Below are 518,863 nucleotides of genomic sequence, written 5' to 3' on the forward strand. Positions count from 1 at the left end.
CTCAGTCATTGTGTCAAACACCAGGTACTAGACATCCACAACACAGAATACGTATTCGTCACACACTCCTTTCACCCAGGTCCCACCCACAGGGTGTACCCACAACATACAATCACTGGGAAGTCCAGTCTGGCCTGGACTTCACAACAACACCATATATGGAACTTCCACCCAACATCCAGTCAGGGCGAAGGGACAGAGTCAGGGCTTCCCAGGACTTTGGTAAAACAAGGTAACAGGCAATAGAAAGTAAGAGGCCATAGGGGCCATCTTGTTTCCTATCAGGAATCAACTGATTCCAATGCCAGAGCCTGGGTATCCCAAAATGGAGGATACTCAGAGCACCTGTCAAATTCAGCATGGCGCTGCCACCAGCCCATGCCCTGCTCTGTGGGTCACACACAGGTGCCCAAAAACATACATTAGGGGCACAGGGTTGTACCCCCACCCATGGGTGCCATAAGGGTATCCCATGAGTCAGCACACCAAACCAAAAGAGAGAACTGCACCGCCAGGAGTCCCACATGAACTCCTGCGCGTAAAACACGACAGAACACATGATAAAAAGCAGTAAAGGACAAGGATACGGAGGCTCTGTCCCTCCGATGCATTTCCAGCATCACACTCACCTCCGCCCAAGGGTTTTCACCAATCCCATGGTGGTGGTGGCAGCACATCTCAGCAGACGGGGGATTCACGTCTACCCCTACCTGGAGGATTGGCTGATCAGGGCACGTTCTCCCGAACAAGCCTTGGATCATCTCAGCGTCACCTGTCACTCCCTTCACAAGCTGGGCTTCTCCCTCAACTTCAAGAAGTCGCATATGACACCATCCCAATGCTTCCAGTACATAGGGGCAGTTTTGGACAGGTCCTTGGGGTTGTTCTCGCCACCCAAGGTGAGAGCTCATCACATTCTTGCCCAGAGTCTTCTGGCTTTCGAATTCTTAAGGTTGCTAGGCCTCATGGCATCCTGAATTTCTCTTTGCCGGACCCCGCTTGCGAATGAGATCCCTTCAGTGGGCTCTATGGACTCAATGGTCCCAGTTCTCGGGCAGGATGTCGGATCTTCTTAATGTTCCGCTCGCGGTCTTGCAGGACCTTCTGTGGTGGGCCGACTAGGAGAATCTCATGAGAAGGGAGCCTTTTTGGCAACCGTGGCTAGATGTCACAGTGGTGACGGACGCTTCCCTGACAGGGTGACGTTGCTGACGGCACATGCTGACGATCTGTCCATCAGCGGTTGTTGGTCTCCATCGGAGTCCAGACTTCACATCAATCTTTTGGAGCGGAGAGCCATCAGACTGGCGCTAAAGGCTTTCCTGCCATCTGTACGGGGAAGGAATGTCCTGATAATGATGGACAACATGGTGGCAATGCATTACCTCAACAAGAGAGGAGGTGTAGGGTCACTGCCTCTGTGCAGGGAGGCAATGCAGCTCTGCTTCTGGGCGATAAGCGAGGGTATGTCCCTATCAGCGGTTCATCTAGCAGGCAAGGAGAATATGGTGTCAGACGCTCTGAGCAGGCAGAGCGCAGTCTCCTACGAGAGGGAGCTAGCTCAGGAACCCCACAGGTGGACCTGTTCGCAACTGGTGCCAACCAGAAGTTCGAAAGGGACTGCTCGAGGGAATTTCACAGAGAGGAGCTCTAGGAGACGCGTTCATCATGGAATGGCTCTTCCCACTACTATACACATTTCCTCTGATCTCCATCATCTCTCAAATTCTCAGGAGTTTGAGAAGGTTCGGGACCCGCATGAACCTCATTTCCTCGGATTGGGCCAGGAGAGCGTGGTACCCGGGCCTTCTAGACATGTCAATCTGTCCTCCAATTCGTCTGCCCCTCAGGAAGGATCTTCTCTCGCGAGAGGAAGGTTGGGTTCTCCACCCGGTGTCAAGACTCTCAACGCTCACGCATGGTTTCTGAGAGGTTGAGATATAGACATTGGGACCTTCCGGATGAGGTAATGGAGGTGTTGCTTTCGGCTAGACGGCCGGCAACGAAGTCCCTGTACCGTTGTCGGCGTACGTTTTGCGACTGGTGCAGAGAAAGGAATGTGGATCCTTTTCAGTGCTCGATTACGGAGGTTCTCTCTTTCTTGCTTTCCTTGGCCCACAGGGGTCTTCAGGTGGGCACCATTAAAGGTTACTTTGCAGCGTTGTCTATATTTAAGTGCTTGTCAGAGGAATGCACTTATTTTAAAATTCCACTGATCACTCTGTTTTTGAAAGGGCTCACAAATGTGTTCCCGCCGTCGCCGTTTCAGGTGCCAGTTTGGGACCTTAATTTGGTTTTGAAATTTCTGATGGGTGCTCCGTGTGAACCTTTGCACCCTTTCCCTTTGAGGCTATTGACATTTAAAACTGTTTTCTTGGTTGCAGTTACGTCTGCTAGAAGAGTGAGCGAGATGCAGGCACTTTCTTCTAAGCCACCCTTTACTTTGTTCCACAGGAACAGGATCGTACTGAGAGTTTCTCCGTCCTTTTTGCCTAAGGTTGTGTCAGAATTTCATTTGAGTCAGAAGGTGGTACTCCCTGCTTTCTATCCTCCTCCACAACCTACTAAGGATGAGGAACCGCTCCATAGGCTGGATCCTAAGAGAGCCTTGAGCTTTTATCTCTCCAGAATGGCCAAGCTCAGAGTGAAGGACCAGCTCTTTGTGGGATATACTGGACACTGTTTGGGACAGGCTGTTTCTAAGCAGACCTCGTCTAGGTGGATTACCCTCACTATTTTGGAATGCTACCAGTTGGGTGGTAAGGACCCTCCTGAGGGTTTGCGGGCCCACTCCATTAGGGGCATCACTACTTCGACAGCACTCCAGATGGGTGTACCGGTTAAAAATATTTGTGACGGTGCAACATGGAAGAACCACCTAAGGGCACCATGCCACACTACATGTATACATGGTACAATATTAAAACATGTAAATATCTACACAGATGGAATGCATTAACGTTGGAGAATCAGCATAACCAATTCCTGCTTTAAGGTACCTTTGCCACAGAATCCTTACCACATCTCAAGAGACAGTCTCAAATTTAAAAAGGATCAAATGTGTCCAAACACGTGGCAAGCTTATTCTTATTGGTGTGATGAAGTAATGAGTAGACATAATGCATCTAAATTAAGGGGATTAAAAAACACTAATGAAATAATGAAAAGACAGATTAAAAATGTGAGATCAATGTGCAAATTAAGATATATAATCATGGCGGCTCCCACTCTGCTGTATTCTTAACTAGTTAAAACTACTTTCATGATCACAGGCCCAAATTACCCTATGGCGCAACAAAGAGCGAGTGGCTTGACCACCCTGGTGCAGAAAAGACATTTTCACATATATTTTCCTACAAACAAAACCCTTTAAAGATGGCCACGCCTGTGTAAGCACAACAGTTCACCCAATGATTGCCACTGTGTAGGACTTAACGTGATAACTTATGTGACATTGTATCTTATTAGGTATGGGCCGGGGCTACTTAAACCCCACCCTGTGCCCACACTGCGCTGCTTTGCGTTATAAGACTGGTACAGGAAACAGCGCTCGCCTGATCCTTTCTCTGGGATAAGTATTCCAAACTAAACTACAGTCACCTGATTGGCAACTCTCATTGAGAATTGACAGTTTCATTCAACAAGAGCCTGCACTGCTTCCATAAGCAAAGAAAAGCTGCACGCGCAACTCCATTTGTTTGCGCTCATTCAACCGTGTGCCTCTCGTTCAGAAATCAGCTTTTGTTCCGGGTCACATTCACCAGAGCGGCTAACCGTTGATCTCCGCCTGTGCCCCGGAACGTTGTGCTCCTGGAGCAGAAAAACAAAGAAAGAAAATTGAAAAGAGTAAGAAACGGGTGCGCACCCTTGCAGCTCCAGTACTTACCTAGAGAGAACGGCGCTCTGGTCCCTGATTGATTTCACAATACCTGTAAGAAAAAGAAGCATGCAAAGGCATTACTGTAAAAACAGTGTTGAGACAACACTGAAAACAGTGCAAAGAAGCCTGCAAAGACATTACAAGCATGCAAAACAATACCAGAAAGCAGGAATAAAGAAGCATGCTAGGAAGCATATCATAGTAGCCAGAACATTTGCAACACCAGGGAAGTAACTGGAACAGAAAAATATATGTTCAAAGACATTACTACTAGTGCAACGACATATACCAGAAAGCAGAAATAAAGAAGCATGCCGGGAAGCAGATCATAGAAGCAATAACAAGTGCAACACCAGTGAAGTAACTGAGCACACCTGTGAGAAACCTGAAGGTGTCTTCCCTAGCTAGTCCCCGGGGATCTGTCATCCAGGTGACCAGGACACGGCCATCGCTATTGGATCCAGTTCCTGGGGATGAGGCAGGATCACCTGGCTGCGGGGGTCCTCAGGGAGTGGGAGTCGGATACCGACGGGTGAGACGCGACATCTGCAATCCTTTGACACCTTTTCCCCCTCCTCTCCCGTAGGACATTCTAAACCACTGCCCCCCCCCCTTTTCCAACAAGAACACTTTCGCACAACACAAAGGACAACAGACTAACACCAGAGCCGTTTACCTGGCATGTCCCAATTCGAGGGTCAGGCAAAGTCAGGCAATTGATCAGAATTACACACACCTGACGGCCCTTTCCCTTCCCCACAAGGTAAAAAGGTGGAGCCAGAGAGCACAGTACAAGCACGGCAGACAGCACGACGAGACGGCTAATCAGGCGCGGCAGTTCAAGCGAATGAGAAAGGTGGCAGGAATCGAGAGGGTGTCTAGGAGAGAAGTGACTTTGCCCTTTTTGTCCCAGACCCGTTGAACCTTTGTGGAAGAGAGCCTAAGACTGCGAACAATAGCACAAGTGTCTTGCAGCAGATGTCACAGTACACGGGGCAAGCATACGCCGATAAACAGGAGCGAGGGAAGCTCCTGAGACCGTGGTACCGACCTTGACACCAATGGGGTAGAAAAGGCAAGCGATTCATAAGAACCAGGCTGTGTTAATAATAATAATTTAGCATTTATATAGCGCTACGAACCCTCAGGTATCTGAGCGCTGCTTATTAATACCCACGGTGTGTGGTGCTCATTTATCGACCTTGGAAGGATGACAGGCTGAGTTTGGCCCTACCGGGATTCGAACCTGCATCAGCAGGCTCTGCACAGATGTTAAAGCGAGCGCTCTACTCGCTCTGCTATCGGACCAGCTAGTGAGAAGAAGTGAGTGAGAATCGGCAAATTTGAACCAAGTCCAATGAACTGTTTAAAGAACTGTAACAAGTATTGAAGGGGAGACCAGCTGCAGAGGGAAACCGGCACCATGTGGGTGCTAACTCGAGAGACTCGGGTCGAGCCCCATATGAGAGAAACTACAGATACCAGAGAGCCATAGGAGAGCCAATGAAATAGGTCAAAGTGATCATACTGAGGGTCAAGCAAAATTCCCATACAATCGAAAGACTTTGATCTACAAACTAAGTGAAAGAAAGGGACGTGAAACCCGCAGTGAGAAAAAACAAGGGAAGTGAATCCCAGGAGGGGGCAAAGTCTAAAGTCCCAAGAAACAATGTGTTTGGAACTGTTTAAAAAGACATTAAGATTTGTGGAATACGATACAAGAAGGGTCAGCACCCAGAAGAAGGGGACCCAGGGGTTCACCCATCACCCAGCAAATATTGGAAATTAACCTTTCATTTGTTAAAGGAACTTTGGTTCTGTTATTTGAACCCGTCAGGTCCTCGAAGGCAAGGGACTTTCAAGTGAACCGAGACTTGGCCTTCGATGGCCCTGATAGCTGAAAGCTCGAGAGTGTGTCCTGAGAGCTGCCATTAGAACTGTCATCTCGTGCTGGAGAAGCCAGAGACTGTACTCTGGTCCAAGCTCCCATCTTTCCCTGTGTCCAAAATGTGGGGAAGGGAGATCCAAGCTACCTCAACCTGACATGTTATGAGAACACTTCTTTCTTTTCTTGAGAACTATCCCACACCGCTTTTTTATATTAGTTGTGAGGTTTGGCAATATGTTTCTTAGCATAGGCCTTTTTGTTTTGACAAAATGCCATTTGAATTGCCTTTTCATTTCATGGTCAACACTTGCTGCCATCCTAGATTTAGGTTTCGATTAGGTGTTTTTCCAACCTGCATACAGCATTCATCGTTCAATAAACTTCCTTGAACTGTGATCACATGTGTATTTCTTACTTGTTGCCACCATGAGTTCCTCACACACCCTACACAACCTTATTGCACCAAGAAGGTGAGTCCAGCCCTACTATAGCTGGTCCGGTAGCACAGCGAGTAGAGTACTCGCTTTGACATCTGTGCAGAGCCTGCTGCGGCAGGTTCGAATCCCGGCAAGGCCAAACTTAGCTTTTCATCCTTCCGAGGTCGATAAATGAGCACCACACACTGTGGGTAATAATAAGCAGCACTCAGATACCTGAGGGTTCGTAGCGCTATATAAATGCTAAATTGTTTATAGGTAGAGTGGGACGGGGGATCCTAAACTGAAATAATGCCACACATACTCTTGTTTCAGGGGAGGCTTAGAATTTCAACAGACAGCATATGTATGCACGGACGGCCTTGCCCCGGCTGCAGCTTCCACCACTCACAAAACCATCCAACCACTTGCACTAGGAACACGGCAGTGCACCTTGTGAGTGCTGCACCTGATCCTGGTGCAGACGGTTTGGAGCATTCTACCGGTCTACCAGACGGTTGCGCAAGAAATCGGGTAAGCCTTACAGAACGCAAAGCCCACGTAGACTATCTTGCCTGGATGTCATGGAGACTTCCAAAGTGGACCAGTTAGCTAAGATTCTGCAGGAACCCAGAGCCGAAGTACATGAGGCCCATACCAAAAGAAAACGCCCTTCAGAGGCTGCTGGTGGTTAATAGCGATAGCTACATGTCTGGCAGACGTCCGTGCAAGACATCAGGTAAGCGTTCCAACTACACAGAAGGAGGAAATGTCATAGGATGTAATACATTTCTTTAATAATATCCGATCTGCCCCATGGCAGCCCGCTCTGTCTGCCAACAACCTGTTAAGTGCAGTCTGGCCTGCAACTACCACCAGCCCGTCACCCCATATTCATGTAGTACTGTGTACCCGTCTCTGGGACAACCACATTTTCTGGCTGAACTGTCAGCAGCGAGCCCTACAGCTTATACCTCAAACATAGGAAAGATCCCCCCATGCTTGTCACGTCCCTTCTTCCCATGAAACTTCCTGTCATAGGATGGGGGGCGATGGGGCAGGTACAACTTACAGGAGGGAGCATATGTTAATACTAGCTCCTCTGGGACATTGTCCACGAACACCAGGTGACTCTCTGAAACCTAACAAAAGCATTTCACCCATCAGAGAACAACCATAAAGGGTGTTCAAGAAGATGGACACAGTAATTCAGTGTTATAATCTCCCGTTGGCCGGAATGAACCAACATATAAGAGTGATACTACTGACTGAAGTCAGACATATACTCATACAGCAAACCTGTTGTTCAGCAACGGGTCCTGGGCTATATACAGAACTGTCTCATACACATGAAGCTCCTTAGTACCAACTATTCTAGACCAAAAAATGGTCTGGGGAAAACATCAATAATTGCAAACAGAGCAAAGGGAAGTCCTCTGCAGACTATCTGGACTGGGTTAAGCTGATATTTATGCAAAATTAAAGGTATGACACAATCAGAAAACACCACTGAATAAGCTGTATCAAATTCTTTTGTTTAAGAGTTATTACCAAAACCCCGGCCAAGATATGGAAATGATATGTGTCGAATGGCAAAGAAAGCCTTTATCAGAACTGTTTAACAGTTGCAAATCATGATCTGGCTTGTCAGGAGCAAAAGTTAGAACATACTTACACAAACTCATGACTTTGCAGCTGCAAAGTCTCCAAGGGCAGGATTCCTCAACACATAACTTCCAGGGAACAGCTTTGGTTCGCCCTCTGCTTGTAAATATTGAAAGCAAGAGAGTGATAGAAAAAATCAAGGCCCCACCACCAGGCCTCAATGAAACTTTCCAACACTGTCTCCTATATCCACCTACAGCTCCAAACCCAGGTACACTGGCTTTCATGCCAGACAACACAGCACCAAGTGTCCCAAATGAAGACCATTATTATGGCATTCTGAGTGATTCTAACCATGCCATGAATCACCAAATACCTGTGATTAAGAAGGTCTCTGTGTCCAATGTGTTGTAGAAGGGCAGCCAGTTCCATGTCACATAGATATTGGATATAGTAAGTGAGCCATACTATCTGAAATCTTCTTAACTGTTCCTATTACTTCAACCAGTATTGATGATATAATGCACAAAAAACGCAGATACTAGTGTTGTCTGTGGGAAAAAAACAGAAAGGGCAACTGGTGGTTAGAAGTGGTCAAAGTGGAACAGGTGGACAACATAAAGTACCTTGGTTTTAGACTCTTCCTAACCCAGGAAAAAGAGTGATCTTAGAAAGTTTCTATGATAAAGCACTACTAGCAGTGGCTCAATTTTTTTTTTTTCAGTATGGAAAGTTTTCTATCCTTCCACTTATAAAATGTTATAAAGCGAAAGTCATCCCTACTTTAATTTATGCAGCAGATATTCATAATGGTTTATTGGATGAGGATTTCAAACAATTTATGGAAAAGAGTTTTAAGGCTTCCAAGGTCAATACCAGTAATCGTTATTAGATTTGAATGGGTGTTATTGTAACTGGAAGCACATATTTTATGGAAGCAAGTTTTATTGTGTAATACATTTAAAAATCCCCCTGAAAATTCTTGGTTTGCAAGTTTGACCAAAAAATTGAGAAACTGGAAGCTTCGTGCTTGAGTGGAGAACTTGTGACTCCTTGGGGGCATATAAACATTATGGTATTTTAATGCTCGGCCATAAACGATTAGGGAAGTTTGCACAATACCTTTCCCACTTCCCTTCATGCAAGGTTGGAAATAACTTTTTAAGATTTAGGCTAGACATTCTTTCCACAAGGGGGAACTGTATCAAATGGAAAACATTGAACTGTGAGTCCGACAATTGTAGATTATGCCTAAATTAAAGTGAGACGTTGCACCATCTATTTCTTAAATTTGAGACCCTGATAGACAAGCGATTAATATGCTTTGGAAAATATATGTGTAGCTTGTCTGAATATGGGACCTTAATTATGGAATCTGCGCTGGTCAACTTTGCCGTATCAACTGGGTAAGGCTTTGTATCAATTTCTAGAGTTGCGAAATCTGGTGCAATAGAAGAAAGGAGTTTTGATTAGTAATTTTTGAGAGTAAAAAATTAATATCTAACAACCTAGAAATTAGTATTTAGTATTTATGATTACATTTGATTTGAGTGGTTCAGGTTTTAGCTAGGAAATGCAATCTTCAAAGAATTATTATGAATTTTGAACGATGAATTAATGTTTTTATGATTGCAGTGTTCAATTGAACTGACATAATAATTTCGATTTTCTTTTACTGGTTTGTTTAAGGTTTTATTCTATATAAAACTGAATTCACAATAACAAATATTTTTTTAAGTATTGATGCTGTTGGTATTTTCAATACACCCATACCATCCTGCCGCTAAGCCTGTGACTGTCTCCCTAGGTCCTATTACAGATAAGCACACATTTTGTTGAGTCCTTCATCCCCAGTTAATTTGATATAAACGGGTTTGTTGTGTAAACTGAATTGTACAATATATTGTGCACCTGATGGGGTATATCGAGAAGTTCCCAATAACAGTACCAAGGCTGAATTGGCAATACTGCAGGAGGGTCTAGCCCAATCCCAAGTCCCAAAGATGCCTACTCGTTCTCAGAAATGGCTGAACTGTTTTCCCAAGTACCGACTGCGTATGGTCCTTGCATGGCTACGAAGCAGCGTACATTCTCAATGCACAACCTGTCCAAATGCGATTCAACCCCTCCAAGCTATTACCAAGAATTCCCCAATATCAGTTATGCCCAGAAGAAGAAATGATTGCCTCAGTAATTCAGTCATTATTGCAGCAATAAGTAATAGCCCCAATGAGTAGCACTTGTGTTACCTCCATCTCCCTTTGAGGAAGCCTGGGACAAGACTTCCGTGCAGTTAACTAGTATTACCATCTTTTCCAGTATTACCAAAACCTGCTACAATATTGCCATGCATTCAACCCTCGGCTATCTGTTTTACTGTCATAGGCCTCTGTTCCACTTTTCTTCTATCCCATTGCACCCACATAGGCGATGCTTATTTGCTTTTTCATGTTGTTTATGTTAAAATACACATCAACAAGACTTCCTCTGGGGTACAGAGTCACCAACCCCATTTTCTTAGCTATTGAAAAAGAATTTAGATGACTTAACGTTCATAGGAAAATCTGTGTTGGTACTCTATGTAGACTATCTCCTTTGGCTTTATCATCGTACAGTTCTTCCAAACAAGACACATTGGTATTATTAACTCTCTCAGTCCAGAAAGGTAAAAAAGCATAGAAAGAAACATTTCAGGTATAACAGGGAAGAGTTTATTACCTAGGACGCTTTTTGGGGATTTGGTCTGTTAACCAACACTCACAATCATTATCATAACTTCCCCGACACCCCACCATTAAACAGATGTGAACAGTTTTGGGTTTGCCAGGATACTGTCACCAATAGAAATCGAGTGATGCAGCAGTGGTCAAACCCTTTCAGTAACTAACGAAATGAAACACTCATCAGCCTCTGCCATGGTCAACAGAAGCACAATAGGCATTCATTGCAGTGTAAATTGGGTTTTCAAACGTGCTTGCTGTCAGAATCTGAGGATTGAGATTCTCGTCTCACCTGTTTGATCTTTACTGTTTTTTTCTTTGTAGGTGATTTCTAATCCGCTGAGCTGAGGAGAGCAACAGCCATGCAGCCAGGAGGGTGACGAAGCGGAAGAACACAGTCCAAGAAAATGGAATGCTGCAAGAAGTCAGCTGAGCCAGGAAGCACAGGACAGTAAGCAGCAACATCCAGGAAACACAGGTAAGGCTAGCGGCAACAGAACCTAAGGGAAGCAAAGCCAGGAGACATAAGCAGAGGCGGCCGCACGACCCAGGGACGGTGCTACCAGGAAGGAACGGAGAGGATACAGCAAAAGGTAGAGCTGAGCACGGCTGACCAGAACTGATCATTGAGACGCACTGGCACATTGACTGATCGGCGCTTATCTGATGATGCCGTAAACAATCCCAGGTGGCTAGACCGCAACCTTCCAGTAGGCGGCGGCCATGTTGGAAGGAAAGATGGGCGTTGCAAAGTGGCGTCGGACCTTCCAAGCAGTCCAAAAGGGGCAGAGACGTTGAATCATGACACCTGCTTTAGAGTTGCCAGATTACACTCAGAATTTAAATTTGTATTGTCATGAGTGAAGTGGGTTTGCTTAAATAGTTCTCATACAAAAACACATGTGCATAACAAACACTGTCCACTTGCATATTAGAGCACTGCATTGGAATGATTAGTGCTAGGTTTTCTGTCTTGTCTCAGGTCTGTTGCAAGCGCAGCAGTACATCAATATCAATATATTATATTAGGTTCTCTGCTTCAGGTTGTAGTACCACATGCTATAAATGCACTATTGCTGGAAACAAAAAACAAATACCTTTCACTTTCTGGCCTTAGTAAGTATGAAATATTGTTGAATTCATCTCACATCACTCGGACATGGTGCACATTTCGAAATCCTGCATCATGATTACTGAAACCAATAAATGGGGAGTTCTACGATTGTGTTGCCATTACAGATGAGCTTGCATACAGCAGAACATTATTTTCTTGATATACTTTGACAGAAAAAAGATAGGATTTTTTCTGTTGATGGTCCTGTTTCTGTGTCGGTATCCCTCCCTGACTGGTAGAAAATGGGCCACTAGCCATTGTGTTCTTTGCCGAGGTTGCTGAATTAGTAGCTCTGACTAGAGCATTCATAGTAGCTAATCAATAAATGTTTACCATGTACACAGATTCACAGTATGTGTTTGGGGGTTCACATGATATCGGTCAGTATTGAAAGCTAAAATTTCTCACATCTTCATGTTTCTTGATGAAAAACGATATCTATGCTTTACTGGATGCAGTCATGTTACCAAACTAATAGTAACTGTTACGTGTGCATCCCATCAAACCCTTTGTGACAAGGTATCCAGCTCTCAGGCTGAATTTTTGTTAATGCAAACAAGTCAGGTGCAGCAGACCTTACTATACAAATTGCCTAACATACAGGATGCTGCTCTTAAGTCAGAAAATAATTCCTGATCTACCGTGGGATGTCGTCTGCACCCTAATAATCTTTCACATGATCAGAATGATTGCCTATTGTGCTGAAGGTACTGCTATCCTACTTGGCTTTCATTCAACATAGACTTGTCTTTGTAGGAAAGGGGGGAATTATTGCTTCCCACATTAAGGACTGGTTTGTGCCAGACCTTTCTTCAAGAGCCCAAATGTATTGCAGACAGTGCCTTGTATGTCAACAGCAGTTCATACGAGGCACTGTCGACAAGAAGGTAAAAGTGACCCCAGGAGCACATCTACACCCAAGGGGGCCATTTGTTAATGTTCAAATGGACAACTCAAGAAGTGCTGTGGGTGTAAATATGTTCTCGTGGCCACTTTTTAGGATTGGTTGAAGTTTACCCCTGCTGCAATGACGATACCAGAACAGTTATTAAGTGAAGAATAGGCATTTCTGTGCCCCATTTTGGTGGAACTGTGAATAAAAACGACAAGGGGATGCATTTTTACCAATTAGGTAATACATTTTGACATCTTTTCAAATACAACCCACCGTAAGTGGTGGTAAACACAGACGACAATGCCCCCAAACTGCTGCAGTGATGACACAGATGCACCCACAATACTTGACATTCCCAATGTATTTACAACTGAAATGTCTGATGTTTACTAATCGTAACATGATGCAGGTAATTCTCAGAAAGGGTCGTCTTCTAGCCAGACCCCCTTTCAACAAACTCCATGCTAAAGGTGTAGGGTACACCTGTGCCCTGCTCAGTTCTCCAGAAAGGATTTTGGAGTGAGAGTATTGCACTCCCACTTTTTAGACTTAGAGAGTGCATCCAATTTCAAGAGAGTAAAAATTGTTTTCCTCCTTCACAAGAGAGTAAAATGTATCTGACAACTTTCCAACTTCTGCGTAAAACGAAAACTTTGTTCATAAACATAAGTGACAAAACAGCTGTATTTCAAAAGGGATTCTAAATAATTTATTGCACCTGTGGAAAATAATTTCCGCACACAAGAACCTCGTAGATGCATACTACCCAACTTCATCTTCATGATACTTGGGCACAAACTCTGTTAAGAGTTACAACAGATGCCAGCTAGTTACATCAGGTGATTCATAAATCAAGTCCCTCACTCTACCAGCATCACTTCTCTGCCTCTCGGCCCTACTGTTGCTGCCTGGCACTGCCTGCTTGACAGCCCATGTTATTTCTCCAATTCTCCTTCCCTTTGCTACTTTGTTTCCTGTCCCTCACTTTGACGCCCTGCCTCACCCTTAAGTGTTGCAATTGCACATTTTGAGGTCTGTTTCTCTGTCACTCTGCCTCTTCCATCTCTGCATTCTATTGCTACTTGTTTTCCCATATATCTCGCTGTTTCGGTTGATAGAACTCCCCTTACTCTCTCATGTCATTACACTGGCTATATCTGTTTTTAAATTGAAAAAAGATGCTTTACCAACACTGTATGCCATTACAAGTACAAGAGCCCATATAAGATGTGTGTTCTGAGCCATTACAGGTATAGCAGCACCGATGAGGTGTGTATTGTGAGCCATAACAGGTATAGCAACCCTGATGAGATGTGTGTCCCCCTGGGACCATTACTGCCAATCCTATCCATTCATTGGATCACTTCCTCTTCTCTCTCCATTGTCGCCATAATCTTCCATCTTTTAATCGTCTGTCTTTTCTCTCCTCCCTTCATTCCTCCCTTCCCTCTAGCTCCTCCTTTTCTCTCCTCTAACCCGACAACGCTGTAAACTTCACACCTCTCTTCTGTCTACTCTCGACTCTACTTGCCCTTCCCACATGTTCATCCCTTCTCATATACCCCCTCTGCCTTGGCTCAGCCCTTCTCTCTCCTCTCTCCGCTAGAATCTTCGCAAAGTCAAATCGCAATGGAAGAAGTTCGGTTACCCCTCTGATCTCTGTGACCTATCTTCCTTATGCTCGTCTTACGATCAATCTCTGTTCTCTGCCAAAAAAACAATATTGTTATTAAGTAACTCCATCTCTCATCGAACACTCGCTGCCTGTTTCAGACAATCTGAAAGTTGTGATCACAGTGCTGTGAGAACTGTCGTATCATTATTCATGCCCAACAATTGTCTGCATTTTATAATATTTACTCACTGGAGCTTTCTATACACTTTGCAGGGTCGCCCTTACGGAGCCCTGATGAAGGCAGACGCAATTCACTGCAAATCCGCCGAACGTGAAACGTGAAACAAACCGGGAACACATGATTATAACGGTTCCCTGTTTTACTAGACTCTGTGGGCCTCATTACGACCCAGGCGGTAAGGGGTTAACGGCAGCGTTAACAGCGCCGACCCTTACCGCCTGAGTACGAGGTCCCTTAGCGCCATGGCGCTTTTAACACCTGCTTTTAGCAGGTGTTAAAATCCATGGCGCTAAGGGACCATGGAGTTAATTACGCCACCGTAATTTACGGTGGCGTAATTAACGCCTTCCCCACTCCCATTATGCCCTATGGGGCAAAAATGGGAATGGGGAAGGGTAAATGGGGATTGGGGACTTACCGCCCCGCCAAGGTCGGAATGGGGCGGTAAGTCCGCCAACCACCATGGCGTAAACGTAGTTTACGCCATGGTGGTAAAGTCACGGCCCAGGCGGTAACTTACCGCCTGGGTCGTAATGAGGCCCTGTTCATTCAGTCTCTGCCATGTTGGCAAAAAGATACCTTGTTTTCCCTATGACCCTGTAACATTTATTGTTATATTTAGTAGGAATACTCAATACATACAGGAAATTATTCCCTAGTTAGGACACCTTTGAAGCTCGGGCGACTTTATAGCCCTTTTGTTTCTTCTTTCTTTTGGATTCATCACAAAGCACTTAGGTGTTCACACAAGTATGTATATTTACTGTGCCAATGAAATAAGAATTGAGATTTATCTGTATATTAACCATACAGTATTTTTATGTTTACTTTGTTGTATACACTATACTTTTTATCTGTCATTTGATGCCACTGTCAACTGTTACTTTTCACATGTCAATTTATGTACTATATGGTTTTTTTATGATTAGCAAATACATTATTGTTTTCTAATTTCTGTATTTTCTAACACAGTGAGTGATTAGTACTTATTGACTTTATCTTTGGATCTGCTACTTAGGAGACCAAACTTTGGAAAAACTTGTGGACAGGCCGAAAACTTTGTATCTGTTCAACCAAGCAATTGCTTAGAGCATTCATCACCAGTAAGGGTACATACATTTGTTTACACGTTCTGCATCTGAACAGAAAATCATTTGTAGGAAGGGATATACATTACTAGAAAAGTTTAATGAACCTACTGATGTCTGGTCATGGATACCTGGATTTTTGCAATCTAGTACACAAAATAAACCTTGACATGTCACGATTAAACGGAACTCCAGAGAGCATGGACATTTCATAAACAGCAATTTCGGACTAGAATATTTAATTCAATGTAATATATTCATGGTTCAAGAAAGTTGGCTCATGGAAAATCTTAGTATTGATGAATTTGCTTCACTGTTATAAACATTATTTCTTAACTGAAGAAAAACACAAACTGCTAATTAGGGGACACATTATTGGTGTACACAGTTATATGACCATGAGAAAGGTTAAAGTGAATTAAAGCAGTGCTAATTTGCTCACTGTGGAATCTGAAATACCACAGTACATTGCCAGTACCATATTGATGTTGTTAAATGTCTAAGATTCCCCGGGGTGGAGCAATGACGGGTGCTCTTATGACCCACATACATGAGGTGCTAGATAATAGACAAATCGAGAATAATAATACAGTGGTTAACATCGGTGGTGATTTCAATGATCATTGCATTGATAAATATCATAAGTGGGCTAGGTGTAACAGAATAGAAACGTTACCCACTGTGATAATGAAACAGGTAAAAGGAAATAAACAGCTTAAAAAGAGCATGAAATGTATGTTAAATTGGGAATTTGTCTTGACGAATGGCCGCATTGAGGAATATATTCTTAGGAATGTTATATGTAAGGTCAGAAGTAAATATGCTACAATCGATTAGCATTTTGTAAAAAATACAGAATTTGATAAAAATGAATTCTTTGGAAACAGAATTTAATTGATGCATTGACCATGGGCCTCATTACGGGTCTGACTGTAACTGTGCCGGTCCTACTTCTCGGTTGCCGCAGTACCCGTAAAAAATTACCTGCGTCTGACTTCCCAGTGCCACCGGCCTATTCCAAGTCTGGTGCCCGGGAAGTCAGGCACTGGCAATTTCGTTACTCCCCATTCCAATAGAGTTCCATAAGACTATGGGAGTGGGTACACGGAAGCACCGCACCGTTCATAACGGTGCCGGTGCTTCCGTGCCGGCTTTGCCTCCCGTAGTCGATATGCCCGACAGGTACCAGCACCATTGTTTCCGGACCAGTAAACTTATAATGAGGCCCCATGCCTTCTTTAAATGGACAATGTTAAGGCACTACCCACACTGCCTCCTGTCTTCAAGGACATCCATCCCATGAAAAGAGTGACAGTGGCTGCCTTTGCATCCTCCTACTCTCCGTCCCCCACTGTTACGGCTGGCTGCCACCCTGACACAACTCTCTCTAACTTTCATCTCTCCATTTCCAACACTCTTGACATCCTTGCCCCTGTCATTAGGATGCACATGATGCCCCACAAAAATTGCAATTCCTGGTACGACTCCAACCTGGCTGTCCTCAAGCGCAAGTGCAGAGCAGCAGCACGGAAATGGGTGGTCTCAGGTGCACCCTCTAACAAACTGGCCTGTCCCCTTCTCCAAAGGCAATATAGAGTCTGCATCAGGTCCAAGAAAAGAATACAGATTCAAGCCGGCACCTCTGCGGCATCTAACCACACTTTCGAATTTTTCAAAGTCTGCAAGGAATTGGCAATCCCTTCTGCAGCCTCATCTTCCACAGCGCCCACCCAGGCCCTCTGCTCAGCATTGGCAGCACATTTCACCAACAAAACCTTGGACATCCTTTCCTCTCTCACTCCTTAAACCACAGATGCACCAACATCCCCCGAGCCCTCTTCACCCTCTCACACTCTTCCCCCGTCGCACCAGAGGAGGTCACATTGCCAGTCCGGTCTATGAAAGCCTCCTCCAAGCAGGTGGATCCATACCCCTCCCAGTTTTTTCAGGACAACATTGACACTCTCCTTGACGACCTCTGCAATCTCTCTTTCACCTCTGGAGTTTCCCCTCCTCTTTCAAGCCCACTCTGGTGCGCCCACTACTCAAAAAACCTTCTGCCGACCCTTCTGTCCCGGCACACTATTGCCCCATTTCCATCACTTCTTTCCAGGACAAACAACTGGAGAAACTGGCTATCTCACAGCTTACTCCTCACTCTCAATCTGTTGGTTGTCTCAACGATCATCAGTCTGGCGTTAGAACATCCAGAGGCATGGAAACTGCTCTCCTGAGCACCCATGAAGACCTAATCTCAAATCTTGACTGTAATTCTCCTTCTGTCCTCATCCTCCCTGACTTCTCAGCTGCATTCGACACAGTGAACCATACACCATGGTCTATCATCTCTGTGATACCCTGGGCAACACTGATCTGGCCCTGGCATGGCATGGCTTATCTTTCTCTCTGACCGTCCATCCCACGTGGAACTAAAGCCCTTTCTCTCTGCTATCATGCTCTCAAATTGCAAGGTCCCTGAGAAATCTAACCTATCCCTCTGGTTCTTCAATATCTACATTGCCGCCTTGGCCCACTTGATCTCTTCCTTCACTTCCAACTTTCAGTGTTATGCGGATGACACTCAGCTCTCCTTCAAGCTTCTTCTTCTTCATCGCTCATTCATGACTGTCTGTCCGCAATCCAGTCATGGTGTTCAGCTAACAACCTTTGCCTTAATGCCAGTAAAACAGAGATTGTTCTCATTGGGACCCCTGCTCCTGTTTCCCCACTCTCACTCTGGCTGGCCTCCCTTGGCCCTGCACCCTCACCCACCAGTGATGCAAAAAACCTGGGGTCATCTTCGCCTCCACTCTGACCTTCTCCTCACACATCTCAGATATATCCCAAAAATCTCACTACCAGATGCACCTCCTGCGAGGTATTCTACCTTTTCTCACTTTCCCCCAGAGACTCTTTGGGGCTCATTACGAGTCCGGGGGTAACCGTGCCGGTACTACTGACAGGTTGCTTCTGGACATGTAATGATTTACCGGTGCCTGACTTGCTGGTAACACCGGGGGATTACAACCCCGGCGGTCCAGAAAGTCAGGCGCCGGTAAATTGTAAATCCCCATTCCCATAGAGTCCAAAAGGACTCTATGGGAATGGGGAACACGGAAGCACCGGCACTGTTGATAACGGTGCCGGTGATTCCGTGATGGTCTGCTTACTGTGGCCGCTGTGTCTGGCAGGGTTTGACTTGTCGGGCACAGCCGCTCCAGTATCCAGACCTGTAATATGCTGGTCTGGACACAACGGTGCCGGTAATGGGGCACATCCGGACTGGCAGGCTCTGAATGTGTCCATTGTCTCCTGAGTTCTGGTTCCCTTTAAACTTGACTACTGTAACAGTCTTTTTCTCAATCTCCCTACTTCTACACTCAGACAGTTACAACTCATCCAGAACAGAAACGCAAGACTTATCCTTGGCCTCAAGCCCAGGGACCACATCTCCCCAGCACTGAAATCCCTCCACTTGCTCCCCGTGGCTGCAAGTACAAGACCCTCTGCATAGTTCACAAGGCTGTGGAGGTCTAGTGCTGAAAACTTTAATAGCTAACTCCATGAAAAAGGGGATGAGACCCCTGTTTGTGGCGTCGATGGACCTTAGTTCAGCCTTTGATCTCGTTGATAGGCAACTCCTTTGGCTCAAGCTACAAGAACTTGAAATACCTGTCCATTTACTGCAGATTATCATCGCTTTATATACCGACACTAGTTTGAAGGTTCGCTTGACATCTGAGGGCTTACTCTCTAAGGTCATCAGTATTCCAAACGGCTTAAGGCAGGGTTGTATGCTGGCCCCTACGGTCTTTAATCTGTTTGTAAGCGGTGCCCAAAAAGTTCTGGGTAGTAAAGGTCTGGTAAGTCCTAAATTGAATAACATGTGTATTGACTGGATGGCTTATGCTGATGATTTTCTTCTTCTGGACAAAACCAAAATTGGTCTGCAAAGGCTACTACAAGCATTTGAAATATTTATAGATGATCTCAAGCTGAAAATAAACCCTGCAAAAACAGTTATTGTTCGGTTTGGTAAAAATAACAAAAGGGAGAATGCTTACACATGGTCTTGTGAAGGTAAGAGGATTAAGGCACAACCCTCATTTAAGTACTTGGGTTTTTACTTTTCTGGTCAGGACTCCTCCAGCCTAATAAAAAGTCAGCTAAGTCTGAAAGCAGACATAGCCATAAGACAGCTGAGGGCTATTGACAACAAATTTGGAAAATTTACGATGGTCCCGCTGAGGGAATTTTATACCAAAAAGGTCATACCACGCTTAACCTATGGGATTGAACTATTTACTAATGAACTGCATGCATATCTGACTGCTATTGAAGGAAAAATCTGGAGAGCTGTGTTATGGAAGAGACTTTGCCTTTGGAAAAAATGTAAAACTAGCAATGATGAAACATTGTACAAACATGTTTATTGTGAATCTTTGAATCCTTTTATGAATGCACTAAAAGTTGAAAGTGAGACCTGTTTGAAAGAGCTGGGTCTATCCATGATCTCACTGTGCAACAAACCGGGCAAAGTAAAGTTCAGCTTAATGGGCTTTGATTGGCAAACAACGAAAGCTACAATTCTAGACTCAAAATTGTACAAATCTGCCTGTTCTACTTGGAAATGGCAAGCTGATATGGAAGGTTATCTGATTAAATACCCGAGCAAGAGGCTGCGCAGTGACTTCATGCTCTTTCGCTTTAACGTCTTATCTACTAAACAAATACAATGTATTAGAAATCGTACAATTGAAGGAGATCCATGGTGCAGGTACTGCAAGACTGTTGATGTTGTTGAAACTCTCCAGCATATTTTATTGGTTTGCCCTTGTTTAAAGACTCAGAGGATAAAGTACTTCTCAAAATTTGTAGCCTCTATATATGAAGTGCATAGAGACTTCATATGGTATAGAATGCTGCATGATAATTGCAAAAGTTTAAAAATATCTGTGACAACCTTTTTGAGAAATGTTTGTGACTTGAGTTAACCTGGGTAAAGACTTTACTTGTTTTGATCTATGCAGATATGAGTTAACCTGGGTAAAGATTTTACTTGTTTTTGACTTACGTGAATCAGGATCTGAGGATAATTCTCTCATTTGTGTTTTTTTTCTTACTTTGTGAATGTAATGTAAGTTTAACTTGATATAGAAATTTTGATGCAAAAGGATTAACCTGTACTCTATGTTTGGTACTTTTATGCATTTCTTTTAAACTTTTTGTATAATCATTGTTTGATAAATTTCGTGATACTGTTCACTGTATTTTGTGATATTGCAAAGGTTTGTAAATAAACCAAAGCAATAAAATAAAAAAAAAAAAATAAAAAAAAAAAAACCCAAGGCTTTTTGGGGCCGGAGCCAACACACGCTTCCAAATACTCTGCCTCTAGAGCACTCCGCTCATCCTTCTCCAACTCTCTGAGAATGAGCCATTTTTCCAAACATACACTTGGGGGTAGATCCTTATCCTTTGCAGGGGTCACCCTCTAGAACAGTCTCCCTGCTTCTGTCCATCTCGAGCTGGAATTCCTTAAATGCCGGAAACTCCTCAAGACCTTCCTCTTCTCCTCTGCCTTCTCTCTACCTCTCCCATGCTAACCTCGACTTTCTACCTGCTACCACGTCCATCTGCTCAGCTTGCTGATTTGTCGCCTGGCTCACCTCAGAACCTTACAGGTCCCAGGCACCAACACCAGTCCCTGCACTTGCCTCCAGGCCCCAAACACTACTTGTAGCACTGTGCACTTCCCTAAGAGACAACCCTCTGCACTAACCAGGCCCTCTGGGACCTGGCACAGTTCTGCCTACCCTAATTGCTGCTCACGCACCTGTATTATTGTCAGTTTGTTATTCTTGTACTCCCTCTAGTCCCCCACCCCTGCCCCCCAACTACCCGGCAAAGCACTTGAATTAGCAGAAATGTTGTCAAGCCTAGTATGCTTATTATTGTATATCATTCTGAAATTTCCAAGGCCTTATGGATGATTGTATCCCATGTTCCCCTCCCACCTTGGAGCGCTTTGAAGCACTCGTTTTGTGTAAAAAAGCGCTCTATACATGAACAATACAATACAATACAATTCATTTGAATTATAAAACAAACGATATAGCAAAGATAGGAGAAACCGACATTAATGGTAGAGAGAATAGAATTTGCTGGTCAGTCTATTAGCAAATCTATGGAATGATTTAACATTGCTAACTATTGATAGGATGCAAATGTTTCTCGTGAGTCTATTGTGGGATGGATTTCCAGCCTTACTTTTGGACTGCTTCAATCATTCAAATGCAGTCGAAAAAACAATATTAAGCAGGGTGTGGTTTATAATGAAAAACTAGCATCAGAAAAACATCTCCTTAGACTATATATAAGACATATTAGCAACATGTTTTTATCCACAGCAATTGATAGTGTCCGTTTAAAAGCAGGTACCAAAACTGATTAAACTGATCTATCATTAATGCACAATGTTAGCTATTGCTTAAAATGATATAAATACAAATACTGGTAGACATAAATTAAGTACAGAAGCAAATGCTGCAAGTTGCAGATAAATCCTATAAATTGGGAGATCGTGACATTTATTGTTGACAATTTTGGGGCAAGAGACAGCTATAATCAATGCGTCATTTCTAGTGTTCATGAGTCTGGGAACGTAGATCGGGGCAACTCAGTCAGCTTGGAAGCAAGACTACTCCGAGCAACCCAGGTTCGATCCCTGGTCCTGCTTAGAAACCTCTGAGTATTAAGCATGTTATAAATAACTAATTATTATTTGATGTATATGAGGACGCATTAACAGAACGTATTTGAAAGTTAAAGAATGTGTGTGCCCATGGTTTAGGCACAATAATGATTAAGAAGAATGTGGTTGGGTGAGCTTTGCTGCTAAAACGGTTTTTGAAATAATTTTAAAGACAAGATGCTTCCCTCGATCTTCGAGAATATCAATACTAATAGCAGTATTTAAAAAGGATAAATGGCTTAAGCTCTTAAATTATAGGTTCTTCGCATTATTAGATGACCCCACTAAAATATTTGTCAAATTATATTAAGTGAACTGCAAACGTGGGTTAATAGAGAATGGTTGTTAAGCCCCTTCTAAACCTTTTTTTTAGAAAAGGATTGGCAACATTTGCTCTAGCACCTTGAAGCATCTCTTGTGCTAGATGGAATTACAAATAATAATCTCCAGACCAAATAATCGGACAGACTCAAAGAATATGGCAAAGTACTACTTTATTATCAATTTAATAAAGCAGGGCAAACTCACAGACATCTGACTGATGCATGTGCACTCACAAAGAAACTTGATTACATCGAGTTCTTATACCCCAATATGCATCCTCTTTGACTTCATTCTATGTGGCAAAAAACAAAAAAGCTATGAAGGGCGCGGATTGGTTAAGGGAACATATCTACTTATAGAACCTATAAGGCTTATTGGATCATGGCTACCCCTTATCTGTAGGGCACGCCTCAAACTACCTCTAAATACGTATAGTACTACCTATAGCACACAAAGCAACAGAGGATTGGTTTATGTTACATTGCACGTTAGGTTGTCCCTCAAACCCACTGATTGGTTGGCATACTTTCCCAAGCTTGGACTTTTCACTCCTTAGCGGCATGCACATGAAACGAAACCTAGGTGTTTGAATCCCATCAGACTACTCCCCATTTTCCTAATTATTCCATCATCTCTCATCGGTAGGCTATCAGCCAGTCTTCTGTTTGTAGTTTGACCGTGTTGCCTGCTCCCTGTCCTGTTTTAGCTTAAGGCTCTAATGAATAGCCTTTGTTTTCGACTTCTGAGTTGTGTGAAGAGACCACACATGTGTCCATTTTGGCCTTCTTTTTAGGTGCTGTTGCTCCTATTGGTCTCTAGAGACTTGCTCACTCTATCTTAGATGAACTATGTACACGTTTAATTGACTAGCAATTTTGCTCTCACAGGTGTTTTCTTCTTTGTTGATCTATGAAGAATGTCCCACATTCAGAGCTTATACATGTACTCCCTTTGTGCTCTGTGCTTATCCTTTAAAAATAGCGTCCTTAACTCACGGCCAACCTTGACTCATCGTCGGCTCTGCACACAAGGCTGTTTGCCTACTTCTCCTAATCCTACAGCCTCAGCCAGTCTTTGAGCTAGCTTGGTTAAGTTCAACGTGAGCCAGCATCCATTTTCCTAATATGGCCGTCCTTGCCACATTATATATTCCTCTATAGCAAGCTTCTATATGTTTTCTTTCTGCCTTGCGTTACTGCGTATTTACAGTTATTGGTCAGTAAGTAACTTCATCTTCTTTAGATCCATGACTACTTTAGCTTTAGGTACATGTTACTCTTAGTGCTTCAGTTACATTGTTACTTCTAAGTATTTTCATATATTTGAGCATAGGTTCATATATCTTCTTTATGACATCACTTTGGGCCTCATCACGAGTTTGGCGGTAACCCTTAAATGCGGCGGGAATGCTATTACCGCCACATTTAAGGGTCCGCTAAATAATGGGCTTGGTGGATTTACCCCCAGCTCTGAGCTGGGAGCAAATCCGCTGCGATTTTGATGATTTTCGGCGTTATTACCGCCGGTAATAATAGCGCTGGCAGTAATAGCGCCGAACATTCCCCATTGGGCCTAATGGGGAATGGGAAATTCCCAAATGGGCCCAATGGGGAATGGAACTTACCGTTCCGCCAAACCCGTGATCCCGCGCTAATAGCGCCGGGGGTTTTGGCAGTATGGCTAATAGCCCTGGCGGTAATACCGCCAGGGTTAGCGCCCAACTCATGATGAGGCCCTTTGTCTTCATCAGATTTTACTTTAATTTAACAACTGTTCATAATATTCAGTGATGCATTCTGACATCTTGGCAGGCGACATCCTTCCATGTAGCATTCTTCCATGCAACATCCTTCCAAACTTTCAGTGCTAGGGTACATTCTGAAAGGCTGTCTGGGTGCATACCGTCTCTCATGCACTCAATGCGATATGGGAACAATGCAGCGGGTCCCATTTATTGCTTTTCTGCGACTGTTCCAATAGGATGGTGGCGAGGGAGCAGGAACTGGCAAGATTGTGTCTACCTGCTCCTCTACAGACACATAGCTTAGCATCAAAAATCTTAATTAAAAAGACTCTTTATAGTGGCAGTGTCCCACTATACATATTATTAATCAATGTCATTGCTACATTTGATATGGTGCAATGGTCAGGATCATGGAATAAGTTAATTAAATGTAAGATTCCATCAGGGTTACTAGGTATGTTGCATCAGCTATATATGAATAGATTTACACAGGTTACATTATATAGCAAGGGCACCTGTACTATAGGATTACTACTAAACATGGTCTTAAGCAGGGCTGGGTATTCGCTCACATGCTGTTCAACTTGTACAATGCCAATCTGCCATAAGCCGTGCATTCAATTAACAATTGGTTAGTAGGCATGCACCCTGGATGGCCTTCGCAGGTGATTTGATCCTATTGTACCAAACTCCAGTAGGGCTAGCCAGAAGCATATTGGCGGTTCACCCTTTTGCTCAACAGAACCATCTAAAGGTCAATATACATAAGATTAAAACCATGGGCCTCATTAGGACCTTGGCGGAGGACCATGGCGCTATTAGCACCATGGTCCATGGCGCTAAGTTGCCAACTCCGCCATGGTGGTTGGCGGACTTACCGCCCCATTCCGACCTTGGCGGGGCGGTAAGTCCCCAATCCCCATTTACCCTTCCCCATTCCCATTTTTGCCCCATAGGGCATAATGGGAGTGGGGAAGGCGTTAATTACGCCACCGTAAATTACGGTGGCGTAATTAACAACAAGGTCCCTTAGCGCCATGGATTTTAACACCTGCTAAAAGCAGGTGTTAAAACCTCCATGGCGCTAAGGGACCTCGGAATCAGGCGGTAAGGGTCGGCGCTGTTTACGCCGCCGTAAACCCCTTACCGCCTGGGTCCTAATGAGGCCCGATGTGTTTTGGACAGCGATCTGCTACAACAATAGCACGGAAGTTGGGAATTAAGGACATTGAGAAAGTATACTTATTTGGTTGCTACTATAACAAACGGTAAAAATAATGATAGCACATGGATGGAGAGTAAGAAAACGAAGGTCAGTGACTTTAATGACCTCTATTAGGCATTTTGTGACTAATACAGCTAGCTATAGTTTGAAGGGCATCCTTTTGGCTTAACAAATTATGACGCACTCCATAAAATATCGGTTTTTAGGCACATTTTGGAGGAAATGTCTATTGCCCCTTGAAGGGAAAGTCTGGAGTTCTGCTGCACTTTCGCGCCCTCAATGTACACTTATTCCAGCCATGTACCTAGAAGGAGGACTCATTCTTGCATACTTGCTTGGCAATTAGATTGGGGCTTTTACATCTAAAGGTGTGTAAATCTACTGACTGCCCCCTACTTAATATAGTTGGTCGGGTTATTAAACAAGGAACAGTTAAAGCGGTAAAAGAATTTAAAGTGAGTAATGCACAATTTTTTCAGGCAATTAACTGGATGCTCTCCTTTCATTGCACTGGGAATCCTAGGTAACAGAGCAGTTTTAAAAATAAATAAAACTAAAGTCACTTTAGTGCTTTATTGGAGTTGTTTTGGGTCGTATTGCCCAGAGCCAATGGAAAGGGCCTCCTTACAACCACCCCTTGGAGGCCATCTTCAGATTTTTTTACTGCACCTTATGTGTTGGGAGTCCTCAGAAAAATTGCTCGATAATTCTTTGATTTTTTTATCTTCATTTATACATACACATTTTTTCAAGTACATAACATTGTCCTGTATCCCCAGCTCCAGTGTCACCTGGGGTTGCTCCAGTTGCCATGGTCTTCGTATCTTCCAAGCGGATTCTCATCTTCAAATGTGAGACCTTCAGCCGTCAATGGCAGATACAGCCTTTTCATGGCCTGTGCCACCTGTAAGCTCAGGAATGTCTCAGTGGAAGACCTCCATGAGGTCTGTCTCTACTGCCTGCATCCAAGCACACAACATCAAGGACTGCTCAATCTGTCATTCATTCTTGAACAAGAGTTTGTGAGACTGCCACCACAGGTTAGTGGCTTTTCACAATAGCACAGGGGCCTCTGACTTGGCTTCAGTCCGGAGTCATGCTTCCCTTGGACAGAGCAGATCAGTACAGGGTGCTTCCTCTTCATAGAGCTCAAGATCGCATGAGGATATATCTTGAATAAGGTCACTCCCTACCAATATTGCCTCTGCGTCGACAACAGCGCTTATGGCTGCTTCAGCAGATAAGAAGCATTCCTTGTGGATGGCGTCAACAAGCAAACAGGCCATGCCTTGTTCATCATCTAGTTGGCAAGTCTTCGTCCACGACTCCATCAACGAGTAAGGGCACAACATCGACACGTGAAAGATCTTCAATGACAACCCCATCAACAAAGTCCTTGATGATGACCACATCGACGGCACAGAAGGCAAAGTCGTCCACTCCGTCATCGCTGGCAAGATGTCATACCATCAGGTACAGGCCTCAGCAACAATCTCCCATCATGCTTCATCCATCCTGGCTGCTCTGCCCAGGCCTGCACGCCGGTTTCCACTGGCCCTAGGCGTCACCGCAGCTACAACAAGCTTGTCGGTGACCCCATCTGACCATATCCCTCAGGATATTGAACCAGAGGAGCCTGTTGAGGTTTTCTCTAAAACTGCAACAGACAATGTATGGTTGGAGACTGTGCAGACTGGTTCTCTGGTCAGCCATGCCCCCCCACTTACCTCCAGGTCAGTTCCAGCATCTGAGGTGCTGCCTCCTCCCACTGCAGCTGGCCCACCAACAGGAAGAGATGTCTCATTGGACATTCTGACCACACCGCAGTCCCTAGTGTCAGAACTGCAGCAAAGCCTATCCACAATACAGCAAGAATCAGGCGGATAATGGAATGCATCGCCTCGTCCTCCAAGAGAACAAATGCTGCCTGCATACATAATCTTACAGACACTGAATTAATTGGAAGACAATGCTTCCCAGGGAGATGTTACACACACCACAGGCACGGATGAGTTCAATGACCTGGTGCCAGGTGACAGGGAACCCGAGGATGTGCCTCTACGTATCTCGTCCCCTGACAAAATTGGGTCCTTTCATGCACTCATATCAAGGATTACGAAGATGTTTGGCTTGGTTCCTGAGGAATAGAGGAAGGAAGGTTTCCTCTGTCAGCAACCCAGAAAGTCGATGGTTGTAATTCCAGTACTAGAAGACATATGGGAGGACGGTCTGTTTACCATAACCAACCCCTCCTCTGCCCCTCCAAAGAAGGAGAGGTTCGACAAGAAGTAAAGGGTTCCATATTCCGCACCTAAGTGATTTAGGTCTCAACCCAATCCTGACTCAGTGGTTTTAACGGCTGCATGCAAGCGCGCGTCCAACCCTTCCCCGCCATGCTCTGCCCCTCCTGATAAAGAGGGCAAACATCTCAATGCTTTCGTGAAGCGTATCATCACAACGGCAGCTATCACCATCAAGGCGGCCAATGCTATGGCAATCCTCTCACAATATGACAGATATGACAGAGATCTTTGATTCAAGTTGGGTCCCTTTCTCGAATTCCTACCAGAGGATAAGAAGGCTGAAGCTTACTCCCTGCTTCGAGAGGGCAAAGCTGCTTCAGACCATGCCATTTCAGTCTCTGTCGACATTGTGGACACTGGCTTCAGAAAACTGGACAACAACGCTGTCTTGCGCAGACACGGGTGGCTTAAGGCCACAAACTTCTGGCCTGAGGTCCAGTCTAAAGTAGTGGACATTCAATTTAATTTTTTTTACAACATTTCTATTGTGCATTTAGTTCCAATTTTCAAAACTGTAAGCACACTTAGTACATACATTAGAGTTCATTTAAAATACTTAAATTCAAAATACTAAAATCCTAAATAAATTTCAAAATCCATTTTCACCTAAAGAAAAAAAAAGCAAACAAACACATCATATTACATTTCTAACAAATTACACTGTGCCATAAAGATTAAGGCAAAAACATACGTTTATATCAGCCTTACTATCAGCCTTACTTATCTAACTTTCTTTCAGTCTTGCCAATAAGTATGATACTAGGACTTTGTCATAGAATATATACTTGATTTGGACTTATTTCACTGTCAATTGCTCAAGCTACCCAAAACATGTTAAACAATCATCTTTTGAACCTCCTTCCATATATCAAATACCGTCGTACTAATTACCACTGATGTTGCACCGTGTACATCTGACGGTAATTGATCTCCCGAGCAGTCAGCCAGATTACTAATAAACTTTGCATATCGCTGTGTATAGAGATGATCCAAGGTATTACAGCTTGTCAAAACATGGCGACAGGTTTCAACCTCTCTATTACAAAACCTACATAATCTAAAGGAATAAGGCATTTTTCACCAAGCACCTATAAGTTACATAGTGGGAAGCACATTCATGCACAAGTATAATAAGAAACGCTTAAGATCCATACTACTTGGTTTGGTCAAGTAAAGGGCTGGATTACGGCACAACCAACCCTGCTGCGACAGATCCTGATACTGGGACTTCATGTGTAATTTAGCCACATTTCCTAGCTGTATCCCAATTCCTTGCTTTCTTTTTTATTTTTTCCTCGTAATTGGGGTCTTGTTCTAGTATATTTGGATCTAAATTTAGTTGCTCGATAAAGGTTACCGCAGATCTTTTGAGTTCAACCAGAAAACAATTTTTATGTTTATTCTCCAAGTTTTTCCCCATTAGCAAAAGCAGGAAGTTTGACTCCTGGTTACTACTAGCAAACAGAGTAGCGTTCTTTCAATATACCACAAGGTTTTTAATGATGTCACACCGTACTCCGAACGTAATACCTCCACGGGTACTGCCTTTGGTATGTATTTAATAGAGCGTAAGATTTTTCCTTCTAACAGCCCTAACCATTCGATCGGTTCTATATTTAATGCTACCAAACCATACAATATTGTGGATATTATGCTAACTCTGTATATTTCCAGAAACGCCTCAATGTTATTACCTCCATCATATAATGTTTTATTGCCAACAACTTTCTCCAAACTTTACCCATCACCTTCTCATAGTAAAATTTGCCACTAGGATTGGCCGTTTTAAAAAAGACCAGATAATTACATTGACCAATGGAGAGTCAACCATACGCCAGATAATTTTTTTTTACCAATGTTCATTTTACTCAAATGCAGAGTTTTGTTTTAGCTATGTTAATAACCATAGCATTATCTTCTGCGTATTTTACCAGCATATTTAATGATCTTTGCAAACCTATTTGCATACGAAAGAATATGATAATATCGTCGGCGTATGCCAACCATGGTATCAAAACACCATTGATCCTTGGTGGGAAATTTTTTATTTGCGCAAATATTGTTTTCATGTCCGCAGTAAACAAATTGTACAGAATTGGACCTAAAACACAACCTTGTTTTAGGCCATTATTAGTATTTTGAAATTCCGTACAACGTCCTGCAAGGTTCAGCCTTATGGTGATGGATGTATTTATGTAAAGCAGGTGTATATATTGCAACAAGTTCTTATCTATACCCCATTTTATTCATTTTTTCCAAAGGGTAGCATAAAGAATAAGGTCAAAAGCATTTGAAAAGTCCACACAACAACTATATAGATACGGGCTGTTTGTGTTCTCTGTCTCTGTGTCACGCCTCGGGTTCCTGTGTGGTGGTGCCTGGGCATACCTCACACCACCTGGAGACTGCCCTGGCGTCTCTCTCAGCACCACACGATCCGCGGTCGTGATTGGACCACATTCCCAGCAATCCTCCCCCTTAGCGGTCACGTGACACGCACATAACGTGCTTTCGCATCCTCACGCGGCTTAACTATTTAATGCCTTTCAAGCCGCGGCCCGGGTGCTCCTTAACTGAGTTCTTTCCACTTAGTTTTCAAGTGCGCTTTATCCTGCTTCTTTGCTGTGATTCTGGCTATCTGACCCTGCTTGCTCATATGGATTTCTGCATTTTGGATTTGCCCTTTTGTCCTCCGACGCTTGGTTCCCTACGCTGGTTCTCCTGGTTACCGGATGCTTGGCTATCGCATCTACGGTGTTCTTTCTGCTCAGCCTTTCTGTATTGACATTATTTGGCTTCCTGGTTCTGTTCCGCTTGTCAACGCTTATCTTTCAAGCTTTTGTCACCCATCTGACAAGCATTCCTTTCCCTTGTATAAAACCCTTTTTGTCTTATTCTCTTACAAACATGTCCTGCCACCTTCTGTAAAGATTTCTTTTTTTTCTGCACCCTTCAAGGACGCTCTGCTGATCCCACAAGGAACTCTACCCTGAAAAGCAGGTGACGTCCTGGACGCTCTCCTGACTTCACCATTGGTCACTTTTGTGGATTTGTTTTCCTTCCTTGCTGGTTACTTGTGGACGCTCTTCTGATTACTTGTGGACACTCTGCTGATTACCACAGGACTTGCTTTGGACTCTGCTTTAGTGTGCGCCCTTGTGACGTTCAGGTTAGGTGGTTCTACACAGACCTTTCATTGGATTTTGGGATTTTGAAACACCAACAAGACACCAAACACATCACTCACTTTCCTTTGGCACCAAGTAGGTTTCTGGCCTTCTCCTTTACTCAGCAGGTAAGAGTGGGAAATTGAGGGTGGTTGTAACAAAGGTCTGGCATATTGGGCTGCTGTTCTGAACTGTTGTATTGTTCTTTATTCTCTTAGCTCTGTTGTTGCTGCTCCTGCCTTTTCACACAAGCCCCTGGCCTGTCAGGTTGTTTACTATCCTGCAGGCCGCGCTCTTGTGGGGAAAGTCTATTATACGTCAGTTCCAGGACTTTTTAGTGAAGTGTCGCTTTGAGGGTGCGTTATATCATCAACCACTCAAGTTGTGACACTGCCCTCAAATATTGAACCACGCATATTTTCGTCAGAGTATTATGATTTTTCCTAAAACCAGTCTGGTATGGGCTAAATATTTCATTTTCCTCCGCCCATTTAGAACGTTTCCTAAGTAATATACTAGCAAAGATCTTTTGGCTCGTATCTATCAATGATATAAGTCTGTAATTTTGGGGATCATTTCTATTCTCTTTTTTAAAGATTGGTACAAGAATAGACTTACCCCAGCTTTTTGTGATAACGCCTGTTATTTTTATGTAACAATACGAGTATCCGGCCCATAAATGAGGTTGAGCTTTCAATACAATATTGGGTATCCCATCGGGTCCCAGGGCCCGGGAACTCTTTAGTCTCGATATCAGATTACACAGTCTTTCTTCATCTGTATCAAAAGATGACATATTGAGTGAAGTTTTATCATTCATAATTTGGATACAAGTAGCATCTGAGGCATGATACAGCTCTGCTATATATTCTATTAATTTTGTTTCAGGAATGGGATTCAATTCAGTAGGTGTTATATCCTTCTTGTAGATGTTAAACTACAACCCAAACAAGAGTAACCAATTGGAATTGTGCATACTTAATTTATGTTGTTTATGCCACTTTTTATTTCTAGTAGCTAAGTTTCTTGTTTGGAGCTGTTTTTCTATTGGGTTCCATTCCAATGTTATTTTTGATTAGGTTTCTATCAATACGATATGTCTTCTTTCTATCAGCAATCGTAACGTCATACGGTTGCTTGACTATTTCTGATGTTATTGTTATAGACCCTTTCTCCACACATTCTTATACCATGAGTGTTTGCGTAGGTTTCTATCAGTTGTATAATATCACCTTTTACACTAGCTAAATCCTGACAGATATCAATTTTTTTCCTAGCACTATCTCATTAATGCAATTAATTATATTAGCTGACCAATCTAATCACAGTCCCCTGGGATCTCCACCCACCCCTACAATAGTTTGGCTGCATGTTTTATTTCCTTTTGGCAGACCTTGCATTTTCCAATTCAGAGTAGCGTGGTCACTTAATTTATTCAATGTGATCACTACCTCATCACATTTTATCTTTGTAGCTATGTCAGTAATAATATAATCAATGTGCGACCTCACTTTACCATTTGACCAGGTATATGTGTTTTTGTACCTAATCATAGTTTTGCGCTTTAGTAATACCAGGTTGTGCCTTAACAAAAATGTTACCCAGTCATTTGGTACACTTTTGTGGCCAGTTATAATCATGCAGATCTTTCACATTCAAGCCCCCGCAATTATTACAGTGCACTTTTTAAATTGAATAAACCATCTGAGAATTACATCTTCTATACACTGAATAATATGCTTTGTATAATCGCCCCCGGGGATCATATATATTTATTAGCAAAATGGCACTTGACTGACCCCCTGCTAATATAAGAATAGTTGGTAGAACATATGATATTGGAGAATCAGGGGGTAATTCATAGAATTAAGCGCAGAAGTGGCGCACACGGCTGGCGCACAGAGAGAGCGTGCGCCATTCTGCGCCAGCCGTGTGCGCCAAAATCCATTTTGACGCACAGCGTATTCATGGATACTAGCATCCATAATCAGCTGTGGCGCAGGGTGGTGCAGCAGCACCAGTTATGCCCCCAACGCAGCCCCGTGCGCCAATAGCATTGCACAAATCCAGTACATGGCGCAAAGGCCAGTGGACCAGCATACAGCCCCCAACCACGAAAATGCATGGAAAACTCCCCGCGCACCCCTCTGAATATGCGTACACCGCTTGCGCCAGCGAAATCGTGTGGAAAGCACCCCGCGCACCTCTCGGAAAACGCATACTCGCTCGCACCAGCGAAATTGCATGGAAAACACCCCGCGCACCCCTCTGTATAAGCGTACCCCGCTCGCGACAGCGAAAACGCATGGAAAACTCCCTGCGCACCCCTCTGAATAAGAGTAACCTGCTCGCGCAAGCGAAATCGCATGGAAAACACCCTGTGCACCCCTCAGAATATGTGTACCCTGGTCCCGCCAGCGAAATCGCATGGAAAACACAGCGCGCACCCCTCGAAATATGCGTACCCTGCTTGCACCAGTGAAATCGCATGGAAAACACCCCGCACACCCTTCAGAATACGCGTCCCCTGCTCGCGCCAACGAAAACGCGCAGAAAACTCCCCGCACATCCCTCGGAATACACGCACCCGCTTGCGCCAGCGAAATCGCGTGGAAAAAGTGCCCCCTGTGGTGTGGGCTGCCTGAAGACCATGCCCAGGGGTGAAGAGCTGCCTGCAGGGCATGGTCAGGGTGGATAGGCTGCTTGTGGGGCATGCCCAGGGGTGAAGGGCTGCCTGTGGGGCATGGCCAGGGTGGATGGGCTGCCTGCAGGGCATGGGGAGGGTGGATGGTCTACTTACGTGTATACTGGGGCTGCACGAGGAGTTTTACACACGACTTCGCTGGCGCGAGTGGGTACGTGTATTCAGAGGGGTGCGTGGGGAATTTTTCACGCGATTTCGCTGCTGCGAGCGGGGTACGTGTATTCTGAGGGGTGCGTGGGGAGTTTTCCACGCGATTTCACTGGCGCAAGCGGGTACGCGTATTCAGAGGGGTGTGCAGGGTGTTTTCCATGCGATTGGGCAGTGTGGGCCATCCCGGGTGTGGCCCTCCCCATGGCCCGCAAGCAGCCCATCCACCCTGACCATGCCCCGCAGGCAGCCCTTCACCCCTGGGCATGCCCCACAGGCTGCCCATCCACCCTGGGCATGTCCGGCAGGCAGCCCTTCACCCCTGAGCATGCCCCACAGACAGGCCACAAGTCCCCATGCACTTGGGAAGCCCGACTTATTTCCCCCACCCCCACCTCCCCATTGATGGGCACCTGCCAGCAGGCCCCGACTCATGTCCCCCACCCACCCACCCCCCCCATTGACGGCCACCTGCCAGCAGGCCCTGACTCATGTCCCCCACCCCACCCACCCCCCATTGACGGGCACCTACCAGCAGGCCACGAATCACGTCCCCCACCCAAGCCACCCACCCACCATTGACGGACACCTGCCAGCAGGCCCCGACTCATGTCCCCCAACCCCCATTGACGGGCACCTGCCAGCAGTCCCCGACTCATGTACCTCTACCCCACCGACCCACCCCCCATTGACGGGCACCTGCCAGCAGGCCCCGACACATGGCCCACCAAACACCATGTCATAACTTAACAAACCCATGGCCCTAATGCCAACCCAAATCCCCACTGCCCCCCAGTACAAGCACGCAACCATCCACTGCGCCCACTCCCAAATTACCCACGCCATGAGAGTTTTAAAAGAATCAGCATGGCCATGCATAAATGTACAACAGAGCCACACAGTGGCAACACATGACAGAGGTAATGCTCATAGAGACATGCACAAAACCAATGAGAGTACACAGCACCAATAATGAAGATATATGAAATGTATTAAAAACATAATAAAATAACATAATGAAAATCAAACTTGCAAATTAAGAAATAATGAAAGCAAAAAAAAAAAAGGAAAATCCAATGTAAAACAATAATCCACAACATAAAAACTGAAAAGTGGTCCATCGCCAATGTCCATATAAAGTAAATAAAAAAAAAAAAAAAACATTGATGGGATGTTCAAATAATGAAAGTATGTACAAGTCCGGAACTATACACACTGCAAGTCCGAAGGGTCCATGATCCCCAAACAAAAGGAAACCTACCAAAAATCCTATAAAATAAACTATGTACATAAAGTGGAGCAAAGTCCATGAACTCCAAAATAAATATATAAAACAAATTAAACCTAAGCCTAAACAACTATGTACAAAGGCGGCGGGCTAGCCCTACGGCTCACTCTTCGATGTTCTGGGCCAGGGCATCATCGAACTCCATGTTGATGTTCTGGAGGTGGGCCTCTTCCCTGCCCTCAAGGTCTCGCAGGGATGCAGCCATGGCCTCCTCCAACTCCCTGCGAGTTGCCTCGAGGCACTCAGCCCGTCTCAACGCCCGGCGCATGGAGTTTTCCGCCCTGACCATTGTGAGCCATGCCTCCTCTGCCCGCCACCGCTCCGCATCTATCTAATAGCCCAACCGCTGGTACATGTAAGACACTCCCAAACCTGGGTCCTCCTGCCCGAAGGCCGATGCCTGCCCCTGGGATGTTGATGGCTCCGAGCCATGATCGCTCCCACCCTGAGCCTGCTGCTGCCGTGCATGTGCCCTGCCTGTTGATGTCTGCTTGTCCTCCTCTTGCTGGGGTCCAGTTGGTGGGGTTGCCACCCCTGCTGGACCTCTGACTCCCGACTGTGGCAGGGATGTGTCCTTCACCAGGGGGCCCAGGTGATACTTGGGCGGGAAGATGGCACGGAGGCGACTGGCGCATAGGGGGTTCAGTTGAGGAGGGGGTCGCAAGGAGTCCCAGCACACGGATGAACCCAGTGCCGACGACCTGTCCTAGTAGGTCGACGGGGCAAAGAGGGATTCAAAATGACGTGCATTGTCCAGACGAGAACTCTGCACGTCCTCCCGAATCCCACGTTGGCGCAACGCCACCCCAGTAAGGACAGGCTCAATACGGTCACGGATTGCAACGTCCGCAGGGAGAGGAAGGCCAGTTGTTGTATGCGCATCCCCTCCCTGAAAGCGGGTCTGGACGGAGGCATCCCTGCTGGTGCCGGATGATGCAGTCAAAGGATCGGGGACAGGATTACACACAGGCACCTCCGCGGCGGCCTGTGCTGCCTCCTGTCCCTGCCCCTGGACTGCACCACTAGCACCAGTGGAATCCCCACCTCCAGGCCCTGTGCGTGGGCCTTGCGCGGCCTCCTCCTCAACCAAACCCCCCCACCAACCTGGATGACTCCGTGCCATCTTCCTCCATGGGCTCCTGTGGGGGCTCAGCTGCCCCTACTGCTGCCGAGGAGTCCACCTCCAAATGCCGCCTCTTGGACGTACCCTCGGCAGCTGCGGCCATGGACACGGCACCAGACTCCTCACTCCCGAAGAGATGACTACCTGGGAGGGGAGCTGGGCCCTGCGTCTCCGGCTGGCGGTGGGATCCCTGCCGCTGTGCTCCACAGCTCTGTCTCCGCCCTCTTCATCAGTTGATGCTGCAGACAGGAAGAGACAGAACACAGGCATCAGGGCACTGTACAATGTTCGTATACACACATGACAGTTGCACATGAGTGGTAGTGTCAAACTTCACAGATAGCATCACATTCCCCAAAACACATATCATTTGAACCCACAAACATGCACAAATTAACAGGAATGGTGCATCAGGCAGCAGCATCCATACACACACAACAGCATGAACATCCAAAGGTCAGCCTGACATCACAAGCAACACGGGAAGTGCCAAATACATGCACACACGCCACAAGACAGACAAGCATCTATACATCTCCACCACCTGTCACAGTGCAATCACCGGCAACTATGTCACATCTGCCAATCGGCTCACTACATGTCTGTGTCACATGCATCCATGGCATATCACAGTCGCACACATGTCAAACACACAAACGCACATGTACACCATGCACGTACATGAAGGTGGAACCAGCATCCATGTGTCACACCCCAACCATGGCATGGTACATACACAGAAATACTAACATGTGTGCGTCTCCACATGCATTTGTGGTTCACACTTTGTAACACATTCACCATTGATGTGCATTACACATGACTGAACTCACATGCGGCATGCTCATGTCAGACAGGGGCACATGCACATCCATACATGGGCCTTTCCAGACATATGTTCATGCTGCACACTCCTGGCACACCTCAACATGCACAGCATCCAATCAGTACACATGGACGCTTACCGCTCGACTCTGGACGGGTCTGTCTCTCAAGGAACTGGAGGGGAAGCGATGGGCGTATCCGTTCTAGGACTCTCATCTAGTCGTTGGTAAGGCGGACCCGGCACCCCTCTGCATCCGCTGTGTCCAAGAGGCACCGGCCCTTCCTGAGGGTCCTGGACCTGAAGTCCCACCAGCGCTTACGGACGTGTGGTAGGTCACGGGTTGCCACCCCCTCCGCGTTGATGGCAACCACGATGTCCATCCAGATCCTTCTCCGTCCATCCTTGTCGGTGCGTGTTCTTCCGAAGAGGGCATCATGATGCACCAGGACTTACTCCACCAGGATGCCAACCTCTCCTGCTGTGAAGCTGGCAGCCCTCTGCCTCTCTGGCTGGGGGTTGCCAGTGGTCTCAGATGTTGTTTCCCCCGACATGGCAACCCCCGAGGCAGGTGTGGGTGGGCAACTGGGTCCTGGTGCTGGGCTGTGGAGTGATGGAACTGCAGTCAGGAGTCTTCTGTTCCAGCAGGGGTGGTCACAGCAACTGGACCCCTGCAGATGGCTGACGTGCAGGCACCAAATAGCAGGGCACGTGGCCAGCAGGCAGGCATCAACAGATGGCTGGTGGGAGTCGGCTCGGAGTCTGGGGGGCAGGAAAATGGCCTTCTGGGCAGGAGCGTGGTCTTCTGTGTGTTGTCACGTGGCCAGCTTGATACAGATTGATTTTGCACACGAGAAAACAGCCCGTCAACGTGTAATCCGAGGAAAGGCCCTTAGCGCGTAAACGCATATGTGACATAACACACGCAGGCATTTCCCTCAGCACGGGTGCATCCGCATGTGCAAAAACAGCACGTCCGCGTGTGAATGCGTGTAATCCAAGGAAAGGCCCTTAGCGCGTAAGCGCGTATGTGATGTAACACGCGCAGGCGTTTCCCTCAGCATGGGTACATCTGCACATGCAAAAACAGCATGTCCCCGTGTGAATGTGTGTAATTCAAGGAAAAGGCCTTAGCGCATAAGCACACCAGTGACGTTATGTGCACGGGTGTTGCCTTCAGCATGGGTTAAAGGTGAGCGTGGGCCAGCAGTCCACTGTACGTGCTGTTCGTGGAGACCGACGCGTGTGTTTACTCTGCTGGAATCACACACTATTACTTCACAGCGTTTGAAGTTCGTACCTCTTTTGGCGGGGTGTTGCCTACATGCACAAGCGTGTGTGTTTTTCTTTTTTTTTCACGCAAGGCAGGCGGTGAGTCGCGCACGCTATTTTTCCAACTGTGGTGCCCCCTGTGCATCGCATACCGTTTTCAAGGTCATAGTAGCCTGCGTGTTCCATGCGTACGTGTTTTTTGTGTCCCTGGGTGCCACACCGTACTGCTGGAGGTTTAATCCACGCACGTGGGCTACCGGGGTCTCATGCACATTTTCCTGTTGTGAAAATACTATTTATTGTTTTTATACTTTGTAAATTTTTTAATTTTTTTAAATTATTTTTTCTTTTTTAGGGGTGCCTGAGCATTGCGTGACCCGCCATTTTTCCCCATGGGTCACAGACAGCCTTGTAGGAGCACTGGGGTACCTATTCCATCCATTTCCCTGCCCCCTTCTAGTCAATTACCCAGGACAATTGTTGAGTGCACCTCCCATTGGTTACTTTACATCTGTGCCATGGTTGGGAGGCCACCAAAGGCTAAGGGCGGCAAGGCTGGGTGTCCTCCCAGGGCTGGGCTTGGGCGCGGAGACCAGGGAGTCCAGGGTGGCCAGGGTGGCTACATAGGGGGAAGAGGCAGGGGGACCCAACTGGGGCTGGATGCCCAGCCACATGCTGGTGCAGACATGCCACCACCCCCTGTGGCTCCTGGTGATGCAGCTGTTGCATCGCAACCTGACACCCATATGACCCAACAGCAATTTACATCTGCTGTCATGGGCCCACAGGTGATGGTAGCTGCAGGTGCAGCTGTGGGCACCACCTCCGGGGATGCTGACCTAAGTCTCATTGCCATGCAGGACCTGGCTTACCAGACCCGCATGCTTGCTGCCATTGAGGGGAAAGGCACGGCTAGGCGTGGTGAGTCAACTGAGCCACGTCCACCTTCTGATTTCCATCCAGAGGTTGACGATGACAACCTATAGGTCGGGCCGTACAGGTGCTGAGCCCAGTGAGTTTTTTTTTGTTTTATCTCAACATCTACACATGTGGATGTTGAGGTGCCTCCCCCCTCCTGGGTTCCCCCTCGACCCCTGGGTCATATATGGCCATTTTCAACAAAAAAAATGTGTGCAATTTTTTTTTTTTCCAACACATTTATTTTTGCACAGTTTGTTTTTCCTCCAATTTTTGTAGTTTCTGGAAAGTATGTTTTTTTTTTGCAATTTTTTTGTTTAAATAATTTTTGTATTTCTTTATGACTTTTTACAAGAAATTATTTTTATTTATTTTTTTAATTATTCTTTTTCTTTTTTTCATTCAAATAATTATTTAATTGATTTTTATTTTCTGCTGATTTTTTATTTATTTCATTTTCTTTTGACTATTGTGCATACATGTGACAGTGTGGTGCTTTGTGGCATTGGAAGGGATAGACTGTGTGTTCCAGCTGGGCCCATTCAGGCTTGTCTTGTGTATGTGTTTTGCTTGACACATATGCTACTCCTGCTTCCCCTTTCCATGGGCTCGCAAGGATGGCTTGGTGTAACAGCATCTCACACAGGGGCATTGGGCTTCCGTCATATCTGTGGCCAGCCTGCAGTCCTACTTGTGTGTACAACCCTAGTGGGTATTCCGGATAGATTCTCCAATGCATGTCTGCGCTTCACTTTGGTGAGTATTCTGTTGACTGTGCATTGCATCATGTTGATTATGATATTTGTTATGTATTGACTGTCTATGTTCATGCACTTACTGCTGTAGGTGGTAGCATGCACCCTTTGGCTGTGTAACACACACTGATGGTGGGAGGGGTCCGTGTGCTGACAATGTTGAATTGGGACACTTTCCCCACAGTGATCTGGACATGAAGGCTACACGCTAAGTTATCCATGTCACTACGCATTTCAACGACCACCCATTCCTTGCTTGCACCACTTTGGCCATCTTGCAGCCCTGGGCTGGTGCTTTGATGTGCCATTTGAAGTATGGCCGCATTGCTTTTGACTTGACTGTCATACTTGTGTCCTGGACCTGCTCCCCCCTCCCATTGGTTGCACTTGGCCCTTGTGACAATCCGGCCAACCAGGAGGTTGGAGCCTGCCACCACTACCAAAAGCTTACAATGGAGGCCCTGTCTAGCCCTGTCCACCAGCCTTCTGGGTCCTGTGATTGTTCGCCTGTCTCTCCTGCTCCTGCTATGATATGTTCTGCTGGTCAATGGATGACCCTATGTTGTACTTTATTTTGAGGTGTCAGGGGATGGGTGTGGTTTAACACACAGGGGGGTCCTTGAGTGCAATGTTCACATGTGCTGTGTACAGGACACTGAGGCTCACTTAATTTCACATGCATGTATTCGATGCATGTCCCTACTTACACAAACACTTAGGCAATGCCCCCCCACCAACTACATTGACACCATGCACACACGTGCACCCAGATTGCCTTCTCAGGCATGCTGTGTCCCGACAATCCATGTTCACTTTCGAGTCAATGATCGTGCACATGCATGACAGGGTACTATTTTGTTGATTGCACTTTTTTTAAATGATGCTCAAGGGGTTTCCCCAACGCAATGCACACTCACTGTGCTGTCCAGTGAGCAGTGTTTGTTGTGGCAATTTTCGATTGTCCAATGTGCATGCCAACAGGTATTCTGACTTTTGTTGCTTGTACCACTGGTGGCATGCATCTGTGCCACCGTTTTCAGGGTATGAGGTTTTGGTCAGTGATTCCATGTCAGGTGTGATTGTCTGGTGCCTAGTTACATTTCTCACATGGTACTTCATGACTATTGTGTCATGTGTTGTGCATATGGTTGGATGTTTTGCTGTTGCATACCATCAAATGGTGTGGCAGACGGGGGTCATTGGGGTCGGGAGGGTTTGGGTGGCAAACCAGTACTTTCATGCCCTGTTTTGCAGGGGGGGGGTTATGCACCTTGCATGTGTTCCCTTTGGTCACATGGAATTGGTTGTGTTTATGTAGCTAGGGATGCACACAATGTGGCCCTTCTGTGGACACATTCTCAGGGTGGTAAGGTTGTGACAGTTAACTGTCCCTTTCTCATCATCCATTGTGACCTGGTATGTGCCAGGCCTGTGTGCACTCCACAGGGGTTGGGGTTTAGGTGAAAAATGTGGCCACAAGCTGGGTACGGGCTGCCTCGCCACATGCCCTTTCCCCTCCCATGCGCAATGGCCGTGCATGTGGTTGGGGATGTGGGGGTACCACCATGTCCACCGGTACACCATGCATTGTTGCAACATTGTGCAGGACACATGCTGCCACAATGATCCTGCACACTACTGGGGGTGCATATAGTAGCTATCCACCAGAGCGGTCAAGGGAGCGGAAGCGTGACTTGAACACTCTGAATGTGTGCTCCACTATGGCCCTGGTTGCAATATGGGCTGCGTTGTATCTTACCTGGGGTGGTGTGGTGGGGTTCCGTATTGGCGGCATCATGTAGGTGCTCAGAGGGTAGGAACTGTACTCTGGTAAGGTGATAACGGTTGTCATTAGTTGGGCTGTGTATTTGTCTGTGTGTGACATGCATGCATGTGCACAGGCATTTGTACTTACCTAGGAGCCATGTGTCGCCATGCTTCCCAGCTTCCAGGGCCTGGCTCAGGGCAGACATTCTGAATATGAAACTATCATGGGTGTACCCTGGATAGTTTGCATAGACAGAGGTGATGATTACCTTGGCATCGCATACCACCAGCACGTTGATGGAATGCCAGTGCTTGCGGTTTCGATAGATGTGCTCAGTGGCCCTAGGTGGACGTAGAGCCACATGGGTGCAATCTATGGCACCAAGCACTTTGGGGAAGTGTGCCACCCTGCAGAAGTCCAGGACCACGGCCTGCCTTTCTGCAGGTGTTCTGGGCATGTATATGTGCCTGCGGACTGAGGGGCGCGCAATGATGATTGCCAACACCTGGTGTAGGCAACGTGACTGCGTGGGCTGTGAGACGCCCCCACTATGGCAGTTGTCCACTGAAATGACCCAGTGGCCAAAAAATTCAGTACACGAGCACCTTCTCCAAGGGGCTCAATGCTTGGGAGCACAGGGTGGGTGATGTGAGTTAATCCTCCCACTCCCTGACCAGTTCTAGGATGATATGAGGTGGAAACCTATACCTGCCATAGACCTGGTCATCAGGCATCCCAAAATGGCTGGTCCTGGGCAAAAAGATGCAGGGCCTGGCTTTCTCCTCCTCCTGCGGTATCCCACAATCACTGCTGCGAGGAATGGGACATTCATCATAGCTGTATATGCTTGTTTGTTGTTTGCGTGCACTTTTATGCTGCGCGGGGGCGCTTCCACCTGCTTTCGTGTGGCGGACGTAATTGTGTGTGTGTGTGTGTTTTGACGTGCGTGGGTTTTCCCTATTTGATTCCATGAATACATGTTGTTCTCTAGCGTGTGGGCGCTGCGTGTGTTTCCCAGCGGTAATTCCCACGTTACGCCTACGTTTTCATGTGTTGTTCCCCATTCCCAGTGTTCCGCTGCCTTTTTAGGTGTGTGCACGAGAAGTTGTGCGCTTTCCCCATTCCTGTCACGCACGCGTTTGGAAAGTCGCAGTGACGTGTAAGGTAAGCACAGATTTGGCACACATCCCGGGAAAAACACCCGCAGGACTTTCCATGAATCGCATGCGTGCGATCGCACGCGTGCGCTAGCTTTTTTCACGCTTGCGCCAGCTTGTGCCACAAATTTCGGCACACATTTATTCCATGAATTACCCCCTCAGTTTTAACAATTTCCACAGAGTGCTCTAGTCGTATGCCTATAGCTAGGCCACCGCTGGGCCGGCCATGTTCAGACTTCTTTGCCAAATTGTGGGCTGTCTGAAAGCCATCTAAATGGAAGGGCGCTGTACGCCAGGTCTCTTGTAACAGAAACACGTTGTTTGATCTAATGATCTCAAGACCTTCCGGATGAAAAAGGAATGAATTATAACATCGGGTATTCCATGATACCCAAGATAATACATCAGCTGTGATCACATGTGAGTTTGCTTCATTGCTATTGCGAGTAGGCTGCCAATGTTCTTCTTCTTCACAAGTGTTTATGATGGCTATATTATTTTCTTTTTGCAAAGCACGTAGAGAATCGCTCTTTGTTGTAAATTCCTGCGAGATCTTAGTACTTGACATTTTCGCATATCTTCTGGCATTAGTTTGAACCAGCCTTTTGTTCATGACAAAAGATCATTCGCTTTAATGGGGTGGATTAGTTTGGAAAGAAGGTGAACGAGACATGGCAAACCATCAAGGTTGACACGGAGATGGCACGTTCCCTGGGCACACTACAACAATGCCATCAGTCCTTTTGACCTGGAAAATCACATTTCTCTCAAAAATCGAAAGACTACTGACCTTTGTACCAGTCCCAGTCATAGCGGGCCCAGGCCTACTCGACTCTGGACACCTATAAGTCTAGGTTCTAGTCCTACCGGGGAAACCAGCAACTATGTGGCTCCTCGCACACCAGGAGCCAACCAGCAACTAAACAAACCTGACCTGTCTCGGGACTAGCCGCCCACCCCCACATTCACACCCTAGTGGGCAAGAGACTTTCCCAATTCATTGACGTGGGCAAAATGTAGTGAAACATGTGTCCCTACTATTACTGGAAGTACAATCGCTACTGGCAAAGGGAGCCATCGAAAATGTTCGATCAGGTCAACAGCTGTCAGATCCCCACCGGGGATCGGGGCGCGCACCGGCTCATGGCGAAATGAGGACATGGCCACACAGTATCTCAACAGGCATCAACTGATTTATTGGTGCACTTCGACAGGGAGTGTACTCCAGGTACTTTTTAGTCAAAAAGAAGTCCACAGGCTGCAGGCCCATCCTCAACCTCCAGATCCTCAGCAAATTCCTCAAGACCTACACCTTCAGGATGGTGACTGCTGCACATCTTGTCTCGGCTGCAATCCCTATTTATCAAAAATACTGCTGCTACCTACACTTCATGTGCCAGTTTGCCACTTCCAATTCAATGTGCTGCCCTTTGGGCTTCAATCAGCCCCGAGGGTGTTCACCAAGTGTCTGGCTCCGGTGGTTGGACACCTTTGCAGCTCAGGTGCACACGTCTATCCGTACCTAGACGGCTGGCTGGAGCAGGCCACAACGAAAACACCATCCAATGCCTACAGTCTCTAGGTTTCTCTGTAAACTTTCAAAATTCCAGTCTAACCCCATCTCGATGAGCATGCTATTTGGAGGCCCAACTGGGAACACATTCCTGCATGGCTATTCCCTCAAAGGAGAGAGTGCAAGCCTTTCTTGGCAAGGTCCTTTTACTCTCCCGAATGTCGACGGCCTCAGTTAGCCTCCTGAAGTCCCTGTAAGGGATGATGTCCTTGTGCATTCATCTGCTTCAACACTACCAGCTTCACATGTGGCCGCTCCAGGAGATACACACCAGAGGCAGGCCTCGGTTTCCTGGGAGGACAAGATCTCTTTGATGAGGCAATTCCAGGATCCTCAACGCTGATGGTCAGTCCAGGCTCACCTAGTCCAGAGATCTCCATTTTGCCTTCCCCCACATCAAGTCACTGTCACAACGGATGCCTCTTTATATGGCTGGGTTGCGCACACTGGGGATTTACATGCCAGAGGTCTCTGGACGCATACGAAGAAGACTGCATTTCAATCTTCGAGTGCTACATAGTGTTTTGGCCCTCAAGTCTTTCCTTCCTCAGTTCAGCAGTCAGGTGGTCTGGTGCTTCACGGACAACATCACCACAATGTTTTATATGCACAGGCAAGGGGGCACAAAGTCTCTGGCACTGTCAACGCAAGCTCAGGCACTGTGGCACCTGGCACCGTAACAAAACATTTTACTGATTCCTTTCCACCTGCCGGGTGTTCAGAACACAATGATGGATTCCCTCAGCAGGGAGCTCAGCCCCTGTCACAAATGGAAAGCCAGTAATCTCAACTTTGCTGGATCTTCAGTTGATGAGGCACCACAGAAATGGATCTCTTCGACAGCCATGCCAACAATAGATGTATGGCTTTTGCAAGCAGATTCCATCACCCGGAGAGCTTGGGTGATGCCTTCATATTCCCCTCGGAGGGGAAGTTCCTGTACACTTTTCCCCAACCCCATGGTAGCTTAGGTATTAAATGTCTTCAGAGAGTATTAGTGCAAACTGATCTTAGTGGCCCCTGCTTGGCTGAGACAGTTTTGGAACTCTGACCTCCTGGCCCTGTCCTTGACCCCACAAATAAAGATACCTCCTCTGTGCAACCTTCTCTCCAGGAGAAAAGGTGCATTGTTCCACCACGACCAGGCCTCGCTGAACCTGACTGCCTGACGCCATCACTCCTAGAGGTCAGCAATATACCACTGCTACAAGACTGCAAGGACATTCTTGCTAGAGCCTTCTTCCATGCTGGCCTGCTACAAATGTTAATGGAGGCAGCTTGCCTGCTGGTGCAATGTGTTGCCTAAAGATGGTCTGCCAGCCTTGGCCTTGGCCAATGCAGCCATGGCATATTTATCCATCAAAGTTCACCTGCCAGCTATCTCACGTTATACTTGCTCATCTTCCGGGCCTTCTCTGTGGTCCCAATGTTTGATCAAGGATTACCTCATGGGCCTGTTCCGCTTCTTATCTCCAGGCAGCCAACTAGCCTGGGAGTTGAAGGATGTCCTCGCACGGCTGATGAGGCCCCCCTTTGAGCCTCTACATGAGTCCTCACACAAATTCCTGTTCTGGAAGACTGAATTGCTGGTCGCCATCACAGTGGCTAGACTTGTAGGCTAGATTGCTGCTTATCCCCTACTTTGTCTTCCACAAGTACAAGGTGGTGCTGCGCACTCATCCTTTCTTTGTGCCGAAGGTTTCTTCAGCGTTTCACCTCAATGAGCTGGTGGTGCTACCTATTTTCTTTGGTTTACCGTCCTCCCCTGCACAATGCTCGCTACATTCTGGATGTGGTGCGTGCTTTGAAATACTATGTTTCCCGCACTAAGTCAGGCAGGAAGACCTCTCAGGTTTCTGTGTTTTTTTAATTCCCTCTGACATAGGAAACACACTTTCAAAAGCTTCAATCTTCAGGTGGATTTCCTACTACATATTTTTTTGTCAGCAACAAGCTGGCAGGCCTCTCCCTGGCAAGCCAAGGGCTCATTCTACAAGGGGCGTTGCCCCCACGTCAGCTTTTCTATCCAGAATTCCCGTGCTGGACATATGCAGGGCTGTGACCTGGAGATCTGTGCACAACTTCACAGGGTTTTACTGTGACAACAGGGATTCCATGGAGGTGTCCAAGGGCGGCCAGGCAGTTCTGAATAGCCTGTTTGTGTGATGTGAGTGTCTGCTGGGGTAAGTGTTTCTTCGTGGAACTTGTCTCTGCCCGTTATGGTTATGTGGTGCTGCTTTGCAATCTGTTCATTCAGGATCTGAGGGTCACATGTGAATCAATGAGATATACCAATGCTGGAAAACAGGAGTTACAGGCAAGTAATTTATCCCCTTAAGTGAAATCTAGACTTTGGTGTTTTAAGGGAACAATTTCTCAAGAAGGCTAAGCAATGTGATTGGCACAAGTTAAGATTGTTTAAAGGTGTTTTCTTTACTCTGCTTTGAGTATTTAAAGCCACAAGTAAGACTGAAAATATGTATTCTAATCAGATTGAATTTAGCAACGACACGTGACATAGTTGGACCTACTTGTGGCGTTGATGCTATTAAGAGATATTGTTGATTTGGTGATTTGATAAATAAATTGGAAGATGCTTGCGACTTGTGAAAGGATGACAATACGGCAGATCAGCTCTTGGGAAGATGGGCATATCGCCGTTGGTCAGGTAAGTAACTGTCGTTGACATCGGCACTGATTAATTTATGGATTGATAGTGTGGAACTTAGAGCTTAAGGACATTACAGGTCGATACTAAAAGGTACATAGGAAATTATTTATTTTTTCTGATTTAAAATGTTATATATATATATATATATATATATATATATATATATATATATATATATATATATATCTTAATGATTGCTATAATATTTGAAGTTTTGTAATAGGGGTAGTGTAAAAATGTATATTTTAACTGTAATACACTTTATATAAATAAACTGGAAAGGTTATGTGCTGAAACAGGTTTCAAACAGCCAGGCGTCTTACCACTGCTAATCTTTAGGATTTGAGGTATGATTAACTGGACAACTGGTCTAAGGCCACATTAAATCTTAATGGGCTATCTTATGCATCTTCCCTCGTCACCACACTTGTCTGCACCTTATGTGACTATCCGTCTGACAGATGCTATGTTGCTGAAGTATTCCAAAAAGCTCATCAACTGCATTAGGTCTATTCACTCACGGGTCAAACAAGCATTAACATAGTAACTAGAGGAGGCAGGTCATTCTCTGGAGCCTGGGACCTACATTTATGTGAAGGTTCACCAGCGAAAACACGTCTCGGCCCCGGCGAAAGGGGCCTTTCTAGGTACTTTTAACCATTAACACTGCCATTAAAGTAAGGGAACTTCCTACCTAGGTATGTGCTGCCCAGTGCAAAAGGGTGGCGCTCCAAGGAATGAAGCATCATCCGGTGTCAATTAGTGTTTTACTGTGGCATTAAGTCCCGGTTCCAAGGGCTGGAACCGGGGCGTAATGGTCCGGCAGCCCATGTTAACGGCCGATGTGACGCAAGGGCCATTAGCGAGGGCTCTGTGCTGTTACCCCTCCACCCCCCGTTCCAGCACTTGGAACAGGGGCTCAAGGCATTAGCCGGCTGGGTTACCAAAGTGGTAACCTGGGGTGCTAAACAAATTGTATTTTCGGTCAATGAATGGGACGCCTCATGTGTTCCGTTCAATTACTGAAAATACTGTCTTAAGATGGCCTCCACCCCTCTTCCCTTTCCATGGTGCCCTTCGGGAGCCATGGGGGAAGGAGTGGATACTTGCCACCACCAAAATAAAGTAGGTGGGGTGGGGGTGAAATAAAGAAAAGGAAACCGAGCGGGGGAACTGGCCATCAGGCGGCATGGAATGTGGGCTGAGATCACCGGTTCCAGACAGCGTTCCTAGCCACCTGATTGGCTGGCTCCACAACTACTGAGACTGTTGAGATTGAAAACACTGAGTTAAACAGGAAAATTAGCTGAAAAGACTATCTTGATCTATGAATTTGAGTAATTCAATGGACAAAGAGGTACATGGTGGCCTGGCATGGAGGGCACTCTGGGGGTCTTGGGACTATATATTAGGTTTTATTCCTCGTTTTCAGCTCAGTCCAACGTGGGACAGGTCCCCCCTCCATGTAATCAGGATTTCAGGTGAAGGCTATCACAAAGTAATCTCTGTCACTTCAGTTAAACAATTTAACAAGGAACAAGGTGGTTCCTTCCTACTTCCTCTCATAAAAGTGTATTATGGTCAGCTGGGTCTGATGCTCCTGTTCAGTTTAGAATGTTCTCAAGGATCAGCATTCGATTAGCTCGATTACCTCGAAGTTTAAGTGTAGTCTACATTTTGGACTTAACCCCGTAGGTCCACCTTTTGTGGCAAAAATGTTGATAAATACATTGGTCAGTGAAAATCACATGGAACTGGTAGCAGCATTGTGGAGCAGTCATAGTGACAATACTTATAGTGGTCATTGTTGTAGTTTACTGTTGTTGTAGGCATACTTATCCAGGATGCGTTTATGTATACACTGCTACCAAACAACCTGAAACTCCTAAGAATAAAGTTGTCTATTTCAATGATGGCAACGTTGATGAGGACGATTAAATAAACGCGGAAATTAATGCCCTGTTGCAAATAAATGTCTTGTCTCTGTATTGAGGGATCATTAAAGGTCAGTACATATTGACCTGGTTCGAATGAATACAATCTAGTTATAACGGTGCATGAAATGCATGTATATGTTTTTGAGTAAAGATGGCTGTGTAAAAGGTGCAAAAACGGGGATTATGAGGATATGAAATCATTTCGGTTCCTTGCTTAGCGTGGACTATTAAAGGAAGTAGTTCTAATAAACATTTTTATTAGGCTGCAGCCGTTATACTGACTTTGCTAGTTGGTCCTTGGCATAGGTAAGCAGTACAGGGCGGACATTTGCAGCTGTATGCAGGACAAAGACAGGACTTACAATTATAGATGATAAAGCCCAGGATGCTATGCGGTGGGGGAGGCAGAAGGTAGCCTTCAACGTTACCTTGGAGACACGGTGTTTTCAAGAAGGATAAATCACGTGACCGAAGGGAATGGCACGTGTAACAGAAGGCTCCCAAAAGTGAGAGAATGCATTTTCCGAGGTTTTATTTATCATTTAAATAAGGTCGAGCGATGTAGTTGGATAATGAACCCATTTCAGCTCTGAAAAGCGAATAAAAGACTCTGGTTTGTGCCTTGGGGATTGTTGTTGATTTTAGTTTGGAAGAGAAAATAGTTCCAGGTGGTTTGCATTGCAGTGTAATAAACTGACTCGTCTCTTGCAGCACTTTTCAAATACGTGGCATTGCCTTTGCATTCTTAAACAACACTCTGTAATCGCCTTCAGGGAGAGTGTAGGAACAAAGGACCATTACCGAAGACTAGAGAATAAACATCTTCATTTTGAGTTTGGTGTTAATTAGCTGAATGTGGTAAATACCCCCGAATTACTGCCAAACACGATTACTACTATCAGTTACATTGTTTTGGGTTTCCCACTGGATTATATGTGGTAGCAGGGCATTGTAATTCCCCATTTTACGAGTCTGTAGGACTCCATGTTTTTTTTGGGGCACATTTACCGCTGGTGAATTTACTGCGTGTTAAATCCACCAATTTTTGGAGGTAAATTGTCAGATTTACCTCCAGCATGTTGCCGGCGGTAAATCCTCAACTGTACCTCCAAATTTATAATTCGGCGGTTGGGAAAAATATTAGCGCCAAAAAAGTGACAGTAAGAAAATTAGCACCAATATGTTCCAGCGTTGCCAAACTTGCAATGAGGCCCAAAATGAGAATCGGGCACTTTCAAAGATGCTCAGCCACTCTCCATGCATAATAAACATTACAATAAAGCAGCTGACCTCCATTCCCCCTTATATTTTAATGAAAATACATTTAAATACAGGATACATTTCAACACAGGATCTTCCACGGCTCTTGATGATCATACATATGAAATGCTATTTTGTGTTTTATAAATGTAAAATGCAACCTTGTGCACTTTTTACACTTTTGGGCTCAAGGGCAGCAGCAAGGTGCATGTAGACGACAATTTCTGGCAAAGCACCTTATTGTTAAATGTGAGTGTACTTTAGTACCTTGAATTTGCACTATTGTGTAAGAGAGGTACTCTTGTGCCATGTTGATTTTGCACATGTAAATTAATTTACATTTGTGAATATGAATTGCAGCATTGTTTAATGTGAGTCACAAAGCATGATTGTACTTTAATAAACTGCACCTTTGTATCTTCTCTCACACACCTTTGTGCTGGATCATACGTATTTATGATAGCACAGTTTTATAAGGAGATGTTATTACTTATTTTATTTAGGTCTAATAGTTGTTAGAGGGTCAGGGTAATGGCCTTGTCAGTGGGGAACAATGACCCCGCTCATCCTGGAGCAGAAGACCCACTAGGGCTTTCACCAGAGCTAGTCCAGCTCCAGAGGTAGAGTGAGGGATTTGGTTGTGCCCCAGTCCCTCCCTCCCATACTTGTGTCACGCTGGTTGACGATCACCCACAGCCTGCCAAAGCCTGTTCTTGCCAGAATTCTTTGTGTTTCATTGCATTACTACCAGTCCCACGCCGCAACTGAAAGACGCTGCGTTCTACAGAAGGGAGCCGCTGGCTTTGCAACTGATTCAAGAGCAGAAACAACTGTCCGACGGCACGTCCAAATAACAAAAGGGGGCTCAATGCATCTTTGTGATAGCAACCCAACAACCAAGCCCCTACGCCAGAGAGACCGATACAACCGCTATCCGCAAACTTTACAATACTACAAAAACAGACGAGGAAAGACAAAGGCAAACAGGAACACTTACCTGAAGTATAGTGGCTTAGTCGCAGCATGACTGGACTACCATGTGCAAGGGACCAGTGAAAGTGAAGGAACTCGGTCCAGATCACACAAGTGCCCCTGCCAGAAGCAGCAGGATGGAGTGCTCAACAAAACTAATCAACAGGTGAGCTTTCCAGGGACAGCACATCCCACAAGTCCCACGGTTTGGGAGAAGGGGTCTGGAAGGGGATCAGGCGCACAAGCTTGCATAGTCATGCCCCCTATTCTCCACGCGGGAGCAGTCCCGAGCAGCATCACCTATTACCACCAGTCACCACATAAGCGCAGAAGGCGAAGTCGGACCCGAGCGACCCCACCCCTGGGAGGGCTGCAACTCAGGTAGAAACCTAAAAACACTAGGTTTCTACCTCGACTCCACCTTATCTCTCAAAAAACAAGTTAACACCTTGGCTTCCTCTACAGCGTACACCTGTAAATTAATCAGGACCTGCAGACCCTACCTCTCCAAAACCAATTGCATCATACTAGCTAACGCATTAGCAATGTCTAAGTTGGACTACTGTAACGCCCACTACGCGGGCGCCAATAAAACTGTCATAAACAAAATGCAAATATTGCAAAATAATGCTCTTAGAGCAGCCTTGGACATACCACGCAGAGCGCACATCTCTAAGATCAGGAAAGACCATGATTGGTTAAAAATCAGTGACAGAGTTCTTCTCAAGACGCTATCTCTCACCCATAAAGGAATGAACAATACTGCACCTACTTATATCTCGGACAGACTGACCAGAAAATCCTCCAGTCACCACACCAGAGCCTCTAACCATTTCCTACTAGAAACTCCTAGATTTAGGCGAACAAAAGCGGGTGGAGCTAGCTTCCCTGTTAGAGCTGCCCAAGCTTGGAATGCACTTCCTATTGCATTGAGAGCTAATCTACCCTACTCCAGATTTAGATGCAAGGTGAAAAGTTGGATCTGGACCAACGACAACTAACAAACTGAACCCTTGCACTAGGCCCTGGATCACTGCATACAACTGCCTTGATACTTCTGAAATCTGGACTGCAGACCATCTCACTGCCCTCTGTGGGTTGTGAGGTACCACTATCTTGTGCTTTTTTATATGTACTGTAAATATGGTAACATGACTTGTATTGCATCAGCTATTTGTATCCTCTGTATGTAACCTAATCTTAAGTAATCTTGTACCTGCTGCGCCCGGCTACCCCTGGGTTTGGAGCGCATTATCAAATAATAAACATAAACATAAACCGTGCACCAACGCCTCCGCAGAGACCAGGCGAGCGTAACAATTTACAAAACTTCTGTTTGACAATCTGGACTATCTGGGTATCACCTACACTAATTACGCAGATGATACCCAGATCTCATACCTCTGAGTGGCGACTATGATAAAGATTTAGCCATGATTAACAGAATTTACCTTATCATTCAGACATGGATGGCCACACACGGTCTCTGCCTGAATGATGAGAAAACTGAACTACTCCTTGTAGCTACTCCCACTAATATCACCAAACTGGGTGATACATACTGATCTTTTAACATTGATGGACACGTTATCAAGGTCCCAGTGAAGTACAAACGCTAGGTTTTTACCTAGACTCCTCTTTAAACATGTACGAACAGGTCAGTGCAACAGCCTGGGCAACAGCTTACACCTGTAAATTGATCCGCTCCTGCAGACCTTTTCTCTCCACAAAAAGCTGCATCACCCTATCCAGATCCCTAGTGCTCTCAAAAATCGACTATTGCAATGCACTTTAGTTAGGTGCCAACAAACAAGTCATCAAGAAACTTCAGATCTTACAAAATAATGCCCTACGGACAGCCCGTAGCATTCCTCGCAGACAACACATCTCCTCGATAAGAAGAGATAATAACTGGCTATCTATCAAATAACGTATTCAACTTAAAACAGCAACCCTCACACATATAATTCTTAACAACTCAGCCCCGCAATACCTTATGGACAAGTTCTCCAAAAGCCATCATGCCCGACTAACGAGGTCCTCCAACACATGATGTCTTCAAGTACCCAGATACAAACTTAAAAAAGCAGGCAACAGTAGCTTTCCAGTCCTGACTGCACAATTGTGGAATACTCTGCCCACATCCCGTAGAGCTGACCAACCCTTCCATAAATTTACGAACGATAAGAAAAACTGGATTATCACCAATGATGAACCCCACTAGCCTCACCTGCCTCCCTGCAGAACACTCATACCTGTCTTGAGCTACTTACAAATGTGACATTTCTGCACACTCTGCATTTGTATTGTATGCTGTATACACCACGGTATAATATATATTTATTATTTTGCTTCTTACCAATCAACTGCCTGTATGTCATTTAAGCCTTACAGCCATATCCTTGTAATGCACCTAGATACCCCAGGGTGTCGTGCACACTATGAATAAAAAACAAACAAACAAATACGTGAGTATAAAAAAATATTATGATGCTTTCTGTGCCCACATGTCCATGTAAGCTGCACCAATATATGCCAGTATTACCATAGAAGATTCTACTCCTGTTTGCTTTGCCACCCAGTACAACGTAGGCCAGTGCAGCCATGTAATAACACTTATCATATTTACTTGACCCTTGGTGCCCAGTAAAATAAATGCCAAGCCACAGTAAGAACGTACATGTAGATTGGTGATTGGTGCAGCCAGTGTAGGCCAGTTAAGCCACATATAACACTCATCATATGTGCATCACCCTGGATGCCCAGTACATTATTTGCACATTCCTCTGTGCAAATAAAGTACCAGTGGAACTGTACTTAATGGCACTCAAGCGAAGGGTGGTACCCCGTGCTCACACAGAGGCACCACCACTGACACAGAGAGAAGTATGTCTTAATGGAAGAAAATGTGCTGATGAGTTGTGGAAGATAGCCCCACTATGAAGAAAATAATAATAAAGGAGAGCTTATGAATAGAGAATAGCTTTTAAAAAAACAGCTCTAGAAAACACATGAAATGCATTCTAGCTTTGACCTTTTTTTGCTTAGTGAAAACATAGTTGTGTTCAAATTATGTCTATTCCAAAACCTATTAAAGTCAGAAACACCATTTAATTTATTTATTTAATTGTTTTTTATAACGCGTCTAGTACCGCACCTAAGTTCGGTTTCTAAGCACAGATCCAGGATTCAAACCTCAGTTGCTCTGCATGGTCTTGCTTCCAAGACCAGCAGGCTGCCCCTGTGCTAGCCTCCGTTCCTAACATTCGCATGAAAACAGACATCCGAAACTGAGCCTCTTAATAAATTAATTAAACCGAACTATCCTCAATATATATTTTTGCGAGAGTCTTCAAAAACATGCAAGTAAAATCTAGTCTCTGTATCACAACTTTGTTCTCCCATTTCGAAAACTCTTGTTTTTCATAGGAAATAGTACACAATAAAGCCTTCTGATTCCTCCATCTTTGGAAGCCATCATACCACACTGAACAAATCTTAGCTCTTCATCTTCTGATCACTCTTCAATGACTTGTCACAAGACTACAAGTCCTCCATTTGTACCTGAAGAAAATGGGCTCCTCCAGTTTCCAGTTCAGACAAGGAAGAGAAAGGATCCTCGGGTTCACAAGGTTTATAGTCATAATATCGAAAAAATAATGTCGAATTACAAAAATGTCGAAAAAAAATGTCGAATTCAAAAATGTCGAAAACACATACATATAATAGAAAAAGTCATTATTTCGAAAATAAAATGTCGAAAAAAAAATCGAAAAACCAATGTTAAAATAACTATGTAAAATGTCACACATACTAACGTTTTTTATTGGGGGGGGGTCCCCCCCAACCCCCCCATCCCAAAACCCTACCCCAACCCTCCACTCCTCCCCACCCCCCCCAACACCCCCCATGGATATACCTTTAATTTTTTATAAAAAGTATTTAATAAAACAATTAAATAATTAATTATTAAAAAAAACCATCCCAAACCCCTACCCCACCCCCCCCTCCTCCCCATCCCCCCACCCACCATGGATATACCTATAACCATTTAAAAAAATTATGTTTTATAAACTATAATTAATTATTTATTTATTTAAACAGTAATTCGAAAAAATATCGAAAAAACATCGACATTTTTGTAATTCGACATTTTTATTTTCGACTAAATGTTTTCGACATTTTGACTTTCGACATTATTGTATTCGACATTATGACTGGATACCGTTCACAAGACAACACACGCTGCTCTGTACCAACTTTAAACTGGCATCCTTCACAATGGGCCATGAAGGTGTAAGTTGTGAGCTGACTGCAGGGTTTTCCTATTCTATACATTATATTGCGAATGCCGGTCTGCCTAACCAATGTTACCTATTTTATCATGTGAGTGTTGTGACGAGGTCCCCTGCCTATCTATGATGGTCATGGTTGGTGTGGCCGAGGGGGACATCGGCCATGATTCTAGGTCCCGGCATGTAATGCAGAGGATTCCCTGGCAATCCCACATATCGCAAGCCCCTGTGGAAAGAGCTTGCCACAGCCTGTCACAAAATACAAATATCACTGTAAGGGGAACTGACATGGTAGAATCTCAGATTATCAGAAATACACAGCACCAAAATGAATTAGGGAGCTGCCCCACCCTGGGTAGATCAGGGAATATGGATAAAAACCAAAGCAGCACTGAGAAATGTACACGAGAACCAGAACAGCTCACTCACCAGCGGGAACTTGCGAGCATGGAGATGCACGGATGATCACAGAGGATCTTACTATGCAGCATTTCTCTCCTGTGCAAACATGGTACCCTGATTCAAGGCGCTATATCGCTGTTAAGTCAGCTAGCACCATGGAACGGGAGAAAGGTGGAAACAAAGCCCTTGGAGCATCTGGAGCCCTGCGTGCTGCTAGAGATGATCCAATCAGAATATAAAAGGTACAACCACCCTCGATTGAAACCCATTGAGCCTAGCTGGTCCTAGTGAACGCACCCTGGGCCCCATATAAAAGTAGTAGACATTTCGAGAGGTGTGGCTGTTTGGAGAAAGAGTGTGTCCAGATGAGGCTGGAGGAGAAAGCAGATGGAGCGAAAATGGGAAGCAGGGAGATCTAGAGAGGAGGATCAAGGGGAGCGGCAAAGAGAAGAGAGGGACCGGTTGAGGAAGGTAGAGAGTGGAAGGAGAGCAGAGAGGGAGAGAGTGAGAGAGAGTGAAGTTGGAAAAGGTTGAACTCTGATTCTGGAAGTGGTGAGCCTAGGGTGGATGGAGGAACGGGCAAGTGGCAAAGCAACGAGGTGGTGCAGGTCCAGCACGTTCTCCACACATTCTGTGATGTGTATTCATATGACTGCCGGAATATGTTATGCAGGCTTTTTGGTGGAAGAAAAGGTATATTGTTCACCTGGGCAATAGTTTGAAGCGCAAAGAAATCACCTGGAACTGGCCAAACGTTCAGAAGGAGAGTGATCGTGAGCTACTGGTTACTATTTTATGTATTTTATTATATTTTAATTTTTTTCAGTGCTTTCCCTACCCGGAGGATAGAGTCTCAAAGCACCTTACATTGTTTAAAGGTTGAAACAGTGGCAGGTGAAACAGAAGTTACAAAATGTTTTCAGGATATGGTAGGAAGATGAGGACAGAGAAGTGGTAGCAGTGTAGGAGTGTGGGTTATTGTGTAGAGGAAACAGGTATGTTTTGAGTCTGTTTATGATAGTTGTGATGGGCGATGCAGTGCTGATGTGAAGAGGTAGGGTGTTCCATGCTGTTGGTTCCCACTGTGTAAATGTTTGTTTTTGTGTTCATGTTAGTTTGCAGAGTGGAGTGTGTAGAATATGCTGGCTGGTTTATCTGCTATTTGTGTGGGCGATGGGTTTGAGTAGGTAGGATAGAGTGTTGCAGTGGATGGCTTTGATACAAACCATAGTCTGTATTGATGGAACCACAATCCCTGTTCTTAAACAAGTCAAGACCCTTGGCGTCTACTTAGACGCAGCACTATCCATGTCTAAACAACACATTAGCCTCGTCCACTTCCTACACCTCCAAACTCATCTCCCTCAGCCGTAAATTCCTCTCAGCCAAAAACTGTGTTACTCTAGCCAGAGCACTCATACTGTCTAAGCTAGACTATTGTAATATCCTCTTCCTGGGCACTTCCAAGGCCAACATAGCCAAACTCCAACTCATGCAGAACAAAGCCCTCAGAGCAGCTTTAGGCATCAAAAAATCTGAACATATCTCTAACACCAGAAGAGACCACCACTGGCTACCCATCCAAGCCAGAATTCTATTTAAAACCCTGAGCATCACCCACAAATGCAGGGCTAACAAAGCTCCCAAATACCGCAACAACACAGCCACGATGAAGTCCCAGACTAGACTTCTCAGGTCCAACAAAAACGCATACCTTGAAACCCCCAGATACAAAAGAGAGAAAGCAGGGGGCAGTAGCTTCAAAACACTGGCACCTAGACACTGGAACGCGCTACCTACCCACATTATGAACAAAACCTCCTTCCCTAAATTCAAAAGCTTCCTGAAGACTTGGCTCTTCAATAAGTTCTAACTGAACTAGAGCACTAATCCGCTTCAATTAATTGTACATATCTGACTGCTTCGCATATTGATGTATATTATTGACTGCCTTGCATATTATTGTATATTATTGACTGCTTTTCCTGTGTGCCTTTGTGTACTTTCTAAGATTGCATTCTCCCATTGTCTGCAACTACGCCGTGTTACCCCCGGGTCTGGGCGTATAACAAATGTAATAAAATAAATAAATAAAAATAGTCCTTTGAAGACAATTCTCTGAGATACAGGGAGCCAGTGGAGTGGGCAGGAGCTGGATTGAATGTTTGGGTAGGCGGAGGACGAGTATGGCTGCTGCATTTTGTTCAGCTTGAAGCAGGGCAAGTGTGCTGTTGGGGAGTTCAGTGAGGAGAGCAGTTACGTAGTCCAGCTTGGACAGAACCAGTGCCTGAACTGCAGTGCAGAAGTCATCAGGGGAAGACATGTCTGATCTTGCCTACGAAGTGTAGTTGTAGTTTGCTTGTTTTGCTGACAGCAGCTTTGTGGTGTTTGAAGGAAAGGTGGGGGTTGATGGTGAAGTAAAGGGATTTGACATGTGTAAAGAGGGATATGCGTGGATTGTCCCTGGTGCGTGCCAGGAATGAGGGTGTTTTGGGTTTTACCTTATCTGGTTGTATCTGAGATGTGTGTCTGAGCTTAGAGTGTTGAGTATGGAGTGTTGGCTGTGTAGAATGTTATTATGTAAAGCTGCTGTGATTCCAGAGAGTCAGTTGGAAACTGTAGCTTCAGCACAGGGGGACTGGTGGATGCTTCTCTCGATGTTGGATTTTGTGAGGCAAACGGGGCGGTGGGAGGAGTTGTGAGTTTATGTAAGCTAAGTATTGATTGGTGGGTCTGGTGCACATCATCCTTTAGGATGGGGAAGCGCCTGCGTGGGTCGGCCCATGCATCCGATAATTAAGAAGAAGAAGGATGCTTCTCTCCTATGAACTTGTCTTATGTATACCATACCTACTCCTATTGTACTTACACCTACCTGTAACTTGCGAACCCAGTAAAGCTGCCTACGTCACCTGAGGCTCCAGAGTAATTTGTACAACCCTAAAACCTTCAACATAACACTGGCGACGAGGATCTTGGAGACTGAACAGAAGCAGGTACAGAAAAGGAGCAAGGAACAAGCTAAGTACAGAAAAGGATTGAAGAAGTGAGCAAACTGAACTGTAACCAGAAGACAAGTGATAAAAGGAAGTTGCCCACCAGTAAGCAGTAAGGAAATTGAGGCATTCAGCCCCCCCGCCCCAAGTTGAGCGCGCCCCGTGTCATGCATGAATGGAGTGGCAGGGACATTTGGAGTGATTTTGGGGGGCAGGGCTGTGCACCTTCATTGCTTCTGTCATTTGACCACATGGTAATTTCCTTCGCCACAGCAAGCGCATGTAAGAATTATCAGGAAGCTGTCTCAGGGTGTCACAGAGAGCTGTGGCGCATCCTACATAGACCGCAAGTTGACGGTGTGGCATTTGACAGCAACTTCATATGGGAAGCGCATAAAGGGCCGGGAATGCATTACTGAATTTGGCGATCAGCTTTGTAAGTGCAATTAATGGTAATGGAAGTAGCGCATGCAGTCAGGAAGTTACCATAAAGACAGCGCCATTGTCGGACTGCCTTAATGTTGAGTGTGCGTTGGAGTTCAACCTACCATAACTGGAGTATCAGGCTGGCGTGTTACGGTTGACCATTTGTCCAGAGAGCTGTGTTCGTGGCTGCACTTTCCATAGTTATGATGACGTCACTGTGCTCTGTGGGATATTCGTGATTCCTGCTGTGAGCGATCGTTGATTTCAACGTTCTCAAGGACTGAGCTGATGGTGGTTCATCACTGCAATGGATGAGAAGTTTCATGTAAAGGACCTTTCAATGTGTTCAGCGTAAAGTAAAGGACCTTCCAACGTGCTGGAGAGTTCACTGGAACTGTGGGAACTGCGCATCAGGATAAACGCTTTAACTCTGCAAGTGGGCAGACCCAGGCAGGGCGGAGCAGTGTCTGGGTGGAGGGAGCTGGGATTAAGGAAATAGAGCAGACTCTCTAGGAGGGTGCAGGGGGAGAGTGTGCTCGGAGGAAGTGGTAAGAATGGGAAAGGGGGGTGGGAAGGCTGAAATGAAGGGAGGGGTGGAGGAAGGGGAGAAAAGGGGGAGGACACTGACTGTGAAGTCTACATCTGTGGAGGGGGGGAGCGCGGAAATGAGGGGCAGCATCGTAGCAGGTCTCCACAAAAGAATGATGGTGGGGGGACGGTTAGGGATATCTCAGGGTCGGGGACCCAGGAAAAGTGTATTTTGGAGGGGCTAGGGGCCTCAGGAAGCGGTGTGCCTGGGGAGGAGCAGATGCAGTATGACAGTGTATGGAAGGTGGTGTTGAAGCCAGGTAGTCGTGGGAAAACGTTTCAGGGGGAGAATCCGATGGTGATTGCTGGGTGGTTGAAAGAGGCCGTGGGGCATGTCACTCGGGTGCAAGTGGTGTCTGGGGGTCGGTTGTTGGTGGAGGGGATGGGTGCTGATAGTAAGGCTAAGATACTGGAGGTGGGTTGTCTGGGTAGGCGCGCGGTGTGAGTGTTTGATCAGAGTGGTGTGTCGTGTAAGGGGGTGTTGTATGTGGTACCGTTGACTGTGAATATGTCTGAGGTGGAGGAGCAGCTGGCAGAGGTGGGGGTAGTGGAGGCGTGGAGGCTGGGGAGGAGAGATACACATGGGAATGTGGTGTCTACAACTGTGGCAGTGAGGTTTGCGAGAGCGGAGTGTCCAGAGGTGGTAAATTTGGGATATCAGAGGTTTCGTGTGAAAGCTTATGTAGCATTGCCTTTGAGATGTTATAAGTGTCAGCAGTTTGGACATGTGGCGAGAGTATGCAGGAATGAGAGGCACTGGGAGGTGTGGTGGAGGTCATGATATTAAAGAATGTAAGGTGGAAACTCCGGAGAAGTGTGTGAATTGTGGGGGGGGCACTCTACTGCGTTTAGGGGGTGTGAGAGTCAAAGAGTGGCGAGAGAGGTGGTGCAGGTGAGTGCTGGGGAAGGTTTATCTTATGCGGAGGCTGTGGCTAAGGTGAAACCGGTTCGAGTAGTGAGTGAAATGTGTAGGAGAGAGCCGGTGGTGGATGAGGCTGTGGGAAGGAAGAGAGTGGTGAGAGAGGTGGGGATTCGGGTAGGAGGATCAGAAGTCTTAGTGTTGAATTATTATAATCCGTGTGAGGTGGTGGAGGTTGATGTGCTGTCTGAAGTGATAAGGGGATATGTGGGACCTTGTGTTTTAAGTGTTTTAAGTGGCGATTTCAATAGTGCCAATACGTTGTGGGGCAGTGATCGGACGGATGCAAATGGGGAACTGTTGGAGGGTATGGCGGATTAATTGAGTCTGTTTTTGCTGAATGACGGTTCAGGCACACGATTGGATGTGAGGTCTTGGAAGTTGTGTTTGGATCTGACCTGGGTGTCTGCTGTGATTGCGGGTGAATGTGACTGGATGGTGCGTGAGGATGGGGATATGGGGAGTGATCACTCTGGCATTTTAGTGACTGTGAGGGGTGAGGTAGGGGTCAGGTCCCGGATGCTTGGAAGTCGGTTGAATTTTAGTAAGGCTGATTGGGAGTTGTATAAGAAATTGTGTCAGGAATTGATTGTTTCTCGGGATAGGGATGGGGGGGTGGATGAATGGAATGAGCATTTGGTGCAGGGAATGAGAGCGGCGTCGGTAGCGGCAGTTCCGGAGGTAGAGAAGAGGAAAGGGGGGAAGGTTGAGGTTCCTTGGTGGTCGGTGGAATGTTCACGGGCTGTGGCAGCGCGTAAGAAAGCGAGGGCCAGGGTGGTGAGAACGGGAATGTTGGAGGATTGGTTGGCATATAAGAAGGCGAAGGCGGTGGTGCAGAGGGTGATTAGGAAAAGAAAGCGCGGATATTGGAGGAGCTATTGTGGGTCTCTGGGGAGTAATTCTGATGTGGGTGAGGTTTGGAAGCAGTTCAAGCGGATGTCCGGGTTAATGAAGTCGCAGGGTGGCATGTCTGTGTTGTTGAAAGGGGTGGAAGTGGTCAGTGAAGATGGGGAAAAGGCGAATTTGCTGGGGGAACATTTTGCGGGAGTGCACAGTTCAGAGAACTTCCCGGAGGCAGTGAGACTAAGTATGGGAGTGGTTGAGGAGGAGATGCGGGAGTTTTTGGCGAATGTTGGGCCTTGGGAAGAGCAGTATGAGGCTCTGTTTTCTATGGCGGAGTTGGATAGGGCGATTCGGAAGGGGAAGTGGTCAAGTCCAGGGGTGGATGGAGTCATGTATGTATTTTTGGAGAAGTTGTCGGTGGAATGTAAGTTGGAGGTGTTAGCATTGTTCAATGAGATATGGAAGAGTGGAGTTTTACCGAGATTATGGAAGAGAGCGATTGTGGTAGCGATTTTGAAGAGTGGCAAGGTCCCGAAGGAGCGTAAGTCATGTAGGCCGATTGCGTTGACTGTCGTGATGTGTAAGGTTATGGAACGGATGATAGTTGAGCGCTTGGGGTTCTTTTTGGAGTCGAATGGGTGTCTGAGCGATTTTCAGAGTGGGTTCAGGAAGAATCGGTCAGTGGCAGATGCGTTAGTGAGGTTGGTGACGGAGTGGAGGAGGCTTTGTGTGATGGGGAGATGGTGGGGGCGTTCTTTTTGGATTTGGAGAAGGTGTATGATATGGTGTGGAAGAATGGGTTGCTGGTGAGACTGTTGGAGATGGGTGTGAAGGGGAGGATGTTTTCGGTGGATCAAGGCGTTTTTGGCTGACAGGACCTTTCAGGTGAGAGTGAGGGGGGTGTTGTCTGAGGTTTGGAAGATGGAGAATGGGACACCGCAGGGGAGAGATAATTAGTGTGATGCTCTTTAATGTGTTGGTGGATGGGTTGATTCGAGCTTTGGAGGGTTTCGGGTGTCAGGTGGATTTCTTTGCAGATGATGGTGTGGTATGGCTAAGAGGGCGAAGTTTTTTGTTGATGCAGAATCGGTTGCAAGCTGCGATAGTGCGTATGGAGGAGTGGTGTGGGAAATGGGGCTTTTCAATGTCTGTGGATAAAAGCGTGAGTATGGTTTTCTCAAGGAGAAGAGTGCAGCAAGGGTTGGACTTGGTTTTGAAAGGTGAGAAGGTGAAAAGCGTGGAAGAGTTTCGGTATTTGGGGGTGATTTTGGATAGGAAGTTAAACTGGAATTTGCAGGTGAATGGAATGGTGGATAAGAGCAAACGAAGGTTGAAATTGTTGCGGGCAGTGACTGGGAAAGAGTGGGGTGCTCAACAGAAGTGTCTACGAATGTTGTATAAGGGGTTAATTTTGAGTGTGATGGATTTCGGATGTCAAGTGTCAGTGGGTTTCACGGCAAGTCAGAAGTTGCGGTTGGACAGGGTTCAGGCAAGAGCATGGAGGGTGTGTTCGGGTGTGATGAGGTCCTCTCTAGCGAATGCGGTTCAGGTGCTTGTGGGGGAGATGCCGTTGGGGTTGAGGAGAGATGCGTTGAATATGAGATGGTGGGTGAAGTGCAGTGCGAAGAGTGTGGCTCATCCGGTGCGTGAATGTTTGAAGTATAATTGGAGGTTTGATTATTATAGAGACCGGTGGAGGAGGAAAGGAGGCACTTTTGGGTTTCACATGTGGGAAAAGGGAGTGCAGTGGGGTGTGCGCGATTTGATGACTGTAACAGATAAGGATTTGGAGAGATGGCCGAGGTGGATGATGGGGTCTCCAAAGGTGTGTTTGGAGTTAGCGAATGTGGTGTTGAAGAAAAGAGGATTGCGGAGCGAGATCAAAGCTTTGGGCCAGGCGTATGTGACACGAAAGGAAGGATGCAATCATGATCTCTGCTTCCAAAAGGTCAGGACTTACCCAACTCCCTTGGAAGCAGACCCATAACCCAGGTTCCGAGTGCCAACCAGTCCCAATTGGGACCTTTTGGACCCTGTCCTGGCGCCAGTGGCACCAGGCTCATAAATATGCCCAGTCCCAGCGCTGGAAGCGCCGGGCTCATAATGCTTGGGTGGACTTACCTGCAGCAGACCATGCTGCTTACTTACCTGCCAGTTGAGCCTCTAATCCTCTTCTGTTTGGGACTACTTTTCCTGTTGGGTGGGGCAGGAGCCACTCCCTAGGTTCAGAACACTGGAACTCTTCTGGAAAGCAGGAACTCTTTTCTTACCTAGGCGTGGCTGTGGAAGGAGACACCTAAGCACCACAGGAGGCTATTTAAACCACACCCGATGGATGAATCTTGCTTTGTGTTATTCTGCATCCTCTGCAGCAGAACGCTCATCGTGTCTTCTGCATCTGATCCTGGGCCTAAGGGAAAAAGGCTTACCATCCTGAATCCAGTCTTCAGCAACACCTATAAAGACAAGAAAGAACAGGTTAGCATTACGGTCTTCAGTGACAGCGCTTCTCTTACCTGGTCCATCGGCTGTCACCAACGCCTCGCGCTGCATTCCGGCATCTGAAAGACAAAGGCTTACCTACTCTTCGCGTGCTCCGGAGGTCTTCGCACTGCATTCCGGCATCTGAAAGACAAAAGCTTACCAACTCTTCACACGCTCCGGAGGCCTTCGGCGCTGCATCCCGCATCTGAAGACAAAAGAAGGTGCGTTTAAAGACATTGGGTAACTTTATTACTCACGTGCCATTACTCCTTCCCACGCCGAACCCAGTGGGTATTCCGGCACCCTTCAGCAGCTCCGAACTTGTACCTGCAAGATAAAAGGACAGTTAGTGCGCATCGTGAAGCAGGCAACAAGCGCTTACTTACGTGCTTCCAGGCGCTTCTATTCCTCACACGGGTTCCATCCTCAACTCACTTCAGCCCGTCATCCGCCATCGCCGGAACCCTGCAAAACAAGAAACATCATTACAAAAGACTTTTAAAGACATTTGAAATACTCGGAACTTACCGTTCGTGCAGTAAACGACGGACAGCAGTCCTCGGAGGTCAAGAGGCCTGCACCCTTATCCAGTGAAGAAACTGGTTACGACACCCTGCCCCGAGGCAGATGGAGAGCTCGGCGTTCACTTACCTAAGGTGAGAGCGTTAACCTTTGGGGTTCTACAGGAGAAGAGAAGGGGAAGAAGAGAGAGACACCCAATAACCCCAGTTCATTAATCCCATATTTTCTATCTGCAGACATCTTACTCTTCGAGTCAGACATACAGTGCACAGAGGTCCAGCCCAAAGAGCCAATCGTGTGTTACACATCACCTTTGAAGATACGGTATTCGCCCAGTCAAGACCGTCGCCTCTGCGGGAATCAGGTGAGCGTTACAGAACACAAAGCCTACCGCAAAACTCCCGCCCAGGCGCTATGGAAACCTCGGATACCGATCAGCTAGCCCAGTTACTTGGGGAACTAAGAGCAGAAGTGCATGCAGCCCGTCAGGAAACAAACGCTCTAAGAAGGGAACTGATCATTTCCAAGGAGCGAACAGACGATCTTGCTAGACAATTGCTACAGTCACAAGCCGGACAGACCCCATTACCCGCATCAGGGGCAAATCTTCCTTCAACATCCTCTATGAATCCAGTGCAAATCAACCTACGTGGGAATGTACCTCTGGCTCCGCCCGAACGATTTTCTGGTGACCCAAAGAGGTTTGCAGTATTTATTAATCAGTGCCGGTTGCATTTCTTATGCCGGCCAGCAGCCTTTCCAACTGATCAAGCTAAAGTAGCTTTCGTGCTTTCGTACCTTAGTGGCAATGCGGCAGACTGGTCGATCCCTCTAGTTAATCAAGATGATCCGGTTCTCCATGATTTTCAAGCTTTTCAGCTCAGTATGGAAAAACTGTTCGCAAGACATTCACAGGGGCAGGCCTTGGACAATGAGCTTCTTTCGTTGCGACACGGTAATCAAGACCTTTTGGCTTATATTGCGTCTTTCAACAGACTGATAGTGGAAACTCAATGGCCTGAGGACAAAAGGATTACGCTGTTTTTTAGAGGTCTACGTGGAGAGCTCAAAGATGTGTTAGCCCAAGTAGTGAATCCCCCGCAAGACTGTTCGGACTATATAGACTTAGTCGTTCAAATAGATCACAGACTGCAGAACAGGAAGGCCGATCGTTCCAAGTTTGATGCTCGAGTATTTTCCAAACCACCAACTCCTTCCAAAGGAGTAGACTCCGGGGAACCCATGCAAATAGGGGGCCTGAAAGGACCACTCACACAAAAGGAGCGGGAAAGGAGAAAACAGTTGCAATTATGCCTCTATTGCGGAAACTCAGGGCACTTTCTTCGAGACTGTCCGGTGAAACCAGCCAAGAAGGCAGTAGGAGCTGCAGTTACCAAGGTCACAAACTCTGAGCAGGGAAACGACCTCGCCCGACAAGAATAGAGGTCCTCTTGCCGAGCGTTAAAACCAGTTCCGTGACCTCGCATTTCGTGATACCTATGGTCCTCATTAGCCCTGATCATCCGGATCGATTACATGCGATTGAAGCTTACGTCGACAGTGGTGCCATCGGCAATTATGTGGATCATGAAATGGTTTTGAGGATGAATCTAACTCTTTGTCCCAAGGCTGTAAAGGACGTCATTACTACGGTGGATGGTACGGAGATAGCCTCCGGACCAGTAACGCATACCACTCAAGAAGTGACGCTAGTTAGTCAAGATGGACACCATGAGAAGATCGTGTTCGATGTGATCAAGGCCCCTCAGTTCCAGATTATTCTAGGAATACCTTGGTTAGAGAAACACAATCCTCAGATCGATTGGCGAGCAAGAACGGTTCAGTTTCCAGAATGTGTCTCTACTTGTCACCCTCCACCTGGTGTTGCACTGGCAGCAATTTCTTCGGAGACTCCCCAGTTACCTCCCGAATACCTAGAATTCCAAGATGTTTTCCGGAAGGATCAGGCTAACTCTCTACCTCCTCATAGGTCTTATGACTGCCAGATAGACCTGATACCTAGATCTACTCCTCCTTGTAGTAGAATTTATGCCCTCACCGAGCCTGAGAACCTTCACCTCCGACAATACCTGGATCAATACCTAGCGAATGGGTTTATTCGTCCTTCCAAGTCCCCTGCTTCTTCAGCTTTGTTCTTCGTTCCAAAAAAAGAAGGGGACCTTAGAACTTGTATAGATTATCGTGCCCTGAACCAGATCACCGTTAAGAATAGATATCCGTTACCTTTGATCCCTGAACTCCTGGACCAAGTCAGAAAAGCATGCATATATACAAAGCTGGATCTTAGAGGAGCCTACCACTTGGTACGAGTAAAAGAGGGCGATGAATGGAAGACGGGTTTCCGCACCAAGTATGGGCTATTTGAATATCAGGTCATGCCCTTCGGACTTTGCAATGCCCCGGCCGCCTTTCAATATTTTATGAACGATGTCCTCAGAGAGCTCATAAATGTGTGTGTTGTTGTTTACATTGACGACATCCTCGTTTATTCTTCATCGGAATCTGAACATCGGAAACACGTGAAAATGGTCCTCGAGAGATTGCGTCAACACAAACTTTTCGCCAAGTTGGAAAAATGTGTTTTCAACGTGACTGAAGTTGAGTTCTTGGGATTCATATTATCACCTAGCGGAGTGCGTATGGATTCAAAGAAGGTCGATGCAATTCTCAAATGGCCATCACCATCCTCCGTAAAAGGTGTTCAAAGCATGTTAGGCTTTGCTTACTTTTACCGCAGGTTTATCCCCGAATTCTCTCGAATAGTCCAGCCCATCACCGCCTTGTTAAAGAAAAACAAACGTTTTGAATGGTCTACCGAGGCGGAGCAAGCTTTCCAGAATTTGAAGACTAAATTTATCTCTGCACCAATTTTAAAACATCCTCGCCCCGAACTCCCCTACATCGTGGAAACTGATGCTTCGAGCCTTGCCATGGGGGCAGTTCTATCACAAAAGGACCCAGTAACCAATCAGTTGCATCCCGTGGCATTTTGGTCCCGCAAATTCTCGCCTCCTGAAATCAATTACACTATTACTGATAAGGAACTTCTGGTTATCAAGTCTGCCTTTAAGGCTTGGCGGCATTATCTTCTGGGGGCCCGACACACCGTTACTGTGATTACGGATCACCGAAACCTGCAATATTTGAAAACCGCAAAAGCCCAATCCTCTAGACAACTCCGTTGGGCACTATTCTTTGCCGAGTTTGACTTCATAATTACCTATCGACCTGGTACAAAAAACGGTAAAGCTGATGCCCTTTCTCGGATGGGAGTGGAAGAACACTTGATCAACCCTAAACCTGTACCTATCATTCCCGAACAAAGAATTCTGGGTGTAATCGCCACACAATCCATAGAGGAAGTTAAGGATAAAGCCAGGCAACTTGTAACTCCAGCAGACATACAGAATTGGCATCTGCAGGGAAAGGACTTTGCAGTGAAGGACAACTTATTGTATTTCCAAGAACGATTATACCTGCCCAGCACAGATTTACAGAAAAAGGTAATCTCTTGTTATCACGATTCCTTAATGGAAGGACATCCCGGTATGGCCAAAACCTCAGAAAAGATCAAGCGCTACTTCTGGTGGCCGTCTTGGAAAAAAGATATCAGAGACTTTATAATGTCCTGTGGAGTATGCGCCCAAAACAAGAGTCAAAAGGAAAAACCAGCCGGCCTCTTACGCCCTATTGACATCCCACCTCCCCCTTGGCATACGCTTTCTATGGACTTCATCACCGATCTACCTCCATGCTCCGGATACAATACGATCCTAGTAATCGTGGACTTATTCTCCAAGATGGCGCATTTCATTCCACTCAAAGGCTTGCCAACAGCAACAACTCTGGCCCGAGAATTTCTCGAAAACATCGTCCAGCTGCACGGTTTTCCTTCAGTTCTAATTTCGGATCGAGGTAGTCAATTCATTTCTCATTTTTGGCGAAGTTGCTGTCGGTCGGCTCAAATTGATGTGAGACTATCGACCAGTCACCACCCTCAAACCGACGGACAAACCGAGAGGACCAATCAAACTCTGGAACAGTATTTACGCTGCATGCTGCAACAAACTGAAAAAACTTGGAAAGATATCCTTTGGATAGCCGAATATGCCTACAATAACTCTGTCCACTCGGGAACTGGGAAAACCCCGTTTTTTCTTCTATACGGCAGTCACCCTCGAACCTCGGAGTTGGATCCACTCCAAGATCTTGGAACACCAGCAGTAGACTACCTGCATTCTACAATCACCCAAGCCTTTAAGGAAGCCGTTTCTCACCTTCAAAGGGCTAAGGAACAATACAAGAAAGGAGCAGATTAACATCGGAAGGAAGCCCCCCAATATCAAGTAGGAGATCAAGTCTGGTTATCCACCAAATATCTACCTCTAAAAGGACCACGCACATTCAACCCAAGATACCTTGGTCCCTATTCCATCACTACCATAGTAAACCCAGTAGCGGTCAAGTTGGACTTGCCCCCTCACATGAAGATACATCCGGTCTTCCACGTCTCTCTATTAAAACCTGTGCAACCTCAAACCCGACTAACTAAATCTCCAAAACCTATCCTAGTTGATGGAGAACTCGAGTTTGAAGTCAAAAGCATCCTGGACTCCAAGATCTCCAAATCTAAACTATTTTACTTAATTGACTGGAAAGGCTACGGCCCCCAAGAAAGATCCTGGGAACCTGCAGAATATGTCCACGCTCCTCGTCTAGTCAAAGGATTCCATCGAACATTTCCTGACAAGCCCAAACCCCCGGAGAAGCCCGGTTTGGGAGGGGCCTTGAGGGGGGGTGCTGTCATGATCTCTGCTTCCAAAAGGTCAGGACTTACCCAACTCCCTTGGAAGCAGACCCATAACCCAGGTTCCGAGTGCCAACCAGTCCCAATTGGGACCTTTTGGACCCTGTCCTGGCGCCAGTGGCACCAGGCTCATAAATATGCCCAGTCCCAGCGCTGGAAGCGCCGGGCTCATAATGCTTGGGTGGACTTACCTGCAGCAGACCATGCTGCTTACTTACCTGCCAGTTGAGCCTCTAATCCTCTTCTGTTTGGGACTACTTTTCCTGTTGGGTGGGGCAGGAGCCACTCCCTAGGTTCAGAACACTGGAACTCTTCTGGAAAGCAGGAACTCTTTTCTTACCTAGGCGTGGCTGTGGAAGGAGACACCTAAGCACCACAGGAGGCTATTTAAACCACACCCGATGGATGAATCTTGCTTTGTGTTATTCTGCATCCTCTGCAGCAGAACGCTCATCATGTCTTCTGCATCTGATCCTGGGCCTAAGGGAAAAAGGCTTACCATCCTGAATCCAGTCTTCAGCAACACCTATAAAGACAAGAAAGAACAGGTTAGCATTACGGTCTTCAGTGACAGCGCTTCTCTTACCTGGTCCATCGGCTGTCACCAACGCCTCGCGCTGCATTCCGGCATCTGAAAGACAAAGGCTTACCTACTCTTCGCGTGCTCCGGAGGTCTTCGCACTGCATTCCGGCATCTGAAAGACAAAAGCTTACCAACTCTTCGCACGCTCCGGAGGCCTTCGGCGCTGCATCCCGCATCTGAAGACAAAAGAAGGTGCGTTTAAAGACATTGGGTAACTTTATTACTCACGTGCCATTACTCCTTCCCACGCCGAACCCAGTGGGTATTCCGGCACCCTTCAGCAGCTCCGAACTTGTACCTGCAAGATAAAAGGACAGTTAGTGCGCATCGTGAAGCAGGCAACAAGCGCTTACTTACGTGCTTCCAGGCGCTTCTATTCCTCACACGGGTTCCATCCTCAACTCACTTCAGCCCGTCATCCGCCATCGCCGGAACCCTGCAAAACAAGAGACATCATTACAAAAGACTTTTAAAGACATTTGAAATACTCAGAACTTACCGTTCGTGCAGTAAACGACGGACAGCAGTCCTCTGAGGTCAAGAGGCCTGCACCCTTATCCAGTGAAGAAACTGGTTACGACACCCTGCCCCGAGGCAGATGGAGAGCTCGGCGTTCACTTACCTAAGGTGAGAGCGTTAACCTTTGGGGTTCTACAGGAGAAGAGAAGGGGAAGAAGAGAGAGACACCCAATAACCACAGTTCATTAATCCCATATTTTCTATCTGCAGACATCTTACTCTTCGAGTCAGACATACAGTACACAGAGGTCCAGCCCAAAGAGCCAATCGTGTGTTACACATCACCTTTGAAGATACGGTATTCGCCCAGTCAAGACCGGCGCCTCTGCGGGAATCAGGTGAGCGTTACAGCAAGGTGTTTACGGATGGTTCGAAGGATCCTATTTCTGGGAGAGTGGGTATGGCGTATTATCTGTAAAGCACTGGGGAGTATAAAGTGGGACGATTGACGAATGATGTGTCAATTTGTACGGCTGAGTTGGTGGCGATTGCATTGGCGATCGATAGGGTGTGCGAGTTGGGGTTAGATAAGGTGGTGAAATTTTCAGATTCATTGTGTGGGTTGCAGGCGATTATGGCGGGGGATGGTGATACGAAGGACGTGATTATGGACATCAGGAGGAAGATTGATCTGTGCGTACACGGGGGAATGGATTTGGAGTTGGCGTGGGTCCCCAGTCACAGTGGTATTTTGGGTAATGAGTTAGTGGATCTGGGCGCGGGTGAGGGTATGAGAAGGGGAGCGGTTGATGTGAGATTACCTTTGAGTGTGGATGAGGTGAACGCGGTGGTGGTGAGACTGGTCATAAATGAGTGGCAGGAGAGGTGGGTGAGTGGGGTGAAGGGCAGGTGGATGTTTGGTGTTCGTGGGAAAGTGTCGGTAAAGGTGGATGCGGGGAGTCTGGAATGGAGGAGGGGGGAGGAGGTGATGCTGAATCGGTTGAGGATAGGACATGCGGGACTGAATGATTATCTGTTTCAAGTGGGGAAACGTGAGTCGAGAGATTGTGCGATGTGTGGTGTGCCTGAGACTGTGGGACATTTTCTGCTTAGGTGTGAGAGACATGTTGAGGAGAGAGAGTTGATGAGGGTTCGATTGTCTGCGGTGGGTGTGGCTGAGCTGAGTGGAAGACTTTGCTGGGAGGTGAAGGGGAGAGAGGCCGAGGAGGAATAGTGTGATGTTGGATTTTGTGAGGCAAACGGGGCGGTGGGAGGAGTTGTGAGTTTATGTAAGCTAAGTATTGATTGGTGGGTCTGGTGCACATCATCCTTTAGGATGAGGAAGCGCCTGCGTGGGTCCGCCCATGCATCCGATAATTAAGAAGAAGAAGAAGAAGGAACTGCGCATCAGAGTACTACGAGGAATTCAAAAGGAGACACATCAATATGTGTCACTGGCCGGGAGGTCTTATCATCTGGTAATGAGTATGCTTCTTTGGGAAGTGGACTGCGTCGGGTTCCCAATGACAGTAACTATTGACTTCCTTGTTGGGTAACATTGGCGTTTAATATCGGGTCACCATTATTGCGTATCTATGCACATGTCAAGTGTTTTATTTGAACGACTGCATTACCGCAATGTTTCCAATGTTTTTTGTTGAAATGAGGATGCTGTGACATTTTGTGGTGTTCAGTTGATGGCCAGGTAATTTCAAGGTTGTGTTTTATCACAAATATGTTCAGTCATCAAGCGTAGGTGCCGAGGCCATCTGTAGAGCTGTTAGCTGGTTGTGGCAATTACTGTCAATGAGTGTCGTGCCATAATTTTTAAATTGCTGAGGTACAAATTTGGTTGCAATTTGGCAATGAAGGTATTGTTGGTCCTCGTTAAGATGTCCAAATGGCATTCAGTGATCTGTTGTGTGGGTAGGTGATTCCTGTTATGGTAGTGCCAAAAGAGATGGCATGTGTGTGGCACTTGTGGTGACATGTAGTGAAGCCACAGCAGTGTGGTGCCAAACGTGGTCATGTGTGGTGTCAAACTTGATGGCATGTGTTTGGGACAATATTTTTTGTCTTAGCGTTAGTGGCGCCATGTGTGGTGGCAAATTTGGAGGCAGGTGAGGTGCCAAAATAGCGTGGTGGTGTTTGTGGTGCCAACATCTGTATTTTGTGGATGTTCTGATGATTTTGTTGTGACCTACTGAATTTAAAGAAAATGTTCAGTTATGTTCTACCTTGCACTTAACCTTACATTTCTTCCACAGGTATATACCAAGATGGACTCTGTGAGCTTAAAATTTTGGGACTCTAGTGTCGTGCTGCTTAATTTTTGTTTACTATGTTTTATTGCTCAATTCGTTCATTTGGTTTGTGGTGTAGGAGTGTGGGTGGGTGATGGTGCAAGGGTGTGTGGAGCATGTGGTTGCTCAGGTCAGTTGCCAATTGTAGTGCGGGTTTGGATACCTGGTGGCGCAAGTGATTTTGGAGCATGTGGTTGCTCAAGTCAGGTGCCAAAAGGGGAGCAAATGGTTGCTCAGGTCTGGCGCCAATTGTGGTGAGGGTTTGGATGCCTGGGTTTTTTTGTGACATTTGGTGTGTGGGATCCGTTTGCCCAACTATGGTGGTGCAATGGCATGAGGGAGCTCCACGCCCGGCTATTGTAGTGCCACATAGTGAGTGGGATTCATATGTCTGCATTAGTGGTGCAAATTGTTGTGGGATGTGGATTCCCGGTGTTGTGTGCCTTTTGGTGGTACGTGGATGCTTACAGTTTGGTTGGTGCCAAAGGTATTGGTAAGTGGATGCTGACATTTTGCTTGGTGCCATGGAGTGGAACTGGTTTTGTTGCTTTAGGCGGTCATTGGGGTTTGGAACCCTGTTTTTGTGTTTTGGCACAGCTAGTTGTTGGCAGATGATGAAGTATGGTTATAGGTGTGATGTTTAGTTGGTGTTGGTTTTGCGCTGGATGGTGGGCTGGTTCCCTTGTGTGAGTTCCATAATAGGCCTGTTATGGTACTGTTGATAGTTCTGGAAATTGTATAGCTATTTGGTAGCTACTTTAAGGGTCTCTGGAGGGGAATAGCTTTAGTGCTCTGAGCTGTTTGCCGGATAGGTGAATTTAGAAAGATAGTCTGTGGTTTGTGGTCTTATTAATTTTTAGTGGTGACTGTTCCTTCTGTCTCTTCCGTAGTGTTTATATGGTTATGTAAGGGGGGGATTTGTTGGGTTTTACCTTATCTGGTTGTATCTGAGATGTGTTTCTGAGCTTAGAGTGTTGAGTATGGAGTGTTGGCTGTGTAGAATGTTATTATGTAAAGCTGCTGTGATTCCAGAGAGTCAGTTGGAAACTGTAGCTTGAGCACAGGGGGACTGGTGGATGCTTCTCTCCTATGAACTTGTTTTACGCATACCATACCTACTCCTATTGTACTTACACCTACCTATAACTTACAAACCCAGTAAAGCTGTCTACGTCACCTGAGGCTCCAGAGTAATCTGTACAACCCTAAAATCTTCAATATAACATTGGCAACGAGGATGGGATAGTGTTATATTGAATGTTTTAGGGTTGTACAGATTACTCAGGAGCCTCAGGTGACGTATGAGGTTGCCTTTGTGCTTGGTCGGCAAATGAGGAGGTATTCTGTTTTGGAAGGGTTGAGCTTGAGGAGGTGGGTGGCCATCCAGTTGGTGATGGTGGACAGCTTTTGAGGGTGTGGAGCTGTGAAGGGGATGAGATTCGGAAGTGTATTTGTATGTTGTCTGCGTACTAGTAGAAATGGTAATTGTGTATGTTAAGGATCTGTGCATTTAGGTTGAAACAGAGGAGACAGGGAGGAGCCTTGTGGGACCCCGTACCTGACTGCAGGTGGGGTCTGATGGATAAGGGGGCATGGAGACCAAGTGTGTCCTGTCGGCAAGGAAGGAGGTCAACTAGGTGAAGATGGTGCCTGCAAGTTTCATCTAGTGTAATAGGATGTTGAGTAGAATGGTGTTGTCGATGGTGTCGAAGTCTGCAGATAGGTTGAGTAGTATGAGTAGTGTTATGTTTCCTTTGATTTTGTGGAGGTCATCGAGGATGTGAAGTGTAGCGGTCTTGGTGCTGTGTCTAGGTCGAAGCCAAATTGTAAAGGGTTGAGGAGGTTGTTTGTGGTTATGTGTTGTTATATTTGGGTAGTGAAAAATTGTTTCATGATCATGGTGGGGTTTGGCAGGATAGTAAAAGGGCAGTTGCTTTCGGGTATTGTCTTGATAAGAGATGCTTTTTTGTGGAGGGGTCATATTTGTCCAGTTTTCAATGAAGAGGGGGGTAGTACCACGTGAGAGGAAGTGATGATGTTGTACCAGTGTGAAGCAAGGGTAGTGATGCAATTGGATGCAACTTGAGGTGGGCATGCGTCATCCAGGAAGTATATCTGTAGAAGGTCCAGTACTCCACGAAAGAATGGTGGCGTGATACCCAAAGAATAACTATAAAAGAGTATCCTGCTTTCTTGAGAATTTGCGCCTTTCAAAGAGGTGAGCTGAGATCCAACACCCTAGACATTCATAGCTGGGGAATATCTTTCCGGACCTGAGATTGCAGGAGAGGGGACTCCACCATGCTCAAGTGATAAAAAGCTAGAAGACAATTGAATACATTTCACCTAGAGACTGTGAATGACTAAGTGATACCCCAAGAATCTGTCAGGGGACTGAGAGAAATAATATTGTAACAAAAGTCATCATCTATAATAGCTACGTTTCAATTCTTCATGTTTTACCTTGGCCAATCCAGTAAATATCCCTAATAAACCTTGTTTACTTACAATTCAGATGGTGAACCTGTTGTGGAATCCACTCAGCCACGTGGCAAATAACAATAGACACAGTTTTGAATTTTTGAAAAATGCATTTCTTTACTTTATTTCTTTGCCCCAGTGCATGCTGCCGAACGTCATCCAGCAATAGTGTGTCCAGATGCTGCTCCTCTGTCCCTCCCTTAAAGCAACTATCAAGGGTACTTTGAACTTGTGTTTGCATCCCCAAGGTGTTATTCATGACTCAAGGTGTAACTGACAATCATAGCCTGCCGCCACTAAAAAAGAAAATAATCTGCATGATAGAACATCTGCTGATGTGACAATAGGCCTTGTAGTACACAATATGAGAGAGAGTGACATAATTGCTATAGGTGCAGATCTGAACTGAGTATTTGCCAAGCACCGATCTGGTGATTGTATCAAGTTCACTGTTAGACTGGTATTGTAATAGCACAGAAATGTGAACCAAAACATTCATTTTGTACAAAATACTCTCAACAGGGAAATTCAAAACACCTGCCCATCCATATCAAGATAACACCTAATAATGTGAGACAAAATATATATCTACACATAGATCTCTGACTAAACATATAAACACATCCTATCACCGTTTTTATATTTGTTTCCACTAAAACAGTGTATCATCCTACACTATTTTTTTTACATGAATTAATCATTAATAGCCCCAATTTCATTGATATGAATCAATATTGATGTAGTCGACCTCACATTGATGTTTCGGTGTATGTTTTTCCCAAAAATGCCTTTGGCTGGACCTATGCAAATTTTTCTGAATCCCTGGACATTGCACACAATTGTAGATCGGGCTCTATCATAAGTTCAATCAATGAAATCTATGAACATGATGAGAAATTAATAATACCTTAAATTAATATTTTTCCAAAGCCAGTAATGACTGGCTTTGGAAAATATTTCTGCAAGTTGTATGTTTCTTGATTTAAAGCAGAATGGTTAAGCCTCGACTGAACTACTCAACCCAATGAGACTTGAAATTGTACAACATCCTGCAGGTATTGGGAACACCAATTGCCAATCGGACACTTCAGGTTCTCCCAGCCACTGTTTTACATTTACCAAAAAAACAGAGGCAAACAAACATATGTTGTTGTCATAGGGTATTAGATTTGTAATCTGGGCTTCCCCACCATCAACTCATAAAAATTGTATAAATATCTTGGTATTCAAGTTGCCACATGACCAGTAGAGCAGCATCATTTTAAACATGTAGTTGCCAGGAGATAAGCCAAGCATGATTCACCATGCATTCAGATTGTCTCTTTTCTTTTTGCAGTGATTCGACAGTGCAATATCAAGAAATAAGTGGAAGGAGAGCAAGCCATAAATACTCTTGCAAAGAATTAAACTGAGTTTTACAATGTAATAGGATGGCTCAAACTACTCCAGATTCGGTCTTCACTCATCTCACCAACCATACTATGTTGGCCTCATTTGGCCCCCATGATGCAATACCGCAATGTCTTCCTCACAGAAGAACAAGCGTGATTTATTTTTCCCAAACGTTTATATCGGCGTTCCCACTACAGCAATCATTAATATAGAAAGAGGCGTCTTACCCCTACGACACGAGAAACGCAGTGTGTTCATTAAAAAATGAGCACCATCTTGGAATAACCCAACCATGATTACACAGATAGTCAATTCTCTTTACTGTTCATACTTTGCCACTATTGTTCCTTATTATACGTATGGAGTATATTTTTTTTCCGAAGAATCTGCATCATTATACATTCTCAACACTAACATATTAGTGACTCTGCTTCAATAAATAACAACTCTAGAGGAAAAACCATTTTCTTTTTCTTTTTTCTTTTACTAGCAAATGTTAATAATACTTCTAACTCCATTTCAAACAACAAATTTGAGTAAACACATTTTTTCTAACGCCAACGTATTTGGAAACCAAATAAAAGAATGGAGGCGATACATTGATGATGTAAAAAAAGATATACTCCATTTGTATAATATGGAACGATAGTGGAAAAGTCTGAACAGTAAAGAGTTTTGACTATCTGAGTAATCATGGTTACAGAATTCCAAGATGGCGCTAATTTTTCAATAAACAAACTGCTTGTCTTGTGTCGTAGGGTTGAGAAGCCTCTTTCTATGTTAATGATTGTTGTATGGGGATCGCCGATATAAAAGTTTGTCTAAAAGAAATTGCGCTTGTTCTTCTGTGACAAAGACGTTGCGGTATTGCACTGCGGGAGCCCAAATGAGACGAACATAGTATGGATGGTGAGGTGAGTGAAGACCGAATCTGGATAGTTTGAGCCATCCTATTACACTGTAAAACTTGGTTTAGTTCTTTGCAAGAAAACTTACTGCTTGTCCTCCTTCCCTTTATTTCTCCATATTACAGTGTCGAACCACAGCAAAAAGAAAAGAGACAATTTGAATGCAACATGATTCATGCTTGGCTTACCTCCTGGCAACTAAATGTTGAAAATTATGCAAGCCTGTTGGTCGTGCGGCAACTTGAATACCAAGGTATTGATATAATTCTTATGGGTTGATGGTGGGGAATCCCAGATTACAAATCTAAGATGCTATGACCACAACATATGTTTGTCTCAGTTTTGTTTCAGTAAATGTAAAGACAGTGGATGGGTGAACATGACGTGTATGGTGCCTTTCAAGTCTCATTTTGGTGAGTAGTCCAGTCAAGGCTTAACCATTGTGCATTAAATTAAGAAACAATCAACTTGCAGAATGAGTGGTTTTGGAAAAATATTTATTTAAGGTGTTCTTGATTTCTCGTCATTTTTTAAAAACACACTTTTTGTATTGCGCTTCTGGCACACACAATATTATCACACCAACAAGATGATTCTATTCAGTTATATTTATTTTTTTCCTCTCATATTCGTTTTTTTAGTTATATGCATTGAATTCATGCAATTTCCTTCTTCATACATAAGTACACATCTTTATAGTAAACTCCTCTTAGTACACGTCCTTATAGTTCTTTCCTCTCAACACGTGTTTCCCCATGTGAAATGCACGTGGTTCATCACGAGAGTTTCTGATTGGGAAAAGAACATTTATGCAAAAGGTAAGACTGGATCAAAAAAACAAACAGTAATGATGGTAAGTATTAAAGGTAATTATAGCATTTCAGTTATACTCACCAAAGTTCTGAATGTTGTGGTATTATTTCAAATATATTATCCTTTCTCATCCATGGGAATCTAGCTTTTTAAGTATAATAGAGCTAGATATGAGCAGGTTTCTGAAAAATAGTAAGAAGGGGTATCGAAGTCAGACCCAAACTTTCCTATTCTTACATGGCTTAAGGCTATCTAGTCCCTCTAATGCAGGATTCCATTATAGCCCAGAATCTATTCCTCGCAAAAGTTAGAAATTACCTTATTTTTGCCCTTCGTACGATTGCCTTCTGAATGCCACGATCCGCACTATCTAAATGCAGGATTTTTTCTCTCTTTTGTACTCCCCGCGATCTCGCCATGTATGACGTCATCACGTTGCGCTACGCAATGACGTCACACGTTACGCCGCGCGGTGACATCGAACGCCACGCGAAAAAACGTCTGGCGCCCATTTTGATTTTCTACTTTCACAGTAAGACCCTGATAGTCTATAAACTTACTCTATTTTGATATTATATTGATCGTGTGGCCTATATTTTGGTGATTGCCAGTCTCAGCACAAAATATAGAAAGTGAGAATTGCTAACAAAACAAAACAGAACGAAAAAAGAAAAAAAGCAAGAAACTGAACAGATTACTAATGCATCACCTCTTAGCATTATCCGTGCTGCTGTGCTACTTTCTAGTGAATTACATATTGGAACCCTCAAACAATACTTAACTGTGGCCTACAGTTAGTGCAATAATACATTCCATACTTTTGTCATGATCACTACATATCCTGAAAAAATAAATACTGAATAGTTATATTTGAAACTTAATATTGTTCAAAAGTCTTGTACATATCTTTTCCTTGAAATAAAGGTTAGTGGTAATTAATTACAACCAGTACGCCATCTCATTTTCTGAGTTCAAACCAGAGTGGCAGGTGTCTAAAGTACATATCCATTTGGCTTCTCTTCTCCTTAGTTGTAGCTCTCTATTTCCACCTCTTTCCATTGCATCAACTCTTTCAATACCTAGAAACTTAATCCCCTTGATATCAGTTATTTTATGTTCTTGATTGAAATGGATTGCCACTGGGTATCTCATGTCCATATTTTTAATTGCTCTTAAATGTTCTTGTAGTCTGACTTTCAATGTTCTGATGGTGCTTCCCACATATCTTTTTTTTGCATATGCATATTATTACGTAAGTCACAAATTTTGTATTGCAATTAATATATTGTTTTATCTTTTGGTATCTTCCATTTGGTAGTCTTATTTCTTCGGTTCCATTCTCCATTTGATCACAAATGCCACAATTTCCACAACTGTGAGTACCTGTTGGGGCCGGCACTTTTAGAAATTGACTGAGAACTTCAGATTTGTCTTCTTTGAGATGGCTTGGACTGATTTTTTGTTTTAATGTTGGAGCTCTCCGATAAGTTATCCTTGGTTTGACTTCTATATTCTGTTTAATCGTTTCATCACTTTGTAAGATGTTCCAGTGTTTAGTGAGAAATTTCTTTAGAATATAGGCTTCACTATTGTAAGTGGTAATGAATTTTACTTCCGTTTCTTTATTCTTCAACTTTGGTTTATCTTTCAGTAGTTCTATTCTGGGTATTTTTAAGCTCTTCTTATAGCTTTTTCTATTTCTTGTGGCGCGTAGCCTCTCTGTATGAATTTTTCTTTAAGAAGTAGAACATGATTTTCATATTTTTCTTGTGAACTACAGTTCCGTTTTGTTCTTAGAATTTCACCATACGGTATATTTTTAATTATATGCTTTACATGGTTGCTTCCTGCATATAGCACTTTGTTTACCGATGTAGGTTTTGTATATAGATCAGTCATGATCTTCTCTCCATCCGTATAGATTAGCAGGTCCAAAAATTCTATATTTTCTGCACTTGTTTTGACTGTGAATTTTATATTGTAATCATTAGTATTTAAATGACCAATATATTCATGTAGTTTACTCATATCTCAATTCCATATCATTAGAATATCATCGATATACCTGCCCCAGTATGCAATATGTCCTTCTATAAATGCTGGATGTTGCCATGCATGGTTGATCTCAAAGTGACCCATGAACAGGTTAGCATATGAGAGTGCAAACTTGGCCCCCATTGCTGTGCCCTGCTCTTGTCTATAGATTGTTTTGTTGAACATGAAGATATTGTTAATTAAAGAAAAATGCAGCATTTCTAAGATCATTTTATTTTGTTGAGAAAATGAAATTGATCTTGATTTCTAAAATAATTCAGTTGTTTCTAAGCCTTTAAGGTGTTCAATGCTGGTATACAAAGACACCACGTCCAGAGTGACACAAAGGAAATGTTTCTCCCAAGGTATTTCTTCCATCTGTTGAATTACATGTTTGCTGTCTCTTAAGTATGATGCCAAATTTGTTGTTAAAGGCTGAAGATGTAAATCAACATATTGTGATGCTCTCTCTGTTAATGAACCTATACCGTTTATTATCGGTCTGCACACTGGAAATGTGTCGAATGGTTTATGTATTTTCGGCAAAAAATATATTATGGGCATGATTGGGTGAGTATTATTCAAATAATTGTATTCATCTTCAGAGAGTAAACCCATTTCTTCCCAATTTTTGATCATACAATGCCATTCAGTCTGCAAATCCTTAATTGGATTTTTTTGAAGTATAGAGTAGCAGTTCCTGTCATTCAGGTGTCTATTTCCTTCAGTTATGTAATCCTTTCTTTGCATAAGAACAATGTTAACTCCTGTGTCTGCACTTTTGATTACCAATTGTTTGTTATTAGCTAAATCATCAATACCTTTTGATTCTTTGAGTGACAGATTATGTTTACATTTTGATGGTTTATTTTTAAGATAATTGTGTCTTAAGTCTTCGCTCACCATTTTCTGAAAAACATCTATCACATTATTTTCTGCCATTTTAGGAATGAATTTTGATTTCAAATTTAAGTTTGATTCTTCTGTTTAAAAAGGATCAATATTCTGTTCTTCCATGAACATTTCAGTAGTGTAATTTTCCTCAGTAAGATTCATAATATTCAATGTGCCTTCTACAATTTCAACTGAAAGTGGTGAAATTTCTTGTTCTGCTTTTTTTTGTTTTTTTATCATTACTTCAGCAAAATATTTCTTTAATTTCAATTTTCTGCAGAATTTGAACAAATCTACTTGCATATGAAAGTAATCAGCCTTGTTTGATGGACTATAATTCATTCCTTTATTTAACACTGTATTTATTGTGTTGTCTACTTCCTCTCCAGTTAGATTCATTACTAAATTCACTTGGTCCTTTTGTCTTGTGATCTGGTTAACATTCCTCCTTGTCCGCTTCCTTTGTTTATGCGTTCCTCCTCTCTTTCCTCTCTTGTTTTTGATATATTGGTCGAAATATTTTTGCTTGTAGCAGGTCTTGTCCCCTTTGTATTCATCATGCCTTGTTGAAAGTTGGATTTTGTGATGGACTTGTGCATTCGGAATTCTTCTAAAAAATGAAATTCATGTATTTTGTTTGATATGCTTGGTTCTTCTTCTGTTTCTCTTTCCAATTCACTATTTGTTTCTGTATCTGACGATTGAGTAGTTGAAAATTGTAAACTCTTATTCTTATTAATCTTTAGATGGGCTTTTGAGATCGGTGTAGTTTGGTGTTCTTGATTTCTCTTCATATTCATTGATTTAATTGATTGACCTAATGGTGAAGCATGATCTACAATTGGGAGCAATGTTCAGAGACTCAGAAAAATTCACATAGGTCCTGACAGAGGTGTTTTTATGAAAAACATACGATGAAACGTCAATGTGATGTCAACTACCTCAATATTGATTCATTTTAATGAAACTGGGACTATTAATGATTCATTCATGTAAAAACTCAGTGTACGATGAGACACTAAATGTTTTTTGGGAATCTAAATATAAAAAGGGTGATAGGATGTGTTTATATGTTTAGTCAGAGCATTTATGTCTATATATATATATATATATATATATATATATAATATATATATATACTCACATTATTAGGTGTTATCCTGATAGGAATGGCCAGATGTTTTGAATTTGCCTGTTGAGAGTATTTTGTCACACATCTGTTTTTTTTTTTTGGTTCACATTTTTTGTGCTAACGACCCCACCATGTTGAATGTTTTCTTATTTATTTTAAGTACTGTTGTAAATATTTGCTTGATTGCCTCAGCAAATGAGGTAAAATGGGAAACAGTTGAAATGAACTAAAAGTTATTTGGTTAACACGTTTTCGAACAGGAAAATGTTTTGGTATATTCTGTGTATAGACTTCAAGTTCCTATGGTAGAGGATAGCAACTGTATATTTGGAGGCATTACAGTAGCCAGTGAGCTATACTACGTGGTGGGAGAAAGGGCCGGGGCCAGAAGGACCTGCCTATAAATTCAGTGATGGAGTTGAAGTGTAGCAAATATTGGAAGTGTAGGAGGCCATGAAAATTAATAGCAGCATGTTACAGAAGCGGCTTCCAAGGAAGAATAGGTACCTTTGGGTGTCTGCACATAGAACCACTAGGGCTGCATCAACCCCCACGCTCATGGATGCAGAACATGAACAACGAATTATGCACCTAGAAGCAGCATTTCCACTATCTAAATAACCAGGCACTTCTTTCAAAGACACTCTTAACAAAATGGGTCCAGATCAAGCACCAGGAGGGGCCACATCTTTTGACATCCATTCCAACATCCATCACACACATCCCCCGCTGCACCTAGGAAAGGACCAGATGTAGGTTTCTGCCCATTGTAGCACACAACCCTTGCCTCTGTCACACACTTTCAAGGAAAAAGAGTATGGGTGCCACCTTGCCCAACTACCAACTGACAGCAATCACTGTGGAGGATATGCAGGTCATTGTTAGCATGTACAAGCACTACCTGGATGAGATGGTCTACACTCTGTTGCATTTGGTCAGTTTTGGGCAGTATCCATAATGGTTTATAAAATAAACTTCACTGATTCCAGCAGCAGTATATACTTGCCTCTTAATCCGAGGACCACGTTTCTGTCCTATTTCCACTCAAGTTGCATAGGTGATAACATACAGCACTGCTAGTTTAAGATAAATGAGTTCTTGAGGATTGAAATACCTAATCCATGGACTCTCTGTGCTGTGTCTTGCCCATATCAGCACCTCTCCCCAATTTAGCAGGCTTAATTTCTGCCACCCCCATCTCCTTCTGACATGAAAACCTTCAACATGTAAGGGCCCCCATGGACATTAAAGTTAAAAAACATACAACATCCCCTTAATGAAAGATCCCACTGATTGAAAGTAAATATATTGTTCAGCATTGCTAATGTAAAGTATTAGAATCTTTGCAAAATGCAGGCTAAACCAATAAACATAAATAACATGTGTAAATACATGTATACGCTGTATATTCTTTATTTGGAACCATGAGTGGTAGTTGTTAGGGAGAATTCTCTGTTAAGGCTAATTTCCCAAACCTAGTGAGTCCCCCAGCAGCTTTGCTGGATTTTTGGGGTTTATTTTTTCTCCTGCTAAGAGTGAGACTCTTTTTTCTCCCACTCTTAGACATGATTTGAGATATCCTTTGACTTTGTAATGTGGTTTATGGGCTATGGGGTATTTTACTCCATAGGGTTTCATGTGGTTTTTGGTAAGTGTGTTACACAGCACCCTCAGTGCAGTAACACAGGGGTGTCATAGTGACCCCCAAACATAGACTCCATACCCTGGGACTGACTACTGTCTCCCAGGGCATGTAAAGTCACCATTGGCTTTATCAGTCCAAATTTGTGAACAGAACCAGTAAAAACCATCATATTGTGGAAGTACTGGAAGGGGTTAATTAGATTACCCCTTGGTCTGTTTTCGAGGGGGCACTGTGCAGTCCCCCCTCGTCGAGTTTCTGGCTGGTGGCAGTGGTTACCACGCGAAATATTCCTTAAGAATATTTACTATGGGATTTTCCCATTCATTTTAAACGCACCACTTTTTGGTGCAATGTTAAAGATACCGCCGGGTTATTTATTTAATATTTATTCCCCGGTTGGGTCTTTTTGCCAGAACTCGGTTTTAAAATGGCGTTTGTGTTCGCCTCTGTAACTCCAACCCAAGTCGAGCCCTTTGTTCCACTTTTTGGCGGGCTTCTCCACAGAAGCCTCCAAAAGTGGTGCCACTCTGTCTGGGTATACAGGATGTGTGGGAGGGGGGTTTAGGCACCCTGGACTGAGTTGCCTCAGCAACTCAAGTCGAACTCTTGTGTGATTGGCCCAGTGGTGAGCCGCGCGGCTCACCACTTAGCATGTTTGAGTGAAAGCTAGGACTGATGAATGAGGGTTTTCTGCATAAAAGCAGGGCTTTGGGGACTGGGACTTCAGACGTTGCCACAGGACCAAAGAATCCGAAGAGGGAGAAGCTGAGCCGACCTGCAACAATGACACCACCGGTGGAGCCCTGCTGAACCGACTCACCACTTCTTCCAACGACAGAGGAGATCTTCATCCCGAAGAGTCTCCTTCCTTTGACTGGTGGGGATAACCAGTTTGCTCGCCTTTTTGCCTCCCCCGATCATCTCGTGGCCGCCTTGCCTGTGCCAAGCACCCCGGCAAACGGGATACCACGTTTTACCACTACCGCAAATGAAAGGGTAGTACCTTTTAACCAGAGAACTCCGCGGCTGGTTTCTTCCCTGGCAGTGCAACGACCTTCAGCTTTCCTCCACGTTGAGATCTTCTCTTCCTCTGGACGATGCCGCGACTTGCACTCACTGCCAGGAACAACTGCCACCGCTGGAGGATTCTCCCCACTTTCAACATACTGTGTCCGCCTGGCCTCCCTCGCAACGGTCTGTGTGGGGTGTCTCGTAAATCCTCAACTTACCACTTGGGTTGGCCCTAGGCTGGCTAACTGAACTTTTCTGAGCTGAACTAATTCCTTTTTAAACTCTCTGCAAGACTTTTCAAGACTTTTAAACTGTGTGATCTTGGGCGTATTGGTGTTCTACTCTCTCTAAGAGGGAGCAGGGCCTCTGAACCTTTTGCTCACAAGTAGATTTTGGCTTTCCTGCCTTGCTGAGTGCTTCTAAAGTATTGTGTTGTGTGCTTTTCTAATTTCTGCCTTTTCCCTCCCTTTTTTGATAACTTATTGGAGTGCCATCTTTAGTTAAGCGCTCCCCTCTGTCTGAAAATAAGTGGTGTTAACTAAGACTTGTCTAATAAGGAATAAGGGATGCATATATTTAATAGTGACTGTGTTTTGAACTTGCTTACAATAATAGTGCTGGAGTGTTTCTAAGTGTGTCTTTAAATAAATAATTCTATACTTTGATACTAAAGCTCTGGTCAGTGTTTGCTTGTGCTACTGTATTTTGGTAGCTATCTTGTATACTCTATATACTGTCTAACTCTTCTTGAGAGAAGTCTGGCTGCTCAGCCACAGCTACCAGGTAAATCTGGGTGGTACAGACTGCTACCAATTGGGTTTACTGCCAACACCTGTAGTCTTAAACCTTTTGCAGTGGTCCATAAGGGAACTGCACAGGTTTCTGCCTAACAGTAGTGGTCAGACCTGTGGAAAGTCACAAAAGGGCATGTCAGTTGACATTATATGTGAGCATTCAAAAACTCAGAAAAAGAACCTTATATACAGTAGAGCATACATAGACAGATCTCTGTCTCCTGTTTCATCATTGGTAAATAGAACACAATATTGCATGGCTCCCCAGACTCGCACTGCCCTGAAATATCCATCCTCCTCATTGTCGGCTTCTGCCTCTAAAGCCGCCATTAAGAAAATGACTAGACTCCTACCATCTAAGGCAGGGGAGTTGCTGGGTCTGGAAAATACCAGGGGCTCCGCTGATGTCGGAATTGTTGGGACTGGGGGCTAGCTAGTCTTTTGGCTGTAGCTCCTGAGATTCTATCCGGGGCTACAACCAAAAGATCAGGGGCTATAGCCCCCTTAGCCCCCCCCCCCCCCTAGCAACGCCCCTGATCTAAGGACTGTCTGTTCACTGTGTCAGAATAAGGAGACGGTCTTTCAGTTTTCTATAACACTGACAGCCTATGGGCTCATCAGAGGTTGCACATACAGCGAGAGGCAGACTGAATTTGTCATACTGGGAGTTGTATGAGTAACGCTGAGTGGTTCACACCATCGCCAGTCCAAAAATGCCACAGCAGAAAGGCAGTGCATATCTGGCAAAATCCAAACGCTGCATCAGTGTTCAATAGGATGGTGTGGGATAACTTTAATAAATAAGGGGAATTTGCTTTATCTTACACCTTATACATGAGCAGTGTGTCCTTACAACAAACCGGGGATGGATACTGTAAGCGGGAAAAGAAGATTGCCCACCGTAAATCTCCGCAAAGGGCCCAGTACATACCCGAACTATCTGGTGGCAGCACCAGAATTGATATCACTTCCCACTCCTGGCGATAATGTGCATGCAAGTGTTAACAGTACAAAAGACCTTTTAGAAACCGACTGCGCAGTGAATCTACAAGGCCAGCATGAATTCATTTTTGTATGTAGAAGTTGCGCTACCAGATCACAGTCACATTCATTTAAAGTGGTCCTAAGAGCCACAGCATGGACATGGGAAATGTGAAAAAGCTGTTTCTGGCAGAGCTGCTGTCATGATTCTCACATCAAGGTGACAGTAGTATTGCTTCAATAAAGCCCTGAGTGTCAACACCCAGGGTTGGCCTAGCATTACTGCCACTGGCTACATAAACCCGTGACTGAACACTCCACAGAATGTATTGCATGTATTTGCTACCTTTTATGAAGTATTACCTAAAGGCCTGGACTCACTGAAGATGACAGGAAGGTGGGGAGTTATCGAGGGACCTGATGTTGGAGAGAGACCGCCTTGGCTGGCGGCTAAAGTGTGGCTAGCCACTGCTCATGTGTCCCCTTCCCCACACGAGAGGCTGTTCTTGAAGCCATCAGGATGCCGGCCTTGCATAAATACAGCCACTCTTTGACACTATCAAGGCAGTTTGAAAGTTTGCTTCTGAATAGACGCAAATTGTTGGTAGGGAAGGTGTGAACACCTCATACAGCCTTGACGGCGACACTGCAGGGGTGTGTGCTAAAGGGGTTCTGTGGCCTGAGAAGATTGTTCAAGAACTGTTTTTGCATTCTGTAACAGTAAGATCTGGATTTATAATGAGTGATTCAATAATATTATTTGTTGCTCGACAAACACCTCCAGAATGGAGTGGGGCATGTATATGACTATAATTTGTAAATTGATGTAAGGTTCCTTGTATCCTGTTGGTAAAATATGGCCTCTTGTTCTGTGTGAATGGAGAACCAAGGGGCCTAGCGAGGCAGAGCATAAATGTACCATCTAAGGGTGGATTCAGAAGACGGGGTAGGAGCAGAGTTTTAGTGACCACTGTAAGCACTGTTTCATACACTACTGTGACAGATCGCTTGCTGGGATGCGGGGGTGCCTGGCAGGGTGACTGTAAAGCCCCCTGGCTCACCTGAGCAGCACCCCCTCCACATAGAAGGGGGCTGTCACAATGTTCACTTCATAGCAAACGCTCCATCCCAGCAAACCCATGGTGTTTCCACAGAGCAAAAGGGGACGAACTACCACTCCCATAATCCCTCTGGGTTACTCAATGAAAACCCAGGCCGGGAAACCAAAATCACAGTCAAAGGGATGGAAGAACTATGGGGCATATTGGGTCAACCCACAAAGGTGCTTGATAGGAGCCAGGGAAAATACCACAGGTGAACCCACACCTCTTTCAGATAAGGGGGAGGAAAATGAAATTGCAGCATTGAAAGAACCGATGAACCCCGCAACCCTGCAAGTTAGCAAAACCGGGCTTACACAAAAGAGACAACTCATGGACCATGGAAGAAAGTCCCTGAGATGATATCTGTGGCCAGCAGCCCTTTCCTCAATCAGAGGAGGCCTATCTGCTAATAAGATCACCAGCGGAAGACTCCCTGACCAAAGAGATACCCAAACTGGGGGCTGTTCACCCAGTGAAAGAACAAACCCTCAAATGAACCAGTACAAAAATCACAGAGAACCACACAGCATCAGTGTTAGTCATTTCTGCTGAAGACGGTAAACCCAATTAGCGAGAACAAGCATCCAGACGGCAAGGGTCAAGCGAGAGTTAAATGCTGGGAAAGTGTCAGCCCAGGAGTAGACCTCATCACCACTGACAGATTCCTGGGGGGTGATGAATTCCAAGCGAGGACATTTTAAAGGTATAGAAGAGGAAAGACCAGCCCAGGGTCAGGGATAATGCTGGAGGAGAGCTGAAGCAAAGACCCTGTGAATCCAGATGGACCCCCCCAGTTCACTATAGATGAAAGGAGGATGGACAACTCTGTTTGGTTAAGGGAAGATCTGAGGCACATTAAAGCAGGATCTGGGAACCTGAGTAACAAGACTACTCTCTCCCCACCACCTAAACTCCAACTAAATGGCCAGGGAGCCCCAAAGGGCAAGTAAGAAGCCAGAAATTACTGCAGCTCAGTTTTTAGTCTCCCCGAATTCGGCAGCAGGGACCTGTTACGTTTGCACTTTGGTGTGCACAGGTCCCCGCCACCAATTTTTCTTCATTTCTATGGAGGAGTGCAAAAGGCAGGGTAAAAAGATGGCTTACACGCCTGTACTTTCTCTTTTGCACTCCACCAGCCGTGCAAATTAAATATACACTGCCTGCCATGTATGCATGTCAGGCAGACTTTACAATGGATCCCTATGGAGTCCATCTGCTTTTGCTGGCTTAGAAAGCCAGCAAACTCAATAGGAATCCACAGCATTGCAAATGCTGTAGTATTTGTATAGAGGCGAACGGGCAGTGGAATTGTAAGTTACAATCTGCCCCTTCTCTCCACCATGCAAATGATGGAAAATGGGGCATGACATGAATGAAAGGTGTAAAAGTCTTGCACAAGGCTTTTACGCCTTTCATTTACATTACGTCCCGATTGGAAATTAGCCCCACTGTGGTTGGGGCATGAGGAAGGCACCAGGGAGCAGGCAGACAGGGGGAAGTCGCACAATGTAGTGCCATCCAAGAAGCCGCCCCCTCTCATATCCACTGTACCAGTGAGACCCACCCCAAGCAGGCATACAAAGGAAGGGCCAATAGGCAATCAGAAAGGAGCCCTTGCCTACTACTACAACTTCAGGCTGTTACTCTGTAATCCACCACGAGTGGGGCTGGGGTAAGACTGTCTAAAAAGAGCAGTTCTGAACACACTTAGGGCCTCATTACACGGACGGCGGTGGACCAAGGTGCTATTAGCTATTAGCACCTTGGTCCATGCCGGTAAAATACCGGCACCGCCTTGGTGTCAAAGGGGAATTACCGCCCTATTCCAAGGTTGGTGGGGCAGTAATTCCCCCTTCCCCCATTGCCCTTCCCCATTCCCATTTTTGCCCCATAGGGCATAATGGGAATGGGGAAGGTGCTAATTACGGCACCGCAAATTGCGGTACCGTAATTAGCTCTCTGGTGCCTTTGCGGGTTGGTTTTTAACGCCTGCAGTAAGCAGGCGTTAAATTCTCCAGCCCGCAAAGGGACCTCGTAGTAAGGCGGTAAGGGTTAACGGTCACCGGTACCATTAACGGTGACCGTTAACCCTTACCGTCGTCCGTGTAATGAGGCCCTTAGTCTCTCAGCCTTTGGAGTAACACAACGGTGGTTTTAGAGGGTTGCTGGAGTGGATAGTCAAGCAGCAGACTGGAGGAGCAGTGAAAGGATTGGAAATGGTAAGGAGGAAAGGGCAAAAGGGGGTATTTGAGCAGAGCACTATATCCATTTAAGGCGAGCATGCCACCATATCCCTATAGATGGTTGGCGAAGACTTATTGATGGAAGACAGCAGAGAGTTGGAGGTGTAAATCCGTCATAGGCGGTGTGGTGGGAGGTTTATTAGAGGAGTTGCGAAGATCCAGGCAAGAGGTGCAGGAGTTGTTGGAGGACATAGGAAATGTAAAGGAGGGATGTGGTAGGTTGTTGGTGGAGGTTGGTTGGTGTAAGACATTGTTGCAGATGGTGAGGAACATCAAGAAGGAGGTTGAGAAGTTATTGAAAGCAGGTAGGAGGAGACATGAAAGGTGGTTGAGGTAAGGAGAAGAAGAGAAACAGCAAGAGGCAGAAGAACGGGCTGGGATTCAGGTAAGCATTTGAAGCTCGTACAGTCTTTAAAAATAAGCGAAGATTTGCTGAATGCTTACTAATGCTTTTTTTTCTGCTCTTTTCCCTTTTCCTTTAGGAAGCGGCTTGCCGGGATGGGAATGACACCGCCGAAGATGCCCGCAGAACAGAAGAAGCGATGAATGATGGGCAGAAGCAGCGCAAGGTAAGGCTGTTCCTAACAGTGTTCTTGTTCTTGCAGGAGCTGAGCGCAGAAGAAAGATGCAGGCCTACTGGAGACCGATCCAAACACGGAGAGTGTCACGCTGCAGGTGCAGAAAACACAAAGCATGTTTCTCAGCCTGGGCGTGGCTTAAATAGTCTCTGGGTATCCCAGGTGTCTCTGGGCTGAACCAAACCCAAAAGACTAGACTGCACATGCAGTTCTGGGAACCGAAATATGTGGGGGCATCCATCTTGTCCCCATCAATGCACTACAAGTCCAATCCCCAATGTTATCCTATGGGAGTGACTGAGTCTGTTGCCACAAGCGCCAAGTCTGACTCCAAGTGGGTCTTTGGAGGGATGAAGAGGCCCTTGAGGGCCATGTAGGTGTTCGTGGCCTGTCTCCAGCCTGACATCTTGGAGGGCTGGGGACATGAGGGGCAGGAATCATGACAATATATTTCACCCGTTGATCATTCACAAAGCCTCGGCTCAGCACAAGCACCAACAGGGAGGATTAGAAGGAGTGAATTGCATTTAAAAAATGTATTTGGAAAAGGCTCTTCTGGGCTTCATATAATTTGGATCAGACCCTAACCTTGAATCTGGCCCAGGTGTAGCCAGAAGGAAGAGCCAATCCCCAGGTCAAGGGCATTACCAGACTCTGTTGCAGACCCTCAGTGGTGGGTCTGCACAATAGGATGGGCAGCCTTCCTATAAAACAGTAGCCACAGTTTCTGACTGTGGGTCTTTGGTGCAGGAGACTCACATTTGGAGAACGCTGGACATTAGCAAGTGCATTAGAGGCAAGATGCTGAAGAGACAGAGAGAGCTAGAGAGATAGTGGCAAGAGAGAAGTGAAGATCACATCTATAAAGGAGGAGGTGTTGAACATTGAGGAGATGGTGGCAATAATGCTAGGGGTGGAACTAGCTAAGGCGTAGGTGGCAAGAGTTAAGGAGGAGGCTGAAATATTGGGCAGAAGGATGGCAAATGCTAGGAAAACAAAGAAGAGCAGGGAATGTGAAGAGGTTCCACAGGGGCTTGGAGCCTAGCAGGGAAGCATCCGTTGACAAACTGGGGAACTCCAAAGAGACTAAGATTCAGAAGGTGGAGATGTTAGTAGATAGGGAGGAGAGGATGAAAGGGAGAGAGAGAGAGAGAGAGAGACAAAGAGAGCAAGGGAGACCAAGAGAGAGAAACCGAAAGAGACAGAGAGAAAGAGAGAGATAGAGAAAGAGACACAGGAATGTTATGCACATGGTTGAAGAAGAGGTGTGGGGACCCAACAGACAGGTAGGAGAGATGTCGGACTGATGGGAGTAGGCACAACATCTAGAAAACTCTCCCAGGTATCTCCCTGTTTCTCAGAAGGAACCAACCCAGGAGACCTGGTTTGGAGGTTAACTTAGGGGCAAAGCTCTCGTCTTAGAAACAACTAAACTGAGCAGCCCGGGTTTATACCCAGTCCCGGTCCTGAGTTTAGGGGACGCAGTTTGACAGGAATTTCAATATAAGAAACCAATATCATTTTGTTTTTATTGTGTAGCCTACACCATTGTAAGAGGAATTTGGACTTTGATGGTACTTTTCAAAATGACCTAAGGACTAGTGGAAGCCTCTGAGTTCCAGACTAGCTGGGCATTGGATACACCATACTCTGATAGAGAGAGAGTTCCTGGGGTTCAGGTGCCCCAGAATATCCACACCTTGTTAGAGAGACTATTAAAAGAGACTGGCAGAGACTCTATGAAGGGGGAATGAGGCCTTCTGTAAGTGTGTGACTATTTTGTTTAATTTGCTTTGCTTTTTGAAGAACTGAGAGAATGAGAATTAAAGTTTTTGCTTTTGTGAACCTGTGTTTGGTTTATCATTGCACCTTTTTTTCTGTGTAAATAAAGCTAATGTGAATTCTGGAGTTCAGTGTCAATCCAGTTGTGCCTTCCACATGAAAAACCTTACTCATGTGATAAGAGTTTCAGAGACCTAATGTATATTAATAGAACATCCTTTTAATCTCTTCTGTATTGAAAGGTTCTGGGGTTCTGGAACAGGACCTTTATGATCACTGCACCCAAAGATGTATATAAACCTTGTTCATCCCTAATCCTTGTCTGGGATGCTCTGCCTACAGGGAAAATGCGCTAGACCATTGTACAGTTTCGAAATGTGGATGCCACTCTCACTAGTGCATTCAGACTTCAATCAGACCGTCGGAATGAGTCTTCAGCCTTGCGAGTGAATAACTGTGCTCTCACTGCAACATTGTTGTAATGCTGCCAGTAGCTCCCTCTCAATCTACTTACCTCATGATGCTCAAGGATCACGCCAGTTGGCCAGACCTTGAGAGATCAATATGAGATCTGAAAGTCCTTGTAAGTAGGTTGAGCAGTCCCAGTCTATGATAGCTGTGCCGGACAGCTTTCCCATTGTTAGAGCAGCTGCAAAAATTAAATTCCCCAACTTTCTGCTGTTAACTCTGCTCAGGCAAGTTAGTTCACATTCTTACATGTCCACAAAGCCAGTGTGTGGTCCAGGCCCAAATGTCAAGCAAGCACAGGCAGAACATTCTTTATGTAACTGCAAACCCCATACATATCTCTCAATTTCTGGGGCATAATCTGAACATTATTCACTCCAAATTAAATAAACACTTCTAATCTGGCATCAACAATAGCGTGCTATTGTGCCAAAGCAAGCCTAACATGTTTAGAGTGCTACATGTTGTCTGAGATACTAAGCTCAATTTTGTGGGTTCCTGTATCTTTATCGTCATTGGGAGACACATTTCTGGAAACTAGTGATCGTGCAGATTTCCGCAGTTGGAAATTCACCATTGTGGCAAGATTCCTGATGATGGTAATTTGTTTGTTGTTTATAGATTGATAAATTTACAATGCAATCCAAAAGGTGGGTACTTACTGTGTATCTTGGAAAAGTAGATAGATTTTGTTGTTGTTTGAGCCCAAAAATGTCATGCTCATTGTAAACCTTATGAAAAATGGCATGGATTTGGGAAAACACGCAGAGAAGAACTGTGTGTTTTTCTGCATCAGTGCCATTTTGATTTGACTTCCCTGCTTTCAGCGGGATTCTAAGTGAGAAAACTGCTCTGCATGCTTACCCACTCCATGTAGGGAATCAACAAGCATCACAATTTTGATGTGCAGGTAGGCACGGATCCCTGTCGCTTCTGCCAGATCTGACAACTTCCATTACTGATCACTGTGGCGTCCATTGCGATGATCCAGTCAGATTATCTGCCTAGAGCAGATTCTAGCACATCATTCTGGTGTTTGCCCATTTCTCATGCAGGTAACCACAAGAATCTGGTGGAACAGACCCTGGCTGTGAATGTAGTATGGTTCCACTCTGCTGTGTTCTCTGGCCTAATTAAGAGGCCATTAGAGGGGGCGGGTGGGGCTTTCTGCATAAGGGTCACAATGAGCATGTTAATGTTTGATTTGGGAGTTCTAACTTCATAGTCAGTCGGACAAAGTTTGATGCTAATCCTTAATGTATAAACATGCGTGATCCTCCACTACTTAGAAATATAATTGATTGATTTTGCTGATATCTGCATACCAGCACGTTATGTCATTTTCTCTCATCTTTAAGCTTCATGGCACATTTGACTTTTTATGGGTATGTATTAAATTCTTATTTGTTTATAGAATTTACAAACATCATGGTTTCACATCATTTTACGTTTAAACTCTATTAAATTCTAACACATTCATCAATCTCCACCTTTCAGAAAAGAAGCCTTGTGCTTGGCCCAACCGGCAGGAAAGACATCAACTTAGTCACTTCAAGAAGTAACTGCTTCTATATCAAAGGTCAATTTAAGCATGAATCTCGGCCTATGTTGAATTAGACAATCTCTCTCAAACCTCTAGAATTTAGAGGCAGGAGCAATATCTCCCTCTTCCCTCCTTTCCACTTGAACTTGGCTCACACTGGTCAATCCACCCATTCGCACAGTATGGAAAGGCTTCACCTTTACATGAAATATTGTCAGCGTCTTTCAATACGCACTATTATTGGTAACAATTTGGATGTTACAATATGCGTTAACAGAAGACATCACAAGACCACATGTTTACATTTTGGTGGCCCGATAGCAAGATAACAAAATCAACTGTGCACCTTAAATAAGTTAAGTCCCCCTTTATCCTGAATTATAGTTGCCATGCTGCATAGAAGGAAAATCCAGGTCCCGTGTGCAATCTTTGTAGATACTTTTTGTGACATAAGGAGCTGGCTAGGTAAACTCAACATTGATATGCAAGAATCGGAAGACGATCTTCCTGCATCTCTGGATGCGATTCCCTCTAAATGCAACTTTCAGGTAAATTCCTGGTCTTCTGCGGCTAGTTCTCTCTGAAATGAGCATCACCAATCCCAGCAATTCCCGAAACATTTTACGTACCCATGAGTCCTAAAATCAGGAAGAGCAAGAGTTGAAGATGTAACCTATAAAAGAGAGGGAAAATGGCTGATAATTCACCCAAGTGATTTCTCAGGCCTTCTTGCATCAGCTTACATTAATATTATTTAAACATTTATTAAAGGGTACACATAATCTTAAGGCATAATGGAAGACTGGACAGACCATACAGATAATACATGTGAAGAAACATATTTTCAAACAACAATCTTCAAAATACTAATAATAAAACATGGTCGGGGAGGATAAGTAAATACATTTAGAATTGAAATAAAACAAATGGAAAGAAAATCGATAGAGGAAAGATGAAGTTAGCTAAAAGAAGAAACACATTTGCCACGTCAGTGGCATTACCTGGACAGGGGCCTGAAGAATAACTTAAATAGGTCAATTGTAAGAGCATTGCTGAATGATAGACAATAAGGCCATAACCAAATGCTAGGATAAGGTTCCAGAGGTGTGGCGTTGTGGCAGGAAAGGCTTGGATTAAAATGTTAGGACAGTGTAACTTTGCAATAGTGAGGCTCAAAATAACCTGGGTTCTCGTTCTCCTAGAATCGGCAGAGATATGAAGCACCTCACAGAGATGGGCATGCTCCCTCAAGGCAAGCAACATGATGGAATTGCAGCATAACTTAAAATGACCAGTAACAACTAGTTGGATAACGATGAGGATCAACTAAAAAAGGAATGAAGGGTTAATTGTAATGGACTTGAAAATAATCCTAGCTGCAGCATGAAGTACATCTTTAAAAGAGGCACATGTAGAAGAGGGAAGGCCAGAAAGAATACCACTTCCACCAACAAGTTAGTAAAGACCTGGCGTTCGGCAGATCGTAGGCAAACCAGAAGGTGTTAAGAAATGTTTGATTACTTTTCAACAGACACAGTTAAAACAAGTATGATTTTTACAATGGTTGCAACAGGTGCCTTCAAATGATGGAAGATTCATTGATAGTGAAACCAAATAATTTAGCAGAAGACATCAATGTTAGAGTGATACTAAATCTGGCCAGTGCTTAGAGCTAGGCAGGTATTATTGAAAAACATCTTCGTTTTGAAAGGTTTCAGTTTGAAAGAGAAGGAATTGAATCCTCAGTAGCACTGAGATTGTCTTCAAGGTGGTGGACATCCAACAGTGGCACTACTCTCCTATAAAGTTGGAGTTTTCACATTTGTGGATGTAGATGACCATGATCGCCACCAAATAATCTAGCAGATCCATGTAGATGCTGAAAAGCGTGGTTACGAAGTTCCCTGGGCATGGAAGAGAGCAGAGGCAGAAGGTCAGGGTTGGAGTCAGCCATCAGAAAAACTGAGTCTACCCAGATATGATGGAGGAGAACCACTTCTCGATACGATCATCCGACCTTGTGCTGGTGTCTTAAATGGAAATGCCCCATTTGGGTGAGGGATCAATGAGAGAAGCAAACAGTGCTCCCACCCATCTTGCAGACAGACAGAATTGTCAATCGTTTAAAATATTATTGTCTTGGTGGACCAGCAACAATGGACAAAATTGAGGGATTTATCTTGGAGCTATTACTAAACCAGACAGAATGGTGATTCATTGTTAGAAATGGTTCACTCCATTTGAGGCCTGTTAATGTTAGGTGTGTTATTAAAAGTTCTCCAGTGGCAGAAGTAGTCCAGTCGATCAGGGCCGTCTTGCATTGGTGTAATTTTAGGGGGAGACAGCAGTGTTTGTCTCCCCAACTTTCGTGGCACACCACTTTGTCCCCCTCATTTGGAAGGGTCCACTTTCCTTTAGATGCCATGCCCCCTACCCCCAACATTTTCAGCAAAGTTACTCCACTACCTGCTTGGACTCCTTGGCCAAGGTGCTCCTGTGCCAAAGATACTTCAATCCTTTCATGATCACAGATGTTTCACATGCACCTGGACATCATGCAGCACTCCTGTGATTGGTGAACCCCAGCACCGTCTTTCAGCCTGTTCTACCAACCAAGCCCTTACGGTCCCAGTTATTTATGCATAGCCTTTCATCTGCATCCCCAATAACTTGTGTCCTACGGGGTATTGCTGGTCAGAGAAGCACCAAGATAATTAAGGGCCAGAATGCCATGTTTTGTGTGATTTGGCCTCATTATTTGATTCTTGTGCCCCCAATCTGCAATACGCTAAGCACAAGTCACACTCGAGGCAGATGTCACACATGATTCAGACCATAAATAAGACACCCCCCAAAACCTAAGAGGGGTTACGCCTTTCCAGGAATTGTTCAGACAAAGGATGGTACACCCAGCCCAGATTCCATCAGACAGGGTACTTGACAAATAAGTTTGGTGTAAAGTACCATGTCCCTAATATGGTCTCTTTGCACTAAGAAGTACAAACGTATGCAGGATAGTTCACACGTGCAAGAAGGAACCCACTCCCCCAATGCCGCCACAGTCAGTCCATGGGGGTGTTCAGCTGGTGAACCTGCAGCTCATGATCTGTTTGCTCAAAGTCAAACAAGTTGACTGAATCAGCCCCGGTAGCTGGCAGAGTGTCCAGGGTGTGATCTTTGCAGTGTGGCAGTAGGAGCTGTTCGTTGGCCTGAGTAATTGACTCCATGGAGTCTGGATCCCCACGCAGGTTGAGCATGTTCTTAAGAGAAAGTCCCAGCCGCTGGCCGCTGTTGGAGTTGCGTATGGACAAAGAGATGGCACTGGATCTGTGCTCAGATGAACGTCGGCAGCAGGGCAGGTACTTGGCCATTGCACGCTTAAAATCACGCATGAACAGTGGGTAGATGATGGGGTTCATGGTACTATTGCAGTATCCCAGCCATGTGAGAACATCAAAGAGGCTGTCGGGGACGCAGTCGCACACAGCCTGCAATGGGTGACAAAATGAAAAGCCTCATTGAACGAAAAGGAATCACATTGCCTGCAAACAAGGACATTGTCACATATCTGCCATTGCCCATTCTGTACCTGGACACATAGGCAACTGTCATGCTCCAAAATCCACTTTTATGTGGCAAGTGCAAGTAGGTATCTTTTTAAAGTGAACTGTAGACAGAAATGCTCCACTGCGCTATGCCCATCACATTTCTGATTTCTTTAAACAGGGAGCAGGGTTGGGGTACACCGCAGCCAGAAATGCATGTCTGATAATGAGCACACATGTACACTATGATCCGGGCTGGTGCAAGGACTTATGGCACCTTAGGTAAAAGGTAATTTTGCCCCGCCCCTCTACCAACCCCAGGTGTCCTGACTATACATTGATCTCATCCCAGGTGTGTCCTCACCACTGCACGTGCATGCCTTCACCACCATGTTCACAAGCTGTAGTTTCCCCATCATGTAGTAGACCTTTTCATAACAAGGTAACATTAAATCATTCTCTCCTACTGACACAATATATAATATGCAGGCTGCATTAGAAACTATCTCCAGTTCAGGAAGGAATAGCAATACAAATAGGCAGAAGCACGCAACACCTATGATATCAGTAGAATTGAAAATACCGAACCTCAGACGTCCCATATCCCACGCCTCCACACAAAGGTACAACATGGGTATCAGAGAAGTAACCCTTACACAAAGAATAGGAACCACATAAGGCACATAATTGAAAGCTTCGATCACATGGGACAGATACATCGTGGCCAACAACACTGCAGGTTACTCTTACACACCAAACAGGTACCGCATGGGAAGCCGCAGGTCCAGATTCCCTCCCTCACAGCCACCCATAAGTCACAGCCTAGCCAGCAGTGCTGCACAGTTTCCAAAAGTACCATATTTACTCACAAAGCGAGCCTATACAGTTACTATATAGCACCAGCACCGGCTTCCCACACAAACAGAACAGGTACAGGCACATCATAGGGAGGCCCAACCCAGGCTTTCCTCAAACACGTATAACATACACCAGGATATTGCAAGTTTTTCTCAAACTCCATCAGGAACTGCATGGGCAGGACCAGTGGGCGCTTTCCACAAACAGCTACAGCATCACTACAAACGTTCCTAACAACCAATTATACATACAGCATGGATAGGGCTAGTGCAACATTCCATCACAAACAGATCCAGCATTTATACAAGAGAAAACCTCTCTCACAAGTAGTTCTGCACGGTGAAGTGGAAGTTGCCTCACAAAAAAACCAATGCAAGCGTCCTTCACAAAAAAAAGTACAGGCCAGTGCATGTTTCCCTCACAAATGTGTACAGGTACAGCTTGGCAAAGTCTGACATATATTCCTAACAAATGGGAGCATGGATAGCATGAGTAGGGCCAGAAATGCTTCTCTCTCAAACAGGCACAGTATATGCAGGGTCACTGGAAGCTTCCCTGACAAACAGGTACAGCATGGGCAGGGTCATTGCAGTCCCTTTCAAACAGGTACCCGCACAGCATACCAGGGCCAGTGTAATGTTTCCTTACACATATGCACAAGTACAGTATTAGCAGAGCAACTTATTGCAAGCGTCTATGCTCACTTCACTCAAATTGGTCAATTTCAGGCACAAACAGGATCATTGCAAGCTTCTTCACACACTGGTTCAGGTACAGCATGTGCAAGGTCAGCGCAGGTTTCCCACCTAAAAGGCTCCCTAAGCAGATAACTTCCACAGCATAGGCAGTGACAGTACATGTTTTGCTTGAAAAGAACATGTACAGCATGAGCTCTAGATGCATGCAGCATGTTAGCTCCCATGCATATGGAGAGCTCCTCTTTTATATTTTATATAACCCTGTAACTCAATCAGCAGCTCATACCAGTGACTGTGTGCTGGCTGGGGAGTGAGACTGGTGCAGGGAGTGCACTGTTCAAACTTGCCTGCTTTCTGCACTCAGCCTCGTTAAATAGCTCATTACAAGACTTACTTGGTTGTTAGTGGCAGGGCAAGGTGAAAAAGAGGTAGTGTTCATGGCAGCTGTTGCTGGCCTGAAAAAAAATCTCTCTGTCTCTCTCACTCTCTCTCTCTCTCACTCTCCCACCCTCACTCTCTCACTCTCTCTGCCCCATTGTAGAAAGTCTGCCCACAATGCCCAAGAGCCAATCTCAGGCTGCCCAAGGAGGTGGGCGGGGGCAGCCAGGAAGCACATTCTAAGAATGCTTTGCAGTGCAGCCAGGGAGCTGGAGCATTGGTGGCCCTTTTGGAGTGCAAGTGCACTGCAGGAAAAGTGCCATCTGCGTCCACTATGTTCAGTAGCAGCCCCAGTGTATTATTAGTTGCTCCGGCACTGCTTTTAAGTGCCATCAATCTGGAGGGGCAGACCTTTTTTTCCATTATCAAATTGCTATAGGACATTCCAAATTGTTACATTTAGTTTAATATTTGTCATAGTAGGTCAAAAGTTTGACCAGCATTTGAAGATGGTAAAACCTACATAAAACCAAGTGCAGGTTGATTGCTGTGCATTTACCCTTAACATGCACATTATCTTAGCCAGCATTCTTATATTGTATTCATAAACTGCACTCGATGTTAATATGCTGGCAAAGACAGCAATACTTGACCAGTACAGTTCAGTATTGCTTTGAAAGTAAATATAGAACATTGCAAATTAATTGGGCATCTTTATTAAATTATCAAGAAATGCTAGATAATGCTTGCAAATGCAAATTCACCCAAATATAAAGAAATTCAATTTTCAAATAGCATGTGTGCCCAAAACGTCTATTTATTCATAAAATAGTTTTAAAGTTGTATGAATAAATATGCATTACTTACACATGAGAGCATTTCTACAATAAGCCAACTGTGGGGGTCAGTGCTCAAACTCAGCCCTTCCAGCATTTTTTAAAAAGTGATATCTATCAGATTGTTCATAATAATGAAAATGTTTCTGAGGAAATGTGCTGCAAGTACAGCACACTTTAATCTGTCCTGAGATGATGCGGTTAAACAGATTAACACATGTTTGCCGAACTTGCATGAGGCCTCTACACTCACCCCATCTCCCTCCTTCTCTTACCTGTGAGGTGTACCTCACCTAGCCCATGCTCTGCTGCCAGAAGTTCCAGGAGCAACCTTCCTGGTACGAGTGCCGCGGTTCTGACCATGTTGTTTTATCAACATTTGGTCCTGCTAGACCACTGTGCTTGTATTTGAGACAATGTACTGTGCTGCTCAACGACATGTGTCAATAGGCAATGTCCCTGTTTCCCCAGCCATGTTAGAGCACTGTGATCCGCAGCAGGCCACCTCCTAATTTCAGGAAGACATTATGCAGTTATCTTAATACAGATTGGTTTACATATCTTTTGTAATTCATGAAAGCAGAGGGGAAAGACCTGCTCTTTGGCACCCCGTGCTGGCCAGCACCATAGGCAGCAGCCTAGCTTGCCTACTGCTTGCACCAGCCCAGACTATAATACCCTTTCGCCCAGAACTTGACTGGCATCCAAATTGCAGACAGCAACCTTTCTGATGCCAATGTCACTGCTACATAGCAGTTTTATTTTCCCTGGTCATGCACATATTAAAACTTAAAACCTGATACCACTGCAGCGTTTGTAATGGGTGGTGCGGCTGAGGGGCACATGAATACCGAAACTTAGAACAAACTTGATTACTGCTGTCAAATTCATTGTATGTTTTGTGAAAGGAAATTGACCCTGATGAAGGCGGCCATATACTGTTGGGTTGCCACCAAAACGAGTTGGTTTTTGTTTCTGCCATAGTGTAACTAAGCCTGAAAGAGATACAGGCAATTGTGTGTATTGTATATGGTGGTGGTAGCCTTGTCCCCTGTCACACACATTGGTGCTTGTATCCTCATTAAATGAATCGGCTGTCTGCTTCATACCTGTTGTGTTTAGCACTTTGCCATCTGAAATCTATTCACATTAGATTATGACGCAGCCTTTGGGCATTCATGTATAGGATATGAGTTATAATTGATTTGTTTCGTGAGTATCATTTTTGTTTTTGTAAATATGATACATTAAACAGCATCTTCAAAATTAGTTGGGAAAGTGTTATGTTGATCTATACCGCGCACCACTACCATTTGATTGGTTTCCAGGCACGCGGCTCTGTAAGAAAAGTGGGTAGGGTTGGTTAGTGAGGGAGAGAGGGATAGAATAGAGGTTGTACTCATCAGTTGACGCGTGCAGAACCGAGAGAAACTGGTGTCTGTGCATGTGAGTTTTCTAGGTGTGCTTTGTTATGTGCACTGGGCTTGTGTACAGAAGGGTGGCATCCAGTGTCTGAGTTGTTTGTTGTCTGCAGGTACTGAGTATATAGTATGATTAGAGAGAGGTGTGTGGTTTGCATGTTCTTGGTGGGTTGGTTCACTAGCCCTCTGGGTGTGTATAATACATGGAAGGTGTGAGGATGTGGAAAAGAGAAGGGGGTGGTTAGTTGGTTTCTGGGGATCTCTGGGTGTTCAGTAGTTTTATTGTCAGTTCTTCATTCTGTATTGCCCAGTGTTTGCTTTGCTCTAGGTGTATGTTTGTAGGGGTGCACGTCTATGATTATCTCGGTGAGTTGAATAGCCAGGTTTTTAGTTGTTTACTGAATGTTAGGTGGCCTTCTGTCATTGTTATTTCCTTTGGAATCAAGTTCCATAGTTTGGCTATCCTGTGTCTTGTTTCTATTTGGAGGTTGCTGCTTGATTTTAAGTGTCTTTCTGGTTGGTAACGAGTGATTTCAATTGGAGGGAATTCAGCTCCTTGTCCGTGTAGTGATTCGTGTGCAATCCAGAAATTAATGTGTTTCTTTACTGGTAGCCAGTGTAGACTTCTCAGGGCCGGTGAGATGTGGTATCTTCTATTTAGTCTAAGGAGTAGTCTTGCTATAGTATTTTGGATGTGGGGTTTTTTTGTGAGGCGTTCTGGCATTACAAGGTTAAGACTATTTGCGTAGTCTATTCTTGATAATCCCAATGAGATGATCACACAGGTTTTGTGTGGGAAATTTAGGTTAGGGAAGATCCCTCTTATTAATCACAAGAGGTAGACTTTTTTTTTTATTGCGTTGACTTGTGGTTCCAAAGAGAGGTAGATGTTCATGAGATTTTCCAGATTTTATATCACTGTCGATGTATCCGGTTGGGACCCCATTCTTGGTGGCTAAGCCAGGTATGCCTGTATTGCATTGTCTTCCGGTGGAGAGGTCATTATTTCTGTTTTGGATGGATTTAGCTGGTTTGTCATCCAGTGTCATGATTCCTGCCCATCATGTTCCCAGCCCTCCAAAATGTCAGGCTGGAGCCAGGCCACATTCACCTACATGGCCCTCAAGGGGCTCTCCATCCCTCCAAAGACCCACTTGGAGTCAGACTTGGTGCTTGTGGCACCAGACTCACTCACTCCCATAGGATAACATTGGGGATTGGACTTGTAGTGCATTGATGGGGACAAGATGGATGCCCCCACATGATTTGGTTCCCAGAACTGCATGTGCAGTCTAGTCTTTTGGGTGTGGTTCAGCCCAGAGACACCTGGGATCCCCAGAGACTATTTAAGCCACCCCAGGCTGAGAAACATGCTTTGTGTTTTCTGCACCTGCAGCGTGACACTCACCATGTTCGGATCGGTCTCCAGTAGGCCTGCATCTTTCTTCTGCGCTCAGCTCCTGCAAGAACAAGAACACTATTAGGAACAGCCTTACCTTGCGGCACTTCTGCCCATCATTCATCGCTCCTTCTGTTCTGCGGGCATCTTCGGCGGTGTCATTCCCATCCCGGCACGCCGCTTCCTAAGGAAAAGGGAAAAGAACAGAAAAAAGGCATTAGTAAGCATTCAGCAAATCTTCGCTTATTTTTTAAAGACAGTACGAGATTCAAACGCTTACCTGAATCCCAGCCGCTCTGGGGGAACTCTGTCTCCGGAACTTCTCATCCATCTGCAAGAGGGAAAAGACACTCCAGGTTAGCATGGGAACATCTAGAGGCGCTGCATACCGCGCTTACTCACCGCATTTCTTCTTCATAACCGGCATTCACGTTGAAAACGTTGCGGCACCTAAAAGACACCGAAAAAGAACTCAGTTCAATTCAAATACGAAAGGGTCGCATCGCGCATCGCGCTCTCACTCACCTTCAGCGCTACTCATCTCAGCAGCCCGTCGCCATCCCCGGACGCCGGCCATCATCTAAGGAAGGAAAGGAACGAAGTTAGAGAACTGTTCAAAAGACTCATTATACTTACCTGTCGGACTCTTGCCAGTGAAGTAACTAGGCAGCAACGAGCCCGCATCAATCAACGTGCCCCTACCCTGAAAGCAGGATGGAGAGCACACTTTCCAAGAAAACAAGGTGAGCTGTGGATCAAAGGGAGGGGTTGGACCCCGGGGAAGAAGGGGTTCAAGCAGACAGAGACAATAGGGAGTTAAACTCTACCAATCCTGTGTTTCAGGCCCAGTCTCCAGTTGAGTAGACTCCAGGGAAGGGTTCGAGGTCGTAAGAAGTCACAACAGGCTGAGTGACGTCCCCGTGGATACCAGGTGAGCGTTACAGAACACAAAGCCTCACATCAAAATCCACCTGCGCGTCATGGAAACGTCAGAAACCAACCAGTTAGCCCACATGTTGGGGCAGCTACGTTCCAAAGTACATGCAGCCAGGCAGGAGACCACCTCCCTGAGGAGAGAATGATAGTAGCCAAAGAACGCACTGATGATTTAAGCAGGCAACTTCTCCGGGCACAAGCAGGGCATGCACCATTGCCGGGAAGCGTGCCCTCGATGCCAGCACCATCAGCCAATCCCGTTCAGATAACCCTTCCTGGGGCAGTTCCCTTGGCCTCGCCCGAACAATTTACGGGGGATCCCCAGAGGTTTGCAACATTCATGAACCAGTGCCGCCTGCACTTCCTTTGTAGACCAGGGGCCTTTCCGAATGACCAATCAAGGGTCGCTTTTGTGCTATCCTACCTGAGTGGTAGCGCCGCGGACTGGTCTGTACCCTTTGTGGCCCAAGACGATCCTTTGCTGCATGACTTCAGGGGCTTTCAGCAGGAGATGGAAAAGCTGTACTCCTAGGCAGGCATTCGACAACAAACTTCTGTCCCTACGCCAAGGGAATCAAGACCTATTAACATACATAGCCACGTTCAATAGACTCGTAGTTGAAGCAGAATGGCCAGTGGAGAAGCGAACCACGTTATTTCATCAGGTGTTGCGGGGGGAGCTCAAGGATGTTCTCGCACAAGTAGTGAACCCCTCGAAAGACTGCTCAGAATTCATTGACCTTGTTGTTCAACTCGATCATAGGTTGCAGGACCGAAGAGCAGATCGAACCAGACCGGACCCTCGGCCTATGTATGTGCGGTCAAAGGACAATATTGCCCGCACAACGGAAGGTCCAGGAGAACCAATGAAAATCGGGGGGGTCAGATCCCCCTTGCCTAAAGCGGAAAGGGATAAAAGGAGACAGCAGCAGTTATGTCTGTACTGCGGAAGGTCAGGTCATTTCCTTAAAGAGTGCCCTGTGAAGCCACCGAGGAGGACAGTAGGGGCCACGGACAAGGAAGATACCATCAAGGAATCGGAAAACTCCCCAGCTCGGCAAGTGTAGGGGTCCACTTGTCGAGCGAAGAAAGTGAACTACAGACCTCCCATTTTGCACTATCTGTGGTCTTGATCAGTCACCAACAACCATCCCGGATGCACGCAGTAAGAGCGTAAATTGACAGTGGAGCCGTTGGGAATTACATCGACCAGGATCTTGCGGCAAATATGGGGCTTCAGTTACGCCCTAAATCAACCACCGACACTGTTACCACTGTCAATGGCACGAAAATAGCTTCTGGTCCAGTATCCCAATGCACTGCAGCTATAACCCTTCTGTGCCAGGATGGACACCAAGAATCTATCGTTTTCGACCTCATTAAGGCACCACAGTTCCGGTTGATTTTGGGAATGCCATGGTTGGTAGCTCACAATCCTCGAATCGATTGGCGAGCAAAAGAATTGGCCTTTCTCAAGACTTGCGCCCTCGCATGTTATCGCCAAGAGAAACAACCAATAGACACCAGAACCTCCACGCTTGCGACTGTGGCAATCGGCACCCTACCAAGTGAATACCAGGACTTTCAAGATGTCTTTCAGAAAGAACAGGCTAATATCCTGCCACCGCATAGACCATACGATTGCCAAATCAACCTGATACCCGGCACACAAATCCCTTGTGGGCGAATTTACGCACTCACGGAACCAGAAAACCAGCACCTGAAGGCCTATCTTGACCAATACCTGGCCAACGGGTTCATCCGTCCCTCAAAGTCTCCAGCAGCCAGTCCTCTATTCTTCGTACCGAAAAAGGAGGGGGACTTGAGAACGTGCATCTACTATCGCGCACTGAACCAGATTACCATAAAAAAACGCTACCCCCTGCCACTGATCCCTGGATTGCTTGATCAAGTCAAAGATGCCCAAATCTACACAAAACTAGACCTGAGGGGGGCATTTCACCTTGTTCGCGTAAAACAGGGGGACGCATGGAAAACCGCTTTTCGCACCAAATACGGCTTGTACGAATATCAAGTAATGCCCTTTGGCCTTTGCAACGTGCCTGCAGCATTTCAATACTTCATGAACGATGTCCTACTGGAATTGATTGATGTCTGTGCTCTAGTGTACATCGACGATATTCTAGTATATTCCGCATCAAAGCAGGACCACGTTAAACACGTCCGATCCGTATTGCAGAAACTGTCAACACCAGCTCTACGCCAAGCTCAAAAAGTGCTCATTCCACGTCTCTGAGGTGGAATTCCTGGGCTTTATTCTCAGCCCGAATGGAATCTGAATTGATGTACACAAGGTAGATGCTATCCTGAAATGGCCATCCCCAAATTCATTCAAGGGGGTTCAAAGTATGCTGGGTTTTGCAAACTTCTACCGCCGGTTCATCCCAGGATTTTTCGCAAATCGTGCATCCCATCACGTCATTGCTAAGGAAAAGCAACAAAAAGTTCCAGTGGACAACAGAAGCCGAGGAAGCTTTCCAGGAACTCAAGGCAAGATTCACATCTGACCCAATCTTACGCCACCCTCGCCCTGATCTCCCATACCTGGTGAAAACGGACGCCTCAAGCATGGCTATGGGACCCGTCCTCTCACAAAAGGACCCCGAAGCGGGCCAGTTACACCCTGTTGCCTTCTGGTCGCGTAAATTCACACCCCCTGAACTCAATTACGCTATCACAGACAAAGAACTCCTGGCCATTAAGTCAGCCTTTAAGGCATGGCGGCACTACCTCTTGGGCGCCAGACACACAATCACCGTAATAACTGACCACCAGAACCTCCAGTACCTAAAAACGGCAAAGGCCCAATCCTCACGACAACTACGTTGGGCTCTTTTTTTTTTGCTGAATATGACTACGTGATTACATTTCTACCAGGGGTGAAAAACGGGAAGGCCAATGCCCTTTCCCGTATGGGGGTGGAAGAGCAAGGGTATCAGACCCCTGACCCAATAGCAATCATCCCAAGTGACAAGCTCCTAGGAATCACAGCAACCATAACTCAAAAAGAATTACATGAAGAAATCCAAAACCTGATGAGTCCGGAGCAATTACAAGCGTGGAGTGCACAAGGAGAACATTACATGATAAAAGATCAGTTGCCCTACTTCAGGAATCGTTTATTCTTACCAAACCAAGAACTACGAGAACAAGTCATGTCCGGTTATCATGATTCCTTGATCCAGGGCCAGGCCGGAATCGCTAAAACCCTAGCCAAGGTAAAACGAAATTATTGGTGGCCCACGTGACATAAAGACATCATCCAATTAATCCTAACTTGTGGAGTGTGTGCTCAAAACAAGTCATCCAAGCAGAAACCGGCTGGGCTATTACAACCATTGGAAATCCCACCAGCACCCTGCACACGTTGTCCCTCGATTTTATTACTGACTTACCACCCAGTCAAGGGTTTAACACTATTCTTGTGGTCGTGGACCTATTTTCAAAAATGGCACATTTCATTCCACCTAAGGGGCTCCCAAATGCTTCCACTCTGGCGAAGGTATTTCTTGAAGGCATCGTACGGCTCCATGGGTTTCGTTCAGTTTTGGTCTCAGACCGAGGTACTCAATTCGTATCTAACTTCTGGAGAAAATGCTGCTCTGTGGCCCAGTTCGACATCCGGCTATCCACCAGTCACCATCCCCAAATGGATGGTCAAACTGAGAGGACAAATCAGACGCTCGAGCAGTATCTGCGTTGCATGTTACACCAAGCTGAAGGAAGCTGGTTTCGACCTATTATGGATAGCTGAATATGCTTATAATAATTCCCTACACACCAGCACTGGGCAGACACCCTTTTATACCATGTATGGCAGGCACCCACGTACTTCTGAGTTGGACGTTCCTACAACCCTGGAAATGCCAGCAGTCAAAACCTTGCACACAACCATTTTTCAAACCTTTAAAAGGGCAGCTGAACACCTACCTCAAGCTAAGAATCGCCAAAAGAATTTTGCTGATCAACACCGAGCAAAGGCCCCCAACTACCAAGTGGGAGACAAAGTCTGGCTGGCGTCTAAACACGTGTCCATTAAAGGAACCCGAACTTTCCGTCCAAGATACCTGGGTCCATTCACCATCACCTCTGTGATAAATCCTGTGGCGGTCAGACTAGCTTTGCCGTCAAACATGCAGATTCGTCCTGTGTTCCACGTGTCTCTCCTTAAACCAGTTCCACCTGAAACCCGGGTAGCAACGCCACCGCAGCCAGTAGTAGTCGCCGGGGAGCCAGAATTCGAAGTCAAGGACATCCTGGATTCAAAGTACGTCAGATCCAAATTATACTACCTAGTAGACTGGAACGGGTATGGTCCACAAGACAGGATATGGGAGCCTTGTGAGAACATTCATGCACCTCGCTTGCTTAGACAATTTCATCAAAACCATCCAAAGAAACCAGGACCAGACAGAAGAGCCACTTTGAGAGGGGGCTTGGGGGGGGGGGAGTGCTGTCATGATTCTTGCCCCTCATGTCCCCAGCCCTCCAAGATGTCAGGTTGGCCACAGGCCACGATCACCTACATGGCCCTCAAGGGCCTCTCCATCCCACCAAAGACCCTCTTGGAGTCAGACTTGGCGCTTGTGGCAGCAGACTCACTCACGCCCATAGGATAACATTGGGGATTAGACTTGTAGTGCATTGATGGGGACAAGATGGATGCCCCCACATATTTTGTTTCCCAGAACTGCATGTGCAGTCTAGTCTTTTGGGTGTGGTTCAGCCCAGAGACACCTGGGATACCCAGAGACTATTTAAGCCACGCCCAGGCTGAGAAACATGCTTTGTGTTTTCTGCACCTGCAGCGTGACACTCACCGTGTTCGGATCGGTCTGCAGTAGGCCTGCATCTTTCTTCTGCGCTCAGCTCCTGCAAGAACAAGAACACTGTTAGGAACAGCCTTACCTTGTGGAGCTTCTGCCCATTATTCATCGCTCCTTCTGTTCTGCGGGCATCTTAGGCGGTGTCATTCCCATCTCGGCACGCCGCTTCCTAAGGAAAAGGGAGAAGAACAGAAAAAAGGCATTAGTAAGCATTCAGCAAATCTTCGCTTATTTTTTAAAGACTGTACGAGCTTCAAACGCTTACCTGAATCCCAGCCGCTCTGGGGGAACTCTGTCTCCGGAACTTCTCATCCATCTGCAAGAGGGAAAAGACACTCCAGGTTAGCGTGGAAACATATAGAGGCTCCGCATACCGCGCTTACTCACCGCATTTCTTCTTCATAACCGGCATCCACGCTGAAAACGTCGCAACACCTAAAAGTCACAGAAAAAGAACTCAGTTCAATACAAATACGAAAGGGTCGCGTCGCGCATCGCCCTCTCACTCACCTTCAGCGCTACTCATCTCAGCAGCACGTCGCCATCCCCGGACGCCGGCCATCATCTAAGGAAGGAAAGAAACGAAGTTAGAGAACTGTTGAAAAGACTCATTATACTTACCTGTCGGACTCTTGCCAGTGAAGTAACTAGGCAGCAACGAGCCCGCATCAATCAATGCACCCCTGCGCTGAAAGCAGGATCGAGATCACACTTTCCAAGAAAACAAGGTGAGCTGTGGATCAAAGGGAGAGGTTGGACCCCGGGGAAGAAGGGGTTCAAGCACACAGAGACAATCGGGAGTTAAACTCTACCAATCCTGTGTTTCAGGCCCAGTCTCCAGTCGAGTAGACTCCAGGAAAGGGTTTGAGGTCGTAAGAGGTCAGAACAGGCTGAGTGACGTCCCTGTGGATACCAGGTGAGCGTTACATCCAAGCATTTATGTAGGTGAGGCATTTGTTGAGGGTGTTTTCAGGGACTTGGTAAGAAGATATCTTGAAGACAGGTGTTGTCTGAGTAGTTGCAGTCTGTCAGTTGATGGGTTTCAATGAGTTTCATTAAAGGGGGTCATGTAGATGTTGAAGAGAAGCAGGGAGAGGCTTGAGCCTTGTGGTACACCGCAAATTATATTTTTAGTGTTTAAGGAAAATGGCAGTATGTGTGTTCGGTTGGTGAGGAAAGATTATAGCTATTGTAGTGAATAGCTTTTAACGCCTCATTCCTCCAGTCTATTCGTTAGTGTTGTGTGTTAGATTTTGTCAAAGGCCGTTGGTATGTCCAGTAGTATGAGGCCGATTGGGTACTGTTGTCCACATTTATTTTTCGGTCGTCCCATATGTGTGGGATGCTGAGTCAGTTCCTCTCATGGGTCTGACGCCGACTTGGGATTGGCCAAGTATTCTGTTCCTTTCAACATTATTAAGTAGTTCTTTGTAGATGTGGTTCTCGAGGATTTAGGTCACTTCATATGATTGGTACCAGTGGAGCGGCGGTCGTGAGTCCAGACCCTGCAGAAGATTGCTTCTTCAATGTGTCCAGCTCTAGAGGTTGGCTGCTTACCATTTGTTTGAAGTGAAGTGTTTACAGCATGGCACAGAGGGAGTTTGTTGTGGTTTCATTTTTTCTTTCAAACTAAATGTTGAATAAATAATTACAGCCAGTACAACGTGGAGCGCTAGAATCAAGTGATTGTACTTTCTTCTTTACTATAATCATGTGGTGCATTCAGCGGTCCAAATGCAACCAGCCACTTCTATTCCAGCTCCAATCCAATATTGGACTCAAATAACGGGTCTTTTCACCTAAAGCCAGCTCGCCATCAATTGTTCAAGACTGCATCTATGCTAAATGTTGAAGTCCCCCACAACAATTATGTTGCCATGGTTTGTAGAGAGGTTGTCTATGGTAGCAGTGAGATTAGTGGCAAAGTTTGGGTTGTAGGTGGGCGGTCTATAAATCAGAAGGAACATTGGGTTGGATTGGTTGTTAAGCTTGAGTTTGACTAAGAGTGATTTGTTGGTTGAGTGGAGGGCTGTTGAGCAGAAGTGACAAAACAACAGTAACGGTCCTACTAGGCCTTGTGACATTCAGATCGTACAAATGCAGGAAGAATTGCTGGGGTGGGTAGAGGAGTGGTGGAGAGAGGGAGGGGGGAATAATGCAAAGGAATAGATGCAGGGGGGGTAGTCACGGCCCTGGGGCCAAGCAAGTGCACAGGAGGAGGGCCCGGACCAGGGGAGGGCCACGTCTAATTGCAAGAGTGGGGAGGTTAACCCACCAGCTGGTCAGGGAATAGACTGGGGGAGGGCAGTGCTGGTTAAGGGGTGCTGGTGGAGACTGGTCAGGGAGGGCCTTATTCACTGTGTGCCTCAAAGTGCACCAGGCCTCCAGTTGCAGTAGCAGATGGGGGCATTTAGCAAGGAACCAGGTAGAGAACAGCAAAATCTTATGAAGCTTGCAGAACTTAAGGAATGCCGGCTGAAGTCTGAGGGAGGCCATTCCAGAAGGAAGCACCTGCCGAAGACAGAGTTCTACCCCCCACTCTCTGCTTGGAAAAACGTCTCATCTGCAGAGAGTTGGAGCTAGAAGACTGAAGGGCTCTAGCAGGCAGGTATTTAAGGAGAGAGAGTTGGCTGTAGCGGCGGTCCCACGCCCAAGAATGCCTTGTGGATGATGGAGAGGGTCTTGAATTTGATCCTTGCAGCCACCAGGAGCCATTGGAGAGATTTAAGGGCTGGATAGATGTGGTCCCTGGGCTTGAGGACAATGATAAGTCTTGCAGTCGGCGAGGAGTGGAAAGAGGTAGATTGAGGAAAAGGCCATTGCAGTAGTTCAGCTTAGAGAGAACAAGAGCTCTGGAGACATTGATTTTCTGAGGGAATGTAAGGAAGAGGAGAATAGCTCTGAGGAGGTTAAGCTGAAAGTGGGCCTTCTTGGCAAGGTCTGTAATGTGAGGGGAGAGGGAGAGCGCAGAGTCAATGATGACACCAAGGTTTTTGCCTCACATGATGGTGAGGGGAGGGGAGCCTAGGAGGGTGGCCAGAGAGAGAGGAAAGCAGGGAGAAGTGGACCCCGTTCCAATGAGAAGGATATCGGTCTTACTGGCATTAAGACAGAGATCATTAGTGAGCACTATGTCTGAATAGCAGTCCGACAGTCAGGAATGAGAGGGGAGGGAGAGGCGGTGGAGGGATGGAGCTTGAAGGAGAGCTGAGTGTCATCAGCATAACAGTGGAAATGAGGTGAGAAAGAGGGAATCAAGTGGGCCAAAGGGGCAAGGTAGATGTTGAAGAACCACAACGATAAGATAGAACCCTGAGGGATGCAGCAGGTAGAGTGAGAGGTGGAAGAGAGGAAGGGGCCCAATTGCCCCTGGGAAGGTCGATTAGAAAGGAGGCAGGTCAACCAATACAGTGCAAGGTCCATGATAGCAAGGGTATTGTGGAGCCGCTTTAAGAAGGTGGCATGATTGACTGTGTCAAAGGCAGAGAAAAGATCAAGGAGGATGAGAACAGAGGGGGAGTTTGAATCAGGGTTTGAGAGCAGGACTTCATGGGTGTTCAGGAGAGCAGCTTCTGTGCCTCTGGATGCTCTGAAGCCAGACTGGTGGACATGGAGGCAGCCAACAGATTCAGTGTGGCGGGCCAGTTGGGCGATGACCAACTTCTCCAAGAGTTTGCCCAGGATCAGGGTAGTGGAGATGGGGCGGTAGTTAGCATGGCAGAAGGGGTAAGCGGATGGCTTTTTTTAGGAGAGGGTGCACAAGGGAGTACTTGAGAGAAAGTGGGAAAGAGCCAGTGGCAAAGGAGTGGTTACAGAAATCAGACAAGGCAGGAGCGAGAGTGGAGATGTTTTCTTTGATAGTTCTGGAGGAGCAGGGGAGCACCTGTTTGGAGGAGACTTTCATAGAGCGGGCAGTTTTAGTGACCTTGCCCCGTGCTATCCGGTGAGAGGGGCGCCAAGAGAGGCTTGAGAGCAGGTGGGGGAGCAGGGCGAGGGGTGGAGGAGAGTGAGGACAGGATGTCATGGGTTTTGGTAGTGAAATGGTAGGCTAGTGCAGTACAGAGGGATTGGGATGGAAGAGGAGAGGTGGATGTCAGACAACCATGTCTCAGTGAGGGCAAGAACATCAAGGTCAAAGTCTTCAAGCAGTCGACAGAGGTCAGGGGAGTGTTTACTAGCAGAGCGAGCATTGAGAGAAACTAAGTGAAGCTGAGTTCTCCCTTTGAAGGTTTTTTCGAGGCGGGTTACAGGGATGTGGTACACCCGTCATTGGTGGAGAAGGAGCAAAGGGGGTGACAGAAGGAGGAATGGCATAAGCAGGTAGGAAATTAGTGAGAGACGGTAGACGCCTATGAAGAAGGAGGAGGTTGGGCTGAGAGCCCTGGACCATGACATTGCCATTCAGATAGACATTGATGATACACCTAGAGGATGGGAAGTGTGCCAGGAGAACTTCCCATCTGTTTCCACCGTTAATGGGCAAGGAAGAGAAAGGGGAGAAGGTAGTGACTATATGAGGAATCCATAGGCCCAGAGAAGGAATGCCAAAGAGGATGTCAGTGATAGTCTGCCTGGAGAGAGCTTTGACGTGGGTGTCAGCGATGGGCAGGCCTGGGTTGGAGACCAGGAGTGCTTTCTTAAACGTTTTCCTTCCAGGCTTTGAAAGAGTAGAAGGATAGGTGCTAGAGTACCAATTAGACTAGATAGGAGAGATGGAGAGGACCATGGTTGCAAGGGGCGGGAGAGTAGATGGAATGCACAGTGCACAATGAACTCACCATGTGGCCTAGTAGCAAATGAGGGGAAGACAGTCAAATGAAGAGCTAGGTCAAACATCAGGGGGATAAGCAGTCAGAGTAACACTAGAAAGGCCTAGAAATTAAACACAGTATTTATTTCAGTACTAGATTTGACTTTCAGATAAGGTAGAAGGCATGACATTTGAACACATCCGGTGAATCTAAAAATACCCAGATTTGACTTTCAAAGAGGCATAACAGTTGAAACACAATCAGTAAATCTAAAAACACTCATATTCGAATTTCAAAATAAAGGTAGAAGGCATAACATTTGAAACAAAGCCAGTGAATCTAAAAACACCCAGATTCGAATTTCAAAATAAAGGTAGAAAGCATAACATTTGAAACACAGCCAGTGAATTCAAAAACACCCAGATTCGACTTTCAAAAATAAAGGTAGAAGTCATAAAATTTGAAACACAGCCAGTAGATACAATTTGACTTTCAAGAGTAGAGGTGAAACCTCATAGATTACAGAACGCAAGCAATGGTAATACTCTGCATCCAGAATGGACTTTGTATGCCTCAGAATAAACAGGCTGAAATTAAGAGCGAGGCTGGGTTTGGAAAGTGATGACCTAATATAGAGTATGGTAACAACCATAGAAGTAAAGTTGAAAGTTAAATAGCATGGTGACTCGTAGAAGTTGAAGGGATTCAGTGCGGGCCAGTGAGCACAGTAAGTAGGCAGAACCAACAGGATACAGCTAGGGTAGGAAGTTTTGCACCACAGCAACTGGTGAAAGTTAGTGATTCAGAAGTACATAGGTGGTAATTGCAGTGATCAAACAATGTAGGTAATGCAAGGGAGAAGTTCATAACATGCTGCCACTGTACAGAATATTGATGAAGTTGTCACAGTACTGATATTCGGGGAGAATGGGGTCATGCACACTGCAGCAATGTGGAGGGGGCAACGGTAAGCAGAGGAGACACATCATCTATGACTGGAGCTCGCCGAGACAGTGCACGGTGGAGAATTCAGAGGCAGGAGAGTAGTACAGGATACAACGGGGTCAGCAAAGGTTTGAGGGGAGTAGAAAAACCCAAACCATCACCCCAGACGACTCTCAGCAAACAAAAAACAGGCACTTTTGCCTGTTTACACTGTCAACATTGTAATAACGTGATAAAAGGCGACAACATCAGGCATCCCCACAATGGCAAAAAGATCATGCTAAGAAACTTTGCAACATCTGACACGAAAAATGTCATTTATGCCATCCGGTGCCCATGTGGCATATACTATGTTGGTAAGACAATAAGGCAAGTTAAAGACAGGTGCACAGAGCACAAATCCTGTATCAGGACGAAAAACTGCAAATCCCCAGTCTACAGACACTTCCGAGACAAGAATCATAATGTATTACAAATGAGATTTGTGGTATTAGAAGTTTTACGACCACTAAGTAGAGGTGGTGACCTTCCAAAACTCCTGGCACAAAGAGAACTCTTTTGGATAAACAAACTGGACGCTATGACCCCCCTTGGGATCAATAAGGATTACTATTTAGGGCCATTTCTATAAACCATCTCATATTTTAGATACTTGAATCACATTAGAATTTTCTTTTACATAACAATATGTCACCATGGGGTTCCACCACTCATACACTAACAACTGTTGTACCCTATGGGTCAGACCGCTAATACCAATTTTTCAGTTCAAGAAAGTTAGTACATCAAAGCATCTCTATGTTTTAACCTGTACAAGCACCCTCTGTTGATATGTAATGTATGCACATGCTTGCCATTTGATGGCACTAGAATGTACGCCCAAGATCCTGTCTGGGTTAGTAACTTTTTGCATCACATTCTCTTGATTTAGCATTGGACATGCCTGAGGTTTCTCTGCCGTTTCATAATGCTTGCTTTTTATGTCCATGTTTGCCACCGGTTGGCATTAGAATGTACACCCACAATCCCTGTTGGTTCAGTACCATTTGTACATTCCGAAAACGTTTGTATGTAATGTTTGGAATTAAGGACTAGTTGAGAGTCTAGAATACCCAATTTCACTGTACCAAAGTCTACTAGATACTCCTAGATACATTTACTGTATCCACATCTCCAAGGCACCTATCCGCTTCGCAATCCATAAAGCATGGTACCCCAAATACCAATGTGTATCAGCCTTTGTTTTTATGGCTAGCAACACATTATTTATCCAGGTACACTAACAGGGCAACACTTGCACCTCACTGCAACCCCTCTCCTCCTAGTGAAATACTCTGCCGTTATCCCATTTGTCCTCAAGTTACTTTTAAAACGGCATGACTCGCACGCTTGCATCTAAAGAGCACTTCTTCTTTTCATCATTCTATTTTCAATACCTAATATCGGCACTTACATAGGTAGTTGGATTGTTTACATCTTTTCGCGCATGCGCGAGTGACGTCACGACATCGTCTGATGCCACTAACACATGCGCGAATGAAGTCATAGCTACAATTAGTATAAATACACTGCTGTGTATTTACAAGCTCATTCAGCCGCGGTTCCCGACCGCATCTGGACGCCTCTCACCTTGCTGGTTCTTATTTAGTACGTAATTCTTTTAGCCAACACCATTTGGCTTATTCTCTGATACCTTTTAGCATACTAATTTCTTGGATCTACAATTTCCTTTTATATACTAGAAGATACTTGGCTTGAACAAGATTACTTTTTAAGATTTCTGCATCTCGTACTTGTCAAGACGTTTGGAGCTTCTCCGGCAGTCTCCAACCGCTACATCCATCATTTTATGCTCAATTCGGCTCTTTTTGGTAAGATAACCCATAAACACTATTCATCCTCACTTTTCTCTAACAGGCACGTTATCATTAATTCATGCACTTTCCATATTAACCATTCTTTCCATCATCCTTGATTTGGATATTCACTCCTCCCACCGAATGTAATACAATTTTTAGTATACCTCGCACTGAGCATAAGGATAGGACCTACTTGCCCACATATGGCACATATAGATAAAAATGTGTAGAAACTTCACACCATTCATTCAAACGTTCATACAATGGAATACCGCTCCACGTCAGTATTCGCTCTTCTCATGATGAGTAACTACTGGGTCACTAATGAAGACAGATGACAGCATGTTTTGTCACAAATAAGGCATAATGCCTTTTAAATGGATATCATGATTTCTTACTTTGATGTTAAATGGATTACAAAAAATTGCTTTAAACAAATACTAATGTATTGTTGTATGTATTCTTTTTTGTAGACTTTCATTTGTTGAATATGCTTCCCCTGATGAAGAGTGTACATAACTCGAAACGTGTTGGACCTACCAAGATACAAATAAAAAGCAAAAATTGTTTTTTATAAAACACAAATTTATCATTGAATTCTTTATTGAAATCGCCTTCAAAAGAGTCTCTAAGTGATTATAATTGCTTTAAAAATGTTATACTTAATCTCCATTAGGCCATTTTTCGGCCTCTTAGAAAGTGTGCAGGGGACGTAACTATCCTCACTGGATTCCTCTCTTGCTACCCTACACCCCACACAACTGATTGCAAACTGTCTGGCCTTTTACCCAAATGTTCACAGAAAGTGGACTGTGTAATGCATCATTTTAATATATTATTCAAAACATTTTCTCATGGGAGGGGGAAGAATCCCCCCCAACCCTCCCAAACCCATTTTGTGTTAGTTCGGGGCACCTCGCTATGCTCGGTCGCAATCGCATACTCGTGCCAAATATTTACACCCTCCAATAAAACAACTCATCAGCCACCACTAGTGGCTGGTATATTTGGGGACCAGGCACCGGCCCCTTCTTTCTACACTAGGTGAAACATTTAAGCTTTGTGCACACGTGATGGTCTGGGCCGGCCAGGGCTGTGGGGTGCCCTGTGCTTTATTAAGGCACTTGGGGGGGGCCTCAACCTGGCTCGCAGGGGGCCCCCAAATGTGGTGCTATGCCACTGATTGGTCTCTGCTCACCTTGAATGCATTCAAGTGTGATGTGAATGAATAAGAGGGGCCACAAACTCGACCAGGACCCTGCACTGGTGCAACACTGTTTTAGAAAATAAGTGCTGGACACAGAGTCTCAGAAGTGAGAGAGCCATGGAGTGGCCAACCCTCTCCTCTCAAACGCCTTCTTGGAAAGGGCTTTGTGGAAGCTTCATTCACAGACTGGTCCTGGGGGGATCATTGAATAACGCCCCTCGCACGTAATGCTCTGAAAATCGTAGATGCATTGAACCCCACTCTTCAGCCAAGTGCAGCCCCCCGTCCCCACACAGATGTGGCCTTTATAATCTCCTCTACTGAAAACACAGGAAAAGTAGACCATGTCCTCAGGGAGGGGCAGCTAAATGCAGCCAGAGAACCTCCTTCAGACCTCAGGTGACATAGCGCAATAGAGTCTCACATTTTTACAATTTTCTCTGAGAAGAAGCTTGACAAAGAATCACATAGCACCTGTGATGGAACAGCCCCAGCCAGAGCTACTGCAGGGGAGGAGTGTACAAGTTCAAATCGGTCTCTCAGTCTTAGCTCAACCTTGCCTGAATTGAACCGACTCTTAGCAGCCACGAAAGCATTATGAAATGCAGTCGTGGCCTGAGAGTAAGAGCCTCTCCATTTATGCTCAGCCCGCTGCCGCTTAATGTGCAAACGTTTTAAGGCATCATCAAACTGAGGTTTGTATTGTCGAGAACGCTGACTGGACAGTTTAGCAGATGCAAAGGAATCGTCTGTCTCTGTAAATGCCTGACCCAAAGACATCAGGTCCCCAACTGGCAGGGCTCAGCAACCAGCTACTATGGACTGAGACACATTGTTTAGATTAACAGACTTCCAGCTATACTTCCAAATTTCAGGCTTAGCACAAGCCTGAGGCGGAGATTCCATCATTAGGCAGAAGGGAATCGCAAAATGGTCATAACAAACAGTGGGAGGGCTGGGAAAGCTAAGGCTGATGAAGGTGGTGAGAATATCAGGTTGAGTGTATTGCCCAACGAGTGAGTAGGGCCAACTACCAGCTGAGTTAGATCAAAGTCCTTCATACCTGACAAAAACCAAAGCATATGTTGATCATCTGCCAAATTAACTTTTAAATTAAAATCCCCTACTATTATTAGATTATTAAACTTGAGCCCCAACTCGGCGACCAAATCGAAAAAAGCCCCACAGAAAGAGGAATCATAATAGGTGGGTGATAGACCATTAAAACATATTAGGACTGGGATGGTGTTACTGATAAATGAACTAACAGGGTTTCCATTTTAATCCCATGGTCGCAGGGAATAGCACATGCAGTCAAGGGTGATTTGCAGAGAAGCGCAACCCCACCCCCAAATGTCAAAGAAGGGCGATCAGTTCTCAAAAGGCTATAATTAGGTGGAAGTGCCTGCACAATAGCAGGACCCGAATGGTCACGCAGCCAAGTCTCTGTAAAACGGGATATATAGGACGTAATCCTCTAGTAGGTCATGGCAGGGTAGTGCATGTGCCACTAGTGAGCACGTGTTAAGTAGAATGCAAGAAAAGATGACTGAATTGTCACCCTGCCTATTGAGTGTGGATGTGTGTATGAAGACTGCAGGCCATACCATGCCTGCTGGAGTCACCTGTATCAGTTGTTGGCGAGGGGATACCTACAAGTTACAGGAAATCCATCCAGCAAGGCCCCCCCACAGCTCTCCTGCAGCGTGGACGAGCACCGACAGGCTTGAGTTTGGCGCGACTTCAGCGCACAGAGCACCCGCCCGCTGCCCACGCCTGCAGCGCTCTTCTGCTGTGCGTCCGGTCCTGTTATGCCTTAAATAGGCACATTATATCAACCTAGCCTAGCCCCTCCCTCTGCTCATATAGAGCAAAGACAGCCTGCAAAGCATGTCTTGTCCGGAGGGGACAGGGGGAATAGGTCAGAGCCAGGAAGCCAGGAAAACTCCAGAACGTAATGCTGATCTACAACAAACCAAACAATATAATTAAAGTAAATGAATAACTGAACACAAAACTATAATAAAAACTATTTAAAATAAATGTATGGTATCCAGTCACCCGCCCACTTGTGCAACGAGATGAAAGGAAATAAAATGGAAAACGATAAAGCAAGCAAAAGGATAAGCAATTAGGCACTGAGCCGATGGCCGTACATGCATACGGCAGAGAATGCACAAGTTCAATACAAAGACTCCTGAAGTGCCTAGCCCCTCCCACTGCTCACTCAGCTTTCATCCTACTTTGATCATTCTGCACCCACGTGGATCTCCATATATACCTAATCATGGCCAGGGACCAGGGAAGGTATTTGGCCCTTTTCAACTTAACTTCTCCACCGCCTTCAATATGGTTGACCAGTGTATCGCCCGTCAGATGCCTGAAGGTGTTCCTGGGAATCACAATGGGTTTGCATCTGTCCTCTCAAATTTGAACTACAAGTTTAGAACAGTTCCTTTTGTTTCCTCAATCAGTGGAATCAAACATGGAGTGCCTACGCACTAGCCTTCTCTCCAATCCTCTTCAATATATATGTAGTCCTTTGCCCTGCAGCCTCAGCTAGATGAGATCATTTACCATATGCAGACTGATGATACTGGGTTACCTTTTGAACTTCAAACACTCAGCTGCATCTAAACTAGACAAGAGGAATAGAGGTGGCCAAACACCAGCTTCCTGGAATACACTAGCTGCCTGTTGTGAAGTGTCTCTGTTGTCAATCAGCTCAGCACTCAGACACAGACCAGCTGTGGAGTCTTAGATTAATCCAGGTAGAGCTTTATTATACATATGAGTAACTGGATTATGTACATACTGTACAAAGAGTATATACAGCAGTTCATGAGACAGGACAGGAACAGGGATAGGTAATTGACACTAAATACAAAGGAGCAGACCCACCAGCCATCCTATCATCCCAGCTCAGGCCCCCAACTGACACTCTTGGAACATTCACTCACAGATCCACTCAACATTCTCCATAGAAGCATTCATACATCAACATTCTAATAGCAAGCACTCCTGGCAAGTGACAAGACTTACAATACAACAGTGCCTCTTCCTGAACTCTTCAAACACATCGAAGACTAAAGTCTTGCTTGTCAACCCGGCAGAATTGCTATTGGATGCACTGAGTCTAAACAGTACACCCCATACATTTGCAACAGGGGAGGGACCTTCATAGCTGATTGATTCTTTGTGCCACATATTACCTCTGCCATAACGTTGTGTTTCTTTCACCTAAAGATCCTGTGTTGTAATTTGCCCCTCCTACACATCGCTTGCACAACCCTGCTCATCCTTGTTGTTTTCCTTCCTGTTTCAACTGTTGCAACGGGATCTCTGTAGTTGCCCTAGACGAATATTTAGGTAAAATGCAATGTGTGCATGACTTCTCCAGTTGACCACTACTCAAATCACTTGAACTATAAATACCTGATTGGCAAGATGCCAATTCACTTCCAGTGAAGCATTGCATATGTTCATAGTGCATTGCATATTGTGAAGAGGCTGACGGATACAAGGCATCAAGAAGTACATTTATGACAAACTAAATGTCTGGCGAAGTGAAGTACACTCCGTAGGTGCAGTGGAGTTTTCTAGGCAAAGTAAAGGGGCGATACCCATATTACATAATTATGCTCGGCCCAAGAAGCACCGCTGCCCCGTACTCCGTATCTCCCAAAAGCATTCCTTCAAAACCAGATAATCTGATGCATAGCGTCGCCCTCTGAACATTTGTGGGTAATCTACCAGGACATATAAAGGCAATTTGATGGTAGAACCCTGCATTCTTAAACTACTTCTAGCTCCATCTCTCCCTCGAGCCCGACCAGATGAAGTTCAGAAGAGCCCTGGAGATGCACCCGTTTCATACGCCAGCTGCTCCAGAAGGTCCAGCTTCTCGCACTATTTTCCCCTCTGACATTGCCCCTCTCAAACTAACCCCTAGCATTTCACACACGCACGCACGTGCATGCGCTACAACAAACACTAGTAAAATAAAAACATGTTTTAATTCATGTTATGTTATGTTACTTGGCATTTATATAGCGCCTTATGTATCATTGGTATGATCTCAAAGCGCTGGTAGGTTGAACGCCCTCGGGAACCGTAGTTCTAGTCAGTAGAGAGAGAGAGTCTTATGGTGCTTTGGAGCACCGGATATGTGTGCAGCTGGTGTAGTTTTTGGATGGTAGCAGCTTCTTAGCGATAGGTGTGGTGCTGAGGAAATCAGTTAGATGTGTTCAGTCTGGTGGGTGGACACCCAGACTGGGTTCTGGCTGCGTTAGGCCTGAGGGACGCTTAAGCTAGCCGGAATGTGCTTCAGCTAGCTGTGTTTTTATTAGGGTGATGAAGTGATCACGGAGTTGTGTTCATATGTGAACAGCTAGGCCGAATTATCAGGGGTATAGCTGTGTTCTGGTTGAATGATGGTGTATAGTAAAGAGTAGGCGTAGTGGTGTGATATGGTGGCCATCAGTATAAGCACCTGAGACCAGGCACGTAAGCAGGACAGTGGGGACGTAGTGACAAACATATATATAGCGACAGGATGGATAGAGGTATATATGGGATATAGATATATATATATTTCTGAGGCTTGTTGAATCTGCTTAGATCACATGCTGTGCATAGGCGGACATCTAGTGGAAGCTGCGGAGTATTACAGTTTGTTTTTCGAAACTCGAAAATGGGCGTCGATACAGGGCGTGCAAGTAATACTATCCCTAGTGGGACGTCCACTGTACCCATGATCCCTCATGCGTCTAGGATCCTCAGATTGTTTTCTTCCGCCATACTGGTCGGAAGCAGTCCGCGGAGTTCCCTGGCTTTAGCCATACTTTTGCTAAAATATTGTTATATTTCCCCATTTCTCCACCCCAACGTCGAGTCACCAAACATCCACACTCGACGCCGGCACGGAGAAAGAATCGCCGATGAGAGCTGCATGACGGATTTGGGCCTCGGAAGGCCTCTGGCCTCGTCCTGGGCCTAGGAAGGCCTCTGGCCTCGGCCCTGCAAGTAGGGAGAGTGGGGGGTGGACATACTCTACACTCTTTTGGTATATAGGTACATTCTTATATATTCCTACACAAGCTGCGTATGGAGGGTGCCCCTTTCCAATTTTGCCCCAAGTGCAACCGCAAGTACCCTTGGGTTGACAGGCATGCCACGTGCAATCTCTGCTTACTGAGGGACCACCCCGAGGCTAACTGCAGAGCGTGTAGTAGGTTCAAACCGAAAACACTCAAGGACCGTTCGATCAAGCATTGGGCCCACCACGCCAGGCGTCAAGAGGCCATTGCAGCGGAGGGCGCCTTCAGCGATGGCAGTGACGCCGTGCTTTCGGACGGCGAGGGCAACGTGGCGTCAATTGACAGCCAAGCGCAAGTCCCCGACCTCGGAAGGTTGTCCGGCAGGGCGGCTATGGGGAAGACCCCCGGCGACACAAGCGCTACTCACAGCACTTCCACAAAACACACGAAGTCCAACCGAGACTCGACGCGCATGCCGAGTACTCGGAAAGAGGCACATACAGAACGGTCCGATTCGGTGTCCTCTGGGCGTTCTCGATCTTGATCGCCGCATGACTCCAGGCAACCATCCACTGTTGCCAGAAGTGCCTCGCTCCCCAAGGTAACGGAGGTTCGATCGTCAGAAGACAAAGCCGACCTCTATCCCTAGTCCCAACCTCCACTACCCAGAGATAGGGACACTACCCCCGAACCTCAACGCCAGGCGTCGAAGGACTCCGGAGGGGCGAAAAAACAGGGTAAATACATTTCCACACACGGGGAAGGTGAAAAACAACAGAGGAAGCAGTCTCAGCCTACTTTCACACCTCAAAGACTTTCTACCCCACTTAAACAGATGGACAAGTCTCGGTCTTCTGTTACCCCTAAGACCTCTGTTCAAATCAGTAGGTCTAGACTAGATAAGACAGGGAAAGGCCTTCAAGAAAGAATCATTCCCAGTTCAAGAGAGTGGTCTACTGATGACATAGACAGAGTAATGTCAAGTATGTCATCATTGGCAGATTTCTACGCCAAAAACCCGGAACACTTTCTCTCTTTTACCCCAGACGGGTCAACTCCCTCAGGCTCTAGGAATCCGATTCCCCCAAGTAAGAAGTCCCGGGTCGAAGCTCCTACTTCAGACCCCTTCAGTATACAGCCCTATTGTCATTATCAGGGAGATCCATCCCTTTATGAGGATCCAGATTTGGGCATGTTGGAAGAACAAACTGGGACAGGCTACTATGGGGATGACGAGGACCAAGAGGAGGAGGAGGACAACCCAGAAACCTACAGGCTAGGTTCACCGGTAGATAAAGAACCCCCGGTTACCGACTCCCCTGTCGATAACCAGCCTCTTTTGAATGAAGTGCTGTCCAGAGCGGCAGAACACTTCCACATTGAAACCCAGGGTGCACAGGAACAGAGGGATTTTGCCGAGGAGTTAGTGGGAGAAAGGAGACCTGTTGCCCAGGCCATCCCTATCCTTAAGTCTATACAAAAGAGGATAGACCCTTCCCTTGTTAATCCCTATCTCACTAGGGCGTTAAACCCCAGAGTTGAGAAGCTTTTCAGGGCATCCCAAACAGACCCACTGTACATAAGAGGGCATCTGAAACCGGACTCCCTGGTAGTTGCTGACACCCGTAAGAGGGCGGGAACACCCTTGTCACCGTTGGAAGCTCCTCCTGACAAGGAGAGCAAGAAGATTTATGGCTTGGGCAGGAAAGTAGCCTCCGCCTCCGCCTACCAGGCAAGGATTGCCAACTCCACCACCCTACTGGCGAGTTACAACTGCCACCAGTGGGAAGAAGTCACGGCACTCATAGATTCCGCCCCAGAACCCTTAAAAAGCCAATTGGCACCAGTTTCGGCGGAAGGAAGAGCCGTGTCCGGTTGCATATTAAAAGCAATCTTTGATGCCGCGGATAAAGCCGGCAGATTGATAGCAGAAGGTACTGTTATCAAAAGGCATGTTTGGTTGCGACAGTCTGGGTTCAAGGCCGAAACCCAGGCTTCATTGATAGACAAACCGGTGGAGCCGGATCTATTGTTTGGAAAGGCAGTCGAGGACGTGCTGAAAAATGCAATGGACGAGTATGAGACACTCAAATCCCTAGGCCAACTAACCAATAAACCCCCTAACCAGAGAGGGAATGGCAATTTTCGTCACCCACGCGGACAAAATTCCCAGAGAGGGTCTAACTATTCCCAGGGGCAGGGTACACAATGGAACAACAACAGCCAGCAGTCTACCCAGGGTTATGGCAGAAGTAATAAGAGAGGGCGTGGTAAGGGTAGAGGCAGCCCCAGTAGAGGCGGCGGCACGCCTCGACCAAAATAGTGATGTTCCGTTCAGGGTCCCTTCTCACACATCCCCAGTAGGGGGACGCATTTCCAACTTCACCCAAGCTTGGGAAGGGATCACTTCAGATAGATGGGTGCTGTCCACAGTGTCCGCAGGATACTGCATAGAACTGTTAGAGCGTCCCCAAAACCACCCTCCACGACAAAGAATACATTCTTTGGACCACCAGAAGATCCTCCTCGAGGAGATCGTTAATCTTCTAGCAAAGGACGCGATAGAACTCGTCCCGAAACACCAGGTAAACAAGGGTATTTATTCAACGTACTTCCTTGTGCCAAAAAACGATTTGACAATGCGCCCAGTATTGGACTTACGGCCTGCAAAGTATGTCAAGCCCCAAAAATTTCACATGACTACTCTCCAGGAGGTAATCCCCCTCCTAAAAAAGGGGGATTACATGGCAACATTGGACATGAAAGATGCTTATTTTCATATTTCCATGTTCCCAGCGCACAGAAAGTACTTGCGCTTCAAGGTGGACAGTCGGCACTACCAGTTCAAGGTACTGCCCTTCGGGATAGCCTCGGCTCCAAGGGTATTCACCAAGGTACTGGTGGTGGCGGCAGCACACCTACGCCGGGAGGCAATCCCGGTGTACCCTTACCTGGACGACTGGCTCATCACGAGGGAGACCCCAGTAATTTGCAGAACAAACATTCAAAGGACGATCGACCTCCTCTTCGAATTAGGCTTCTCAATAAACGAGAAGAAGTCAAGTCTGGTGCCAAGCACCTCCAAACAGTCCCTAGGAGCTATCCTAGACACGCAAGAGGGGTTGACCTTTCCATAAGAGGAAAGAATTCGGAATATACTGCTGCAAATTCCGCAATATCAGGCCGGCCGCCAGATAACGGTACGCAAAGCAATACGTTTGCTCGGCATGATGGCGTCATGTATTTACCTAGTCCCCCACGCGCGCCTGCGCATGCGTCCCATGCAGGAATGGTTGGCGAAACAGTGGTCTCAGGCAAGTGGTCAGTGGGACGATCTAGTGGTCGTTTCGCCAACACTGGTACAAAGCCTTCACTGGTGGACAAGAGAAAATCTGTCCAAGGGGAAACCCTTTTACGATCCCGAGATACAGGCGGTAGTCACAACCGATGCATGCCTGACAGGGTGGGGAGCTCACCTCCTCCACCACACAGCTTAGGGTCTCTGGTCTCACTCAGTGGCCAAGTATCACATCAACCTGCTAGAGCTCCTGGCAGTATTCAGAGCGCTTCAAGCGTTCGAACCCTACCTGCTGAATCTGTCAGTGCAGATCCGGACGGACAGCACTACAGCCATGTTTTACATAAACAAGCAGGGCGGGACTCGTTCGCCAAATCTGTCCAAGCTTGCCTAGAAAATTTGGATATGGGCACTAAGACGGACGATCTTCCTGTCATCTCAACATGTTCCAGGGGATCTCGATTCTCTGGCGGATGCTTTGAGCAGAGATCCCCTCCCAGAGGAACACAAATGGTGTCTACACAGAGAAATCGTAGAAGATATCTTCTCTCAGTGGGGTTTCCCCACTATAGTGAATACGGATGTAGAGAAGCACTCTGGGACTCAGTGTGGATTCAAGTGATTTTTTGTATAATTTCAACAATGCTTAGGTGCTATACAGAGTCTGATTCTGGGCTACAGAATCCAAAGTACAACGGTTTGTGTGATCACTCTAGCTAAAATGATCGTACTCTGTGCACACTTTTGAGCATAAAACATGCAAAACAAATTGCTAAATCTTGTTTGATACAAACATGTTTTTTAATCCGAAAATAAATAAAAAGTTTCTCAATACTCTAAATCAATATGTCTGTCTGATTTGGTTAATTTTTCAAAATAAACATTTTAACAAACATTTCATTCGTGCAATCTTGTATTTTCAGATTGTATACAGTTTTTTAACACATAAACAATATAAATCTTTTATCCAGTTGTTTTTAACCAAGGTCACTTGATATATTTCTTTGATAATTGATTTCCCGTTGGGTCTTTATAGTTCAAAAGTTGTCCCAAGTTCACAAGAGACTCATTTTATAAATGATCTTTTTTCTCTTTAATGCACAACGCATTTCGGGCTATCTGAGCCCTTCATCAGGTGCGACCAATTCTACTCTTCAAAAGTGTTGTATCTGTAAATAGATATATATTTCTGTTTAGTTCTTGTATCCTTTTTTTCCGTGTATTGTTAATTTAAAAGATTCCCCTATTCAATAAAATGGGTCATTGTACCTGAAATACTGTGGATCACTCCCGTCTTCAAATATCTAATCCTCGTCAGTTTAGCTTCACTGTTATATCCTCATCACTTTTTATGTCCTCCATGCGTGTTCTGCCCAATCTCCAAGAAGAATAGTTCATCCGCTTTTAATCTGAATTTGTGAATATGCATATGTGGGTTTTGCCCACTATACACCTATTCGCCACAAGCGAAAACAGACAATGCCCAGGATTTGCATCCAGGTTCCCCCAGCCGGACTCCCAGGGGAACGCCCTGTGGATGAACTGGTCAGGGATGTTTGCGTACGCTTTTCCACCAACACCTCTCATCAGGAAGGTGATCAACAAGATGAACAGAGAGTCAATGACGCTCGTCCTAGTTGCTCCCATGTGGGCGAGACAACCGTGGTTTCCACACCTGCGCAGACTAGCGGTGTGCGAACCCATCAAACTCCTGGGCTGGTACAACCTACTGTCCCAGCACCAAGGTCAAACAGTGCATCCTCAACCCAACTCCATGAACCTAGCAGCATGGCTCCTGACGTCATAGAGTTCGGACATCTCAAATTACCACAGAGATGTATGGACATCCTAAAGGAATCTAGGAGGCCAAACACGAGGCACTGCTACTTTGACAAATGGAAACGATTTGCCATCTGGTGCCAGAATAAGCAAATCAACCCAGTTGATTGCACTCCTTCCACAGTTGTCACATACATGCACCACCTGCTGGATGCAGGACTGGTATTTAACTCACTGAAGGTACACCTGGCAGCGCTGTCAGCATACACCACTTCTCATAACGAGGTGTCGTGGTGGAAGATACCAGTGGTTAAAGCTTTCATGGAAGGAGTAAAGAGACTTCACCCTCCTATTTCTAACCCACCACCAGGATGGGACCTTAACATGGTGCTATCTAAACTCATGGGCCCCCCATTCGAACCCATGCATAAAAGCAGTCTCAAACACCTGACTTATAAGACGGCCTTCTTAGTAGCAATAACATCTATAAGAAGGGTCAGTGAAATTCAGGCTCCGTCAGTACAGGATCCATTCTTTACATTTCATAAAGATAAACTGGTTTTACGTACAGACCCTAGGTTCTCAACTAAGTTTATTTCTAAATTCCACGTGAACCAGTCCATCGAGCTTCCGGCTTTCTTCCAAGACCCACAAAGCTCGGCTGAGATGAAACTACACACCCTAGATGTGCGTAGGGTGGTCCTCTACTATGTAAACAAGACCAGACTGCTAAGGAAAACAGATCAGCTGTTTGTCTCCGTAGCTACAGGCAGAGAGGGAGATCGCGTCTCTAAAGGTGCCATCTCTAAGTGGATTGTTAACTATATCCAGATGTGTTACTCTCTTTCTGGAAAGACTCTGCCTTTCACGCCAAGAGCCCACTCTACTAGAGGCATTGGGGCCACTCTGGCTTTCATTGCAAATGTACCCCTTGACACCATTTGCAAAGCAGCTACTTGGAGCTCTATTCACACTTTTACTCAGCACTACTGCATTGACACCCATTCCAAGACAGATACTCAAGTGGGACAAGCGGTTTTAAGACATTTATTTGCTCATGACCCTTCTCACATCCCACCTCCTTCTTTTAACACTGCTCGCTAATCTATGCACAGCATGTGATCTAAGCAGATTCAACAAGCCTCAGAAGAGATACATTACTCACTGTAATCGTATTTCTGATGCTTGTATCTGCTTAGATTCACATGCGACCCACCCTTCCTCCCCTCTGCGAGAAGGCACATGGATGCTTGTAGTCTTATCTATCTATCTATCTGCTTGGATTACCTGTACTCACGCTACTCCTCATGCAACCTAATGTCAGAAAAAATACAATCTGAGGGTCTTAGACGCGTGAGGGATCATGGGTACAGTGGACGTCACACTAGGGATAGTATTACTGGCACGCCCTGTGTCGATGCCCATTTTTGAGTTTTGAAAAACAAACTGTAATACTCCGCAGCTTCCACTAGATGTCGACCTATGCACAGCATGTGAATCTAAGCAGATACAAGCATCAGAAATACGATTACGGTGAGTAATGTATCTCATATGGGGATACAGGTACATAGGATATATTGGGGATACAGATTTGGTATCTTCCGCAGTATCCGTAATATCTGCACCATCCGCAACATCTGTAACATGAGCACCAACCGCAACATCCACACCATCGCACCATCCGTGACATCTGCATTATCCGCACCATCCGTAGCATCCGCACCATCCGTAGCATCCGCAACGTCCGCAACATCCGCAACATCCATAGCATCTGCACCATCCACACCATCCGTAACACCTGCACCATCCATAAAATCTGCACCATCCGTAACATCCGCACCATCCGTAACATTCGCAGCACCCACACCATCTGCACCATCCGCACCATCCGTAACATCTGCACCATCCGTAACATCTGCACCATCCGTATCCATAACATCTGCACCATCCGTAACATCCGCACCATCCGTAACATCCGCCCCATCCGTACCATCCGTAACATCTGCACCATCCGTAACATCTGCACCATCCGTAACATCCGCACCATCCGTAACATCCGCACCATCCGTAACATCCGCACCATCCGCACCACCCGCAACATACGCAAAATCCACACCATCTGCAGCATCCACACTATCCGCAGCATCCATAGCATCAGTAACATCCGCAACATCTGCACCATACGTAACATCTGCACCATACGTAACATCCGCACCGTCCGTAAAATCCGCACCGTCCGTAACATCCGCACCGTCCGTAACATCCGCACCGTCCGTAACATCCGCACCGTCCGTAGCATCTGCATCGTTCACACCATCTGTAACGTCTGCACCATCCGTAACATCCGCACCATCTGCACAGTCCGCACCATCTGTACCGTCCGCACCATCTGCAACATCTGCACCATCTGTAACATTTGCACCATCTGTAACATTCGCACCATCTGTAACATCCGCACCATCCTTAATATCCGCGCCATCCGTTTCGTCCACTCCATCCATTCTGTCCTCTCCATCGGTTCCGTCGACTTCCTCCGTTTCGTCCACTACATCCGTTCCGTACATTCCGTGCGATCCATCCACTCCATCCGTTCCATCCACTTCATCCGGTCCATTCAGTCCATCCAGTCCATCCGCGTGATCCGTTCCATCCGCCTCATCTGTTCCATCCGCTCCATCCTCTGTGGATGGATGGAACAGACGGAGTGGATGGAACAGGTAGAATGGCTGGGACAAGTAGAGCGGATGAAATCAGGTAGAGTGATGGAACAGGTAGAGTGGATGGAACAGTTAGAATGAATGAAACATATGGAGTCGATGGAACGGATGGAGTCGATGGAATGGATGGAGTCGATGGAGCAGATGGAGTCGATGGAGTGGATGGAACGGACGGAATGGATGTAATGGACGAAGTGGATGGAACGTACGGAGTGGATGGAACGGACGGAGTGGATGGAACGGACGGAGTGGATGGAACAGATGGAGTGGATGAACAGATGGAGTAGACAAAACAGGTGGAGTGGATGGAACAAATGGAGTGGGAACAGATAGAGTGGATGGAAGAGATGGAGTGGATGGAACAGATGAGGTGGATGGAACAGATGGAGCCAATCGAACAGATGGAGCCGATCGAACAGATGGAGCCAATGGAACAGAAGAATGGCTGAACAGATGTAGTGGGTGGAACAGATGGAGTGGATAGAACTGATAGTGTTACGCCTTACTGATCACCAAATGGATGCAACAGACGAAATGGATGATACGACGAAGTAGAATGAACAGACAGAGTAAATAAAACGGATAGAATAGATGGTACAGATGGAGTGCCCGATCTCAAGCGCATAACTGATAACCGCCATATCACACCACCACGCTTACTCTCTCCTACACACCAACACTCATCTAGAACACAGCAATACTATGACATATTCGGTATAGCTGTTCTCATACTAACACCCGCCGCATACTCCCCATCATCCTAAGTAAACATCAGCTGAGCACACCGCTAGCTTAAGCGCCTCCTCAGGCCTACCGCAGCCACAAATCAGTCTGGGCGTCATCCCCCCAGAATGAACACATATGCCTGACCTCCCAACCGCTACACCTACCGCTATGAAGCAGATAACATGCAACTGCTACATTGGCTGCACACATAGCCGGTGCACACACGCACCTTATGACCCTTTCCCTCTCTACTGACTTCTGAGGGCGTTCAACCTACCAGCGCTTTGAGATCATACCAATGATACATAAGGTACTATATAAATGCCAAGTAACATAACATAACACTCCATTCGTTCCATTCAGTCTATCCATTTTAATCACTCTATCCATTCCTTCCACTCCATTTACTCCTTTATTTTCTGTTCGATCTACTCTGATTTTTGACTATTCACTCTATTTACTCCATCCTTCGACTCTATTTACTCCATCAGTCCCTCTGATCCATCCATTTTGTCCTATCATGTGGGTGTGCACCAGGTAGGACAGCTTTGTTGGGTGTTTTGTCATTTGGTTGCTGGGGGATTTGGACATATATTGGGAGGTCATTTGTGTTATGGGAAGAGCCATGTTTTCAGTAGTTTGCAGAATGACAAGTTGTTTACGGTGAGTCGGATGTGGGGTGGAAGCGAGTTCCATAGTGTGGGGGCCAAGGCTGAGAACGAGGATCCTCCTATCCTGACTGAGTTGGTGTTTGGTATCACTAAAAGGAGGGCGTAGCTTGATCTTAGAGTGTGTACATGTGGTATGGTTTAAGCTTGTCTTGCAGGTATATCGGGCCGGTTTTGTGCACCGCTCGGTGTGTGATGCATAGGTTTTTGAAAGTGCCCCTTCTTCCAACTGGGAGCCAGTGGAGAGTTCTGAGAGCTGGCGAGGTGTGGTCTCTTGGGCCCAGTGCTAGAAGCATTTTGGCCACAGTGTTTTGTGCTCTTTGTAATTTAATGAGGTGGTATGCCCGGACTCTGAGATAGAGGGAGTTAGCGTAGTCCAGTCTCAACATTACAATAGACTGAACAGCGGCAAGTCTGTTAGGAAAGGAGAGGTAGGGAAAAATACGTCTAAGAATTTTGAGGTGGAAATGACAAGACTTAGATATGTTGTTTATTTGGCGAGAGAGGGTTAGGTCAGAGTCGAGCGTGCATCCAAGGTTTTTTACTGTGGCCGAGGTGGTGGGTGGATTGCCCATGGATGTGGGCCAAGGTAACGGGTGGGGAAGAAGCTCTGTGTTGCCACACACCATGATTTCGGTTTTGGTGGGGTTTAGGAGGAGGTGGTTTGTAATCATCCATCGATCAATGACAGGGAGGCAGGCTGCGAGGTTGGGCTGAGAGTTGGAGTCTGAGTTGAGGCGTTTTAGGATTATTTGGGTGTCATCGGCATAGTTATAGCACAGGATATTGTGTGGGTGAATTATTACAGGGAGGGTGGAAATATAGAGGTTGAGCAGGAGGGCTGATAGGCATGCTCCTTGTGGTACTCCAGTATTAAGCGGGCAACGGAAGTGAAGGCGGAGAGGAGGGTTATTTGTATCCTGTTGTTGAGGAAGGAGGCTATCCATTTGAGAGCGTTTCCACGGATTCCTAGGGAGCGGAGGCGGTCCAGTAGGATTGAATGGTTAATTGTGTCAAAGGCGGCAGAGAGGTCTAGGAGGATTAGTGCAGCACATTGTGCAGAGTTCGCAGTGATCTTAAGATAGTCACAGATTAAGGCTAGTGTGGTTTTGGTTCCGTGTCGTGGTCTGAAGCCTGATTGTGCTGGGTCCAGGAGGTTGTTGGATTCCACAAAGGCATTTAGTTGGGAGTGTGCCGTTCGATCAATGAGTTTAGCAAGGAACCTGGTGTTTCAGATGGGGCAGTAGTTTTTGGGGTCGAGGGAAGTTTTTTTTAGGAGAGGCTTGACATGTGCAGTTGTGAGGGCGTCTGGGAAGATTCCCGAACTGAAGGAGTCATTTAGTATGGTTCTTGCATACTCTCTTGCACAGGTGGATGACAATATTGCAAGGCATAAATTAGTTTTAAAAAATTGATTAGCAGAGTTTGCTAATTAAATGTTTTTTGATTAGCAAAAAGACCCATTTGATTAGCAATTTTGTGCTAATATTGTTAATGTCACAAGACGTTATTTGTACGCAAGACATTAAATGAGCAACAATTCAGCAGTTCTGCGTACCGCTAAAATAAGACATTAGTGAGAGAAGTCAGGCTTTGCCAATTCTTAAAATTTCAGCTAGACCTGCAGGCCTGGTAACTTAGTTTACCTATTCAGCCTAAGAGAAATGCACTCGACGCATAGGAATGGAGGACAACACATTTAAAAAGTGATTTCTGTCAAATGGTGCATCTTACTACAAACCACTTTATGTTTGGGTCACTGCTTCCCCATAGAGGCCAGCTATGCACAGTGCAACTTGTATTTGATATTTACTGCAAACAAAGTAAATGTTAAATAAAAGTTTCAAACTTCTTTTGTAAATGCTACTCGCCCTTCATAAAATCTACTCGACTATGCAAGTGGGCAGAAAGACTTTGCGAGTCATAGATGAGAGTCTGTAAAATGTAAAAGGTTAGCTGTATGAATGGACACAAATAAATAGATGTGATAAAGGCTCTGAAAACAGTTTCACCAGTTATCTCCCACAGGTGGTAATATATAATACAATCATAAGCATAAAGCAAATCAAGCTCTCGAGGCCAACTACAGTGTTTGGTATTGCAGTCGATCAGTAGATGTACAGACTGGATGGAACTACTGATCACTACTTTTCATAAGCATCTAGTTAGCTTTGTGTATCATTATGTAAGAGGCAAGAAAGAGACTAAGCAGAGTGGATTGCGTAGCAGGCAGAAACTGGGCAAACTAGGTGGAATATTGTAGTTTGTGGTCATCTCATTTTCAAGGTACCTTGTATAAAGCAACAGGGTGATAATATAGAATATCAAGGAGTATGGGTTTGCTCATGGGTTGAGCACCAGTTGCAAGATGTATGCAACCTGCAGGTTACAGACGAAGGTTTGTCATCAAAAGCATTTGATCATGTGCATTTTCAAAAGTGTTCACTCGTCAATATAATGCATCTTTCCCAACAAAACGAAATATAGTTGACACTATAACATGTAGATACACTAACCTAAACATTACTGTAAAGCATGGAGATGATGCAGTGTTTTGCAGTATCAATACTGTAATTATGCATTATGTAACCACTTAGATTTTAGGAATGGAATTGCATGGCTGTCTTTAAAAAAATATATAAAGTTGGCACATACACCTTTTGCTAGACAGGATATAGAGAGCTTAATAAAAGTATCATCCTGATTACTTCTGGATTGCAATTATTTGAAAAAGAAATTCCTGCCTAGCACTCCCACACATGCTTTTGGCAGTCAAGAGTGGAGGAGACGATTACTGCTGCACTTTCTCTCCATTAGCACTTGAAGGGAACATAGAAAAGAGGGTGAAGAGAGCACTGAGGGTAAGAGAGGAATGCATGGCGAACTGTGCTTTCATTGAAGAGGACAACTTAAATAGCTAACTTTGCTACACAAGGGTCCATTTGATTAGCAAACCTACAGAATTGCATAGCAAATTGCTATACGGCACTGCTTATTTTATGCCTTGATATTTCTTTGAGGACTGAGGGGCAGGGGTCAAGAGGGGACCCAGATGGTTTCTGAGCAGAGAAAAGATCAAGAAATCCGTCTCTCGAGATTGGTGTGAAAGAGTCGAACGTGGGTGGAGTTGTTGCCGTGGCGGGCGGGGGGGATGATTGATAGGGTGGACGGATTAGGTGGTGGTGAGAGAAGGGCCAGTTTGTTGTTGAGGGAGGTTGTTCTGTCGAGAGCAGTGGTGTAGAGACAACGAGTCACAGAGTGATTGAGATGGGGTGGATTGGGCTGAGGTACAGGTCGGTTTGACGAATTCAGAAATGATTTATGGAGTTCCTTGCTCGGGTTTCCACAGTTGAGAATTCGAGTGTTGTAGTGGGCTTTTTAGCTTTTTGGATTTCAGCTTTGTACTGGCGATGGTACAGCGCAAGGGTGGATCTACTCAGGGTGGTTTTAGTTTTCCGCCATTTGCGTTTGAGGGATTTATTCAGTTGTTTCGCAATATTCAGTTCTGCTGTGAACCATCTGGGATTAGGACCACGGCGAGCGGAGGATTGGCAAGTGGGGGTGAGCAGGATTATTGAGATATTGAGCCAGGAGTCGATGGCTAAGGTTCATTTCGTGGGATGGTTGAGGGAGGTCTTTGAAGCAGAGCTTCGGCTAGGTTAGGCAGGATCTTTAGTTTCTTCCAGCATTTGCGGCGCAGGGGGGCAGTTGGCACAAGGATGGTCATGGAGGCAGGGGAGTGGATGTTGAAAGGGACAATGAAGTCATCAGACCAGATGACAGGTACATGGGGGGTTAGATGTAGCTGGTCGTGGGAGCTAAAGATGACATTAAAGGTGTGTCCTTTGGTGTGAGATGGGCTGTTCATGTGGAGGTGGAAGTTAAGCGCATCAAGGCAGACGACCAGTGAGTGAGTCATGGGGTTGGTGGGAATGTCTAACCAGATATTGAAGTCCACTAGAACAGTGAGAGAGGGGTGGTTTACTTGGATGGTGGCTATATTGTCACAGAGGTTGGTTGTGAAATGTCTGTCATAGCTGGGGGGTTTGTAGATAATTAGGAAGCTGTGGGCGAACGTCTGTGGGAGTGATAGTTTGATGAGAAGCGATTCGCAAGAAGGAGTGATTGTCTGGCAGTCGACGAGTGAGATGGAGAAGTGTGATTTGAAAACGACTGCTACTCCACCTCCTCCAGAGGGTCTGTTGAGTGGGATGAAGGAGTAGTCGGGGGCGGGGGGGCCTCATGAGCAACAGGGGCAAAGTCGTCAGAGAACCAGGTTTCCGTGATAAAGACTAGGTCTGGATTGTCCGAGGCGAGGTGGTCAAAGATGCTGTGTCTGTTTTTTGTTACAGAGCGGGCATTAAAAAGGATGCATCTTACTTCGGAATGGGGGGTTGTCCTGGAGGTTATAGCGGTGGTTGTGGGGGAATTGGGTGAGTGGCTGCGGACGGTGGTGGGGGTGGGTCGGGGGTAAGAGGGAGAGGGATGGGTGGCAGCAGGATCTAGGAGGTGAAAGATGCAGACCGGTCGTTGGAGGTTGGGAAGAGTAGGTGGGTGGAGGAGGGGGTGGGCATGGGGGGGATGGAGTTGGACAGGGGTGTGCGCGATGGTAGTTGGGCAGAGGGGATTGGGACTGGGGATTCAAGGGTGAGTCGCATGGGGTTGGGGATGGTAGGTGTGTTGGGTGAGAAGTCAAGGGAGAGGGGTTGTAAGTGGGGTGAGGGGGGTGATGATGGTGGTGGGTGGGAGATTGAGGGGATGGGTCGAGGAAGGAGGGGTGAGGAGTAGTGGAAGATTGAAGGGGACCAGGTTTGTTTTCTTATTTTCAAGGGTTTGAGTGCACTTGGTGTGTGTGAGAGGGTAGGGGGGGTCGGAGGGCGATGGGGATGCGGCCACTGTTCTTGCCAGGGCGAGACGTGCAGTTTTTAGGGAGGGGAAGGGATATGGTGGGTGGTGGATGTTAGTGAGAGTCAACAGGAGGAAAGGGCAGGGGGAGTGGAGGTGGTTCTGAGTGGGTGGGTGGGCGGTTCAGTGGTGGGAAGGGGGGCAGACTCAGGGGTAAAGAGGTGTGAGGGGGGTGTATGCTCAGAGGCGGGTGGGGAGAAACAGAGGTCTTCGGATAGTTGGCGCGCCATCAGGCTCCTCTGGCTTGGGAGTTGGATAAGGGGTGGGGTGAGATCATGGTGTGGGATGGGAAGGTTGGAGATGGGAGGGGGGAGGAGTTAAGGGGAGGGGGTTGGAGGTGCACCAGAGTGAGGCTCTCACCCTGGATCTAGCTGGGAGGGATGGAGTCATGGTGAGGCGTGGCGGAGTTAAGGCTTGGGTGTAATATCAAGATGTGTAATTCAGCACAGTGGATTCACTGCACAGTGAAATGAATGGGTACACTCAATATTGCTTGACCTCAATATGTGGTTTCTGGAGTGAAGTAATTGCTTCAGTCCCCACCCTTGCCACGCTTACTTTTCTAGTTTGGTGCTGGTGGACGGCAGGCTACTGGTTTCTTGCTTCCTTTGTGGACACCTGCTGACACTTTCTGGAGCCACCTCTGTAGAAGCCGCCCTTTGCCATGGGCCCCTTAGCCGCAGGGGCTGCCGGGCAGAGGGCTGCCCTGGGGGGGGTCAGTTAAGGCCAGTAGGACCAGCCAATCATGGAGGGGTGGGCGGGCAGGGAGGCGGAGGGGATGGAGAATCAGGAAGTGGGAGCGGGTGGGGGAGGTACGGAGACGGGAGGCGGGAAGGGAAGCAAACAAAGCAATGAGGGGAGATAGAGTCACAGAGGGGTTGGGGCGGGTCGGGAGGTGGGAGGGAAGGCAACCAGGAAGCAGGAGTGGGGAGGGAACAGGGACTGTGAGACGGGCTACAGAGGCCTGGGGGGCCGCAACAATTTCAAAAATAGGGCACAGATGGACAATCAACTCACTGTGCTTCCACGAGGTAAAGTGGAGCCGGTGTGATCAACGGGCCGGTAGACCTCGCAAACACTGTTCAGAGGACCAATTAGGGCCCAGGGGCGGGGCGGGAGGCGGGAGGGAAGGCAACCAGGTAGCGGTAGTGGGAAGGGAACAGGGACTGTGAGACGAGCTACAAGGTCCTGGGGGGCCGCAACAATTTTAAAAAATAGGGCGCAGATGGACAATCAACTCACAGTGCTTCCACAAGGTTAAGTCCTATTGCTCTCTCTGTCACATGCTCCCCGGCCTGTTGCTAGATGCTCTGTCCCTCATCCCGTCAGATGCTGTCCAGACCCAGTGTTGTGATACCTGCTATCGCCCTATCTGTCAAAGATTGCCCAGTCCTAACAGGGTGAGGTTCCCCCTCCTTCAGTTCAGTGTAGTCCCTCCACAGTGGATGATGCCACTGGATCCTCCTTCAGTCCAATGTTTTCCTGTTCTGGCCATGAAAACTGTGGCCTGTGTTTAAATCAGTCTGCAGTGATTCCACCTCAACAATTCTTGCAGTAGACTATTTGGCTCTGACACAACATAATACATATGTAGGTAGGGGTAAGAAGTATGGGAGGGGGCGGGTGGGGTTCAATAGGGGGACTGCCCATTAAAAGAAAGAAGACAATTCTAAGGCAAAGGTGAAATTGTCATGAACTACAGTCCACTATCAAAATGGTGGCGATGAGACCGCATAAAACCGTAAGTCATGCACCTCTTGGCCCTTTTGCACACCCCTGCACTCACCTGGGCCACATTGGCGACGAAGAATGGGAGCCAGGCGATGAAGAACATGCCCAGCAAGATGCCCAGAGTCAAGCTGGCCTTTAGCGCTTTCTTGCTGTGCTTTGACACATATCTCCTGTTCTCGCCGCCTCCGACCAGAGGGTTCTGCACTCGGAACACCTGCCAAAGAGAAGAACATGGTCACAACCTTTGTGCGCTGGGGGCATGCACGGTGCCTTATTTTATGTCTACTGAGTAGCATGTCTGCAAAAACAGGCCCATCTCGCAGAGGAGGGACAGGACAGATGGAAAGTATGAACAGGGGTGGACTGGCCAATAGGGAACTCTGGAGATTTCCCGGTAGGCCTCTGCACCATGGATCTCTTTTGTGCGGTAACCTATTTTATTTCCAAATTTCCTCATAGGAAAAGGGTTGGACTTGATGAAAATGTGTAACATGGGGCCACTTTGAACATTATTTCCAGGGCCTATTTTGGTTCCCAGTCCACCCCTGATGAGTGAGACCATTATTAAGTGCGGCGTATATACAGGCTACCACCTCAAGGTGCTGGACCACAACTTTCTGTGTACAGAGACAGACCAGAGCAGGGAGGAGAGGCATGGTACCCATTGTGCCAGATAAGCCTTGCACCAACAGCCTCTTGGACTTCCTAAATTCAGGCCACGGTTCCAAACAAAGAAACCTATGTAGTTACTGTTAGGCATGGGCCTGACACTTTATGCCACCTGCGCTGCCCATGGGTTCAGTCTAGTGGCCTGTTCAGCGCCTTTAGGTAGGTTTTTCAGAATCCTTCCGGTGAGGGGTTCACAAGACCAATCCAGTTGTGTATATACCCCCAGCTGCTCCATATGGTCATGGAAGAGAGCAGCCTGGCTTTATTCTTCGGAGGGGCGAGGGTTTGTATTAAGGTACTGTTCGACCTACGAAAGCACACAATAAAAATATACCACACTCAATATATCGAAAATATATACATAATCTTCAATAGAATAATTTCTTTAGGTAAACACATTTCAAATGAATGGCAAGTCAAATTAATATCAGAGTGTGTGTTTAAAAACAGTAAGACGTCTAAATAAGTCCCGGCTCACTCCTAAAACCAGTGAAAAGGGCAGCTAAATTAAGCAAAATACTACACAGCTTGTAAAGCGGTATAATACTTTATAAGACCGATAAAGACACAATCGGGTAAGTGAAAAATAGTACGTGCCCCAGTCCACCTAGAAGGGGCCCACTTCACTCCTAGAAACAGTAGAAAGAAATTGGCACATTCAAGCACAATTTAGCTAAATTATAGGGTCTATAGGGAGTGTACCACTGTGATTTATCACTTAACAATGCATATAAAATAACAAAACTCCTTTAGAAACATCAGGATTTCTCAGAAAATCCCAGTATCGCAATGGAACCAGAGGTACAATGCAGGTTTATAGGTGCAGCAATGCTAATGACACTTTTTTTTTAAAAAAATGTAGTTTTATTGAAACATTTAGGTTATGACATTGGGAAAACAATCATACATATAAATTCAAAGTGCATACAGAACCTTTATTCCCTATGGTCCCCCCCTCCCTCTCCCACGTCATGGGTCGTAGAGCAACTAACATAGTAAGGGTCCGACAAAGTAAGATGAAATGTGGTACAGGTAGTAGGCAGTTCTTATGTGAACGCTCGGAACGAAGGGCCCAGGCCTCCGGGTCATACCGCCCTCCTCGTGGGGCTCGTCCAATCCTCGAGGGTGGCATTCAGTAGGGCCGGTCCACAACCCAAACAGTAGTTCTAAAATGTTCCTTCAAGCTCAATTTACCGACCCATATTTGTCGAAGAAAGGGAGCCATAGACCCTCGATGTTGGTTTTGGATTCGTCAATCAAGTGAGTAAGGAACTCCATGTCATGTATAGCGCGCAATTTGGTCACCCAGTCCTTTTCCCCTGGTGGTTGGGAGACCTTCCACCTCTGGGCCCAGCAACACCTGGCCGCCACCAACATGACCTGTAACATGTGGTCGTGTGTCACTTTCGGGCCTCCTTCCACCTCAATACCAAACAAGACCAACCATGGAGACAGGGTTCTATCAATGCCATCCACTTCCTTTATCCAGGATAGGACTTCATTCCAATAGGTCTGTGCCACCCGACATTTCGACCACATGTGTGCATAGTCGCCCCGTTCAGTGTGGCACTTCCAACAATGTGGGTCGTACCCCTTCCTCATTCTGGCTATTCTCTGCGGTGGGTAGTGCCATCTATGGATTAATTTCAGGGCCTGATGACGATACTGTGGTGCAGCCGTGGAGCGGTTGGCCTGTCTACACATCTTGGTCCACCTTCTATCGGTGATGGGTGTACCTAAGTCTTTTCCCCACTGCACCTGGGTGGGGGGGGATCCCTCGGGGTGGACAACAACAGAAGGCCGTAGAGCCTGGATATTACCCCTTTAGTACCCTTGTACGTGATCAGAAGTTTTTCGAAATCTGTTAGGTCCCTCCTAAGGGTGTCTCCCCACTTACTTTCGGTGAGGGACCCTTTAAGTTGCAAGAATCGGAATGGAGAGAGGTCACCCAGGCCCAGGTTGTCTCCGAGGTCTCTGAGGGAGATGAATGCACCGTCCACCCAAAGCTGTCCCGCTCTGCTCAAGCCCGCCTCATACCACTTCTGAAAGGCCAGTGGTTCATTGATCCCGTCCATCAGTGGAGGAGCCCATATGCAGCTCAGAGGCGAAGGCCATGTCATGAGCCATCTGAGGTAACCCCCCTCTTTCCATATGGACCACAATACTCCCAGGAACGGATGGTTCAGGATACTCCTTGGAATGCGCCTCTTAGGGACCCACAGCCATTCATCTAGAGTAACCGGAGAGAAGAGTTTGTTGTCCAAAGCTACCCACTGTTTCTTAGTGAAAACCAGTGGTCGACCAGAATTCTCAGTTGGGCCGCCTTTATAGTATGTGTCTAGGTCTGGGAAGCTGACCACCCCCTTGTCTCTGGGCCTTGTGAGTGCATCATAGGCAATTCTGTGGGACTTCCCCGCCCAAAAGTAACACAAAAGGGCGTGTCTAATCTCCAGGAGGAATGGCCTCGGTATCTAGGTCGGGAGCATTTGGAACAAGTAAAGGAATTTGGGGAGGATCACCATTTTAATTGAGTTAAATCGGGCCATCCAGGATAAACCAGATTTTGACCATCTCTCCATATCCCGTTTAATTGCGGACCACAGAGGTGGGTAGTTGGCTATAAAAAGGTCTGTTAAATCAGGTGCTATATGGATCCCCAGGTGACAAAAGCCCTCCTCCCGGTTGCAAAACGGAAGATCCACCACATACTGTCTATCCACTTCGTTGAGGTGCCCTGCCACGAATGCAACCAACTTCCCCAGGTTAACCTTGTAGCCCATGAGGGTCCCATATTGTTCTAAACTGTTGAAGAGTTCAGGGACCGACTGGGAAGGGCCAGAGAGGTAGAGCAGGACATCGTCTGCAAATAGGCTCACCTTGCAGTGCATATCCCCCATCCTGATGCCTTTAATCTTCTCATTCCCCCTAATCGCTATGGCCCAGGGTTCCTTCACCAGTGCATAGATGAGAGGAGGCAGTGTACACCCCTGCTTGGTGCCCCTCTCTAGTGGGAATACCTCTGATTCCCCGCCGTTGACTACCACCCTTGCTGAGGGGTTGGAGTAAAGGGCGGAGAGCCAACCCCGCCATCTCGGCCCCATCCCCAGAGACGACATGACCCCTCCCATGAAAGACCAGCTCACCCTGTCGAACGCCTTCTCCGCATCCAGGGACAGGAGAAGAGCGCCCTCCCTTCTGACCTCCCTCGAGCTCAGTATGTGTATAGTTTTGCGCATACTATCTGCGCCCTGCCTATTGAGTATGAAACCTACTTGATCTGGGTGAACCAGTTGGGGAAGGTACCGCTCCAGACGTGTGGCTAGGATTCTGGTAAATATTTTTGCGTCAACGTTTAAAAGTGAAATGGGTCTATATGATCCACAGTCTGTAGGGTCCTTGCCCAGCTTTGGTATGACCGTGATCAGGGCTTGTAGAAACTTTGGTGGGATGGTCTCTGGGTTTCTAATCTGATTAAAGAGCTTAGCCAGCGGCTGTATCAGAACCGCTTGAAATTGTTTGAAGAAGTCAGCGGTATATCCGTCACCCCCCGGGGCCTTACCCACTTTCAGTCGCTTGATGGCCAGCTCCACCTCCTCCTCCGCTATGTCCCCCTCCAAGACCTCCCTCTCTAGATCGGTGAGCCGGGGGAGAGGGTGATCCTCTAAATATTTCCAGAGCTCGTCCGGGGTCCTCTCCTCCTGTTTGGTATATACATTTTGGTGGAACCCCGCAAAAGACTGTATTATTTGCTCAGTTTTGGTTTGGGTATTTCCTCTCCCCTCTCCAATACCCTTCACCTGTCTGTCCGCCCTGCTCCCTAAGCCTATGCGCCAAAAGGGTCCCAACCCTGTCTCCCTTTTCGTAGTATCTCTGTTTAGTATATCTCATCTTTTTAACCACTTCACCAATTAAGACTGTGTGTAGGGCTTGCCTCTTTTCTCTCATTTCCCCCAGGAGGGTCACCCAATCTATGTCGCCCTTAGTGAGCTGTGTCCTCAGGGCTTGCAATTCTCTCTGTAACTTGAATTCAGTCAACGCCCTTTCCCTCTTTCTCCTGGAGCCCTCAGCTATGAGGAGGCCCCTAAATGTGGCCTTGGCTGCCTCCCAGACTATGACCATCGACGTTTCCCCTGTGTCGTTTGTTGTGAAATAGGCTTCGATCTCCTTTCAGAGGAATTCTTTGAATACCTGATCTCTCATGAGGGTGTCATTGCATCGCCATCTATAAGACTTTGTTATTTCCTGTAGTCACCAGTCCATGACCAAAAGATCGTGGTCTGACCAGGTGACGGACTCCACCGATGGGCCACTTATCACCCCTCCTCCCTCCTCGGAGACCAGTAATAGGTCAATTCTGGTATATGTCTGGTGTGGGGGGGAGAAGAATGTATATCCCCCGGGTACCTGGTGGCACTTCCACCAAACGTCAACCCAGTAATATTCCTGCAGGATGTCCCTCAATGCGAGGTTTTCCTTCGTGGGTTCCTTTGTCCCTGTCCCCTTAGCCGACCACCAGTCTAGGTGAGGGTCCGTGATGAGATTAAAATCTCCGCCCAGGATCATTGCCCCCTCTGCCCATTCGTCCATAACCTGAAGTATCTTGTGGATGAACCTGACCTGGCCAGTGTTGGTCGCATATATGGTGGCCAAGGTGATTCGCCGCCCCTGAGAGAACCCCTTTATGCCAAGAAATCTGCCCCCAAAACCCCTTTTCGTCTCCACCTCTGTAAGATGCATTGATTTGCCCAGGAGAATGCCCACCCCCTCTTTTTTGGAAGACTTATGTGAGGCCCAAAAATTCCTGCCTATTTCATTCCCCCTGATCGTCGACTCCGCTCCCCTCCTATAGTGTGTTTCCTGCAGAAAGAGGACAAGCAGTTTCTGCTTGCGGAGCATATTGCTTGTGAGGGAGCGTTTATTTTGTGAGTTCAGGCCCTTTACGTTGAGCGTACCAACTCGACCTTCAACCATGATCGTCGTTGCCCATGCTCATTAAAATGTCTGTGTGGTCCTTCAAGTCCATGTCTTCCTGTTGCTCCCTATCCCATGACGTGTTTTTCCCTTCAACTTTTACACTATTCCCTCCCCCCTATCCCCCTATCGCTCCCCCCTTTCCCATCTGACAAGGCGTTCGTCTCCTTAACCCAACTCGTGCCGGAGTTAGTCGACGAACCACCAGGGTTGCTACCCTGGCCCCGGGAGTGTCCCTGTAAACTGAACTTGTCTACCCGTCTTTGTCCCCAGATAGTCCCCCAATCTTAGTTGCATTCGGGGTCTCCGAGGAGCCCCCCCCGCCCCACACCCCACCAAGGCACACCACTGCAGTCCAACCCCCTCACCTTGGGCCCCCGTCCGGAGCCGCATTTTCCCACAACCCCATGGTGGACTTTAAACTTGGGGGTGAGGCTTGTGAGCTGCAAACCGCAGTGCCCATGTCTTTCCTCGTCCCGTGACTTTACGCTTTACTCTCCTTTACCCTCCCCAAACAAAGACCACAGGCCACCCGTGTTGACCTGTAAAACACCCTCAATTTCACATTTCTCCTCCTGTGACTTTACGCTCCCCCCCCCCATCAAACAAAACCAGTGGCCAACCATGGCAACATGTGAAACATCTTCAATTTCAATCTCGATTTCAAATTCAATTTCTCCCCCCCTCCCCCTGCGATCACCAGGACTTCAGGGTGACCGCCGGAACGGCTTTTGTTACATTTGTGCTTTTCATGATATTCTGAGCGCACTCATGTGGGCTCCCCTCGGCCTGCGGGGGGGTGTTGAGTTTTCCGAAATTTCCATGCACCCTTAACCTTGAGCTTCCCCTGAGCTAGATCAGGTCCCTGTGGGGCACGGCTGCGATCTCCCCCGTCTCCACCTCGGTCCTGTGATGTGCTCGGGGTGCCCACCAAGTCCTCAGTGGCTCTCAGAATGTCCTCCTCCATTACAAGTTGGTATCTCTCACCTTGCCACTCGAAAGCTAGGTAGAATGGGTGTCCTCAGCGGTAGCAGACTCCCTTGCCCTGCAGCCATCTGGTGATGGGCCCGCATTTTTTCCTCATCTGCAGTGTAGGTGCTGGGAGGTCCTGAAAAATTGTCACTCTTGAGTTCCCATATTGGATATCCTTTAAGGTCTTTGCCCTTTCCAAGATCTTGGCCTTGTCCTTGTAGTAGTGGAACCTCGCCAGTACAGAGCGTGGGCCCTACCCCCCCGCCCGCTCTGTGGGTCCTGTCAATCAGAACCGTTCCCCGGAGTCAGTTCCAAGGACGATCCTGATAATGTCCTGTACCTTTCCTTCCAGACCTCCCTGAGTCTCTCCTTCCACTTCAACCAGGCCGAAGATCCGTAGGTTATTTCTCCTCTCGCGATTTTCCATGTCATCGACCCTCAGGCGGAGGTCCTCTTCGCGGCGCCGTATCTCCTTAAATCTAGCCTCAGTCTGTGCCTCGAGGAGGTCGGTGGAGGCTTGGTTGTTTTTGACCCCCTCGATTCGATCCTCTAATGTTGAAACCTTTGTGGTGAGGTCGGCCAGTTTAGCCCCCATATCGGACCGCATCCCTCTTATTTCATCCAGGATTGTTTGAACACTGCCCTGGATGGCGTGTAGTTCCGGAGTGGTTGGGGTACGGGGGGGGGGTTAGTCTCCATGTCTGGGTGACCTGGGATAAATTGGTATTTGGCTAGAGTTTCTTTCCAACTCATGTGGCGCTGTTCCCCCTATGCGTTCCTGGCTTCCTCAGGCGTTTCGTTTGTCCTCACCACCACCAGGGTCTATACTTCCACCTCCGCAGCGGGCTGTCTTCCCCGGTTTGTAGCTGCGTCACCTCCACGTACACTCCTGGGGGGTCGGAGCGGCACTTCCCTTAGAACCTCATTGTGGCCCTGTTGACATGCACTGTCTTGTCAGTACTCAAAGGATCTTTGCCAACGGCGTCTTGGGCACAGCCCCCGCTGTGGGTTACCGGGGGGTCCCAATATGCAGAGTCCCGGGGAACTCTGCCCTCCTAGGTGCCTTGTTGTACTTTAATTCCCTTAGACCTGCCCCATATGGTGAAAAAAAAGGGGGGGCAGTAGCTCCTCGTGGTTGCCTGTCGGCTGCCTCCTGGCCCAATGATGCCTCCGCAGATGGGAATCTCCCCAGGGTCCCTCCAGTTACTGTGGCATGTATGGGGGGCCCAGAGCGGGACCTGAGGGGACTGGGGTGCCCAAGGGCCAATCTGGTGTCCTCTGTGGCGCCTGGGTAGGCAATACCAATCCCCTGGTTCCAGTGGGCGGTGTGGGGGACAGAAGAAGGAGGGCAGGGGCCCTGGGCGTGCTCTGGCGTCGGCCCGAGGTGATGGCAGGGCCCGGCTCGGGGGGGGCCAAGTTCACTGGGTTGTTGCTGGGAGGTGTGTCAGATCATCTCAAACGCCCCTCCGCCCCGACCCAGGTCGCTAGGAGGGGGCCTCACCTGGGACGGAGCAGAGTCCTGCGGGGTGCCGCTCCCCGGATCACGCTCGTTGTCACAGCTGGGAGGGGGCCCGGGCGCGCTCCCGCGTCGGCACGGGCCGGTATCTCAAAGTCCCCGCAGGAGGCGGGGTTGCGCGCGGGGCCAGCGCCGTCTCCACCAGCTGGGGGGCCGCGCGGCTCCTCTCCTCAATGTCCCTCGGAGCTGTGCGTGGCTGGAGGGCTCTTGTTTAGCCCGCTTTGTGTGTCTGCGGCCCCGGCGGGGCGTCGAGCTCCTCCTCCCTCGAGCCGATGAGAAGCTCCACGGCGGGCTCCTCCGCTGGAGCTAGTGAGCTGCCCTGGGGGGGAGGGGCGGCTTCGCTGCACGCTGCAGCGTATCTTGGACCTGGGGGGCCCTGGATCTCCAGAGAAGGACTGGTTGGCTCCTGACGGGTTCTGACACCCGAATCTCGCAATCTGCTGGGGTCTGGAGGACTATTTCAGGGTGACTCCTCTGTTTTCCCGGGGCTACACAGTGAGCTGTGGAATCAGGCAGCCATATTGCCTGCACCCCCTGGTGGCCTCCCTAATGACACTTTTAAGGCGTTTCAGAAGTTCCCAATGTTTGTCCATAGGGTTTAAAACAACGAATTCAATAGTTCTCTCATGGTTATGGGGGCAAGTACTTTCTACTGACAGGCCAAAGGTGCACGGGAGGTGGCACCCACCAGGCTGGGGAGAGCTTGTGGGACCCCACCAGAAGAGCTCCAGTTCCAGATTCCAGTACCAGAGGTCTGCAAAAGGATAACTGTGGTGTGAGGATCATGATCAAAGGCATATTATGGTCACGGTCAGTGGGGCACAGAAATCACACTGCGCCCAGACACAGGAGACCCTGGGGAACAGGACCTTCAACGAATTGGTCAACAAGATGCCAGCAAAGGAGAATGAACTCTAGACATTCCACAGCGAGGAGGGCACCGGAGCAGCGGCAGCTATGTAGCAACAGAGAGCAGATCAGAGGCAGCTCAAGCGGTCAAAAAGAGACAACCAAGATAACAAGAATCGTCCCAGAACTGAGAGCAGCGCAGGACATTTATTTATCTATTGTGCATTTGTAAGGCGCTTATACATCAAGAAATTGTGTTTCAAAGTGCCCACAGGGCAAAACGGGGAGGGAGCATGGGGACAAAAGGCAAATAGATTAAAACTGATGAACAAGAAAGAGGCGGTCCTACTAGTCCTTGTGACCATTCGGAACGTGCAAGACATGATCCGAAATGCCCCTCGCGGGAGCAGAGGTGATTCAAAGCAGCAGCAAACCACTCATGGTCCCGCCTGTTATGAGGTTCAGCCTCCTTGTGCTATCGCTCGCTCTCTTTCATCTCACCAGTACCCACCCAAATGTCTGTTGACCTCTCTCCAGCCAAAAAACGCATGATACTTCTCTTCAACATTCCAAGCAGTTCTTATTTGACACTTTTGCTCTCAGATGATAGTCAACGCCTTACACTTCCGATCAATTTATACCACAGTAATTGGTCCATACACACTATTGTCTATCAAGCCTGCTTCGAAAACGTGCAGTCTGTGCAAATGTTTGGGCGATGCCGCTGCATGCCATAGTTGTATTACCTCACGTGGGATACTCGGTGGGTGGAACCCAGGTGAATGTTCCGAGTGTGTTAGTTAGACGTCGGTTGATGAAGAGGGGGTTATGCCACTGGAGGATTCTCTGATGTCTCCTAAGTATCTAGATTATTACCAGAAAGGTGTAGTTGATGTTATCTGAAAGTCAAGAATGAAGCAGCATTTGTATATATTAGAAAAGAGTGTGGGAGCCGCTCTAATGAGAACGAACATGGGTCAAACACCCTGTTCTATGGAATTTCCTTCACTCAGGAAGGTCTACAACCATGTTTTATCTCACTGCACCCTTCGCAGAGGAGGAATATCCATTTGCATATCAGTCTGGTCCAACCCACAAATGCAGTCCTGCACCAAAAGCTGGGCAATTCTCCTCTGAACAAGAGTACCATCAGCAACACCAGACATGTGTTTCCGCCTTGTTGGGCTTCCTCAGTGAGGTGAAGCTGAGCCCCTCTACGGAACAGTGAGCAAGGGGTTCCACGTCTGGATTACCCTGGGTCACTTAGGGTGAAACACCAAGTTTTACAAATTAAACTGTTTGTCTAAGACTATTAAGTGAGCCCTCCTGAGTTTTTTGTAATGTTCCCTACCACAAATTTCCTCTGTAAACTTTCAACAGGGTCAGACGCAAGAAAGGCTGGCAAGTGGTTATACAGTTCTATGCTTAGCACAACCACTCCAAAATCTTTTCCGGCTCTGATGAAGTTAACAGCATCAGTTATTTCATCCACTGCAATTGATGTAATCAGTGATGCGCCTTCTCTATGATTCAGGTTCTCTAGATCTGCCAAATGAGGTATTCCATCATGCCATCCTGGTCTGGAACCCCATGCTGGCAGTGTAGTGTATTGTAGTACACTGAAGGGATCCATTTGTCTCAGTTACTGGGATGCAAGACTCTTCCCCCTTCTCCTATAAACTCTCATCACTGGTATCCTGCTTTTCCTTTAATCAACAAAGCCCGGAACCCCACCTGTCTTTCACTGCACCCATACTTTATTGCCATTTTATTGCGCTGCAAGAATTTGAATTACTTATTAGCCAAATCATCAATTTATGACTTACCTTTGATGATGTATCTTGCCAGGTATCACTTTATCTTTGATTTCCTTTGACCAGTTTGCAGGCATACAGATTTGTGCCTCAGGCAGCTTCTTGCCAGAGGCAGGTTCTGCTTAGAAATTCCTCCAAAATAATGTACACTTCCGTGTAAGGTCTCGCCAACAGTGCAATGACAAACCTCAAGCACTCTGACAGTGTTGCTTGGGATCTATGTGATCACTGCACGGCTTGAAATTTGGAAGATGAAAATGTCGACTAAGAAAATTGCACTGAGGACTGATTGCATAGATCACGTTTTCCCACATGCCCATACCCGCTACCTCTTTGTACACTTACTTACTTACCTTTTGACGCCACACTTCTTTCTGTGCCACCGACTACCCTCTACCGCTGCAACTCTTACTTTATTGTCCCCCGCTATCCATGTAATGGAGGGGACAGCCCCGCAATCCCTGCTCCCCTTGAACGGTATAATGGGATTCGGTATTTTAGTTGCAGCCGAATGCACAATGCACGATATTTTGTTATCGATATTTTCAGCCAATACCTCACTTTCGGGAGTAGGTACACTCCGTCATCTTCAATTGTCTGACATGTAGAGGCAACGATTTAACACCAGTCTGTTGATGTTGTGAAATATTAGTGGCCTCAACCACCTCATCAGGCAAGTAAGGTCATGCAATGCTTGGAAAGGCACAATGTCAAGGTAGCAAAGCACCAAGAATCCAGTTTACTGACATGTGGGGGTGCCACCGCTGCATTCCCCCCACATCCTCTCGGAAGCGGGGAAATGCAATTTTAAAGTTTACAAAATAATCAGAGCTCATCACGGCAGAGCTCCTTTTGCAGCTGCTGCTATGGATGAACACAACATTGAAGTGATATAAACACTGAAATATCTGAGTCTTATGATTGGGTAGGGGATGGACTCTTTCGGCCAGATTCACAAAACGTTTTTGGGAAGAAGGGAGGAGATGCACCAGCGCATCTCCACACATGCGCCAAAAAAGGGAGAAGCCCATTTAACAAAAGGTATCTGAATGAGCGTATCTTCTCACTCAGGTGTCCCCCCGGGTCCCCTATGTACATTTGCACAAATAAGGGGGCATTTCAGGGCATTTAAAAGCGCATGCCAAATCCACACACAGGAAGCACTTTTAAAGGCCCTGAAATGAGGGTCTTCCCCTGTGCCATCTTGAAACAGGCACAGGCGGAGGCGCAAATCAGGCTGGTGCCATTTTTGACCCTGTCATGATTTTTTTCTTAAGTGTGGCAGCCGTGGGTTAAACCACAGCTGTCACACTTGCATTTCCATATTTTTTCTTCTTTTGAGCATTCCACCGAGAAGTGCCCTTTAACGACCCGTCTCTGTGAAATGCGCTCCCAGCAACCACTTGGTTGATGCAAGCCTGCCATACATTAGTGTTGGGTGCACGCTCCCGGCACTAATGTATGCAAAGGGGGCACCGTCCAGCCCCTCCAAAAATGCTCAGGGGACCTTTGTGAATAAGGTGAACTGAGCATTTCTCATGCATCTGCACTGCTTTTTGAGAATCTGTCCCCTTGAATTTGTGGACATCTTAGTCCCATGCTTATTCCTGATCTTGATAGGACCTATTCCACTCCCCAGAGGACCCACTAGGTTGGCCTGAGCTATTCAACAAGCATTGTAGCTGCAATGTGTAATGGACAGCTGGAGAGCCTGTGGTCTATCTAGAGTCTATTGCCTTCACTTATTATTCCACTGTATCCAGAATTGATTGCCTTCTTTCATCAGGGATTGTGGCACACCGGGCAGAGCAATGCCATGTTATGTCCTAATCGCTTTCTGACCATTCTTCTATCCTATTCGGTGTGTGCCTCCTGGGCTTGGCGCACCCACCCAGGGCATTTATCTGTAAAGTGGAAAGCCCTGTGTGAGATACCTGGAGATTTCTTCACCCACAGCACTGATTCGGTTGCTTCCCAGAAGGCGGTAGTGGAGGCTTTGAAAGTTGAGAGCATATGCATTTGCAAAGAGGCTGTCACTTTAAGATTTTAGGGTGTCATTTTGGGCAGAAAGAACTTACAAACTGGGCCATAAGAGAAGTTGAAGGCAGTAAATAAGGTGGCTTTACATAGGATCATTTTTGGACTGATTGACGTATACCCGTTGGTGAAGGGATGAGGATAGGAACATAAACCTGGGACAGATTAACATTGAGAGCTCCAATAGGAGCATAAACCTGGGACAGATTAACATTGAGAGCTCCAATAGGAGTATAAACCTGGACAGATTAACATTGAGAGCTCCAATAGGAACATAAACCTGGGACAGATTAACATTGAGAGCTCCAATAGGAGCATAAACCTGGGACAGATTAACATTGAGAGCTCCAATAGGAGTATAAACCTGGACAGATTAACATTGAGAGCTCCAATAGGAGCATAAACCTGGGACAGATTAACATTGAGAGCTCCAGGCCGGTATTTGCATATTTACAAATGATATAGTGCAATCCTGAGGGCAGACTGCAGGGGAGGCGGGTTGGGCAGTCAGTTGGGATGGGGCGGAATTAGGACGCTAATTCCATTGCTAGCAGGTGGAGACTGAACGTCGTTTTCAAGAGTTTCACTAAAAAGATAGCTTGTCTTCCCGACAACTCCATTTAGAATCTAAACACATTGCACTACTGCAGCAATATTCATCCCAAAGTAAAAGCTCAGCGAAGGACCTCGAGAAACGGGGCAGAGAGAGAAGTAGTCTTTCAGCGTCCACTTTTTAGGACGCTGGAGTGAAGAACATCTCAATCAGAAAGTAACGGGCGAGAGGGTAAAGGTGGTGGGGGGCAGAGAAGGAAAGCATGGGGCATAAAAAGCGCTGACATGGGAAGGTGTGAGGTGAGGGAAAGGCAAGCAGAAGAGGAATTGACAAGTATAGCACAAGACCTTGTGGTTAATAAGAGAACTGCAGCACTTGCCACTTGCTGGCTGCACTACCCCTGCTTATTGCTCCATTATCTATTTTATTTTGTATTTTTTATGATTTATCTGTCTATCCTCTGCTCCGCACTTTCCACTCTCCCCCTTCCATGCACTTTTCCCCTTTTCCCTTTCCCATGCACTTGCACGTTCTCAATGTCACTGGGCCTAGTAAAATCGTTGTTTTGTTTTCCCCTGTTCCCCTCCCTTGCCTTGTCGCGCTCTGAAATACAAATAAAATATCATATCATAGAAGAGAGAGTAGTACATGCCAATGGCAAAGGAGACAGAAAGAATAGAACTGGCAAACAGCAAAAGAGAAGGGAAACGAAACAACTAGGGCAGGCCTGAGTGAGAAAAAATGGCATGCCATGTAAAATCAGAAAAGGTAGAAACGTCTAGGCCCACAGAAGGGTCCTGCGACCAGGTGGGCCAGGCAGGGGAAAAGAAGTGGGCACCGGGGCATCACGTTTTCAGGCACGTACATTCTGATGGCACGCTCACTGGCAAAGATACAGTTTTGTCCTGCCAGAGTATTTCAAACTGCCTACTGCCTACTGAAAGCATTGGCCCTCACCTACAAATGCGTCAACCACCAGGCTCCCTCACACCTAGCCTCGCGCTTCACTTATTATACACCAGCACGAGCACTCAGATCTGCACAAAACCAAGGTCTAGCGATCCCCAGATTTAAGCTTCAATCTGCTGGAGGCGCCAGCTTCCCTGTTATGGCAGCCAAGCTCTGGAACACCATACCACTCCTGATTAGAACCCTACCTTCTTTCAACCAATTCAAACACAAAGCCAAGCTTTGGTTAGTTACCTCCTACTAGCAACTGCTCCTCCTTATTGATTGGGCCATCTGGGACCCTACTTGCACTGATGATCGATGCCTGATTTGTAACGTCTATTGTTTACTTGTTGCAATTTATCGGGACTGTTAGGGTGATATTTAATGTACTGCTCCTCTACTTGTAAATATAATGTAACTGCCTTACTATGATATGCGCCCGGTTGCCCTTGGGCCTGGCTTTGCGCTATATAAATAAAATAAATACAAATACAAATATTTAATACTGATGATGCTTCTCCTGGCAGAGGGTTCATGGTGACGTTTGTGCCACAGAAACACTGCTTTTCAGAATCCCGCTAACTTTTTTTTAAAAATTGGGCACCCTTTTGTAGGAGAAGCTGCAAAAGCAGCTGTGTGCTCACTGCTAGACCCTGAAAGGACGCTCTGTAAAACCAACGGCTTCTCGGTTATTTATATTTGAAAAGATTTGTGGTAACTCTAACTGTTTAGGCCGGTTTTGTAAAACTTGTGTTTTGTGTGAAATGTCATCTTCCTGAAAGACCCTTCGTTGAATGAGGGACTTTTCACAATGCTTATAATTTAGATACAATGCTGGAAGCAGGCGAATAGGCCGATTTGAGGAGAGATTTCCCTGTCAATTTGGACTGCTAATCTGGGTCTGTCTGCACCTCTTATCTCTGGTAGTCCAAGACTGGCCTGGCTTGCCCAAACCTCTGTGCCATGCATCTTCGCAGAGCTCCAGGGAAGACCTGCCTTGCCCTATCCTGTCCGTACTTTCAACCCCCGTATACTCCATGCCAGGCCTTGAATTCTCATGCCACGCTACTTGCTTGTAAAATGCTAATTCCACCCTGAGATGCCTTCGAGGCGCTCAGTGACATATTTCCCCATAGCCTCTCTTCTCAGTCCTGGCTTGCCCCATCCTCTCTGTACTTTAGACCTCCAGGTAGCCCCTCGTAGCCCTGACTCTCTGTCTGCTGAATTTCTTGGTTGCTTGCGTACATCGTATGTAGTCCCGGAGCACGTCAGCATCTATGCGATTGCTTCGATAATAAAATGTCAAAGCACAAAATACCGATTTTTTAAAATCCCTTTTTTATGTGTGTGTGTGTATATATATATATATATATATATATATATATATATATGGGGGGACTCCCACAGTCCCCCATACCCCGCCACATTTTTCATTAAGTTAAATATATATATATATATATATATATATATATATATATATATAAAAATATTAAAATGGGGCTCTCGGAATACGGTATTTTGTGCTTTGAAATGTTAGCATCCTTTATTTTGGTATAATCCAGATTTTACCATGTTGCCGAGATACGACGTGGGCCGTTATAAAAAGTGGTGAAAAGACACTGAGTTTCCCCCACTCAGAGGCATACAAAGGTTTTGGACCAATCTGGGGCCAATGAGTAGTAATGTTTACCTGTGCAATAAGTGAGTGATGTTACACTCCTGGACATGCCATATGCTCTATGTACCTTCTCTCATGTTGGAGGCAGCAGCATTGTGCAGGAAGCAGAAGGGGTGGGGGGTGATCTGCATTCTGAGGGCAGCTTCTGGAGAGTCGATCGATATGAATATTGATTGCAGTAAAATAAATACAAAGTAATTTGCGAAGGAGATTGATGCCTGCAGGAGCGTGAAGCAATGGCGCCAGTAAACAGCACCGTTTGTCACTTCTTTTGGCCAGAGATAGATTTCTCCAGCGTGGGTAAAAGGACGTCAACGAGCTGAAAGCATGGGAGATTCACGACAGCTGGAAAACGCAGATAATGAGAGCAGTGCAGTCAATATATACAGTACGTGTCCAGCCAGAGTCAGGCTGTTCGGAGAGCACTGGAAGGGACACATACATTTAACATGCTTGCTTTATCATAGATGCCCGGAATAAAAAAACATGCCACCGTAAGAAAGGGCTAGACTGGCTGCCCCAAAATGCTTGTTGGGCCATGTAACACATCATGCTTGCTTGATATTAAATTTCTAGAATAAAAAGCCACGCCACAGTAAGAAAGTGCTAGACCGGCTGCCCCAAAATGCCTGTCTAGCCAAGTAACACATATCATGATTGATTTACCATAGATGCCCAGTAAAAAAAAAACATCATGCCACAGTAAGAAAGGGCTAGACAGGCTGTCAAAAAATTCCACTCTAGCCAAATAATAAGATATACTATGCTTGGTTTATCATAGATATCCAGAAAAAACAAGTTATGCTGCAATAAGAGAGGGCTATAGTGGCAGCTCCAAAATGCCAGTCTAGCCAAGTTATAAGACATAACATGCTTGGTTTGTCATAGATGCGCAGGAAAAAAAAGTCATGCCACACTAAAGAAAAAAAAAGGGCTAGACTGGCAGCCCCCAAATGCCAGTCTAGCCACGTAATAATACATATCATGCTTGTTTTATTATAACTATGCAGTAAAAATGTCATGCCAGAGTAAGAAATGACTAGCATGACTGCGCCAAAATGCCAGTCTAGCCACGTAGTAACACATCATCCTTTCCTTTATTCACCACCACTTGATGAAACAAAGCATGAGGATTGTTTACTACGCATCTATTATAGATGCTCAAAAAAACATGCTTTGTTGCGCACCCTCACCCAACTCTGCCAAATAGGAAACATGTAAGAAGCAGGCAAACTTTGAAGAGGGCAGCTCCTCGCAGCATATCTGAAGTACATTTCAGATAGGACATGCACACAATGACATAGGAAAATGCAGTTATAAGCAGTAAGGCACAGGTCAAAATGGTAGCTGTGGGGGGTGAGAGGAACATTGTAGTACATAAATGGAGGGTACGATTTTATTTTTGCCCCACCACAGCATGATCGCCCAAACAAATAGAGGAGGTGTGGTAGTAGTGTCTGGCTTCCCTTTTGGATGACGGCATCTTCCTACCACCAAGGCACACGGCCAAGGTGGTACTTCTGGAACAACAAAGATAAGACTGACCAAAAATTGGATGAAGCACAGAGGACCCAGCCAAACCAGATCGTAGGAGGAGGACAGCCCAGGAAGGATGCCCAGCACCCAAAAGACAAAACCAGAACTCACAGAAAGGACACAGGGCCCAGCCAATATGGACAGATCTGGTAACAAAATTGCAGCAGCTTGTGGCAAAATCCTCCAACGGGTAAGTGAACATGCAGACATCCCAGCAGAAAACCAGCACCAGCAGGGGTGAGACGGGTTTAGGGTCTCACCTATATATAACCAAATACTAATGTGCTGGCTTAAGCCAGCCCTTCAGTCGCACACAAGGGCACTCACACAAAGGCTTTGACAGCCATCCAATCAGCAGAATCCGAAAAACCAGCAAAAACCCAGGGCCACCCAGGTCTAGGATAATATGGTTCTTGGCCTGTCTAGGGTTAGAACCAGTCTAAACAGCCCAATCCACTGCTGAGGGTGCAGGGCTGGACTCAGAGTTGCAAAACTGCCATTTAGCTCTGCCTCATAGTTTCCATAAACAATGGAAAGGCTTGCAAACAAAATGACTGAGTGCAGGACTTAGAACAAATTATTAGTACTCCTAAAGCTACCATTGTGGTACATTCGGCGGCTAATGAAGTGAAATCAATGACATCCCTTGTAAAGCCAAACCTATATTACAGCTGCCACCAGACTATTCCAAAACAGTGATGTTATAATCCTGGAAAACCAAAATGGGGTGTTCATAAAACATCTCTTTCCTAGTAGCCATATGGACTACAATAGGACAGCACATCAGAAAGTGTTAGTGTTAGTGTCAAAAAGCAGAGTGGTCCCATAAAATAGGACCACAGAATATGCAAAAAGGAATTCTACCCTTATAGTCATCATACCCATCTACATTTCTGGCCATTTCCAACATACCTAGTTACAGGTGTGTCCACTTACTAACATGTCCAGTCATAGATATTTCCAGTTCCCACATCCTCTTTTGCAGACATGCCCACTTTGCACACCCACAGTAACAGGTATGATACATTTTCATTGGACCCAGTTAAAGGTATGGTCATGTACAGTACCTAGTAAAAGGTTTGGTCACTGTCCTCATGTCTAGTTACCAGTATGGTAATTTACCATATGCCCAGTAACACATAATCAGAGTTTCACATTTCCAATGGTGAGCGTTGCCAGACCACATTCAAGACAACCCCATAGAAGTGAAGCCCATGTGGCAACCACGGAGCAGGAAGAGGAGGAGGCTGCACCTGAGCTATGAAGACCTCACTACGTTAAGTGGCCTTTGTGCTATGGGATATCTGTTATACCCCTAAAGACCAGTTCACTTTAGGGTGGCCACCTTTACACTGTCATTTTGTTGGACATGCTACATTTGAGAACCATCAGACAAGGTTGATTGTGATTAAAATAATGAAAAAACATGGTTAGAAAGGAACATCTATGAAAACCTTCTAAACGAACAATGCTCATCGCTCATGCAAACAAACAGTGTCATTGAAATCTGCTCCTGCCATGACCACCAGAACATGTAAAGGTGGTTCAAAGTTATCATCTTTTTTTTCCCTGTTAACACAAACATGAAGTAAAATGCCTTTAAAGTAGTGTGAATGCTGCCCCTCACCACCAAGCCTAAAAGCCAGCACCAACCGCCCTGGCCCACTTCAACTTCACAAAATATAGACCCTTCCCACCGCATCTCCTTTTTAGGTTGGATCCAGTTAGGGTGGAACAACCTATACCTCTGTTAACCCCTGTTACCTTTGCTTTATCACCGCCCCACCAGCAGCCAACAAGCCCACCTTGCCCAGAGCAGAAATAACAGGGAGGCATATCTCATTTTTAGTTTAGATCCAATTTGTGGTTCATCTCCCATGTAGCCCCATCACCCCCCTCGCAAAAACACGCTTTTTAAATGTTGCATCTCTCTTTCCTGCACACAGGACATGCTGTACCAGTGATGTCACTCATGATGCCATATGTGATATCATCAGTGATGTCATTTGTGATGTCATCAGTGTGATTAATGGCGCACAATGGGGGCATCATATTTAAGGTGGTGCAGCTTCAGCAGCTGTTGAATCTCAGGGGCCTTGTGGCATTAAATTAGCACATTAACCTCACTTCAGCTAAAATTCGTTCACGGAAATTCAAGGGTTTCATTGCATCAGATTGTTTCACTTAACGTCACTTCAACCAATGTTTTTTCACTGAATTTCAAGGGTTTTGTTACACTGATGGTCTTCAAATTAACTGTCCTTTAGCAAACACTTTTTCACTGAATATCAAGGCTTTTGTTATGCTATGCGTCTCACTACCATTCTGTCTTTTTTCTGATAACCTTCCTGATGACATATCTTTTGTTATTAATATTTGTTCTTGAGCTATGCAACATCTGGTTTATCGAGTATTTCATGTTTTTTGTGGCCACTAGATAAGATGTAGTGTGAAATCCAGTTGGCAGATTAGGACCAAATAAGACATAACAGGGACACAAAGCGTTGACTTACATTTCTTGATGGGGTTGGGGTACATCCATCAAGTAGTTTTCAAAATGTTTGACAGAGAAGGGGGTACCCCCTGCTGCTTAAAAACTTTACATCGGCCATGGTCCTTCTTACAGCAGAGAGGATGAGCAAGTATAATAACTTTTGACTTGCTGGATGGATTTGGAGGACATTTTCCAAACAAACAGTTTATCATGAGCCCAACCAAACTGGACGTTCTGGGAAAGATTTTTTAGAAATTGAAAACGTTATTAATAAAACAAAAAAGCACTGTTTTCCACCTACTCACATTCATTTTCCCATAGAGAAAAAGTGCCGTTTTTGAACAGCCATATTGTGAAAACCGATTGGCACATTTGGACCAAATAAGAAACAATTTGGACACAAAGCATTGACTTTATTTCAGTGACTGGTTTGGGATAAATCTATCCCGTAATATTTAAAATATTCAACAGAGAATTGGGGTGCCCTCTGCACCGTAAAACCTTTACATCAGTATTCTTGCTTTGCAGCAGAGAGGCTGAGAGAGGCTAATAACCTTTGACTTGCTGCATGGATTTGGATGACATTTTCTAAACCAAAGGTTTGTCAAGGGCCCCCACAAACAGGACCTTTTGGGAACAATGGATAATTTGTTTAATATTTGACAGAGACATCAGGGTGCACCCTGTTCCTTACAACATTTAAATATATATCACCATTGGTGCTTTGCTGAAAAGAGGCCAAGAGAATTTTCAGAATTGAAAATACACCATTTCTTTTTGGCTCAATGCGAGTGATTTCCGCGATATTACCGGCAGAAGCCGTAAATGAAGGAACTCAAAATGCTATTTGAAGGAGGCAAACGGATGCCATCAAACTTTGGATTGAACTCCCCCACGACTTTACAAAGTCTAATAATGTTCTCGACTTCAGAAAGAGACTCAAAACTCTTCTGCTTATGTAGTCACTCCTATGGGAACACTGATTGTTTTGAATCACAGCGCTAAGATAGCCTGGCCATAGGCGCTATATAAATAGCAATAGCAATCACATCAGGCTAGAGATTGAGAGTGGGAAAGAAGACACCATGTGATGTTAGGGATTTGGGGGTGGGTTGGGGAGCAAGTTATGCGTAGAAAATGTTCACAAGATTACAGCAGCAATGCTGCAAAACACACTCCGAAGTAAATGCGCATCACACGAAGCGATGAATGATGGGGTAATGGGAGAGGGTTGGGGGGAAACAATTGAGTGAATTGAGGGAACCAGAAAAAAAAAGAGGAGGGCCACATGTTGAGTGCCTGTTAGGACATGGAAGACCTTTTTAATTTTGAGCAATTGTTCCCGTTATTGCAGGAATCAGAATTTGTGATGAAATTATGATTCACAGTGATGTGTGTTGATTGTAGCCCTGCATGAATGTTGAATCATTCACTATTTTGTTCATGTTATAATTGTTAAGGCTTACTTTAAACAGTTGTTGCTAACAATGGGCCTTTCTCCTTTGTTCCCTATATTTGCTCTTATGCCCTTTGTGCAAACAAAGAGAGCAGTCTTTGTGCTTTCCTTTGCCGCAATATGTACAGTGATAAAACGCTGAAGGCCGTGACTATAGGGCTTGAAAGAAACCTAGTGCTTTAAAATATACAGTGTGCATGGACGAAAGACATGCTCACTGACTAGGGCCGAAGAGCATGGCTAGTTGACCCCAAGGCAACCTATAGGTTGAACAAATACAGTGGCCACGGCCAAAGGCCATGGCCAGTGGCCTTAAAGGAACATATTGGTGCAATATGTAAAGTCGACACGGCAAAAGGCCAAGGCAAGCGGCCCATTATTAAACTTTGCCATAACAAATCCCTTGAAATTCATTGAAAATACTAGTTAAGGGACAGTTAAGGTGAGGATATTTAACATAACAAAACCCTTGAAATTCAGTGGATGTGGGAAGTGATGATCATCTTAACTCTGTGTCTCTCTTGTTGCTAAGCCCATTAGCGCATACATAACAGATGGGATTCTCAATGACCTACAGAATTAGAGGCTGGGGTCATCAACAGGAGGACACTGAGTTAAGATGATCATCACTTCCCACATCCGCAGAATTTCAAGGGATTTGTTGCGTTAAATTTGACCACCTTAACTAAAGTATTTTCAGTGTATATATATATAATTAGTACCCGGCGAGGGCGCAATCAGAATGAAAGAGCCATTCTGATTGGCCCTCGCCATTACCAGGCCGGGAATCCCTCCGTCGGGATTCCACGGCCTTTGTCCCCGGCGGGGGCGTGGCAGCCCCTCAGCCAATGAGGAGGCTTGAAGCGGGGCCATCCCCGCTCCGAGCCTCCCAGCGGCTGAGAGAGACTGCCTTCGCCCCCCGCCGGGGACTCGGGTAAGTCTTACCTTCTTGTTCCTGCATCCCCGCTCTGCGCCTCCACACGGCTGGGGGCTTCCCTCATCCCCTGCCGGCGACGCAGGTACATTTTTTTTTATTCCCTCTTCTCCCGTCCCACTCCCACCCTCCCAACCACACTTACCTTCTTTTTGATCCTTTTTTGGGAGCGGACACGCTGGGAACACTTGTGTTCCCAGCGCGTCCCCATCCGATGGCTGCCTTGGAAAGGGAAAACGGACTCTGTTTTCCCTTTCCATGGCGGTGGCCATTTTCTTGGTCGTTTCTTTTTTTTTTCTGTCCCGAAACGCTGCAGCATTTCGGGACAGAAAAAAATGCTTTTAGTGCCCCAGTCACGCACATAATGCGGGCCGGGGTACTAATAGCGATATGACCCGAGCGGCGGGGGTATTACCGACGCAGGTTATGCCCCGGGGCCTTCAGTAAGGCCCTCGCTTGGCTCGGGGCCTATACCTATGGGCGGCCCCAGGGCATTACCTGAGTCGGTAATGCCCCCGCCGCTCGGGTCATATTGCTTAAATATATATATATAAACATATATGTGTGTGTGTGCGTCTAGCTGCTAGAGACAGAGTAGGTGAAAAATGAAGTGAACAGTATTTTGCATTATTTTACGTTAAAGCATACAGCAAATTAAGAAAAACAATATTAACATGCCAAACAGGTTGAAGTTGTAATATTAGATGAGTGCAATAGTTGATATTCCAGAGTTTAAATTCAGGTTTTAATTACTTTTTTGAGGAAGATAATGCTGTGATGTCTCTCATTGCCCTGTGCAAGGAGTTCCAGATTAGAGTACTATGTTGGAGAAGTGTGAGCCACCCGTCCATTTCTAGCAAAAGGAGGTACTACCAAGGCGGAAAGGGCATGATGATCTCAGATTCCTTGTGGGGACCTTTTATTTCTGCTTTCATGAAGTCTGGCCCCATCCCGTAAATTGCTTTGAATGTGATCCAGAGAACCTAGAAGGATATTCTGGGTCTAATTGGGAGTCAATGTAAGGATATCAGCACGGTTGGCATCTGCAATTCAATCTCAGTAATAGTCATGCCACCATATTTTGAACTCTGCTTGTAGCTAATACATATGACAGGGCAGCCAGGGAGAGTATGGTTGCATAATCCACTTTGGCTATGATTGTAGCAACTTTAGCTGTCTATTTGTGTGGGAAGGCAAAGAGTGGTAACATTCTTCTGAGCATTTTGAGGTGTATCAAAGCCTCTATAGCCACATATATGATCTGTTTCTTCATCAATAGATTTGAGCCCAAAATTGTTTCTAGGTGTTCAACTTGTGCAGATGGGTAGAGGGGTATTTGTGAGTTACTCAGGTCAGAAAGAAAGGATGTGCTGTAATGATGATTTCCATTTCCTCCAGATTTAGCAGGAGATGGACAGATGGGCCTCATCACGAGTCTGGCCGTGACCCTTAAATGCGGCGGTAGCGCTATTACTGCCGCATTTAAGGGTCCGTCAGATCATGGCCTTGGTGGATTTTCCCCCAGCTGGCGGAAATCGGCAGCAAATTTGCCAATTTTTGGCGCTATTACCGCCGTCGGGAAATCCACCGGCGGTAATAGCACACATTTTCCCCATTGGGCCCAATGGGGAATGAAGAATTCCCAAATGGGCCCAATGGGAAATGGGCACTAACCCTTCCACCAAACCCGTGATCCGGTGCTAATAGCGCCGGGGGTTTGGCGGTAGGGCTAATAGCGCCGGCGTTACCGCCTAACTCGTGAAGAGGCCCATTGTGTATTGTTGGTGTTAGACAGACTCATGATTAGTTTCTTTACGTCCATATAGTCCGTAGATTGGTTGAGAGATCTCAGAAATGAGGGGAGGGATAGTAGTTAGAGGTTAAACAGGAGAGGAGGTAGAGAGGCACCTTGAGGCACACCAAGCAGACATTCCTTAGGGTCTGATATCTGGGGTTTAATGTTGATCTTTTGCGTGTGATTTATAAGAACAGACATGATCCTGTCCAGTGCTCCTTCTCTTATACGTAAGCCAAATAGGTGGTCTCTAAGAAAATTGTAGTCAACCAGGTAGAAGGTAGCTGACAGATCAAGTAGGATGGATTTCACACTCGTTCGCCACATACAATTCCCAGACAGGCCGCTTTTCCCGAACAGCAGCCTGTCGGGGAACAACGCATGCGCTTACAGCACATCCAGGAAGCGGGGCTTGGGGCGGCAGCAGCATGAGTGGTGAGTTAAGGAGGTGGTTTGGGGAGGGGTAGGGGTATGTGTATGCGTGTGAGGATGTGCGTATGTGTGTTTTGGTGTGTAAGAGTGTGTAACATGTTTGTAACAGGATGGTGGGTGGGCCATTCGGGGGTTCAGTCGGTGTCCCTGTGGAACACATGGAGTGTGGGGGAGGAGGACAGGCTAAAAAAGAGGCTGCAGGGGTGTCCCCTGCTTTGTGAGATACCAGGGGAGGGGGTGATGAGAGAGAAGAACAAGTTACTTCTTACCTTGTAACGTTCTTTCGATGGGATGTTCCTCCGACGTATTCCTTATCTATGATATTTGTATCTCCAGCTTGCTGGCCTCGGAACAATTTATTCCCAGTAGAGGGCGCTGTGCGTCGACGTCCGTCGAGTAGGTGCTCCTCAACGGCCACCGTATCGACGCCGACGTCATCATGCCTATAAATGGCCACGCGCAGCGTCCGTTGCTCAGTTCCGTTTTGTAAAGTAGTTATTGTATGAATGGTTACTACCCTTGAAGGAGCGTAAGCTGCAACCACAAGGGAAATGTTACTGCAGGGATGGATGGGAGGGGCGATAAGGAATACGTCGGAGGAACATCCCATCGAAAGAACGTTCCAAGGTAAGAAGTAACTTGTTCTTCGAAGGGATTGTGTCCTCCGACGTATTCCTTATCTATGATAGACTCCCATAGCAGTGGTATGTGATTGGAGGCGGGAGTAAGAGATGTCATATTACCCTTTAAGAATGAACAGAGTGTAACACAGCTTTGCCAAATCTAGTCTCTTGACTAGAGGAGGAATCCAGGCTATAAAATTTGGTAAAGGTATGTGCGGACGACCATGTGGCAGCCGCACATATGTCTCTAATTGGTACCCCTCTTTGAAGAGCTGAGGATGCTGCGATACCCCTGGTTGAATGAGCCCTTAGATTTTGAGGGGGCTCTTTCCCTGCCATTTTGTAGCATTCCAGAATGGCTAAAATAATCCATCGGGAGATGGTTTGTTTGGTTATTGGTAATCCTAACTTATGTCCTGCGTAACCTACAAAGAGTTGGTCTGCTTATCTAATTTTAGCAAGTCTACTGATATAAAAACTCAAGGCTTGCTTAGGGTCCAGCCTGTGTAGTCTCTCTTCCTCTTTCCCCGGATGGGGAGGAGGATAGAATGAAGGTAAAGTAATCTTCTGAGTAATGTGAAATTCAGAAACTACCTTTGGGAGGAAGTTAGGCTTCACCTGTAGAACTACTTTGTCCTTGTGAAAAGTTGTATGAGGAGGTTTACAAGATAGGGCTTGTATCTCGCTAACCCTTCTAGCAGATGTTAATGCTACCAATAAGACAGTTTTGAGGGTGAGAAACTTCAATGAACAAGAGTGGAGTGGTTCAAAGGGAGCACCCTTTAGGAAGTTTAAAACTAGATTTAAGTCCCATAAGGGAACTTGTAATGGTATTGGAGGGTAAACATTAGTTAGACCTTTCAGGTATTGTATTACCAATGGAATTTTGAAATACGATGGCTCCTCCGCAGTGCGCTTAAAGATCGATAGCGCTGCGAGATAGCCCTTAATAGTGCCAACTTGAAGGCCTGAATTTGACAAATAAAGTAAGAAGGATAACACTGCAGGTGTACCACATGAAAAGGGTTCGATATTCTTTTCTCTGCACCAGCTGCAAAATGTATTCCAACAGCAGCGGTATAGAGTCTTAGTTGCTGGTCTTCTGGCCGAAAGCAACACCTCCATGACGTCATCTGGAATTTCCCAATCCTTGTACCTCAACCTTTCAGATACCAAGCGTGAAGGTTGAGGGTCTTGATGGCTGGATGGAGAACCTGACCTCCCTTCTGCGAGAGAAGATCCTCTCTGTACGGTAGACGAATTGGAGGACAGATGGACATGTCCAGAAGGTCCGGGTACCACGTTCTCCTGGCCCAATCTGGGGCAATTAGGATCATGGTCTTCCGAAACCTTCTCAACCTCCTGATCATTTGAGGAATGACAGGGACCGGAGGAAACGCGTACAGAAGTGGGAACTCCCAGTCCACTACGAACGTGTCTTCTAGAGCTCCTCTCGGGGGAAATTCCCTTGAGCAAAATCTGTCGCACTTCCTGTTGATACTGGTGGCGAACAGATCCACTTGAGGGGTTCCCCAAAGGGCGAAGATCTCTTGAAGGACTTCCTGAGCTATCTCCCATTCGTGGGAGACTGTGTTCTGCCTGCTCAGAGCGTCCGCTGTCAAGTTCTTCTCTCCGGCTAGGTGAATAGCCGATAGAGAGATTCCTTCCTGAATTGCCCAAAACCAGAGCTGCATCGCCTCTCTGCACAGTGGCAGTGACCCTACGCCTCCTCTTTTGTTGAGGTAGTGCATTTGTATTGTCCGTCATTATCAGGACGTTTCTCCCCCGTACAGACGGCAGAAAAGCCTTCAGTGCCAGTCTGATGGCTCTCAGCTCCAACAGGTTGATGTGTAGTCTGGACTCCGATGGAGACCAACGACCGCTGATGGTCAAGTCGTTGGCATGGGCTCCCCACCCCGTGAGTGAGGCGTCTGTGACTACTGTTATCTCCGGCCATGGTTGCCAAAACAGTTCTCCTTTCAAGATGTTCTCTGGAGAGGCCCACCATTGAAGGTCGTGGGCTACCTTGTCCGGAATCCGGAGGAGATCTGTCATCCTCCCTGAGAATTGTGACCACTGAGTCCTCAGTGCCCACTGAAGGGATCTCATTCTCAGGCGAGCCTCTGGCACAAGGGATATTCAGGATGCCATGAGGCCTAGCAACCTCAAAAAGTCATAGGCTGGGAGACGTTGGGCATTTTGAAACCTGGTGACCATCTGCAGAATATCTTGAGCCCTCACCTCTGGTGGCGAGGCTTTTCCCAGGGACGTGTCCAGGACTGCTCCAATGAATTGGAGTCTCTGTGATGGTATCATCTGTGACTTCTTTAAATTGAGGGAGAAGCCCAGCCTGTGAAGGGAGTGGCAGACATAATCTAGTTGGATCCGAGCTTGTTCCGAAGAAACTGCTCTGATCAACCAATCGTCCAGGTAGGGGTAGATGTGAATCCCTTCCCTCCTTAGACTTGCAGCCACAACCGACATTAGCTTGGTGAAGACCCTCAGGGCGGAGGTCAGTCCAAATGGCAGAACTCGAAATTGATAATGAGAGTTGCCAATTGCGAACCTCAGGTACTTCCTGTGCTTGGGATGGATTGGCACATGGAAATAAGCATCCTGAAGGTCCAGAGATACCAACCAGTCCTGAAGCTGGAGGGCCTGAAGGATCTGAGAGAGAGTTACCATCTTGAACTTGTCCTTCCTGAGGAACTTGTTCAAGTCTCGTAAGTCCAGGATGGGTCTCAGTCCTCCGTCTTTCTTTGGTATGAGAAAGTAGGGGGAGTACCAGCCCTTGTTCCTGTCCGCTACAGGTACCGGTTCTATAGCACCTTTCTCTAGCAGGTCTACAACTTCCTGCAAGAGGAGCGGATCCGGCACTTTCAGAGAGCTGTTCCCCGGTGGATGGCTCTGAGGGATGCGTAGAAAAGGCAGGCAGTAACCTTGGGCAACTGTCTCCAATGCCCAAGCATCTGACGTAATAGCCTGCCATTCCGTCAGATGGTGAGTTAACCTGCCCCCTACAGGTGTCTTGTGATGGGAGACCTCAGAGTGGTTTGGGAGCGACTGATGCAGTTGCCGAAGGTAAAGCAGCTCCTGCTGATGCGGCTTTCTTTCCTTTACCCCGTCCACCACAGGTACATTTTCCTTGGCCTCTTTGAGCCGGCCGTCCTCTGCCTCTTCCATATGAGGAATAATAGCGAAAGGACCTTCCTCTCCAAGAGGATCCTGAGGGACGAAAATTAGTTTGTCGGATTGCAGCTCCTAGTGACTTGGCTGCTGCTTTAGATGTTTGTAGTTTTTCCAAACTGTCATCTGCCTTTTTACCAAATAGGGAAGAGCCGTCAAAGGGCATATTTAAAAGTCTGGCCTGTACGTCAGAAGCAAAGCCGGACTTTCTCAACCACGCATGCCTGCGGATTGTGGTACTTGCCGCCATGGCCCTGCTGATACTGTCAGCAGAATCAATGCCAGTTTGAAGGGACTCACACATTGCATCTTTACCATCTCTGATGATATTTAAAAATGCGTCCCTTTCTTCTCCTTCCGGTATGCAGTCAGCCGCCGATGAAGCACACTCCCAAAGAGTGTGGCTGAACCTAGCGAGCGTACAAGTTGCATTAATAGATTTTAAAGCCATGCTACAGGCCGAGAAGACTTTGTTAGCCATGGCATCATATTTTTTATCATCCCTATCCTGAGGAGCAGTGGGGTATGCAGAAGTACTGCCTGATGAAGTTGCAGCCTGGACCACAAGACTCTCTGGAGTAGGGTGCTTAGATAGGTATTCAGGGTCAGCAGCAGAAACCCTATATTTAGCTGACAACTTCTTGTTAACCGCAGGGACAACCTCAGGAGTTTCCCAGTTAGTTAAAATCTTTCTTTGTAAAGCAGAATGAAAGGGAACCACAGGATCCTCCTGTGGACCTTTATCCAGAATATCTGTGAGGTCATCCTGTTGAAAAACAGGTGAAGGCGCAGACCAACCCATGAACTCCATAATTCTTGACATTAGGGTTCTATAAGGGGTATCAGCATGTTCCCGTGTTTGGTCTGGTTTGACAAATTCCACTTCTGGGGAAGTGTCTAGGCCACTGGCTTCCTGTAATGCATCCTGAAGGTCTTTCAACCTTCTTTCCTCAGAGGCAAAAGTCTCTGGTTCAGGTAATGTGGTCCTGTGCAGCCCAAAAGGCCTTTTTTGATCAGAATCTTCCCTTTCTTCAAAAATTGAAGTTAAGGGGGGATGCTCTGGTCTGTGAAATGGTATAAAACCCATCTCTAAGGCAGAGGGAGCCATCATCAGTGGCCTTGAAAAGGTCGATGTCGTCGACGCCGATGTAAAAATCCTCGAAGGCGCCGACAAAGGCTTTGAGAAAACTGGAAGAGGCCTCGAAGAACTCGAGAGGATCGGAATCCTGCTCGAGGATGTCGATGACGTTCTCGACGTTGTGTCGGAAGCTCTCGGTGTAACCGTTGGCTGTGGAGTAGCCGTGGGTTTTTCTTTTATCGGCGTCGATGTTGGCGTCGACATCGACTCGATCGACGGATGCGTCGAAGAACCCTTCGATAACGGCGTCGATGGCACCGATCTATGCTTCGAAGGGGCTTTCGACGATGGCGTCGAAGATGCTTTACTTCCCGATGGCTCATGGCGCTTTCGGGTCGACTCTTTCGCCGGGTGCTTCGACTCGCGGCGTTTAGATTTTTTGGGCTTTTCACCCGGGGTATCACCCTCAGCTGACTTCGAGGGGGTCGAGGCCGCTTTCTCGAAGACGCTTAGCATCTTTTTTCTGAATTCCTCCCACTCAGCTTGAGAGCTATGTTTTGTAGGGCAATTTACTCTTTCAGGGGAACTAGAAGACGACGATAAAGGGGATCTTCTTCGTCTTTTTTTTCGAGTGTCTAGACCTCGACGAGTGGTGGGAGCCACTTCGAGACCTAGAGCGAGAATGCTTTCGACGGGGAGGAGACGAATGTCTCGACTCTACCGCGGAAACTTTCGAGGAAGTTAAAACTGACTTACCTCTCTCGAGCTTCCCCTTACGCGCCTTCAAGGCTTTCGCCGTCATGGATAGGCATTCCTCACACTCCGAACACTGGTGTTCGATTCCAAGACACCACAAACAGATCCTGTGAGGATCTGTCAACAACATTTTCTTCCCACAGTCTCGGCATTTTTTGAAACCGGACCGAGGAGTCGTCGGGTCGGAGGAGGAAGCCATCGAGTACGAGTCGGTTTTCTCGAGGAAATATGAATATATATATCGACTGACGAACTGAGCAACGGTATTCCGAGGCACACGAAGCACGGAAAAACGGAACTGAGCAACGGACGCTGCGCGTGGCCATTTATAGGCATGATGACATCGGCGTCGATACGGTGGCCGTCGAGGAGCACCTACTCGACGGACGTCGACGCACAGCGCCCTCTACTGGGAATTTTTTTTTTCGGAGGCCAGCAAGCTGGAGATACAAATATCATAGATAAGGAATACGTCGGAGGACACAATCCCTTCGAATTATGTTTCCCTGCAGAGCCGAATCTGCAGGGAAACATAGAACTTTAGGATGAGTTCAGCCATGCTAGTTTGATCCCCTTTTATTTTAAGGTCATCCCAAATAGACAAAAGAAACAATTATGCGCAACGATTTGGTCTAATGCTTGCGTGTGCCAGGTCTATCAATTCATTGGGCCTCATTACGACCCGGGCGGTAACCATGGCGCTATTTGCGCCATGGTTACCAGCGGTAAACTACCGATTCCGCCATGGTGAATGGCGGAATTACCGCCCCATTCCAAGGTTTGCGGGGCCGGTAATTCCCCATTCACCATGGCCCTTCCCCATTCCCATTGAGCCCTTATAGGGCTCAATAGGGCTCAAATTGCGGTTCCGTAATTACCTCCAAAGTCCCTTCGCGGGTCCCGTCCTTAACGGCTAGTAAAACCAGCCATTAAGGGAGGACCCACAAAGGGACCTCGGAATTGGGCGGTAAGGGATTACCGGTACCGCTGCCCTTACCGCCCGGGTCATAATGAGGCCCATTATCTTCCTTGTATTGCATGATCAGATAGTATGCCTCCTCAGTTTTGACAGAAATCTACAATTTGATTTTGCCCTGAAATTATTTTGTTTTGAAACTAGGTCATGTTTCTTTTATAGCAGTTAGAGGCTTCTCTGAATTCTCTGGTTACATTCCTGGACTAGAAAGAAGCATTAATGATAGCTCTCACCACTTCAGCTACTAACGGGACGTGTAGAAGATTCGCACCCGGGGAAGGGCGCTCAGCCAATCAGATGGCTGGAACAGCAGGCGGGAATACACAATCCCCGACCGCTGTCCCAGCCACCCGAGACCCTTCCCTGGGTGGCGCCATAGTTTTATTTTTTTTAATTTGGGGAGGCAATAGGGAGTCTCTCCCCGTTGACTTCCCACTACCCCAAACCATAAAAACCCTCTCTCCCACTCCCTTCCTGCCTCAGCTCTTACCTGTGGAACCTGGAGTTTCCCACTCCGGGATGGCCATCTTCAATTTCTTTCTTTTCTTTTCCTTCAGAGATTGGCATTGTTTGAAAAATGAAAGCCATTCGCACCCCAGATGTATCACTTCCCTCAGGCCTACCTTAGCTCGGGCTGGCGGGCCTTTACCGCCCATGTCCGACCTCCTGGTTGAACTTGACTGGGCATGAAAGCCATATTCATGCCTAAGGGAGGCTGATCCATGGCTCTCTTAAGCATGGATCAGCAGATGATCTTACCAGCGCACTTCCATCAAGTACCTTTGCAAAGTCTGCAGAAGAGAGAGGACACATGTATGCGGTATAAGGAAGCGTTCCATTAACGGAAGGGGCAATGGTAAATTTGTTTTTGATCCGTGTGTCAAGAGTCACTTGTTTCAGGTAAAAATATTTAGTGAAAGAATTACATAGACATTTGGATGCAGTGGTTTTAGTGGATAGGGCCGAGGGATCACAACATTCTGAGATTAATTTAAAGGCCTCTCTTTCTGGGCATGACTGCCTTTTATTTTTCTGCCAGAGTAGAAACATCATTTTGCCTTTTTGTTATCTCACAGTGGTACGATATCTGATGTTCAAGGTACTTGCTTTTTTAACCTGCATTCTTAATGTTTATTTTTAAAAGCTCTGTTTTTGAGATCTTTACAGGGGCAACAGAATTATGTTTCTCTTGTCAATTTCTCAAAAACCACTTAGCACGTGGGAGGGTCAGTTATTATCAAGTCAACTGGTGTGGCCACAGCCAATACTGGGAATAGGTTACCTGTGATGTGAATGTTTTTCAAGTTGCTGTATAGGTCTATGGGTGCAGAGTGGTGTGAGTTAATCTTTTTAAGGATAAAAGACAAACAATAAGAGTATGAAATTGTCAACCAGACAGCCGACAAGAGGTAAGGAGAAGAGATTGTTGGGTAGGGCAGAAATGCTATATACGGCACCCTGCTATATAAGTTGGTTCACCAATAAGATGCAAATATAAGCATTCCAGATTTGGTAGAAGACTTTTAGTGCAGCAGTTTTGGGGTACTTCTTTCCAAATGTTAAAGTTTCCTAGGATGCAAAGGTGACAGTGTGGTTCTCCCCATATTTAGTCCTATAGCCAGGGGGCATATAAATAATTAGGAAGGGAAAAAAGAATGAAGGGTTAACTTTAAGGCTGAACAACATAGATTTGCAACAGTGAGCAGCCCCCAGTGGGAAGGAGATGATGGATAAAGCTTCCCTGAAAATCAATGAAATGCTACCTGCTCTTTGTATTCTTATCTTCAGGATAAACCTAAAACTGGGATTGCTTCATTCAGGATGGGAGGGTAGTCTACCTTGAGGCAAGTTTTAGTGAGGACTAATAGTTGTGGTTCCTGGTCCAAGTTGAAGTCATGGAGTTGGATCTATGAAAAAAGTATGCGGCTGAAATGTTCACGTAAAAAAAAAAAAATCAAAACTCTCAAAAATTGCAATCTACACCATCTGCAGTGCTTTCATGCCTTAAACCTACCCGCTAGCCCTGGTACCCCACTCTTCCACCGCTTCCCCGCTCCCAATGCTCGATGCTCCTGTCTCCCTGCGGTGGAAGTTTCCCAACCGTAAAGTGGGTCGGGATTTCTGCCGCAGGGTCCTTTTTTTCTTTTGTAGTTATGGCGCTGCACTCCCGGCTGAAGCGGGGGACACCTCTGCAGCCCCCGAATACCATTATAATGAACATGGGGAGCGGGGACACCCCTGCAGCCCCCTTTCGGTATAATCAGAATCAGCATTTTCTTACATTCCGAATGCACACAAAAAGCGCATTCAGCATTTTTTATTCAACACTTTGGGGTATTTCCATGGCGTTCATGTTTGTATTTTCCCAGGGATATCGCATTAAGGAAGGCACAAGAACAGAGGAATGATTACAGAGCGATCTTGCATTTTTCTGCCCCATATGAGTTCAGCCTTCGTCGCATTGTAGGGCAAGGTATTGATAAGGCTGGAGAATGTTGTAGCATTATTAGAGTGCTTCTTCTGATGCAGGGTTCATGTGCACCAGTGCCTCAACAATAATGTATTGAATCATATCCTTACTCAGAGAGAGGAGCTGTCAGTCGATTCACATTTGGGATGGACTTAGCCAGTAGATGTAATGAGGTGTAATAGTGTTAACATGAACCTGGACTGACGAAGGATAGCAGGGGACAGTAGGAAGAAAGAGAGCTAGCAAAGGTTGAGATAAGCAAGAAGGAATGAGTTACTTACCTGTAACTCCAGTACTCCAGCTTTGGTATCTTTCATAGATTCACATGCTGTGACTATTCCCTGTCATCAGGCTGGGAATCCTCGGTAACATAGAGCAGTTTAAACCTAAACTAAAAACTTTCAGTCACTTTTGTGCTCTAGTAGAGTCATTTTGGGTCATACTGCCCACAGCCAAAAAGGAACACCTCCCTTAACTCCTCCCCTGTCGACCGTCTTCAGATTTGGCAAGCACAGGTGAGTGGCAGTAAGAGCCAAAAGTCGACCCGTGCGGGTTAGGTGGGAGGGTCGCATGTGAATCTATGAAAGATACCAATGCTGGAGAACCAGAGTTACAGGTAAGCAACTAATTCCTTCTCCAGCATTGGATATTTTTGATTCACATGCTGTGAATAGATTACAAACCAGTATTACAACAAAACGTATGGGCGGAGGCAAGCTCTCAGCATAACTTACTACTGGAGACTTACTAACCTCATGCAAAAAGGTTCTGCAGAACCGACTGGCTGACTCTAGACTCTTCTGCAGAATCTCTGTTGACACAGTAGAACCTGCTGAATTTATGCACCGATCTCCAGGTGGCTGCACAGCAGATATTAGGCAGCAGGATTCCAGAGAGGAAAGCAGTGGTTGCCGCAACTGTTTGGTGAGTGCGCCTAAGGACTGACGGGACACGGCCTGCTGGCCTGTTGATGGCAGAATGAGATGCAGGCTACAATCCATCTTGAAATGGAGGACTTTGAGATAGCCTTCCCCAGCCCCCGAAGGTCCAAATGAAACAAACAGTTGATCTGTTGTACAGAATGTCTTAGTACGAGCCACATAGTACTTGAGGGCGTGGACTACATCCAGCGTGTGCAGGGCCTGCTCTGCTGGAGATGTCAGTGTGCCAAAGAACACAGGCAAACCCACCCGCTGATTGAGATGGAAAGAGGATGGCATCTTAGGCATTAAGGTTGGGTTAGTACGTAGAATAGCCTTGTCCTTGTGAAACGTCAAATAAGGCGGTTTCGAGGAAAATGCCTGGATTTCACCCACTCGGCCTGGCCGTAGTTATTGCCACCAAGAACATTGTTTTTCTGGAGAGATGGTTAATGGATGCTTGTTGCATGGGCTCGAAGGGCAGTTTCATGAGTTTTGCAAGTAGCACATTTAGTTCCCACGCTGGCGCTGGGCGATGGCCAGGTGGAAAAGATTGGAACAGTCCACGCAAGAACTCCTTCACCAGCCAGTGAGACGACAGGGATGGCACCCCTGTGGAGCGGTTGTACGTGGAGATCCCTGCCAGATGCACCTTAATGGAGGAATGCATCAAGCCAGACTGAGCCTGGGACAACAGATAAGGCAACAGATCCTATGGCTGGATGGTCGGAGGTCGCAGTTGATGGTTCCTGCACCATACCTGAAAACATTTCCACTTGATCTTGTAGCACTTCAAAGTGGATGGAGCTCTTGCCTGGGCCAGGACCTCTGGGCAGTTTTGCAGACGGGACAGAGCTCTGAATTTTAAGAACACAGGAGCCAGGCCGTCAGATTGAGCGAGGCCGGGTCCTGGTGCAGCACTGCCCCCCTAGTTCCTGGACAGGACCGATTGATAGGGGCGCAGCTTGATTGGCGTCGCTAACAATAGGGCAAGGAGGTCGGAGTACCAAAACTGTCTCGGCTATGCATGGGGCCACTAATATCAGTTTGCACTGATACATTCTAAAGGTGTGTAGGACTCGAGGCACCAGAGGAATTGCATACAGAAACCTCCCTTCCCATGGAAACCCAAAGGCTTCCCCCAAGCTCTTCGGATGGGGGAAGTGGCTGGCAAAGGTCTTGCAGTGACCGTTATCATAGGTGGAAAAAATATAGATCACTGGGGTGCCCCATGTCTGAAACAACAGGTGAAGCTGGTCGTTGTGGAGTTCTCGGTGTAAATCCGGACCACCTTTTCCCACAGAAGGGGAGGAAAGACTTCAGGGCCCAAAATATCGCCGGTAGCACCAGCAGGTTGATGTGCTGACCCTTTTTGTCCTCTGACCAAAGGCCACTGGTATGTTGGTCCTGACAGTGGGTGCCCCAGACCCCCAGTGAAGCATCCGTTGAGACGGTGGTCTGATGGTCTGGCAACCTGAAGGTGGCGCCTTGCACCAGATGTTCCCTCACTGACCACCCACGAAAGCTCTGCCTGAACACCGTTGTCAGAGCAATGCTGTCATCCCAGGGCCCCGAGACTTGGATCCAGTGGGCATCCAGGAATTCCTGCACCGGCCTCATGTGTAACAGGCAGTTGGTGATCAACGGGATGCATGATGACAATATCCCCAGCCGGGATTTGTAGTTGCGGGCTGCCCTTATCTGGGTGCTGCTGAGACAGTGCACCTTTTCCAGAATAGCCACCACCCTTTTGTACGAGTGCCTGGCGGTGCAGGTCTGGGTGCTGAGTCGTGCTCTGTGATAGAGTGACTGTTGCGATGGAACTAGGCACAACTTCGGGAAGTTGATGGAGAAACCTAGCCGCTGTAGACACTGGATGGTGGCAGCGGTGTTGGTTTCTGCTCGCGGATAGGAGGGGGCGCTCACCAACTGATTGTCTAGATACGGGCAGAGTGAACTCCTCTCCGTTGCTGGTGCAAGGCATTTGGTAAACACCCACGGAGCAGACCGCAGGCCGAATGGAAGGGCCTTGAACTGATAATGCACTCCTGCCACCACGAAGCGTAGGTAGCGCCAAATAGGGATGTGAAAGTAGGCGTCCTCGAAGTCTCTTTGTTGTAGCTGGGACAACACCTGCTGCAGTGTGATCATGCGGAAATGTGTGCCTTTAGGAACTTCTTCAGCAGCCGCAGATCTAATATGGGCCTCTAACCCCCTGACTTGTTGTGCAGAGACTTTTTCCTTACCAGGAAGTAGCGGGAGTAGACTCCTCTGCCCAGCTAATCCTTTGGAACCTTCTCCACTTCTCCTTTTAGCTGCAGAGCTCATACTTCCTGTAGCAAGAGGTGCCACAACTTTTCTGGTTTCTGTGCAGGAGGAATGCCTGGTGGATAGTCCACAAACTCTAACGCCTGGCCCTGCTGGAGGAGGGATAGCACTCATTTGTCGGTTGTGATGTTTGCCCATTCTTCGACGAACCTTGGCAGTCTTCCTCCCACCGGGGTGCTGAAGCGGGAGGACCTGGCCCTGGGCTGGTCATGTCTATTTGCAGACTGGCCCCTAGATTGGGAGGAGGTACAGCACTGCTTCAATCCCCTGTAGGACTGGGACATTTTTCTGTACTGGTCCCCTGACGAGTACAGGGTCTTGTAAGCGGAGGAAGATTGGTGCGTGGAACGGTTATCCTGCAAAGTTCTGCCAGAATGCCCTTTTCCTAAACAAAAGGACTGGTGCCTTCAGAGGCCCACCGGTGTCTCGAGCCGCACATCATTATGACAATGTCGATCCCTCAGTGTCTTGTTGGAGAACGACTGGCAGATTTTGCAGTCTTGGATGACATGGTAAGGGTGAAGGCAGTAGAGGCAGTCGTCGTGATGATCTTCTATGTATAAATTCTTCAGTCCACATCGGGCACAGGCCTTGAACAGGCTCTTCCTCGTGGATTCAGCCATGAGGTAGGCCCAACTGCGCAGATGGAGCTTTGTTGAAGATAACCGGCAGCAGGAACGGTCTACAGAGCTAGCACTGTCGCCGCCAAACCGGTCGTCGAGTAGACATCGAAAAATATACATTTTTCATGGAAATTATGTTAAAAAACAAAATGATTTGTAAAAAATCTGAAGATGGCTGACAGGGGAGGAGTTAAGGGAGGTGTTCCTATTGGCTGTGGGAAGTATGACCTAAAATGACTGTAATAGAGCACACAAATGACTGAAGGTTTTCAGTTTAGGTTTAAACTGCGCTATGTTACCGAGGATTCCCATCCTGATAACGGCATGTGAATCTATCAAAGATGTAATGCTGGAAATGGTAGTAGGTTGCTCCTGGCAAAAAAGGATGTGTGAGTGGGGGGATGAAAAGATGTGAGTGAGTTACTTGAAGTAGGGCTGACATACGTTTCCAGTGGGTCTATTGGGGAACAGTGAGCAGGCTAACAGGAGTCCAACAGCAAAGGTAGTAGCAATTTCATTGGAAAGGATTGATTAAGGATTTGTTGAGATGAGGAATGGTCGCCGTTGTTTACATGAGTTATTAAGGCCGCAACATTCAACATTTCAACAATCTTGGGTAGAAAAGGAGAACTGGAGGCACCGAAACCATGGGAAAGCATTTGAGAAATGTAGTTGCGGATCCATGTAGGGCACACCAGACTTAGTGAATTAAGTGATAGGTCTTGGAGTGAGAGTAAGTAGGAGTATGGGAAAGTGGGGTGGAGGATGTTCATGTAATCTTTAATGTGGCTGATGGATGGAGTATATTCAGGGGTAGTGGTGCAGTGTTCCAGCGACAGAGCAAGTAAGGATGTTTCTGAGGTTTACTCCTTTGCAATAGGTGTATATGGAGGTCCTTCAGCCTTTTAGAATTATTGTTGGTCTGGATTTTGTATGAAACAAGTGGGCCTGGAGGAGAAGGATTAAGGCACATGAGTGAATAGTTTATGGGCAAACTGGAATGAGAAGAGAAAGCTGCGGAAGTAGTCCGGTCCTGTGTGAAGTGAGATATAGGTGCAGTGTGTAATGAGAGCTCCGTGAGAATTGAGGTTGCAGGGAGAGGAGTTCTACACAGTGTAAATGAGGAAGGGGAAAATATAGGGTTGGATTTACAAGAGATTGAACAATAGGAGGCGAAAGGTAAAGAATCTGTACAGTCATACCAGGAGAGAAAGCTGATACCACTAGTGCTCTTGTGTTGCCAACATAGGGAAGCAGGGTTGTGCTGTATATCTATGTTATGGTGTGAATGGTGGTACGGAGACAGCGGTGTGTCATTGGCTGACTAAGGTTGTTGAGACAGACAGGCTTTATCTTGAAGTGTTTTTCTTGCTGCCCTTTTAATGCGACTTCCTCAGACTGTTTATTTGTGGTGATTTGGCATGATGTAGTGATCTTTGTGAAGATACCCTATGCATAATCAGTTGTAGGTAAAATCAGTTATAGTGTAAAGCTGTGTTAGATTTGAGCTTGAGATGTTCCTAATTCCATTTCTGTGGACATTATTTTACCAAGGAGTCCACCTGGGAATGGTTTCTAATACAATATGATATTTTATTTATATTGCGCCCATACACAGGTGTTTCAGTGAAACGTGAAACGTTGTGAGATGTGAGGGCTGGACATTTTGGAGAATGGGCTTCCCAGTGCACAAACTTAGGCAGTGGAATATTACAAATATAACATGAAAACAAGAAATAAAGAATATGGATGAATCAGCAAGCAAATTATGGGTGTTACTGGACTGCAGTCACAGTGGGTGTGTGACCCTTAGAACAGAGTTGTGTTCCTCTTTTATTTCATTGGTATTCCACCTGAGCTGAATGGGTCAGGCTCATGTGCAAACACCAGCAAGTGAACAAAGCTGGATTGGTTTCAATAATATCCATTAGTTCTGTGTGTACTTCAACAGATGATGAAAGCAGCAGGCATGATGGTATTATGAGGTATTTGAGATTGCACTTGTCATGTGATTGCAGAACCTGCATGTGCGTATTACACCTCAACATATGGCAACTATACCAGGCTTATGATGGCATATGAAGGCATATGGTGGCATTATTGAGTCATTGGACTCCACTCCACTCTTTTTTACTGCTTACTCTCTTTTCTCTCCTCCTTTCCCTTTTCCCTTTTCCTATCTCCTCCCCTTACTTTCTTCTATGCACTTACTCTATCAGAATGGTCCCTGGACCTAATATGATAGCACAACCTCGTCTGTTTCCTCCACCCTCCCATTACTGTTTTTTCCTCCCCACCACCCCTCCAGCACTATCTGAAATGTCGTCAGGCCTAGTATGAAAGTCGCTTGTTTTGTTCCTCCCCTGCCTTTCTGCACCCATCTCCCTCACCTTTTGTTTTTCTCTGGCTCTACCAGAAATGTTGTCAGGCCTAGTATGGTAGTCGCCTGTCTGTTTCCATTTCCTTCCCACTCTCCCCCTCCCTTCCTTATCTATGTCTTAGCTCTTGCACTATCTGAAATGTCGTCAGGCCGAGTACGATAGTTAATTTCACATCCTTACTGTTCATGGCCTGTAAGAATGTGGTTGTATTTTCCCTTGTTCCCTCCCTTGCCTTGTAGCGCTTTGAAACACATTGTGTATAGGCGCTATATAAATAAACGATCATATCATCGGGACAAGTGGGGCTATAGCTTACGTTAGTGGGCTTTACCAGGCATATGAAGACATTATTGGGCCATTTGTGGCTGCAGTTGGCAAATTATGGCTACACTGGACTTTACCTATAGTGATCATATGACCAGGAAGTCACACATAGTTACCAGCTACCACAGCATTTTGAGTATGAAGGTGCTGCAGCCACCCACTCCCTCAGAGAGACATCACATGGAAGATGCCTGGCAAATGGCAATACTACTTGGCCATAAGATTGCAAAAGCAAAGCTAGCATATGGTGGGGGTTACCTGGTCATATGATGGCAGATCCTGTCAAATGCCCATCTAATGCCTAATGAAGAGCCACACTTTTGACTTTGACAATGCCTACATGACGAAATGACTACTGCTCTGCAGGAGTACAGGGAGGAGTAGGGGTTTCTATGCCTGTTGCTGGAGTGGGCGGAGCCTATAATGATTTCTTATGGGGATTCAGGACGAACATAGACGCCCTCATGTTCTAGTTCACATTCATTGTCCTCTTCGCAGCATGCATGTTTGCATCATTTCTGAAGATCATGTGGATCAGGGAATCTTTGCAATGTGTTGCTTCCAGCCCTAGTTGAGTATTCTTGCTTTTGAAGTACTCCCCGGCATCGGTCTACTAAGTTAACCCCTTGTGTGTCTTTTGGTTGCGTTTAACTTTCCTATTTTTCTTTCAGCTATTTACTAGTCACGTATGTTGTGTGAATACTGTAATTGGTTTCCTACTGGTTGCGTTACCTGGTTGGACACTGACTGAATGTTGGTCTCATATTTAACGGTATGTTATTTGTATACTGGGAGGCCGTTATGCTTGCACGTTTTTGCACATTAAGGTGTTTTTGTTGCTTGTCAGTTGTATGTTGGTTGTATATTCAGATCCACGTTTATAATACAGTCGATCATATGTTATTCAAACACTGCAATTACTTGTATGTTAGGTTTATGCTGACTGTATTTAGTTGTGCATTTGGTAAGCAGTGGCTGTGTATTTGTGCGCTGTTTGTAAACTGAGATACACGTATGCTTGTGTCGTCAATACACATCCCGTTGTATTGTCAGCTGTGTATTAGTCCTATATTTGGTTGTATGTTGTAAGCTTGGTGTTATATATGAGTGTACGCTATAAGTTTGGCTGTTTGTTGGTTTAACATTTGGAGGTGTATTTGCCTTTGCAGTTAGATCGCACAGCCCTGAAAACTGAATTATCTAAAAGTGCTCCCAGGACACATGGTGAATGCTGGGTGGTGGGCTTCAAACAGGTGTGGTTTACGTTTGTTTTCTTTTCCCTGAAGTTAGGGTGTTTAGAATCTGGTTTTAGGCCTAAGCTGATAGGGCGGGTATTCCTCAGTTGAAGGTCCTGAATGGCAAATCGTTGGGCCTCATTAAGACCTTGTCGGTCCGGAAACAAGGGTGCCGGTAAGCTTGCCTGCCGGGGGCCTCTGCGCCAAACAGGCCTGACCCTGCCAGGTGCAGCGGCTGCGGTAGGCAAAGCCGTCATGGATGCACCGGCACCGTTAGCAACAGAGCTTCCGTGAACCCATTCCCGTGAAATCATTCCCGTGGAGTCCTATAGGACTTCACAGGAATGGGGAGCAACGTTTTCCAGCAGCTAGCTTGCCGGTCGGACGGGACTTGTAATGTCCCGTTGGCACCGGCAAGCTAGGTGCCGGTAAAATATCACGAGTCCGGTGGCAACCCGCCGGTAGCACCAGCAGTGTTACTGCCAGACTCGTAATGAGGCCCATTGTCTTTCTTGGGCGCTGAAGCGTTTTCTTCAGACGCAAGTAGGTTTTGTCATAGACAGAAAGCGGAAGGTCTAACAAAGGCGATATTGTTGTATCTTATTGCATAAGAACTTGGGACTTGTCTATGAATACATGTGTGTGTGTGTGAAGAAGATAGTATTAACACAAGCGCTCATAAACTTTCAGAGAAAGTATTACAAAGTGGTGTGGTTGAGTGGCCAGATTTACTTTATCTTGGCTCAGAGGCTTGAATCACATATTACTTATTTAGGAATTCGTGGATAGACACTGGAGGTATAAGGTGACTACTGGCCAGATCTTGGCCTTCACCAGCATCACCATGCAGAAGGGATTTCAGCCAAGCTCTCGGTTTGTAGCATGCTTTGACGGTACACTGTTAAACGAACTCGGGAAAAATGAACACTAAAAAGGAAGAAGTCAAAATCACTTTAAAATGTAATAAACAAAAGTAACATAAATGAAAATAAAACACATCTGGCCAGTAGCAGTTAGTTTTACAACAGGTGAGGAGGGTTGGAAGGGTGACGGAGTACAAGGGTTTCCTCCCATTTTGAAAATATTCCTTCACAAATGAAATAATGAAGAGCAAAGGGGTGGGTGGGTCTTCAGTGGAGTTGGGGGTGGAACAGCAGTTTCCCCTAAAATTCTAAATGGCCAAGAAACAAAAAATTCCTTTTTAGACGGATAGGTATATTTGGATAGACGTGTTTGTTTTCGAATAAACATTTACATTATTTTTTACTTTCCTCATGTTTAAGTGGAAAGAACCATTTGACGCTGTGTTAGGGCCGTTTTAAAATCCCACAAGATGCAGTTTTGGATACCTTTTGTTGGACTAACTGAAAATATGAAGCAGATATTTCAAAATCCCACAGACTTCTTCACCAGAAGTTGCAGAGCTCTTTTTTCACTCGTGTGTACACTTTCTTTATGTAATCTGTTACTTTTAGCTCTTCATTTATATTTATTGATTTTCAGTCTGGATTATTATTCCTATGATGCTAAAACCTAGAACTGTTTGATAGTTTGAATGATGATTGATTGCCCGGGGGCATCAAAACAGCTGGAGATTTCATTGAAGATGAGGTACATTAATTCTGTTTATTGCATGGTTGGTTTGAGGAAGTTCACCGACATCCATAGTTCTACGTGTAATCCCTTCGCCACATTCCATGGTGGCCATTTTGTTTTGTTTAATTTTTTTTAAGCTTCTTAATGGCCCCCATAGAAAGAAAGAAGGGACTACCTGTAGTACCTTCTCCCCAATCCCTGGTGGGCATTTTTGCTTTTTTTTTCTCAAGTTTAAAAACTGTTTCAACGGTCTTTCTCAACTCGAGAAAAAATGCTGTTAGTACCCCAGTACAACGTGCCAGGTTAATAATAGCAACAGACACCTTGGAGGGGGGCATTACCGGCTGGTTAATGCCCCCGGTGCAAGGTTAAAGCTCTCGCTTAACTCAGGCTTATAACTATGGCCCCGGGAGCATTACCGAACTGGTAATGCCCCCCCTCCTTGGGTTCTATTACTTAAGTAGAGCAGGTACGCGTCAGCTTTGTTGGCGGCTTCCCAAAATTGAAGTACAATTTCCATTCGACTCCCGGGACGGAAGCCAGATATGATTTAATTAAGGAAGTGGAATATGTTGACACCTGATTGAGGTTGGGCTAGCATTGTCTTCTTCGGTATTTCTTAATGATAGCAATGTTGATTATGGGTCCGTAGAGGACGGTACAGCTGGGTTGAGTAAGTCGTATGTTATTGTAACACTGGTCTGCTTAGAAGATTTGCGATTGAATCTTCAGAAAAGTATTGATTCATCGGCATGTGGCATTGTTAACAATGGGTCCAGGACAATGATATAGGAGTTTTAATGATTGTTTGAATGATGAAGTTGGTTGCCGGTCTGTCTCCGGTTTTTTTGGAAGTTTCTTGAGGGATTTTATGGTGACTGGGGAATGGTGAAATATTGGTAGCAGTATTTTGGGTGTCACTAGGTTGCTCTGCAGTGTAGGTTGTAATTTGTTTTATTAAACTGAATGTCATCTCAGATTTGGTTTATTATGTTAATGACTGAATAGGAGATCTCTGGTTGGCAGAAATTAGGCGTGTGAATCTCTGCCAGCCCAGGCCTTCAAGCGACCCATTGCTTTGCATTCTGGTACTTGTATTCCTGCATTTACAGTGGAACAATAAGACGACAAGACTATAAAATTACATGAGTCAAAAAGCAGAACATGTGAAACCTGGCCTGTGTTTGAACAATCGTTGGCAAAGCCAATCGTTTTTGGCTTTTACCTACACATTGGAAAGAGGATGCGGAAGGAAGGAAGGAAGGAAGGAAGGAAGGAAGGAAGGAAGGAAGGAAGGAAGGAAGGAAGGAAGGAAGGAAGGAAGGAAGGAAGGAAGGAAGGAAGGAAGGAAGGAAGGAAGGAAGGAAGGAAGGAAGGAAGGAAGGAAGGAAGGAAGGAAGGAAGGAAGGAAGGAAGGAAGGAAGGAAGGAAGGAAGGAAGGAAGGAAGGAAGGAAAGAAAGAAAGAAAGAAAGAAAGAAAGAAAGAAAGAAAGAAAGAAAGAAAGAAAGAAAGAAAGAAAGAAAGGAGAGAGATTGTAAAACACCACTGTTCTAGTCCCGGGCTGTCCTTTTCTATCCTGTGCCTAAACCCAATTTGTTGGATATGTGGGCTGAATCGGGCTAGTGTCTGTGTGAAGGGTGGGCGGGGATTGCTCCACTTTGAAAAGGTGAGCCTGGTCTACTGTCAAATGGAAATAGGAAGCTGTAACAGGATTAAAATAGTGGACAAAGCTGGGGTGGAGACAATGCACCAACAGTAAATTGCACCTTGCGAGAAGATCTTTCGGCAGAAAAATTATGTTCACCTTTAATGCCAAACGTAGATTTGCTTAATCCAGTACAGTGAAGTCAGATGATAGATAGTTCACTAACATCTCTATGACATGAAGGTGAAAGTTTTAAAATGAAATAGTGCCCCACAACTGAATAACGGGCTCCGCTATTTATTAAACTGCACGATGAAAATGCAGTCTCTTATTCATTTGGCTGGCAGATACAATTTTAAAGCTGACTGATAAATGTCACACTTGCCAGCATTCATACAGCTGAATATTGCATAGATACTCCCTGCCCATTAGACCAAGTTAACGTAAATGAGGTGTGACCAGAACACCTGACGATTTAACACAGGAGGTGTGAACAGTATGGGAAGATAAAAGTAATTTGTTCAAAAAGCAATACACTGAAATAGAACGTGCAAACAATTTAAATAGAGTAACAAGGGTGAACTGGAAAGGATAATGGACCTCGTTCTGACCCTGCCGGTTGGGGAAAAAAGTGCCGGTATTTCCATATACCAGCACTTTTCCAGACCAGCAGTGTACATGTTTGCCAGTGGGGGTTTACTGATCTACCTCCAGCTGGCGGTAAATAGGGCCACCGCTGGCAAAAAACAGCGGATATTACCGGCGCGGGTAATACCAGCAATGGAATGGGGAAGGACCGATGTTACCGGCACCTGGAATATCCCAGTAATACAGGGGTATCATGCGCCTGTAACGATAGGTCCATTTGCCGGTATCCTGACGGATTTACCTACCGGCAAACTCGTAATGACCCCCAATGTAACTACAATCAATGATTATTCCCAGTTTGTCCAATTGCTGATTTCATCCACAGGTATTCTGGGTGCCTATAGGCCTCCATGTCACTCTTCAGGGCCTGCCCTTTCCTTTCATATACGAGTTGCAGTCCAGGTTGATTTTAATTGAACAAATTGGACTCCAGCCCACGTGGCAATGATTTCAAAGGACAGCCCAGCATTGGAATACTGATGTCTCAGTGGCATGCAGTCCTTTGGACTCCAAGAATAGCCACAGAGAGGCAGAAAAGTATAATCAGACCTATTGAGGCAACTCACGCACAGCTGTGCTGGTGTTCACTTGTGTATGGCTTCAAAGTTCCATAGGAAGTCAGGAGCAACAATTGTTCTTTCAGAATGCTAGTAGATGATGGCTTTAATAATTCTCTGCCTTGACGCCATTGGAAGCAGAAAGCAGCATGTTCCTCTCCTTCCCCAGGTCCCCTAGAACCAGAGAAAAGCAGAACAACCCCATGAGCTGAACCCACACGCTTTTGGCGGGTATCGCGCGCTGGATGTAATCAGCTCCCTCACCTGCCCCTGGCTCGCCCATTTAAGTCAATACTGTTTCACCCGCCAATAACAAAATCGTGTGTTTTCACCCGCCCTTGGGACACAAGAAATGTTCAGAGCTTTGCAAACCGTGGCTCCCCTGTGAGAGCCACGCTTCTTACTGACAGTTTAGGAAAGCTGTGGTTCCGTGATGACAGGGGCAGCTCTGCCTTTCTCATCGCGGGAGCCGCATCCCTGACAAACTGTCAGACAAGCGGCTCCTGCTTCCCAGGGAGCTTTGCTGGAATTCAGAGGCTTTTTTTTTTATTTTACTTGATGGCGCTTGGAGAGAACTCTACAAGAGCGGTGGGGTAGGGCAGCAGGACGCCAGGTATTTCTTTTTGTTGGTGGGAGGAGATGGCTTACAAAAAGCATGGTGGGGGAGGGTGAATGGACAGCAAGTATATTTTGTACTTTTTTTGGGTTGGGGAGGACACTTGAAGGAGGTGGGAAAGGATGACGTGATGGCAAGCGTATTTCTTCTTCTGGGGTACTGGAGGTAAGTGTTCAGGGGAGATGGGGCTGGTAGCAGAATGCCAGGTATTTTTTTTTTCAGTTTGGCCTATTAAAGCGCCACCTACAAGGCGAAACTATTGCATTAGAGTACAGATAGGGAGGAAGGGCATATGAGGAGGGACACAAAGGTTGTAGAAGTTGTTTGGTTATTTGCCCACCATTGACTGCCAAGGCCATGCTAATCCCTGTGACCGTTCCCAACAGTTCTTGCCCCTGCCCGCCCAACACACCTCCTCATGGGAAATATTTGAGCTCGCTTTAATCAATCCTTGCCATCAAACATTGCGCTTTAAGTGCATGTCAGTGTTTTTTCAAAGCAGACTTCTGAGAGTTAATGACTTAATTTGAGTTATAAACACGCTGCTGTTGTAAAAAAAAAAAATCTTAACCAGGTTGCCCTCAGCCACTCGATTCATAAGCACTCTGCGTGCCCTTCACAGAAAACAAGCATTGGCAAACGGTTTTGGCTTATGTATAAGTATTAGGTATTTGCCAGGCAGTGCTACTAGATGCCCAGGTACTCACACTATTTTTCACCTGTTACCATCAATGATTGATTCATTGATTGATTGATAGGTTATTTATAATGCCCCTATAGACAAGTGTTTCAAGGCGCAACCAGGCAGGGAGGGGAAGACAGGGGACGACAAGACAAATGATCTTACTAGGCCTAGTATCATTTAGATCATGCAAGTGCGCAGAACAAGAAGTAAAGGGGAGGGGAAGGGGGAGAAGTGCACCCTGTGGAACAGTGCCCTGGGTTAAGTGCAAGGGAGGCAGGGCCTCCAAGTGGAATATGCCCCGGAAGTGCAAGGAAGGCCAGGTGGCAGTGCTGGAGGTCTCGAAGGCAAGTTCTAGGGACTTGGTGGAGGGGGGTCAGGTGTCCTATAAGGCCCAGAGGAGCCCCAGGCAGCCAGTCAACGTAACTGAGCAGAAGGAAGGGAAGGATAGCAGAGAGCAGGCAGAGAGAAAGGAGGTGGGGAAAGGTTAGCAGCGGAGAGGCAGAAAAAAGGAAGAGGAGAAAAGGATGGTCTTGTAACGCTCACCTGATTCCCACGGAGGCGCAGGTCTGGCTTCGAGTGCTGATGCTTCTTCAATGGTGAAGCGCAGGACTCTGAAGATGAACAGGAAGGGCCCTCTACTCTGGCTTCTCCGGCTCGCAGGAATATTCCCCTGTGCGTGAAAAGGGAGTATTACCTACCGACTGAGTTATGCTCAAGCCTCCCACTCTCTTCCAACCCTCCACGATACCCTTCCACGATTCCCCGTGAAGTCTCACCTTAGGCTCAGGAAGGATGAGCTCTCCATCCTCCTTCTGATGCAGGGGCGCGTTGAAACCCAGTTACTTCACTGGATCGAGGATTGATGGGAGTTCAGGTAAGCTTGACTATTCAGGTAAGGCGCTGTAAGAGTTCTGTAGCAAGGTTAAAAGTTCAAGCCTTATAATAATGTTCATTGTCTTATTGCAGCAAGCGCTAATGCTTATGTCTTTTTTCCCCTTAGGGGCCGGGGTTCGGAATGCCGGAGATATGGCGCCGACCCGAAGTGAAACGTGCAGTTCCAGTTCCAGTAAATGGCAGGTTAGTTCTGGATGAGTGCTCGGGAACTGTCTTTGCATACGCTCATTCAATGTCTTTGTCTTTTTTCCCCATAGGGGCCGGGTTCCGGAAAATGCCTGGAAGCGGCAAGACCCGAAATGAAATGAGGTAAGTCTTATTCCCTTCCTTCTCTCACCTCTTATTCTTGTCTTTTTCTCTAGGCTCTGGGAAGTGGCTGTGTATCCGGATGATCGCTGCTGAAGATGGAGGAACCCAGGAAAGGTGAGTGAAATGCAGCGCTGCAGCGATCGTAACGAAATGCTTTTAAAAAATAATGTCTTCCCTTTCAGGATCGTCGGTGATGTCTCTGTGGTGCAGATTTAGCTGGTAAGGTCTCTTGTCTCCCTTTGCAGGTGACCCAGGATGCTGACAGGCGTGGCTGAAGTCCAGATGCAGGAGCTGACACGGTGAGCGTCCAGCTGCAAGGAGCAGAACAAGCGAAGCGTGAGTTGCTGATCGGGTGTGGTTTGAATAGCTTTGGAAGAAGTCCCAAGTGTGTATCCTTCCTCCGATCAGGTATGTATCCTTCCCCGACCACACCCGGGTGGAAAGTAGTCCCACAGGTAAAGTAGTTCTATTCAGGCCTCAAGAGGGCCTGGATGTGGCAGCATGGTCTGCATCAGGTAAGTGCACATTAAAACACTTGAACACATGTCTAGCTTTATGAGCCTGGCGCCTAAGGTGCCATGACAGAGGTCCAACATGAGCCTGGCGCCTAAGGCGCCAGGACAGCGTCCAAAGGGCCCCAGCTTGGGCCCGCTGGCACTCCCCTGGGGGAAATGATGCCTGACTCTGGGGTTGCTGGGTCGGACCTGGCTCCTTGGAGGTAGGCATCATGACAGGTCTTGAGGAGCTTCCAGAACTTAAGGAGGTATGGCTCAAGGCAGAGAGTGGCAGGGAGGCCATTACAGGTGGAGGCACCTGCAGAGGAAAGAGATCTACCACCAAGTCTCTGCTTCGAGAAGCAACTCACCCACAGAGAATTGGAAGTAGACGAGCGGAGGGCTCTAGAAGGAAGGTACTTATGAAGAGTGTGTTGGAGATAATATGTACCCGGCCCCAGAAGGCATTGTGGACAATGCAGAGGGTCTTAAACTTGATCCTTACCACCACTGGGAGCCAGTGGAGGGATTTCAGAGCCGGAGAGATGCGGTCCCTGGGCTTGAGGCCAAGCATAAGTCTAGCGGTCCTGTTTTGGATGAGTTGCGGTGGGCAGAGTTAGGTAGATTGAGAAAGAGACTGTTGCAATAGTCAAGCCTATAGAGAACGAGAGCTCTGGAGACAGAGAGCTTCTGGTTGAAGGTGAGAAAAGGTAGAATACCCCTGAGGAGTTGCAGTTGGAAATGGGACTTTTTAGAGATGTTCGTGATGTGTGCAGGGAAGGAGAGAGTGGAGTCGAAGATGACCATGAGTTTTTTTGCCTCACAAGAGGGTGAGATCACAGAGCCAAGGGAGGCCGGCCAAAGTGAAAGGGGAAAAGCAGAGTAAGGGTCCCAATGAGAAGGATCTCCGTCTTACTGGCATTAAGGCATAGATCATTAGAGGTGCACCATGCCTAAATAGCGGAAACAGTCAGGGATGAGTGATGAGGAGGTGGATGCCGAGGGTAGCCTGAAAGAGAGCTGCGTGTCATCCTCATAACACTAAAAGTTAGATGAAAAGGTAGAGAGATCAGGCGGGCTAATGAGGCCAGATAGCCATTGAAAAACCAGGGCGAGAGTGAAGATCCCTTGAAAACACCACATGTTGAGAGTGTGATAGAGGAGGGGAAGGACCTAAGTTCAACCTGGGAAGGAGGTTTCCAAGAGGAAAGCCATGCCAGAGCTGTATCCGTGATGTCCAGTGTATCTCGGAGATGGGCGATCAGAAAGCTGTGGGTCACTGTGTCAAAAGCAGAAGAAAGGTTGAGGAAGATGAGGACAGAGGGAGAGTTAGAGTCATGGTTAGAGAGCAAATCTTCACAGGTGATCAGGAGAGCAGTTTCCGTGCCTCTGGCTGCTCTGAGGTCAGACAGATGGCCATGGAGACAACTAACAGATTCAGTGTGGAGGGCTAGCTGGGAGATAGCCAATGTATGCAGGAGATTATACCACTACGGCAGTTCCTGGCATGTGCCTTTCCCATGCCTATACAAAAAACCAAACTGTTGGCATTGCCAATGCGTGTTTGTTTCGGGTTTGACTTTTTAACATTGTACATAGTCAACTGCTGCATCTTTTCTCCACCCCTTGCAACGCTTTACAGGGTTTCAGTGTATGGGGTCGAAAAGGCAAGCGGGGGACATACACAACATCAGACCAATTTTAATTAATGTGGGGATTCCTAACATATGGGAGGCGCTGTTATACCTAAGCAACCTGCTAAGTGTCGGTGTTGTAGTTGTAACATGTTGCTACATACACAGAGCCTGGCTATTAAGAGTAAAAGCATTAAATACATGTACAGGGTGAAAATAGTCTGGGATCTTATAGCCCCTCTCTGTTAAAGCAAGGTGTAAACTGCTGTTCTCCTTTTTCTTCAAGGCTGCGAGCTGTGCTCTGCTTACAATTTGTTTCCAACAATTGTATAATATTTTGGTGCTTTCATCAAATTTTACTAATAACGTCTGTTAATAGTGTTTAATACATTGTAAATTATTGTAAATTGTTTTGAATTACTTTTATGGTTTCATGGTTTTATGACCGAAACAAATCTTTAATGAATGAATGAATAAAATGAAAGGATGGTTGGCTATCAACTGCGAAGCCTATTTCACCTCTTGGTCCTGACTGACATGAGAGACAACTCAAGTTTCACTCTCATTGTGGATCATATATCACTGGGACCCCTCAGTGGACTATAGCCCTGTAGTTGATAGCTAGCCATCTGTAATTCTATATATATCCTGTAGGTTTAAACGTATGTTAACATCTCACAAGGCTACAGAGGAAACAGTAGACCCACTCTGACCACATCAAATTAGTAGTCCAGATAATGTCACCTCAGGAGAGTAAATTAACACTTTTTAGCAGTAAAAACATAGGGCCTCAATATGAGCTCGATGGTATACAGTAAAAGTGGCAGTAACGGAATTGCCACTACTTTTACCATACGGCCGAATTTGCCCCGGTGGAATTAGCACCAGCCGAATTTCTGCCAACATCTGGCAGAATTAGCCACAGCACTAATTCCGCTGGTGGAATTACCCCAGTGATTCAAAACTGTATTACAAGTTGAAATACCACACACAAAACTGCAGAAATTAGGCGGTAATTCTGCCAAAAACACTCTGCAGTTACCGTCACCTATAAGGTGGAGGTAAATGCATACAGGTGATGGAAAACAAGTCACAGGTGCACCCATTCCACCCTGAAAGACTACAAAAGGCCTGCACCTGACCTTAGCACACTTTCCAACATCATGCTGCAACTTGCTGTTGCGAACTGGGGCATGCAACTCCTCCTGCTCCATATTGAGCTGCAGAGGTAGAAACAGCAGCACAGGGTGCAGAGAGGAGGAGACGGCATACAAGGCGAGGACACATTCCCTGGGCCAGGTCCTTACCCTGGACATTAATTGACACCCAGCTGATTACACTGTACTGACTGAATCGTTGAGCTACTTGCCCTGATCCATGATGACATACAGAGCAGGATCAATATCAGAACTGCCTTACCCCAGCTTGTGCTGGTGTGACACTTCCATGCTAATGGCGCCTTTCAGCACACCGTCGGCATGCTGCATAGCATGTCCAAGCCCACTGTAGTGTCCTACCGTGGACCTCCTCACACTCTCATGCGTCCCTCATTCTCCCAGGAAGAGGCTGATACAGAGCTGGGGTACAACACGTCTGATCTTTATTATCTTCAACCCGTAACTGCCGCGCTGAGCGGTAACCCCTCCCTTTCCTGTTGCGTGGGGCACAGCCCACTCAAAACAACTAATAACAAAGAGAGAGGACTGTTCCTCTCTTCGATTCTATGGTGGCGACACCACACCCTCCCATCACTAAACAGTCAGTTGCGTTCTCAGCCCATTTCTTCAATGAGACGAGTAGGCTTTCTTCTGGTTCTCGGTGGACGGCGATCCACGCTTGTAGAGGGTGCCACCCATTCTTCGGGTGTCACGTCATCTCCGGAATCTTCCCTGTCTCCCTCATAGGGGGCGTCCCAGTGGGAGAACGAGTCACACGTACTTGACCCTCTTGCATGATGAAAGCCAGGCATTCTTCTAAAGTGCGAAGAGTTTCGCGTTACGGACCGGTGGTCTCCTTCAGCCGTGATGAGCGATCCTTTTTTTCTAGTGATGATGTGTGGCTCCTCATTGAACGGAGCTACGTTCTTGCGCTGTTGCTGCTGTCGGACCACAACCATGTCCCCTGGTGCCAGGTCGCTCTCTCTGGCTCCGCGCTTGCGGTCGGCCGCTTCCTTCATGTGTTCCTTCATGAGGGAGTCTCTTGTTCTCATCTCCGCATCCTCTTCGTACTGTCCTCCATGGTCGGGTGCATGCGGTAGCCGCGTTCTAATCATTCGTCCGAACATTACCTCTGATGGTGATTTCCCCGTGGTGCTGTGTGGGGTGTTCCTATAGTCACGCATCAGTTGGTACAGCATTTTTTCAACAGGTTCACCTGTGAGGCGTGCGATCTGAGTTGTGCGCTTGATGTTGCTCATGAATCTTTCCACCGTGCCATTCGCTTGAGGCCACAGAGGTGTTACCTTGCGATGACGGAAACCCATGTATTCTGCGAATCTTTGAAAGTCTTGTCCCGTGAAGGGTGGTCCGTTGTCGGACTTTACAACTTTCGGTATGCCATATGTTGCGAACATCCGATCCAGTGCCGGGACGGTGTGATGTGCAGCTGTGGATGGAATGATCTGTAGGTCTGGATATCTAGAGTATTCGTCTACGGCTACCAGGATGTATTCACCCCCTTCCATGGGCCCAAAGTGGTCGATGGCGATCTCTTCCCAAGTTCCTTCTGATAGTGTGGTCATTCTTAGTGGTTCCGGGACTGTGTGTGGCTTTACGATGGCGCAGGTGGGACAGTTCTGTAACAATTCTTCCACAGAGGTGTCTAGTTGGGGAAACCATAGCTTTTGCCTCAGCATCCTTTTTGTGGATACAATTCCCCGGTGTCCTTCATGAGCTAGCTCTAGCACCTTCTGGCGTAAGCTTTGTGGTATTACTAATTTTGTCCCCTTTAGTAATAGTCCTTCCTCTGATTTGGCAAGTTCTTCTTTTACGGCCAGAAAGCACGTAATGTCTTGTTTGATTTCCTCACTCATTGTTTCTCGGATCTGTTTTGCGTGTTTCCATCGTCCTGTTTCTAGGCATCTTAAGATGGTTTGTATTCCTTGATCTGCGTTGGACTCTCTCGTTATTTGTTCTGTGTCGAGTCCTTGTGGGGTGCTGCTGTGGATGACATATCTGATATATTGATCAGCAATGGACTGTTCGGTTTCGCTCTTTTCTTTGGGGTGCCGGGAGAGAAAATCTGCGGGATTTTGTTCTTTCCCTGGTCAGTGTACGATGGTGAATCGATAGTCCTGCAACCTGAGTGCCCATCGGGCTATCCTTGGTGGCATTTTGGCTTGTGGGTTGCCGTAGATGAAAGTGAGTGCCTGGTGATCCGTCACAACCGTGAAAGGTTTCCCATACAGGAACAGGTGAAAGTGCTCGCAGGCCCAGACAACCGCCAGTCCTTCCTTTTCCGCTTGAGAATAGGCTTGTTCGGTTTTTGATAGGCTTCGACTGGCGTACGATACTATGTGTTTCCCGCCTCCATCTTTGTCATCCAGTTGCGTGAGAATGGCGCCCAGCCCAACGGGACTGGCGTCTACAACGAGTTCTGTTGTCTTCTTGGGGTCAAAGTACGCCAGGTATCGGGCATCTGAGATACGGTCCTTGATGGTCTGGAACGCTTCTTGGCATTTGGTTGACCACACAAAATCGGTGTTTAGTTTGGTTAGGGCTCTCAGGGGTTCACTGATGGACGCAAAGTCACATATGTACCTTGTGCAGTAGCTTGCGAGCCCCAGGAATGACCGGAGGTCCGATGTTGTTGTGGGTGGTTCAGCTTCTCGGAGCGCACTAACTTTCTCGGGGTCTGGCGTCATGCCCTTCTCTGAAAATATGTGTCCGAAGAATCTGAGCGTCTTCTTGCGGAATTCACATTTTTCTTTGTTGAGTGTTAGTTGGGCTTCCTCTAAGGCCATGCAGACTCTCATCAGTGTGTCGTCATGTTGTTCCTGAGTTTGGCCAAACACCAGAATGTCATCACTGTAGTTTAAGCAGTTAGGCACATGCTTGATGACATTGTGGATCTCTGCTTGAAAGATTTCGGCCGCTGAGGATACTCCGAAACTGAGTCGCTTGTAGCGGAATAAGCCTAGATGGGTGGCAAATGTTGTTATGTATCGCGAGTTCTTGCTGAGCTCCAGCTGGTGGTAGCCTTTGTTTAGGTCTAACTTCGAGAATGTTGTCGCCCCATTCAAAAGATGTACCATGTCCGTTATCCGGGGGGCTTGATGTCGTTCTCTTAGGATGGCTTCATTTGGTCTCCTCATGTCTACGCATATCCTAATGTCTGGAGAGTCCCTTTTGGGTACTGGTACTATGGGAGAGACCCATGGTGTGGGGCCTTCTGCGGGCTCAATGATGTCGGCTTCCAGTAATTTAGTTAGTTCATTTTCGACCTGCTGTTGAATATTGATGGGGATGCTGGGGCGGAGGATCCCTCCACGTGTGCTGGTGTCACTGGGACTGTGAGTGATGCCCTGCGGGCTGGGGTCGCTGTGGCGGTAGGTGACTCCTCTCCTGAGCCACTCATGAGCTTGACCTGGATTTGTCTCTTGCTTGCGAGTGCGGTGGCGTCCGGCCACCACTATGGGGCGCTGTGTTGAGGGAATTTGCTCTCCTCGTGCCACGACCAGGTGTGGATGGCTGCGTGGGGCTCTATGAGGCCTTGCCGATGTGCCTCTGAACTCGCTGCTTGCGCCGGGGTTCTTGCTTACCCTTTTTATGCAGTGCAGAGTAGGCACGATACGTCTTGGTGACCGCTGCCGTGGGCGGGAGGCTAGAGCACCTCGACCGCCCGGAGGTGCGATGCGGGGAGCCACTGCTCCACCCGCGGCGTTGGATGCACGCCTACCGGCGTTGGTACCGTTGGCGGGAGAAAAGACTTCTCTTTTCCCCGCCCGGAGGGTTGGTACACGGGGAGCTGCAACTCCTGCTCCACCCGTGGAATGAGCGCTTTGGGGCCTCTTCCGGCGGCAGGAAAACTTCACGCTCCGACCCGCTATCCTCGGGCATCGGAGAGCGGAAGAGCCGCGGGCGCCAATTGCCGTGATCTAAGGCGGCGGGCACAGCGGGGCGCGTGTCCGCCTCGTCGCCAGTTGTAGTGTCCTACCGTGGACCGCCTCACACTCTCATGCGTCCCTCATTCTCCCAGGAAGAGGCTGATACCAGAGCTGGGGTACAACACGTCTGATCTTTATTATCTTCAACCCGTAACTGCCGCGCTGAGCGGTAACCCCTCCCTTTCCTGTTGCGTGGGGCACAGCCCACTCAAAACAACTAATAACAAAGAGAGAGGACTGTTCCTCTCTTCGATTCTATGGTGGCGACACCACACCCACCTTTTCACATGTGCTTGTGCAGGTGCTTGAAGCACTCCTGAGCAATGCCTTCAAGCACATCTGCCTTCCCACCACCCCGGCATAGGCGCCGAGTACATGGGGCAAAGGGGGCAACTGACCCCATTGCTATTGAGCAACGGGGGAATAAATGTCTTTTTGCCCCGGGGAGAAACGGAGAGCAGATACAGCCCCAGGCATAGGATGTCCGTCCCGTAGCCCACGGTCCTACGGCGACCAGCTGCAACGTATATATAGAGACATGGTTGCATTTCAGCATTCTAGACAGGCCCACTGCTTTCAGGCACTTGGCTCTTTTCTTCCTGTCCCAGTGTAGCCACGTGTAACCCCACCCACCCCGTGACTGTGGAGACCACGCCCACCCCTCTGAGGCCTCATAAGTGCTTCCCTACTTTTATCACTCTAGCCCTTTGGCAGAGAAGATATTTTATAAATAATGGTTCGTTTACCATTATTTTAGACACAACGTTAATGTTTCGGTGATCAGAACTGATAAAGAGGTACTTTCATTCTGAAAGCACACACAAAACACCATTTAGTTGCCCAAAAGTATGGCTTCTTCCAAGACAATTCAAATTGTCACAAAAAAATTCTTAAATTAGCTCCCTTATTTGTATGAGTTTTTATTTCACACAAAAATATGCTTTTATTGCAGAATGTGACATTTTCCTCACATCCTATTTGAAGCATGTCTATGTCAATTAAGAACTACGAGGATAATTGTGCACACAATATCGCCAGTTTTTAAGGCTTGAGAGTACATTTACAAAACCCAGACATAATGTGTTTAGCCTTCTGCTGAATTCCATTCTGGTATTTGTAGTTTTCCATTCAGGATGGGGGAAAATAACATTACAATCATACTTTTTGCATTACATATTTCCATAAGGATTTACATATGCGTATGAGCACTTTATGATTTGAGTACTTAGAAAACAAGAGTATTGTTGAAAGCAAACATGGGGGTTAGGAGGGTATAGCAGGAGAGGGCAAGAGAGTGGTGATGGTTTGCCAAGGATGTGGGAAGAGATGATGGTGATATGGAGACTGGAGAGGCTGTTTTCCCTGGTCCTGAGCCTGTGCTAGTTTTGCCAACATTTGAGAACCTGCAAAATGTCTTAGTTTCACTGCCTATAGACCTCGCTGGTATATAGCCTCTACTTGACACCATACGGTAATCTTGCAGTAGTGTCATTTGCCCTGTCTGGCCCAGGCCTTATCTCTGCCCCGACATCCTTGGAACCTGCAGTCACAACAGGAGACATGGGTATATAGCTCACCTTAGGTTTTGAAAATAATAAAAGCCATGCTTGGAGATTCATTTCTTTAGACAGGCAAAATAATCCTGACATGTAGCTTTGAGTTAAAAACATATTCCTTGTTTGGCCAAAATGGGCAAATATATACACCATAAAAATTAAACCAATCATGAAACTGCTGCAAAAGCAACACTTTACTTAAGTTAGCAAAACGCAGTCACTTTTTTCTTTGCATTCCGAAGTCCGATACAGTTCTCAAACCAAAGATGCAAAAAGACCTACCTTCTACAGTTGGGAAGATACATGTTTAAGTACCGAGTTGCCAACTGGTCTTAAATCCCTGGTTCACCACTTAACCAAAATGTGTGCTCTTGGGTAAATCGTTTTATCAACCTGAGTGTGGCCTACCTGCCAAAACTAGAAGTCCCTAGGAGTCTGCTACTCCCAAAAAAGCCTCCCTCATGATATTGTCACATAGGTCATAATAACCGTGACCATTCATATAATGAACATCAACTACTCTCTGAACATCAACTACTCTCTGAACACCAACTACTCTCTGGGCTTAGTTGCGGCAACCTCTGTGAATCTTACTTCCCGTAACCCCCTCGAGTATGAAAGACTCATTCTGTTATGTCATTTACGGTGATGTCACTAGATATGCAAATTAGGGGCCACACACATCTTTTGCCACCCAAGACGCCACAGATCCCATGGCCGACCCTAGTTGAAAGTATGGGCGAGGAATCCGGTGCCGACTCCGCAGTGGAGAGCAATGAGAAGTTGTGCAGCAGTGCGTGGAGCTTTTGTTACAAGCTGATGCCTCTATGCAATCCATCATAGAGTCCCTGCAAGTGTTAGAAAGTGTCCCGACCACTCGTGCCACGGGCCTCTTCGGATTCACATCCCTTATCATTCACACTGTCTTCCTTTCCACGATTGCGCCTGCAATGGGCAGCAGTTTAATTAACCTCTGCAGAAGTCAGAATGAACACCCTAAGAGTGGCCTTTTCCTTTCAAAATCTCATCTCTTCAAATAGTCTGTGGTCTTTGCAAAAGATGTACACCTTTGTCAAAAGGGGGCTACAAGCAGATCAGTTTATCATAAAGGATCTTCTGGGGGATGGGGAGGGGTATTTAGGTGTTCACTCTAGTAAAACATATAGGACAGTTTATGGAGAGCTCAAGCTGTCCAACATCCTGTGTGAAATAATCCTCTATTCCTTACGTTTAGGCTTTCATGTTGCACTCTGGTACTTCTTGTAGTCAGTCAGCCACCTATCATGTGAAAAGGAATTCAAAGGCACATGCACTAACAGAAAATAGCCGTGTAGCTATTAACTTTGCAGGGAAACATAGTTTTCCTTACACCGTGAGTAGAATACCCCAGCAACGCATTATCAATGGACTATGCAAGGCCGGGGTTTACGGAAGCCGCTTGGGGTACTGAAGGGACAGATTTGCATAGGGGACGCATCTGCATCTACCTGCATATTTGGCTTCTTGGGACAGCGAGATGGTGCCACTCCGGCTTCCTCGTGCATGTTAGGAACCAGGAGGCTCTTTCGGCTTCTTATTTGAATGGTGCGAGGGGGCTGGAGGGCCATCGCGGTGGTGTCTGGAGTCCAGAGCTGCATGTCAGGAAAACACTTTCAAGATGTGTAGGTGGGTTTGTTAGTTTATTTTTATTTATTTTTTATTTTGCATTTATGTAGCATCCACAAAGGTATCACAGCGCTGGTACAGGATAAGTAGGTAGAGACAGGCAGTACATTAGTTGGGTGAAACATAGTTGTTCAGAGTCAAAATAGTATACTGAAGCATGTACATGAAAGTTGAGGACAGACAAGTTAAGAATATTTGCTAATTAGCCATGTTTTCAGGAGTTTCCTGAAGGCAAAGGGTGATGTTAGATTTCTAATATGCCCAGGGAGAGTATTCCAGAGGGTAGACGCATTGACGCAGAAGCTGAAGCCCCTGCTCATTTACGATTAAATCTGGGTGTACACAGTTCAAGGCAAGAGGAGGAGCAAAGGGGGAGTAACAGGTTTAGCTAAGATGGGAGGAACTAGGTAGGAGGGAGTATTATGGTGCAAACATCGATGTGTAATAGCTAGAGTTTTTATTTCAATTCTTGCTTTGATTGGTAGCCAATTAACTTCTCTTCTGGTGGTAGAAATGTGGTCTGAGTGTTTCAATCCCAGCACCACGCTTAGTGCCTTATTCTGTAAGAGTTGTAATTTAGCAAGGTTCTTGGAGGATCTGCCAGAAAAAAGAACATTGCAATAATCGAGTCTACTACATATAACGGCTTGTGCAAGAGTCGGGTAGTTCTTTGGAGAGAGAAATGTTCTGATTATGGTAGTCAGTTTAGCCGTGTAGGGCATGGCAGATGCAACAGCATTGATCTGGCATGTTATGTTGAGCTCGGCATCAAGGTAAAGACTAGGTATCATCACGTGCTTGGAGACCTGCATGGGAGTTCTATCGATGGGGAAGGAATAGTAGGACGAGCCCAAGGAACAAAAGCAGTGTGGGGTGCCCACGAGTAACAGTTCAGTTTTCTCATCATTGAGACAGAGATTATGGGTGGCCATCCAGTTCTGAATAATACTGTAGATCTGGTTAATTGAGATTACATCTTATTCGTAGTTCCCCATGATTGGAAGTAAAATGGGCATGTCATCTGCAAAGTGTGTGTGTTAAATGCTCAAGGCATCAAGGTGATCAAATATGGGCTTAATGTAGGTGTTGTAGAGGGCATGTGAGAAACAGGATCACTGAGGGACCCCCACATGGGACTGGGATGGGGTCTGCAGTGGCGGTTCCGATGAAGATTCTGGAGGTGCGTGCGCTCAGGAAGGATTTGATCCACAAGGCCACCTCACGGGTGAAGTGGAAGTTTGACACACGGTTTTGGCAGAGGATGTCATGGTCAACGAGGTCAAATGCTGCTGAGAGGTCGAGGAGGAACAGGATAGCAATGTTACCAGAGACTCAGAAGTTGCCAAGTTGGATTTTGAAGTCCCAGAGTGCTGATTCTGTGCTGTGCTTAGGACTGAAGCCAGATTGTCTGGACCCAAGGAGCTGGTGCTGCTCAAGATGGATTTGGATCTGTGATTAGGCAATGCAATCAAGGATTTTCAGGAGGAAGGGCAGTGTAGTTATGGATCGGTAGTTCGTGGGGGGGGGGGGGGTGGGATTCAAAGAAGGTTTCTTGATGAGGGGGAGACCCAGGCTGCTTTGAGGCAAGTAGGGACATTGTTTGCAGTGAATGAGGCATTAACAAAGTCTGCTATAGCAGGAGCTAGAGTGGTAGCGCATAGTTTGTCTATGTGCACTGGGCAGTCGTCCCTTTTACAGTCTGAGATGTTGTGTTATAGTAACAATATCTTCTATGGTGACAGGGGAGAAGAAGAATTGAGTGGGAGTGTGGCATTGGTTGTCGACAGGGGGAGATGTCAACGGGGGGGTGGGCTAGGAGTTGTAATTTCTTCTGAGATTTTGAGTTTTAGCTTCTCGATTTTGCCTGAGAGGACGGCTTGGATAGTTGAACACCACTTTTTGTCAGTGTGGATTGAGAAGGGGGTGGTTGCAGGGTTTTCTAATGCCTTGAGGATGGCGAAAAGTTCTCTAGAACTAGAGCTGGCTTCAGTGATCATTTTATTCAATAATGAGGCTTTAGTTCTGATGAGTGCATTTTTTAAGGCTTTGGAGGCAGTGAGGAAGGCCTTGCGATTGGTTGGTGTGGTATTTTCCTCTCCAAGTGTGCTCACTGGCTTGTTTGAGTCGGTGCAGGGAGATATGGGCTTCTGAAAACCAAATGTTTGTCCTTCTGTTCGAGTTGTTTGACTTGGGCTTAAGTGGTGCATGTTGATCTGTGGTGTGTGTGAGAGCTGTTAAGATCTGGGAGGTGTGGACCATTGCGTCAGAGTGAGGGGGGAGGATAGGAGAGATGTTTCAACAGTGTCGGGGAAAGGCTATCTTCAGTGAGTTTGAGTGTGTTGCGTGAAAGGATGGGTGGTAGGGCCATTGCTGGCTTCCTGGTAGGATGGGCGTGGGACAGGCAGAACTCAATGATAGAGTGGTCAGACCACAACACTGGGGAGTTAGACGTGATCTTAACCTTTTAACTGCCATGGGTTTTCCTCCCCAGTGCCAAGGCCTTTTTTGGTGATTTCGGTATTTCGCCATACAATGCCTTCTAATGTTTTCTCCTTCATTAAGCTCTTAAGTGCCAAGGACAAGCTATCTCGTCCTTGGCAACAGGGAGGTAATCCCAAGGACGAGATACCTTGTCCTTGGTACGGTATTAAGCATAAGGAGCCAGTCTAGGGTGCTTCCTTTTGAGTGGGTGGGGGAATTAAATTGCTGGATCAGGTTCCTCACCCCGAAAGAACTGGACAGGTGCACGGTGATGGAGTCAGCAATATCATTGAAGCCTAGGTTAAAATCCCCTACCAGTAGCAGCTTGGTGGTGGGTTTGATAAGGGGCGCAAGGAGGAGGGGGATGTCTGTTTCAGGGCAGTTTAGGTGATTGGGCTGGCGATAGAGCTGGAGCATGTTAATGGTGGTTTGGGGGTAAATGAGAAGTTTAGTCAGAGGAATTTCGTATCCTGGCAGAGGGGGGGGTCTGGATTTCCCTAAAGGCCAGCTTGGTCTTGGCGATAAGGGCAACACCACCACCTGGTTTGTCCAGCCTGTATAATCAGAAGATGAAATTTTCTGGAGGCAAGTCGAGTGAGAGAATTGGTCTTGCAGCGCTGTGCAGCCATGATTCTGTGACTTCCAGAAAGTCTACATAGTATTTGTTAACAAGCAGTGGTGCATTTAGGCTTTCTTCTACCCTAGTCCCAAATAAGTACATGCACCCCCCAACTTTACTGCACCTCTGCCCGATTCTCTGCACCTTCAACAGATACCGCCCTTTCAACAAACTCGTTTTCCTAACTACGCCCCTTCACTCTATTGTGTCCCCGATTTTGGCTCATTAACATTATAAGGATGTTTTTGAAGTGTTAGGGATTAGGAAGTTACTGCTGCCTCTCTATTAATTGAAGTCTGTTATCTTCTATGTTATGTGAATTGAAAGAGTGTTTACAGATCTCTGGTTCCCAGGATTTGGAGGAGGCAGCGTGTTCTACAGTTCAGTGCACTAGAGGCACTTGTTACGGCTAATTTGTCTACTTTCAGTTAGGACGGAAAACAATCTTTCAGAGGAATCGATCAAAACATAAGCTGCCTGCCAACAGGACAAAAGTGAGAGAAGGTTGGAAAGAGGAATGTTGGTTTCAATGCAAATATTTGCATTCTCGCACAAATTGCCTGCTTTCCGTCTATGAGAAGCACGCAGACTCGTCTGTAATATTTATGCAACATAACTACATTTCTACATCCGGTCTTGTCAAATGGTAAAGTTTACATATGAGGTATATGCAAGGGGTACAGGCACATCTTATAAATATGTTGAATAAAAAGAACTCGGCCCCGTTCTCATGGTTACAGCTCTGAAGTTAGCAGGGGGCTCAATGGAAATAAGGCAAGTTACTGCATTCGTTGTACCTCCAGTCCCTTGGGCTGAAACGCCATTAAAATATCGGCAAATCACATGTGAAGTTTGTAAACTCTGCACGGGCATAAACACCTCAGCAGAGTAAAGACAGTTGGAGAAAGTTCTTGGACTCTTTGGCTGTGCATTCTGTGGGGAATCCTATGGATCTCTCACTAAAACATTGCCTAAAGTCCCCTCCCAGGTGGCCAGGATAAGGCAGATGCTTCCTGATCCCAATACTGCAGGATGATCACCTGGGTGGAGACATGGCCCAGGGTGGTGGGGAGAGTCCGTGCAGTGAGACACAGTATTACTCCTCTGAGAAGGATCCTCTTGCCACTGGGTTAAAGGAGGAACTAGCTTATTGTCACTTTGATATATCGCGACCTCTGAGTGAGGTGGAAAGGGTAAACTCCAAGGTTGTAACCCAACAATGTGTTGTATCAAAAGAACGGGTCTTTTGTATCCCTAAAATTAAACATCTTCCTCAACACCAAAGGTATACCAAAAGGAATCACGGAAATGTGGCCTTTTCAATACCATCTGTCTCTAATAAGGTTACACCACACCATCCCTCTTAAAGAAGTGGAGAAACCTAATTTCCTTAAAATGAACAGTGTGTCCCACAATCCCTCAGGGACTGTGATGAAGAAGAGGGATGGGGATGCATGCAGAAGTAAAGGACAGCTAAGTAGGCCTAACAGCCTTTGCCAGGGTCAGGCAATTAACGTTAAGGGTCTGCACCTGAAGTCAATTTCCCTAACTGAGAGGCATAAAAGGCTGCAGCAGGAAGGAGCAGTAGAAAGAAGCTGCAGTAGGAGCTGGAGGGTTGGCAGTAGTAGCAGAAAGAGAATAACACAAAGCTGACAGTTCATGAGGAAGTGTGACCACTTAAGAGACGCCGGGAGGAGAGAAGAGCAGGTTCTGAGTTGGTCCTGTGTTCGCAAACCCTATTTGGCTGTGGCTGCACTGAGAGAGACTTGGCAAATTTGATGGTTTCCCCAGGTGCGCCTAATTGCTGTGACTGCAGAGCTGAGATTGTGCAGATACCCGAGGCTCATGTGCAGAAGCAAGCCGAGGTAAGTAGGAGAGAAGGAGACTCTCCGTGTTCGAGGCCGGATCAAAGACATCCATGCTGCAGAGGTGTGTGGGTCCCAAGAGTGCCTGAAGTTGTAGTAGCAGGAAGAAAAGTCAGGAAGTGGGATCCTCCAGCAACCATTGTGATTATGGAGCCGGTGAGTGAAGCTCTGTACTCCAATTCCCTAATGATTCCTTGCCGGAGCCTGTAACCAGCTCAATCAGAACTCACGTAGAAGTGGGAGCGAGTAAAAGTTGTTTGTTACCGTGGGAAGTATTTACAATAAAGGAAATGTATCCCACGCATGTTTAGCACAAGTTAAAGTGCCTGCATACAAGGGAAGCCTTTTATTTCCCATTGTTGTATTAAATAATCTTATCGGAGTGGTCATGTGCCTGCAATTAAGGTGGAGAACGCTCTTTGTTAATCACTCGAAAGGTAGCAGCTGACTTACCTCAACTGTTACAAGAACGCTTACATCAAAGAAATGTTGCGTGTCAGTGATTGTGATTCCCAATCCACGTTAAAGCAGCAGTCAGTATGAATGAAAGGGAACGCAAGTCTTTAAGTTGAAATTCTCCGTCAAAGAGTGGTTGTGTGTTCCTAATCCTGTTTCCCTATGTGCACTGGGCAGTCGTCCCCTTTACAGTCTGAGATGTGTTATAGTAACAATATCTTCTATGGTGACAGGGGAGAAGAAGAATTGGGTGGGAGTGTGGCATTGGTTGTCGACAGGGGGAGATGTCAACGGGGGGGGGGGGGTGGGCTAGGAGTTGTAATTTCTTCTGAGATTTTGAGTTTTAGCTTCTCCATTTTGCCTGAGGGGACAGCTTGGATAGTTGAACACCACTTTTTGTCAGTGTGGATTGAGAAGGGGGTGGGTGCTGGGTTTTGTAATGCCTTGAGGATGGCGAAAAGTTCTCTAGAACTAGAGCTGGCTTCAGTGATCATTTTATTCAATGATGAGGCTTTAGTTGTGATGAGTGCATTTTTTAAGGCTTTGGAGGCAGTGAGAAAGGCCTTGCGATTGGTTGGTGTGGTATTTTCCTCTCCAAGTGTGCTCACTGGCTTGTTTGAGTCGGTGCAGGGAGATATGGGCTTCTGAAAACCAAATGTTTGTCCTTCTGTTCGAGTTGTTTGACTTGGGCTTAAGTGGAGCATGTTGATCTGTGGTGTGTGTGAGGGCTGTTAAGATCCGGGAGGTGTGGACCATTGCGTTGGAGTGTGGAGGGAGGATAGGAGAGATGTTTCAACAGTGTCGGGGAAAGGCTATCTTCAGTGAGTTTGAATGAGTTGCGTGAAAGGATGGGTGGTAGGGCCATTGCTGGCTTTCTGGTAGGATGGGCGTGGGACAGGCAGAACTCAATGATAGAGTGGTCAGACCACAACACTGGGGAGATAGACGTGATCTTAACCTTTTAACTGCCATGGGTTTTCCTCCCCAGTGCCAAGGCCTTTTTTTGGTGATTTCGGTATTTCGCCATACAATGCCTTCTAATGTTTTCTCCTTCATTAAGCTCTTAAGTGCCAAGGACAAGCTATCTCGTCTTTGGCAACAGGGAGGTAATTCCAAGGACGAGATACCTTGTCCTTGGTACGGTATTAAGTATAAGGAGCCAGTCTAGGGTGCTTCCTTTTGAGTGGGTGGGGGAATTAAATTGCTGGATCAGGTTCATCACCCCGAAAGAACTGGACAGGTGCACGGTGCTGGAGTCAGCAATATCATTGAAGCCTAGGTTAAAATCCCCTACCAGTAGCAGCTTGGTGGTGGGTTTGATAAGGGGTGCAAGGAGGAGGGGGATGTCTGTTTCAGGGCAGTTTAGGTGATTGGGCTGGCGATAGAGCTGGAGCATGTTAATGGTGGTTTGGGGGTTAATGAGAAGTTTAGTCAGAGGAATTTCGTATCCTCGCAGAGGGGGGGGGGGGTCTGGATTTACCTAAAGGCCAGCTTGGTCTTGGCGATAAGGGCAACACCACCACCTGGTTTGTCCAGCCTGTATAATCAGAAGATGGAATTTTCTGGAGGCAAGTCGAGTGAGAGAATTGGTCTTGCAGCGCTATGCAGCCATGATTCTGTGACTTCCAGAAAGTCTACATAGTATTCGTTAACAAGCAGTGGTGCATTTAGGTTTTCTGCTGCCCTAGGCCCAAATAAGTACATGCACCCCCCAACTTTACTGCTCCTCTGCCCGACTCTGCACCTTCAACAGATACCGCCCTTTCAACAAACTCGTTTTCCTAACTACGCCCCTTCACCCTATTGTGTCCCCGATTTTGGCTCATTAACATTATAAGGATGTTTTGGAAATGTTGCGGATTAGGAAGTTACTGCTGCCTCTCTATTAATTCAAGTCTGTTATCTTCTATGTTATGTGAGTTGAAAGAGTGTTTACAGATCTCTGGTTCCCAGGATTTGGAGGAGGCAGCATGTTCTACAGTTCAGTGCACTAGAGGTACTTGTTACGGCTAATTTGTCTACTTTCAGTTAGGTCGGAAAACAATCTTTCAGAGGAATCGATCAAAACATAAGCTGCCTGCCAACAGGACAAAAGTGAGAGAAGAGGAATGTTGGTTTCAATGCAAATATCTGCGTTCTCGCACAAATTGCCTGCTTTCCCTCTATGAGAAGCACGCAGACTCGTCTTGTAATATTTATGCAACATAACTACATTTCTACATCCGGCCTTGTCAAATGGTAAAGTTTACATATGAGGTATATGCAAGGGGTACAGGCACATCTTATAAATATGTTGAATAAAAAGAACTCGGCCCCGTTCTCATGGTTACAGCTCTGGAGTTAGCAGGGGGCTCAATGGAAATAAGGCAAGTTACTGCATTCGTTGTACCTCCAGTCCCTTGGGCTGAAACGCCATTAAAATATCGGCAAATCACATGTGAAGTTTGTAAACTCTGCACGGACATAAACACCTCAGCAGAGTAAAGACAGTTGGAGAAAGTTCTTGGACTCTTTGGCTGTGCATTCTGTGGGGAATCCTATGGATCTCTCACTAAAACACTGCCTAAAGTCCCCTCCCAGGTGGCCAGGATAAGGCAGATGCTTCCTGATCCCAATACTGCAGGATGATCACCTGGGTGGAGACATGGCCCAGGGTGGTGGGGAGAGTCCGTGCAGTGAGACACAGTATTACTCCTCTGAGAGGGATCCTCTTGCCAATGGGTTAAAGGAGGAACTAGCTTATTGTCACTTTGATATATCGCGACCTCTGAGTGAGGTGGAAAGGGTAAACTACAAGGTTGTAACCCAACAATGTGTTGTATCAATAGAACAGGTCTTTTGTATCCCTAAAATTAAACATCTTCCCCAATACCAAAGGTATACCGAAAGGAATCACGGAAATGTGGCCTTTTCAATACCATCTGTCTCTAATAAGGTAACACCGCACCATCCCTCTTAAAGAAGTGGAGAAACCTAATTTCCTTAAAATGAACAGTGTGTCCCACAATCCCTCGGGGACTGTGATGAAGAAGAGGGCTGGGGATGCATGCAGAAGTAAAGGACAGCTAAGTAGGCCTAACAGCCTTTGCCAGGGTCAGGCAATCAACGTTAAGGGTCTGCACCTGTGGTCAATTTCCCTAACTGAGAGGCATAAAAGGCTGCAGCAGGAAGGAGCAGTAGAAAGAAGCTGCAGTAGGATCTGGAGGGTTGGCAGTAGTAGCAGAAAGAGAATAGCACAAAGCTGACAGTTCATGAGGAAGTGTGACCACTTAAGAGACGCCGGGAGGAGAGAAGAGCAGGTTCTGAGTTGGTCCTGTGTTCGCAAACCCTATTTGGCTGTGGCTGCACTGAGAGAGACTTGGCAAATTTGATGGTTTCCCCAGGTGCGCCTAATTGCTGTGACTGCAGAGCTGAGGTTGTGCAGATACCCGAGGCTCATGTGCAGAAGCAAGCCGAGGTAAGTAGGAGAGAAGGAGACTCTCCGTGTTCGAGGCCGGATCAAAGACACCCGTGCTGCAGAGGTGTGTGGGTCCCAAGAGTGCCTGAAGTTGTAGTAGCAGGAAGAAAAGTCAGGAAGTGGGAGCCTTCAGCAACCATTGTGATTATGGAGCCGGTGAGTGAAGCTCTGTACTCCAATTCTCTAATGATTCCTTGCCGGAGCCTGTAACCAGCTCAATCAGAACTCACGTAGAAGTGGGAGCGAGTAAAAGTTGTTTGTTACCGTGGGAAGTATTTACAAAAAAGGAAATGTATCCCACGCTTGTTTAGCAAAAGTTAAAGTGCCTGCATACAAGGGAAGCCTTTTATTTCCCATTGTTGTATTAAATAATCTTATCGGAGTGGTCATGTGCCTGCAATTAAGGTGGAGAACGCTCTTTGTTAATCACTCGAAAGGTAGCAGCTGACTTACCTCAACTGTTACAAGAACGCTTACATCAAAGAAATGTTGCGTGTCAGTGATTGTGATTCCCAATCCACGTTAAAGCAGCAGTCAGTATGAATGAAAGGGAACGCAGTCTTTAAGTTGAAATTCTCCGTCAAAGAGTGGTTGTGTGTTCCTAAACCTGTTTCCCTAGTGAACCTGAATCTTGTAACATCTAGAACAAATACTTTTGTAATTGTAGAAGTTTCTGAAGTCATGAGAAGAGCAAGCATTACCCACGCCGGTAGACAAATCCTTTCTAATGTGAAACCAGTCCTATTACGATCTAATTACTGATACTTTGAAGTGGTTGAAGCTGTTATCAATCCAGTGTCCTCTGATACAAGTTTATCTAAGGCTGGAAGAGTGGCAATACAGCATTACTGCTGGAAGGGAGCTGGATACTTGTTGAAAGAACATATCAACAATCTGTAAAGCTGAGACTGTTGAAGATGAGAGAGAGAAGCAGTCTAGAAGCCAAGACAGATTCTAGTGGTAGCTGCAAGACAGATAGATTAAGGCATAGAGGCTGCTCCTTTCTTATGGCATAGGAAGGAAGAGTACCTTGACTACTTGTGGAGATCAAAGCGTCTCACCTTTAATTTTTTAATGTATATTTTGTATTTCATATGCCACAGTCAATGAATTGACTTTTCATATATTCCTAATACATAAAATAAAAAAGAAATACAAATATTCAAAATTACACCAATAAAACCCATTAAATACAGAATATATACAATCATTGGTTCCAACCAGTCCTCAGGGACTATCCTTATATAGATCCAGCACTTTCAACACTTTCACCAATTCAAAAGACAACGCGGTTTTGTGCCCCGAGGACAGGCAATGCCAGAAATCCCTCGTCTGAAGCCACCACTGGTCACTTACAAATTGGCTAAAGTCAGCTATCATTAATTCTCTTGATTTTTGGCACTCTATACAAATATGGAACAGAGACTGACGGGTTTCACTCTGACATGCAGGGCAGAGATCTTTAAACGGCCTCACCCTAGAGCAACATGCCAGAATTTCCCCAGTTGGGAGTAGATTTAATCTGAACCTTAAGAGGGCACCTCTACCTCGGCTAGCTGGGAATTTAAATATATAGTTAAGCACAGTCCCTCTTGGTGTATCCCACATGGAAATGCCATGCACCTTTAAGAATTGCATTGCAGCAATTGTTCCAATCCAATCCCCTTATTTAGTCGCCTTTTAATATTAGCTCGGTCTTGAATCAGATCTCCCACCGTTCTAGAGATCCTAGACAGGATATCCATTACTTTTTTCCTGATGCCCTTCATGAAGAAGTTACATTGTCTTAACTCCTCCTCATGGATGGATTCGGCAGCTTGATTAGCCTGAACAATTGTAACAGTCTCCACTCCATGGTTACTATGAGTGAATTAAGGCCTAGCTCAAAACAGAGCGAGACTATTGGTAGAGATTGCGGTAAAGCCCAGGACCTTTTTTCCAGAGTCTTGTCTTTAAGTTGCCTGATAAATCCTTGAAGTACCAAGTTTCAGTAGAGCTAACAGAACTGTGGTTGTCTATAATATTGTCAGAGAACATTATATTGAAGGTGGTTGAAGCAGTAGTACACTGTGAAGCAAAGGAGACTGCTTCCACAGTGCCATTGGCAGAAGGGCGTTGTCCAGAGGAAAGCAATCCCCTTAGAAGAAGCATTCTGACAAGTTATACTAATGACGCTGCAGAGGTTAAAAAAGATGGATGGTTGCTGAAGCAGAAGTGGTACTTGTGTTTGAACTTTATCATGTCTATCCTGGAAGGAGGTTATCCAGGATTACCATTGGTGCTGTTTTCTTTGTGGAATTTGGAAAGGATACTTTTCAACTAACAGAGAAAGAATTGTTACCAGTGGATTTTTGTTTGGGTGAACTTTTGTTTCTTTTGCAACTTTTCAAGAACTGATTCAAGACTATTCTTTGGGAGAGATTGACTTTGGACATTCCTGGGAAAAGAGACCTACCCAGGACAAGTGGAAGTTATCCCAGTCATTGGTTATTTGGTAGTCATGTATTTATGTTCTTTATGATTTACTTTGAATGTTTGTTGTTTAGTAAGAGGGCCTTGACTTAAGCACAGGCGTGTGTTTTCATATTGTAAAATTATGCATCATTTTAACCTTTACTTTTCTGAAGGGAAAACACTAATTTTTGCAATGGTTTAAAAAATGCATGTTGTGTATTTGAATATAAAAGTGATTGCTTAACACGGTGTATTGATTAGAAAGAACTCCAAAGATAATGTGAAGTTGCACCCATAAAATGAGGTTTAGGCTGTTTTGCTTATTCACAAGCATTTTGGGAAAATAAGAATGACCAAACAGTTTTATATATATTTTTTTTAAATTTTATTTTGTGTTTATCAAATTTCTTTGATTTTACAAAATGCTGCTAGGTCTGTACAGAGAAGCTCTTCATCTTTTGTGTTGGGAGTGAGTTAGTCTGCGAGTGTAAATGTTTGGTTTACAGATGCTGTGTGTCGGTTTGAAGTTGGTCATCTGTTAAGTTTCCTTGACAATTTTCCTGAAGATTATCTTCTTTGAGGCATTTTGCCAAGGATAAGTCTATGATCTTTGCTGCTGCAATCGTCCAAGAGGTTTTGTTTCCACTTATGAGTCGGTTCCACCAGACTTCTTCTTGTAAATCAGAGTAAGCGGGAGTAAAAAGGCTTGCCTTAGGTCGATTGTTTTTGTGCAGGATATTAAAAGATGGCGTATTGTTTCGGTTTGTGTGGGATCTTTGCACAGTCTACAGGTACTCACGTTGGACAGACTTCTCAATGCTCTAATTTCATTTGTTGGTAAGAGGTTTAGTCGTGCCCTTAGAAACAGTTGTCTTGTTGTTTTGTCAGGAAATCTTCTCACGATTAGTGGGTAATCGTTTAGTTTTTTTATGTGTTGCGGCAAATGGGCGAGAAGTTTGTTGGTTGCTGCTTTTTCTTGCGTAAGTATCCAGTCTTGTAGATGCATTTTCTTTTTGATTTTGTTGGGGGTGAGGAAAAGCTCTTCTTTGGTGAAACCAAATTCTGTCAGAGTATTTTCCTTTTTTGTCGCCCAGGCGGATAACGATTTGCAGTTTCCTCTTTGGATTTCTTGATTGATCAAATTGTACTGACTGGAGTGTCTGGCATGATTATTTTCCTGTATAACAAGATTTCATTTGCATCCACTGTCGCTTTCAATGAAGATAGTCCTAATTCTCTTCGGATTGCCGCTTTCGCTGTTGATTTTGGGAATTGCATTACTTCTCGCCAAAAGTAGCCCTCCAACTTGTCCCAGATGGTTTTTGGGATTGTCAGGAAGGCTTCCCCTCCATATGTCAGGGCTGGGACCACTTTGCCCTTGAAGAACTTTATGATTGGGAGCAGAGAGAAGCGGCCAAATTTCCAGTCCATTGCTCGACCCTGAGCTGTACGTTTTCTGGTCTTTTCCCAAAGATTGTGTTGCATTCTTACTTCGTTGCCTGAGCTGTCAATTAGTACTCCAAGATATTTGAACTCTTTTACCACTTCAAATTTGGTGTTCTCGATTGACCAGTGGAATGTTTTTTTTCTAGCAGTTGATTTCTCGAGGATCAGAATTTTTGTTTTCTCCTTGTTTATTTCGCGGTTGTTTTCTGAAATGTAGTTTACTAAGTTGTTTAGTTGGCGTTGCAGCCCAACAGGGGTTTGATCAAGGAGTATAATGTCGTCTGCATAGAGAGGCCTTGGAGTTGGGATGTCACCCAGTTTTGGTGCGAAGGTTCTGAGATCTTTACCGGAGTCTTTGTAGTCCCCAAGGAAAGCCGTAAAAAGTGCTGGAGCCAACGGGCATCCTTGCTTTACGCCTCTGTTGATTGCAATTTCTTTTGATAGAGTTCCAGCGTGGTTTAGTTTTACCCTCATTGATGTGTCTTGATGCAGTGCCTTTATAGGCTCTAGTAATTGGGGTGGGCATTTCCATTGTTCTAGTTTGGCCCATAGCCTGCTTCTGTCGATTTTGTCAAAGGCCTGTGTTAAATCCACAAAGGCTATGAAGACCTTACGTTGCTGTGCTCGAGTTTTGTTCTTTATGATGTTGAGTATCATGATGTTTACTTGGGTACCAGTGTTCTTCGTAAAGCCTGATTGGAAGGGATCCCAGCTGGGTGAGGTTGAAGCCCACCTTTGGAAGCCTTTTAGCAACAATGAGCCAAAAATGTTCCCGATGGTATTTAGTAGTGCGATTGGGCGGTAGTTAGTGGGTTCAGTTCTGTCGCCCTTTTTAAAGATCAGGACCACCGTGGCCTTTGTCCATGAGCGGGGTATCAATTTTGAGGTTGTTACCGTTTCGAAAACAAGGCTTATAAACTTGGACCATTCTTTTGGATTGTTTTTCAAGTCTACATTTGTTATTCCATCTGGTCCGGCCACACGACTTGGCTTTAGTTTGCGGATTGCATCTTCTTTATCTTCAGTGTCGGAGATATCTTCCCAATTTGAATTATCGCCCAATCGCCCTGCTGGATACAATTAGCAAGATCTTCGGAACCTTTTTGCGTCAACAATTGGTAAATTGGGCTTTCTCATCTGGGAAATTCGATCCTCGACAAACAGGTTTCACGAAGAATGTGGGAACTGACGCAAACCTCACACTTTTATCGCTCCTGAAACTGTCAGCAATGGAGGCGAAGAAAAAAATCTTCTTTGCTTTTATTGACCTTCGCCAAGCCTTCGATGTCATCAATCGGTCCAAATTGTGGGCAAAATTACATCTGTGGGATTGCCCGAACCATCTGCTAGAACCAATCATTGCCCTGCATTCGAATACTTCAATTCAAATCAGAATTAACTCACAAGGAGACCTCACAGAACCAATAAGAACGTGCAGAGGCGTTAAACAAGGATGTCCGCTTGCAGCAGACCTCTTCAAACTCTTTATTGCTGATCTACCAGATTGGCTGAAATCCACTCACTGCTTTCCACCGAAACTCAATGGCCGGGTCATCAACCATCTGGTCTATGCTGATGACATAGTGCTGGTAGATCAAACACAAATTGGCCTACAGCACCTTCTTTCTCGTTTGAAAGAGTTCTTATCTGCAAACGAGCTGACCATAAACACTGAGAAAACAAAGATCTTGTGTATCGGTCGATCTATGTCAAGAAAAGACAAAGCATTTAGATGGTACATAGACGAACAAGTACTTGAGGTCGTCCAGTCGATCCGCTACTTAGGCGTCATGATCAATGACTCACTTTCAGAAACTGCTTGGATTAAAGATCTGACAGCTAAAACAAAGATCTTAAGCCTTCAAGCGGCTAAAATTAACTCTGATTACGGGAAATTCTCCATCACCCCCGTCATAATGTTTTATCTACAAAAAGTTGTCCCAACAATCACCTTCGGGAGTGAAGCTGCGCTGAATATCAACTATGATGTCTGGAGTCGACTGGAAGGAAAGTTCTGGAGACGGGCTCTGAATCTTCCAAACTACATTTCAATATCAGCATTAAGATATGAGTTAGCCTTAAACTCAATCTATATGTCAGTAGTTTGGAAATCTTTATCACTGCTGCGTAAGATACAACTTGGCTCTTCTACTTCTGCTTATCACATCCTTCAACCAACCAAAGATGTGACGTCAAATGTGCTGATCAATACATGGAGGAGTAAGCTAAATAGGATTACAATTGAAGCAGGCATATCCGAGGAAGAGCTAATCCAACGTCCCCAACATGCCAAAAAAAAATTAGCCTCTTGGGATTGGATTACAACTTATAACAACCGCTCAGCTCTTAAATCCACGCTACCTTCAAGAAGCATAGTCAAGCTTCATTGCCAACCGAAATTCCTCACACACTGTCCTTCGCGACATCATAGGGCACAATTTTTGAAGTTACGCCTAAATGCTCTAAACACCAACGAGATGCTCTGGATGCGTAGGAACAAAGAGGCAACCGACAACAAATGCCGCTTTTGTAGCACATCAGCAATCGAGTCCTTAAAACATCTAGCAGCAGTTTGTCCTTCGCTAACCAACTTACGCGAAACACATCTAAAGGACTTTAAATCACTTACTAACGAGGAAGACGATTGGTGGGACTATGCTGTGGCAGGACACAATATCAAGTTGTCTTGCAATTTAATTAATTTCTTCGATGAAATTCTAATCTCAGCGCCCACACATCGGATGGTTTAGTCAATCGGATAACTGCATGACTATAAAGTGGAATCATCATTTACCAGAACTTTGGCAACATCTAATGAAAAGATGAAAGGTGCGATTGAGATGGGCATGTCATCCGTTTCCCCGACTTATCGAACTGTAACAAAAACATGATATATCTTATCAAGTTGAAGTTTTACAATAAAACAAAAAAAATTATCATTTGCGGTGTTTAGGATTTGTGATCCGTTGGGGTTTTGGAATAGGGTGGAAAAGTGGGTTGTCCATCTTTCTTCACTCACTGTGTTGGCTAGATTGTTGGCCTGGTTGCTGTCTATCTTTTTTATGAGTGACCAGAAGTCTCTGGAGTTTCTTCCCATTACCTTTTTGAGCATTTCTTCTGAGTCTTGTTGGTATAGTAGGATGCGGTAAGATTTTAACCAAGCTTTGTATTTTGCTGTTTCGTCTCTTAGTTTTTTTTCCATAAGTATCGATTTTGATTTTGCTGCAAGGCGTTTTAGTTTCCTTAGTGCACGGTGCCTGAGTACCAATAGTTTGTCGTACTTGTGGTGTCCTTGGGGTTTTTCTTTTTTCTGGACCGTTGTGGGGTTTATCTGATAATGAATTAACAGGGGGTGGTAGTCTGGTTCCGTTTAGCACCTGTTAGGCTCTTTGGTGAGTTTCTTTTTGTAGTTTTGTGCCAGATCTTTTATCCTTTCAGCGTTCAGTCTTAGGCGATTGCCTTGGGTTGTTACTTCCACTTCTTCCGATATTAAGTGTTTGACCGGACGTTGTGTGGTCCATGATATTTGGAGGATGTTATGATCGCTTTCCTCTGTACGTAGAACCTTAAATGAGGTAATGAATTCTAACATGCCTTCTGAAACGAATATATAATCAATTGTTCCCGCTTGAGATGCTCTTTCCCAGGTTGGAATTTGGGGTTTTGTTGTTGACAACAGTGCCGTGTTGTGGAGGTTTCTGGAGTCCATTAATTTTAGCCATTTTTTGCCTGTTGAGTCTCCTCTTGCTTCGCTGTTGGGTGAGAACTTTTTTGGGGACATTTAGCGTTCAGGTCCCCGCAGATAATTAATTCGGTGGTTTCGGAGTTTATTTGTGTCTCGTCTATTTCTGTTTCGATTATACGAAGAAAATCGTCATCTGAGATTCTGTCTGGGTTCCAGTACGTTGTTATTATTACGATCGGGATTTCTGAGCTTTTGTTCGTGATCGTATTTTGTCGGGTCCACTTCACCTTAATTGATAGATGGTTCTGTGAGGAGGATAGCTCTTTATCTATTTCCAGACCGCTGCCTGTTCGAACTGCGATCAGGAGGCCTGCAGATGGGCAGCCTGTTGTTCCTCTTACAGCTTTTGAGGTTGTCAATTCGTAGCCATCTAAAGCTGGTGAGGTTGTGAGCCAGGTTTCTTGTAGTGCGGTTTGTTTTTCCTGTTTTCATCAGGTGTTTGAATCCTCGTGTGTTCCACGATGCCATTTTCAGAGTTGTTGTCATTGAGAGCAGGTTTGTTACTTTTCCTGAGGGTGAATATTTCTCTGCTCTCGTTGGTCGTTGCTATTTAGTAGACCTGTTTGGGGTTGTTTTAGGAAACCAGGACCATAGCTGTTTTATCGGTCCAAGGGAGAGTCCGGTTGTCTTTTTCTGTTCTTTGTCTTTAAGGTTGATTCTTGATGTTGGGAGCTTTTGAACTGTCATTTCGTTGTCAGCGTGGTTGTTTATCTTTCTGGGTTCTCTCTGTTTCAGTGGATGGGGTATTTCTTTCTTGCCGTCTCAACTGCTTTCAGCGTCGGATGCCAAGTTTTTTGTGGGGTGTTTCCGGTGGTGTAATCACCTTTTCTGTTAGCTCTGAGGCGTTGCGACTGGAAGTTGTCCGAGCTGGACCGGCTCTGCTTGTTGGGTGTTTGGTTGTCGGCCCAGTGTTCCGTCAGAAGATAGCCTATTTGTCGTAGATCTGTGTCAGTTTCTTTGGACTGGGTGATTCCGGCGTTCTTTTTTATGTGTATGTATGCTTTTGCTTTGCGGGCTTTGTGGTATGGTTCTACTAAAGGGATATCTTCTGGTATCAGGTGTCTGAGGGACTTGATGTTTCTGAAAATTTTCATTATCGTTCCTCTTTTTAGAGTTACTGCTTCAGAGTTGTGATCTGTTTGTTCCATTTTGAGGATTATTGTCTAGCGGTTTTCGTCATTCTTTTTCTTTAATGCGCGGGAGGCCCATTCTTTTCTGGGCTTATTCCAAGGGGCCTTTTTTTCTGTTCTGGATCGGCTTATTGGTCTGCGTCGAGGGGTTCTTTCCTTTGACCTCCTGGTTGTATTTCTTTCAAGGTGGTGGGTGTCTTTATTTTTGACGATGCGTCTTTCGTCCAAAAATAGGGCTTGACTTTTTTGGGATACTGGCAGGGTTGGCTTTGGTTGGGAGGTGAAATTCCGTCCTTTCGGATATCTTAAGCTCACTCTGGGGGTGTAGAGATGTGGTGTTGCGCTGTTTCATCTTCTTTTTGTTTATTGCTTTGGTTTTGGGGGGGTCGAGTCGATACTGATTATTGGGACCTCTTCAGCATCTTGATCTGGCGTTACATGTATGGACAGGTTCATTAAGTTTGTGTCCGCCAAGAAGTCTTCTGTTGTTCTTGGTGATTTTTTAATAGATTGTTGTCCCTGTTGATGACTGGGGAGTGATTTTGGTTGCTGATTAGTAGAAGTAGTTTGTTTGGGAAGAGGTGTTTTTTCTGGTCTGCCATGATCAGTAATTGAATCTTTGGTCATTTTGCGATTTTCTGCCAATGTGTTCTTTTCTGAGATTTGAGTAGATGGATCTGTTGTTGTACAGAGTTGGTTGGGTGACTGATTCTTCTTGCGTGTTTCTTTTCTTTTGGTTCCCAGAATTTTCTTTATTTTGGGCTCTTCTGGTAGTGTGCTTCGGAAACTGAAGATCTGGGAGCATAATGGTTGCTCTGTTTGGGTTTCTGCAGTCGAGTAATGTTTTTGTTCTCCCTTTTCAGCTCTCGGAGTATGGACTTTAGTTTTTATTTCTTGTTCCTTGGCCGTGATGAAGCCTTCTAGAAAAATGAGTTTCGTATGCATGAGAACAATTAAGGTTGTGTTGTCTTTTAGCGTGTCATTCAGGGTCTCGTAAAGTTTTCCGAAAGGAGCTAGAGCTATGGTTATCGCTGATATTATGGTCATCATGTCTGGTTTCCTCGACTGAGTTTCTGTTGTTTGAGGGAGGCTTTTTCTGCCGGGTCTAGCCAGTGATGTTTGGGGCTGCTCGGATCTTGATCTTTCTTGTGTCTGGTTGTGTGGCAGATAACTTCCTCTTTGGTCCCTTGTTAGGGTGCTTGTTCTCAGGGGTCTGGGCGTTAACAAAATTTCCCAGTCCACTCCGACTGCTGGGGCTGATAGGGCTTGTCCTTGTTCTATGGTTTTGTGTGTTGCTGTTTTGGGAGTTTGGGATTCCGGCAGCTTGTTTTGGGAGCCAATGTTTGTTTCTGCTTCTGAGTGGATTCCGTTGGCTTGGGAGGGTGCATCCTCGTCCAGCTGTGACTTGGTTTCCTTTTGAGGCAGAGGGTCGATAGAGTACTGTGGGTGTTCGTCTATGATTGCCGCTTTTGGTGATAGTTTGTCCATGAGTTTGCCAATTGGGGTTGTTGGGTCCTGTGTTATGCTGTTTGAGTTTTGACTAGGCTGATCTCCTTGCTTGGCGATGTCTAACGTTTTTCCCTCTGAGTCTAGGACCTTGGGGATCATTTTGCGAGCTTTTGGTGCCGGCACTGGGTCTATTAGAGCCTCCAGTATCTCTTTGTCAGTTAATTCGTTAAGAATATCGTGTTTACGCTTCCCTTGTCTGGAGAAAAAGTCTTTCAGGGAATTGCAGAAGGTGGTTTTTAGTAGTGCTTCATTTGAGGGGTCCTGTTTCCCTTTTTTTCGTTTTTTGCTGATTGCGGTTTTTGTTAGTTTTTCTTTTTGTCTGGCTGCCATTAGCCTGCTTGGGTTTCTGTGTTTTTTGTGCAGGCTGTGTCGGACCTTTTTTTGTCTTGTTAGTTTCTGTGCAGGGTGCTGAGTCTGTTTCGGGTGTGACTTTTTTGCCTGCAGCGAACTCTTCCCAAACACTGTTTGGTGGAGTTCCCTCGATCACCTCTAGGGGCGCTCTTCCAGACTGCGGGGGCGTTGGAGCGAGGAGCCGGGGAGGCATGCTGTAATTCTCCCAGCCCTCAGCTCCTGCTGCTTCCTCCGCAGTCTCCGACACGTGAACCATAGGTACAACAGTGCTGCAAGGCGGTCTCTTCGCAGGAGATGGAGCCGCCGGCGACCTGGTCGAGTGCCTCTGCGCTCGTCCTTCACAGGTAGTGCTGGGAGCCGGTGAGATTTCTCGTGTTGTTATTGTGAGCGGGCTCGTCCGCAGTTGCTCCCCCCGCTGGGGCAAAGCCCCTCGCAGCCTGTCCTCCGACATGCTGCAATGGGCTGCTCTCGGCGGGAGGGAGTTGGCGCGAGGTCAGGTCTTCATTCGGCTCCGCATTTGATTTTTTGGGGATTTGCGGCCGAGAGGCTGAATTGTGATGTGTTGTCATGCAGGCTTCGGTCGCAGACGACGGCTAAATGCTTTGAAAGTCTTTAGCCAGTGATATAGCTTTTTTTGGTGCTGCAGGGTTGAAGATGCAATTTGAGCGTCCGCTGGGGGTCCCGTTTGGGGTGGTTGAGTGTGGGGGGGGATTTAGGGCCAGGATTTACTTGAACTGGTAAGCGTGCTTTAGGTGCTTGTTTTGTAGCTAGTTGGTTTATTGGTTGAGAAGTTTGAAGTATTAATGGAGCCGGGCTCGTACTCCTCAGATATCTTTTTTCCGGTTCTTCAACCTCTGTTGTTGGTCTCCCCTGCAAAGGTTGCGAGGGGTACGCGGGTTCTGGGTTAATTTCTTTTGCAGCCTGGCAGCCTTTCAGTCCTGACAAGGACTGCAAAGACTGCTGAACTCTGCTCGAACTCCGCGGTGCTGGGTAAGTTTTGTAGGTCCTCCCACAAAATGGTGGGCTGTACAATGGAGCACAGAGAGAGAGGCAGCCTGGGTGTCTCCTGCAAAGACTGCTCAACTCTGCTCGAACTCCGTTTTATATTTGTCATGTGTCTGGATGACTGAATCACTAAATAGGCATTTACTTTTTTCTTTTTTTTGTTTAAACAAAAGTCACCCTAACATTAATGCTTTTGTAAATATCAAGCGTATATACAAGTTTCGCCACCAAAGACTTCAGCTGTCAATCAGCCAGAAATAAACAAAATTGGCTTTCTATTTAAAATAATCACACCCAGTAAAGTAAATTGAAAATGAACTGCAATAAAATACTGCTGCTCTGGCAGTCTGTTGCCTTCTTGTAAATATGTCTCTGGCAATGAGGTCATGAATGTTGGTGAAATGGGCGCATAATGAACAGGCATTGATAAGTGCACCTTTAATAAGTCGGCTCATATTGGGTCGTGATTTCTTCATGTGTTGGGCGGTCAGTTGAATTGGGCATGGGAGGTAGATTGTAGGATCTCCATAATGGGGTAACAGGATGTGAGTTCTGAAGGGGCGGTCCTAGTGCGCAGCATGGCAAGTTGTCAAGCGTCTAGACATGGTAGTGTTTGTGCAGCAGCAAAGCGGGGTTCTGGGAGGGGAGAAGAGTGGTGTTGGTTGCAGAGAATATGCAGACTGGAGCAGTGTGGGGCTGTGGCAGGGCAGACTGGCTGTGGTTCTGAAAGGTTTGTTTTGCCGAAAGGTGTAGCAGGCTACGGGCGAGCCTAGGGAGAAAAGGGGTGGGTGCCAGTAGCAGCATAACTTGATAAGTAGTATTGCAAGTGAGTTGGTTGATTGGGCAGTGAATAGGGGTCTGGTGAGTGTGGGGGAGTTGCTGTGTGGCGGGAGTGCTCCGGGCCGAAGGCAGAGAACAGGAATGACAGGGAGGGTGGCATAGGATGCTCCTGGGATGGTGAGCGGGTGTTGGCATCATGTTGGCAGAGCGCAAATTATTGGATGCACAAACCGAAGGTTTTATAGTTTGTATAAAAACACTATTGCAGGTGGATTGAGCTCATCTTGAAATGCCGGCCCCGTGGTAAAAGGATCAGCTGGCCAAGTGGGCTTATGCAGATTGTACTTTGGCCGGGGGCTTGCATGAGGAGAATGGTGTAGAAAAAGTGGTAGGAGTAGATATGGCCATATTAGAAATGCAGAAGTGTTGAATTAGTGTAGGTAGCTTGGGCATGATTTCTCACAGTGGGTTTGGCATTTTTACTGGCAAAAGCCAACATGATCAGTATTCTTTAGTGGAAGAACAGAAAGGTTGTCCTGGTGGTAGGATACCTCTGTCCCCTGCACACTCTAACGGCCTAGAGATAGCCAAACTATTAAGTAGTACATTTACATTGAAACTAAGAACAATTGATATTCAGAGATCATATCGGTATTCGCCTTGCTTTGGTCACAGTACATTTATTTTTGGTTTGTAGCTTCTCCACACCTCATTTGAGTTCCCTATCACACTCAGAGGGTTCTAATTAAGTTGTTTTTGGGAGGTAGGTCCCTTTTCAATACAACTATGTCTTTATTCTTAAATCCATTTTGGAACACTGATATTAGTTTTCTATTGATTCTGGAACAGAGGATTTTGATACACGGAACATCTCATACCTGTATGGGATTTGTTCCCTTATTCTTTCATATGAGGTGAATCAACTTCCGTTAATGATATAACAGAGTGTAAAATTGAGCCATTATTAATCCATTATTGACACTTCTGTTTTTGTTAATTTTACAGATATTTAAATTGTTGCTCCTGAAGGGTTAGATGTACTAGCCCTGAAATACGTTGAACCCGATTGGCCATCTGATGGCCCATTAAAACTTATTATTTTGAAGAAATGATCCAGACATTTCTTTTGAAGTGTTACTTGCCCAAACCTTAATTTAACATGTTCCTGATTGTGTTTTAGTCCTATGATCTTTGACTGTCAATGTTCTTAGTATCAATATACATGTACTACTTAAAAGTGTGGCTAACTCTAGCCCGTGACAATGTGCAGGGGACGGGAGTGTGCTACAATCAGAACACTCTTTCTGTTCTTCTTTTTGTATTACAATTTATGTACCAGTATTGTCTTTTCTCCCCAGCACCTTAAGATTGTCATATCTTCGGTTAATCATTACAAAACATTTTCCTACTCTCACATAATGCCAGGTGAGCAATGTTATATAGTTTCTTTCTGTCCGTGTTCGTAAGTGGCCATACTGGCCTATATTGGTGCTTTCAATGTGGACATGTTTTCTTACAGTTGCATGACATTTTTGTACTGGCATTATGAGCAAAGCCAACAGGTATGTTCTTACATGGGTATTCTTCATCAACACGTTTTCTTACAGTATCATAACTGGCATTATGGGCAATGCAAATATGAGTATGCTCCTCCCGTTTGTGAGAATATTGGAATATATTTTTGCAGCCAACTTGGACATTTATAGGCACAGCCAGCATGAACAGGTTTGTGTACACTGACAGAATACTAACATATATTGTAGGCGAAAGGCATCATGAAAATGTTTATATGTACTGTTAGTGACTTTGTATCTATTGGATTTTTTAATGGGTTACCCTACAAAACCGATTGTAAACTTAGTGTTTTTTTACTCATTTTTCTACATAAAGTGTTCAGGAAAATGCATTTGACCTCCACCTTCTATCCCCGCCCCAAACCTGTCCGAGCTGATCTTGGATGATTCAGTCTCATTTCTCCACAAACTGTTGCATATTCAGGGAAAGGGTTTACACCCCTCCATTTAAGAAAACTGACCAGCTTACACTGTATGTTTCTGCATGTGTTTAATAAACAAGAATATTAATGAATTTGTGATTTTAGGTGGGGAAAGTAGGCAGTGGTTTGCCGGCATTAAAGCTTTATTAGCTCTGCTGGGGTTTAGATCTCCGGAGAGCCTGTTGAACCATAGGGTTGAATTCTAGTAGGTCTGTCTCTGCACTTAAGTGATAGCAATACCTACAGTGCTACAAAACAATGTACGTGTATGCTTCTTTAGACACCTGAAAAACTAATCACATGCTTAAACTAAAGGCGTTAATGCTTTGTTGCAAATCATGATACCTTTAAAGCATTAGGGCTAAGGATGCAGTATGAGCACCATAAAAAAAGAAATTGCCCCCATACTGAAAATCACAAGTCTGCACCTATGCACCCTGACACAGATAAATGCCACAAAGGCAGGTTTTTATGCAGCAGCCCACCTGGCCAACGTAATAGCTGCTCTGGACTGCACCCATGTGCATTGGTGTACACCCAGTGTAAGGAAAGGCTTGGTATCATCAATGAAGACCGACACAAATGGGGACACAGTGCAAGGGGGTTTACTGAATTTTAAAGCGTTGGTTAAATGCCTATCTAAACTTAAATCCAAGGATGGGAGCAAGCTACAGCCATCAAATAATAATAACGCAATCCTAGTCAAGTCTTTCAAAATGAAAGGGCCTATGCTAATAAACCTATTGGCAATCCTTACTTGTAAATACAAAATGGTGTGTGACAGTATTGTATGCAAAAAAGGAAAGGTGTTCAAGAAACAATATGTCAGGACAGTTGAGCAGTTGGCCTTCCTTCCCCGCGCTTTCAGCACGGGACAGCGCAGCACGCTTTTGCCTCATGCACACTCTGGCTTCCTCGGCACGAGGACACAGTTCAATGATTCAGCTGGTCTCACACCACTGTTGCAAAGTCTTTAACAAAAAAAGGATTCTCAGAAAGAAACTTCTCTTGTCAAAACACAGGCTTTCCTCTACCTTGAAACAAAGTTCACTTTGCTGGTCAATCACAGACTTCCTTTGTCAGAATAAAGGCTTCCTCCGCCTTGAAACAGAAGTTCAATTTACTTGTCAAAACACACAGTATTACCTTCTTTCGCAGTGCCTGCTGGTACTTGTAGTTCCTTGTGTTTCCTGTACAGTTCAATATTTCAGTATCAGGACCGTCGGTGCAAAAATCTCTTTGCCATTCAAAATCTCTTACTACAGAGGGTCAGATGTAGCAAACAAAACACAAAAGTTCCTTTCCTTTGTCAAGATTCTCACATTCATAAGTTCACGATTGGTCTCCCTCCTTCGAGCTCAGACCACAGGTAACAATCGTGCGAGCACAGGCCCCTTTTCTTCAATGTTCACAAATCACAACTTGGTCTCCCTCATCCGGGCTCAGACCCTGGATCCTTTTCTTTCGTGCTCAGATCCCTTTTGAGTTTCGACTGTGCACAGGATTTTGCTTGACCCATCGCAGGACCACTTCGATTTACAATTGTTTACAACTCTTTAACTTTCATTTCTGCCACTTCTCAGCTGGATACCTTACAGAGACCTTCAATTGGGCACACAGGCGGTGCCGGACCACTCTGTCTCACAGCTTTGCTCTTTTGGACTACAAGTCCCAGAATGCACAGTCAAGGTTTTGTTCCCACTTCACCAATTACAGGAACTTTTGGGATTCAGACAAAGTTCTTCACACAACAGGTTATCCTGCCTTAGCGTCCCTCGAGTCACAGAGTCTCCATCTTTTACCTTCAGGAATGAGGTGTTAGCGGGTCCTCAATGCGGATTCACTTGAGGTAAGGGTCCCATAACCTGCCCCTCAACTACCAGGGTTTCTGGAACTCACCCAGGGAGCAAGCACTGATTTAAACACTACCAGAAAAGTGAGCTGGAGTTTTGGTTCCCTGCCACACTGTAGCCCCTTAGTACTCATTGGCTTCAGTGTCTTGGCAGTCCGTCCCCCCTTCTGTCTTCCCAAGTTTCTCCCAGCTGCTGACTTCACTTCTGGTCTTCACGGTTCCTTCAGCATCCCCAGCTCGCTCAGAGTCTGCCTTGGTGGCTGACCTTTTATACTGTTTGAAAGAGTTGATTGGAGTCAGGTGTCAGTAGTTGTCCCTCCCTGCCTGACTCTGCCTGACCTCATTATCGGGACAACATGGAGACTGCCTGTAGGAATCCATTGCCAATTGATTCCTGTGGGCAATCTGCATGACTCCATCTGCCTCTTCTTTGTCCCAGTAGTTGGACTTCTAGAATGGAATTAGGGATTGTAGGAGTTGTAGGTTTTCTTGGAGATCATGGAAAAACCATGTAGGTTTTTGTCAGGATGAACGGGGTAAATGTATTGTGATGAGTAAATGGATTTTCTATTGGGTTTTAATTTCCCTGGTTGTTTTCTCCTTTTTCTTACACAAAGGTACTTAGGTATGATATGGGACTCTCCTGACAATATCCCATGATAACTGAGGAAATGTCGGGTAGGGGTGTATCGAAATGAGAGGAATACCATGTCTCACCCGAGGGCGTGTCTCCCATGGTCCCCAAGGACAACCTGCCCAGGTGATCCTCCCTCGCTCTTCCGCCCCCAGGGTTGGCATCCAAGAGTGACAGCCCTCCCCTGGCCACCTGAATGAAGGATCACCGGGAATAGCCTGGGAGAAACGCCTCAGGTTTCGCACACCAGGCTTCTGAAGAGGTATACCGCAACAGGAAGCAGTATCAATCTGTCAATGTCCAGGTCACCTGTGATGCTGACCTTGTGATCACACACCGCTGTGCCCGCTTCCCTAGTTCCACACACTATGCCATGGCCCTGTGGAACAGCACACTACCTGCATACATAGAGAGCCACAGAGGCCAATGGACATGGATACTCAGTGAGTACAAGTGCCATCACACAAACTAATCTCGCAGCACCAGTGAACTGTTATGTGGAAGGTTGGGGGGACATTATCACAACTGATCAATGCACGCACTATCAAGGCCCTCTGCATACTGGATGTGCCCTCTCACCCCGCACATGACAGCCACCAACCCACAGAACTAGGCCATTCTGGACAATGCAGTAGTATGTCAGTGATGCATATTGCCCAACAAGTAAGTAATACTATAAGGAACTCATGGTGGCAACAGTAAAGACAGACACAAGTGATCACAGTTCAAGGGTGTTTATTGAACTTCTTGTCAAATAAAAAGGGCCTATACTAAAAAGAAAATACTGCCAATCCTTACTACTAAATTACAACAAGAGTGTGGGATGATGTTCACCAGAAAAGAAAGAAGTGTTCACAAAATGATAAGTCAGGATGGTAAGGCTAGGTCTCCCTTCCCCAAGTTTGAAGCACGGGACAAGACAGGACTCTCAAGCACACTCCTTGGCATCGTCAGCACGATGGTTCACAGTTCAGTTCAACAATATCAAAAAACTTCTGAGGCTAAGTCTCCGTCTTGCAAAAGTCTCTTGCCTAAGAAGGCCTGTGGTGTTTCACATAGACAAATAAACAAAAGTTCTCTCAGTGATCTTGCACCTTCACCCTCAGGGTCTCCCTCCGCCGGGCTCGGATCCTCCTCACAGTTTGGGCCTCCCTCTGTCGGGTTCACTACTGCCTCTCTTTAACACAGTTCATGTATTGCTAATTTAATTCTCATCAGAAAGCAGGGTTTTCTTTCTCCTAGCTTTCTTTCGGCATCCCTCTGTCGGGTTCACACTTGCCTTTATTCAAAAAGATTCCTCTGTTGCGTTCACATGTTGGTGAGGTGATGGCTTTTCATATCTGGATCCCCCTCTTCCGGGCTCAGACCCTTCTCAAATGTTTGCCTCCCTTTGTCGGGTTCACTATGGCTTTTGTCAACTCAATTTCATTTCTGGCATTCACAAATTTTAATATCCTTTTAAACAGTTCACTGTGGACATCCTCTTTCGGGTTTACCTTTGTCAACACACTGTTCATTGGGACTTTTAGGCTTCACCCATTTCCATCGGCATCCCTCCGTCGGGTTCACTCTTGCCAACTTTTACCAATCATATAGTTCCTTTTACTTTTCTTACAATGCATGATTCACTTCCCTTAACTTTATAATTATCTGCTGGTCAAAGACTTTCGATTGTACAGAGGATTTTGCTAGACCCTGCATTACCACTTTGACCCCTTTCTCGCGCCTTTCCCAAGGCCTTCTGGTAACAGTAGTTTCAAAACAGGTCTCGGTCAGAGCCTTTCGACCTGTGTGTTGGGATGTGTCAGGTAAACGGCTCTGTTGTTAATACATTGTCTGTTACAGTGGCAATTCAATCTTTGGCTTGACACAAGTGATTCCCGTGATCCATTTCAAACAGGATTCTTACCTGGTTTAGGCACCGCCATCAATGTCATCACATTAAATTCCGTCATCCATCAGGCACGTCAACGATGTCAAGTGTTATACATGGCTTTCGTTGACTTCCGCATGGCATTTGATGCAATTCCACGGGAGCTGATTTATAAAAAACTTATGGACAGAGGCTGTCCTTGGTTTATTCTAAAGTGAGTCATCCAGCTGCACAAGGGTACCTCTATTCAGGTTAGACTAAATAGTGAAGGCTTATTGTCGGACCCAATAGAGACTGCACAAGGCCTCAAACAGAGCTGCATTTTGGCATCAGCGATATTCAATTTTTTTATTTCTGACATAAAACAACTTAATAATATTCAAATCAGGCATTTATTATATGCCGATGATATGGTTTTACTGTCGAAAACTGCAAATGGCCTCTGTGTCCTATTGAAAGCTCTGGACAGCTACACTGTGGAAAATTGTATAACTGTCAACATAGCAAAAACCAAGGTTATTCAATTCGGCACAAGAAAACAAAGAGGTGCTAATCATCAATGGCCCTTACAATGCACAACACTGGAAGCCGTCCCATCCTATATATATCTTGGCACTTTTGTCACAAACAACAGGAATCTTAATGCTCATGATCATTATGTAAAACAAAAGGTTGCGACATCTGTCTCACAGGCACGACTGATCAAAGCTAAATATTGCAAGTTCTCCTTGGTTCCAATAATTATTTACTATACGCAGAAGTTTATTCCAGTAATAACTTATGGAGTGGAGGCTTCAATGAAGAAAACCTATATTTACTGGACTGCCATAGAGGGATGTTACTGGAAACGAGTCTTGCCCATACCACTACTACCCTATGAGTATTGTGAGACACGAGTTGGGCCTAGTGTCCATATATGCCATTTGTAAATGGAAAATCTGTTCACTTTATAGGAAATGTGTCATGGCAGATAATATATCCGGTCTAATTAAAGTGATTGCAAAGTATCTCTTACACTCAATGGATGTATTTCCCCAGGGTTGGAGGCAAAAAGTGCAGGAGATCATTACCGAGACCGGGTTTACAATAACACTGTTGGTAGAGAACCCGAACCGAGCAAAAATACGATTATGGGAGTACGATTGGATACAGACGCGAAATGCGTGCACCCATTATCAGGTTTTTGTAGATACTCCATTTAATCTCAAACGCTATGGTGCAGTCAAAAGTTACTTAGCCTTGTTTCCCAGTACTCGACTGCGTGATGATTTCCTTCGCTATCGATTGACTCTTTGGCCCACCAATGAGTTACTGTACAAACGCAAATTAGTACCTGAGAATGAGCGCCTTTGCCGTTTTTGTAAGGTTTCTCCAGAAATGTTGAAACATCTGTGCTCAGTCTGCCCTGCGTTACTCATTCAAAGAATCAAGCAAATGAAACCCTTGCTGATAGATCGTATAATTCTTACAAGTGACAGATTGTGGGAATTGCTATTTCATACTAACAACCAGCCATTGAGATATGCAATATTGAATTTCTTGTACAGTTTGAAGTTGAAAGACAAAAGATCGACTCAGAGTAAATTATGATTGCATGCATTTCTTTCCTGTGATATTCTATTGCTTATCATTTTTTGTTCAATGAAGAGCTATTGTTGTTTCATATTGCTAGTTTGTCTGACCAAGTTGAGGTGTTATTTGTATCATTTTATAGTTTCCCTTTTTTTCTTTCTTTTTATGTATGTTATTCTGTTTGTTTGAGAGTTTGGTATTGTTTTAATGAATTTCAATAATATTATGTAATTGAATTTGTTGAAAAATCAAGTTTACTTGATTAAAACAACTTTCTAATAAAAAAAAAAGTATGTTACAGTGTAATAAAGAGTTTGTGCGGGAAAGGGGGGCAGGGCCTCTAAATATCCTACATGGTAGGATGGGGACAAGGTGTTACAGGGAAGGAGATACCACATCTTAACCCTCAGTGACCCACTTCCACTCCCAGAAGACCCCTCGCCCATGTGATCCTCCCCCAGGAAGTGGATCTAGTAGCGATGGCCGTGTGCTGGCCACCTGGATGCCAAATTCCCAGAGACTAGCAAGTGGGACACCCTCGGGTTTCTCACAATACACACACATCGGATTGCATGAACCACAATGTATATGGAACACATACCCACACATCCAATGTCACAGTTGAACACTGCACAAATACAATGCAACATTGGCAGAAAATGATTGCATGTAATCTGGCAATCACGTATATGAAGCCATAATGGAAGGAAAGCAGAAACCACAAACATGCACAAGAACAACTAATCACCCATCAGGTCAGCTGCATGATAGCAACTCACAAGCTCAACATAGGCAACATGCACTGTGCAATGCCATTCACAGGCCATGAAAGTGACAACTGCTGGTTGAGAGCTATGTGCACGACAATGCATATGTACCTCCAGAGTATATGACACTATATTCAATTACTGGGATGGAAAACCATGTTGAATAACAATGTTGAAAAAAATGTATGAACAGTGTGTCCATCAACATGCCTTTTCAAAAGCAAACACATCCGCAATGCACTGTGACTGACACCTGTGACCTTTGCCCTTGCAGTGGACTCTGGGTACTCCCAGCTTCCATGGCTAATGACAACTGTGCACAATCCTGGTATGCCAGAGGAGGTGGCCTACAATGAGGCACATGACAGGACCAGGCTATGCATACAGAAGACCTTAGTCCGGACGAAGACTCAGTTTTAGTGTCTACACCACACCGAAGGTGCCTTGATGTACAGGCAAGAGAAGGGTGGACAAATATTTCTTGCTTGTGCCATGCTGCACAACCTGAGCCTCAGGCAAAAGGGTTCCCTACCACCTGATGAAGACATGCCAGCCCCAGAAGACAATGACTCACTACCTGCAGGTGCAGTGCTGTCACACGGTGAGCGGGAGAAGGGAAGGGAGGGCCGTCTGGTATGGCAAGAACTAATAGACAATTATTTCTGATCACATCCATAATCACATGCTGCTCACCTTTGTACATAGCCAGGCATTGAATAAATTACATTTACAGAATGAGAAATGTCCTAACATTGCTTCAAGTGAACTGGAGTTTAATACCTAAGTGTGAAAAAAGACATTGTCAACCCCCCCACTCATCTCCCACCTCCCCAACACTCATCCACAATGCACCCTCCCCTGTTTCTGGTGAAGAAAATGCAATGCACTGTGTCACTTATTTCCTGGGTCTCTTGCCCTTGCAAGGCAGGTCTGGCTGTGGGTGGGCCACATTGCGCATGGACCGGTGCCGTGGGTTGCCAGTTGCAGATCCCGGAAGACGGGTCACTGAGGTGGACTGGTCCGACTATGGCCCCCGGATGTGCTGCGGGTCAGGAGCATGTTGGCCTGCTTTGGCTCAGCAAAGGCCAATATGCCCTACGTCATCTCCCGCACCGTCTGTCCCAGCACAGTAGGGTGGCAGTTGCAACTGCAGATTGTCATCTGTCCCTGTGCAGGGCCCTCACAATCTTCTGTGAGGTGCCCTGGACAGAGTCTCAGATTGCCTGCAGGTGTTGCGTTTGGGTGTTTGTCAGTGTCTCCATGTGCACCTGTCGCTGCTCCATAGTGTCCTGCCTCCTCTATAATGCATCCAGTGAATGGTGCGCCGTGGGTTACGGGCTATGGGGTGGGCTGCGGATGAAGCAGGTTGAGCCAAAAGCCCTGTCACCTGCATCTGTGTCACCCTCTGACTTGCGGTGAAACTGAATATGTGGCTAGTCATCCTGCACAGGTCACAAGGGGGTGTTATCGGCCAGTTGGGTGGGTGCAGGTGCAGCTTCATGTGCGCCAGTATCTGGTTCCGTGGACAAAACCACAGTGGTGGGCTGTTTAGTGGTGGTTGCAGGTGCCGGGGGAGCAGCACCTATAGGTGAGTTGGTATCTCTGCCATCAGGTGCCGTGCCGGCACTGAAATGTGTGGCGCTGCTGGGCCGTGGTGCCTTACTCCTTCCCTTCCCATTAGTGGGTGGTGCAGGGGAGGCTGTTGCCATTGCACTGGATCCCCAACCTGTGAACATGTTGGGTGGACAATGACATGCTGTTAGGCATCATGCATACTTGTACCTTGGCTTGCTAGTCACTCATCCTACATGGTGGAAGGACATCATAAACACATGTGGTCCGGTGGGTATAATCGATTGTAGGCCAATGCATATGGCCAAAGCAAGGTGGGGGTAATGTCTGTTGAGGGTGTACATCCCATTTGCATGTGCTCTTTGCCTGTTGGGCTGGCAATGTGGCCTTTACATGAAGTTGTGCTGGGGGTTCATTTTGGCACTTGGCCTTTCTCAGCGCACATGGTTGCTGCTCATATGCACATTCATACTACTCTGCATTGATTAGAAGTGTGAAATAATAGTTTATTCTCCAATTACGTATTACTGCAAGTTTATAACACATTACAACGAGCTGTCCTTTGCCCCCATGCTCCCCTAGCCCTTTGTTTCCAACTATATTCATTTTGTGGGTTGAGCACTTTGGCACAAAGGAGCATGTTTCTGCTCAGTATACAGGGTTTCTGCAGGGAGATGCATGCAGCAGTATGGAGAAGGACTGCTGTGGAAAAACTGCATAAATGGAGCCTGCAGCAGAAACAGAGACTGAAAGGGGGGAATGAGGGACTGTGGCAGAAGAACTGCAGTGTCAATACAGACTGCAGCCAAGGCATAGAATGCAGCAGAGACGCAATGTGGGGTCACTATGCACATTAGTCCTAAATGGAGAGACACTAGGTGAAAAGAGAGAGAGAGAGTCCTGGTCAAAAGTGAGAGAATACAGGAGACTACAGAGAGGTCAGTTGTTATCACATCATGGAGAACATAGCGGGTATCATGAGAGAGGCACTCCTGATGCTACACATGAAAAAAACACTGGAGGGGAGTTTAAGAGAGGGAGTGGTGCCAGGGCAGGCCAGACACTTCATGGGAAAGAGACTTAAGAGAAAAAAGAAAGACGGCGGAAAAAAAGACAGCAGAAATCAGACTACTTTGAAAAGTAGACCGCAGGGAAAGATTGTTACCCCGGGTAATAGAATAGATTGGAAATAGAGAATGGAGGGCAAATAGGGTAGCAGAACCAGCAAATGTGTACCTTAAGGAGAACAGACGACCATGCAGGAAAGGGGATAGATGCAGAAGTTCATATTTGTCCATCTTGGAGACAAAATGGTGGCATTCTGTATTTTCAAGTATAATGGTCAGGTAATGTTATGTTATGATTATTTATACTGTGCACTGCTGCTCTTTGCATGGTCTCCAGGTGCACACTTGGCCATGTGAGAAAAGGGGTGGGGTTGGTTAGTGAGGGATGATTGATAGGATAGAAGTTGTGCTCTTCTGTTAATGCTTGCAGAACCAGGAGAAACTGGCGTCTGTGCGTGTCAGCTTTCTGGGTGTGCTTTGTTGTGTACACTGGGCTTGTTGTGTCCGATGGGGGAAGAGTGGAGTGTATGGGTTGTTTGATGTTTGCAACTGCTTAGTCTTGTGGTGTGGTAAGTGGTGGGTGTGTGGTTTGTGTTTTTGTGTGTAGTTTTGCTGACTGCATGAGTGGTATGCTGGTGAGGAAAAAAGGAGGGTTCTTTAGTTGGTTTCTGTTTGGCTCTGGTGGTTGTTTTATTAGTTGTAATCGTTTTATAAGGGTAATGTGATGGACTTTAACCTCTTTATTTGTTTTTGATCTGAAGGGGTGTAATTAATGTCAGAAACAAGGAAATGGTGGCCTTTTATCAATGGGAACGGACATGGGTGCTGTCTTAGGCAGTGGAGTAACTTTGCGGAAAAAGTTGGGGGGGACATGACATCTGAAGAAAAGGTGCCCCAGCCAAATGAATGGGGACAAAATGGTGTGCCATGAAAGTTGTGGGGGACAAACACCCCTGCCCCTCCTAAAATTACGCCAATGGTCTTAGGCTCAAAATGCCACCCCTGACCTCTCCATGCATGCACTCTCTCGCTAGTGTTTCAATCCTTGCCGCCCCCCAACACCACTCTCACTCACATACACACTGGGAACATCATGGGGCTTTAATGCAGATGTGCATTTGTCTCTGTCATGAAAGCAAACAAGCCCGCAGTTAAGTCTGATAATGGCTGTAATTAGAACAGGAACAGACATCGCTTCTGCTGATTAGGTGCAACCAGCCTGCAGATCAGACGCGTCACTTTCTCTGAGTATTAGACTCCCAGGAGCCTGACAGTTCCGGGTTATTGTAGAAAGTTATTTATGTGCAAATGAGACGCATTTCAAGATTTGTAAATAAGTAATGTGATCTGTGGGGTGTGCGTTCTTCCCATTTATAAAATGCAATGTTTTATAAATCAGGCTACCTTTGATTGGATCTTGGGGATTCGGATGTGCAAGGCATAGGCCCATGAAAATACCTTCGGATTTATAACTGGCACAATGGGATTAAATGAGGTTAGCCTAGGGTTGTGCAAGTAAGAGAGAGAGAGAGAGAGGGCCTCATTAAAAGGTTGCCAGTCCGGAAACAACGATACCGGTAAGCTTGCCGGTACCGTTGTTTCCGGACTGGCAAACTACGAGTTCTGCGAGCGGGTGCCTTTTCGTCCGTCCGTCTGACCTGGCGGATGCACCGGTACCGTTCATGAATGGTGCTGGTGCATCCATCCTCCCGATTCCACCTTGAGTCCAATGGGACTCAAATGGGAATGGGGAGTAATATTTTCCGGCGCCCGGCAATGAAGAATTACCGGGACCGCCAGGGCTGTAATGCCCCGGTAAATCCCCATTGCCGGGCGCCGGAAAAGAAATGACTCCGGCGGCAGCCGTGCCGGTATTTACCGGCACGGCTACTGCTGGACTCATAATGACCCCCAATGAGTGTGTGTGTTAGCTTTTGAGAGTTGAGGGTTCCTCTCTGCACTTGCACGTTCTTTCAGATATGCTTATCGTCAGGACAGGTAGTTTATTTGTACCAAAACCTTTACCATCCTTTCATATAAAGCAAGACATCATTCTCCCGTCCGTTTTCCCGACTTACTTCGACCGGGTTGGGGACTCTGCAATTGGATGTGTGCAGGGATTATTTCATATGCTTTGACGTGGTTCCTGCTGTCTGTAAAACAGATTTCCTTGTTGCCAGGTAGTAGACTTTTGGTTTTCCTGAGGCGGGCCGGTGGGCAGAATTTCGAGATGTCCCATTGTAAGTATAGGGACTTTCGAGGGGATTGGTTCCTCCGACGTATTCCATATCTATGATAGTAATCACCACAGCTGTGCTGTGCTGCTTTGGAAAATGTTTGCTGTCTGCGTCCTGCGTCGATGACGTGGATATGCTGTCCTCGAGGTCCTCCGTCGAGCCGACGTCACCGGATGTTATAAGTAGGACGCACGACGCCCGTAGCCTCAGTTCTGTTTTTTCTGCGAACATGCTCGCTTCGGAGATCTCGGTGCGCCTCGGTTCTTCTGAGTTCTGTTCTTTTGGTTCTTCGAACCTGTTCGTTGTGCAGATTTCCATGATGTCTTTGTCTTCTTCCACCCCGCGGCCGGGTTTTAAGAAGTGTCTGGACTGTGGGTACAAGATGTTGTTGACGGATTCGCACGACGCCTGGACCACGACAGGGATGACTGTGTAGACTGCCAGTCGCTTACATCGAAGGCCTTGCGGGAGTGTAAGAAGAAGCTTTCTGTAGGTAAGGTGGCCAAGCCCCAGAAGTCGAGATCCACTGGGCTTTCGACTGACGATTCGAGGGGCGACACTCCGCATCGTCAGCGTAAATCCGGGGAGTCTCGTCCAGGAGTAGGTTCCACCATTCCTCTGCCTCTTCGAGGCACTCACGGAAGCGCCAGCATCAGTCACCTTCCCCGTCCTCGTCCGAGGACTCTGCCCATCGGTGGGTGGCTTGTCCCAACAAGCACTCCACTCCTGCGGAATGGGATTAATTCCGGCAGGAGATGTTGGCGATTTTTCAGTAGCAGGGCTCAGTTCCGTCCGCGCCATCGAAAGACGCCGGCCGTGACCGTACTAGAGACACCACTCGCACGCCTATGGGCTCGAGCGGTCGTCGTGATCACCGGGCACCTTCGAGGTCCCGGTCGGACAAGGATGGTCGCTCTAGACATGCCCGTTCCAGGTCCCGGTCCTCGACGCCCTCGAGACCGTCGGAGCCTGTGAGGTCTTCAAAGAAGACATCGACGCCTTTGGCGCCGAGGTCGTCGAGGGACTCTCTCGAGGCTCCACCTCCGAGGAAGCAGTCGATGCCTTTGGCGCCCAGGCTGTCGAAGGACACACTCGGGGCTCCGCCCTCGAGGACTGTGTCGAAGCCGTCGGCGCCACGCTCGACGTCGACGCCGATTCCATCGACACCCTCAACGCCTTTCGAGGCTGCTTTGTCGGAGGTACCCCGTGGCACGGTGGAACCCCCTAGAAAGGCTCTGGCCAAGGCTAAAAATGTCTTTGTCCCTTTTTCTGTGCCCTCATTCCAGCCTCTGGATTATATTTCTGAGGTGGATGAAGGGTCTGAGGAAGGTATGGTTCCTGAGGAGGTACCTGACGAGATTTTGTCTGGTCATAGCCAGATTGAAGACCTGCGGCAGTCGTTGCACGACGCCAGTGGTCTAGACACCTCTCCAGAGGTGGAGTTCTGTAGGCCTGAGCCTGGCACCCATGCTGAGTCCTCGTACCGGCGCCTTATGTCGAGGGTCACGGAATACTTGGGGTGGTCGGCACCACCAGTGCATTTTCTGCAGGATGACCTGACGGATATCCTCGACCAAGGTCCACCAACTGACCCGGTACTGCCATTCCATATGTCCTTGCAGAGAAGGCTGGTGGCAGCTTGGACTGCTCCGGAGAGTCTCCCGGCAGTGAGCAAGTATTTGCCGCAAAAATACCGCCCAGCCAGTAGCGACCCCTGCTACTTGACGACGCACCCTACTCCGGAGAGTTGGTGGTGCAGGCGGCTACAGACCCAGCAAAGCAGGCGTCATACCCTACCATCCCTACCATCCCTACTGATAGGGACGACAAGCGTTTGATGGCTGGGCGAAGAAAGTGTTTTCTTCAGGGGCTATGGCTTTACAGGCAGCCAAATCCGTGTGTGCCTTGTCAAGTTTCATGCACACTCTGTGGAACTGTATTTCGTTAGTGGCTGAACATATTCCTGAAGGGGAGGAACGGGATAGTTTTCTTGCTATTGTGCAGGATGGCAAGGATGCCATGTGTGAGTCCGTTCAGTCAGGTCTGGACATGGCAGATTGTGTCAGCTGGTCCATGGTGGCGAGCACCGTAATACGCAGGTTTGCGTGGTTGCGGTAGTCGGGGTTTGCTCCGGATGTGTAAGCCCGGCTCCTCAACATGCCCTTTGATGGTGAACATCTTTTTGGCAGCAAGGCTGACGAGAGCCTTGAGAGGTTGCAGGCCTCCAAAGCTGCAGCGAAGTTGTTGAGCACTGCAGCCCACCAACCTCTGCCTTTTCGTCCTAGGGGACAGCAATGGAGGGGAGGTTCCTTTCGATATTACTCATCCTTTGGTAAATTGAGAGTAGCTGCAAGTCAAAGGGGCCACCGTAGGAGTACCAGAGGTGGAAAACAGGGTACTCGAGGTGCTAAAGCCGCTCGGGCAGTTGCCTCTTTGCCCTCAGGCACTGCCGCAGCTACTTCAGCTCAGTCATGAGGCCATGTCCCATGGTTCGCCGGTTGGGGGAAGGCTGGCGCAGCATCTTGTAGAGTGACATGCCATTACTTCAGATGTGTGGGTTCTGGAGATCATAGCCCACGGCTACTGTCTTCCTTTCCGGCAGAGGCCTCACGACAATCCACCAGGAAATCTCTCTTTGGGTCCGTATCCGCTCCTTGCACAGGAAATACAATCCCTGCTGGAGAAAGGCGCCATAGAACTGGTGCCTGTAGCAGAGAGGAACAAAGGATGGTATTCCCCGTATTTTTTGATTTCGAAGAAAGACGGGGGATTGAGACCCATCATGGACTTGCGCGGTTTGAACAAGCTCCTCAGAAAGGACAAGTTCAAAATGGTTACTCTTTCTCAAGTCCTCCAGGCCCTTCAACTCCAGGACTGCTTGGTGTCTCGACCTCAAGGATGCTTAACTTCATGTGACGATCCATCCCAAGCATAAGAAGTACCTGAGGTTCACGGTTGGCAACTCGCACTTTCAGTTTCGGGTCCTGCCGTTCGGATTGACCTCCGCCCCGTGGGTCTTCACCAAGATCATGGTGGTGGTGGCAGCGTATCTCAGGAAAGGGGAGACTCACGTCTACCCTACCTGGACGATTGGTTGATCAGGGCGCGCTCTCACCTGCCACTCCCTTCACAAGCTGGGCTTCTCCATCAATTTAAAGTCCCACTTGACGCCAACTCAGCGGCTCCAGTACATCGGAGCAGTGCTCGACACGTCCCTGGGGCAGTGTTTTCCTCCCCAGGTGAGGGCTCATCACATTCAGCAGATGATGCTCAAGTTTCAGCATGCCCAGAGTCGCCCGGCATTCGAGTTCGTGAGGTTGCTTGGCCTCATGGCATCCTGCAATCTTCTAGTGCCAGAGTCCAGGTTGCGGATGAGATCTCTGCAATGGGCTATCAAGATGCAGTGGTCACAGTCCTCCGGCAGGATGTCGGAATCCCGTTCAGGTGCTGCCCTCGGTCACCCAGGACCTCCTGTGGTGGGCCGTCGAAGGCAATCTGATGAGGGGGGCTCCATTTGGCTGCCCCGATCGTGACGGATGCGTACCTCACGGGATGGGGAGCTCATGCCAACGAGTTGACAGTCAGCGGTTGTTGGTCTCCATCGGAGTCCAGACTCCATATCAATTTGTTGAAGCTGAGGGCCGTCAGTCTTGCCCTGAAGGCTTTTCTGCTGACTGTGCGAGGGAAGAATGTCCTGATTCTGACGGACAACACAGTGGCCATGCACTACCTCAACAAAAAGGGGGCGGCACGGTCACTTCCTCTGAGCAAGGAGGCGATGCAGGTCTAGTTCTGGGCCATTCAGCAGGAAGTTTCGATCTCGGCTGTTCATCTGGCCGGAGACCAAAATGAGACGGCGGACGCTCTGAGCAGGCAGAGCGCGATCTTTAACAAGTGGGAGTTGGCTCAGGAGATTCTCATGGAGATCTTTGCCCTTTGGGAGACCCTTCAAGTGTATCTCTTCACCTCCAGTGTCAACCGGAAGTGTGAAAGGTTCTGCTCGCGGGAATTTCCTCCAAAAGGGGCCTTAGGAGACGCGTTCGTGGTGGATTGGTCCTTCCCACTGCTGTACACGTTTCCTCCAGTCCCCGTCATGCCGCAAGTGCTGCGGAGGTTACAGAGGTTCGGTTCCCAGATGATCCTCATTGCTCCGGCATGGGCCCGGAGAACGTGGTACCTGGACCTTCTAGACTTGTCCATCTGCCATCCACGTCGTCTTCCCTATCAAGACTATCTGCTCTCACGGGAGGGGGGTCAGGTTCTCCATCCAGAGGTCAGATCCCTCAACCTTCACGCTTGACTTCTGAAAGGTTGAGGTATAAGGATTAGGACCTCCTTGAAGACGTGATGGAGGTGTGCTTTCGGCAGGACGGCTTGCAACCAAGTCCCTGTACCGTTGCCGTTGAAGAAAGTTCTGCGACTGGTGCAGGGTTAAGAATGTTGATCCTTTTTCATGTGACATTCCTGTGGTTCTGTCTTTTTTGCTTTCGTTAGCCCACAAGGGCCTGCAAGTGGGTACCATTAAAGGTTACCTGGCGGCGCTGCCCATATTTAAGCGCTCGTCTGAGGAGTGTTCTTATTTCAAGATTCCTTTAATTTCTCAGTTTCTCAAAGGGCTCACTAATGTGTTTCCGCCATCACCTTTCCAGGTGCCTGGTTGGGATTTGAATCTTGTTCTAAAATGTCTAATGGGTGCTCCATTTGAGCCTTTACATTCTTGTCCTTTGAGACTGTTGACTCTTAAAACTGTATTTTTAGTTGCGGTCACTTCCACTCGCCGAGTGAGAGAGTTACAGGCACTTTCAGTTAAGCCATCACCCTTCACTGTGTTTCATAAGGACAGGGTTGTCCTTACTTTCTTCCGAAAGTGGTGTCGGAATTTCATTTAAGCCAGAAGGTCATTCCTCCGGCATTTTATCCTCCTCCGCATCCTGGTAAGGAAGAGGAGAGGCTCCATAGGCTGGATCCTAGGAGAGCTATAAGTTTCTACATTTCACGCATGTCCCGGATCAGAGTGGACGATCAGCTCTTTATAGGTTACGCTGGAAGGCGTTTGGGACAAGCTGTTACTAAGCAGACTTTGTCTAGATGGATTATCCCGGCAATTTCTGAATGTTACCGCTTGGAGGGTAAGGACCCTCCGGTTGGCTTACGGGCCCATTCTACTAGGGGTATGGCTGCCTCTACTGCCCTGCAGAAGGGTGTTCCTATTCGAAACATCTGTAAAGCAGCCACTTGGGCTTCGGTCCATACTTTTGTACGACACTACTCCCTAGATTCTATCCAGGGGCAGGATCTGGCCTTTGGCAAGGCGGTCCTTTACTCTGCAATTTGATTGGACATTCCAAATTTCTATATTCTAAATTCTTTTTCCCTCCTTCATACGTTGGTACTGCTTTGGGAGTCTGTCATAGATATGGAATACGTTCGAGGACCCAATCCCCTCGAAGAACAAGTTACTCTCTTACCTGGTAACGTTCTTTCGATGGGATGGTCCGACGACGTATTCCATATCGCTCCCTCCCTACCTGCCCCGCTACAGAATTTCTTATGTGATTGCAGCTTACGTTTCCGCAAGGCTTTCTGTGGTCATAGTGGCAGTAGTTTGGTGCCACACAATCTGGGGAAAAAACTACAACTGAGGCTACGGGCGTCGTGCGTTCTACTTATAACATGTGGTGACGTCGGCTCGACGGAGGCCCTCGAGGACAGCGTATCGACGTCATCGACGCAGGCGCCAAACATTTTCCAAAGCAGCACAGCTGTGGTGATTACTGTCAAAGATATGGAATACATCGTCGGACCATCCCATCGAAAGAACGTTACCAGGTAAGAGAGTAACTTGTTCTTCGCGCAGATGACCTTTGCGATGGAGGCCTGTACTCGACGCCCCTGCCTTGCAGTCGTCGTCATTGAGGTCCTTCACCAGCAGCCCTGAGTGGATGGATGGGAAGACCAATTGCAGGGGTCTATTTTTCCACTGCTCCTCTCAACCACAGTGGTTCAGGGAACAGCAGATCAACTCATGGTTTGCAGCCTGGAAAGTGGAAGCAAAAAGACTTCAGCTCTTAGACATTTGTAGAGCAGCCACGTGGGCCTCTAATACTATCATATCCTACTAAACGCTAAGAGTGGGGGCATTCTTAGGGCCTCTTTGGGCAGTACTTTTAATCTCAATTCTCTTTTAAAACTATATCAGAATATTTGCTGAAATTTTTTGTACCATGGAAGCTTTTAGTATTTTTTTCATATAGTGATAAGTGTAATAAATGCATGGGGAACCTCCTTACTAGAAAGACCTGGCTCTGATCTTTGTCGTAAAGTTGTCCAATTGTACCAATGTTTCTAAAAATGGCTTACGACCCTTTTATAATATATGGGTGATCCTGATCTTTACCTAAAATCGAGGTCTTTTATTTTTGCACCTTTTTCGGTCCTTGCCATGGCAAATCCGACGGCTCTTGCTTTGATCCTAGAGAAGGACTACATTGTGAGCAGCAATCATACCACTGTCCAAAACTCCATTGTTACTAACCGTGTGCAACCTTAATATTAGTGTCAGTATCATAACACTGACTATGCAGCAACTCTAAGTAAAAGCATATTGAAGTTAGTAAGAATTGACTAGTAAAGACAAGCCAGCGGAGCAACCCACAAAAGGAATCATATGTCACACGCATACAGTCCACACAGATTCTAATCTTTCAAACCCTTCTCTCTATTGATATTCAGAGCAGTTTAAAGCTTTTCTCTTTTAGTTGCATCACTCTCCTTAGGGCCTTGGCCTGATTGGTCTAGGCGCTTAGATGCCTATTGATTGTAGAACAGTAGTTAATGGGGCCCCCTTTCTCGTCAACTTAATTTTGAAAGGTGGTCATGGCCTCTGCTTACGGCCTTAGTCCTGCCTTCCTTTTGATAGTGTTTTGATATAAACTTAATATACATTTTTTATAAATAAATGATATCAAAATGTTTTGATTTGATATAAAATGTTTATTTGATATTAGAAGGGTATAGATTTTTTTTTTATATCTTTGTCATATCAAATGTATAGAAAGATGGGAGCAGCCGGTGATGGTGCTGCTTGGTCGACTATGAAGGCCGAAGTGTGCTCTGAAGACAGGGACTGTGAACTTAGGGTTTTGCAGCATGACACAGCAATGATGTCAGAGTGGGTTTGGCCTTTAATGCGATAGGAAGCGGATATAGATTTTAAAGAGAGCATAAATGACGTCATGCTGTTATAATGTAAGGACACGGGCTAGAATTGGCTGTGCGGCCAAGGGTTATTGGCTGTTTGGAGCCCTGTTTTCGGAATGTCCTGCTGCCTGAATGGGGCTAAGCCACACCCCTAACACATAAATCATCAGCCTTGCACCTCCGCAGGTGAAGCCCGTGCGTCCAAGGGTTAGCGGCAGTTTGGAGACATGTTTTCCGGCTCCACAGAGTGCCTGCTGCCGGAATGGGGCTAAGCCACACCTCCAACGCATAAATTATCAGGCTATCAGGCTGGCACCCTTGCCAGTGAAGCACGCATGGCTAAGGGCTATTGGCTGTTTGGAGCCGCAGGCTGTTCGGAGGCTGCGGGCGCACAACAGAAAGAACGGTACCCGCCTGCTACCTGTGTGATTTTGTTAACTTCCTCGGGCAGTCTTCGTTTAGAGTGGCATCACTTGTAGCCTTACCCACTGCTTATATGCTCAAAAACTCCCTGTAAACGGCATGGTGTAATTCTGACCACATTGTGACTAAATCGGGACTGTGACCACAAACTAACTGTGACCCAGAGCAGAAAACATGGTTGGTTCACATTACCATAGTATGACTATCTGTCTTCATAGTCATCATATATGTGTTACATGCTGTGACTGGAAAAATATCCTCTTCTGCGGGATAATAGTTTCTGAGTTGCATTCGCGCTGGCGGTTGTTTATTTGCCAACTGCACTAAACTATTTCTGTTTAGCGAAGGGGGAGACGGAGAAGGCAGCCCCGCCCTTGAGCCGTTGGGATTTGCTCGCTCCGTGGCCTGCACGGGAAGAGGACTTGACCCACCGGACACTCTGAACCAAGTTGTTAATTTGGGCTCTGCCTTGTTTGCTTCATTTCGTTCCAGACTATCCCTTACATTAGCAGTTTATATTAATGGCATATCTGGTAATCTGGTAATCAGTGATTACATGTTAAATTGCTGCTTTGGTTTTGTAAAAGCTACATGTGTGCTTCCTGTGTGCATTCAGAAAATGTCAAAAAGAAAGGCTGAGTTGACGATCTACCCTGATATCAGACAACGGAAAATGTCAGGTATGCTCAAACCAATGAACAACGTGAATATTCTAATCTCTGAAACCAAGGGGTTACTGACAGATAGGGATATAATCGCCCAAAGGATATTTATTCTTCTAACTGTGCAGTTGCATCAGAGGCCAAAGATCGGATGACAGTGCCGTGCCTCCCGCCCCAAGAACAGGCTAACACCATGGGTAGGGCCATTGGGCGAATACTCAGAACAGACCTTTTAATCCCATATCAGGTGGATCTGACCCCCCTCATGGAAGAGTGGGGAAGCTGATTTAATACCATTAATAGAGATCTACGTACACAAAGCAGGAGAAGCTTCTGGTGGGACACCCATTGGTTGGAAACTCCAGAGGTAACCACCATAATTGAAACTGAGGAGAGGGCTCATGGGGAGGAAGACCCCCGAAAACAAACAGTGATACAACCTCTGAAATCGAAAGTGGTGCCCAATAAAAGGGGTTGGCCAAAAGGCAGGGATGTCATTTCACCAAAATGCCAGGGGTAGCGGAAGTGATATCACAAGACCCTTGACCTCTGATGACATCACAGGAAGTGATGTCATTTGACCCCCTACCCCAAAATGACATCACAGGAAGCGTTGGGACACGACCTTTGACCCCTTGACAAAACAGGAAGTGCCATCACATAGCATTGTTACTAAGTACACTATGAAACATATGGTTACAATATCACTGTAAAGTGATATAGATTTATACAAGAATGGTTCGCCATATGTATCATTAATATCAGCGCGTATAGGCCCATATCACCAAATTACTACAAATGCAAGCAGACGTCCAAGGCCAAACAATAATGATGTGTTATTATATAGCACTTACGCTTAAGCGCTTCATATAGAACAAATATACATACAATATTACCCAACCGGTGTTGGTACTCATTTATCAACCTCATCAGGATGAAAGGCTGAGGTGACCTTGCCGGAAGTTGAACCTGCAACCTGCAGATCACACACACATTGCAGCAGCGAACGCTCAACCCACTGAGCTATCTTACTGGGTATGGCTATCAGAAAACCAGCCACTCCGGAAACAAAGAGCCACACGCTGCTGGCCAAAGTCCAGCATCCTCAATTTAATTAAAAAAACATGTTTTCCCTTTTTTTAGGGGTGGCAAGGGAGACCTCAGGGGTCACAGGTGCCACCCACGGCAACCCCTAAATAACGTCCCTGCCAAAGGGGGAAATTGCAAGTAGAGGTCAGCTTGGGGATATGACCAGGAGTCGCAATATTATAAATGGAGAGGAAAGGGTGTTAGAGAACAATGCCCACATCCAACCCACCCCGCAAAAAAAGAAAGATTCAAGCATACAGACCTGCATATAAGATTCCACACAAAGCACTACAAAACACACTGGCGATACGACTTTAAAGATCGATGGTCTATTTGCAATAGCCAAGGAGGAAATCATCAACAGGATGGAAAGTAGATTTCAACTGCTGTCTGATGACTTAAAGGTTCTAAAAGACAAGCTTGCAGCATTGACTCCTGTAATAAAATCCATCCCTAGAATAGTAAATAAGCCTAAACTAAAAGATTTAGATAATATAGTACAAAAGAAGGGCACAGATAAAATAGTAAATATGAGCACATTTTTAAGAACTGATTTGGAGAATGTAGTAGGAAGGAAGAGCATGGATATTAGTATGCCCTGGGAAAATATGATTCCCGAAACTTTGAAAAGGGCAGAAACTAACTCTCAATATGGACAAAGAAGGAGCAATGCTCATCCTTGGCATCTAAACGATTTTCCACTCATGAACCCAAATCAAATCTCAATTGGCAGACCTAATCGGCCTACCAGCCCCGCGACAGGACACCAAAGTCCTTTTAATACAGAACCCAAAAGGGGGTGCCCCATAAATAATAATTACCAATGTGCCCCGTTTAATGCCAAAATCCCACGAAGATCAGGATGCCCAGACTAATAAGACTTCTTATTTGTTTAGACCGAAAAAAGGATGTTTGGCTGTGATTAGAGAGGACGTTGTTAGATGTATGAGGGCACATATCCCTCAATCTAATCTAGACTACTTCCAGGTGTTCTTAAAATTATGGAGGGGCTTTTGAGTCCAGAAACCAGGTCTTACCCCCCCTCCCCACCCGCCACAAACGTTAACATCAGTTCAGGAACATTTCTTCTCAGGATCCGACAAGTAGGGAGAGGGAACATAGTATTTAACCAAATATGTTCTATGAGAGAAACTAGAGAGCGGGGATACATTATGGGGCGTAGGGCGGCGGGGCTAGGGTGCCTCTGTAGACCTGCATGAAATTGACTGACTACGACCTGAGAAACCTAAAAAGGGGGAACTGGAAGGATATCACTTCCCATCATGGAATATAGTTGGGCTGGCTAACTGCCTTGATGACCCCGAATGGATCACATTTATAAGGAGCTAGCACGTAATTCTAGTGCAAGCAACATGGGCATTAACAACAGTGGATCTACAGGGTTTTCAACACTATTGCATATTTGCTAAAAAGGGACTGAAAGAACGACCACGTGGGGGTCTGTTAATCTGGGTAGATATAAGATTGGACTGGCAGGTGACAGTAAAATATACGGGTTTGTCGGATTTACGACACTTGATAGTCCGTACTAATGAAAATGAGGAAGTGTCATTATTCAATGTTTATAACAGACTGGCAGGTAGCGGGGGATGGACATCATGGACAGTTTACATGCTGAAGGGGAGGAGAGGCGCAGTCGTAAAGAAGTTAATGTTGTTACCTTCGTCATAGGTGATGTCAACTTACAGATCAAACCCATAAAACAGCTGGAGGGAATCTGGGAAGATCAGGCCCTGGCATGGGATGTCCCAAAAGTCAAAGCTAAACCCCCAAAAAGAGTCCATCGACACGCACTGGAAACAGCTAGGGCTTTATCCGAATTGAATATTAGGGCCTGTAATGGCAGATTTATTAAATAACAACCTGCCAAATACACATTCCATGGCAGTAACTGCCAGTCAATTATCGATTACATTCTGATCTCAGGGAAAGACTGGGGCAAGGTATTAGACATCAGAGTAATCTGCCGATCTGGCAGTGACCATAGGCCACTTAGTCTAACGGTCTCTCTAAACAGTAAGAAAGCCATCAGCGACTGCTTAAAAAGCAGAGCACAGGGAATTACATTATCTGGACATGCCCGGAAGACGGTGAGTTGGGTGAAGATAATAGAGCCGAACCAAAAAACAAACATATATGGTGCAATTCAGGATAGTGTCAGGATTATTTGTAATGAACAAAACCCATCCACTATAATCCTGTCTGAATATGAGGACCTTAAGGATAAACTAGAGCCTTTTTAGGGACCCCCAAGGCAAATAAACAACAACTAATATTATTGAGGCTAGAATACAAGAAATTGGTATCTAAGAAAAAAAGGGAATTCGCTGCACGTCAGTGGAGTAAGTTGCATGCTGCCAGCTTCGAGGGAAATAATGTCCTCTATTGGAAATTGGTGTCCTTAAAGGACCAGGGGAATGAACAAGCTCTAGTACTCAGTATCACAGGAGGGGATTGGTGGTCCCATTTTCAACGTTTGTATAAAGAACAGGCCAATGATCATTTCATGGCCAACTAGCATCCAGAATCCCCCCGCCCCCTAAGGGGTATAGTTTAGATTAGAGTTAGCGTGGGTGAAGTTGAACCGCCAATAAAATTGCAAAAAAATGGCAAGGCCGTGGTTGCAGATTTTATCCGTTCAGAGTTATACAAAGACGAAATTGAAATCTGGGTTTGAGTACTGTGCACATTTTGTAATGCTATAATTAGGTCGGGAACAATTCCGATGTTATGTAAGGTGAAGCTTTATGCTGTGTTTTTAGATTTAAGAACAGGCTTTGACAGTGTCTCCAGAAAGCTGCTATGGGAAATTTTACACAAAAGAAAGTTCCCAGCATCTCTGATGTCATTGGTACAACAGTAGAATTCTGGGAATACTGCGGAAGTGAGGTATGGCTTAGGGGGGTAACAAACACCGCCACTTGTCATAGAGAAGGGAGTAAGACAAGGCTGCCCAATTTTATTTTCTGTGTGTATCCATGGAAAGGTACCCAACCCTTTTCTATGCCGATGATGCCGTGATATTGGCAATATCACCTCAAGGTCTGAGAACCTCCATAAAAGTCTTTGGCCCCTCATTACACGTTGTCCGGTAAGGGAATACCGGCAACATTATTTTCCCAAGCCGATCACGACCCGGACCCACCGCTATTAGCGCACCCGTAAAGTACGGTGCCACTAATAGTGGCGGTGCCGTGAGCGCGCGACCCCCACACCGTAAATAGCGCCATGGCGCTAATAGCACAAAATCACAACCCATGCGTACATGGCAATACCGGCATCCCAAAGACCCAAAAAGCAGTTACCGGCATGGCGCTAATAACAGCATCGAAAACCACACGTTAACAGACCTGAGCAGTGTTCCCAGCTGCCACAGGTGGACACAATCAGCACAGGTGGAGGCAATGGAGACAGGCAGTACTAAAGAGCACACCACATCCCTTCCCACACCCCTTCCCACAGCAAGATGGTCCCAATACCAGCAGCATGACATGGGCTTGTGTACATTATTGCAGTGCAGCAACAACAGGCAGCACAGATGAGACGAAGGAGGAGGAGGAGGAGGGCAAGACTGGCGCAGCAAGCACCACCAGGGCACCCAGAAATACCACAAGGGCAGCCAACAAACCCCCGGATTCAAGGCAAAGATGACCATGGCATGTGTAAGGCTCATCGGATAGAATGTGCCCATGCCACCATGCAACCACCAGATGAGCATGATGTGGATGAGTATGGGTGAAGTGCCCCGCCAGGACATGCAAGAGGCGATGGCACGGCGGGACAGGATCTGCGTCAGCATCTGAATCTGGAATAGCATCAGGTACAAAGGTGGGATATCATGGATGGATAGATGTGCATTATTGCCATTGTGCCCATTTTGAAGCCCACAAAGGCCCCTGTCCCAAAGAAAATCACACATACACAATGATGGAGACCAGGCCTGTGTTTCAACCTCAAAACAGTGTATTTCAAACATAATATGAACAGAAAGTGCTTGTTCCCAACTGCACAAACGCCCTTACCCCCCGCCCCCCACAACACCCCCGAATACACCCTTACTCCCCTCCCCCCACAACACCCCCGAATACACCCTTATCCCCCTCCCCCCACAACACTCCCACGTGAGCCTCCAGGCGTGATTGTGCCCTTCCCCACATGTGGCCGATAGTCCCTGATGGCCCTATTTGTCAGTGCCTGCTCCGTCTTTGGGTGCCTGCGATGTGGGGCGCCTCAGGACCGGCATAGGGGGCTAGTGTGATGTGAACTCCCTGAGGAGGCGGGGCCCTGTTCATCCGTGGTTGGTAGCGGGCATCTGCGCTCAATTGCATCTGCAATGCAGTTCATGGCCTGTCTTAGTAGGCCCATTTCAGTGCAGATGCGGATGGTGCATGCCTCCATGCACTCCCTTGTCTGCTGTGCAAATGCACCAATGTCCTCCCTCAGGCGCCCTGTCTCCGCCACATGTTGCCCTACTAGAGCAGTGATTTCGGTCTGCCTCTGTATCACAGCTGAGAGCCCATGTTGCATGTCGGCTGCCGGTGGCATGGCTGATGCGCCTGGATCCATTGCACTGTCATCAGGTGTGGATACCTGTGTGCCCATGACACATCATGTGGGTGGGTGGGTGTTCCACCTTGGCTAAAAGGACCTGGTGAGAAGATTGGGCTTGACAGTGATGTGCGTGTCGGTATGGGGCTCTGACTCTGATCCGCAATGGCAGGTTCTACCTCCGCATCCGAACCTGGGGCAGTGGCTGCTGCCTCACCCATTGAGCTGGTGGCAGCAGAGTGCACTTCCCCAATGCTGCCCTCACTAGCTGGGAGGCACACTCCTGTGGGTGCCACGACGGCAGCAGGCATGGCCTCTGGCTGTGTGGAACTGCTGCTCCTGTTGCCTTTCTCCCTTTGAACCAAGTCACTCCTCCCGGGTCCCCTAGAGGATGTGGTGGTGTCCCCCTTGGCATCCCTTCTGGCCTTTTTCCTGGGTGCAGAAGCAGGTGTTGAGGTGCGTGCCTCCTCAGTATCCGTGTGTAAACCTGCAGGGGTGAGAAAAGGGGTAAATCATCATCTATGGGTCGACCTGACTTATGCAGGATGCATACGTCATGCCGTCCAATGCATTTGGTGCTCTTCAGTGTGGAGGCAATTAATGGGGATGTTGGCTGGCTCATGCATGAGTGGCCCTGTCTTGGACAGGTATGTGGTGATGCATGCATGTCTGTTTGTGGCTGGATCCACGGCATTCATATGGACACATGATTGGGGAACCCCTCACCCTTCACTGTGCATTGTTTGGTGTATTCACTCACCTCCATCAGATGTAATGGGCACGCCATGCTCCATATCTCCGACCCCTTCGATCGATTCGACCCCAACCGTGGAGGCACATATCTCCTCCCACTCCTTCAGCTTCAATGGGGACTCTGCACCACCTCCTGTGCCCATTGCCATGTTTCGGTTCACTGTTAATGTATTCCGCACACAGACCCGGAGGTCGTCCCACCTCTTGCGGCAGTCCTTTACACTCCGGGTGGTAGTGCCCACTGCACTGACTTTTCGTGCAACTTCGGCCCAGATGGCCTTTTTCTTAAGGAGGGCCTTCCTCTGCATGTCATTCACGAACACTACTTCTGCATTGGCAGCAAGTGTGGTGGTCAGCATCAGAAGCTCCTCATTGGAGAATCTTTCTTTGCGCTGGCGTTCTGCAGTATTTTTAGGGCCTTCAGCATCTTCGGGCTATCCGATATGGTTCCTGGTCGGAGTTCCTTGGATATATGTTCTGGATGCAGAGGATGGCAATGGATTGTGTTTTTAAGGATGGCCCCCGTGCTCTTTCCCGTTCCTGTGCGATGGCGTAATTTCCGGTTCCGCTTTGTAACAGTGACCGGTAATAGCGGTGACCGCTATTTACAGATGGCGGGAAGGCGGAGGCGCTATCGACGGTTTGGACGATGCCAGTAAGGGGCATTTTGGGGGATTTAACGGCAGGGCGGTACGGTCATTTACGGCATGGCGCTATGCTCGTGTCCGCGTTCTCGTAATGGGACGCTATTAGCGGCCTCTTGCGAGGGCGGACACGCTGATAGCGCCATGCCGTTAAATTCCGATTTTTACCGGACAACGTGTAATGAGGCCCTTTGAATCTAAATGTAAAGAGCTTGAGCTGGTCATGAACATGGAGAACACTAAGGCAATGGTTTTCAGAACAAAAAAATTAACATTTTGTTCCCTATCACTACAAATTGAGGGCGCCCCACTTGAGCAAGTGAGGTGTTTTGACTACTTAGGCATCCGTTTTTAGGAAAATGGGGAATGGGAAGCACAGGTTGAGAAATCCAACCTGAATCTGAGTAGACATAGTGGTGCAGTTTGTTTGTTTTATTTATTTGTATAGCGCTCCAGACCCAAGGGTAGAAGGGCGCTTAAAGAAGATGGTTACATATTGTGATATATACAGATTCAAAATAGACATTTTACAGCGATTCAAGATACAGCAGTTATCAAATTTCACGGACATGTTTAAATATAGGGGGGTGTGACCTCCTATCTAAGATGTAGCTCTTTGTTCAGGAGCCAGCCGATAACATGTTTCCTAAAGATCTGGAAGGACTCGATAGTTTTAATGTGTTCCAGAGTTGGGAGGCAAGTACTGTGAAGCTGATCCCTCCCACTCTTTTTAGTGAGAATCTAGGCACTGTTAGGCATAGAGTGTTGGAGGATCTGGTGGTTCTTGTGGCAGGTTTCATAGTAAATTTGTTAGTGAGATAAGGAGGGGCTAGGTGGTTTAAAGCCTTGTACGTGAGGCCAATGGTTTTCAAGTACATTTTTGTCTTAAGCTCCTATTTTCATAAGCTTGGGAGTGGTGCAGCCTCACCAGCGGTAGTCTTGCACCATAAACAGGCCATCCCAGCATCAATATATGGGACGGAAATCTGGGGCTATGGAAACACAGGGGCACTGGATGTCACAGAATCAACATTATTCAAAACACTTCTTGGCATTCCCTTTCAGCGCTCCCTTTGTATGTGTCTGTATGGAGCTAGATGTCATGTCGGTTTGTGGCTCCATTGCATTGAAGCCAGTATTGTACTGGTTAAGGCTGTGGCACACGGAGAGACTTGAGTTGCATAAACAAGGGCTAAATGCGCTAATGTCATCGGAGTGGGGGAGAGGCTCAAATGGGTGAGACGTAAGAAACACCCTATTGACTTTGGGTGAAAGTACTTTGTGGGAAATCCCCCTGAGCGCAAGTGCCCAGACCCCAGTAGAATAAAAGATACTTTGCATGTGACATCCAGGAGCCGCTTGATAGAAGCAACAAACCGATTACGAGTGGGCCTGGAGTACCTCCTACACAAAACAGCGGAATGCTTTGGAAAGTATCTTGATCAGATTAGCCCGCCATTTGAAAGATCTCTGTATTTACAGTTCAGGTTGGGGATATTGCCTCATGATCAGGACTTCTTGGCCTGGGATGAAGTGAACAAGGGAAGCCTTCTGGTCATACCAATGTTTGACCAATGCCTGACCAGCTTTCAACTTATCACTGGCCTGAGCCATCATGAGGACCATTCTCTTCCTTAGCCCTAGCACACAGTCTACTACATTGGTAGTTACAGGAGGAGTAGGGAGCTCCCGCCCTTACTTGACTATGGCCAGTGGTCCCCTTACAGGGTGACCAAAAAGAAGCTCAAAGGGCCAAAGCCAACCCCTTCTTGAGGTACCTCTCTGTAAGAGAAGAGTAAGCATGGTAACAGGAGATCCCATGTTTTCTTTTGGGGTTCTTCCAGAGCCCCAATCATGCTCTTGAGAGTTCTATTAAACCACTCAACTAAGCCATTTGTTTGTGGGTGATAAGCAGATGAAAACCTATAAGTGACCCCACGCTCCTTCCACATGGCTTGCATATACTTAGACATAAAGTTGTTGCCTCTGTCATACACAACTTATTTAGTGAAGCTAACTGTCAGGATGTGCTGTAACATCCTAACCAGCAACCCCTCCACGTAGTTGGATGGGAAGTCCGCCGTTGCGGCCATAAGGGAAGGAAGTGACATTGGGCTAGGGAGGGGGGACCGGGGAAACAGTTAGTTCCGTTGTTGTATGTTGAATAAACAAGACATGCATTGGAAGTCTTGTGTCCGGCGCCTCATTGTCTGCGTGTGAGCATATGAGAGGGGCCTGCCGGAATGCCCACAATGGTGACGAAGTCGCAGCACGCTGACCCATTGTGCTAGGAGGGCTGTCACCGGACGGCTAGTGCGCGTCGGCACACCTCCTTGGGAAAGATGCAAGAGACGATACGAACCTGCAGCAGCCCCCACCCCCCCCACAGCCCGCCGCACAATGTCAATCGAACAAGGCGGTGCTCGAGACAGCGCTGAGTGGAACGCGCTGCAACCTGTAACCAGGGAGGGGCGTGCAGCGACGCCAGGCACTGGCGTAAGGAGACGGGAGTCCACCAGGAGAGGCGCGCAGCAGCAGCCCGAGCGGTAAGTGAGGCTGACAGCGCACGGGGAGGCCGGAGAAAGGAAAAGACAATATCAACCCACGTGGTGGGAGAGAAGTACCCACTAACGGATCACGACAGTAGGGAGACTGATCCAGGGGAACACAGCATCATAGGCCTCAACACACCCCATGCCAAACCAGCAAGTGCAGAATCAGTAAACAGCTGGGGGGAGGGGGAGTGAAACACCTTCCCTGAAAACCAGGCATCACCTCATCCACAACGGGAATACCTGCACAGACTAACAATTAGCAGCCAACCCATCGAAGGGTGCAACACAAGACAAACACCCGAAAAGACCCTCAGGCCACACCGACTACAGCGACACCATGTCAAGCCTGGTGGCATCCTCAGCCACGACAGCCCCCACAACATCCTCATCACGCCCAGATGGAGACACAAATGCAAATGCAAATGCAAATCAGGCCACAGCGGCAGGAGGGACAACCCAAGCTTTCAACATGCCCCCACAGTCAACCTTAGTGATACCACCAACCTAGGACCTTGCTGGGCCACATGGCTAAGGGACTTTAAATTCCACGTTGGAGCCATAGGCCTCACGGACGATGACAGGCTAAAAAACACCCTGTCCGTGGCAGTAGGGCCAGCTGTCAGAGATATAGCGGGAGAGCTACTAAACCTGGACAATGCCACATACGGAGAGCTACATGGCAAACTAACAGACTACTTCGCCCCACACACCAATATTAATTATGAGCGGCACATATTCCACACCACCAAGCAGGAAAAGGGTGAATCCCTCGACAACTTTGTGATGCATCTCCGTATCAAACTCAAATATTGCGAGTTTCACCGTTAACCCAATGAAGAAGTGTTGCGGTCACAAGCTATAGCGGGATGTATATCGCAACCCTTCAGGAACCAACTACTCCAAAAGCAGAGAACCCTCGAGGAAATACTAGCCCACGGAGCCACAACATTCTCTAAACTGGACCTAACAAAGGGGTATCATTAAATCGAGATAATCCCCGAATCTCGCTACATGATATGATATGATATGATATATGATATGGCATTTGTAACGCGCCTATACACAAGTGTTTCAGCATCACAATGTTCATGACACACATGGGACTCTTTCAATACAAGAGGCACAGCTTCGGCATCTCTTTGGGCGCAGAGATTTTTCAGGAAGAAATTCATCGAGTCATACGCCACGTGCCGAACTGCCTAAACTATTCAGACGATGTGCTAGTGTTCGGGAAGACCAAAGAAGAACACGACGTGGGCTTGCATAGAGTCTGTGCTGCACTGGAAGCAGCAGGGCTCACCCTCAACAAGGAAAAATGTGAATTCAACAAGGGGTCCCTGCGGTTCTTCGGGCACATTTTCTCTGAGAAAGGGATGCGCCCCGATCCAGACAAAGTGGCCGCCCTCAACACGGCCTCACCCCCCACGAACACAACAGAGCTATGCTCTTTTCTTGGACTTGCCAGTTACTGTGCCAGATACTTGAAAGAATATGCCACAATAAGCAACCCCCTGCAGGTACTCACTCGCAAGGACCAACCCTTTGAGTGGTCCAAAGACTGCCAACACGCGTTTGAAGCCATCCGAAATGCCATCTCCAGAGCAGAAGACATGGCATACTTCGACGCCCAACGCCACACAGAACTGATTGTCGATGCCAGCCCCGTGGGCTGGGAGCCATCCGTACGCAAAAAAGACCCATCAAATCCATCAGAGGTATTCATAGTGGCGTACGCCTGCAGGAGCCTCACCACCACCGAACAAGCATACTCCCAAGCGGAGAAGGAGAGTCTGGGAGTGGTATGGGCATGCAAATATTTCCATCTATTCGTATACGGAAATGAATTTACCATCATAACTGACCACCAAGTCCTACTCACGATCTACGGGGACCCCAAGGCAAGAATGCCTTCAAGAATCGCAAGGTGGGATTGCGGTTGCAAGACTACAAATTCGTCATCAGACATCGACCGGGCAAAGAGGACAATCCCCCAGACTACCTGTCCCGTCACCCCGACGGGACCAGCGGCCGTCTAGCCATCCATAGCGGATGCTTACATTAACTATGTGATGCACCACCTACAACCACTCCCGGTTGGATGGCTGGAGCTGATCGCCCAATCGGAACAAGACCCAGCCCTGAGAATAGTCCGACACTGCATACAACTCGACGAATGCGCTCACATGAGGCAGCAAGCGAGACGGGAACCAGAGCCAGTCAAGGACGACGTCAAATGGCTAGACCAAGTCAGGGACCAACTCTCCGTTGTAGAGGATCATGTCATTCTAAAAGGGTGCAAAGTTGTCATACCCCAGTCCCTCCGCGAGAAAACAGTCCAGCTAGCACACAAAGGTCACCGAGGTGGGTAGCAGCAACCAAACGGCTACTCAGGCAAAAAGTGTGGTTCCCCAAGCTGGACACATGCTAGAACGGCTAGTGGGGGGATGCACAACGTGCGCCAAGGTAGCTCCTCCACCATGCCCAAATCCCATACAGACATCACCGCTCCCAGAACAAGTCTGGGATGAGCTAGCAGTGGACATGTTCGGCCTACTCAGAAACGGCACATACGTACTGGTACTGATTGATGAAGATTCACGATTCCCAGAAGCACAGCTCGTCGAAAGCACGGCTGCCACCTGCATCATCCCAGCACTGGACCGGATGCTATCTGCATACGGGGTCCCGAGGATAATCAAATCAGACAACGGCCTGCCTTTTACCAGCCTAGATTTCCAAAACTTCACGAAATACATGGGTTTCCGACACAGAAAGATTACTCCCCGATGGACGCAAGCGAACGGCATAGTTGAAAGGTTTATGGCCAGCACCAAACGGACATTGCAAATAGCCAACATACTAAACAAACCGTTCGAACAAGCCATCTACCAATTCTATAGGGAGTATAGGCACACCCCTCACAGCACCACAGGGACGTGCCCGGTTGACCTAATGTTCAGGAGACATGTCAAGACAAGACTACCAGAGGACCCGAGACCAGAGCCCCCAACGCCGTTAGAGCAACAAGCTACACTAAATGACACCGCAGGCAAGAAGAAAATGAAGGACACTGCTAATGGCAAAAGGCAAGCTCAAGAGTCAACCCTAGAGCCTGGTGATCTAGTGATCGTAAAACAACAAAAGGGGTGAAAAGAGGACGCTACCTTTGCACCCGAACTGCTCACGGTGACCCAGAAAAAAGGCAGCATGATCACCGCGGAGGGGGAAGATCACGCCACAACAACCTGAAATGCGTCCCACTTCAGGAGAGTGGCGGCTCCCCTAGACCCGGCCTGGAAGAGGATAGACGATGAGGCGGGATGAACCGTACATGGGAGACAGTGAGGCATCAGAAACCGAACGGGACGAGACATCCTCACAAGTGGGACAACTCCTACAATGGCCTTCTACCTGGATCCCCATCTTGGGCCAGTAGAAATACATGGATAGCCTTTGCTTGGTTCTCTTTATCCCAAGGTGACCAGCAAGGGGGACTTCATGTGCCAATTGTAGGAGGAATGGTCTGACTTTAAGGGGGACCACCAACCTCATATGGTCACCTTCAGTAGACTCAGAGGGCTCACTGTACAGGAGCCCACCTTCCCAATAAATACTATGCTTCCCAGGAGGTTCACCCTCAAGTTGGGAGTAGGCCTGTCTCATTAGACCTTCTAAAGATGGGCACTCATGTTGGCCCTTACTGAACTGTTCTCTATCAGGACCACCATCTACCAATACACTTTGGAGTTCAGGATGGTCATGTGTGTTTAGTATTTCAGGCAGCGCCTCTTCCTCGTCAGGTTCAGGTGCTTGGCCAACTGCCTCCACCTCAGTGGTAGGTGAGTTTGGTGTAATGTTCTCTTTCCCTCTTTTTGGTTTTCTGATTTAGCCTTGGGTTTCCCCTTTGGCTTTGGCTCAGCCTTGAACTTGGCCATGACAGCTCTTGTTTGTGACTTTGTGCAGGGTCTCTCTGCTGTATCCCCCACAAGACTTAGGTCTCTGAGGTTATTTCCCAGCAGGACTTTTCCAGGGACTTGCCTCTGAATGCGCACATGAATCCTCACTATTGTACCTTTCATAGTTAGATTTACAGGCATTACTGGGAACTTGAGAGGGGGCCATCAACTAACTAGGTGGGCAACAGGGGAGCTCTGGCAAGCTCCTCCTGGTTGACCATTGTGGCATCCACCACAGTTCTGCTGGCTCTACTATTCCTAAGGGCAGGAGTGTCTACTCCATTGATCAGCATACTGTCTTTAATGTAGTGTTTGGTGTTGTCAGGTATCCTAGCATAAGCTTCTGAAACTCTTGACTCCCAGTAGGCTACTACTTCTTATTCCGTAGGCCTCTCAATAGGCAGACCATGATGAAGAGGAAGTAGTCGCAAGTGTAGACAGTGAGTACGCCCAATCTGGAGGGGTGCTGTCACCAAGGAACAGTGAGTGGGGTGAGTTAAGGCTAGAGTGCTAGACCCTGTGCTTATTGAAGTTGCGCCCATCGAGATAAGTGATAATGGTAAGTGACAATGGTCGTCTTTTAGAAGACTTGCAAATAAACATGCATGCTAAGGAGATGAGGATTAAGTGGAAGTTTACTGCCAATAACCACTCCGAAACCAAGTTTATCAAAAGATGTAAGGGGGTGATAGTAGGAATGGTGGAACAAGCACTGAGGAACAATATGAACATTAGGAGCTCCCTTGGGAATTTAGTGTGCATGGTGAGGTCAGGCCCCAACAAGGTTACGGTGGGGTCGCCTTTCGGCTTGATGTGTGGGTGGGATTTGAACTTCAAGTTCAACGCAGGCTGCGTGAACACCATGCTCGCAAGCAAAGATATTTCTACTACTAAGATTAAGAAACACATTTCCAGGGATCAGAGTAACTATTACAAAAATTACGATAAGGGGCGGTATGTAGAAGGAAGTGTTCAGCGCAGGAGAATACGTAAGAGTGAAGAGAGGTGCAATGATGGCCACGGGTCTCTCAAAGATTTTGGAGACATAAGAGAATTTTAGACGTCTTCACCAATGCAGGGAGGATAGATGATTAGGCCATATGGAACTGCAACAGTGTCTCGAAATCAGGCCCGGAGAGCCAAGAGACCGCCGTCATGGCATTGAGAACCACAATGTAGCTTGGAGAATGTGAGGTGAGGATGCATGGGATAGTTCCACCAATGTATGCAGTCCTGTGGAGCTAGATATAGGAGGGTAGGATGCCGCGCTACATGGGTCATTGTTGGAGGAAGCAATAGGAGCTATTGACTCCAGAGGATGTCGTTTTTCTCGGTGAATTGAGCATGGCAGAGCTCAACACGCATCCAACCTCTAACCTTAACGAGTGAAGAAAGCCCTGATCAGGTTTCAAGACTTTGAGATGGAAACGGTGCAAGCATCTTCCTTTTGATTTTCTTTTGTTTTCGCTAGCTCCCACCCACTGCCTTTTCCTTTGCTATGTGCCCCTTTTTGAGGGTGATGTGTGGTATGCTATGCTCTGCACTGCTCTGTCCCCTTTGCCCTACCCTCGTTCTAACCTGTACTTCCTGCTTTTGGTGTTCTGCAGGTGTTCCGAAGGCTCTTTGACTCCTCATGACCTAAAATGCAAGGAGAGTCAGGATTCCCCAAGGTGGCGATTGGAGAATGGTGCTGCACAAGGGCTGTAAAGGATCCTTGTGTCTTCTCTAAATTACAGGTGTAATCATTGTTTAGCCTCTAGCTGCCACTACAGTATTGTCCTACCTTTTGGGTTGAACTGTGTGCAATGTTTGTGTTAACTATTTTAATGATTGTCCCCTGCTGATCTGTTCTCTCTGGCACTGTGCACCTGGCCTACCCTCTGTATTCCGGGCCCGGTACCCGATCACCCTGCCACCCACCCGCACGGCGTCCGGGCCACCCCTCGCACTGGGGTCTATATCTTTATCCATACAGCCCCCCCTTTTTTTCTTCCTGCACTTTTCAGACATACCCTGTCTACTGCCTTAATCCCAGCACTTGCCACTTGCTGGCTGCACTACCACTGTTTGTTGCACTTACTATCTATTTATTTATTTGTTCTTTATTATTTATCTGTTTCTCCTCTGCTCCGCACTTTCTACTCCCCTCTCCCATGCAATTTTCCCCTTTCCCTCTCCCATGTACTTGCACATTCTCAATGTCACTGGGCCTAGTATGATCACTGTTTTTGTTCTCCTGTTCCCCTCCATTTGCCTTGCACGCTCTGAAACACTGGTGTACGAGCGTGATATAAATAAAATATCAATATCAATGGTGTAATTGTTATTTCTGTCCATTAGCCCTGCCATGAAGCTTATTTGAGCATTTGAGGCTGTATAGCCTACGTAATGATTACTCGTCCGGAGGTATAGGCATCAGACCTAGCCCTTTGGCTAGTGTGCCAGAAGCTACGGGAATATTCCACATACCTCACACTAGTTCCCTGTAGCCAAAGCGTTCAAGGCACTTTATATAACACACAGGGCTTGGGCTTTACGGCCAGATTGTATGTTTTGGTCAAGATAACTAGGTAGTGAGTTCTTGGTCTGAAAAGTAGAAACAACAAATGTCCCAAACAATGTTCAGGTATGGGCTTGTGGGAGATGACACTTTATACATCTAAGCAGAGTTATGTGATTGTGGTGGGGTAGGGAGTCGCGGCTAATCCCAGGATATCCAAGCCTTAGAACTCTGAGGACGCGCCACTTTAAGGGATTTGCCCCACTTTCCAAGGTCTTCGGAGTATGGACAACATACTCTGCATCACCCACATTTTCTCCAGCTACATCAGGAACCTCTAACCTACCTCCCTTCAACCCGATTTACAGCCTTGTGCAGCCTTGGGATGTATTTTAATTTAAACTACATATGCAAATATGTTGATGGCTAATGTTTCGCTTTGTACTGGCTAGGGAAGATACAAAGCAAGAAAGGGGAGCGGAGACAGGCAGTAGAAGAGAGAATGATGCACACACCGATTGTGGGTATCGTGTAGAAAAAATAAGAATGACAAAACAACTTAGGCCCAAAATACAGATTTTTAAAAATCAATTTATTCAGTATTTTTGCACATTTTTTCTAAATAAATAAGTGTGGGTTGGTTTATTGAATAACCTAAGGTGGGCGGGATGTGGTGGGGAGTGCGTGGGGACTCTCCCTGCATTTGATTTTTTTTTTTAAAGTGCAAAAAACCGAAAAGGCTTTTTCGAAATTCGAAAGAAAATATCGCTGTTTTGGGCCTCGGTTTTTCCCACAATTTTAACGTAGTTCCCCCTATGGTGTATGTAAATTGTTGTTAGAGTTGTCTGTATAGTGTTTATAATAGCAATGGATTCTGTTTGGATATTGAGTTGCATATTTAGTATAGAGCTGACTGACATATTAGGTTTGCATTTGTATTGCATATTTGCTTCCACATGTGGCTGTGCAGTTACTTTTGAATTCGCCTACGAATTACTTGTTTGCATATCGTACATTTTTCTGTATTTTTGGTTTTTGCGTGTTTGTTGGATGACTTTTTGCCAGTAAATGGTGTTTGTGCAGTGTTTGCAAAAGCTTTACTTTGACCTGGCTGTGAAAGGGCAGTTCTCGGCTACTTGCCAATCATGCTGATTGATTATTGATGAAACTTTGGAAATCACAGAGAAAAAAGAACATAAGACCAGAAAAATGAAAGGTCATAGCAACTATTGCCGTAAATAAATTAGGATGCCCACGTTATATTCAGAAGCTAGACATTGTCATGCGGGTGTTTCATATGAATTGTATCTTGCACAATCGGCTTTCGGGAAAATGTACCTTGGGATGTTATTTTGGAATATGATCGTAATTTCATTTTTTTTTTATTTCTTGTGTACTGCTGAACCACCTCGGCTGTTTGATATTTGAAATCATGTTTGTTATTCATTCCCCCCCGCAGAAAGCCCAGATTGTCAGGACAGACACGCGTTGGCGGGATCCTGTATATTTTTTGTATGCACCATAAGGCGCCGCTCACTGCCTGAGTGACTCTTTCCTCTGTGTTCTATCACTTTTTGGACCGCTAGGACTCTCTGGCATTTTGTGTGCATGTGTTTAGCGGGAGAGCACGTGAAGCTTGGACGACTTGAAGTTGCTCTTGGCAGGAGAGGCTTGGGACTCCCACATAGCTGGCTCGAAGCTGCATTGTGTGGATTCATGCATTGCGGGGTGTCCTGCGTTCTGGTATGTGGCTAAGAAGGTTTGGGTTGATTACATCAAATCTGTTTAGTCGAATCCGAATTTATCTACACCTGCAATCCCTATGAGGCAAACCTGATATCATGCGCTCGCTACATAGACAATATAACAGTCATATGGAAAGGCTCTGCTCAAGAAGCAGATGAGTTCCTCTCCTGGCTTAACCAACGGAACCGACACTTACAGTTTACCATGACAATTAATAAAGAGAATATCAACTTTTTGGATCTCACAATCTTTCACCACAAGGGAGCTCTTCTCGTAAACCCTATCATAAGAGTACTGACAGAAACTCTCTTCTGCATTATAAGAGCCACCATGTAAAACATTTAAAAGACAATTTACCATACGGTCAGTTCTTATGGCTAAAAAAGGAATAGTAGCATCAAAGAAGCATATGAGAAGGAAGCTATAGCACTGGCTGAGAAACTGAAAGACAGAGACTACCCAAAAAAACTGATACGTAAAGCCTCCAAAGGACTTATAATAACAACCGGCGGTCACTCTTGGAAGCGAAAATCGCAAAACCTCTAGATGATCATATGGTGAGTGTGAACACCTTTACTAATTTAAGCTTTACTATTACCAACATTGTCAGAAAACAGTGGAAAATCTTTGATAAGTACTTGGTGAAATTACCTTGCCCACTTTTCGCTTATAGAAAATCTACTACTACTGTCAACCATATCAGTAGTAGCAAACTTAAAACCACTCAGAAACAGACACAAACATTAACTCAAAGTTGGGGTATGAGTCCTTTAACAGGACACTGTCCATGCAGACACTGTACAGTGTGTAAATACACCACGAAGTCCAAAGAAATAGAGATAGGTTTAAAGGATAAATGGCTGCAAACTAATTTCTCTAATTGCAATATTGAATTTGTGATCTATATGATCACTTGCCCGTGTGGGAAAAGATACATAGGCAAAACGAATAGGAAAATAAAAACCCGAATCATAGAACACTGGAGCTGTTTAAACAACAAAGTAGTAACAGCTCCAATGGTCAAACATTACATAAACAATAACCATACCAGTGATGAGATAAGATAGACAGTACTCTTCAAGATGACAGGTCCGGACATTAATAAAAAGAAAAAAGCCCTATTGGAGAAAGAACAAAGACTCATTTTTTTTTAACTAAAAGTGACCAGGAAGGGCTGAACGAAGCAATTGAATGGTATAAAATCTAACTGGTTACAGACCCTGCCACTGAGCATTACCTAGGGATCATCCTAAGAAACAAGGAAGATTTCCCCTATAACTCTAACATGCAGGTAAGTTATTAATGTATTCTAGTCCATAGACCACAGTGACCATAGTCACTATGTGCTTAATCTTGATTGTGCCCATTTGCTTTAACGACCGCTGTTCACCATCTGGCTAATCTTGATTGCTGCTGCCTGCATTAGCGACCGCTGTTCACCATCTGCCTAATCTTGATTGCTGTCACTTGCCTTAGTGACCGCTGCTCACTATGTGCTTATTCTTAATTGTGCCCATTTGCTTTAGCGACCGCTGCTCTCTATTTGCCTAATTGTAATTGCTGCCACCTGTATTAGCGACCATACTAGCGACTGCTGTTCACCATTTGCCTAATCTTGATTGCTGTCACTTGCCTTAGTGACCGCTGCTCACTATGTGCTTATTCTTAACTGTGCCCATTTGCTTTAGCGACCGCTGCTCTCTATTTGCCTAATTGTAATTGCTGCCACCTGCATTAGTGACCGTACTAGCGACTGCTGTTCACCATTTGCCTAATTGTGGTTGCTGCCACCTGCCTAAGCGGCCATTGCTCACTATTAACTGAAATTAGTTGCCCGCTGATCACTACTTGTCCAACCTGATTGTTGCCATCTCTCCCCATCAACTATCTCTGCACTGTTTGATGCCCACGCACTCAAACGCTAGACAGATTGATAGACCGTTGATCACAAGCAAATAGGAAACCTGCCTTTCCCAGGTGAACAAAGTGCACAAGTTAGCTCCCATCCCTAATATCAACTAAAACATTCACATTCCCAGGAATCCACTGCCTCTCCAAACTATTGTGTTAGCCACTGTACTGCTAGGGATCATATTGGTAGATTACTTTCCCCATAGCACCCTCAACACCATCACAGCCCTACCTTCCTCCTTTATAAGTAAAGAAAGGCCTACTAAACCCATCATGCAAGAACCCCTAATAACACAACCATGTTCCACTTGCGATAGAAACGGTAGACTCCGCGCGAGACTCTCCAAACTCTTCGAACCCCTAGCTAGAACCCTTTTATCCAGTAACAACAGATATACCCTTAGACTAGATGCACCTACCTACAAATCCAAAGTTCAACCGGTATGTACTCCTCCGGACTATACTACCTCTACCACCCAAATCACAACAAGCTCACCATCCTTAGCCCCAGCCTGCAATAATCTCAAGGGCGCATTAATAAACGCAAGATCCATGGTCGCTAATGCTATTGAGATAGCAGAGATTATGCAGCTAGAGCAACTTGACTTATTAGCAATCACTGAATCCTGGCTTCACGCCGCTGCAGGACCAGCTCTCTCACTAGCAATCCCTAAGGGGTACACAATTTTAAGATCAGACAGAGTCGATATGCGAGGAGGGGGTATCGCACTCATTGTAAAAGATAACCTACCGATTAGACTAATACCACCTCTAGATATCAATTCCTGCGAGAACCGGCCAAACTCAATCTATATACCGCCCAAACTCTCATGATCCATCTGATATACAGACCGCGTGGCCCTATTGGAACGTTCGAGGATGATTTATCTAATATTGCATCCAATAATTTAAAAAACTCATCTCAAGTCCTACTACTGGGGGACTTTAACCTGGGATATAACAACCCTTCAGATGCACACGCATTAAGCGTGGCAAACATCCTTTCAGAACAAGGCTTCACCCAAAAAGTACTCTTCTCATACAAAAGGAAGAACCTTGGATTGGGTAGCAGATCACAACTGCAATGCTACCATTTCCTCCTTATCCCCGCAGATATGGTCGGATCACTACCTTATAACCTTCTCCCTTGATACTGCAAAACCTATCGCCATGCCTGCCTCATTAGCTCCACCTATTCCCACCCGAAATAAAAAGAACATCACCCGTGACAATCTACTCCCTCTTATCCTACCAGCACTTAATGCTATCCCAGAAAATCTGGGACCGATGCTTTGGTCAAGGAATACAATCATATCATGACCACATACCTAGACTCAATAGCGCCACTTAAACTCAGACAAAGTAAACCCAAGGCACACCTCAATTCCTGGTACACACCCTACTTGAAAACCTTACGAAACAAAAAAAGGTCTTGTGAAACATTGTGGAAAACACACCCTTCTGAAGAAAACAAGACTAACCTTAGTGCCATCACTGCCTTATACAAAAAGGAAATATTTTTAGCCAAACGCGAAACCTACAATACTAGAAAAGCCCAAGCTAACTCCAGTATGAAGGAACTTTTTGTTATCCTCAAAGGCCTAGAAGCACCTATCCAAGTGCCAGACAACTGTACAAAGGACAAACTTTGGTGCACAAATATACTGAAAGCACTGGCTAACAAAGTTGCAACCTTACAAAAAAAAATTGCTAATAAAAAAGACTTGTTAACTACCAACCCGCCTAACAGCTCCATTTCAGATCCTTCCACTAACACCGTCAAGCTGCCCCGATTCAAGTTAGAGGTCTCTAAAGTCACCTTACGTGAAACAGAAAAAACTATACTCTCACTCAAGCCATCTAATTGTCAAGGCGACCAATGCCCTGCCCAACTCATAAAGGACGCAGCCAGAGATTTGTCACCCTTCATCACTAAACTGATCAACGTGTCATTTGCAACCAATACTATCCTCACTAACCTCAAGGAATCATAGGTGCTCCCACTAATAAAAAAACAGACTCTAGACCCTTTAATTCCTACCAACTACCGACCTATCACCACGGTACCCTTTCTTCTGAAAATCATAGACAAAATGGCCTACTCACAAATTCAAAAACACTTGGAATCCAACTCCGTTCTGGGATCAAGACAGTCACGTTTCCGGCCTCAGCACGGGACCGAAACTGCGCTAATTGACTTGAAGGCCCAGATCGACGACCTTAGGGACAAAGGAGAATCAGCCTTCCTTTTACTCTTAAACTTATCGGCCGCTTTCGACTTGGTTGATCACCAGGTCTTATGTAGCCATCTGGACTCGGCTGCATACCTCTCCCCAGAAGCCATGGCGTGGATACAATCCTTTCTCAGACATCGTTCCATGAGGGTCTTCTCACCCGTGGCTGCAGCCGACCCTATCCCCATTACGTGTGGTGTGCCCCAAGGATCATGTGTCTCACCTACATTATACAATATTTATACCAAGCCCCTTTTTCGATGATTTGTACTATCTGGGTATCACCTACACAAATTATGCAGATGATACACAGATCCTCTTACTGGTGATTACAATAAGGATTTGGCCTTGGTGAATAAGTTTTATCTCATCATCCAGGCATGGATGGCCACCCATGGACTATGCCTGAATGATGACAAGACAGAGATGATCATCTTGGGCACTACATCGACCCTCAAAAAATTGAGTCCAAAATACTCAGCCTTCAACATCGACCATAACATCATCTCAGTTGCCAAGGAAGTACAAACTTTGGGGTTCTACCTGAACTCCAATCTCTCTTTCAACAAACAAGTAAACACGCTGGCTTTGGCCACAGCTTAAACCTGTAAACTGATCAGAACGGGTAAAGCTTTCCTCTCCAATGACAGCTGCATCACTCTTGCCAGAGCACTCATACTATCAAAGCTCGACTATTGCAACGCTATGTACATTGGGGCGAATAAACACATTATCAAAAAAATCCAATGCCTTCAAAACAATGCTCTCAGAGCTGCACTTGGAATTGCAAGGAGAGAACATATCTCCGACACCAGAAAAGCTAACAACTGGCTGTCCTCAATTGACAAAATTAAATTAAAAGTCGCCTCCCTCACTCATAAATGTATAAACAAAGTAGTCCACCTTATCTAGTGAATAGAATGGTCACTAAAACCGGGACAAGAACAACCAGACTCTCCAATACGAATTCTATTTTGACCCCCAGATTCGAATTGGCTAGAGTAGGAGGAAGTAGTTTCCAAGTTAAGGCAACCCAGCTGAGTAACTCACTTTCATCCCCCCTCAGAGTAGAGCTCTCATACCAAAAATGTTGTCACAACTTAATAAAGTGGTTCAAAGACGCTGACTGCTAAGCGAACCCCTGATATCTTACGGAACTGATCCCATGCCCTGCATTCAATTCACCTGATCCACGCTAGATTACACTTGCCTGCTCTCAGTGTATAGTCTCATTCACAATTCTGTCTCTAAGTGTGGACCCCTCTTGTAACTACACTGTAAAAATGATATTGTAAATATGTTTATTGACTATGTATAACTATACTGTAACTGTAAATGCATTTTTATGTACAACTAAGCTGTGAGTAATCTTATGCAATGCGCCCTAATACCTGGCGCGCAATACAAATAATAAAACAAACAAACCAATTACACTGTGATGTCTATAAGTTTTGCCCAATATCACTCTAACATGAGGAATTTCCTCTAGTGCTAGAATGCATAGATTTAGAACAGCGGCAGAATTTCTCTCCTAAAAATGCCCATTTGACCTACTGGTGAAATTCAAATAGAGCAGTGCTTTGAGCAGTTCTTCACTAACACACATCTAAGTATGCAGAATGATAAGTCACTCCTAAATGTGATTGTACCATATACCCACGAGAGGTTACACTCTTGCATTAAACAAAAGAATTTGAACAAGAAATGTGTTCACTATAGCCTGCCCTTCCACAGACAACTTTGATAAAGGTAATCAAGAAAGGACTTTAAACCGCGTTATCTATACACTCAAGATGGCGGTGGCACTTCCGGGTTTATAAGACCCGTATGCGGCAAGCTAAGTGATTGCCATTCGAATCGGAGGACACGATTAGAACAAGAGAGTGCCCGACCTTGAGGGTAAGTGTATGAATGATCCCCCGCATGAATACGCAGCACCCTTTAGATATTAATAATTATGAACAGACTAGAAATATTCTCTTAAGTCTTACGAAACAGGGACTAGTCACCTTTTATCCATCTAAAGTCGTCTCTATATGTTTGTTTACAGAACAAACAGGGAAATTTTTGCTAATAGTAGCTCCCGACTTCAAGACTCGACCATTTCTATTTATACCAGTGGAGAAGAGACATACCCTCTTTAACAAGATAACCCAGGTAAGAGGATGAACTTAGTTACCTTAGATCACGTTATAAATAGAGATTAAATGCTAACTGATGTACAAACGGAGGGTACAAACTCCGCCCCTCTGTGGTCTTTTGTCTCCAAACCTTAGAATTGCCAACTAGGAGTATAGAACTTCACAGCAGCATTTTCTGTTGCAAAGTTATCTGCTGTCTACCTTGCAAAGTGGGAACTTCCTCCTTACCTAAACAACAGGTAATTTAATTGTATTATTAACTATGACAATCCAATGATTAAAATCCAATAGCGAACACCCCTATAACACAAACCCAGGGATATTAAATAAATGTAAATATCTTTGCAGATCTATCAGCCCACATTTCTGGGCACGTCGAATACGAGAAGACATCTCTTGCTTGATTCAAGATTGCCGTCTCACCCTACTCCACGAATTAGACCAGGTAACTTAAGTTCAGCCTAATTATAGATTACATAACGAATTTCAGAGATAAACAAAGCATCTATAGCTTACTTTCTCTATTATCTTGTCTTTATCAAGTTACAACATCTTTTAAAAACATTTTCAAACTAAGCAACAACACTCACATTGTCTGCAAGACACTGGAGTAAACTCCAGTAGAAGCTACTAACAGTATTTCTTGCATCATTGGAATAAGTAAATTGACAATACTCCTGAAGAAAGTTCCGCAAATAAAGAAGAGAACTGAAACATGTCGTGTACATGAAAGTGGCTAATATAATTACCACCCAAACCCTCATTCTGTTAATATAAGGACATTCTTTGAGCCGAGTTGCCAATTACAGCCTTGTGTGTTAAAACATATCTGACTTAGTCAGATCACTGCCTAGTCCTAAAGGTGTTTTTTGTCACATTGTGGAATTTTATTTTTATACAGCGTTTTAACTTTTTTATGTATATTTTTATATTATGGTATAAATGATAATTTGGAATAAACTTTATATGTATGATTAATAACAGTTAATGTATAATGTGTGTAACTGTTGATAAGAGCTATCTATCTTTTGTCTAAATTGATTCTTATTACCCATTATAAGATAGAGCTTCCACTTCGGTGGTATTTATGGGATTCCCTCACTGTTTAGTGTATTTTTTGTATGCACCATAAGGCGCCGCTCACTGCCTGAGTGACTCTTCCCCCTGTATTCTATCACTTTTTGGACTGCAAGGACTCTCTGGCATTTTGTGTGCATGTGTTTAGCGGGAGAGCATGTGAAGCTTGGATGTCTTGAAGTTGCTCTTGGCAGGAAAGGAGTGGGACTCCCACATAGCTGGCTAGACTCTGCATTGTGTGGATCTATGCATTGCGGAGTGTCCTGCGTTCAGGTATGTGGCTAAGAAGGTTTGGGTTGATTACATCAAATCTTTTTGGTCGAATCTGAATTGGTCGAGGATTTTTTTAATGTCAAATTGGCCGCAAATATAAGCGGGGGAGATCCCCTGCAGCCGCCCTGCCCCTATATTTATATTAACGATTCCCCACCAACATGTATTTGCGGCCAATTTCGGTAACAAATCTGCAACCAATTTGGTTTTGACCAAATCGTATACGCAGTAATCAACCAATCCCACTTAAAAATACTACTGACTACAGACCACATTTAAGTGGCCTCAATTGGTGGCACTGTGTGGGGATATTTAAGTCTTCAAATGGTTGTGTGTGAGCGGTACATTACCTGCAGCTGCTTGCTCCCACTTCAGTGTACATCACTTGTGAAGCCCAACATCTGGCCTGCACATCCCCATTCACCCTGTGAGCCTGTACTCACATGTGGGCACTGTCCATTTCCTTTGTTCTGTATCCTGCCACCATCCTGTGTTTAAAACCCCCTCACCACCACCATAGTTGTCTGGATGGATGCCAGTACAGGAAAGAGGGGAGAAAGGACTCCTGATGCAGCTTCTAAGAAGGGGAATGTATCAGGTTAAGTGGCTTCCTGAGGTTTTTACTTGGCTGGGAGAAGGAAAGCATGTTGTCTTGGTAGCTGGTCATTGCATCTAATGCCATTCCAGCTAATGCCATTCCATCGAATTTTTTCCATCTAAAAAATGTGCATCGAATGCATGTTTTTGTGGTATAAAGGGTTCATTTTTGTTCAGGAGGATTTTAAAGGGTAAAAAACGAGGGTTTGGGGGGTGTCCCCTCCCAAAAAACACCCCCCCCCAGAAAAATGGAAAAAAATGAGTTTGATGCACATTTTTTAGATGGGAAAAATTTGATGCAAATGCATTTAGATGCAAGGTATTCGATACAATGACCATAAACCTGTTGTCTTGCATCTGCCCTTTGATCTATCGGTAGGAGAGAAGACCTGTGCTGGCCATTGCGCTTTCAGGTGTCCCCAGCCACGCCAGCCGAGGAGATCCCTGCAAGCGCCTTGTCATGCGCTCTAAGAGGTGACCCATTTAAGTAATAGGAGAGGGTCTTTCATGTATTTTGATGCTGCCTTCTGTTTGGCAGAGTCGCCTCGCTGTGTTATGCACCATAGAAACTATTTAGCGGTCCTATAGAGTTCAACTCAGCCTTTTATCCTTCCAAGTTCGATAAATTGAGTACCACTCTGTGGTATAATAATGTCATCTGTTATTTCAGCGCTCTGAGACCCAGAGGTGCGTAGCGATACATAAGAAATAGATATTATCATTAGTGGTTAATTTCAATGCCGTTCTGTATTCATTGTTGGCTTTCTTATACAGAGTATCATTTTTGAGACAGGTAGGGTGACATTTTAAATCAGGTAGAGCAGTATAGCATGGCGTAAAACAGAGGCGTTTACACCTAGAAAGAGTGAAGGCAATTACACCTGATTTCATTCTTTCAATTTCCTACTCTGTTTTGTAAACAGGGAAAATATCAGGCAGGGGACCCAACAGCATGCAAGTGCGAATGACGGTGGCCCCTGAATGCAATAACCAGGTTTTTTTTTTAATAAAAATGAGCCCTCTAAGGGGTCCCCCGCATGCAATTATCACCCTTTACAAAACCAAAATTGCATGCAGTGGACTGCCTATTGGGTCACCTGCTTGAGTTGTAAACATTTCTGAAGGCAAAGTCGAAAACTGAAAAGAAAAACCAGGCAAAGTCGCGTTTAGTCTTCAGGTTTTACTTTCCGTCTTGTAAAAAAATAAATACTACCTGCAGTTTACACTTTATAGACGGTGTTTACGCATGGATTGCTGTAGAATCTGCCTGCTTTTTAGCAGGTGCTAAACAGAGGCGGATTTCATAGGAATCCACAGGTTTAACACTTGTATGTTAATCCCATGCAAGTGTAAAAAAGAAGTATACATTCGAGACCAAAGAGGCGATCATGCAGAGATGTAAACTCGGCTCTGTGCCAATTCTCCACCTTGTGTGCACACAGAAATGGACTGGAACAGGAAATGGAGGCATAGCAGCATTACTCCTCCATTTCCCGTTTTGTTTGTTATAACAAAATAACCCTCATAGTGCAACAACAGGTGAAACCCCCTTGATTCGTTCTCTGTTTTGTAAACAGATTTAAATGCCACCTGCAAAAGAGACTTTGCAGGCGGAATTTACTATGAAGTTTTATAGAATCTGCCTTCTTTTAGCAGGTATTAAATGCAGGCGAATTCCAAAGGAATGCATTTGTTTTGCACCAGCATGACAATGTCAAGCAGGTTAAAACTGAGACATTGTCCAGCTGGTGGAGTGCGAATTACCAAGATGTAAACATATTTGCCCTCCTGTCTCCATCTCGACCTGCAAAACCTTTTAAAAAATCTAATGGAGCTGCCTAGCAATGTGTACATGTCTCTCGGCATTGTTTTTAAGCCTGGCTATGGCGCTCCGCCAGATTTTAAATTACCCACTAAACGTGCTCCATACTCATTTGTATTTCTTCTCGTACTCCCTCTCTCTTTAGCAATGAGACGCGGCTCTCGATCCAGTCTACATAAAATGGCTTCTGTCCGACTTCTACACTTTATGGACTTTTAGCTACAAAGGAGACCCTATGCAGCTCTCTTACAGGACGTGAGAGAGCAAAGTTGCGTGGAAGCACACACAGAGAATTGATAATGGAGCCATGGAATCACACTGCCAATAGCCAGTTCTATGCGCGATCACCACCACCCTTACAGAAATCTGTGACCCTGTTACAGTCAACATATGTAGCTTTCTCACATGTCCAAATCATGTCAGAATTCACTAGGTTTTAGTTGTGCATTTTAGGAGGTGACCAATACAACATAAACAGGACCCTTTGCGGGACCTGGAACACACAGCAGACCATACCCCTCATGGACCGGCATACTGAGGTCCTTCTCCCACCACAATATTTACTGATGAAAGGGTTTTGCCCGACCAGCTAGATATAAACTTATATAGGTTTGAAGCTGATAGTGAGTGTAACCAAGACTAAAGTAAAGAAAAGTGCTCTCAGTTTCAGTGTGCCCTGATGCCTGCGTGCTTCGGCGCAATATAAATGTATAAAATAAAAAAATAAGAAAGACATACATAATTAGAGTCCTGAAGCCTATACTTATATTTTAGGAACTATAAGCACAACAGGGTACACTCCAACAAAACATCCCTGATCCACAAGTTAACCACCAAGGCCCAGTGCTTCCACTGCACTGCCTTGCTATATAACTTAAGTGCTGGGTTACCCCCAATGAAAGCCTCAAAGTGTAAGACAAAATTATCTTCCATGTCCAACATGGACGTTTTAAACTGTTTCACCAAGATGACCATCGAGGGGAGCAGAAAAAATTTCGAGGAGATGCTGTCTCTGATTAGGAATGGCTCTATGATTGTAGGGGCAACCACAGGATCTGCTGGCATTTCTCACTTAAGCTGAACCTCAGTTCTGGGTATTTAAAGAATTCTGATACCCTTGCGCAAATCTTGTTTTCAACACCTCATTCCTCTGTGCCTGCTTGGCTGCTAGGTTGCCTGGTGAGTTCTATGTGCACTGTGCAGATCTCCTCTCACTCCCTTCCCTAGACATCTTTTGCCCTTCACCCTACCCCCCCATCACCATAGTGCTCTCCATCTCCCCTATCTATTCTAACTGCTATTCTATTACATTTCCTCCCTCTCTTTCGAAGCCTGGTAGGAAGATGTTTAAGAAGGGTCTCTTGGTCTCCAATCCAGGTCTGCCCATTGCTGACACCTATGTCAATGCTCTCTCCAGGCAGACTATTACTGACATTCTCTTTGTCATTCCCTCTCCAGACCTATGGACTCCCCATATGGTTTGTGTCCTCTCCCCTTTCTCTTACTCACTTATTAATGGTGGAATCAGATGGCAAGTGCTCTTGGCACACTTCCCATCATCCAGGTGCATCATCAATGTCTACTTGAATGGCACTATCCTGACCCAGGGGTCTCAGCCCAATCTCCTCCTTCTTGACAAGCGTCTACCATCTCTCATTAACTCCCTTCTTTCTTCTGCCACTCCACCGCCTCCCTCCTCTCCTACCTCCCCCCTCCAGTGGTGGTACCATGTCGCTGTACCCCTACTTGGAAAACCTTTAAAGGTGGCAACTAGCTTCACTTAGCTACCCACAATTCTCACTCCACTGTCAAGTACTCCCCTGACATCTGTCACCTCTGTGATAACTTTGACCTCAACGCCCTCACACTCATCGAGGTGTGGTTCAGTGCCAGGTCTGTCCCTGCTTTTGACACTCTTCTTCCTGAGGGCTACAAGATCCTCTCCAAGTCCAGGACCAACCAGCGAGGAGGCAGAGTGGCCCTTGTCTTCCCTGAATGGATCCCTGCCTCAATCATACCTATCCAATCCTACTCCTCTGTTGTATGTCTTGTCTGCAAGCTTTGCATTTCTCCTAGCCTTTCTAACCCTCTTGCGATCATCTGTAACGCTCACCTGATTCCCGTAGAGGGGCCGGTCTTGACTGGGCGTATACCGTATCTTCAAAGGTGATGTGTAACACACGGCTGGCTCTTTGGGCTGGACCTCTGTGCACTGTATGTCTGACTCGAAGGGTAAGATGTCTGCAGATAGAAAATATGGGATTAAGGAACTGGGTTATTGAATGTCTCTCTCTTCTTCCCTTTCTCTTCTCCTGTAGAACCCCAAAGGTTAACGCTCTCACCTTAGGTAAGTGAACGCTGTGCTCTCCATCTGCCTCGGGGCAGGGTGCTGTAACCAGTTTCTTCACTGGATAAGGGGAGCAGGCCTCTTGACTTCAGAGGACTGCTGTCCGTCGTTTACTGCACGAATGGTAAGTTTCGAGTAATTCTAATGTCTTTAAAGTCTTTAGTAATGATGTCTCTTGTTTTGCAGGGTTCCGGCGATGGCGGATGACGGGCTGAAGTGAGTTGAAGATGGAGCCCGTGTGATGAATAGAAGCGCCTGGAAGCACGTAAGTAAGCGCTTGTTGCCTGCTTCACGATGCGCTCTAACTGTCTTTTTATTTTGCAGGTACAAGTTCGGAGCGGCTGCAGGGTGCCGGAATACCCACTGGGTTAGATGTGGAAAGGAGTAATGTCACGTGAGTATTAAAGTTCCCCAATGTCTTTAAACGCACCTTGTTTTGTCTTTCAGATGCGGGATGCAGCGCCGAAGGCCTCCGGAGCGTGCGAAGAGTTGGTAAGCTTTTGTTTTTCAGATGCCGGAATGCAGTGTGAAGACCTCCGGAGCGCACGAAGAGTAGGTAAGCCTTTGTCTTTCAGATGCCGGAATGCAGCGCGAGGCGTTGGTGACAGCCGATGGACCAGGTAAGTGAAGAGCTGTCACTGAAGACCGTAATGCTAACCTGTTCTTTCTTGTCTTTATAGGTGTTGCTGAAGACTGGATTCAGGATGGTAAGCCTTTTTCCTTAGGCCCAGGATCAGATGCAGAAGACACGATGAGCGTTCTGCTGCAGAGGATGCAGAATAACGCAAAGCAAGATTCATCCATCGGGTGTGGTTTAAATAGCCTCCTGTAGTGCTTAGGTGTCTCCTTCCACAGCCACGCCTAGGTAAGAAAAGAGTTCCTGCTTTCCAGAAGAGTTCCAGTGTTCTGAATCTAGGGAGTGGCTCCTGCCCCACCCAACAGGAAAAGTAGTTCCAAACAGAAGAGGATCAGAGGCTCAACTGGCAGGCAAGTAAGCAGCATGGTCTGCTGCAGGTAAGTCCACCCAAGCATTATGAGCCCGGCGCTTCCAGCGCTGGGACTGGGCATATTTATGAGCCTGGTGCCACTGGCGCCAGGACTGGGTCCAAAAGGTCCCAATTGGGACTGGTTGGCACTCGGAACCTGGGTTATGGATCTGCTTCCAAGGGAGTTGGGAAAACCCTGACCTTTTGGAAGCAGAGATCATGTCAGTACCCCCCCTCAAGGCCCCTCCCAAACCGGGCTTCTCCAGGGGTTTTGGCTTGTCAGGAAATGTTCGGTGAAATCTTTTGATTAGGCGAGGAGCGTGGACATATTCAGCAGGTTCCCAGGATCTCTCTTGGGGGCCGTAGCCTTTCCAGTCAATTAGGTAAAATAGTTTAGATTTGGAGATCTTGGAGTCCAGAATGCTTTTGACTTCAAACTCGAGTTCTCCATCAACTAGGATAGGTTTTGGAGATTTAGTTAGTCGGGTTTGAGGTTGCACGGGTTTTAATAGAGAGACGTGGAAGACCGGATGTATCTTCATGTGCGGGGGCAAGTCCAACTTGACCGCTACTGGGTTTACTATGGTAGTGATGGAATAGGGACCAAGGTATCTTGGGTTGAATGTGCGTGGCCCTTTTAGAGGTAGATATTTGGTGGATAACCAGACTTGATCCCCTACTTGATATTGAGGGGCTTCCTTCCGATGTTGATCTGCTCCTTTCTTGTATTGTTCTTTAGCCCTTTGAAGGTGAGAAACAGCTTCCTTAAAGGCTTGGGTGATTGTAGAATGCAGGTAGTCTACTGCTGGTGTTTCAAGATCTTGGAGGGGATCCAACCCCGAGATTCGAGGGTGACTGCCGTACAAAAGAAAAAACGGGGTTTTCCCAGTTCCCGAATGGACAGAGTTATTGTAGGCATATTCGGCTATCCAAAGGATGTCTTTCCAAGTTTTTTCAGTTTGTTGCAGCATGCAGCGTAAATACTGTTCCAGAGTTTGATTGGTCCTCTCGGTTTGTCCTTATCGGTCTAAGGGTGGTGACTGGTCGATAGTCTCACATCAATTTGAGCCGACCGACAGCAACTTCGCCAAAAATGAGAAATAAATTGACTACCTCGATCCGAAATTAGAACCGAAGGAAAACCGTGCAGTCGGACGATGTTTTCGAGAAATTCTCGGGCCAGAGTTGCTGCTGTTGGCAAGCCTTTGAGCGGAATGAAATGCGCCATCTTGGAGAATAAGTCCACGATTACTAGAATCGTATTGTATCCGGAGCATGGAGGTAGATCGGTGATGAAGTCCATAGAAAGCGTATGCCAAGGGCGAGGTGGGATGTCAATAGGGCGTAAGAGGCCTGCTGGTCTTTCCTTTTGACTCTTGTTTTGGGCGCATACTCCACAGGACATTATAAAGTCTCTGATATCTTTTTTCCAAGACGGCCACCAGAAGTAGCGCTTGATCTTTTCTGAGGTCTTGGCCATACCGGGATGTCCTTCCATTAAAGAATCGTGATAACAAGAGATTACTTTTTTCTGTAAATCTGTGCTGGGTAGGTATAATCGTTCTTGGAAATACAATAAGTTGTCCTTTACTGCAAAGTCCTTTCCCTGCAGATGCCAATTCTGTATGTCTGCTGGAGTTACAAGTTGCCTGGCTTTATCCTTAACTTCCTCTATGGATTCTGTGGCGATTACACCCAGAATTCTTTGTTCGGGAATGATTGGTACAGGTTTAGGGTTGATCAAGTGTTCTTCCACTCCCATCCGAGAAAGGGCATCAGCTTTACCGTTCTTTGTACCAGGTCGATAGGTAATTATGAAGTCAAACTCGGCAAAGAATAATGCCCAACGGAGTTGTCTAGAGGATTGGGCTTTTGCGGTTTTCAAATATTGCAGGTTTCGGTGATCCGTAATCACAGTAACGGTGTGTCGGGCCCCCAGCAGATAATGCCGCCAAGCCTTAAAGGCAGACTTGATAGCCAGAAGTTCCTTGTCAGTAATCGTGTAATTGATTTCAGGAGGCGAGAATTTGCGGGACCAAAATGCCACGGGATGCAACTGATTGGTTACCGGGTCCTTTTGTGATAGAACTGCCCCCATGGCAAGGCTTGAAGCATCAGTTTCCACGATGTAGGGGAGTTCGGGGCGAGGGTGTTTTAAGATTGGTGCAGAGATAAATTTAGTCTTCAAATCCTGGAAAGCTTGTTCCGCCTCGGTAGACCATTCAAAACGTTTGTTTTTCTTTAACAAGGCAGTGATGGGCTGGACTATTCGAGAGAATTCGGGGATAAACCTGCGGTAAAAGTTAGCGAAGCCTAACATGCTTTGCACACCTTTTACGGAGGATGGTGATGGCCATTTGAGAACTGCATCGACTTTCTTTGAATCCATACGCACTCCGCCAGGTGATAATATGAATCCCAAGAATTCAACTTCAGTCACGTTGAAAACACATTTTTCCAACTTAGCGAAAAGTTTGTGTTGACGCAATCTTTCGAGGACCATTTTCACGTCTTTCCGATGAAGAATAAACGAGGATGTCGTCAATGTAAACAACAACACACACATCTATGAGCTCTCTGAGGACATCGTTCATAAAATATTGAAAGGCGGCCGGGGCATTGCAAAGTCCGAAGGGCATGACCTGATATTCAAATAGCCCATACTTGGTGCGGAAGGCCGTCTTCCATTCATTGCCCTCTTTTACTCGTACCAAGTGGTAAGCTCCTCTAAGATCCAGCTTTGTATATATGCATGCTTTTCTGACTTGGTCCAGGAGTTCAGGGATCAAAGGTAACGGATATCTATTCTTAACGGTGATCTGGTTCCGGGAGCGATAATCTATACAAGTTCTAAGGTCTCCTTCCTTTTTTGGAACGAAGAACAAAGCTGAAGAAGCAGGGGACTTGGAAGGACGAATAAACCCATTTGCCAGGTATTGATCCAGGTATTGTCGAAGGTGAAGGTTCTCAGGCTCGGTGAGGGCATAAATTCTACTACAAGGAGGAGTAGATCCAGGTATCAGGTCTATCTGGCAGTCATAAGACCTATGAGGAGGTAGAGAGTTAGCCTGATCCTTCCGGAAAACATCTTGGTATTCTAGGTATTCGGGAGGTAACTGGGGAGTCTCTGAAGAAATTGCTGCCAGTGCAACACCAGGTGGAGGGTGACAAGTAGAGACACATTCTGGAAACTGGACCGTTCTTGCTCGCCAATCGATCAGAGGATTGTGTTTCTCTAACCAAGGTATTCCTAGAATAATCTGAAACTGAGGGGCCTTGATCACATCGAACACGATCTTCTCATGGTGTCCATCTTGACTTACTAGCGTCACCTCTTGAGTGGTATGCGTTACTGGCCCGGAGGCTATCTCCGTACCATCCATCGAAGTAATGACGTCCTTTACAGCCTTGGGACAAAGAGTTAGATTCATCCTCAAAACCATTTCATGATCCACATAATTGCCGATGGCACCGCTGTCGACGTAAGCTTCAATTGCATGTAATCGATCCGGATTATCAGGGCTAATGAGGACCATAGGTATCACGAAATGCGAGGTCACGGAACTGGTTTTCACGCTCGGCAAGAGGACCTCTATTCTTGTCGGGCGAGGTCATTTCCCTGCTCAGAGTTTGTAACTTTGGTAACTGCAGCTCCTACTGCCTTCTTGGCAGGTTTCACCGGACAGTCTCGAAGAAAGTGCCCTGAGTTTCCGCAATAGAGGCATAATTGCAACTGTTTTCTCCTTTCCCGCTCCTTTTGTGTTAGAGGACCTTTCAGACCCCCTATTTGCATGAGTTCCCCGGAGTCTACTCCTTTGGAAGGAGTTGGCGGTTTGGAAAATACTCGAGCATCAAACTTGGAACGATCGGCCTTCCTGTTCTGCAGTCTGTGATCTATTTGAACGACTAAGTCTATATAGTCCGAACAATCTTGTGGGGGATTCACTACTTGGGCTAACACATCTTTGAGCTCTCCACGTAGACCTCTATAAAACAGCGTAATCCTTTTGTCCTCAGGCCATTGAGTTTCCACTATCAGTCTGTTGAAAGACGCAATATAAGCCAAAAGGTCTTGATTACCTTGTCGCAACGAAAGAAGCTCATTGTCCAAGGCCTGCCCCTGTGAATGTCTTGCGAACAGTTTTTCCATACTGAGCTGAAAAGCTTGAAAATCATGGAGGACCGGATCATCTTGATTTACTAGAGGGATCGACCAGTCTGCCGCATTGCCACTAAGGTACGAAAGCACGAAAGCTACTTTAACTTGATCAGTTGGAAAGGCTGCTGGCCGGCATAAGAAATGCAACCGGCACTGATTAATAAATACTGCAAACCTCTTTGGGTCACCAGAAAATCGTTCGGGCGGAGCCAGAGGTACATTCCCAGGTAGGTTGATCTGCACTGGATTCATAGAGCATGTAGAAGGAAGATTTCCCCCAGATGCGGGTAACGGGGTCTGTCCGGCTTGTGACTGTAGCAATTGTCTAGCGAGATCATCTGTTCGCTCCTTGGAAATAATCAGTTCCCTTCTTAGAGCGTTCGTTTCCTGACGGGCTGCATGCACTTCTGCCCTTAGTTCCCCAAGTAACTGGGCTAGCTGGTCGGTATCCGAGGTTTCCATAGCGCCTGGACGGGAGTTTTGTGGTAGACTTTGCGTTCTGTAACGCTCACCTGATTCCCGTAGAGGCGCCGGTCTTGACTGGGCGTATACCGTATCTTCAAAGGTGATGTGTAACACACGGCTGGCTCTTTGGGCTGGACCTCTGTGCACTGTATGTCTGACTCGAAGGGTAAGATGTCTGCAGATAGAAAATATGGGATTAAGGAACTGGGTTATTGAATGTCTCTCTCTTCTTCCCTTTCTCTTCTCCTGTAGAACCCCAAAGGTTAACGCTCTCACCTTAGGTAAGTGAACGCTGTGCTCTCCATCTGCCTCGGGGCAGGGTGCTGTAACCAGTTTCTTCACTGGATAAGGGGAGCAGGCCTCTTGACTTCAGAGGACTGCTGTCCGTCGTTTACTGCACGAACGGTAAGTTTCGAGTAATTCTAATGTCTTTAAAGTCTTTAGTAATGATGTCTCTTGTTTTGCAGGGTTCCGGCGATGGCGGATGACGGGCTGAAGTGAGTTGAAGATGGAGCCCGTGTGATGAATAGAAGCGCCTGAAAGCACGTAAGTAAGCGCTTGTTGCCTGCTTCACGATGCGCTCTAACTGTCATGATCTCTGCTTCCAAAAGGTTAGGGTTTTCCCAACTCCCTTGGAAGCAGATCCATAACCCAGGTTCCGAGTGCCAACCAGTCCCAATTGGGACCTTTTGGACCCAGTCCTGGCGCCAGTGGCACCAGGCTCATAAATATGCCCAGTCCCAGCGCTGGAAGCGCCGGGCTCATAATGCTTTGGTGGACTTACCTTCAGCAGACCATGCTGCTTACTTGCCTGCCAGTTGAGCCTCTGATCCTCTTCTGTTTGGAACTACTTTTCCTGTTGGGTGGGGCTGGAGCCACTCCCTAGATTCAGAACACTGGAACTCTTCTGGAAGGCAGGAACTCTTTTCTTACCAGGAACTCTTTTCTTACTTAGGCGTGGCTGTGGAAGGAGACCACTAAGCACTACAGGAGGCTATTTAAACCACACCCGGTGGATGAATCTTGCTTTGTGTTATTCTGCAACCTCTGCAGCAGAACGCTCATCGTGTCTTCTGCATCCGGTCCTGGGCCTAAGGAAAAAGGCTTACCATCCTGAATCCAGTCTTCAGCAACACCTATAAAGACAAGAAAGAACAGGTTAGCATTCCGGCATCTGAAAGGCAAAGGCTTACCATCCTGCATCCAGTCTTCAGCAACACCTATAAAGACAAGAAAGAACAGGTTAGCATTCCGGCATCTGAAAGGCAAAGGCTTACCTACTCTTTGTGCGCTCCGGAGGTCTTCACACTGCATTCCGGCATCTGAAAGACAAAAGTTTACCAACTCTTCGCACGCTCCGGAGGCCTTCGGCGCTGCATCCCGCATCTGAAAGACAAAACAAGGTGCGATTAAAGACATTGGGGAACTTTAATACTCACGTGCCATTACTCCTTTCCACATCTAATCCAGTGTGTATTCCGGCACCCTGCAGCCGCTCCGAACTCGTACCTGCAAAATAAAAAGACAGTTAGAGCGCATAGTGAAGCAGGCAACAAGCGCTTACTTACGTGCTTCCAGGCGCTTCTATTCATCACACGGGCTCCATCTTCAACTCACTTCAGCCCGTCATCCGCCATCGCCGGAACCCTGCAAAACAAGAGACATCATTACTAAAGACTTTAAAGACATTTGAATGACTCGAAACTTACCGTTCGTGCAGTAAACGACGGACAGCAGTCCTCTGAAGTCAAGAGGCCTGCGCTACCTATCCAGTGAAGAAACTGGTTACAGGATCCTGCCCCGAGGCAGATGGAGAGCTCGGCATTCACTTACCTAAGGTGAGAGCGTTAACCTTTGGGGGTCTACAGGAGAGGAGAAGAGGAAAGAGATAGGGACACCCCAATAACCCCAGTTCATTAACCCCATATTTTCTATCTGCAGACATCTTACTCTACACGTCAGGCATACAGTGCACAGAGGTCCAGCCCAAAGAGCCAACCGGGTGCTACACATCACCTTTGAAGATACGGTAGTCGCCCAGTCAAGACCGGCGCCTCTGCGAGAATCAGGTGAGCGTTACAGAACGCAAAGCCTACCGCAAAACTCTCGCCCAGGTGCTATGGAAACCTCGGATACTGACCCCCTAGCCCGGTTACTTGGGGAACTAAGGGCAGAAGTGCATGCAGCTCGTCAGGAAACGAATGCTCTAAGAAGGGAAGTAATTATTTCCAAGGAGAGAACAGACAATCTTGCTAGACAAGTGCTACAGTCACAAGCCGGACAGACCCCGTTACCCGCATCAGGGGCAAATCTTCCTTCAACATCCTCTATGAATCCAGTGCAGATCAACCTACCTGGGATTGTACCTCTGGCTCCGCCCGAACGATTTTCTGGTGACCCAAAGAGGTTTGCAGTATTTATCAATCAGTGCCGGTTGCACTTCTTATGCCGGCCAGCAGCCTTTCCAACTGATCAAGCAAAAGTAGCTTTTGTACTTTCGTACCTTAGTGGCAATGCGGCAGACTGGTCGATCCCTCTAGTTAATCAAGATGATCCGGTTCTCCATGATTTTCAAGCCTTTCAGCTTAGTATGGAAAAACTGTTCGCAAGACATTCACAGGGGCAGGCCTTGGACAATGAGCTTCTTTCGTTGCGACAGGGTAATCAAGACCTTTTGGCTTATATTGCATCTTTCAATAGACTAATAGTGGAAACTCAATGGCCTGAGGACAAAAGGATTACGCTGTTTTATAGAGGTCTACGTGGAGAGCTCAAAGACGTTTTAGCCCAAGTAGTGAATCCCCCACAAGACTGTTCGGATTATATAGACTTGGTCGTTCAAATAGATCACAGGCTGCAGAACAGGAAGGCCGATCGTTCCAAGTTTGATGCTCGAGTATTTTCCAAACCGCCAACTCCTTCCAAAGGAGTAGACTCCGGGGAACCCATGCAAATAGGGGGTCTGAAAGGTCCTCTAACACAAAGGGAGCGGGAAAGGAGGAAACAGTTGCAATTATGCCTATATTGCGGAAACTCAGGGCACTTTCTTCGAGACTGTCCGGTGAAACCTGCCAAGAAGGCAGTAGGAGCTGCAGTTACCAAAGTTACAAACTCTGAGCAGGGAAACGACCTCGCCCGACAAGAATAGAGGTCCTCTTGCCGAGCGTGAAAACCAGTTCCGTGACCTCGCATTTCGTGATACCTATGGTCCTCATTAGCCCTGATAATCCGGATCGATTACATGCAATTGAAGCTTACGTCGACAGCGGTGCCATCGGCAATTATGTGGATCATGAAATGGTTTTGAGGATGAATGTAACTCTTTGTCCCAAGGCTGTAAAGGACGTCATTACTACGGTGGATGGTACGGAGATAGCCTCCGGGCCAGTAACGCATACCACTCAAGAGGTGACGCTAGAAAGTCAAGATGGACACCATGAGAAGATCGTGTTCGATGTGATCAAGGCCCCTCAGTTTCAGATTATTCTAGGAATACCTTGGTTAGAGAAACACAATCCTCTGATCGATTGGCGAGCAAGAACGGTCCAGTTTCCAGAATGTGTCTCTACTTGTCACCCTCCACCTGGTGTTGCACTGGCCGCAATTTCTTCAGAGACTCCCCAGTTACCTCCCGAATACCTAGGGCCTCATTACGACCCAGGCGTTAAGGGTTAACGCCGTTGTTAACCCTTAACGCCTGATTCTGATTTTAACGGCTGCTTTTAGCAGCCGTTAAAATCCATGGCGCTAACCTGCCATGATGCTAATTACGCCACCGTAATTTACGGTGGCGTAATTTTCGCCTTCCCCACTCCCATTATGCCCTATGGGGCAAAAATGGGAATGGGGAAGGGAAAATGGGAAATGGGGATTTACCGCCCCACTCACCTTGGAATGGGGCGGTAAATCCGCCATCCACCATGGTGTAAACATAGTTTACACCATGGTGGTAAAGTTGGCGCAATTAGCGCCTGGGTCGTAATGACCCCCACAGAATACCAAGATGTTTTCCGGAAGGATCAGGCTAACTCTCTACCTCCTCATAGGTCTTATGACTGCCAGATAGACCTGATACCTGGATCTACTCCTCCTTGTAGTAGAATTTATGCCCTCACCGAGCCTGAGAACCTTCACCTTCGACAATACCTGGATCAATACCTGGCAAATGGGTTTATTCGTCCTTCCAAGTCCCCTGCTTCTTCAGCTTTGTTCTTCGTTCCAAAAAAGGTAGGAGACCTTAGAACTTGTATCGATTATCGCTCCCTGAACCAGATCACCGTTAAGAATAGATATCCGTTACCTTTGATCCCTGAACTCCTGGACCAAGTCAGAAAAGCATGCATATATACAAAGCTGGATCTTAGAGGAGCTTACCACTTGGTACGAGTAAAAGAGGGCGATGAATGGAAGAAGGCCTTCCGCACCAAGTATGGGCTATTTGAATATCAGGTCATGCCCTTCGGACTTTGCAATGCCCCGGCCGCCTTTCAATATTTTATGAACGATGTCCTCAGAGAGCTCATAGATGTATGTGTTGTTGTTTACATTGACGACATCCTCGTTTATTCTTCATCGGAATCTGAACATCGGAAACACGTGAAAATGGTCCTCGAAAGATTGCGTCAACACAAACTTTTCGCTAAGTTGGAAAAATGTGTTTTCAACGTGACTGAAGTTGAATTCTTGGGATTCATATTATCACCTGGCGGAGTGCATATGGATTCAAAGAAGGTCGATGCAGTTCTCAAATGGCCATCACCATCCTCCGTAAAAGGTGTGCAAAGCATGTTAGGCTTCGCTAACTTTTACCGCAGGTTTATCCCCGAATTCTCTCGAATAGTCCAGCCCATCACTGCCTTGTTAAAGAAAAACAAACGTTTTGAATGGTCTACCGAGGCGGAACAAGCTTTCCAGGATTTGAAGACTAAATTTATCTCTGCACCAATCTTAAAACACCCTCGCCCCGAACTCCCCTACATCGTGGAAACTGATGCTTCAAGCCTTGCCATGGGGGCAGTTCTATCACAAAAGGACCCGGTAACCAATCAGTTGCATCCCGTGGCATTTTGGTCCCGCAAATTCTCGCCTCCTGAAATCAATTACACGATTACTGACAAGGAACTTCTGGCTATCAAGTCTGCCTTTAAGGCTTGGCGGCATTATCTGCTGGGGGCCCGACACACCGTTACTGTGATTACGGATCACCGAAACCTGCAATATTTGAAGACCGCAAAAGCCCAATCCTCTAGACAACTCCGTTGGGCATTATTCTTTGCCGAGTTTGACTTCATAATTACCTATCGACCTGGTACAAAGAACGGTAAAGCCGATGCCCTTTCTCGGATGGGAGTGGAAGAACACTTGGTCAACCCTAAACCTGTACCAATCATTCCCGAACAAAGAATTCTGGGTGTAATCGCCACAGAATCCATAGAGGAGGTTAAGGATAAAGCCAGGCAACTTGTAACTCCAGCAGACATACAGAATTGGCATCTGCAGGGAAAGGACTTTGCAGTAAAGGACAACTTATTGTATTTCCAAGAACGATTATACCTACCCAGCACAGATTTACAGAAAAAAGTAATCTCTTGTTATCACAACTCTTTAATGGAAGGTCATCCCGGTATAGCCAAGACCTCAGAAAAGATCAAGCGCTACTTCTGGTGGCCGTCTTGGAAAAAAGATATCAGAGACTTTATAATGTCATGTGGAGTATGCGCCCAAAACAAGAGTCAAAAGGAAAGACCAGCAGGCCTCTTACGCCCTATTGACATCCCACCTCGCCCTTGGCATACGCTTTCTATGGACTTCATCACCGATCTACCTCCATGCTCCGGATACAATACGATTCTAGTAATCGTGGACTTATTCTCCAAGATGGCGCATTTCATTCCGCTCAAAGGCTTGCCAACAGCAGCAACTCTGGCCAGAGAATTTCTCGAAAACATCGTCCAACTGCACGGTTTTCCTTCGGTTCTAATTTCGGATCGAGGTAGTCAATTTATTTCTCATTTTTGGCGAAGTTGCTGTCGGTCGGCTCAAATTGATGTGAGACTATCGACCAGTCACCACCCTCAGACCGACGGACAAACCGAGAGGACCAATCAAACTCTGGAACAGTATTTACGCTGCATGCTGCAACAAACTGAAAAAACTTGGAAAGATATCCTTTGGATAGCCGAGTATGCCTACAATAACTCTGTCCATTCGGGAACTGGGAAAACCCTGTTTTTTCTTTTGTACGGCAGTCACCCTCGAACCTCGGAGTTGGATCCCCTCCAAGATCTTGAAACACCAGCAGTAGACTACCTGCATTCTACAATCACCCAAGCCTTTAAGGAAGCTGTTTCTCACCTTCAAAGGGCTAAAGAACAATACAAGAAAGGAGCAGATCAACATCGGAAGGAAGCCCATCACTATCAAGTAGGGGATCAAGTCTGGTTATCCACCAAATATCTATCTCTAAAAGGGCCACGCACATTCAACCCAAGATACCTTGGTCCCTATTCCATCACTACCATAGTAAACCCAGTAGCGGTCAAGTTGGACTTGCCCCCGCACATGAAGATACATTCGGTCTTCCACGTCTCTCTATTAAAACCCGTGCAACCTCAAACCCGACTAACCAAATCTCCAAAACCTATCCTAGTGGATGGAGAACTCGAGTTTGAAGTCAAAAGCATTCTGGACTCCAAGATCTCCAAATCTAAACTATTCTACCTAATTGACTGGAAAGGCTACGGCCCCCAAGAGAGATCCTGGGAACCTGCTGAATATGTCCACGCTCCTCGCCTAATCAAAAGATTTCACCGAACATTTCCTGACAAGCCAAAACCCCCGGAGAAGCCCGGTTTGGGAGGGGCCTTGAGGGGGGGTACTGTCATGATCTCTGCTTCCAAAAGGTCAGGGTTTTCCCAACTCCCTTGGAAGCAGATCCATAACCCAGGTTCCGAGTGCCAACCAGTCCCAATTGGGACCTTTTGGACCCAGTCCTGGCGCCAGTGGCACCAGGCTCATAAATATGCCCAGTCCCAGCGCTGGAAGCGCCGGGCTCATAATGCTTGGGTGGACTTACTTTCAGCAGACCATGCTGCTTACTTGCCTGCCAGTTGAGCCTCTGATCCTCTTCTGTTTGGAACTACTTTTCCTGTTGGGTGGGGCTGGAGCCACTCCCTAGATTCAGAACACTGGAACTCTTCTGGAAGGCAGGAACTCTTTTCTTACCAGGAACTCTTTTCTTACTTAGGCGTGGCTGTGGAAGGAGACACCTAAGCACTACAGGAGGCTATTTAAACCACACCCGGTGGATGAATCTTGCTTTGTGTTATTCTGCAACCTCTGCAGCAGAACGCTCATCGTGTCTTCTGCATCCGGTCCTGGGCCTAAGGAAAAAGGCTTACCATCCTGAATCCAGTCTTCAGCAACACCTATAAAGACAAGAAAGAACAGGTTAGCATTCCGGCATCTGAAAGGCAAAGGCTTACCATCCTGAATCCAGTCTTCAGCAACACCTATAAAGACAAGAAAGAACAGGTTAGCATTCCGGCATCTGAAAGGCAAAGGCTTACCTACTCTTCGTGCGCTCCGGAGGTCTTCACACTGTATTCCGGCATCTGAAAGACAAAAGTTTACCAACTCTTTGCACGCTCCGGAGGCCTTCGGCGCTGCATCCCGCATCTGAAAGACAAAACAAGGTGCGTTTAAAGACATTGGGAAACTTTAATACTCACGTGCCATTACTCCTTTCCACATCTAATCCAGTGGGTATTCCGGCACCCTGCAGCCGCTCCGAACTCGTACCTGCAAAATAAAAAGACAGTTAGAGCGCATAGTGAAGCAGGCAACAAGCGCTTACTTACGTGCTTCCAGGCGCTTCTATTCATCACACGGGCTCCATCTTCAACTCACTTCAGCCCGTCATCCGCCATCGCCGGAACCCTGCAAAACAAGAGACATCATTACTAAAGACTTTAAAGACATTTGAATGACTCAAAACTTACCGTTCGTGCAGTAAACGACGGACAGCAGTCCTCTGAAGTCAAGAGGCCTGCGCTACCTATCCAGTGAAGAAACTGGTTACAGCACCCTGCCCCGAGGCAGATGGAGAGCTCGGCATTCACTTACCTAAGGTGAGAGCGTTAACCTTTGGGGGTCTACAGGAGAGGAGAAGAGGAAAGAGATAGGGACACCCCAATAACCCCAGTTCATTAACCCCATATTTTCTATCTGCAGACATCTTACTCTACACGTCAGGCATACAGTGCACAGAGGTCCAGCCCAAAGAGCCAACCGGGTGCTACACATCACCTTTGAAGATACGGTAGTCGCCCAGTCAAGACCGGCGCCTCTGCGAGAATCAGGTGAGCGTTACACTAACTGTCTTTTTATTTTGCAGGTACAAGTTCGGAGCGGCTGCAGGGTGCCGGAATACCCACTGGGTTAGATGTGGAAAGGAGTAATGGCACGTGAGTATTAAAGTTCCCCAATGTCTTTAAACGCACCTTGTTTTGTCTTTCAGATGCGGGATGCAGCGCCGAAGGCCTCCGGAGCTTGCGAAGAGTTGGTAAGCTTTTGTCTTTCAGATGCCGGAATGCAGTGTGAAGACCTCCGGAGCGCACGAAGAGTAGGTAAGCCTTTGTCTTTCAGATGCCGGAATGCAGCGCGAGGCGTTGGTGACAGCCGATGGACCAGGTAAGTGAAGAGCTGTCACTGAAGACCGTAATGCTAACCTGTTCTTTCTTGTCTTTATAGGTGTTGCTGAAGACTGGATTCAGGATGGTAAGCCTTTTTCCTTAGGCCCAGGATCAGATGCAGAAGACACGATGAGCGTTCTGCTGCAGAGGATGCAGAATAACGCAAAGCAAGATTCATCCATCGGGTGTGGTTTAAATAGCCTCCTGTAGTGCTTAGGTGTCTCCTTCCACAGCCACGCCTAGGTAAGAAAAGAGTTCCTGCTTTCCAGAAGAGTTCCAGTGTTCTGAATCTAGGGAGTGGCTCCTGCCCCACCCAACAGGAAAAGTAGTTCCAAACAGAAGAGGATCAGAGGCTCAACTGGCAGGCAAGTAAGCAGCATGGTCTGCTGCAGGTAAGTCCACCCAAGCATTATGAGCCCGGCGCTTCCAGCGCTGGGACTGGGCATATTTATGAGCCTGGTGCCACTGGCGCCAGGACTGGGTCCAAAAGGTCCCAATTGGGACTGGTTGGCACTCGGAACCTGGGTTATGGATCTGCTTCCAAGGGAGTTGGGAAAACCCTGACCTTTTGGAAGCAGAGATCATGACATCATCTACAGGACCCTTGGGCCAGTCTCCTTCTTCCTATCTGAATGGCCAAACCTCATATCTTCCCTCCTGACTTCTACCTCTAATCTTCTTTTCCTCTGAGATTTCAATATCCATCTTGAATCTCCTTATGCGGCCTTTCCTTTACGCAACCTCTGTGACTCTTTCTCCCTCACTATTCTTCTCTCTGGCCCCACTCCCTCAGCTGGGCACACTCTGGATACACTCATCTCTGCTGATCTCTCTCTCTAACACTCTCTGTACACCTCTCTCTTGGTCTGATCATTCTCTCCTCTCCGCTCACCCGGAACTCCTGGGCTCCCAAGCTAAGCCTCTGCCCACACTGCAGCCTCCTTCTCCATCATACAAGCGATGCAGTGAGTGTAAGTAGCTGCCTTTGCCGCCTCCTTTATTCCCCCCTGCACCACTGCTATTGATTGTCACTCTGACTCAATCCTTGCTAACTTTTACCTCTCCATCTGCAACACCCTTAACATACTTGCCCCTGCCATGAAGATCCGCATGAAGCCTGCCTCAAAGTGCAACAGTTGATATGATTCCAACCTAGCCTCGCTGACAAGCAATTGCAGAGTTGTGGAGTGGAAGTGGTTAGCCTTGCACATCATCCTCTGACAAACTGGCTTGTCGCCTTCTCCAAAGACATTGCAGACTTTCCATCCGGTCCAAAAAGTGGGCTGATATCCAAGCCAGCATCTCTGGAGCCGCCAATAACATGACTGAACTTTTCAAAATCTGTAAGAAACTTGCCAATCCAACTGCAGTCTCTACTTCTCCTCTTCCTTCCCAGGCCCTCTGAATGGCTTTGGCCTCCCACTTCTCAACAAAAACTCAGGATATCCAGTCCTCACTCTCCTCTACTCCCTTAACCCATCCACCTGCACCCAAGACCCCTTGTCCCCCCTCTCTCTCTCCCTCCCTCCTACTCTCCCCGTTCTCTCCCATAGCACCAGATGAGGTCACCAAGACTGTTTGCTCTATGAAAGTCTCCTTCGAACAGGTGCTTTCCTGCTCTGCAAGAACTATCAAGGATAACATTGCCACCCTTGCTCTCCCTCTCTGGCTGAGTTCTGCAATCATTCTTTTGCCACTGGCTCCTTCCCATCACCTCTCAATCACTCCCGTGTGCACACCCTCCTAAAAAAGCCGTCTGCGGACTCTTCCTGCCCGGTGAACTACTGTCCTATTTCCACTACCCCCTTCTTGTGCAAACCTTTTGTGAATTTGGTCATCTCCCAACTAATCCGTCACACTGAATCTGTTGCCTGTCTTCATGGCCACCTGTCTGGCTTCAGAGCAGCCAGAGGCATGGAAACTGCTCTCGTGAACACCAGTGAAGATTTGCTCTCAAACCTCGACTCCGATTCTCCCTCTGTTCTCATCCTCCTTGATCTGTCCTCTGCCTTTGACACGGTCAATGATGCCACCTTCCTTCACCGACTCTGATATTCTGGGCATCACAGATTGTGTGCTGGCTTCGCTGACCTCTTTCCTTTCAAATCGGCCCTCCCAGGTTCAAATGGGCCCTTTTCGTCACGCCCACGGGATCTTCACCTTCTCTCCTCACTTCCAGTGTTATGCCGATGATACGCAGCTCTGCTTTAAGCTTCCCTCTTCTACCTCCTCTCCTTCCTCTCTCATTCTGATTGTCTGATCGTTATTCAGGCATGGTGTGCTACTAATGATCACTGTCTTAATGCCAGTAAGACGGAGAGTCTTCTCATTGGCACTCCCCTCCTGCTTTCCCCCTGCTCTCTGGTCCCCCTCCTTGGGCCTCTCCCCTCACCCTCTTGTGAGGCAAAAAACCTGTGGGTCATCTTCAACTCCTCTCTCTCCTTCCCACCTCATATTGCTGACCTTGCAAGAAGGCTCACTCAGAAGTGTTCTCCCTTTCCTCACTTTCCCCCAGAAATTCAATGTCTCCAGAGCTCTGGATCTCGCTAGGCTGGACTACTGCATCAGCCTCTTCCTTAATCTGCCTCTTTCCTCCCTTAGCCCGCTTCAACTAATCCAGAACAGGATTGCAAGACTTATCCTTGGCCTCAAGCTCAGGTGCTGCATCTCTCCAGCCCTAAAAGCTCCCCACTGGCTCCTGGTGAATGCAAGGATGAAATTCAAGACCCTCTGGATCACCCACAAGGCCTTGCTCCTGAAAGTCCCCTCAGCCAACACCAGGGCCGAGAACCAGAGCAAAGTCTGGGGGGTAGAAAATATATTGCACCTAGCTGTAATTTAGGGATAGGAATTGTATTGCACTAAGCTGTTTTTTGGGGGTACATAAGGTGCCACACTTAGATGGATTTTGGGAGTAGGAAAGGTGTCGCACTTAGATAGATTTTTGGGGGTAGCCAATGTATTGCACTTAGCTGTATTTTGGGGATAGGAAACATATTGCGCCTAGCTGTAATTTGGGGATAGGAATTGTATTGCACTTAGCTGTATTTTGGGCATAGGAAATGTGTCGCACTCAGATGGATCTTGGGGGTATATAATGCACAGCAGCTAGCTGTAATTTGGGATAGGAATTGTATTGCACTTAGCTGTAACTTGGGAGTAGGAAAGGCATCAGACTTAGATGGATTTTGAGAGTAGGAAAGGTGTTGCACTTAGATGTAGTCTGGGAGTAGGAAATGTGTCGTACTCAGATGGATCTTGGGGGTAGAAAATGAATTGCAACTAGCTATGATTTGGGGGTAGGAATTGTAGTGCACTTAGCGGTATTTTGGGGGGTAGGAAATGGATTGACCCAGATACATTTTTCGGGAGTAGGAAATGTATTGTCCTGAGGCTGTTTTGTGGGGTGGAAAAGGTATTGCACTTAGCTGTAATTTGGGAGTAGTAAAGGGATTGCATTTAGATGGATTTTTGAGAGTAGGAAACATATTGCACCTAATTGTAATTCGGGAGTAGGAAAGGCGTCACACTTAGATGGAATTTGAGAGTAGGAAATGTGTTGCACTTAGATGGATTTTGCGGGCAGGAAATGTGTCGCATTTAGTTTTATTGTGGGGCAGGAAATGTGTCATGCTTAGATGGATGTGCGGGTAGAAGATATTGGGTAGGTTAACACGTGATACGAGTAGAAGAAATTGTGTAGATTAGCAGATGTATTACATGTGAAGAACTGTGAAGGCTAGCACATGTATTACTCATAGAATTAAATTGGGTAGGTTAGCAGATGTGGTGCTCTTGGAAGAAACTGTGAAGGGTAGCACATGTATAGCACTTAGAAGAAATTGCATGGGTTAGCAGATATATTGCATGTGGGGAACTGTGAAGGCTAGTACATGTGTTGCTCTAGAAGAAATTGGGAGGGTGGCACATATATTGCACTCAGAAGACCTATGAAGGTTAGACGGATTTCAGGGTGGGCAGTGTGCTGCACTTGGATGGACTTAGGAGTGGGCACTTTTGTTGCACTTTATACTGTTAGCTTGTGCATTGCGCTCAAAGAGATTTGATGATTGCCTATCCATCGCACTTTGAAGATCTATAGGTTAGCCTTTGTAACACATAAGGTTATATGCAAGTATCCTTGATATTTCACTCAGAAGATGCCTGAAGATAGCCCATTATGGAACTTAGAAGATATATACTTAGGGCCGATTCATGGAATTCTTTGCATGGTTGAAAGTGACTTTGCACTGCTGGAAAGTGACTTTGCACTGCTGACACAAACCGTGATTCATGGAACTGTGCAATGTGTATTTTTGCCTTTTGCACTGCAACAATGACTATGCACTGACTGCACAGGCTTCTCACTGCAAAAATACACTTTGCACAGTTCCATGAATCAGGGTTTGTGTCAGCAGTGCAAAGTCACTTTTAAGCAGTGCAAAGTCACTTTGAACCGTGCAATAAATTCCATGATTTGGGAACTAAGACTATAAAGGTAGCCTGTCTTTTGCATTTAGAGAATCCTATGATCCGAAGATCTTATGGAAGACTGTCTGTCATGCCTAGAGGATGTACTAAGTTGGCTGGTCTAGTGCGCTTAGAAGACTTTGAGGGTAGCATATGCATAGTGCCTAGAAGAGTCTATGAGGGTACCTTCTCTTTTCATACAGATGATCTGATCACACAGCGAGATCAAAGATAAGCTCCATCTGAGCTTAAGGTGCATATAAGGCACCACTTCGGTGGACATCTGCCGCAGGCATGGCTATCCATCCACAAATGTTAGACTACAGATATGACTGCGACACATTCGGTCTAGCTGGACACTTACGTGCGCACCTCCGTACACCAGACTTGCCTTAACACCTCTTCCATTAGAATACAGCGACAACCTACGACAAATTCGGTCTAGCTAGTCGCATGTCGACTCTCCTGCACTAGCTCACTCTTGTGACCTCCTCAGCACCCATGCACGATCTTGACCTTTCGGGTTGCTTACTGGAGCCTAGTCAGCCCACCCAATTCCTTATCTTGGCCAAATAGACACACGCATTCTAATCCTTTTCTAAGAATGTTCCCATACCTGGACTTCGGTACTCGAGGGCGTTCCTACCACAAAGCGCGTTGAGGCCATACAAATGGCAAAAGGTGGTATATAAATGATGACTACTACTACTAAATAATTACACCTCCCAGAGAATGTAATTGGATCAATAGCTCAAACCATTATTTCTGCACAAATAATCTATCACAAGTATGTGGTACTATGCTCATACAGAAGGCAACGTTATGGATAGTCAATAACATAGATTGAAATGACTAGGAGGAAGGCAGTGGAAGTTTGGGGAAGTAAAAACAGGAAATGTCAGTTTTATTGTCTAGTTTTGTACCTATTTATTTTCCTCTAACCACTGCAATTATGTGTTTCAGCCATCGTTTAAGCTTTAAAGGAATGGTTCGGTAAACATTTTTTATTGCCCCTACGGGTCGGCCATGTGTTTTTAAGCCTAAGTCGCTCGATTTTAGAAATATTTCCTATGGACCTTACCCGAGTTTTCGTCCATTAAACGCACACGAAAACAGGCATCAGGGAGCTGCCATTTTGTGATAATCCTATCATTTCCCCCATCGCCCTGGCTGACCTACTTTTGCGGCACTAAATCATATCCCCCGCCCCTGAGCCTGTCATCAGCAGACGCGTACCGCCCATTTCACAACGCCAAAGCACGTCTCGTGTCAACATTCGCTGCGCTTCAGCTAATGACGTGTCACCATGGAAATGGCAGGACGCCTCATTCTTCAATAAGTATAAACAGACCGTTTCACAACACACAGCAGCAGATTTTCGATTCCATTCCTCTCTGTGTGTTACTTTGAGTATTCTGTGACTCGTGTCTGTGCTCTGGTCAGCTACCTTCGTTGCTTGTAGCCCGTGTGAACAGATACCAGTACCACCGCTATAAATTATTTTAGTTTGTTTAACACACAATGGCTACAATAATGCCCTACATGTACGAGCCCGAGTATACCGAGGAGGAACTACTGGAAAGGGAAACATGCGAAAACGATGGGTCTTGGGACGGCAGTTGGGAGGATGATTCAACAGCTGAAGAGCCTGGACCTAGTCGCATTGACGGTGTTTCCACATGGTGCACATGCAATCGGTGCGAGCTAATGCCAACCGAGGACGAGAACTGCTGCTGCTGTGAAAACTCGGGATGCGTGGCCTACATTTCGGAAGGCGAGCCACGACCGCAATGCATCACCAAGCTGCCAGACTTCAGGGCAGCCTGCCTCACACGGTCCGTGTTGAGGATAATGATGGTGCTTATGCACAAACTTCGCGCAACTGTTCGTCCTCGTAATCCGAGTAACGAGTAAGTATACTCTGCTTGTCATGCCACTCCTATTTCATGGTCTTCTACTATATCCAAAATTACATATACATATCATTGCAACCCATGAAAGTCGTTCAATAGTGTGCAGTGTCTAGATAGCATTTGTCCGAGCAGAATGCCATTAGTTACAAGAATTGTCATTGACAACAAACGTTTATTAAACTTATCTTGGTCATTTAAAAACAGTTTGTTTCATTCCTTTACACAGGTGGTACTGGCTGATTGCCTATCGTTCCTTTACATGGTGGCTTCACGGGAGGCTTGGACACACGCGTTCGAAGAGTAATACCCGCATGTGCCGTTCGTGCCATAAGAGAAACGTTCCCGAGTGACAGCGGTCAGTACAGGGGATTTTCTCTCACTGTGCTGCAACCTGACCTGTACAATGTGTAAAGTCTTGTATTTTTGTGTCATCAAAATAAGATACAAAATAAAACACCACATATATTTTAACAACGGTTGTTTCGATTTTTTAAATGAATCAAGTGTGTCTCCATTCAAGGATGGACGTCAGACATCTGTGCTCCGAATGGGTGAAGGTCAGGTCGCTGTGAAGCAGGGTGGTCACTATCTAAGATAACATAATATATTCTCAATAATGCATGCAGGTATTGAGGACACGTTTGTGGAGATGAACAAGCTATGTGCTTAGTTCAGGCTGGTTCACATGCAGGACAGTGATCGAAGAGGAAGAGTGATGTGTTACATTTATTAACTGTTGCAAATACCTCTGGAGTTTTCCAGTCAGAGTGGGAACGAGGGTGGGGGCCATGTGCTGTGCGCAGTGAGGCCTGGTCACCAAGATGGATTGGAATGAAAGGGGGTACAAAAATGGATGCCCCGTGTCCTGCTCAGTGGTCCCATCTAGGCGAATGTCAACCAAAGTTAACATCACATAAGGGCACGGGGCGAACCCACTACTGGAGGCACTTGGTCCGAATTTCTACTGAGAAGTAAAGGATGAGAGGGGCCTGATGGCCCCTCGCTCCCACACACTTGCCTGCATGACCACCGGCCCATCCATCCCACCCCCTCTATCAAAGGCGGTTCGCACCCGTGGATGAGCGCTGGCATGGGGGGCTGTCACGGGCGCAAACGGCCAAGGTGCCAAACAGCATGTACACTTCAAAAGGTATCCCACTCCCAGGGGCCATCGCTCACATGGCCTCCTCAGACCCCGTATCTCCAGGCAGGCCTCCCCTGAGGCAGGCCGCCTCACTGCAATCCACATAAGTGTGTCTCCATTCAGCAGTCTTCCTGTGCCTTATCTGCACGCCCCAGGCCCATCCATCCCACCCCCCTCTATCAAAGGCGGTTCGCACCCGGGGATGAACGCTGGCATGGGGAGCTGTCACGGGCGCAAACGGCCAAGGTGCCAAACAGCATGTACACTTCAAAAGGTATCCCACGCCCAGGGGCCATCGCTCACATGGCCTCCTCAGACCCCGTGTCTCCAGGCAGGCCTCCCCTGAGGCAGGCCACCCCCCTGCAAACCACATAATACCACGACATACACACGTCATTCATTCACAAACACACCCCTGTTTCTAATACTTTATAAACCACTTGATATGTCTCATGAGAACATCTTTGTGCTTTGCAAGTCAACTCCTGAACCTGCTAGCTGAGAAGCACTGAGATCTATGCTAATCTGCTTGTCATCGTGCTATCTGTGACCGCTTCGAGCAAACTCGTCAGTGTGCTACCTGTGGCCATCTACCTGTTCTCCTGCAACATACTGCTCGGCATGCTGAATCCAACTGTTTTTTGGTCAAGGTAAGGCCATGTATCCTAGTCATATGTCGGTCATTTTTACATTTCTATCTATTTGCGATTACAGTACCCAATAGAGCTATGGTCATTGGTCTCACTGCTATTGACTTGAGTTTCAATTTTTATGCTATCAATAGATCTATTTATTTTCATCTGTGTCAATTGTCATTGAATTGCATCCTTCGGGGGTCCAGTCTATAATGTAAGCATGTTTCCTTTTCGTGCAAGACAGAACATCCAAGGGACGAGTCACATTGTTAGAACTGATATAATATTGTTTCAACCTCATTCTATATGTTGGCCTATGCCCAGTCGCTTTGCGAGGAAATTCGTATTACAAGGTCGTGACCTCAAGTGAATCAAGCCTCCATTTTAGGTTAGAGCCACCATTTTAGTTTATTGTACAAAGTCACCGTGTAGTGTAAAATGGCCGTCTCGTGTGCTCTTGTTCTTGCCTTAACCTCTTCAACCTCTGTAGGAGAGTTAATGTCCAACCTGCCTTCAGGCTACATGTTAGGGTCATGTAGACCTTGTCCTTTGTTGACCTCGGGGTCAGGGGATTACTTGAATCAGTGATGTTAACCTACAAGTATACAAGAACAATAACGCTATGCAAATATGACATGCGAAACATTTGTTTGATCTGTATTAAAGCAATGTGTAAAGAGTGTAACGTTAAACTAGAGAATAATAATGTTTGTTAGTAAATGTATTAAAAAAGTAAAACGCATGCACGAGATATGTAAATTAGGAACGAACCTGGCGTGACCCTAGCCCAGTACATGATTAACTTGAAAGAGGCTGGACATCGTTATAACGAAAATGTATAAATACGCCGATGTCCTGCTAGCAAATCCTGCTCACTGCTCACATTGAACCCTGCTGGTGGTCTCTGCGATGTATTGACGGCCAAATAGCTATTTGTGTACTTTGTTTTATAACTGTTCAGTTTTGTAATAAAGATTCTGGGAATCTTTACAAGCCCGTGTCGGTGTATTTTCCTTTGCATGGTGTAAAAGCCTTAATATTGTATTTTTCTGATTCCACAGATGGCGCCCGAACATGGACCCTCAAGATCGACTTCGTCTCGTTGAAGGTTGGCTCGGCTATCGGACCGGGATCGGACAGTGCCAACAGAAACGGCCACTCTGGACGAGAAGTGAATTCCTCGACAAAACTGCACAATCCGATCCCTGAACGGTGAGCTGTAGCCCGAGACGACGTCTTGACGAGGGTCCATATATCGAGGTGGGTAAATTTGCCGAAAATCACCAGACACGTGGGTCCTTAGCATTGTCCTTAGTAACCCGATCGGGCCTCCCAGTCCTTTGGTCAGGTGAATCGTGACCCGATTCTTAATTTAACCCTGACAATTTGAATTTGGCGCATTGTACTCGCAAGCACAATTACTTGACCAGGTAACACCAGAACTTTGATATGCCTGGGAAATTGTCTGCCTGCTTTAGGGCATTATTCCGCAGCGACAGACAATCTTTGGAAGATAGCCATCCCGCACCACAGGAGGGGTCGCCGGCATGTACTATGTACTGTAAGAAAGGCTTTGGTAGTATAGCATTTAATGACATTTGGCACAGACAGACCAGACATAATTCTAATGTTCGGTGGCCAACCAATGGTAGTTTTGAAATCCCTCGTATAGAGTCTGTATTGGTAAAGAAAAAGGCTAGAGCTGCAGCATTTGACGCATTGCATAGTTGGAAAACAGAAGCTTTGCAGCAACAAAAGAGTGAAGAGAAACATATGCGTAGACATATGACAAGTGTCGAAAAGGCACGGTTATATGATCAAAATAAACAATTGGAGTCAGTTAGGAACACTGCCAGGGCGTTTCAATTAGGCATTCAGAAAATGTACCCTTCAAAAGATTTTCATACGTCAGATGAATTGATTAATAAACTTTTGCATGAACGAAGGTCCGGTGCCTCCGCGCCACCTCCGTACGTCCCTCCTCTTGGTGTTTTGACCTTCCCATTGTTATTCCCCCTCCTATAGTTCCTCCGGTCCTCCCTGTTCTTCCTGTTGTTCTTCCAGCCATCGCTCCTTTGCCTGCCCCCTTGCCTCCACCTGTTGATATTCAGAATGTGCCTACTCTTCCTCTTCCAAGTGATTCTGCATCGCTTGTTGTAGACCAGGGAGCGAGACCAAGGGTTGTGACTCGTAATACTGTGTCCCCATAGAAAAAGAATGAATTGATCGCTTGGGCTAAACATTGTATGGAGAAGGGTGAACAAGCTGATGTTTTTTTCACACTCGAAAATTTAAAAGATATTCCTGAGAAAAATGTTTTTATTGAAGGATTAGGGACTCATTTGAGTATAATGTGGTATAGATTAAACAATGTAGATTTCCCACAAGGGTTACGGGATTTGAACGCCTTAGCGTTGTCCAGAGATACTGCGTATCTGAGCATGTTGAGAGGATTTTTTAGTATAGGAAGGAGTTGGAAGGGTTACAGAATGAGGAAGCAGATGGTGGTAGTTTAGGTATTATGTACTTACAGAAACGGTTTTCTCCTCGCCGTGAATTAAAAGGTGAGGAAAGGCGAATTTGTACAAAGGATGCGATAAGGTGGATAAGGTGGATTTCGGATATGTCGATAACTCCAGATGAAGTATATGACACATATAGTCAGTATACGTTAGAAATGCAAAAGAAGGTGATACAGGTGATGGTAGAATACCTGCAGAATGAGTGTGTAAAAAGAAAGATTTGTTGTCCCGCAGAATTGTTGAGTGTTTATAAGAAAGCCTTTTCGATTGATACCTCTTCGACTGCCTTAGCGCTTGATTTGGCTTTGTTGCTTAGTAAGCGTTCAGAGCTGCCTACTTCTCAGTTGCCTATGAGAGAGGTCCCTCTGACATTTGTCCCGAAAGTTGAGATTGGGCCAATGCTGCGCGAGGAATACCCGCGGGGGAAATTCCTGCACATTACGTATCGCAGTTTGTTCACGTCCCGTTTTCAAGACAGGAAGTGAACACCATAAAGCAATCTATTCCCGATGTAAGAAAGAATCCGACCGGGTTCTGTAAGGAAATAGTCGGTCTTACAGTCGTCGGTATTCACCCTAAGTGATATTGATTTATTATTTCCCGTACTCCTGCCAGTTGATTTATGGAAACAGATTAGGACTGTAGATGATGTACCTGGGTTAGGAGATACATGGGATAGCATGGTTAGGCTAGATAGAGAAAGACCAGCTGGCCAGCGACTGCCTCAAGTGATATTAACTTTGCCTGATAGGATTATTGTAAAATTGAAAACCATAGTTCCTGAAAAAGAATCCTTTGGGACAAGCTTACGGCCTGTGTCCAAGGAAAGTCTGAGGGTGCTACCGATTTCTTCAATCGGTTTGAATAGGTATTTTCAGATTTCAGTGGACAAGACTTAGGCACAGAGTCAGGGAAAAGGCTGTTTGTCGACAAATTTGTACGTGGATTGCTGCCTGACATCCAGTTACAGATTATGTCTTCCGAAAGCGCTTGGCAGGCGAAGTCTCAATCAGAAGTACTGCATATGCTCAGTACTATGAAAATCGTGTAAATAATGAAATGGAAAAACTTGAGAAAAAAAAGGGTGACCTGAAAACAAAAGTCCTATTACAACAGATTGTTAGAAACCCTAGAGGGGGTAATCAATTTAGAGGTCAGTACTTTCCACAGGGAAGTACGCCCCTGGCTCCGGTAACCATTAACCAGTGTGCCTATTGTCGACAGGAAGGCCACTGACGCGCACAATGTCCGACCTTGCAGCAAAGGTCATTTGGGAACATGGGTAGACGATCCAGAGGTCGCCCAGGTGCAGGGGGCCATGGCAAAGGTCAGTTTGCACCAGAATCACAGCAACCTCCTTCACAAGATAAGCAAGTTTCGAATGTGGATAATAGAAACATTTTTAATCACCCTTCTGCCGCGTACCTCTCTGAAGAGCTTCCTTTTGATAATATTCTGTTTCGCTAGGATTGCCCGAAGCAGGATTTGGAACCAACGTCTATTCCCGTTCATCAGAAAGGCCCCTATGTTGAGATGGCGGTGGGAAATAGGAAGCATCTATTTTTAGTAGATATGGGAGCACAGAAATGTTCCATTGACCATTCACGGGTTCCAAATATTCCCCTGTGAGGGCAGTCCAACGTTTCCGTAGGGTTTTCAGGCACACCTGTAGTTTGTCCGGTCTCTTTGCCGGTACCGATAACACTGGGTCCCTTCACGGAACAGTGTCCATTTCTACTTACCACAAACTGTGGGGAGAACTTGCTGGGGTTAAATTTGTTGAAGGCATTGCATGCAGTAATACATTGTTCTCCGGACGGAGTTCGGTTAACAATTTCACCTCAGCAATCACTCGCCTCTCAGTTTTTGACTCGACCTTTACCGCCAAAATTCAGTAATGTTCCGGAATGCTTATGGGTAATTGATGATAATGATGTGGGCATTCTTCAAATTGAACCTGTTAAAATTATTCTGAAACATGGAGTAAAATTGCCTCGCATCCCGCAATATAAGACCACAGTTGAAGGCGAGCAGGCTTTGAAATGTATAGTTTCTGATTTTGTACATCGTGGAGTAATTGAGGAAATTACGGGTAGCCTATGTAACAGCCCCATTTTGCCAGTATACAAAAAAGGTGATAATGCGATTCCCTTTCAGTTTATAATTGATTTACGTGCTATTAACAAAATTGTGGCCCCTCAATTTCCTATTGTACCTGATGTTACAACGGTACTAACCATGATTCCGGCTTCTGCCACTCATTTTAGCGTTGTTGATCTTAAAAACGCGTTTTTCAGTATTCCTATACACAAGGATAGCAGGTATTTGTTCGCCTGTCCTAGGTGGACGCTCGTTCACATTCACTCGTGCACCACAAGGGTACACTGAGAGTCCAAGTATTTATAGTAGGGCATTAAAAGAGCAGCTCGATACTCTCGAGTTGCCTACTACTTGCACGTTACTACAGTATGCAGATGATCTCCCCTTGGCTGCTGATTCTGAGAGCTCCTGTAAAGAAGGCACCGTGTTGTTGCTTTGTCATCTAGCGAAACATGGCCACAAAGCTTCACTAAAAAAATTCCAATATTGTTGTCAGGAGGTCGCCTATTTAGGCTATCTCCTGTCAAAGGAGGGAAGACGGTTGACACCTGAACGAATAAAGACTATTTCTGGCATGTCTGTCCCAAATACACAGAAGGAAGTTAGAGCCCTGATAGGTATGGCTTCTTACTGTAGATTGTGGATCCCTAACTTTTCGTTAACGATCAAACCAATGCTGGCTTTGACAAAGAAGGGCATTTCTTTGCCATTGCCATGGACTTTGGAACACCAGACAGCATTTGATTTGCTCAAATCCGCGCAGTGTTCAGCGCCGGTTTTAGGAACTCCGAATTATGACAAGGCCTTTGTGTTGTATGTGCATGAACGTGATGGATGTGCTTTGGCTGTGTTAACGCAGGAACATGGAGGGAAGAATAGGACGTGCGGCTATTTCTCATCCGCCCTTGATCCTGTTGCAAGCGCTTTGCCGAGATGTTTGAGAGCTGTTGCTGCTGCTGCTGCGTCTGTAAAACAGAGTGAGGGGATGGTCCTGGGTCATGCGTTAACCCTAATGGTACCTCACTCTGTAGATATTTTATTGAATAGAACTCAAACGCAACACCTCACTTCTGCGCGATTGACAAGATATAAACTAATCTTGTTTGCCCCCCACATTTAAATTCAGAGGTGTTGTGTATTAAATCCGGCTGAACTTTTACCTGTCCCGCAAGATACTGTTGAAAGTGACGAAACGTCACACGATTGCCTTTATACGACAGAACAAGAGACTAAAGGTAGAATCGATCTGAAAGACATGCCTTTGAATAGCCCACAAGGAGAGCTATTTTGTAATGGCTCTTGTTTTAAACCTCTGAATGGTACATCCACGGCTGCTTATGCCGTTACTACTTTAAGCACGATTGTGGAAACCAAAAGAATTATGCATAATTCCGCGCAGGCCGCAGAAATTATAGCGTTAACTCGAGTTTGTGAACTTTCTGAAAGGCTTACAGTAAATATATATACCGATAGTCAGAATGCTTTTAGGGTGGTCCACAACTTTGGTAGACTTTGGAAAGAACGAGGTTTCTTGAACTCGCATGGCACGAAAATTCAGCATGGCACTTTAATAGTGTGATTACTTTCGGCACTCGCAGTCCCTGTTCAGCTAGCTATCATAAAATGTGCAGCACATCAAAAGGTTACAGATGATGTAGGAAAAGGGAATGCTTTCGCTGATCAGATAGCTAAACAAACTGCCACTGATTTTAGTTCAGAAATGTATGCTGTAAGAGAAACTGTAAATATTTGCACTTTGGGTGAAAGTATCGATTCTGTAAAAGACATTCAAGCAGATGCTACCATAGAGGAAACTAAGAGATGAGTCGAGGGTGCAGGGAGACTGGATGATGATGGGTGTTGGGTGGACAATGTTGAAGGAAAATGGTTACTCCCTGACGCCTACATTACAATGATGGTTATTATGGCTCATGGTCCGACACATGTTTGTGTGCGTAAATTGACTAAAATGCTACACCGTGTATGGGCCAATTATAAGATTTTCAAAACTGCGGAGCGCTTTGTCCAAGGGTGCATGGTCTGCTTGGAGCATAATGTAGGAAAAGGTACCTCGACTCCTAGAGGAAGTTTCGCTCCACCTTCTGTTCAGTTTGAGGTTATTCACTTTGATTTTATTGAAATGGAACATTGCAACAATCTTAAATATGTGTTGGTTGTCATTTGTGCATTTAGTAAGTGGGTTGAGGCCTTCCCGGTTAGAGGTGCAACGGCCATAACCAAGGCAAAAACTCTGCTGAAAGAGTTTTTTCCTAGGTTCGGGATGCCGAGAGTCATCTGGTCGCATAATGGGCCACACTTTATCGCTGATGTAATCCTACAAATATGCAAAGGATTACAGATTGATAAACGGTTCCATTCGGCCAGACATGCCAAAAGTGCCGGATTAGTGGAAAGGCATAACGGCATTATAAAGAACAAGCTCGCTAAGACGTGTGCTGGCACCAAGTTAAAATGGCCGGACGCCTTACCGATTGTGTTGCTGTCGATGAGAACAACCCCTCAAACTAAGACTGGGCTCTCTCCCTTTGAGGTGGTAATGGGGAGACCTGCTAATATTTGGGGTTTGCCAAAAAATCAGTTTGTTGCAGGATATAGAAAATGTGCTTCTTTCAGATTACTGTAACCAGTTGACTAAAAATCTGTTTTCAATTTATCACCAGGTGCGAGAGACATTACCTGTACGATAAGAGGGTCCTGGTCACAGTCTACGACCGGGGGACTGGATCCTCACGAAAGTTTTTGAGAGGTCGTCTTGCCTTGCACCTCGGTGGAGGGGTCCCTACCAAGTCCTGCTAGTCACTCAGACTGCTGTGCGGGTAGCAGGTCGTAAGAACTGGATCCATGCAACGCACACCAAACGGATCCCGCAGCCCGTGCCATACGATACAGAAGACACAGAATCCCTTGCCACTGCTGTAACTAACGTGCCTGAAACAGCAACAACCGACAAGAGAGTATCGGAGACCGTTCCAGAATTCGCAAGGCCAGACAAAACGGCCATCTTGTCTCCGCACTCTCCAGCAGTGGAACTTCCGGATCAATCCTTTTCTGATCCCATTTCCGTTCACTCGCCACCTCCAGTAGGAAGTGACGACACTTTGTTCTCACCAGAAATTGTGAAATATAATTTACGTCCAAGGAAATAGACATACAGCACGGTCTGACTGTGCGATTGAGGAAAAATCATTTGAGGGCTTGCCTTTTGGCCCGACTGGACGGGAGGATTCTGTTGGCTAAGGGTTGTGGGAAAGACATTAAGAAGACGCGCGACTGGAGTTGCCAGCAAACAAACAATTGGTGTTTTTTCGATTGAAGACTACAATGCCTGCACCCGCTACCGCTCGTACCAAACCTTTAGATAAATATGTGACTAGCAGAGACTGATCAAGCATGCAATGGGACCCCCAAAGGGTATTGTTGCCTTTTTGTAATAATAACCAGATTTTTATTAACTGTTGGTTTTGGGTTATAGTATCTGAAGGAAGCATATCCGTTAGAGGACTTTTTACCTATTGAAAATGTATCTGTTATCCCCACTCCTTCCGTGCAATTGCATACTTTATCGCCTAGAGATTCTTCGCATAGACGGAACTATCAGAATAATACCCTTTTGTTAATCATGAATGCCACTCATGCAATTTTAAATAGAACCAATTGCTGGATCTGTTCACATCTACCGCAACATGGGGATAAGGGGCTAGGTTGGTATATTCATTCCCTACCTTTGACAACTGCCTGTTACGCTTCTTTTAGAGCACTATTCTTTGGCCGATGGAATGACAGCATCTCAGGGAACTTTGATGGTACAAATTTGAATAGTTTTGAAAAACGTGTTTTGATGCCCCTGGGATGCTCGCTGTTTGCAAATAGGAGTAAACTGAATGTTGCTTCTGTTAAACCCTCTGATAGATTGTCTCGTCCTTTTCAGTCTTTGATCTCTATCAAAATGGCTCCTATAGGCAATAAGGATGCCACGCCTCCATCTTATTCTGTTAATCATAGCCCCGATTCAGTATCCTTCTGCATACAGAGGAATGGAACACGGTCAATGGGTAATTTTAGAAAGTGCGCCAATGTTGCGAATTTGACTAGTGAGAACAGACTTCTGTACGTCGGCGAACCTGTCTATTTTGTTTGCGGTAATGTGGCATTTCCATGGTTGCCCAAGGATTGGCAAGGAACCTGTTATTTAGGGATTCTATCACCTGGGGTATTTATTGCCAGTACTGCAGAAATTTCGAAAACTCGTCCACAACGAGGTGTGAAAGGGGATATTCCTGCGCAAACTCTACGGGACATCATGAAATCCTTTGTGCCATTTTTTGGGCAAATTACGAATTCAGAAGATATCAGGGGACTAGCGAGAGTATTAGAGAGAACCATCAACCGGACCACTGACATACTCTATAATATGACGTTAGAACAGAAAGCGATAAGATTAGTGGCTCTTCAGAACCGGATGGCATTAGATGTCATTCTGGCTGAGCGTGGAGGAGTATGTAAATTAGTGGGGTCCGCTTGCTGCGTTTACATACCAGACTCCTCTCCAACGATCTTTAGGGCTATCCAAAATCTACATGTTCTTAGTTCAGAAGTGCATGTTCCTGAGGGAAACTGGGAACTTAGTGCATGGTTTTGGGACCTCCTACGGTCGTGGGGATGGAAGTTGTTTTCGGCCCTGCTGATTATCTTGGGAAGTTTTCTATTCCTTTTGTTGTTGTATACAGTGTCTCCCTGGTATATGTTCAGTATTAGGGGGGTGTTGCGCGCAAGCAACAAGTGTATTAGGGCATAAAATATACGTCCCAGATAAGGTTTCCAAAGAGTATGTGTTGAAAGAAACTCTAGTGTCTGATCTAATGGCAATAGATATGTCCGACAATGATTCGGGGTGTATAGACGTTGAAATGTGGAGTTAATCGCAAAATGATTGAAGGTAGTTTATCGCTTGGCATAGGCCAAAAGGAGGGTTTGTTAGAACTGATATAATATTGTTTCGTCCTCATTCTATATGTTGGCCTATGCCCAGTTGCTTTGCGAGGAAATTCATATTACAAGGTCGTGACCTCAAGTGAATCAAGCCTCCATTTTAGGTTAGAGCCGCCATTTTAGTTTATTGTACAAAGTCACCCTGTAGTCTAAAATGGCCGTCTCGTGTGCTCTTGTTCTTGCCTTAACCTCTTCAACCTCTGTAGGAGAGTTAATGTCCAACCTGCCTTCAGGCTACATGTTAGGGTCATGTAGACCTTGTCCTTTGTTGACCTCGGGATCAGGGGATTACTTGAATCAGCGATGTTAACCTACAAGTTTACAAGAACAATAACGCTATCCAAATACGACATGCGAAACATTTGTTTGATCTGTATTAAAGCAATGTGTAAAGAGTGTAACGTTAAACTAGAGAATAATAATGTTTGTTAGTAAATGTATTAAGAAAGTAAACCGCATGCACGAGATATGTAAATTAGGAACAAACCTGGCGTGACTCTAGCCCAGTACATGATTAACTTGAAAGAGGCTGGACATCGTTATAACGAAAATATATAAATACGCCGATGTCCAGCTAGCATATCCTGCTTACTGCTCACATTGAACCCTGCTGGTGGTCTCTGTTATGTATTGACGGCCAAATAGCTATTTGTGTACTTTGTTTTATAACTGTTCAGTTTTGTAATAAAGATTCTGGGAATCTTTACAAGCCCGTGTATTTTCCTTTGCATGGTGTAAAAGCCTTAATGTTGTATTATTCTGATTCCACATCATGTTCAGAGTTTAGTCACATAATTAAAAAAAATTCTGTTACTTATGTAAATACTAAGCCGCACATGATGAACTGGTATAGTTCCGGCAACCAAAACAAAGCTTGCATTGAGCATGGTATGTTTTTTTTTTTTAAAGTTTTTTATTAAATTTTACAAACAAACAAACAATAAAAACCAAACAAATAGTGCATGTTCCAACAGATTCATTACACTTTCCTTAATTCCTAACCACTACTCCTTCTAACCCACCCCCCTTGCGAGTCTATTACGTTAAACCTTCAGTTTACGCATCCTGTGGTTCGGTCTCCTCCTCCACAGGCTCAGCCGGGTCGGCTAATGACCCAAACAGTTCGGCTATCAGTGATTTCCAGGCCATCAGGGACCCATTCTCCTCCTCCCCCCCAGTGCTACACGCTTCTTGCCATGCCATGGTTTCGGCTTCTGCCCATTTTTGCAAGTCTTTCCACCACACCTCTATCTTCGGCACATGGCATGACTTCCATCCCATGGCAATCCTTCTTTTTGCACGCACATAAGCCAGGTCCCTCAGCTTACTTACATGCCTGAGCTTCTGTGGTCTGGGGAACCCCCCATCAGACAGGCCCACACCATAGCCACTACTATCTTGACCCCTCTTTCTTCTAGTTTTTCTTTCACCCCCCTCCAGAACCTCTCTATGATTTGGCATAACCAGAACATATGCACCATGCCCGTGTTCTCTTCGTCACACTTGGGGCATGCTTGCCGTCCTGCATTTCCAAACCTCAATATCCTCCAAGGCGTCATATAAGCCCTGTGTGTTATGTACAGCTGTATCTGTTTCAGCCTCGCGTTTCTGGACACCTTCTTATGATACCCTTGCACCCGTTCCCACATCCCATCTCCCATTGGGGCCCCGACCTCCATTTCCCAGTCTAGTCTCAACTGCGTGACATTCTTCCCCACTTTAGACATCAACATCTCATACAATCTGGAAATCTTGTGACCCCCCTCAGCTATGTCATATATCACGTCTATGGTGGCGTCCAATTCTTTCTCCAACACAGTTTCAGGCCATGTTCTCTTGATCCTCTGTACCACTCTGTGATACGTAATGTACTTGCCTTCGTGCAACCCAGCTTCTTCCCGTAGCCCCTCAAAAGTAACACTTGAGCCCCCCTGCCAGATATCACCCATCGTTGCCACCGCAGCCGGTTCCCAGTGGGTTCTGAGTATCATTCGCAGCTGAGCGTCTGCCCCTGTCAATACAACCAATGGTATCTGCGGTGAGCATGGGGACGGGTCCCCCATCATTTGACATGCCCTGCGCCACACCTTCCACCCCAGTAGCATCATTTTAGGGCACCCCATAATTTCCGCCTTGGGTGCCCACATCACTTCTTTCAAATAAAAAGGTGCACAATCACGCCCAAACAGCCTAAGTTCAGAGGTCTCTTCATCAGAGAGCCATTTGGCAACATACTGCAACTGGCTTGCCACATAGTACGCCTCATAGTTAGGCAGCTTTATTCCCCCTTTGTCATGGAAGTTCTGAAGCTTCCATAACGCCACTCTGTTTCGCGTGCCATGCCACAAAAAGTCCCTACACATGCTATTCAGTTTGATGAAGAACCCTTTAGGAATCAGGTACGGTATATTCCCGAAGTAATGTAGGAGCCTCGGCAGGACCACCATCTTTAGCATCGCTCCCCGCCCCATCATCGCCAAAGGCAGCTTTGCCCAAAACTGCATGCACTTCTCAATTTTTTTGATAGCTACTTCTGTATTACACCTATGCTCCTCCTCCACGGTGTGATATATGTCTATCCCCAGGTACCGAAAAGTACTAACCGCCCACAGCACCTGCAATACCGGTAACCTCTCCCCTGGAATCCCTATGTACCCCCCCCCAGCGGGAACAGGCTACACTTCTGGGGGTTCACCGCCATGCCGGACAGCACAGCGTATCTCCCGAGCACTTCTAAAATGTACTAGAGGTTTTCCTCCGGGAACCGCACGTACAGCAGCATGTCGTCTGCATATAGGGAGATCAAATGCCGCTCCCCTTCACCTCAATGCCTATGGTGTCATATTGCTGCCTCAGATAAATCGCGAGAGGTTCCAGGGCCAGTATGTAGAGCATAAGAGACCACAGGCATCCTTGTCTAATACCCCTGCTAAGCTGCCACTCTCTGATATCACAGATCCTGTCTTAACTCTGGCCAGCGGTTCGCTATACAAAATCTTCGCCCACCTTACATAGCCAGGCCGTAACCCGTAGTGTTTCAGGGCCGCCAGCAGCCATGGCCACTTGACGGAGTCGAAGGCCTTGATCGCATCCAAGGACACGATTGCCATTTCCTCATCACTTTCTCTGCCAAACTCAATGATTCTCTGGAGTCGCCTATGATTATTGGTAATGTTTCTATGGGGGACATAGCCCGTTTGATTCGGATGTATTAATTTGCTAATGACCCTCTTCAGTCTATTCGCCAAGACAGCAGTTAATATCTTGCCGTCTTAGTTCAGCATTGACACAGGTCTAAAGGAACCACAGCTACGCCCAGGTTTATTAGGTTTAGGGAGAGGTACTATGACAGCTTCTCTCAGTGACTCCGGTAAGCGTCCCATCTCGAACGCTTCGTTTATCATTTCTAGCAGCGGGGGGAGGACCTCTTCTATATATACCTTGTAAAATTCGCTCGGTAGCCCATCTGTCCCCGGGGTCATACTAGTAGGCAGCTGCCTCACCACCTCCCTCAGTTCTTCCAGGATAATCGGGGTGTCCAATTCCTCTCTTTCTTCCTCGCTTATCTTGGGCAGCCCCATATCCTCAGGCGTTTCTTCTATCATTGCGCGGCTACTTTCCCCATCTTCTCCGTATAACACGTTGTAATAATCCACAAACGCTTGGTTAACTCCCTCCTGGGTGTCCTCTACGCTACCGTCTTCTCTTTCTATAGTTCTAATTGTGGCTCTGGGGGTCTCGCTCTTATATAACCACGCCAAAAGTCTCCCCGGTTTATCACCTCCCGCATGCTGTCTCTCTATGTATTTTTTTATAATTAAGGTTACACAACCTATCCCAGTATTCCGCACATTTTTGCTGTAGCCTAAGTATCAATTCTAGCTTCTCCGCTGTATCGTCTCCGGCTTTTAAGGCCTCTTCCAATTTTACTTGCGTCTCCCGCAGTTCAGCCGAAACCCCACCCTGTAGGCCCTTGGATTTCGCTATGGCCGCACCCCTCATGACAACTTTAAAGGCCTCCCATAGTGTTCCCGCCGAGTCCACACTTCCAGTATTTGTTTCAAAATAGTTTACAATCTCCTCCCTCAAATCCTCCCTAAAGAAGGGGTCTCGCAATGCCTCCGCTCGTAGGCACCATGTCGGGATCCTCGCCCTCGGGGGGCAGTATTGCCATGCAAGAATCAGGGGCGAGTGGTCCGAGAGGACCCTGGCCCTATACTCTATGTGTGCAATCTCTATCATTTCAGGCGATGCAAAGACATAGTCCAGCCTCGTTGATAACTGCTGTGGGGCAGAATAATGTGAATATTGCCTTTCCCGGGGGTGCCACACTCTCCATGCATCTTCCAACCCAAAGTCATCAAGCAGTGTCTGTAGCGCCCTAGCTGCAGGGGCCGGTCTATCCAATTTCCCATCCGATCTATCCACCCTCGGGTTCAATACGCAGTTGAAGTCCCCTCCCCAGATCACCGCGCTTCCCACACATACGCTCAGGTTCGCACTCAATGTCCTAATGTACGCCACTGTGTTCTGGTTCGGGGCGTACGTGTTAACAATGCTTATCTCCCTGTTCTCTACTAGTCCCCTCAGCATAACCATCCTCCCGTCTGTCTCAGCCACCGCTTGCAATCGCTGAAACGGGACATGTGGCGCCACCCATATAAGTACTCCTCTTGCGTAGGCCGAGTACGATGAGCCCACCAACACCCCCTTCCACTTCCCTGCCATCATGTCCATCCTCTCACGTGTAAGGTGGGTCTCCTGCAGCAATGCGATATCAATTTTCTGCCTTCGTAGATACAGCATAACCTTGTTCCTTTTTAAATAGCTATTAAGCCCCCGCACATTCCATGTGAGTATTTTAAGGTCCCCCATGGCCTGATATAATCCCATTCCCTCCCCTCCAGGTGCAGTTTAACTTTGAGTTCCAATCCAATCTGTATAGGCTCGCATCCCATTCTAAATCCCCTTTAACCAAAAACACACCAAACTTCCCGCTCCCTCTCCCCCCACCTCCAATCCCTTCCCCAACATCACCCCCCCAACTGTTGCCCAGCTCCATCCCTGGATCTCAGGCACCCCCGCATCTAGCTCTTTCCGGCTCTCGCCTGTACTGGAAGCTCCGAGGGTGAGGCCGCCCTAGTGGCCAACCGACTACAACTACAACTATAATTCGGGGGGTAGGGTGCTTTCGCCCTGTCGCTCCCATAGCACATCAGATAATTACACCTTGCCATACAATTCAAATATATATATCCGCCACTATATTCCAGACCATCAAGTCTCTCACAATCAGGGGTATTTTATCGAATATCAGCCTCCTACAGCCAGGCCCATTGTTCTTAGCCTTCGCATAGGCGCCCTTGGGATGTTCACACGCCACCATCACAGTATGCATACCGTATCTTAGTCACTTGTCGCGTCCATCTTGGGTCTCTTCCGTGTCTTGTTCGGGGCAGCCCTGCAGATCCAGCCATGATGTTGCTTTTTCTGGAGTGTCAAAATAATGCATTTTGCTCTTATGCACCACCTTCAGTTTCGCAGGGTACAGCAACATATATTTTATTCCAGCTGCCCGCAGCCTCCTTTTGATGGTTAAATAGCTGTACCGCTGCTTTTGGACCAGCATAGTATAATCCGGGTATGCCGTGATAGTGCTCGAGGCCCTCTCGATTGTTCCCCCTTTTCGAAAGTACTCCAGTATTTTCTCACGGTCTTTGTAGTTCATTATTTTGGCGATAATCGCTCGTGGAGGGGCCCCTGGTCTCAGCTTCCTCATGAGGGCTCTGTGTGCGCCCTCCACTACAAATCCATGCGAGAGTGTGCTGGCCCCAATTCCTTGTAGGGGTAAGTTCTCAATGTAATCAGTCGGGTCCTGGCCCTCCTCACCCTCCGGCAAACCCACCACGCAGATATTGTTTCTCCTCGCTCTCCCTTCTGCTTCTTCTGCTCGAGCCTCCAAGTTGGCCACCTGTTTTTTAAGGACATGGATCTCCTTTGCATTGTTGGTGCTGGTGTCCGTGTTAGTTTTCACCGCACCTTCCAGGCTGCTTGTGCGTTCCGCCAGTCCCCTGACATCTTGTCTCAGCAGGGAGACTTCAATGCCCACTGCTTCAATTTTAGCCTCCAGGGAAGTGCGCAGGTCCGACATCGTAACCCCCCAAGATTCTTTCAGCTCCGTAATGGCTTCTAAAATCTGGTAATTATCAGCCGCTGTGATGCCCTCAGCCTGTGCCGTCGGGCCTTTGGGTGCGATGGCCGCAGGAGACTGTTGTGTTTTTGCAAAAATATCCATTGTGGGTTGTTTGTTCTTATTCTTGCCCACGGCCCCTCGCGCCACAATTTTCCGCCCTTTGTTGGGCCTCCTTATTACGATTCAGCGTCCGGGTGTCCCCCCAACCGTCTTTTCCGCTCTTATCAGCTATTGTGGTGATCTTCAGGCAGCCGCGACATCCACTTCCTCTCACCGCTGCTAGTTGCTCATCAATGCCGAGCGAGCGCCTCTCGTGCCTGTCGTGGAGCGGCCTGCCTCTTCACACCTCTGCTGCCCTCGGGCTCCTGCCGTCCGGGCCAGCACCCAAGCCTGCGCGACCCAAGGCCCACCGCCCCAGGGGTGTCGCTCCGTCTTCACTTCGCCATCGTCGTTCTTTCCCCGTGGCCGCCGTCTCTATTCGTCCCTTTTCGGATGCCCTAGTTTTGTTCCCTTTGTCATCGGCCATCTTGTGTGACAATGGTCCGAACAGCCGCCGTCATTCGTCAAGCAATTCCTCCAGAATCCCGCTTACGATTCTCTCGATCTTCATACAATGAGCAGAGCATACATTCCCGTGCGTGTGTGATCAATTCTGGAACCAATGGCGCACTTTCAAAGGTAGTTTTCACGGATCATCTGTCGGATCCTCCGGAGCTACACGGGAAGCACGTCCTACTCCATGGCTGCTCAAGCCACGCCCCCGAGCATGGTATGGTTCATTTACTTTTTTATGACATTTTTATTCATCAAGGTTTTATAATAATCTTGATATTTACTTTTCAGAATTTTCAACAATGCCTGCCTTTTCGATTAACGGTTGCCCTTCGAAGACCCATGCTAAATCTGAAGGCACTACAACGCATGTAATCCCGAAAACTGTTGATCGAATAAGAGAATGGGTCAGACATTGCGGATATCCACTGGATGAGCTGGAAAGTAGAGTCCAACAAGTCTTGGAGGACAAGAGCGGTGATCGATACCGCATCTGCAGCCGGCACTTTTCCTCAAACATGTACGCCACATCTTGGGTAACAAAGAAGAATAAACGGCGAACGACACGAAAATTGCTCGCAAACGCTATTCCAACTCTATTCGTCCACATTCCGCCACTGGTGAGTCAAGTATCCGGATTTAGCTTTAGGCCTTGCGGTAGTGTGTAGGTAGCCGAATGGATTAATTGATATTTTAGGTGTTGTGTCCCTTGTAATACTCCCTTGTAATACTTTCGATATTGATATAAGTGTATAGCTTTTTGAATAATGACATTTATCAATAAATTATTTTTCGATTTTATAACCCCCAAAGGAAATCTATTTATGGGCACAGGGAACTGTACTATATTGCGCATTTTCAATAGCATTATTCTCAAGTATTCTGTTGGTTTACATGGCAATTTATTAATATTTGCATTTCATCATCAAACAATAATTTACCTTTACAACTGCTTGACTATCCACTGAATCTGAAGCAAGAACATTCTACATCCATGACGTGCCCGCCGTTATCAACCACTTCTAGCGCGTATCAGGTAATCATACTTGGCTATTCCGCTACAGACTTGTTTTATGCATGTCAAGTAATAGTTTTATGTATCGTGTGATTATTTTACCAATTGTTTGGTTAGTGCTTTCCAATTGATTTACACCTTAGTTGTCGTCCCCTGGTGTTTGTTTTCAGTTATAATTAGTGTTATCCATACTAATGCAAGTACTGTCTTTCAGGGAGATGCTGAAGCATCCACCACATTGACAACAGCCCCAGATGTTCTTCAGCAGCACGAGGTATGGATACTGACAGCTCCATCGACCGTGATCATCAGGACTGGAACACTTGTCGTTTGATTGTTCTACACCATGTTTCATTCGTGGTTAGCCATTGATATGTACCTGTGCGGTCGACCCCAAGTGTGTGTTGTGTTTTCAATATTGTAATCCTTACTAATGCAAATACTATGTTTCAGGCAGTTGTTGAAGCGTCAACCCATGCACTTGATGCAGAGCCTGACATTCAAGTAATTCCAGGGGAAGCGGGACCATGCGGATACGAATCGGCGCAACAGCTTTCGGAAGTGCGCACCACATTTACAACATCCATAGATATTCTTCAGCAGCACAAGGTATGGATACTGACAGCTCCATCGAGCGTTATCATATAACGTGATTCCATTTGCTATACTTTCTTCCCTATTAATGCAAGTACTGTGTTTCAGGGAGACGATGGAACGTCCACTACAATCACAAGATCCCATTTAGATGATGCAGATGTAAAGAAATCGGAGAAATAAGTCGATTAAATCTGATAATATTTAAATATTCCTTGATTCTTTTAGACAATGCAACATTTGTGGTTATCTCTTTACATGTACCTGTGCCGTCAACCCCAAGTGTGTGTTATGTTTACAATATTGAAAACCATACTTACGCAAGTACTGTGTTTCAGGGAGTTGCTGATGCCTCCTCTTCAATACAATCATTCGTGGCAGTCCATGCAGAGCCAGAGGTATGGATACTGACAGCTCCATCGAACTAGGTCATCAGAGCTCGAATACTTGTCGTTTGATTTGTTTAAATCGTGTTTGGCTATTGAGATGTACCTGTGTGTTCGTCCTCACGTGTGTTTTATGCTAACAATATTTTGATACACAGTAATGAAAATACTATGTTTCAGGGAGTCGATGGAGCCTCATTCCGTGCTGTCTATGCGGATACAGAAAATATAGTCTTTGCAGTGCAAGAGGAAGGGGAGACATGCAGATACGAATCGGAGCAACAGCGTGCAGATGTTGAAGGTCGAGCCAAAAAAGTTGCAAAGAAAAGAAACAAAAATAAGGTTAGTTACAAACAGTTCATAACTTTAGACATTTTTTTTTGCTGGGGACTATTTTATGTTTTTTTCCAGTCAATTGTACTATACTTTGGGCCTCATTACACGTTGTCCGGTAAGGGAATACCGGTACCGTTAAAGAATTACCGGTACCGGTAATTTCCCAAGCCAATTACGACCCTGACCCGGTAAGTACGGTGCCACTAATAGCGGCAAGGCCGTGGGCGCGCGACCCCCAGACCGGAAATAGCGCCATGGCACTAATATCACGCCATCACAAGCCATGCGGACATGGCATTAGCGGCATGGAAAAGACCCCAAAACCCCTTACCAGCATGGCGCAAATAACGGCATCTAAAAGCACCCGTTAAGAGACATGAGCAGTGTTCCCATCTGTCACAGATGGACACAATCAGCACAGGTGGAGGCAATGGAGACACGCAGCACAAAAGAGCACACCACACCCCTTCCCACACCCCTTCCCACACCAAGATGGTCCCAATACCACCATCATGACATGGGCTTCAGTACATGATTGCAGTGCAGCACCAACAAAACAGGCCGCACCAGAGGTGACCCGTAACAGTTACCCATTCCTCACACCATACAGGCGAAGCCAGTTATCCACTGAAGAGGTGGCTCCTAAACCCTGTACGGAACCCACAGAACCAGCAGGAAGAGGACTACAATATTGCACATACCCGTACCCGCGTCGTGATAGAGCCGTCATTCGGCCTTCCAATGACAGTGCGCTGGTGCCTAAGCGGCCTGGGTGAGGCTTTCCTGTACCACTGTGACAAAGTGGCAAAGACAACCATGGCATGTGTAGAGCATCACAAAATGTGCATCTGATGGAATGTGCCTATGCCACTTGACATTGACATGCAACCACCAGATGAGGATGATGTGGATGGGGCTGAGTATGGGTGAAATGCTCCGGCAGGACATGCAAGAGGCGATGTCAACGAGGCACACGATGTGCGTCAGCATCTGAATCAGGAATTACATCAGGTACAAAGGTGAAATTACATGGATGGAGATGGGTATTGTTGCCCTGGTGCATGCTGTGAGGCCCACAAAGGACCCTGTCCACAATAAATGACACATACACAATGATGGAGACGACGCCTGGTTTTCAACTTCAGAACAGTGTATTGTGAACATAATGTGATAAAAATGTGCACGACCCCAACTTTGCAAACGCCCCTTCCTCCCTCCCCCCACAACACCCCCAAAAACACCCTCTCCCCCCTCCCCCCACAACACCCCCAAAAACACCCTCTCCCCCCACCCCACACAACACCCCCATGTGAGCCTTATAGTGTCTACGTTTCCTGCTCCACATGTGCCACCCAGTCCTTGCTGGACCTAAGCCACAGGGCCTCCTCCACCATTGGGTGGTTGTGACGTGGTGCGCCTCAGGTTGCGCAGAGAGCGGCGCAGGGGGCTTGTCTGCTGGGAACCCGAGGAGGAGGAGGTGCCCGGTTGATCCCGTGTTGGGGGTTGGTATTGCCGCTCCATGATGTCCCCAATACGTGTAATGGCCTGGCGGAGTTGGCCCATTTCCTGGCAGATCCTGTCAGTGCAGGCCTCAATGGCCTCCCTTGTTTGACCTGCATATTTGCTGAGGTCATCCCTCAGACGGCCTGTCTCGGCCACATGCTGGGCGACCAGCGCAGTAATGTATGCCTGCCTCCAGCTGATGGTTGCAAGGTCAGGTTGGGTGGTATGTGATGTTGGGCTGGCTGCTGCGTCCTGGTCCGTGCCTCCGGCATCAGGTGAGGACACCTGAGGGCTCCATGCCCCTTCAACGGTGTGGGTGTCATGTGTTCCCTGGCTACCTGATCTGGACGCTGCCCTTGCACTTTCCGCAATGGAATGTGTCGGGCTGGGGGAATGACTTTGTTCTAGAATGTCAATTGCGTCCTCCTCGTCAGTGAGCAGTGCGGTGGCTGCTGCCTCTCCAGTTGAACTGGTGGCAGCGCAGTGCTTGCCCTCCGTGCGCATTTCACCTATGATGCGGCACACTGGCGTGGGTTCAGCAATAACAGCAGCCGTGCCCTCAGGATGTGTGGAACTGGTGCTCCTGCTGCCTTTGGGCCTCTGCTGATGGACACTCCTCCCAGTTCCCCTAGAGGTCGTGGCGGTGTCACCTTTCTCATTCATCCTGGCCTTTTTGGCTGCTGGGGGGGTACGTGTTGCAGTGCATGTGCCTTCAGTGTCTGTCGGTGATCCTGTAGAGGACAAAAATAGGGTATATCATCGTTAATGGTTCTAGGTGCCTTATGCAGAATGTTCACGTCATGCTGCTCTATGCATTGGGGCCTCTTTATCATTGATTCTAGTAATGGGGATGTCGGGTTGGTCATGCATGGATGGGTCTCTGTTGCACGTGCATATGGTGATGCATGCATGTATGTGTGTGGCTGGATCAATGGCCTGGTCATGGACACATATTTGGGGGACCCCTCACCCTTCACTGTGCATTGTTTGATGTATACACTCACCTCCATCAGATGAAATGGCCACACCATGCTCCATATCTCCGACTCCCTCTATGGATTCGACTCCAATTGTGGAGGCACATGTCTCCTCCCACTCCTTCAGCTTCAAAGGGGAATCTGCACCACCTCCTGTGGCCATTGCCAGGTTACGGTTGGCCATTAGTATGTTCAGCACACAGACCCGTAGGTCGTCCCACCTCTTGCGCCAGTTCTTGATACTGGGGGTGGTAGTGCCCACCGCACTGACTTTGCGGGCAACTTCGGCCCAGATGGCCTTTTTCTTATTGATGGCCTCCCGCCGCATATCATTGGCGAAAACAACTTCAGCATTAGCTGCAAGTGTCCCGGTCAACATTATCAGCTCCTCATTTGAGAATTTTTCTTTCCGCTGACGATCTGAAGATTTTATTAGGGCCTTGGGCATCTTCGGGCTTTCCTGGATGATTTCTTGTCGGAGTTCTCCGGAAAGAGGTCCTGGATGCAGAGGATGGCAATGGATTGTGTTTTTAAAGATGGCCGCCGTGCTCTTTCCCGTTCCTGTGCGATGACGCTATTTCCGGTTCCGCTTTTTTACGGTGACCGCTAATAGCGGTGACCGCTAATGGCGGTGACCGCTAATAGGGGGACCACTATTTGCATGTAGCGTGGGGGAGGAGGTGCTATCAGCACTTTGGTCAAAGCCGGTAAGGGGCATTTTGGGGACTTTTGCGGCATGGCGGTACAGACTTTTACGGCATGGCGCTATGCTCGTGTCCGCGAACTCGTAATGGGACGCTATTAGCGGCCTCTTGCGAGGGCGGTCACGCTGATAGCGCCATGCCGTAAAATTACGATTTTTACTGGACAACGTGTAATGAGGCCCTTTATCTTGTGTTTAAACTGAACATCCCTTTTCCAATCTGTTCTCTAGTTACCCGTGGGTCTACGAACTATACATATACAGACAGTGAAGCGAATGAGAGATGTTGCTTGCCAGACCATTTACACTATGGAGGAACTATTTATTCAGACGCGGCGTGTTGAGACTCGGGATGCTCATGTCCAATGGCCAGAGCATGAAATGAATGTGTCCGGAGAATCCAGCAAAGTTGTATTGGACCATTGCTACAGTGCGACCGCACCATGACAACAACATGATACTGGATGTATTGAAGATAGCTCTGAAGTAGTCGCAGATCAATTCACACAATCTACATCCGCCAAAAAATTGCTACCAAAAAAGCTGTCGACATTGTTGTGTTCTCCCATCAATGTTGAAGTAGCAGTTGTTGAAATGACAGAGAATGAACCAGCAGCAGCATTCACCGACGCATCAGAACTTGATAGCAGCGATATTTCTTTCAAATGTGGTGATATGTCCTCAACGTCACAGGCCGAAACAACTTTGACGCAGCATGACAGTCTAATGAAGAGGGCAAATACATAGTATTCGACAGTTGTTTGATGAATATTATAAGTATGCTGAAATGTGGGCATTCAGTTAGAGGGAAAGTATGTGGTAAGCCATTGATTCATGTGACTCGTCAAAAACAAGGCAGTAACGTCAAAATACATGCCGCCTGTAGATTAAATCATACGTTCTCATGGTCTGCACAACTGATGCTGGGGAAACTGCCAGCAGGCAATCTACTGTGTGCAGCTGCATCACTTTTTAGTGGGTCCAGTTTTATAAAGTTAGAGTCTTTCTTTCAGTTTGTGGGACTCCATTTCATTTCAAAAACACAGTACTACAAATACCAACATGATTATCTGTTTCTGGCCATTAGTGATGCTTGGAAAATTGAACAATTGTCTCTAGCAAGTACATTCGAAGGCAAACGATTCAGGCTAGCCGGCGATGGACAGTGCGACAGCCCTGGATTTTCTGCCAAGTACTGCACCTACCACTTTCAGGACATGGATAGTAAGAAAATTGTGAGTTTGGTGGTCGTGCAGGTAACACAATGTACATCCTCAGTGGCCATGGAGAAACTAGGATTTATAAAATCAGTGGAATATCTACAATCAAGGGGAATGCACATCGACCTCATAGCCACGGACAGACACGTTTCAATTGCCAAGACAATGAGAGAGCAGTTCCCACATATTAAACATCAATTTGACGTATGGCATCTTGCTAAATCAATCAATAAGAAAATCTCAGCTGCAGGGGAAACAAAAGGTTTGGAAAGTATTTCAGAGTGGTCCCAGTCTATCAGCAACCATCTTTGGTGGAGCTCCAAAACTTGTGAAGGTTCAGTGGAAATACTACTTGAAAAATGGCAGTCACTGATGCACCACTGTACAAACGTGCACCGCTGGTCAGAAACCCTATATTTCCACCAATGTGAACATGGCCCTTTGTCCCCAGTGGAGGCACGGAAGAAGAAGTGGTTGATTCCATCTTCACCGACACACAAAGCCATTGAGAAGATTGTTTTCGATAAAACTCTATCAAGAGATTTGAGGGGACTGACAGAATTCTGTCACACAGGAGGTTTGGAGGTGTTCCACAATATGTGCCTAAAGTACAGGCCAAAGCGCTTGCATTTCAGCATACAGGGCATGAGACATAGGACTCTACTTGCCGTCTTGGCCCATAACGAGAATCTCGGCCATGAACAATCTAGGACTACGGGTAATGTAAGGATGCCTCGCTGCACTAAGGCCTTTTCAAAAAGAAGTAAGCAATGGGTGATCAAACCAGTCTATGAGGAAATGGAGTTCGACTTTGTCAAAAGCCTTATTGTTGCTGTATTAGAGAAGCACAGATATGGAATTTTTAATGTTTCTGTGCAGAGCACTGATCCATTGCCACCCAACATTGCCACTGTGCCATGTCCACCCAAAGGAGAGCTGGTTGTGAAGTACAAATCCTGGTTTAAATAATTGTAATACAATTGTCTTTTTGTAAATAAATGTTATTGTACAGTGTACATACAAAGTATGCTAACCCTAACCCCTACCTTCACCATTCTGGGTGGCGAACAACCTGGGTGTCATCTTTGAATTCTCTCTCTATTCACCTCATATTGCTGACCTTGTCTATATGTGTATGTATATATTTTTGTTGATGTAACTCATTTTCGCAATCTCATGTAAATGCTGCGCACTGTTAACCGAGGGGGGGCTTGCGTATTGCAAATAATAAAACAAACAAACAATAAAACTCACTTTCAACTCAACTCCTCGGGTACTTTATACTTTCCCTGACCTTCCCCAAAAAATTAAAAGTCTCAATAGTTATGGTTCTTTGGGGCTTCAAAGCTCGCAGACAACAAGGACAAAATTGGGGGCCTTACAACGCGCCAAGCGAGCCGTTGCAGATGGGAGAGAAGCCAGTTCGCATTTGCACATTGAGGCACAGTACATAGATGGAATCGAAACTTCAAGTTCTCACAGATGGCTTTACTACGGGATGTTGCAAAGAAAGAATGTATGCTCATTTCTAGTAAAGGTCAGCGGCTTTGATTTTCAGCTCGCGGCCTGAAGAGGCCCACAATTCGCACTGGCACTATAAGGTTCTATTGTTTTTTGACCTTGAGAGACAGGGACCCTGCCGAAAGAACTTCATTTGAAGGGGGGGTGCAATAACGTAAGAGACGATAAGGCAGAAAATTCTGAAACTAGACCGAGTTTCATGTTAGTTCAGTATACGAAAAATCGTTGTCAAGAGCACAGTGGGATTTACAGACTGCATTACGCAGAGACACAATGGAAATTGCAAATATAATGTAAGTAACTCTTTAGACGCTTTTATACCGGAATGAAGAATGAATGAATGGATGCATGAGTAAATGAATGAATGAAGAGCTAGGAAAACTTTGTGGGATCGTCCTTGTAGCAGGCACATGGGCATGCAGGTCCACATTCCACACGCATGTAGACAAACAGTCGTTTCTCATTGTGTGCTAACCTCCATTTATTTCGTTACTTTTCGCATTGATTTTAGAGCCGAACATACTCCATTGCACTATCCTTGAAAGCAAATAATTTCAGCTCGGCCGTAATAAATAAAATGAATAATATTAATAAAGATCGGCTGGCGAGACTAATTATAATTTTTATGTTTTCAAAACAGGTATATCCTTCCCTACTGCGACTGCCACCAGTTTCAGACTGTAAGAGGATTCAATTCAACACTACAGCTAAGTCAACGCCTAGTCTATAATACTGAATGAAAACCCTTATTGATATATCTTTATGTCCAGTTCATGCGTTCTGGATGACTACCCCTATATAACACCGCTCTCTTGGAATCCCCCTGACCCCACTGAGCCAAGAAGTAGTTCTGTTTTGCAAGTTTAAAAGGTTTATTTGATAATTTAAAATATATATATATCACACTTTATAATAAATTAATAATTGAATAGCACACTTAATCTGATACGATAAAGATCAACAACGGAGAATCTGGCACTAGCACACTTCTTATAATCACTAATGAGTTGACATGAAATGGATAAGGTAGCACACTGGTAAATAGGAACAAAAGTATAATGTGGTAGAGGATGCTTTATGTAAGCTCAGGTGGATGCAATATTCAATGAATGCAGTACAGAAAATACTCAATATGATTTCAACCAAACAATGTAATCACTTTTCTCTGGCTATTCACTCCCCCCCTCTTTATGCAATGCAAGGAAATGGAAGGAAAACACACAGTTCTCAGAAATGCAATCAATGTAAATCAGTTCACCCCAGCAAGCTTACACTACAGAAAACAGATAGGAGTTTTGAAAACACAGGCAAAATTGCTTTGATATGTGCTAGCAATGGATGAGAAATATGCTAGAAATGCTTTTAATTCCCTTTCAGAGGTTCAGGGTGAGTGGTATCTAGTTAATATTAGTCCAGGCTCACACTAGCAATGATGCAGGGATAGTTAGCAGGTTAAACGAATTTCTGGCAAATGGAAGGTAAGCAGCAGCAGTTTTTAAACATGAAGAAATTTGCAAATCGCGGCAAAATTCGCGGATGCGCCGAGCGCTATTACAGAGGAACCACAAGGACTATCTCTATCGTTTCGGGGTCCTAGGAAAGCCTAGGATCTCATCTTCCAAATGAAAGTTACTGCAAGTCTCTAGCACAAACGGTTGCGGAGATATGAGCGATTAAATAAAGGTCGTTTTTCAGATTTGAAATTTTAAAGTTCAAAAAGACAAGTGCAGCTTTTGCAACTAGAATGACAGGTGACAGCTAGGAGGCAGTTCTACTTAGGTTAAATAGATTGAATTAGATGAATTTAAACTAAGAGATTGGTTCTACACAGTTCTGCTGGGTACTCACACTATATTCTTGAGTGAAATGGGCCACGCCACGGATCTGGTCAGGGTTTTAAACTGGACTCTGGTCTGGTCTGGTCTGGCCTCTGCACTTCACAGTGATCTGGGTCAGCTCTCTCTGCTGGTCTGGGTCTCTCTGGGTACAGCACTGCTTTCTCTCTGGTCTGGTCTCTTAGTTCTGGATAGATTGAAGTCTCTAGTTTGGCTTTCTGGAGGTTGATGAATTTGAAGTCGGGATCTCTGGATGTTGTATGGTCCGGCAGAGCGCGTTGCAGCAAATGGAATTGAAGGTCCCTATCTGTCCTGTCTGTCTGCTTTTATGTGTTTAGAATGTGGGTGTGTTCTAGCATCACTGACCCTACCTCTCTCTCAGCTTCTAAATGGTCAAACTTCCATTTATCATTTGATTGGGGAATGAACTGTGAGTCAGAGGGATGTCATTTTATGGCTTGCAGATAGGACACTCCTCTGTCAGATTGCACACATTCTATATTTGATAATAAAAGACATATTTCACAGTTACACAGTTGCTTGAAATTACATATACATGGTGTGGCTGAATTTAGCCATGTCTCTGTCCAAATCTGCTGTTTCTAAGAGCTTGCATTCAGAAATGGCACATAATTGACTTTTTAACTGATTTTTCAATTTCTGACATTGACCCAACTTTACATACATGTGTGCAGGGAGTATGGACATTAACTGATGAAGTTTCAGACTTTTAACATGCATACATTTAGAGTAATATCCACTTTTCCGCTAACACCCCCCTGAACATACCACCGGTTCTAAAAACCTCTTAAACTGTGGGCAGAAAAATCACAAGAATTATGGTATCATTTATAAAATTTTCACATGTCCGCTCTATGAGTTATTCATCTTTTTAGAGTTATGTTCTGGCTCCAAAGGGGTGTGGTTTCCTCTCAGCACAAGGTAGAAATACTGGTTTTTCCAGTTCTGCCAAGCCAGCTTGCTCTCACAGGCAGTGCCCCTCCCCTTTCCTCAGGAGGAAGCCACTTTTTACGACCATTTACGACTCCTGCCAATAAAACCTTTGCCTGAGCCAGGACAGGGCTTTGTTCACTTTCCTGCAGAGCACAGGTAATTCAATTATCAGATAGATGGCATATCCTTAGTGTGAGCAGCAAAAGGGCAGCTAGGCCTGGGAACACAGTTGTGACTCAAGTTTCACTCCTGATGGGGGTAGTTGCCAGGCAGAATTGGAATCTCTTTAAGCCAGTTTCAGATAAAATGTCACTTTTTGTTCCCCAGTTCCTGCATTCAAATAAAACTAAACATTTTTACATATGCAGCTAGAATGCTGATTCTAAGTGCAAAACTATGACATTTCAACAGTTACAAAGGCATGTGACACCAAACATAGGTCCCTCATTTAATCTAAACATTTTCGATTTTAGTGTCTTTAACCCAGTGCAACTTAAACTGCTGCAATCCACAGCTCAGCCAGTCTTGTTATAAACCTTCAAGTCACTTCAGAATATCACTTTACATTGTATCCACCTCTCAGTAAGTCTTTCTTTGGCATGTTTTGGGTTCATTTATTCAGTTTTCTACAAAAAAGTAAAATCTGGTGTTGTTTTAAATTGCCGGCTTTTGGATAGTGGTGAGTACTGGTACTGCACCCATTTTTGGGATTTAAGAATGAATTCCCCACAATTCTAGGTTGCATTTGGCAATCAGCATTGCCATTCCCAATGGTTTCAGACTACTGTGCGGGTAGTCCAATGGTGGTTTTAGGCAGTGTCCTTCTGTGCCCATAACATCGGCAAAAATGGGTGGCAGCCTATTCTTCCTGCATTTCCCTGTGCATTTTCTGGGAAGCTCTGGCCATCATGATGTTTTCATGTCAGTACTGCACAGTTTTGAGGTAGGGCTCGGATGCATGGGTAAATACATCCCACAAGCCCCCCTCTTGCGATGGCCATTCGGTTTCACTGATGGGACTCGCAAGATCTGGGATGTTTCCTCATCTTCTTCCAATAGATGGCACAGTTCAGCATCTTTTCCTCCATCCGGTCGGATCGATCGGTTCTCCTCGCCGGTCCTGATGGGAATATTGGGCGGTACCCCGAGCCTGTTGCGTCTCAGCTCCCGGTCTCCGGATCGTCCTCCTTGGCCCGTCTCAAGGTTTTCTTTCTCCTAGGACGACAAAGGAAGAGCGGCAATACCTATTCATAGACGTTTTTCCACCACCGTTGAGATAGTGGGGCAGCATATGCATTTCATCATCACGAAACATTACATTCTTATTTTGAAAAAAAAAAAACAGTATAACTAAGAGACAGTTTCATGCAAATCACAATATTTTAGAGACTAGATGTGGTATGTTTTATGATTGGAACAGAATTAGTCTGAGACAGTACCCGCTAGGATTCCAGAGGATTCCTCCAGTTGTTGCAGAGTGTGCCTGGGATGGCAACATTTCAACTGGTTTATGTGGACCCACTTGTCTTCCCCCTCTGCCGAACCGCCTTTGGGGATGCGGATCTTGTAGGCCACAGGGGAGATTTTATCGACGATCTCAAAGGGTCCCTTCCATGTAGGCAAAAATTTGCGCTGCTTGGCCTGGTTCCTTTGGAAGTTGTATAGATAGACCCGGTCTCCCACCTGATATTCCTTCCTGGAAGTTTTCAGGTCATAATGGGTCTTCATGCTATCAGCTGATCTTTCTAGATTCCGCTGAGCATAAGCAAAAGCATGTTGAAGGTGTTTCCTTAAATTCTCTACATACTCATGAGTAGTGGAGGCATTTATCAGTGTCTGCTCTTGGGTCCTGTAGAGCAAATGCTGAGGAAGCACCATCTTGCGCCCAGTCATCAACTCAAATGGTGACATTTTGGTTGCAGATGAAGGGGTAGATCTGATGGCCATTAGGACCAGAGGTAATCGGATATCCCAACTTGGCCCAGAATCTGCCACAAACTTCTTTAATATGCTCACGATTGTCCGGTTATATCTCTCTACTGCCCCAGAAGAAGCTGGTCTATAAGCAATATGCAGCTTTCTCTTGACCCCCAGTATCTCCCACATCTTTGTCATTACTTCACTGGTGAAGTGGCTACCTGTGTCTGACTCAATCCTTTGAGGTAGACCAAAACGGGAAAAGATGTGGTTAATCATCAAGGCAGCTGCGGTTTCTGCCTTGCAATTTGGGGCTGGGAGACATTCCACCCACTTGGTAAACAAGCATGTCACGGTCAACATGTACTTATTCCCCCTAGCCGAGCGAATCACAGGGCCTACAAAGTCGATTTGTAAATCTGACCATGGCAGGGTCATCCCCCTCTTTTGGAGAGGCGCACGGTGCGTGAGGGATGATGGCTGAAATTGTGCACACACAAGACACCCCTTCAAGTATTGGTCGAGGTCCTGCCCCATGTGTGGCCAGTATGCAACCTCTCTTAAGATTTCCAATGTTGTGTGAAACCCCCTATGACCGGCGGTGGCCGCATCATGGGCGTGACTTAACATCAGGCTTCGGAATGAGGTAGGAACCACCCACTGATCGTGGCCAGCTTTGGATTTCCTTACCAGCAAACCGTCTTGGATCCGGAACATTTTTGGACATTTCATCAACACTCTTAGGTCCTCTTTCCCAATGTAATCGGTATCCGTCAGGGGAAAGTTCTCAGGGTCCTCAAGGTGCTGGTAAAATTTACCAATAATTGGATCCCCCTTCTGAGCAGTAATCAAATCAGCATCAGGGGTCTCCTTACTCCATTGTGCAATTGAAAGGTTGTTGTGAGCATTTGTCTGGGACCTAGTGATAGCAGTGACCTGGATTTCCCCCAACAGGGACTCAATCTCAATTAGATCCCCTTGGATGGCCCCGGTTTTGGCCAGCTGATCAGCTAAGTCATTTCCAGTTTTGTCTGGTCCCTCTACTTTGGAATGACCCTTGATCTTTTTCCAGTAGATGGTCATCCCATTCGATGTGACCAGATCATCAATGTTTTGGATCAACTTCCCATGTTTCAAGGGTTTGTTGTTAGCACATAACATGCCTCTGGTTTTCCAATTAACCAGGTGCTCCACGAACCCGTTCCGTACATAATCCGAATCTGTGATTATGACCAGTTCGTGGAGTTGATGCTGGACAGCAGTGAGGATGGCCTGATGCACAGCCATCAATTCTGCCACCTGACTACTTCGGGGACCAATTTTGTATCCAGCGGAGGGTTCTGGGGACTCATTCACCCATGCATTCCCTACGCCGGCCACCAGTTCTTTCTCCCCGTTGTTGTCAACATGGTAAGAGCATCCATCCACATACACAGTGGGCATTCCCTCACACTTGTCTTCTTCAAAGACTTTGTGTGGGGAATTAAGGTATGCCTCCATGTTGTCCTTGATTTTCAGACTTTCGTCCTCGAGACAGTTTTCTCTGGCACAATCATGCAAGTCAGCCAGACCTTGCGCGAGGGGACTCTTCTTGTTTTGGCCATATCTGACCTCCACAGGAAAGCCTTGCATTGACAGAATCCAGGAAGTAATTCGGGAATTACTCACATTTCCGGCCCGGATTCTGTCACTTTGGAGATATTGCAGAGGCTGGTGTGGAGTCTCCACTATGATGTGTTCCCCCTGGATAAACGGGCGGTAATTCTTCAATGCCCACACCGTTGCCAGGAGTGCCTTCTCACAATCGTTGAATTTTTCCTCCACAGAGGATAAAGTTTTGCTCGCATAGGAGATTACTTTATTGACCTTGTCATGCTTTTGGTATAATACTGCCGTCAAGCACGTATCAGAGAACCCCGTCTCCAGGAAGAACTCCTTGTTTCTGACAGGGTAAGCTAGGCAAGGCGCTTGTGAGAGGCTTCTTTTGAGTTGTTTTACCGCCTCGGCTTGTTCTGGACCCCATTCCCACTTGACCCCCCCCTTCAGGAGATGAATCAGGGGTCTGGTGATCTCTGCGTAGCCCTCAATGAACTTTCTGCTGTAATTAGTCAGTCCAAGGAGGCTCCTTAGTTCCCGCAGAGTTGTGGGGTCTTTCAGTTTCTGAAGTGCTTCCACTTTCTTTTCCTGGGGACAGAGACCCTGAGGAGTAATCTCATGCCCCAAGAAATTAACACGGGTTCTACACCACTGTGCTTTCTGAAAGGAAAGTTTTGCTCCGGCAGCCCTCAACTGTGTCAGAACATAACGGATCTCCGCTATGTGTTCCTCCACAGATGAACTTTTGATGAGGACATCATCTACATAAGCCAGGTTACCCCTTGCACCCAAGTCAGGCATGGCCTTGTGTAGAAAAATGTTGAATTCATTGCCGGAGTTGAGGTATCCGAAGGGAGTCCGGGTCCAGGTGTACTGCTGGCCCCCAAAGGTAAAAGCCAGTTTGTATTGGTCCTCCCTACTGACAGGCACGGTCCAGTACCCATTGGTCAAGTCTATTGCAGTGAATACCTGTGACCCCTGGATCTGGGCCAGCCCTTGGTCAATGTAGGGCAGTGGCCATCGGGAAGTATGGACCCGTTTGTTGAGCTCCCTGAGGTCGGCACAGAGTCTCCACTGGCCGTTTGGCTTCAATATTCCCAGCACCGGATTATTGAAGGTGCTGTGGACTGGACGGATTATTCCCCGGGACTCAAGGTTCTTAATTATTTCAGTAAGGGACTCCATTGATGCGAGAGGCAAGCGATATTGCTTCACAAACAGAGGAGTCATGCCAGGGTCCGTGGGGATTGTTGTTGTGTGGATGTCAGTGCGACCACAGTCATATGAGTCTACCGCAAAGAGATCTTGGAAATCCAAGAAAACTTGTTTCAACTTTTGCTTTTGTTCCAGAGTCACACAGGCATCAGCTAGGTTGACTCTCTCTTCCACCATCTGCCTGAAGCCTGGAAAGACTTCTGGTTTGGCTATTTCCGCGGCCTCCTCCAGCTGGGTGGAGAAGTCCCTGGTCAGAGTGCTGATTTGGACCGGAGGCTTCAGGTGGGCAAGGCAGCCTTCATGAACCTGGAAAATCACCTCATCCCTCCTGAATTCACAAGTCACATCTTCCTTACCATAAGGGCAGGAAGTGTACACCAGGAAGTTCCCCCCATGCCGGGTAAAAATCCTGTCTGGTGTTGTATTGTCCTCACTGTCACTGTCAAAACAGTCCTTGGGGATTGGTCCTAACAGTTCATTTACTAAGTCGATGGAAAAATGTCGGTCATCAACCGCCATTCCAATAATGGTGCCTGCGGCTAGAGTAATACTCTTTAAGTCGCTGTTATCCACCTCTATTAGAATGGTGTCATGTTCTATGTTGACTAATGGAGTTGGGTTTACCCCCAACCCTTGCTGTTGGAGAGAAGCGTTTAGATGTATGTAAGCATCAGGGTTTTTCAACTCTTGTCCCCTTTTAACTTTCACTTCCAGGGAGAATTGTCGGGTCCTTTCTGGGATGGTGACTTCCTCTTTAATCTGAATTTCAACTGCATAAGGTAGCAATTGAGCTGACCTAAATGCTTTTTCTGGATCATCAAAGCCCATGGGATTATCCGCTAATTGGGACCAAGCTTTGAAGTTTATTAGGTCCAAACTAATGGCAAGGCGATTGAGAATGTCACTGCCTAAGTAAAAGGCAGCAGTGACGTCTCGCACGACCCAACAATTATGGACTATGCTCTTGTTGCCAATGGAGATTTTGAGCATACACCTGCTTGGCAGGAGATGTTTTGAATTGGGTGCTTCCAGGTCCATTTCCCATTTGTCTATCAGTTTGAAGGTGGGAATGGCTGGATCTTTTGGAAGTTGGCGAAACATGGCTTCGCTGATGAAGCTCTTACCGTTGTTCACACACACTCGAGCGAGAACAGAGTCCTTCCCATCATTTAACTGAACAGGGATGAACAACTGCTCTCCAATTTGCTGAATATCAGCCAGGCTTTGAGCTGATTTCACATCTTTCTGGACTATAGGAGTGGGAGTTTCAGATTGTGGATTGGTATAGAATCTCAGAGTGTTTCCTTCCAGCGTGGAGTACCACTTTAGACTGGGAGGGAGGTTGATTTTCAGAAATAGAGAGGATCCCCCATCACCAGTCTGTTGTCCTACTGCTATTACTGTCACGTCTGGAATTTGGCTATTCTGGAAGTGAAATTCTACTTGGTCAGATTTTTGTTCAACCATGTGGCATGTGCCGTTTAAACTAACATGGTTGACACTCTGTTTTAATTTTATTGGTCGGCTAGTCTGGGTCCAGAGGACCTTGTTTACACAATCTATTAGGGGTGACAACCTTCTCAGGAGGTCATTCCCTAGTAAACAAGGGGTGCCCTCCGGGGTCACAACTATGACCGGGTGTTTCAACTTATGTCGCCCAATTTTAATGTCCAAATCTGCCGTCCCCTCGACGGGAATTTCCTTCCCGTCAAAGTTCTGTAGTTGTCCAGGAAGAGAGGTGAGAGGAATTTGGTAATTCTCTCCCCTTCCTGCATTCAGTTCGTCAAAGGCCCTTCTGGACAGAAGCGTAGCTTGAGATCCCGTGTCCACCAGTGCCGAGATTGTACCCTGCCCCTGTACTTGTACCGGGGCATAATATCTTCCCTCCTTCTCCTCAAGGGGGCACAGATAATGCACATTTTTGGACAACTGGTGGGCTAACTTTCTGGTTTTGGACATCGATAGCGAAGAGATTTGGGCAGAATTCTGTGGAGAGTCTTGGGAATCTGAAAGAAAAAGTTGGCAACTGGAGATCAGAGCCATTGTGGGTTCCCCTGGTTCCGGTTCTGGGCTGTCCCCCCTTTTTGGAGGCAGTCCCCAGAATGGGTTTGAACCAGGGGATTTTCTTGCTGTTGGTTCTGGGATGAGATGGTGGGCGGCGGTAGCTCAGTCTCCACATCTCCCCAGTCTGGATTTGCATTCCTAGGGACCCATTTTTCTTTGGGAGGAGTTCCCCCCTCTCTGAAGGAGAAGATCCTTTTCTCAGGATCCTCTGAGGATCCCTCTCCCTCAAATTGGAAGATCTGTACCTCCTCCTCAAACTGAGTCTGTTTGGGTCTTTTGTTTCTCCTACCCCCCCTCTGCTCCTTAGGAGGCAGACTTTCAGGGGCAAGAGATTTCGTTTCCGGTTCCTGGGTTTCCAGGGGCTGTTTACAAGTGAGGAAGGAAGCTTCCTCCAAGGCTTTACACCCCCCTTCCCTTTGTGCCTCCTCCCTGGGAACCGGTGAGTTATCGGGGTGCTGCCCCCGTCATTGTTCTGGAGCACCAGGTCCAGAGTTGGGTGCGTTCTGCGCCGGCACGCCCATCTGAGGGTTCTGCTGAGCCCTCAGTATGTGACCCAGATCCCGCGCCATGTTTTGAACCTGGCGCTCTAACTGGGAAACCCGCTCAGGCTGATACGGGGCCCTGTTTTCTCCCCTGGGCTGATCCCGGGAAGGGTAGCTGTCCCTCCTCTGGTAATACCCCGGGTTGGGAAGATTTGGGTACCCCTCCACCCTTGGCCTCCCCTCTCCCGGATTCAGTGGTCTGGGCTCAGGGAATTGGGGAAAGAAGGATGGATGGTTTTGGGGCTGAAAGTCGGGTGGATATCTGGGGAAAAAGTTCTGCCCAGGGTTTGGTAAATTTCTGCCCTCCTGTGGGAAATTTGGAGGGAAGTTCCCTGGGTTAGGTGCTTGGCTGGATCCCCCCCCTTGGGCTGGAGGAGTCCACACATAACCCAGGATGGGTCGATTTCCCTTGTAACGGGGACTTACATAATCAGGAGAGCGAGGGACCCCATTTGTGGGGCTGCCTCCCTGGCTCCCTGTCTGTGACTGGCCCGAGGACCTTCTGGGCCTAGCATTATTAGGTGCAGGTAGGTTTTTAGGCCCCCCCATCTCCAAATCCAAAACGGGGGTGACCTTTACCTCTGCCACCTTGGCAGCAGCAGGGGTGCTGTTGGCTTTGGGGTTTTTCTGGGCATTACTTTTGCTATCTACCGGTTTCTGCACCTCATAGATCCGGGTAGCCTGTTCAATGACCCAATCTAAGGATCTTTTCTCGTGAAAATCCCTCACGAGCTGGGTCATGATGTATTTGGGCAAGGCATGGAAAAACGTATTTATGAACTCTCTACTATCTGTGCGCACCCTTCTTGTGGTCTGTGCAAAAGCACGCTTTAACTCCTGCACAAATTCTTGTGGGGCCTGATCCTCCCCACATTGCAAATTGTAGGCTGCCTTGCGAGCCTCTTGAGGATTTCTGTGAACAGAAAAATGTTTCAGGATGGCCGCCTTATATGTGGACCATCTTAAATGATTTTGATCCTCCAGCCCCGCAAAGAAACTGGAGTATTCCGGGGAGAATGTCCACTTTACATATTGAATACAGCTTTGGCTGTCCTTCAAATGGAAAGTCTCCATCATTTGTTCAAACAACTCTAAGTGCTCCCAAACAGAATACTTAGCGTTCTTATGGTAAGGCGTGATGACGCTCCTGATCGCCTTAATCTGCTTTAAGGGGTCCTTAAGCAAGGCCCTTTTTGCCTTATTGGCCTTTTTGGTTCGGGTAACCCTTGTCCATTCGTCCTCGGACTCAGAGGCACTGCTCCCAGAGGTTCCCGTCTGTTCTTCCAGGTTTTCCCGGATTCTGCGAGCCTGGGAATGGCTGGCAGAATGTGGGGACCTGGTCTCCTGTGTCCTGCGCAGTTCAGAGGAGTCTTCAGATTCCTCCTTGCTGCCAGGATTTGATGGGTACCCCCTCCACTGACCTAACTGGGCAGAGGTTTTCAGGATGCCCTTAATGGGCCTACTCTCCTGGGGTTCCCCATTGAACTGTACTGTACTTGGGTGCCCATACCCGGATGCCCACCCCTCCATTCCTGAGTGGTACTGGCCTATGAGCCCCCTACTCTTAGCTGGATAGTAATCTGCCATCCCTGTGGCCCTGTGCTCATGTGCACCAGGGGACATGGGGGTGGCAGAGTCCAGGGACTGAGAGGTATGAGGGCCTCTGGTACTAGGGCTCCTGAGGTTATGTTCCGGAGTTTCCATTTCCCAGCGAACCTCATCTCTATCCGCCCCTGCTCCCTGTTGCAATGCAAGAGCCTGCATTTGTGCCTTCAGTTCCTCTGTTAAGGCCTTACTCAACTCTATCAGTTTCTCCTGCATCGCTACCTGTTGCTGGAGCCTATCATTGTGTTGACAGAGGGCCTCATTCTCCCTCTGTGCTTCCTGGTTGGTCCTGGAGAACTGGGCCAGTCTTTGCTGCAGGAGGGTTACCTCCTGAGCTGTGTCCCTATTGGCCTGCTCCTTTCTTGCTAGAGCATCCTCCACCCTCCTGGTGTGCTCTAACAAGTTCTGGTGTTCTTTTTGGAGGTCACCCAGTCCCTGGTGGGCCAGGTGATTTTCTTCCATTTTCCTTTTTAAATGGCAGACTTCCTGGCCTAAGGCATCTCTTTCCTGACTAAGAGCCTGCATTTGTGCCGCCAGGTCGTCCCTCTGCCTTTGAAAGGCACCAGCTTTCTGGCGTTCTTCATCAAACTCTGCCTGGGTATCCAGGTCTTTCAAGATCAGCTTGTTGCTCTCTACCTTCACTCTATCTAGATGACTTTGCAGGGTGGCTACCTGCTCCGTGCATGCCCTGTTAAAGTCTAATTGTTGCTCCAGCTTTTTCTGGCTCTGCAGTAAGGAGTCCAAACTGTCTTGGTGCTCCTTCTGCAGGGCCAGAAATCTAGTATCCTGTTCTACCTTTTCCTGTTGCAGCACATCCAAATCCTTCTTTATTTTAATGATGTGCTGCCTACTATCATCTTCTGACTCCTGGCTCCTCTGCAGCCTCTGCTCAGAAGAGACCAGGTCAGATTGGGCCTTCTCTAACACCATCTGTTGCCTATTTGCCAGATTTTGGCTTTCAGCACATCTATCCTGCATGTCTCCCATATATAGGTACAGGTATGCTGCTATCCTGGCAATCTTATTGTGTTCCTCTTTGGCTTTAGGAGCCATATATAGTTCACTCAGGGCCACATGTAAGGGACCCTGATCTCTATATATATCTGACCCTGTTTCAGTGACCTGTCGCGTGATGGCCTGCAACCAGGCATCCTGGCCCTGTTCAGTCCATTCACCTCTCACAAATAGCTTATGCAAGAGGTGCTCTCTGGCTATTTTCATGTCTACTAAGGTCGTCATTCTAGAGATTGGTCTCTGTCCTGACTTACGGAAGTTAGTATTTTATTTTTGCAGAACAGAACTTTTCTTGGAGTGTCCCTTTTGAGGAATGCTTCACAGCGTAATGCAGCGTGGTGATCCGACCGGATGTATGTATCCCGTCAGTTAGCACACTGTATTAAGCTGCACAAGTGGTATTCTAACCCAAACGTCCGGCTCGAGCCCCCAATTTGTAAGAGGATTCAATTCAACACTACAGCTAAGTCAACGCCTAGTCTATAATACTGAATGAAAACCCTTATTGATATATCTTTATGTCCAGTTCATGCGTTCTGGATGACTACCCCTATATAACACCCCTCTCTTGGAATCCCCCTGACCCCACTGAGCCAAGAAGTAGTTCTGTTTTGCAAGTTTAAAAGGTTTATTTGATCATTTAAAATATATATATATCACACTTTATAATAAATTAATAATTGAATAGCACACTTAATCTGATACGATAAAGATCAACAACGGAGAATCTGGCACTAGCACACTTCTTATAATCACTAATGAGTTGACATGAAATGGATAAGGTAGCACACTGGTAAATAGGAACAAAAGTATAATGTGGTAGAGGATGCTTTATGTAAGCTCAGGTGGATGCAATATTCAATGAATGCAGTACAGAAAATACTCAATATGATTTCAACCAAACAATGTAATCACTTTTCTCTGGCTATTCACTCCCCCCCTCTTTATGCAATGCAAGGAAATGGAAGGAAAACACACAGTTCTCAGAAATGCAATCAATGTAAATCAGTTCACCCCAGCAAGCTTACACTACAGAAAACAGATAGGAGTTTTGAAAACACAGGCAAAATTGCTTTGATATGTGCTAGCAATGGATGAGAAATATGCTAGAAATGCTTTTAATTCCCTTTCAGAGGTTCAGGGTGAGTGGAATCTAGTTAATATTAGTCCAGGCTCACACTAGCAATGATGCAGGGATAGTTAGCAGGTTAAACGAATTTCTGGCAAATGGAAGGCAAGCAGCAGCAGTTTTTAAACATCAAGAAATTTGCAAATCGCGGCAAAATTCGCGGATGCGCCGAGCGCTATTACAGAGGAACCACAAGGACTATCTCTATCGTTTTGGGGTCCTAGGAAAGCCTAGGATCTCATCTTCCAAATGAAAGTTACTGCAAGTCTGTAGCACAAACGGTTGCGGAGATATGAGCGATTAAATAAAGGTCGTTTTTCAGATTTGAAATTTTAAAGTTCAAAAAGACAAGTGCAGCTTTTGCAACTAGAATGACAGGTGACAGCTAGGAGGCAGTTCTACTTAGGTTAAATAGATTGAATTAGATGAATTTAAACTAAGAGATTGGTTCTACACAGTTCTGCTGGGTACTCACACTATATTCTTGAGTGAAATGGGCCACGCCACGGATCTGGTCAGGGTTTTAAACTGGACTCTGGTCTGGTCTGGTCTGGCCTCTGCACTTCACAGTGATCTGGGTCAGCTCTCTCTGCTGGTCTGGGTCTCTCTGGGTACAGCACTGCTTTCTCTCTGGTCTGGTCTCTTAGTTCTGGATAGATTGAAGTCTCTAGTTTGGCTTTCTGGAGGTTGATGAATTTGAAGTCTGGATCTCTGGATGTTGTATGGTCCGGCAGAGCGCGTTGCAGCAAATGGAATTGAAGGTCCCTATCTGTCCTGTCTGTCTGCTTTTATGTGTTTAGAATGTGGGTGTGTTCTAGCATCACTGACCCTACCTCTCTCTCAGCTTCTAATTGGTCAAACTTCCATTTATCATTTGATTGGGGAATGAACTGTGAGTCAGAGGGATGTCATTTTATGGCTTGCAGATAGGACACTCCTCTGTCAGATTGCACACATTCTATATTTGATAATAAAAGACATATTTCACAGTTACACAGTTGCTTGAAATTACATATACATGGTGTGGCTGAATTTAGCCATGTCTCTGTCCAAATCTGCTGTTTCTAAGAGCTTGCATTCAGAAATGGCACATAATTGACTTTTTAACTGATTTTTCAATTTCTGACATTGACCCAACTTTACATACATGTGTGCAGGGAGTATGGACATTAACTGATGAAGTTTCAGACTTTTAACATGCATACATTTAGAGTAATATCCACTTTTCCGCTAACACCCCCCTGAACATACCACCGGTTCTAAAAACCTCTTAAACTGTGGGCAGAAAAATCACAAGAATTATGGTATCATTTATAAAATTTTCACATGTCCGCTCTATGAGTTATTCATCTTTTTAGAGTTATGTTCTGGCTCCAAAGGGGTGTGGTTTCCTCTCAGCACAAGGTAGAAATACTGGTTTTTCCAGTTCTGCCAAGCCAGCTTGCTCTCACAGGCAGTGCCCCTCCCCTTTCCTCAGGAGGAAGCCACTTTTTACGACCATTTACGACTCCTGCCAATAAAACCTTTGCCTGAGCCAGGACAGGGCTTTGTTCACTTTCCTGCAGAGCACAGGTAATTCAATTATCAGATAGATGGCATATCCTTAGTGTGAGCAGCAAAAGGGCAGCTAGGCCTGGGAACACAGTTGTGACTCAAGTTTCACTCCTGATGGGGGTAGTTGCCAGGCAGAATTGGAATCTCTTTAAGCCAGTTTCAGATAAAATGTCACTTTTTGTTCCCCAGTTCCTGCATTCAAATAAAACTAAACATTTTTACATATGCAGCTAGAATGCTGATTCTAAGTGCAAAACTATGACATTTCAACAGTTACAAAGGCATGTGACACCAAACATAGGTCCCTCATTTAATCTAAACATTTTCGATTTTAGTGTCTTTAACCCAGTGCAACTTAAACTGCTGCAATCCACAGCTCAGCCAGTCTTGTTATAAACCTTCAAGTCACTTCAGAATATCACTTTACATTGTATCCACCTCTCAGTAACTCTTTCTTTGGCATGTTTTGGGTTCATTTATTCAATTTTCTACAAAAAAGTAAAATCTGGTGTTGTTTTAAATTGCGGGCTTTTGGATAGTGGTGAGTACTGGTACTGCACCCATTTTTGTGATTTAAGAATGAATTCCCCACAATTCTAGGTTGCATTTGGCAATCAGCATTGCCATTCCCAATGGTTTCAGACTACTGTGCGGGTAGTCCAATGGTGGTTTTAGGCAGTGTCCTTCTGTGCCCATAACATCGGCAAAAATGGGTGGCAGCCTATTCTTCCTGCATTTCCCTGTGCATTTTCTGGGAAGCTCTGGCCATCATGATGTTTTCATGTCAGTACTGCACAGTTTTGAGGTAGGGCTCGGATGCATGGGTAAATACATCCCACAAGACCCCGGCAGACGGCTTCTTCAACCGCCAGCTGCAGCTTCTTGTCAACAACTGCACCACTTTGACAATCTTATGGGACGATCGCCAAGGGCCCATATGCCCTTACGCGGTACTAGCGGCTAGAAGCAACCTATCAACCTTTACGCTGGCCTAGTGCCTACTTGATGCAACAGCCTTGAGGTTCACCGTGCGACCAAAGTGCTTCTTTTAACGAAAACCAACACCCTGTGTACCATAAAGGAACAGTGCGTGACTCACGATAAAACGGAACAGTTTTTGCGGATAGAGATAAAAGAAAATAAATGGCATTCCGAGTTCATATGGCAATTGCTGAATATTCTATAAACATTTAATGCCAAATAAATGTACTTTACCAAATGTACCGTGTTGCTGTTTGATTTTAAAGTACAGTTTTATATTCCGAATTGTGGCTCGCTGTGTTGTGAGTTGATCTGTGTTGGTTTCCGGGTTCTGAGGGAAGTAGCATAGAAGACGACTGGGCGCGTTTGCCTACGCAGCACAGAAACGTCATGGAGAGAGGCAGGGAATATGAATGTTTTGATAATGTCAGGCTCAGGGGCGGGGGATATGATTTAGTCCCGCAAAAGCAGGTCAGCCAGGGCGATGCGGCAAGTGATAGGATTATCACAAAATGGCAGCTCCCTGATGCCTGTTTTCGCGTGTGTTTAATGGACGAAAACTCGGGTAAGGTCCATAGGAAATTTTTCTAAAATCGAGCGACTTAGGCTTAAAAACACATGGCCGACCCGTAGGGGCAATAAAAAATGTTTACCGAACCATTCCTTTAAGATCAGTCTAAGAAGGCTGTACTAGGTATTAAATGCCATAGACCAAATAAACGAGGTGTCTGATGGTTTAATGCCCAATATAGCTAATTCTGGGGGGCTTTTTGAGCATTCGCGCCTGTATCATATAGCAGAAGGTCTGAATTCTATGCTGTTAGAGCATAAAAAAGGTTTTGGGGCGTTCCTTCACAAGAGAGTAACCCCCTTTCTATTACCATGATTACCATGAGGAGGAGCAGAGGGAGGAGCAGAGGAGTCACCAGATCTCGGTCAAAAACGATCGAGAGCGGGAGCCAGGGTGCAGCAGAAAAGTACCCAAAAAAACAAAATGATGTAGTGTGCAGACCCCCCTCAGATGACTGGTGATAAAGTGTTCTGAGGTATATGACTGGCTGGGACTCAGCTTCCTCTTGGTAAGCAGTGTGAAAGCTCAAACCCTGGCATTAGCCTGAAAAGCAAATGGCTGAATTTGTATATCAGCCCAGACTGCACCAATGGTTTCCTCGGGGCCTGAGCTAGAGATACTACAAATTAGCCCATTATTCTCCATTGACTGGATACAGACACCCTGGAGGAAATAGGGCTCACATCACTTTGGCTAGCGCCCTCAGAAACAGGTAGATCACAGATGCCTGTAGCAAAGCAATGTGATGGGGCGCAGAAGGGGGTGCTGCTCTCTAAAGTTATTACTCTGAGTCCAAAGCCTAGTGGGCATCAGACACTATATATATTCTAAGGAAACATATATCAATCAAAAATAAAATGTCTGTGTACTTTGATCTGTCTATATTATTGTTCACTATATTACTCCCACCTGCAGAAGAATATCTTCTTGAAATGCCTAGAGATGCAAACAAGAAGCAAGCCCACATCCATCTGCTGAAGTCACATGAAATGTACACTTACCGGGTTGCAGTGTTACAGTGTCACTGTGAGAATTGGCAGCAATGGGGATTAAGTCCAGCAAGAACTCGTGGCTTGGAAGTTATGAGAGTAATATTTTAGAGTCGGATCTCACTTGCCGCAGGGTGCAAAGGTCTGATTGTGTGTGGCTGCACATGGCAGAACCTCGAGGTCCCCCTCCCTCTAGCTGCAACTTCAGCTCCGGGATGTATAGAAACATGCATGCTTTTGGAAGGGGGAGAGGGTGTGAGTAGAGCGAGCCCGACTGCAGACAAAGTGGTGGAAGATGGGGGCCAATGCTTGACCTTTCTAATTCTCCATCTCTTTCCCACTGAGCTGCTTGCTTTCAAGTGGATGTCAGGGAGGCGTAAACAGGGTAGGGCCTGAACGGGCAAGGCCCACACAAAATCATCTGTAAATGCCTTTTGTGGGCATTTACAGATGTTAATGTCAGTGCGGTGGGCCCAACTACATTATCTTCAGGCCCCACTTGTTGGACAATCCTGGCTATACCTCTGTGTCAGGCCCTGTTCCTTTTCACTGTCACCACCTGATTTCTCTTTCAACTTCACCCACTCTTTAGCAGTGCCTCGGCCCATTGCCTTCTCACTCATTTCTCTCGCTTCTCCTGCTTCCTTTCATCAGGCCGAATATCTGAGGGCAGTGTACAGCAATATGCACACAACCTAATACAACCAAATACAATCAACCCACAAGTAAGCATCCAGAATACAAGCAAATTACCACCAAGTACAAATCCATAACACACACATATATACAAAATTCCTAGAATCATATACATTAACTAATACACACGTGGATTGCCAAATAAGCAACACACAACCAAATGGATAACCAGCATGAAACGGGACCGACATATGACAACAAAAAATCATAAAAATCCCATATACATCCACATCAACAATTCATTAACACAGGCAAATATGATATGATTGGTTATTTATAACACGCTTAATACCCAGAGGTTTCTAAGCGCTGACCCAGGGATCGAACCTGTGTTGCTCCGTGTTGTCTTGCTTCCAAGGCAAGCATGTTGCCCCTGAGCTATCCTCCCGAGACAATCAACATCCTTACAACCAACCTAAATACATAATTCAATCAACAATATTGTGATATTACCGAGATATTATGGGCGGTGGAGTGACGGTAAACTCCCATTCCAGAGCTACCGTTGGCAGTGATTCAGGTATTTATTTTCCAGTAGTGGACTGATGTACCACGAGGTAAGGCCTGCCGGGAGATCCATGGCACCCACTGGTAGACTTGTGTTTTGCCGGTCCAGAATAAATGCTGGAATTACCAGCATTTATTCCAGCATTTATTCTGGACTAGCAAACACATAATGAGGCCCTAAGGCTAGAGTGGAGTGAATGAACATGTAAAATGGTGCGTGTGTATGCCCATTCATGCATGAACATTCACATGTGTTTGCATGAGAGGGGTGTATAAGTGACTGATAGTGCGCCTGAGTGACTGCAGGTAAATGTGATCGTTTTTTTCTCCTGCTCCATGTCTCCTTCACTTGCTCTCTCCTTCTGCACATCTGTTTGCTCCCCCTTTTCTGTACCTTTTCCTTCTATTGCCTTCCTTTCGCGTTCTTCACATATTACTACCTTAACTGCACGCTGAAACCTCTGTGTGTAGAGTAAACATGAAAATAGCCTAAAATGTATATAGTTAAAGAATCAAAAATAACGTTCCATTATTATTATTTTTTTTTATTTGTATATTATCAAAATGTATTGATTTAACAAAACGAAATTCAGTTTCTTCTACTAATTGTTCTTCTGATTATCAGTCTGGTTATTGTTGGTCGATCTCATTTAGTTTTTTGATTTGCGGTGGCAACAGTTGAATTGCTGCTGCTTTTTCCAGAGTCTTTATCCAATCCAGTTCGTTTAGTTTTTTCTTTACCCGGTTTGGATTTCCAGTGAGGTCTTCCTCGTTGCACCCGATCGGTTGCAGACGTATTTTCTGTTTGCGCGTCCATGATGAGAGAATTTTGCATCTTCCGACAGTTGTTTCATTTTTTAGCATTTTGTATTGTGGGGCTGTGTCTGTCATTATGATTTTTCTGAAGAGGGCCATTTCATTCCATTCAACAGTGGCTTTTAACGTCAGTAGGCCAAATTCTCTCCTGATTGCAGGTATGGAAGTTGATTTTGGAAGCTGTAGAAGTTCTCGCCAGAAATAGGCTTCTAGTTGGTGCCAAAGAAATGGGGGGATGCTTGGCATGCCTTCTCCTCCGTACGTTAGGGACGGAACAACCTTTCCTATGTAATATTTTATCACGGGGGTCAAGGAGAAGCGGCCACATTTTCTATCAAGGGCCTTTGCCTGTGAAATAAATTTCCGGGTTTTTTCCCAGAGATTTGTTTGCATGCTTGTTTCATTTGTTGAACTGTCAATCATGACCCCTAGATATTTGAATTCCGTTACTTATTCAACTTTCGTACAGTCTATCGTCCAGTGGTGTGGTTTTCCTTTTGCTTTTGAAGCTTTCTCGATAACCAGAATTTTGTTTTTTTCTTTGTTGATCTCTAGGTTGTTTTTGTTGATGTACCTGTGCAGGTTGTCCATCTGCCGTTGAAGACCGATCAGTGTTTGGTCGATCAAAATGATGTCATCGGCATATAAAAGCCTTGGAATCTTCGTTCCTCCCACTGTCGGTGGGAAAGATCTTATCGGGACCCCGGAGTCTTTAAAATCACCAAGGAAAACTGTGAAGAGTGCCGGTGCCAGAGGGCAGCCCTGTTTTACTCCTCTGTTTGTTGGAATTTCTTCTCTCATTGTACCAGTTTAATTGAGTTTTACTCTGATGGAAGTTTTTTAATGTAGAGCAATAATTGGCTCCAATGTCTGCTCAGCGCATTTCCATGCTTTCAGTTTCGCCTAAAGGAGATCACGGTCAATTTTGTCGAAGGCTTGGGTCAGATCGACAAAAGCCAGATAAACCTTTTTTCCTTTTTCTCTTGCAAGGTTTTTTATTATGCTTAAGAGCATGATGTTTGTTGCGGTCCCAACATTCTTAGTGAAACCTGCTTGCAGTGGATCATTGCATGGTGAGTGTTTCGCCCATTGTTGGAAGGTTTCGAGAAGACAGGATCCGTAAATCTTTCCTATTTTGTCTAATAAAGCAATCGGCCTGTAGTTTGACGGGTCGGATCTTTCGCCCTTTTTAAAGATTGCTACCACAGTTGCTGACGACCATGAGCCGGGGAGTGACTTTGATTCACTTATTTCCTTGAACACTCTGCTGATGAAGGCTGCCCATAGGGTTCGATGAGTTTTCAGGTCTACATTTGTTATCCCGTCTGGGCCTGGTGCTCTTGAAGACTTTAGATTCTGTATTGCTCTTTCAATGTCAGTTTTGTTTGAGTAGTCTTTTCAAAGTGTTGTACTCCTTGTATTGGAATGCTCAAGGTTTGTTGTTGACTGCTGAAATAAGGTGGTGAAGTGTTTTATCCAGCCTTCCTCGCTCACAGCATTGGTTGTGGGAGGGTTTGTGGTTTTTCCTATCCCTTTTATGAGGCTCCAAAAGTCACGAGAATGATTTCCACTGATCTTTTTTAGCATCAGCTCAGCGTCTTGTTGATAGAGAGTCGCTCAATGGAATTTGAGCCAGCCAGTATATCTCTTGTGTTCTTCTTGGTATTGCCTTTTAATTGTTGGTGAGTTTGATTTGAGTGCTCGCCATTTAAGATTCCTGAGGCCTCTTCGCTTCTCTACAAGAAGTCAGTTGTACTGAAGCATAGGTTGTTGACCAGTTCCAAATTTAGTTGCTCGAGGTCTTTGGTATGGGATCAGAAGAGATTGATAGTCTGTTGAATGTAAACTCGTGTTGTTTTCCTCGTCCCTGAGTTTTTGCTTGTAAGACCCGGATAGTTCCAGGATGTGTTTGTTTGTCATCCGTAAACAATTACCTTGATTGTTCACTTCCACCCTTACTTTCATTGTTGTTTTTGGGAAGTTGTAGGACAGCCATCCCATTTCCAGGATGTTATGGTCACTTACTTTTAGCTCGTGTGACCTCGAAAGATGTTAGCAGATTTAGAAGATCTTCGGAGGCAAAGATATAGTAAATTGTGGACTTTTCATTTCCTCGTTCCCATGTCGGAATTTGTTGGGCCTTTGTTGACATTTCGGCTGCATTAAAAATTTGTCTCGAATCCATCAATTTTGCCCATTTTTGGCCTCTTGAGTTGCTCAGTTGTTTTGTATTGGGTGTGGAACCAGGGTCCTTTGGAGAGGGACAGGACGCATTTAAATCTCCACAGATGGCGATCAGTGTAATATCTGTGTTGGCTTGGATGTCGTCGATCTCTTATTCTATGGTCCTTAGGAATTGTTCATCCGTTGTTGGTTTCGGGTTCCAGTACACTGTTATTATCACTAATGAGGATTTTTGTGTCTTTTTGGACGTTAGGTCTTTCCTGGACCATTCCACTTGTACCAAAAGATGACTCTGAGAAAATGAGCGTTTTTTTATGATCTCCAGGCCGCAGCCGCTTCTCACTGCGATTAGTAGACCGGCTGAGGGGCGCCCGATCATGGCTCTTCTTGCCAGTGAGATTTCTAGTGTGTATCCATCTACTGCCGGGGCTTCTGATAGCCAAGTTTCTTGAAGTGCAAAGATGTCATATACTACCAGGTTGATGTCCCCCTTGGTTGTTAAGTGTTTGAAACCCCTAGTGTTCCACGCTCCTAATTTCAATGAGGCTGCTGTGTGTTTGACTTCTTTTCTGGAGTCGGGGTTTCGTGTCTTGTTTGCCTCACCTCTAACTGCTATTTGTTTATTTTGGAGGTTGAAAGTTTCGGTAACCACACCCAAAGTTGTTTCATTTGGCCGGACGAGCTTGGGTTGTTTGTTTTTTCTGTAGGTGATTGGAGTTTCCCGGGCTGGATTGTCGTTTGTTTTTTTTCTAAAGTTGACGTATTTGCTTGACTGTGGTCCTCAGTTGGAAGTAAGCTCGTTCGTCGGGATTCTTCATCTCTCGTAGCGTAGGAGGGTTTAATCTTCGGGCGGTGGTTTAAAGGTGCATCCTTATTTGTCGTTTGAAGGTAGCGGTGGGAATGTTGTATCCTGGAATTGGTCCAACGGCTCTCTGGTGTCTTTCCTCGTGAGTCTTTTGCCGCAGCTCGTTTGGACTTTAGATAGTCTGTAAGGATGAGACCCTGTTTGGTGAGGATTTCAGAGTCTACGTTGGATAGTATTGGTCTGATGATTCCTTTATGTCGATGTAGGCCTTAGCTTTCCTGGCGTTCTGGTATGGTTCCACAAGAATATCTTCTGGGATTAGACGTTTGAGATCTTTTGTGCCTCTCAGGATCCTCATGATGGTTCCTCTGTTTAATATTATCGGTTCCCTGGTTATTTCTGATTGTTCCAATTTTAGGATGACCTTTTTTTGCGTTTTTTTGCGAGGACTTTGTACTGAGATGAATTTATTTTGAGATCTTGCATCTTTACTTTGGTCATAGGATTCTGAGCCTCTACGCTTTTTCGTTGCGACAGGACCTTTTGGAGTAGGTTTGTCTTGGATAGATCTGTAGTTAAAGGGGTTTAATTCTGAGATTTTTTGCCGATGTGCTTCTTTCTGGGGGAGGTCTGCAGTGAATGCGGTTTTAGGGGAGCTTGTTGAGCTGTTTCTTCTTCGTTTTTTTGAATAGTTTTTCTTTTCGAAGGAACACACAGAGATTGGTTTGCAAACACTTGAGAGCTTTTTGTTTTCTATCTCAGGAGAGTGATGGACAATGATATTCATTGCGCTTTTGTCCACCATAAAATCTTCAATGAATCTTGGTGATTTTTGTGTTTTATTATCGGGCAGAATGTTGGAATTCAAGGTCGTAGCTTTCTGCTGGTTGAATACCAGATAGTTTTGTTTTTCCGTGGATGCGGTTTTTGAGATAGGATTTGAAAGGTTGGGCTGGTCAATTATAATGCATATTTGATCTTTTGGTTTTGAATCAGATGTAGTGGTCTTTAATCTTGTCGGTGTTTTTCTGTTTTTTCCAGGGGCAGTGTTTCCACTGCTTCCAGAGAATACAAATTGCTCTGTTCCTTGTTGTGGGTCCGTCTGGGTATAGCCACTTGAGCCTTTTAGCTTTGATATTTAATTTTCTTTGTTTTCCGTGTCTTGTCTCAGAGTTTGCGAGATTGGACAGTCTTGGCATGATTTCTGACTGTTTTCTTTTGCTGTAATGAAGCCCTCGATGAATATTAGTTTGGTATGCATCATTGCAATGAGTGTAGTATGGTCTTTTAGGGTCTCATTTAGAGATTCGTACAGCTTCCTGAATGGCGTTAAACCGATCGTGATTGCTGACATAATTGTTGTCAGGTCCGTTTTTTTTAGAGGGTGTTTCTTTGGACGTTATGAAAGAGTGAGCTTGGTTTCTAGTTGGGATCTCGAATGATGTCTCTAGCGGAGCCCTTTCCTCCTGATGGTGATGGGAGGGCCGGGATTCCCGTGGGAAATGTGGGCGAGAAGATCTTCTTGAGGGTCTTTGGGTTCCGTAGATCAACCACTCTGCGTCCGCAGATATTCTGGGGTGATGGATTGGAGGGGCTTTCGGCTTTAGGAAGACTTCAGGGGGGTCCGGAGTGGATTTGAGTAGGTCTCGTGGAGGTGCGACGTCCGGCCTCTCATCATCCTTTTGCTTTGGAGGTGTGGAAAGCGACTCTATATATGAGTCTCCCTGATCCTTCCTTGGTGAAATTTGGGGAGTTAGGGTTGTTGGTGATGTCTCATTGGTTTGGTCTGAGGGGTTGGGCCCCTGTAAGTTATTCTGATGGGTTGGGGCACTCTCCTTAGCACTGTTTTCTGGTGAATTTTCCTTTGCGGCGGAAATCAGATTGGTTTTGCTGGTTGGTAAAGTGCTGCTGTCTTTAGACGTCGGAACTGTCTTCTGTGTTTTCACAGCAGGTTGTACTTCTGTTAAGGCCTCAAGAATTTCATCGTCTGTAAGTTCCGAAAGCTTAGATTCACAGAGCGATGGAATGTGAATTTTTGCAGTGCACTGCAAAAATACGGTTTTCACTGCTCTATGTATCAGGATGTTAGTTGGCAGTGCAAAGTCACTTTGCACTAAAGCAAAGTAACTTTGCACTGCGCCAAAGATTCCATGAATCAGGCCTTTGGTAGACATAGAATATATGCTTAGGGCCTTTTCACAAAGATGCTTACAGGAATATGTCTGGCTCACGTTGCCTTACACTTTTGGGGGGCTGTTCAATTCACAAAAGAAGTTAGAATGAGAAGCCCTAGCTTACTCCTGACTTCCCTGGGTAAGTCCAGTATGAAACGGGCCCAGTTTGTAAGAAGTTGTGTGCAGATATATGTGACAATGCTGTGAGCCTCCTCCCATTCCCCTCTTTCCTTCTGCCAGTTCTCCGCATCTTTACTTTTCAACCGGTACCTGGTTTGTGAGTAAATGTTCAAAAAATACCTAAAATACAACCAAATATACAATTAATCGACACATACTTTCATCGCGATAGTGATAACGACTGCGTTACCTCTGCATTAGCATACCATCAAACGACAGGTTTGGAGGTAAGGTGGTGGAAAAACCTTCAGCGGAATGCTGGGGGTAATTCGTCTGCTTGACAGACAAAAAAAGGGCAAATCAGTGGAATTAGCTCAGAATTACTGCTGGTGGTAATTCTGCCAAAATCCCCATGCAGTCATATGGACACCATATGGACACCAATAAATGGGGACTAACACCGCCCACCACCACTTGTAATCTGGTGGTAAATCCAACGGAGCAGGTGGCAATAACGGTACATCCATTTGGTGGTATCTTGGTGGATTTATTGCAGAGATACCACCAAACGGGCCCATTCTGACATTTTGATACTTAAAAGACGTTGACCGGATTAGGAGATCTGCGGTGCAGTGCAGGAACAAATTCTGGGAAAATAGAGATAATAGAATGACCACGACTTTACTGCCAGTTTTCCTCATCACCACATTCTGAGTTTAGAGGTAAGTGGAGGATTCGGTAATCCTCCAATTTACCTCAAATAATCAGCAGATTTGCTGCAGTGGAGTTGGGGGAAATTCAATAAAAATCCTCATGGGATCAAATTGACTTAAAAAATGGGAATTAACACTGCAGTTTCCCTACTTGTAATCCGACGGTAAATCTCCAGGATCAAGTGGCAGAAACGGTAAATGAGTTTGGGGCCAATTCCTACAGAATTACTGCCAAACTCCTAATAAACCAGAATGTGCTAAAACCAGTTGTGGGGGCGAGACCATCAGAAAGCCATCAACAAGCACTACTGGAATAAGAGTGTAGGGGTCGTCCGCAATTTTAAAAGAGGGGATATGAGGCAACCTCCTAATCGCAACAACCTGCACTCGGTGGGGGAGAGACACTTGGGGAGAAGACAATCCTGACTATTCTTTTGTGGGTAGATCGCAGGTTTATATTTTGATTTGGCCCACCTGTACACAGACCCTGAATAAAATATTAAATAACACTACCTGGTTTTGACGTCATTCTTTGATTCCATGTGACCTACCTCGCACTCTGTATGCATGTAATGTCGCTGGTGCTGAGGTTAGGTTAATACCTCGATATCAGGGTATGTGATAATGTGGGTGCATGTATATTTGGAATCATGAAACAAGCGTGAGCTCTCCTGCCAGGGTGAAGCAACGGGCAAAATGTTCTCTGTCCCGTGATGTGAAAATGTCTAAATTTAAAATGATACTGTTACCTACATTGCTTAATTTTTTCCAGGCTATACCCTTTGTCCTAAATTCAGTAGGGTTCATTTTCTAAACGATATGGTGGGAGTGGACAATACCCAGTGCATCTACCCTCGGTGTTCACCAATATTGAACGTGTTCACTTTTTGCTTATTTTGAAAGGATGATCTAGCCTGGCAGCAGAACCCAGCGATGACTGTTATCCACTAGTTTGTCAGTAAGTAAGGTAGAAATGATGGTCCTTCTGAGGGTTGGCTTCTTTCAGGATGGCGGTACTCCACCGCCGCGCGCGGTGCCATCCTGAAAGAAGCCAACCGTAAAAAGGACCTTAATTTTGCACAAGGTGCACCGTTTAATGGAATTGGTTTTTATAACGCACCTAATACCCTACCTGAGTTCGGTTTCTAAGCACGGATCTGGGATTTGAACCTCTGTTGCTCTGCGTGGTCTTGCTTCCAAGACCAGCGTGTTGCCCCTGTGCTATCCTCCACCATGAACAGGAAACCTTCATAATTAGTGCCGAGAGGATAAACCAGATAACCAATGAGATTCATTGACTGTAAATAACTTAAGATTTACAGGGAAAGATGCAATTTTGGAACCATTGTGAAATCAGCATTAAGCAACACCATAAGATATGAGAACACTAAAGTTTTAATATTGGAAGACAATACAGATCCCGACCTAAATCCTATAGAGCTACTTAGCCTAACCACAGAATACCATTTACACAGACTGAAATGCACAATTATGAGACAAAACATTTTGATAGGACTGGATGTATGTATTATGCGTAAAATATGTACAGGAGTGTATTTTCATGCTGGTGGAAAAGCAATGGAATGTACTACCTGTTAAAAGCAGACGGATTTCACAGGAATCTATTGTGCATGTCACCTGCAAAGTGTAATTTGCAGGCGGCATCAAACGTTTTTTCCAAAACACATTGAAAACGTGAAGAATCATGCCAATTTCACCTTTGTTTTACCCTTTGCATTTCCACTCTGTTTGGAAAGGATAAAAATGCCAACAGGCACAGTCCCCTTCAGTGCAATTAAAGATTTGTACAAAATGACCTGCTAGTTGTTTTGTCAAACTCTGTTGATTATCATTTTAGACATATCTGGAGGAATTGAGGTTACTTGCACTCGCCTCCCCCCACACACCCACCCAGTGTACTATTTTACTCTGTGAATAGTTATGATAATATGCCTCAAGCTCATTGATTATACTTAAACCCATAATATACTACAACAGATTTTACGTATGGCCTTTACATAACAGAACCAATACTATTTTGAAATACCTTCCACATGGATGACGCACCCCTACCCTCATCCTTTCCCAACCACTCAGCCCTCCCCCTTTCTCTGAATGATCTCTTTTCTTTCACAGATTGGCGCAGGAAACGTTGGCGGGTACACGATACGCCAACCACCACACAAGCGTAGGTGCTCTAAGAGCACCACGGTAGTGATTTGGCATAGCATAAATGCTCTATAACTTAACACAACATTAATGATACTGGTAATATGGGGTGGGGAGATTGTAAAATTCAACTGAGTTATACTGCTAAAACCACACTCCCAGTGGGTTCGTAGTGACAGATCTATACGGCTATTTATCCGAAGGCACAGGCCTTCTTCGGATTCTACTTTTTCCAGGAAGCTGATGTAAGCCCTCATTTAGAACTAGAGCATGTGAGAGTGATGACCTATGCCTCTGTAGATAAAATGAGAAGATGCTGTCCTTCCCTGTGGTGATCGATACTGTAGAACATGCTCAGTGGGCTTGGTTTTGTATCAAAAAGCTGCTAGGTGTAAACCTTCTTTTTCGCCTACGTCACATGTTTGGCAGACACCTGGAGTGGATTTTACATCAGAGTGGCTATGCATGTTGGGGTAATTTGGCCTTAGACAAAGATTTAATAGCCCAGAAAGCACTATTAGATCATTCTAGATGACTGTGATGAATCTTGCAGAGTCATCACTGATTCCCAGATGATGATCTCCTCCCACCTGGCCAGGGGACGGCAGCCCCTACCTGATCCTCCCCCTGGGGGTGGTCTAAGGGAGGAGGATCATGTGGGAGGGGACGACTATCAGGAGGAAGTGATGACTCCACTGGAAGAGACACAGTATTCTCCTCCCACCTCTAAAATACTGATGGCATACTGTCAATCCGATTCTACCATTACACATAATGCTCACTTAACACCTCCTGTTCATAATAGTGTTGGGTCAAAGCAATGCGGCTTTAAAAAGTCTAAGACCCTCATTACGACCCTGGCGGAAAGTGACTGACCGGACCGCCACAGCGTAAATAGCGTTTCCGCCATTGCACGAAGGAGCAAAGTGCGGCCCATTCCGACCCATCGGGCACGAGCACCACGGCATGGTGGAAGTGCAAAGTCCGCGATGGCGGAAATGACCCCAAAACGGCCCACACCGCCGCCGTACTGCGCCCTAGGTGCAATACCGCCACACATCACAGCGGACACCGCAGTGTGCGCCTACCGGAAAGTACGGTGACCGGAAATATACGGAAACGGAAGTAAAAACATGGGCCCGGAACGGGAAACATCCCGCCGTACACCTATAAAACCACTAAAACCACACAACCACCAAAAACACTACCCTGAGACACACCCCAACCCGTCATCCACCCTAGCGAAACCAAGAAAAATGGGAAAAGTAGCGAAGAAAGCGTGCGACCGCAAGCGGCAGGTCCACTTCTCCCGTGAGGAACTCACCGTTCTAACAGAGACCCTCCAGGAGAATGCTGCCGTCGTCTTCTCCACGCAAATGACCAGGACGGCACTTGCAAACAAGAAGGCCATATGGGCTCTGGTGGCACAGCGGGTAAGTGCGGTGGGGACCGCACCCCGCAACCCACAGCAATGCCGAAAGCGATGGGACGACCTGCGGATACGCGTCCGCAGCATACTCTCTGCCAACCGCAACATTGCCACAACCACCGGGGGAGGTCCAGAATCACCCATCAAGTTGACCCCCTGGGAAGAAATCTGTGCCTCCACCATCGGAATGGAGAGCATAGAGGGAGTCGGAGGGATGGAGAAAGGAGTGCAGACATCCGAAGATTCAGGTAGGTGGGCCAGATAAAACAATGCCAAATCCACAAAGTCCATCCATGTGAAGTACCATGTGTCCACATAGTGCAACAGAAACACATGTCCAGGAGAACGTCCACACACATCGGCCTGATAGCGCACGTTAAAACCCACAATAAATACATAATTAATTAAAAACCCCTGAAACACGCACTACACGTGCAGCAGGCACACCCTAACTGCAGGCTGCCAAACAACTGCACCCTCACTCCACACACAAATGAAAGCACCTCCAAGGCCCCGACCCAAATCACCCTCAGGTACCAGCCCAATGCATGTGATACAATGCCATTCCAATTCCCACAGACCCATCAATAACCCTCGCCCTCCTTTACTCCACCACAGGGTCCGATCCAAATGACGAGCATCAGGACACCCCTACCAGCACACCTGCAAAGAGGGCCAAGACCAACGGCCAAAGACCCTCCACCTCAGCTGCACGCATCAAGACACGGCAGCAGCACAAATCAGGTGGCAGCACAGAGGAGGGAACATAAACAGGCACCCCAGCAGCCAGCATGCCCACACCACCACCACCACAGGTCCCCCCAACGGATGCCACAGAAGGCACTGCCTCTGGTGGCAGCAGCACCATAGGCGACACCCCATTGATGGCAGCATGCTCCGACACAGAAGACGGGGATGTCGAAGTCAGATCCATCCATGACCTGTCCCAATCCCCCTGTCTGTCCCATCCCGTACAACATGAGGATACCCCGCAGGGGCACCCACAAGACGACGACTGGCCATCCCCCACAAGCCCTGTGGCAAGGCAACATGAGGTCAACAGCCCCTCTGTGACACCCCCGCAAATGGCCATGGCCCAGCAGAGGCAACAGTCCCTCGACCAGTTAATCGTGCAACAGCAGCAACTGGCCACGCTCCTCAAGGACCATGCCGATGAATGTGGGGGCACTAAGGCAGACATAGAAACATCAACTGAGACACTTAGGGCAGAAATGGAGAGAGGCACAGAGACACTAAGGGCACAAATGGAGAGAAGCACCGAGAGCCTGAGGGGGGAACTGCATGCGACGTCCAAGGACGTATGTGCCGAACTTGCCGCAGTGCGCCGTGTGCTCACTGAGCTCTCGCAAACCCTTAGGGACATGCATGGACGTGAGCAGGCAGAGACATCATCCGTTGCAAGTTCTGTCCAGGGCAGCCCCCAACGTAGATCTGGGAGGAACCTGCGCTCCACAGGCAGGGGTGCCCCTGATACCCGCAGAGGGGGCTTGCAATAGCGACTGCCCACTGACAATGAGCATCTTTGGACACTGGTGTTCGGGGGGGAGGTAGGAGGGTGGAGGGGGTGTGTTGGGCTCACTTGGGTGGCGGGTCGATAGGGTGTACAACATGATATCACATATGCCATAAACAGTGCACGATCAACCAATGAGATGTGTGGACATTGATCTTTGTGTACTAGGCCATCATAGGCGTACAGTCCATATTGTGCATGTCCCAGACACACACAGTGCCACGAGTCCCGTGTCCATGTATCAGCCACCAGGCGTGAGTGCTAGAAGCATGCATCAATGAGATGCTGACGAATGTCACGGCCCTCCGGTGCCTCGCAGACTCCTTGAGGTGCTGCCACATCCCCACCCTCATCATGACCATCATCAGGTGCTTGCAGTTCTGCGTCAGGGGGCATGGGCACATTTCTACGTACGCACATGTTGTGGAGCATGACACATGCCATCACCATCTTTGCAACCTTCTCATGGCGGTACAGGAGTGCCCCGGCAGACCTGCTGAGGCAGCGGAAACGACCCTTCAGTAGGCCGAATGCCTGTTCAATGACTACACGGGTACGTGAGTGGGCATGGTTGTAGTCCTCCTCATGCTGGTCCCGTGGGTTCCGGACTGGTGTGAGGAGCCATCTCTTCAGTGGATATCCAGCATCACCTGTATGTGGACGATAAACGTATGATGTGGAATGCCATTGCTACGTACGCACCCCCCCCCCTTCCTGCCAGGTCATTGCCGAATCACATACCCCACATTATCATGCATGTAATGAGACTCACCGAGTAGCCAGGATCTGTTCCCTGCGTGTCGCTCCATGTAGCGTGGTATTGTAGAGTTCCTCAAGACCATAGAATCATGGGTTGATCCAGGGAATCGGGCAAAATAATGTGTAATGATCCTGTTGGAGTCACACACCATTTGTACATTCAGGGAATGAAATTGTTTTCGGTTGCGGTACTGGGCCCCCATGGCATGTGGGACGACCAATTCCACATGGGTGCAGTCGATGGCACCAATGCAACCCGGTATGCCGGCAAGTGCATGGAATCCCACTTTTGTGTTGGTAATTTCCTGCTCCGAGCGTGGTAGAGAGATGTAGTCGTCTGCGTGCTGCAGGAGGGCATCGAGCACTTGCAATAGTGTCCGTGAGAACAGTGGCTGAGAAATGCCATGCAACTGTCCGACTGTGTGCTGGTAGGTGCCTGTGGCCAGGAAGTGGAGTACAGACACCACCTTCAGTAGGGGTGGGATGGCGGTTGGGCTATCTATCATGCTGACAAGGTCAGCCTGTGTCATGTCCACAATGGCGGCTATGGTGTCCCGGTCCAGACGGTAGAGGGTGTGGATCTGCTCATCAGTGAGGTTGAACGGATGTGCTCGGAGGCGTGGGATTGCGGGCTGCCTGCGTGGTGGTAGTGGCTGTGCTGGCGGCCCTTGCTGGCCCTGCCTTGCCCTCCTCCTCCTCCTGCGTCTCCTCCGTGCGGCCGGTTGTAGTTGGTGTTCGTCTTCTTCTTGGAGTTGGAGTACTTGCAGTGCTATCAGGTCCCCCAGGGCCAACATCGCGAGTCCTGCCGGTAGCATTTCGGTGTGGTTGTGGGAGGAGACTGGGTGTGCAATTTATGTGTTTTCAGGCTGTATGGCCTCCACCTGTGGTGATTCATTCCACCTGGGCAAACTGCTCTCCCCTTTGGCCGAGCACGTCCCGCACACAACGGTGCAATTCGAGGAATGGCATCTTGCTATTGCATTCATGTATTTGTACCCGATGGCCGTGTAACATTGGTTGATATGTTCATTCTGCTGTGGTCCCATTGTTTCACATACTATCTGTGCAGTCGCGAACAGACTTGTGAAGGGTCAGTGGTACGTAGTACTCGAGTAACGGTGGGCCCTCATGCATCACTGTACCGAGTTGCAACGACGGGCGGGGCGTCCCATTTGTGGGTGAAGGCAGTTGCCATTTTCACACACAGCCGCACTAGATGGATTAATTAGTGATTTCGAACGGCCACAGATGCCTCTTCGACGTGATGTTGCAAATGAGGAATTCGAAGGGCGGCGCTTTCGGTTTTCAGCTAGCGGCGAGGAAATGCCCACAGGTCTGACTGCAAATATAACGTTCTATTGTTCAATGTCCTTGAGACAGGGGCCATGGCGAGGATGCAATGATTGATATGAATGGTTTGGGATGCGCAATGGCGACGTGGGCGATGAGGCCGGACGTTCCCAAATACATGTTACTTCACTACACTGGAATTACGGGCTGGGGCACTGTGGATTTTGCAGGCTGCATAACGCACAGACTCAATGGATATTTCTAATGTTATGTGAGTAAATATTCAGGCGTTTTAATCCCGGGATGAGGGAATGATGAATGGATGCATGGGCAGGTGATTTGATACAGAGTTTGCCATGTACAGGGCTTCTTGGAATCTATCCGCCTCCCCTGCGCTATGTGATGCAGGGCTGCCATAGTGGGACCATCGTCTATCTGGCCTTGTTGAGCCCTCCCTGTCTCGACGCGCCCTCAGACACTTGTGTCCATGCACGTTACCAATCCCATCTGATGGATTCTGTTTTGACAGACGCATGCACAGGTACACTCGTTTGTGATGGTGTTTACACCTCGATATAGATAGTTATGAGTCGCAAGTGGTTTTTGGGTGGTGATGATCCTTTGGAGTGGGCTAGCATGCATATGGCTGTGGATTTAGTGTGATCATTGAAGTGAGTTGTTCGAATGTAGTTCTGATGGCCATTCTATTCTTTTTCTTTTCTTTTGGTTGACAGGTATCTCCTCCCCTTTTGCCACTGCCATCTGTATGCCACTCCTGCAGATGGATTTTACTCCCGACACCTGCTGCTTCGTGTTAATCAGTGGAGCAGCATTACGATCTTATGGGACGATCGCCAATGGGCCACATGCCCTTACGCAGTACTGGTGGCTCGGAGCAACATTTCGGCCTTTCAGCTGGACTAGTGCCTCCCCATTGGGCCGGCCCTGCGGTTCTGTGCGCTTCCATGTTGCCTTTTCGTACGTGAATGTGGCTCTGTGTACCATGATGGAACAGGGCGTCACACAAGTAGTGGCTGGTCATTTCTTGCGGATGCAGCCCACAATGGTGAAATGTGTTTTTGAGTTCATGGCCTAATGGCTGTATGGGCTTGGTGATTTTGTTGTGCATTAAATTTCTATTCTGATTTGGCCCGTGTAGCGTTCTTCTTTGCAAGTGATGTGGCATATTCCTATTTGGGGAGCGATGTATTGGGAGGAGATCTGCATTGGGTTCCAGCTCCGGAGTTTAGTTGCGTGGTACTGTACTGGGCGCGTTTGCCTACGAAGCCCAGTGAGGTCAGGGATGGGGGCTGCCAATATGACTGTTTGAATGTTGTCATGCTCAGGGGCGGGGGATTGGGTTTTGTGTAACAGATGCCGGTCAGCCAGGTGGACTGGTGGAATGATGTGATTTTCGGAATATTGCTGGTCACAGGTGCCTGTGTTTGCGTGCGTTTCGGGGGGGGGGGACTGTGGTCATGTCCATTGGATTGGCTTCTGTATTCGTGCCATCTGTGCCCTGCAGCTCCCATTGGCCCCTCTTGTGTTTCTTTTGTTCGTTGGCATGCATGGGTGACTTGTACATTTCACTGGTTGCATTGTGACTTCATTGCACCTACGGGGAGTTGTACTTTGTGGGCAGGGAGCGGTGTACAGGCACTCAGTGGGGCCGTTTACGGTTGATTCGCGATGCCGTACTTCTCACCATGGCGGAATGGTACATTCCGCCATGCTTGATGGCGTTAGGTACATGTCTGCTAGGGTCGGAATTAGCGTACCCTTGCGCCATGGTGGTGTTTACGGTTTGGCATGGCGCGCACGCGCGTGCTTGGTGCAGTTAGCGTTGGCGTTCACTACGGTGTCGCTAATGGCTTCGTACTTTGCGGTGACGGGTCATAGTCGCACCGAGCGCTATTCGATGGCGGTATTGCATTTCCGCCATCGTTTTCCGAATTCCGCCAGGGTCGTAATGAGGGCCTAAAACTCCTATTGACTCCTACTCCCAGAATTCCTCCAGTGCTGGGATGAGGAAGAGGAGAGAGGAGTTAATTTGGAGCAGAAGAAACACCAGGTTAGGTGGGAAGACTAGTTGTTGGAAGAAGGGTGAAGGAGAAGAAAGATGCAGAGCGGGCAAAGCTAGAAGTGGAACTAGAAGGGGTAAGAATACAAAAAGAATATCACAGGTGACTATTAGCTTATTTATTCAGCTGATGTCACAAAGGATATGGGTTCAGTTTCCCATAGTGTTTAATAGTTTTTTTGAACAACACTTGCCTAAAAATTGGCAGACATATTGAAAATAGAACAAATAGAGAGCAAACTGAAGCCTCAATTCAAGTTCTTAAAACATGGTCATAGATTTGCTAATGCATGTACATAAAAGCAGAGTAATTTTACAGCAATTATGGTAAAAAAAACACATAGAACGTGAAACTGTAAATAGTGAACCAGAGTTTAGTCTTCACAAAAACATCCTGATAGTTGTTTCCAAGGTGTACTGGATATTTTGGGGAGGTAACCAAGCTGTTGTGTAGAAGAGACACTTTTGCCATCCTTTCAAACACCATTGCTTGGAAAAGACACTTAACATCATCCTTAAAGTGTTATGTGAAAGAGACATTTCCACTAATCTTAAAGGAACAAGAACACTTTCAACATTTTACCTGAACGAGTTCAGGGGGAAGGGAATCAATCCCTGGATACAAGGATTGTTTTGTTGGATTTACATACTTCATTTTTGCATACTTTTTGCTGAATTTAAAGCACAGAAATGTACCTTGAACCTTTTGATTATTTGCTTTAGTGTGAGGGTCAGATACATTTTGGACACAAGGTCAGCTTACTTTAGTTTTAGTTTCTAGGCAGGGAAACTCTCTTTAGGATAGGGACAGAGCGGTCTTCATCTATACCCTTTTTATTTTAATAAAATGACTAAGTAGAAAACATTACAACTTTGTGTCCGCCTCTCATTTCTGACCTCTCACACAACCCTCAGATTGTATACTACAAATATTATACAGAACGCAATACTTCGAGGAGGATATGCCCCGACTATCCTCGTCTCCCCACCTCAACATGCCATATGGTCCATGTAGTTGTAAATGCGGAAGCTAGCTCTGGAATGTTGCCAGACTATACTCTTCGATGCAGAATGAGAGGCCAGCTCTGGACTTTAAGGTCTTGCATTGATGGAGATTCGATCTGGGGGGATGGAGAACGATGAATAGACCCCTACATGCTCCTTGACAACGGATATCTCAGTAATAACTAGATTATGTTTGATACGCTATCAATTTGTGCAATGGCTTAACTATAGCCTTGCCAGGTTACATAATATAGGAGATAGTGTGTGAGGCCTGTGCGAGGTGTGGGGATTCAAGATGGGTTTTTCACCTCGCAGGGAACTTAGTTGTTTTTAACTTTGGGTACTAAGGGTTATTGGACACATGGCAGACCAGGACACATCTCTCTCGCTCTCTTACAGAGGATGCTTACTTGGAATATTCTCAAACACACCTGCATTTAAGACTAAATCGACCCAATTGGTTTTAGCTAAAGCAGTCGATTGATTCTGTGACTTAGTTTATGTCAATTATCTGGATTCTGAGTCTAGCAATATGTTCAACCCCTTAAGCAAACCCAGATAAATGTGGTGGGACTTTAGAAGTACCTGTGTTTGTTGTTCAAAACGGGCAGTTCACTGAGGAGGTGAGACTTTTAATCTAAATTTACCATGCCTGATTACTTTTTGATTGAGATCAAGTGACCTGCTTCGTTAGTGATATCTGAATGTCTTATGATAGTGACAAAGGACAAGACAATTATTGTAGTGTTGGGGGCAGGATATGGTTGTTCTGTAACTTTTGGGCAAGGTTATTTGCTTGTTAGTGGATGTTGGATGGGTATGTGTACCACTGCATCATGTAATGTATATCATTGTACTTTGCAAACATTTTTTTTTTAAATAACAGTTTAAAAAAGCTTGCTATGAATGTTAGACTGGCAGCTTGCTGGAAATTCCAAACTGGGATCATTGTACAGGGAATTTCAGACTACACACTTACTGGAAATGTCAAACTTGGAGTTAACTGAAAATATCAACCATACTGGGGAAGTGGAACTGGGAGGTCACTGGGAAAGTCAAACTGGAAGGTTAGTTGGAATGCCAAATGTACTGGGATAGGCAATTTGGTAGTTTATTTGGAATGTCAAACTGTCAGGTCAGTGTAAAGGTCAGGATTAGAGGAAAAGCCCAGAGGGTGGGTGTTACGCTCACCTGACTCCCACGGAGGCGCTGGCCTGGTTCGCGCTGCTGTGACCTCTTCTAAGGTGATGCGCAGGGTTCGGAAGACGGACCGGACCGGGCCCCCAAATCTGGCTTGCCTGGCTCGCAGAAATACCCTTCTTAGGGTCTGGAAGGACGAGCTCTCCATCCTGCTTCTGATGCAGGGGCGCGTTGGTATCCAGTTACTTCACTGGATTTTCGGATTGGTGAGAACCAAACTTGCTTGGCTTCCAGGTAAGTTTTTTTTTTATAAGAGGTTCCCCTTGTGTCCATGCATTAATGTACTAATGCTAGTGTCTTTTTCCCCATAGGGGCCGGGGTACGGAATGCCGGGGAACAGGCACCGACCCGAGATGAGAGGTGAAATCCTTGTAGAAATCAGGTAAATCTTTAATGAGCGTTTTTTGGTAATGTCTTTTCATTCACTCATTAACGCTGATGTCTTTTTTTCCCCTTAGGGGCTGGGGTCCGGAAATGCCAGGATGCGGCGCGGACCCGAAATGAAGAGGGAATGAATCAACAGGTAAGTCTTAACATGGAGATTTAGCTTTCCTTATTCCCTTCTCTCTCTCACCTTTTGTTCTGGCCTTTTTCTCCCTAGGCGCTGGGGCGTGACTGCGAATCCGGATGAACGCTGCTGAACATGGAGGCGCCCTGTAAAGGTGAGTGGAATGCGGCGCTGCAGCGATCGACGCGATGAGCTTTTAAATTAAAGTCTTCCTTTTCAGGATTGTCGGCGAGATGTCTCCGGGATGCGGATTTAGCAGGTAAGGACTTTTCCTTCTTCTGTTCTCTTCTTCTCTTCCTTTGCAGATGATCCAGGATGCTGGCAGGCGTGGCAGAAGTCAGGATGCAGGAGCAGACACGGTGAGCGTCCAGCTGCTAGATGCAGAACAACGCGAAGCACGTGTGGCTGTTCGGGTGGGGTTTAAATAGCCTTGGAAGACGTTCCAGGTATGTATCCTTCCTCCAATCAGGTATGTATCCTTCTCCAACCACGCCCGGATGGTAAATTAGTCCCACAGGTAAAGTAGTTCCTTTCAGGCCTTAAGGAGGCCGGGATCCTGCAGCATGGTCTGCATCAGGTAAGTGCACCCAAGCACTCCCATAATGAGCCTGGCGCCTATGGCGCCAGGACTGATGTCTTTTATGAGCCTGGCGCCATAGGCGCCAGGACACTGCCCAAAGGGCCCCTATATGGGGTTGCTGGGTCCTTCCTTGGGGACTGGATGTCCGCTTTCGGGGACGCAGGGCTTGAACCGGCTCCCCGGGAGCGGGCATCATGACAGCACTCCCCCCCAAGGCCCCTCCCAAGGTTGTTCCCTCCGGGGGTTTTGGTTTGTCTGGGAAGAGTCGGTGGAATTTCCTGACTAATCGAGGTGCATGCACATGGTCGCTGGGTTCCCACGACCTCTCCTGAGGTCCGTACCCCTTCCAATCAATTAGGTAGAACAGTTTTGACCTAAACATTTTTGAGTCTAAAATGTTCTTCACTTCGAATTTGGGCTCCCCATCTATTAGAATAGGTTCTGGAGGTTTGAGTAGTCGGGTTCCGGGTACCACTGGTTTCAGAAGTGACACATGAAAAACAGGGTGAATTCGCATACTAGCTGGTAAATCAAGTTTAACAGCCACTGGGTTAATTATTGCAGTAATAGAATAAGGTCCCAGATATTTTGGGTTAAAAGTTCGAGGCCCTTTGAGTGGTAAATGTCTGGTAGCTAACCACACTTGATCCCCAATCTGATACGGAGGTGCTTCACTCCGATGTAGATCAGCAGTCTCCTTGTATTTTCTCTTGGCTTGTTGTAAATGCATAGTTGCCTCTTTGAAGGCTTGGGTAATTGTAGAATGCAGATGTTCTACTGCAGGCATTGCGAGGTTCTGAGGTGAGTCAAGGTTTGAGGTTCGAGGGTGATGCCCAAACAAAGTATAAAAAGGACTGTGGCCAGTTCCAGAGTGTACCGAATTATTATATGCGTATTCGGCTATCCAAAGAATGTCTTTCCAGTTGCTTTCAGATTGCTGTAACATACACCGTAAGTACGGTTCAAAGGTCTGATTTGTCCTCTCGGTCTGACCATCGGTCTGGGAGTGGTGACTGGTCGATAATCTTACGTCGATCTGCGCCATTTGACAACATTTGCGCCAGAAGTGGGAAATGAATTGGCTTCCCCGGTCAGAGATTAGTATAGATGGGAATCCATGTAGCCGAACAATATTTTCGAGGAATTCTTTGGCTAGGACAGAAGCTGAAGGTAAACCTTTCAAAGGAATAAAGTGGACCATTTTGGAAAACAAATCCACAATTACCAGAATAGTATTGTACCGCGAACAAGGAGGCAGGTCCGTAATAAAATCCATTGATAGGGTGTGCCAGGGTGCTGGTGGTATGTCTAGAGGTTGAAGGAGACCGGCTGGTCTTTTCTTTTGACTTTTATTTTGGGCGCAAACACCACAGGACATCACAAAAGATTTAACATCTTTTCGCCAAGAGGGCCACCAAAATTGTCGTTGCACCTTTTCCTCTGTCTTGGCAATACCGGGGTGTCCCTCTATCAATGTATCATGATAACCGGAAATAACTAGTTCGTGTAATTCCTTATGTGGCAGGAATAAGCGTCCTTGGAAATAAGGTAAACCATTATCTATGGTAAAGTCTGATCCCTTTTGTATCCATTCCTGTAAGGTTGTAGGGTCCATGAGTTGTTTCACTCTGGCTTGAATGTCTTCGAGCGTCTGTAACGAAGTCATGCCTAGAATCCTCTGTTCGGGAATTATTGGTACTGGTTCTGAGTTTGTATCAGATTCTCCCATTCCAATTCGGGATAAGGCGTCTGCTTTGCCATTCTTGCAGCCAGGTCGATAGGTAATCACGAAATCAAATTCAGCGAAAAACAAAGCCCATCGGAGCTGCCGTGATGACTGAGCCTTGGCGGTTTTCAAATACTGTAAATTCCGGTGATCAGTGATCACTGTGATGGTATGTCGAGCGCCAAGCAGATAATGCCGCCAGGCTTTAAAAGCGGACTTAATGGCTAACAGTTCTTTGTCCGTGATTGCATAATTAACCTCGGGTGCCAAGAATTTTCTGGACCAAAATGCTACGGGATGCAGTTGGTTGGTTTCGGGATCTCTTTGGGACAGGACAGCTCCCATGGCTAGGCTGGATGCGTCAGTCTCAACGACATAAGGGAGATCTGGACGCGGGTGTTTCAATATAGGTGCAGAGGTAAACTTAGCTTTTAAATCCTGAAAGGCCTGCTCGGCTTCTTCAGACCATTCAAAACGTTTATTTTTCCTCAAGAGTGCAGTAATGGGTTGTACCACGCGTGAAAATTACGGGATAAACCTGCGATAGAAATTGGCAAAGCCGAGCATGCTTTGAACCCCTTTTACAGAGCTAGGTGATGGCCATTTGAGGATGGCATCCACTTTTCCTGAGTCCATTCGGACTCCTTTGGGTGTCAGGATGAAACCTAGAAACTCGACTTCTGTGGTATGGAAAACACATTTCTCCAATTTAGCAAATAGTTTGTGTTGGCGCAGTTTTTCAAGTACTGCCGCCTCCTTTCACGTTCCTTTTGAGTTAAGGGTCCTTTAACCCCTCCAATTTGCATAGGCTCAGAGACATCAACTCCCTTGAGATTAGCATGAGTCTTGACCAACACCCGGGTCTCAAACCTGGACCGATCTGCTTTTCTATTTTGAAGTCTGTGATCCAATTGGACCACTAAGTCTATATACTCTGTGCATTCTTGGGGCGGATTTACAACTTGCGCCAAGACATCTTTAAGCTCTCCGCGAAGGCCTCAATAAAACAACGTGACTCTTTTATCCTCTGGCCATCCCGTTTCCACAATTAGTCTATTAAAGGTTGCAATATAGGATAGGAGGTCCTGATTGCCCTGTCGCAGGGATAGAAGTTCGTCATCCTGAGCCTGCCCCTGAGAGTGTCGAGCAAATAACCTTTCCATGCTTGCTTGAAACCTTTGAAAATCACGGAGAATCGGGTCATCTTGAGTAACCAATGGAACTGACCAATCGGCAGCGCAGCCGCTGAGATATGACAATACAAAGGCTACCTTGGTCTGATCATTAGGGAAGGCCCCAGGTCTGCATAGGAAGTGCAAAGGACACTGATTCATGAATACGGCAAATCGTTTGGGGTCCCCAGCAAAGCGTTCGGGTGGGACAAGCGGCATGTTTCCAGGTAGATTAATCTGCACAGGGTTACTGGAAACCACAGGAGCGGGGTTCCCTCCGGAACCGGGTAGAGGTGTTTGCCCAGCTTGACCTTGCAAAAGCTGTCTGGCCAGGTCATCAGTTCTTTCCTTTGATATTATTAATTCCCTCCTGAGGGCATTAGTCTCTTGACGAGCAGCATGTACTTCGGCCCGTAATTCCCCCAGTAATTGGGCCAACTGATCAGTCTCAGAACTTTCCATAGCGCCTGGGTGGGAATTTGTAGGAAGGCTTCGCGTTCTGTTACGCTCACCTGACTCCCACGGAGGCGCTGGCCTGGTTCGCGCTGCTGTGACCTCTTCTAAGGTGATGCGCAGAGTTCGGAAGACGGACTGGACCAGGCCCCCAAATCTGGCTTGCCTGGCTCGCAGAAGTATCCTTCTTAGGGTCTGGAAGGACGAGCTCTCCATCCTGCTTCTGATGCAGGGGCGCGTTGGTATCCAGTTACTTCACTGGATTTTCGGATTGGTGAGAACCAAACTTGCTTGGCTTCCAGGTAAGTTTTTTTTTGATAAGAGGTTCCCCTTGTGTCCATGCATTAATGTACTAATGCTAGTGTCTTTTTCCCCATAGGGGCCGGGGTACGGAATGCCGGGGAACAGGCACCGACCCGAGATGAGAGGTGAAATCCTTGTAGAAATCAGTTAAGTCTTTAATGAGCGTTTTTTGGTAATGTCTTTTCATTCGCTCATTAACGCTGATGTCTTTTTTTCCCCTTAGGGGCCGGGGTCCGGAAATGCCAGGATGCGGCGCAGACCTGAAATGAAGAGGGAATGAATCAACAGGTAAGTCTTAACATGGAGATTTAGCTTTCCTTATTCCCTTCTCTCTCTCACCTTTTGTTCTGGTCTTTTTCTCCCTAGGCGCTGGGGCGTGACTGCGAATCCGGATGATCGCTGCTGAACATGGAGGCGCCCTGTAAAGGTGAGTGGAATGCGGCGCTGCAGCGATCGACGCGATGAGCTTTTAAATTAAAGTCTTCCTTTTCAGGATTGTCGGCGAGATGTCTCCGGGATGCGGATTTAGCAGGTAAGGACTTTTCCTTCTTCTGTTCTCTTCTTCTCTTCCTTTGCAGGTGATCCAGGATGCTGGCAGGCGTGGCAGAAGTCAGGATGCAGGAGCAGACACGGTGAGCGTCCAGCTGCTAGATGCAGAACAACGCGAAGCACGTGTGGCTGTTCGGGTGGGGTTTAAATAGCCTTGGAAGAAGTTCCAGGTATGTATCCTTCCTCCAATCAGGTATGTATCCTTCCCGACCATGCCCGGATGGCAAATTAGTCCCACAGGTAAAGTAGTTCCTTTCAGGCCTCAAGGAGGCCGGGATCCTGCAGCATGGTCTGCATCAGGTAAGTGCACCCAAGCACTCCCATAATGAGCCTGGCGCCTATGGCGCCAGGACTGATGTCTTTTATGAGCCTGGCGCCATAGGCGCCAGGACACTGTCCAAAGGGCCCCTATATGGGGTTGCTGGGTCCTTCCTTGGGGACTGGATGTCCGCTTTCGGGGACGCAGGGTTTGAACCGGCTCCCCGGGAGCGGGCATCATGACAGTGGGTGGGGGTGTTGAAGTTCTGGGAAGCAGGGAAAGAGACGGGCACAGGAAGGTAGGCGATGTGACTTTGCACCAACATAATGCAGGAAATGATTAGGTCTTCATTGAACATACATTCAAGGTTATCTGTGATAATATATATGGGGTAATCTAATGTGATCTAAAGGCATTTAAATGTAATCTAAGGACAACCAATACAATCTAGAAGTAGTCCAACGCAGTATAAAAGCAATCTAAGGGAATTCAGTGTAGCAGGAGAAAAGGTAAAAATAATAAAAGTTAACCCAAGGCAATCTGTGGTAAAAGAAGCATAAGATAAGGTAGCCAAGAGTATACTAAAAGTAAAATAAGGCAATCCAAAATAATCCAAAAGTACTCTAATTACTGTGACGTAACGCAAATTGTAGACAATGAAATGCAATCTAAAATAAATCCAAAGGTAATCTAAAAGTGATATAAAATATGATATTATCCGTGGTAATTCATCTTCAGTAATGTAGGGTAACGTAAAGGGTACTTTAAAATAATTTGAAAGTAATCCAAGGTAAACAAGACGTAATCCAAGGTTATCCGAGGTAATTTATGGCACAATAAAAGTAATCCAAACGGATTCAAAGTAACCAAAAAGTATTCTAAGGTAATCCATGAATCCTGAGGTACCCTAAATGAATGCAGGGTAATCTAAAAGTAACCAAGGCAACGCCATGCCCCCAGAAATGGGATAGGATCTATCTCAAGATCACTCATTTCATCAGCTACAAAAGGGTGACATGCTTTGACGATTTATCCAGGATACAAACTTGTGCCCTGCAGTTTGCACACAGATCCCTGCCAAAGATGTGTTAACCAACTGAGGTACTCTAGAGGTTTTATTCAAATCTTCTCCATGAATTGACCTGTTTAAGAATGGATGAGCAACATGCAGGTTGGTAGATTTTTAGATAGACAATGCAGTTGGTCAAGGAATTTTGTAAGGGCAAAGTGAGTGTCATTTAACATGTGGCTTATTATCTGTGTACACAACAAGCATGTGCCTATTGTGTCACTCCCCGTGATGCCATTTCCTGGGCACCTGGGCCAAAGTTAGCACTGCAAGGCTTTCTTACGATATCCCAAGTTATCCCAGGTTAATCTCGACGTCGACATCACTGTGCTTACCTTTATGAGAGTGATATGTGTGTGTGTGTGCGTCTAGAAGGTTGTGCCTCTAGGTAAATGTGTGTATGTGTCAGAAGGGCACCGACCATGGGGGATGGCGGGAGGGACCGTCCTCACAGAGGATTCACAGTGCAGAAAACGGGGACATTTCAGAGCAGTCCGGACCATTCCGCAGCTGCTTCCCTATCAGGGGGGTCTGCGGTTGGGTGAAAGTGTCCCGGCAACATCGCCACAAATAGGTTTGTTTCTAGCAATGCCCTCCTAGTGAGCAGAAGTTTCATTTAATTACTACAGTTACCCCTTTCCATTTTGGGCCTTTGATGAAGGGTTCTACTCACCTTCAGAGCCGTCGTGAGCAGGATACAATGCAGATACAAAAGGCACCTTAACAACGGTGTCGCAATTACGTTTGTAAAACATTTAATTCGTTTGCAGCTCCTTTCTTAACCGTGTGTGTTCAGTCAAGTGGTGGGACATTTCTAAAAAAAAAAAGACTCCACATCACACCAGTTGCCTACCAAATCTGTGTCTGCTACCAAACCAATTAAAGTAAGTAGCTGAATAAAGCTCCCTTTAAAGATTAAAATATAGATCTAGATGAAGAGTTATATACCTACTTGGGAACCTAGAGCCACAGGACCGATATAGCTTATTTTTGGGTGTATTGACAAGTGCTTAGCTCTCCATATGAAGTCTGTTCGTCAACAAAAACATCTTTTTAAATTTGTGTTGTGTTATATTGTTAAATTTTATTCACCTAGATGGTTCTTATTGCCAGTTCTTCAATTTATGGTTGTCCAGTCAAAAAGTTGAATTGAGAGGTTAACTTTTAAACATAGTTATTTCCCCCACATTGCATAATTGTTCTAAATCCTATTGTACTATAATGGTGCACATATTTTTATTGGTTTTATCGCTTTTGTACTGAGTGGTTTATTTTAAATATTTATGTTTGCAGACTTAATAGCAGAAATTGGTTTTAGCCATATTTTGCACTTTATACATTAGCACTTTACCTTTGTTGCTTTATATAGCAATAGATGCACTTTAGCACATGACACTTTTGAGCACTAAGCACTTTACTACTCTGCTTATATTCAATCAGCTGCAAACATTTATATCGAATCATAGCCTGTCAATCGAATTTTTCAGGCATGTGCACTGTGCAAGTAAAAGTAAAAGCAAAAATGAAAAATGAAGAATTTTAGGATTATATGTTTTCTATTTTAGAATTAATAACTTCTTGACTAATGTGCAATTCTGAAAGGGATATTGGTTTTAACCCTGGCAGATTGACAAAAGAGTTAACCCACTCGGGTTATAGGTGCCAGAAATAAACCTCTTGTTAACACGGTCTAGGCTATAACACATCCATTATACAAGGCAAATTTGCCACTTACAAAATGGCTGCCATGTTTTTCTCTCAATTCACTGAAGCTATATATATATAGCCGGTACTAGAAAGCGACAAAGGACAAATGGCACAAAGAACCATAGAGACTGGTTAATTGTTTGTAAACCTATATTAACACAGTTGGTTGTGGGTTTCACTTGTACGTGAACAAGGTGCGAGTAGGCGGTGAAACGCGTTGTACCGTGCACTTTTTAATCTGGCAGATGCCTAATAAAACTGGATAATGAACTTAACCCTACACTGCATTGGTTTTTGATTCGAGGAAGCAACTGACACCAGCGTTTTGTGTGTTGCCGCGAGTGCCATCCCTCCCTGGGAGAACTGGAATTTCTTTTTCCCGGCTTTTGCAAATATATATATATATATATATATATATATATATATATATATATATATATATATATATATATATATATATATATATATATATATATATATATATCCATAATGTTTACTAGCTGTGCATACAATAAAAGGTTTTCTTTTATCTGGATAGTCAAATGTTCTCAACATCATGCGAAACAGCAAGCTGGAAATGTGTGATGAACAGCGTCTATACCCCTGTGAACGCACTACACATTTTCTATTGGTGTGCCTTAAAGTGCTAAAAGTACAGACTGGCATTATTTTGAATGCTGGGATTATGGTTTTCATTAAGGATGTGGAAATAAAGCCACACAAAGATATTATTTTGGCTTTATATACTGTATGGTGCTTTACCATGTGATTTGTGTATTTTGCAAGTAATCGCTGTATTATCAAAGTCCATGGAAGCCACAACTTAAATAGTTGTACCAAGTAAGCTTCAGAAAGAATGTGTTTGTTAAGTGCCTAAATTGGAGTTTGGGTTGAAATCTTCATGTGATTGCTTGAACAAAGCGTGCAATTCTGGCCAAATATTTTAATATCACTGTGATTTAAAATATTGGAGTCCCTAGAAGTAATTAAGTTCACACTATTTGAAAAAAAGATTCCCTTACAATGGAACAGATATAAGGATCTGAGTGACAAAATGATGTCACCTCATACTCCTCTGTTAGTGGACACTGCGACTGTCACCTAGAACCATATTATTGTTACACTTGCTCTCCCTCAGTGCGATAACACTTGATTTGACACACAGGCAGGCATACCGTCTCACCAGTCAGTCCACCAGATTTTCTAGTACAGCCGACTGACTGTGGCAGACACAATGTTAATTTCCTCCCCTGTTGCTGCCAATCAGTGACGTTTCTTGGGCCTTCCAGAGTACTGCTCCACAGGAGAGTGAGGGACACTCTTTGATATGTCCTCTTATGCTATGTTCTTGAGTCTTGCATAGTTATTGAGTTCCACAGTGTCTTGGAGCTTCGTTATCTGCAAGAGGTGTGGTGGCATCCTAACGTAGATGAAGGGCGAGCAGGTCACCGGTGCTTTGTTGCAGTGTTGATAAGTGTAGATCTGAAAAGATAGGGCTTTCTGTGTTGTGTAAGTGTGGGATATTGTGTGAGTTGTCTGGAGCAGTGGTTAATGTGCGCACTGGGTTGCTAATGTAAATTGTTTTGTTTTCTGTGGTGTCTGTCAGAGTGGTGTTTAAGGAATGAGGGGAGTTGTGTTGGTGTATCTTTGCGTGTTGTGTATAGGGAAATGTAATGTAAACACGTTCCTTCAGGTGGTGTGTGTCCCACTGTGTTAACCTATATTGTTTCTGCACTTCAGTTGCGTGTCAAGATGTGTTGTCGGATGCGGTGAGAGGTATAATGATTTTGAGGAGGTTATTTTTACCATGTCTTGCCCAACAAACTACCTAATGACTGGAGACAACTTTTTCACTTTGGACACATCACAGTTGGTCACATTGCGTTGTTTCTATTCCTGCAAAACATTTTTTCTCCAGTTTTTATGCTTTATTATATACCCTTGTGGAATGTGAAGGAGGTCTCCCATTGGTACATTTCCAGGCTAAACAAGACTGCTCCCTGCACCACCAAACTGCCAGCAGGGTTCATGGAGGTGTCGAAAAAAGCATGGATGAGGCACCAAAATAACGGGGCAGCATCCTCCCCTCCCTCCCCCCTGGGTAAGGGGGAGGAGTTTAGGCAAGCCCGGGAACCAAGGGGCTGGAACCTGCCAAATGGATGAAAATGCCAGCGAAAGGCACAAAGGAAAGGGGCGGGCCAGGAGGCTTATAAGCCACCTGGTTTTGGCTCCCAGGACATCTCTTTGCAGCAGAAGGACGCCGCTCGTGAAGGAGGACCAGTTTTTCGTTTTTGGACACGGTTTTTCGTTTGGACACGGGGCAGTCGGCTGGTCGCCGCACCTTCAGAACTATTTTCACAAAGTTTGGTTTGCAATGTTTTGAATTTGGTAGTTATAAACAATGTGAACATGGATCTGCAGCCTTTTATGCCAACAAAGAAAGAAATGTCTCATTCTGCCCCTTTTTCCTTGATGGGGTAACAAGGGTGGCGATTGAAATGAGCAAACATACTGGTACAAATATGGACAAATGCCCAGGTTATGCAGCAACGTTCCCTATACTCTGCGTGACCTGCCAACACCACCAATGCCTATGGCAATTCGTTCTGCGCTACAAACAGGCAGCACAGAGCACATTGATCACCAGGGTCACACAAAAGTAACGCGACCCCGGTGAAAAAGCAAAACATATAACCACTGCATTTGTCCATTTGCCTTTTTTGCCAATTATTCCTTTGTGCATGCACCCCGCTGCGCTTTGCACTTTCCACAATCAATCAATTGGCATGACACAGTATTTCAAATGGCAAACTTGGCCGCAGTTTTATTTCCATGACAACAGAATTATTGTACACATTGCAACACATTTGTGAACTTCAGTCTGCAAGTGTGGCGCTTGCTCCGTGCCGGATTTCCCTTGCTTCCCCCCTATACGTTTGTATAGTAGGCCCCCAACCCTTTGTAAAGCCTATCCTGCCCGTGCGGGTGTCCGTGGGTGGGGAGAGCGCCATTTGTTTTGGGGGAAGCTGAGCCTTATTCGTTACCACCAGACGCCCCTGCCGTTTAGGCCCCCAAGAGGTGCTGGTCCGGAAGAGCGAAGACCCATTCCGGTTTCCTTCTGGCTTGTCCGGAGTCTATCGTTTGTGCTTGGTTGCCCAAACACCGCCAACACTGTCCCAAATAGTCCTGACCGTCCTGCGACAGCGACGTCCAGGTGTCACCCTCCTTCCCTGCCCTTTCGTGGGTGGGTGGGTGGAAAACGAAATCCTTCTGATACGGCGAGTCGGCAGGGTCCCACCACAGGAGCGAGATGTCTCTGCAGACCAGCCCTGCTGCTTATAAGGCGCTCACCCCGCCCACTTCCTTTGTCAGCCCTTCGCGGGCTTTTGGGTTGTTTTGGCGCCCTGGCGCCGTTCCGCCCCCTGCCCTCCCTTTCCCAGGGGGAGGGTCACAGGTTGTAGGCGACATGACCCCGCAGCGGTTACAATGCTGCCTCCTCCATTTTGTTTTTGGGTCTTTTCATCGTCAGCGACATAACCACTGCATTTGTCCATTTGCCTTTTTTGCCAATTATTCCTTTGCGCATGCACCCGGCTGCGCTTTGCACTTTCCACAATCAATCAATTGGCATGACACAGTATTTCAAATGGCAAACTTGGCCGCAGTTTTATTTCCATGAAAACAGAATTATTGTACACATTGCAACACATTTGTGAACTTCAGTCTGCAAGTGTGGCGCTTGCTCCGTGCCGGATTTCCCTTGCTTCCCCCTATACTTTTGTATAGTAGGCCCCCAACTCCCCCGACCCTTTGTACCTGAGCCTATCCTGCCCGTGCAGGTGTCCGTGGGTGGGGAGAGCGCTGTTTGTTTTGGGGGAAGCTGAGCCTTATTCGTTTAGGCCCCCAAGAGGCGCTGGTCCGGAAGAGCGAAGACCCATTCCGGTTTCCTTCTGGCTCGTCCGGAGTCTATCATTTGTGCTTGGTTGCCCAAACACTGCCACTAAGTGGGTTCTCGCCCACTGTCGCTCCCCTCCTTCCTGTCTCCTCCTCATAACTCCAGCAATTTGGTACACATGTTCCAGAAAAAGAGCTCCATTCCTTTTGTGGACAGGTGCACCCCATCTTTTAGGAAGTACTCGGGCGTCTTCCCGTCGATCAAGCCATGCCTGATTTGATGGAAACCTCTGCCCCTGCAGAATTTTGCAATGGCCCCATTCAGCTTCCTCCTCGATTTCTCCACTGCTGAATGGCTCTCTGCCCCCCTCCATTGCGCCCTGGGAATAACTTCAGACCATATAATTTCAGTTTCGCCCAACTGTGCAGAGATTTCCTGCAACAAGCTCGTAATGTCCCTCAGCAAGACAGCCCTCCACAGGCTGGTCAGGTCGTTCCCTCCCAAGTGTATCACCAACACCTCTGGCTTCTGCTGCCTATTCAGCAATTTCTGCAATCGCCCCTTTAGCTGGGCCCTCTTCATCCCTGGCACCCCGTGCCACTCAATCCTGAACTCGCCGGCTGTCAGCGCCTCCTGCTGCTGAGTCCAGCTCGCCTTGGCCCTTGAGATGAACGAGTGCCCCACTACCCACACGGTGCGTATCCTCCTTCCTTGTGCTGCTGGGAAATGACAAATGGAGGGAACGGCATGGTTAACTTACAGTTTGTAGCATCCCAAAGACCATCTCGCCAACTTCTTGATGTCCTCTGCCCCTAATCCCCCGACTGCCGCAGAGGTGGCGGCCCCTATTCAGAATGAATGTGTCTCAAACCGGCACCCCGTAAACCCCATCCTTGCCAAACCCTACGCCATCACTTTTTTAAACTGAAAGCAGCTTAATGCAGACCCGTCTCTGTGCAAGAGCCACGGCGCCTCTGCCTCAGACGGCAGCCGTTGCTGGAGAAAGTTGGCCACTGCCGCCACCGGGCATACTCTGCTTGTCTGAATGACCTGCAGTGTTAATGCCGCCCCCTTTCCCTTCTGATCCGTTTTTTACCTTCTCACATAGATGACCACGTGGGTGCTGTTCACCTGGACGTCCTTTAAGCGTAAAAGCCCGCTCCCCTTGCCGTCCTTGTTCTCTTGCACCAGCTCGCTGACCCTGAGCGCCCCAAAGAATGCCACCATAAAGGCGGCCGTGTACAGTACCCTCTCAGCCTCATCGTTACATAAAGCGCCCAGACATTTAATTAACCCGTGCAATTTTAAAATATCAATTGGCCGCCTCTCATCTGGTTTTGTTACAGTTTGCTTTGCCCAGCCTCTCATGGCCAGCATGATGTAGTGTTCCTTGGTGGGGTCCTTCTCCCCCTTCATCTTGGCGTAATGCGCTATGGCCGCCAAGTGGTATCCTACCCACGCCCGGGTCTTCCCAGTCTTCCAGCACCACCCCACAAATGCCCGTACCGGGTTCTCACCCCGGTCGCCTGTTAGCACCTCTTCTTGGAATTGCGTAAAACGGTCCCAACATGCCCTGTACCTCTTAGCTGTACCGGGCGCCAGTGCCGTCTCTACCAAGGAGCTCAGATCACCCCAATCAACCCCACCATTGTTCCTTGAACGGGGCCATTTCTTTCCTTGCTTCGGGGCAGCTTTCCCGGAACCGGTCCCACTGTAAACGAGACAGAGAATCAGCGGCTGTATTTTTTACCCCGGGAATGTGCCGAGCCCTGACTTCAATGTTCAAACTTAACATACTTTTGGGACGTTCCCTGAGTAGCCGTAATACCCTCAGATTGCTGGATGACCCTGTGTTAATAATCTGGACCACCGCAAAATTATCCGACCATAAGGCAACTTTTGTATTCTGCAGGTGCCCCCCCCCCCCATAGCCTAAATGCCACTACTATGGGGAATAGTTCCAATAGCGTAATGTCCTTAGTGACCGCTTCCTTGTGCCATTCCAGTGGCCAAGCCATGCCACACCACCTGTCCCCCAGGATCGCACCAAAACCCAGGGACCCTGAGGAATCGATAAACAGTTTGAGCCTCTGACTGCTAGCCCAGTCCACCCTCCAGATCGCCACCCCGTTGGATTCCATAAGGAAGGTATCCCAAATCCTGAGATCCTCCTTTACCTCTGTCCCCAACCGGACGTGCTGAGAGGCGTGTTGCAACCATACTGTCTTTAGTTCCACACTTCTGGCAAACGCCCTGCCCAATGGTATCACTCTCCCTGCAAAATTGAGGTTACCTGCCAATGACTGTAGCCCCTGCAAGGTCGCCTTGCTTTTCCCCAGTAAGTCTCGTATCAAGACCTGTAGCTTCTGAACCTTGTCCTGCGGGAGCCTACACTCGCCTTTTACTGAATCAATCTCAATCCCCAGGAATGTCAATGTCGTGGTTGGACCCATGGTCTGCCCTGGCGCCAAAGGCACCACCAACTGTTCCATTCGCCCCTGAAATTCCTCCATCAGGGCCCTGCATTCCTCTGTCCCCTTTCTCCCAATGAAGAGGAAATCATCCAGGTAATACAAAATTCCCCCCTCCTTCTTCTTCTGCCTCACTGTAAATTCCAAGAAGGAGCTGAAGGCCTCGAAATATGCGCATGAGATAGCGCAACCCATTGGCAAGCACCGGTCGTAGTAGTAGTTGTTACCCACTTTGAAACCCAGCAAGTGGTAACTGTCTTTGTGGATTGGTAACAATCGGAAAGCTGACTCTATGTCTGCTTTCCCTAACAGAGCCCCTTCCCCTGCTGCTTTCACCATTTGTACCACATCCTCCAGGGAGGCGTACTGTACCCTGCACCACTCCTCAGGTATGCCATCATTCACTGACTGCCCTTCGGGGAAGGATAGGTGGTGGATCAGGCGGAACTGGCCTTCTTCCTTCTTCGGTACCAACCCTAGTGGGGACACCACCAGATTGTCCATGGGTGGAGCCGGGAATGGGCCTGCCACTCTCCCTAGTTTCACCTCCTTTTCCACCTTCCTCTCTACCACCTCAGGTTTCTCCAATGCCGACCGTAAGTTGGCCGCCTCCTTCCCCCCCTGGCTACCCGCCCCCGGGATCTGAAAACCCCACCTGAACCCTTGCCACAACAACTTAGCATCCACCTTGTTGTGATATATATTCAGAAAGGGAGTCATGGCAAGGAGGCTAACTGGCGTGGGTAATTTCCCTTTAATCACACATTTGTCATTCACAGTTTTCCCCACATTGCATTGTTTCGTCGGCATATTAATCAACATTTGCTTTTTCTTTAGGTTTGCTACTGTCCCTGAGCCTGGCTTCGCCTGGGGTGGCTCTGCGGGGACCGGTGCTGCCACCACTTTGATGCGTGTATCTGCATGTCTTCCCATATGAACAGTACCCCTCTGCAAACCTCCAGCAGTTCTCTTACTCCCCCTGGTGGGCTGCTGCCCGGTACACCCAGGAGGAGGGCCCGCGAAAGGACCCCTTCCCCCGCTGCGTGTACCCCCCTCTGCCTCTCCCTGTCGGGGACCTCTCCCCTTGCGGCTTGTCCTCTGGCTCCCTGCAGGGTACCACTTTGTCCATGTATCCCCGACATCCATCTCGTCGCATGACATTGCTGGCCATATTTGCATTTTAAGCCTGAAACCCCGGTCATACTCCAGCCACCCCTCGCCGCCATATTTCTGATACAAGTCATGCACATACTGCTCATAGGCTATCATTGCTAGCGCATCATGTGGATACCTTTCCAACATCACTGACATGTACATCCTATAAGCCTTGAGCCAATTGTTAATGGAGTGCTCCACCTTGGTGCTCTCTCTGTCCCTTTTTTCCTTCTCCTTCTTGAACAGCTCTTTCAGCCCACCCCCCATGGGCACAATTCCTAATAAGTCGAAGATGTCAATTAATTCTTTCCTCCACAACCTCTCCTTGACTGCCCATGGGATATGCCACACCAAAGAATTCACTGTCGCCCGTATTGGCGCAAACCCTGGCATTGGTCTCCCATACTGGGTTGTCTGACCCCACACTCCTCCTGCTTCATCGCTGGTCGGGCCTGTTGTCGGAAGCTGCGCTGCGCTCTGCACCCCTGGCGAGACTGCCCCCGGCCCCAGCCCCCATCCCCTCTGGCCCACTTGCGCACCTATTGGGACCACTGGTACCGGTGGTTGTGCCAACCCCGTGGTGACAGGAGCCCCCAGTCCTTGACTCCACCATTCCTGACCCCCTGGCGTCCCAGCTGTGGCACCCATCTGTGCCTGCTGACCGCCCCCCACAGGTGGATCCACGCTAGGCAGACCAACTGATAGAAATCCCCCGGGTGGGATCCCGCTTATCTGTGGCAACTGACTTCTTCCCCCTAGTTGAGACCATACCTGACTCCTACTTCCGCACCATGGCCCCCCTAAGCCTTGGGCTGTCCCGGGCTGAGTCCCTGCTCCCATGCTACTCACCATCCCTTCCATCATACTAGCATTAGCAACATTTGGCACTTGCCCATTTTTCCCCCACGCTTGCATGCATTCCATCACCATACCTTTCACCATCTCCAGGGACGTGGTTCCTTCCCCAGCGACTTCCACCGTTCTGGTCACAGGAGTGCTGGGTGGGTTCACATGGTTCCCTGGAGCCTCAGCAGGTGTAGGAGCCGTTAAGGCCACATCCTCCTGCGCCCTCCTCTTCTGTCGAGGCCTCTTGATGCCGTTGGCCTGTTCCTGACTCGCTTTGGCCTTCGCCGTCAGTGTCCTCTTTCTTTTTGTCGGCTGCACCTCCTCCTCCTCATCCTCTTCTATGCCGTGGATTTCCACTTCCACCACCGTTGATTCATTGGTGCTGTCCTGAAACAAAAGTGGTGAGCTTTCCACCATCTGGCTGTGACTTCTCCTCTCCTGGCCTGGTTGGGCCACCATTGATGTCATCCAGTCTAGCCCGTGGGTAGCCGCTGCCACCCTGGCCATCTCTAGGAAGGCCGCCAGATCCATTGCTTTGTGGGCCCTGCCCTTTCCTGGTCTCTGCAGCTTGCCGCGGACCTTCTGTGTCCTCTTGCACTGGCCGCCTACGCTTCCGGCAGGCCGTAGCCGCGTCGTACCTGGTGTGCTGCGGTGACGGCTGTGTGCGCCGGCGTCGCCGGGGACAGACCCAGCCCACACACCGCTGCCCGCTTGAACCGGCAGTGTCCTCCGGCGGGTGTGCGTCCCCGACCGCGTGTCAGGGCTTTCAGGGAACAGGTAATTCCACCCGCCGCTGCCCGGTAGCAACCTCTGTGTCCCTCAGCGGGGCCCCGGCTCACACAAGCGCGCCGGTGTCCGAGTCTGCCTGCTCACCTCCGCTTTCGCCGGTCTTGCTCCTCTGTGCTGGACCGCAGCTGCCGCCCGCCCTGCTGCTCCTGCACCCACCGGCGCTCCTTTTGGCGGCTTCCTGGTCTCCGCCTCCGGCCCCTTCCTTCTTCCTGCTTCTGCTTCCTCCCTCAGCTGGGCACGCTCCGAGTCGCCGTTCCGGTCCTTCCTGACTCGTCGCCGCTCGAGAGGCTTCACGTCGGGTGGGGAATGGGAAGTACTCCCGGACAGTACTTCGTCCCACCAGACGACTTCTGCGCGAACCTCCAACGAAATCTTCCGCAACCCAACGAACCACCACGAAAACCAAAACGAAATCCTTCTGATACGGCGAGTCAGCAGGGTCACACTGCAGGAGTGAGATGTCTCTGCAGACCAGCCCTGCTGCTTATAAGGCGCTCGCCCCGCCCACTTCCTTTGTCAGCCCTTCGCAGGCTTTTGGGTTGTTTTGGCGCCCTGGCGCCGTTCCGCCTCCTGCCCTCCCTTCCCCAGGGGGAGGGTCACAGGTTGTAGGCGACATGACCCCGCAGTGGTTACAATGCTGCCTCCTCCATTTTGTTTTTGGGTCTTTTCGTTGTCAGCGACAAAAAGTCCTGCCCGCTTCAACTGCGAGACCCGAGTTGCTACTGGCATACAGGACCCGTGTCTTAAAAACATTGAGTACTTCCTCACATTCCCACCAAATATTCCGTGCTACCACACTGAGCTCCTCACAGCAGGGTGCACCATGTTTAACATAACAAAAAACATCACTACAAGTGGCGCTTGCTGCGAAGGGGGTGCGTCTGGATAAATGTAATTCAAATAAACATATTTGCCCAAAACAACATACCTGGCACATATTTTTCTATTCATTTCCAGTAACGAGCTCATTTAGAAATTGCCTCATTTCCTGCACGTTATGCAAACAATTCAGAAACAGGAGACTTCCAGCCCCCAAGTGAGTGACATTTCCTTCAAACTGTTTGGAAACACAAGGATACCTGAATGGATAGATACGGCTGGAGAAAATAAACTGAAAGCAAAAAGTAAGACACCCCCTAGAGGCCACTCCAAGCCACTTCGACACATCTCTGTGCATGATTCTGTAATAGACAAATTAGAAATTAACAAATCAGAAGATAACAACCAAAGTGCCACTAAATGGGCAACAGACGTTTTCCATATTTAGTTGGCCGGAAAAACAATGCCTACAGGGCTTGAATATCGACCTGCTAGCGCTCTTAATAGCAATCTACGGTGCCTTTGTGCGTATGTGAGCACATCCCCTGGCAGTGTACATCAACCTGCTAGACTGATTTGATTATGCACAGGGCTAAATGGACGCCTCAACATCCCTCCATTCTAACCTTCCATTCTTTCACAATTTTAACCGTATGAGAGGCCAGTAATTCCAGAGTGCCAATAATGTATTCGTCTCAATGATAAAAAAAAAAAAAGAAATACTGGCATCAAGGCAAAGACTTTTTAACTCACAAACCACATTTACAGCTATGTGAACTCCAAAAAATGACCTCTGGCATTTTACAAACAAGTGACCCAATCTCCTTGCAGCTCAAGGTATGGTACAATATACAGCGACATTCCGCACCACGAGGCTGATACCATACATGCCAACCATCCCGATTTTTTCACGTTCTCCCTCCTAAAATAATTCCAGCGCCAATACATTCCTATGGGGTGAACTACGTCTCCCGATTTTCTCTCCAAAAAATCCCTCCTAGTTGCGTTTGAATGTTGGCATGTATGTGATACTGTCAATGCTCACTACCTGCTGATGTCTTTACAATAAGCTCAGATGGAAATGTCTCCCATTATGCCACAATGACTCTAATGATGCCACCAAAAATCCCCTTCAGCTCACTGGAAAAAACGTACTGGGAGCAATGTGCCAGCAGCCCGGCGATGAAATGTACCCTGTCCAATCTCTTGAACTGTACATCAGCAAAATACCACAGGTGGTACCACGTTTCTGTCTACTCTAAAACAATGGTTCCATGTGATTATATCCCCGCAAAAATGTCGCCATACAAGAATGGCTCCTTTTTTTTGCGATGACATTACGATATGGAATCCGCGGGGGACACCCCGCAACTCCCACATTTGTTTAAAGGAAGCGGGGGACACCCCCGCAACCCCTGCTCCCATTTACCCCATATATTATCCCCATAAATAATGTTGCCTATGCTGTTTCCCGGCGACTATATGTATGGTGACATTGTTTATGGGGATAACGTTACTTGATACCAAAACAATGACAGCTGAAGAAGCATAGTTTGACAAAATCTGGTACACCAACCGACCGCTGGGCAAAAACACAGTACGTAATATGGTGCCCACAATCAGCAAAAAAACGAAACTCTCCAAAATATACGTCAGCCACTGACTGCGTGGAACTGCAACCCAGAAACTAGCCGACACGGGCTAGAGACCCATGAAATAATTATCTTACCCGGGCACAGGGATGAATTCTTTGCCCGAAGCGACAGAGCACCCCAGAGCGATAAAAAAAAAATCAATGGTCCACCCTCTTGCGCAGTGCTGGAAATACAAACATAAAAAGTCACATGAGAATATACAACCAAAATCACAGAAGGATGACAAACAGCCAATCGCCATTTCCAATATGGTAACCCCAATCCACTCATCCTCTTCTTGCCTGGACAATTTCAGAACTGCACTCCCAGTTTCCAAGGCTATGTGCAGCTTAACCTGAAATAATTATCTTTCTTTTCTTTTTGTCCTCTACCTTCACTACATTGTTTGTTCATTAAATCAATTAAAGGTTATCGGAAAAACATTTACTATTGTTTCTCTGTTTTATAATATATGTAAACTACAGGACATAATAGCTTCTAAGACTGTGGGCTGGGGCCGTACCGGGAGTTATGGGACCGTGAACCTTGCTAAGAAGCCCATGCTGCTCCCCGCCCTTAACTCAGGCTTCGGGGCCCATAACTCCGGGTACAGTCCTCGGGCCACGTCTATAAAGTGTATTTATGCCTTATGATGTGATATAGCGCTAAGTGATGCTATGTCAGGTGACACCATGCCATGGCACAAATTCAGGGCCCGCAGTTTCTATTCAGTTGCCCGGGACCTCCGTTCTAACTGCCCACTGACACCTCACAGGCACTCCAACTGCACTGTCCCTCCATCTTACATGAGATTATGATAAAATGTAGATTGACACAAACCATGAACCAGCAATTTATAAAGCCAACCACATCACAACCTCAACATCAAGTTGCTAGCAGGTCGCATTAAAATGTGCCCCATACCAATAGTTTTTCCCTGTCCCCACAGTTTCTGACCGTAGCCCCTTTTCTACGAGAGGTGAGCGTGCACAACCTAACTTTTCAATTCCTTAATTCTCTGTGATAATTACTTGATAATTCTGCTTGGGGTGCAAACCCACTGGTAAGGTGCCTCCTTGAAATGGCACTATAAAGACAAAAACGAGACCATGGCCGTGATGCCAGCGGTGTGGGCTGCACTCCCAGGTACCACTATATGTTATATTCAAATGACATGTAGTTCCAGTAGTAGTATCCAAAAAAGAAAGATAAAGATAGTATTTCTTCTTTAAACTTGTTTTTTATATATATATTTTTATAATCCAATATTCCCAGATGCATCAGAGGTATGGCCTATGCATTTTCGGACTCACACGCACGTCCTTTGTCACAGCCAGAAATTGGTATTAACTCATATACCAACTAGATATAGCATTTTCAAAAAGCAACGGTCCCAGAGCAATGCCAATTCAATTACATCAAGTGTTACAGCAGACAAAAGTTTTCTCCTCTGTGCTTTCGTTCATTCCACACTATATTTACAAATCTTGTTCTTATTTTTTGCGGAAGGGCCTTACATAGGTGCTGGAGGTTGTATCCCCTCCACTTTCCTTGATACATTGCTTTTATACTAACTTGACCTCAAGTTGAGGCTTTCAACACTTCCGTTATTATGCAAACACAATGAATACTTTCAACTCAGATTTATTAAATTCACAAATACCGGTTCTCAACACTTCTTCTTGAGCCTCTCTGGCTCCAAAACAATGGATTACAGGAAGCAGAACCCCTGTACCGGAGCACGGAAATAGGAATCAATGGTCATCCCCTGAATATCCCCTGCCCAACAAGGACAGCATTCTCTAACCACCAATCAGAACACAATTGTAGTTGCTTGTGTCCCTGAAAAGAAATGCAGCATTTGAAGATGTGTTTTGCAGCCAGCTTACAATCTTATATTTGTGTGAAATCCTGATCAGGCACCAGTCATTTTTTTATTTGTGTCAGCTCTTGTTGGCAATACGCCTGCACAAAAACTGCATTTCACAGCAGCAGCCTCAAAGAAGAAAAGGAAGGGGAAATGACCATTGTCCATTCACGGGCTGAGAGAGCCATCTCCAAATTATAATTACACAACTGACCAATGCTTCATACAAGCAGGGTTGGGCGGCATCCCTCCCCTATCATAGAGCTTTTGACATAAGAAATGTTTGTTGCCGAAATGCCCTTGCATTAAAACATGGATATAAGAAAGTCAGTATTCAAGAGACAATCGGGCGTGTCAGGTTCGGGGCATAGCGCTTGCGTTTTTGTGAAAGGCATGGCAACATCAACTGTTTACAATCACTGAACTGCCTGCAGCCTGCCTATTGCAGCAGTGAGTGGGAGAGGAGAATGCGGACTGGTGGGTGACCCTGCAGTCACCTCCCCACAGGTGGTCGGCCAAACATCTCTTTTCCTGTTCAACAGGTCAGGAGAACATGATGGCTTCCACAATGAGCAAACAAAAGTGATGTTTAAGTACACGTTTGTGGTCTTTGTTCCCAAAGAGTGGGGGTTGGGCTGGGCACCTTTGTGCCTCTGAAGTGGGCTCCATGTGGCTCATAAAAGGGTCCTGTGTATGGTCAACATTTGATGATAAGCTTCAAACAGGAGCCAGTCTGGGGTCACTAATCATCCCCAGCCCCCACCAGGTTCAAATGCAGAGTGCGCACATGGCACGGTGCTAGTGAGGACATTGCTACTGCCACACTGGCATTTTCCTTTGTTCAGCAGTGAGTGGATATCGCTATGCCAGTGATGCTGGGGGCAGCCACGTAAACCTTAACTAGGTAAGGGGATTTATGACACCCACAGCCTATGGGAGCAAGGGCATTATTTCTTAAGTAGAGAAGGCGCTGTTATTAGTATTTTAAACTGTGTAGTCTAAATGGGAGCAGACAGAAGCACTGATTCTGATGTGGATACTGTCCTGCTTCTGCCGGGTCACGGTGTGAGCTGCTCATGACGGCGATGGTGGCAAGGCTGTGCTTCGGGAGCAGACAGACCTGTGACTGCAGACAGCCCAGGGCAGGGGCGGGTTCCCCGGAGATGCTCTTGCAGTCACATACAGTGTTGTGTACTCGATTTTCATTAATAGAGAACCCCGGCTTCTCCCTAGGGGATGAGAAATGCTCAACCTGGCACCGGAGGGTTCCTCAGCCAACACACTGAGTGCAGGACCTGAGCCTGCACTCCCCTCTTCACCAGCGCTGGAAATTAATGTGTCTCTCTATTTAGGTTTCTCTTGCTACTCGTGGACTCTCGGGATATGAATGAATGAGGGCTCCTTCTTATCTTATAAAGCCATTTCCTTTTGCGCACACAGTAAAAGCCATTATGTATTAATTTTATTTTATTTTCGGAAAAGATATTCTTGCACTTATATTATTGCACCGGGTCCTGTCCTTTAATAAATGATAGTCTGTCGAATCTTCGTGCTGGTTACCTATTTCACGAGAACCTCCCATATAAGCTGCAGTGCAACTAACCCACATGTTGTTTGCACGTTGGGAAATGCTTTTCACACAATCCAGAAGGGTGTGTGTGTTAACGTCTCCCTCATGGTCAAAGAACAACTGTCACTAGGGGTGTAACTTCGGCTTCGAGTAAGGATTCCAGTAAGTATTCAGCCAAAACCGAATAGTGGATTTTCAGCCGAATTTCGGCTAAATACTTACTCAAAGCCAAAGTTCGGTACACCCCTAGTAACACACAACACTTATACACGGCGCAGCAAATACTGCAGATGCAGAACAGCACACAACCAAAAGACGGGAAAGTGGCACGCACAGACTCCATGACAATGACTTCAATTAGGAAACTGGGGGGGGTCACTGTAGTGGGGGCAACTCATTCCTAGGGAACAAAATGTCATTATACCCTCAATAGGACAGCCTACAGATGGACTTGATGTGTTCTATCCTATTGATTACACCCAGCTCTGTGCAGTAACCACGTATAGGAGTGATGATAGGTGACAAGACTTTTTCCTTTCTTGTAGACACTAAATCCTGCAACTAAATCCTGCATCCGGAAAGGGGAATATAGTATATCAGGTGATGCCATGAATGCTGAAAGATTCTCTGGGACAACAGAAGTGGTCCCTTTAACAGAAGATATTGCACTTTCTATAAGGGAGCACAGTCTATCTTTGCCCCTACTCTATTCTCGACACACACCAGTAAATATACTGGGGAGAGACATCATGAGCAGACTTACCATGACCATTTCATTCAATGACAAGGGGATAGCGTACTCCACACCAGGGATACACCTTCTGAATGTGAGGAAAATCATTCAAGCTTATTGTGGACAAAAGGTACAGAGCGGGTGCCAGTAGACAAGCAGTTGTTTCAGTATGGAACAGAAATAAAAATAGCATAGCTCCAAGGGATACGGGGGAAAATGTGGCTCCTTCCAAACGAGTACTTATTCAGGCCAGGGATACCATTAGATGAGAAGGAAGGAACTATAGTGCCATTAGAATTAGAGGCAGTGATCATGGGGAATGACTGGATGGCAGTGCACGGGACAGATGACACAGGTTGACCACGGCGAGCAGTGATCACCATAGCTGAAGGGTACAGATTGACTACAGTCACAGATGAAGAACTATTCAAAGACTATATATCAGACCACGAGATGGTGTTCGAAATGAGCCTCACATTTTGGGTAAGGATACATTACAGAGAGGTACCACAGAGAACTATGGTGCTGAAAGCGCTGCAGCCCTTTCTCGAGGAGGATTTGGCAAAGGTTCCCAGCATCCTATGAACCACAAGTCCCTATGAATTAAACAATACCAACTTTCAAGAGAGACAGACGAGGGCATCTATGAGACCATTGCAGAACTAGTGAAGCAGGGCATTCTAGTGCCATCAGAATCACCCTGTGCTAAAGGCGGCAGGGGGGTCATGGCATTTTATCCAGGACTTGCGCCCTCTTAACCATATTGTAGCCAGCCTTGAAACACTTGTGTATAGGCGTGTTACAAATGGCATACCATATCATATCATAGCCTGGGTAGTTCACTTGACACTGGCTGTGGGGCTGGTGTGTATTTCTTTTCTTACTTAGTTCTGCCCAGGATTGGGCTTGCGGCGCACGCGACTGGTGCATTTGTGATGGCCGGGCACCGCCCAGGGAGGGGAACAAACCGCACATGCCCTGCAGCCTTGGCTGCTGACTGTGTTGCCTGACATCACATGATGATGTACACATTACGCAGGTGCAGAGGTGAGCAGCGTGCACAGGCTGGTGCGGCGCAGGCAGCCAATTTATTTTCAGGTGAGGTGCGAGCAAATCAGTGCGATTGCTAAATATATCATATATGATACATTTAGCAATTGCATTTTTTTTTTTGGCTAAAATTAATTCAGAGGCTCTGCCAGATCGGCTGCCTCTGAGTCTTGATAGTGTTGTAATACCCCAGTGTCGCAGCCACCCCCATCTCATTTCTATATCTCAAAAGGCAGCAGCAGCTTCCCTGAGTCGCTTGCATTGTGTGCGCGCTCTGGCATCCATGCATGTTCTTTATGTGCTGTGTTTACGCTGTCCTGTCGATTCTGAGGAAATTTGACAGGGGATCCGTGACCATGGCCTGTGTCTTCTTCAAAGAGGGCTCAGGGGCTACCATACGGTGCAGCATGAGCATCGTTCGTGCTCATAGCTCAAGACGTCACACCGGGAGCTGAGCCGGGTCACTTCGGTACCTGTGATGTCAACAGCGCAGTGTGGACTCCACATTCGGCTTCACACAGCATGTAATGTCCACCCCTCGAAGCAGGCCTCCTTTGGTATTGTGGGGAAGTCGCCTTTGCTGCAGAAGCACCAGGCACAGCCATTCTTTTTTTGATTCTCACATATGAAACGGAGCTGGAATGATAAAAATAGCCTTTGTCGTGATAGGCCATTTAAGGCATGCTACTACACCTGATCTTACGGACCCCATGCGGATAGGGGGCTAAGCCCAGGTAGCTTATCAATGAATGTCTAGATGCCCAATGCATCTGAGACCAGTGAGTTCCACGTGCCCACAGCCAGTGCCTGCATGTGACCCTTGCTTTCTGCTCTTGTATAGCTTTGTAAATTGGGGCCCATGTGTTCTATGGCAAGCAGTGTGCTTAGGTGTGTATTTTTAGTGGAGGGCTGCATTGAAACCCTGCCATAGATCATTGTGTGGAATCTAGCTGTTGAGGCTATGATTTCCGGATGTCCCAATTATGTATGAGATCAGCCGATGAGTGTGGAAACGTGGATGCGTGTGACTCAGCTCCTTAGTGCGTGGTCGTATGAATGGGGGAAACGATGAGTGCGATTGTTTGATGACCACTGTTGGATAACTAAATGTTGTTTAGGTGTTTAGAGTGACATATGTCTGCAAATTGCTGTATCAGTGTGATTTTGGGATGGCTGGATGGTTAGATGACTGCGAGTGTGTGGATGGATAGATGTGATTGTGGGCGATGTTGGATTGGGTAAATAGTATTGATGGAGGTGTGCAGTAGACGAGTGCATTCAGATAAATATATGGGATTTATTAGGTGAGTGGTTTATTCAATGGATGGGTGCCATTGGATGACTCTAGAATCTCTTAGTGAAAACAGGCTACACTGTTCTGGGAATCACACTCGTAAGTGTCATATATATATATATATATATATATGTGTGTTATCTCTTATAAACATGTAAAAGTCAGGCTTGGTGTTTGCAATCCTTCAAAAATCTATGAATTTCTAATATTTGCACTCCTCCAGTTACAGTAGCAATCCAATAGTCTCCAAGGTCTTTTAAACTTGACAAAATGTGCAGACTCACTAGTGAAACTTTCCATGGAGGAGTGAGGTATTTTCTGAACTCCTCTCCTGAGTCAAAAAAAGAAATGGTCTAAATTGCTGAGTTTAGAACAAGGTGACCAGTGAGCCACTCCCAGCCTCCCCTCCTCACCACAATGTGTGACCCTGTGCTTCTGTTCCTATACCTGATAACACTGGAAGCACTATTATAGAGTCTGATACCAGCATCTAGCACAATATAAAATGGTATCGTGCACATCAGTTTGTCTTCCCTCGCTAGACATGATAGCACTTTCATTACAGAATACATGGCGTGCAGCGCAGTATGGGTCAAGCGTTTAAGGACACCAGACCAAAATACATGTCTCCGTTACAAGTTGGTGAGCTTAATAAAAAATCTGATTCTTCCATTTCCTTTCAGTAACACATACAAAACTGGTTGTGATAGTTGCAACACAGATGCACTACATGCCTGCAAAAGAACAAAGGTGCAAACATGTCAGCCTCTTCGTAACCCTGTTCAGCACCTCACCACAAATGTTTCGTAGGACATTATAATTTCTATGTTGGAGGCCAGAGGAGACCTGTATAGGCATGTGTTAGACATAAAATGTTTCTCATTCACATTGGCAGAATGCAGGGCATCAGGACTGCAGGGAAGAGCAGGAGTCATGGGTGTGGGAACAGCTTCTTGTAAACAGGTCTGCTATTGGGTGGTAGCACCTAGACACACTGCTAAGTTCAAGAGATAGTATCATTATATGCTTTAAATGCACTAATTTTGAATAATTTTAATCAACATTTTCTTGGGGGGATTCGCCCAATCCCCTCATAAATGGGTTGGGCTCACGTGCTGTGCCTTATTCTTTGGTGAAATATGGGGCCACTTTGAATAGAAATTCCACGGCCACTTTTAGTTCCCAGTCCAGCCATGTCAGACGGAGTAGTTATAACTGCTGTACTGATACAAAAGACAAGCCAAGGGCACAAGTCACTAGCCTGTTACAGTGAGAAATTAGACCCAGTAATGAGAGGACACTATCCATGCAAACAGGCATTGGCTGCAGCCGCATTCACAGTCGACAAATCAGCGAGTATTAACATGGGATGCAGCACCACTCTTTACGGGCAGCATGCTCTCTTTGCAACACTGGAAAGACCGAAGAGCACACTGACAACACAGAGGGCTCTGGAGTACGAGGTGTTGCTATCCAACCCAGCTCTCAAGAGTGAGATGCAGTCTTGTCAACCCGGCAACCTTTCTCACTGACATTTTACAGAAGGGGGTCTATGCACACGAATGCACAGCAAACCTAAAAGAATTCAATGAAACTTGCAAGGTACAGGAGGAAGCACTTGAGGGGTGAGACGTGTTCTATATTGACAGGTCTTCAACAATTGACCAAACGACTGGGGAAAGATATACTTAGATAGCAGTCGTGAGAGTGAGGGAGGATGGGACAAGCAAGGTAATGATAAGTGCACGCCTGCCGTCACATTACTTAGCACAAGCAGCAGAGTTAGTGGCCTTAATATTGGCATTGGAGCACAGCAGGGAGAAGCAAGTGATAATTTACTCTGATTCAACCTAACTGACATCAACAGTGCATTCTGGGCTGTCACGCTTGATGAGGAAGGTCTTCAGGCATGTTGATGGGTCACTGATGCAGCACACACTCCTATTGGGAAGATTGGAAGCGATCATAGATCTCCCAGAATGGATAGCAATAGTGAAATGCCAACCATACACAAAAGAGGAAATTCCTATCTCCAGGGGTAACGAAGGAGCAGACGTGGACAAAATGTGCCTCCTACTTTGGAGACATTTTATAAATTGAGGCTTTGTCCCACGTGCGTGTTTATGCAAGAACTATGATACTAAAAGAGAGATAAACCATATTACCAGTGACACAGATTACAAGAGCTGCAGAGAGCTGCGCCCAGGGAGGAAAAGGAACTATGGCTAAGGAGGGGATGCACAGTGTCTCCAACAGACACCCTATGGCTGCAAAGCAACACAGGGAAGGGGGTAATGCTGCTTGCATTATTGCACACAGCACTGACACAACTACACTATCCAACCCATACAGGGAAGGAGGTGGTTGCTGCTCATTTTGGAAAAACACGGTTCTGTCCTAACCTGGCTGAACATGTGGCCGAATTCATGATTATTTATTTAGTGTGTAAACAATATACTGCAGGTCATACATTAGGGTAGTGAGAGGAGCCATACCTTGACCAGTGGGTCCATTACAACACCTGCACGATGTGCCAACATGATCCAAGTCTGCCAAGGGTACCGTTACATGATAGTGGTCATGTGTCAATTTTGCTGTTGGATCGAGGCCGGTCCTTGTTCCCATCTTGATGCCCATAGAGCGGCGAAATTCTTGGTCCAGGAGATATTCCCATGATGTGCCGTGTGTGAGGTCCTGCAGTCTGACAATGGCCCTCACTTCACCAATGAGATGTTCAAGCATATTACAACCTTGCTCGGAATCCAACACAAATTCTCCTGTAGCCTATCACCCACAACGAATGGGGTGTGTTAACGTCTGAAAAGCTAGCTTAAAGAAGCTATAGCCAAAACTAAAAAGACTTTGAACAGGGCTTTCTTTTTTTGGTGAATATCTCTTGTTACTAGTGTTACCACTATATCCCCTACTAACATTACCCCGACCTCAGCAGGTGGAACAACCATGTCAGGTGGACAGGGGAGCAATGTAAGCACAGTAAGGTGCGGTAAGCACAGCGCTGATACAGACATGGGAGGGGTGGGCACCGACACTGCTAGAGTGTCTAACAACACGTGGTACAAGCACATGACCAAAGTAGGTAATGAAACCACTTGGGAGAGCTGCTATGTCTGCACATTAATCCCATATGACATGAGTGCCTCCAGAACATTTATAGCAACTGAAATGCCAGCAGCAAGAGCACAATGCTGTATGTATCGATCCATGGTTATAACCCGAGGAAGATTCCAAAGGAAAACAGCAACATTGAGATGGATGTCAAAGGCAGCGTTGCCCTATGAAGACAGTTTTATAAAGACTCTTGACATGATGAACAGTTACTGGCAATTAGACCAAGGAATACAATACATAAATGATGGCCCACAGAAAGGAGAGACAAAAACAATCACACTGAAGGAATTACCCTGCCAAAAGAGAGGGGTTAAGGAAATAGGAGGAGAACCAGGATGTTGTGAAATATCATCAATGCTTGTGTATGGCCAAGTATACACAGCAGAAGGATGGAAAGAGAGAGTAGTGGGAAGCAAAGCACACACCCTAGTACAAGCACTGGTAATCACAGAGAAGGGAACAAACTACAAGTGCCTGCAAGAATGGGATGTGAGCACCAAGTTGCTCACCTGGGTTGACAATGAACCTGTACCAATGCCCATAATACCACTGAAAAAGCAAGCATTTTGGTTACCAGAATGACTGTGCAGTAAAGGTTACAGAAAACACAGAGTGTAGGTACACAGAAAATCATCCAGCAATGAAGGTTGGCATGGCAGTATTAATGGATCACTATTGAGCGTGCAGATCCAAGGCATACGAGAAGTTGCCACCCAACTGGGGAGGAGTTTGATTGTTGGTGCACATCAATATGCCAGCACTGGTAGTGCCACAGAAGGATGCGAAGGTAGACAACTTCGCTGGAATGGATACCAAATAAGAGAAAGAAGGGATCAATAGAATTGGAAGAAAAGGGAAGAAAGAAATGGTCAGTAGAAGTGAGTAGAGTGAAAAGCAACAACTATTTCTCATCAGAAACAGAAGCATCACTAGACGATGTACCACCTGAGCACCGGTTGTTCAGCAGGACAGAGATGTTTTTCGCGCTAGTAGTTCCAACTGTCCAGACATATACAAACATGAAATGGTTGCAGATAACAAGATGGGAGCTGATGCAGACAATAAACTCTAGAGTAAATGGCTTTATTTCTATGAATGAAGAGCTCTGAGCAGTAAGGTTAATGGCACTCCAAGACAGATATGTCCTAGACCTTCTTACAGCAATGGAAGGAGGAGTTTGCACCAAGATCAGGAGATTCTGTTGCACGTTCGTGCCTGCAAATGACGGAGAGAATGGCTCACTGACAGAAACAGTGACAAGGTTATCGAAAATGCATGCCAAGATGGAGGAGGAAGCCAAAGAAACAGGAAAGGACCAGAGCTGGTTGTCATACATATGGTCATGGATGCCAACATGGTTAGCAGACGGACTGAAAGTATTATTAACAATAATACTAGTACTAGTAGGATTGTGTGTGGTCAAGATCTGCATTACACAATGCCGCGGAACTACTGAGAAGACAATAGGGATGAAAGTGTTAGTGGATGTGAACATAGAAGAAGAAAAGGACAAGATAGTGGAAGAAAGAAATAACTTGAGAGCAGGGATAAAAGAATGCCCACGGTTCCCAACTGAAACGATAACATTCAAGAATCCCTTCGACAACAACAGGTACTGGGGGAAAAGTGCATGGTGCAATCCGGAAGGAGACTGTAGCTATATGACCTGGAGTGACAAAGTATGGAGGTTTGGTTGACAGGTCGGCCAGAGGGCAGGGGGACTGAAAAGAGGGTGCTGGAATGCCCCTCTTAACCCCATGAACATGACGGCCAAAGAGTCAAAAACGCACAAAGCCACTCACTATTCAGCCAGCCCCCAGGAGGACCAATGACTGATATTCTCTTAGACAGCCATTCAAACCTTATCCAATCAATGGGCCTCATTACAAGGTTGGAGGTAGCCTTGCCGGTAAAACCGGCAAGGCTACCTCCAAACTTGCAAGAAGGTCCGGCACCCACGAATGGGAAATTACTGTGGTATTCTGGCCCTGCCGGACCCGGTAATTGCCCTTTCGCGGGTGCCGTAATCGGGTGATCCCCATTCCCATTTGAGCCCCATACGGCTCAATGGGAATGGGGATGCCTGTAGCACTGGCACGGTTCATTACCATGCCGGTGCTACAGGCAAGCTGTGCTCGCGGGTGCCTTTCATTCCGCCAGGTCAGACATGGTGGAATGAAAGGCACCCGCAAGCACAACTCAGACTTTGCCTGTCCTGATACAACGGTACTGGTAAGCTTACTGGTACCCTTGTATCCGGACCGGCAAACTCGTAATGAGGCCCATTGTCTTTCTGTATACAGGTGCTTCAACATTGGTCAGGGACCCAAACGCCTTGATGAATGACGTTGACTTATGCTGAGAAACCACTGTGCTGACAACATTAGTGACTCCACTACATAGACCCGTTAGTCACGTAGTACACTCGCAGCCATGCACAAGATTACACAAACACACACGTGAACACATGAAGAACATTCTTACACAGTTCTGTAGATAGAGAACAGATACATATACATATGGTGAAAAGATTGTATTATTTTTCTCATTAGCTAAGTGCGGAAATGCTGAACGCAAGGCAACGAAGAGATGCAGAGCAGGCTTGCACATGCTTATGGCAACTAACCCTATGGAACTACAGGGTCACATAAGGAGCATGGAAGGACCAAATTCGACTAACCTACAGAAAACATAGCATGGTATAGATACGTAGAAATTATAAGTATAACGAGGATCACATAAGGCCACAAGCCGCAGGACAAGAGATGAGGGAAAGCAGAACCAGGCTGCACAGAACAGGAAGGCCAGTGCTCGCAGCCAAGGTCAGAAATAAGCAACACATTCCAAACCTAAAGTGACAGTGGGCCATTTGCAGAAAAATTGAATAAATCCTCATAAATTGAAGAGCTCAATTTCGTGTTCTTCAACCAAGTTATGCAGCTGAGCTAGACAATGGTCATTCACCTGCGGTGGGAAGACGAACTGTTCTCAGCAACACAGACAAGAAGTTACACATGACTGTGTTAACAAGGTTGCAACGCTGAGGGCACTCTCACAGGCAAAAGTGGTACTGCTAACAGATACATTGGGAACACATTGAAGAGTTGCACAGAGCGCTGAGTACATAGCTGGGTCCCAGGCCTGAGGAGACCAGTTCCAGCCAATCAGGCGACAGAAATCCAGGAGTGGATGGCAGTGGGGAAAGGTCAGTGTTAATCTAATTGCTTCAGGAAGGGGCAGGCCAGCCACCTGACATGCGAAGGCCAATCAACTAAGATCCATCGGGGCAATCTATATGGTATACCACTCCAATCACCCAACCAGAAAGAGTTAAAGGTTTGTCAGTAAAGGGCCCATGTGGTGATGCTACTTTGCAACAAAACGGCCTGACACGGGTTTGGGAGAAGTGACTCTGGAGATTTTTTAATGTCCTGTATGATCCCTGTCGGTTTTTGTAATAAACTACAGTTCTAACTTGCCCTTGGCTGAGTCCTCTGTTTGTTACTGGCAGGGGGCTGTTGGGCCCTGGGTGCTGAATGGGTAATCGTAGTAACCCCCAGACCTCTGGCATACCATACCTACCCAACAGAATCTCCTTGAAAGTGGGGCAAGGCTGGCGTCCATTGTTGAGAGATGCTGGGTGGCCTTTTTTTTGGGGGGAGCAGCCAGCCAGCATCAACACCAGTTACAAAATGTCCTATGCACTTTTGGTGACCTGCCATCTGTGGGGAGTGTTTTATGTTTTGTCCTGCAAAACTGAGTGAACCTTCTACGTAGTTCCCTTTCAGAAAAACAGGATTTTCCCATAGTTCTTCCCGGCATTCCCGCCACACTGGACACTCCCCTGTTATGGGCGTATGCGTATTTGCCTCTGTATTTGTGATTCTTGGTGTATGTTTGTGTGTCCCTCCCTAGGGGAGACGGAATGCCCGTGAATCTATGTGTGTTTTTACATGTGCATGCCTGTGAGTGTGTATTTTTGTCTTTGTTTATAGCGTGTGCGTCTATTTCTATGGGAGAAAAAGGGCTGCTTCTATTTTACCCAAGAAGAGAAAGCTGAGAACCTGCAAGGAATACATCAAACTGCAGTGCACACTCACGTCTGGCCTCCTCCTTCAACAAAAAAACCGCCCCTCAATCCCCCCACAGTGACGCACACATGTCTTCCAAAAAATGCCTCCACGTTTTCCAAAAATACCTTTCTGAGCAAAACGAAATGAGTAATTTTCGCCATCTCGATGACTACTTCGTGCGCGCGCCTCAGGCGCCTGTCAGTAGCAACAATGTACACATCTGTCAGTGGGGCCGCCTCGGCGCGTGCCAGGCCTGCTGAAACCTACCTGCGCTCATTGCTCTCGCATTATACATGTGCCCAAAGAAGTGTGTGCTTTAGCGGACGCGGCAGGGTGTGTAGCAAAGGCGCGTGGCATGTTCTGCAGACCATAGTGCATGGTGTGTCAGTTTGTGAAGCGATATAGTTTGTGGCAGTCTGTGCAGAAAGAAGCGTGTACAGCCACGTGCGTCTGTGCTTGTGCAGTAAGGTGTGTTGCTGCGGGTGCAACAGTGTGCGCAGCTGTGTGTAGCAATGTGTGTTGGTGTGCGGCAATCTCGGCACTCGTTTATGCAACAACAGGCACAACAGCGTGTGCAGCATTCTGGGCATCAGTGGTTAGACGTCTGTCGAGCAGGAAGTGCAGATGCTTGCCACAGTGTGTCCGCGTGGGCAGCAGTCTATGCAGCCGTGCACAGCAATGTAGGCCGCTTTTTGTACAACAGTGTGGGCGCCAATTGGGTTGGGTTGAGTCAGTTACCTGTTTGACACTGACTGGTGTATTGTTCGGACTCTTCCTTAGCTTCATGGCTTTTCCAAAACATCGGCCCTACCTGGAATTCTCTGAATGGCGCTCTGTGGCCTCCATGTTTTAGGGCAATAGTCACACTGAACAAGAAACAGACGTTCTACAGTAGAGCAGAGCATGGGCAGGACAATTAATGTCTCTCTTACTAACGTCCTAAAATGAAAAGCTGCGTGGAAGCAGAAGGGCCTACCTAGGCCTGGGTAAAATTGTGAGATTCCTTTCAGCCAGCAGCATAAGCAAAATCTGTCAGATTTCGATCCGCTTCACCCTGATCCCGTTTCACTATCACCGCGTTTCGAAAAGAGCGGCAAACAAATGTCTCGTACTACTGCGCAAAAGTTAATCCAAAAGAGAAGCTGGACGTTTCTTGTGGCATTGCGTGAACCCAGCATCAATTGAAAAGAGCCGTCTGGTTTCTCGTGCAGCTGCACAAACCTAGCACTCAAAGTTTCTCGTGCTGCACGAACCTAGCATGGATCAAAAAAATGTGCAAAGTTTTGCGTGTCGCAGTGCAAAAACTAGTACCGATTGGAAAAAGACCTGTGCAGAGTATATCGTTTCGCTGCGTAAAACTAGCATGGATCGAAAAAAGAACCACACAAAGTTTCTTATGTCGCTATACGAAACTAGCATGGAGCAAAAAAAAACCAACAAAGTTTCTCGTGTCGCTGCGCGGACCTAGCACGAATCGAAAATAAGACCTGTGCAAAGTTAGAGGTCAAGGGTCGTGTGATGTCACGTCCGCTACCCCTGACATTTTGGTGAAATGACGTCCTTGAGCGGAGAGTGATTGGTTGTAGCGGGAGAAATAATCTGCAGGCTTGAAAGACCAACTGAGACGAAATATGTAGCAGAGGCACACTGCATGGCCACATCATTGCATGGCCACATCACTGCATGGCCACATCACTGCATGGCCACATCACTGCATGGCCACATCACTGCATGGCCACATCATTGCATGGCCACATCACTGCATGGCCACATCATTGCATGGCCGACGACGAGAGACTGCAGCAGAAGAGAGGATGCTGGGAAAAGTGATAGAATGCAGGCGCACAGGATGGGGTAGTTGAGATCGCCTCCTGGGGTGCATAGTCTGCATTGGGAGCCAGGCACCGTACTAACGCGAGGACAAATGAGAGACTGCAGAGGGAAGCTGGAGGCAGAACATGGGCTAGCAACTTCACTGGACATTGATAAAGTGCGGGGGGCACTTCAGGGTGAAGAGGCTGCAGGGGAAAGGGCAAAACTGATGATGGGAATATTTGAAAGCAGGGAAAGGGGCTCCTGCAAAATTTAGACTACTGTGGAAAGCTACAGAACAGGGAGCGGGTGTTTAGAGAGAAATAGAATTAATTTGGATTGCAGAGGAAGCAGAAATTGGAGGGAACGGAATCAATTGCTGCAGGGAAAGGGCATTTGGGGGCAACTGATAATGCAGGTGGGAAATTGGGACAGATTGCTTTGGAATAAATGTGGGCACTTGTATTGGTCTATGTTAAACTCTCCCACAATGTACATAGTAAACTAAGGATTTCACTAAGGGGCTGCAAGTGAAATCCTTATTTTTCAATGTAAATTGGGGAGAGTTTAATATCAGAAGCGAGGAAAGGGGAGCTTTCAAGAAATGGAGACGAACACGGGTTCTGCTTCAGATATAGTGGCAGCATCGGGAATTGACTGGATCCTGGCTCCCATCAGAGTAGGGTTCCACACAGCTGGACAGCGCTTAATGCAGACATGTTGCATCTCGTTCCGGATGAAAGAACTCGCACACGTTCTCCTACTGGAGACTGGCGCAAGAATTCCAAAACCGAAACCTGCCTCCTGAATCCCTGTCCCATGGTGCACCACCGCTTCGATAAATAACACCTGGTGGAAAGACTTAACCACGTTGGTCAGGCTATCCCGCAAGCAACCAGGCTGCGACTGTGGGTAGACAGGACGAACTTCATTAAGATGGTACAGGGGCCACATGTGAAGAAAAGGGAAAGCAACAGAGATTTAGAGCACAGCGAGAGATGGTCAAGCCACCTGAGATTTTAGAGGGCAAAGCGGGTTACCAAACGCTGCTGGTACTCCTCTCCATGGCATATGTTAAACCTCTGCACCCTGACCTCAGTCGCATTTCATACTACGCGGAAGCGGAGTTGTGGCTCTAAGGACCAGGAGCACTGAGACTGGTGCGGAAGTCGGGTGGCACTTTGTCTCCAGCCTACCAGCGCCCTTTAATATGCCTTCATCGAGAGACCCAAGGTAACCTTATTGCTGTGTCAGCTGAATAGCTACTTCGGGGCGAATAGGCATCCCATCATCAAGAAGTTGATACTAGTGGACCAATATAATTAGGAGGGGAATAAGCAGCTTCACTCTCTACCCAACACCTTGGGCGATGAAGACTATGCTTCTATATCAATGGCCCTCACTGCAGACTTCCATCCACAGGTGCATCCTGTCTTTATAACACTTGAACTGGGACAGGCCCGGCAACAAAAAGTCAAAACCCTTGGAACGTTCCTTGGGTGGGTAAGGCACCTCGCGAGCACCTGTGAGTCGAAAGAGCTCAGGACGCAGATTATTCATGGTTGCAGGTTGACCCAGCAGTGAAGACACATCTTGCGAGACAAGAAAAAGACAACGTTTCCAGAGATGGCCAGAAACCAAGAACTAGCCAATAGGAGGGCCACTGTCATTAAGGAGGCCTTTGATGGCATGGCCACTGGAAGAGCACCCGCTGTGGGGAGCCACTAATTGATGCCATTGGCTGCAGAAGGAGCAAGCATCCTCAAATGAAATGAAAACGGGCACATTTCTGCTTAACCTCGGTACAACGGCACACATCAACTGAGTGCGCCCGTGCCAATCTCCACATTCATACACTCTATCATTCTGATGCACGTATTGTGGACTCCACTAAGGATAGAAAGACCGCAAGTTGCGGCCATAGTGAAGAGAAAAGGCGCGTGCATGAACACTATGAGACAAGTCCACAAACAGGGGCTTGTCAAAATACATCACATGCATGAATGGTGCAGCATGCCCTTCAAACTGCCTCTCCTGATGGGCGCTCAACAGAAGGTGACCAGGGACAATGATTGCCACAGAAGGTCTTGGTGGGTCAATGATGAGGAACTCAATGTTCATAAAGATGGCAAATGGATTCCCTTGGCAGAAAAACCACACAAATTAAAGAAGTTGGCGTGTTCCCTGGGCTGGGTCCACACTGCATCCTCTTGGGATCATCTGTCAGCTGTTACCATGTGGCGAGGTGAGTGGAAGTTTGTGGGCACTACTCTGGAATGTTTTCGGCTTGGTCAGCAACCACTCTAGAGCCAGCACCGAGAGCAGGTTTTTGACTAAATAAGACATGTCTTGTGGAGGATAGCTCAGGGGCAACGTGCTCGCCTTGGAAGCAAGACCTCGCGGAGCAACACAGGTTCGATCCCCAGGTCCGCGCTTAGAAACCTCTGGGTATTAAGGGCGTTATAAATAACCAATAATATCACCTCAGTGTCACACCCCACAATAGCTTCAATGCGGAACCAAGGGCTTAGAAAGTGAAGTTTGGAAACTAAATTAATATTAGCACACTCAAAAACTTTTAGAAAATTGACCCCCACCTTACCTGAGAATGCTCTTCCCCGCTGCTGGTCATGTTGGCGGTCAGTGCTGCCACCTGTACTGCTTGCTTTTTAGCAGCCAGCAAAATCCTGCAGTAGGTGAACGAGATAGCCACTGAGGGCAGGAAGAAGGTCAAGCAGGAGGCCACGAGGGCATATGGAAGGCTAACCAGTAGGCGGCACTGATCCTGAGCTCGCGTGGAAGTGTTATTGGTTGTCCTCACATCAAACTCCAGCTCATGCCAGTCCATGGTGATGGGTAGAAAGGAGGCAAGGGCAGCCAGGCTCCAGGCGGCAAGGATGAGGCAGAGCGCGCGACGCGGGCCCATGCGCAGCTTGTACTGTAAAGGGCAAAGAATGAGTAGGTAGCGGTCCAGGCTGATGGCGCACAGATTGAGGATGGAGGCACTGCAGCACATGACATCAAAGGAGTGCCAGAGGGAACAAAAGGGGCGCTCCAGCACCCAGCGGCCACACAGCTGGTTTAGCATGGCTGGAGGCATCACCACAAGCCCCACCAGCAGGTCGGCGGCGAAGAGCGACACCAGAAAGAAGTTGGAGGTGTTCCTCAGGGAGCGCTGAGTGAAGATGAGGGCGATGAGCAGCGAGTTTCCCGCCGTGGTGAGGACGATGATGAAGCAGAGGAAGGCCGCCAGCCAACGGTTACCTCCTAGGGAGGCCCTGCCCTCCGCCCCAACACTACTGTTCCGCCCCAGAGGCTGTTCCATTTGGGGTGATGGGCTGAGGAATTGAGAAAGCCTAAAAGGGTCCTAAGCAGCCGGAACAGAAGGGGCAGCAGAGGTCTGGGGACCACCGGGGTCTTCACCTTTCTGTCTTTTCCCTTGATGGATGTCCTCGCTGCCCTCCTCTCCTTTTGTCTCTCTTTTCGTATTATCTCGCCTCCTACCATTGTCCCCTCGCATTCACATTCTCACCTGCCCATCCTTTTTTCTCCACAGCCCTCCCAATCGCCCAGTCTCTCTCACCTGTGTCTATATGCCTCCTATCCCCTCTCCCTACGCCTTTGACCCCCCTATCGCTACTCAATCGTTCCTTCCATCTCTATTCCACTGTGTCTGCTTTCCTCCCACTTCCCTCAATCTTTCCCCCTCTCATCCACTTTTTTCTTCACCCCTTCAATGCACCTTTACATACTCCCCACCTCTCCATCTTTACCGAATTGGCATATCTCTCTTGAGTCTTCCACCGCTCTTACGTTCTCTTGTATATTAACTCTTTCTGTCTGCCTCTTTCACCGTGTCCTGTCTTCCCTCGTGCTTTTTTTCACTGTTTCACCATCGACGCTATGTTGTCTCTGATACGCCGGTCTGTGCCCTTCTGGTCTCATGTTCGTCTCGCTCTACCTCAATATACGCGGCACCTGTTCTGTCCTCCACCCCTGCTCACCATCTGCCCCCACCCCTCTATTGTCCCTCTCTGTTTCCCTCCTCACTCACTCACTCACTCCTCTTTCGGCGTCTCTCTTCTTCCCTCCTTACCATCGACGCCCCCTTCCCTCTCCTCCGCGCGCAGAAGCCGTTGCTTCCAGCTGCACTCTTGCAAGGAGGGATGCGTAATCACACGCGGGTCCCTCTAGCGTTTGCCAACCCCGAGCCTTGGCTCGCAGGGAGGGGCTTTGGCAACCCGCGCCCCTCCCTGTCCCCTCCAATCCATCTGCTACCGGCCCAATCTCCGTCCTTCCTTTCTTCAGTGTCCGCCTCTCCTCACACTTTCTCCCAAACCGTCCCTCTGCCTCCAACCCATTCTCTTTCTCTCCCGTAAACAAGCGCATTTCTCTTCACCCTGTCAATTCTCCCGCTCTGGTATCGTCAGCCCTCCACATTTGAATTCTTCCGCTCACATTTTTTTTTGTTTTGTTACCATAAGAAGATAATCGCCCCCGACCCTTATGTCTTCTATAACTCACAGTGGTCTTTCCTAGATCTTTCTACAGCCCCATCTCACCGTTTCCCTTGCGGCCCCCATTCTTATTTGCTTCACAGCTTTTCTTGGTATCTCTTGTTCCTCTTAGTCACTCCCGTTCTACTCAATATTTTTTTATTTATTTAGCATTATTAAAGCGCTCACACAGGCGCGGTTACAGGAATTGTTTGTTTTTTAGTTCTTAATTGTCTTAGTTGGGTATGTAACGCGCTTACGATATCGCACCTTTTGCCACCTCGAATCGTTTCTCTCCCAACCAGTCTTATTTTTATACATACATTTGCTTTTTCTCTTCTCCCTCACACACTCGCCCTCTCCCGTCGCCCCCACGCTCAGCATTATCCTCACTCCACTGCTGCTTTCCTTCTCCCTTCATTCCCTCTCTGTCCTTTTCCCTCTCACCTCTCTTCTCCTTCACACCAGTCTCCTCTTCTCTTTTCTCACTCCCTCTCTTTTTTTTTTATCTCACCCTCAATCTTGCATCTCGGTTCTTCCCATTCTCTCTCTCTCTCTCTCTCTCTCTCTCTCTCTCTCTCTCTCTCTCTCTCTCTCTCTCTCTCTCACACACACACTTTTCTTGTGTCTTCCTTCCTCTATCAGGCACTCTTCTTCCTTCCTCTTCCTCCCCTTCTTATCTCTTTTCAATCTCCCTTCCAGAGCTCTTCTTCCCAACATTGGGACTTCTGTCTCTTCCCCTCTCCCAGGACCAATAGGGACCGTGCAATGGCATCCAATCTGCCAAGACATCTGATACACGGACTATAGAGAATGGCAAGATTGGCAAAGGGGTTGGCGTTGGGTGTGGAGATCCAGGAACTGCCCCTGCCCTAAAGGGAATAAAGTACATACGTTAGACCAGGGGTCTGCAACCTCCAGATGTTTTGGACTAAAAATCCCATGATCCCTCCTTAAAAAGGCTAGCTGAGGCTGATGGAAGTTGTAGTCCAAAACATCTGGAGAGCCAAAGGTTCTGCAACAAGTGTAACTTTTCTCTGTAAGAAAGCGCACCGATGCCTTTGGGCTTGGCGTGCTATATAAGCATAAAAATAAATTAAATAAATAAAAACAGCTGTATGCATATGCCTCTGTATCGAACTAACACTCGCCACCCCACCTGCCAGTTTTACAGAGCCACCCACAAAAAGGCCAACATTACTGGCAGAAGGGAGCATGACAAGACCACTTACCTCACTGGGGTAACATGCACGAGAGTGGGGACATCTTTATTCTTTGAGAGTGGCCTGTGGGCGCCTGCCTTTTAAGTCACTCCCACTCCCATTTTTGCAGTTCATCCATTTCTGTGGTGTGCCTGAAGACCAGACCACAGGCCACCATGTTCTGTAACTATCCATTTCACTCCTTTCCAGATGCAAACTCCCCTATCCTCTGCCCCCAATGTGTGCATAGTCCCACACGTTAGAGGCCGCTGCGAGGCAGTCTAAAAAGGCAAACTTTTATAGGAGCAGCTTCCAACAGTTAGGATAATGTTCCCTGTGTAAATGTTTAGCAAAAAACCTGCCATGCGCAGGTATGGTTATAGGTTAAAGGATTGAAATACAAAGGATCGAATGCCATTTTTTCAAGTCAAAAGGACCGAGAAAAAAAATGGTCGAATGCATTTTTAAAACATTTTTTATGGGGTGGTTCCTCCCCCAAGCCCCCGTTTTCTTTTAAAAAAACATTTTTTAAACTATATCAAATAAAGAAAAGGAAACATAACAAGAAATGCATTCGAAAAAATTGTTTTTCGTTCCTTTTGACTCAAACTTTTTGTCATTTGATCCTTTCTATTCGATCAAATGACTGGACACCCGCAGGTATGCATGAATGTGGATGACAATGATTCTCAAACTGTACTAAATTAAGCAGACTGTTACTGTGGTGCTGACTTCAGGAAAGAGACGATGATCACAGTTAATGACCTACTGAAGAACATTATATAATTCTGTTATCTCAAGGTTAGTCATTTCAACAGTTAAGTCCCGGTATATGTAGCGGTCGAAGACCTGCCCACCGCCCCACAAATCCCACGGCCACGCCCCCTTGCACCCACGATCCAACGCCCAAACAAATTTGCCTACTGTTTAAGGTAACGTTCAGTGCAGTGCACTGAAGTGCAAGTTTCAGCTTTGGAGCCACACTCCACTTCCACGGGCACACATATTGATGTGGTTTGGGGTGGCTTGGAGAACCTCACCCAGCCTTAACTGGATTCCATTCAACCAAGGTAGGCTTTGTAAGCTCTGAATCAGAGCTCAATAGCCAAAATGGCTAGCCCCTCTGTATAACCGCAGCAAAGAAAATGGCCGCTCCCAGTACTTAAAAATGACTTGGTGAAAATGTTGCTTCTTTTCAGGGAGCAAGTGACTGCTAATGGGAGGAAAAGGCTACACAGCAATACAACAACCATGAAAAAAGTACATACGTGCCATCAGCCCCTGAGCCATCACACCTTCTTAGTGAGAAACTCACACGGTGACAAAATACGGTACTTTGTGAGTGCCCCTGCCCAGGTAGCCTTATGGGCTATTACGGGCAACACACCAGAAATGAGTTGCAGCCTTCAGTGAGGATTTGGAAAAAGATTCACTCTTGGCAAAAACACATTCATGGCACCAGAAAACAAGCACAAAGACGAGGGAATGATCAAAGTTAGCAAAAGGAGACCACACATTGATTTCTGACATAACAATCAAATACAGCAGATACCTAATATCTGCCTTTATCATGTGTCATTTGGTTACCCATATAACACAAGTACAAATACACAAAAACCTGAACTCTTCATAGACTTTTCAATGGACACCTTTGCAATTGTGACTTTCAAAGCTAAAACAACTGCACACACTACATAGGTTCTAACTGTAACAAACCGGTCCTCCCATATTAGGCTATCCAGTGCTTGTCTAGTCCAACTCGAGCCCTTGCGGGCTGGAAACCTGATGGGTCTTCCGGACATACCTCATTAATGTTCATGAGCAGAAATGTGCATAAATTTGGAATCATTATATGCAAATTGATCTCATGAATATTAATGAGGGCTATCCTGAAACTCCGACATGAATGCCGCCCTGAAGGCCAGGAGTTGGACAATCACTGGTAGGGGGGCACAGGAACAAGGGAAAGGATGGGCATAACTGACAGAGACATGGGCTCTTAAATTAGGCAGGACACAGAAGTATTGCTATTGGAGCAGGTTGAGACAGGTCAACAGCAGGGAAACATTAGCAAAGCAACCAGTTTTGGCTTTGCTAAAGAGAACAGCTTAGCCTGTGTGGGACACCTCTAAAGTCAGAATATAAGCCACTATCAGTCAAAATCACCGCGTGTGAGCCAACAATATATAACCTCCCATGGAGATGTTAAAGCACCAACTATGAACCAAAAGTAAGTGTGAGCCTAAAGAGCCACCACAACAAATGGTGGTGCTAAAACATGACCTTTGACCCAATACTTGTGGTGGTGTTAAAATGCCACCTGAGCCAAATATGAACACATAAGGACACCTGCAGACTTATTCTGCTTCCAAAATGTCACCCCTTTCTTTACATGCATTCTATACCAATTATTTTTCCAAACCAGGTGACACTGCTATCTATGACCCAAAATTAAAATTAGAAAGTGCTTCTGCTGCTGAACAGCGGCCCAGGGATACAGGAGTGAGAAGTGCAAATGCAGATACAGGGGTGTTTAGTGTTTAGGTACCGAGGGAGTAGTATTAGCAGAGTTTCATTCAAGTCACGGATTCAACAGAATATATATATATATATAACACAGCCACGGTAGTGGCTGTGCAGTTATGGTTAAGTTGCTGTCTCCATAGGAAGAGCACTTTTTGGGTGGCTTATAACTTCGCTCCCCCGGACAAATCCTCAACAAACTTTGCAAAAAAAGTATATGGTCCACTGTGAATTTTCTTGTAGTTTTCTTTAAAACGACCAAAAAGTATGTCTCAAAAAATTAGTAATATCTATGTCTGCTCCGCAGTCACACTTCCCTGTACGCTCTGCGGACAAGATAACTTTGTTAAAGGGATGTTATGGTTAAGTTGCGCTACTAAAACATATTAAATTCACAAAAAAAACGTTGTTAACGGGATGTTATGGTTAAGTTGCGCTACTAAAAACATATTAAATTCACTAAAAAAACTTTGTTAACGGGACATTATGGTTCGAAGTAAAACCGAAAAACACTTGAAATTCACCAGTTATGGTAAGCTAAGCAACCATAACTCATACCACCGCTATGCACTGCTAAGAGTAACACCCAGGACATCAAAGATGACATCATAGTAGAGTTTCGCGTACTGTGAAACATGTAATAAGTAGCTAATGAAACCCACTCTCTACATAATTGCATTATTACAGACAAAACACAAAGAGACAACAACACATACAAATATAAGTATATTCAGGGAAAGTGAAGTAAGCAAAAAAGCAGAAGTAGAAGCAGAAAGTGTTCCTAACCTAACTGATTATCTTAATGCAGAGAAATGATTGCTCTGTTTCAAAGCTGCTATTTCCCCTATGTATATGTATTATATGATGTGATACGACCCTAAGGAAAGTAGTGTGAGTACAATGTATACAAATATGAGCATATACAGGGAAAGTACAGTAATCAAAAAAAACAACAGAACTATCAGAAAGTGCTGATAACCCTACTGATTATCTTCATGCACAGAAAGCATTGCTGTCTTTCAAGCTTGTGTCTTCCCCTATGTATATGTTTCATATGATGTGACTGGACCCTAAGGGAATTACTGTAAGAACATACTTGAAGGATAAGTCTACAAATATAGTACCTTTTAAATTTTTAGTTCCTGACCGTTACTGAAGAAATCCATGTGGCCTAGATATGTCAGTAAAGGAAAAAAGGGGGAGCCAGACATGTGATGTCATCAGTGATGTCATCAATGACATTTGTGATGTCATCTTTGATGTCCTGGGTGTTAGTCTTAGCAGTGCACGTTGGTGGCGCGAGTTATGGTTGCTTAGTTTACCATAACTGGCGAATTTCAGGGGTTTTTCCGTTTTACTTGGAACCATATCGTCCCTTTAACAAAGTTTTTTTTTCTGAATTTCATAGGTTTTTGGTAGCGCAACTTAACCATAACTTCCCTTTAACAAGGTGTTTTTACTGAATTTCATAGGTTATTAGGAGCACAACTTAACCATAATGTCTCTGACTTTATATACATGTAACATAGAACATACTGAACCCCCAGCTAGTGATTTTGATGTCCGCGGACTGTGCGTATATCCGCGGACGGACCCGGACAACAGCAACACTACCCAAACATTCAGGGGGTATCTTAAATTGTTATATCATGCCATATGAACAATGCACAAGTTCAAAAACCAGCACACAAACACATTATATGTAGTAATAAATAAGAAGTGGAACCTATATATCTAACACATCAACTATCCATTTAAATACCATGTGTACTAAAATGGAATATACCAAAAGATGAAAGATAGGCTTCCAACATAATTACCTCACATAAACTGCACAACTAGGAGCAACAGCAGATCTACAGACCAGTAAGAACACAACTTACCAGAAGCTAGTAAGTATACTTCATTTTTTATATATATTTCTAAAATTTCTGTATTAGATAATAAAAGTAATACATAATTTTTTTTCACAGAAATGTCCAGTACTTTAGAATGACTTGAGGAGAATTTCCCATGTGAGGAAATGTCTGAAGATAGTGATACTAATGATAGACACTTCTCTATATAACCAAATTAATAAGCATTACTTTATGTACACTTAACATATATATATATATATATTTTTAACAGACTATACAAACATTAAAAATAGTACACCAAAAGATACATTGGAAAAGACTCTCCAGCACATGGAAGAAAAAATGGACGTGCTCATGGCAAATTTCAACCATTTGAAAAATTTTGTGGAGGACCACATAAAAGAAAACATTAAATACCATTGTCCCACATGTACCTGTCTCCCCTCTCCATATCCCAGTCAATTATCCCCAAACACTCTCCACTAAGAAAAACGTTTTGATGAGACTTCCATCACTTCATCTCCTCCTATCCATCCACTTGAAACCCGCAATTCCCGTGTTTGTGTCAGTTTCTGCTTCCCCTTCTCTTTCATAAATTGTACATCTATATATAATAAAACAAAAATATTATATGTGTTTTAATTCAGTTCTTTTTTTTGTTTTTTTTCAAAAAAAGGCAGTTGGGGTGTCCGCGGACAGTGCGGGTGTCCGGGATGTCCGCAATTAACCAAAATGGGGGTGTCCTAAGGACACCCTACCTGTCCGTAATGTCTGCAGTCAGGTTGAAACTGTTCTAAGAACACACTCGGTGTCTGGGATGTCTGCAATTAACCAAAATGGGGGTGTCCTAAGGACAGTATACCTGTCCGTACTGTCCGAAAGCAAAATGGAACTGTTCTTAGAACACACTCGGTGTCCGATAATGTCCGCAATTAACCAAAATGGAGGTGTCCTTAGAAAACTATGCCTGTCCGTACTGTTCGCAGGCAAGTTGAAACTGGTCTAAGAACACAGCGGTGTCCGGGATGTCCGCAATTAACCAAAATGGGGGTGTCCTAAGGACACTATACCTGTCCGTACTGTCCGCAAACAAAATGGAACTGTTCTTAGAACACACGCTGTGTCTGGGATGTCCGTAATCAAATGAATATGGAGGTGTCCTAAGGACACTATACCTGTCCTTACTGTTCGCAGGCAAGTTGAAACTGTTCTAAGAACACACACGGTGTATGTAACTGTTTGTCTCACTTGTGTCACACTTCTAATTAATTTCAGGACCCGAACACTGTCCGTAGAATATCTATGCAGATGCGCACCACACCCATAAGTCCTACGAACATCACGCCTGTCCGTAACTGTCGGTCTCACTTTTAATTAGTTTCAGGACCCGAACACTGTCCGTAGAACATCCGCGCGCATGCGCATAACCGTTCCCATGCATTTGGTGTCCTGCGGACACCCGTTCCCTTCGTGGACATGTTCGTGACGCCATCATGTGACCGCACCCACGCTGAGCGTGTGTCCTGAATTGCGGACACTGTCCGGGTCCCCAAACATTTTATAAGTACCTTTTCAGGCAACCCACAGTATTTTATAGTAAAAATTCACCATAGCACATGTCCCAGACAATGACCCTGACTATCTACATACTTTTTTGAACTTTTTGAGCCTTTTTGGGGTGTTCGATTTGTCCGCGGACAGTGTGGGTGTCCGCAGACCGCACCTGCACCCCTATAAAAGGCCACACCCCAGAGCTCATCTTCATTCTGTCTTTCTACCATTGAAGATTGACCTGCTTTTGCTGCCTTTCCTGTTGCATCTTGAAACCAGATTGCATCCATGGTTGCTGTACTTCAACCTGGTGCTACATCTGCCTCAGGACCACCCCCACCCCCTCCACCACCACCACTTCCCCAAGGGCCTGAAGAGGGGAACAGGGGTGAGGATGTAGAGGAGGATGAAGAGGATGACGAGGATGAGGTAGTGGAAGTCTCTACTACCAGCACTCGCTGTGAGTCTTGGGTGTGGCGGTTATTTACCATTCATGGTAACGTACCCAAGGCGCGTGCGAACAAGGTCACCTGCAACCAGTGCAAAATGGTGCTGAGTCGCGGGAGGCTTGTTTCGTACAGCTTTGGTGCGACAACTATGAAGCAACACCTAAGGTTGTTCCACAGTGGGGCCGTTCGCAAAGGTTGTACCTTGTGAGGAGCGTAGTAGGTTGAGTTCCTCTACTACATCCTCCCTTTCCGCTCCTCTCACCACAAGAGACATTCCTGTAGGAGAGCGCATCCCTCCAGCTGCCTCACAGGCCATTCACAATGCTGATGACCCTTACCTTTCGAGGGTCACAGTTTTGTGTATGTACTGCGATGCAGTACTCTGCAGGGGGGAGAGACTTCGAAGTGCTTTCGAGACTACGGTCTCAGAGCACGAGAAGACCTGCCCACTACCTAAGTAAGACCCACCCTACATCTTCCTCTCTCGACCTGCCCTTTCTTATCCCCGTGGTTGGTGTCCCCCTTACCCTCCTTTCCCCTCCTCTCCTCATGTGTCGTATGTAAAAAACCATTAGAAATATAAAACAACAAAAATCCCCCCAAAAAAGGCTTTTTTAGAGCCGCCTTTCACAGCCTAAAAATAGAAGTGACAAATAAATGGAGCAGGGTCCTGTGCATTTTTCTATTAGAAGTCCGCGGACAGTTCGCGAACATCTAAAATTTTGGGGGGCTGCCCTATCAAAATCATTGCACTTTTCTCTGGGAGGAAGTGGTGGCTATGAAAAGAGTCTTTTGGTGGTGTTTTTTGTGGAAATAGTCAACACCTACTGCAAAATGGATGGTTGTAATTCCACAAAAGGACGCAATGCATTTTGTACATTTCTCAGAAAATCTGATTACCAGCATAAGTAAGATGAACTCCATCTCTGCGAAAAATGTATGTGCTACGAAATATAATATTTTCATTGTGGAAAGAGGACATGCCAACATCTCTTAGAAAGGCATAAACAGCCTTATTAACATTCCGCTTTGCTTTCTCCATTTGTGGACCAAATGAAGAAGAACGCAGCCACATTTGTCTCTGCGCAATACGAGAAAATATTACTTGGGAATTTGGAAACATGTTCATGACCTTCCCAAGTCCTTCTTTCATCGCAAATTGCAAAGAAATTCCTGACACATGTCATAAACTGTTCCCTCCAAAATGAATTATAATTATGTCTGGATGAAGCTCTGTCTCCAAACTAGCAGAGAGGTACCAAGTCCAGCCACTTCATTCCACGCACTCCATGCCAGTGCATTTGCACATGAGGGAATCCAAGATCCGCAGCTACTCCACAGCGTTGTGCATGCACCTCCAACCAATGTATCCATGAGTCTCCCAAAATCCAGGCAATCTGTTTTCTGAAACACACAGCCATAGCTAACTGTTCTTCTCTCAGGAAAAAAGACTTTCTGACAAACTCTCTCCTTACACAACACACCCACTAAACTTTACTGAACAATCAATTGCTCTGCTCATTCTCATGTGCATGCCTCTCCACCCCAAAATCCCTGTATGTAATACGTGGTGTCCGCGGACTACCGCCATGTCTGCAGACATATCATAACTTGGACAGCCCTTCTGCCATTTCCACTTCACTCTCTGTGCCATTCCCTCATTGGATACAGCTAACCAGTCACACAACCATCCACCAATCACATCCAAGACCTCTACATCTAACTCCATCATCAGACTTCAGCCCTTCAAATGTTCTGTAGATCACTCTGAGTACAAGTCTCATATCATTGGACAGCACCTACTACAAAAACTACTGTACAAGTCTCCAAGATTTCTACTTGCAGCTGCATGCATATCCACATGCATGAATACAAACTACAGGTATGCATATTTTCTGCACAGTACATGTACAACTCTAAAAACGAATATAAACAGAGCAACTGCCACTTAACCTGTATAGCCTATAAAATGAACTTATTGTGATTTTTTTCCATCTGCTATGATCAACTGTCATTTCCAAACCTGTCTGCTATCTAATTGTTTTTTTACACACACACCTATCTAAAAAATCATAATATTAGAAGATGGAAGAAATAACAATATAATTATGGAAAAACACTTACAGGCCGATTCATGGAATTAATGTGCACCGAAAATCGCCGCGAAAGCGTGCGAATCGCAGCGCAAGCGCGAAAATCGCAGCGCAAGCGTGCAAAAGCGGCACACATCGATTCATGGAAGTCCGTGCGCCAGTAAATCCTGGGATGTGCGCTAAAATCCTGCGTGGCGCACGCGGGCACACACGTCATCAAACGGCGTGCACTACGCGCACAGCGAAAGCGCACATAGCGCGGCGCACACAACAAAAGTGGGCGGAACACGGGGCGTAACACGCGGAATGGGGAACAACGCGTGAAAATGTGGGCATTACGGGGGAAGTACAGGAGGTAAATGCGCGGAACGCCCACACGCGCGCCTACAACACTTATTCATGGAATCGAACAGGGGAAACGCGTGCGCCAAAAAAGACGTGCTAATCCGGAAACACGTACGCCAGCAGGAAGCAGGCCCCACGCAGCATAAAAGTGTGCACAAACAACAAACAAGCTCAGACGCTACGATGAATATACCATTCCTTGCAGCAGTGGCCGTGGGACACCGCCGGAGAAGGAGGATAGCCAGGCCCAGAATTTTTACACACAGGGCCAGCCTTTTTGGGATGCCTGATGACCAGGTGTATGTATGGGAGGTGCAGGTTTGCACCACACATAATACTCGACCTAGTGAGTGAGTGGGAGGATGACCTCACATCACCCACCCTCTGCTCCCAAGCACTGAGCCCCTTGGAAAAGGTGCTCAATGTACTGCACTTCTCAGTCACTGGTTCATTTCAGCGGACAAGTGCCAGAGTGGGGTGGGGGGTGTCACAGGCCACACAGTCACGCTGCCGACACCAGGTGTTGGCCATCATGACTGCACGCTCTTCAGTCCACAGGCACATATACATACCCAGAACACCTGCAGAAAGGCAGGCTGCTGTCCAGGACTTTTACAGGGTGGCACACTTCCCCAAAGTGCTAGGTGCCATTGATTGCACCCATGTGGCTCTACGTCCTCCCAGGGCAACTGAGCACATCTCTAGAGACTGCAAGCACTGGCATTCCATCAACGTGCAGGTAGCATGTGATGCCAAGGGAATCATCACCTCAGTATATGCCAACTCTCCAGGGTCCACCCATGACAGTTTCATTTTCAGAATGTCACCCCTAAACCGGGACCTAGAAGCTGGGCGGCATGGCGATACATGGCTGCTTGGTGAGTATAAATGCCTCTGCACATGCATGCATGTCAGATACTGAGTAATGTCACAACCCCACTAATGATACCCATCATCACCTCCCCAGGGGACAGTGCCTACCCTCTGAGCACCCACATGATGACGCCAATTCGGAACCCCACCACACCACCCGAAGTAAGATACAACACAGCCCATATTGCAACCCGGGGCATAGTGGAGCGCACATTCGGAGTGCTCAAGTCACGCTTTCACTCCCTTGACCGCTCTGGTGGGCAGTTGCTATACGCGCCGCAAGTAGTGTGCAGGATTATAGTGGCAGCATGTGTCTTGCACAACGTTGCAACCCGCCGGGGCCTTCCTGTGGACATGGTGGGTGGTGCCCCCACATCCCCAACCACATGCACAGCCGCTGCGCATGGGAGTGGAAAGGGCACGTGGTGAGGCAGCCCGTATGCAGCTGGTGGCTAATTACTTCACCTAAAATCACACCCCTGTGGAGTGCACACAGCCATGGCACATACCAGCTGACAATGATGATGACATAAGGGACAGTCAACTGTCACAACCATACCAGCCTGAGATTGGTCACCTGGAAGTGTTACATTATGTGCATCCCTACCTACTGAAAGACAACCAATGCTGTGTCACAAAAAGACACACATATATGCTGCATGAATGACTACCCCTTGCAAAATACAACATGAAAATAGTGCCATGTCACCAAACCCCTCCCCATCCCAGCTACCCAACACACCATGGCATGTCATTCAATGTGAAAGCAACCAAATGAATGCACAACACATGACACAAGTGTCACAAAGTGCACTGTCCCAAATGGAAACAGGCCACAGACAATATGCTCCCAATAATCAATAACAAACAGCACGCATGAACAAATACTTACCAGCAACACAATACAGCAACACAGGATGAAACTGTGGCAAAATATGACAGTACAAAATCAAAGTAGTGCAAGTCTTACAACCTGAATAAGCCAGCACATCGACCCCTTCCAACTGTAGAGTGTTGCTGTCAGGCAAATGTGTCAGTGTACTGCATACAACATGAACTGCGTCTGCAAAGGAGACGGCCTTGTGAAGACATGAAGTAGGTACCTGTGAATAAGGAGGAAGACATGGATGCACAAGCACATATCAATACACCATGCAGTGTTCAATACAACAACATTCCCCACTAGGGATGTCCACACAGTTTTGACTTCAGACTGCCCACACAGCTCATGGGAGCCCAATGTCACTGTGTAAGTCACTGTCACTTGGTCACACCCTTTGCAAGCCCATGAAAGGGGAAGCAGGAGGGGTGTGTGTGTGTCATGAACCCAAGCATCTAACCCAAAGACAGGACAAACCTGCATGTGCCCAGCTGGAATACACAGTGGAGCCACACAAGGCAACACACTGTAAAAAAAAAAATATATATATATATATATCAACAATGGCCATGTATGGACCAGGGAGGGGGGGGAGGCCACCCAGGAGGTTCGAGGACAGGGTGCACACCAACACCCACCTGCGTGGATGTTGCGGAAAAAAAAATACCTCCATGGGCTCATGGCCTGCACGGCTACGCCCATGTGGGAGAACTGCTGTCGCTCTCTTCACCCTCTGCTGCTACATCAGGAGGTGGCGGTGCTATGGGAGGCAGCCCACGCAAAGCCCTGGTATGGCCCTCCATGGCAGCAAGCATGCTTGTGTGGAAGGTCTCGTTCTGGAGGATGATAGTACGGAGATCCCCATGCAGCACCTCACGGGTTGCCTGCATTTCTGCATGCATGGCCTCGTGTGATGCCCGGATCTCCTCACGAGTTGCCTGCAGCTCAGCTCAGAGCGAACGTGTGAGCTGCTCCAGCTGCTGTTCTGACCTAAAATTTCGGGAAGCCTCAAGTTCACCCAGAGTCTCCCTGAGGAAATGGAGTTCTAACCTCAGGGCTTCCCTGTGGCCCTGTGACTCGACAGATATGGCTTCGCGCAGAGTCTCCAGTGCCGCCCGTCTGTCCCTGTTGGACGCCAACATGTCTTCCCTGTGTGATTGGCAAATGAAGTCTGTTGCCTGCTGTTGTTGCACCATCTGCCTTTCAGGGGGGAGAATGGAAGTGGCCACCCTCTCCATTGCCTGAGCCATCATTTCAACCGATGCTCCCTGTTGTGCTGCTATACTGTACATGGAGTTTTCCCATACAGTATTGCCTGGTGGCGTACGGCCACCGCGTCGGCGAGCACCACACCTGTTTGGGGAAAGGCGATCTGCACCTGAGGCTGCAGGACTGCATTCCCCCTCTGATCTGCTGGCCCAGGAACAGGATCAGATGTTGTGGAGTGTGACCCTGCATCCGTAACCGCCAAAGGCGGAGTTACCAACACTGACATCCCCATAAAGGGGCCTACCACGGTGCAGGTGGGTTGGACAGAACAGCATCCCTGCCAGAAACACTCACCTGCAACAGCACATAAGTCCCACTGTCTGATTCAGCACCTGAATCATAGAGGTCTGGGGAGGTGCACCCAGAGACACCCATGGACCGTATGGCCTGCAGGAGGATAGGGTTTTCACCCACCACCACACCACATCCTCCACTGGTGCCCGGTCGTGGCTGAGATTCCTCCTGGGTCTGCCCCATCTCCTCCACTTCAACAGCATCAAGTGTGTCATCACCTGCAAAAACATGAAATACAACAAATGGAAACAGGCATGAGCACCATTGCACACACATAGGCCTGACAAGGCAGAGATCCAGTACATGAATAACACATGTCCCACACGACCATAACCCTGGCATGCATGCACCGTCAATGATTTGGAAGGGGAGGCAAAAATCAGACACTGAGGACTCCAAGATGGAAAATCAACACATGTGCTGCATGCTGGATAGCACTGGCATCACATATTAGCCTGTGAGTGGCATGGGCAATCCACATACATGACACATGCCAGCACACAGATGGCATGTAGCATAGCCATGGTACATTTGACAAGTACAGCCATATGTCAGTGAATGAGTACTGTCACCCATCATTGTGAGATGGACATGATGAGATGAAAAATGCAAAATAGTGTGACAAAATATGCATGTGCCACACACTGCAACACATCCAGTGTGCAATAATACAGTGATGGCAGGCAGATGGATACATCAATGGTTGGTCACTTCAACATGATGTTCAAGGGAAACTGCAGTAATGTGGCGCTAATTGGCTACTGTGGTCAGAAGGGATACTGTCATACCCAAACCCAAGGCCGGTGAATGGTTTGGAGGAAGCACATGGGTGACCCATACCACTCAGGAGTACACACCCTCACCTGGCACTCAATCATTACACATCACCCAAGAAACATACACATGGATTAAACACACTTGCATGGACACTCACCGGACAATGCCTCATAATCTGGTAGGTCTCCCACGCCTTGGATCTGTTCCTCTGTGACGAAGCTTCCAGCAACAGACTCATGTTTAGTGAGTTGGTCGTCCTCCGGTGGAGACCCACCGCCAGTCACCAGAGTAGAGGCATGATTGGAGAGAGTACCAGCAGCACATGGGATGGAGTTGGCGGATCCCCATCAGCTGCAAGCAGCAGTAACTTTGCACTGCCCCATGTCGAGGAATGCTTGTTGCCACAGCCGCCACCAGCGAGGGCACCAGCAGAGAGCGGCGTGATAACAGCTACCACCTCAACTGACGCAATGGCACCAACAACCTGTAAAGCTGCAGCCAACATCTGCATGGACTGCTCCATGACACAGATTGGCTTCAGTGATTTCCACTGTCTGACTCACAGGAGGCAAAGCAACCATCATTGACGAGCTGCAGGAAGGGAATGTGTCCGTTGCAACGCCATCAACTTTGCACTTTGCCACACTTGAACTGCCATCGCCAGTCTAGAGGAGAGCCACCACGTTGTCATAGTCACAGATTGACGACGCCCACTCTAATAGAGATGATGTAGTACGTCCAAATGCTCAGCAGACAAGGAAAGAAGCAAGCACCACATCCTTAATCAGCAGCAGCACCATTGCAGCCGAGACCAGAGGGAGCACCAGTGTCAGCACCACCACAAGCTCAGCCACGCCAGAGGGAGCATCGGTGCCAGCAGCAGCAACAGCACAGCCCAACCAGAGGTAGCACCAGTGCCAGCACCACCACCTGCCTAGACTGCACCAGTCGGTGTCATCATGTACCCATATCCGAGGGTGCTGACCAAGGGAGACTGCCGTCATCACCTGCGACCTGTGAGGGTAGTCCATCCAAAGAGGTATCTCGAGTGCCAGGTTTTTACTTAGCACGTCAGCAATGTCTGATCGTCTTTCCCACCACCTTGGCATCAAGGGGTTGACAAGGACCTCCAGCTTGCAAGCAACAACAGTGGCAGAAACGACAGTAGTAATGGCAGTGGTGGCAGCAGAAACAACGGTTATGGCGGTGACACCAGCCATTTTGTGTAGCACAGACAGCGGCTCGGCAGGTGGCCTGTGGCCACGGATGGTGACCAGTACACCACTGCGACTGGCTTTCCACAACCTGCAGATACCTGCCTTACTTGGTTGTGGTTGTGGTATTCCAGTACCAGCCCTTGCAGCAAGCAAACCTGCCCTCCGTTGCTTGGCAAACTCATACCTGTACTGTGGGCTTCTGTTGAGCTGAAGCAAGATGCAGCTTTAAACTATCGTGAAGGTTACAGCACCACTACCTCAGGAACCACTATCCAGGAGTACAGATCTGGACGAGCAGAGGAATGGAGTATCAAGACACTGCAGTACAGCGGGAAAGACTTGGTAGCCGCAGGGATGAGTAGACAAAGGACAAGTGGACGACAGTGGATGGAGGAAGGAGCAGGCAACCAATCAACACAGAATGAGGAGAAGGAAAGGAGAGGACACCACCAGGCTACACCTTTGAAAAAGGATTAGTATTCTCACTCGGTCATTGTGCAACAGCCACACTCTCCGTCCCCTAGTCCCACTTCCCTTTTGTGAGAGTGAGCATGCAGCGACTGACCACACTTCTCTCCTTACCTTTTGTCTGACAGGACAGGTGTTGTTCCTCAGTCGAAAAGAGGATGGACGGAGGAAGGAGCGGGATAACCACCCAACGCAAGAGGAGGAGGAGAAGGAGAAGGACAGGAATGGACACCATTTTGACCAGGCCACATGTTTGGTAAAAGTAGTATGCATGCTCTCTGTGCACCAGCCTCACTCTCTATCACCTAACCCCACTTCCCATTTCTGTGAGCAAGCATGACCAACCTTTTTTCTTTATCTTTTGTTTTACAGGACAGGTGTTGTCTGGAGTCAAGAAGGGGATGGACGGTGTAGGAGGGGGACAACCAACCTACATAGAAAGAGGAAGAGGGCAGGAGAGGACACCACTTTGACCAGGCCACATCTTTGAAAAAAAGATAAGTATACTCTGTCAACCAGCCCACAATAAACGAATGTCCATGCAATATATTCTTTGGGAAAATGTAATCTTTTATATAAGATGATGTTACACAGGACTAATACTTAGGCACACCAAGCATCATCATCATCCGTTGCATGTTCGATCTCTGTGATAGCCTGCTCTGGGGTCATCAGGTGCTTAGGGATTAGACAGCAGTTCATCTTCAGGGTAGTGGGCCTTTTCACCCAACCTGTAGTGGATGGGAAGATGTGCTATTTCTCAGTATCGCCTCTATGGCACTAAAAACTCTCTCTGACTGGACACTTACCATCAGGCTGTTGAGCATCTCCAGCGCAACAAGTGTGCGCACTGACCACAATTAATAATTTTATCACACCAGTAATGCAATGGCTCACCTTCTGCCCCCATGTGACATTGGTCCTGCATGTACGTTGTCGCTATGTCCAAGGAAGTTGGACTATTCATGGGCACCACATCTCCCACCACAGAGAGTTCCGCATTGAAAAGCTGGAAATGAAACCATCCTAGCTATGTGGGGTCCCTGCTTTGACTCTCTGTAGCTTGGAGGGTAACCAGCAGGAGTGGCACTGCTACCCAAAGCCTCATCTAATTTAGATGTTAAAATCTTTTGTACCATTCACTGATTGTGCTTTGAAGGTGCTCGGCGTGAGACAAGACCCCCACATGGTCCCGGAAAAATAGGTCCACTCTCCTTCCTGGCACAAATGTCTGGGTTGCTGGGCAGTGTCATATAGCCTAGGGAACACACAACGACTGACACCAGAATAGGCTTGAAGGTTTCTGTTAAAAAAAGTAAAACATAACACCTTTGGATATTGTTTCAGTCTGGCTGAAATATAAGGTTTCTTGAGAAACACAGTCCTTGAACTCAGGAAGGACTACAAAATAAAATGCATACAGAAAGTTCCAGACAGTAAGGTATCCTGCTTAGTGATTTCTAGAGTTCAGTCTTGCTCCCTTTACATGTGTTCCAGATGTCCGGGATCCGCTTCTCGGCACTCCCCTTCTCTGTTACTTATTTTCCTCTTCCAGGCCAAAGAGGCTCTGTGCCACTGTTAGACATCACCTCTCCTGGGGATCAAAGTCACTCTCTGTTTCTCTCTCTATTTTCCCTGTAGCAAACCTCTCTTCTGGGCTCATGGGGCTTTCCTCCGTCTCTCAGGGGCACTCCTTCTCATGAGGTCCGAGGCTCTCCTCTTTCTCACTGCAGCCCATTCCTCTTTGTGGCTCATGGGCGCACCTCTTCTTCACTGCAGCCAACCCTTCATTCGGACTCATGGGCTCACCTCTTCTTCACTGTGGTATTCCCCTATTCTAGGATTCAAGGGTCTCTTCCACCCTTATTGGAGCAGAACACTCTTCTGGGGCTCAAGATGCTCTCCTACCCACTCTCAGGAGCAAACCTCTCTTCTGGCGTTCAGGGGATCTTCACTTCCTCAATGGAGAAAAACCTTATGTCTGGGCTACAGAGGCGCCCCTGATCTGGTGCTCTCCTTCATTAAACTATGTTTCTCATCTCCCAGCTCAAAAGACACTCTGTGTGTTTCTTGGACTCAGTTGTGAAGCCTTCACCATCCTCCCACTAGCTGAGGCAACATTTGAGTTTCAGTGGTTAGTTGGTTTTCCAAGTCAGGGGAAGGTAGTCTTTAAAGGGATTGTTGTGATAGGTGGAAGGTTTTGAATTATTCGGAACCACTGGCATTGCTCTGGACAACCTTCCACACCATGATTTTTATCCCATCTGTGTCATTGCAAAAGCGGCCCGGCCATATGCAAATCCATCAGGTACTGCCACCAAGGGGAGAAGCCCTACCCAAACTGCTAGGCCAGGTCCCGTCTGCACTGAAACACAAGCAACCCCAGACATGTTTCGGCCTTGTTGGGCATCATCAGTGAGGTGTAGCTTGGTTGCCTATGGCACAGTCAGCAAGGGACCCACGTCTGGGCATACCCTCTCTCACACAGGGAGACAAACTATAACCAGAAAAGCGATGGGTGGAAGGTTTTGAATTAATCTGAGCCACTGGCATTGCTCTGGGCAACCTTCCACACCACTGTTTTTTAACCTGTCTGCGCCATTGTAAAACGGGTCCAGCCATATGCAAATCAGTCAGGTACTGCCATCAAGGGGCTTGTTGCCATTTTGGATTCCTTTCAGTCGGTTTCCAGTGCAGAAGTTAGTGTGTGTCTGCTGATCTGCCCATGCCTTGCCTCCTAGCTATACCCCTCACAGATTTTCGTTTTGTGGGTTTCTGGTGTTTGGAAAGCCATTGTAAGGTACACAAAGACCACTGGTAAAGTTCCCTAATGTGAACAATCGTTTTTCCCCTGGGAAGAGGGAAGGAAGCATTACTCTGCGTAAATGCTGCTGGTGCATGGGAGAGGGAAAGGCATTCCCCTTTACAAGCACTTCAGCTGGAAGGTGGTTCAAATGAGTTTGCTTTTCCCCTTCAAGAATCTGCACCTGTTGTCTAAGGAGTCTCTCTGAATGAGCTGGTGTTTCCCCATAGCATACCTCACACTGAATCCCTGACTAGATATTATGGAATCTGCTCTGGGATTTGGAGCTCTAAAGACGATGCATACTGGGAGATGCAGTCCCAAATAAGCAGTTTCTTTGACACCTGGTAGCTCCTAACTAGTTCTTATCTCAGGGGGCTCGGTAATCGTTCAGGGCTGGTCCTGGATGCTAAGCTGGTCAGGTAGCAGTACATACCAAGGCCCTGTCAGCCCTATTCTGAGGCAAACAAGGGGCAGGAGGTGCGGTTGACCCTGCGACTTTGTTACAGCTGGCACAATTACATTTTGGCACAAAGGCTCCCAAGTCCCTCAGAGTTCGCTTGCTAACATTGAACGGGCTGTAGCCTGTTCCCTGGGCTCCTCTCCAGCCGACAAATCAGTGGTAGGAATTCACTAAGGCCCACTTCTGCTCGACTGACCCTCAGCCTTGCCTCTTTGAAGGGCCTTATAACTTTGCAGACTAGGCAAATAGGTTCCCACTGGCTCACTGATAGAGCAGTGCCATCAAACGCCTTGGCATTCACAGGTGCCATAGTATAGTCGATGATGGCAAGCCACTGTTCCAGGAGGTGCTCAAGCACATAGAGGGTCAAGTTCCACCAGGTGACCACCTCTCATTTGATTTGGTGGCATGGCATTTGGTGATTTTCCTGGTAGTCGGCCAAGGCATTCGTTGCTCTGTAGGAGTGGCTCAAGTGGGGGCACATTTTCTGCCACATAGCAAGATGCCAGCTTGGCAAATTTCCTTGAGGAAGGAAGTAACAACCAAGTTAAGCACATGCGTGAAACACGGGATGTGGGTCATTCCCACCTGGTTAAGAGCAGCCACAACATTGCTGCCATTGTCTGCCATGACAAATCAAACATTAGGAACTCTGGAATAAAGCCGGTCCTCAATGACACCCAGGAGTTGTATGCACACCTCCGCAGCTTTGTGTGTCTTCTGGTTGAAGATCTGCATGCACAGCGTTGCCGATGACATAGTGTGCTGTGTCCTTTCAAAAATGACACCCAGTGGGCTGTCACTGTCATTTGGTCCCGTCTCTTGCGGGCTTGTCCACATGTGCAAAATTAGGGGCACCCTCTGAGCCTCAGACTCCTGAAGTGTGACGTGAAGCTGAGCTATGAATTGGTTGTACAGCTCAAGGACAGCATTACAAGAGAATTAATCTTGACTTGGGATATTCCACCTCGGCAAAACACATGCCACGAGTGCATGAAAGCCAGGATACTCCACCTATAAAAAGGGCAGCAGGTTCAGCGTCAGCATTTGGGCTGTCACAGCCATAAGCTGTCGGTTACTTGAGATTTGCTGTCATAAAGTGGGCAGGCACATGGCACTTTACACTTGTTCATCCCGGAGTTACCCCGGAGTTGGGAGCCCAGCTTGCAGCTGTTGACCTCCTTATTTCAAATGGCACAAACAATGTTGGTCTTGGCCACATGGAAGGAAAACTAAGTCGATCTAGCTGGCTTTACTGATAGGCAGTTACTGGCTGCTTGCTGGCTATGAGGACTTGGCTCGGGTGGGAGTGGTGGAGACTTGTGCTTGTGGAACGTTTCTGGTGAAGAAGCCTTAAACAGCATTAGGTCTCTGCCGGTCAGGCTGAAGGGTGGTCGGTGGAGCCATGGATGGGGACAGTGGATACAGTCCTCCTGCTCTGAGCTTTTCATTGGTTCCTCACAAGAAGAATTGTCTAAAGAAGCACTGTTGCCATTGCAGGATGCCTGCCTCACCGCAACATCTGTCACTGACTATCGGTTGCGGTGACGCTGTGCACCTCCCCCAATTTGCCGGTGGGATTGAACCTCAGTATTCTGGCTCCAGCTTGTGTGGTGTGCGCTCATACAGCGCTTTTTGGTTTCCATAGCTATGGCCCCTTGGCTAAGGATGTCTGCAAGAGCAACAGTGGCAGATATGCGGTGCCTGATTGAGGTCATTCTAAGGTGAACTCTGCACTCAAAAGGAAACCTGGCAGACCTGTGTCACTGAAGTGATTCATTGTGCCAAAACTTCCCACATTTATAGTGTTATTATTTTAAGTGATTTTTATTGCTTTAATTTATTGGTTTTATCGTGCTGTTTTATGGTGTTCTGTTTATGATGGTTTTAATTCACTCTTTATGTATTATGTAGTTCTTGTTTTATGTGCGCCCGTATACCTTTGGGCCTAGGGCGTGTTACAAGTTCCTAAACATAAACATAGTACTGGGGGCAAGTCCTTAAGTGCAACTCTAGAGTGACTGGGTCCAAGTTACAAGACCCGGGTGCTTCTATTGCAACACTCTCTGAGTCTTAATGGTCTTGCAAAGTAAATAATGGTCTTTAGCTTATCCACAAAAGTCTGTGTGAAACAATAATGTTCATGAATTCAGTCACGCTACACAATGAGCCTGTCCATTGGGGTATAGAGAAGATAGTGCCTCAATCGAATAAGATTTGCTTTGCAGAAAATGTTGTGCATTATTTCCACCATGAGTATGTGGTTTTATTATTTTCAAAATACAAAGAATGCTAATGTTCCACAAAATGGTGAATTCAAGGAACAGAACCATTTTTTCGTTTTATGGTAGATCTGTGCTCCTTCCACAGACATTTGCTTGTCTTGTTATCTGAAGTTTAAACCAAAAGGGAATTTAATAGCATATATTATATTATTGCTATCACAACTTGCAAACTCATTTAATTTCAAAGGATTGCCAGTACCAATCACCCTTAATAACATTGCTCCAATTCTGGCATCTTAAACAAGGAAAAGTCCCTAGCTTTCTCAATGTTAAGTGAGACTGACCATCTTTAATCCCTGGACTGGCAGACATCAAAATGTTCTGAATGCAAGACAACATATACAAATACGGGTAGCTGCTTCCACAAAGATATCAGCTGTATGTTTGTCAGTCTGAACAATTGGATCAGGTATAATGAATAATATGAGTACTTACATTACTCTGTCTAGAGTAGGTGGTAAAGAAGTTAGTGAGGGCAATTTACAAGGTGATGCAATCAGTTGTTTTTGTGTCAGGTGACATGTTTAATGTAGCACTCAAGAGACTACAGCAGGATGATATACCCTTTTAAGAAATGTATCAGCTCTCAACCTGTGTTGTCTGCATAATTCAGCATCATTAAACACCAATCGCTTAATCCGAAAGGTACTAAAAACATGGAAGATTGTCTAATAAAGGGCTCAGGTAGAAACTATGAAATGTAAATAGACTGTTAAGCTCAGTTACCCTTTTGGGAAAGGGTAGTAACCAATGATACATTAATGAAAGCCACAATTATGTTCATAAAATGGATAAACAGATCCCAGTATGGGCTATAGCTTGTTAATGGTATTCAGGTACAGGTAGAAGCTGTTAATATCATCACACAAGCCCTTCCAATGCCACAAATATCATTGATGTAGTTTGTCCTTCAAATTAAATGGTCACTTCTAAGGATTGTTGCAAAACAAAGAAACTCTCTAAGTGGTACATATAGATGTTAGCATACAAGAGGGCCATTGGCACCTACTGCTGTACTCCTCACCTGGAGAAATGTTGTTGTTGTTGTTTAAAATAAATAAAAAAAAGTGATCATTAAGAACTTTGTGCAATAGCTCTATAATCAAGGTATAATGAGTCAGAACATTTTCGTTTTTCAATAATAGCCGTTCAACAGCTGGTTTGCCATCTTCATGTGGGATAACACATTAGACACTCTAAGCATAACGAAAATATACTATGTATTCAGCAACAATTTCTTGAAGGGCCCTAATTTGTCTAAACAAATCTGCTGAATCTTGTAAATAGGCAGTAGAATACTGAATGAATGGGAGAAGGCATGCATCAATGTATACCCCCAAAGGTTGCAACAAGCTGTTATAGCCGGACGACCAGGTGGGTTCAATAAAGATTTATGAATCTTTGGTAGACAATACATTCAACAAGAATCGCTAATTTCTTCGGTAGGATCATAAGAAAGTCTAATCTATATATTTATGTCAGAAGGTTGAGAACAAAATTCGGCCTCATAGTCCCTAGCATTCATCATAACTAATGCAATACCTTCATCAGCACGCTTGAATCATGGATTCAAAGATACATCTTTGCATCTTTAAGAACTTTATATTGATTTTGTGCACGATTACCGTGTTGTTTGAATGAAAGTTAATCTTACTAAGTTCTTCCAATTTCTTCTTATGAAAGTATTATACACTAGGGCAGCATACTGGTTATGGCAGTGGATCATTAACTTGCTCATTTAACTCTATATGTTAAGTACATGATGTGATCAGCAGGCAGGCCTTTGTTGGTCAAAGTAGGGGGGAACAGATTATAGGTCATGACATTATGATGTTACTTCCACTATTTACATAATAACCCTATTTTAAAGTATTAGCAACAGCCAGCTGCTCAAAAATAAAAGCACACAATGACACTAAAAGACCAAGATTAACTGGTAGGAGACATGCAGTGCTAAGATAAGCCAAAGTTAACCCTGCATACCAACCTTTAAACGGCAGTAGTTAACAAAGTGTCCTGAAACTCCTGACAAACCAATTCCATGCAGGGCGGTAGAGTCGGATAGAACTTCTGACTACCGGGAAGGGAGCAGATAGGGGAAGAAGCTTTGTAGATAGGTTTTTCTTTTTTATCTGTGCCTTGGCTCTGATATATTGTCATGTTCCCCATTATTCCCAATATTAACTTTATTCTTGTTTCTATATTTTCTAAGCTTAAATTTGACATTTGATGGAATTTTAATACCATATTTTCTTTGCCATGGCCTTAGAAACCGAAAGGTAGCCATGAAGTATTTTTGTTAGGGTAGCTCCTACCTGTCCTCTGGTGTGTGGAGAGTCATGATGTGATACACGTCTGGCTAAAGCACATTTCAAAATGTCTGCTTGTACTTCCCCCAGCCATGGTAAGCAGACCCATACATGCACTGGCGATGGACGTGAGGAATCCAGCAGTTAGGTTTCAACAGATTTACCTGTATTTTGAATAAACAGCTTTAGATGGTATTATATCACTGCCCTTAGAAACCAGCTGTTTGACACTTTCCATTTAATGAGTCTATAGTGACTGGAACAACATCCCCTTGCTTCTGGCTCTCCAATCCACAACTACTTCAGGTATAGCTTACGAATAACTGTGCCATATTTTCAGTAACTATAGACATTGTTGATTGGCTACAGGCTTTAGATTCCAAAAAGTTGTATTTTATATTTTGTTTATTTTATTGTATAAAGCATGGACGAAGCTCGAGAGAAGCAGAGCACTGTACAGAATGTCGGTAGCCAGCTTTTGGGCTGGCATCTTTTAATAAGTAGTGCATGCAGTACTGTGATTGGAGCTCTTTGCGTCGGTTTGTGCATCCATTGGAATTAGTACTTGGTCAGGTATTGTTGAAAAGGCAATGTTTTGCGACATTTGTGGAATTGTGGGGGAATTCAGAGCTGGCACCGGGACCGAGTTCCAGAGGCTAGCTGTGTGACAAGAGAAGGATTGTTTGAGAGTTCTCTCTTTGCGCACAAGTGATTGAAGCTGGTTGGTTGGTTTGCTGTGCGAGGACCATGTGTCACCAAATATGTGGAGCTTGGCCACTAGGTATGCTAGTGTGCTCCTTGTGACTGCTTTATAGATGATACATGCAGTCTTGAACAGTATACTGGGCTGGAGAGGAAGCCAATGTAATTTGCGTAGAACAGGAGTGATTTGGTCAAATTTCTCTGCACTCACGTCAGCGTGGTGGACTGCTTTAAGGGGAGCCAAGTGAGCAGCTGGGACCCCCATCATGAGGGCATTTTTACCCATTGATGTGCGAGACCACAGTGGGCTGCTCTACTGTCCAGAAGTCCTGAAGCAGGATGAAGGGTTTGATTTTTGAGAAGGAAGGAGATACTGAGACCAGTTTCGGGCTTTCTTGGCAATGTGTTTCTGCAAGTGAAGTGAATAGGAGAAGAGTACGATACTAGGACCATACTCAACTACAGTATTTCTAGTATGTGTTACTGCTTATTGTTTGAGTATACTATTTGTAATGCTCATAGACAATCTTTACAAGAGAATAATTATAAATAAATGCTAAATGAAAGCGTGAGAGCACTATTGTCGAGAGTGTCGAAGCAAACAAAATCCACTCTGGCATTTAGTTTAGTAACAAGGATAGAGTCTGCTTCTTTTCATTGCAATGCAAGAAAATAATTTGACAGATGTGTTTCCTCTGTCTAAAATGTACCCCAGAGTAAAGCATTTCCCTTTTATGCCCCTTAGTTCCTTCTCCTGAAGAAGTAAAACAAGCAGGAAACAGTTTAACACACAGGACATGTTTTTGTTCTTATGGCCTTGCGCATTTTCTGCTCATGTGGGGAGAGAAACATCTGCTGCTTGCATATTGTAGGATTAGTAATCTAGACTAAGCATTTCAACATGTAGACTCTGCATTTCAACATGTAGATGTCGCATTGCAGCATTTACATTTTAGTGAGGGCTTGTGTTTTAACTAGGACCAAGGGTATGAGACTCATTAATGAGCCTCAAGCGGGATTTAAATAGATGCCAATGCACAGAGCACATGCTAGAAAATGATCACTTTGCTCCAGGATGCTATGTCAATTAACTGAGCTGCACTGAATATAATACTAACATAAATCTAACATACTAATTAACCAAACCCCATTTAACATCTAACAGACTCCCATAATAACATTTTGTGCAAATTAGTCCATGAAATAAGCTGAATGCAGATTGAGCCAATGCATGATGCTCTGAAAATGGGAAAGAAAAATTAACTTTAAACATGCAGGTTGAATCTGCGCTGTGTGGTAAGCAGAAAAACTTGTGTCAGAAAATGACCTGATAATCCATTGGAGGAAAATTTGTGGTCATTTCAAAACACCAGCTGAGGATAAGGAGGGAAATTATAAGGCAGATTAATTAGCCAAAATTGGAGCTGTAATGGGGGAGTTATTTCCTATTGAACACCTGATTGGTGAAGTACAGGTAGATGCAATAACACATTCCACAACTCCAAAAACAGTGGAACCGCCTGTTGCACAATGGAGTTTTGATACTCCAGACCAGGACTTGATCAAAGTGCAAAAGAAAGATCTTATTCTAGGCCTAGTTTACAACCATTTGCTAGATGCAGAACCAAATCCTCTGACGGAAGAGGACTGCAAAGGGAAAGAGGAATTGAGAGTGCTATTAAAAAACAAAAAGAGAATTAGACTACAGGATGGACTGATGATTAGAGAATCTGTGACAGGCTAAATCCAGTGGGTAGTGCCTTTGTCGTTTCAGGGATTGATGTTACATCATGCCCACAATGCCATAAAGCAGGACACAGAGGTTCACAGAAAACTTTGGAAATTTGAAAAGATTACGCCTATTGGCCACACATGTCCCAGATGTTGAGCTCTACACCAGAGGGTGTTTAGTGTGTGCACAGTTTCAACCTGCATCACCAGCTCACAGAGCACCATTGATGAAAAGGGGTGTGACATTCCCATGGTCTGATTTACAAGTCGGCTACGTCGGGCCTGTTCGGAGATCAGCAAGGGGAAACCGGTATATGTTGACAGTAGTTTGTCTAAATGGGTGGAGTGCATTCCAACTCCAGACTGCAGTGCGCAAACGGCGGCCACTTTACTTGTAAATCATATTTTTTCAAGATTTGGTTTACCTCAAAGAATGGAGTCAGAGCGTGGAAGTCCTTTCACTAGTACATTAATGACAGAAATATGGCAAATCTTGGGTGTGAAGGGGAAGCTACACATTTCTTACCTGCCCTCTTCTTCTGGGGGAGTAGAACGGTGTAGCAGATCGATAGTTCATATGTTGAAAAAGTTTGTAGCTGAAGAAGGATCTAGTTGGGATTTGCACCTTCCATTGCTACTAATGGCTATCAGGTCGACACCCTCTAAATCAACAAATCTCAGTCCCTATGAAATATTGACAGGAAGCAAAAGGGTTCTACCACAACACTTACTTTACGGAACAAATGAACAGGTGCTTATAAATTCGTCCACAATTCATTGAACATGTGGAAGAATTGAGAAAGCACTTGCAATATGCGTTTGCATTTGCGCAGCGAAGTTTGGAAAAGACCGCTGTCGGTGCAAAGGCATATTAAGATGGGAAGGCATCTGTGAGAGAATATGAAATAGGGGACCAGGTATACAAGTTAAACTTCGGGAAGAGTAAGCATAAAAACTCTAAATTCCTTGCAGCATGGCAAGGGCCATATATAAAATTGTAGGTAATATTTCACCTTTGGGCTACAGAATTGCCAAAAAGGAGGGAGGATTAACAGTGGAACAGTTTGTCCATGTTCATCAAATTAAGCCCTTTCACCCGAAACATGAAGTGAAAAGACTGATGTGTGTTGAAACTATCAGGAAGTTAAAAAAAAAAGTGAAGCACTTACCTATTAAGTAGAATTGACATAGCAGGTGGATAGGTGTAAATAATGTGAAGATGTCAAAGGGAGATTTAAAGAGGTAAAAAGAAAAAGAGTAAAATATGTCAAGTTAGTGAACAAAAAAGTAAGCACCTAAGAGAAAGAAGTGTTGTGTTTGAGACTGCTATCTGAAAAAATACTATGTGATATTAGTGTGCTTAACTCATGTTGTTTTCAGTTAGTCATAAGGAGATGTTTTGGCTGCATAGCATGTTATTTGGAATTATCTGCATTTGTGTGCATAACTGAATTTAATTTCAGATATCCCAGTGAGAAAGGAAAAGTAAAGGATTTGATGTGCTTGATACTTAAGTTGTCTTTTCTTTTTATCTAGAAAAATAATTGTTTTCCCCATCAGCACTGGATCCTTTGAGGATACCACTGGAATGGAATCCCCTGGAAGCCCCCTAGACCAAAGAAGAGGGTGAAGATGATGACCCTGAAAAAAAGAAGTCCCATGAAGTGCCGGATTGGTGGTTTATTCAACCAAGAACAGTTTCCTGTGAGATTTTCAAATTATTTATAAAGACTATTTTTATCACAGACTATTTTTTATCACAAACTGATTTTTATCACAAACTGATTTTTACTGATTCTTACATCTGTCTGAGGCCAGTGGCACAGTTTAAGGGATTTATGTTTTCTGAAAGGGGCAATGTTTTTCTTTAATATTTCAAAAAATAAATCCCCCAAAAATTCCAAACACATAAAAAAATAGATCACCAATTAAAAGAAGATAAAACAAAGGTGATCAACAAAAAAAACAAAAAAACAAAAGGAAAAAAGGAGACATTCTAGTTTTCCTAAAGATTTTGTTTCTTTCTTTTGCTCAAGACTCATAATTCTTTTGTTCAAGACTAGAGATATATACGTAATGTTTCTTGTGTATGAATGTTACCATTTGCATGTTATTTATTTTGTCTATTAAAATGTGTTCTATTGGGAGAAGCACATGTGTTTTAGAACAGATGTGTTTGTTTTTCCTGCAGTGATTTCGGGTTATATCCCAGCAGAAAAAAGGATGGGGTGTAGCAGTAGGAATCTAGACACCACATTTCAACATGTAGACTCCACATTTCAACATGTAGACTCTGCATTTCAGCATTAACATTTTAGTGAGGGCTTGTGTTTTAACTAGGGCCAAGGGTGTGAGACTCATTAATGAGTCAAGAGTAGGCATCTCAAGCTGGATTTAAATAGATGCCAATGCACAGAGCATATGCTAGAAAATGATCACCTTGCTCCAGGATGCTATTTCAATAAACTAAATATCATACTAACATAAATCTAACATACTAATTAACCCAACCCCATTTAACATGTAACAGATTCCCCTAATAACATTTAGTGCAACTTAGTCCATGAAATAAGCTGGATGCAGATTGAGCCAATGCTTGATGCTCTGAAAATGGGAAAGAAAAATGAACTTTAAACGTGCGGGCTGAATCTGCGCAGTGTGGTAAGCAGAAGAATTTGAAGATCCGTTCTACTAAAAACATGTCATTGCATTAGGGCAGGATGCGCAAGAAATATGTATCACTTGCCTCTTCAGCAATGCAGCTAGCACAATGAGAGGCACAGAGGAAATCACGTGATGTGGGTGGATCTGATCAAGAGGAGGTGTTTTTCTGGAGTGACAGGGGGTTTCATAAAAGGGGTTTGAGGCAGAGTAGAGGGGCATTCCTATTCTTGCACTGACTTATGATGGAGGCAGAAGTACTGATTCCTGGGCATACAGAGATCAGTGCTTGCAAGCTGACTAAAGCTGTGGCTCCCTCTCTCTCTCTCCTGGGTTGGCAATACTTAGCAGAGCTGCGAAGTCTCGAGAATCCTTATTAGGGTTGACTCTGTGCGTAGCAGGAAGAAAGGCTGGGGAAGGATTTACTGCCAAGCTGAGTCGGGAATATCGCCAGTTTAACTAGGTAAATATAACAGTAATTGAGGAGCGCGTAGTGTTGAAAATGCTTACAGGCTGTGTGATAGAAATATGTTTGTTTTCTTAAAGTAATTCACAATCTATATTTTGCGTAGATTCCCATATTATAGCTGCCAAGGTTACTGTCAAGGTTACATCATACTGTATGTTAGCCAGCCAGCAAACAAATGTGTAACTGCAGCTTATTATTAGAAAAGCTATTTCATTTGTGCGAGCCCTCTAATGAAATGCATTTTATCCATGTTAAATATAAGTCTCTGCAAAGGAGTACAGCAGAATACAACTGTTTGGTCATTTTCTGTATTTTAACATTTTATAAAGCCATGAAAGGGAAAAACGAATTGGACTAGCATTTAATTATGTGTCCGAATTAGTGTTAATACATAGATTGAGGTCCAACAGGTGGTAAGCTTATTTTGCCGCAGGGGGTAATTCACGGCGGTGGGGGGCGATGTGTGTGTGTGTGTGTGCCTGACTCAATGAGTTGTATTTCAATTGCATGCTTTATATTTGTTGGAACACAGATAAAAGGGCATCGTTGTGATGTTGTAAATACAACTCAGGTGGGAGTATCATCTAATATCCCTGGCCTTGAATCCTGCTGGGTGGAGAAGCACATTAAAGTAGTCTCCTGGAACATAGCGGGTTCAAGGAATAAGTTGCAGTTGGATGAGAACATGGAGTTTATTAAGCTTCATGAGATCATCCTACTGCAAGAAACGTGCAACCTGGTATTGCCCCGTTTGGATGGCTACATGTCATGTGACATGCTAAAAAGAATAGAATAGGGCGGAACTCAGGGCAGTTTTGGTCAAAGCCTCCCTCTCTTGCGGGATTGAGGTGGTAGAGAATGGGCTCGAACTTCTCCAACTGTTGAGGTTTAAGTTCCCAGGTGTTGAGGGGTTTGATCTCCTAAACTTGTATAATAGTCCAAATGGGGCAGTCGGGACGTATGGTGCAACATTAAGGAATTTGTACATCAGTATTTTGATGATCCTAAGAACTCGAAGAAAAGGCTTATGTGGGGAGGGGCCTTTAACCTCAAAATGGTTTGTGGTCTCCCAACGGAACTTATCCGAACCCATTGAAGAACAAATGTTTGGGGTCCTCGAACCAGTAATGGCCGATAAGAGGGTCTGCTCTAGGGGCCTCCAGATGAGCACTTTCTCATTGAATGGGGTATGCGCCCAGTTAACGAGCAACTTAATCCAGTTGTCCCCGGCAAATATACCTTCAGCAATCATGTGGGGTCCTCCACAATATATTATTTCTGCTTCACATTAAACTTATGGAAACACATTGAAAGTTTTGATGTGGCCCTTGTGGGGAACAGTGATCATTATCCATTGGTCCTAGCTTTGAAAGGTTTTATCTCTGTGGACCCTAGTGTGTCCAACGTTTCATGTCAAGTAGAAGTGGAGGCGGTGTCCAAAAAAATAATTAAGTGGGGAAAAATGTTGGATTCTGGTCTCATTGGAAAATTTTGGCTAGTCAATGGTCCTCAGTGTTGGGGATCCTAGACGAATACAATAATCATTGGGTAGTGGCGGATCATTTTGTGGGAATCTTGGAGGCTCTCACAAGGGGTTTCTTAATGGTCCTGAGACAGACAGGTACAGCAGGCAAACGGGGTTGGTTTGTTGAAAAATGCAGGCTGGCAAAAATGGCACTTTTGTCTGCTCTAAGGCATTAGGCGGCAGACAGACGTTGCATTGCACAGGCAGGGTCTGCCTACCGCAGGACGCTTGAGCAAAGGAAATGGGAGCTGGAGACTATAGTCTGGGAAGAATTTTTCGAGGCTATATGTGTTAATGATGCAAAGGGTTTTGGGGAATTTTTATCAAGGGGGCGTCGTGATAGCCCTGTGGGGACACATGTGGGAGAGTAGAATTACATTTCTCTCTGGAGGAAGTAATCAAGGCTATTGGGGCACAATCTTGTAATGGAACTCCTGGCCCCGATGCCATGCCTGCGGACCTTTTTATGAGCCAGCTTGACCTTTGGGCTATGTTGTTGACAAGTGCTTTTAATGCTTATCTAAGTTCGTGCCATTATCCCTTGTCATGGAAGACAGAAACAATTTTCCCCATTTTCAAAAAAGGAGAAATTACTAAACCCATCCCATCTCTCTGTTGGGTACAGTATTTACAAATTTTAGGACGGGTTTTACCGGTGCATTTGGAGTGTTGGCTTACTGAGACCAATGTCCTCACAGATATCCAATTCGGTCTTCGCCCAGGTTTGGGGACCATGGAGCAGGCACTAAATCTGTATTTGCTGATATCAAATGTTTTTGCAAGGGCGAAACGGTCTACCTTGCTTTCATGGACTTAAGCACGGCTTTTGACAAGGTTGATCTCTCCAAGTTGTGGGCCGTGCTTGAGTCCATGGGCTGTCCGGCTGACATCGTGACAGTCTTGCGGGAGATCCATTCAAACACCAAGGCCAATGTCCGGTTTGGTCCAGGGGGAGGTGCACCGAGTGGTTTGAGGTGATATTGGGAGTGCACCAAGGGTGTGTACTGGCACCAATCCTCTTTACCCTATACATCAATGGGTTATTGCAGGTACTAAACACTGCTGTGGATTTTCTGAATGTGGGGGGTAGGCCATTCCCCGTTTTGGCATACACTGACAACACAGTGCTTATGGCCAGAACACCTAAGGCATTACAGGCATTGGTCGTTGAGTACGCCTCATTCATGACCAGATTAGGTCTAACAATAAATTCAGTAAAATTAGCGGTCATGAGCTGCAGTGGTAGTAAAAAGACGATTAAGATGCGCCCATTGTTTGCATGGGGGATATTATCCAGAGGGTAAATGAGTATGATTACTTGGGTGTGAGGTTCTCGGAGTGTTTTTCGAGTAAGGCACGTGTTACAAAACAATCCTTGAAAATGTGCCAATACTTGGGGGGGTCTTAATCGTTTCTCCTCTAGGTGTAAGGGTCAACACCTGGAATCTGCACTCTTCCAAGTCTTACATCGGGTATAGCACTATTCTCTGCCACAAACCCTTTCACTGCACTATGTTGGCATTTGGACTGTCTCTGGGGTGGGGGGGGGGCGTAGCTAAGCTATGGCAAGTGATATATGAATAAAATCATTGCACCCAGTATGGTTCCCCTATCTTTAAGGATTAGAATCAATACTTTAAAACCTCAAAACATTTCAATTTTGGGGGCTGGGGAGAGTCTCAATATTTGGTCACTGGCTAACAATACAAAGATATAAACTAGTAACGAGATAGTAGAATCACAGAATGATGCCATGTTGATGCGTCTACACCAGATGAATGCTGTCTACCAATAAATTGATGGTTGACAGAGGGAAATGTTATAAATGTTAGCACTATTTTTACTGTGGCACAACCACGAGGATTGCATGAAGAAACATTTTTCACTTGAATGACAACTACTGCCAAGGTAAGAGGCCTATGGGAAACCCTCTGCATGAAAAAGGACCAAGTCCCACATTGTACGTATTCTAAATTAGTCTTATCGAACGTAAACAATTACAATTGTTTTGTGAGCAATTTGAGGTATCCCAGATCTGCTGTCTTGGGCCCTGCACCTTAGAAGGATTGCCACTAGATCACCAAGGTAATTTGCATCCAAATAGAGAGACAAATGCACCTATACTAGACCATGTTATGTCATCTTAAGAAAATATGTTGTTGCCACAGCCAGAACATTTGCTATGGAGATAGCTGCTCTAGGAGCTGTATCAGCAGCACAATGAGGGTAAGCAACAGAGGACTGGGGGGCTCACATTCTGTACCACCAAAGGTCAGATGGCTATATGCACAACAAAGCAATATGGGATAGTTAATGGGTACTCCAGTAAACTGAGTGAACTTTGGCACATCAGTTCCTCAAGCCACTCCACAGCAGAGACAAGGATCAGTAGCCATGATCATACCAGCAGAGTGCAGTCCACCAAAGAGAAACTTTGGTTTTCTGTGTACAGTTGGCTAACATAAGAGTTAAACGCTATTCTATCATCCACAGGATTAACCAACTAGTGGCAGATCAGTAAATAGTATTATAGCACTTGGAGTAAAGTCCGATAGAAAGTACAGATGATTTTGGTTCATAAATCAACATACGCTGATACCAATCTCTGTATTTCCGGAGGGGACCTTGCCATTAAGTCCGAATTATCAGCATATGCTAAGAGGGATATCAGAAAGTTAACAAAGGAAGGAACATCAGCTTCCACTGGACTAGTGATTTAAATAAACCATTTGTAAATAAATTAAATAATAAGGGAGCCTGTACGCAGTCTTGCCTTACAACACTGGCTACTAGAAATGATTACGTGGTTGCCCCAGATCGACTATATAGCACTGCCTCATTATATTTGGCATGCAGGATAACGAACACTGTTAGCAGATAAAGCGGTGCCCCCACAAAATATACCAGATTTTCAACCTATCCCCCAAATCGAAGGCCTTGAAGGCTGTTGCAAAATCCATGAATTTTTTTGTATGGATATATTTAGCCAGGATTAAATACAGGTTTAATGTTTGTTCTGCAGTCCAGTGTCCCTCTCTGAAACCCAACTGGATCGGTGTCAGAATGTCATTTTCCGTCACCCCTTTTTCCTAATTTTGCAAGAATAACATTGCCATGGATCTTAAATGAGATGACGATGAAAGATATTGGACAACAGCTCTTTAGAGTTGAGTGATCACCCTTTTATAGATAAGGACTATCTTGATAGATTTGCATGAATCAGAGGAACAATCTAATTGAATCAAAGCATGAAAAGCCAGAACCAAATCTGGGTATGAAGGCATTCGATTGGTCTTAAATATATCGGCAGGTACGCCATCTGGTCCCAGACTTTTATTTTATTTTTTTTTTTAAATGTTGGCATCAAACTGTGCTTGACTACCAAAAGGTATTTAAGGACTGTCTGGGTCCCAGTAGTTGAATTGTGGGTGGCGGGAAATAAAAGCACAGGAATGCTAAAATAAATGAGTTTTGTTTTTCTTCCTAAACATTCATTCATTTTGTGTCCTCCATGTGTCCTCAGGGAGAGAGATGCAATCTCTTGCAGCCAAGGTCATGAATGGGCTCTGCTTCGCAGGGGACATAGATCGTAATTCTGTTAGAAGCTCTCTGCGGCCACAAAGAACAACAACATTTAAAGCAACATTGAAAGGTATTTAAAAGTAGTACGGCACATTACCCTCCAAGGCCTAGCGGTAAATGGTAAGGATTTTAAATATAATTCCAGAAGCTGCATTTTAATAGTGCTGGTGTCACTCTGTTCTACATTATTTGACTGCGTATTTGCACACGTTTAAGGCAGCACTGCGAGCCACCTGCTCTTGCTGCTGCTCCGAGTACGGAAGGCGGACCTCCCGATCACGTGACCACTTCACATGACTTCGCAAGGAGATTCTTAACCAGCACACAACCGCCCGTGCGGTATTCAGAAGCTGAATTTTAATAGCGCTGGTGTCACTCTGTTTTACATTATTTGACTTTGAATGTGCACACATTTAAGGCCGCAATGCGAGCCACCTGCTCTTGCTGCTCCTGTTGCTCCGAGGATGGAAGGCAGACCTCCCGATCACATGACCGCTTCACGTGACCTCGCAAGGAGGTTCTTAACCAGCACACAGCCACCCTTGCAACGTTAAGCCCTGGAGGCTGTAAGGGCTGCAGTTACTGTTTAGCTGTTTGGCTGTGACCTGTGTTCCTGTTCCACGGGTCATTCTCTAGATGTTCCAGATGGCTGCCTATCACCCAGTCGTGAACGTGTGAGTACTACAAGACTCATTGAAACATCAGACTGTCTTACTGGGCGTCTTAAATTGCTTAAGCCTACAGGGTGAGGCAGGAGAGTCAGACTCTGGCAGCTCCTCAAGCTGTCGGGCGTTCCTTACCCTGTGATTCTGGACAATACACCATCCTCTGGAATATCTACTGCTGTGCGAGAAACTAGAGTTTTAAAATTTCCTATATATCAGTACCTATTTGATATCTAAAAGCAGATTTTCATCTATATCTCTAATTTCCAGAATTATATGTGAATATTTTAATACTACTAGTGTAATATATATCTATTTTAATTCTTCAGCTCGATTCAGCTACCACTCCTATTCAGTGCATTTTACTGAAATAATCTGTTTTTTTATTCTACATCTTGTTGCTCATGATTCTTGAGATACGTACATTTTGGTGACACATTGCCCCTGTTGGCTTGAGAACTGTTTACTCCTATCTTTTGTCTGTCTCACTGGCTCCTCAGTTCTCTGTGTAGAATTCTATCTGGAGGACTCGTAGGGGTCTCGGTAGTCAGTCAGCCATGGAGGCTACCCTTGATTCTCTGAAATCTGGTGAGGAGTCTCATTCTCCAGATCGCAGAGAAGGCACTCTCCCCCTATCTTCCTCTACTGTTCCCCTGGGCAAACCCCCTAGCACTCAAATTCTCGGCTCTTTGGGTTCTACTGCAATTAAAAGTATTGTTCATGCCCAAATTCATCCTCAGGATAGGAATGAGGCTTTTAATGCAATGGGCATCATCCCACGTACTCTGTGTGATAATAGCTGTATTTTCAATGGAAATCATGATATCTCCATTGATGCTCAGGAAGAGCGCTTAGTAGCTACTTTAGCCATGAACCTGGGTAATGGGGGTAGTTCTACTAGGGCAGGACCCTATATTGATGAAATGAATAATGAAATGGTGAATGCTACCCAATTGGCTCCTATCCCCCCACAGACAAATACATCTTTGTCTGTTCCTCAGGTGGATGTTCTTGGTTCTAATTGCATAAAAGTCTTTGCTGCTACTAGTGTCCCCATTGTCCTGAAATCCTCTCAATTGGAGGGCAATATTAACCATACAATCTCTCCTAACTTATCTGGGGGGCTGTCCTCTTCAGGTGGGGTGGCTAATCAGATCTCAACTATACATATGAAAAAATCTACTAAGGAAACCAATGCTTAATATCTTCAAAACAAAACATAAGCTGATCTTGTTAGAGATTTTTTCCCCCGGAATTGTTTCCCCTAACTATTTTGGGAAAAGAACAGCTACTAGTACCCTAATTAAACCTCCTCACTCGGCCCTTTCAGTGGTCACCTTAGATCATCTGCATTTGGCAGACGTAGCAAAAAGATTGGACACAGAGGAGGCTTCACACAATTATATTGATGACATTAGTATTATCGAATGTGCAGACAAAGCAATTTCTGAGAGTGGGTTAGAACCTAGTCCGATTGATACTAATAATGTAACAGCAAACCTGTGATGCTTCTTTTATGGGCTATCCTTCTGAAGTCACTAACTTTATCGATGAATATACCGAAAAGCAAAATTGTCTGAGAGAAAGGGGTTTACTCCCGGAGCCGATAAAGGAACATGCCAGTGATTCTATGTTACATCACACTCTCAAAGAGGCTGATGAAAGGCTAAGACTTGCCCAACCTACAGTTTCCGCCCTAAATATGGTGCTGAGTTCCTTTGTTAGTCTCTACGATAATAGCTGGGCAGAGGTCAGATCCCATTCTCCCCTACTCTCGGAAATCTATGAAGGGCTAGAGGGGCTTGATAGGTTTGAAGAGTTGGTGAAGATTATTAGGGAAGATAATCCCACAATAATTAAGTAATGTTCCCAACTCTGCCCGACCGTCTCAGATAAGCACTGAAGGGGGCCGTATCGTGAGGGCCTCAGATTTAGCAATGGCTAGTGACCCTGGGGAAGAACTATGTAAGATACCTCGCCCCATCTCCACTCTTTCTCCAGGCAGGGTCATATCAGCTCAAATTCCTCCAACATCATCTCTGCAGAACGAGAAAGAAGTTACTGCTCATGTCGTAGGAGCAAAAATACTGCAAACCCTAAATCGGGTACTCCTCGTGAGGAATCTTCAGATAGGTTGACTGTCTATACTTCCTGTCCATCTGCCTCTACAGACGCATGTCACTCTAATACATCTGAAGATCCTAAACGAGATATGGGAGCTGATGATATTTTCACTTCAGGCCTAAAATTTCTGCAAAATCTGGAGAATGCTCCTGCTTTCATAGATTTAACTAAACAAGTTGTACCCTTTAAGGGGCCTGCTCTGGCAGGTAAAAAACATATACAACAAATTAAGAAAACTAAAAACTAGAAAAACATTAAAAAATGTAATTCACTTACAAATAAATTCTTTAAAAACTTGGTCTTACCTGGGCTCTCTTCTCCTTCAGGCTTGACCATGCCTCAGAAGGGGGTTCTCCCCTCTGGGGAGGCAGCGGTACCTATCATCATGGCTCCTAATGCCGGTTCTCTGGCTAGTGAGGCCAATTTATTGCCTGCCAAAACAGCTGTAGGTATTCAGACAGATCCTGTGGTAATTACTCCTGCTCCGGGTTAACAGCAAATGCCCTATGGGCCTGGGCACTGCAATCTCGGTTCAGGGCATTCCTGCTCTCCCTATTCCTAATGACAACTTAGTGTTCTCTGACCCTCTGATAAACAGTGGTCTGGGGACTCATAATATTCAAAAAGAATATCATACTGACATCTCCTCTTCTGTGAATGTGCCATCTATTTCTCCTGTGAAATTGCCATCTATTCCAATCCCAATTGACTCTCTGATTCCCATAACTTCTGAGCCTGCGACCCTGGTCATATTGATACGGCGAAACTCCTCCTTCTGGGTTTATATAGAATGAAGTCCCCTCTCTGGCGGACGTCAACCCTACTTCGGGTTTAGATCGGGCTGATGCTGTTGACACTTGCTCTTCTGATATAGCCGGTCAATCATCTCTACCTCTAGATGTTCAAATGAGCTTGCCCCAATCGGTATTGGGGGATCGTACGGTCGGATGCAGGGCTGTGGGGGATCTTTATGTCCCTAGTATCTCGAATTTCGATCAAATAAAGCCCTCTAATGTGGGTCCCTTTCATGCCCAGGAAAGATTTCCGATGGGTCCCCACTAACTACAGAAAAGGACAATTTTACGGGGTGCAAGGGGCCCTGAAACGGAAGATGATCCATTAAATCAATTTACTAGGGATATTTCAGATTCACTGCCCCAAACCTTGGGAAACAAAGAACCACTAGAGATCTTACAACATATTAGTCTCTGGGGCAATGACATACCCATATGTCTTAACCGAGGTAATATCCTGAAAAATTTACATCAAATTTCTACACGGTCCTTGGTCTCTAGCTACGATATAGAAAGGATCTACTTCCCTTTTAAGGATGGTGCAGATCTTAGCAATATTGTTCTGAACTCAAGAGTGGTGCTGGAGGGGGGCGTGGCCAGCAGCCGGACGATGAGGACGTGAGTTTTACTGCTCCCGTGCCACCGGCCTCATCCTGTACTGATCCTGCCGTGATATGCGTCTGTGAGAGGCTACAAAACATCTCACTGGTGCATGAAATCCTGCTGCACCGAATCGCTTTGAAACTGTGCAAAATCGGAGCGAAAATTGGAGTTCCAGGCGTGTGGAAAACACAGGACCCGGAACGAATGCTCCAGCCAAGATGGCCGCCGCGAGCGTATACTAGCCGGAAAAGCGCGGCATGAGAGAGCAAGTCCCCGAAGTGGATGGAAACAGTAATTGCAGCGGCTGCGGGCGAGGGTGAGCCGGCGAATTCGCGCCCACCGAATTGATCTACCCGGGAATCCTGTGCGGCAGCTGAGGGCGAGCTCCACCTGCTTCCCCGCCGTGTACCAGCCCTGCTAACTGGTGCCGGGTGGGCGCACCCGCTTCGTGGGAAATACCCAGTGTGCAAGCCTGGTGATGGATCGCTGGATGGCAGCCGGAGAAACTCTCTGGAGACTGAGGGGAAGCATCGGGAAACTTCCCTTTGCAGCGAGAGGGGGAGACAGGGCTTCGGAGGTTTCTGCGGCATTGCGACACCACGCACTGGGGGCCATCAACCGAGAGGACCGACAGTGGGACAGCGGGCGCTCCGCATCGCGTAGAGCACCTGCACTGAATCCCCTTCATTGAGAACTACTGCTACAGCGACACCATTTCGAGATACAAAACGCAGCAGTAAGGAGTGGGGGGTGATAGGATAAGGGGAACCAGCGCTGAGAGAATGGGACGTCGGCTGCCACCCCCTCCCCTGCTGCTGTGAGATGTTCAACTAGAGCCCGGGACCTCATTGGTGCTCGCCCGTCACTAGGGAATACTGCAGCACCACCATCCAAGTGACTGAATTAAAGTACCACAACACCAGAGGCAAGCAGTACACTGGCCTCAACAGAGGGTAACCCATTAAGCCACATCACATCACCGCTACCGGACACGTACGCTGCGCAAAGAGCTCGACACTTGCTATCGCAAATAATTACTTTGAATCAACTGATTCACCCCACAGCAAACCCACAGTGCAACGACAGAGGCTGTCCTCTTCCTTAGGGAGAAGCACCCATTGGAACATAACCTGTGATACAGGCACCCTGGCCTATTTTCGCGAATAGCCATTCAACTTGCGGTCCCGGCGGCACGAGGGGGAACCACAGGGTCCCCGTGCACAACATACGGCGACCGCCCAATACCATAACACACACAAGTGCCCACCTGTGCTGGGCCAAAATCTAGAGGGAACACTACGGCTGGTAGCTGTCCAGATATGGGACATTAAGGGGTCAGTGCACACAAAACTGGCACAGATACAAGAGACTACCCCTCAAACTGCGCCAAGCGTCAGTGCAACCATCACAAGTATCCCGGCAACAGCGGCTCATCCTACCTGCCAGCGCTCTCCTCTTCGGGGTCGGGCACTAGCTTCCAGCGCCACCAACCCTCATAAAAAAAAATGGGGAAGGATAAGCCCAGGAAAACTTCTGCACAAAGTAGAATTGAACAATATGCATCCACACCAGTATCTCGCTCAACAGAGCGGCTGCCTTCGGCTGAACTAGACTTTACGGAAGAAAATATTTCCCTCAGAGATATGAGCGCCATTGCCAGCTCCAGGACCTCAATAGAGAAAAAGATGGACAGTATTGGCGCGGACGTGTCCCTATTACGACATGACCTGCAAAAGTTGACCTCCCGCACAGGAGAAGCGGAGGCACGGATCTCGGAAACCAAAGATGGCTTGCAAGGAGTAAATCGGCAAATGTCAGGCATGCTGGCACGCATCAAAATCCTGGAAGCAAGGGCAGATGACAGCGAAGCCAGATCCAGGCGTAACAATATTCGCATAATCGGCCTTCCTGAAAAAGCAGAAGGGGACTGCATGGAACAGTTCCTCGAAGAATGGCTGGTGAACACCTATGACGCGGAGTCCTTCTCCACGTTCTTCTCGATTGAGCGAGCCCAGCGCATTCCATCTGGCAAGGTTACACCAGGGGCTCCACCGCGCACAGTCATAGCGAGGTTCCTGAATTACAGGGACAGAGACACTGTACTCCAACTGGCGAGATCGAAAGAAACAATCACATTTAACGGATCAAGGATTGCCTTCTTCCCTGACTTTACCAGGGAGGTACAAAAAGCGTGCCAGTCTTTCGACACGCTCAAGAAACGTCTGCAATCGATGGGACTCAAATATGGGCTAATCTTCCCCACCCAGCTCAAGATATTTCACAAGGCCCAACTGTGCACTTCACGGACCCTAAGGAAGCGTGGAGTTGGGCTGAGAGACATATAGAGGGTGATTGGAGTGTGGAGGGGAGAAGAAGAGGAGAACACGACAGCCCACGCCCGGAGCGGCCGCCGGAACAAGAACTGCAGCAACAACCACAACTGGAGAACCCGTAGCAGGGAAATGTATAAACTAAGCGCAGTTGTACGCAAAATGGTAAAACCATTAGGAAGTTAAATGCAACAGAGCTCTTGCTCCCCATAGCAAGTTAACCACAGAGCACATCCAGGCCAGTGGCCAACCAAACACCCGCCCCCCGGACCAAGACTCAATCTCCAGCACCACCCAGCGGTGCTGTAAAGTTTAACTGCTCACGAGTTCATGTTGGGTCGACAGATGCTTCAGTTGGGGGTGGAGTATAGGGAGGGGGGGAGTTGGAGACAACGTTTGTTTACAATGTTTAGCATACAAAGGTAGCATAATGAGCATGGCCTATGCTGTAATCTAGCGGCAAATGTGCCCTAGGAAACACACCCGTGAGTCTACAGTCAACACACCCAATGGCACCTGAAGCAGCTCCAAACACAAGGCGCTTAACACTCATCATGTGGAATGTCAATGGGCTAGGTTCCAGTATCAAAAGGAGGCTGGTACTACAGCACTTAAACCGTCACTCCCCGGACATAGCTCTCCTGACCGAAACCCATCTGGCGGGAACCTCATGCAAGTTCTTCCAAAGGTCCAATTACCGCACAGCAGTACATGCAGGTTTCTCCATTGGTGCGAGAGGGGTGCTGATGTTGATTCATAAAAGGCTTCCGCTGGAGATCACGCAAATCACACAAGATAAAGGAGGCCGCTATGTACACATTCAGGTAACCCTCTGGAATCACTCCCCCTCACCCCTACTCAGTGCTCTCTTAGCAGACATCACTCCGATCCTGGCAGAAAATGCCGCAGACACGTGGGCGATGGGAGGGGACGACGGTTTATAGTGATAATATCGAAAACCAAAATCTCGAAAACCAAAATCTCGAATACAAAAGGCCGAAAAATAAAATATCGAATTTTTTTTTCAATGTGTTTTTTTTTTAAATGGGGGGGTTCCCCCCCAACCCCCCTTTTTTTTCATTTTTTTTTATTTTACCCCTTTTTTTTACTTACCTGACCCCCAAAACATATATAAATAAATAAATAAAAAATTCGATATTTTTTTTTTCGATATTTTTTTTTTCGGTCTTTTTGTATTCGATATTTTGGTTTCGAGATTTTGACTGACTACCGTCAACAAAGTCATGGATAATGTCTCGGACCGCTCACACCTGAGAGCCAGGAATCCTGCCGCCACCACCAAATTGGCGACATTCGTGTCTGCAATGGGGCTACGAGATGCATGGCGAGACATACACAAGGAGGAGCAGGAATATTCCTTCCACTCTGGAGTGCACGCCTCTATGTCCAGATTAGACTATTTCTTCCTTCCGAATCAGAATGTGCACAAAATATGCAGCGCTTCCTTCCTGCCACAAGGTATCTCAGATCACTCCCCGTTGATACTTGAATTAGAAATGGAAAGGCCGTGTCCCCCACCTACATGGAGGTTGAACTCCTATTACCTGGGGTTGCCAGAGCTACAGGAGAAGTTGGAGGCAGCCACCTCCGACTACTTCGAGCTAAATTCAGACTCGGTCAATGACCCCAGCATAATGTGGGAGGCCTACAAGACAGTCCTAAGAGGCGAAATAATTGCATGGACGTCAGCAAAGAAAAACGCACACTGTGAACTGATCAAAACGGACAAAAAAGAAGTTGGGAGCAAAGAAGCAGAGCACATTGCCAATGATACCCCCCGAGTCCAACCGAGCCCTAACGCTGGCGCATAAGAAACTGCACAATCTATCGCTGGACTGCGCCAGAAAAGCACATCACGCCATGAAGGCATGCCTCTATGAAACAGGAGAAAAAGCGGGGAAGATGCTTGCATGGCTGGAGAGACGAGAGGAGGGGCAAAGGAAGGTGAGATGTATTAAGACAACACATGCAGAACTAGTCTCCACAGATGTGGAAATTGCAGAACGATTTGCGGATTTCTACGAAGATCTCTACAAACCCCCAACCGCCACTCCAGCCTCCGCCATGATTGACAGCACTGATCTCCCAACACTCACCACGGAACAGGTCACTATGCTAGATAGCAAAATAACAGTGGACCAAATATCAGCGGCCATCTCCCAACTTCAAACAGGCAAAACTCCAGGACCCAACGGGTTCCCAATTGACATCTGGAAAAAACAGAACCACCTAGACATATCCACCCAGCTTCTCAACATGTTCGAACACTCCCTAACAAAGGGTAGGCTCCCACCAGGCATCCGTAAGGCCTCCATAATAGTGATCCCCAAAGAAGGCAAACCCCCAGATGAGTGCAGCTCGTCTAGGCCCATATCCCTAATTAACAGTGAAGCCAAAATACTTGCTAAAGTACTAGCCAATAGACTCCAAACAGTCATTACAACACTGGTACATCCGGACCAATGCAGCTTCATGCCCCAAAGGTCAACGAGAATGAATATTCGTAGGCTCCATCTGGCACTAGATAGAGCACCTGTACTACAACAGTCACTAGCACTACTGGCCATAGATTTCGAGAAGGCATTTGATTCAGTTTACTGGGAGGCCCTATCGGCAATCATGCGGAAGATGCAATTTGGTGAGTCCTTCATAAAATGGGTCCAGCTTCTCTATAACTGCCCAACGGCAGAGGTAAGGGTGAACGGTTGGCCTTCGCGCAAATTCCAACTGGGAAAGGGTACCAGACAGGGCTGCCCACTTTCGGCTATGCTGTTTGCATTAATAATAGAACCGCTAGCAGTCATCCTGCGGGGCTCGATCACATGGATTGCTTTCCGGTGGAACTCAGACTGGGAAGACAAGATATCCTTGTATGCCGATGACCTTCTAGTGTATCTGGGAGACCCGGCGGTCTCCTGCCCTATAGTAACCCAAATACTGGTAGACTATGGAGTCTTTAGCGGACTAAGGGTCAACTGGTTGAAGTCAGTGCTCTTCCCGGTGAAAGGGAAGCATCCCTTTCCTCTCTGCATCCCAACACTCGGCTCCCCATATTGTATAGAATCCACACAGTTCCGATATCTCTGCATCCTAATTGAGAATAAATTGGACAGCTATGTAACCCAAAACCTGCATCCACTGATCAAAAGATACGCCCAAGACGTAGCACACTGGACATCTCTGCCGCTAACACTGTTGGGCAGAGCAGCACTCTTCAAGATGCTGGCCCTGCCCCGATTCCTCTATGTCCTCCAGAACGCCCCTCTCAGTATTCCCTCTGCAGAGTTCCGCTTAATAGATAGAACAAAACGTAAGCTCCTATGGGGAGGGAAACATCCGAGGATAGTGCTTAAAACCCTCCAACGCTCAGTCTGGGAGGGGGGATAGGGCTCCCGAACATTCAGGTCTATTACTGGGCGACCCAAATGGCGACGATTAATGACATCCTACATGGGGACGCAACACTTCCCCACATACAGGCTGAAATTGCTCCCGGCATGATATGACCCCGATTGAAAGCCTATACAACAGAGTGAACCCCCACCCCGGAGGCACGATTACATCACATACGGCCCTAATATGGAAAGAAGCTCATAAGCACCTAGGTTGGGACAACACACTCACCCGAGTCCAGCCTATCTGGAATAACGGCCATCTTGAGGGTCTCGGCAATCTCCCTAACTGGGCCAACTTGGGCTGCAGCTGGTATTCATACCATCCAGCAAATATATCCAAATAACCAAATTACCCCATTTGCAGAGCTCTAGATTACATACAGTCTCCCTGTCACTGAAAATTACCACCATAACCAACTACATCATGCACTCACGGAACAGAGAGCCCTCCTGCTGGAAATGCCGGAGTGCACGCCCATAGAAAGAAATATAGTCATTGACAGTGTGAAAAGCAAGCTCACATCCACCATGTATAATGCTATCTCCTCGTTTGCCACCAAAGAACTGACGAGCCTGAAATTGAAATGGGAAGGGAATGTGGGCCCGATTCTACCTAAATACTGGATTGAGACCCTGATGTATCTCAGGGACACGTCAATCTCGGCGAGAATCAGGCTCATTCAGCTGAAAATACTTCACAGAATTTACTACCCTCGAGTGTCTATACAAATGGGGCAAAACATCCAACCCAAAATACTTACGTTGCAAGCGGGCGGAAGGGACATTCTATCACATCCTATGGCAATGCACACATATACAACACTTCTGGCGAAGATGTTGCAAAAGACTCTCCAAGGTCTCAGGCCGCCCAATCCCAACTGACCCCAAACTCCTTCTCCTGGGTATTGATGCGGAACAGGACCTATCGCGCTTTGAAAAGCTGTTACTCTCAACGTCCACAGGAATAGCTAAAAGAAACATTGCGCAGCTATGGGGCTCAGAAGTCACTCCACAATATGATCAGTGGATATCGGACATAGACGCAATTATCCTAATGGAACGTCATGTTTACCAAGCAAGAGGATGCGCGAGCAAAGCAGACAAAATCTGGGGGAAATGGGAACTAACGTTGTGAAACGTATACACGCTGAACTAATGCAGCCCGATGAACAGCACTATCGCCGCCCCAGGGCTTAACAATTATGTCAATAATACCTCTCACCACCCTAAAGAACCAAATGTGAAAGTGTCAATTGATATTTGATGTGTTTAATGTTTCCTGCACTTCTACCCTCACTGGTGCTCCGAGGTTGGTTGTACATATATGCAGCAGTACCTCAAACAGCTGTACCACATGTATGCAAAGTTATATGTTTGTGAGTTAAATGTCATTGTATTGTAGAACGAAAATACAATAAAATATGTTATCAAAAAAAAAGAGTGGTGCTGGACTTGATAATGGGACAAAAAGAGGGCTTAAGGGAGCTTGGCTTTGAAATAAAATTGGTAAAACCAAGTCAGATACCCAGCATGCATGTAAGATCTGAGGCATATAGGGGAAATCTGACTATGGTTTACCACCCGGAAAGGTTCTCACAGCCTCAACTGAGGCTTTTCTCTGCCAGGAATCATGGAGATGCTATAAACTGGGCCCAGGTTACCGCTGGTCTGTGGAACTGAGTTATGTCATAGAGGTCCGGACCCTGTAATAAACAAAATAGTCTCTAATAAGCTGGGTTTTATGTCCTGGAACACAAGGGGAAACCTACATCTCCTGACAAATACCAATACATTAGCTATGATTAATGGTTCTGACTGTTTCTATCTACAGGAAACCTGGCTGCTCTCATCTCCCTTTATTGATGGCTATGAAATCTACTCTCAAAATGCCAAACCTAGTCTTGGAGGGAGAGCGTCAGGGGGACTACTTATAGGGTTAAGAGCCTCTCTTGGCATTTGGAGTGTGATGATCTCGGATACGCCATTTGGGATTCTGGCAGTGGAGACCGTTTCTAGAGAGGGTTTGGTTAATATTCTCTTGATTAACATCTATAGACATCAAGGCCTAGCTGCTCTCGAGTCCTTTTTGGAAAGCCTAACGGAATTGATTTTAGCCTGGAGATCTGTGAATATTATGGGGAAAGTCATTTTGGCAGGTGATTTGAACTCTGACTGCTCTATGTCATCCGATATCGACTATGGGGACCTGGGATAAGATTTGGAGGATGATGATCAGAGGCGCCAGAAATATGCCTGGGGCAGACTCTGGAATCTCTCTCTGGAATAAGTGGGTTTGATATGTCTGAATGGTACTTTTGACTCTAACCACCCTCTCCGCCCTACTTGGCACAGAGGTCTATCAACTTCTACTATAGACTATGTCTTTGTACATCATTCCATGCTACCTCTTTCCTCTGAAGTTCAGGTATTCTTTAACCTTTGGAGTGATCAAGGGTCTCTGTTTCCTTTTGTCTTCCAACCACAAAGCTGTCCTCTGTGGGTCCAGGAAATCTAAAAACTGTGGGACAAGGTAGGTGGGGGACGTTGGTTGCCGGGAAATATTAATCTTTTCAATGGCCAACTCCTCTCTTCTCTGAATCATACTTCTTTCCTGTGAAAACAAGTGGTTTTTAACACTCAACACTACGATACCTTTTTGAATGTTCTTCATAGTAGCGTTCACGATACACTGAGAAAGGGAAACTCCAAAAGAGATCATGCCCACAGATTTGATGAGGAGCTGGCTAGAGAAAATACCCATGTACGTAAACTTCTCAGAGAAACCTGATATCTTGATATGGACCAGGTCACTAAAAATGCTAAGATTAAATCTATACGTCAAATATATAAAAACTATTGTATAGCAAGAAAATCTAGTTTGCTTCAAAATGATGTGGAGCTAATGCTCAGAGTTCTGGTCAAGAGGGATCTCGGGGCTTTTTGGGCTCTCTTCTCATCTCAAGACTTTACCTCGGTTACTGATCAATTGAATGCCATCTCGGAGGTCCAATGGGTAGATTTCTATACTGAGCTTTTTGGTAAAGGGGAAGAGGTTCTCCAAGAAGCTGCAAATGTGGAGGCTGTATCTAACATCTTGTCGGAGCCTTCCATTGATTATGAGACGGTACTTGGGCTAATCATCAAAGCTAAGAACTCTAGGGCACCCAGGCCCTAATGGTTTGATGAATAACACACTGAAACCCTACCGGAAATTTGGGCTAAGTTACTCTGCATGCTATTTCAAGACATAGTAAAAACTAGTAATATTCCTACTAGTTGGCAGACTGCCCATATTGTTCCCATCTTTAAGAGAGGTCATCGGACTCTGGTTAAGAACTACAGACCAATCTCTCTTATTGATGCGGATTGTGAATTTTTTGCTTCTCTGCTATTATCCCATGTGAATGTCTGGATTAAAGAGAATCATATCCTACCGAAATACCCAACAGGGTTCAGGGCTGGTCATTCAACCAACTTAAATGGCTTTATTATAACTGCTCTACAAGGCTCAGTATGGGGCAAATTTGGTGGTACTTATATGTTGCCTAAATCGATTTGTCAAACGCCTTCGATTTAGTCATTAGGTCACATCTATGGGCCAAACTGTCGAAGTGGGGGTTTCCGGCAGGCCTACTTAATTTGATCATGGCCATATATGAGAACTCGGGGGTCCATATAAGGATTAACCTAGAGGGGACTCTCTCCAGAAGAATAAACACACGTATAGAGGTGAGACTGGGTTGCTCCTTGGCTCCCTACCCTTTTATCCTTTATTTGTCAGATGCAGGGGAGTTCCTTAGGGATGCAGGACTGGTGAGTGCAAAATTGGGGGATTTCAGGTTCCCGTGGTTGGCATATGCTGACGACTTCTTCCTTTTTGATCAGACCAAAGTCAGCTTACAAAGACTAATATGTAAATTTGAAGAATATGCTGCAATAAATGGGTTAAAAGTCAACCTGAGTAAAACCTGCACAATAGTCTTCTCTAAAGGGAAAAAGGGAATAAACAAATGTGGAAAATTGGTGGGGAACCGATTGTGAGAGCTCAAAAAATGGTTTACTTGGGATTTTTGATTCTGGCCCAACCATCGGTTGGTGAACTTAGATGATCTCTCAGATATAAAGCACTCCCCTTATTTCACAGACTATTAAGCTGGATAACAAGTATGGTAGGTTCTCCTTTTAGCCAGCGGTAGACTTTTTTGAAGGAAAGGTTGTTCCGAAATTAATATATGGCATGGAACTCCATTACTTGGATATCCAGACTTTTTGGGACTCCCTGGAGGGTATCTTTTGGAGAAGGGTTTTGAAACTTCCCAACAGTATCCCTACAGTGGCTATAAGGTTTGAATTAGGTCTTGTGTCTCTGCGAGCCAAAAGCCTTTGGCGGGTTCTGGCGCTTTTCTGTTCTCTGCTCTGTCCTAAAGAGGATACTCTTTATGATTTGGGTAAAATGCTTCTCTCAGGGATGTTTGGATCGAAATGTATATCTTCTAAAATTCAGAGATCTCTGTGATAAGACTTTATTAGATCTGTCTACGGACAGGGACACTCTGTTGACCAATCCGAATAAAGTGAAAAAACTCCTTTACTTCTATGATTGGAATAGTACATTGGAAAAATTTCACTCATACCCTTCTCTCTGTGATCTAAAATGTGAACATAAGAAGAGAGGTACTACGTCTTTTATCTTGACACAATTTCCCAATCGTCATTATCGCTCCCTCCTTCTGAAACTTAGGTGGAACATTCTTCCGACTAAGGAGGTTTTACACAGAAGGAATGCAAATAAAGATTTTGATGTTCTCTGTCGCTTTTGTCATACTACAGGGGTTATCGAAAATGCCCGCCACCTGTTTTTAGATTGTGTTGCATTGAAATGTTTAAGGACGCTCCATCTGGGAAAATTCAACACTCTGGGACTTCTGGGGGCAGAAATGTTCATCTGGTCGAGATGTCTCTCAATTTCCAATATTACGGAGGGCCTTGCGGTTGCAGGATTATCAAATCTTTAGATCTGTACGCACCCCTGTGTTGAGTATCTTGTTTAATGCATTTCTGTCTACACTTCTTCTGTGTCTGCTCAATGATTGTACTATCTCATATATATTTGCTAACCATGACTGTTTGCTCTGCCGTGTTCTGTATGGAATTGGAAGCTACATCGATTTCTTTTAAATGCTTGATTTTTTCATATTCTCTGTGCACTGATTTTATATGTTCTGTATACATTTTAGAAGGAGTGTAGGGCTTTGCTGTATTGACAATGTACAGATATGTATTTATGCTTCTTTCGTTTTCTATTAAATGTAATTGTAAAGGTTTCTTATGTAAACCATATACAAATAAAAATAATATATATATATATATATATATATATATATATATAATTCCAGTTCTAAAGGTGGGGTCTCACCCACTTTGCAGTTAGTTTACACACAGGGCAGCAACTCCCTTACCCATCCATGAATATCCATGGACAATCGCCTCAGCTGCCAAAAACCAAATCATCTAATTTCACCCGTCCTGCTGACTCAAAAAGTTGAGGGGTACGCCTGCTGTTGCTGAGCTCTGGGGGTGAGACGGGGCAGGCTATGAGAGCAGGAACGCTGACTCTGGCAGCACGGGAGCAAGCCATCTTCAGACTCCCTGCTGCGGTCTCCAGTAGCCTTGTTTTAGTCCGTTCTTTGTGCTTGTGTCATATGATATCGCTGCTCCTTTCTCAGTGTGCACACACTCTTCGCCATCATGATGGCATTAAGTGGGCCTTGTAAGTCGTCTGCGTTCAGTGGAGGAACTTTGCTGAAAATGTTGGAGTGGGGACTTGACATCTAAATGAACAGGGCTCCTGTCAAATGAGTGGGACAAAATGGTGTGCCACAAAAGTTGTGGGGGACAACACCCTTGTCCCTCCTGCAATTTCTCCCGTGTGCGCGTTACTGCCAGCTGCCTTATCTGCTCCAGCAGGGCCTGAGCTGAAAATGCCACCAAAGAAGAACGGATGGGAGACGGCGATGGGAAAACGAGGGTGCAAGTTCATAAGGCAGAGGGAGGCTGTTTAGATCTGAAGATGGGAGAAGGTGAGCGAAAGCCATTAGGGTTCCCCCGCCGTTAAATCTAGCAACATCATCTGCAGGCCCCCTCAACGCAGTGCACAGAATGCAAAGGAGTGCACGGATAACATAGACCTTCCCAGACATGTATACATCCCATTCTCGGACTGCGTGGAAAACAGAGCTTCGGCACTGGTTTCGTATTCGTTCTACTTCACTCTATCCCGCGCGGATAGTAAAAACATCTCAAATATTTCCTTGCCGTAGATTTTACTGACTCACTGTGCGGGACATAAAAACATTTTATTATTTCTATCCCATGTCTTTAACTTTATAACTGCACGAATAATAAAAGCATCTATACCTATTCTTACTGTCTCACATTGTGTAGAACAAAGTGCATCACAAGACACTGCTCGTTGTACGTCACACGTCACTATAACGCAAGGAATTGTGGAGTAACAGCAAGACAGCACACTCAAACAATCATACAGTCCAATTACTACGTCATTTCCGACTGCGAGATTATTGAAGATGTGATTCGAGGTGACTTTATAATATTAAAACAGGTTTAGGTACTAGTGATCTTTTTTGCACTCGAGGGAAAGATGAATATTCCTTCCACATAAATTCTTCAAAGCAACATTTCCTCCCTGAGAGAAGATGATTGAAGGTTTGCATGGCCAACTAGTGGGACAGACTGAGCACGATTAAATCCTGGTATGAAGTCTAGTGTGACCACTTCTCACATTCTATGTGGTCCTGTCTGGATACACATCTCCACCATAGAGTCGTATGCGCAACCCGTTGTGTTATTTGGTTACAGAAGAATGCTGGGGGATGTACTATTCACCAGTACCTGTAATTTCACATTCTTAGGTGTGTGTGAATTAAAACAACAAAGAGGCAATCGTATACCGTAGTTTGGAATATGTAAGAATTGAGGCCTTTGGATCAGAAATGGATCAGATAATAATGGTTTCTTAATTGCAGATTAAAAGATGCAATTTGTTTCAAGACAGCTGTTAACCTCTGTTGGACAGACCAAGCTCACAAATCTATTTCTAGTCATGACAAACCTCCCCATCTTTCTACAACGGCTTGCAGGTCAAGGAAGCTGCATCCGGTACCTAACGGGACGCAACTTGACTGACCTGACCTGCACTTCAGACTCCTTATTTTATAAAGGGCTAGTAACCTGAGCTAAGAAGGCTTGAGAAAAACTACTGCTAGGCCTTCCGGCACAATCATCCCGCCTCCTGCCAAAAACAATGACCCCACTCATCTAGTCTTTCTTTTGAGTTTAGTTCCGCTGGTGACGACAGCACCTGGGCTGCCAATCCCATCCAAGGACTGTTAGACCTTGACCCCCATGACGACTTCCGATTGCTTATGAGCAGACATTTTTCGTACCATTCAGAGATGGGTTCATTCACTGTGAAAGGGCCTTCACCCTGGGCTCAGTTACCTTGACTCGACAGCGGCCTTTAGCCCGATATGCTGAGTACATGCTGAAAGGGGCATATAGTTCATATCAATAGTTCCTACAAACAGTGGCAAAGGCAACATGGAACACAGAAATCTAAAGAAAGAGAACGTTCTAAGGGTAAAGTGAGTGGTGACGCAATAGGGCCAGGAACAGAATTATTCAAATTTATTATCAGAAAATTAACCGGCAAGAGAAAATTATACTTCCTCGTGACATTTGGAATTTATTTATTATCGATCCTCTCCCAAAACCGCTTCTGTGGCACTTTAGTGCAATCTAAATCCAAAATCAACCTTTTATTTCAAAGAACTACTGGCCCCTTTCCATGTTACAAATGGAGAGGCCTTTACTACTCCCCTACATTGCAATGTGCACGAGGGCATCCAAATGTAACTAATTCCTTTGATTCTTGACTGACTCCTTGAAGCATCATCGATGAATAATATTATTTATTATATGACATTTCCTGGTTCTGCACGTCCAGTATTTACCTTTGTTTTGGTCACTTCGCCGGCAACATCTGTGACAGCCCACAATTAGTCCTGCCCAAAGAACAGAATTACACACAGAGTTGTGCCAAGAAAAGGTATTTCTCTAATATCCTTGGTGACAGAGCATGTGGCATTATAGGGAGTACAGATTGGTAGTACAGTGGGCAACCACAAACGCCCTTTTCTCGTCATTATACAAAACTTCCAAAATATGCAAATCTCGCTGCATATGTCTGGCAGTCAGCAATATGCAGGATACATCGCAGCAGGGTTTGGTACCACTTGGAATGAACGGATAACAACAGAATTAACAGCTCTTATACCCAGCACGAGCCATTGTGTTTCTACCAGGCTTCTTAACCGCTAAAATTGAGGTCTTACAGGGACTAGATGTGGGAACGATAATACTCAGATTCAGGATGGGCTCGATAACTGGTGCGATTCCCACCGCTTCTGGTTTTAAAGGATGCTGTGAGATTCGAGGTACCTTCCTGGACAGATTAATTTTGATTTTAACTGTTTCTGCATTTCCGATATAACCTACTTCGTTATCATTTATCGACCAAAGGGACTCTTAGATAGCATCAGTTAACTCTTGCAAATCAGTCCATGGTCACAAGCAACACAGACGTTTCTGGTGAAACTTGAAGGGTAACTAGGACAGCTTCAATATTTGTACTAGCAACCCTCAGAAATACTACTGTACAATGAACATAAGGACCTTCTAGACATACAAATGTCTGGGCTTTGGTAGTGCAGTCATCTCTCGGGCTGTGTCAGATTTGTTCTTCATATGGAAGCTGCTGTGGTTTATTTGGGAAAAAAACATGATGGCATCTGGCAACCCTGTACTGGAAGAGGAGGTGGCATGTTTCTCTGCGCTCTAGATCGACCTTCATTCTTCCAAAGCCATGTTTGTTTACAACAGTTAGATGCCATCTGATCTATATATGCCCCAGGCTCTGCATTCTGGTGTCCACTCGGGTTTCTGCCTCCTCTACCACTCGCCTCCTGGCATTCAATCCTCATCTAAACCTACTGCTTTCAACTGGGAGCTCGTGCTCTTTGAAATTATGTTACTGAATTATTAATTTATTTCATTTATTTATTTGTTCTTTTTTTTTTTTTTACAATGCGCCTAATACCATACCCGCGTTTGTTTTCTAAGGGCGGATCCGGGATTTGAACCTCTCTTGCTCTGCGAGACTAGCGTGTTGCCCCTGTGCTATCTTCCGTTCACAAGTGACATAATCATATTCCCAATATTCTTCTTTTGTTCCTGGCACGTGATGCAACGATTCGCTACCACAGCTAACTCTGATAACAGTTTATGTTGCCACCCTATACAAACCGTCTTCAACTGTGCTTGTATCTTTGGCTGTAGGCAAGACACAAAAGAGTCAGAACTTGCCTGCTGTGCTGGTTAACCACTATCGTCAATCGATGTAAATAGTCTGCCTGAGAACCACCCTTGTTTTTTATCTTACTCCAGCCTGTTTTTCAGGAGAATAACTCAGGAATGGAGGTCCGTAACCTATTCCGGGATTGTTCGAATACATCCCTGGTACATGGATCAGCTGCCGGCCATTGTTGGGCTGTACCAATCTCTGCCTGGTCTCCGTAGGCATAGCTGCTCTCACAAGCTGATTCAGATCAGCCCAGGCAAGATTATCAAATTGGATTATGGCGAGTAGCTCCTTACTAAAACACAGAGGTTCCTCATATATTTTGAGAAACTCTTTGACATTTAGCAAATCCACGTGAGTACAAGGAAGATGGATTGTAAGGAAGTGGGGCTCCTCTTCATCTCCACCAGCAGCCCATGGGACCTGTCTAAGGTGTGCCTGAAAAATTGCACTGTTAAATGCATATTGGGTACCAACCCTCATCACAGTCAGAGTACAAGAGGGAGGTCGAAATTGGAATCTGCACACATCTTGGACTTGTCACATCTCTCACAGTTGGGGAACAAGGCCTTGAGTTCTCACTCCTAGATGCATTACTACTAACAGCACAGTACGCGTGCCTGTGTAGTTACCGGGGCTGAAGCCGTCATACTGACTGCTTGGACTCACTGAATGGGCACGGTGTCTCCTTGTGTTGTTTCTTATCCATGATCTGCGGGTATAATATCAGTGCAGGGGATTTAGCTGGATCAGTTATTACTTTGCTCCTCGAGTACTTATTTACCCTCTCAGTTGATCTCTCGAATCTTTTAGTACAAGCCATGCCTCTGATCTGCTAACTGAGTGTGTTGATTGTCCCATGTCATTTGATGCCAGATATCAAGAAACCCACACATGGTGCTATTATAGTTTGCCAACATAAAATGAGCAGGTGTGAGCTTTGCCAGTCCAAGCATGCGGTTTGACTGGCCTTTGCTCATGCCTGTCCCTCGTTTTATTACCGTTCATACAAAATATATTCACCCATGTACCATACGTACTGTGACTCCACTTTTATGCTGTCCTGAAAGGAAGGGGACTATACAGAGACACCGCTTGCTCTGAACTTGCCCAATCTATCCACGTTTTAATGGGATGACTCAGCTCCATGGCCCTGATAAACCTATCCCAGAACATTTTTTTCTTCCAGTTACTCAGACACTACACCAGAATACCAAAGAGGATTTCACCTTTACCAGACCAGTGTTTTATACCAGACCAGAATTATCAGAAAGTCTACAGACCCTTACCTGACCAGAATTGAATTACCAGAGCGTAACACTGTCAGTTCTTTGCCAAGATTCTATCAGGACCCAACAAATATATCACTCATCAGTACCCAACAAAAATATCACTCCCAGAATCATGATCATAGGGAAGGCAAAGGCAAAGATGAACAATCAACCAGATAACCAACCCAGATGCGCCAGCCCATATTAGCAGAACTCTGAAATATTGTAGTGTTTAAGGAGCAGATTTATGTAATTATCTGTATATTTTCTGTATCAATTGCTAGTATGTACTTTCTACAAGCCATGATGTTGGTTGGTATGCATGGATCAAATTAATTTTTTGTCTACTATATGATAAGTGAAGGATGAAATAAAATGTTAATATATAGCATGTCATATTTCATGCAATAGATAAGATTACATTTTGAAAAGTTGATGTTCCTTGATGTGTCCTCTAATCTTTCTTCCAAGTGCTTGATCTCCATCAATTTTTATTTGGGAGACAACTGCACTTTGACTATCTGCTGGTGCTGTCTCTCTGTTGACTTTAAAGTCTGCATGTAATGCTTTGTTCACTTACGTGGGAGTTCTATGTCGATGTTGTACTCAGTATGGCTGGTTTCCTTGTACAGATTTATAGAGTGCACTCTGGATAAGTTCCAAATATTCCCCCTTCCAAAACAAATGAATGTAGTAACAATCTTTGAACTCGGAGGTGCTTGCTCTATCTGGCTCCCAAATATATTCGCTTTAGAGGTAAGTTGATTTTAATTAAGTCCCCTACATGAAATAAACAGTTTCTTTGTGACATGGGGAGTATTGGTAATTCTCTTCTGCTGTCCCTGTAATTTTTTGGATCTGATAGGTTCCATGCCAGGGATTGACATGTGATATGGCATTTGCCCATCTGGGAATCTGGTTGGTATTTGCAACCCTGCCTCTCATGAGGGAAAATGGAGTGACTCCTGTGTTCGAGTTGACTGTGAATCTGTGGGTTGCTATGGCACGCGGTACAGCTTCCCGACAGCCCATAAGCACCTTGTGAGTTGCAGTGTTTAAGGAAACTGTTCACCCACTCTGCCTGGCTGTTACCTTTGGGGTGGCATAGTGCCACTTTGAGGTATTGTATACTCATGAACTGGAGAAAGGAAAACAGTGCTTGATATGTTATGACATGGCATTTATAACGCACCTATAAACAAGTGTTTCAAGGTGCAACAAGGCAAGGGAGGAGAAACGGAGGGAAGACAGAGACAACAATCCTACTAGGCCAGGTGACATTGAGATCGCGCAAGTGCAGGGAACGGCGAAAGGGGAGAAGTGCAGGGGGAAAGGGGAGGGGGCAGCACAATATATAGGATAGCAGTAAAATAAATTCAGACAATAAATAAAAGTGCAGCCAGCTGGTGGCAAGTGCAGGGGTAAGTGCAGACATCATGTGTCAAGTGCTAGTAGGGGCTTTAGAAATACAGAAACAGTCCCCGAATGCAAGGTTGCCAGGGAGGCAGTGGAGGTATGTAACTGGTGGGGCGGGGGGCCTGGGCCAGAGATCTAAGGGCAGCCAAGAACCAGTGCAGGAGAGAAAGCAGAAGTAAAGAGGAAGGTCTTGATGTGCTTCCGGAACTAGAGATGGTTCTCCTCAAGTTTCAGAGAGGCAGGGAGGCTCTTCCAGAGGGAGGCCCGAGCAGAAGAAAGATCTACCACCAACTCATTGCTTGGAGAAGCGACTGACCCTGAGGGAGTTGGAGGCGGATGAGCGAAGAGCTTGAGAAGGAAGATATTTGGGAAGAGAGAGTTGAAGGTATTGAGGTCCCAGGCCCCCAGAAGGCCTTGTGGCCAATGCAGAGGGTTTTGAACTTAATCCTTGCCACCACTGGGAGCCAGTGCAGAGATTTCAGTCCTGGAGAGATACAATCCCTGGGCTTGAGGCCAAGGACAAGTCTCGCAGTCCTGTTTTGGATGAGTTGCGGAGGTCGGAGAGTAGAGGCAGGCAGATTTAGAAAGAGACTGTTGCAGTAGTCCAGCCTTGCGATAACCAGAGTCCTGGAGACAGTGAGCTTCTGGGGGAAGGAGAGGAAAGGAAGAATACCTCTGAAGAGGTGCAGCTGTTAGTGTGACTTCATAGAGACATCAGAGATGTGAGGAGAGAAAGAAAGTGTGGCGTGTGGAGTCGAAGATGACCCCGAGGTTTTTAACCTCACAGGTGGGAGAAGGAAGAGGGCCAAGAGAGGCTGGCCAGAGAGCGACAGGAAAGGAGGGAGCAGGTGTGCCAATGAGGAGAATCTCGGTCTTACTGGCATTAAGGCAAAAATTATTGGTGGCACACCACTCCTGGATGGTGGACAGACAGTCAGAGATGACAGAAGGAGAGGAGGTGGCGGAAGGGAGCCTGAAAATGAATTGAGTGTCATCCACATAGCACTGAAAGTTGGGGCAGAGAGCGGAAATGCGGTGGGCAAGAAGAGCCAGGTATTGGTTGAACAGCCAGGGAGAGAGGTTATACCCCTGGGGAACACCTCCAGTAGAGATGGAGATAGAGGAGAGAAAGGACCCAAGTTGGACTTGGGAGGGTCAATCAGAGAGGAAGGAGGTCAGCCAAGACAGCGCCTGATCGGTGATGCCCAGGTTATCACAGAGAAGGTTAAGCAGGATGGCATGGTTGACCGTGTCATAGGCAGAAGAGAGATCGAGTAAGATGAGGACACACGGGATGTTGGAATCAAGGTTGGAGAGCAGGTCTTCACAGATGTTCAGGAGAGCAGTTTCCGTGCTTCTGGAAGCTCTGAAGCCAGACTGATAGTCATGGAGACAACCAACAGATTCAGTGTGAAGATTCAGCTGGGAGATGGGCAGCTTTTCCAAGTGTTTGCCCAGGAAAGGAGTGATGGAGATTGGACGATAGTTAGCTGGGCAGGAAGGGTCGGCAGAGGGTTTCTTAAGAAGAGGGTGCACAAGAGAGTGCTTCAGGGGGAGGGGACGACCTCAGTGGCGAACGGGTGGTTGCTGAAATCAGCCAGAGCAGGAGCCAGGGTGTCAATGTGGTCCTTCATGGTTTTGGAGGAACAGGGGTGAACCTGTTTTGACATGACTTTCATAGATCAGACTTGTCTAGAAACCTCATCTGGGGAGAACAGAGGAAGTGCAGGGAGTAGAGGGAGGAGGGGGAGAGGAAGAGAGAGAGAGGACAGGATGTCCTGAGTTTTGGAGATGAAATGAGAAGCCAGGGCCTTGCAAAGGGTCTGGGTGGGGACAGGGGAGGTAGAGACTGCAGCAGATTGGCCAGCTCCTTGCAGATTTTAAAGAGTTCGGCTGAGTTGTTAGATGCCACAGAGACACAGGATTGGATGTAGGCTCTCTTCTGGGTGCTTGGGAGGTGAACTTGGTAAAAACAATAACGCTATATTTGTATATTGGCACGATGTCCCTTGGAACAAGGAAATCAATTCCATTCTTTTAACACATGCTTGCCAGCCATTCAACAGAGTTCAGTGGAGTAATTGACATAGAAAAAGGAGTTTGTCACCTTGCATTCAAGTGTAGCAGGAGCTGATGGTGTTCTCCACCTTTCGATCCATGGCAGCCACCAGACATTTCACAATAGTATCACTTCATGAGGGTCATCCTTATGGGACCGTCATGTGCTATGTGTAGTAAATACCTGCATAAAGAAACCGAAGGAACCACTTTATCACCTCACAAGAGCAAACCTCCCTTCTTAGAAAGTTTGTCTTGCAGGCGTGTTGCTAAATCTGGAAAAGACGCTAATATTGGTACTGTTTGCAGCCTCTGAGCTTCAATCCGGGGCAATAAATCAAAAATACCCGGGGCTGTAGCCCCCACCCCAGGTACCCCCTATCAATGCCTCTGTTGCCTTGAATCGTCCAGTAAGTTTGAAAGTTGAGGTCAAGGGGACGTTCCGAGGGCCACCCTTTCCTTGTAAATTCTAGTAGTTACTTGAGGGTGTTAGCCGTCAATATGCTCCGTTCACAGATATTCGCTGATGGCTCTGTCGGTGCCAAATTCAGCAACTATAATCGAGGCTGCAACTGCTTTATGGGCATTAAGACACCACCGTCCATGGAGAGGGCAACCTGACAGGAGTGTAAAATAGGTCAACATTTAATTCTTGGAGTTGTGCTGCAAGGCAAACCAAGCTGGAGGTGATTCAGCATGCCTTTTGTTGAAAGGATCTGAAACACAGGTTAATGGTCCCTTTTATGGTATGTTACTCGATATTTGTATGGCATCTACAGCCAGTGTAATGGCCTCAAAGGGTGTCTGCTCATTGCATCTAATTCCATTGCATCTAATGCCATTCCATCGAAATGTTTCCAACTAAAACATTTCCATTGAATGCATATTTTTGGGGGGTAAAGGGTTAATTTTTGTTTAGGTGTATTTAGGTGGAAAAAATTTGATGCAAATGCATGTCGATGCAAGGAATTCGATGCAATGACCATAAACCGCCTCATAGTACTGTGGGATGAATGGCCCTTTGGAAGACTGGTGTCTGAACAAACATGAAAATAAAAAAGCACTGGATTGCATGTGAATAGTATTGAGAATTTAGGAGACTGGTCGATTACTGGCAGAGACAGTACATTAGCAATGCAGTGTAGCGCGCTCGGGCGCAGAGGGGATTGCTGTGCCAGTAACTATCTGACAGCTGGACTACGTTTTTCTTGGGACACAGCCATTTTCTGTGGGTTGCAGAGCTGAAGGGGGAACAGTCTATGAACCAATCTAACAACCCCAAGAGCCACTGTCTACATCTAAAGGCTCTGCTGCAGTTTACCAGCAGAACCTATGCACAATACATGACTACTGCCACAAGCAAACTACATGCACATTTGACAGATATGTGAACACAGCAGAGGTAGAAATGTGTTTTATTTGATGAAATATAGTGTTGCACTGCTGAACATAGTGTTAGAAACATCTTTAGTATTAGAAGTAATGTATAGCCATCTACAGAGAGAAAATATAGCCAGACCTGACTATGCGGGCTGCGTCATTTGACTCTGGGAAATGCAGATGTGGGACACACAGGGTAGGACGAGCAAGAAGCCCAGTCTTTCTGTATGCAGAGACAGTCTGGCACCCTACTGTTACATTATATCACTATGCTTTTACTGTTGCCTTAAGGCTACAACACGCTTTGTTTGTACAGTTTTCTATGCCACAGCAAGGCCATTTCATAGGACTGAGAAGCAGTGAGGGAAACTTTTGAGTTTCAAGACAATGATGGAAACACCAGTGCACCCAGAGGTCAGCACTGTGAGGCTTTGCAGCTAGCCAGACCGCTTATAAGCAAAGTTGACGGGAATGAGCATGCAACAGAAGTGAACGCGCACCAACCCTGACTCGCAGACAAAAGAAACAGTGATCTGCGCAGAATGTACACCTGGAAAACCTTCTACTGAAATCATTCAGGGTTGCATATCAAACCAAAATGTGCTATGCTCGCAACTCCCTGAAAGATGAGCACAAGGTTCATGTTTTCTCCCTTTATGGGGCAGAGTTTTTATGTTGCACAAAAACCACCACTGCAGTAGTCTCAAAGCACCCAGGCTTATCTCCTTGTACAAAATGTTAAAGGACAGTGAGCACTCTCTTTGACTTGGGCATGATGAGACCCATCCCAATAAACTAGGCGGACAAGGCCCTTCTACTTACTCACATTGTCCCCAAACAGTCAGATTCTATAAAGAGGAAAGCTGGAAGGAAATAGGGACACTTTGAAATGAGGGCGGATTTTGAACCATGGCTCCTCTGGGAGCAAAGCCCCAGACCGCAGTTCCTAAAGGTTTTTGAGACCCGCTAAGAACTTCAATAGATGGCTTTAGTGGTGAGTGAGGCACCACTCCTCTTAGGCTGAGGAGTTAGGGGAGTTAATCTGCATAATTAATCCTTTACATAACCTTCTCAACCTGGGCTACAGTTAGGACGGCTTGTGCATTTTAGGTCAAAACAGCGATGTAGAATCTGCATACCAGATTACATTGCCCAGTTTTTGCTCGGCTGCTGGAGCTATCATTTTGCTGGTGCTACGTACAGTGAACTGTTCCTACCAGAATTCTCAGTGGTGCTTTCAGAGCAGAGACTACGCCCTTTCAGCCACTCGGGTGCTTTAAATTCCACTCAGCACGCTGAACCAGCTTTTGTTTGGCTGCCCGAGCTGTCATTTTGCTAGGGCTACCTGCAGTGAACTATTCCTAACAGCATTCGGAGTGGTGCCTGCAGAGCGGAGACTAAGCTCATTGAGCCGCTCAGGTGCTTTAAATTCCACTCTGCATGCTGAAGCAGCGCGCCAGCAACAGGGCAGCGCGTTATAAATGCCATATCATGTAAAGCATGTCGTCGTCATGACGTTGAACAGACTAGTGGACATGGAGGACAGAACAAGAGTCTTGCTATTGCCCCCAGTCCGATTGTGACTGCACATGCGGGCGGGGTTCTGTAGGTGGAGGATGAAGAGTTGATTAGGGTCGTAGAGAACGCGGAGCATCCTCAATGTGTATATCAACCGAGGCAACCCAGAACATGCCCACAAAAACCTATACAAGCCAACAAACCGGAGAACATGGTAAAGATCACTCATTTGTTTCCAAAAAAGGATGTAATAATATCAGCTGATTCCAAATGCACTGAGTTACTTGCTGATTTCTCCTCCTAAGTTATCTTGTCTGGGCACTAAAACTATTGAAAATATTGTAAATATCACCCCCCCACCCCCCATTTATAATACACCCCTGACGCCCCAATGTGTCGAAATTGGGGAGGTGGATGAGCTTAAGTGTGGAAAGGTCTGGGGGACCAACTAATGTATGCCATGAAGGTCCATTGCCCTCTATAGAAAAAAGTGCAGGGAGGGCGTGGCATGAGCTGATGCAGTGAGGGTGTAGCTGACTGGAGCTCCATCGAGATCCTCTGCATGGATCCTAGTTACGGCTATTATTGCCTGAATTATTGGAATCTAAATGTATATTTTAGTAGAGGACGTGGTCGACTACATATCCTGCTTTATCCTGATCGGACTCAGTGTTTGGAACACATTATCTGATGTTGCAGCCCGGACCCGTGCTTCCCAAGATGGCGACCAGGCGATGCAGCTCCCTTTTGGGATTACACCGCCGGCTTGACTGATGTTTAGTTCGATGCGCGGCGAGTGCTAATTGGACCCTGCAGTGAAGGCTGTACCCAGCGACTGGTTATGCCAACGGGAACGGCTGAGAACTTTGACTACATTGCTACACGATGAATGTGGAGCACCGTTGCGGTCCCAAGCAGCTATCAATTATGTTTTTACCACATCTTAATCACAATTGTACAAACATAATAATCCGCCCCCTCCGCCCCACTGCTAAAATTGTTGAGGTACTATCACGGTTTCAACTCCCAAAACTCACTGCTGATTGAAGAACACATCTGGATCAACCCCTTACATTGGAGGAATTGGGAGAAGCGACAGCCTCCCTCTCTACTAAAAAGACCCTGTGGAGTGATGGTTTACCATCCTGGCCATGATATTACTGAAGGTTTTCCAAGAGTCCTATAATAAGAACATGTTTCTGGTTAGCATGCGGGAGATGCTGATTATTCCCATTCCAAAGACTGTGAAACCTGCTGATAGATGTGACTCTTATCGCCCCTTTGGTTATGCTTAATTCGTACCACAGTGCTGGCTACGCGCCTCCGTAATAATATCGTCTCTTTGATACATCCAGACCAAACCAGATATGTTCCTGGACGCAACACCACTTTAAACCTTCACAGATTACAGCATACTATTGGTCAAACGAATGATGATTCTGAACACTTGGTGGTGGTATCTCTTGATGCTGTTAAGGCGTTTGATTCAGTGTATCGGAAACGGATGCTTGCAGCACTGCAGAGTTCTTGGTTTGGAGAGGCTTTTATCCATTGGGTGGCATAACTCTATTCTTCCCCGATGGCTAGGGTGAAATTGAGCCGGCAGGTTTCTCTGTCCTGGACTATACAAAGGGGGGAACTCGCCAAGAGTGCCCACTTTCCCTGATGCTATATATATATATACTTGCATTGGAGCCTTTGGCTGTATACTTATGGCAGGAATTCATGGAGGCTGGTATTATAGTGGGAGGTAGCAGACATGTGATATCATTATATGCTGATGATGTTTTGCTTATCTCTGTGAACCTCAACATAATCTGCCTATCATACTGGATGTACTAGACCAATTTGCGGGGTTGTCTGGAATTTCTTTCAATAAACAAAAATCTTGTCTTTTCCCCTTAGCGTGGTTCCACAGGAGGGATGTGGGGACTTTATCTGATCTGAAAGTAAATTGGGAGATACACACCTTTAAATACTTGGGTATTCATATTATGCCTACATCTAAAGACATGCACGTGAATAATACAGCTGTGGCGGTAGAGACGGTGTAAATAAATCTGATATTTTGGTCCAAACTTCCGCTCTCCCTTATGGGCAGGCTAGCTATTATTAAAGTGATTATACTGCCCAGGTTGCTGCGTGAATTCACCAATGTGCATCACTACATAGAAGTGGCATTTTTTTCACTCCCTTGACAAATTGCCTAGAAGTTTTTTGTGGGGCACTGGACGACATAGGAAGGTGCTGTGTACACTGAACTTACCTTACAAGGACGGTGGGGTGCAGATGCCAAACCTGAAGCTTCATTATTTAGCTGCGCAGTTGAGCATTGTGGTAAAATGGCTGTCAGATGAATCTACCTCAGAATCCCTATTGCTCCAAACGTTGGTGAAACCTGCCTGACTGAAGCAGATCCTGTGGCTCCCAGAGAATTACATTAATCCCCAAACTTTACTTGTGAAATTGGGTAAACGAATATGGGCTAAAACATGAACACTGCTCCGCACAAGGTATCCCTATTCACTGCATGCCCCACTCTTGGTTGATATAAACAAAGATACGTTTGACTTGGCTGCAGCAAGATACTGGGAAACCCTGGGTATCTCCACCTGGGGGATATGTTCGAGAATGGGAAGTTCAGGGAATTGGAGAGCCTATTGTTAAGGGAGGGTCTGCCTAGGGGCCAGTTTCTACTATACATGAGAATGGTTGGGGTGGCTAAACACCGTTGGAAGAACTGGCCTGTGGAACCTAAGATAAATGTGCTTTTGGCTCTATTGTATGACTTGGACTGTGGCTGGAGACCAGTATCTAGACTGTATGTATGTATGCTTGCTACATGCAACTAGCGCCAGGGACACTAAACTGAGGGGTTGTTGGGGAAAATGATATTCGTTTAATAAATGGGTCCAAGCATTGATTTTTCCTAAAAATGTCTCCAGGAATGCAAGGTTTAGATTGCTGCAAATTAATGTGCTTCATCGCACCTATATGACCCCCAGTAGAGTGGCTAGGTTTAATGCAAGTGTTACATCAGCTTGCCCCTGGTGTGATAGAGAGGGGGGCAGATTTGGTACATATGTTCTGGGGTTGTTTTCAAAGTAAAAGTATTTTGGTCCCACATTAAACAAGCTTGTATAACAGCTGGGATTGCAAGATACCATTGGGACCCACTTGAATGTTTGTTGGGTGTAGATTCATGACCTGCAAAACGTAAACATGTTATTAAATGCATGGATCTTGCTTGGAGAACTGCGAAAAGACGCTTGGCTATGTCATGGAGACCAAAAATAGGCCTCAGTTTACGGTGTGGCGCAAGGACTTTGAGATACGTTATGAAGCTGAGACGAAAGCATGGACGGGATCAATATGTGCGAGAGATGGTGCTTCTAATACTACATTTGAGACGTTGAAGTCACTCCTTTTTACAATGTTCCACCCATCGAATGACAAGCCACCTTGAACATACCTTCGCTTTCCCATTTTCCTCCTTTTATATTACTGAAATAAGTGAGCACATGTGATTTTGACCGTGACCTGAACATGTGTATTTTTATAGCGGTCTGATGATTTTCAAGTGGTACCCATTAGAATTTTTCCCTCTGCAATGAATGCCCTGCAATTTTATAAGTGTAAGCCTTAGTTGTTCGTTTACAATAGGTTATGTTTTGCATTGAATATGGCATGATGCATCTAATGTTGCAATACATTGTGGTGGCGCTCATGTAACCATACATACTAACTATATTTATTGTGTTGTACTAAAGTGGTTAATAAACCTGTACTTATACCAATAAACACATTTTAAAATAAATAGCAAATCGTGCAGGGGCCAATTCGGTGAAAGCAGATTTCACTCACACAAATCTGGAAGCTACTGCACTTGCAGGAGAAGAAGAAGGGGTTAACTTGAACTCTTCTTTGGGAAGAGTAACTGGTTGCTCCTGTACTCCCATGTTTAACATCCTGGAAAGTCTTTTCGCTATGTTAGTTGGTAAAAGCGACATAATAGAGCAGAAGTTTGCAGCTCAATCTACTTGCCTGAAGGAGCTAAGCAGCAATGGGTCTACTACTATTGACACCTTAAATGCCCATTAAGACTGCTGGGGATAAGTGTGGATTAGAGGAGCAGGAGAACGGCTTAAATATTAGTCAAGAGCAGGAGCCTTGCAAAGCCAAAGAAAGTAAGGGGGGGAACATGGCAGAAAGCATAAGGTCATCATCCAAGCAATAATGTACAGGAAAAGTTGGAAAAGAAGAAAGACTGAGGAAAGGCTAGTCTCTGCCAGTAAGGAGATGGTGGTGCAATTAATTGAAAACGAGTCTTGGGTTTGATGAGGGATGCCAAAGCGAAGGAACACTGATCGTTCTCCACAGGAAGAATAAAAAGTAGAATATGGTAAAGAAAGGCTACCAAAGTAAGAGTGGTAGCGGTAATGTTGCCCATGCTTCATCCAATTTTGAAGAGTCATTAACTTGCACAACACACCCCACAAGTTAAAAGCCAACAGTGGCATACAACCTTATTTAACGCAGAAGCATTGCAGTGTACAAACACATTATACCGAACATGGGGAGGCTAAACGGGCTGCAGGTAGGCAAAAACCATAGAAGGGGGGAATGGACACTCAAGATGCAGTGCTGGTGGACGTTGAAGAACTATTTAGATCCCGGGAGGCCATTAGGCATAACAATTCTTCGGAAATTGAGGCACAGACTGCAGACATAAACGTGTATCTTGCCCACACACTTCCTATCACAGTGACAGACGTTCCACAGAATTAGAAGTATGGAAGTGGGGCTTTGCCTGTGTGCACACAACATTGCCACCATTACAGAATATTCAACCTGGGATTGGGAAGCCACCCCTACAAACCATATTCCATCTGGGATTGGGACGCCATCACTACAAACCTTAGACGCATCGGGACCTAAAACTTCTCACTGCTTAAAATACATCAGGTTCGATGGCAGAACCCAAACTTCCTTGTTAACGGCGAACTCTAAACATTCCTCTGGTGGTTTGGGATCTGGAAGCGCACTATAGCCTTTGGAACGGAAAGCAATGGTGATCCATAGTATGTTCTGCTGTAGTGGTGTGTATTACATTAATAGAGCTAGGTCATTGGAATTGCTGCACAATATTATTCCGCTGCGTTTCATTAACAGCGGAGAGAATTTGATCGTAGATATTCGAGAAAATGTTACCTATGCCACTTCGGTAGCCCATTTTAAGACTGAAGACATTATTAGTTACATTCTGCAATTTGATGTCTTACTAGGCAGGATGGGGTATGACTGCACTGTGATTGACCTTTGGCTGGACCAATACTTGTGGGAAGCTCTACTGAGCCACCTCAGAAACCTGCCTGTGTCACCTACTCTAAAGCGAGGATAGGCCATCGTGATGACGCAGCAGGTATTGAGCACTCAGTTATGGGCATTAACCAACATATGGGTAATGATCGCTCTAACATACAGCAAGGCAGTGGCAGACTAACCGTAATTGATAGCCCGAATCCAAAATTAACAGAAAGTACTCTAGCTATTACCAAACTGAATGATGGAGTTTGGATGGTTACATGGATGGATGGAAGGGGAACGCAATGAATGGGTGCTGGGATTGGTTGCCTCACGCCTTCAATAATGGTGCCTAGGTACGTCTTTATTGCTCTGTTTGAATACTGGAGGAAACTCATTTTACTCACCATGAAGGATTATTAGATTCTATAGATTTATTTGTGGTCGTTGCCTGGCAAGAAACTTGGCACATTGCACCGCTGGCTATTGAAGGTAGACACACCATTGACAAGCTCGCACTGCAAAGTGTACTAGGCAGGCCGTAGGGAGGAATGAATATTAGCCCAATAGGATCTGAGGAGACTGACTGCCACGGCAATAACCTTCTAGTAGGAAAGCTGTTCTTGCCTGACAGAGGGAGTAACGGTAGCTCTTGCTTAACTTTGTTACTTATTCATGTTTATGTTCCTCCTAATGGAGCCGATCACTTGGTTATTATGCGCAAACTTGAAATGTACCTGAGGCTTACGGAGGCTCGATCCCAATCATAATTTGTGGTGATTTAAATGCGAGAATCCCTAGAAACAGTCATGAAGATGAGATCCTTATTTCACCTGCTTGCAATTCTAAGCTGCATAGCAGTTGCAAGAAAGGTTTGAGATGGGCCACCATGCTGTACTCGCATGGCTTCTCCATGGCTAATGGAAGTCGCCACTCAGATGGCCCTCCAGAACACACCAGGGTTACTATTAATAGTGCCAGTATTAATAATGATGTTTGTGACAGCTACTTTTGTCATGCTATTGAGCGATATATGTATCCTGCAGAGACATGAGAATGATCACTACCCTTTGATTGCCATATTAGACTTCCCTAGATCTATGAACAAACAGGAAGAGGCAGGCTATCTACACACACATTCCTCCTGTAATTGCACAAGATGGAGCTCTCATAACATTGAGAATGCTGATCTACAGGCTATCGTTGGTTTATCATCCTTCAAATGGGAGTGTAAAAATCTGGGACTTGAAACACAGTGTCCGAAGAACGGCATTGGTTGCATTAACAGTTATGGGAGTTGTGTTGCTATAGTAAACTCTTGCATTTTGGGGAACCATAACACTAAGGGAAGGACTGGTGTTGGTTTTAAGACTGTTCCTCACTGCCGTCACTTCGATAAGGAGTTAAGTTATGGGAAAAGGGCCTTGCATGCTGAATTATGCAAGGCTGCTATCAATTTAACATCACCTAACAAGCACATATTAGCAACACGGACCATATGTTCGAAATATCAGAGGTAGCTTAATAGACAAAATATTCAGCATAAAAAATGGGAAAGTCTAGGTTATAGAACGAAAATGATGCTAAACTATTTTGGAATATTGTAAATAATGTTAGCAACCATACTAGCACCATCAGTTGAGTCTCGAGAGTGATTATATAGCCCATATCAATCGTACGCTCAGTAGCGCTGCTGTGCCCCAACAGGTTGTACCCCGCAGTAAAGATCGATGGCAATACACTTTGGGTCACCTGGACTTGGTTAAGATTATCGTCTTGATTAAATCTTCCAGAGCGCCTGGCCGGGTCAGCCATTGTAATGTGTTAATAAAAGCCAGTCCCTCCATTTGAGCCAAGCCCATAAATTGGTTGTTTCATTAGTTTAGTTTATCCAACAGACTTCCTACAACCTGGACGGAGAGTATTATTGTGCCTGTATACAAGAAGGGGGGGCGAGTGGACCAGAGCAAATATCGCTTGCTGGAGATGCTCAATGCGCCTTCTAAGATCTTTTCACGTGTACTCTTACTGGAATTAAACAGGATTGGTGAACATAAGATTATTCCGTTCAAACAAACCAGGTTTAGGAAGAGAGCTAGTACGACAATTAACGGGATGGCATTAGTTACAATTATCCAACGGTTTGCCTGATAAGAAAACAAACAATCTATGTTTTATAGACTACAGCGCAGCCTTTGATACCGTGGTCAGGAATAGATTTTGGTTGAAGCTGAGAAAATGGATCATACCAACTGACCTACTTAACATGATCACTGCCCTGCATGGTAATGCAGGGTTAAAATATGAATCGATAATCATGGTTCCTCAACCGGTTGGATTAACACCAACACTGGTCTGAAGCAAGGTTGTATCCTTGCTCCCAACCAATTCAACATTTATTTGGCTGATTTAGAAGTGGGATTGGAAAATTCTCTTTCCTACCAGCCTAAATTGGGGAGCGCCGCCATGCAGTGGCTTGCTTATGCCGACGATGCAGCGATTTTGGACTGCACCCCTAATGGGCTGCAGACTTCATTGAATAAACTCTGAATACGCAGAATTACATTTCCTAGGGGAAGACCAAGATTATGGTGTTTCATCCACAACTTGGAGCATACAGAGTTGGGGTGATCCTCAAGCTCTACTTGGCTAAGCTTTTACCCATGTTAGTGTATGGCTCCAAGATTCGGGCCAAAAATAGGAACTGTGAGATTGAAAAAATAGAGCGGATTGTATTGCAGAGATTGCTACGAGTTACAAAAATGACTCCAGTTGAATACACATATCTTGAGTTTAACACTGTACACACTCGAGCCAAGAGTCTTCTTCAATGCTTTTTGCTATATTGGAAATTACACAATGCTACTGGGTATAGCCTATTGGGGCTCTTATGGAATGTTAGTGTGACTCGTAGGGAATATAAGGTAAAGAGCATTATTATTAACATTCTGAATAATTGAGCGCATTTGCCTACAATGTGGCCGGGGGATGTTCTTAACAAACCTCTTACTTATTTTTGAAGGAATGCGAGAGTAACCCTGCATAAATGTTATAGGGAACACATTTTCGTGGATTTAGTTGCTAAAGCTTGTCTAGGACTTTCATTAAGTACATTGCAAGTAGAGTGACTGCACCCAAATATATTCAAAGTGACTCTGGGAGATTCTCAATATGGGAATACTTAAAACTCAATTGTAATGCCAATATCTCTCTAGAAGTGATGGGAGCACAATGGGGGATACCGAAGGAAGAGAAAATAATTTCATCTCTTATTGTCCTATCCTTCTTTAATACACTTGAGAAGGAAATATTTGGCTGCGGAAGGTCTGAGCTTGCAGTACCATAGTATTGATGATATTTGGATTTGTTTTATATGTCTGGGAACAGAGCTATTTAAAGACCAGCATTTCATCAAATCAGATATAAACAAACACATTTAAAATATTTTAACATGAGAGTCTCAAAACCGATCATTCTTATACAGGATGTTTATAGGTGATTAAATTACCATAGTATGCTCATATGTTTTACATGTTTGTGGATTTGATGTTTTTGTCTTGGATTAAAAGTTGACTTTTGCCAGCTGTATAATACTAATTAATCAATAAATGTCCAGGTCTATTTTTGGCCTTAATGGCAATCTTCCCAAAACAGAGCTGCTCATCTAAAATTGTATTTTGTAAAAAATGATTTGTGCGTTTTGGAGAGTGCTGCCCGTTACCTTGTGGCTGCATGAAGGCGCTTGGGCAGTAGGCATTCATGCAAGTTGGCATAATGAAAAATTGCATGCAATAATCTGACATATGTATGGGAGGATAGGTCGGTGAGACCCCCTCCCCAACATGCCCCACCTGCGTGAGGTTCGTGGCTCGTCAGAGGCCCCCCATGCACCGGTGCACAGGTGGATGGGTGGCTGCTGATCGACACAAAGGGCCAATCCAATTGTACTGTAACAGATCATGAACTCCATTTTGAAAACTCCAAGACTCCATTTTAGATAGCAGCGACCAAAACCCCAATGAGACAGTCTGCCCGCAAAAGCCGCAGCTGGCCCCCCGCTCACTGTGCACAGGGAACCATCCACTCCCGCTGCACCTCCACCCCATGGCAGAGCCGTTGAAGGCCCATTCTCACGAGCAACCAGACACAAACAAGTATCAGAACAAACACTGTACCATTTACCTTCCGCAGTACATCACTGTCCCCGAAGTGACCCGACCCATGGCTCATGCCTGGAAAACAACAAGAACCATCCCAATAGAGCAGGACTCGACCCAGCGTGGTGTCAATACCCTATCTGCATGAACCCCTGCCCCTGTCCCCAAATGAAGTGTCAACCGCATACCAAAGCCTGACGATACACAGGGTTGTTGTGTAAACTATAACACAGGTGTTGGGAAAGGGATAAAAACTCATATCACTGATAAAACATGAAGTATTCAACCTGTGTAAGATACTGTGTGCCTCAAAGAATTAAATGGAAGGGCTCGATACAGCCCACCTAACGAATGCTGATAATGTACAAAGGAAGGCATAAAAAGCTTTACTGAGAATACTAGTGTATCATACAGCAAAGACACGTGTAAATGTCATGAACGAGAATGTAGATGTACAATCACAACTGAACGTATTGCTTCTATGATTCTGAGTACACAAACCAACCTAATGCTAACTCATGTGTTAGCCATCTGTTGTCTTACCTAATTGCTAAAATGCATTTACCCGATGTTGTGTGAATATATGTAACACTGTCAGTCTCGCATAGTCATAGGCGAAGTAGTACATGAATAAACACTAGAAATGTGTAAGCATCCTAATATCACTAACCGTCTCCCCGCTGGGTACAATGTGCATCCCCGGCACAGAGGAATGCGTGTAACCACAAGGCCACCTCCCCCTCCTCCCGCCAAGGCCTGCCAGGGTTTTCTGGTGCGCGAGCACACAGCCTCTCTACTCCCCTCATTCAGCTGGACCTGCTTCAAGTATTCACCTCCCCCATACCCGAGGTTGCCATAGTATGTTAAAATAATTATTTATAATCGGGTCCTAAAACTCACCGCCCCAAGGGGCCAGAGGTGCTCCCTTGTTCATCCAGTAGTACTTCAGTTCAAGTTAATGAGCTTAAGAGATAGATAGTCAGCCCTGGACTACATACCATAAAATAATAAGTCTTCACTACATCTAACACAGACTGAATGACAGGGTAGCCCACCTCGTGCCCTCAGACCAGACCCCCAGGTTTATGACACCCGGCCAATAGGTCAACAGTAACAGTGCACTGATGAATTGGTGAAGCAACACATTGCATGTTGTTTCTCCGGTCTTTAACTATTTCTTAGAGTAACCGATTGCAGGATTTACAGGACAACTGAAATCGTATATTGGATGAGTGTTTGTGTGTGTGTGGCCACAAGGGCCATATGTTAGAGCAGTCATCTATTAACGCCATTGGCTGTGCCTGGCCTGGCAGCCCCACCCCGACGAGCCCAGCTGACCCATCCACCCCACGTTGGAACCACGCAGATGTCCGCCAATCCTGGAGCAGCTCATCACTGATTCACCTATAGCTAGTCGACGCCACCCAATCTCTGAGACTATGTGCCCCCTATAGTGTGTAGGACGCGTGATGTAGTTTTGTAATAAATAAGGCTGTATTTGCTAATGTCAGACTGAGCGCTCTCGGAGCTTGCAGAGTCCTTTGCATGCCCTATTTTAGATAAAGATACCCTTTTACTTTCACCCGCACTTGGTCTTGGTCTCATTCCCTCCTGGGTTGTGTCCTTTACTGCCTCTCATTGCGGGGAGGGTACTGCCTTTTGGGGACGCTTGCTTTCAGTGGTGACCCCGAAGGCGTGATAGATTTGTTTTTCATCGTCCCCTCTGGCACGAGAAATTCCGGGCGGCAGTGGAGACGTACGACGCGCCCGCCAAGAGAGCTGCCCGCCTACGGCAACTGGTACTCTTAGACGTGCGCACAGAATAGGCCAAAAATGGGGTACGGGTCCCGCTCCAAAAAACCCTTTTTAAGTACCGCTCGCCGGGGCCGGGGCGGCCAGGCAGCGCCGCCTGGACAGACCCAGTCCGGAGAATCTCGAATCAAGACGGGCACGTGAGTATTAAGTGCGAGTGATTATAAAGGGCAAAGGGAGGGGAGCAAGACTTTACAAGGTCACTTAAGGGGTATTTTAAAATATCATTGCTGTCTATGATTTCTTTTACTTTGTCTGCATATGGCCATTACGAGAGAAAAGGTGAAATAAGGGAAGAAAAAGACGGGAACCTAGCTCTGCAAGGGGGTAGAAGGCGGCGCCGCATAGTGCTATCTCAACTAGTACTGGGAATAAATGAAAAGTGGAGAATAAAATAAGAAGTATCTGAGAATAGGGAGACACAGTGTAAACTTTAGAAACTGTTATTTTCTTTTTTCTTCTTTAAGTAGGGACACCTGAGTGGTGAACAAGGGATTTAAAAAAAAAAAAAAAAAAAAGGGGAGGTACAGGGGTAAATGTCTTACTAGGACCTCATCAGTGAACAAAGTACAAGGGAAAAAAGGGAAGGGGTGCATGTTGCATGTTAAGAGTATGTTAAATGTTTGTCCTATGTCATACATGCTATAGTAACTGTTTCAAAGAACTGTGAGAGATGATGCTGAATTAATGACATTGTACGGTTCTGTGGTATGGTCATTGTAAGTATGACCCAGTAAGACCTGAAAGAGTAATATTGTGCATAAATTGTCCATGTACATTTGTAAGAATTCTTGACAATAAGGGTTACATATACACACACACATAGGTCATAGCAACAGAGACAAAATAGTACAGAAAAGCAATCACTCAGAGTAGAATATGGGAGCAGAAACACCCCGGCCCACATTTGCAAAAATGTACCCGGTTACGCAGAACGTATAAAAAAGTACCACGATCAGTGGATAACAGAGCTAAAAGGAGAAGGATTACCACAGGTATGGCCAGAAGGAGGATCATTTGATAAAAGCGTCCTGGACATGGTAGCCACATGTATATTTATTAAGTATAAAGGAAAACAATTTCAAAATAGAAGAGAAATATTAGATTTATGGAGGCTATTTGAAGAGGTGCCTCCCCTCAAAAGGAAGGAGTCAGTGTCTAATATGGCCTCCGTTAGTGACACTCCCTTAAACTCACATGAAAACAAAAGGGAGGACACAGGAAATGAAGGATCAGTAGAAGTAACACGGTTGTACCCCCTCCTAAACAAACCTGTACCAGCAGAAGGATATAGCAATCCCACATATATTCCCACAGAAAGCACCACAGCCCCACGACCGACTGCACCGTCACCATACGAGTGCCCCAGACAGTGTGGTCAGGTAAGCACCCCAGTAGTAGATATAGAAAAATTAACAGAGGATCTAGATTCCAGGCTCTCAATGGCAAGAGATGAGTATCTAGGATAAGGAACATATGTGAACAGAGCGGAACAAGTACCGCGAGATCAGAACAAACACCTAGGGCACAAATACTCGACAGGTCGTCTGAAGAGGGGTGGAAGAAAGGGGAGATACTATTCAGAATTCAAGAAGATCCCACTCAAATTGTAGAACTGGGGCCACAAGAACAAGAGGAGAACATAGGTGAAGAAGGAATGGCTAGTGGCGGTATGGAAGAGTTATGGTGACACATTGAGGACGAGGAGCAGGAAAGCAGGAGTTTGGGAATGGCGATGGGAGGATGATCGGGTAGGGGAGAGGAGAGATCATTGGGAAGGACAATGGAAGAGGAATGGACAGGAAGATTAAGGAATAGAATGGGAAGAATGGCAACGCTGGGGAAGAAAGGATTGAAGGTGAGTACTGGCAGAGTAACAAAAAGTAAACAAAAACTCCCATTGATACACAGGGGAGGTGGAGGCCAAACTATATACCCTGGGCCCAAATGGATAAAGCCAATTTGTTAAAATCGTTGCCCCCGCTGTCGGGGGGGGGTGTAAGTAAGTGGATATACGCATTTGAGAAAAATACAGCAGGAGTGCCAATAGCAGTAGGTGATGTCAAAAGATTGTTAGTATCAGCAGTAGGTGACCAGGCAGACAGAGTGTGGGCTAAAGCTGGTTTCCCGGGAATAACATTGGATTGTGATCGCTATGATGGAGCTCCCTTCAGTACAGTGTGTGCAAGAGTATGGGATGCACTAAGGCAGACATTTCCTGACACACCAGACTTACAGTCAGTGATGCAGTGTACCATGAATGATGGGGAGGATGCTATGGATTTCATTTTACGGGTGCAGGAGATGTGGAGAGCGGAAACGGGCACGCCCTGGGACCAGTCAACGTCATTATTTTACTTTATAATAAAGAGGGGGCGCCCTAAAGAGGTGCAGAAAGCACTAGACAAAATAGCGGGAATCGAGGCAAAGGGCTGGCCAGAAAAACAAAGCATAATAGTGCACCATTGTAAAAGAATAAAAGAGAGAGAAGGAAATTGGCCAAAAAAGATTGGCAGATGAGGCGAAGCTAGTACAAACGAAACTGGTGAAGGTCGCCGCAGCTGTAGCTGCGCTCCCCCAGGATAGGGAGTGGGAGGAGGAGGAGGGAATGGTAGCAATACAGGGGAGGATGGCAGCAAATTGGGCAGACAACGGACAGCAACAGTGGAATAGACAAGAGCAGTACGGAGGACCACAGTGGCAAGCATGGGCACGCCGCGGAGGACGAGGTGGGTACAGAGGCCGTAAAGGGGGTAGCCAAGGGTACGGAGGTAATGGTGTATATGGAGGGCAAGGTCTGAGGGGGGGACAAGGGAACTGTTGGAACTGCGGGAGGTGGGGGCACTTCTCACAGGAATGCAGGAGCAGACCAAGTAATATGTGCCAAGACGATGTATCGTACGGTCATCCCCAGCCGGGGAGCCCGTATGGATTACCAATGGGAGGGGCGCAAGGGCACCCAGAACAGGGGTACATAGAACAGCGAAGAGAGGCGCCTCATAATGTTCCATAGCATCCACAGAACAGAGAACACATGGATTACACGCAAGGCAACCCTTTTGCTACAACTCCTAACAGCGCCCCTGCACCGTATAGTGGCATGGCAGTGGTGTCAGGTAATGTCTTCAGCCAAGGGGGGGGGGGGGGAGGGGGGGCACGAGGCATCGAGCATAGGACAGTGCGTGTCCTGTACTATCTACGACCTACAATGCAGCAGAGGAACCATTGATAGGGGCGCAGATAGGAAACAAACAGTTAATCTTTATGGTGGATTTGGGAGACGAGAAATCATGTTTATGTGAAGGCCGGTTTCCGCTCTCTAATCATAAATTGGAGATGCAGGGGTTCTCTGGGGCTGTTGTCGAAGTTCCTTACACAGAAGATTTAGATGTCACGGTAGGACGTAAGACAGTGAGAGCACCCCTACTGTATTATGAACAGTCCCCGATTAACTTACTCGGTAGGGACCTCCTCAGCAAGCTCAATATGACTATTTCTTTCACAGAGAGAGGGATAGTTTGTTCAACCCCAGGGATCTGCCCCATGCACGTTATGCTGGTGGTGCATGCATGAGCAACAGCACCGGAAGTGCGTGGCATAGCTGTAGACCCTGATGTATACATTCAAGGACTGAAAACATTAGCACGGGTGGACACCAGACCATTTATGCCCAGAAAAGAAGAAAACGCAGAGATGACGGGTACCAGCTGAGTTCATCTTTTGACCAATAGCCCGCCCAGAGATTGTACCCGGGACACATCTCAACTAAAAGAATAGCCGTCATCGCAATGAATATACATGGCTGCGAGTGGCGCACAGTGTTGTGCATTAATGCCGGCATTGCATTACGAGATCTATCAGATGAAGACCTGTTCTCAGACTCAGAAAGTGACGGTGAGGTAATAATGGAGATAGCAATTCCCTGTGACATAATGATACAAGAAAGACAGGTGCCAGTACAACTAATGGCAGTGGTGGGGGCACAGCTTTCATTCTATGATGATGACATGAAATTAGTGCCCAGTACTTGTGGACCACAGGCCCCCATGGCGTAGGATTATTACATGGAGTCACACCAGTCAAAATAAAACAAACCTGGAGCTATTCTGCCAAGAGTAAAACAGTACCCCCTATCCCGGGAATCAGAAGAAGGGATAAAAGAAACAATCGGTACCTTGCTGGCCCAAGGGATAATAGTGCCCTCAAATTCACCATTTAATACTTGCATTTACCCAATCAAAAAAGCAAAAGGTGGGGCTTGGGGAAGGATCCAAGACCTATGCCCTCTTAATGACGTCATCCAAAAAGAGTTCCCTCTGGTCCCTAATCCAGCGTCCATACTGTGCAGCATTCCGAAGGAGGCCTCACACTTCACAGTAGTTGATTTGAAAAATGTCTTCTTCTCTATGCCATTAGCAGAGGAGTGCAGGTACCCAACAGCATTTACACTGGGAGGAAGAAGATACGAACATTGTAGGTTACCCCAGGGATACTGTGAAAGCCCCAGTATATTCAGCCGCATCCTCCACGAAGATCTAGGGAATATGACAGCAGAGAGCACAATCATTCAATACGTAGATGATTTACTCATCTGCGCAAAGAATGAAGAAGATTGTAGAAAGGACTCCATTGCACTCTTGAAATTGTTAGCCCATAAAGGCTACTAGGTTGACAGAGGGAAGCTCCAGTACGGTCTACCAGAAGTGTTGTATTAGGACAGCTAATTTCACAAGATGGCAAGAAAATAATACCGGACAGGGTAGCTGCCATCACAGCAGTATGACGGCCAAACACAGTGAAAGAAATGCAAACATTTCTCGCCATGTGTAACTACTGCCGAGCATGGATATTGGATTATTCAGCAGACACGAGACCATTATAGCAGGTGCTTAAAGAAGCGCAACGTGAGAATATAAACATACAGTGGTCAGCAGAGATGGGTGATGCATTCACCTCACTCAAGGAACTGATCTCGAGCGCACCAGTGCTTGCGAACCCAGATTACGAACGCGAGTTGTACCTGTTCTCCCATTGTAAATGGATCCTCATGACTGACGTACTGACACAAAAAACATCCCTAGGACACAAACCACTTGCGTATTACATCGGTACAATAGATGCAGTAATGCAAGGACACTTCGCCTGTGAGCAATCTCTCGCAGCCGCAGCATTCGCAATCGAGAAAAGTGCAACAATAGTGATGCTCTGTGACGCTATTTGTGGAGCATTCCCTATTCGCTATACTGGAAAGATCAAAAAGCACATTGACCACACAAAGAGCAACTGCATACGAGATAATATTATCCAGTGCGAACATCCACGTAGTACGATGCAAAACGGTGAACCCAGCACAATTCATCACAGAGCCATGTACATTGGAAGATATGCAAGAACACGACTGTACTACATATAAGGGGGAGGAAGGGGATGGCACGGTGGTGAGTGAAAATGCCCTAAAGGAGGGAGATGTTTTCTTCATAGACGGGTCAGCATCGATAAACCCAGACACAGGGGAAAGGCATGTGGGGGTGGCAGTGGTGAGATTAGAAGAAGGTGAATACGAAGTGATCGTACAGCATCGCCTGCCCTCACATTTCTCAGCCCAAGCAGCAGAACTCATAGCACTCATCGAAGCATTGCGTGCAGTGAATGGGTGCTCAGTAACAATATACACCGACTCAGCTTACATGACAACTACAGTGCAAGGCGGGTTTGCAAGGTGGGGACGGAGAGGGTTCCATAGAGCAGATGGATCACCCGTACAACATGAAGAGCTTCTGAGAGAACTAATTGAAGCATTGAAGGAGCCCACCATGGTAGTCATAGTGAAGTGCCAGGCCCATATATCCAACACAGGTGTGATCTCCTTAGGAAACGCAGCAGCGGACGCTGCTGCCAAGGAAGCCTCATGTTTAGTGAAAGAATGAACAGGTGAGTACCTAATGCACCAACATGTAGAGGAAAACCTCCCAGACAGCTACAATACGATGCCCATCTCACAAATACTAGAGTTACAGGAAGGAGCAAGCGAGGAAGAAAAGGGACTGTGGGAAAACAGAGGATGTAGCCAATCAGCAACAGATCTTTTATGGCGTAAAAATAACACTGCAAAGGTAGTTATGCCAATCAAACTCCTAGAGATAGCATTCCAGCAACTACACTTCCCAGCGCATAACGCTAAACAACATATTGCAGCAGAGATACAGGAAGACTGGTTTGTGCCAGGCCTCCAGGAACCTGAAGAAGGGAGGCCACACTGAATAAACAAGAAGTTGTTTATTTTCACACGGAGCTCGCCAGTCGCCCCTCTTCCTTCAGGCCGCCTTTCATCTCCCCTCAACTGCCGTTCCTCGCTGCGGTCACGCGACTCTCATTCTAACCAAGCTCGAGAGCGCGCGTGACCGCCGCGAGGCACATTCCATTCTTACATATCTTCCCCCCCAAACAGAGCAAATATACATCATATAATACTTATTACTGTAATGTAAAACTTAACAACTATATTTAAAATTAATCAGAGAATTTGTTTGAACCAGCATATAACAGAAAATCGACAGACTTGTACAACTTGCACTTGACCTAGTATCCTCCGTGTACATTTCCATTTAAAGATACTTTACACACAAACTGAACACTATAATGTCAAGTCTCATAATCCCTCATCCACACCGGCTTAGACCTGGCTCTGTAAAGAATCCTCTTTGACTTTTGACCTTTGACTATCATCTTCTCTGACCTTCCCACCTGTCTTTTACCTGTTTTCATCCGGCACCTCTCCTCTCACCTTTCCATTAAATTTAATGTTATTCCTCTCCACCTCCCTCAACTGCTCCTCATCTTCACTCCTTTTCTCATCAACCGCCTTTGCCAATCTTCCTTTCGACCAAACTTCCCCACCTTCCAGAACTACCACATTACTTTTTACTGCACATATTTTCTTAGGACCCAGAAATCTACTTTCCACACACTTGTTTACTAGTCTAGGATTTTTGACATACACTTTTTCTCCCACCTTCCAATCACGTTCCTTCACTCTCATCCTGTCATCAAACAGTTCCTTATTTCTTTCTTGACTCAATGCAATAAGTTTCATAATCTGATTTCGGTCCACATTGACCACTTTGGCCATTCCTAGCCATCCTGGACAAAGCCTTGTCCCAGGCTCCCTTCCCTTCATAGAAACAAATGGGGATACTCCCGTCACTGAATGAGGCGTAGTGACATAATTCCATGTCAGCATCCTTAATACTTCCCTCCATGGTTGCCTAGAATTCATGGCCATTTGCAGGCCCCCCTTTATGTACCTGTTAACTCTTTCAACAAGTCCATTAGCTTTAGGATTATACAGAGCTGTCCTTGTGTGTTTTATACTGTATCCTGCAAGAAACTTTTTCATTGCCCCAGACACAAATTGTACCCCATTATCTGACACAATTTCCACCGGGACCCCTTCCTTAAGAAATATTTTTTCTAAGAATCCAATCAACTCCCTTGCCGTGACCTCCCTTACAGCCTCCCACTCAAACCATTTGGAATGAAAATCCACTACAACAAATACGAACTTTAAGCCATCTCCCAGACCTGCCACCGGACCCATTATGTCCACTGCTAACTTGCTCCACGGCTGATCCGGTACCACATTTGGAACTATTGGAGCCTCTCTCACCACTCTGCATTTGTCACTCGTTTGGCAAACTATACAATCCTTGACACACCTTTCTGCACACCTGTCAATTCCCGGCCACCAATAGTTCTGCCTCAATTTCCTTTTCATAGCCGCTTCTCCAGGATGCCCCTGATGAGCCAGTTCAACTAGTACTGACCTCAGGGAATGAGGAGGAACAATGCACCTTCCCCTCCTTAACCGATCCTCACATAAGTTTAACTCATTTTTTACTTCCCACCAAGTATTGAATTTACTATCCAAATTTTTCCTTTCTGGCCACCCCGTAACTGTCCAACCTTTGACCCACCTGAGGTCATTATCAGAGTCCTCTTCCTTCGCCCATTCTTCCTTGCTGACCGCACTTTTTACCTCTGCTACCACTAACTCCTCCTCTGTCACTCTGTCCTCTATAGGTTCACCCTTAAGAGGCAGTCTGGAAAGGCAGTCTGCCACCACATTCCGCTTCCCTGGTAAATAGCTCACTTCAAAGTTAAAGTTTTGGAGTCCCAAACCCCACCTGCTTATTCTTGGAGAACCCGTGGCCCACCTACCACTCTCAAACATCTGAACCAGTGGTTTGTGGTCCGACCTGACCACAAATCCTCTTCCCCACAAGAAGAACTTAAAATGATTTACTGCCCAAAACATGGCCAAAGTTTCTCTTTCAATGACAGAATATTTGCTCTCTGCCCCTCTTAGCGTCCTAGACGCAAATGCTATCACTCTCTCAGTATTGTCCTTATTATACTGCACTAACGTCGCACCCAGTCCCAACATGCTCGCATCCACTACCAATACCGTTTTGTCCTTTGGTTCAAATCTACCTATGGATGGCGCCTCACCCACTGCTTGCTTAATACACTCAAAAGCTACATCACATTCCTTAGACCATTCAAACCTCACTCCCTTTTTTAGCAACATTCTGAGAGGCACTGATACCTTGGCAAAATCCTTCACAAATCTATGATAATATTCGGCCAGACCGAGAAATGATTTCACTTGCTCTTTATCTTTGGGTACAGGTGCGCACCTTACTGCTTCCACCAAGTTCTTTTTTGGCCTCACCCCTTGCTCATCTATCTCATGTCCCAGATACTCCACCCTATGTACTGCAATCTTACACTTGCTCCTCTTCACCGTCAACCCTGCCTCACCCAATCTGCTTAACACTTGTCTCAACACTTCATCATGTTCTTCAGTAGAACTAGCATATATCAACACATCGTCCTGGAACACAATAATGTTTTTCACTCCACTCAACACCGTCTCCATGACTCTTTGGAACACGGCTGCTGCGGACGCCAGCCCAAATGGCATCCTACAGTATCTGAATGAACCAAACACCGTGATAAATGCTGTCAGGTGTTGACAATCCTCCTTCAACGGGATCTGATGATAAGCTTGTGAAAGATCAATAACTGAAAACACTTTGGCATTGTTCAGTACTGATAGCTGATCACCTATTATTGGTAAGGGATGTCTATCCACTAGTATATTTCTGTTCAGATCTCTCAAATCCACGCATAACCTAATGTCTCCATTGGCCTTAGCTGCTACTACTACCGGCGATAGCCATTCCGAGCTTTCACTCTTCTCTATTATTCCTCTTTGGAATAACGACTCCACTTCTTCTTTGAGTTTCTCATTCAATCCGTGAGGTACAGGTCTCACCTTGTGCACCTTCGGACTGGCCCCTGCCTTTAATTGAATTTCATGTTCAAATCCTTTCAACAATCCCAGTTCCTCCTGAAACACCATGGGATACTCTTTTTCCCACTTATCCTTCAATTCAGCTACATCAACTGGTCTCTCCGCATTTGCCTGTATCCTGATTCCCAATTTCCACTGTTCTTCCCATCCCAGAAGTGAAGAACCTTCTTGAGTAACATATATCTCTGCTTCACAGCTCCTCCCTTTGTACTTGATGGAAGCTCGGAACATCCCTATAATTCCAATTTTAACATTTCCATATGCATACGGCTCAATATTATGCTCCTTTAATTTTGTCACGTCTCCTTGCATGCAACTCAAAAATGTCGCCTTGGACATTAATGTCCACGGTGAGCAACTGTCCACCTTCATTGTCACCACTCTTCCATCAACCATGAATACATCGGTGGGTGCACCTCCCTTGCTTGATACTTCTGTTACTTCCAATACATGCTTTGTTTGGTTGATCCTTCCCACTTCTAAATCTTCACCTTGTTCCGACATTCTTCCTCCTGCTTCAATGCTCTGCACCGTCCCTGATTCCCTACACACTCTCGCGAAATGTCCTTTCTTTTTGCACTTTAAACACGAGATGTTCCTGGCTGGACAAAACATGCTTGTGGAAATATGACGGTTACTACCGCACTTGTAGCATTTAATTTCTTTGTTGAAACCAGTCTTGCGAAATCCCTTCACAGCAGCCACTTCTCCCTCTGACTTGTCTCCCTTCATAGTGGTCATATATTTATGGGTCTGTTCCATACTCCTTGCCATTTCTATGGCCAACTCCAGTGATGCATCCTTTGATAGTAACCTCTCTTGTATCTTTATGTTATTTGTGCAACGGACTAATTGGTCCCTTATAAGAGAGTCAGTGAGCGGCCCAAATTCGCACGTATGACTAAGAGACCTCAATGCTGCAATGAAGTTTTCCACCGGCTCTTGTGGATCTTGTATTCTTTGGAAGAACTTGTGTCTCTCAAATGTTATATTTTTCTTGGCCTCAAAATGGACCTCCAACTTCTTTTCTGCTATAGAATACTGGTCCATCTCTCCCTGGCCTTCTTGTGGAGGATCCGGCAATCCATCATAAACACTTCTGCCTTCGGTTCCCAAATTGTGCAGCAGGATTGCCTCCTTTCTTGCTGCTGCAAACTTATCCCCTCCAATGGCAATCAGGTACGTGTCAAAAAGCTTCTTCCACCTATCCCACCTTATAGGTGGAGCACCAGGTTCTGACAGGAACGGTGGCGGAGGTGACATACTTGCCGCAGCCATTTTCTTGTGCTTAGTGGCTTACTTTCCAATTTTCGCCCTTGGTGTAACTTTACTTTTGTCTCCAATACTTTCTGCCACTCTCCTGCGCTGCCCTTTTAGGCGATTCTTCTATATGAATAGTGTTTATTCACAATATTACAGTCTTATTTTGACACACCATATAATTCAGACTATGCCATTGCTTTACTGTCCTCTGGGAGGCAGTCTTCCTGTGCACCCTACCAGCCACTGGGGTTTCACCTCTACTGTAACTTTAATGTTCTGTCCTGAACACACCCCTCTTATGGTGTTTTCATCTACACATAATTTTCCTTCCTTGCGCCTCCTCTCTGGCTATGCCCCCAACCCCCCCTCTCCCTGCTCCTCACCTTAGTGTCCAATGAGAGGGGGAGTGGGCAGCACCCACCAGGACAGACAGCCTTTCCTTGTGTGGCTGTTCACGTGAGAGTGGGGAGAATGTCCCCCTGCAGCGCCACTCTCCAAGGCACTGCGGAGACAGCTGCTCTTCAGGCCCCCACCTCTCCACCGGCTTCCTTCTGTTCACAGCTATAAATAGCACTTCCACTTCAAAGGAACGTCTCTAGGCTCCTCGGCAAGCTCCGTGTGCCCCCTCGTCGCCACTTGAAGAAGGGAGGCCACACTGAATAAACAAGAAGTTGTTTATTTTCACACGGAGCTCGCCAGTCGCCCCTCTTCCTTCAGGCCGCCTTTCATCTCCCCTCAACTGCCGTTCCTCGCTGCGGTCACGCGACTCTCATTCTAACCAAGCTCGAGAGCGCGCGTGACCGCCGCGAGGCACATTCCATTCTTACAGAACACATAGCAAAACTAGCAATGGAGTGTACAACATGTCAAATTTACAATTCAGGAATGAGCCTCCGGACACTACGAGGAACAATCCCAAAACCCGTAGGGCCCTTCAGAGAGCTGCATATTGATTATGCAGATATGGGAGAAAGGTGTAATGGTGCACGATACATGATAGTGGTGGTTTGTCCATTATCCAGATGGGTTGAAACAGGACCATGTGCCCGACCGGATGCTAATTGCGCTTCAAAGTTCCTAGTGAGGGAAGTATTTCCACGCTGGGGTATTTGCGACATGATTCGCTCGGATACTGGCACACATTTTGTTAATGAACTTTTTAAAGAAGTGACAGCTCTGTTGGGGATTAAGCATACATTATGCTCAATTTATCATCCACAAAGCAATGGCGTAGTAGAAAAGATCAACGGCCTTCTAAAAGGAAGGCTGTCGAAACTGTTTTTCCCTTAAAAAGAATTGGGTATACTGTCTGCCTTTGGCCTTGTTCGAGCTGAGAAATCAGCCCAGCAAGGACCACCATTTGTCACCACACGAGATCGTTACTGGAAGACGCATGCACACAGCGCACTCCCCGCTCCGTAGACATTCTGATGCACACAAAAGCGCCACAATATTAGGGGAAGAATTTAATGACTATCTGACCAAACTCACCAGAGCAGCTCACATGATATCTAGTCAACTTGCACCACCCACTACACGAGAAGGGGGAAACGAGGAGGTACAACTTATGAATGAAAACCCACAGGGACAGTTAATGCCAGGAGACATGATTTTTGTGTGGAGTTTCGTACGTAGGTGGAATGCCCCAAGATTTCATGGCCCTTATGAAGTGATATTTTGCCCACCAACTACAGTTAAGGTAAAGGGCTTGAGATATTGGATTAATTTAACAGACATACGCAAGGCATATGACACTGTCAGAGAAGAACATAATGAAGAGGTACAGACATCAGTAGAAACATCACAGTAAAGAAAAAATAGATGTAATATATATATATATATATATATATATATATATATATATATATATATATATATAGAGAGAGAGCGTGAACATAAATACTAAACAGGTGCACATATGAGAATGAAGGACATAATCGTGAATGTAAACAAAAAGTATCTGTGCAAAGTGTGAAATGCAAAGAATAATGTAAATAAGATTGAACTGCAATTATATGGTCTCTCTCTCTCTCTCTCTCTCTGTCTCTCCCTCTCTCCCTCCCTTATGGTAAAATGAAAATCCCAACTGTTTGAGTACACTTAACTCGCTTTTATGTTTTAACAAATTAACCATGGCAACGAATGGGCAGTCTGCAACAAATAGTGCTAGGGCAGTGAGAATTCTAAAGGATTTATTTAATCTACGCAGATATTTGTATGAATTTGGTTTGTTTGTATATGCTATTTTATTTTTTGCAATGATATTTGGTCTCATTACTTACTGGTTTTGCTCATTCATCTCTATCGAGATGAATGAGGGGGGGATGGAACTAACACACGAAATGGAACTAGAATGGTTAAGGAGGGGGTTTATCTAATATGGGACAGGTTTCAGCTTATATGGGGTTATGATACAGCCCCAACTGATGAACAGCCCCTAAACAATACCAACAACGGTTCGAAAACAAGCCCAGTTCCACCCACCAAAGCCTCAAAATACAATGTTTATGGTTTGAATGATCGCAACCCTTCTGTTCTATCATGGTTGTATGACAATACTGTAACAATGTCAACCCCCAAAGCCACCCCAATTGCGGACACTAGACCATTTATGCCCAGAAAAGAAGAAAACACAGAGATGGCAGAGAGGTTCTTGGCACTATATGATGAATGGGAAAAGGGGGGGTGCGGGGAAGACAGGGAGCATGTCACAAGTGGCCCGAGAAGCAAGGAGCTATCTGCGGAGCAATAGGAAGAGGAGGGAGGTGGGGAGAAAGAAATACGATGAATATTCTGGCCTGGGCCTAGATACTATAGAAGACCCTAGACATCCTCATCAGTCAAATAAGTGGTACGCAGACATGAGGTCGACTGCAAAACAGACAACCAATGAAAGTTGTCATGTCTGTCCCTGATTCCCCATGCCTCAGGTACACCAAAGGTTTTGCTGCCCAGAGAATTGCCTCTTGCAGATGCCCAGTGTCTCCTTCATCTCACCCTGTGCAGAATCAAGAACACCTTTCAGGCACACAACGTATCTTTTGAAATGCTGCAAAACGAAAAAACCTGCTATTCAACAGCCAAAGGGGTGATATGTTTAAAAGAACCTCTTTGTTATCAAAGTGACATTGTTTTTGGACAATAAGTGGAAAGATGAAGTAATATCGTGCAAAGCCGAAGCACTGCGAGGAGAAGCTACAATGGATTGAACAAACGTGTACACCAATATGGAAGGAACATATCACAAAACTGACCTGGGTAACTGCCATAGAAAAACCATTCAAATTACAAAAAGAAATTTCATACGAACTGTGTTTTCATGGCGAGGGAAAAACAAGCATGGGCGTGAACAAGAACTGTAATAGGAAACTCATTATTCCAGACATGAAGAAAGGAACAGCTGCAGTTATGGACACTTACTGGGTCTGCGGCAAACAGGCGTACTTGCACCTCCCACAATCTTGGAAGGGTACATGTTCCCTGGCCACATTGCATTCGGCCCTGATGGTGATTCCAGAGAGCCATATCACTGAGAAGAGAGAGGTGCCAGATGCCCATCATGAACGAAATGCCCAGCCAACAGAAGAACTGCAACTATATGCGCTGTCCCCAGGGAATGTGCAAGATGTGTTATCAAGACGGCTAAGATCATCAAACTACTTATCCAAAGCCTCTTCAGACCTACTGGCACAGATTCCAGACAGGTACCGACTGTTTAGTTCTACAGAAACGTTCTTCGCCTCCCTCGTCCCAAGCATCCAGGCACGGGGAAACGCGAAGTGGCTCCAAATCACACGCTGGGAGCTGATCCAGCTGGCTAACGACACCGAAGAAGGATTCAACGTGATCAAGGTCGAGCTAAGAGCCCTGCAGTTAATGACCATGCAGAACAGGTACGTCCTAGACCTGTTAACGGCAATGGACAGCGGTGTTTGCCGAAAAATTGGGGGTGCATGTTGCACATTTGTACCCTCTGAAGACGCGGATAAGGGTACGCTGTCACATGTTATCACAGCAGTGCACAACCTGGGGGAGCGAATGAAAAATGTAGGTGGAGCTGACACAAGCACCTGGTTCGATAACCTTTTCTCCTGGGTACCATCGTGGCTTGGAGTGATGGTCAAAGTGTTAATGCCCATCGTGGTGTTTTTGCTTTTAATTTTTTGCATGTGCCAGTTGGGTCTTCAATGATGTGCTAATGCAGTGCCTAATGGCGCAATGATGATGGTGACAATGGGCAACGCTAGAAGAGTGGCACAGGTCAAGCAAGAGGCTCAAGTACAAACAGGTGAGGACCCAGAACCAAAGTATAGAATGGTGCCTTCATACTATGATAGGGACATAGTAGATACGTTATACCACACCACGATAAAAGAGCCCAAAGAAAGGGAATGTTATACGGGGGTATGGGTGGACCTGGAAGGAGATGAGGGATGTATATACATGACCTGCACACCAGATGAATACGCTAGGAGGGGGGGGGGGGAAGAGCCTGCGGGGGGGGGGTGTAGATCATGGATGCCGATAAAAGGCACACCAGCCTGGGATGAGTATCAGGACTGGCACTATGGGCTACGGGACTTGCTAGGTGATCAGCTATATCTTCGTCTTCACTCGATTGATAGCCCTCCCCAATCTCTTCCTCCTCACCTGAATAGTCCAGTTTCTTCCGGCGGGTAAGTCCAATGTACGGCTTCTTCTTTTTTAGAAGATATGGTCTACCTCGGAAAGAAGCCACCGTGACTCCCAGACAGAGAAAACCCACGGTGACTCCCCTCCGCGACAGCCAGAGGGGAAAAAGCCACTGGAACGGCAAAAAACCCCTAGATTGTATATAGTCATGAAGGTTGTGGAAGTCGTCGGCACTGTAGTAGGTTGAATGGTCCTTCGCCGAAATTCCAGATGATGGTAAGGTCGGCGTAACTCTGCTAATCGAGGGAAATGAATAGGGCGGTTTACAGGTAGGTACCTCTCTGAGTGGAGGACTAGAGTGAACGGAAAATCCGGAAGATAGAGCATCCAAGAGCGAAGAAATCTCAGCAGAAATTTAACACGGGAACCAAAACACAGGAGAAGGCAAACAGGATCCCAAGAAAGGGGGGCCCATAGGGAACGGAAGGAGGAGAAAAAAAAGACAGGACAAGTAAGGAAGGCGTAATAGCAAGGCAGACTGTCAGTAGGAAAACTAGCGCAAGCAACAGGGCGAGGAATGAACTCAGTTGCAACGCGCCGAGCCGCCGGCAGCCGAGTGAGATATACCAACGGCGGCGGCCATCTTGAAAACAACTAGACCGAGTCTGGTAGGCGAGGAGGAACGTAATGGAACATTTTAATGGCGTCCTTGTTTCCACCTTCGCCACAAACGCCAGTCGCCGGCGGCAGTGACAATGAGGCTGTTGCAAATGAGAAGGAATGTCAGAGGTTGGGCGAGTTTCAGTATTCGTTACTTCAGTAACGAAAGGGGGGAAATGTATGGGAGGATAGGTCAGTGAGACCCCCTCCCCGACATGCCCCACCTGCGTGAGGTTCCTGGCTCGTCAGAGACCCCCCCATGCACCGGTGCACAGGTGGAGGGGTGGCTGCTGATCGACACACAGGGCCAATCGAATTGTACTGTAACAGATCATGAACTCCATTTTGAAAACTCCAAGAATCCATTTTAGATAGCTGCGACCAAAACCCCAATGAGACAGACTTCCCGCGAAAGCCGCAGCTGGCCCCCGCTCACTGTGCACAGGGAACCATCCTCTCCCCCTGCGCCTCCACCCCATGGTAGATCCGTTGAAGGCCCGTTCTCACGAGCAACCAGACACGAACAAGAATCAGAACAAACACTGTATAATTTACCTTCCGCAGTACATCAGTGTCCCCGAAGTGACCCAACCCATGGCTCATGCCTGGAAAACAACAAGAACCATCCCAATAGAGCAGGCCACGACCCAGCATCTAACCCCTAACACTTAAAATATGTGGTGTCAATACCCTCTCTGCATGAACCCCTGCCCCTTTCCCCAAACGAAGTTTCAACCGCATACCAAAGCCTGACGATACACAGGGTTGTTGTGTAAACTATAACACAGGTGTTAGGAAAGGGATAAAAACATATAGCACTGATAAAACATGAAGTATTCAACCTGTGTAAGATACAGTGTGCCTCAAAGAATTAAATGAAAGGGATCGATACAGCCCACCTAGTGCTAACTAACGAATGCTGCTAATTTACAAAGGAAGGCATAAAAAGCATTACTGAGAATACTTGTGTATCATACAGCGAAGACACGTGTAAATGTCATGAACGAGAATGTAGATGTACAATCACAACTGAACGTATTGCTTCTATGATCCTGAGTACACAAACCAACCTAATGCTACCTCATGTGTTAGCCATCTGTTGTCTTACCGAATTGCTAAAATGCATGTACCCGATGTTGTGTGAATATATGTAACACTGTCATGTCAGTCACGCATAGTCATAGGCGAAGTAGTACATGAATATATAAACACTACAAATGGGTAAGCATCCTAATATCACTAACCCCATTAACCGTCTCCCCGCTTGGTACAATGTGCAGCCCCGGCACAGAGGAATGTGTGTAATCCCAAGGCTACCTTCCCCTCCTCCCGCCAAGGCCCGCCAGGGTTTGCTGGTGCGCGAGCACACAGCCTCCACTCCCCTCATTCATCTGCACCCGCTTCAAGTATTCACCTCCCGCATCCCCGAGGTCGCCACAGTATGTTAAAAGAATAATTTACAATCGGGTCCTAAAACACACCGCCCTAAGGGGCCAGTGGCGCTCCCTTGTTGATCCAGTAGTACTCCAGTTCACCCCAAGTTAATGAGCTTAAGAGATAGTCAGCCCTGGACTAACATATCATAAAATAATAAGTCTTCACTACATCTAACACGGACTGAATGACAGGGTAGCCCACCTCGTGCCCTCAGATCAGACCCCCAGGTTTATGACACCCGGCCAATAGGTCAACAGTAACAGTGCACTGATGTATTGGTGAAGCGCCACATTGCATGTTGTTTCTCCGGTCTTTAACTATTTCTTAGAGTAACAGATTGCAGGGTTTACAGGACAACTGAAATTGTACATTGGATGAGTGTTTGTGTGTGTGTGGCCACAAGGGCCAAATGTTAGAGCAGTCATCTATCAACGCCATTGCCCGCGCCTGGCCAGGCAGCCCCACCCCGACAAGCCCAGCTGACCCATCCACCACACATTGGCACCACACGGATGTCCGCCAATCCTGGAGCAGCTCATCACTGATTCACCTATAGCTAGTCGACGCCACCCAATCCCCGAGACTATGTGCCCCCTATAGTGTGTAGGACGCGTGATGTAGTTTTGTAATAAATAAGGCCGTCTCAGAGCTTGCAGCGTCCTTTGGATGCCCTATTTTAGATAAAGATATCCTTTTACTTTCACCCGTGCTTGGTCTTGGTCTCATTCCCTCTTGGGGTGTGTCCTTTATGGCCTCTCATTGCGGGAAGGGTACTGCCTTTTGGGGACGCTTGCTTTCACATATCATGTAGTGAACTAATAAATACGCCACTGGAATGCAATATAAGAGAATACAATTAGAGATGAGGTTGTAAAATAGTGCACAGCAGGCCATGAGACAAACACTCTAGGAGGGAAACCGGTCATGATAAGGCCCATATGCATAGGTTATCTGGGACCTCAAGCACAGGCTTTGAGGCCTTCCTACAAAGTGACATGACATTGAAAATACAACAAAACAAAGCATAACATACCACAATCTATCATAAAAAGGGAATTTTTGTTTATGTAGGATAAATACTTCTTGACGAGTTTCCAGAGGTAGCCCCGGTGAGCATGCAGACTTCTGAGAGTTTGGTGGAACTTTCTGCCCCAAACTTGGGTGCAAATGTTTTCAGTAGCCCAAGAGCAAGTGAGCTCAATCATGGAGTACTTCTTTTCTGGGTCCAGGAGCGATCTGGGGACAAATGCAACTGTGTTCTTCCACACCCACTTTTTGCAACACAACATCGTAGTCCATTGGCACTGGGATCCACAGCCAGGATGGTGAGAGCATTGGTCTGAAAGGATCACAGACACGGGCTTGGAGGACGTTATATCTGATGTCTTGGAAGGGGGAATGGGCCGTAGGCAACTGGTGAATGACAGTGTCACGCAGGAGTTCTCATTTAGTGAAGAATCCATTTACACATTTGGTGTAATATTCTGTCATTACCATAAAGGAGCAAAGTTGGTATTTTGATTGTGGCACGGGTGGGTCAGTGATCACCTTACTGTTGAAACTGTAGAGGTCAATACAAAGGCGAAGGCCCATGTCGTTGGGATTGCGAATGAAGACAACAGGACAAAGCCATTCTGTCGCCTCAACCTGCTAAATTATGCAGTTTTTCACCAGTGCATTGAGAGGTTTGAATAGTTCTGGTCTTGCAGAAAGGGGAGTCGGGCGCTATCTGTTTTGATCAGTAGCGCACTTGGGCTTAACAGTATTTTGTGCACATCATTTTTTTTTTAAGTTACTGGATGTTTGTGGAAAATGAATGCATATCTGGTTAAAAAGGTGTTGCAGGAAGTCTAGGTCACAAGTAGAACTTGCTCCAGCAAACAGGGATGTAGACACATTTTCAACAGGAATTGGTCGTCCCATTCCAGCATTGAAGGACCCTTTTCAGTGACGCAGACTTCCCGTCAAGCTTGCCGCTTTTGGAAGAGTATAGACCGAGATTTGAGCCACAGTAGGTGAAATCTTAAAACCGGTTACTTCAGTGGCCCAGTCGTACCTGCGAGACCCACAGCATGAAACAGTGGCGCGTTCAAAGAGAAGCATTTTACTAAATGGAGGCAAGAGTGTCTTCATACAGAATAGCAGATGGATTCAACCTTTTGAATTTAGTGGGAGTTCTGCGTCAGGAAATATCTGGACTAAAGATAAAATATCAATGGCAGCGTGGTCTGCAGTCCCGTAGAATAACTCCAGAACACCAATTCCTTTTTACTTCTGGTCACAACAAAGACTCTTTTTTTCATTTTGCTCATTTGGAGAATGTGTTCTGATTCTGACAAGTATTGTGATGGAGCAATGTTATTTAGGTCGAAGTGTTTTTTCAAAAATGTTTTGATTCATTAATTCTTGTTCCATGAATGCTGGAGTTTAATATACTATTGAAATTATTTTTGTGATTGAATTAAATGTGAACTTACATACTTTTTAAAATAATCCTATAGATGATTAGGATCATTAAATAATTTGTATATTTTGATTGAGTAAATGGAATTCTTTTCTTTTCTATGGAATTATTTTGAACCTCATGAATATTTCATGATTTTATAATTGGGCGTTCGCATATGAGTAGCGTTTTCTTATAGTTTTTTCTGCCAGATTTTTTCAGGTTTTGATTTACTTTAGTTGGTCTCAGAGGCTAGGGCCCCTTAAGACGTTTGCACCAAAACATCATTAAAAATGTCCATGAATTGTTTTTTTGAATAAGAATTAATTTGTGTGCAACCCACAACTTCTTTCTATAGCTCTTGGGGAAACGTCAAGAGGTAGAAGTGGGTCACAGTCATGGACAGAAAAGAATCAATGCAGCTCCTCAGAGAAGATAGGGTAAGTCAACCAGCAGTCTATAAGTAGTTCTACATCCTTCCCATCGATTTGCACTTCACAGCAAGGATATTTCTGACTGGAGGAGAATGAGGCTTGTTAGGGAGAATTCTCTGGTTAGGCTGAATTTCCCTACCTAGTGAGTCCCCCAGCAGCTTTGCTGGATTTCTGGGGTTTAATTTTTTTCTCCTGCCAAGAGTGAGACTCTTTTACCCTCACTCTTGGACATGTTGAAGTGTGTTTTCTTGGATAAACCTTGTGTTGAATGGGCTATGGGGTCTTTTACTCCATAGGGCCTCATGTATTTTTGTGATGTGGGTCACACAGCACCCTCTGTGCCGTGACCCAGGGGTGTCCTAGGGACTCCCCAACATAGACTCCATACCCTGGGACTGACTACTGTCTCCCAGGGCATGTAAAGTCACCAAAGACTTTGCTAGTCTTGAATCCTGAACAGAACCAGTACAAACCATCATATTGTGGACGTACTGGCTGGGGCAATTCGATTGCCCCAGGGTCTGTTAGTCGAGGGGGCACGTCTCCGTCCCCCCTGATCGAGTTTTGGCTGGTGGCAGTGGAAACTACTTTTTATATTCGACCGCGAATATTTCCCTATGGGATTTCCCATTGTTTTAGGCTAACACATTTAATTATTTATTTACGGTAGCCTTAAACATACCGCCGGTTTATATATTTATTTTTATAACTCCGGTTGGGACTTTTTGCCAAAACTTGATTCTAAAATGGCGTTGGTGTTCGCCTCTGTAACTCTGACCCAAAGTGGAGCCCTTTGTTCCACTTTTGGCGGGCTTCTCCACAGAAGCCCTCCAAAGTGGTGCCACTCTGTCTGGGGTACTTAGGAGGGGTGGAGGGGGATTTAGGCACCCTGGACTGAGTTACCTTGGTAACTCAAGTCGCACTCCGTCCTGATTGGCCCAAGTGGTGAGCCGCCCGGCTCACCACTTAGCATGTTTGAGTGACAGCTAGGCTGGGTGAATGGGGGTTTGCTGCATAAAAGCAGGGCTTTGGGGACTGGGACTTCAGAAGTCGCCACAGGACCAAGAATCCGACGAGGGAAGAGCTGAGCCGACCTGCTTCGACGACACCACCCGGTGGAGCCCTGCTGAACCGTCTCACCACTTTTTCCCGACGACCGAGGAGAACTCTTAACGGAGTGGCTCCTTCCCTTGACTGGTGGGGACAACCAGTTTTCGCCTTCTTTCCGTCCTTTTGAGGTATCTCGTGGCCGCCTTGCCTGTGCCAAGCACCCCGGCATCCGGAATACCACACTTTACCCCCATACCGCGAAAGTCGGTACCAACCCTTTAACCGGAGGACTCCGCGGCTGGTTTCTTCCCGGGCAGTGCTACGACCTTTCTCTTCTGCTCTTCAGCGAGATATTCTTCTCCCCTGACCGACGTCGAGCCTTGCTGTCGCTGCCTGGAACAACTGCCCCCGCTGGAGGATCCTTTCCGCTTAAGGTACTGTGTTCCGCCTGGCTTCCCTTGCTACCGACTGTACGGGGTAGATTTAGTCCCCGGCTTTCGAACCTGGGAGTGCCTGGGACACTTTGGCTAAACTTTCTGAGCCACTCTAAACTCTTTTTGACTCTTTGCAAGACTTTGAATCTCTAACTAACAGTGTGATCTTGGGCACATTTTCGCTCCGGCTACTCTAAGAGTGGGCCCTGCCTAGTGACTTTTGCTCACCTGTGACTTTATTCTTCTTTAAGCCTATTGCAAGTGTTCTGGACCTTAGAGTGGTGTGTCTAACCTATTTCTGCTTTTTCTCTCCCTTTCTTGGAAACTACTAGAGTGTCATCTAACGTTAAGCACTCACCTCTGTTTTAATTAAGTGGTGTTAACCTAGAGTTGTCTAGATAGGAGAAAGGATTGAATTTACTTTCAGTATAACTGTGTTGAAGTGCTTTTACTATATTTTTGCTAGAGTGTTTTTAACTTATGTGTATTTTAAATAAATAACTATATACTTTTGAAACCAAGCTCTGGTCAGTGTTTGCTTGTGCTATTGTGTTTTGGTACATATTGTGTATACTTTACATACTGCCTAACTCTTCTTGAGAGAAGTCTGACTGCTCAGCCACAGCTACCAGGTAAATCTGGGTGGTACAGACTGCTACCAAAGGGGTTTACTGCTCTACCTGTAGTCTTAAATCTTTTGCAGTGTTCCCCAAGGGAACTGCACAGGTTTCTGCCTAACACTGGTGTACAGCGGTGGGATTTGTATTGAGTATACATTTTATTGTGCTTTAGATACCTTAGTGCAACTAACCACAAAGCTTAGCACTGAAAAAGTAAAACCTCTAACATGTCAGTTATAGAAAGCTATAGTCAAGAGTCCCTTGCAGCCAAAACTGCTGATTGTTTAAGAGTGCTCTGTAAACATAAGGATCTCCTGACTAAGGGCAAGAAAATGGAGCTGATTGAAAGATTGTTAGCTAACCAAAGTCTGGGTGATGGTTCAGAGGAGCCTACCACTCCAGCAACTGTAGATGACAGTATTGAAGTTAACATGGAGAAAAATGTTGATGTTTCTGAGGAAGAGTCAGAAGAGGAGGGTGAGGCTGTTGTAACTGTCCCCCCTAGGCCTCTGCCTGCTCTACCTGCTGTGCCTACTGGACCTTTACCAGGTCCCACATTTAGTCCTCAGTACTTTGAACTGGAGAAAATGAAGCTAGAATTGGAGTATAAGAAACTTAATGCTCAAACTGACAAAGAACTAAGGCTAAGGGAAATGGAGCTCAAGTATGACTTAGAAATGAAGAAATTATCTGTTGAGAATGTTTCTCTCTCTGGCTCCTCTAGAAGTTCCAGTCCTAAAAGACCCCGGATGCCTAAAGAATTGGTTGGTATGTATGAGCCTAAGTTGGATGTGTTGGATTGGTTGTCTCTGTTTGAATATAATCATGGGCTCCAGAACATCACAGGAAATGACTTACTCACCTGGTTGTTCTCTAGGCTTCCCCCTGTTGCAACTGATGTGGTAATGGAGATGGGGGAGGAGGATAGGAAGGACTATGAATGTGTGAAACTAGCTTTGATAGCTAGGTTTGGGAAGACCCCTTCCCAGTATCTTAAGAGGTTTAGGAGCCTCAAAAAGCATGATGGTACCCCTTGGGCTACCTGGGTGAGTGAATGTTTGAAAAACTTAGAGGGATGGATTAAGGGTTACAAGGTGAACACTTATGAAGGTATGAAGAATTTGTTTATGTTGGAGACTATTTATGATGCCTGCTCTCCTGAGCTCAGACAACACTTGGCTGATTCCAAGGAATTAGATTCCCGGAAACTAGCTAAGGCTGCTGACTTGTGGGTTGCCAACAGGGCCACTCACAAGGATTCTGGGGTAACTCAGAAGAAGGATGGGGAGAAACAGCCTAAAAAAGACTCCAAAGAGAATTCTAATAATTCCTATCCCAAAGAGGGCCCCAAACCACAAAATAACCAGGGTAAGCCACATGGGAAACCTAGTCAGGCTACTGTACCTTCTGGCCACAAGCCAGAAGGAGGTCAGAACAAGCCACCCTTCCATAGAGCATTTGGACAATGCTATGTCTGTCAGGGTACTGACCATATCAAAGGAGATCCCAAGTGCAAGGGTAAACCTGCAGGGATCAGCACAGTCTCCTTAGCCTTCACTCCTGAGGATGAAGTACAGATGGCTAGTGCCCACTTTGAACTCTTTGCTGAAGAACCCTTGGGTCTTCAAGCAACTGTAAACTTAGAGCCTATGGGTCTGGTTAGTCCCCAGAATAGGGTTGTGTATAACTCCCTACCTGTTAACTCTAAGGTGTATTATGTGGACAGTGTTCTTGTCAATGGCCAGGATACTCCTGCCAGGAGAGACACTGGGGCCAGCAGAACAGTAGTGGATGAAAGCTTCTTTCAACCTGAGGATGTGGCCAAAGCACCCAAAGGTCCCACTAAGATGTCTGGAGGCCCTGTCCAAATGGTTCCTATTCTACCAGCCCTCATTCAGTGTAACAACATGACAGTGAGGATCCCTGTCAGTGTTCAGACTGAGGTACCTGGGAAGGTCCTGTTGGGGAATGACCTAAGAACTCTAGGAGTAGTGTCACATACCCCCAGGCCTCCCAGTATGGAGAAGCAGAACTTAACCAAATTGGCTAGACAGGCTACCTTGAAGGACCCTTCTAAGCCTGTGGGACCCTCTACTGAGAACCCCACTACAAGCCCTGGGTTTAGTAAGTTGACCTCTGACCCAGGCACCTTTCCGGATAGTATGCTAGGAACATGGGAGCCCCAACCAAGCTCCATCATTGTTCCCCTAGTCTCAGAGTCTCTGACTCCCCCTGCTTCTGAGGAAGAGGTGGATAGACCAACTAGGCCCCTATCTGGACCCGAGAGAACTGGTAATTCTCAGTGCTGGTGGAAAACCAGAAAAGAAAAGTCTAAGGCCAAAAACCTTCAGACTGTTGGACCTTCTACTGAAGACCCCAACTCAAATCCTAATATTAGGGGGGGAACTCCTAAAATAGGTAAGGGTAGATCTAAGAGGAAGGGGAAGCAGGTACATTGCCTAACCCCAACCCCTCCAACCAAGAGGCCTAAGACCCAACCTGCTCCCACAAGAGAGGTGGTGAGGAACCTTGGAGGCCCCTCTAGATCTAAGGGAATCCTTTATAAGGACCCCTTGAAAAAGCCTAACATAGGTTCAGAAGTTGTACCAACTTCTGAGGGACTGGTCAACCAGATCCCCTATAACAAAAAGACTGATGTTCCTCAAAGGGTTTGTAGGTCCTTTAGCTTGCAAAAGAAAACCTTTGAGTCCTCCCTTAAGCATAGGTCAAGGTGTCACCCTCAAAATGCTGATGGACTCTCTAGGATGTATATCATCGACTAGAGGTATGAGGTTCATCCAGGAGTGGATTAAATCCTCCTGTCCCTTAGTCTGGGGGGGGCGAGTGTTAGGGAGAATTCTCTGGTTAGGCTGAATTTCCCTACCTAGTGAGTCCCCCAGCAGCTTTGCTGGATTTCTGGGGTTTAATTTTTTTCTCCTGCCAAGAGTGAGACTCTTTTACCCTCACTCTTGGACATGTTGAAGTGTGTTTTCTTGGATAAACCTTGTGTTGAATGGGCTATGGGGTCTTTTACTCCATAGGGCCTCATGTATTTTTGTGATGTGGGTCACACAGCACCCTCTGTGCCGTGACCCAGGGGTGTCCTAGGGACTCCCCAACATAGACTCCATACCCTGGGACTGACTACTGTCTCCCAGGGCATGTAAAGTCACCAAAGACTTTGCTAGTCTTGAATCCTGAACAGAACCAGTACAAACCATCATATTGTGGACGTACTGGCTGGGGCAATTCGATTGCCCCAGGGTCTGTTAGTCGAGGGGGCACGTCTCCGTCCCCCCTGATCGAGTTTTGGCTGGTGGCAGTGGAAACTACTTTTTATATTCGACCGCGAATATTTCCCTATGGGATTTCCCATTGTTTTAGGCTAACACATTTAATTATTTATTTACGGTAGCCTTAAACATACCGCCGGTTTATATATTTATTTTTATAACTCCGGTTGGGACTTTTTGCCAAAACTTGATTCTAAAATGGCGTTGGTGTTCGCCTCTGTAACTCTGACCCAAAGTGGAGCCCTTTGTTCCACTTTTGGCGGGCTTCTCCACAGAAGCCCTCCAAAGTGGTGCCACTCTGTCTGGGGTACTTAGGAGGGGTGGAGGGGGATTTAGGCACCCTGGACTGAGTTACCTTGGTAACTCAAGTCGCACTCCGTCCTGATTGGCCCAAGTGGTGAGCCGCCCGGCTCACCACTTAGCATGTTTGAGTGACAGCTAGGCTGGGTGAATGGGGGTTTGCTGCATAAAAGCAGGGCTTTGGGGACTGGGACTTCAGAAGTCGCCACAGGACCAAGAATCCGACGAGGGAAGAGCTGAGCCGACCTGCTTCGACGACACCACCCGGTGGAGCCCTGCTGAACCGTCTCACCACTTTTTCCCGACGACCGAGGAGAACTCTTAACGGAGTGGCTCCTTCCCTTGACTGGTGGGGACAACCAGTTTTCGCCTTCTTTCCGTCCTTTTGAGGTATCTCGTGGCCGCCTTGCCTGTGCCAAGCACCCCGGCATCCGGAATACCACACTTTACCCCCATACCGCGAAAGTCGGTACCAACCCTTTAACCGGAGGACTCCGCGGCTGGTTTCTTCCCGGGCAGTGCTACGACCTTTCTCTTCTGCTCTTCAGCGAGATATTCTTCTCCCCTGACCGACGTCGAGCCTTGCTGTCGCTGCCTGGAACAACTGCCCCCGCTGGAGGATCCTTTCCGCTTAAGGTACTGTGTTCCGCCTGGCTTCCCTTGCTACCGACTGTACGGGGTAGATTTAGTCCCCGGCTTTCGAACCTGGGAGTGCCTGGGACACTTTGGCTAAACTTTCTGAGCCACTCTAAACTCTTTTTGACTCTTTGCAAGACTTTGAATCTCTAACTAACAGTGTGATCTTGGGCACATTTTCGCTCCGGCTACTCTAAGAGTGGGCCCTGCCTAGTGACTTTTGCTCACCTGTGACTTTATTCTTCTTTAAGCCTATTGCAAGTGTTCTGGACCTTAGAGTGGTGTGTCTAACCTATTTCTGCTTTTTCTCTCCCTTTCTTGGAAACTACTAGAGTGTCATCTAACGTTAAGCACTCACCTCTGTTTTAATTAAGTGGTGTTAACCTAGAGTTGTCTAGATAGGAGAAAGGATTGAATTTACTTTCAGTATAACTGTGTTGAAGTGCTTTTACTATATTTTTGCTAGAGTGTTTTTAACTTATGTGTATTTTAAATAAATAACTATATACTTTTGAAACCAAGCTCTGGTCAGTGTTTGCTTGTGCTATTGTGTTTTGGTACATATTGTGTATACTTTACATACTGCCTAACTCTTCTTGAGAGAAGTCTGACTGCTCAGCCACAGCTACCAGGTAAATCTGGGTGGTACAGACTGCTACCAAAGGGGTTTACTGCTCTACCTGTAGTCTTAAATCTTTTGCAGTGTTCCCCAAGGGAACTGCACAGGTTTCTGCCTAACAAGGCTGAATCTACAATTGGTCACCTGGTCTACACCCTCACGTTCTACTTTGTTGACAGCCGTTTCTACTGTCCTAGATAGTGTGGATTTGCAACATTTTGGCAAAGTGTCAGATATTGGTGCATTTGGAAAATTCAGCATCTCTGGCTGGGCATGTGCAGTGGTTCATGATGCAAGTTCTGCTGCCACATCCGAAACATGTGCATACTAATGGCCAAACATGGCTTCAATCTTCATTGGTAGAATGCAACCTTTTCTCATTGCTCATTTACTTTTCAGAGAGACCACTTTTGGAGAACTGTGCACAATGGCACTCTTCAGATCACGTTTGCCCACCTCTTTCTAGCCATTGAGATAGCTCCGCAGGGAAGCGCTCGATGCTAAGATCGGTGTGCGATCTGCAGGTTGCCGTTTTGAACTTCAAAAAGTCCTACCCAGCCTTTCCTTCTTCTGGGGTTATGGGGGTATTAAATGAGTACAAACTTCAGTTGGGTAAAAGTGCTGTAACAATCACTTCTTCTTTGAGGGGTTATGTATCCACAGTGCTTCTTGTACCTTGACATGATAGATGGGGAGCACTTATTGGTCTCTGATGAGATGGTCAGTCATGGTGCCAAAACCTCCACATGCTGAAACGTTTTATAAGCGCTGTAACAGAATAGTCAATGGATTGGGTGGAGGAATTCAGTCTGGTGTACAAATTGTCTTCATTCCATTACAAGGCGGACCAGCTTACCAAAGCATCGGTCCAGGCATGCCAGGGCCTTTGTACAAGTCTCCATACACAATGCCATCATTTTGGGCACGAAGCGGTGCCAGCACAAGCAGGCACTAACTACCCTATAGAAACTAGGGAATGGAGAAGAAAAGCAAGCAAACGAATAGGGAAAACTCAAGACGAATCAATGGCATCAATATGCTTCCAATGTAGTCCTTCCACGGGGGGCCGCGGGAGAGTACTCAGAGGAGCCTTAGGGTATTGCAGGAATGCAACAAGAGACACACATTGCATGACAAGAAATGGAGTGATGTGGAATGCAGAGCCAAGGCTGATGGTAGTAGTTCATTAGGAGCGGATGCTGCAGAGGGGCGTAGATTGGATCATGTGGGGAGAGATGATCCAGCTCATTGCCACTGTGGTGATTGAAAAGATGGCTGCGACTCCCAGTTGTACACAGTGTTAAGTATCCTTTATTTGCAGCTTTGATACACAACACCCTCAAGGAAGAGCTCATGTTAGTCTTCCTCTTTCATTCACTACGCCTGCGTTATTGTCTCATGCACGTGCCGTTCGTGTGGTGCATGGGGGTGGAGTGGCATGGGGGAACCTGTGGGGTGCTTTCATGGTGTGTATGCACAGGACAAGATGGTTGAACTTTCCTACACATCCCAACAAAAAACATGGTAAACAAACCCAGACACAAAGCTCCTCAAACTGTGTCGAGCTCTACTCTCAATCATGCTGCTCTGATCAGCCCCAACAGGCACATGCATAAAACATGCATGCTCCTACCTCTAACAAAACAGCCATGCTTCTCTACTCCACACCCACCAACTCCCTACCACACACACACTCCCTGCCGCACACCCACACCCCCCTCCCACACACGCACACCTCTGCATAGCTCTACACCCAGCCATAAAGTCAGTCTGGCTTTACACACATTACCACCTTGTATGATGGCCATCATCACAGTCCTGACGAATGAGGTTCTCCGACAGGTCCTGGATGCTTCAAAGCCTTTGTTGCCGATAGGGTCCATGACCTCCACTACTCATGGTAAGCCCTTGTGCTTACCTGAAAATGTTGGGTGGGTGGGGGGAGGGTTCACATGTTCCTTTTCTGGCATGATATAGAAAGGGTTTGCCTAGGGCTGGGCACCCATCTATGCAGAAGTCTGCAGGGTCACAGAGTGGCTGCTGGCGCAGGCGGCAGAAGGAGCCACTGTTCCTCTGTGGTGGAATCTTGTGTGACAAGTGCTGTCTTTTCAGAGAGGCCGGTCCTGGAAGCCAAAATGAACATGCCTTACCAGTCATGCCCATGGATGGGGTTGGAGCCACTGTTCCTCTGTGGTGGAATCTTGTGTGACAAGTGCTGTCTTTTCAGAGAGGCCGGTCCTGGAAGCCAAAATGAACATGCCTTACCAGTCATGCCCATGGATGGGGTTAAGTGGTGCGGCGTCATCATCGTCAACAAAATGTATTTTGCAATTAGAAATAATTCCTTCAAAAAACATTAAAAGGAGATCATACTATATAAAACATTTTTAAAAAAATCGAGATATGATAAACCTTTGACTCACTACAGAGGCAATAATGGATATAAAGTTTAGAGTAAGTGAAATGCATCTGATTCACCACCAGCCTTACTCCATAGTGTTGCTTTATTTTTCTTGGATTGCTTTAAGCGCAAAAAAATCTGTAGGGGATAGGAGAAGCAGGACATTTTCCTCCAGCTCCTCACCAAAGAGACAGAGGCACCAGCGGTTCTCAGCTAAAATAAGGGACAGGTATGTCTCATCCTCCTTTCGAATGTCCAGGAAGGATCAGGATGACCTCATCTAGATGGCATTTGCAAAGGCTCCCCCTAAGGATAGGAGATCTAGAAAGCCTGCAGAGGAGGCAGCAGAGGAGGAGGTGTGTCTCTGTCTCATTTGAGGGGGGAGGAATAGGACTGCATGAGTTTTACCAGTGCTGAAAATCATATACAAAAGCCATTGACAGAATGAAAGCAGCCAGAAAAGGTAGCAATCCTCAAATGAATTGAGAGCTGGTGGGAGCACTAGAAACACGTGACAGCTGCACTTGATTTGATGGTTACTGTGTAACCTTCTCTGTGTGGTGTGGTCTACTTAGGACAGTGGTGTTCTTGGCTGGAAAATTGTAATTGGGGTTTGAGACCCTTCACATTTGTGCCAGATACTGTAATGAGGATGAGAGTATGTTATCTCCAATAATGAGCAGGACGTCTTGATTTTAGGAGTGCAAAAAGTGTTTATTTGTGTAGCAGACACGTGTTTCGACCCTCATGGATCATCCGATAGTGTGTTGTACCCAATTGTGGTTAGGGTTTAATGCATGCGACATTGCATTGTGAATGGCTGGCAATGAAAGTATAATACATACATTGAACCCCCTAAGATGGGATCACAGGGATGGTCTATGATGAACATAGACGTATGAGCTCACCAATATGAGGTTGGTTCAGACTACTTAGTCAGTCTTCTGCTGTGCTGGGGTGGTTCACCAAAGAATAGTCACGTGGATAATCCACAGATATTGATATGCTGAGGAGGGCTATGAGACAGGAAGAAGAGGCAAGTGTATTAGTACCCTAAGTGGGTATCAGAGTTACAAGGTGCAGGATGCAGTGTCCCAAGTGTGCATCTTTCAATAATCCCATACTGGAGCATGGGCTGGCTATCTCCCAAGCCCCCCACTATTATATTCTCAACCCACGCACACATCGGTGCATCCAATTATCGTGGCTCTACCATGGGCAATGCTATGTGTCTGCCTGAGGGTCCGACAGGTCACACAGGCGTTTCTTCCTCCATAATCACCACCGTGGCAACTATGGACCAAGCCTTGCCGCACATGCACACATGGGTTATATTACGTTTTGCCTGAGCATCGCGCTCAACATGTCCCCAGGAGACTGAATTAGACTCACTCCCATTAATATCAAGCCAACGTGTAGCACCTTACCAATTCAATTTCCAAGGGCAACAATCTACCTCAGCCCTGGGGCTACTTAACAGGATCACAAGTTAGCCAAATTAAGATGAGACTAACCAATTCAGCCCGCTCTCTGCAATAAGGCTGTACCAACTAGTACCACGCAAGGCCTTGCAATTGGGCAACCTTACTAATAACCCCCCCATTTTCCCACAGTCACCAATTCAGTGGCCATCTCAAATCACTGGCAGGCCCACATGGGTGTACCGCAATGAGCACCCACGCGCACACCTTCCGTGACTCTGGGTCCCACAGAAATGATAGAAAGATGCACACTGGGGACACTGCATCCTGCAACTCCGATACCCACTTACGGTTCTAATACACTTACCTCTTCCTCCCATCTCATAGGCCTCCTAAGAATAGCAGTATCTGTGGATTATCAACATGACATTTCCTTGGGGCACTTCTCTGGCACAGCAAAAGACTAAGTAGTCGGAAACAACCTCATATCGGTAAGCTCGTACCTCCATGTTCACCATATCCAACATATCTAACGTTCTGTCTTCCTATCTCCATCTTCCCTCCTTCCCTCCCTCCCCTCTCTCTCTGAATGCCTTGTCTTATACAACTGTTTACTATTCCATCAACATTGTCATGATTACCATGTAACCTGCTTACATAATTGACTGACCACTACTCTATCAAATGTTTAAATTACAATGCATGTATGATACCTTCATTGCCAGTCATTCACAATGCAATATCACATGCATGCAAACCTTACCACAATTGGGCACAACACACTCAATGCTTAATGTAATTGTCAATGTTTAGCCTTGAAAAAGACCCCTAAGGGTCAAAACACGCGTCAGCTACACAAATAAACACTTGTTGCACTCCTAAAATGAGGATTTCCTACTCAATATTAGAGAGAACATACTCTCATCCTCATTACAGTACCTGGCACGAACGTGAAGTGTCTCAAACCGCAATTCCATCCTCAAATGAATGCTGAAGAGATACCCACTACAAGGGACAGAGATAGGCGCCTGTTAGAAATAGTCCATGTTCACTCACTAATGTCACATCTAGAGCTGAAGATATCAATGGCAGCTGAAGACATGGTGACAAACTATCCCATGGACAGGAAAGTCGATTCCTCCTGGAAGAGAGCATTCTCAGGTGCAAAATTGTCTCAGAGGTCAGGGATTTACCAAGTTTACCTGGTGCAGTCAATGTGAACAGATCTTAAGGAACGTTATTCTGGCATGTAAGTGGGTGGAGATTGTGCAGACTTTCTGTCTCACCTGCTGTAACAATAGACAGTTAATGTTGGATGTTGCAAAGGCCCCCGTCAAACATGCACGGAACACTGAAAATCGCCATTGTATCTGCAAGAAACCATATTTCAGTGAGTAGAAGACAGACAATGTGTCTCTCCACCTCCCATTAAAGGGTCAGAAGCTAAAGCCTCAGACTGTCAAGGAAGTGCGATGTCTAGACAGCTTCAAGTACCAGAGGACCATTGTGCACCAGCAACCTTTTAGATACGAAACACCTGCCCCCTCAAAGGCACAACAAGTTTCAGCAGTCCTGTCTAATCCACTACCCATGGTCAGGGAGGGAAAGTTGCAGCAGTTGGCTTTTAATGGGTTTAGCAGCTAGTGGACAGTGAAGTCTGGACCCTGGCCTCGAGCGATACAAGATCGAGTTTCATCCGATTCCTCCAGACTCCAGGATACAGTTCACCCCATGTCATCAACAGTTCCAGCCCCTGAAGGAGGTAGAGCTATTGCGTTACTATTGCACTTCTTTAAATTGTTAACGTTCCTGAAATGGTCCAAACAAATGAAACTGGAGTTCTTTGGCTTATCCCATTGCAGAATTAAGGTTTTAACGTTCTTCAGACATTCAAAATACTGAAGGGAGACACAGTTGTTTACAAGAAGTAAATCCATTTAAAATAGGAATCAATTTCCTTGTAACATTGCAAGTTGTGAACATTGTAAAATATACGTGCAACAAGAAAGAGCAGACTACCAAATTGCATCATCCTACAGAAGTGTCCCAAAATCCAATTCCTTTGTTATCAAAATTCTTTCAAGACGTTTGCCTTAAAATGCACCATTTTGACCCACAGGTTTCTCTCGAACCAATACAGGGGAAACGTTTACACAGGAACAACTTTAAATAATCCCCAGCTGCCCCAGTGATGATGGACCATTTTTTCCTGTGGGGTTGTGTCTGGGTATACATGTCTGTAAGAGAAATGTGCACTACATCCGGACTAGATGTAGCAGATCAAGGTGCATGAGGGAAGATGTCAACTTACTGCTTCAGCCTGAGCTGTAGTGTTCAGTTTGCGAGTGAAAACTACACAGCTGATCCACAGCCAGTTGTGTCTGAGGATTGTACAGTAGCACCAATTCTTCACTTGCTATGTGTGTAGGGATGCCCAGTTATTTGCAGGCAGAAAGGACCTACCTGAATGCATATTTTAAACAGAACTAATGTAGATCACAGCTCTCTGTCTTTGTGTGCCCAGCTCCCTGGCTAAAGGATGTTGCCACCTTTGAAATACAGGTGGTATGAACAGTATCAACACAGAGTAAGTGGTCTGTGTGCCTCAGTCCCTGAAAGGCTGGTCATACAATGGTGCACATGTAACTGAAACTGCAGTCAGGCGAGGGCAACCCTAACAGCACGTGGCAAATGAATTATTATTTGGACAGCAATAGTTGCACTTTCACATTAGTGGAATGATGAGAATTAGTGTGCTTTAATTTGACATTGAACTATACCTTTGAATGAACAAGGACACTGACTCAGCAGAGGGGGGGGGGGGGGGACTGCCGCAGCTCAGAACTCCAACTCCTTGGAACTAACAAAACTCTATGGCCTCCCCCTTGCACCAGTCCTTGCACCAGTCCTTGGTATATTTCCAAACCTTTGAAAAGTTGAGCATGCCCTTTTCATCAGAGCTGGATTATATGCTACACTTCCCAGACCTCCTTCCAAGGAGCCTGTTCCTGTATCCAGTTTTGCTCTGAGCTAGGCTGTGCCCCAAGGCCTTCCTGCTGGATGTTTGACCCAGCGTTCTGTCCTATACTGCACCCAAACCTGATTGGTGTTGTGGGGAGGCAGCTGTGTTCCCCGAGTCGCAGCACACCTTGGACTGTGCGAGAGCTGCTCCAGCTACAAAGCTTGAGAACCAGAGAGGCGCAAGGGAGAACATCTGCAACGGAGCCACTACTGCTGCATGCCCTCCTAACTGAAGCCACAGATCCCCAATAACTGTAACGACAAAGAAGGTTAAAGAGGATGCCCTTCTGCCTGCCGTTCCACGGCAGCGACCAAAGACCAGAAGAAAAAGAAAACATCTGTCAGAATGCTGGGGACCTGGTTAGCATCTTCCCCATTCTGCAGGAAGACCTGCAGAGTACTGCACCAGTCTGCCCTGCACCCCCCTAAATTAACTGCTGCCCCCACTTGCCCTCGTACCTTAGCCCTGGACTCAGCCAACAGTGCCCCACTCTCTTAAGAACTGCTCAGATCTCCATATGTCTCTAAAGGAAAGTGTCAATAACAAGTTCTTGCAAATGAGGCCCAGCTGTTAAGCATTCATATTTAAGTTGCAGGTGAATAATAGGTGGTTATTGGGGTGGGTTCACTCATTTCCTGTTCCTTTCGGAAACCATTTTCCAAATGTAACAGGAACATATATTTTGAAATAGTGTTTTCCTTGTGTACAATACATAAAGCAATTTATATTTAACAGCGACACATACTTTTTATTTTGAAAAATGACAGTGTGCTATTCTAACAATTAAGTTGTGTGTGAAGTCGTAACACAGTGAGTGGCTTTGCCAAATTCAGATGCTTTAGTGCCCCAGTTAAAATGTACAGTATTTCATTTGCACAGTTCCACTTGCCACTGTATGCAGACTATCACCATTATCTGGACGGGTCTGTTACCCCACACAGGTGTAATATTCAAAGTGGTTTAAAGTTTTCCCCCTTTGAATTGTGCAAATACTACTTTTATATCTCATCCATGTCGGATTATTCTGCCTTGTATATCACTTGCATTTACCTTGCTGTGTAGTCTGCCAATTAATTTGAACTAAAATTAAGATCTGACAGGCATCCTTGTGGTGAATAGTCATTGCATTGGGTCTGCAGTCGTTCTTGTGTGTGTATTAAGTCTCCCCCACTATACCCCTTTGTTGTGAATGGGTTTCATTTGCTACATTATTCTGCATTGTCCATTGCATTACCAGCTGTGCACCAAGGTGCCGAATCCCCAGTCGGTTTCTCCCCCTACCCCCCAGGCTTTACCATTGGTGAGATTTGCACAGTAGCCATTCCATCTACTCTTATGATTCAAACACAAGAACATTGGTCAGGTTACTCATTTTCCTTCAGTGCCAATTTCATGGAGGCACTAGCTAGTAAGAACCCGTACTGGTCCAGGCCCTCATCCAGTGAGGACCCTTCGCATAACCAACATCCCTTAAATGAACCTCCGATATCAAACACTCTCGATTCTTAGGGATGTGAGAGATGATGGTTAATAGTCTCTTTGACCTCAAACTGAGGCAAACTTTTTCCATTGACTGTACACTGAGTTCTGATCTTCTATCTACCAGATTAGCACTCTATACCCTTAAGATATTCCGAAGATCCATGATTGGAAGTTCCTAAGTGAGCCCTCCTAAGAGTGCAGAGGATAGATCCTGAGACAATGAGTGTCAGGTCTACCCTTGCTGACCGCTGCAGGAGCCGCCACTAACTCCAGAGATGCTCCTGAAGGTCATATCCACCAGTTGAGGAAATTGCAGAAGTTACTTGGTCACTTTAACTTTGCTTGTAAAGTGATACTCCTAGAAAGGATAGCTTTCTATAATATCGCGGGGCAAAGTCAGGAGCAAAATTACATCAGCACAGAGTGAGTGTTTCCAGAGCAAAACAGGAGAGCATGGGGCTGTGGCAAGGGTTTGAGGAAAACGAATGCAGTGTCGAGGTGGTTGACAGCTGATCCTGCAGAGTGGCCAATACAAATATATTCAGAGGCAGCCAGAGCACTGGGTTTTGGGATATACTGGCGCAAAAAGGAGTGTGCTGCAGAAAGGTTCTCAGTGGATTGGCTAAGAAAGGGAATGAGTATATTGTTTTAGGATCGTATCCTCCCCCCACCCCCATTTGTAGTAACCCCATGCAATCTGGGGACAGGAGCTGAACAAAAATGTGTCATTTAAGGGCAACATGACAGTGTTGGAAGCAGTGAACGAAATTGGCAAGAGTCTAGAGTAATTGGATTGTGGAGGGTCTTATTTATGACATGCACAACTCCCATTGGGAGTACCCTTCTAGTTGCTTGTTTTGCTGCCATACACTTCTCAGACTATTCTCACAACCACTAAAGTGTCAATATTTCTGAATAAAATCTCAAGTGATAACCGCACGCAATTAAGCAAAATTAATTTAAAAAAAAACACACTGTTACTCTTGTGGTGTGGGTTAGTATTAAAGTGACTTGATCAATACAAACCATTAATCACCGTCAAATAATGTATTTGTTGACGTCAGAGGCATTCACCAATTGCATCATCCAGCGGTCTGTTGCTGAATATTCCACTGTTTGGCTTCGGAAGAACAGTTTTTGACAAATTCGTTAATAAAGGATGCAAAATCCAGATTAGAGAAACTGAATGGATTACATTTTATTATTTCCTCCTTTAATCTGGAAAAGAAGATATGGAAATTCAAGAATGATCTGCCCAACTACAGGGGGGATGGAACATACCCCGACTTCCAAACAGAGTATGACCAAGATGTCAATAGAAAATGGGGTGCTCAGAATACTACATACAACAGTGGGAATAACATCAACAACAAAAAAAAGCGTTTTGTGACATTTTCAGAGACGAGTAATCGCTCAAGCGGGAGTGACAAGGGGGAAGGAGATTGCGAGACAACACCCTTGGCATCTGCTCAATCGAGGCAACCACAAGCGTTTTTTCGAGGCAGCAGAGGCAGAAACAGAAGAAACTTTGGCCAGTCAAACTACAGAGTTTGCACAAAACAAAGGGACAGACAGCAGGGGGCTGAACAATCTTGGTTACACCTATGTTTAACTTATCCCATTTACTAAAACATGGTGAGATCAGTGTGCGTAGCAAAGGACTCAGTTGCATCTTATAGAAAAAAAAGAATCAGATCTTTTTGAAACCGAAATGGAGCTGAAAAGGTTTTTTAGACTGATCAGACTCGCTCTTTTTCTCGAATAATTAGTTTGAACCAAAGTTTATCGGACCAGCTTGAAATTACCTTCCAGATTTTAACCTCCTCAATCTGCAATATGTCCTGAAATTCAAATATTTGAAAATAAGGTTTTGAGACCGGTCTTCGAGCAAGGGGCCAAATATAAAATGCACAAGGATAACCTTTTCTTGGGAGAGAGAGCAGCTCTTCGGTCACTCCGAATGATGACCTGTTGCTCAGTAAGCCAGCAGACAAAGGAGGCAGCATAGTCCTTAGAGATTAAGCGGCACATGAAACTGAACCAGTGAGTCTTTTTGGGCAATTTGACACACTATGAGAAATTGGTTGAAGACCCCACAGCCCAATTTCAGAGAGAGATTTCCATTCTATGTGAAGAAGCAGAGCCTGAAGGGTGAATCTGCGCAGACAAGAAAGAATATCTATGTAGACAGAACCCCAGAACCCCTAGATTCTATATCCTTCCAAAAATCCACAAGAATGCAGATAAACACCAGGGAGCCCCATTGTGTCAGCAATAGGATCACTGTTAGAACTTTTGCCGACTTATATAGACTTGCTTCTCAAAACATTTGTTACACAAACTTGCTCGTACATCAACGATACTACTGATATGATCGACTGCGTTGAAGGAATGGTGGTACAAGATGACATTTTGGTGAAACTTGATTTTGAATCATTGTACACAAACATTATGCAACAGGCAAGTCTGCAGGTGATTGAATTGGTTCTCGATAGCAGAGCTTTTGGTTTAGCTAGTGCTATTCTTGCATACTCCACAATGAGGATGTTTGGTACATTGACAAATAACTTCTTCAGTTTTAAGAAGAATCTGTATGAAGCGGTGAAGGGAAAGAGTATGGGGCAACTTTCACTTCGGATCTAGCAAAACTATGCGTAGCATCATTTGAAAACCAATTTATTTTCATAACACTAACCCATTCGCAAATCAAATACTGGCATTGTGCTGTTTTATCGATGACATTTTCACTATTTGGAGAGAACCGCAAGAAAAACTTGATACACTTTTAGAGCGGCTGAACAACAGAGATGTAAACCTAAAATTCACTAAAACATCAAGCAGAAATGAAATTGCATTCATAGATATTTGGATTAAAAAGACAGAAATAAGACTCACAACTTCACTCTAAGAAACTGACTGATAAAAAGACTCTTTTGCACTACAAGAGCTTTCACCCTAAGGCCATGAAGAATAGTCTCCCATATGGCCAATATTTAAGAATTAGAAGCAATTACTCTATGAAAAGTGATTTCTTACAAGCAGCACACATTTAATAGAATCTAACTAAACGAGGTTACCCAAAAACGATGATTATGCAGTGCAAGACGAGAGCATCCAACACCAATCATGAGATATGCCTGCAAAAACAGATATGGCATTTCAAATAAAGGACATTTTTCTGTCTGTGCTCTAACGAAAAACAAAGATCGAAGTGAATGGGACCATGTGGAAGCTGAAGCCATTTAATTGTAGAATCAAAAACGTGGTCTATGGGATCAAATGTCCGTGCTCACGAGGAAAATGGCTCCAATCTTACTAAAAAAGTGATGAGGTGATTTCACTTTGCTTCCCTCATTTCAATATACCAGTCAAGAACTGTGTGGTCTCTAAAGAGTTGATTTTTGTTCCTGAGAAAATGAGGGTACTGGTGCTTAGAACCTGTAACAGCGATGTGTGCCCCATGGTCAGTGTGTGCCTTATTAACAACACACAGTGGAGCTCTGATCGCTGCCCGTGATGTTATGTCTACGGGATCTTCAGAAGCTTGACAGGACACCAGCAAGTGTTACCAAATTCAAGAAGGCGGACGTCCACTGGACCACGCAAACGTTAAGCGCGGTCATGATGAATGGCACAGAGATACTGCTAGGTCTAAGGATTTCATTATGTATTGTATAGCGGTTGGCAGAGAAGGCTCCACATTCACGTTGAAGATATCAGACCTCATTGCCTAGTGTGATGATTAGGTCTGCGTTATTCGAACCACTTGGCTAAAAATCATTTAACAAAATAATCGAGAGGGGTTATATAGTTGAGCTATGCTGAAGGGCTTAAGAACCGTTTGGTAGCAATCCCAATGAGTAATAGTTTCTTGTGACTCTTCACATTTTTAAGTATGAAGGGTTTGGTATGCTACTTATAATAGATACACGATTGAATGATAGCTGCAACTTTGAGACATTAGGCTATTACACAACAAGGCTACATTGGTTTTTATTTTGTTTCAGAATCAGTCCACTGTAACTAACCTGTGGAATGAGTCGAACTGGCGAAAAGGAAGGGGTTGAAGTTTGACACTCTAGATTAAGAGCAGGAACTTTTGAATTCATGGACGGCAAGTGAGTGAGCTTTGGCATCACATTCACAAGACAACGTGTAAAGTTTATGAACCATTTAAAGTACTAAAACATTGCTCATTAATGGTTTCATAGATTGATGAAAAAGAATAATTAAAAAAAAACAGCGGTTGGATATATGTTGGGCAGCAATAGCTCATATCTTGAAGTCATATCGGATTCAGTCCACTAATTGGTTACAATTGAGTGCAGTTCTGCTCTGTGGGAAAAGAGGGTGTTGGTTGATCCCCTCAGTGTGCATTAATGTTTGATGTATGTACATTTTAAAGTAGGTCAAAAAGCCATGCAAGATGTCAATTTGAAGGTGATTGGTGAGAAGTCACAGGCAAATTGGGTTCGAATGTGAATTAATGTGGTCCTGATGAAGGCCGAATACAAAACAAAGGGACGTGAAGAGATGTTCGGATACCTAGAAAGATGACCGAAACATAGTTTGTGTCAACATTTTGAGATTGGTAGAGAGAAGCTAGTTGTAGTGTGAACTAGGAGGTTAAGACTATCACGGTTGTGCCTGGCAGTTACACTTGAGGCACCCGTTTGTCTACTTAGAACAATCTGTCTCTTGCTGAATATTCCACCTTTTGTAAATACAGACAACTGGATAATGCAATTGCAGGATGTCTCTGACTTCAACTATGAACTATTTGACAGTGATTGTTAACCATTCGTATTGATCAAGTCACTTTAATATTAACCCCCACAACAGTAACAGTATGTTTGAAATTATTTTTGTTTGTGTGTGGTTGTCACCTGAGATTTTATTCAGAAATATTTTTATGTGTGTGAATAAAGATGTTTTTACAGACGCTTGAGTAGTGGTGGGAATAGTTTGTGAAGTATGTGGGAGCAGAACGAGCAACTAGAAGGGTACTCCCGATAGGAGTTGTGCATGTCGTGTTTAGAGACCTGGTAGTGGACGTAACTACTCCACTTTTTTGGGGTGTTATTTAGACCAAGGCACGTGGCAAGGGTAAACAATGATAGAATATGTGCCATGGCTCATTCCAGTGTAAGGGATTACATGGATTGGCACACGTTGTGGAGGCAATACCAGTGGAATGGTGGTGCCTTTGAGAATTAAAGTGTTCCAGCTGCTAGAAAAAACATTGTGCCATCAACACCGAGGACTTAAAAGAAAGCACAGGCAGATTTTCTTGAAAGTGGGGCACAAAGAGCGGATGGCCTCTATACGACTGAATGAAAGCCCAGAACAATGTCGTTTGATTTATTCTGATCATGATGGAAAAGGGCTTTTCACGGAATACGATTGCAGGAAAGCTCTCAAGCACCCTGTTTTATGAGAAATGGTTTTGGGGTTCCAATCCTCTGGCATGAGAATGGGGACGAGGAGGAGACACTTTTTGGGGGGAAATTGCCAGTCAAGAGGCACAGCGAGTAGAGGGCTCGCTTTGGCATCCGTGCAGAGCCTGCTGACGCAGGTTCGAATCCCGGCAGGGCCAAACTCAGCCTTTCATCCTTCCGAGGTCGATAAATGAGCACCACACACCGTGGGTAATAATAAGCAGCGCTCAGATTATTAAACTGGGAGAGAAGGTAAATACACTGCAAATGCCTATAAAAAGAGGGCTATTGGATATAGTTTTAGAAGTATTACATCGGGTGTGGTTCAGTTTGGGAAAATACATTGTTGACATGGAGTTTAAAGTGGTTGTTCTTGGGAGCATTTAGGATTTGAGAATTAGTGGGGAGACGGGGTGTTTAAAACGGTAAAACGTAGAAGTGACAACAGGGATTAGCAATATATTTGAGGAAAGCAAACAATTAACGGAAGAAGTGTGTGAATGGGAATGCCAAAAGGAAAAGGTGTCTGCCCGGTGGTAGGAATTATAGGAAGTTATAGTGAGGAAGAGGTTAAGATTTTCGAGCTTGAAGAGGGCAAGGATCTAAAAAGGGGAGCAGCTTCTGGCTGTGCTCAGGAAACGTAGATTGCACTGAATTAAAGAATTTGCTAAACATTCATTTAGAATTGGGGCTGCAACTGAGGGATAGAGAGCTGGAATAATGAAGAAGATGACATAATTGGGGCAGTGGAAGTCAAAAGGCATACAAGGGTTATGCGCCATCAGGGAACAGAGTGGATGAAAACTCATGAGCAAGGAAAAGATACAGGGCATTATTCTATGTTTACCACATCAATTCTAACTCTATCCTCCCCTAATGCCCTACCGCCTGTATTCATATCATCATGTACATGATAGAGCATTAACTAAGGTGCCCAAAATATGGATGGAGGTATTCTATAATCAAGCGGGCAGGAAAAAGAACCTCTAGAAACAACCGAGTAAGCTTTGAAGAGGGGGCAGTGAGCTGGCCAGTTGTGGGAAGAATGCTTAGTGTCTGCGGAGAGTTTCAAAGTGGGGAGGAAAACAGGGAGGCGGGAGAATTAGTCGGTAAAGGATTTTTCTTGAGGGCCCGTTTTTAAGGTTTGGAGAGTTATTTGTCAGAATGGGGGTTGCATGGAGGGGTGAAAAATCAAGGAGGGATGGCTATTCCTTTCTTTGTATGTATTGACCGGCCCAGGCAGTAGCCGGAGTAGGAGAGGAACATGGAAGGGGAGCAAAAGGACACGCAGGAGAGGACAGTTTGGAAGGAGAACAGAAATGTATATTTGGAAAAAGGAAAAGTGGTAGGGTTTGCATAACAGTTGGTATATTGTCGTTGGTCTGTTAAGAGCGGCAAGCCAGGTTATCAATGTGGCCTTTGGGAGTGTGGGGCCTCATACAACAGCACCAGTGTGCCTACAGGGAAGGTAGTGCAGCATTTGATTGCTATTTGTCATGTTATTATTGGGATTTGGAGCACAGAGGTTCACATGAGGCTCTGGAAAAGTGGCCGCCTCTCAACGGATCATGGTGAGAGCAGCCAAACTAGGAAATGCCAGGTGCACTGCCATCAGCCCATACAAGGCCGCAAGAAAAGTCCAGTCTTTTGAATGTCGTTGGGCTGCGAATGATCTGTGGCCTCCTCCACACCCGAGCTGCCCCATATTGCAAAATCTGTCCCAAAGCACACGCGATCATGCCATTATCCGTCCCACAGAGGTGTGTAATGCAGCCGATGCATTCCTCCCGAGCTACCGAGGTGGGAGTGGCCTCGCATGCCAACGAATCCACTCCTTGGATAGGACAGACCTCTCTCTCTCAGAGGTCTCCAGGCGAATGCAGTGGCCATCTGATCGATCACCCACAGGGATTCACAAGTTGTGGAGCGTTTAGTGATGGTTCTGTCAGAGTGTTGCTTACCATCTGATCCCAAAAGCAAAAATGCAGGCTAGATGGGTTATTCCATATAGACTAGAACAGGGGTGATCAGGATATGGCTCTCCAGATGAGTTGCACTACAACGTCCATGATCTTTCCCTATTCAATAGGATGGCCAGGGGCTGATGGGAATTGTAGTCCAAAACATCTGGATAGCCAACGATTGCAGACTCCTGGACTAGGACAACGATCTTCGAGATATAAAAAAAAAAAAAAAAAACACTGTACTATTGTTCCGCTTTGGAGCTTTTTCTACTTAGTGGCCCGTTTGTTTATTATGTAAATTTATATAGACTAACATACTTATGTACAGGTGTGAATTACATTATATACACACAAATAAGGGTCCCTGTTCACTGAAGAGAACAGGTGGAGGCCCTATAGCATTTAAAGATCATACCAGACACTTGAGGAGGGGACGGATGGACTAGGGGGCAAAGAGGTGAAGGGAGGGGGCGGGTGGGGACAAAAACTCTGCAGGGATTTAGTCCGCCACCAGTCTTGTGCACAATCTCACTGCTAGCGCCACAACATTAGGAAAGCTTAGGTTGCACACAGAATAGACTGAGCCGTAAGCACACATTTTGAAGGGTAGACGTTTTTAGTTGTGAGACAATCTCAGAAAGTAAGACTGTTTGTGCAACTATTTAGCAGATGAACGTTCAGTCGCTTGTACAATAACTCACTGCAGGGGCTACCGATTGTCCTGTCCGAACTCAGAAGGGAGAACGTTAATCACTATTTTCCTAAAAGAATATTCCTGTTAACCAATGCACACGTCTCCTGCAGATGAATCCCAGTAAATTATTTCTCTGCACCCAAGATAACGCAGATGTTCAACTAAGCCTGATGCACCCGCTTCCCACTATTCTTGCCCTCAGTTTAATTATGTTGACTCCTCATTTAGAACTGGGTCTTACTCCTCAAGGGGATACAGATGTGCACACCTCATAGGGAACGGAGTACCGGGATGCCACACACCATTAGAACTTGCTGCCGGACATAGGCACCGATTCGTAAAGGTTTGCACTGGAACAATGAGAAGATAAATGTGAGTTGCACCTGCCATCTCATACCTCACCCATAAACCCCAAACCCGGAGCAAATCTGCTGTTTCTTGAAAGGTCTTTCAGATGCAAATGAGCCTTGCAAGGATTTGCTTAAGACATCTCCACATTTGCTCGAGTTGTAGGCTTTGTTAATCAGGTATAAAGGCCCCCCCTTTCCTCCCACTATGCCCCCCTTATCTGCCAAAAGCCTTTCTCCCATTCCACCTCCTACCACAGAGACCCTAACAGGCAGACAAACACGCACACCCTTCCATTTAGCCTCTCCCCACACCCAAACAATACTCACTGACACACACACACAGACATACACACACACACACACAAAATATTCACCAAACACTTAACAGGTCCTCCACCAACTTCCCTCTCCCTGCTCTGCTGTACCGGTCAGCCCCTGAGTGGACCTGTATGCGTGGCAGGGACTGGCAGTTCGATTTAGAAAGATCGCTCGGAGACCGCTTATAGACTGCTTGGCGTGGTCTAGCTAAATCGGTCATTGAATAAAACGATTTTCAAAGTACATGAAGCAAAGCTGGTCTGAGACTTCACCCGATTTTCTCACGGGCAAATCTTTCAGAATCAGGTCCATTGTGTCTAAATGTATACGTGGACGTCTGGGCCAACCAACCCCAGTCTTCTTGCGTTGCAGAAGAATACTAAATAACCATTTGTTTATAGCGATCGGCTGTTCAGGGCAGAGCGTTCCTTTCAGCGTTTGAGTGGTATTTGGGTGCCCCATTCTATCTGGTCAGTGACCAGATCCATTGAGAAGTCACATCCACGGATATGGCAATTTGTAGGCATCCGTTAGGGAGGAGGTTCCCCTATAAATTCTTCTGGATTATCAAAATGTCATTTATACTGCAAGTGAAAACAGGCCAAGCAACCCCAGCTTGGGCATATACTGCTCTGCAGGAACAGTTCGATTAGATTCTCTGGCTGCCTTTGCATACATCATCCCATTACATTTGGAAGATAACACTAGCTGTTCCCGGTGTAAAATACGCTCTTCTAACATATCTTACAGGTCAATATCAGCATGTAATTCATAGGGTCACTTATGTCCCCCTTGATTACCAGTGACCGCCTCCAGGAATGGGGTGTAGGTTCCTGGAACTTTTTAATGGTCATTGAAAAGGCTAAACGTATCAGATAGAATGAGAGGTATGCATGGTATAAGAACAGTATCCAACTTGCATCGATCACACAGGCCTCTACGATGTGTCTTTGTAGATGCGTAATTGTCGACCTTGTTCCATTGCAGAGTCCTTGTGAGGGCATAAGATTGCGTAGTAGCATAATTACAGCACCTACTTTCAGTTTTGGCTTGTAAAGAGGCATTCATACTACAGTGTTTCGCTCTTTAGGGACTGAAACATTAAGCCGGTAATTAACTGTTCATGGACACTGAAACCCCCATGCCCTGTGTGAAGGGAAGTGGGGGTAGAAAGAAGTAACTTCTGAATGTTTGCGATAGTGGATGGTGAAGGTGACCGTGTAAAACCATGCTCATTCGTATGTTGAAATGGTAGCTATTGTTGAAGTGGGTGCACTTTTCCATTTAGACAGCAGAGGGAAACCTAACACAGAAATTGCATCAGTATGTTGAAACGATAGCTGTTGAAGTGGGTGCACTTTGCCATTTGGGCAGCAGAGTGCAACCTAACAATGAGAAATTGCATCAGCTGAGTACCAAAACATACCTAAGTGTTTTATATATAGACAGATGAGAAGTTGCTCCTTGTAGGGATTGTGGTTTGTCCTGCATGATTCTCTGCATGTGAGGGGAACATCAAACCATTGCTGATTGTGCTGTACTTGTTCTATGCTTGAGGGGAGCAAGCACTGCTATATTGCATCACCCACCCCTTACCGTTCTGCAAGATTTCCAGCTGCCTCTTCAACACTGGGGAGTGGGGACACCCTTTTCAAGCAGCTACCATGTTTTCATTACAGCAGTTTTTGCTGCAGCTGTTTCCATTGTGGTTCTGTCCCCAGCGACCCACGTTGTTTTGGCGATTTATTTTTACAAATATATGCGTTTGTTTGTTTGTTTGTTTATTTATTTATTGTGCGCACCAGACCCTAGGGTAACAGGGCGCAAGAGAACAAGGAGGTTTACAGCTTAGTTAACGTTTACAGGTTACAGATTAGTTAACGTTACAGGTTACAGGCAAAGTGGACATTTCGAGTCTGCAGGGTAGGGCAAGTGCAAGTGCAGATAAGGCGTAGCTAAACAGTCAAATCTATGGCGATCAAACAGTAAAAGCAGGTTGGTACAAACATAATAAGAAGACGTTACGTATAAAGTGACATACGCTATGTCGCATTCTCAATAAGCCATTTTATGGTGTTCTTTCTGAAGTTATTGAAGGTTTGGTCAGATCTGAGTGCAAGGGGTAGGGAGTTCCATAACTGTGCTGCCTTAACTGGGAAGCTGGAACCTCCAATGGTGGCTAGTTTGAATCTGGGCACTAGGAGGCAGTTGGGGCTGGCTGTCCTTGTGAGTCTCGTTGGATTTTTCCTGTTGAAGCGTTCTGAGAGGTATCGGGGAGCTTTGTTGTTTAGGCATTTGTGGATAAGGGACGCAGATTTAAGGTTGATTTTTTCTTGGGTGGAAAGCCATTTGTGTCTTCGACTTATTTCTGAAATGTGTGCACTTCTGGGGATACTTAAGGCCGCTCTAAGTGCATTGTTTTGGAGTACTTGGATTCTGTGGATGATTTGTTTGGTAGTCCCTATGTAGAGGGCGTTACAATAATCTAATTTCGATAAGATGAGGGCTCTAGCTAGAATAAGACAACTGTCCTCTGAGAGGAATGGTTTCCCAGCTCGTATTAACTTGCATGTATAGGCAGTGGATGATGACAATGAGTTCACCTGTTTGGTGAAAGATAGTGTCGCATCAAGGTAAAAACCTAGGGTTTTTACTTCTCTGGCGACCTTGATAGTGTTGCCATCTATGATGAAGGCGGAGTAGTTTTGGTTAAGTTTGGAGATACGGGCTGCCGTGCCCAGGATGATGAGCTCTGTTTTGTCATCGTTCAAGCATAGGCCATGGTTGGCCATCCATGCCTGAACGATGCTGTAGACTCTATTCACCAGAGCCAGGTCTTCGACGTAATCCCCAGTAAGTGGTAAGAGAATCTGAGTATCATCTGCATAGTTAGTGTAGGTGATACCCAGATTATCAAGATCGTCAAAGAGTGGCTTGGTGAAGATGTTATAGAGTGTCGGCGAGACGCAGGATCCCTGGGGCACTCCGCAAGTGATTGGGATAGGGTCTGCTGCCGCTGCAGGGGAGAACACCCTCATAGTCCTGTCACTAAGAAATGATTGAATCCAGACTATAGCCTCCTCTGAGAAGTGGGCAGCCGAGTCCAAGTGATTACATAGGACTTTATGGTCCACAAGATCGAAGGCGGCTGAGAGGTCTAGAAGGAGGAGGAGAGCTAATTTTCCCTCGTCTCTGAGTGAATCTATTTGGGCTTTTAGGTCGATAAGGGCAGTCTCTGTACCGTGTTGCGGCCGGAAACCGGATTGGCGGGTGCCGAGGAGATGGTTCATCTCAAGGAAGTTCTGGATCTGGGTGTATGCTACCTTGTCTAATATTTTTAGTAGGAAGGGAACCGTGGTGATGGGCCTGTAGTTAGTAGGAATGTTGGGGTCCAATGTTTGCTTTTTTAGGAGGGGGAGTACCCAAGATTCCTTTAGGTTGCGGGGGATGGTGCCCGTAGTAAAGGAGGCATTGATAAGTTTTGTGATAAAGGGGGCTAAATCCCTAGCCGCATCCTTGATCAGTTGTGCGGGGCATTGGTCGCCTTTGCAATTAGAAGGTTTGAGAGTCAAAATGGTCTTCTCTACCTCAATTACTGAGACCTTGGAGAAGCGGAATTGAGTGGATTCTGGGTTGTTGGATGAGGGGGTTTTGACTATCAGAGGTAGAGTTGGCAGGGAGGCTTTCTTTAGGGCAATTTTTGTTTGGAGGTTAGATACTTTGTTGGTTAGTGCCAGTTGTATGTCTGTGCACCAAGTTTTGTCTTTGATGGAGTCATCCTGTACTGTGATAGGAGTTTCCAATTCCTTTAGGATGGAGAATAGCTCCTTCATGCTGGAGTTGGATTGGGAGATCCTATTATTATAGGTTTCTTGTTTGGCTAGGATGATGTCTCTTTTGTATTGCGAGGAGATGTTAATTAGGTTAGTTTTATTTTCAGCGGTCGGATGTCGGTTCCAAGCTGTTTCACATTTTCTCTTCTGTAGTCTTAAGTTTTTTAGGTGGGGTGTAAACCATGAGTTCAAGTGCTTTTTAGGTTTACTGATCCGAAGTTTGAAAGGAGCAGTACTGTCAAGAGCAGAGCACATGGCTGCGTTGAATGCATCCACTAGGATGCCTGGGTCAGAGTGGTCAGGTAGGGAATTTAGTTTGGGTAGGATGTGGGGCAGAATATTGTCGGCTGTAATGTTTTTCTTGTTTCTCGTTAAGGTGGGTGTGGCTGGCGAGGGTGTTAAGACTATGGGTCTTTTGGTGTTAAGGGTGAAGGAGATAAGGTAATGGTCAGACCATATTTGGGGGGTGATGGCTGTTATAGAGGGGTGACAGTTGTGACTGGCAATCCAGTCTAGTGTTCTTCCCTTGATGTGTGTGGGAGTATTCACGCACTGCGTGAAGCCTAGCACTGACAGAGTGTTGGCTGTGGCAGTAGCATGATGGTCGTTGATATCGTTGAGCCCTAGATTGAAGTCTCCTAGTATTAGTGTTTGGGAGGATTCTTTTAGCTTCTCAGAAATAACAGTGGTGATGTCTTCAGTGAAGGTGCTGACGGGGCCAGGGGGTCGATAGATAAGGTGGATATTTAGTGTTTGGGAGTTGGCAATTGGTAATTTGATAGAGAGAAGCTCGCAGGATTTGAGGGAGGGTGTGGGTGTGATTCTCATAGAGAGATTAGATTTGGCGATAATTGCAATTCCTCCACCGCGCGAGTCTAGTCTGTCAGCTCTGAGAATGGTATAATTCTCTGGGACTGCCAGAGTGAGAGCCGGACCTGCTGCATCGTGGAGCCAAGATTCAGTAATGGCGATGAAGTCAAGGCTATTATCCCGTATGATATCTGCTATGTCAGTGGCATGGGCGACTAATGATCTGGCATTAATTAGAGCAGCTTTTAGTTCAGGTTCTAGCTGTGCTGTGAGCGGAAGTTTGGCTATAAGTTTCTTGATTTTGTGGTGTGGTTGGTGTCTGAGAGGAGCGGTGATTACCGGTGGTCGGCATATTTTGGGTCGGAGGTGTTCTAGGTTAATGTTATATTTAGTAATAGGTTCGAATATTTTAGGTAGTCGAGCCCGGAGTCTAAGCTTCCTTTGTTCTAAGTTGCAGGGTTTAGAGATGAGTTGTATGTGGGCACCAAGGCCCTCTGTAGGCAGAACTGTAGGCATGGTCGTGTAGATGATGGTAAGGATAATTGTCAGTTTGGAGAATTGTGCAAGGTGAACTGGGTTGGGCATGTGGAAGTACATACTGTTACTACTAGCTGAACTAGGTGGGCTGGAGTTAGTTGCCGTGGATGGATACGGGGCAGAGTTGGCAGAGTACAGGTCTCAAATACTTGGCGAGATTAATGCAGCAGTGATGTTCTAGTCTAAGAGTAGCAGTCAGATACTGGGCTAAGTGCGACGGTCAGATGTAGGTCTAAAAACCGAGGTCGGATACTGGGCTGAGAGTGATAGTACAGTGGTCTCTGGGCGACCATAAGGCACTACACAATAGTACAGTGGTCTCTGGGCGACCATAAGGCGCTACACAATAATGCAGTGGTCTCTGGGCGACCATAAGGCACTACACAATAATACAGTGGTCTCTGGGCGACCATGAGGCGCTACACAATAATGCAGTGGTCTCTGGGCGACCATAAGGCACTACACAATAATACAGCGTTATATGCGTAGGATGTTTGGGGGTAGTGGTAGCAGACTATAGTTGGGAGGCACCCCTCATAATGTAAAATCACCAAAAACTGAAAACATCAGCGGCAAAAATTGCCTGATGAAAGCAGGTGAATCTT

At 46.1% G+C, this 518,863-nt stretch overlaps 1 protein-coding gene across 1 annotated transcript; it reads right to left on the reverse strand.

The window, feature by feature from the left end:
* Nucleotides 1–90,257: 90,257 nt before the first annotated feature.
* HTR6 (5-hydroxytryptamine receptor 6) lies at nucleotides 90,258–396,263 on the reverse strand. The gene is made up of 3 exons (XM_069610382.1): nucleotides 394,281–396,263; nucleotides 139,399–139,557; nucleotides 90,258–98,288 (listed from the first exon to the last, which is right to left on the reverse strand). The coding sequence occupies exons 1-3, from the start codon at nucleotides 395,001–395,003 to the stop codon at nucleotides 97,863–97,865; spliced, it is 1,308 nt and encodes a 435-aa protein (XP_069466483.1). The 5' UTR covers nucleotides 395,004–396,263; the 3' UTR covers nucleotides 90,258–97,862.
* Nucleotides 396,264–518,863: the final 122,600 nt, after the last annotated feature.

Source organism: Ambystoma mexicanum, chromosome 8, assembly GCF_040938575.1.
Source record: "Ambystoma mexicanum isolate Mex_15411 chromosome 8, UKY_AmexF1_1, whole genome shotgun sequence".
NCBI classification, from domain to species: domain Eukaryota; kingdom Metazoa; phylum Chordata; class Amphibia; order Caudata; family Ambystomatidae; genus Ambystoma; species Ambystoma mexicanum.

Bases quoted from the DNA above. Each gene is read 5' to 3' on its own strand.
- HTR6 (XM_069610382.1), bottom strand. From the start codon at position 395,003: ATGGAACAGCCTCTGGGGCGGAACAGTAGTGTTGGGGCGGAGGGCAGG. The intron at 139,558-394,280 runs GTAAGGTGGGGG...TCTCTTTGGCAG, and splicing joins GCGGGGAAGAGCATTCTCAG to GTGTTCCGAGTGCAGAACCC. The intron at 98,289-139,398 runs GTGAGTGCAGGG...CACCCATTGCAG, and splicing joins TCGTCGCCAATGTGGCCCAG to GCTGTGTGCGACTGCGTCCC.